Source organism: Ambystoma mexicanum, chromosome 7p (genome assembly GCF_040938575.1).
Source record: "Ambystoma mexicanum isolate Mex_15411 chromosome 7p, UKY_AmexF1_1, whole genome shotgun sequence".
Lineage (NCBI taxonomy): Eukaryota > Metazoa > Chordata > Amphibia > Caudata > Ambystomatidae > Ambystoma > Ambystoma mexicanum.
In genome coordinates, this window is record NC_090939.1 from 142,387,859 (window position 1) to 142,964,574 (window position 576,716).

A 576,716-nucleotide genomic window follows, 5' to 3' on the forward strand; every position below is an offset into this window, starting at 1 on the left:
GAACTCTGTCGCAGAAGCTGTGAAGCACCCTGAAACACTCGACCCTGTCAAGCACCAAGAATGCCTACTAGCACAAAGTACATTGTGGTTCTGTCCCCCTGGTCCTTCTATGAAGGGCCCTAGAGACATTTTAAGACCCATTGCTCCCTTTGTGCTGGAACCAAGTAACCTTGAACACTGTTGCGATAATTTACTATACCATTTTCACTTCTGTCAATATCCAGAGTGCATCCCTTTTCCTTCTTTGAAACTGTCTGTCCTCTGCATTCCTTTTATAGGGAGGGTTGTATTTTGTAGCGTGCTAGAACTGTCTGTTGTGATAATAATAAAGTAGATATTTTGTATACAACCTTGACTGGACAGCCCCTTTTATCTTTGGGTAATAATTGTATTTTCACTGTGTGTTAACTACCCAACAATCGACAACCTTTCTTGAGATAACCCTGCTGTTCCGTCCACGTTACCAAAATTGTAAAAGGAGGCTTATAATTTGCTTGTGTTTCCAATCTGTTTGGATCCCTTCTGGTGTACTAGAGCTGTGGGGCTGATTGAGGGTTTAGAAATCAATATTTAAAAAGAACTGTATATGCTTAATTGGGAAAAAGACATTGGCAGAACTATCGAGCCGGAGGAGTGGAGTCAGATCTGGACCCGCGCCTGTTACTCACCGGCCGGCGAGTAGTCGAGGAAAGCGACCAGTATGGTTGTACTGGATGTTGCTTGAAGAGCTCGAGATGGAGCCTCCACCTGAGCCTCCTCTCTGTTGAGGGAAATAAGCTCTTTTTGATGATATGACTCTCTGCTGTACTTAATCGCAGACAGAGAGACCGATCACCCAAAAGAGCGGGAAGAATACACCGCCACAGACCCAGCTGAAAGAAAAAGACAAATGGTAAATACTTGGTGAGGGCAAAGACCACCACAAGAAAAACCTCACAAAAGCAGGAAGTACCTGGGTCACCCACTCCCCTTGTAATTGAAAGGAACAAGAATGGAATTGCCCCTGTAAGTATAGAACAGATATTAGATTCTATTTTAATGGTTTCAGATAGGATATAATAAAGAAGAGTTAGGAGGTCTTACCAGAACAGGAAATGAAATAACCTAATCAATCCAGGCTAGAAAACAACGGAAGTACAAAACAATAAACAGGAAGGTTAGTAGGGAAGCTATTCCCGGGCGGCACGAGGAGGGCACTAGATACGGGTAGGTTCACTTTATCAGCAAGGCGTCCCTGTGTGCACTTTCAGAAATGAGTCCTTGTATACAATCAGCAAAGCGTCCTTGCGTACAATTGAGGAAATGGAGTCGGAATCCACAAAAAGACACTTGAATTGAAGGGTACAGTTCACAGTATACCTAAGGTGAAGTATTACAGGAGGCTACACAAATAAGTTAGCCATGTTTCAATAGCTCAAATGTTCCAAATATAAATTGTAACAGGAAGAACTCACCCTCGATTTTGAGAGGTTGAAGCTGAAAACTTGGAGTCAGCTGGGAAGGTGAGGAAAACCAGGTGAAGGCGGTGGTTGGGTAATTCAGGGCAGAAGTTTCTGTTACGGGAAGAACAGCGAAAGGCAATCCAGTGGACAGGCAGCGAGATCTGGTACACAGGCGGGCTAAAGACAGTACAGAATCAGGATGCAAGCAAACCGTAGGGCAGGCAAAGGTCCGGTACACGGGTAGGCAGAAGAATTGAGAAATCTCAAGGCAGTCCGTAAATGGAAAACAGGAACTGGTACACGGGAAGGCAATGATTAGGGAAGGCACAGAAGACGAAACTTCAGATGCCGGTTGCAGCGTTAATCAGAAGCAGCGTCCTTCCCGCTGCAGTGCCTAATATTACCCAGGAGGCGGAGCGCCGTAAGACCGTCAGAGCTCACGTTCCTCATAGTCGGAACTACACGCAAAAGGTAAGTTTCCTGGGAGTTGTAGGCAAAGGCTGGGTTGTTGATACTTTTGATGTTGACCCCAATCTCCAGGGTAACCGCCACCGAGAGAAGTAAGGGGCTGAGAAACGTCGGATACTGTGGCGAAGCGTCACAACTTTGGTAGGTGCCTTGAAAGTGGTCTGTTTCGCCAGGCGTGATGAGGAGGCGAGTGGGTCATTCAGACCCCGATGTGTGACAGCATCCACCCGCAAAGGCAGCGCCAACCCCTTGCGGGCATGAAAGCGGCGCAGAAGCACAGGAGATCGGATGTTCCCCAAGGGTTCCCAGGATCTATCCTCCGGGCTGTACCCCTTCCAATCAACAAGGTAGAACGGACGACCCCTGCACAGCTGGAAATCCAGGCTATCCACCACCTCGTATTCGACATCGCCCCCCACCCTGATCGGCGGAGGACGAGCAGGCAAACGAGTAGAAGGCGGGCAAGGCTTTACCAGGGAAACATGAAAAACCGGATGCACTTTCCAAGATGAAGGCAGAGAAAGCCGCACAGCAACCGGACTAATCACCTCAGTGATGGCATACGGACCCACAAACCTGGGAAGGAGCAGGCGCTTTCCAGGGATCTTCAAGTTGCGAGTAGACAACCAAACCTTTGCACCCACTTTATAACTGGGGGCAGGAATCCTATGCTGATCCGCATACTTTTTTGCTTTAACCTGAGCACGGAGGAGATGATCCAGAACAGATTTGCGAACAGATTTGAGATCCCGAATACAAGCTCGTGCAGCCGGGTTGTCAATGGGAAGCATAGGATCCAGCGGCAAAGACCGAGGATAGTAGCCATACAAAGCGAAGAAAGGAGAAACACCAGAAGCCGAATGTCGCGAGTTGTTATAGGCGAATTCGGCAGGTGGCAACATCGCCAACCAAGATGACTGGAAATGAAGACTGAGACAAGGCAGGTATTGTTCAAGAGTTGCATTGACCCTCTCGGTTTGCCCATCCGTCTGCGGATGATAAGCAGAACTGAACCTGTCATCAACACCAAGAGACAATGTCAACGGCCTCCAGAAGCGGGACATAAACTGAGGGCCGTGGTCCGAAACCACAATGGAAGGGAGCCCAAAGAATCGGAAAACATGCTTTAGAAACATGGAGGCCAATATAGGTGCAGAAGGCAGCCCGGAACACGGGATGAACAGTGCCATCTTAGTGAAATAATCGATGACAACCCAAATAGTATCAAAGCCATCCACAGAGGGCAGATCGACTATAAAATCCATAGAGACCGTATACCATGGTTTATGTGGTACCGGAAGAGGCTGCAACAAACCCACAAGTTTAGATGTAGAGATTTTAGACTGAGAGCATACAGAACAGGAGGCCAAATAATCAATGACGTCGCTGGACATAGAAGGCCAACAAGCCCAACGGCGCAAAGAGTCAATGGTTTTTTGTTGTCCCGGGTGAGCCGCCATCAGTGAATCATGAGACCAAGCAAGTGCGCGTAAACGCGCATCACCAGGAGGTAGAAACAATCTCCCCTGGATGTAGGGCAAACCCTGCACTATATCGAGGTTGAGAGCCTCACAATCCCTTGCATGCGCGGAAAACCCAATCAGATATCAGGGAGCATAGTGGAGGCTGAGGGGTGCACCCACAGACCACTCTACAGGGTAGCAGGAGAGAGTGGTCGTTAGTTTTACCACCGGGATTGGAAGACAAACGTGACAAGGCGTCAGCACAAGTATTGAACCGGGCTGACCGATAAGTAATGGTGAAATTAAATTGTGAAAAGAAGAGATGCCAGCGAGCCTGTCTAGCGGTAAGACATTTCATGGATTTGAACGCAAGGAGACTCCGATGATCTGAAAAGACCGTGACAGGATGACGCGCACCAAGCAAATGATGTCTCCATTCAGAAAAGGCGTCCTTGATGGCCAACAACTCTCTTTCCGTGATGGGGTAGTTCTGTTCATACTGAGTCAACTTCCGTGAATGAAAAGCAACCGGATGGATCTCTCCCGAATCGGGACAACGCTGGGATAGTACTGCCCCTATGGCGGAGCCTGAGGCATCGGCCTCCACTAGGTATGGTAAGAGTGGATTAGGATGTTGCAGTACTGGAGCAGTCGGGAAGGCGGCTTTCAGAGCTTCAAAGGACTGTTGCGCCTCCGGACTCCATTGAAATGCCCGTTTAGAGCTGGCCAATGCTGTCAGAGGAGCTGAAATGGATGAAAACGAGTGAATGAAGCGTCTGTAAACGTTTGAAAAACCCAAAAAGGATTGTAAAGCCTTGGTAGTAGTAGGCACAGGCCAGTCAAGAACAGCTCTAACTTTAGAACGGCTCATTCTAATTCCGTGATTAGTAAGGTCGTATCCCAAGAACTCCACTTCAGTAGAATTGAACACACATTTTTCTGCTTTAACAAATAAATGATTGTCTTGTAGTCTCCGAAGCACGAAGCGAACATGGTCAATGTGTTCCTCCATGGAAGAGGAGTATATCAAAATGTCGTCTAAGTAGACAATGACAAATTGATCCAGACAGTCATGAAAAATATAATTCATGAATGCCTGGAAAGTAGCGGGCGCATTACACAGCCGAAGGGCATCACCAGGTACTCAAACAGTCCATACCGGGTCTTAAAGGCTGTCTTCCACTCATCGCCCTCTCGTATTCGGACAATATTATATGCACCTCGAAGGTCCAGTTTAGTGAAAACTACCAAAGAACCAAGCTGATCCAAAAGAACAGATATCAGTGGAAAAGGGTATTGATTCTTTACAGTTATAGCGTTCAAGGCCCTGTAATCAATGCAAGGGCGAAGATCACCTTCTTTCTTAGGGACTAAAAAGAGGGGAGATGCCGCAGGAGATCTAGATGGTCTGATGAACCCAGTGGTCAAGGCCTTGTCGATGTATTCCTTAAGTACCTTGTCTTCGGGCAGAGTAAGTGAGTACACCCTTCCTGCTGGTATCTTAGCTCCTGGCACTAAATCGATAGGGCAGTCATAGGGTCTATGAGGGGGCAGAACATCTGCACCCCCTTTGTCAAAGACATCCCAGAAGGCACTGTATTCTGAGGGAACAAGGACTTCCTTGACAGTAGTAATGGCACCGATAAGTGCATTGGAGGCTGCCAATGCCTGACAAGAAGACACCGGACACACGTTCGAGTCCTGAAAACATTTCTCATTGAAGACCGGGGAAGGAAATTGGACAGTTTTTGCAGCCCAATCAATGGCCGGGTTGTGATAGCGTAACCATGGAACTCCCAGGATGACCCAAAACTGGGGTGCTTTGATCAAATCGAAGGAGATTGTCTCCACATGTCCGTCTTCTGTTTGCATGCGAACGAGAGACTTGTTTTGGGTTACGAACTCAGAGACCAGAGAAGTGCCGTCCACAGCGTGGACTGCCTCTGGTTGGGCCTTATCTAATACAGGAACCTTGTTATTGATGGCGTAATCATAGTCCAGATAATTCCCCGTTGCCCCAGAATCGATGATAGCCAGAGAAGAAAAAGAAGTGTCAGTAGTTGCAGTAAATACTACTGGCAAAGTGACAGGGGCAGAGGCTGTACCATGAGAGTCCAATGATAAGATTCCCGGCGTAGGGACTCTGTCTATCGCCGGGATTTGGCGTTTCCCGCCTTCTTTTTGGGTTTCTTTGGACAGTCTTTCAGCGGGTGTTCGGCTGAGCCGCAGTACATGCATAGATTGTGAGATCGTCGATACTCACGTTGCGCAGGGGTTACAGGGCCCCGCACCGCCCCCACTTGCATTGGCTCAAGAGCAGAAGAGTGCGTAGGAACAGGGTCAAAGGTGGGAGTTATGTTTGCTTGTGGCTTACGTTCCCCTTTCCTTTCGGACCTTCTGGCGTCTATCTGCAAGACTAAATCCAAAAGTTCCCCAAAAACAGTAGGAACCACTGGGACAGTAGCTAGGGTGTCTTTTAATTCCTCAGACAACCCTTTATAGAATGCTCAGGACAATCTGTTTCAGCCGCCAATTGGTTGAAACGAGTGAGGTAGGTAAACAGAGAGGAAGTGCCCTGGCGAAGGTTCAAAAATTCCAGGTCTGTGGCCTGTGACTTGTAGCGGGTATCAAAGACCCTGTTCATGGCTGTGATAAGAGCATCACAGTCGTATAAAACATAACTGTTAGATTCAAGTAAAGGGTTAGCCCAAGCAGCTGCCGTCCCCCCCAGATGAGAAAGAATGAAAGCCGCCTTTGTCGTGGAATTGGGGAAAACAGTTGGGCGGCAAAGAAAGTGTAGTTTACACTGATTAATGAACGTACGGTATTGTTTTGGGTCACCTGTGAAACGCTCCGGGGGGCGCAACGGAAACTGTGTAGCCATGAGCACAGGGGTTGCAGAAAACCCAGAGGCGGCAGCCGTAGAGGCGCCAGAACCCGAAACCATAGCACCAGAGGAATCTAGGCCCAGAGTCTGAGAAGCTAGAAACCTCTGCAGGCTGTCAATCCTGTGATGCAATGCATCATGCGCTGCCGTCATATCTGTACGGAGTTCGGACACCAAGCGAACCAAAGGGTTCAAAGGATCCGTCTCTTCCATGGCTTCTGATTTTGTTACTCACCGGCCGGCGAGTAGTCTGGGAAAGCGACCAGGATGGTTGTACTGGATGTTGCTTGAAGAGCTCGAGATGGAGCCTTCACCTGAGCCTCCTCTCTGTTGAGGGAAATAAGCTCTTTTTGATGATATGACTCTCTGCTGTGCTTAATCGCAGACAGAGAGACCGATCACCCAAAAGAGTGGGGAGAACACACCGCCACGGACCCAGCTGAAAGAAAAAGACAAATGGTGAATACTTGGTGAGAGCAAAGACCACCACAAGAAAAACCTCACAAAAGCAGGAAGTACCTGGGTCACCCACTCCCCTTGTAATTGAAAGGAACAAGAATGGAATTTCCCCTGTAAGTATAGAACAGATAGTAGATTCTATTTTGATGGTTTTAGATGGGATATAATAAAGAAGAGTTAGGAGGTCTTACCAGAACAGGAAATGAAATAACCTAATCAATCCAGGCTAGAAAACAACGGAAGTACAAAACAAACAGGAAGGTTAGTAGGGAAGCTATTCCCGGGCGGCACGAGGAGCGCACTAGATACGGGTAGGTGCACTTCTCAGCAAGGCGTCCCTTTGTGCACTTTCAGAAATGAGTCCTTGTATACAATCAGCAAAGCGTCCTTGCATACACTTGAGGAAATGGAAGGGTACAGTTCACAGTATACCGAAGGTGAAGTATTACAGGAGGCTACACAAATAAGGTAGCCATGTTTCAATAGCTCAAATGTTCCAAATATAAATTGTAACAGGAAGAACTCACACTCGATTTTGAGAGGTTGAAGCTGAAAACTTGGAGTCCGCTGGGAAGGTGAGGAAAACCAGGTGAAGGCGATGGTTGGGTAATTCAGGACAGAAGTTTCTGTACGAGAAGAACAGCGAAAGGCAATCCAGTGGACAGGCAGCGAGGTCTGGTACACAGGCGGGCTAAAGACAGTACAGAATCAGGATGCAAGCAAACCATAGGGCAGGCAAAGGTCCGGTACACGGGTAGGCAGAAGAATTGAGAAATATCCAGGCAGTCCGTAAATGGAAAACAGGAACTGGTACACGGGAAGGCAATGATTAGGGAAGGCACAGAAGACGAAACTTCAGATGCCGGTTGCAACGTTAATCAGAAGCAGCGTTCTTCCCGCTGCAGTGCCTAATATTACCCAGGAGGCGGAGCGCCATAAGCCCGTCAGAGCTCACGTTCCGCATAGTCGGAACTACACGCAAAAGGTAGGTTTCCTGGGAGTTGTAGACAAAGGCTGGGTTGTTGATACTTTTGATGTTGACCCCAATCTCCAGGGTAACCTCCACCGAGAGAAGTAAGGGGTTGAGAAAAGTCAGATACTGTGGCGAAGCGTCACGACTTTGGTAGGTGCCTTGAAAGTGGTCTGTTTCGCCTGGCGTGATGAGGAGGCGAGCGGGTTATTCAGACCCTGATGTGTGACAGCGCCCACAAGAGCTACAGATGCACAACAAACAGAGAGGGGGCCTACAAGGTATGTTACCGCTGGTACCGCACACCGGAAGCCCTAAACAAATTCAACCCGGCCATCCCCCCACAGTGCTGGAGGGGTTGCCCCGACCGGGGCACGCTGCTTCACCTGCTGTGGTCCTGCCGAAAATGTATGCGGTTCTGGAGAGAGGTCCTGGACCAGATCAAAGGGATAACGGGCCTCACGATCCCCTGGGACCCGGGTATTGTTCTCCTGGGGGCCACAGGCGGGGGCCATTCCCACTGACAGGTCGCATAGCGGATTTATGCACCCAAATGCTGACGGCAGCAAAGATCGCCCTGGCCAGACTCTGCAAGAATCCCGAGGGCCCAACCATACAAATGTGGTGGTCCAAATATTGGGAGACAGTGGCAGCGGAGAAGATCACGGCCCTGAGATTCGGCAACACCGCCAAATTTGAACAAATCTGGTCCCCCTTCCTGGACTACACAGGGAAATACCCAGCCCTAGCGAGACAGTCCCCCAATCTCTGCTGGATGGGGGATCACACGTAGCCGGTGAAGCCGGAACAGGAACCACCTCTGGACATGCGGTAAGCCCCACCACCCGCACCATCGCCCTAAGACATTCTGCACCCCCGACTTCACCCCTCAGCAGATAGCTCCCCCACGATCTCCCCCTCTAGAGACCAAAAGACTCGCCCACTGTTGGGCCCAATTTGTGTTCCGTTAATGTTTCATATTGCTCCTCTTTTTCGGTGTAATACACTTCTTCCTAGCCTTCTGCGAAAGGTGTCTTTATCGTTGCAATGTTAAACTGGCATGCATAAATACCAATAAAAACATATTTGAAAAAAGAAATCAATATTTATCCCTGGACCACTGGTGCCCTGAAAGTCGATTCGCCACAGGGGTGGATTTCTTGGAGTCCCAATTGCAAAGTGGGGAGTTATTCTACCCAACTGGGTCTGACCTTTGATGAACACATAGCAACACTATTTTGTCTATTGTGATCTGGGGAGCAGACCTGTTTTAAGGAACTTTCTGTAGGTCTTGTTGCCTTCTAAGGTGTGGAGTCATCTTGGTACCTTGTACCATAGGTAAGTTGCTGAAGTGAGAAGTACTCTCCTTTATGTTTACGGTTGAAGAGTGGGGCTCTTACTTAAGCTATTCTGCTAGATCATATCATTGACAGGCACATATAAGATTAACATCTTTGCAGTTAATTCTGGACCCCTGCTGTGGGAAGCACAGCAAATGATTCACAGAAAACTCATCTAGATTATGCATTTGAGTGGGAGCCAGTGGATTTTCCAGAGACCCGGGCTAATGTGTTTGCATCTTTCCAGTCCAGTCTTAGAAGGAATCTTGCTGCTGAGTTTTGCGCTCGTTGTTCAGTACAGAACAACTCAGAACCCATTGGTACCTCTCAAGGGAGCACAGAACTCAAAACCCACTCCCCTATAGATATCAGCCTCAGTTCAATTTCCAATTTATATGGAGACACAAATGTAGTGGGAGGGGCCCAACCAGCCACGCTACACACATAGTTGCTTGTTTTGTTCTCCTTTCTCCCTCACTCCTCCTCCTCTGCCCCTCCTCTTGGTAACTTTCCGGAACTACGTCAATTGTCATCAGGCATAGTAATGTAACTGCTTTTTTTCTCTCATTACAACCCCCCTCCACCCGTCGTCCTTTATTTATGCCTTGCACTTGCACTATCTGAAATGTCGCCAGGCTGATTAAGATAGTTATTTTGCACATTCTGATTTGTTTCAAGGACTTGTAAGAATGTAACTGTATTTCTCCCATGCTCCCTCCCTCCTTGAAGCACTTTGAAACACATTGTGTATAGGCGCTATACAAATAAACGATCAATTCAAGTCCTGCACAGCCCTCCATATATCAAAAGAGAAAGAGGGACCTCGCCGTCTTTTGAGCTTCGAAGATTGCCGACCTATTCAGAGCTTTGTGAGAGTTCACTGACCTAGATGATTGGTGTGAAAAAGTAACAAAAAGAGAATCAGAGTTATGCAAGAGCGCCATCTTACTCTAATTTAGCCACGCCTGCATACATCTAGTAAATGAAAACCACCTTCTTCAGCTGACCCTAAGCAAGGCAGCAGTTCTAGTAGGACAATTTCCTGGCTGATGTGCAAGGCAGACACAACCTTTGGAAGAAATGGACACCCAGTTCTAAAAATAATCTTATCCAGAAAGATTCTTGGATATGGGGAAGAAATAAAAATACTCTGAGCTCTCCCAGGCTCTGGGTAGAGGGAACTACTGCTAAAAAAGACCTCCAATTGGGGGTTGAAAATTGCCTCCTTCATTGCTCTTAAAACCAACAGCAAATGCCACCGTTGAAGAAGCATTTTAATGGAGGGCCCGACCAATTTAAAGTTCTGCAGAATCTTGTTGGAATAACCTTCGTATTTTACATTATCTGCCCAGTGCACAGGGTTCCTGAAAATCCTGATAGTTGACCACTGGACTTGCCAAGCTGACCCCGATAGCCCTCTCAGAAAATTGTGGTATATAAAAGAAACTCTAAAGCTGGTCACTGGAAACTGGAGATAGATCCTTCCTCTCTCACCACTAATGAAAGGATGACCAGTGCCTTCTGTAGACCTGTAAAAGGAGGCCAAGGGTGCTGAATTGCAACCATCAAGTCCCTGTCTGAGCAATGATGCTCGAGACCCCTCTTCTCAGTTTACAGACCACATGGAGAGACCAGCTCGTCTCTGAGAGGAAGCAGCAGCTCTAGCTGGGCAAGTGAGATGGGGAAGCAACCATTCCTTCTCCATCCCCTGAGAATTTTATCAAGTAATTCACTGACAAAAAGGGACCATCAGTATCACCGGGACCTCCTACCTCCGAAGGGAGCAAAGGTAACTACAGTAGTTCTGCAAGGCCAAGAAACGGATAGCGCATCGATTCACCAGATGCTTCATGCGAGGGTCCTCGTGCAGTTTGTATTTCTCGGGGAGAAATACAGGTCTAGACCCCGAGTGCAAGGAAATAAATGAGTGGGCGTGTCTGCCTCTTCTTGTCATAGCCAAAACATGCACCAACCCAAGGAAAAACAATTCTCCGTGCTTGACTGGCTAGCTATATCATCACATGCTTCAAAGAAGAACAGCTCATAAAACCAACTTTTGTTGTGATAAGCAATGGCAAAATGGCTGCCTGTCTTGACCTTGACTACCTGATCTTTGAAAATGTGGGAGATACGTAAGGGAGCCCTCTGTATGTCTGCCAACACCATTACACCGGGGGACTGGCGAGCTTCCATTTTAGCCCCCCTTGTTGAACAAGAGTGGCGCCACAGTCCAGATGGCTCACATTCGTTGTTACCACCAGATGATGGGGAGGAGAGAGAGATAGCGATAGACAGAGAAGAGATGGAGAGAACAACTCTAGACCAAAATGTCAATCACCAATGCAGTGTGTCCCTTAACGGCTAATTATCTGCACATCCAAGGTTGGAATAGAAGGTACCCAGAGCCAGAGGATGTGAGACAATAGAGGCCACGACACTTCAAGTGCAACATTATCAATTGGTTTAAATCGAATGATCTCTAAATCCAGACTAGGGAGAGAGGGGCCTCTAACCTCTCCCACATTACCTACCTTTACATGACTTCCCTTTTACCTAATAGACCCTCATGGCTCACCTCATGTAGGTATCACTGCATATCTTTTCTATATTCTTGCCGGCTTGAAAACTGCCAACATTGCCGTCCTTACTTTTTGTATATTCCTGCCAACTCTGCTATGCCCTGTACTATAACCTGTACGCTTTATACCTTAATATGGAATATGTACATTTGTAAATTCCTCTGTGCTACATTATGTAACTTTGTAAGCCTCTTCCCTCAATATGTAACATGTACATTTGTAAATTCCACTGTATTACATTATGTAACTTTGTAAGCTTAAAATATCCTTGTCTCCGCGCCCTGATACCTCTGGGGCTGGCGCACACTACAAATAAAATAAAGAAACAAAACAAACAAACAAGATGTGCCCGGACACAGGGAAGCACATATAAGGATGCTGCCATGGGGCACTGTGAGTGGAGGCACACTTTCACCAATGCCTGAGGATATTTCAGAATACATCTCAGGTTGGACTGAGGTTGGCTTGCTCGGACTTCAAGGAGCGACATTGGACCCAAGTGTGCCTGGAAATGCATACCAATGTAAGGTAGGTCCTGAAAAGGTATCAGGGGAGAATTTTCAAAGTTTAAGTGCAGATCAAATTAATGAATTGTGCACACCACCAGCTTCCTTCCTATCTACCCTTGCAAAATAAATCTGCATTTTCCGTTCAGCCATCTTGACTAAGAATATCCTTCTGTCAGTTGTGTGATAAAAAATTGTGGTATAGACGGAAGGTGATTACCTTTTGACTCCTATTGTTGTTACTAAGAATACATGGGGCCAAGACTTTGGCAAACTAAACTCTCTTGGTACAGACTTGAGACCAAATGGCAGAGCCCTGTATTGGCAATGTTCCTGGCCCAGAAAAAGAAAGTTAGGTATCACAGATGAGCTGGCCAAATGGGAACCAACTTGAATCTGAAGGACTTGATATTTTAATTCAGCCTTTTAAGATCAAATAGCTGCTGCCATTCACCAAAAACATTGCTACCAAGAGGAGAATAGAGTGAAAACCGGGGCTCACTTCCTTCAAAGGAAATGGAACAATAGCTGTTTTCTGAAACATTAAAAACTCCCAGAATCACCGCTTCCCTCTTAATTATGAGTTAGGGAAGATAACCACATACCCAGAATGCAGGAGCCTGCTTGTGAATTCCAAATACTATCCATCTGATCACAATTATCAACAAGGCTTTTGAAATCCTCACATGTGACAAAGTGACGATAGGAGACCTCCGTCAGGGCTCGGCTTGACATGGCTCCTAGCATAAAGTAGGTCGTGGAGAAGGCAGCTGGTTATTTTTCTGATGTAATCTCAATGTGGCTTCCTTGAAGTCTGCTTCCACCTTTGTTGTTGATGCACAGGCTGCCAAATAAAATGAAGTCTTGTGGAGTTTTTTGTTGTTGTTTAGACTGAAAAGTAATGGCTCCACAACACCCTTCGTATGCCTGCTTCATCACGCCATCAATCTGCTTGCAAAACAACTGATTGCCAAAGAAGACTAATAAACTGCGATTTCTCAGTCTTATACCAACGGCTTGCAAAAGCCAAATACTGTAGTCCCAGAGGTAAAAGCCGTGGGCCGCAGACTATCAAACATTGCGCCCGACATCCAGTCCACATGCTTCTGTGTCCGGTCCATGGTGGTTGAACAATCCTGCTCTTCGTCCGACATCCAGTACACATGCTTCTGTATCTGGTCATTGGTGGTTGAACAATCCCACTCTTCGTTCGACATCCAGTACACATGCTTCTGTATCTGGTCCATGGTGGTTGAACAATCTCGCTCTTTGTCCGACATCCAGTACACAAGCTTCTGTATCCGGTCCAAGGTGGTTGAACAATCCCGCTCTTCGTCCGACATCCAGTACACATACTTCTGTATCCGGTCCATGGTTTTTGAACAAGGAAATCACGTGGCATTTTCAAATTGTCCTTGTTATTTTGTGAAAATATTGTTTGTATGCATTATGCTCCAAATGTATGAAGTATCTGGGTTTTAGGAAGTGAATTTTTGTTCAGAATATAAAGATATATGTTTTTTTCTAATTATATTGTTTGGTTTAATTGGCTAACCTGACATACACCTTGTGTAATTATTACGATTATTGGCTCCTGTATCTCAGGTTATAAATCGAGCACACCTACCCTGTTGTTTAAAGATTACATGCACAGCCACTAGGCTGAGTAGGCGTGTTCAAATTGGAGTATACTGCAATATTCACATAACATTTATCACTTGTTAGAGCACCATGGAAACCGTATCTTACGCCGAAGACCAGATAGCCTTAGCCATCAGTGTCCCTTCATTCGTTGACATTCCAAACACAGAGGGACTGACAATTCAAAAATCACCAGTGATGCACTAATCAAGCTTTAAAAAAGCATTTCAGAGTATTAAGGCACAGCCATCACCTCAAAGAATATCTCCAGGGTAACATTATTCCCTTGGGGCTATTAGTAAGGAATGAACCCTGTTTATTTCTAGATGATGAGGATTATAAACTCAATTTTTCTAACAATGGCACTAAAGACAGTCGAGACTGGATGTTGCTGACTATCAACTCAGCAATTAAGGCAAGCGACAAAATCGGGGAAGACCTAGCCGCAGCAGAAGCAACTTTCCTTGCGGACAAAACTATTCAAAATGAGAAGGATAAATTAGAGGTTATACAAAAACACAAGATGAGCTTGTCAAAATTCTAACGACGAGAAAAGTGGAAAAGGTCAAAAAGGACTTGGCCAACTTTAGCAAAGAAAAAATATACCTGTACTTGGCAACATACTACACAGGACAGGCATTCTGGCCTGAACACCATTATGACAACTCAGGGTGGTTTGGACTACAAAAGAAAACCTTCTCAGACTCATCAGGTTCTGAGTATGAACCGGATCAATTTTGGGGAGGAGGTAGGAATAGGAGAAGAGGACAAAGACGTCCTTTTTTAGGGAGATGCAGATACAGACAGAGAGGGTGAGAAAACCACTCCATGCTGACTGCACCACAACCACCACCTCATGTCGACATCCAAGAACCCATGAGAACATTCAACACCAGAAGAAGAGCATACAGGAGATAGAGGACAAATCTGCCATTTTTAATATTTCCGACAGAATCCTCACTCATGAAGAATTTAAAGTCTTGGAACTGGGGTTGTCTTTTGTACCGATGGAAGAAACACACAATGAAAGCAGAGATTGAGATTGGACAATTTCTCAGGAAGGGCAGGATTGAAGAACAGTTTTGAAGATGTCAGTGAGAATCCACAAGCAACTGGATTTACTCCTTTTCACTTGCCCTTTAGTATCCACATCCAATATGGTTTCCAAAGAAGTACTTAAAATTGTTCTGAAAGCTTTAGAGATTATTTTTAAAAAGGTAATATTAATCAACACCACCATTTTTGGACCAAAGAACAAGCAATACTTATATCATTGGAAGAATTGTCATAAAATGTACCGATGAAGGGGGTGGGGGAATAGTGGCGATGAATGGATCCAAATACGATGAGGAGTTCCTTAGAATCCTGAATGACCCCCAACTGCTTTCAAAACTTAACAGGCAATCCCTCCTACATGTTTGCCGGAGAAATACTTGCCATCACCAAGGCTAGCATGGAAGAGGGTTTCCTATCCCGCAAGGAATTTGCATTTCTCAACTCCAGTAACTCAAGCACACCCCTGTTCTATATTTTACCCAAAATACATAGAAACTCTACTAATCCACCACAGAGGCATATTGTGACCCTGTGTGGCTCCATATTGGAACCAAATGGGAAATACCTTGTTTTATTTTTTAGACCCTTAGCTAAGACCGCCGCAAGTTTTTTGGACAGATACACAGGATGTCAGCAACGATATAGAGGGATTCCCCTTTAATCCAGATCACAATCATTTAATCACATTGGATGTCATTTTATATTCCAACATTCCCCAAGGAGAGGCGATTAGAGTATGTGGGGACTTCTGGGGTGACTACCTGGATACCAGACCCACTGTTCATACCATCTCAACCAATTCCATTTTGTCCCTGTTAGAATGTTTGCTGGCACACAGCAAACATTGCTTCAGATTTAAAGATGAATTCTTTCTGCAAATTAAGGGGACCACGAGGGGGGCCTCATTCATGCCAAATTTAGCTATCCTGTACATGGCCTTGTTTGAAGAGCTTCACTTATTCTCTGCTGAAAATGAATTTACCAAGGCCATATTGTGGTACAAGAGATATATAGATGATATGTTTATCATTTGGGATACCAGGGAAGGCAATGCAGATTTATTTTTCACCCGGATTAATCCACTAAATTCCAACTTGGGTTTCACCATGGAAAAAGACGTGAACTTGATTCCTTTTCTCAACCTTACTATCACTTAGTCTGAACAAAAAGCCTACAGACAGGAACACTATATTGCACAATAGCTTCCACCCGAAAGCATTGAACATTCCTTTTGGGCAATTTCGCAGGATTCGGAGGAACTGCACCACATTGGAAAACCTCAAATTGGAAGCTTCCATGGCAGGATATGCCAAAAAACGGTTAGATTAGGTAAAAATCGGGCACAGAAGCAACACAGACAAAATCTGCTAGACAAATCGATTGTCAAGGATAAGAATGTCAACACTGTATGTGTAACCACCTTTTGCCAACAGAATAACAACATCAACACATTGGCACATTCTACTTGTCTCAGCCCCCATCTGCAACGGTGCCTACCTCAATACTGTCCCTCCCGAGGCCTCCGCTCATCTACCTCCAACATACTGCAAGTGAGCCGGTTCTCCAAGCAGAGATTTGGAGGTAGATCTGTATCCTCAGCAGGGGCCTCCCTCTGGAATAGCCTCCCTGTCACTCTCCGTCTTGAGTCTGATCTCCTTAAATTCCGGAAACTCCTCAAGACTTTCCTCTTCTCCTCTTCCTTATCGCTCTCTCGACCCTGCTAACCTTTCTCTGCTCTTTTGCTCTCTCCCTCTTTTCCGTACTGCTTGCTGACTGGCTGCCCGGTGTACTTCAGAGTTCACAGGTCCCTGGCACCCCCGCCACTCCTCTCGCACTCGCCTCATGGCCATGCACTCGCCTCATTATCACTGCACTTGATCAATGACCCAAGAGAGTGGCATCTCTCTGCACTTGGACCACCCCCCCAGTACTTGTCCTCCGAATGCACCATGCCAGAAGATTGTTTGTCTGTGCCCCCTGTCTTCACTCCTGCATGGTGGTGAATGCACTTGGAAAAACTGCACAATCGTCGTTAGACCTATTTGCTTTTACCCCCACTGTTAACTGTATTACATGCACTTACTCTGCCTGGCAGGCTATTATCCTTTCAGAATTTCAAGGGCTCTGAACTACTGTTTTTCCCATGCTCCCCCCTTAAGTGCTTTGAAACACTTGCCTTGCGTGTAGGCGCTTTACAAATAAACATGACCAAAAGGGGTAGACATATTAAACAACGTTTGGTCAAAGTTGACCGTCTGGCTAAGAAACCCACTCTTAATCTGAGAACTTTTTTCAGTTTACCCAACATCACAGGACATCACAGGACATTATCCCTGTGGGAGTTGCTCTGTCTGCAAATTCACTGCTAAATAAACTTCCTTTGATGTAAATGGCAATAACTGGATATTCAAATTTCAAGGCACCTGTAATAGCATGCATGTGATATGTTATTCAATGCCCTTGCAATAAGATGTATGTGGGCAAGACTAGCAGACAGGTCCAAAAGGAGGACTAAGACTGCCGCTGCCCCAATGGTGACACATTGTCTAGAAGTGGGACACAGTCAGGCGATCTAATTTGGTGTATTATAGACATAATTCAGACTTCTGACACCATTAAGAGAGATACCATGTTGGCCAAGAGAGAACAATACTGGCTCTACACTTTACAGAGTTATGTTCATGGCTTAAATGACATAGAAGAATGGCAGCCATTGGGCTGCATCTAGGCCATGCTTAGGAATATCCCCCACAAGTATATTATTGAGACTGCTCCCTTCATTGCTTCATTTTTATTCACCGCATTGACATCACAGATCCCCTGTATGAACCTACAACTCGACTTTCAGGATTGTCTACATTAAACTAAGGGTGTGACACCGGTCACTGGGAATGAAGCCCCAGCTGTGCCACAACCTAGTTTCCCCTCCATAATGGTGGTTTACATCTCGATCTACAGGTCCCGGAGACAAGCAGCACTGCGGCTTCCATATATTGTATTTTTAGGCGAGCATCCCCTGTTGCGGTGTTACCTGAACACTTTTCCATTGTGGAAGCTTTGAGTCTGGTTGCTAGGCTACAAGCGTCAAATAACGAGCTGCTAGCAATTTTTTTTCCGATTGCAGTTCTGGACCAACACAACATCCGTGGACCACGCCTTCACTGAAGTGGGCTCCTATCTGCTTGGTTCTAGAGACACGCCGAATTGCCATAGCAACGGCCGGCGAGCCTTCAGCCCAGCCCCCCAGCACGGCCACATCAGGGCACGCAACCCTCTCTGAGGCTTTCCATTCAAACGCAACTACAAACACGATGGGTTGCTAAGGAGTGGGTGGAGGGCCTTTTGTCCGTTTTTCTTTTCTTTTTCTATTTCATGATATATGGCATTAGAATATTACTTGGTAACCGCTGTGAGAAACCTCAGGGTATTCTCCCAGTGATACCTTGAGAATCCCTTATTCAGGTGGCCAGGACACACCCATCGCTGGTGGATCCAGTTCCTCAGGTTTGACTAGTGGGGGAGCATCACCTGGGTAAGGGAACCAGGAGTTATTCTAGGGGGAAGTATCCCAGGTGAGATGCGTGTGTTACAGGAGGAGAAGACAAGTAGGGTGAAATCCCTAAGACCTGTGTGGGCTGTGTCACATTTGGCCCCCTTTCTCCCATAAAATCTCCCATATTAAAATCTACCAACCCCCCTGCCCCATCTGGTAAATCACCTAGGAACATGAACACTGTTAGATTGGAAAACCACATTTCTCAGAAACCCTGCTTTCCCTTTGCTTTCTATCTGACAACTTTTAATCATTCTTTTCCACATACTTCAGATTCTCAGCTTATCCTGAGAAACACTACCGGTCCCAGAATCCTCTGCAATCATATCACAAATCCCAAAGATCCCATTCCCCTGATTATTATTTTCTGAATTCTCTGTCAAAAGTAACCTACCCTGCCGCGAACCCCACTAACCCGAATACAAAGGGTTTTCTTCAATGTAACACCTCTTACCCATCCAACCCTGTAGGACACATGGAAACACTACCATCTTCTTTTTCCGACACAGATACTTTTTCCCAACAGAACACTAGAACTATTACCTGACATGTCCCGACACTAGGGTCAGGCAAAGTCAGGCAATTGATCATAATCACTTACACCTGACGCCCATTCCCTTCCCCACAGGAAAAAGGTGGAGCCAAAGAGCACAGTACGAGCAAGGCGAGAAACGCGAGCACTGCAGACAACATGAAGAGATGGCTAATACGGTGTGACAGTTCAAGAGAAGGAGAAAGGCGGCACGGGGAGAGACGGTAGCGAGGAGAGAAGAGACCTTGCCCTTTTTGTCGCAGCGGAACCTTTGTGGAGGGTAATCGAAGGCCGCGAACAATAGCACAAGTGCCCTGCTGCAGATGTCAACGGTACACAGGGCAAGCGTATGCTGATAAGGTGGAGCAGATGAGGCTCCTGCGCCCGTGGTACCGGTCTTTTCTCCAAAGAAGCCAAAAGCCAAGTGCTTCATCACAGCCGGCGAGTCGAGGGGAGGACCGATAAGAACCGGGCTGTGATGAGTGAGAACCGTAAGGTGGCAAGTTTGAACTATATTCTATTGAACTATGAATGAACTGTAAAAAGGTGTTTAGGGTAGACCAGCTAAAGAGGGAAACCGGCACCACGTGGGTGCTAACTTGAAGCGCTGGTTACTACCCGCTAGAATAGAACTACAGAAAGCAGAAGGCCGTAGGAAGGCTGCCAAAGGAAATAAAAGTGGTCATACGTGAGGGTCGAGCAAAATCCCCTTACAATTGAAAGACTTTGATCTGCAAATTGGCTGAAAGCGAGGGAAGCAAATCCCGCATTGAGAATTAAAGAAGTGGACGTGAATCTCGTAAACATTAGAAGCCATTGAAAAGTATTGAAACGGCTAAAAGTGAACTCAGAAGAGGGATGTCCACTGAATTGTTTGAAGAGACATTTAGAAACCAGGGGAAATTAAACCCGCTAAGAAGAAGAGAAAGCCATAGTAAAGGAGGAGGGAGGCTGAGCTTTGAGAAGGGTCTGAGCCTGAATGAGGGAGTCCGGGGTGAAGCTAATACTCAAACACTGGCAGTCAAGAGAGGTCTGAGCCCGAACGAGGGAGATCCAAGGAGTGAAGCTTTCATCCAATGTTTAATGAGAAAAGAATAAGAGATGCAAAGTAAAAGAGAGGAGAAGGGTCAGCTAAAAGAGAGAAGGGTTAATGGCCAGAAGAGGGGGACCCAAAGGTGAACCATTATCGCCCTAAGGAACTATCATTTGTTAAAGGAACTTTTGTTTTGTTGTTCTGAACATATCAGGCCCTTGAGGGCAAGTGGCATTCGAGAGGAAATGAGACTTGGCCATCGACGAGCCTGAGAGCTGAAAAGAACTGTCGTCTCGTGCAAGAGAAGGCCGAGACTGTACTGTGCTCCACAATCCCACCTTATCCCGTGCTCAAAAAGTGGGGAAGGCAGACCTAAGCCACTGCATAGTGACTTATCATTTAAGAACACTTCTTTTCTTTCTTGAAACTTATCCCACACCCTTTATATCTAGAGTAGGGAATTGGCAATAGGTTTTCTTAGTATAGTCCCTTTTGTTTGACACAACACCACTAGGACTGTCTTATTTTCATTTGATGGTCGACGCTTGCATTCATCTTAGATTTAGTGTTAGATTAGGCGTTTTTAATTGTTCAATAAACACCTGTGAACTGTGATCACTTGTGTCTGTCTTACTTGTTGTCACCATGCGTTCTTCACACTGCCGAAGCCGAGCTGCACTACCTACTGCAGCAGACACAGAAAGGCACTACTGTGTCTGCTGCCTGTACAAAGAGCATCCGCTCCAGAGTCTCCCATCAAGAATCCATGCTGGGCATAAGCTATCAATGTCATTCCAATCTTCTTTTAAGCCTCTAATATAGCACAGACTTTGCCAGGCACTATTCGATGACGTTCCGAGGCACTTCTTCCTGCCAGCCACTAATTTAGAACCAGCGGCAGCCTCCTCACCTCCTTATTGTAAGTGCTGGATTTTCTTTGCACTTACATTTTAAACGGCATCGTTTGAACAATGAAAAAACGAAATCTCTTCCCATGGGGGGATTTAAACATTACAACGTTGTGTTTGTTGCAGGTATCTCCAATTTCCTTTCAAGGCACAGTTCCATGTGAACAGGTTTTGACTAGCGAGTATCCCTTGATACATTCAGGTTGTTGCCACTTTATAGACATTAATCCCTAAGCCATACTTTCCCAACACACATTGATTTCCTTGTGTGGTCTTTTTTTCTCAGGACCACTGGGAGTCCTATCTAGGACAGGAATGTCTTTCTTGGACCTCATTGAACACCACATAGCCAGTCCTTATGAAAACCAGCCCACTCTAGGGACCAGGTTGAAACTAGTGCAGGGTTCACTATATTAAGGACCCATATGGAGCTCTCAATTGAAGACAAACTTTGAATGTGTCTCATCTAGTAGACTGTTTCTTCAAAATGGACTGTTTCTTCTGAATTGCTAGATTTGAAACATCTTTTCTATGCACTTACATTGTGGACCAACAACTGTATGCATTACTAAGTTGGCTGAGTACCATTGGGTTTCTGGACAAAATAAGAACCATATATTGTATTTTTTTATGTTATCGTTTTGTGATTTCCTGGTGCTGGAATAAGGGAATCACTGGGCATTTACAAATTGTCCTGGTTATTTTGTGACCACTATTGTGTGTATGCATGTATGAGGTTTCTGGGTTTCTGGAAGTGTTGAATTTTTATTGAGAATATAAAGATATATGTTTTTTTCTGATTATACTGTTTGGTTTAATTGGCTAACCTGACATACACCTTGTATCATTATTATGATTATTAGCTCTGGTATCTCAGGTTATAAATGGAGCACACCAACCCTGTTTATAGAATGGGGTAGATAAGCAGTGTTGAGGGACTTATTTATAAGGACCCCCACATCGCTGCCCTTCCCACTCTGGGAGAGTGGGAGGAGGTAGCACAGTCTGTGTGGAGAGCTGTTAGTGTAGCAGAGTCATGGGGGTTTGGGGGGAAGGGCGGGGGGATCCAGGTTTCTGTAAAAGCATAAAATGAAAGTTGAGGGTGGGAAAACTCAAAGTGGTCAGTGAGGTAGGAAGACTTGGTGCAGAGAGATTGTGCATATCAGAGTCCAGGTGAAGGAGTAATAGAAGGCAGGGGAGGGCAGCAGATGTTGTCCGGTAGGCACGGGATAAATGTTTGAGATCCTGGGAGCATCTTGAGGGGCACGGGTTCAGGGGGGGGAAGAGGAAGATGGGGAGGCCAGAGACGGATACAGAATTTACACCCAGTTTACACTGAAGGCTATGAGAGAAGGGAGAGCCAGGAAGGAGGATTAGGAGGAGGAATGGAACGAAGTCAAGATGCATGATGAAGGGTAGAAGAAATAAACAAAGTTACTCACCGTAGTGACTAACTTACTCCTAGTCCATAGTCCCCTTTCCTCCATACTTGTGGGACAGACAGGCCAGAGCACTTTTTGAAGCATGAAAAATATTTGTGTCCTTCTTTTATTTGTATGGGGGGACAGCGGGTGTGGCATTAGTCCAGGCTTCCTGAGCCCCACCCAGCACATCGCCCTTCTGTCCTTTTCTATCACCAAGGTCAGAAGACATATTAGCAATGTGAGGGAACTTTTAACAGGGGAAGGCGTATGGAGAAATGGGGACTATGGACTAGGAGTATGTTAGTCACTACGGTAACTTTTTTTAATACTTCTACGTCCCGTTCCCTTTCCTCCATACTTGTGTGGGATCAGAACCACTAAACTAAAACTGGGTGGATGGAAAAACTTCCTTACTGAAAAAGTTCTTCAGCATAGCCTGACTAAACTGAGCGTCTGCTTGTGAACTCAGGTTGAGGCAATAGTGTTTGGAAAAAGCAGAGGGGGAGGCCCACGTGGCCACCCTAGCAATTGTTTCCCAAAGAACATACTTTTGAAAAGCTACAGCTGCAGCTTTGCCTCACAGTAGATGCGCATGTATGCCTTTGGGGCTTTGAAGACCCTGAACTGAGTAGGCCTCTGAAATGCAGGAGGTCATCCAGTGTAAAATATAGGCCTTAGATGCCTGCACACCTTTTGGATTCCCAAAAGTAAGGAACGGATGAGAAGGGGTTCTGAAATCTTTCGCTCTGTCTAAATAAAACTTGAGAACCCTCCTAAATTCCAAGTTGTGAAGGACCCGCTCAGTGTCAGACGCTGGGTCCGGGTAAAAAAAAAATGGTAAGGAGAAAGACTGATTAAGGTGAACTTCTGTAGGTAAAAAAGAGGGGTGAGTGTGAAGCATCACCTTTTCTTTATAGAAGGCTAGAAATGGCTCTTCAAAAGGAAAGAGCCTGTAGCTCCCCTATCCGTCCAGGTGACGTAATGGCAACCAGAAAAGCCACCTTCCGAGTGAGGAGTTTCAATTCCACACTTGCCAACGGTTCCAAAGGTTTGTGACACAGTGCATTGAGCACCACATTGAGGTCATATCTAGGGTCAGGTGGCTTGGTGGGTGTGAAAAGGTGAAGAAGACCAGCAAAATGCATTTTTACCACCAGATTCGTGAGCAAGACTAAACAAGCGTCTGTGTTAAGGTAAGCAAGTATGTTCGACATGAGAGGATATGAATACCCGTAGACGCAGGATCCAAAATAAAGGAAAGAACACAGTCTATAGACACCGGATGAGGTTCAAGCTGAGCCACTTGCTCCTGTACTGAGCGTGCATGGAAGGCTTGCGCACAGCCTGGATGATGCGCATGTTGTTCTCTGAGAGATTGAGCTGAGCTAGGAACCTGAACTCACGAACCAAGCTGTCAAGCTGAAGTATTTTGGTGAGGGATGCCACACCAGTTGTTTGTTCTGGTGCAGAAGATCGGGAATCTCCGGCAAGCTGATCGGAAGATATACTGATAGATGTCGAAGCTCTGAGACCCAGAACCTGGCACGCCACCAAGGAGCTATGAAAATTAGAGTGCAGCTGTGCGTTCTCCTCAACTTCAACAGCACCCAATGAATGAAGGGCAGTGGATGGAAGGCAAATGCAAATCTCCCGTCCCTTCACAATCTCCAGTGCACCCCCCAGGGATCCCGGACCCAGGCCGTCCTTTTAAGCGTACAGTGGAGGTTTCTTGTTCAATTCCCACTCAGTTTGCTACCAAACGGCAGCTGAGAGAGTCTGCATGTATATTCTGGGATGTACAGCCTGCAGCCAGATAACGTTCTGCACTGCCCATTCCCAAATCTGAATGGCAAGGCCCACTAGCAGCGGAGCTCTGGTGCTGCCCAGCTTTCTCACATAGAACATTGCCACAGAGTTGTCCCTCCGAATACGAACCACCTTGTTGGAGATGGAGGGCAGGAAAGCCTCCAGGGCCAGAACAATTGCCACAAGCTCAAGGAAATTGATATGGCGATCTCGGTCAAGAGGAGATCATTGGTCTAAAATGTTCAGATGGTTCAAAATTATCCCCCACCGGGTAGGGATGAATCCATTGTTAATGTGACCTGCTCAGACGGATCCCAAAAGGGAGCCACCTCTGACAGATTGCAGAAGTCCAACCACCAGTGGAGATCGGGAATCATGTCTGGAGTCACTGGAATTAAACTGGAGTCTGGATCCATTGCTGGGGGTCAGTTCCATATAAGCGGTAATTAAATGTTTCATTTTCAACATCACCAGAGAGAGGGCTAAGACACATGAGGCCATGATCCCTAGGAACCTCTGAAACCTGTGGTAGAATTTAGGAACACAGAGCATATCTGCTATAAGTCCCTAATCCTGTTGCCGTTCAGAAAGACCCTGGCACTGACCGCGTTCCATCAGAAACCCAAGAAAATCAGGTCCTGTGGGATCGTCATTGATGATTTTCTCCAGTTTAAATTGCAAACGGAAAAGCAGTTGCAGAAGCAACTGCAAGCAAGTCACTTCTGAACAGGGACAGTGGCTCCAAGGGAGCCAGTCGTCAAACATGGAATGTAATGAACTCTGAGGAATGCTGCTATTACAGCCATAATCTCCGTAAAGACTTGCAATGCTGAGCTCAACCCGAAGGGGAGGACTCGACATTGAAAATGGTCGGTCCCTACTGGAAATCAAAGGAATTTGCAGTGTTGAGGCCAAATCGGAATAAGCAGATATGCATCTTGAAGATCCACCATGCAGAGACAATCGTCCTTTCAGAGGGAGGAATGGATTTTCATGGGCATGCTGATCTAGAATGCTTCTTGTGGAATGTACAGATTGAAAACTGGCAGGTCCAAGATGGTGCGTAGACCAGCCTGGTTGGGGTTTGGCACTGTAAAAATGCAGGGTGGAGGGATCACTGCAAGGGCAGATGGAAACCTGAACGGGCAAGACCCAGTGGTCTTTCGTGGTGGTCCTCCAAGCCTCCAGGTGCAAGGAAATATCCCCTCCAGGGTGACATGGGACCATTGCAAACCATCATTTGGCAGATTCATCTGTGGAGGGATCACTGGAGATAAACCCTACCACTCTGCCTATGCTGCTTGCGCTGAGGGCTGCAAGGAGAATGGTCTAGCTGACGCATCTTGTGGTCCTAAAATCCCCAGAAACCGGAGAAGTATCTCGAGCAGAAATCCAACTTCTGGGAAAAAAGATGATCTGGCGGATGGAGGCTCTGCAAGGACCGACAAAGATTTGGCCGTTAAAGTACTAACCTTTGCCAGTTCATCGTCGGTGGAACTGTGGAAGAGCTCCTTGCCCTCAAAGGGAAGGCCCAGAACATTCTCCTGAACCTCCTTTGAAAACTTGGTCACATGAAGCCACGCCTGGAGGGTGATATCAATGACAATCTTGAGGCCATGCGCAGAGGTATCTAGATGATCCGCTGCCACCTCCAGTAAATCCTGGGCCCAGACTCTGGCGTCAGACAAGCCGGCCCTGAAACAGTCAGGCCAATCCTGAGGAATTAATTGTTCAAACTCAGACAACTCTCTCCATAACTTGAGGTTAGCCACCACCAGGACTACCTTTGTATTTGCCTGACACAGCTGAAGACATTGATTAGCAAAAACCTTCTTCCCTACACCTTCTACAACCTTGTCCTCATTAGACAACACTTGTGATGTGGAAGAAGAGGAGGCAGAGGATGATTTACACTGGAGAGTCACTGCCGCAACAACAGTGGAAGAAGGAAGTGGACACTTAGCCAAAGAATCTCTTTGGAAGCCTAAAGCTTGCACTGGGCGTCAATTCTCTTGCTTATGTGATGGCCCATATGGGGTTTCTCCCACACTTTGTGGGCCTCTGCAGAAGGTTCTTTTGCAGCCTGACCGCTCTTGTGACTTGAGTGTCAGAGCCCCGAAAGCACCCCCTCCTGCAGTGACTGGGGATCAGGAGTTGAGATGTCCAAAAAAGCCAGCAAGTCCAGCACTGTCTAATGAAATGCCCTGGTAGAAGAAGGCGGTTCCTCTCCGTCCTCATAAGCGTTTGCACCATCCCCCTAGATGCCGAGGAGCGTGCAGGCTCCGGATCTTTGGGCTCATGATGCCGCTCAACTGGAAGAGGAGGAGGAGGCTCTTCTTCTGGCTTCAGAGGAGGCAGCAGGGGAGGCATCTCCCTAGGCGAGTAGACTCTGAAGGCTGAGGGATAATTTCTTTGAAGATGTCCCCAAAATACGTCTTCATGGTATCAGAATGCATCAGGTTTTGGAAGCGACTGAAGAACGTATCTTCTGAAGACGGCCTATGCTGGGCGTAGGAATTGGGCGGTCCAGAGGACAGTATCTCCAGAAATCAGTCAAAACTGGCTGCCACAACAGGCCACCCCCATCCACGGGTCCAACGGTGGATTGAAATGCTTTTTCCCCAGAGACACAGATAGCAAAGACTTGGGCCTGGCCTATAGACCTAAAACCCCTGAGGGCCCCGACAAAATGGCTGAACCCGAAGTCCCCGACAAAATGGCCAACACCATTGACACAGGCTGAGGTGCCATTTTGCGACTCTGAATTGATCTGCGTCAAAGGTCTGTCAGAAGACATTGTGGTTTTGGTTGGAATTTTAGGAGCCTTAGAATGAAGATTAGCCCCCGTAGAGGGATCCTCAGCAGAGCCGGTACGCAAAGACTGAAGGGCCCCTAGGGGACCCTCGCGTAGTGGAAACGAGGCAAATCACCACACACAAACTGACACGCCAGACACAAGGTTGTATTCCCAAAGGCTAGGGTTTATTGCAAAGCAAAAAGTCTCAGTTGGCCAACTCGGTCTCACGCCCCGCAACGCGTGTCTCCAGACCTCGAGGGACGCAAGAGAGCAAATAGCGTACATCAGTTATATATATACAAAATGGACATCCTGCAATCAGTCATGACATGTTCATTACGCCCATTGTACAGTTTCTTTGAACTGGGTCTGATGATTGACAATTTTGACGAATATGACACCTTCAGACATCTATTTTAGCAACAATATGCAACATTGCGAGTCTAGAGACATATTTCTTTGTTGAACAGAACACAGTGCTTCTGTTCTTGCAGGCAAGCTGCGTACGGGGGAAGAGTCGCATTCCAAGCCTTGCTATCTCCCATTTGCTATTCGTGTCCTGGGAGTCAGCATGCTCTGCTGGGCTTATGAAAGGGGGGCCGTAAGAAAAGCACAATTCAAGCCTTTAGCTGTTTCTTTCTAGCATTTCTACCATATTAACAAGACTGGCTGGCATCAGTGATATGATTAAAAGCCGTGTTGCTCTCCTCCACGGCGGGAGGGGATTGGTCATTCCTCTCTGGGGCTGCCTACGTTGTGTTTCAACAAATAACTCCCGGCCTTGCGGCTTTGTGTCATGATGCCTACCCCCAGGCATCTGGACCAAGCCCATCAGTCCCAGGAGCAGGCAGCAAGACATTTATTAAAACCTCAGCAGCCCCAGCTAGGGGCTATCTGGGTTCAGTGCTGGCGCCTTAGGCACCAGGCTCATAGTAGAAATCAGTCCTGGCGCCTAAGGCGCCAGGCTCATAGTCATTACTTACCTCAGTCAGACCATGCTGCAAATGACTCCAATACAACGTGAAGCCTGGAAGGGACTATTTTTTACTCGGGTGTGGTTCTAGGGACTTCTTACCTGGGACTACTTTTGAAGCTATTTAAACCACGCCCGACCAGCAACTCACCCTTTGCGTTATTCTGCATCCAGCAGCGTAACGCTCACCGTGCCTGCAAGTCAGCATCCAGACCTCTGCCACGCCCGTCCTGAATCCGGAGCTCCTAAAGAAGGAAAGCAGAAGGCAAGATTAGAAAACGAACTTTATTCCCGTTTCTTACCTGATTCCGGAACCATCACGTCTCAGCACCTGGAAAGGACATTCTTTCTACACGCGTCGCATCGCCAGCTGCAGCGCTGCGCCATACTCACCAGTCCTCACAGCATCTTTAGAACCGGCGCTGCCTCCATCATTTCTTCGTCGTGCTCCGGCATCTGGGACAAAAGAAATAACCAGGTGAGCCGAGAGAGCCAACAAATACAATCCCTCTTGCCACCATAGACTTACCCGATTACCACTGGAGGCATTATTCTTTAACTCTCCACTTCTTCAAACGCTGCATCTGAAAACGGAGAGAAAACAACACGTTAAATGCATACATTATTTACCGGACAGCATCGGGTAATAAGGACTCTTACCTGAAAGCCATCTACAGCCACAAGACCATCTTTTCTCGAACTCCACTGCAAGATAAGAAAGGAATGGGACAAGAGCGAACATCGGACATATTGAACTCTAAACTTACTGGTCTTCGCCAAGAACCTCAGAGTCATCTCTCGTCTGGAACTCCCCAACGCCTTCTAACCAGTGAAGCAACTGGTATCTACGCGCCCCTGCAATCCACGGAGGATGGAGAGCTCATCTTTCAAGAATATAAGGTGAGAGTACTGGAAGGGGATTTCAGAGGTGATTAGAGGGGAGAGCAGGGAGGTGCCATCACTAGAATCCACGGGTGGCTAAATTCCTCTCTCCACTTGCAGGAGAATCCTTCTACGGGTCAAGCAGATGAGATTAGGAGGGCCAGTCCAGTCTGTCATCTCTGCACTACGCATCACGTTGGTGGAGACCACAGCAGTCCGGGTCCGACCGACGCCCCTGTGGGAGCCAGGTGAGCGTAACAGAACGCGAAGCCTCTTTACAAACACCCACCCGGGCGCCATGGAAACCTCAGAAACTGACCAACTAGCCCAATTGTTAGGGGAATTTAGGGCTGAAGTGCACTCCGCGCACCAAGAAACTAATGCCCTCAGGAGGGAAATGATCATGTGAAAGGAGCGCACTGATGATCTTGCTAGACAACTGCTGCAAAACCAAGCTGGGCAAACACCGCTACCTGGACTCGGGGGGAATCCAACTCCTGTGTCATCGAGCAATCCTGTGCAAGTGATTGTACCAGGGAGCATTCCTTTAGCTCCCCCCGAACGCTTTGCTGGGACCCCAAAAGGTTCGCCGTGTTCATGAACCAATGCCACTTGCACTTTTTATGCAGACCTGGGGCTTTCCCAAACGATCAAGCTAAAGTAGCCTTTGTACTATCATACTTTAGTGGTAGTGCAGCAGATTGGTCAATTCCACTAGTCAACCAGGATGACCCTCTCCTTCGGGATTTTCAGGGTTTTCAATTGAGCATGGAAAAACTATTCGCCAGACATTCACAAGGACAGGCCCTGGATAACAAACTTTTATCCCTACGACAAGGTAATCAGGATCTGCTAACCTATATCGCAACCTTCAATAGGTTAGTGGTGGAAACCGGTTGGCCAGAAGAAAAACGAGTCACATTATTTCATCGTGGACTTCGGGGTGAACTCAAAGATGTTTTGGCCCAAGTTGTGAACCCACCTCAGGATTGTGCAGAATATATAGACTTAGTGGTCCAGTTAGACCACCGACTTCAGAATAGAAAGGCTGATCGAGCCAAGTTCGAGAATCGAGTATTGGTTAAACCTAATGTTAACCTCAAAGGAACTGATGCATCAGAACTTATGCAGATCGGAGGGGTTAAGGGACCCCTAACTCAAAAGGAAAGAGAAAGGAGACGGCAGATGCAATTGTGTCTGTACTGTGGGGCCTCAGGACATTTTCTAGGGGATTGCCCTATAAAACCATCCAAGAAAGTTGTTGGAGTGGTTGTTAAAGATCAAACTGAGCCTGACTCGGGAAACGACCAAGCCCGACAAGCATAGAGGTCCGCTTGCCGAGCTTGAAGAAGGACACACAGACCTTGCACCTAATCATACCAATGGTTCTTATTGACCCAAGGCAGCTATCACATATACACGCAGTAAGGGCATACATCGATAGCGGGGCCGTAAGAAACTATATGGACCACAAATTGGCTTCTAGGATGAATCTACCTCTCTGCAAAAAGAGCACTTCGGATGTCATCACCACAGTCGACGGAACTGAAATTGCTTTTGGGCCTGTAGCTCATTCCACGACAGATATGACATTGCTGGGTCAAGATGGGCATCAAGAGACTATTGTGTTTGATTTAATCAAAGCCCTGCAGTTCCAAATAATACTGGGGATACTTGGTTGGAAACACATAATCCTTGTATTGATTGGCGAGAGAAGAGAATAACCTTCCCGGATTGTGCTCACACCTGAAACCCGGAAAAAACCTTGAAAAAAGGCCTGGCCACAGTCTCTAACCCAGTCGTGCTGTTACCTCAGGAATACTTAGAATTCCAGGACATTTTCCAAAAAGAACAGGCAAACACCTTACCGCCTCACAGATCATACGATTGTCAAATCAACCTCATACCCGGTGGCACAACCTCCATGCAGTAGGATCTACGCCCTTACAGAACCCGAAAACCTACACCTACGACAATACTTGGATCAATACCTCACTAACGGCTTCATTCGTCCATCCAAGTCCCCTGCATCCTCAGCTTTATTCTTCGTACCTAAAAAGGAAGGTGACTCAGAACGTGTATAGACTACCGTGTATTAAATCAGATTACGGTGAAGAACCGATACCCATTACCTCTGATCCCCGAATTACTAGAACAACTAAAGGATGCTTCGGGTTGTGCAATGCACCAGCAGCCTTCCAGTATTTTATGAACAATGTCCTTCGTGAACTCATTGACGTCTGTGTTGTCGTATACATCGACGACATTCTAGTATACTCCTCCTCGGATTCAGACCATGTTAAGCACATTCGTGCAGTCCTCGAGAAACTACGTCAGGACAAGTTATATGCAAAATTGGAAAAATGTGTTTTTCATGCTACAGAAGTTGAATTCTTTGGATTTATCCTGACTCCAAATGGAGTCCAAACGGACTCTCGAAAGGTGGATGCGATTCTCAAATGGCCATCACCCAGTTCAGTTAAAGGGGTACAAAGCATGCTTGGATTTGCTAATTTCTACCACAGATTTATTCCTGACTTCTCACATATCGTACACCCCATCACAGCACTTTTGCGAAAAAACAAACACTTCTTGTGGACCGAGGAGGCTGAAAAGGCCTTCCAAGAGCTGAAATTCACATCGGCACCTTTCTCTAAGCATCCACGCCCCGAGCTCTCATATGTAGTCGAAACCGATGCATCCTGTTTAGCCATGGGAGCTGTCCTGTCCCAGAAGGATCCGGAAACCGGTCAACTTCATCCAGTAGCATTTTGGTGCAGGAAGTTTTCAGCCCTCGAGTTAAACTATGCGGTTACCGATAAAGAATTGTAAGCCATCAAATCCGCCTTCAAGGCTTTGCGACATTATCTTCTCGGTGCAAGGCACACCATTACTGTAATCACCGATCACAGGAACCTGCAGTATTTAAAGACAGCCAAGGCCCAATCATCGCGTCAACTTCGATGAGCATTATTCCTTGCCGAATTCGATTTCGTGATCACTTATCGACCAGGATGCAAGAATGGTAAGGCAGATGCCTTGTCCCGAATAGGGATGGGAAGAAGCATATTCAAACATAGAACCGTTGCCTATAATTCCAGAACAAAGAATTCTTGGTATAACTACTCAACAGACTCTAGAAGATATTCATTTAAAAATCCAACAACTTTTCGATTCAGCAGCCCTGCGAAATTGGGTGCAAAAGAGCCATGATTATTCAGTCATCAATGACTTACCTTACTATCAAGGGCGTCTATTTCTACCACTCAAGGAACTACAAGAACTAGTCATCTCCAATTACCATGATACTCTGATGGATGGACACCCAGGTATTGCAAATACTGAAGCTAAAATTAAAAGACAATTCTGGTGGCCCACTTGGCGAAAAGACATAAAATCATTTGTGCTGTCTTGTGGTATCTGCACCCAAAACAAAAGCCAAAAGAAAAAAACAAGCCAGTCTTTTACAACCTTTGGATATTCCACCCGCACCCTGGCACACCTTGTCATTAGATTTTATTACAGATCTACCTCCAGATCTACCTCCCTGTAATGGGTTTAACACCATTCTGGTTATTGTTAATCTTTTTTCCAAGATGTCCCATTTCATCCCTTTAAAGCAGGGGTGCACAACTGCTTTTGACAGAGGGCCGAAAGTACCTTACATAAGGGCTATAGTGGGCCGAAAAGTAAATGTGGGCGGGGCGGTAGGCGGGGTATGGCAGGAGGTTTTTTAAACCCCCAATTTGTACTAAACACATGGAAAAAGAATGTTTTTGAGGGGTAACGATTTTTATTTGCATTTCAAACTTACATTTTGTACTACACATTTTCCATTGTTATAATTTATTTCTATTTAGTTATTGTACCTCGTCTGTTTAATTAACTTATATATATTTTATTGACCCTAGATTGGACATGCCGTTATTTTGGACTGCTACAGTTTGCTATTTGGGTTGCCCAAGAGGAGTATGGCCTTCGTTGAGTCAGGTTTCCTCAAAAAGCCAAAGATGAACATCTCCTAACTGTGCCTTTTTTAGCTTTATTATTGGGTTCACTCTTGGAGTGCAACACTATGCCCCATTGCCCCCTCACTCCCAACCAAACACTATGCCCCATGTCCCTCACCCCCAACCAAACACTATGCCCCATGGCCCCCTTACACCCAACCAAACATTATGCCCCATGGCACCCTCACCCCCAACCAAACACTATGCCCCATGGCCCCCTCACCCCCAACCAAACACTATGCCCGAGGGCCCCTTTACCCCCAACCAAACACAATGCCCCATGGCCCCCTCACACCCAACCAAACACAATGCCCCATAGCCCCCTCACCCCCAACCAAACACTATGCCCCATGGCCCCCTCACCCCCAACCAAACACTATGCCCCATGTCCCTCACCCCCAACCAAACACAATGCCCCATGGCCCCCTCACCCCCAACCAAACACTATGCCCCATGGCCCCCTCACCCCCAACCAAACACTATGCCCCATGTCCCTCACCCCCAACCAAACACTATGCCCCAGGGCCCCCTCACACCTAACCAAACACAATGCCCTATGGCCCCCTCACCCCCAACCAAACACTATGCCCCATGGCCCCTTCACCCCCAACCAAACACTATGCCCCATGTCCCTCATCCCCAACCAAACACAATGCCCCATGGCCCTCTCACCCCCAATCAAACACTATGCCCATGGCCCCCTCACCCCCAGCCAAACACTATGCCACATGTCCCTCACACCCAAACAAACACTATGTCCCAGGGCCCCCTTGCCCCCAACCAAACACTATGCCCCATGGCCCCCTCACCCCCAACCAAACATTATGCCCCATGTCCCTCACCCCCAACCAAACACTATGCCCCAGGGCCCTCTGACCCCCAACACAACAATATGCCCCATAGCCCCCTCACACCCAACCAAACACTATACCCCATGGCACCCTCAACCCCAACCAAACACTATGCCCCATGGCCCCCTCACCCCCAACCAAACACTATGACAGTTGGAAAAAACACCTTTTTGGAGGTGTACCGTTTTATTTGTATTTAAGACTTACATTTTGTACTATACATTTCCCCAAATCATACAGGATGAAACAGTGTACCAGACATAGTTGATCAGTGAGAAACATTGCAGCGTTTTCTCAGCTGTCAGTTTCTGGATCTCGGGCTCCAGTGAGGTTATTCCTACTCTCAGGATAGCATGGATATGTTGGTCAGTTAGTCTTGTCCTTAGGCTGGATTTATGTAGTTTCATTTGTGAAAAAACTTGCTCACAAATGTAAGTACTGCCAAACATAGGTACCATCTTTAATGCTTCCCGTGACAGATTGGGGAATTGAGCAGTGTCCAGAGACTGATAGAAGGCTAATAAAGGCATCTCTCTGTGCTTATTTTTGAGGGCACTACAGCACTGAAGTTCAATCAGTTCCAGTTGCAGTTCAGGTTGCACACTGTCAACATCAGCTGAGAAAGGGTCTGCAAAAAGTTTAAAAGAGGCTCGCTGGGATTTGAATTGTGAGAAAGAATTCTCAAAAATATTTTGCAGTTCCTTCAGGACCTTCACATGCCGATACCACCCTACATACTTGTCATGGGGGAAAACCTCTGCACATGCGGGGTAGTGTGCTAGCATCCCTTTCTCCAGTTTGGCTGTCAGAAGCCTTAACTTTATTTCAAAGGCACAAACTGCCTCAAACAGATCCAATATGAGATTTTGGCTTCCTTGCAACTTTAAATTTAAATCATTGAAATGGCCTGTCAGGTCAGTCAGAAAAGCAAAGTCAGCTACCCAGTCAATATCTAGCATGACAGAAGTGTCCATTCCCTTTTCATCAAGGAATGCTTTTATTTTGTGCCGTAAAGCAAAGAATCGCTTCAGCACATTGCCACGACTAAGCCATCGAACATCGTTGTGATATAAGACATCACCATAATCCGCCTTTACCTCTTCTAGAAACGTCTGAAACAATCGATTTAAAGAGCATGCACGGACAAAATTAACCGTTTTCACAAGAAAGTCCATCACTTGAGTGAATTTCAAATGTTTTGCACATAATGCCTCCTGGTGGATGATGCAGTGATATTTTTTTAAATGGACAGCCTTCTCGCCCAAGTGCCTTTTCAAGCAGCCAATAAACCCGTTTTGCTCCCCAACCATGGCTGGCGCCCCATCAGTCGTCACGCCTACCAACGCATCCCATGGCAAATTTAAATCATCGATGACTTTTTGAAAGGCATTAAAAATGTCAGCACCAGTAGTCCTGCCATGCAAACATACCAGGGAAGCCAGTTCCTGAAATACTTTGCATGGATTATCGACCCCCTGAATGAAAATTAATTGTTGGGCTGTGTCACTTGCATCTGTGCTCTCATCAAGAGCAGCTGAAAAGAACTTGACATCCTTACACCGCATTTTCAGTTGGCTGTAACAATTGTCAGCCATATCTACAATACGCCGCTGGATACTCATACGTGAAACAGGAACATTTGTAAAAGCATCTTTTTTTTGTTCACACACTGCCTCGCAAATCTCCATTAGGCAGTCTTTAACTAAATCCCCATCTGTGAAAGGACGTGCTGACCTTGCAATAAGCTGTGCAACCTTAACATTCACATTCTTTTTTTTCTGGGCAAAAACACCCTGTTGCTTAGCCAGCTGTGTTTTTAGCTCCCCAGCTTTCTTAATTGTCGCTTCCCCCTGCAAATCCTTATATTGTGAATGTTTTGATTCACAATGGCGGCGGATATTATATTCCTTGGGGACTGCTATGCGTTCCGAGACAAATGAGACACGAGTACACATCAGGTTTGGACTCGATGAAAAAAACTTCAGTCCACTCATCCTTAAATTGACGGTGCTCCTGGTCAATCTTTCTTTTTTTTACTGCACTGAACATTGGGAGGGACATCTTTGGATAAAGATACGAAATCCACTGTTATACTCCCACTATGACGGTCCAAGTCTAGAGTATATACAAATTATATACTTTTTTGAGAATCCTAGAAGCGACAAAAGAACAAGATCAGATAAAGAACATAGCATTGCCAGCATACCTTTTCATGCACTTATTGATGGATACTTTCAGGAATAGCGGGCTGCATAGCATATCAACCTGCTATGTTTGAGATTAAGGTGGAAATTGAGGACATACTTTAAAAAAACAAATAACATTTCAAAGCACAAGCTGTTGCCAAATTATGAGCTTTTGAAAGGAATTATCACAGGATGACCAATTACTTTAGTGAACATACAAAGAAACTGATCTCAGTTTCTTCCTGGGCAGGGCAAAACTGTCAGGAGCTCCACCATATTGCGCCAGAGAAATAATTTCTGCTTGTGCTTCTATCCCCCTGAACAATGCTTGATGGGGTTGTAGAAAGGTAACAATTACCCACACTTAATGGGTCTCAAATGCTTGATCGAGGTTTAGTTGCAAAATTACAGGAGCAGACATCATCCAGGACCATACTAGAAAAGGCTGCAGCCGATTTTGAAAGCTTTAGGAATGTACAAATAAACCTCACCCACTGCTGACCCTTGACACTCTGGCCCAACATCTCTAATGATATGCTATGATAGTTTATTTATATAGCGCCTACACAATGTGTTTCAAAGTGCTTCTCGACAAGGGAGGGAACAAGGGAAATACAAAACATTGTTACAGGCCATGAACAACAAGAATGCGAAATTAACTATCGTACTCGGCCTAGCGACACAGATAGGAAGGAAATGGGAACAGACAGGCGACTACCGTCCTAGGCCTGACAACATTTCTGGTAGAGCCGGAGAATTACACAAGGTGAGGGAGAGGGGAGGAGAAAGGAGGGAGAGGAACAAAACAAGCTTTCATCGTACTAGGCCTGACATTTCAGATAGTGCTGGAGAGGGAGAGGGAGAGGGGATAGTAAGTGGGGGTGGGGGGCAAACATTTGTTACTGTCATACTATGTCCAGGGACAATTCTGGACCTAGGAGTATGATCTTTAGGGGACTGCAGCTAATGCTAAAGAGCATCACTAAATGGGAACAGATCTACGTGGTGATGCCGATTTGGGTTTGGCCCGGGAGTTATACACTGGGTGCAGTTGCTATACATCAGGCCAGTGTCTAGGGCTCGCACTGGCAAACACATTTCACCTGCCTGGGTGATCCTACGGGGCACCAGGCAAGGCTGCCCGTTGTCTCTGATGTTATTCACCCTGGCACCCACCACCCGCCAACTCAGCACACACACACTCTCAAACAAGCACCCATACAGACCCGAACCCCCACCTCCCCAACTCCAAACCCCCACCCCCCCAAATCAGCACACACACAAACCAGCACCCATACAGACCCAAACCCCCCACCCCCCAACTCAGCACACACACGAACATGCACCCATACAGACCCGAAAGCCCCACCCCCCAACTCCAAACCCCCACCCCCCAAATCAGCACACACACGAACCAGCACCCATACAGACCCGAACCCCCACCCCCCAACTCAGCACACACACAAACATGCACCCATACAGACCCGAAGCCCCCACCCAACTCCAAACCCCCCACCCCCCAAATCAGCACACACAAACCAGCACCAATACAGACCCGAACCCCCACCCCCCAACTCAGCACACACACAAACATGCACCCATAAAGACCCGAACCCCCCAACTCCAAACCCCCAAACTCAGCACATACGCTCTCAAGCATGCACCCATACAGACCCGAACCCCCCACCCCCCGACTCAGCACACACACAAACATGCACCCATACAGACCCTAACCCCCCACACCCCCAAATCAGCACATTCTCAAAGAAGCACCCATACAGACCCGAACCCGCCACCCCCCCAACTCCAAACCCCCCACCCCCCAAATCAGCACACACACAAACCAGCACCCATACAGACCCGAACCCCCACCCCCCAACTCAGCACACACACAAACATGCACCCATACAGACCCGAACCCCCCACCTCCCCAACTCCAAACCCCCCACCCCTCCAAATCAGCAAACTCTCAAACAAGCACCCATACAGACCCGAACCCCCCACCCCCGCAACTCCAAACCCCTCACCCCCAAATCAGCACACACACACATGCACCCATACAGACCCGAACCCCCACCCCCAACTCAGCCCACTCTCAAACATGCAAACATACAGACCCAAACCCCCACCCCCCCAACTCAGCACACACACTCTCAAGAATGCCCCTATACAGACCCGAACCCCCACGCCCCAAATCAGCACACACACAGACCCGAACCCCCCAACTCAGCACACACACAAACATGCACCCATACAGACCCGAACCCCCACCCCCCAAATCAGCACACACACAGACCCGAACCCCTCAGCCCCCCAACTCAGCACACACACTCTCAAGCATGCACCCATACAGACCCGAACCCCCCACCCCCCAACTCAGCACACACACACAAACATGCACCCATACAGACCCGAACCCGCCACCCCCCCAAAACAGCACACTCTCAAACAAGCAACCATACAGACCCGAACCCCCCACCTCCCCAACTCCAAACCCCCCACCCCCCAAATCACGACACACACACACAAGCACCCATACAGACCCGAACCACCACCCCCCAACTAAGCACACTCTCAAACATGCAAACATACAGACCCAAACCCCCACCCCCAACTTAGCACACACACTCTCAAGCATGCCCCCATACAGACCCGAAACCCCACCCCCCAAATCAGCATACACAGACCCGAACCCCCACCCCAACTCAGAACACACACAAACATGCACCCATACAGACCCGAACCCCCACCCCCAAATCAGCACACACAGACCTGAACCCCCCCACCCCAACTCAGCACACACATAAACATGCACCCAGATAGACCCGAACCTCCACCCCCCAAATCAGCACACACAGACCCGAACCCCCCACCCCAACTCAGCACACACACAAACATGCACCCATACAGACCCGAACCCCCACCCCCCAAATCAGCACACACACAGACCCGAACCCCCATCCCCCAACTCAGCACACACACAAACATGCACCCATACAGACCCAAACCCCCCACCCCAGCACACAAAAAACAGTCAAATCAAAACATTCATACACATCCGACAACCCCCCACCCCGCATCTCAACATACATACAAAAAACATTCAAATCCAAACATTCATACACATCCGACACCCCCTCACCCCTGCATCTCAACATACACACAAAAAACATTGAAATCCAAACATTCATACACATCCGACACACATCCGACACCCCCCACCCCCGCATCTCAACATACACACAAAATACATTCAAATCCAAACATTCATACACATATAACACCCCCTCACCCCCGCATCTCAACATACACACAAAATACATACAAATCCAAACATCCATACACATCCGACACCCCCACCCCTGCATCTCAACATACACACAAAATACATTCAAATCCAAACATTCTTACACATCTGACACCCCCTCAACCCCCGCATCTCAACATACACACAAAATACATTCAAATCCAAACATTCTTACACATCTGACACCCCCCCAACCCCCGCATCTCAACATACACACAAAATACATTCAAATCCAAACATTCATACACATCCGACAACCCCCCGAACCCCCGCATCTCAACACACACATAAAATACATTCAAATCCAATCATTCTTACACATTTGACACCTCCCCACCCCCGCATGTCAACATACACACAAAATACATTCAAATCCAAACATTCATACACATCCGACCCCCCCTCTTTCATCACAACATACACACACAAACATAAAGCAAAACAAACCTGATACACAAACACAAACAGACCACTTACCGGAGACGTGCTGGAAGGCAGGCAGGTAAGCGGCAGGTAAGCTGGAACGCTGGAATCGTACTACGGCTGGCGTGGTCCAAGGCTGAAATGCCTTCCGGCATCAAGCCTTATGGACCACGCCAGCCGTAGTGCTGGCCCTCCATTGGTGCAGCACACACGCATTACGTGGCTCGTAGGAGCGACGTGGTGCGTGTGTGTGCTGAGCCAATGAGGGCCAGTGTTTTGTCCGGCCCGGAAGACAGCAAAGACTTTCCTAATTGAGGGTGGCCGCGGGCCGCCCTCCATTAGGAAAGTCTTTGTGCCTCGCGGACCGCAACTGGCCCGCGGGCCGTATGTTGTGCACCCATGCTTTAAAGGGATTACCTTCCGCTTCAATTTTGGCCAAAGAATTTCTTGAAAACATTGTTCGAATACATGGATTTCCTTCCGCATTGGTCTCTGACCGAGGTAGTCAATTCATTTCGCAATTTTGGAAGAAATGTTGCCAATTGGCACAAATCGACGTGAGGTTATCAACCAGTCACTATCCCCAGACCGACGGTCAAACGGAGAGGACCAACCAGACTCTTGAACAATACCTACGTTGCATGCTACACCAGACCGAAAACAATTGGAAAGAAATTTTATGGATTGCTGAATACGCATACAATAACTCAGTACATTCAGGAACCGGACAAAGCCCCTTTTATACCATGTATGGACCTCATCCTCGAATCTCAGAACTCGATTCGCCCCAGCACTTAGAAATGCCGGCAGTGACCCATCTGCACTCTACTATCACACAGGCCTTTAAGGAGGCAACTGAACATTTGAAACAAGCAAAAGAGAAATACAAGAAAAATGCTGATCAACATAGAAGTGACACTCCCCAATACCGGATTGGAGATCAAGTTTGGCTGGCTACGAAACACATACCTCTAAAAGGAACTTGAACTTTCAATCCTAGATATTTGGGACCTTACACCATTAAGGCCATTATCAACCCGGTAGCCGTCAAATTAGAACTACCCTCTAATATGCGAATCCATCCTGTCTTTCATGTTTCACTTCTAAAACCAGTTCAACCCGGAACAAGATTAAGCAAACCACCTGACCCCATCCTGATAGATGGAGAACCTGAATTTGAGGTAAACAAACATCCTGGACTCTAAGATGGTTAAATCAAAACTTTTATTTAATTGATTGGAAAGGATACGGACCACAAGAAAGGTCATGGGAGCCCAGTGACCACGTTCATGCACCTCGGTTGGTGAAAAGATTCCATCGGAACTTCCCAGACAAACCAGGGCCCAGGGGAGGAACAACTTTAGGAGGGGCCTTGGGGGTGGGGAGGATGCTGTTATGATGCCTACCCCCAGGCATCTGGACCAAGCCCATCAGCCCTGGGAGCAAGCAGCAAGACATTTATTAAAACCTCAGCAGCCCCGGCTAGGGGCTATCTGGGTTCAGTCCTGGTGCCTTAGGCGCCAGGCTCATAGTAGAAATCAGTCCTGGCGCTTAAGGCGCCAGGCTCATAGTCATTACTTACCTCAGGCAGACCATGCTGCAAATGACTCCAATCCAACGTGAAGCCTGGAAGGGACTATTTTTCTACAGGGACTATTTTTTACTCGGGTGTGGTTCTAGGGACTTCTTACCTGGGACTACTTTTGAAGCTATTTAAACCACGCCCGACCAGCAACTCACGCTTCGCGTTATTCTGCATCCAGCAGCGTAACACTCACCGTGCCTGCAAGTCAGCATCCAGACCTCTGCCACGCCCGTCCTGAATATGGAGCTCCTAAATAAGAAGGAAAGCAGAAGGCAAGGTTAGAAAACAAACTTCATTCCAGTTTCTCACCTGATTCTGGAACCATCACGTCTCAGCACCTGGAAAGGACATTCTTTCTACACGCGTTGCATCGCCAGCTGCAGCGCTGCGCCATACTCACCAGTCCTCACAGCATCTTTAGATCCGGCGCTGCCTCCATCATTTCTTCGTCGGGCTCCGGCATCTGGGGACAAAAGAAATAACCAGGTGAGCCGAGAGAGGCAACAAATACAATCCCTCTTGCCACCATAAACGTACCTGATTACCACCGGAGGCATTATTCTTTAACTCTCCACTTCTTCAAACGCCGCATCTGAAAACGGAGAGAAAACAACACGTTAAATGCATACATTATTTACCGGACAGCATCGAGTAATACAGACTCTTACCTGAAAGCCATCTGCAGCCACGAGACCATCTTTTCTCGAACTCCACTGCAAGATAAGAAAGGAATGGGACAAGAGTGAACATCGGACATATTGAACACTCTAAACTTACTGGTCTTCGCCAAGAACCTCAGAGTCAACTCTCTTCCGGAACTCCCCAACGCCTTCTAACCAGTGAAGCAACTGGTATCTACGCGCCCCTGCAATCCACGCAGGATGGAGAGCTCATCTTTCAAGAATATAAGGTGAAAGTACTGGAAGGGGATTTCGGAGGTGATTAGAGGGGAGAGCAGGGAGGTGCCATCACTAGAATCCACGGGTGGCTAAATCTCTCTCTCCACTTGCAGGTGAATCCTTCTACGGGTCAACCAGACGAGATTAGGAGGGCCAGTCCAGTCTGTCATCTCTGCACTACGCATCACGTTGGTGGAGACCACAGCAGTCCGGGTCCGACGGACGCCCCTGTGGGAGCCAGGTGAGCGTAACACCTTGCTCTTTCGCTTTGAACAACAAAGTAATCAGTGAAGTAGAATAAGCTTTCGGCTTAGCAGTTTTGAACAAAAAGCAATGAGCAAACGTTCGTGAACAAAATGACGATTCTAGCTACATCAAAATGGCCACACATTGGTCAAATTTATGAGTCTGTATTTCTGACGTTTAGTGCATGAGGCGGTTGGTCGTCGGCCAATATGATACATTGCCATTGGTCGTGAGAGTTATCTATTTTTCTGCACTGACAAACCCCTCCTTTTGGCCGACGCCAAATGCCTTATCCATACATTGCATCCTCCTCTGATGATGTGTCTGAAGTATCTGAATTTGAATTTGAACCTGAATCTTGCATGCCACTATATGCGTCTTCATTCTCACCAATATTTATGGCCATTAATTCTTCTATTGTTTTCATTTCATGAGTATCTTTATGATCTTGGCCATGTGTTTGTTTTTGGGTTACCATATAAATACACTCTTCACTTATCTCAGTGCAAACTAGGGGCAGACAGTGTATGCAACAACAGCAAGTCATAAATATTCCAAACACTACTACTAGTATTGCAATTAACTTCCATCCCCAGGCATGTAATATCTCCCAGAACCAGGACCCTGCCTCCCAGTTCCCATTCATGGTATGGAGTTCAGAACTCAGGACGTGTAACTTTCTTATCGCTTCAAAAATCGTAGGGGAGGAGTCATTTACGAATATGCAGCACGCTGATCCCACGATTTTGCAAACCCCCCACGATCAATCAGTATTACATCAAGAGCCATTCTATTTTACAACGTCATTAATCTAATCCCCTTTTCTTCTAGCATCATGTTGTATAGTATATCTGTTGTTATGTTTATTGCATTCTCTAATATTCTGGATAGTTGCCTTATGTTATAGGAATTTATTGCTTGGGCCAGGAATGGTACGAATGATTTTGCTAAGTCTTCTCTAATCAAAGCGCCTTCTGTACTTCTTCCTGGTCTAGATCTGGATAGCCTAGCTACATCTGCTGTCTCCAAGAGGAACACTCCTGGGAACAGAGGCCCAAATAACATGTGCCTCCCCAGTTTCTGGGTAACCAGGCATACGCTTTTTCTCCGCATATAAAATAAACGGGATCACCTACATACACTGGTTCTTCTCTTTTGAGAACCGCTGTATTCATGCAACCAGTAAATGTTCCTACTGAATAGGAGCCTTTCTTCTTTAGGCAAAAAGGGACAGTTTGTGGGCTATCATTCACTGTATAGGAAGGGGGCATTGCATCTTTATTTTCTTCTTCTCTAACACGAAACGTGATTACTGATTTTTTGGATGGTGGAGACAATCTATCTCGTACAGGTTTAGGCGTAGGTTTTTGGATTAACATTCGTGCTTTATGAAATATAGAACAGCCTACGGGTCTCATAATTATTTCCTCAAATTCATTCATGTTTGTTTTATCTAATTGACCCGTATCACTCTTATTCCATTTCCCATATAATGCACTCAGCGATGCACTGCATGCAGAACTTAATGGTAATGGCTGCACATACAAACCTATTCCCTTCCCCGCATGCAGCAGTAAATGGGCGCATACCCAGCAATTATTTTTTTTTAAATTGTATGTGTCATGTTCATTATGAGCAATAGGGTATTATTCCCATATCCTTCTCTGTGCCTCTCCTCCATTAGGGACAAGGTGTAAGTAATTACATGAACCAGGCTTTCAGTGGTGGAGATCTTAATTACCGGCAAGAGCATATTCAATGGGTGCGTTGCTTCCACGTACCATAGTATCAACGCTGTCATTATTGATGCTAACATACTCATAACACACATAACTATCGTTAAGAACGGCATACAATTTTTTCGACAATGTGTTTTTTCTAACTTTTCAGTCTTTATACCTAATTTGTTATCAACAGCGGTGCAGGAGGAGGCTAAAGCTGGTTCTGGCATTCTCTCTCTCACAGTCCTTCTTCCGCAGTGGTCGTCGTGAATATCTCTCCTTGTGGCACTCGTCCGAATGTTAATAAGTTCGATAAATGTCAACAGTTCATTCTGCCAATTCTTAGCAGCCTGGATTGCTTACTCGTTTAGGCTAGATCATTATGCATTCGCATGTTGCTCAAAACAACTCCAGAGCAGTTTATCAATTGCCTTTGTACCATGTGCGCCCTGCTTGTTCACTCGGGTTACGGACACATGTACTTTTTATGATCTCACCGAGGAGCCGCGAGTCTTGAGTTGCCCGATTTGCACAACTCTCACGCTTCTCTCCTCTAGACCTCCAGTTCCGTCTCCGTCCATGATGGGAACCAGAGGCAATGATGAAAGATCAATGAAATGCAGATTCGATCACTTCTTCTTTCGAGGCCGCAGATTGTACCGTTTAGCTCCTGGTACAGTGTGGTCAATGAATAGTGCCGGTGCACTCCCAGACTCAAACTCGTCTTGTGGCGCAATAACAAGTGACTGTGGGCGCCGCAGCGGTGATGCAGATTTCGTTTCAGGCAGTGGCACAATGGCAGATGCTGGTGGGCGCCAACGTGATACACGCTTTGTGTTGGCCCGCAGTGATGCAGATTCAGCTGGCCAATGTTGGGGCACTCTTTGCCCTTTTTCGTTTATAGCAATCCTTTCAGGCTTCGCTTCAAGCTTCACTTCAGGTTTAGGCAGATTCTGTAGTAAGGGACTGGCAACAGTTTCTTTTGATTCTGGAGCTACTGTTTCATTCTGGTCGTCTCGGTCAGGCAAGTCTTTCAGCGTCGGTGGGATCTTTTTAGCATGCGTGGCATGGATCCACGCCTTCCTCCCATCCACACGAATCGCTGTTTGAATTTTCCAGAAGTAGTTGATAGGGGCCACGCCATCTAGGTGCTAACGATGTCTTTCGTTCGAAGTTTTTAAGTAGCACCCAGTCTTCTGGCTCCAGCGCGTGCCCCAGACCAGTATACCTCACGGGTAAAGCCTCCTGCACCTGCTGATGAATCAAATGCAATTTTTGTATAAGGCCACAATAAGTACTAAGCACAGGATGCTCAACTTCGCAAAGCCGCTTAGGCTGAGGTGTGCACCAAACATTCGCCGGCCTCCCCATGACAATTTTGTACGGGGAGAGCCCAGTCCTTGCCTGTACTGACGTGCGCATGCACAATAGCGTTAATGGTAATGCGTCCACCCAACTCAACTTGCTTCCTGCACATATCTTACTGATCTTAGATTTTAAGATTCCATTATGCCGTTTAATAAGACCGGCCGAACTCGGATGTCTCGAACTATGGAATCGCTTATCAATCTGGAGACTTGCACATATCTGTAATATCACTGTGCCCACAAAATGTGGACCATTATCTGACCATATGACACGGGGCAGGCCGAACCGGGAAAAATATTCCTTTAGCATTACTTTTGCCGTGCTCAGTGCCGTGCAGTCCTTTAAAGGATATGCTTCCACCCATTTGCTGAATGCACATATTACCACTAGAACATATTTCAAGTTTTGGCAACGCTCCATTTCTATTAAATCAAACTGGATTACCTCAAAAGGCATAGAGGGAGGGCCAAAACTTCTTGTCGGAGTCACCGTGCCCTTTGCTACATTGTGCTGTAAGCACGTGATGCAGTTCTGGACCAACCTTTCTGCATTCTTTTTTATGTTTACATTCTCCCATACCGTAGCTAGATGCTGGATTATTTTCTTGGCACATATGTGGGTAGGGTTGTGGGCCATTGTGACCATTGCATTTACATAGGAATTCGGCAACATCCAGTTTTTAGTTCTCTTGTCCACCCAACAACCCTCCAAATTCAATTCAGCAGAGCCCTCAGCCCACCCTTGTATCTCATCAGCAGTAGCTTCGGCCTGCATTTCTTTGACAGTGGCAATCCCATCTTCCATCATGCAAGGCACTTCCTCAGACTGTACTGTCATCATTTTGGTATTTAAATCAGTGGCAGTTTGTTTTGCAATCCTGTCTGCAAATGTGTTTCCCTCTCCCACTTTACATGTCACTCTTTTATGCGCCTCGCATTTCACTATTGCTAGGTGCCTTGGAAACGTGAGTGCAGACAGCAATCGTACAATCAAAGGGCCATGTTGGATCCTGGCCCTATGTGATGTCAAGAAACCCCTCTCAGCCCAGAGTCGGCCAAAGTTATGAACCACGCCAAAGGCGTACTGGCTATCAGTATATATGTTCACGTTTAAATTCTCAGAAATCTCACAGGCTCTGGTCAAGGCTATTATTTCTGCGGCTTATGTCGAGTTCAAGGGGATTCTTTTGCTTTCTACAATGCTCTCTAGGGTAGTGATAGTGTAGGCGGCAGTTGATGTGCCATCAGGTAATTTAAAACAAGAGCCATCACAAAATAACTCTCCATCTGGATCTTTCTGTGGGGTGTCACTTAAATCAACTCTCCCCTTCGTTTCTTCCTCAGTAACCATTAAACAATCATGGGGAGGTGATTCGTTGTCACCAAATTCCTCTGTGGGCAGTGGCATTTATTCTGCTGGATTCAAAGCGCTACACCTCATAATTTGGATGTGGGGCGCGAATAAGATGATTTCATATCTAGTCAGTCTAGCAGAGGTGAGGTGTTGCGTTTGTGTTCTATTTAGTAGAATGTCTATGGCATGTGGCACCATCAAAATTAAAGTGTGCCCCCAATACCATCCCTTCCGTTTGTTTCACTGACGCAGCAGCTGCTGCAACAGCTCGCAAACATTGTGGCAGTGCACGCGCTACAGGGTCCAGCGCGGAAGAAAAATAGCCGCATGGCCTATTTCTTCCACCTTGTTCCTGTGTCAAAACAGCCAATGCACATCCTTCGCTTTCGCATACAAACAGTCTAAACATCTTCCCATAATTTGGTGTGCCCAAAACTGGAGCAGAACATAATGCAATTTTCAACAACTCAAATGCTCTCTGACATTCTTCATTCCACTGCAAAGACATCATAGCATCCTTTTTCGTCAATGCCACCATTGGGTTCACAATTAACGCAAAGTTTCCAATCCAATGCTGGGAATAAGAAGGCATGCCTATTATGGCTCTGACTCCTTTCTGTGTTTTTGGAATAGGCATACCAGAAATGCTCTCTATTCGCTCTGGCATTAGTCTTCTCCCTTCTTTCGAAAGTAAGTAACCCAAATACGCTACTTCCTTTCGACAATACTGAAATTCTTTCAAGCTGGCTTTGTGGACATGCACTGCTAAGTGTGTTAATAGTAAAATGGTACTTTCTTTACAAATCTTTTCTGTGTCTGGAGCGATCAACAGATCGTCTATATATTGTAGCAATACACAACTTGTTGGTAGCTCCAGCATATCTAGTTGTTCCTTCAATGCCCTGCTGTAAATACTCGGACTTTCCGTGTATCCTTGTGGAATGGGCGTGAATGTGAATGACCGTCCTCCTAAAGTGAACGCGAACAAATATCTACTGTCCTTGCTTGCTCACTGGAATGCTAAAGAAAGCATTCTTTAAATCAATCACACTAAAGTATTCTGCTGATGCAGGTATCATTGTCAAAATGGTGGTGACGTCTAGCACTAAGGGAAATTGAGAGTCGACTACCTTTTTTAACGTGCGCAGATCAATTATGAAACGATAGGGTACCTCGTTATCCCCTTTCTTGTATATTGGAAGTATGGGGCTGTTGCATGTACTACCTGCAATTTCCTCAATTACCCCTAATTTCACCAAATCTGAAACAATCCTTTTCAATCCTTGCTCTCCGTCAGCTGAAATTCTGTACTGTGGAATATGCGGCAGCGTGACCCCTTCTTTCAAAATGACTCTTACTGGCTCTATCTTTAAGCATCCCACATCATTGTCTTGTGTTGCCCATATACAGATTGGCACCTTACTCAACTCTCCTGGCAAGGGTTTAGACAAAAATTCAGACACCTCTGCATCTTGTGGCCAAATTGTTAAAAGCACACCATCGGGAGTGCAATGAATAACTGCACCTAGTTTTTTCAATAAATTCAATCCCAAAAGGTTTTCTCCACAATTATCTGTTAAGAGAAATGGACACTGGGTTAATTACTGGTGTACCTGCGACCCCTACAGAAATATTCTTTTGCCCTGACAGTGGTATATCTGGAACCAAGTGATGATCTATTGAACACTTCTGCGCTCCCGTATCTACAAGAAAAAGGTGCTCTGTATCCCCGACTCTCATCTCTACATAGGGTCCTTTCTGATTCCCAGGAATAGACACTGGTTCCGACCCCTGTCTTGAGCTGTCCTATTGATGGAATAACACATCGTCCGATGTGTAATCACTGCTATTGCTGGAATATGCATTTTGTTGTGTATCAAAAATGTTCCCATCCCTTCCTCTAGCTCCCCCATTCTGGGTATTCCCATGTTGTTGATTACTCTGGCCCTGACCCTGGTTGGTAGTGTTCTGATGCTGAGCTTGATTCTGACCTCCTTGGTTACTTTGTGCTGCTGCATATTATTTCTATTCGGTCCATTTGCTCCTGGGTGCCCCCGGTGCTGTCTTTTCTGACCACCCCCAGTTCTATTTTGCAAATGTCGGCATTGTGTTCTCCAGTGCCCTTCCTCTTTGCAGTATGCACACTTAGTCTGCCCCAACGGTCCTCCATGCATATTTGAATTACTCCTTCCTTGTGTGTTCCCCCTCCCTCTGTTGTGTCCCGCTACTTGCTGAAGTAGCACTCTCGTCTTCAAATTTACTCTATCTTCTGCCTCTTTTTCTTTCTCTGCATTTACCCTGTTCTCATAATATTGTGCCATATGTAATACTTCACCCAGCGTTTTTGCTTGCCACGCACTTTCAGATGTCATTATCAAATTTTGAATTGGAAGAGTTAACCCCCTCACATACTTATCAACAAATAATCTTTTCCCCGCTTCTGAACTCACATCCTGCCCACTGAAGTCTGTGAATACTTCCTCAAACCTATTAAAGTAGTCTGTAGCTAGCTCATCCTTGCCTTGCACACATGCAGTCAACTTACCCCATTGGATTCTTTTCTGTGGAACAATCTCTTTTAATCTTTGTATAATTCGTCCTGGTAATGCTACCATTTTCGCCTCTGGCTTCCCTCCAACCTCTTTATCCCCGTCTTCTTTTACTAAATCCGCCCAGGTGGTGCCATAGACCGTTATATCATCCACTTTTCTTATCTGCTTCCATATGTCTGCTGGCAGGATCACTGGGAATATTAAATCTATGTCCCCCATGGTAAGCACGGATGATTGCAGACAGGATTCTACTTCTTTGTAAAATCCTGCAGGATTCTTTCTTATATCAGGAATCGTCTGTTTTATGTTGTTCACTTCCTGTCTGGAAAAGGGGACATGTACATATTGGGCAGTATAATGTGCTGGCGTCACCTGCGTCGCTACAGTGCCTGCTGCAGGGATTTCTACTTTGGGCACATAGGTAGGTGGGACATCTCTCATTGGAAATGCCTCACTCACAGTTCCTCCCCCTTCCCTCATATGCAATAATATCCCCAAGTCAAGCGGCAAGGCTGTTTTCCCTGTCCCTCGTTCTAGTGCCCTTTTATATAATGCCATTATTTCGGGAGGCTGACCTTCTTGTGCTTTATATCTTTGTCTATTAAATGTTCAGCCATCGCCTGCAGTGCTTTTCTTTTCATGGGCATGGTATATTCATCGAATATGTCATGTATTTGCATTGCAGGAGTACTAGGATCCGACATCCATCTTAGCGCCTCTCGAACACATACTTTTAGTTTATCGCCTATCTGTATTGATGATGACGAATGTCGCTGCTGTATGTAAGGTGATGCCACATTCTTCCTATCCCTCCTGATATCCCTACTCCCGTAACCAGGTGTGGTAAACATTTCAGCATATTCATTAACTTCATTTTTAAGCTCAAAATGTCCATATACATGTTCCCTTACTTCTTCATCTCTATCTCTACAATGTGCTAATGCATTTAAATCTAACAATCGTTGTGGCGGCAATTTCCCAATTAACTGTTTCCATCTTCTCACTAAATATTCACCCATGCATTCCAACACTACCTGTCTTTCATTGCTTCTTCGGAAGTCATACATCGAGTCCAATGCTGCCATCCCATCGTTCCCATCTATATACATCTCTGCCTGAACTTGCAATTCCCACTTCCTCTCCTGGCTGATCTGCACTGCGGGTCACTCTTGTGCATCCACTTTGTACAGTCCCATCTCTCGCCTCTGTAGTTTCAAGTTAAACCACGGGTGGGACGGACGGGACTGTGTCTGTTTCTAGGGCGGGAGGTGCGGATGGGATAACAGGAACGGGAAGGGACTGTTGTGGTACTGGATGGCTAATGGGAGGTACTATGTGCACAGTCTGCGGCTGTGCTAGGATTTTAACAGTTGTGAGGGGCGCGGGGGTTTGGGCATCAGGAGGAGGCTGAACAGTGGTTCCTGATGCGTTTGAGTTACTTTCTGGTCTTGGACCCCGCTTTGTATCGGTCAACATTTTTTCTATTAAATCATCTGCTATATGCAATTCTCGTTGTGGGTATATTCTTTCTATGTTCAACTGTCCGCGTCTAGCTGTCCTTCTAAGACTCTCAGTCCACTCCTCCTCCTCCTTTTTTCTGCTATCTCAGTTTTTGATTTATGCCTGCACGCATGTTTCTCTCTACTTCTCCAATGAAGCATAGAATCCCTTCTCCAGTCCCTAAGGATATCGACTGCTGCGGGACATGCTTTCTTTCTTATCAACACCTTCTCCAAGTTATCTATTCTCTCAATCCCAAAACTCCCATTAATCGGCCACTGAAAATCTTCTTTTTTTCTGGTTTGCTTATGCCAAATCTCACAGAACATCATCGCACCCACACCATGCTTTACATACATCTCGTACACCGGCGTTCCCCCAGGTGGCACAACTTGGCCATCTTCCAAAGATTGTCTTCCGCAGCGGAAAAACCCTGCTAGGGTGGACAATACCCCAGGCATGTTTTAACCTTACCCTCGGCTAATCAACCTTACACTGGGCGTTTGATTTTGCAAAGTCAACTCAACCAATATCAGGGCTATTTCGAATCGGGGTACGACTCACCTGATAAGTCAAATTGTCTTCCAAGACACAATTCGTCCATATACTGACTCAACCAATGACGTGTCTGCGTCTCTTGGCTCTGCCTCGTTTCGGGACCCTCGCCTCCTTGTTCTCTGGCCGGGTACGTCGATCAGGGATCAGATGTGTGCAGATCTGCATAGGAGTCTCATCACTTACACAGGGGTGCCCCGAACACCTCTTGATCCCGGCTCGATCGTCCCGTCCTCGCCGTTCTCTCCGCCTTTCTTATCTTACAACGTACACGATGGAACAAGTGGGGGAGGGTCCCTATTCGGGCACCATCTTGAAGGGGCCCCTAGGGGATCCTCGCGTAGTGTAAACAAGGCAAATCACCACACACAAACTGACACGCCAGACATGAGGTTGTATTCCCAAAAGCTAGGGTTTATTGCAAAGCAAAAAGTCTCAGTTGGCCAACTCGGTCTCACGCCCCGGGACGCAAGAGAGCAAATAACGTACATCAGTTACATATATACAAAATGGACATCCTGCAATCAGTCATGACATGTTCATTACGCCCATTGTACAGTTTCTTTGAACTGGGTCTGATGATTGACAATTTCGACAAATATGACACCTTCAAACATCTATTTTAGCAACAATATGCAACATTGCGAGTCTAGAGACATATTTCTTTGTTGAACAGAACACAGTGCTTCTGTTCTTGCAGGCAAGCTGCGTACAGGGGAAGAGTCACATTCCAGGCCTTGTTCTCTCCCATTTGCTATTCGTGTCCTGGGAGTCAGCACGCTCTGCTGGGCTTATGAAAGGGGGGGCCGTAAGAAAAGCACAATTCAAGCCTTTAGCTGTTCCTAGCATTTTACCATATTACATTTTAATATATTACCATATATTAACGAGACTGGCTGGCATCAGTGAGATGATTAAATGCTGTGTTGCTCTCCTCCAAGGCTATATGCGGGTGGGGATTGGGCATTCCTCTCTGGGGCAGCCTACATTGTGTTTCAACGAATAACTCCCGGCCTTGCGCCCTTGCTCTTTCGCTTTGAACAACAAAGTAATCAGTCGAAGCAGAATAAGCATAATAAGCAGAATAAGCTTTCGGCTAAGCAGTTTTGAACAAAAAGCAATGAGCAAACGTTAGTGAACAAAATGGTGATTCTAGCTACATCAAAATGGCCACACATTGGTCAAACTTATGAGTCTGTATTTCTGACGTTTAGTGCATGAGACGGTTGGTCGTCAGCCAATATGATACATTGCCATTGGTCGTGAGAGGTATCTATTTTTCTAGACTGACAAGACTTTGGACGTGCACCTGACCTTTTCGCTCCCTCAGCTACGCTGGTACAATGTTTAGCCCCTATGAGGAGAACCTCAGATGAAAATCTGGTCCCTTTAGCCCCAGACTGGGGAACCTCGACCTTGCTAGTGCTTCCTTTAGTCCATTTCTGGTGAACCTCTAGAGTGACCCTGATTCATTTAGCCCCTTGATGGAGAATCTTGGGAGTAACCTGGTAAGTTTAGCCACTGGTCAGAGAACCTCGGGACTGGTCACAGTGCGCTTAGCCCCCTGGGGCAGAACCTTGGAGGAAACTCCAGTATCCAAATTAGACCCTGCTTGGGGTACTTCAGGGCAAACCCTGGTAATGGTAGAGCCGGTGCGACTCCTCTCAACACCAGATGACACTGGCAAGGAGTCACCCAGGGGAATGCCCTAAAAAGAAGCGTACTTACAGGATGTTTCTTCTTTTCGATGAAACTCTGAAGATGTACCATAAGCACACAGTGGAAGACTTCCTCCCACCCGAAGAGCCTTCTCTATAGTGAGCAGGGAGTCGCAATAGAAGCAGGCGTCCCACCCATGGTCTAGTCCCAGGAACTCGAGACAAAGAAGGTGAGGATCCACTGCGGCATAATGTCGCCCACAGGAGGAACACAAGGCGAATCCCTTAGGTTCCGGCAAAGGAGGGGGAAAAGAAGCTGACGCAGAAACAGAGTAGGAAGACAAACTGAAGGACAATTTGGAAAAAACAAAATCCCAAAGATGCAAGTGCATTCGACCCTGACCGCGTGCAGAAAAGGACTTAAGGGTGATGCGCTGGGCGGGGCTCAGGAAGGTGGGGCTAATGCCACTCACAGTGGCCGCATGTACAAATAAAAGCAGGACAATAATATTTTTGATGCGGAATGTCCCACAAATATAGAGGAAAGGGGACGGGACGTAGGAGTAAGGCAAGTGAATACAATGAAAAAATGGTGCAGCCCAAGAGAGAGAGAGGGTGGGTAAATGGAGAGGGAGGCATGGATGGCTGGCTGAGACATAGCAGGTGTAAATTCTAAGTTGAGCTTGAATGGGGGTAAAGGTAACCAACTGACAATTAACAGACAAACAAGATCCAAACAAGACCACAGTCCTGTGAGGTATGACCAGAATCACACATTTTGTGGTCAGAGTGCTGCACCAGCCATAGGGCTTAGGTCTCCAGGTTCCAAGATTAACAAATGAGTCATTCAACAATATCTCCCATCACTGTCTACTCTCAGAGAAAACTGTTTCTTATATGCAAGACCGCTGACGGACACATAGCTCCAAATGCATGTTGCTAAGAGGTATGTGCTGCCGCTCCCCATTGCCTATCACAGTCCACAGCCACACACACAGTATCCATCATGTTGCCTTGCCCATGGGGAGAGAAGCAATATCTAGTTGGGAGTGGAGGGATTACATTGAACTGGTGCCTCGTGGGAATATGTTTTTTAAAGTATTTTTGTACAGGTATACACTCGCAATACACTATTGCTTTCCAAGATGAACATTTCATGTGCCAAAAATAACGAAAATGTAAATGGCTCATAAAAGCCAATGTAATGTTTGTAAGAGTTCCTACAATCAGATGGATCACTGTGTGCTTCTTAAGGCGCCAGAATCTCTGCTTTCAGTCTGACGGCCAGCAAACTGTCAGCTCAGTCTAGCGCAAAGTGTTGTGTCTTGCGCTCCCTGCCTTGGTGCTGCATGAATGCTTGCTAGAGAGAATGCCTGGTGGAATGTTATGTCTGTGGAATGTTGTGGTGTGAGTGCCCCTGAAAGTTCCATGAATATCAGTTGGAGGGAAGCAGCCTGTGAAAGTGGAGGCCGGTGGATGTCTCCTGTGTACCTTCCTACGTACCCTTGGACTTACCTGATGTATATACCTTGTCACTGGAACTTAGTAAAGAAGTTCATTTCGCTTACCTGCAGTATCAGATTTCTTTTTTCACCTTGCTACACTGGCGACGAGCTGGCTTGAGAGAAGGGCCAGGAACCTGCAGCTGTCCAGAGTGAGCAGTGCCTAGAGCCACCACTGGCCCTCCAACCCCAGAGGGGAGTTGACCCCTGTCCCTTAGCCGAACAGCTTTTGTATGGCAGGAAGGAGGCAGCTGGGTGCGGGAATTGACTGTATGTAGCAATTGGAGCATCAATGGGGCCATCTTGCAGTATTTGGCCACTGAAGGCGGCTGGTAATACCAGCCTGGGAGAGATCAAACAGTTGGAGCAGCAGTTCCCATTGACGCCACCTTGAAGTTTTGGCCATTGGTGCAGTACATCCCAGTGGGGCCACCTGAAGTATTCTGGCCACTGGAGGAGACCGGTAATGTTCCTAGTGAGGATCTGTCGTTTGTTTTCAGATTGTGAGAGGAAAAGGGGCAGCCTTTATAATACAACATTTTGTTGGGGGCAGACGTGGCTGAGCCTGGAGCTTAGCAGTGAGGATTGTGCAACTGACTGGTGCAGACATCACACACATCACTGAAAGGTTACTCCACAAGGAGGGCAGCCATTGGTAGTAGCGCTGCATGCAAACTGCGAGGGGCTTACCTGTCAGAGCAGCAGGAGTTGCAGTGCTGGTGCCGGTCAGGAGACACGGGTGGAGTTGGCTGCTCTACGTGAGGCCACAGTGGTAGGCCTCTCAGTTGGTGCCTTTGCTGGTGGGCTGTGAGAGCGGCATTGTTGCAGAGCAGGAACTCCATTCCTTACAAAGAATCGTAACTAATGACGACGTTGGTTGCTTCCCCAACTGACGTTGCATCTTCACGTTCAGTATAGGTCCTTTACTCTAACCTGCAGCGCTTTGGAATATCAACAGGAAGAGTCCGGGCATGGAGCGAACTCACAATGAATTTTTTATTTTTATTTAATTGCATTTATAAAGTGCCCCCACAGCCTAGGGGCATTGAGGCGCTGTTACAAGAAGATGGCTTAGTTGCAAAACATAGGTAGGCAGCTAGGTTACATTTGTCCACACGATAACATGGCTTAGTTACTTTACTTAGATAAGTGGCTGAGTCACATTAGCCCTTAACTAAGTTTAGATATGCAGGATTGGTTACATGTGTGTTAGTGCAACAGGGTTACATGTTGAGCTGCATATCATGATTCAGTGTTAATAGAATACAGTTGGTTGACTCAGGACGCACATAGTTCAAAGTCAATGGAATAAAGTTGATTGACATTAGACAAGAAGCGGTGCCTGGGAGTAGGAGGTGTTTGTCTAGTTTTAAGCAAACAATCTGGTTTTGATTGCTTTGCGGAAGGCGAGATGAGAAGGTTCAGCTCTGATGGCACGAGGCAATGAAGGGGAAGCTTGCACCCCCCACATCTGGCATGTTTAACTCTGGGAACGGGCAGTAGATTGGCATATGGTGTTCTTGTGGGTCTGGAGGCATGAGGAATGATGACTCTGTGAGAGAGGTAAGGAGGTGCAGTATGATGGATGCATTTGTGTGCAAGGGCAAATGTTTTGAAAAGGATGTGCTGGCAGACAGGCAGCCAATGCACTTGCTGTCTGGCTGCTGAAACGTGTTCTCTTTTGGGGATGACCAAAGCCGCGTGTAGAGTGTTATTTTGAATAGTTTGGAGTTTGTCTAGATTTTTGGCTGAGGTTCCTCTGACGAGAACATTACAATAATCAGGCAGTTTGCGGTGGAGAGGAACGGTCTGGTGGCGTTGAGTTTGGAGTAGTAGGCTGCAGAGGCAGCGATTGCACTAACTTGTATAGTCAGAGTTGGGTATTACATCACAGAAGGTTGTCACATGCCTAGGAAAAAGACAGAGTGAAGTTGGCTCGCTGTGAGTGTTAAAGTGGGGCCTTTGCCACACCAGTAAAACTTTCTGTGATGGAGGTGGGTCCTAGTGTGAAAGAACTGAAAAATACTGTGGCTCAGAGGATCAAGGTACTGTGAAAGGGGCTCTGCACTCTGCGAGGGTTGCATTTCCACTAGGAATGAGCTATACCCTCACTGGGATGAGACCTGGGGTTACTGTCGCTCTTGTGGCATTTTGTTTGGAGAGCAAGTCAGCACTTCTATGGATGTTCTGGAGGAACGTGATGCTGATTTCTTGGTTTTCTTCCGAGAACTTTCTGATTATAATGGGGGATTCTAAATTAGTTGCATTTGTAATGCGAGGCCTGTGATTTGACTTAGGTACTGCCTGTTGTAAAGTTCATGCAGTTCTGTTTGCTTGGTTAGGGTATGAATGTATTTGGCTTGGGTATGTTTTTTAGCTGATGTGAGTATATCTGTCGTGGCCTCTGTTATTTCTGATTTCTCTGCAATTAATGAACAGCAGTGTGTCTTGAATTAATGTTTTTCTTCCACAGAGCCAAAAGGTGGACTCAAAGATTAGGGCTTGGACATTTACAGTTTAGGTTTGAATTACTGTGATGTCTAATGCATTGATCCAGTTTCAGTTTGGTAAGAATGTATCTGGATGTGAGTGGAGCCCTTATGTTATGATGTCAACAGAGTTTTTAGGGGCGTTCTGCCACCCATGTGACAAATGCTGGGGTATTGGGCAGTGCGCCTGAGGGGGATTCCTGCCTGCGCGTTTGGGGAGTTGGACTATGGTACTTTAGGGGGTGGTCCTCTCCACCTGCTTGTGCACGGCAGTGGGTGCTTGTGCTCTATGCCGTTTGAATGTTGTGGTGTTGGACACTGCGCCTGACAGAGTTTCCTAACTGTGCCATTGGGGAGTTGGATGCCGGTACCTAAGGGGATGATCCTCTCCATCTGCGTGTGAATGTCAGTGGGTGCCTGTGCTCTGAGCCTTTTGAACCTTGATCATTTGTTCTGTATTAGAACAGTAGAAGATAAAAAGGTGTTCTGTGTTTCAGTGCACCTTAGTTGTTGGCAGCAGGATGAATGAGGATGCTGTTTCGGGATGGTGTGGCATAGTTGTGTGTTGACAGTTAGGGCTGATTCCTTTGTTTGAGTGTCTGTTAGGCCTGCAACAGACAGTCTATCGTATGGTTGCTTGGCTTCAGTGTAGGTCGTTGAAGGAACGAGGTAGGAGGGAGCGTGTCTCCTTGTTCTTCAGAATGGAGTGAGTGGGATTTGGATTGGAGTTTGGAGTGGAGGTGGCCAGAGTGTTGTTGGTTTTATACTTGGGTCACATTACCTGTGTATTTCCCTTGTGCTTCTTTCCGTACCCTTATCTTGGTTTCTGTTGAGGAGGGCAATGTGTTGCATCTTGTGTTCCCTGCCTTGGTCCTGCATGAATGCTTGCTTGAGAGAATGCCTGGTGGAGTGTATGCCTGTGGAATGTTGTGGTGTGAGTTTTCCTGTAAATTCCATGAATGTAAGTTGGAGTGAAGCAGCCTGTGCGAGTGGAGGCCAGTGGATGTCTTCTGTGTACCTTCCTACCTAATTACCGTTGGATGTACCTGATGTATATATCTTGTCAAGTTCATTTCCCTTACCTGCAGCATCAGATCTTTCAATTCACCTTGTTACACTAAGCTCCATTTACTAGGCTCCTCAAGAGCACAAAACCACCTTTCCCTTCCAGAACGAACCCAGGCAAGTCTCAATAGACTATGGCCTACACACTAGGCTGCTGTAAGACTAGCTCCACACCCACCACATTAGCCTCAGCAGAGCTGCTCGGAGTTCATTGCACAGTCAGCTACATATTTAGATGCATCATATATCCACTGTCACCTTGACAGCAGAGTCATCCCCCAAACTTCCAGAGCTGTCTAATAGACCTCAGGTTTTCCTTATCCGATAATAAACATACTTGTGCCACTACCACAAACCACATTCATATCAGCACTCAAGAGTCTGGTACTTGCAGCCTGCATGCATCAGCAGCACAGCCATCACACCTGACTGTTCCTCTATCCCACCAACCTTCCTGCTCTGTTCTTGCAGAACCACACCCAAACTAGTCAGCCAAAACAGCACAGGTGTGTTAAACAACACCACTTTACATAACATTATTGAAGCATAAAAGCCTACACCACCTAGGCTCTATTGCTTGGTAGGTGCCCGCCACTCAAGTTAGTGGTCCCAAGCCTACGGCAAGGGCCTCTAACACAGGCGGAAACCACCTAGTATACAATAGAACCTGATGGTAAGGGCGTTAACACGTGGGTGTGAAGGGGACAGGACAGATCACCCGATGCTTCAGCAACACAGCTTATCCATGTCTCCTTGATCGCTCTACACACACTCTACATCACAAGGGGAAGCTTGGAATACAGCTTCTACAGGCAGTAAAAGTCTCCATTCCAAGCTCGATTACTGACTGCAGAGCTGGAGGCTACGAGAATAACAAAGGAGAAGCACAGAACACAGGCGTCTACCGGTGATTATAGGCTGGATTATCTGACTGGCTAAAGAGGAAAAACACATTCTCTGGAATGACTTAAAGACTTGAAACCAGATGGCATTGCTCTTATTGCCGAGTTCAATCAATTTGGTGGATTTAGATTGTTGTAGGACTGCTCTGGGGATGCATTACACTGGGTGTGGAATGTAGTGGTGCCAGTGCCAGCAAAGCAGGATGGAGGCCTGCTGGCGGTACGCTGGGGTGGGAAAAACAGTCCCAGTGGTGCTCACTGGCCAGGTGGTGTGAGTACCAGCAGCGTTGTGGCTGCTAAGTCATGGTGAGACTAACCTGAACGGTTCCTGGTGGCTGGCGGGCTGGGAACTGCAAGGGTGGACTCAGGTGGAGCGCTAACGGCTACTGGGGGACAGTTTAGTGAGTCCGTTGCCAAGCACTGGAGCCCCAGTCATGTCGGCTGAGCCAGCTGATGTGGTGGGGGAGAATCCAGAGCATCCAGGACAGTTGCTCCTGATCGCCGCTGTGGATCCCGAGGAGCAGCAGGATGTGTTTGCCTTCATGTCCCGTTTGTCATTGGAGATGATTTCAGGAGGTTCACTGTGTCCCCGGGAAGTAGCACAGTGATGATGTGGGCAGGATCAGCAATAGCCGCACGTGGCAAGAATTCTGATCCAGTGACTACATTCACCTACGAGTGTTCTGAGGGCACAGTAGGACATCAAGTTCGGGGGATAAAGCGACAGCGGTGGTCTCCAGCAACAGGGTTAGGCGTGTTTGAAGTGTGGTCTGAACCTGCGGGCCACGGTGCGGAGGAGCAGGGTGCTTCTGTCTCAGTCTATCATTTTGGGAGCAGTGTGGCTGATGATATCACTGTGGCAGTGCAGGGACGCGCAGGATTTGTATTGTGCTAATGTTTGGGGGAGTGTGGACTTGTGGGTGCGGGGTGCAATCTTCCTTTTTAATCCTCCTTTGGAACTTTGGTGGACATGTTGGTGCTGGGTCTGTTCTCAAGATTCAGAAATGTTCCCATGCATTTGTTTTGTGTTGTTTTGTAGGTGTTGCACCGCCTGTGGTGCGGGGGGCTGTTGGTTACAGATGAGATTTTGACTATTTGTCTGGTGGGTGGGGCTATTGGTTATAGTTGGGTTTTGGCCTGCTGTCTGGGGCTGTTGGTTGCAGCCAGGATTTGGACTTTTGTCTGGTGCTTGGGCCTGTCAGTTACAGCCGAGATTTGAACTACTGTCCGGTGTTTGGCACTGTCGTTTGCTGTGGGGTTTGGCCTATAGTCCGGTTTCTGCAAGGTTTTGGCATGCTTTTCTACGTATTTAATGATTAATCTTCTGACGTCAGGCACCGGGGGTGAACTCGTTAGGTTTCCAGTGTGCAATGCCTTCATTTATCAGGTATGTAGTGTTGCCTGTGAGTTTCATTTGTGGAGTTGCCTGTGTGCTTCTTTCCCTCAGGTTTGGTTATGGTTGGGGGAGAGGAGTGCAGAATGTATTTCTGTTGGCGCATGTGTTTCTGTTGGGGTATATGTTTTTGTTTCCTGGAGTAGTGGAGTGGAGTATGTATTTCTGTTGGGGTATATGTTTCTGTTTCCTGGAGGAGTGGAGTGGAGTATGTATTTCTGTTGGAGCATGTGTTTCTGTTTCCTGGAGGAGTGGAGTGGAGTATGTATTTCTGTTGGAGCATGTGTTTCTGTTTCCTGGAGGAGTGGAGTGTGTATTTCTGTTGGCGCATGTGTTTCTGTTGGGGTATATGTTTTGGTTTCCTGGAGTAGTGGAGTGGAGCATGATTTTCTGTTGGGGTATATGTTTCTGTTTCCTGGAGGAGTGGAGTGGAGTATGTTGGAGCATGTGTTTCTGTTTCCTGGAGGAGTGGAGTGGAGTATGTATTTCTGTTGGAGCATGTGTTTCAGTTGTGGTATATGTTTCTGTTTTCTGGAGGAGTGGAGTGGAGTATGTATTTCTGTTGGAGCATGTGTTTCTGTTGGGGTATATGTTTCTGTTTCCTGGAGGAGTGGAGAATGTATTTCTGTTGGAGCATGTGTTTCTGTTGGGGTATATGTTTCCTGGAGGAGTGGAGGGGAGCATGTGTTTCTTGCTGTCTTTCTTTCCCTAGTATCTTGCCGTTTTCCATCTGCTCTTCTAGTATGGGTATTCATGAGATGCTATTTGTGTATGCTGTATGGACTTTTGTGACATGTTATCTAAGCAGTTGTGTATGCTATTTGTTCTGCTGTTTTTATCGCAGTTGTTGTAGAATGCTTTTGTTGTTCCATCATTTTTGCCTTTGTCATCCTACTTAAAGTTAGGAGTCGAGTGCCTTCTACTTGAAGTCAGGTTCTGGTGGTGGTCGTTTCACAGGTTTGTGAATGCTATTGTAGGTGTGGTACTGTAGAGGTGTTTTGCGTGCTGGCCACATGTATGCAGAGTTGTAGAATTGATTATCGGTTTAGGTGGGGTCTTCTGGTTTCTTCATTGTACTCGATTGGGTTTGTTGTGTAACGGGAGGAGATGTGTTGTAGGCTTGCTCTGGGGATGTATTGCACTGCGTGTGACATGTTGCGAGGTCATGTAGTGTTCTGCGAAAGGCAGTTAGATCTGATTGCTGGAGAGTGTTGGATGTGCCAGTGTCTGTCAAGATATTGTCTTACCTGTTACCACTTACCTGGTACGCTGGAGCAACCTACCTGAAGAAGCCTTGGGTCAGCGTCTTCTTTACCCACATGGCTATCACATAGATATTTTGCAGGGTAGCCTCATTTGATTTCTTTTTTTCTGAATTCTTCAATAATTGTCATAGACTATCACCAAAAGCAGTTTTGATGGTTAATGGTTTGTATTCAAACATGCGACTATAACAAGAAATTAGCAAAATACCAAAAGAGCTGTTTGGTTACCTTTTGAAAATCAACTGTGCCAAGTGATCATAAATCAGAGAACTAGACTAACTCAGTAGTGAGTTGCCTGTACGTGAAATATTTCAGTGGGTACGATTAAACTGCAAACACTTCGCCCGCTTTCTGCATACACACATACATTTCTGAATTTGGTCCAGTGCCCCTCTCATTGCTTACCCAGAGTTTCCTGCATGCAATTCTCCTGATCAAGGGGTAAGTCGTTTAGGAGGAGGGGCTGACTGCTATTTACAGCCAGACCACCCATACTTCATGTCTTAAAGAGCCGGTCACTGTGAGTGAATATTTTACATTTCCTCTACTGTACTGGTGGGGGCTGAGGGGATGTGGGATTCGTCACGTTTAATGAGCCTTTGTATCCAGGGTTTAGACCGGCAGCACTGGGTCTGTAAAGAAGCCGGTCTACTTTGTGCTTTCTCGTTTAGTATGGGCTCATGTGTAGAAAAACCATGCTACTCTATTGCAGTTTTAATGAGAAATACATCAGACTGGTCTTGTGTCATCAGAAACTAGCTTTAGGTGAAACCTGTCACTCTATATGTAGTGTGTGGTTTACAGCATTGATGACATCAACAAAATGGCCACCCATGAAGTACATAAAATCTACAATATCTCTTCTTTATGGACATATTTTAAATTTCTACCATCTCCTTATCAGTGGTGTCTCAGATCCATATTTATAGTGCATATATGTGGTTACTGTGATGCTGGAAATGCATCTGAGGGACAGGGCCTCTGAATCCTTGTCCTTTTTCTGTTTCTACCATGTGTTCTGTCATGTTTTCTGCCCAGGAGTCCATGTGGGACTCCTGGCAGTGCAGCTCTCTCTTTTGGTTTGGTGAACAGACCCATGGGATACCCTTATGGCACCCATGGGTAGGGGTACAACCCTGTGCCCCTAGTGTATGTTTTTGGGCACCTGTGGGTGGCCCACAGAGCAGGGTATGGGCTGGTGGCAGCTCCATGCTGAATCTGCCAGGTGCTCTGAGTGTCCTCCATTTTGGGACACCCAGGCCCTGCCATTGGGATCAGTTGATTCCTGATAGAAAACAAGATGGCCCCTGTGGCCTCTTGCTTTCTATTGCCTGTTGTCTTGTTTTTCCCAAAGTCCTGGGAAGCCCTGTCTCTGTCCCTTCCCCCTGACTGGCTGTTGGGTGGAAGTTCCATATATGGTGTTGTTGTGAAGGCGCAGCTAGACTGGCTGGAGCCTTCCCGGTGTCTGTATGTTGTGGGTACCTCCTGTGGGTGGGACCTGGGTGAAAGGAGTGTGTGACCAATATGCACTCCTTGTTGTGGTTGTCTGGTTTCTGGCATGTGAGACAAAGACTGAGACAGCCCTGCCCGAAACTGGCCTGAATGCAGTGTGTAGTGTTGAATGGCTGGGTACTTGTCCCAATCCACATTCCTTGTTGTGAGTGTCTGGAAGGGAGGAGTGTGGCCTGAATGCACTGTGTGCCTGATTGGCTGACTGACTGCATGAATGCCCTGCAGTATGATTGGCTGCTGAGTGTGTGCCAGCAGCGTGGATGAGAGTGAGGATAGTATATCTGGGGACCTCTCACCACTGGAGAGTGTTCAGTTCAGAAGCGTTCAGAAGCTGAGTCTCCACTCAAGAGTAACTGGAACTGCTGATCCTCGACGTCCAGCTGGAAGAAGAAGACTTGCTGTGGCATTTGCTTCGACCGATCCGAAGGCTGTCGAATTCGTCGAGGGCTGACCCGAGAGAGGACCTGGTAAGGCGCCCTCTTCCCGTGCTCCGAGGGACCATCGAGCACCGCTCCATCTTCGCCGAAGCGCCCTGGAAGACAGATCCTCGAAAGGCTGTCGACCCGAGACGGGACCGCCGAGGAGATCGAAGTGAAGCACCCGGACATCGACGCCGTCGAAGTCCATTGCCGTCGACCAGGGTTCGCAGGTTTGTGGAACCGCTGGAGGCCCGTCGAAGTTGTGTTGCCCAGCCGTGGGAACCACTTGACGCCGTGCCGCCGACAACCGGAGCAGTCCGCTCCTTTGCCTAAGAACATCCAATCGAAGGACTCTCTCGACCGCCTCGTCGACCACTTATCCTGCCGGAGAAAGTTGAGGACGACCAACGCGCCGAGGAGAAACCTGCCGGTGGGTTTCCCGCCACCCGACGACCTCAAAGACTCGGACGACTCGACGCCCTTGCTGGGCTCCCGTCTCTACAATCTTTGCGGTCCAGAACTATTGTCATCGAGGTGCCCCGCACACCTCCGCCTTGCAGGACGCCGACGCCCCGACGCCGACGAGCACCGCTCGGACGAAGCTGCCGCCTCTTCGACATCGTTCTGCCTCGTTTGTCGACGGACGTTCGATGCCCCGTGCCTCCCGCTTGGAAGGGAAGGCATTCAAGAAGGGCCGTCGATTCCCCGTCGCCGAACAGCGAGTCCCTCGACGTTTGTCGACGCTTTCTTCGAGGAACTCGACTCCACCAGGTACATTGGGGGGGTAAAAACATTATAGAGGAAAATAAGACTTGCAGAGCAATATATGGACTGGGCTTGTGCTATATCTTTCTTTACAGGTTGCCCAGGTGGGGGGATCTCCACACAGAATTGTGCCTAGTGGTAGGGGTCAGTATTCTGCCTATTGCTCAACCATCTTATTTTCTCTCCTCTCTCTATTGCTGGTTTCACTCTATTGGTCTGTGTGATATTGTACAGTATTGTTCATGCACTTCAATGAGATCTAGGGTGGTACCACTTTAGAATTGTAAATATTTGTCATTGTAGATTTTGCCAGAGTACAAAGTGAGTTATCATGATAAATGTACATAACCTTAACTTTTGATTATATAAAGACTGTGTTCTAACCAATACAGAGTGTGGATATTCCTTTGTGGGGGGCTTGGGGATACACTGTACTTAAGAACCAGCCTGCATCACCTCCTGAGAAGCTAGGCCTTGATTGCCCGACCATTGCTACCGAATAGAGAATCTTGGCTGGGGTCTCCTGTGCCTCTCCTCCACCATATAGGGAGTGGGAGTACAGACACCCCCCACCGGTCGTTGAGATCCGTTCTCTCACACTGGTGGCAGCGGTGGGATGCTTATGGTTTTAAGAATCAGTGTATAACCGTGCCACTTACAAAGGATATTTGCCCTTTATTGAATTGAAGTTTAGTTGTGTACAAGGTAACTGCATTACAAACAATGGAGTCTATTGCGAATGGCAAATTAACTCGGATGAGCTTGGAGGCTCTCCAGAGTGCTTGTGAAGCTAGGGAGTTAGACTTTGTGGATAAGTCTAGGGCTGAGCTGATAGCTGCCCTGGTGGACTACCAGACTGATAGTGAAACTCTTGATGAGGGGGGGAATGCAACCAATGAGGACTCTGCCCCTGGGGTTTCAGCTGAATCTGTTTCTGGAAATGCCGCCATTCCTGCTGCCTCTGTTCCAAACTCCAGCAATTCCTTAGAACTTGAGTTATTGAGGATGAAATTGGCCTTTGAATACCGCAAGTTGGAGATAGATGCTGAGCTTAAGAAAGAGGAGTTGGCTCAACAAGTTGCACTCAAAAATAAGGACCTTGAACTCAAGAGCCAGGACACTGAATGTCAGAGGATCCAGCTAGAGAAAGCTAGAGTGGAGACTTCAGCTAGATCCAGTGAGAGTGTCAGGTCCCCAGCCACCAAGTTTATGAAAGATTTGGTTGGTGTATTTGTGGAGGGTTCGGATATCCTCCAATGGATTGAAGCGTTTGAAATGGCTTGTGAAATTCATGATGTGGATAAAAGAGATTGGGCGAAGTGTTTGTTAAGCAGAGTGCCTCAAACTGGGTATGACTGTATTCTGAAGCTGAGTGTGGAAGAAAGGGGTCAGTACGAGTGTATGAAGTCTGCTTTGATTGCCAAGTTCGGCAAGACACCTACCCAATACCTTAGAAGGTTCAGGGATTTTAAGAAAAAGGAGAATATGTCTTGGGTTGACTGGGTGAGTGCTGCGCACATGAACATGATGGGGTGGATCGATGGATACAAGGTTAAGACTTTTGTTGAATTGTCCCACCTCTTGTTTTTTGAGCATTTCTCTGAAGCCTGTTCACCAGAACTGCGTCAGTATGTGGCTGACCAGAACATTTTGGACCCCTTTAAGCTGGCTAGGTTGGCTGACAAGTGGGTCTCCCACCGGGTGTCCCCTAAGGACTCCAGTGGGAAGGACAAGGATAAAGAGAAGGGGGCCCCTCAGAAAGCTGAGGAGTCCCCCAAGCAGCCACAGTCGGGTAAACCAAAACCTTCCTCTCCTAAGACCCAAAAATCTAGTGGGGATAAGTCATCTGGCGGTGGGAATAAGAGTAGTGGTCCACCTGCTGCAAAGCAGGCTCCCAGTGGTTCCAGTACCGTACCCCGCACTCCTAGCACTTGTTGGGACTGTGGAGCTCTGGATCACAAAAGGGGTGACCCCAAGTGTAAAGGTAAGGCACTTGGAGTACAGGCTGTCAGCCTGACCTACCCTTACCCCGTGTCTGAGGTGGAGGCCACTGTCCTCCCCTCCTCTGCCGGGATCACATTTGGTGCTCCGGTGGAGATTTCCTTAGTGTCCCTTGGGGCCTGGGACCAGTACGCGGAAGTACTGGCGACTATCCCACAGAACACCCGTAGGTTTTTGAGAAGTGTCCTCTTGAATGGCCAGCCTTCTACTGGTTTGAGAGACACTGGGGCAAGCATGACAGTGGTGGACAGGACCCTGATCAGGCCAGAGGACTATGAAGGTGCTCCTCTGCAAACCACCAGGTTAGCTGGTGGGCCTCCCAAATTATCACCTGTAGCCTTAGTCACACTCATGATTGGAGACAAGACAGCGAAGCTTCCTGTCCTGGTTCAGGACAATGTCCCTGCTAACATTTTGTTAGGGAATGATCTAGTAGAGTTGGGGTTGATCTCGGATGGTCTTCCCATGACTGCTGCTGCCGTCACTAGATCACAGGTGACATCGGGTCTGGCTGTGGGTCAGATACCCGAGCCAAAGGCGAGGCCTAAGGCGAGAAGGAGGAAGACCAAGAAGGCCACCCCTGTGGAGGGAGCACCTTCTCTTCCTGCCGCACCCATTGGGATCCATGCTCCGGACGGGCTGGGTCCAGTGGAAAACCCAAACTCAACTCCTTTGGGAGAAGAGGCAGAAGACTCTCCTGTGGGAGAGGTTCTTAACCCGGAGGATCATCCCGACCTTCAATGCTTGTTAGCTGAAGGGGGACCCTCCCGGGCGGACTTCTGTAAGGGACAGAGAGAGTGCCACTCTCTCGAGGGACTGAGGAAACAGGCCCTGGCCCAGGCACAAGGAGAGGTGCCTAGGAATTTCCGGATTTATTGGGAGGGTGAGCTCCTTGTTAGTGAGCCCACTAAGCCTGAACCTGGTGCCCGCAAGAGGTTGGTGGTACCCCAGGTTTACAGGCCCTTCCTACTGCAGTTGGCGCATGAGGTGCCCTTGGCTGGTCATCTTGGGACCAAGAAGACTAAGCAGAGGCTCTCTGCCCATTTCTACTGGCCACGGATGGGAGTAGAGGTGGAGTCCCACTGCAGGACCTGCCCAACTTGTCAGTTGTCTGGCAAGACTGGAGGCAGTGTCATTGCCCCACTGCAGCCGTTGCCAGTGGTTGGCACCCCATTTGAGAGGGTGGGCATCGACATCGTCGGTCCCCTTGACCCTCCCACTTCAGGTGGACATCGGTTCATCCTGGTCTTGGTAGATCACGCCACCAGGTACCCTGAGGCGATACCCCTTCGGACGGTCACGGCCAAGGTGGTTGCCCGGGCTCTCCTGGGCATTTTCACCCGTGTTGGATTCCCCAAGGAGGTTGTCTCTGACAGAGGATCCAACTTCATGTCGAGTTACATGAAAACCATGTGGAAAGAGTGCGGGGTAACCTACAAGTTCTCCACCTCTTACCACCCCCAGACCAATGGTCTGGTTGAGAGATTTAATAAAACTCTCAAGGGCATGCTAGGGGCTTTGGAAGAACCCCTAAGGAGAAAATGGGATCTCCTCCTGCCATGCCTGCTGTTTGCTTACAGGGAGGTACCGCAAGAGGGTGTTGGTTTCAGCCCCTTTGAGTTACTCTTTGGACATCCCGTAAGGGGGCCCCTCGCCTTGATCAGAGAAGGCTTGGAAGCCACCCCTCCGGGTCCCGCCAAGCAAGTGGGGGACTATGTGTTAGGCCTCAGACGGAGGATGACACAGATGATGGGTCAGGCAACAGCAAATCTCAAGGCCAGCCAGGAATTGAATAAGTACTAGCATGACCTTAAAGCCTCGCAAGTGGATTGGACTCCGGGACAGGAAATCCTTGTGATGGAGCCTACCAAGCCTAGGGCTTTGGCAGACAAGTGGACTGGACCCTTCAGGATCATCTCCAAGATGGGCGAAGTCAACTATCTGGTTGACATGGGAGCCCCTGGGGTAGCTCCTCAGCTATTCCATGTCAACAGGCTCAAGCCTTTCCACAGGCGAGCGGAAGTCTCATGTCTCTTGCTAGCTTCTGGGCAAGAAGAGGATGAGAGTGAGCCCCTTCCTGATTTGCTGCATAGCAACCCTCAGGATGGCTCAGTGGAGGGAGTACATCTCTCTCCAGATTTGACAACAGAGCAACAGAGGGCCTGTAGGGCTTTGCTCCAACAGTATGCCTCTCTGTTTTCACTGAAGCCAGGCCTTACACCGTGGTGTAAGCACGAAATTGACACTGGTGACAGTGTACCTGTCAAAAGCAGGTGCTACCGTATGTCAGATACCGTTAAGAACCACATCCAGGCTGAGGTCGCCAAGATGTTGGATCTGGGTGTTATTGAACCCTCAACCAGTCCCTGGTCCAGTCCAGTGGTCCTTGTCCCCAAGGCAAGTTCCCAGGCGGGTACCAAGGATTGGAGGTTCTGTGTGGACTACCGAGGAGTCAATGCCGTCACCAAGACTGACGCACACCCATTGCCCCGGGCTGATGAGCTCGTGGACACCATAGGTGCTGCCAAGTTTGTGAGCACCTTTGACCTTACCTCAGGCTATTGGCAAATAGCTCTGACGGACCATGCCAAGGAAAAGACGGCCTTCTCAACACCTGAGGGACTCTACCAGTTTAGGGTCATGCCTTTTGGGTTGAAGAATGCCCCTGCCACCTTCCAGAGATTGGTCAATCATGCGCTCAGTGGGCTGGAAGCCTTTTGTGGGGCTTACTTAGACGACATTGCCGTCTACAGTTCCACCTGGGAAGAGCATTTGACACATCTGGATAGGGTGTTGCAGGCCTTGAAAAGGGCTAACCTCACTATCAAGGCTACCAAGTGCCAGATAGCTCAGGGGAAAGTTACCTATCTTGGTCATGAGGTAGGAGGGGGTCAAATCCAACCTCTCGCCAGTAAAGTACAGGATGTACAGAACTGGGAGACTCCCACTACTCAAACCCAGGTGAGGGCCTTTTTGGGTCTCACTGGGTACTATCGCAATTTCATGGCAGACTATGGGACCATAGCTGCACCTCTGACAGCTCTAACGTCACCCAAGCAGCCTAGGAAGGTTAATTGGACCGAAGACTGTCAGAGGGCCTTTGATGGCTTGAAAGAAAGTCTGTGTAGGGCACCTGTGTTGAGTGCGCCTGACTACAGCCGACCCTTTATTGTCCAGACGGATGCCTGCGACACTGGAATTGGAGCTGTCTTGTCCCAGTTAGATGACAAAGGGAGAGAACACCCTATCATATTCATCAGTAGACAACTCAAGGGTAGAGAACTTAGGTGGGCTACTGTTGAAAAGGAGTGTTTTAGTATAGTTTGGAGCCTAAGGCGTTTTAGGCCCTACCTTACGGGGTCTACCTTCAAGGTCCAAACCGATCATAAGCCCCTGAAGTGGCTTATGCAGATGAAGGGTGAGAACCCGAAATTGCTCAGGTGGTCCATTAGCCTGCAAGGGCTAGACTTCACCATAGAGCACAGACCAGGGAAGAGTCACGATAATGCAGATGGCCTTTCCAGAAGGTATGTTGACCGTCTGGATGAGGGTGTCTATCCCGTGGGAGATTAGACACCCTCCACCTCAGTCTGGGGGGGGCGACTGTGATGCTGGAAATGCATCTGAGGGACAGGGCCTCTGAATCCTTGTCCTTTTTCTGTTTCTACCGTGTGTTCTGTCATGTTTTCTGCCCAGGAGTCCATGTGGGACTCCTGGCAGTGCAGCTCTCTCTTTTGGTTTGGTGAACAGACCCATGGGATACCCTTATGGCACCCATGGGTAGGGGTACAACCCTGTGCCCCTAGTGTATGTTTTTGGGCACCTGTGGGTGGCCCACAGAGCAGGGTATGGGCTGGTGGCAGCTCCATGCTGAATCTGCCAGGTGCTCTGAGTGTCCTCCATTTTGGGACACCCAGGCCCTGCCATTGGGATCAGTTGATTCCTGATAGAAAACAAGATGGCCCCTGTGGCCTCTTGCTTTCTATTGCCTGTTGTCTTGTTTTTCCCAAAGTCCTGGGAAGCCCTGTCTCTGTCCCTTCCCCCTGACTGGCTGTTGGGTGGAAGTTCCATATATGGTGTTGTTGTGAAGGCGCAGCTAGACTGGCTGGAGCCTTCCCGGTGTCTGTATGTTGTGGGTACCTCCTGTGGGTGGGACCTGGGTGAATGGAGTGTGTGACCAATATGCACTCCTTGTTGTGGTTGTCTGGTTTCTGGCATGTGAGACAAAGACTGAGACAGCCCTGCCCGAAACTGGCCTGAATGCAGTGTGTAGTGTTGAATGGCTGGGTACTTGTCCCAATCCACATTCCTTGTTGTGAGTGTCTGGAAGGGAGGAGTGTGGCCTGAATGCACTGTGTGCCTGATTGGCTGACTGACTGCATGAATGCCCTGCAGTATGATTGGCTGCTGAGTGTGTGCCAGCAGCGTGGATGAGAGTGAGGATAGTATATCTGGGGACCTCTCACCACTGGAGAGTGTTCAGTTCAGAAGCGTTCAGAAGCTGAGTCTCCACTCAAGAGTAACTGGAACTGCTGATCCTCGACGTCCAGCTGGAAGAAGAAGACTTGCTGTGGCATTTGCTTCGACCGATCCGAAGGCTGTCGAATTCATCGAGGGCTGACCCGAGAGAGGACCTGGTAAGGCGCCCTCTTCCCGTGCTCCGAGGGACCATCGAGCACCGCTCCATCTTCGCCGAAGCGCCCTGGAAGACAGATCCTCGAAAGGCTGTCGACCCGAGACGGGACCGCCGAGGAGATCGAAGTGAAGCACCCGGACATCGACGCCGTCGAAGTCCATTGCCGTCGACCAGGGTTCGCAGGTTTGTGGAACCGCTGGAGGCCCGTCGAAGTTGTGTTGCCCAGCCGTGGGAACCACTTGACGCCGTGCCGCCGACAACCGGAGCAGTCCGCTCCTTTGCCTAAGAACATCCAATCGAAGGACTCTCTCGACCGCCTCGTCGACCACTTATCCTGCCGGAGAAAGTTGAGGACGACCAACGCGCCGAGGAGAAACCTGCCGGTGGGTTTCCCGCCACCCGACGACCTCAAAGACTCGGACGACTCGACGCCCTTGCTGGGCTCCCGTCTCTACAATCTTTGCGGTCCAGAACTATTGTCATCGAGGTGCCCCGCACACCTCCGCCTTGCAGGACGCCGACGCCCCGACGCCGACGAGCACCGCTCGGACGAAGCTGCCGCCTCTTCGACATCGTTCTGCCTCGTTTGTCGACGGACGTTCGACGCCCCGTGCCTCCCGCTTGGAAGGGAAGGCATTCAAGAAGGGCCGTCGATTCCCCGTCGCCGAACAGCGAGTCCCTCGACGTTTGTCGACGCTTTCTTCGAGGAACTCGACTCCACCAGGTACATTGGGGGGGTAAAAACATTATAGAGGAAAATAAGACTTGCAGAGCAATATATGGACTGGGCTTGTGCTATATCTTTCTTTAAAGGTTGCCCAGGTGGGGGGATCTCCACACAGAACTGTGCCTAGTGGTAGGGGTCAGTATTCTGCCTATTGCTCAACCATCTTATTTTCTCTCCTCTCTCTATTGCTGGTTTCACTCTATTGGTCTGTGTGATATTGTACAGTATTGTTCATGCACTTCAATGAGATCTAGGGTGGTACCACTTTAGAATTGTAAATATTTGTCATTGTAGATTTTGCCAGAGTACAAAGTGAGTTATCATGATAAATGTACATAACCTTAACTTTTGATTATATAAAGACTGTGTTCTAACCAATACAGAGAGTGGATATTCCTTTGTGGGGGGCTTGGGGATACACTGTACTTAAGAACCAGCCTGCATCACCTCCTGAGAAGCTAGGCCTTGATTGCCCGACCATTGCTACCGAATAGAGAATCTTGGCTGGGGTCTCCTGTGCCTCTCCTCCACCATATAGGGAGTGGGAGTACAGACACCCCCCACCGGTCGTTGAGATCCGTTCTCTCACAGTTACAACAGTCATGATCTCCCTGTGGCTCAGTTTATAAATGTGGGATGTAAAAGTAACTGGAGTCACTGCAGTCCAATCTTAACCCCACTGCTTCTTGTCACTTACCTACCCGTCATATTCCAGTCTCAACCAGACCAAGCACACCATACTTTTCTGTGTAATCAACGACGATCTGTGCAAATTTCATGAACACAGGCAGGGGAGTGCACTACAGGCATGACACATGCATGCATCACCACCTGCATTAACATCCCACTGATGCGGAGCCAACGGTTGACATACTGAGAGAAAGTAATGCATCGTCTCATTTGGCCCCCAAGGCCTTATTAGCTACAGTGTCAAAACAGTCCAAAAGGCAAAATCCCCTGACTGCTTTTTTGAAGGAGTGCTGGAACAGTCCAAAAGGCAAAATCCCCTGACTGCTTTTTTGAAGGAGTGCTGGCGTGACCTGTATAACTGTATTGGAACCAATCCCTTCCTATTCCCGGAGGCTTCGATCTGGCTCAATCCAGCTTTGAAGCTACGTGGAAAAGTGCTATTCTGGCCAGCATGGTTCCTAGCAGGGATCCAATATATTGCAGAAGTAATTAAAGATGACGAATGGATTCCGTTTGCACAACTTTGCCGCACTTTTGATCTAAAGGAATGCACCTACGCAGAGTATAGAAAGCTGAAGAGCATCATCTCCGTAAACATGGACCCCACACAATTGGCGGTCCTGGGCAAAGCTTGGGCAGCTTTAGAGACATGCAAATGTGCTGCTTACCCAGCCGCAACTATGTACAAGGTCCTGAGAACATGTCATAAGGGGAATTTAGAGACGGCGAATGCTTGGACAGAGGAGCTGGGTCAAGTGATTGACCAAAAATGCTGGCTGCGTTGCTGTGGTAATGTCAGGCTTGTGAGCATGGACTGGGGCTTAAGAGCGTTGCAAACCAAGCTTCTATTTAGGGCCATTTGGAGGCCAGTGCGTCTGTTTAAGAGACACTTGTTGGAAAATGATCTGTGCTGGAAATGCAAACAAGCAAGAGGTACTTTAAGTAATCAGATCTGGTTCTGTCCCAAGACTAAGGTATTCTGGGAGGGAGTTTGTGAGAGATTAGGTTTGGTGTTGAGCTGCACCATTCCAGTGGTTGCGTCTCTCTTAGTACTGGGTGATGTGTCATTGTTAGAGGATGCTGACTTTAGAAAGAAAATGTGGTTCCTCAGAGCCTGTATGATTGCAAAAAAGATGATTCTTAGGGCTTGGAAGTTGTCCAGATCTTTTTGCATCGATGAATGGGTGGATGAGTTGCTTACGATCTCCACCTATGAAAAGGCAATTTGCAAATTGAAAGGAGAGACTGAAAAGTTTATGGACACATTCGGATCTTTCTCAATTTGTATGGTTAAAGCCTCATGGTGACTCAATATGCTGGTGTGTTTTGTCCAAATTCACCATTACCCTAAAATGTGTTCTGATTTGCTCTTATGCTAGCCAAGACCATGCCATGTTTTGTGGGGGATGTGTTTTGTGGTTATTTATAAATTGTACTACCAAATTATACATTTAGATATTCTTCTGTTTCTTTCTCTTCTCCTTTTCTGGTCTCTTTTCAATTTTCTTTCTCCTACTTTTTCTTCTTATTTATGTTGTGTTATGCATTATGAGATGATTGTTTTCTTCTCTTTTGGACTCAATCTTCTTACCAGGTTTGTAATTTTATGAAGCTTGTTTATTTCTGATAGTATTGCAAACTTTATCGGTGAAAATAAAAAATGATAATCTGACAAAAATAAAATCCCATTCTGGTGGAGATGCTGGAATTCACATGGAATTCCACGTTTTTCATACTCTTCCGTCTTCTGCGTCTCACCCTTCCCTTTCTACCAGCAAATGATCACACCACAGTAGTGGGTGCACTTGTCAATTCAAGCGTGGACTACGGTAACAGTCTTCTTGCAGGATGTCCAGAGAAACATCTGTCCAGACTCCACAGAGCACTAAATGCAGCTGTTTGGCTTGTTTTTAAAGTCTCCAAAAGAACACATATCTCACCCCTACGTCGGTATTTACATTGGCTTCAAGTGCAGTAGAGAATTGATTTTAAGATCTTGTGTCTAGTTTTCAGGTGCTTACACAACCTTGCACCGTCCTACCTGTCTAGCTAATTGAATTGGTATCAGCATAATCGTTCTCTCCGATCTTCTGATAATTGGTTGATGGTCATCCCTTCATTTTGCCACTCTTCTAGAGGTGACCAGTAGTTTTCAGCGTATGGTCCCAAGCTATGGAATTCTCAGCACCTCCGTAACATTACAGAACTCGCTCGCTTTTAGAAAAAACTTTTTTTAAAAATAATTTTGCCCACAATTCATATGCCTACTGGTGAGCTGTCCTTCGGAGAAATCTTGCATGATGCACCACCTGCATCCAGATAGAGTTCTGAGCGTTTTTTCTCCAGCACTAAATAAATCCCACTGTCACTGTCCATATCAATATCATACATGCACAGACAAGGCCAGCAGCAATTACGATCGTTTTTATGCTTTGGTGTAAAACTAACAGGAAACCCAGGTTCGCCCAGATTTACATGCTACATTTTCACCCATGGCAAGGAAACGATTAATATAGCACCAAGAGGGCTGTGTTATTCTTTTTAAAAACATATCCATATAATCAAAATACAGCATTAAAACCAAGTTTCCTTTCAGTGAAGCAACACTTCAATATAAGTGTGGCAATGGCATACAGCACTTTAAGGCTTACAACCAACACATGCTCACACATGGCGGTCAGATCAAATTCCATCATACCTTTCAGCCAGGGGTTTTGCTAGGTCTGTAAAAAGACCCGGGGCTACGCTAATGTCAGGACTGTCGGAACACAGGGCTAGCCAGCCTTTTGGTTGTAGCTCCCGAGATTCTATCCGGGGCTACAACCAAAAGACTAGGGGCTGTAGCTCCCTTATACCCCTCTCCCCTCCCTAGCAACGCCTCTGCATTTCTGAGTCTCTCATGTGGGTCCATCTTAGCATATTACCTAGTGATCCCGACAACTCCATGTGTACAACAAATGAAGATAACTTTGCCATTAAGTATCAGTGTCATGCTCTTGTCCCCAAACGTCCTTCGGTCCAGTTTTCCCCAGATAGAAGGTTACAGTAGTTAGACTCTTTCTATTTCCTGAACGCGCATCATACCTTTTATCCACAGATTGCATTCAGCACAATGCTTTGCAGCTATTGGCCAGCAGCTGGGCCCGTCTAGCACACCTACAGCTCTATGATCTTTCCTCAGCATCAAATCCTTGCAGGCATCCTGCCCCTGGTGGCCTGGCATGTTCACTCAACCTCTCCCCAGAAACGATCAATTTCATTTCGCTCCCACGCAATACGTTTAGAGTTTGCGTGGGAAGTCCCATATTTAGAACATTGGTCCAATTTGTCAGGATTGTATATCTTCTGCTGGGCACAGAGGACCGCTTGCATGCAAGTCTAAGCACAAGCTGTCGCTTCCCTGCCATTGACAGATTGTTTAAAATGAGACTCTAAATATCTTTCTACTGAAAATGATAAAACATCTTCCAGTGGTAGTGACAGCAAATCCCTACCCCAATCCACATCAACATCAACCAGAACTATTATTTTTTTTCATAGTCTTATACTAGGGTAGGGTCATAAAACCTAGATGTGGCATTTTCATGCCAGCACCCTTTTAGCACAAGGAGGCAATACACACTATTACATTTCATATTGCAGAAGAGCGAGATGAGCAGGCTTTCAAAAGAGAATTAGGTGGATGAGAGCATCTTGCAGATTCTTGCATTGTATAGTTATAGTTAAAGTATGGCTTTTCAGAGAGAAAAGGAGATGGGCAGCATGTGCATGTGGATTCTTGGAATTCTGACCCACCCGCTGCACGCCAAAGGCAATGGGCACAAAGTGTCCCACTTGAGCCACACTCAGACTCCTTTTCTCTGCTGCCAATCAGCTGCAACTCTCAATATAGCACACTGATCAATAATCAGCCTCCCCATTCTCTCTATAACCAAGCATTCTCGCATCTCAGGTCACAACCCTACTGAGAAGTCACGCGCTGCTTCCCAGACTTCCAATGACTGAGAAGACACTGGAAGGGGCAGAAGAGTGATGCCACCATGCAGTCACTCAACCCCGCCCCCATATTACACGTACACACAATAACTTGGAGAAACCAAAGGGGCTGAACACAGGCGCCTATGAAGGCGAGCAGGTCGCATTACCGCAGAAATGTGCCTACACTACAGTAAAGGAATACAAAACAAAAAATAAATAGGGGGTCACAGGGTTGTTCCCTGTGTAGTTGGTGGAAGGGTGAGGAGACACGTGCCTCCCTCCCGAACAGTGAAGAGGGAATGGAAGCGTAAAAAAGGGGCTGGGGGGGCGTGGCCTGGAGCGCCACTGATGAGGCTGCTCCGTTGATGGCCTCCGTAGGGACCCGCGGCCTTGACTAAGATTTAGCCGGCTCCAGCAACGCTACTGCTGTTCCTCTGGCGGGGGAGGCTGGCGGAACCACTCCAGCATCCATCGCTTCAATTCTGGAGCTCAATGCTGCAGGAACAACGAAAACGCAGCTGGGGAGCTTGGTGTGGGTGTCTCCCTACAGCCAGCCAAGATGGCGGCCGTGACCCAGGCCCCTCATTTCCTCCGGCGCCCAGTGTCCGGACGCCTATAGTGCCTCCTGCTCTCTCGCTCCGCTGCGGCCCCGGGTCTCTCTGTCGGAGGCTGCTGGGGAGGCGGCCGCTCCGGGCCCCGAGGCCCTCCTGCCTGGAGACTGGGCGCGGGATCTCTCCATCCGCCCCTCCCCCCCTCCTCACCTGTATCTGCTGGAGCGGAGACTCGAAACGGCGGCGTCTCCTTCCTTCCCCCGGGTGGCTCCGCCTGCAGCTTGGGGCCCCAGCGGAGCCACCTCCTGCCTTCCGACTCTCCCGTCTGCCGGACCCGACGAGCCCATATCTGAGGGAGGCCCTCCTGCAGGAGGGCCTCCGGAGCTCCCCAGCCCTAATCCGCTCGGCGGCCCGGCTCCCTGGAGGGACATCCAGGCCCCCGGAGCCCTCCTGCTTCCAGACCGGGGGCGAGGGCTCATCATCCGCCCCCCACCCCCACCTCTCTAGCCTGCATCTGCCGATGCCAAGAGTCGGGACGACGGCGTCTCCCTCCGAGGTGGCTCTGCCTGCGGCCTGAGCCTCTGTGGGGCCCCCATCTGCCTCCCTCTCAGAGCTTCCCCATCTGCTGGCCAAATTCCCTGGAGCCCCCCCACGGTCACCCCGGCGCTGGATCTAGTGCCTCCCTCCAGCTTCCTGGGGCGCCCCTGCCCACCAGATACCTCGCCAGCTGAGGAAAGTGGCCTCTACCATCTGGGATCCTGGTTGCCCTGAGCAGGCCGCGTATCTCTCCTACCCCCTCCGGCTTCACAATACCACTCCTCGACCTCCTGCTGAAGGCATTCCCACGTTTCCTGCCTCCATAACCTCCTGGGGCGCCCCTGCCCACTCTACCCACTACATCTACCATCCTGGATGGCTGCAGCCCCCTGGTAGTGATTGCAACCGCCTCAAGCTGAACCAACCCCCCACAACACTCAAGAGCGGCAATACCTGGATATAGACACAGCAACTTTAAAATAAATACAGCTGGCAAATCAACCTCTCCCCTGAAAGACATCGCTTGGGGAGGCCTTATCCCTCACCCTCCCAGGAGACCCTGTCTATATCAGATCCGGCTGTGGCTTATCCCCCCCTCCCCCCCAAGCGTCCCCAGGTGCTCCTGGACAAAGAGATCGCCACATCTCGACTGCCCCCAGCGACCCAGCCAGAAGAGGATCCCCAGGGTCTCAGCCATAGCAAAATGTCGAGACTTGCCAAACCAGCCAAAACCGCGGACATTTCTACCATGCTCCTGGCAGCAGACAACACAAGGAAACCGGACCCCCCTCCTAAACTCACCCCGCAGAAGCCCCTGGAAGAGCAAGGTAATCTCGCCACCAAAGATGACCTGGTGGCCTTCATGCGGGACATTAAAGCCGAGTTCCGGTCCTGCATGACCGAACTCACCACACAGCTAGAACAAACGGACCAACGACTCACTGAAGCGGAACAGAGGATAGGAGAGGTCGAAGACTTGACCCAGAGCCACGATGCAACGATAATAGAAATGCGACGCAAGATCCAAGCGCTCCAGTCCAGTAACGAGATCCTCACATTTAAGCAAGAGGACTTAGAAAATAGGGCTCGACTAAATAATCTGCGCATCCGAGGGGTCCCATTAACTATTCAAGACAAAGAGCTTCCGGAATATATAAGCAATTTCTTCCAGGCTCTCCTCCCACTTATGGACAAAGCCTAACTCGTCCTAGACCGAACTCACAGATTGCGCCCGAGACGAGGAGCAGATTCGGACGGCCCCCCGGATGTGATCACTAGGGTCCACTTCTATGCTACCAAGGAGGCCATCTCAGCGATAAGCCGCACCAAAGATGAACTTTCGTTCATGGGCACCCCCCTGCAGATATACCAAGATCTCTCCCCGATCACCATACAGAAAAGGAGAGCACTCAAGCCCTTGACCCTGTTCCTCCAGAGCCAGCAGATCCGCTACCGATGGCTCTTCCCCGCTACTTTACAATTCTCGTACCAGGGAACCCTGCGTAAAATCAGCCATCTGGAGGACGCAAAATCTATCTTACACCCGAGCTCTCCAGAGACCTCACTCACCTCCAGTCCACACCTCCCGCCAGAGGAACCAGATCAATCACCCCAAAGACAGCAGCAACAACCCTGGTCTAAAGCACAGAGATGCCGGAAGATGAAATGATCTAGATAACTTCTTCTATTGTGCTAAGATCGACCCCGGAGCCAAAACAAAGCATGGCAACGCCGCGGGCCCCGAACGGCCCAGTCCCCACTCCGAGGAGTATGTCACCAACCCACCCTTGGAGCCGAGCCAATCTCGATGGTTCGACCCCCGCCCCGTTGGCGAGGAAAATTGTTTGGGCCCTGTTGGCCGTGGTGGTGGCTGCGCAGAAAACCCCGGCCCCCCACACATTCTGGAGTTCCTCCTCCCGTTTAAGTTCGCCCGCCCGTTGGTTGGCCTACGCAGATAAAAGGTTACCCTCCCGTTGGAGGATACAGTAAACGCAGCCGCAGGAAGACTTAGCTAACTGAGTCAAAAAATGAAGACTGAATGCCCCCAAACACCCACGAGAAGAAGTATCCCACCCCAGAGGACATCCAGGAGGGTCCCCCGCCACTCCAGAAACTAAGGTTTCTAACGTTGACTGTTAGAGGCCTCAACGCCCCACAGAAGCGGAAAGCGATCCTAAAACGCATCCAGAATGACAAGGCCTCCATTGTCTTCCTACAAGAGACACACCTGATTCCGGCGGACTTCACAAGGCTCAGAGATCGGCAATTCCCACTACAGTTCCTGGCATCGAATGGAACAAAGAAGGGTGGCACAGCAATCTTAATTGCCAAAGATTTGAAGCCGCAAATCCTGGACTCTAAGCTGGGCCCCGATGGCCGCTTCGTGGCGGTGAAGTGCCGAATGCTCGGCCAACTATACACGTTGATCTCAGTATATGCCCCGAACGAAGAGCAGGAGGCATTCTACTCGGCCCTGGAAAGCACTCTCCTACCGTTTGTTGAGGGTCAGACCATCATCGGGGGAGATTTCAACGGAGTCCCCAACCCATTAGTAGACAGATCATACCCCCCAGCCCGCGGAGACTTTGGCTTGGCGATTGCTTTGCTTAAATTGTTCCGAACCTTCGACATGGTGGATACCTGGAGGATCCTCCACCCAGAGGAGCGTGACTACTCGTGCTACTCTTATGTGCATAGAACTTACTCACGCATTGACCTCCTGTTGGCATCTCCGCAGATCCTGTCACACACAGACAATGTCCTCATAGGCCCCAGAATCCATTCAGACCATGCACCCATAATGCTAACGCTAAGAGCTCATAGTCCGGACCCGTACCCAAGACGCAGATGGTCTCTTTATGACCCGATCCTGAATGATATGGCCACCAGAGACGTAGTAGCTAAAACAATAAAGCAGTTCTTCGAAGATAATAAAAATGAAGTTACCTCCCCAGCAAATACGTGGGACGCAATGAAGGCCGTGGTGAGAGGGGTACTGCTCTCCTGGGGAGCGGCCTACCATAAACAAAAACAACAGTTCCGCCGCATCCTAGAAGACAAGGTCCTGGAGGCGGAGACGGCGTGTAAGGCCAGAAACTGGTCCCCGAGAACCTACCGAGCCTTGCAGACGGCCCGAAAGAAACTAGAGGCCCGTTACGCGGAGGACACAGCCCAGCTACTAAACAAAACTAAACAAAGCTACTATGCCAGAGGAAACAAGGCGAATAAATTCCTGGTGGAAAAACTGGCAAGAATCAAGAGAAGGAACACTATAATAGGCCTCCGAGACCCCCAGGGTGCAGTCCAATTCGCAGATCGGGATAAGTTGAGAATTGCAGAGGCTCACATGACCGAAACTATGTCAGCTACTCAAAAACCCTGTGGAGAGCAGCAGTCCTACCTGCGGGAAGCCGCCTTACCCAAGCTCTCAACTACAAGTGGAGAAGAGTTGGAGGCCCCGATTACCAGCGAAGAGATCGACGAGGCTGTTAAAAGCTTAAGAACTAGAGCCCCCGGCCCGGATGGTTTCTCGTCTCGATTTTTCAAACCCTTTCGGCCCCAGCTACTAGCCCCAATGACAACCCTCTTCAACTCCTTCGCCACTTCTGGATCAACAACCCCATCGATGAAAGAGTCGATAACAGTATTAGCGCTGAAACCAGGAAAAGACACCAGAGATGTAGCAGCATATCGACCCATCTCCTTATTAAACCTGGATGCGAATATTTATTGAAAGGTCTTGGCAAACCGATTAGCGAAGCTTCTTCCGGACATTATAGACCCAGACCAGACGGGATTTATTCTAAACAGAGCCACCACGTATAATACTCGCAGAGTCCTCAACCTGATCGAGATAGCTAGGCAAGGTTCGAAGAAACTCGCTCGGCTAGCCTTGGACGCGATCAAGGCTTTTGACAAAGTGGACTGGTCGTTCCTCCGTCTCACCCTGGAATCGTTCGGCTTTGGGCCCACCTTCTTAAAGCTAATCTTAGCGAACTACCAAACCCCGACCACCCTTCTCCGAGTGAACGGCCTGCTAACAAACCCGATCTCCCTAACATGCGGCACCAGACAGGGCTGCCCCCTCTCCCCCCTACTGTTTGCTATGGTTATGGAATCTCTGGCCCAGCGGATCCGCCTCAACACCAGAATCAAAGGCCTTCAAGTAGGCCCCACCCAGCACAAGATGGCGCTCTACGCTGATGACGTGATGCTAACCATTACAGACACCTCCCAGTCCTTAAGAGCCGCCCTAGCGGAAATCCACAGATTCGGGAAGGTGTCCTGATTTGCCATCAATTTTGTGAAATCAACAGCGTTGGGGACAGGCTTAGATCAGAGAGACAAGGCATCCTTCAGCTCCCAGTGCGCGATCCCACTAAGTGACACATCCATCCCCTACCTCGGGGTGTGGATCCCCGCTAACCCTGGAGACATCTATTGGATAAACTTCCCGCCCCTGATGAAAACTTTGGAAAAAGACCTAGACGCCTGGCTCAAGCAGGAAATATCCCTAATAGGTTGTATCACGGCCTGTAAAATGAATTTGCTGCCACGATTTCTATACGCCTGCTCAGCTCTTCCCATCATAGTCCCTCGCCCCCAGCTGCAGAGACTTCAGAGGAAGATATTTGGATTCATATGGAGGGGGAAGAAAGCTTGCATCCCGCAGAGGACCATGCTGTGTGACCCGGATCAGGGAGGCTTGGGAGTCCCCGGCCTCTAAAAATACCAAATGGCGGCGCAGATAGCTCACACCCGGGCTTGGATTATAGCGTCAGGGCGCCCCAAATGGATGGACATAGAACAATCCCGATTACCTCTCCCCCTGCGCTTTCTTTTGCACCTGCCAACCTCACTGCGGCGGTCGTGGCCAGCTATTTTCTCCTCGACTAAGCAAACGTTGAAGGCATGGGATTGGGCCTGCAAATCCAGAGGTATCCCGAGAGACCTGGGCCCCTCAGCTACGGTCTTCCACAATCCGGCGTTCTCACCTGGATCTTCCCCCTCGAACTTTAAAAATTGGATCGCCGGAGGCCTCAGCTCCCTAAGCCAACTGTTCGAAGGAACCCAGCCGCTGACATTCGCCCAATGCAAAAGCGCGTTTAATCTCTCGGAGTCAGACAGGTTTTCATACTGCCAAATCAGGCACTGGTGCTCACATCCCCAGACGCGAGAGGCGGCCACCCGGGACCTGGATGCCTTGGAATTAACGGTGGCAGACCCTCCAGCCCGAGGGCGGATCCGGGCGCTGCATCGATTACTCCAAGTGAACCTATTGTCAAATAGAGCGACATATATTTCGCAGTGGGAAATAGACCTAGGGCATCCAATCCAGGATCAAGACTGGACCGATATCTGGTTCCGCACGCACTCATCTTCTTTCTGCATTACCAACCGAGAATGCGCACATAAACTGCTCATGAGATGGTATTTCCCACCGCTTCAACTACACCACTTCAACCAGTCACTGGACCCACAGTGCTGGCGTCGCTGTGGCTCGCCAGGCTCCTATCTACACATGTGGTGGTCATGCCCAGTGGTGACGGTCTTTTGGGCTCAATGTATAGCTATCCTCACAGACATAACCCAGATCTCGTTGCCATTAGAACCGGAGCCACTGCTGCTGGGGACCCCGATTCCAGACATCTACCCAAAATCGGGCGCGCTCGCGGCCCTCATCACACAATTGCTCTTGGCCCCTAAATTCACAATAGCTCGGACATGGAAGATTCCAGAAGGCCCCTTAACGGTGTTGTGGTGGTTGAAAATCTGGGACATCTTCATTGCTGAGAAAATCATGGCAGCAAAGAGAGGCCGCCTCCACCGTTTCACAAACATTTGGTCGCCGGTGATAGACTATGACCTGCGCTTCCCGGCGCTGACATACAAACCTCGCCTCGTGACATATGCACAGCGGGCGGCAGACAGGGAACAGACTCAATCAATAGAGGAGCAGGCCCCGGAGGAAAGCCAGAATCAGGCTCCGATGACGTAACCCTGGAGAGGAGGGAGGAAGACGAAGCGATGTAGGGGGAGACAGGAGCTAATGAGTCAGGAAATGGACTTAATGGGCGAAGAGACAGTCCACAGAAGACTGCCGGAACTAAAAGGTGGGAGCAGGTATCTGGGGATATACAACTGTATATATATGCTGTTACAAAGTGTTGAACTGATATGCTATTTTGTTTTCCTGTGCGCTAACCAAAAATAAACAAGTTAAAAAAAAAAAAGGGGCTGCAGAATTCGAACACAGGCCTATATGAAAGCAATTCCACAGTTTGTGGGTTGCATTTGACAAAAAGGGTTGTGTGATGTCACTTCTGCTACCCCAGGCATTTTGATGCAATGATGTTCAAATCCATGGACCATGATGGTCTTCCTTAAAAGCCCTAGTTCTACTCTACATCTGCCCCTAACCGGAATTAACATACCGAAATGTCTCTGTTCCCAGCTACATTTGACAGCAAAGTTCAAGGTTGTGCAAAAGTGGTAGATGGATAATGGAGTCTCAACACTATGGAAGATCAAACTCCCCTCGTTTGCAGGTCTCACCTGCAGAAAGGCTCTCGTAGCCCTCGCTGTGCAGAAACTATCATCTTCACATGTTCCCTGGCACATCTACTTTATTTAGGAGCTCTGGATCCTGAAACCCGTTCTGTTTTCATCCACCCAACTGGATACCGCTTGGACCACTCTTGTGAAAATCATGACTAAATCCAATCACAATAACAGCAGCAACAGCAGAGTCCACTTAATTTTCTGCACAGCTGTGGAGAAACGAACATGGAATCTAACAAGTATCCCCATCCTAAAAGATGGTCCCTGAGCTACGTTTTCTCAGGTTTTTGTAAACAGTTTTGCACAGATTCATTCATAAAACAGTAAGATATGTTTCGGTTTTTACATTTGTTGTGGTGGTCAGGAAGGGTCCCCACAAAAACGAGGGGGTCATGTTGCGCGTGCCATATTAATGACTGGGGGAACAGCGAACTGTGCGCGATGTTGCAATTTCATATGTATCAAGTGTAGTTAATTATGGATGGGATATGTTACATTTAGTGTTACTTTTTGTTTAGGCCTGATACATATTAGATTCACACGCGCACAGAAAGATAAAATGTTAAAACCGCCAAATGTAACAAACACGATTCACACACAGGGTTCTCTGAAGTACCTAGAAACTGGGAGACGGAGAGGGTTTTAATGCACATGTGAAGGGGGGCCTCTCCTAAAATCCCACGGTGTCCGGTAGTCAATTATTTTCTCAGGGTGGAACTAGGGGACATATGGGCTAGAGTGGTAGTCGCATAAATTAGGACTTAAGTGAAACCAGTAAACGAGGGCGGATGAGATAGCAATTAGTAGTTCAAAGAGATTCTATTTGCTCAGCTTTTCCTCACATTGCTAAGATATCCATGCAGACCATGTGCAATTACACTAAAGGTTAAAAGGCCTTAGGCCAGTTGATGCTAGTAATGAATGTTTCTTTGTGAATGTTTTAGGTCACGACCTACCAGGGACCAATCCCCAGCCAAAGTGGATTTTGAATATGATCCGATTGTATAATAAACTTGCTTTACGTACAAGACATGCACTCGTTCCTCAGGTGGTGGGCCCGCTTGGGTTGAGGTAATTAGGGATTGAACCCAACAAATTGGTGAGCTAGATAGGGGCCAAGGCTTTCCGAGAAATTGGGGGTCTTCTGTCCGCACCACTCAGCTGATGCACCTCACTGTGGGGACCAGTCTTCCGTGCACAGTGAAAGAGGACTGCAGACGCCATATTGGTTAAAGGTCTGTCTGCTCCCCGGAGACATGGTGGCATGGCCCAGCTGTGCAGGACTTGACAGAGCACCACATCAGAGCGCATCAGGTTCATGCAAGTGCACTTTTGGGGTGTAAAGCAAGAGGGAAATGGGGGTAAACGTTTTTTTTTTTATTTAAGGGGTTTGGTAAGGATAGACTTGGAGTGCGGGTGTGGAGTTAGTCAAGGTTACGAGGATTGAAAGTGTGAGTGCTTTGAGGGAGTGAGTGAACTGTCTTTCGTTGAAAGTCCCTGGTATATAGGCATCGCAACCAACATGGACATTGTGAGGTTTGTCCCAATACCCCTCAGTTTACTTGTCTGGTTGGCGGGAGCCCTCAGCTAGGGATGCGATGGCATCTTGTGGTCAGTCCACCCGCAGATACCTTACTGAAATACCCTTGGCATCTTTCATACTGTATGACTGTGCCGACGGAGCCCTCACCTCAATTTTCTTGATTAGTCGGAATAGTGATGGGGAAACTTCTTGTAATCAGGGAAAGATGGTTTTGTAGTAGAGATGAAGAGAGTGAGAGCAGCGGTGCTGTAGTGAAAAGCATTGCTCTCCTCCTATGCTCGAGTGGGGGGGAGATATCTCGGAGATGTTGGCCAGCAAGTGTTTTTCATAAAATGCTGTCTTTTGTGTAAGAGTGAGAAGTAGAATTAAAAAGAGTAACTGAGCAAGGTAAGTGCGGTATAAACGGGTACGGTGAGTGTGGGGAACGACTAAGCAACTGGATGGGGTAAACAAGGGAATTCTTTGGGTGGACATTTTTTGGTTTTGGCTCGGTATTGCTTTTTATGAAGTTTTTTTGGATACGTTAGGGTTGAGTATGGAGACTCAGTCGAATCATTTGTGTCAGGTACTTCCTGACAATAAGGTGAAAATACTTAAGTACCTCAGAGAATGGCTGCAGGAAACTAAGGGGAAGATGCTCAATTCTTGGCCTATCGAGGGGACCTATGATACAGGAGTATTAGAGAACTTGAATACCTTTTTGACTACTAGGCACAAGGGCTCAAAACTAGAGAAGCGTTCGAATATTTTGGAATTATGGAGGATGTAAGACAAAGGCAGGAAGGGCCATATTGTTAAAATAGTGGAAGAGAGGCTGGAAAAGGAGCGTGCAGGAATTCCTTCCACACTGCACCCATACGGGTGCTATCTTTTATCACCCACAGAAGGGTATACAGACCCTGAGTTTGAACCTTCACTTTCTCCAGCGGCCACTCAGTGATTGCGAGATGGACACAGGTGATGCCTCCATCAGCTGCAATGCCTATGAAGTGGAATAGCGAGGAAAGTGGAAAGGTTCAATAGTTAGGGCTACAGAACGACTGAATGGAGAGCAGAAATGGGCATAACTCCCTCGACTGCTAGGTTAGCAGATAGATCAAGGGTTTAGGAATGAGAGAGAATGAGGCTGGTAGCTAGAAGTGCAGAAGAAGGGTCAAGAACAAGGGACATCAGGCCTTTTCCTACTAGGATAGAAGATAGGTTAAGAAGAGTGGTGGAGATGCAAGAGCGGCATAAAAAGGAAAGAAGCACTGAGGCTAGCAGAGGAAGAGGTAGTGCTGCCACGGCAGTAAAGAGATGAAGAGCGGGTAGAAGACAGGCTTAGAAGAAGGAAGGTGGAGGCATGGGCAGGTTCCTGTTAGGTTGGATAAATCGGTTATCAAAGCGGTTAATGTGGATATGGAGAACAGGGAGGCTGCTGCTGCAGGCACAGGGGTTGAGCAGGGAGGACAAAAGGCAGCACCCGATGGTAGTGCCGAGTATACTTCCTTGTCGAAGGGTCAGGGGATGTGGTAACCGGAATACCCAGGTGACCTCTATTCCAGTTCTCAAGCACCATTAAGCCTTGCCCACGTTTGGGACGTCACTCAAAATAAGCCACTGGGCTTTCCTTTGCACCAAGCAGGGATTCAACATCACATCAACATTCTGGTCCCTCGCGATCATTGCCAATATATTGTGGCCCTTCATGTTCAAGCTGCATCATCTCAGTAATCATGGCTGTGCTGCGGTCTGCTCGGGACAGCTGCACGCTCAATGCCCATGAGAGAAAATAAAATATTGTCGGCATCAACAGTATCATCACTTCCCTTCTTCCTAGCCCAGCTACTCGGGTGGCGCCCAAAAAAGCCATCAGAAAAGCACATCTGAATAAATTCACTTCAAAGGAATCAAGACATACTTTGCAACAGTCCCAGCAATTCCAGACTAGAGGTGCCTTCCATCTAGTCCTAGATTTTCTTTCACCTGGCCCAAACTGACATCTTTCTTTTCATGAGAAAACCAGTAGGCAATCCTTGCACTCTTTGGCTTTGGCCATGAAAATGACAGCTGTAATTCCAACTGCAACCCATGACTTCTATTTGCCATTATGCCTCGCTCACTGCACAAATGCTACCAGGGCATTCTCCGATAACCCGTGCACTTGCCTTTCAAAACCCAACTTGTTCCATGCCCTCTACTCTTGATGGCTACCTCATACCCCTCAAATATCATCACTTGTGAGCAAGCTTACTGCCAGTTAATTCAGTCGAGGGACCTAAAATTCCTGACTGGTGTGAGGGGGCATCTCTTCGTATGCTTCCGGCGCTAGCTTCCCGATTGTCTGCATCTTGAAACGATACAGGGCATCAGCCACTTACTCCTTACATCACTAAACAAATCTAGGTGCAAAACAAACATTGAGTTTCAGCCATTTGAAGACCAGAGTGTCAACCACAAAATGCAAGGGCACCTCACCACTTGGTTATTTAAATCTAGCACTATTGTCCAACTATCTACCAAAATACATTTCTCTTATTTGTTAGCTGTTCTCTCCAATCAGTCTCAGGCATCAAGATGGGAAACTGCTCCTAGAAGCTAATGTTGCTATGCAGATTCCTGTCATTATACCATGACGGCACCACTCCTTGCCCATCACTGCCCCAAAGCCAACGCTTCCTGCAGAAGCTGTGTTATATCTCCATGTAACCACACGTGACATTTTCTATTAAACATCATCAAATGGCTTAAAGAAAACGATCTGTAGCTCCAGCATTACCGTCTATTCCTAGTTCTTGACCTTGTAACCTAGATTGGATCCTGCCCTTCAGCTGTGGATCCATACCTGTAACTGAATATGTACTACATGCTGTATTCTTGTACTGACCTGTAGCTCTGTGACTATGTAACTTGTATGTAATGTTAAAGTATTCTTATCCTCGCGCCCCGATACCTTCGGGTCTGGAGCACGCTACAAATAAATAAACAAACAAATAGTCTGGGAGCATTTTACCTGTACTATGAAAACATCTGGCAAGCCAGATTTTTGTCTCGGCATGTCAATTTCAATCCCTAAAATGGATACGCATTTACAGGGAACATCATTTCTCTTACGCTAGCCATAAACTTAAATCCTTCAACCATGTTCTCATACTCCTGAGGACCTGCCACTCGCCAAACAAGAAATCATCCCGAAAATGTACGATGCCTGCAAACCCAACGTTGTGCTTGCACTATGAAGAGCCTACCACTCGCCAAACAAGAAATCATCCCGAAAATGTACGATGCCTGCAAACCCCATGTCCTGCTTCCACTCCGAAGAGTGTGCCACTCGCCGATTAAGAAATCATCCAGATAATGTATGATGCCTGTGAACCCAACGTTCGGTTTGCACTGCCCAGAACCAGTGGTTGAAGTGGGCGGGAGCAGTGCTCCTCTACTTCTTTTAATTGAGCTTTACCGATCCTATACTTGAAACTAGCACTTTCAGTGCAGTGCACTGGACGTTCCCTTAAACAGCAGTTACATGTGTTTTGTGGTTTATATTGTACATGGGAGGGGGCGTGGTGGTGGGGTTTGTGAGGAGCACTGCAGACCAGCAGGGAACATAGTTCCACTACTTCATTTCGTACACTTCGACCACTGCCCAGAACCTGTAACTCACCGAACAGGAAATCATCCAGATAATGTATGATGCCAGCAAACCCCATGTCCTGCTTCCACTCCGAAGAGTGTGCCACTCGCCGATTAAGAAATCATCCAGATAATGTATGATGCATGTGAACCCAGCACCCTGCTTGAACTCCCCAGAACCTGCCACCAACCAAAAAAGAAATCATCAAGATAACGTCCGATACCTGTGAACCCAACGTCCTGCTTGCACTCCCCACAGAATCTGCCACTCACCAAACAAGAAACCATCCAATTAATGTTTGATGCCTGTAAACCCAATGTGCTGCTTGCACTCTGAAGAGCCTGCCACTCGTCAAGCAAGAAATCATCCAGATAATGTCCGATGCCTGTGAACCCAACGTCCGGTTCGCACTCACCGAACAAGAAATTATCCAAATAATGTTACATTGGGGGCATCTATCATCCTGTTTCTCGTCCATTTTGTATAGTTGAGCCAAGTCACAATGAAATCTATGTAGAATCTTTTACTGGATAAGCTTGAGATAGGAACTCCTGACAAGAGTTAGGCGAGGACGAGAGTTTCTCCTTGGCATTATCCCGGTCACCCTTGTTTGGGACCCGAGAATCCTAGGGTTGAAGGTCCTGGCAGTGCTAGTCCACAGACAAGGGCTCGGGAGGACGCAAAGGCTGATAGGGTGTTACAGCAAGAGGGGGCCCAAGGGGAAAAGTGGTCATGCATGCTGGAGCAGAGACCACTGCAGCCGGAGTGAACAGTGGAACTACCAGGGGCACTGGCACACAGATAGGTATGGGGTCGACTGGAGGCTGTGGGGGGAGCATTAAGCTAGATCTCCTGTAGGATATCCCTGAGGAACTCCCTCAAGGTCTAAGGACTGGAACATGTTGAAGAATCTGTCATCAGGGGGAGGTGGAGGCGTTTGTGGTGCCAACAGAACCCAAGAGGCTGTGGAGGCCAGGACCCAAGAGGGACCCTTACCACAGACATCCAGAGAAAGTTAATGGGTCCCTTGACCCAGCAGGATACAAAGATGCAGAAAGAAAAGTGGGATGACATACATTACTCACCGTAATAGTATTTCGATTCAGATGCTGTGTATATAGTCCAACATCTAGTGGTAATACCAGGGCATTGCATCTTTCTTTCGAAGATCGAAAAGGGACATTGACATAGGTGTGACCAACACTATCCCTAATGTGACGTGTAGTGTAACCAAAAACCTTCACGTGTCAAGGTCCCACCGGTAGTTTTTGTCCTGCCATGAGGTAGCCTTATAGAATGCATGAGTACAGAAGACAAGCAGGTGAAAGAGGTCTATGTTCCTTCTACTCCACGAGGGGAGGAAGGGTGGGCAGAATCTGCTTAGAATCACATGCTGTGCATAGACTAGCGAGCAGTACCAGGAGATGGTGGTGGGATGTGTGAAGGAACAGTAGCAAAGAGATGTCTTAGCACCACCTGTCTTACCTGAGACTCGGACTTAGTGTGTGTCTAAGCAGTAATGTTGAGTGAAAGTGTGAACAGAACTCCGGGTAGCTGCCTTGCAAATAGATTCAAGAGGAACATTTGGCAAGAAAGGCTATAGTAGCTCCTGTGCCTCGAGTAGAGGGATCTCTAGGTGTAAAAGGTAAATCACTCTTGGCAAGAGACCAACACAGTGTGATGCATTTAACAATACATTTAGAAATAGCTGACACAGAGACAGGGTCCCCTTCTCTACCAGCGGCAACAGGGACAAAGAATTGGTTTGTCTTTCTCAGTGGTTTTGTTTTCTCAAGGTAATATACTATTGCTCTCCTAACATCTAGTGTATGGAGGCTTCTTTCAGCTGAGTTTGTGGGATTCTGAAAAAGTTGGACGTTTGATGGATTGATTCACATGGAACTTAGACATAAATTTAGGTGCAAAGCGTTGATGTGTGCGCAGTACCACCTTGTCTTTATGAATGGTCACAAATGGGTCTTGAACTGAGAGAGCCTGCAGTTCACTAACTCTCCTTATAAGAGGTAATGGCCACTAGAAAGCAAGTCTTATAGGTGAGGGCTTTAAGGCTGGCCTTATGCATGGGATCAAAAGGAAGTGCTCTGAGATGTGGTGTACACAGAGAGGGAAGCAAGGTGGAACTTTAGAGAGTTGAAAACAAGTCCTGAAACTAAGAGGTTTGTTAGATAAAAGGACTATATCTTTAGGTGCACACCCAATAGGGTTGATATTTTTAGTGTTGAATCAAATGATAAAGCGTTTCCACTTATTAGAGTACCAATGCCTGGTGTTAGATTTCTATGCCTCTCTAAGTATGCCCATACATCTCTGAGGTAGTTGGAGGTGCCCACACTCTAGGACTTCAGGAGCCACACTGCTAAATTGAGCGTTTAAGGGCACAGGTGCAGTGTTTTCCCTAGGTCTTGTGACAGCACATTGTATGGGCAGGGCAGAGGGGAGACTGACATTCTCATGTGAGGAGAAAACCACGGCTGTCGAGCCCACATCGGTGACACCAGATTCATGGTGACTTGTTCCTGGTTCATCTTGTGCACTATCTTGTTGAGAAGGGGAATGAGGGAGAAAAGGCAAATCTCCCAGGCCACGTTATCGAGAGACGTTCCCTTTGGACCATTTCTGAGGGTGCCTGTAGCCATAATCTGAGCATTGGGAGTTTGCCAGAGTCGCAAACAAATCTATGTCTGGATGACCCCATTCTGCAAAGATGTTGAGTAGAATATGTCCTTTCAAGCGCCACTCATGTTCTACGGGGAGATGCAAGTCTCTGCTGAGCATGTCTGCCAGAAGATTGTGTTCCCCGGGAAAATGTGATAGTAGGAGAGTGCCCACTTCCAAATGCTCTGTGACAGTTTGGGTAGCCCCGGAGAGTGAGTGACCCTCTGTTTGTTCAAATAGTACATTGCTGTGGTGCTGTCTGTGAGGACAAGAACTATCTTCACCTATAAATGTGTTTGGAAGGCGTTCAGTGCTTTGAACACCGCCAGTAGTTCCAACAGATTGATATGTTTGGATGCTACCGATAAAGACCACATGCCATGTGCTGTCTGTTGTAGGAGGTGTGCTCCCCACCCTGACAGAGATATGTCTGTGGTGAGAGTAACTTCTACTGTGGGGTGGTGAAGGATTTCCTGTTCAGAAGGCTTTACTTGGACCACCAATGCAGAGACTGAATGAGGGCTGTCGAGACAGACACTTGATCATTCCTCTGACCACTTACCTGACACCCTTGGCTCAAGAGCCACTCCTGCGTGTGGAACCTGGAAGATGCAGGATGCCATCATCCCCAGTAGCCGCATGGCTTTCGGTACGGTTATCCGGCAACTGGCTACATACTGAGGGATCCGGAATAACATGTTTTGAGCCCTCTCGATGGAGGGGAAGACGAGGCTGTCTTCCGTCTGAATTGGTGCCCCTAGAAACTGTTTGACTTGACTGGAGACCAGACTCTCGTTGATTTAAAATCCCAGATTGAAAACGAGATCTACGGTCTTTTGAATGTTCTCCAGGCACCTTCCGTATGACTCTCCAGTTATGAGGGTATCCAGTAATAATATCCCTTGTTAAAATAACACACAGAGGCTTTGTTTCCATACGCGTGCTAACAGACTCTCCGGAAACAAGCTGACTGAATGACAAAGTGTGATTTCAATGGCAACTCGCTTTTAAAATACACGCAAACATCACAAGGCTGTCTTTTTTCCATACGTCTGCTTACAGGGTTGCCAGATACGAGCTGACTAAACGTCAAGGGCAAGGGACCTGGACACCATGCATGACAGCCACCTGTAGCAGCGCAGTGGGCTGAAGAGATACATGGCATGAAGCTATAGTAAATCGAACTACGTAAAAGAAGGTACTGTGCCCTAAAAGGGATTGTGCATGGACAAGGACAAAAAATGGGGGCCCCCTATAGGACATGGGACAAATATACGGTGAGCCATACTTCAGCTGCAATTTGTGTATATATAGTTAAGCATGGCCTGGTCTACTATCAGTTTTCAGATAGTTCATAGGAGGTCAACTAGGGCCCGACATGTGGCTGCTAGGTAGACTGGGTTGCCTGAAGTGTTAGTTCTTAACTCAGCCCTGTTATAAGGGTTAGCCCATAGGATAGGGGTTCACATGGTGAGGACAGAAATGAGGGCATTTGCTGTCCGTTACATTCGTCCCTTCAACTCCTCTTGAGACAGGCAATTGACATAACAGTGGTTTTCCTTCACAATTGGCTGCTCGCGCTGTTACAGGCTCCCTTGGACAGGAGTGTGTGCCGCTTGCCGACTTTCACTACTTGTAAATTATACTTACAGTGCTTGTAAACAGTTCATTTTCGTGCCGAGTGATGGAAAGCAATTAATCAGACCGAAAATTGTTTATTCATGTTAAAACAGCATTAACACTGCCTTTTTACGGCAACTTTTTGTCAGGGCAACTTTATTTCGGGACGTTTTTACATGGAACCGTTATGAGCCAGATCATAGAGCTTTTTACAATCCTTGTTCGGAGGAGATTGATGAGGATAGTGGTACCCCTGCCCATTTTCTGGTGATTGTTACAACCAGGGAGTCCGGAACAGCATGGCCTCTGATATACGAAGGATCTGAGGGGGCTGGACGGAACATCTTTGCCACTCTAGGGTTGACAGCTCGAGTGAGAGGGAGCAAGGCATTTCTTTACTGAGTTTAGGAGAGGGACTGCCTGACTGACCAGGACTGTCTCCTTGAGGATATCCTCCACAAAATCTGGGTGCGGTACAGCCTCCTGGGTGATGATTTTTAAGTGATCAGCAGCCTTGTTGAAGAGGTTGTTGAATAACATCTGATCCTCAATGGGTGACGAGCCCCAGAGATGAAATACGCAAGGAGTGTCCGATAAAATGTTGTCATGGTCATGGGCCGGGGTGGTCTGTCAAGCGCCCTGGTCATCAGCAGGGACCCATTTATCTGGGTCTTGAGAGGCGGGGTCCTGTGACACCTGATCTGGGACATATTAGAGGTCATCATCATGGTTATCCTGATCCTCATGGAAGACATCCACAGGATGTTCGAGTGGGCGTTGTCCAGACGGGGATGCAAACTGTGCACCCAGAGAAAGGTACCTTGGAGACTTTAAAGGTATAGGGCAAGTGTCCATAGGCTTATGCCTTTTAACCACATCATCAAATTTGTCTGCAAATGTTATAAACTCAGACATCCTCTCCATATAGGCCTCAAATCGCTCCCTAGTCCACACAGAGGAACAGTAGTCATTAGGTGGGAGGTGGGGGGAGGATGAAACAGTTAAGAGCAGGATCCTGTTGCAGGGCCTGAGAGAGAGGAGAGGCTGGTGAATAGCCTTCTGGTAAAGAAAAAGCCTTTTTAGGCCAATAGCCATGAGAATGTGCCTTAGAAAGTTTTTCCCGAAGCTTGGTAAGTGTTTTAGAAGGTGGGGCCTGTTTACCGCGTCTTTCAATGATACTGCACCGAGGGCCGAGGTTTTATATGAAGCGCCTGTATAAGTCTTAAGGCCTTGCACAGGCCACAATGGCCTCGACAAGTCTGTGAAGTGTGGTCTAGGGGTTGTGTGTTTAGGTTTCGTAGAGATGTGGTGTGTGTCCTTTATGCCAGAGTGTGTAGTCCCCATCACACTGCCGACGGCATGCTTACCAGGGCCAGGACGGACATGCGGGAATCAACAGACTCCACAGATGCATCTACGGCCAGCGCCTGAATCGGAGCCGTGGCTGTCAATAGATTCCTCGTCTGAGGTGATGGTGCCGGCGGGAGAGTGACTCTCGGCATGCATGGCATAAACCGCCCACCGTTTGGTGCTCCTGTCTTTTAGGCAAAAAAAGTTGCTTGTCGTGGTAACATGGAAGGCACCGACAACACTCTTTAAGGGAATTTGCTGTTACAAGATGGTCAAAATTTAGAACGTGTCCGCTCCATAACAGAGATAAAGGCAGCCAGACTGAGGGTAAGGGAAGAGGAGTGGTAAAGAAGTGGCATTCTCAAGAGAAGGTCAGTAAACATGTGCTTCCACTCTCCATACTGTGAGGCCGTGCCTGAGGACCAAGGTCGAAAAGAATCAGATGTTGTGTTTCTGGAGTTGTAGAGTAGGCGAGGCAAGATCAGTCATCGAGAGGATGTCGAGACAGCTGTCGAGGAAACCTGGCAATAACACGCCAAGTAAAGACAAAGCAATATAAACTCGTTAACGAGCTCCACATGAAGCAGAAGACTAGATCGGTGGGAAAAAACAATCTGGTGGGACCTCGACACGTGAAGGATTTTGGGTACACTACACATCACGTTAGGGATAGTGTTACAGTCACGCCCATGTCGAAGTCTCTTTTTGATCTTCGAAAGATGCAATACGCTGCGAGCATGTGATTTTAAGCAGATTCACAAGCATCAGAACTATCTTTACAGGTGGCACTTGATAAACTACCTCTCTTTGTTAAGACATCTTTGAAAATAAGATCTAAACTAATGCAGATGTCATAATGCATTATGTATTTGATGCTTTGTATCCACTCATTTAAATATAGAATTAAGGCCCCTCTTATGGAGCAGTGATTAGGTTGCACTTGTACTTTGAATACTTGGCAAACTGAATCATATTTGATGTCATGAAACAATGTGTGTTTAACTTTGATGATTTTATAATTATTTTACATTGTCATGTATCATATGCAATCCTTTGCCACACAGTCTGACACTTTCTTAATCTCCTCTCATGTGGTCCATAGAATATTGCTTAGGTCAACCAAGAAATGCAGAAATCCCCTCAGGTGACAAGCAGAGCGTTGCTGGCCACCACCAGCCAGACATGTTGGCCTGATCCCTTTGGAGTAACCAAACATAGATGTAGCCCTCTTCAGGGGCCCTGTGGATCCTTGCTGGTTTTATTCCCTGCACAGGGAACCTTGAATCGAGGCCTGGACCTGGCCCCTAGCTGGGAAACCTCATGGTGGCCCCACTGATTTAGTGCAGAACCTTAGGGTTGTCCCCAGTCTCGAACCCCTAGAACAGGAGCCTCAGAGAAAGTACCATATACATTATAGCCGCAGGCACCCCCATCTTAGTCTTCAAAACTCCTGACAGGAATCTACAGGTTGGGGTGCTCCGAAACGAGGGAGAATCACATTGTTAATAATGGCAACATTCAAAGTTCGATTAAGAGTCTGCAGTTTCGGCAACCTACACTTTCGCTGAATGCGTTTTTGCCGAATTTGTAGTACAGGAGGGTTGCCGTAATGTCCCCCTGCATTTTGCCACAACAAAAGTTAAAAGAAATCCGTTAAATAAAAAGTGGGCATAACTGTAGATCGGCAAAACATGTGCAGCAAACGTTCATAGAACCAAAACAATGTGATGTGTGGCGCTACACAAGGATCTCTGCTTTCCCCATTGTTGTTTTTTATTGAACATGAACTTAATTATCACTAATTCAGAACACACTCAAATATACACAAGACAACATAAGGATATACCAACAAATCTAACAAATAGTTTACATAAAATGGAAATCTGGATGCTTAAGAACAATTTACGAAATTTACGAAAAAAATTAAAACCTTATGTGGGCCAAAATCCAAACCTACTGATTCACATATAGTATGCCGTCCTCCGATTCCGTTTGATGTTCCAATGAACGAATCATAAAAAATACAAAATGTAGATAGTATATGGAAACAACACTTCTACTTGACAAATACACCAGCTTGTTAAAATCCCATTTTTTAATATGAGAATTCTCTGTTGAATAACACCAAATATTGAGAAAGGGGATTTGCCTAAAGTAAATGGCTCCCTTATCAATTCTAGAATTGATATGTACCAAAGTGTGCATACCAAACCATTAACTGGAAAGTTACAAAAAGTGCTAAATTCAGCAGTCTACCTGATCTGTCAAGTACCACAAATGACACCAATATCTCCCTTCCGACAATGACTTTATTGGCTGCCTTGCAGATGCTACATCACCTTTAAAATCCTCATTTTGATTTTTAAATACATCCACAAATTAAGCACTGTTTGCTCTTAAGAATAAAATAAAATCTTCTTCTACAAGCCAACCCTAAGACTAAGTGTAAAAGCTGCTTCTTAGACACTCACTTAGGTTCCTTCAGTTAGGCTTTATTGCAAGTTGCTTCAAGATGGTACAGAGCGACCCACTGGGTCCCGACTTGTCCCAACTGACTAAGGCTGGAACCTTGACATCCACACATTCCACTGCAGCACTTCAGCATTCTCCCAGCTCATAGATACATAGCAGGCACGATACACCACCGAGGTCAGAATAAAGCCATCTCGAATTGTGCCCAGATGGATTTAAATTCAGAGGAGGCCGTAGATTTGCACTGGCCGGCTCTCGCTTGTGGAAGTCACTGTCCGGCCCTCGCTTGCTTGTGGAATTCATTGCCAGTATCATGAAGATTCATTAATAATTACTTACGCTTTCACAAGTAGCTGAAAATGTGGCTTTTCTGCCGATTAACAAACTTGACTCATACGAATGCCTTTATTTTTTAAGCACGTTGAGGGAGTTAATTCTGCATGTGGCGGTCTATATACAAATCACAAAATCAAAACACTTACTGTCTTTTTCTTCTTCAGGTACAAGAAGTCCAGAGGCAACAACGAGAAATGATCCTGTCAGCATCGCAGATACTGACCTCAGGACAGAGCCGACACCAGCAGCAGCCCCAGATCAGAGGGGGAGACACAGTAGGAGGGCCCGAGTGGCCAAGTCCCATCCAAAATTTAAATGCCCACTCAGCAGCTCTGTGCATTTACAGAAGTTAATGTCACTGCACTGGGCCTAACTACATTAGCTTCAGGCCCCATACGTTAGACAATACTGGTTACGCCTCTGCCCCAGAGTGACTCAGGCCCCGCAAGCTGAGGCATAATGAGTGAAGGGGTGCACCAGGAAACTGGTGGTTGCAGATGGCGTAGGAGAAACCGGCTCTAACCAGTATAAGGGACTGTCGTATGGCATGGGAGAGGCAAACTTAAATCAGAGAAACTATATTGAGTGGAAAAAAGTGTGCAAAGTGTCATTCTGAAGGCACAGGGCAATCGGGCATGGAAACAATATCTATTTGGGCGGCGCCAGGTGGGTCATGACTCAATATACGCACACTATGCTAGCCAATCAAATTAAGGTATTAAATCAATCTCTCTGATCCCATGCCGGGGATAGGAGCAAGGAACGCAGCCCGCTGAAAAGCAGCCCCCTCGTTCAGAGTGACCCAACATGACGATGCATACCGAACGATGGTAGTACACAGACATAACATGGCAACAGCTGGCAAATGGAGTACTTTGGCTGATGATGGTAGTACCGGGGAAATGCTGAGAGCTTATTCATGAGCAAAAAAAGTTTGATTTGCCAATACTGGTTTCCAATTCTCCTCACTTTTACAGGACTTCTGTATTTTGACACCATGTCCCCGTGATTCAACCTAATGTTGACAAGACGACTAGGCTGTGCATGAGCGACATCATACCAACGCATTTGCATTTTTGGCTCACGTTGACCTGGTCATGAAGCTCGTCTATTGACATACTGGGGTCCCTCTCTGATGTCAGGGAGCCAAGGTGGAATCGTGCTTGAACGTGTGCTCTCCTACCACTCAGCAATGAGGGAGTGATTATTGGGCATGAGTCTCCTATGCAGCCGCTGCCTCCGAATCCATGCATGTGGCATATTTGACGCTGTTGTCAAATGCAAGCGGGCTCATGTAGCACTATCTGGACACCATTGCCCGTAATCATGTGTTCTCGGGTCAGTCAGCGCTGTAAAGGACATTCTTGTGGAAATGTCAGACAAAATTCAATGCAGTTTAGCTAATCCACTAGTACCTCTCGATTCCATCTGCCCCAGTGGACTAATGAAGTCCAAGTCTACTTGGTCGCCATGGCCATCAGGGAAATTGGGACTCAGCAAACAGCCTTGTCTGATTCTTTTATGTCCTGTCACAGGTGTGATTCTCGTGACATCTGTTTACAGCTATGTCTACCAATGCTACCATTGCCCATTAGAGGCCACCAGTATGCTTTCCTGATTCCGTTTGGGTAATGTAGCTCCTACAAGCACTCCATGGTCTTTAGAGATTGCCTGACCAGATGTCATCGGGACCTACGGGTTTGTACGCTCTGAATAAGATTTCCTCCATCAGTGATATCATTGAAACACTTGTGTATAGGCACGTTATAAATGCCATATCATATTGGGGCCACTTGCCTGTACATTTGCCAAGCTATGGGAAAGTTTCTTATGATTGGTCATCCTTCTATCGTGCATGCTTGGCTCACTCTTTGCAGTGTAAAATCTCTTTTCATGTTTATCATTCACTCACATTTGCGTACAGAGTCTGAATACAAATTATTGTCTCCATTGCAATCAAGTTTGGAAGAAAACATTTTTGTAAGCAGGTTAAAACAATCCAAAAGTGTTCATATACATGTAAACGTTATGTGATTTTTGTTTAATTTACGTTCAGCATTTCTGGGTTTGTAACATTTTATGCCTTGCAAGGACTTGCTTTATGCACAGGTTTAAACTGCTTTGGTCATGCATTATACGTTTGTGGTTTTCCTTGTGCCACTACTCACAGCCGATTCGCGCTACAGCGTGTATTCGCCTCTTACTCCCGCTTACCTCTAAAGTAAATGTAAGCTATGTGCTTGTGCCACGCTGTGACCAGCCCCCTGCAACTCTGGAAGAAATATGTTTTGGGCAAATGTACCTTTGGGCAACTTCTGCAGTGCATGAGACAAGCACCAACAACTGTTGATAATGACACTACAACTTTGCGCACTGGAAAGACCTTGCATTTATAAGTTGTTTCACTGGCCCTGATACACTCTTTACTTTCTGGAAGATGGCTGCCATCTTTTTCCTTTTCCTGGTGGTCATCCCTGGACCTGTGCCTGCATCGACCTTATTGGCCACACTCTACCTCTAGAGCCAATCACTGCCACCGGGAGGCAGAAGCTGCCCATTCCTCAAAGGGCCACATCTGCTCCCTGTCCACTGCCTGTCTGGGGGTCCTCCTCTTCACCCCCACATGAACACATGGAGGCTGAGGAGAAATTGCTCTCTGGCCGAGCCCACTAAAAAAAAACCTTGGGACGTTTCCCACTTCCCTGAAAGTTAGTCCCCCCTCCCCCAAAACAAAACACTCATCCTCCGCCTCCACACCTTTGACTGTCCCAGCCCTCACTCCATCTCACCTGGGCTCCCACTCTCAACACCTGCTAAAAATGAGCTTAGCTGTGCCCAGTGGCTGCATTGTTTTCATTCTGCCCTGCTAAAAAATAACCTAGCTGTGCCCAGTGGCTACATTGTGTTTTCTTTCTCCACTGCTAAAATCAAATTTAGCTGTGCCCAGTGGCTGCATTGTGTTTTCCTTCTGCCCTGTTAAAATCGAACTTAGCTGTGCCCAGTGGCTGCATTGTGTTTTCATTCTGCCCTGCTAAAATCGAACATAGCTGTGCCCAGTGGCTCCATTGTATTTTCTTTGTGCCCTGCTAAAATCAAGCTTGGCTGTGCCTAGTGGCTGCATTGTTTTTTCATTCTGTCCTGCTAAAATCAGCCTCAGTACTTCAGACTGTTATGTGTCTTCCTCACCACTGCAGCTAGCCATGTCGCTGTCTATCTCTCCTATCTTCTCTAACTGCTTCTCTATCTCCTATCCTTCTCCCATCACTAAATCGAACCAGAATAAACTTAGGACATACTAGGCTCCAACCCAGGCCTTTCTCTATTGCAGACACCTATGTCACGGCTTCCGCCAGAGAGACTATCACTGACATCCTTCTCTTCATTAACACACCTGACGTATGGACTCGCTACATTGTCGGCTTTCTCTCTTCTATCGCCTCTTCTCCCATTAATGGTTGCACTCGCTGGGAGGTTCTCCTCGACCTCTTCCAGAGTCAACATTAATGTCTATTTCAATGGAACCATCATGGTTCAGGGTCCTCAACCCAACGTTCTTCTCTTTGACAGGCTCCTCCCTCGCCTCTCTAACCGTACCTCTCCCTCCAGCCAGGCTTCCCTACCTTATGTACCTACTTCCTCACTCACACCCTGACACAGCCCTCAATCTCTCTATCTCCAACACGCTTGAAACTTTTGCCCCGTCATGATGGTCCGACTGAAGCCTTAAAAAAAGTGCAACTCTTGGTACGACTCTGATCTGGCTGCCCTTAAACGCAAGTGTAGGGCAGCTGAGCGGAAATTAAATTAGTCGGCCGACCATCTGACCATCTAACAAACTGGCCCACTGCCTCCTTCAAGGGCTATATCGACTCTGCATCCGCTCCAAGAAAAGAGTCTTTATTAAAGCCTGCATCTCCGTAGCATCAAGTAACACAGCCAAACGTTTCAAATTCTGCAAGGAACTGGGCAATCCTGCAGCTGCCTCTTCTGTCCCACCCACCCAGGACCTTTGCTCGGCCCTGGCTGCACACTTCATCACAAAAACCCAAGACATCCTTTCCTCCCTCTCTTCCACACCACAGCATACACCAACACCGGAGCCTCCCTTGGCCCCCCTCCACCTCTCCGCTCTTCTCTCCCACACCCAATGAGGCCACCAGACAAGTCTAGTCTATGAAAGCTTTATCCAAACAGGTGGACCCCTGCCCCTCCGAAACCATTAAGGACAATATTGACTCCCTCGCCGCAGCCTTGGCTGATCTCTGCAATCTCTCCTTTTCCACTGGAATTTTCTCAACTGCTCTTAAGCACTCCCTTGTGCACCCTCTGCCGACCCCTCCATTCCGTCAAACTACCGCCCTATCTCTATCACTCCTTTCCTGGGCAAACTCCTGGAGAATTTGGCCATCTCTCAGCTGACCCTCCACACTGAATCTATTGGCTGCTTTCATGACCATCAGTCTGGCTTTAGAGCATCCAGAGGCACGCAAACTGCTCTTCTGAACACCCGTGAAGACCTGCTCTCAAATCCAACACCAGGTAACAAAAGGGATAGCCCTATTTATGTGGAAGGAAGTAGAGCTAGAGCACATTAGAGAACAAAAAAAGGGGGGGGCTCCAACCACATATCAAATGGTATATACTCTCCTCTTAGTTGGAGTGTTTACTGTACTGTATCAGTTATCATTAACAATGAATGCTTCGGGAGTAAGCGGAGTATCCAATAATAGGGTTATTTTACTCTGGAACTCAATTCCTCAACCTCCCTGCTTCTGCTCTGCGCCCTCTGCAACTCATCTAAAACAGAACCGCAAGACTTATCCTTGGCCTCAAGCCCAGGGACCACATCTCTCCGGCGCTGAAATCCCTTCACTGTCTCCCTGTGGCTGCAAGGATCAAGTTCAAGACCCTCTGCATTGTCCACATGGCTTTCTGGGGCCTGAGATCTATCTACCTGCAACGTTGCCTCCCTAAATACTGTCCCTCACAAGCCCTCTGCTCATCTACCTCCAACCTTCTGCGAGTGACCGGGTCTCCAAGCAGAAATTTGGAGGGAGATCCTTATCCTCAGCAGGTGCCTCCCTCTGGAATAGCCTCCGTGCTTCCCTCCGTCTTCAACCTGATCTTCTTAAGTTCCGGAAACTCCTCAAGACCTTCCTCTCTTCCTTCTCTCTCCTTCTACCCTGCAAGCCTAGCTCTCTGCTCTTTTCCTCTCTCCCTCCTCTTCCCTACCGTTTGCCAACTGGCCGTCTGGTGTACCTCAGAGTCTCACAAGTCCTAGGCACCCCCGCCAGTCCTCTCTCACACTTGCCTTAGTGCACTGCACTCCACCCACCCTCACTACACTTGCGAAATAACCCAAGAGAGTGGCTCTCTCTGCATGCACCCCATTCTCCACCGACTGGGTGCACTTGGACCTCCCCCCCTCCCTTGATCTCCATGTAATTGCACAATCCAAATGCACCGTGGCTGAAGATCATCTGTCTGTTCTCCCTTGTCCTCACCCCTTAATTGCACTTGGTAAGACTGCAGAATCGTCGTCAGGCCTCTTTGTTGCGTCTCAACTGTTAAATGTATTATATGCACTTACTCTGCCTGTGCAGACTATTATCGTCTACGAATTTCAAGGGATCTGAGCGACTGTTGTTTTTCCCCCATGATCCCACCATCTATGAACGTTTTGAAATACTTGCTGTTGTGTATAGGCGCTTTATAAATAAACATTGCCATTACATTACTAAACATATTAACATTTTATTAAACAAAACAATGGGACAAGAGGTTGATCAAGAGTAAGGACTCTGTTAAAGTTATATTAGAAATGAATGGAACATTGTAAAAAATACCTTACAAATAGGATGCAAAGAGTCCATAAAAGGTAACTGGGCTGCACAATACCTTAATTGAACATAAGTGGCAGTGTTCTTATTGTGAGTTTTTTTTGCCCGCACAAAATTTCAGAGAAGGAATTTCGAAAAGAGATTCCACGTGTGCTAGTGGCTAAAGTGCCAATTGGCAATGCAGGCAAAATAATCCATCTCTTCTTGCATCATTTCTCCCAGCTGTCCCAACTGTGCGTGCTTAGAGGCAGATCAATGTCAGTATCAAGCGCTATATAATTGAGCTAGATGGCCCCGGTTATTTTAAACTTCCTTTAAGATGCAGTGAAACGCAGGGTTGAGTTTTTTTCTGCCATCACAATTGTTTGTGAACCCAACAACACTTTCCATTAGGGTCATTTGATAAAGACTATAAATAGAATACAAAAATCAGTCAACCTCTAACAAACTCTGCCCATGAGTGACTTAAGTTAGGCAAAATGTCCATGTCTAAAAGCGAAAGAACAGAGCCTTTAATTCCTAATTTGAAGTATTGTCGGTGATCTAAGTGCATGACAAAAAATGTTACATTTCTTTCACAAACCCTTCCACTAAGATAGTAGTTCGAGTTGGGCTGATCGGTGGAAGGCAGGGTAAGACCAAACACTTAGCAGGGTAGAGAAATGGGCATACACGCTGGGCCTTGTACTCATGTTCCCCCGCCATCACTTTGTTTGATATGCATGGCCTATGCTCCTTGGGGATGTGTAGCACCGTTTAGGCCAAATATTCTAGGTACAATAGAGGAGGAGTGGGCAGAGATCAAACTTTCAAGAGCATAGCCAGTAATTTGGTGCTGAACTCCCCTCCCAATGAGTCACAGCACTGCAGTTTTGTATGTTAAGTTACGCTACTTTGATTTATTCTGAGAGCTGCTGCCACTTACATGTTCTCCAGGTCACATGTACGATCTGAAGGAGGGGGTTAGAATTTTGGTTGGGTTAAAGATGAAAAAAGCAAGGTAGCTTTGTTGTTGCGTTAGTGTGTGCAGATCAGACATACACAGGCTCTGCATATGCCTTCGAACTGAGGTCAACGTTTGAAAACTAATGGAAGCATAAGGAAAATCGACCAATAGCCAATTATTCCCCAGGGTGAGTACTCCAAAAAGGTGTCAAAAGTATGCAACGTCTCCCATCAGGCAAGTAACACAATACTCTATTATTTAACAGTCCTACCACATACGTTACATTCACAAGGGTCTACAGACAAGAGGAAGTAGGTGTGGAGCAGTGCATCATAAAAATCCAGCAGTCTATGTTCCAGGTCCTTGCAGGATGGGATCTTTCATCAGGTGTAGCAATCAACAGCTCCAGGGCACAGAGGTAGGGAAGAAAGGCAGGTAAGAGGAAAGATGTCCTACATCTGGAGGGCATATTGGGATCCTCAGAGTGAAACACAGTGCTTTAGATCTACATTTGCCATGGGCCATGCAGACACGAGTAATAAAAGAAAGTTAAGTATATTGATTAGAAACCTTTAGCTATGGGTATTGTGTAGCATATCTGACCTTTTGATGTATGTTTGGAGTCCTCTTTCACAAATGAGCTGATCCACAAGAAATTATTTCACACTAAGTTTGTTCTTCACAAGAAGAAATCCCAAAATGTCTGAACTAAATTGTCCAGATCCCAGCTGTTGTCAAGATCCCTGGTTCATACCATGTGTCATTGTCTGCTTACACCACACCACATCCTTGGGCACACCTGATAAGCAACTGCATGTATTATAGTTTATGGAATTTAGTTCTATTAATATTTGCTTTAAGTCGGTTTGGGCCTGGACCTGAATCATTCAGAAGGCTGGGGATTTCCCTGGCCACGATGGAGAAAAGAAACTGCACTTGTACTTGAATGAACGCGAGATAATTAACCGAGTTAAGCATTCCAAACTGCCTTTCATTTAGATTTGTCCTCCGAGTAGGTCCTATTTGTAGGAGTTGCCATATTTAGGCCAGAAGAGAAATCAGTGAAGAGCTGCTTCCTAGAATGGAAAATAAGAACAAGATTATTTCAGGAAAGCTGGAAGAGCAGAGACCTCCTTCGAAATAAGACAAAGCTAAGTGATTTGCTGAAGTAAAAGTTTGTAATTTTAAAATAGAGTGGTCATAGTTTTAAAAGTAGATAATTTCTGTGAACTCTCCAGAGTTTAACTCTTTTCTGAAGTCCGAGTTTCGTTATTGTGCATGCGCGCCTCTTGTTCGTAGGGAAGTTGCATTAAATCCTACACGCAGTTACCGTAGTGACATACTTTGTTTTTATAAGACGTTTATAGCTTAGAATCTTCAGTGGAGAGCGCGACAGCCTTTTCTATGCGCTCGCCAGAGGATTCCAGTGAAGTTTAAGAAGTCTCCCCTGCATCGCAGTCTGGAGTTGTGAAGAAGGAAGAGGGGGAGATGTGTTGGCAGAGATTATTGAGAAGAAGCCGTGAAGGTGAGATGCGCTCTCTCTAAAAGGCACAGCAACTATAAATAAATAACAGCCCAGACAGGGCCCCCTCATCCCCGTTTGAGTACCACTTCTCTCTCATCCTCGCTGGTCCACCCACCTGGTTCTGACCCCCCCATCTGCACCTTGCCCACCGGCAATAATGTCAACAGGACTTGTATTAGGGGTGGAAAAAGGCTGCAGCTGCTTTATTAGGCAGGAGGTAACTTACAGGTATTCCGTTTCAGCAGTACAGCGTCAGGATTCTGTTCTGAGCTGGTGCCCTCACAAATATGTACTTTCCCCAGGTAGTCTCCTCCTGCGGCCAGCCGGTTGCTCACAATTCTAACCCATTTACACATTGCCCAGGTGTTTTGTCCTCATTCTTGGTTCTTCCTTTCCCTGGCCTCCTGTCTACCAACCCAATTTCTCCATTCCCCATTGCCCAGTGTCTTGCACCGCTTACTCTTCTCCCTGGGCACCTAATCTCTTCCTCTCCCCCGCCCTGGGGTCCGATATCACACACATTCCCTGTTCCCAGGTGCCTTGCTCTTCCTTCTTATTCCCATCCCCCAGGTGCTTTGACCCGTTACTCATTTCCCTGTTCTCTGGACCTCTTCCGCCCTTGCCCGTGCCCTAGGAGCCTAGCTATCCTACCCAGTGCCCATTTCCACTGGATTCATGTCCTCTTCCCCAGTTGCTCCTGCCCTGACGTTCCCCATGTATCCTGCCCTTGCCCCTTGCCACTCCTTTGGTGGCTTGTAATCCTTCCCTCTTGCTTGCTTGCCCCTCCCCCATGGTGTTGCCCTCACCCCCCCTGTTCTCCCGACCTGCTGCCATCCATTATGCTTTCATTGCGTCGCCAGGTATCTGTACCTCTTCCCTGATCCTTGGGTTCTATCCTTTCCTCCCTCTTCCTGCTGCCTCTCTGGGTTTTCCCGGCCTCCCCTCGCTTCTCCCTTTCCCGGTTTCCTTTGTTTCCGACCTCTATGCCCTCTACAACCTCCCCCACTGGCTGTCATACCCTTTTGTCGTGCCTGTCGGTCCCCTAACTCTTCCCAACCTAACTTGTTTCCTTGCACACTTCCACCCTTTTGCTTGCTAGCACTTCCACCCTTTTGCTTGCTAGCCCCTTCCGCGCCTGTCCTACCCCCGCCACGACTCTTTGGTGGCTGCCACCGCTGAAGTGTTCCCCCACCCTCCTAACCACCTTGCCCCATGGTACCCCGACCGTACAACTGTTCTGTCTTTTGAGCATTAACCCATTTGTACTTGCCCTTGCACCAGACGAGTTAGTTAATTTGCATCTTCCTTTAACCCCTTGCCGGCTATCACGTAGTGGCGTCCCACGGTTTACATTCCCCCTTTTTTTTTCTTCTTCTTCTTCGTCTTCCCCTTAGCTGGCTACTCGTGTAGCAGCGTCCACGACTCCCTCCTTTTGAACTCCTCGGTTTCCTTTTTCTCTGCACTTTTGTTTTTGCACCCTGACTCTTCCAACACTTCCCTAATGCCCATTCTCATTATTGCCATCCCGATTTCTGATCGATGCACCCTGTTTGTTGCAAAGTAACCGGGAGTTCTCAATGTTGTCAATGTGTGTGTTATATAGCCCATCCCCATCCCTTTCACAAATTTCTTAAACTCTGTGTTCAACCGCCTCCTCGATTCCTTAACTCCTCTCTGGCTGAGAGCCCCGTTTCCAGCACATGCGCTGTATAATCTCTGACCATATTAGCTTGGTAGTTTGTAAGTTTCATCATTGTTCTGCAGCAACCCTTTCCTACCTTCCCTTGCCAAGTCGTTCCCCCCAGAATAATTATTAGTATGTCTGGTTCACCGTGTAGTTTTAATTTCTCCCTCACCATTATTTCCAACTTCTCCCCATAGCACCCCCCCTCCCAACCAATGCTAGTCCATGCCGTCAAGGCCGAAGTTGCGCCTCCAAACACCTTTTCTGCTCCTTGCATTGCTCTTGTGATAAAAGGAGTGGCCCATTACCCACGCCGCTCTTGTCCCCGAGGAGAAATTCAAAAAATCAAGTTAAATTATTCCTCTAGTATTCACTCCACTAGCTACACTACATGGTGTCCCTCCCCCAGGACCTGTCCTGCGTTACTGTGATTCCTTCCATCTCTCCCAACTCTCCCTTCCACATAGCCAGCCATGCCCTGGTGGTGTGCCCTACACCTCGCTACCCAGCCTTGTGCCCCTTTTGTCCCCATTCATGTTCTTGCAGCAGCTTGTTCCCTTGAGTTTGTTCCCTTGCACCCAAACCTTTTTCTTTCTGTGTATTTTTGGTTAAAAAAAAATGTAAGTGTCACCACTCTATTCGTGGCCAGAGGTGTGTCGGATATACAGCCTGAAACTATCGGATTTCCACCTCCCGATATCCCTCATTTCCTCCTCCCTTAGCCCTTCGTCATGCGTGGACGTTGCCGCCCCAATTCTGAATGAGTGGGCTGTACATTTCCCATCAGGCAGTTTTGTTTTCCTTAACGGCATGTTGAGTCAGTGGAGTCCTGTCCTAATGCACAAAGAAGTAACCATTTGCTGTCAGTCTTATCTGTAGCTAAGCCCTTGTTATTGTCAAAGGACAGTAGTTGCTCGACTCCCAGTTTGTGCAATGCCAACTCCTATACCATTGAGTTGGCTTGAATTACACTTAAATAACTGAACCACTGGTTCGCTCTGTTGAGTGTGCCGCCGAGTACTGGCCAATTTAGTTCAGATATTTTTGGACCAGTAGATAATTGGGCCCAGGGAGCAGGCCCCATTACCAGCCAGCACCCACTGAAGATTATTTTGCTGCATGAGAGCATTTTGTTTCCTTTCTTTAACTATTTACCTTATGTATACAGTCCCAATTTCCTTCTTCACAAGAACAAACCACACCTTTTAGACCATTACACGTCACCATCTCTGTGTATCGCATGGTTTAGGGTGGCAGCCAGCCCACTGATGAGGCACCACTTGGTAGCTCAGCATCCACAACCGGTTGCCTTTCTCTAGGGGTAGGCAACCTCAGCTCTGCTTCACTCTGTTGAGAATTGCTCTCACAATCAAATTTGTTTTAATTTTCACAGCTATTATACAAACACAGATAAGCCATACACAATTTCTATTTAAATAGGAGGAATTCTACAGATTTTCTATTACATTTAAGAAAAATTGGTAGGTATCCATCCAGCATGTTGGTATTTAGCATCTGGATATAGAACACAAGAGGAAAAAATAAAAATATGTATTTCAGGTTTGCCATATCTAGCTTATTATTAATTTCACTTAGGAAAATCTCTTGGTCGAGGGTTTAACGAATAAAAGGAAGATCCATTGCTGGGGAGACCAAGGGACGAGAGCTTGAGCACATGTTCTATAGTGCGGAGATCACCTCCTTACAGACAGACGGATTTTTGTTGAAATGAGGCCCAAACAGATGTACGTTGCCATATTTTCCAACTATACATCCGCAGCGTAGTCATGCTGGCAAAGCTCTAGGCTTGAGGATGGCTGCACTGCCAAGGAAACTCCAAAGCAATCTCAAAAATCGATGCTTAAAAGCGTTATGAGCTCCTTAACCTTTTTCTTGCTATCTTTAGTTTTCCAGTACTCCTCCGGACATAAATCAGGAAGCCACTGGCCCAACAGTATCTTCCGAATTCCCCGGCGACATGTCCTGCCAATACAAGCTCCACATTATTGCCCTTACTTCGTTGAAAGGGTCTTAAAGTATCTTCGTTGAGTCACTGAGGTCTGCTGTGACGTTGATATATAGTGGATTATGTTCTATGGTGAGTACCTTGTAGGAGCAAGTGTTCAGTCCATCCGATTGCCAAACCTTGGCAACCCTCCTTAAAAGCTTCATCCTAGGGGGAAAGGGAAAAGGATGACAAACCATGGTGTTAGTACTCTGAAAAAGCTTAATGTGTGCCACAACCATGCAAGCATGCGCCATGTCCAAAACGCACAGAGAAGCAGAGTTCTGTATTCTGACCAACTCCCAGTCAGAACCATAGTAACTTTACCTTAACATTTACAAGGACATGGGGAATTGTGTTGCAGTGGTGTGCTGAGAGTCCACACAAATTGTGGCAATACTTGCATAATGCAGAGGGCAACAGCGATCACAGCTGTAAATGTCTGCTAGAATGTTTTTTTTTATAAAGTCCAGCTATTTAGGACTTTATAAAACTATGCCCTGGGCAATGCAGAACTCCAACTCTTAGTATAGGTCTGTATCACTCAAGGTATCGTAGTGTGGCAGAGCAGCCAGGCTTATTTTAGGAGGGAGAAAGAACTGTAGGAAGGTACAAATATCTTATAGTTTACATATGGTCCAAAGAAATACTTACACTCTAGGAGTTATATAGATAAAACCATTATTTCTACATATACACACAGGCAAAGACAATTCTTTAGAAAGGCAAGTACTATCATAAACACAGAATAAAACCAATAAAATACTTCTGGTGAGCAAACAACAGTGTAAAAGACTGTAGAATGGCAGTATACAATTCAAGGTAAGTAAAAACCACTTGTCGTAAACTTTGTAACTTGTTCTGTATCCCGACAACCTAGGTAACTATTGTCCCATCACCCATCTTCCCTTCCTGGGTAAGATCATTGAGAAAGCGGTATCCGCACAGCTACAGCAACACATCAACACAAATCTCCACCAAACCGGACAATCCAGATTCAGACCCAGATGCAGCATGGAGACAGCAACCATACAGGTGGTCAACAACACCCTCGCCATCCTTGACGACGTCCTCCTCTGCCTCCTGATTCTACTTAGCCGCTTTCCACATAGCAGACCACTAGGCGCTTATGGACACCCTACATCGACGCATGGGGGATCAGCAACCTTGCCCTACGCTGGTTCAAGCCCTACCTCGCAACCGCAAGCATTTTGTTCAGATGGACTCCTGTAGATGGCCAATGCTACCAATTCACCTCTGAAGTCCTGCAGGGTTCCATCTTCTCCCCAGTGATCTTCAATGTATACATGGAGCAGCTGGGAGCCCTCCTAGTCACACACAACATCCACATCCACCAATAGGCTGATGGCACACAGCTATACCCCAAGATCGACTATATCAAGGACATCCATGGGCTCAAAACCTACCTCTCGCTGATCCAGCCTTGGGTGTCCAGTGCATACTTGAAACTGAACCCCTCCAAGACTGAATTCATACTCCTCACCAACAGCATCGAACACCAAGACATACAGACCTGGCTATCAGCCATGAACTCTGAGGGCTTCACACCGGAGCTCACCTCTTATGCCAGGTCCATCAGGTTCCACATTGACAAACACCTCTCCTTCAAGACACACATAGCTAGGAAAACTCAGAGAGCTTGATATCAGCTCTCCCTCCTGCAAAATGTCAAGCCCTTCCTCCAACCAGACAGCTTTAGATCCACCGTTCAAGCACTGGTCCTATCCCACCTGGATGGGGGCAATGCACTCCTCGAAGTCCTCCCCGAGCGCCTCATTAAGGGTCTATGCAGATACGACTACATCACCCTGACCTCATCGACCTTCACTGGCTCCCACTGCACGCACAAATCACCTTCAAGTCTTGCTGCATCATCTATAAAGAAGTCACCCTCAAGTCACACAGCTATCTTGCAGAGAAACTCTGCTTCTCCGGTAGATGGCGCGCCACCAGAAGCCGGGACACATGCAGACTTTAAATCCGCTGCTGCAAAAAGGAAAGAACCAGAAAACAAGCCTTCTCTGCCTACACCGTAAGACTATGGAACCTCCTCCCTCTCGGCATCAGACTCTCCCACCACGCTCCTACAATTCAGAAAAAGAACTCGAGACCCACCTCTTCAAGGAGTCTCTCTCCGGCTCAACACCTAGGACATCACGTTGCCCCTCACGCCACCCGGCCTGCTAGACACCACCTGTCCCTCTCCCCCCGCCAACAGGTACCCTCATCTGTCCCCCTCTGTACATCTGTTCTGTTATTACTGAAAAGCGATCCGTCATGCATCTGTATTGGTTTATACCTCTGTAAAGCGCTCTGTTATGCATCTGTATTGGTGTATACCTCTGTAAAGCGCTCTGTTGCTTCTCAAAGCTAGGTCCGCGCTCAATAAATACCATAATAATAATAATCAGTTTCAGGAATAATGCAGTTACAATATCAACATTAGCAATTAAGTACTTTGCAACACTTGTAATCTTTTCTTCACAGGGGCCTGTAATCTTTTCTTCACGACGTCCTTCCATTTCTAGACCCGAGTGCTCTCAGAGGCAGAAGGTGACACTGGTGGTCCAGTGGCCAGCTGTAGGCAGAACAGGAGCAGGCACAATTATAGGAACGTCAGAGTTCCAGAGGATTTTTTTTCTATAACAAGTACAATACTTTGTAGTTGGTAAAAGGGGTTCAGGGACTTGGTAGAAGGGTCCCTAAATCCTCGCCAGCATTGGGCCTGGGCGAACAGGTATGGGCCAACACCCAAATGTGTGAATCTCCACCCTAACTACACAGGAGCAGCAGAACGATTCTGAGTTAAGTATTACCTCGAGTCTCACAGTACCTCAGCAGTGAAGAAGATGATGCAGGCGGACACCCTCATGACGCAGCAACTACAGGACCCAGTCACCTAATTCTTGGTGTTCGGATGAAAGAAAGGACACGGCAAGGGATTTTGCAGCAGAAGTTGTGTTGGAAGGTTCCCAGCAAATGATTAATCGTTGCTTCTTGTAGCTCTGTGATTTTGGTGCCCTTTTAAAAAAGACACCACATGAACGGTTGTCATCCAGTCGATTTGCCTCGCTTTCTCAGTCCAGCACTCTGGTGAGGGGACTTCAAGGAGTGCAATCTTGCCTCTGGAGGTCCGGAAGGAGCCCACCAAAGTTCCACAAAGATTCAATCTTCGGAAGACGATGCACTACACTCAGGCTCAAGGGCCCCGGTTGTTGGCGGTTTGCAGCTGAGAAAGGTCACAGCTCATCGTGGGATGGCTCGAAATTCAGATCGTCTTAAGACTAACCCGTCCCACCAGTCCAGGGGAGTGAGATGTTCTCTTTGGAGCTCCTATGTCGCATGGAAGAAAGGGTCAGCACATCAGCGGTCACTCAGCAGGCATCTGCAGTCGCTGGAAGTAGCTGCAAGCAATGCCTTCTCTTCATCCTCTTCAGATTGAGTTCCAGTGGTCCACTTGTCTTCAGCCCCAGGATCCAAGCCTTTTATCCAGAAACCCATCCAATCAGCACTCATGCTACCTTCAACTTTGGGGGGTGGAGGGTTGGCTGTCCTTTCAGAAGGAACTGGTTCCAGGCAGGCATGCCAGAAGACAAAGTCCAGCAGCGTTTCAGACTCCTCCCCTGCTTCCTGTCTTCATAGACACTTTTGTCTTCAACGGGAATCCTTTGTGAATCCTGCCGAGGCTCCAAAGTCAAACCAGGACCTCCCCCACCCAGCACGGCAGAAGAAGGACCAAGAAAGGACAAAAACACGAAATGGCAAAAAAGGGATACGGTCTAATTTTATTCAAAACAAACATGGATGGTATGACAAAAAGTGGAAAATGTGTTTACTGGCAAAAACAAAGCAGTTCATGTTACTGACTAGAAATATTTACAATGTATCTAGTGCAATATTACAAAAACTATTTCACCAACAACACACAAGCCCATGGAGGTTGTGTGGCAGAGGCACTCATTTTGGTAGACACTGCTGGACTTGCTGGGTGGGCCACCAATAGCTACCCTAGTATTCTGGCGTGCATCTTTCAGGTCAGGGTGCATATCCCAGCCAGCCGTTCCCTACTCTGGCCCTGGGGACAAATCTGCTGTGGAAAGAAAATTACTATGGCTTCTTGGACAACTTGAAGTAGCAAACTGACTGTAAAACTGTGCTGCACCCTCCTCTAGCGATGTGAGGGCGAGTATGTATGTTCTAAGGTTTAGGGCATATTTCTGATTGACAGCTCTAGACTTACTTCAGGTTAAAGTGTAAACATACCAGGTAAATCACAGTACTTGGGAGTGCATTTACATCTAGGATCTAGGATCTAGGAGGGACCCATGTCTAAATTTGAGGGCATATTTCTGGTAAATTGTGACATGCATTACTTACCGTAAAAGCATTTCTGATGATTGTATCTGCTTAGGTTCACGTGCTGTGCATAGTCCGACATCCAGTGGTAACCGCAGTGTATTGCATCTAGTCTTTCGAGAATCGAAAGGGGACGTCGACATGGGTGTGCCTGTAACACTATCCCTACGTGACGTGTAGTGTACCCAAAATCACTCACGTGTCGAGGTCCCTCCGATTGTATTTTTTCTGCCGTGAGGGAGCCTATGCCTATCGTGAGTGAGTACAGAAAAGAGAAAGTAGTAAGACGGCTATGTTCCTTCCATCCGAGCAGGGAGGAAGGGTGGGCGCATGTGAATCCAAGCAGATACAATCATCAGAAATGCTTTTACGGTAAGTAATGCATGTCTTCTGATGCTTGTTAATCTGCTTAGAATCACATGCTGTGCATAGACTACCAAGCACTACCCGGAGTTGGAGGTGGTTTGTGAGAAGAAACTATAGTGAAAAGATGTCTTAGTACTGCTTGTCCCACCTGAGAATCAGACCTAGAATGAGTGTCTGGGCAATAGTGTTTTGTAAAGGTGTGTACAGAACTCCGGGTTGCTGCTTTGCAAATGGACTCTAAGGGAACATTTGCAATGAATGCTATGGAAGCCCCAGCGCCCAGAGTATGAATGCGCTCTAGGTTTGAAGGGCAGTTCTCTCTTAGCAATAGTGTAACAGAGTGTGATGCATTTGACAATCCACCTTGGAGATTGCTGATTTGGAGACAGGTTTCCCCTTCTCTACCAGCTGCCACTGAAACAAAAAATTGATTTGTCTTTATCAGTGGTTTAGTTCTGTCCAGGTAAAACATGACTGCCCTACGGACATCTAAGCCATGTTGGTAGGGTTCTGGAAGAAAGTAGGCAGTTCTATTGATTGGTTCACATGAAATTTGGAGATAAATTTAGGCGCACATCTAGGGTGAGTGCGCAGAACCATCTTATCTCTGAACTGTAAAGAAAGGGTCTAGAACTGAGATGGCCTTTTAATAGAAGTTATAGCCACTAGGAAGGCTGTTTTATAGGTAAGATCCCCAAGACTTGCTTTATGCATAGGTTCAAATGGAGACCCCATAAATCTGGTTAATACCACATTCAAGTCCCATCCGGGGGCTGGATTAGAAATGGGGGGATGAATTCTCTTGACCCCTTCAGAAAAAGCCTTTTCCACCATACCACCCTCTGTTGTGATGTGGTGTAGGCTGAGAGAGCAGCTAAACGAACCTTAAGGGAATTAAAAACGAGGCCCGAGTCAAGTATGAGAGTCGGGTACAATATAATGTGCGTGGGGGAGCAGTCAATGGGATTGACGCCCTTGGAATTGCACCACATAAAGCGCTTCCATTTGCTGGACAAGCAATATTGGGTGTTAGGTTTTCTCGCTTCCCTAAGTATGTCCATGCATCTCTGAGGGAGTTGCAGGTGTCCGAACTCTATGACCTCAGGAGCCAGGCCGCTAAGTTCAATGTTTGCGGGACAACATGTTGTACGGGCAAGGTAGCTTCACTGGGGGGGAGAGAGATCTCCATCAGATGAGGGAACCAGGGTTGGCGGGCCCACATGAGGGCCTCCAATATCATGGTTCCTGGTGCATCTTGTTGAGTTGGGGAGTCGGGGGGGGAAAAACGTAAACAAATTTCCCTGACCATGTGATCCAGAGACCGTTCCCCTTGGAATGGTTCTGGGGGTAACTGGAGGCGTAGTCTTGGCATTGAGCATTCTCCAGCGTTGCAAACAAGTTGATCTCTGGGAACCCTCATTCTCCGAAAACGTTGGAGACAATGTCTTTGTGTAATCGCCATTCGTACTCCATGGGCAGTGGGAAATCTCTGCTGAGTACGTCTGCCAGAAGATTGAGTTCCCCTGGAACATGTTGAGACAACAGGAACATGTGTTTGAGAGCCCACTTCCAAATGTTCTGGGATAGTTTGGACAGCCCTGGAGAGTGAGTGCCCCCCTGTTTGTTTAGACATGGCCGTGGTGCTGTCTGTGAGGATCAGGACTGTCTTCCCTTGCAGTTGTGTCTGAAAATCTTTCAGTGCCTTGAAAACTGCCAATAGTTCCAACACATTTATGTGGTTGGATGCTATGTCTGACTTCCAAATTCTGTGTGCTATTTGTTGAAGCTGGTGAGCTCCCCACCCTGTGAGAGATGCGTCTGTAGTGAGAGTGGCCTCCGCTGCGGGGGGCGGTGAAGGATTTTCCCTTCAAGAGGTTCTCTCTTGACCACCACCGCAGTAAGAGAACGAGGGCTAGCGAGACAACCATTAGATCGTCCCATTGTCTGCTGGCCTGACACCACTGGCTGTTGAGCCACTCCTGCATTGGACGCATGCGCAAGCCCTCGTGAGGAACCAAATAAATGTATGATGCCATCAGTCCTAACAGTCGCATAGCCCTGCGTACCGTCACTTCTCGATTTGCTACAAAGTGATGGATTTGAAACAACATGTTTTTGAATCTCTCGTTGGAGGGGAAAACGAGACCGTCCCTTGTTTGAATTAAAGCCCCTAGGAACTGCTTGACTTGACTGGGCTCTAAACTGGATTTCTTTTCGTTGATGGCTGAATAAAATGTCTATAGTCCTTTGGGTATTTGACAGGCATGTCTCACAAGAGTCCCCTGTTATGAGCCAGTCGACGAGGTAAGGATAAACCGGGAAGGATAGCCTGCGCAGGTGTGCTGCTGCCACTGCCCGTACCTTCGTAAATACCCTTAGTGATGAGGCTATGCCGAAGGACGGTACTTTGAACTGATAGTGCTTGTCTTGTATCATGAACCTGAGGTATTTTCTGTGTGCCGGCAGCATTGAAATATGAAAGTATGCATCTTTCATGTCCAGTGTTGCCATGTAATCCCCCTTTGTGAGCAGGGGGATGACCTCCTGTAGGGTGACACTACGAAACTTTTGGGGTTTCACAAATGTGTTCGCTGTGCGCAAATCTAGTACAGGGCGCATGGTGAGATCCTTTTTGGATACAAGGAAGTACACTGAATAAATACCCTTGTTTACCTGTGGAAGAGGTACGACTACTATGGCGCCCTTTTGCTGCAGGGTCATGACTTCTTGTAGCAGGATGCACAGATGTTCTAGCGTCAGGCTTCTCGAGCGTGGAGGTCTGAAATGGTGGGACCGGCAGAATTCTATACAGTACCCCCCGGGGTACTGTGACGGTCTTGAGTACCCACTGGTCTTTATTTAGGGACTCCCATGCTTGAAGAAATGTTAGCCGACCCCCGACCGGGGAGGCATGGAAGGTGACCCGGATCTGCGGGCCATTTTTTGCCTGAGGCCGGGGAGCCTCGAGGGGTAGTATTCTGGTCCCTTCCATTTCCATGTCGTTGACCTCTTGGGGGATACGGTGTGGTGTAGCTGGTGGTTCCGTGGGGAGAGGACCAATTATTTCCCGAGCCGCATTGGTTCTGACGGAAACGATGGCCACGAAAGGAACGTCTCGATCCGCTCCCCCCTCCTTGGGGAAGGCCTCTGGGTGATTTGATCCAGGGTCTTGAGCGTGTCATGCTCTTTCTTAGCAGTTTCGAGCACTTCGTCCACTGCTTATCCAAATAGATTAGTCTCTTCCACCGGCTTATTTATCAGTGGAGCTTGAGTTTCTGGTTTCAAACCAGAGTTTCATAACCATGCCCGTGTCTCTTGAGGAGGGTACCTTGAGCCAAGGACCTGCCAGCAGTCTCTGCTGCATCCAAAGTATTCTTTGAAATACTCTGATTAACTTGTCTGCCTGCTGCTACCATGGAGAGCAAGCGAGCTCGCAGTGGTTCAGGGACTTCTTGAAAGGCCCCCCTGTAGCATGGTCCATTGTGCGTCGGCATAACTAGCAAACAAAGTCGAGTGGAAAAAGCTGTAGCAGCTGTGACCATCTTCCCCAGAGCGTAAAGCCTCTTGCACTCCTTGTCAGGGGGTGCCTTCCCAGTTGATAGGGGAAACCCCTCTCCCTTTCTGGTTGTAGTTACCACCAGTGAGTCTGGAGTAGCATGGCCCCTGATGTAAAAAGGGTCAGAGGAGGAGGGTCAAAACTATTTTTCTACTCTCGGATTTACTGCTCTAGTTAGGTCAGGTGTTAATAAAGAAGGGGCCAACCACTTTTTGATAGAGTTTACCAGAGGAATAGTTTGGCTGGCCGGTGGTTTCACTTTTAAGATGTCCTCGACAAAATCAGCCTCTGGTACAGCTTCCTAAGTAGCAATCTGGAAATGTTCCGCTGCTTTCCTTAATATGGTGTTGTACGCCATTTGGTTATCAACCAGGGAGGCCTGTCGAGTCGGTGTGGTCGAGGAGGAATCCATGCAAAAGGCATCAGGTTCTGGTGTTGGATTAGGTGACTGGCAAGGCTGAGGATCACCCAGGTCGGGGTTAGATTTGAGAGTTGTACAAACCCCTCTAACCTATCCTGAATTAACCTGGCTTGATTCTCACTAAATGCATGCCTGCTGCAAACCTGCTATCCAGCTGATCTGTAGTATCCAGCGACCAAAGGTGCCCGTCCAGTACCGGCGACCAGAACTGTCCAGCTGTCTTGCCAGGTGCCTTATTGTGTAGTGACCAGAACCCTTAACTGTCCAAAATCCAAAAACTAAAAAGTGGACTGTGAGCATCAGTACGAACCCATAGTAATTCATAGTATACCTTGCCTTGCTATGTCCTATCCCAATCTCTAAGCTATCCTATTCTGAACCGAATATCTTGTTAAAATTGTCAGTATTATTTGTGCAACCTTGCTTTGATTCCTAGTGCTAGTGCCGATTTACTCTTCATTTTTGTTTTGCTGGAACATAAGCCATTAGCGATTTTGATTAAATTAATTAATTTTCCATAAAGGAAACGGGGTACACCACGTGAAGGGTTACAACGCCGTGGAGATTCACTGGTGACTTTCTCTTTTCCTTAGTCATTAAATGCAGTTTAAGTCAAGTTTGCAATCCATTTTAAAGCCGCTTTTCTGTTTCACTCTGCTCTATTTTTCCAAAAACGCCCCGCTTTCCATCTTTCCTTTCTCCCTCAGTGTAATAGCTAGAGACTTAAATTCATTTCCAGATTGTACCTAAGATATAGAGCTACATCCCAACTAAAAAACCACACTCCAAATCAGTCAATTTCACCCGTTTTTATCAAAAACCGTTCGGTTAATTCCAGGCGGGAATCGAAATACTTGCAAGTTCTCACGTATCATTTTGATTATAAACTGTTGTAAATCTTCCATTCAATTTCGAATTTTATGCTTTTGTTCAATCTATTGCTTGTGATTGCTAGTATCTTTCCAGTGTTGCTCCAGTAAAGAATTGTTTTTGTTCCAAGATTTTTATACACATTCATTGTTTTATTCAGCCATTCCAGAGTGTCATTTTAACATTGCAAGGGTTTCAAATCCGTTTTTCACTCTCATTTGAGGGAAAGTTAGATTTGAATTTCGTTTCCAGATTCATATTCCTAACTGCGTGCTGCTTCCTTATATCCATTCAGAAGTGATTATTTGTGGTTTGGGGGAACATTACATTGGGAAATCCTAACTTGAGTGCTATCGTTCCGAAAATCCAAAAGTGTTTCCATTCCCTGGTGTTTTCTATCTGCGTTACTAAAAGGTTGAATTAAGTGCATTGCCTACATTCCTGTTGTTATTGTCATCACATTGGTTACTGCTGCCCCATTTATTAAAACGTGTATGATTTCTTTTGAATTTTTAAATAAACAAATATTACCTTTACCCACCAGCCTGGTTCCCGGTCCATCGTGACCCGAGGTATTTCAAAAGGGGGTGGGATATGAGTTGTGTATCTCTCAAATATTGAATCTATATATAAATAAGCATTTAAGTTGTGCGCTGCATACTAGGCTGAGACCAGGGTGTGTCGCCTGATTGAAATCCTTAACACCCCCCACCCCCAGAGGTGTCTAGTTTGCTGCTAGAAATTCTGAGGCTGCAGCTCCGAAGGGGTTAGTGGGCTTCACCAACCTCCGCAGGACAGGTAAGCTGGGACCTTATATTTCTACTTACTGGCAGTCCAGAAAAACCAGTACGCAGTTTATGAACTAGAATATCCCTTAACCTTGCTCTGAGCAGGACACGTCTGTGTGTTTGCGCTAAGATATTCAATATCGAGTGGCCGTCATGGTACAGGGAAGGATGATTATTATTCATTGTACCATTCTGCTAGACAGCAAAGTTCTACATGATGAAGTGAGTTCTAATTCTCCGACAACAGAATCCACTGCATTCTTGCAGACAATCGCAGAGACCTGCGGAAACATATGGGGTGTGGTATTTTGCCTTTGAAGTAGTTTATCTTAAACCTGGCACACTTTTGTATTAAAGCTGTGATAAAAACTTCCCAGAATAGCTGCTGGGTGCGCAATATAGCCTACTACCCAGAGCACCATTGTGGACTTTCAATTTTATATCTAAAAATTCAATTTCTGTGGTGCCAATAGTGGACATGATATTCAAATTGCAAGGATTATCGCTAATTAGCACACCTTCTGGAATTCTCTGATTAACTGAGCCATGGGTAATTGCTTGTAATTCTTTATCCATACCGGAGTGAGCCAAGAAGAGGGCGCTGTCAGTGCGGCTTCCTTCCGCTGCTATATTCCGTCCTAACCCCCCTCCCAACTGGTCCATCTCTGGATCACTTGCCTGCCCGCACCAGCCTTCCCCCTCGGCCGGTTGGAGCCTGCATCTTCCACTGCGGCTCCCCCCTCAGCCAGCTTCTCTAGTACGCTAGCCCCCATCTCCAAGCCTCCCCAAAGTATGCATTTCCACATTTTCATGGCAAGGTGCACCATTTTCACAGTTTTAGCCTACCTATATCTATACACAAACAAATGATCAGAGCTGTACTTTGGATAGATTTACATGTGTGCTACATTTACTACCACATTAATTTACGGTTATAAAATCCATTAATTACATTATTCTAAAATATTTTTTCTACAAAAAGTGAAAAAATATACACATCAGTATTGCAAATTTATAACAAAATTATTTTTTTTTTAACTTAGTGCATCATCACAAGTACAAATTCATCAACACAGGGTCAAGATAAATGACATTTTGCATGTAACTGCTAACTATCACTAAACACAGCTTTTTTTCATTGCTTTTTCTTACCGTTCACTATTTCTAGGGACTTTTGTTTACCATGAACCCAACAAATTATCCTATTGTATCAATGACATTGCCATAAAAAAACATGTCGACACAAAAGTGTTTCTTTACAGCCTTCATCAGGATGGATATCGTTACTAGATTTCCCAAATGTGGCTTTCCAAAACTCTACAATACAAACAATAAAATCAACACATGCTGATCTATCAGAATAAACTTCAAACGTATTCAATATTTCGTAAAATGATTATGCATACAACAAATGTCGAAAAAAGTGTGCATCTTGCTGGGGTAGTTGATAGAGGTCCCACAGGTCAAGAGAAGTTTGAATTGCGCACGCTATATTGGGGACTGGCGTGACAGCGATTTTGACACAATATTGGTAATTGACACAAATAGTGTAGTTAATGTGAATGGGATAAATGTTACTTTTACTGTTATTTGTTTAAGATGATACATTTTTAGATTTGCACGCACATAGCAATATGACAATTTTGTTATAGACGCAATGTAAATGCATGGAGTGCCACTCAGCCTTAATGAGAAGCGAGGAGTCAAACACGCGCACACGAGATAGAAGGTTGTGAATGGAGATTGTGATGAGGTGACATAGCAGTCTATAAGACACACATGCATGAGTATACGTACATACACAGGAAGCTTTTTGGGATAGTTGAGAGATATGGGGTATATTGATAATAGATAATTCTGTGTGCTGCGTGTCCCCTCATTGTGGGGCGTTTGTTTGAATCACTGAAGCTTGGATCTGCAAGGTAAAACTCTGAATGTCCCTCTACGCTGCTAACCTCTCTCTCTCCGCTCTATCCCTCTATACATCCACTCCCACACAGCTTGCCGCCAGGCCACCGGGTGTACCTCAGAGTCTCACAGGTCCCTGGCACCCTCGCCAGTCCTCTCGCACTTGCCTCCGGGCCTACACTTTCCTCAGTGCTACTACACTTGATCAATGACCCATAAGAGTGACATATCTCAGCACTTATCCCACTTTCTGACTGACTGGGCGCACTTGCACCCCTCCCACCCACCCTGCACTCGTCTTCCCCCACACTCCCCCTCGCCTGAAACTTGTGCACTTACATGATCTGAACAGAATATGCCTTGAAGATCGTCCTTCTATCCTCCCAGTCTCCTCTCCTTGCATGGCTGCTCCTCTACGCAATTGGAAAAACCGCAGAATCGTCGTCAGACTTATTTGTTGTTATCTACACTGCTAATTGTATTATATGCACTTACTCTGCCTGTGTAGACTCAAGGGCTCTGAATTACTATTTTCGCCACTGTTCCTTCCCTCATTGAGCACCTTGAAACACCTGCCTTGTTTATAGGCGCTTTACAAATAAACATTACCATTACCAACAGCCAGGAAACTGGTTTTGCAAGATTGAAGGCTGGGAGAGAAGCAGCTGTGGTCAGTTTCAGGCAGTCCTGCTTTATGGCCTGGTTCCATTGTGGAGAGCAGATGTAACATCTGCAAATTCATGGGAGCCTATTATTCAACGACTGGCGGATTCCAGCCACCTGGCAAAGATTGCTTTAAGGGCCGGACAATTAACCTAATGCAAGGGTTGCTTGTGGGGAGGGTTTACCAATAGATCATGAGTTTTCAATTGGGTTGTCAGGGTGTGGGTTGAGAATATGTGTGCTGGAATGTTAAGTCACATAGTTTAGAATGAAATGTGGACACCAACAAGTTTGGGCAGATAAAACCAGTAACAATAGATCAAAAGGAAGTTTATTTCCCTTCCCTTCACATCAATAGAATTTCCACAGAATGCCATATGTGTCACAAGTAGGGGTAAGCGTTTCCAATCAGATGGAACCTGTCATAATTGAAAACTTATTTTAAAGTGGATTCCTCCCCCAGGGGGGCACAGGGAAACATGTCAGCTTAGCGTCCGGTTCTCGCCTTGCCTGGCAATTACATGAGGAGAAAGAGCAGAACCGACCCACCCAGGCACGATCGGAGAGCTGACACGTATTGCAGAAGGGGTGCTGCCCCCCCCCCCCAAGCGAGATAGGAGGTTGAAACAGCAAGGAGACACTGAGTAGCGCCCTCCTGCTCGGCACGTGCTAAGCCCAAGCCGAGAGCAGCAGTGGATGTCGACCCTCGGAGGATCTCGCTGGGTCCCAGTGAGCTGCGGCGGAGCAAGCAGCTAATGGGTCGCACATCCAGAGGCCAGTGGGGTACCGGGGTGACAGTATGCTGGTAGAGGCGCAGCTCAGGGGACCCCCTGTTACACAGGCACCTCCCCGCAATGTGGCAGACCCCCACGCCAACGGAGGCCTTATGCTGCTAGGGCCAGCCCCTGCAGTGCAGCCCCTGGTGTCCTGAGAGGCAGAGAGGACCAGGGCCGATCAGCAGACAGGTGGCAGCTCCGGGGCCAGGTGGTGAGTGTCCGTAAGCAGAGGAAGAACCCCACCTCCAGAGTAGTGGCAGCGGCAACGGCAACACGGAGGGCCAGGGGTGACCCGTTCACATAGAGCCCCCGCCCGGACAGGGTCTATATGCAGCCTGCCAGCGGTGTGGCAGGCCTCTCAGGAATTGGGCCTTCCTACATGAGTGTGGTGGACTGAGAGACCCTGGATTCCCATGAACCCTGTTAAGTGCACACAGGGCTACCTTTCATGCTTGTGCATCAAGGGATTAGAGGTTGTCAGTCCCCAAGGGGGCCACCAACATACAGTGAGGGTGTGTGCATGTGGATGACCACTGCCCTTAGGTGGGAGAGAGCAGTGAGGAGCACAGGCAAAGGGGTGGCCAGGGCTCGGAGATCAGGAGAGCAGAGACCATAGAGGACTTGTTGAGTGACCCTGGAGAAAAACCTTCTGTTGAGCAGCATCCCAGGCAAAGGAAGTGGGCATTGCACATAAGTTCCAAGATGGAGGAGCCCAGGACAGCGAACACAGGGAGTTCTAGTGTTGCCACATGAGACGCCAGGGGACGGCTATTGGCGGGAGTGGATGTGTCGAATTTCGGCACCGAAGGACGACATTGGCAATATCCTAACAGAAATTAAAGCACTTCAAGGAGACTTACAAGCGATCCTGGCATCTATTACCGAAAGGGTGGGCACAGTGGAATGAAAGCGAGAGAGAGTCTGGAGAATAATCAATGCGGATATGGCTGAAATGCACCTGTATGTCCAAATGACAGAAGTGGAGCTGCGTGAGGAGGAAGTGACTAAAAATGACCTCCAGATTTTGGGGCTGAGAGGCGGATGGGAAAACTCCCTCGCAAGTGTAAAAGTGCAAGGCGTTGTCAATCAGCTGTTTTAGGCAGAAGGGGGCAAGGAGGTGCAACTGGAGAGAGCGTACAGAGGTGGGAAGCCATATGGCAACGGACCACACTCCATCGTTGCCAGATTCTCAAGGTATAAGGACAAGGCCGACGTACTTGCAAGGGCACGGCCACGGCAAGACCTGCAGTATAAGGGCTCTCGCGTAACGGTCTATCAGGACTTGTCTAATCTGACGTTATCTAAGGGAAGGGATTGTTAACCGCTCACAAAGTGACTAAACGATAAAGGGGTTAGGTACAGATGGGCATTCCAGTTTGCTTTACAGTTTGAGGTGGAGGGGCAAGACTCTCGTTTCACATCGTACCTCAGGGTTTTTTGTGTCATATATAAATAAACAAACATCGGCAGAGGAAGCAAAACAGGCCCTAAGCCACCCGTCTTCGGACACTGCAATGGTCTTGGACCCGCAGACAAGCCCGGCCAAGTAAAGGCGATAGCAGAAGGCACTTTTGAGCCTCCCAATGGGATGTAGGGGGGATTCGGCGTCAATATTTGTGTCTCAATGGCCCTTAGCCACGCAAGATCTTATGAGTGCCCCGGTGGAGGTGCGTTGAATAGGACTAAACTCTGCAGCGGGACTGGAGCTACGCAGTATGGAGATGGCTCGGTCCTTACAGGAGTGCCGGAGGAGGGAAGTTTGATTCCTCCTACAGGTGGTCCTCAGTGGGCGTCACTACAACTCACTGCCAGTTGCAGTTCACAGTTAATGTACTTGATAAGGTTTATGTTTTTTGTTATGTTGGGCAGTTACAGGGGTAGCATATGTGCACAAAGGATTCTATTAGGGAAGCCACAAAGTATTTGGATGGAGGCACTGGGGGCTGCACATGATAAAGGGATTTTGGGGAGGAGCAATGGGGTCTGAGGTGAAGATGCTCGACAAGGAGTCTGGTCGTGGGTTCCCTGAATGTAAAAGGGCTGAATTCGCCAACAAAAAGGTCCTTAATAGCTTGTGAATTTTGCAATGCTGGCACGGATGTGATGTTCCTGCAGGAAACCAGATTGGTGGAAGGAGAGGAGAGGCGGCTGAGAGGTGCAGGGATTGCCCAAATCTATTGGGCCTCAGGGCATGCAAAGCAGGGAGGCGTGGGAATAATATTGTATTAACAGAAGTGGATGCAGGAATGCTGGGTTCAGAAACTGATGGAAGGGCGGCTGCTCATAGTGCAAAGTAATATGGAAGGGCTGCGGGTGGGATTGGTCCCTCGCGCGCCGGATCCACACCTTACCCTTACGTCACCAATGTTCCACACCAAGTTCCTGTTTTTCCACCTACTGGGCGGGTCGAAATTTTGCTGCTCTAAGACTCCCTCCTTTTTGGGGCGGTACTTTTTGCGGTCCATCCCTTTTTTCTTAGCGATTGGTCATTCATTTTTATTTCAATTTGTGGTGCCTCCCTCTACATATGCCGTAAGCAACAGGATTCCGTTGTCGGAAGCAATTCTCAGCAGCCGATCCCCATCATACCTGCGTCCGGTTGGGTATTACTCATCCCACTGAGTACCTGTGTCTTTTGTTGTGGAATTCACCAGAGGTCTCTGCGGACTCGTCTTCTCCCCATGTCACAGCAGGGACCAGTACCGAAGAATTTGTACGGAACAGGAGGGAGGCCGACATCGGTAAGAAGGGGACCGTACCTTCAGGTGAGATGTGTTTCGGCACCAGCCTTCGGTACCCAAGGGAAGACCGCCTCCTTAGTTCCGGGGTGTTCATGGGACCTTTCAGGGGGAAACCCCAGACACGTTCACCTGAGAGTACCTCTGGGTGGGAAAACACTAAAAAAACTAGTACCTCCAGGTGTGAAAGGTTCTGAAAACATCCACCCGGTACCAGAAACTGTATTTACACCAGACAAAATGATTACGGAACTGGGGAAACCCTCTAATGCCTCGGTAAACCAAACAGGCAAGGGTTCCCTCAAAGAGGCGCACGTCTCTGGGGTTGACTCAGTACCTTCTGATTCCTGTGTATCTGCTACAGCCAAGCCGGGTACTGCATGTAAAACTTCTGGTACTTCGGTACTGAAGGACAACATCTTATCCTTGGTAACTGCAGTTGAGCCCTCAAGCTCTTCAGTACGGTGGAATCCACATAAGTAGTCTCACAAGAGGCATAAACATTCTCTCTCGAGATCCAGTACGGTACAGATTTCTCCAAGGAAGCACAAGCAAAAAAAAACAAAACAAAAAAAAAAAGAAATCACCCGCTGCATCCCTCTCCGATTCGGTACCAGAGAGAGTCAAAAAGATGATTCCATTTGAGTTCCTTACTCAGAAGACTTTAATGCTTTCACAGGAGTGCTGAATAATTGTTCTGGAGGAAACTGAAGAATGTGGGAGTGAATTCACCTCAAATATTGCTACAATTTACTTCACAGTCTGAGGACAATTTAGCTCAACCCCCAGCACAATCTGGACCATAACTGATTTTAACTAATATCCAAGTCCCTAGACCTGTGGTCTTTAACATCTACAATCCAAGCCATCTGTCTACCAGGGTTGACTCTTCTACATCAACTTTTAGGTTACAAGAGCCCCAACCTAGTCCTTCTCAAACGGCGAATGACATAACTAATACAGTACTGGAAACCATGCTTTCTGATCCTTCTTGGAAGTTTTGGCTCATGTTGCCTATTATACTCCGGGATCAGTGTCCACCAATCCTATTCCTGAGCCAATCACTGTCAGTTAACAATAAGGATTCAGGTCCTCTGGCCAAGAAACAAAAAAAGGTTCCAAAGATTCCGACACAGATTCAGATGACGTCGCCGCTCCTTCACCATCTAAGGCGTTTTATGAGATTGTGTCAGGAGCCATGCAGGCCTTGGAAATCATTCCTACAGATAAGCCAGAAACAGCTGGTGTTTTAGGAAAACTGCCATCTCAGCAGTCTAAAAATCCACTTCCCATCGAGTTATCTGTTCTAGAGCAAGCATTAGCACGTTGGGGAAAACCTCATTCAGATCTGCACATCTTCAAAGCTTTAGACACACAAGTATAAGGTGTTTAAGGTAGAGCCTTTCATACTTATGGGAAATCTTCCTGCACAATCCGCGGTATTTTCAGCTGCCCTAGGCACCAAGAAAAAAGGTCCTTCTCCACTCCAGCTTCAGTTCGAGATAAGAATGCAAAAGCCTGAGAGGCACAAGGTAAAATGTTCTACACTAATGCTACCTTACAACTCAGGCAAGTAAACACTGCTAGTTTTAGCAGGATTGAATATCCTTAATTGAGAGAACCTGGAACGATTTACAGACATACTCCCTCAGGAAGCCGCTGATGAGTTTTCCTTTTGGATTTCAGAAGGTAGAGAGGTGGCTATCCAACAGCTTCAAGTGGTTAAGGACCTCACTGACAACAGCAAGAGCAGTCACTAATGCAGTCGGCATGCGTAGACATGCATACTTGTCAGCCTTTTCTCGTCACCAGGATACTGAAGAGGTCCTTCTTAAATGTAAAGCCAGTGTCACTGCTGCTAAACCACTTAGCTTAATGTCAGTGAAACAACTGTATCATCAAAACTTTAAATCGTTCAAACCACCCACAAAATCTTATTACTCTTCTAAAACGAGAAGATCTAGACCTAAATCTAAGTCAGGGCCTTCCCCTTCATCAAATTCTTCACGAGAACAAAAGAAGTCTATTTGACTTCTTTCCGGGCATGTACATACCTTCCGCTCCAACTATCATCAAGGAGCATACATCCCCAGTAGCAGGAAGGGTATCCAACTTTCTTCCTCATTCAGAAAGCATTACTCAAGAGGAATGGGTTTTGAATATTATTCAACATGGTTACAGTCTTGCCCTTCCACCGATTCTCCCATCCTCTCCCGAAGCTCCAAAAATCTTCCCCGCAGCTCCTGGAAGAGACCCAAAAATGCCTTTCCTTAGGAGCGATAGAATTGGTTCACGAGGAATTAGGTCAGGCGTTTTATTCCCATTACTTTCTGATCCCAAAGAAAACTGGCACAAACCGGCCAATTCTAGACCTCTCAGATCTCAACCAGTTTCTGTTAATCGAAACATTCCATATGGTGACCATTCCTCAGAATCTGGCCACTCTTCACCTGAACGATTGATTGGCATCTATAAATCTACAGGATGCTTATTTTGACATTCCCATCTTCAAAAACCCCGGTCGGTACCGGAGGTTCACCATAGGAAGGTCTCATTACCAGTTCACATGTCTGCATTTCGGACTCCATTCTGCTCCCAGGGTATTCACAAACATTCTGGGAACAGTGGCAGCGTACCTTTCGGTTAAGGACAGTACATCTATATCCTTACCTAGACGACTGGCTACTCAAGGCCCAGTCTCCGGAGGAATTGCTTCAAAAGATGCAATTTACATGCCACACTTTTAACCTAGGAATTTCCATAAACGTGGCAAAATCCAAACTCATCCCTTCGCAAAGGATCCAATTTCTAGAAGCAGTTTTAGATACTACTCTAAGCAGAGCCTTCCCTCCCCGGAAAGGGTGGAAGCAATTCAACAAGCCATCTTGAAGTTCCAAACACATCAGGTTCTAACAGCTTGGTGGTTTCAAAGGCGCTTGGGGCTAATGGCCTCTTGTATAAACCTAGTTCCCTTTGCAAGGCTCCGGATGAGAACAGTTCAGTGGCATCTTGCCTGCAACTAGAACCAACTTTTACATTCTCAGGAAATTCAAATTCCAAAGCAAGTTCAGGACTCACTAATCTGTTGGAACTCCCCAGAGAACCTATTAATCGGGTCTCCATTTTAGCCTCCCCTTCACCAAATAGGTGAACAGAATCATCCGAGTATATTTGGGAAGCCCATTGACTAAATCTAATAGCACATGTCCTTTGGGCTTCTCAAGAAAAAATGGACCACATAAAAGTCCTAGAACTAAGAGCCATATTTATTGCTCTAAAATCATTTCTTCCCTCACTTCAAGGAATGGTGGTGAAAATTCTCACAGACAATACAACTGCAATGTTCTATATCAACAAGCGGGGGTGTACTTATTCCCTTCCCCCGTCTCCCCTTGCAGAGAAGATTTGTTATTGGGCCACTCAGCACCACTTTTTCTTGTTGGTATCCCATCTGCAGGGAAAGACTACCATCCTAGCAGACAAATTGAGCAGGTTGCAGTCTGCTCCGCACGAGTGGGAGCTGAAACAGTCAGTAGCAAAGACGATATTTCAAACGTGGGGCCATCCATCAGTAGACCTCTTTGCCAACCAGAAAAAACGCTCTATGTCCTTAGTTTGCGTCAAGGCAAGGTCAGGATCTTCAGTCCCTTGGATTGGTCGAACCTAACACTTTACGATTTTCCACCTCTCCCATTGACCACAAACACATTGCTCAAATTAAAAATGTCACAGAATCTAAATGATTCTTATAGCTGCATTCTGGCCTCACCAGATTTGATTTCTGGACATCCTGGAGTTAGCAGGGACTTCCAAATTAGATCTCCCATTATCAAGGGATCTGTTGAATCATTAACAGAAAGGGCAGGTTCTTCATCCCTCCCCTCAATTGCTGAACTTGAGGGCCTGGTTCTTGAGAAACTAGCCTCCTCCCATTTACAATTTTCAGAGCAAAATCTAACTATTATGTCAGCTTCCAGAATAGCTCTACTAAGAAGCAATATCATAGCAAATGGTTACGGTTCCGTCACTAGGCCTTAGACCGTAACCTTAACCTTCGAGAGGCTTCTATTGATAATGTCATGTCCTTCATGTCTCATCTAGTTTCCACAGGTGTCAAAGTAGACCCTTGCAAACACTACTTATCGGCTATTGGAGCATACCTAAACAGAGAACATACGTCTTTCTCTCTTTCAAACAAAGCCATTCGTTGGCACTTTGAGGGCCTTTTACGTTTACATTCCCCTGGTTCATGAAATGCCACCTCAATGGGATCTCAACGTCGTTTTGTCAGCTTTAATGCAAAAAAACCATTCGAGCCAATGGCATCATGCCAATTAGAACTCCTAACCTGGAAAACGGCGTTTTTAGTAGCCATTACTTCGGCTAGAGGAATTGGTGAACTCCAAGCTCTCTCCTTTAAGGAACCTTATGTAATTTTCCATAAGGATTGCTATTCTGAGGGAATTTCATCAGACAATAAACCCTTTCTGCCCAACCTGATTTTTAAGGTGGTGTCCCTATGTAGTGCTTCCATAGGTTCTCTCAAGGTTTGGGGGCAACCCCATTTCTTCAATTTGTCCCACAGAATTCTACGGTCGACCGAGTCGAAAGCCTGTTCCAGGTCGATAGAGGCGATGTAGATTGCCCGTATTTATTTCTGGTGGACCAGGCACTTAAGTGTGTTTATAATGAAGATATTTAGGCTGGTGCCCATCCCTTTTCGGAAGCCGGACTGCCACTGGTGCTGGTGGTGAGACTTCACACTCCATTCGTTAATGTGCCAAATATCTTGCCCACCACGTCCAGAAGGGTGATGGGCCTGTAGTTACAGGGATTAGCCCTATCACCCCTCTTGAAGATGGGAACGACTATGGAACGGGTCCAGGATGATGGAATTTTCTTCTCCCTTGCCACCGTTGTAAATAGTTTTAACATAAACGTTGCCCAACTAACTGGATCTTTCTTCAGAATTTCATTAGTCAGGCCGTCCGGGCCGGCTGCCCTCGACGCGTTTGACTTTTGTATAAGGTCGAGTATTTCTTGGTGGTCGAATCTGAAATCCCATGGGGCTTGTGTGTGTGTTGATGACCCGATTTGCTCCCCCGCCTTGGATGCATATAAGCATTTGAAATGGGCCTCCCACACCTTTGCAGATACTGAATTTATGATTTTGGGCCCTCCGGGGTATTCAATTCGTTTATTAGCCTCCACACACCTGATGTGTTTTTCTGAGTGGCAAGCTGGAGCATTCTTTCACCTTCTTGCTGGATGATTAGTTGTTTATGTTGGTATAACCAGTTCTTAAAGTTGTTTTTGGCTTTTTTTTAACAGATTTAGGTTGTGAGTAGTTTTGTCTTTTTTTTCACTCGCCTCCCCTGTTTACCTCTCGCTTTCTTTCAGTGATCTGCTCGTTGTAGGCATACTTAGGTAAGAAAGCGGGCCTGTTGAAAACAGCCTGCTTTTCTCTGAAAGCTTGTAAAATGTCTGGGTATTGAAGTATGACCCCTCTGGTACAGTGTGGATCTGAATTAAGGGCCAACAAGGATGTTGTTACAAGGGCCAGATTTCCTTTGTTAATCCAGAGGCTATTTCCTCCAGATGAGACCTCGAGGTTCTGATCTGCTTGATGGTGCCCCTTCAGAGGATTTCCAGCTGCCCAGTCAATACATTCAAGTTTAAGGAGGTTGTGGTCGCTTAAGTCTGTGGGTACCACTTGCAGAGAGATCAATTTTGCTAGTAGATCTTCTGTAGCAAAAATGTAGTCTATGGTACTTGTTTGAATCCCCCTCTTCCAAGTCAATGCTCCCGGTTTATCTCCCTGCAAATTACAGTTGACCATATAGATGTTTCTCTGTTAACTCCTCTTCCATGTTCAGACCCCTTCTTACATTCCCTGTGGCGTCTATTGGTAAAACTTCTATTTTAGCGCCTTTTTTATCGAAACACTTCATGTTGAAATCTCCACATAGAAGTATCGCCAGGTTTGGCCATGGTGACCTTGCCTTATCGATTTCCCTTAGCAAGATGTTTTTAGTATTTTGGTTGGACCCTAGGCTACTTCTCGAGTATATATTGCAGATTAAGAGCATATGTTTCTTTAATTCCCAGTGGGGAAAAGTAATTTGTGCTACAGTAACTTGAATTTCAGAGTTTGTTTGTAGAACTAATTACAATTAAGCCACTCGATTTTTTGTGGCCGTTAGGAGACCTGCCATGGGACGGCCTTTTTCCCCCCTTTGTTGCTGGATTTATATATACTTCATAGCCTTCCAGGACTGGTGTTTCCCTTAACCAGGTCTCCTGGAGACAAATGAGATCGTATTTTCTTACGTTTATTTCACTTAGACCAAATAAGTGCGCAAAACCCCTGGTGTTCCAACTAGCTATTTTCTTAGTCCTGAAGGAGTGAGTGCTGCTCCTATTCTGGCGTTATAATGAATCTGCCAATGCTCTGGCTAGCCAACTCCAATCTTCTTCAGTGTCAACCTTTTGACCCTCTGTCTTCTTCAAGGTAACCCACCTGCTGCCCTTGTGGAAACCCATTTTAAGATCATCCGTTCCCTCTTTGTGGTTGATCCCTGTGTGGTTCTGGATAGCAGACTTTACTTGGGGGTGGACCTTATCGCCCTCTCCCTCAGGCTAGTAAGTGATTCTGCTTGAACTTGAAATTTGGTTGTCCAGTTCCTTCAGTGTAAAGCCATGAGCATTTAGTTTTGGCCCTTCTTTCGCGAGTACATTTTTAATGTTTTGTGATGTTATGTGAAGAATCACAACATCCCAACTTAATTCACTGGGAAATTGAATTAGGTCGATGTCCTTTGAGTTGACTTGGTCCAACGCCGGTACACATCGCAAAAGCCTGATTATGTTGTTTCTATTCAAGACAAGATTATCCGAGAATCCTAAGGTTCTTGCCATGGATAGTTTAAACACCTTGATTTGCGAGGAGTTGCTAGTGTCTTTCATTGTGGCTTGGTTTGCCTTTGTGACAGCTCCGGCCACCTTGCTGGTTGCAGCCCATGTCACAGATCTTCTTTGGGCCCCCGGTGGTATTCCCTGTAAAAACGTACTTAAATGTTTCTCCTCCACCTCTATTGATTTCCTCTGTACCGCCATGATTCTCTTCTGCTCCATTGTCAAAAAGTTTGTTTCATATTCAGTGTGATGGTTTTCTTCGCCCGAGTCCGACGAATAATCAGAAATTTCCACATTGTTGTTTAGCTTAGAACTCCATTTAGGAGCTGTCTTTGGCTTTTTCTCTGTCGGAACAAGGGGTCCCGATTTCCCACACCTGTTGGAAATCCCCCAGCTCCCCGCATTTTCCTCTTGCACACTGTTGTGTGCCTTCGGTGTATCACTTTGGATTCCAAAGACCCTTTGGGACGGGCCACTGGTGTTCTCCTGCTGATGTTTGTCTCGTATCCCCTTGAGTCTGAGGTTTCCGAATAAATGGACAAGTTCATCAGGTCATTATCGGTGTCACTGTCAGATGATGCATATTCAAAGTCCTCTTCACTGACTGTCTGGATCAGACCCGATTAAGGGTGGTAGGCCTTTTGTATTTGACGGTTGCCTGGATGCGACTACCTCTTTTCTTGAGGTTTGTATGTTTCTTGGCAAGCTAAATTTGTTTTGCTTGCACTTCCTACGAATACTCTTGTTAGCCAGATCTCTGGCTACGTCAGGCTCCCGGGACTTTGGTTCTGAGTTTTGGATTTCAGAAGAGGGTAAGTCGTTTCTTCGGGTAAGTATTTGTTCCCTTTTTGTTGAGAACCATGCCGGGCCTTTGCACACTCTTCGAACCTTTGTTTTGGATGTTGAACATGTCGTAAATTTTGATTGTCGGAGTTTGAAGGCCGTTCACTGTTTTACTTGCTTTGACAGGCTTGTTGTTGACAGGCACAGGCTGAGTACTGGCCTTTGCCTTGTTGAGATCGGGAGCTGTAGTCTCCAAATTTAGTGCAGTCACCAAGGGCTTGTCTGTAGTCGTTGATGCGTCTTTAGTTGTGATGACTGTAGTGGCCTCCCTTGTAGGTGCAATTGGAGCTAATAGGTCTTTAGAAATGGGAGTAGCAGAATCCTCAGCTCGTGTGGGGTCTATTGAGCTACTTGTTGACAAAGAATTACAATTTAGCCTATCAGCTCGCCCTTTTTCTTTTTGGAGAATGATGGGGTCCAGTATGCTCTTAAAGATTTGCGTAATTTGTTCAGTGTTTTTGTCCAAGTTTGTTTGGAGAGCAGAAATTAACCCTTCTACAAAAATTAACTTTGAGTGCATCATGGCAAGTACTGTGGTCTGGTCTCGAAGTTGTTCATTTTGAGTCTCAATTAATTTCCTGAATGGAGACATTGTGACGGCAAATGTTGAGATCAATTTTGCGTCAATTTGCGCCGTTCCTTCATGTCTGCTGTTCGACCTGTGACGCTGCTAAACCCAACAAAAGATCTTCATCCGACAAAGGTGCTGTGCAGCGTTGTCTTTTGCTTGAAAAAGGTGCCTGCTGTCGCGCTTCCACTTGCGAGGGCCTACTAAAGGACCCCCCGTGCTTCTGTGGCGCGAGAGTTTGGTGATGAGAATTTTCCTTGACGTTTGAATGGGCCACTGGACCCATTCCCAGTCCGGTTAAGGACACAGTAGTTGGATTACATTGACCCGCTGTCTTTACATTAGTAGAACTTAGACTGGTGGTGTAGATGTCTGAATAAGAACCTAGGGTTGATGCGAGACCCAGCGGATTCCAACGTTTTACAGTAGAATTGTATTGTGAGAATTTCTGACTGAGCGGAGTCTCATTTCCAAAGGTAAGTCCCTTGTAGTTGAGGCGGAGAGTATAGACCCCCTGCCCCCAACCTCTAAAAGTGGCTTAGAACCTTTGTTACCCATTTGGTGAGTGTTATTTTGTGAGATTGGCCCTGACGCAGAGGCTGGAGGTGAACAGTCTGACTCTGTTGAGGGATCCCCATCCTTTTTCCTCTGCGTGGGAATGACCTCCAGCCCCACGTCTTCCAAGGCAGTGAGTTCCAGGGACAACTGCTTGTTTGGGGGAGGTGATTTTAAATAGATTGTGGTGGTGGAATTTGTCAATGAGGGTGTTGATAGTTGCGTTTCCAAACCTTCCCTGCAATTTTGTAGGAGGTTTACATGGGTTGGAGTTTCTTTAAGTATTTCAATAGAGGGTGATAGCACAACCCTTGACATTCTTTTTTGTATTTCGTAAAGATTTTGTTGATGTAATGTAAGTAAGTAGTAAGGGATTGGCGTTTACCTTGTCTAGGTGCTGCAGGCTTTCCTCTCACGTTCAGTCCTTGTCCTAGACAACCGCCTGGACTCCGGTGTCAGTGTACACCCTCTTTACATCTTAAGTAGGCTGCTCTTGATTTCGGTGTCCTCCGACTTCATATGGCTCGACTTGCAAGTGTGAAGGCGGGTCACGGCGCACGGCAAAGCAGCAAACAGTGAAACAGTGGATTCAGAAGGAAGACCGCCCCTGACTTTGCACGACTTTACGCCGCAAGGGTGCCGGTCTTGGGGATTTATGGAGTGCTTCCTGTAGGCGGAGCCGACAGTCCTTACTTCATTGCTTTCTTAAAGAGAAAGCGCGACGGAGCCAAAGTCCTGGTGATTCCTAGGACTTTGAGTCCTCTTGTCCACGGTACTCTGTCGCACTTCCGTGTCACTTGCTAACTTATAGCAATTGCTAAAGTTGTTGTAGTTGTAGCTCCTCGCTGCTGTAGCTGAAGCTCCTCGCACTGACACAGTGAAGTAAAATGAAATGAAAAAGTCTGCCCACTCGTGGCAAGCAGCACAGTGAAACAGTGGAGCCCTAGGTCGCTATAAAACCGAATCATGACAAGCTGCTGTCATGGTATTTTCCGATAGCTTTGCTCATCCTTTGTACTTCAATGCATTTAACAGAACAGGATAGGATTGTACAGTAAAAAATAAACTATGTTTTTAAAAATTAAAAAAGGAGACATCAGCGACCCGGGAAAGCATTTGCTTTTTGTGGATATGTACACACACACAAAAAAAAAAAATACAACTTCCAGTCAATGAGTTGCTCATTCTGATACGGCATCAAAGATTAAAGTAGCTTTTATTGCACGTCTATCTCACCCGAAAGGTTCTATTGTTTTGAGCAATGGACTTTGAAATAAATTAGACTGAGATTAAAAGAAATCAATAACTGAAATGATCAACATTTTCTACTTTGTTAACTACCTGCAAAGTAGCAGAATTAAGTATATGTTCCTGTAGCTAGTGGCATTCACATGTATTCACTAGATGTATGTTTACGCTATATTTGAATAAGGAAGATAAATGAGTCTTTCTGGGTCATACAATTTATAATAAATTGGTCTGATTAGTGTATTCACTTACACCACTCTGTTGAAGTATATTTTCTATACCAGAAATGAAGTTGTTTCAGTTTAGATGTTATGAAACATTTTATTACGGCTGAATTAATTTAGTTGCGGCACGATAAACCGAATAAACATTAACTGGTATTTTTAGCTTGTGTTCTTAAAAGATAGCATGTCCATTAATACAATTCTACTCAGCTACCAAGCTTGTGGAAGGTGGTTACATTGCATCTTCTGGTTTACCTCGCAAGTTGTTTGTTGCATCATGGTAAAACATTATTTAAATTAAGATAGTATGGAAAGCAAAGTAATAGTGGGTTTAAAAAGGCTTGAAAAAAAACTTTTCACCTAAAATGAGCCAAGTCAGACATGCCACAGCGCCGCCTAGTAGCCATCACTGGAAGTTCCCCTCCAGATGATAGCCACATGAGCAAAGCATTGTGGGTATTCAAATTAGCCTGCTGGGTTGCAGTCTCCTTTCACCTGCCCGAAACCTCTTTGCTGGTGTTCCTAGTCATTCCAACTGGTGCTTTCATAGTGGCTTGAGAGGCTCTGTCAATGGGAGATCACTTATTTTCTATTTTTGATATCAGGGTATCTGTTCGCCCAGCGTGCAAGTGACGGGGCGCCAGATATCAGTGAAAAGCACCCAAAAAGGAAGTCAGTACTCTTAGGGTTGCTTCACCTCTCTGGAGCCATCTTTCTCAAAACCAGTGTCATAAGTACTTACCTCCGGGTCTTGGGGTGGGCACTTGTACTCGAGACGAGGCAACAGGGGTCCCTCTTGTCTGGTGTGAAGACTTTTTGGAAGTCTTTACCGCATTTCCCATTAGTTAACATTGGAGGTCTTCCTCCTTTGCTGCATCCTTCTTCTAGTGCTTCTGGTTCTTGAACCGACCTCTGGATCGCTTCATTAGGGTCTCCACTGGTCCTCGCTTGGGTTGTTTGACAACGAGTCCACACCTGTGGGGTATAACTATGACTTACCTTCATTTTTCCCATACATGCGGATGGCCAATATTGACTTGTTCCTGTTTAATCCTATGAAACTTTCAACTCACTTTAGAACCTAAAGTGGCTTTGGGGGTACTTACCTGCCCCTCGACATTTTCCCTCTACTTGGCAAGGGTTCAGGGAGTTCTAGGCCAAGAACTGGATTATTAGCTTTTACCTGTGAATTGTAATGCTTTTGTAAAGCCATGCTCTGCACTCCTGTAAATATGAATACTTACTTACACTGTTGTCTATTTCCAATCACACTATTTCTCCCCCGGAGTGAATTGCAGTGGTAACGGTCTAAAATGTAACTGGGTTTTTGAGAGGCCTTGACTGTCTTTTTGAACAGTTTCCCACCCTCTAGCACAGCCTTTTTCGTTTACTCATTAATACACAGCAACAATGTCACAATTTAACAGCAAAGAATTAGGACTATCAAGGCACTGATGAAGACACATATGGGAGGATTACAATTGTACAGAGAGTTGGAACCAGAACGGAGGAGGTGCCCAGAGCATTTGAAATAATCAGAGGTGGACCTGTGTATATCTAGAATGAAATGAGGGAGGTCTCCGGTCTAGTACGGGGGGGTGTCGGAGGTATGTTTTGAATGCAGACCAGATATTTTTAAGGAGGAATTATAGCACATCATGTTTGCATACAACTCTTCATAGTTATTTCCCCACAATAGCTCTCCAAGCCAAGCCTCTATCGTCCGGGAGAAAGAGCACATCCAAAACACAGCAATCCGCTTGCAGGCTAGGATATATGCTAGATTTACCATTGCTCTAGCACTGTCTCATTGGGATGTGTGCATTTTGATTTTACAAATACTATGCTCTCGAGGGCCAAGATTACTGTGGCTTGTTGGTATTGTCCTAAGGGGCCTGTATGACTATGTGGGGGGAAAACAGAGTTATGAAAATGTTTATTGAAATCTTTGCTCACTTTACGACCTTACAATAATGCATACCCATATCACCCAATACCTAGAGATTCTCCCTTCCCCAGTTATCACCTCGGACGTGATCCCGTTTTGGCATATAGAAGCGTGTTTTGGAGTGCTGCTTTCCAAAGCAAGGCAGCTTTAGTAGATGGAAGTTGTCATATAGTAAGCAGGCTTGCATGCCCCGAGCCGTGTGTAAATGGTAGAAGCAGCTTGCTCAGCAAGACCCAAATGTATCACTGTTAGCCTTCCATCCGGACAATGCTTTCCTGAGCGTGAGAACGCAGCCTCTACCCAAGACATGTATGCTGAGAAACTGTTCATTCTCCTGAATCATTGTTGCTTGATAGTATCATGTTGTGTCTGAAACAACCCTTTCCATTGAAACGCATGTGTACTCTCTGGTATAAAGGCCAGTGACTGGAGGGGCGGGGCATGGCTGTGTCGAGTCTCCCTATAAATTGCTGCGTTTGCTGACTGCCATTAAAGATTGTTCACCAATCCACTGTAAGAGTTTATGGTTATTTTATTTTTCCCCGACAGAATTGATGCACACGACCTTGTATTCCTGCTGCACTGCAGCCTAACTCAGGGGTCCCTGGACGTGCCTCCCAGTGATCCCCATGGGCCGAGGTAAGATGAGAAGGGATTCGGGGGAGTAGACGTGGAAGAGTAGCCGACAAATTCGTGGGTTGGTGAGCGCAGTTAATTGCATTGCTATCTGTCATGGTTTATGTACTGTTTGAAATGGGTCGGGTAAATGTGTGTCTCTGGTTAAGGAATTATGAAATCTGGAATCTGGCAATTGTCTTGTCCTAGGAAATAGGAGGAAAGTAACCCCGATTATGAACGAGTTAGATGATGATAATAATAATAATAATAATAATATTATAGATCTGATCAGAATTGACTTAAAGTTGAAAGCGATTGGCCACCGCAGTTAACAACAATTGTGAATGCTGCACATCCATGCTCTCTACTGACTTAAGATGGCATGAGTCAGCTGTGTCGGTCAGAGTAGCGTAGTAAAGATCAAGAACTGGAATGAGTATATCTTGTATGATTCAGAAGAAAACATTCCAGATGAAAACCCCGTGTTTGCCCCGTCTAGCCCTTTCCTCAATACTCGAAACCCTGTATGTTCAATGCAGTTGCGACTGACTTTGTATTCATGCTCTCATCTACCCTAGTACAGGAGCTCTAATAGGCTTTCTTTCCTTCTAGCATGTGTCTTTGACCCTTTCTTAATCCTGTCTCTGGTAAGCTGAATACCGCTCTGTATGGTGGGTAGCATACCAGGGGATATAGGCTATGAATCAGCAGTCATATGAATTTGACTAACACCTGCGGATGTCACTGAAATTGCTGTAATGGGGGCCAGGGCGAGCAGAGGTCCTGTGTCTTCATTCGTACCTTTGGGTATACTCTACAAAGTGGTCAGCTAAAAGCAGAACCAACCCTGCCAACCTCGGGACAACATAGTGCCCAGGGGCATATTGAGTTAGGTACAGACCTGGTCCCGCAATAAGCCATACCTTGTCTAACCCCAGGGAGAATGGGATCAGATCAGTCTAGAGAGTTGCCACTTCCTCCTAAAAGAAGCCCAGCTCATTTTCTGAATACACAGTAAACGCCCAAAGCCTGTACGTTTCTGGATAAATGGCACAATATACACAGAATGAGTCACCTAAACACTTCCCATAGGAAGGCACATATGATTTAAATAAAATAACAAACATGTGTATGGCATTAGAGAAGAGAGTGGCACAACTACACCAAAAGCAATGAGATAGCCATATAGACTGGTACACCAAAACTATTAAAAGACAGTCCGAATCGAAGACCTGAACCCTGAAAAGATACCCAAAAAAGCTACAGGAATAAGTGAATACATTAAAAACTCATTACTCGAACCTATAGGTCCCTGCCCATAAAAGAAATTAAAAAAACAAATTGGGTACAAGCGACTATACCCAGTCATCCAAGGGGCGTCATCGCTGAAGGAATCCTCTGAAGACATTCTGGACTCTTATTATCCAGCCATATTAAATCCCACACCCCATTCCCAACCAGTCGGTCCTGGGTCCGCGGCTAGTCTGAATTCCAACCAACCACCGTCCTATCACCATTCCAGCCCGCCAAGTTATATGACTGGCCCACACTCAGCCGCACTGCGAGCACAGGTCTCCAATCTGAGTCAGCATCCACCACCAAGTCCCGCACCTTTGAAGAGTTCCCAGGTTCCCCTGAAAGTGCAAGCACCAGTGTATGCCCACTCAGGCAACACCCTGGAGAAAGCGATACCATAGACACACCATGGAGTGTCACCAGCCTGTTTAATATTGTTCAGAAATTCCCTAAAATACGCGAAAACCCAGTCAAGTTCCAAGAGGAACTGCAGTTCATAGACTGTTACTGTCCCATGTGTGCAGATCTAAACCAAGTTAAAAGTGCACCCCAACTAGCTAAACAAAGACATTCACCAATAGATTAGTACAAACCATTCTTGAAACGTGTCCCCGGAAGGAGGATTGGTAGAACATCAATGCCTGTAAACAGGCAAAGGATGAAAATCCAGTGGAATATCTTGAGCGCTGGAAAACTTTGTTTTGAACAAAGTTCTGGATATTCTAGCTCCAGGCTGTGGTGGCACAATTTGGGATGGGGTTACAACCGAAGGTAGTGGACGGTATAAAATCGGTCCTGCTAGATTGGCAGAGTAAGACCTTGACTGAGGTTTGCTAGCTGCAGAAAGATCGAAAGATAAAAATAAAATACCAAAGTCAAGCTTACAGCACTAAAGACACAGTAACTACAACCTTCCCAGGGGAGGGAAAGGTTCCGCTCTATGCCCGCGGGATGGTGGCAGAGGCGAGGAGAGAGGAGAGGTGCTTCTCAGCCCCACAAACAATGCCAGGATAACGAAAGATATCACACATGCTTACAGCGACCCGTGCCGCTGCTGTAAAGAGTTGAGGCACTGGAAAGCTGAATGTCCAAATCAACCTCAGTACGACAGTCGAGGCGGTCAGCCAACTGCGCCGATCGGTTTGGCTGTGCCTCCCCCTCCACAGCCATCACGACAGAATGACCATTAGGATGGCCAAGGGGGTTCCAGAAATTGTTGCACCACAGGTACCACTTAATCATGCTGCTCCCTATGTTGGCTGTACTATTGCTGGTCAAAAGGCAGCATGCCTGGTTGACACTGGAGTATCACACCCAGCACTAAAGGAATCTGAATGTCTGCATGTTGTGCACTCTGATGAAATTGTCAATACTGTTGGTATTGGAGGTATGCCGATACTTCACCCAGTTTCTCCCCCACTTATGGTCACACTGGGTCCTATTTCAGATAACCATGCCTTCCTGTTGAGTGCCTGTTCCCCTGTTAATTTGTTTGGGTTCAATTTGTTATGTAAACTGAGTTGCTCCATTCGCTGGTGGCATATTTCTTGACATTCCTGCCCACAGAGAACATGAGGTTTTGGCTGCGCTACAGGAGATTCCCCATTCGAACATTGGTGACTGAGCCAGCACTTCCTTGCTGCAGCAGAAAGTGTTGGATCGAGATCCAGCTACATTTTGGTCTACCCTTGCAAATGACAGCGGTTATATGCTCAATGCTGAGCAAGTCACAATCACTTTGAACCTAGCCAAACATCTGCCTAGCGTGCCTCGGTATGCTATATCTCGACAGGAAGAGGGTATACACCCTGTAATAGAATCCCTGCTTGAACATGGTATTAGTGTACCTACATAAAGCTCCTCTAATAGCTAGATTTTGCCTACCAAGAAACTAGGTACTTTATACAGGACATTAGCGCAGTTAATGCAGCTGTCCTGCCAGCCTTTGCTGTGGTCCCCAATCCAGCCACCATTCGGTCTTGTATCCCAGCATCAGCCATCTACTATAGTGTACATTTGTGCTCTGCTTTTTTTCTCTAACCCAATCCACCCGACAGTCAGTACATGTTTGCATTTACTGATAAATCCGCAAACATGTTGAAACGTCTTCCTATGGGATATCTAGAGAGTGTCACCTTGTATTCCAAATCCTGAAGAAGGAACTTGACTTGGTAGTGTTCCTGGGAGGGTCCACACTGGTGCAGTAGGTAGAGGATCTGCTCTTAGCATCCCTTTCCCTGGAGGCCTGTGAGCAGGTCTCACGCACACTTTTGACAGTGCTTGCTGAAAAGAGTCACAAAGAATCTAAGCTACAACTGTTCTTAATCTGTGTGCAATATTTGGGCCATGAGATTTCAGCTGAGGAAAGACACATCCCAGAATCATATTATGGCAATGCACAAAGTGCCCAGGCCACAGTCCAGGAAGCAAATGAGAGGGTTCCTCTGGATGGTCAGTTACTGCAGATAGTGGATCCCAGTGTATGCCACTATAGTGAAGCCCATTCAGACCTTCGTACATTATTTGACCATCGAACCCATGCCATGATCCAAGGACGCTGAAGAGGCCTTTGTCGCCATGAAACCAGCGCTCGCTACGGCCCCAGCCTTAGGTCTGCCTAATTATGATCACATTTGTTGCATGGTGATAAGCATCCACCAGTGTCATTCCACATTGTAGTCCTAGACCCAGTAGCAGCAGGACTCCTGGTTTGCCCGCGGGCTGTTGCTGTTGCCACCCTCTTGATAGAAAATACTAATTGGTACAAGGTCACCCTGTTACAGTTTCTGCACCCCTTTATTGGCACTGCTGCTTAAGGGAAAGACAATGCATGTCCAATTACCACCTCACGAAGTACGAGAAATTGCTTATATCTGCTGTGAATACTACTTTGAACTGCTGTCCTGCTTCTCTGTATCTCACACAGGACGGGGAAGCACATGATTGCTTAGTTGTCATCTAAATGTTCCTGTCACCCCACGCTGATCTGTTAGATGTCCCACTGCAGAACCCGACCTTATACTCTTCATGGATGGCTCTGGTCTCTGTAGCCAAGGGGCAGTAGAGCTCATCGCTGGTTACTCTGTATGTACACCCCACGCCATCCTTGATAGCCCACTGCCATGTCGGCCCAAGTTGCAGAACTCTTCGCCTTCACACAAGCATGACCCTTGGCACAGAGTAGATGAGCCACAGTTTACAGATTTCGTGCAGCTCCCACGTGCATGAATTGCTCATATTGCCCCTTGATTGTTGATGTGTTTTCTGTGTGGGTTGAAGCCCATCACTGCAGGGGGGCAGATGCTTTCACAGTTGCAAAGAAATACCACAATTTGGGCTTCCCCTTGTAGAGAGTGACCGGGGTATCCACTTTACTGGACAATTCACCAAGGAAGTGTGCAAGGCTCTTGGAATCTCACAGCAGTTTCATTGCACGTACTACCCTTAGTTGCACGGATCTGTAGAACGCCCTAACGGTGACATCAAACTTAAGTTGTCCAAAATGTGTCAGGAGACCGGTGTGAAATGGCCATAGGCACTGCCCCTAGTGCTGTTTGCTATGCGCAACAACCTCCAGCGCAAGCACGATCTGTCAAAGCTGCCCTACCAGAACCGGCGACTGAGCCCTGCCACCCTCTGAAGTCCGGTGATAGGATCCTCGTCAAAGTTCACCAGCGGAAGTCTGCACTCCAGCCCAAGTGTCGGAGGCCGCACCAGATACTGCTGACATTGCATTCAGCTGTGAAGTGTTTCTGGTTGGACAAACTGGGTACATGCTGCCCCGGCCGAAAGACACCGCCTCCACTTCGCCCGATCTTCTGTGGCCAGATCCCAGCCCCAAACGCAGGTATCCAAGATCCCCAACTCCGCAACTTGTTCACCCTTGTGAGATTCATGCGGAAGCTACTGCTCAAACTCCTACAGTGATTGAAGCACCGGACGCAACAACCAAGATTCAGTTTCCACTCCTAGCAACCCATCTCCAGCATGTGACCGGCCCTGGATCTCAACTCTGGCCCTGTGCTTCCGCCGAGAGTCACCCCAGGTCCAGTAACCAAAAGGCAAAGCGCCAGCAGTCCCACTTACTCACCCCTGGATTTGAGGACTCACTGATTATGAATCCTCCTGATGTGGTAGTACACTGGCACACACTGGAGGTTGCTACCACTGATATGCCAGCGCCTGCTGGGTGTGGACCCGGTCATCACCTCTTGGTCATTCTCTTCATCCCGATGACCAGCGTGAGCTTGTGGCTCTGGTAGTTTGTATATTTCTAGCCTGAACTTTTCATGAGTAGGGAAGCGTGAACATTGAACTGTGAAAACTCTTAGCCCCGCACCTAGTTTTCTTGGAATTCTTTTGAACATTGCCATTTGTCCTGTTGCCAAACTGTTGATTGATGTGTTCTGAACTGAAAGGAATTTTGCGGACTTCATTGTGCACCCCACCTCCCCAGATGAACTGAATTTTATCTCCTACCACGAACTTTAATATTGCAGTACAAGCCAGATTTCGACATTTGGGCTCAGCCCCCGATACACGCCATGTCTGATTATTTGACTACTGTTATTGTCGGTTTATTGATTCAGTAACATTTCACTGTGATTGCTGCTTTTAGAACCACATCATGAACACAATGGTCCATCTTCTCACCATTGCGTTCACAGTGAGAACACTTACCTTCACTTCACCTGGTAGTATGCCTGCATCTTTAATGTAACCGACTGATGACTTTTACCTCGTGATTTCCCCTGCAAATTCTCCTTAGCCTCTATTCCCTTCAACTGGGCGGATATCTGCCTGGATCGTAAGCTGGTCACTCGCTCCCCAGGCCCCGGACTCTGTAACAATTCACATTCCCAAATGGAGATTACTGGTCCTCCAGATTTCCCCCACCCAAGACCAAGTACTCAGGAGACCAGCAGCACTTCACCTTTCAGCTCAGGCTAATGGCCTTGTGTGTTATACCAACAGGTGTCCACTTTTCAAAAGGAATGTGTGTCAATTACCTTTCAACCAACTCCAGGATAATCATCAATAATGTCACATTTGCCTTTGATCCTAATATTTCCTTTACCCAATCCGGGAATGCCACTTACTCCGGAACGTACTTCATCTGTTGGGACAAAGCTTATCCCTGGTTACCCATTAATTGGGGAGGAAGCTGTTACATGGAATATGTTCTACATGCTGTCCGGCATACCTGCATTCTCCAACACAGCCCGCCTAAGAAAGCAGAGCTTGGGAATGGTTTACTGCGGGGATGAGTTACCACATACCAGCCCTTGGGGTCAAGGTAAATCTGGACCGCAAGATCAGACTGTCATGTCTGATTGAGGAAATTGCGAATGCCACTGCATCCTTCCCGACACTACTGCCACAACTATCAATCCAAACAATGGTTCTCCAGAATCATAAGGCGCTGAGCCCCCTCTTTGCCTCAAAAGGAGGGAATGGCGTAATTGTGAAACGCGAGTGCCAGCAACATCTCTGACATGGTCCAACATGTCCATAGTACAGCAGGTTGCCTCCACATTAGCTTCAAATCCACCTGGACCTTTAGTTCCGGGGTACTGAGCATTCTGGGACTACTGGGGCGCCTCCATCGGACAGATCCTACTCATAATCCTGGTTCAAGTCCTGTCTAGTGAAGAGTTGCAAATGTCTATTACCATGCATCCGATCATTGCCTCAAGGCGCCCCAGACCACGCAGGTTTTCTACTGTCAAACTACAGAAATGCTTTGACTTGCTAGAAAATGACATCTGTTCCCCCAAAGATGTAATGGATGAAACTGGAGTGAAGGTCTCATAGGAGGGAATTGTGGGGTAAAACTGGGTTATGAACATTTTTAATGAATTGTTTGGTCAATTTGCTGCCTTATAATAATGCACAGCCAAAGCTAACTGCCAGGCTTAACAAGTGCCTTATTGCCCTTATTGTGAGCCCTATGTTCTAGTGCGCATGACTAATTTCAAAGGCTTATCGCATAATACTTACAGATGCTCGCTTCCACAGTTCTCGCCTCAGGCGCGTTTCCCTTTTGGCATAAAGAAGTGTGTTTTAGAGTCTTGCTTTCATCGGCAAGGCAGCTTTAGTACATATAAGTTGTCATAGGAAGTGGGCTTGCATGCCCCGAGCTGTGTATGAATCATAGAAGCAGCTTGCTCCGTAAGACCCAAATGTATCACTGTTCGTCTTCCATCCTGAAAATGCTTTCCTGAGCGAAAGAACGCAGCCTCTACCCAAGACAAAGCTGGTCCGATAGCACAGCGAGTAGAGCGCTCGCTTTGACATCCATGCAGGGCCTGTTGACGTAGGTGCGAATCCCAGTAGGGCCAAACTCAGCCTTTCATCCTTCTGAGGTTGATAAATGAGCACCACACACCGTGGGTAATAATAAGCAGTGCTCAGATACCTTTGGTTCATTGCTAAATTATTATTAAGACCTGTAAACTGAGAAACTGTGCATTCTCCCAAAACATTGTTGCTTGTTAGTATCATGCTGCGTCTGAAACCTTTCTCTTCACTGAAAGGAATGTGTGCTTTCCGGTATAAAAATAGGTGAATGGAGGAGATGGGGGAGGAGGGGGTTGCTGTGTCGAGTCTTGTTTGTCCTGTGAATGGCTGCTTTTGCCGATTGCCAAAAAATGTTTTGTCCAAGTTGATCTTGGGTAGGTAGGATGATGTGGATTGAGTAATAGATGTGTCCCAAAAATTGGAAATCCCATTCAAATTCCCATAGAACTTCTGGATGGATACCAAATTGGACTCACCAATTAGAGATTGCTGTCATACTTTTTGATTGGTGTAAATATGTACAGTGGATTTGAACAAAATGAAAAAGAATAATGACTGATGTGTACAGCTATATGGACTCCGTGGCTCACAGTCACATGTTTTAGTATTAAAATGTGACTGGCTCAAGCCAGATTGACAATTTTCAGTCTAGATTCAATATTGTGTCCTTGAACCATAGGAGGTGGGAGCAACAGTGCATGAACCCGCAGGGCATATACCGCAGACCATAGGGGCATAGCTGTGTAAATGTAAGAATCACCCAAAACTCCAGGTAAGAAGTTAATGTCCCATTGGGGGGATTCAATTCTCACCCAAAGTGGGATAAAAAAAAAAAAACACCTACAGCCCTCCTCCTCCCCCCCGTGTACTTCAATGCTCTGTGAGCAGAGTTTCTGGTACCCCAAGAAAGGTTTTCAGTGAACATACAGAAACCAGTGCCAAGGTTGTAAAGATTTTTGTAAGTTGCTGTACTAATGATTAAACATCTGTAAGAACATGAACTAGCAAGGACTAGCCAGCGTTTCATTGTGCGTCAGACTCACCTGTCACGGTTCACTTCATTGCCGCTATCTCGCGTGTGGAACACCATAGTGTACTTGGCAACATCTGGGGATGGTCGCACCACCTTCATCTTCTGCAGGGACACCCTGGAAAAAAAGGAACACGATGAAGAGGATTCGAACTGTAGGCGGCCAAGGTAGCCTCATCACACTTAGCAGCAAAGGCCTACAGAGCATCCCATTCCATTCTGTTCTGTTCTAAACTCCACCCTGTACAAACAAAATCAGTCACTCCATGTGGAGCTTGCAAATTATACTCTAATCATACTCTTAATTCAGTAATACCTCTACCAGAAGATCTTCAAAATGCTTTTAGAGTGAATTGCTGTCCTCATTACAAAGTACTACAGAGATAAGTAACTAACACCAGAGATAATTAACTGAGTTCAAGCTTTAGCTTCCACAAGTTGTAGAATGGAGGGCAAAGTCAATTTTCAGCAAAATACAGCTGATCACATGTGAAGTTGTATGCTCCTGGCATAAACCCCCACAACATAAAACGGCAACAGACGCTGAACTCAGCCTATTCATAACACTGTATGAATTCACCTGGTAATGTAACAACAAACAGGGTACGCTAGTGTAGATACAAAAAAACAAATCACGGGCTAGCCGTTGAAATCCTTTTAACCGTTAACAGGGTGAACGTGTTATCACAAAAACAACGGTTTTGTAGAACAAAGGTGACTCGAATGTAATGTAGATGAAAGAACAGGTTTCTGGACCACTCGAAGAAGAGTGGAGGGGGAGGAGGGGAGAGAAAGTTGGGCCGGGGATGTATACCCAACTCGGCCTGTCCCTAGGTGACGTGTGTGGTGGCGCCTGTCTTGCAGAGAATAGAAAGGAGGGTTGCCCCAGGGCTATTCTACTGGTGACCAACGTAAATCGATTTGAAGGACCACTCAACACACGATGAGCTAAGATTTTTATTGAATCTTCAATCTTGTAGAGAGTCTTCGATACTGTGGGCAGATCCAATTTCGGTTTTTATAACAGCAAAGTCCAGAACTTTTATTGGATTCTGTGGCTGGCTGGGTGTAATTGGAAAGACCTGAGAGCAGGTCAACTGTGTGTCTTCCTTCTTCTGTGTTCAATAATTTATTCTTGCCCGTGGGTCGCATAAGAAGGAGCAAGTGACAGTTCGATAATTGGAAAAGCCTGGAAACAGGTAAAGGTAAAAAAGGCCGGGGGGCCTGGGGGTGTAAAAAGGCTCTTATAAAAGCGTACACACTTTCACCATAAGTGTGCGCAAGAGCAATTGTGTGCAGCAATATCCGATTCCTCTTGTTGGGGATATTTGTGTTGGGTCATGAGAGCCCTCATGACCTCTGGGGTCGACCGGTTTCAAAAGGGTCATGAGAGCATCCATCAACTGGCAGAAATTGCACTCACCAGAAACTATTTCCGGTTTGAAAACACCTTTTGCCAACAAACTGCTGGCACTGCGATGGGGGCAACCTTTGCCCCCAGCCTTGCTAACCTCTATGTCGATCTGTTTGAACAGAAACACATCTACCCCAACACCAACCCATACCTTACCAGCTTGATTGTATGGCGAAGATACATAGATGACATCTTTGTGATTTTCAAAGGGACGGAAGGAGACCTAATAGCATTGCATGCTTGGCTCAATTCTCTCAACCCCCACCTACAGTTTACGTTGGATAAAGACAAGCACAATACCCACTTCCTTGACCTCACCATCTCGGCCGATGACAGGAAATCGGTCTCATGAATCTACAAGAAAAGTACAGATAGAAACTCCCTCCTCTGCTACTCCAGCTATCACCCCAAAGCATTAAGAGACAATCTCCCGTTTGGACAGTTCTTGCAATAGTGGAGGTTGCGTACCAAGACTCCAGCCTACACCTCACAATCCAGACTTCTGCAAGCGCAGCTGACAGACAGAGGCTACCCCACAAGGATCATCAAAGACACTTACAAAAGAGCTAGAAACATCCCCAGGTCTGTCACCCTGCAAAAGAACATGAAACAAGATAACACCACAGGGTTTACAGCAGTATTCAGCTATTCGCCCCTTCTGAACAAAATAAAAAGAGTAAAAAGACTATGGCCGATCCTCAACACAGGGGACACGGACATACCAGTCCCACGGTTCGCTCTAAAAAGAAGATCCAACATAAGAGACAAAGTAGTCAAAACCTTGACACAGAGCACACCCGCAAGGGGACCAATCCAACCTACCCTCTGGAGCACTACACCGGCCATAGGCCATGCCCCCTGCGGCAACTGTTCCATGTGTGGCCAGAGAGCAAGAACCACCAAGATAGACATCGGATGGCAGACCCCGTGGAGACAGACCACATTTACTAACTGCAACTCCAAGGGAGCCATCTACATGATCACATGCCCGTGCAACCTGAGATACGTAGGCATAACAATGAGGGCAGTCCGCACACGGATGATCGAGCATCGCTCGTGCATATGCACCAACAAGCTGACAGCACCGCTAGTACAACATTTTTCAGGCGAAGGACATACGGCAGACACCTTCAAATGGACCATCATAGAGAGGATCACAACGCCTGCTAGAGGGGGCAACTTCAACAACATCCTCTTTAGACGAGAACAGCAATGGATTTTCAGACTGAACACCTGTTCCAAAAGCCTCAATGAAAACATCCAGTGGCACGATCTTGCTGTGCTCACAAAGGTCCATCCTGGCCCTATTTTGCCGACCCCCCCCCCCCCACCCGTTTTTTGGATCTTTTTGACCTCTTTGATCCTTTTTTGAGCCTTTTGGCCCCCTGTTTTTTTATCTTGTTGCTCTCCTTGATCTGATACTTTTTGATGTACCTTTCTTTATTTTGGCTATACTATTTTTTCCTTGGCCCCCTCCTGGTAGCCTCCATCGCCCAAGCCTTGACCTATCAATAGGCTCCTGTCACTTGGCTGCCCAATGCCCCCCCCCGCCTTTGGCATCAGCCCAGCCTCCTAGCACCCTGATCCTAGCCACTGAGTCAGTCTGAGGGCCCTAGGTGGTGCCCTGACCCCCAGAGGCCACCCCCCTTCCTGGGTCCTCTGTCTTTCCTTCTTGTTGCTCTCCTGATCTGATCCTTTGAGTTGCCTACCTTGCCATTTTTTGACATTTTTTCCTTGGCCCTCTCCTGGTAGCCTCCATCACTTAAGCCTTGACTTATCAATAAGCTCCTGCCTTACGCCCCTCCGCCTTTGGACCCAGCCGATCCTAGCCACTGAGCCAGCCTGGGGGGCATCCACCTGTGGGCCCTAGGTGGTGCCTCGACTCCCCCAGGGGCCATCCCCTCATTGGGGTCTTCTGCCCTTCCCTCACTCTTTCCGTCCCTTGCCCCCCCACCCTTCATGCTCATCCTGTGTTTATTAACATACTCTGATGACCCTGTACAGCTCCTGCTGTTAACAAGCGCTCTCCCGAAGTTTCGAGAGGCGGTTGCGCACATCCTGTAGCTGCAAGCACAACAAGCGGCCCGCGCGCTCTCTCGCTATTTCGAGAGGCGGTTGGGCTCCCTGCATCCCTCAGCACAACACTGCATCCTACGGGCGTTGCCTTGACGGCCGCCCACGTCACACAGACACGCTGCTCGCTTGTTTTAACAGGCGATAGGGCACTTTTTGTGTCCGTACGCGTTTGGGAGCAGTTTTACTCCCCTGAGTTCCTGGAAAACGCTGATGGGTGCTCCTGCACACCAATTCCACCAGGTACGGTCCTGCTATTGCACAGCTACACGCTGTGGCTTCATTGTCAGTTTCTGTTCCCTTCTGGCAGACCAGTGTGCTGATCCTCCTTTTCTCTTTAACAGCACTGGCTGCCTTTACCTGATCAGACCTCCTCCATCGCCCCACAAGGCCCAGAGGTACCCCATTTTTGATCTGAACACACTTCACCCTTACCAGCATGATGCCACCAGGATGCAGGGACCCAGCACTTTCCCACGCTCTCCCAGTCACTCTCACCCCCACCCCCATCCCTTATGAGGAGTAAAACAGCACCGGTGACCAGGCACCTCTAATCTCCTGTATTGCATGCACCATGTTGGCTACTCTGAAGGTTCACTCCAATTGTTGTCATTAACAACACATATAAAGTTAATTGGGGAACCATTCACACTGATACTAATGGACTAAATCCCTAAGTAAATAGCCTGTGAAATTACCCCAGAAAGGAAAAAGAAAAAACACACATCAGGGGCTGTAAATGTGCATTATTTGTATTGAGAAAAAAACAGAAAAACAATTTAAACAAAATACATTATTAATACAAACATATAGTGAAATCAAAAACTTAAAATGATCTTCAGTGCATAATATTCTTCAAATGCATCACATAATCCCTATGGGAAAGATTTGGAGATCATGAGCTTCAATGGCTTAGCAATATTCTGGACCTGTAATACTCCGAGTCCTATATTAAATATGCAGATTTGTAAACTATCTGGTCTATCAAAAACATCATGTAATTCAAATGCCAGAAGCAAGAGTTCAGATTTATAAAGTACCTCCAATATGCTCGGGCATCTCTTTCCCTGTTCATGGGATTCACTGGTCTATCCTAGCGCCTTTGGTTTCTCTCGCAGATGACTGTAGCAACGTCTACGGCGAAGTCTGCTTTGCTTTCGCTTACAACTGCTTCCTCTGATTTCGCGGTCTCCCCTTCTCGCATTGTCTCGGTTAAGGGCTCTCGTCAGCTTCGTCTGGCTGCCCGCACCTGCAAAAGCCCTGGAGCTTCTCCTCTGCTCTCGGCATTCTCGCAGCCTGCGTGCTTTCTTTCCACGGCTCTCACTGGTGAGCCTCCTGGCTCCACCACACCGACACTCCCTCTACCCTCGTCACGGCTTCCCAGGGAGGTTTGGTCCTTTTGCATCCACACCCATAGACGACACTGCTCTTCCTGCATTGCTGGGATTTAAACATCCTGCTGAGCGGATTGGCTCTCTGCCTACTAAACCACATACTGTTGGTTCCAGAGTCTTGTCTCTTTTTTGTTGCTTCTTCCTCATCCCAGTACTAAAGGGGTGTGTGTATGAGTGAATGTCAAAGGGAAAATAGTAGTCTGACTTACAGTAGCCAGCAAAGGTTTGGAGGATTGAAGGGTCATCTTGGAAGGGAAAACGGGGATACCCTGTATGAGGTTTCCTCACTGCCCTTACCAAGGCCGCCTTCCTCACAGAGCCACCCCAGAGTCAGGATCAGGTAGCTTTGGCCTTTCCCAAGCCACCTGGGAAGAGGCAATCTTAGGGAAAGGAGTGAGGATGTCCTCGGATTCCTCACATCCCATAAATTGGGACAGGAAATATTAAAGCGATCGAAGGCAGTATAGCGGTTCCAGTAAACGGAATGATTCCCATGGTCAGCTAGGACATTATGTGGCGTGCACCTGAGCAAGCACCGTTCATACCGCAAATTCTTTCCAGCACCCCATTGCAGCTTAAATGGGGATGGGAGTTATGTTCTATATATTTGTATAGCCTACATTCACCCAAAGGCATCTTGGCGCTAGGAACACAAGTACCACTAAAGAACAACATCCTGACATCTAAAACAACTCATTGATTCTCGGTACCCCCGAGAGAAAGCTGCAGGGCATTCCACAATTTAGCAGCTACAACAGAGAAGGCCCGCCATCCAGTCCTAGATAACTGAAATCAAGGAACCAATAATCAAGCAAGCGTCCGGAGAGCAAAGAAGATGCCCAGGGATGTAAGGAACAAACCTATCCCGCAGAAACTCAGTCCCCTAGCCATAGAACATGCTTGGTGAACTAGGCCTAGGGACTTAAATTCGACCCTTTTTATGACATGGAGCCAGTGAAGGGAGCAGAGCACCGGGGAAGCATGAGCACCAGATGGAGAACCAATAGCAACCAGAGCAGCCAGATTTTGAAGAAGTTGCAGTCGGCGCATGAGATAGAGAGGTTGAGCCAAGAAAAGTGAGTTGCAACAGTCGATGCAACTTCAAATAAGAGAAGCAACGGCCAAGGCACGAAGATGTGATGACAGAAAGGGCAACACTCTGCAGAGAACCTTCAGATGAAAGTGGTCGGCTTGACCATCTTAAACCCTAAATCTTTCACAACCGTCACCCGTGTAGGGAAAGAACCCAAACCAGATGGCCAGCAAGAAGGAGTCCACAAAGAATAAGTGTAAAGGGAATCCACCACCACAAGCTCTATCTTGTCTCCATTCAACTTAAGCCAGTTGCTACTCATCCAACAAACCACTGCGGCCAGAGACTCCCTAAAGCACAACACCTCAGATTGGTTGAGGTTAAGCCGTACAATAATCCAGGTGTCGGCGGCAAAGGAGTAACCGCGGAGGCCGTGCGAGTGAATGAGACCAACCAGAGGCTGCATGTAGATGTTAAATAGCATAGGTGACAAGGCACAGCCTTGAGGAACCCCACAAAAGAGGGAGCGGGAAGGAGAGCGAAAAGGAGGAAGAGAAAGAGATTGACACCCATCAGTCAGGAAGGAGGCAAATCAGGATAATACAGGACCAGAAAGTCCCACTGAGGTCAGGCAGGCCAACAGGAGGGAGTGGTCAATAGTGTCAAAAGCAGCAGAATCAGTGCTCCCTCTCCACCCAGGTCAGCCAACCACAGAGACCAAGACGTTTTCAGTGCCCAGATGTTCCGCTTTCACAAAGTGCAGGATATATTTTTTTTCTCCCTATTACACTAAATGAAAACTTTGGACGCAGGAGGGCAATTATTCATACAAACACTCAGCTAGGCTGTGAAATGGCTCTTTACGGCCTATTTATTCACAAAAGGCATACATGAATAAATAAATTCAGCAAGAATAATAGGTAAATAAATGAATATAAAAAGTCTAAATAAAATAAATCACTGTTGACACAGCTGCAAGGCATACCCTTATCTCGCCAGAAGTCACTGAAAAGCTCCCAAACAGTCATGCAGAGAGATCTCAGCATCAACGGGCCTGGAGCGATGCGTCTATCCTCCAAGTGAAGCTTTCTACCTGACCGCCTCGGTGCCCCTTGTTTTAAGCCCTCTGCAAATGCGGGGTGGCACCTTCTGGTTCTCGTAGTTCTACTCGTTGGCAGCTGCCATGGGCCCCCGGCCGGAGTGACCCACAGTAACCTCAAGGTTTGAACTCTTCCCTTTCTCAAGGAAGCATCAAAAACTCTAACTCATCTACAGCTTTGACAACATCCATGGTAAAGTTATTAGGTACCAGCTGGCACCGGCTCATTCTAGCATCTTCTTCCAAACGTGTCCTTGAAGCAATGCAGACTAACATAAGCAACGAGCAGTGCTGAAAAACTGTTTACCAATGAAATAATACGAGCAATGTTAAGAGTCTGCATTAAGTGCAGTTTCCACTGAGGCCTGGAGAAAATGTCCATTATGGCTCAGAGCACAGCAGAAGGAATAAGTTACTTACCTGTAACTGTTGTTCTCCAGCATGGGTCTGGCATGGATTTTTTTTTTTTAAATATATTTTTATTTTATATATATAAACCACACAACATTACAACTTAAACATAAATAAACACGTTTAACAACAAACAACACTGCAATCCCCATCCCTCCCCCCTATGAGCCTGTATGGTGTTCGCCTTTGGTATCCGCTGTGGGCGAGGGGGCGTCATCACTCTCAGAGTCAATTGAAGCTGACCCCGTTCCAAACAGTTCAGCTATCAACAGTTTCCATGCCGCGAGAGAGCACATTTCCTAGTCCTCCCCTGCGATACTGGCATCTCGCCACACAGCCGTCTCGGCCTCCGCCCATTTTTGGAGATCCCTCCACCAGACCTCCGTTCGTGGCTTATGACACTCCTTCCAACCCATGGCAATCCTACGTTTAGCAAGCACATAAGCCAGATCTTTCAATTTATCGACATGTCTAAGTTTACGCGCTCTGGGATATCCCCCCAGTAAGCAGGCCCAGGCTGAATCCACTTTGAGCGTAACACCCTTTCCTGCCAGCTTCTGCGCCACTTCACCCCAATAGCTTGCAATTACTGGGCACGCCCAAAACATGTGTATCATGTCTGCATTCTCCTCGTCGCACTTGGGGCACGCCTGGCGTCCAACACCCCGAAATTTGGATATTCTCAAAGGGGTCAGGTATGCTCTGTGCGTTATATAAAGCTGTATTTGCTTAAACCTGGCATTTCTCGATACTTTTTTATGATACCCAAGGGCTCGCTCCCACAACCCATCTGCCATCGGGGCCCCCATCTCCGTTTCCCATTCCAGTCTCAAGTGCTCTAAATCGCTCCCAGCCTTCGTCATCAACATCTCGTACAACCTAGAGACCTCATGCCCGCCCTCCGATGTGTCATATAGTATCTCCACCGGGACATCCGGTTCATCGGCCAGGGTAGTTTCGGGCCACCTATTCCGGATCTCCTGCACTATCCTGTGATATGTCATATATTGACCCCTGTGCAGTCCCGACCCTGCCTCTAATTCTTCGAACTCCAAGATGGTCCCATCCTGCCAAATATCTCCCATGGTGACCAACCCCACTGACTCCCAGTATATCCGAATGGTTGCCCTGAGCTGCCCGTCTCCCTTCGCCAGTGCGACCAATGGGAACTGCAACACACACGGCGAAGGGTTGCCCATCATCCGGCAGGCCCGTTTCCACATGTTCCGTCCCAAAGCTAGCATACTAGGCCGCTCCCTCATGCATGCATTAGCCACCCAGATCACCTCTCGCAAGTAAAAAGGGGAGCAATCCTTCCCAAACAGCCTGTGTTCAGGGGTCTCTTCATCAGAGAGCCACCTGGACACATATTGTAGCTGCGCTGCCACATAATATGCCTCAAAGTTCGGCAGCTTGATTCCGCCCTTCTCATAGAAGTTCTGTAGCTTCCACAGTGCGACTCTGTTGCGCATGCCGTGCCACAGGAATTCTCTGCAAACACTATGTAGCCTCACAAAAAACTTCTTAGGAATCATGTAGGGGATGTTGTTAAAATAATGCAGAAGCCTGGGCAGCACTACCATTTTAAGCATGGCTCCTCGGCCCATCATCGCTAGTGGTAATCTTTCCCAGAACCTCATACATTTCTCGATCTTCCCCACAGCAAGTTCGGTGTTATGCTTGTGCTCTTCCACGGTCGTATGATACACATCAATCCCCAAGTATCTAAAGGATCTCGTCGCCCACGGGATCTGCAACACTGGCAACCTCTCCACTGGAGTCCCCACATAGCCCCCCAGCGGAAATAGAATGGATTTCTGAGGGTTTACCGCTATACCGGACAACCAGGCATACCTCCCCATCACCTCTAAGACATACTGCAAATTTTCTTCTGGGTATCTTAGGTATAACAGCATATCATCTGCATACAGGGATATGAGGTGACACTCTCCTCTCACATCAATGCCAACCGGGTCATATTGCTGCCGGAGGTAAATCGCTAAGGGTTCTAGGGCCAGGATGTACAACATTGGGGACCAAGGACACCCCTGCCTAGTGCCTCTGCCCAACTGCCATCTCTCTGACACCACTGCGCCCGTACGGACCCTGGCCAGTGGTGCACTGTATAACATCTCGGCCCACCTAACATAACCTGGTCCCATCCCGTACCCTTTCAGAGCCGCTAGCAGCCAAGGCCACCGAACAGAGTCGAACGCCTTAACCGCGTCCAATGCTACTATCGCCATTTCGCCGTCCTCACCACCACCCCACTCGACCACCCTGTGGAGGCGCCTGTGGTTGTGAGTGATGTTCCTATTGGGGACATAGCCCGTCTGGTCAGGGTGGATCAACTTGCCGATCACTCTATGCATTCTAGTAGCCAGGACAGCTGTCAGGATCTTACTATCTTGGTTCAGCATCGACAGGGGCCTGTAGGAGCCACAATCATGTCCCGGTTTATTTGGCTTGGGGAGCGGTATTATAATCGCCTCCCTAAGTGACTCCGGCAACCGTCCCATCTCATACGCTTCGTTGAGCATTTCCAACATGGGCGGGAGCACTTCCTCTGCATAAACTTTATAAAATTCACTGGGGAACCCATCTGCCCCTGGGGCCTTACTAGTGGGCAACTGTCTCACAATCTCCTTCAGCTCTTCCAGGGTGATCGGAGCATCCAGCTCCTCTCGCTCCTCATCGCTGACCTTGGGCAAGCCTACATCTTCCAGCACCTCGTCTATCTCCTCCTGGCTGCCCCCCTCGCAATCTTCGTATAAGACCTTATAGTATTCCACGAATGCCCTGTTCACGCCTTCTTGGGTGTCTGCCTCCTCCCCCTTTTCATTGGTTACCATTCTGATCGGGGATCGTGGGGTCTCACTCTTGTACAACCAAGCTAAGAGTCGGCCCGTTTTATCTCCCCCCGCATGCAGTCTTTCAATATACTTTCTATAGTTCAAATTACAGAGCCTGTCCCAATGTTCCGCACACTCTTGTTGCAATTTGGAGACCGCCTCCGCATCTGTCCCACCACCTTTCAACTCCTCCTCCAGCGCAGTCTCAGCTCTATGCAACTCCGCCAGGACTCCCCCCATCAATCCCTTAGACTTCGCAATGGCGATCCCCCGCATTACGACCTTAAAGGCCTCCCATAAGGTGCCAGCCGACTTAACGCTCCCTTTATTCACCTCAAAATAAGCAGTTATCTCTTCCCTAATATCCTCTCTGAAGGCGGGGTCTTTGAGCGCCTCCGCCCTTAGGCGCCATGTTGGAATACGCGCTCGTGGGGAATACAGTTGCCATCGCATGACCAGGGGTGAGTGGTCAGAGAGGACCCTCGCCCTGTAGTCTATATGGTCGCACTCCGCGACTATGTCTGGCGTAGTGAAAAAGTAATCAAGCCTCGTGTGCAGTAGATGCGGAGCCGAATAGTGCGAGTATTGTCTCGCGCTCGGGTGTTTCGCTCTCCACACATCAACTAGGCCAAAATCCGCCAGCAGCGTCTGCAATACCCTAGCCGCCGGACTGGGCCTAGCCATCTTGTCATCCGACATATCCTCCCTGGGGTTCAACACGCAATTAAAGTCACCACCCCATATCACCGTGCCCCCCCATCCCAACACTGAGCTTGGTGCACAGCGTCCTAAAATATGTCGCCGTTTCCTGGTTAGGCGCGTATGTGTTTACAATGCACACTACTTTGTTCTCTACCATCCCCCTCACCATAACCAACCTCCCATCCTCCTCCACAACCTCCTCAATTAGCTTGAATGGGACGTGTGGCGCCACCCACACCAGCACTCCTCTGGCATAGGCGGAGTACGTTGATCCTACCACTGTTCCCTTCCACTTCCTCCCTACCAGCTCCAGTTTCTCTCGCTTTAGATGTGTCTCCTGTAGCAGGGCTACGTCTATCTTCTGCCTCTTAAGATACAACATGACTTTATTTCGCTTAAGATAACTGTTAAGCCCCCTAACGTTCCACGTTAATATCCTGAGGTCTCCCATGGTCTATCAGTAGTTTCCTCCCCCCATCCGAGGTAATCCCTCCCCACTTTGCGAACACCCACTCCCGGTTTCACCCCCAGGCTCATACAAAAACTAAAACTCCCCCCCCAAACCCCTACCCCCAACCACTGCCCAGCTCCATCCCTGGATCTCAGGCATCCCTGTGTTCGGTCCTCCTTGGAAACCCAAATAGAGAACCCGACAGGGTGTCACCCCACTAACAGTGACTAAACTAAACACAAAAAGGGGGTGTGAAGGGTGGCTTCAGGTGGCTCCTCATCTTCGCAACCATGTCCACGCAAGGACCACGTTTCATAACCCCTGACGCGCGCATGTTCTCAAGCGAGTTCAGTGACTATAATTTAGTCCCAATGTTCATGACCCGACCGGGCCTACAGCGTTACTTATCTCGTCCTTTATTTTCCACCGGCCGTCTGAACATCTGACTCCTGAGGGCAGTTGTGTGCATCCAACCACTCCATAGCATCCTCCGGGGTGACAAAGAACAGTAGCTTGCTCTGAAAGAAAACCTTCAGTTTGGCCGGATAGAGCAACATGTATTTAAGCCCCGCTTCCCGCAATCTCCTCTTCACCGCTCCGAAGTTCATACGACTGCGCTGTACCTGCAGGGTGTAGTCGGGATAGGCCGTTATATTCGCCGCTCCTCGTTGTATTGTGCCTCCCTTGCGGAAGTGTTCAAGGATCCTTTCTCTGTCCCGGTAATTAAGGATCTTAGCTATCACTGGCCTGGGCGGGTTTCCCGGTGGTGGCTTCCTAGTTAAGGCCCTGTGCGCTCTCTCAACCGCAAAACCCTGCGACAGGGTGCCTCCCGTGATCTCCTGCAGTAGCATGTTTTCAATAAATTCCGTTGGATTGTGGCCCTCAGTTCCTTCCGGCAGGCCTACGATACGAATGTTGTTCCTCCGGGCGCGCCCTTCTGCCTCCTCCGCCCTACTCTCCAAGTTGCCCACGCGTTGCACCAGGGCATGGAGTTCACGCTTATGCACAGCGCAGTCTGCCGCGGTAGGGCTCAATTCTTTCTCCAAAGTCTCTGTACGCTCTGCCAGGGTACGCACGTCCTGCCTTAGGAGGTTCACGTCCTCCTGCACTGCCCCAACCTGGAGTTCCATTGCGGTCTTCAGTTCAGCCACAGCGAGCTGGAGCTTGGTCTCCCAGGTCGCTTTCAGGTCTGCGATCGCAGCGAGGACCTCGTGGTTCGCACCCCCGGCGGCCATTTCCTTGGCTTGCGTTTTGTCCTTGCTTTTGGCTCCGTCTGGGCCGGGAGGCGTTTTAGCGTATTCGTCGAGCGTGTGCTGTTTGGTCTTCGCTCTCAGGGGCTTGTTAGACATGTCTCGCGTCCTTCAATCCCCGCTCGGATCTGGGGCAGGGTTTTACAGTGCGCTCTGCGGGTGCCCCATTGTTATCACCACTTCTCTGACACAAAGTTCCTCTGTCCTCCGGCACCCCCGGCCATCTTGTCTATTACCTAGCGAAGCCAGGTCGCGTCTCACCCTCTGAGGTCCACTTTAGGCCACAAAAGGCCCGGGGCACAGTTCCCGGTCACACCGCACGATCCGGTCATAAAGTATCTTCGATCAGGCCCTGCTCCCTTCCCAGGTCCACGCCGTCGGCCTCACAGGACTGGGTGTCCTTAATGACCTCGATGCACCCGCGTCATGCACCTACACCACCACCATGCTCCAGTGCGACCGACAGGCGCCCAGATCAAGCACCCCTTTGTTCCTTTGTTCGGCGGCGGCGGCCATTTTCTCGTTCATTGCACTCTCGCCTCCAGATCTTCTTTTAGCTTTTTGTTGCGCTCTCACGGTGCAGGCCCGTATCGAAACACAACCTCACGTTCACCTGAGATTCATGCGCGCAGTCATATCAGTCTCAGCCAAATTGCATCGGTCCTTGCACTGTTTTCAGTCGGATAATGTGCGGATCTTCTGGAGCCCCCGTACAGACACGTCCTTTCACATGGCTTCCTAGCCACGCCCCCCGGGTCTGGCATGGATTCACATGCTCATGAATATTCCCCGTCGTCAGGCTGGGAATCCTCGGTAAAGAAAAATCAGTATCAGTTTTGTTTCTGATCTGTCTTTCATAGTAGTAACCAACCACTGATCTCTGCGTCATACTGACCGCAGCCAATGACTGCCATCTCCCTAAGCCCCGCCTCTGGCAGCCATCTTCAGATTTGGTAGCACGTGAAGTGGCAGTATGACCAAGTGAAGAGCCGCAGAGGGGAAGGAGGGAGGGTTTGCATGTGAATCCATGCCAGACACATGCTGGGGAACAACAGTTACAGGTAAGTAACTTGTTCTTTCTCCAGCATGGGGTCTGGCATGGATTCACATGCTCATGAATAAAAGAATACATAGCAGTACACACATGCACAACCACGGGAGGTGGCAACAGGCTCAACATTAAGCAATATAACAACTCAACATTAAGCATCTCTTACCTTCTCACCAGGCTCACATTAGGCGAACAGGTTGCGCAGCACTGCTTAGCTGATCCTGGACTCCTCCCCGGAATCCCGGTCGACGCAGTAGAATTTCGTGAAGGTGTGCGTCGACCTCCACGTAGCAGCCCTGCAGATGTCCAGCAGGGGCACACCAGATAGGAACGCCGTGGTAGCTGCGATCGCTCTGGTGGAATGGGCTCTCGGATGGCCGGGCAGAGGTCGGTTTGCCAACCGATGACAGTACATGATACAGCCGGAGAGCCATCTGGAAATGGAAGCCTTTGAGAGAGCCTTCCCCTGATTGACAGGTCCAAAGTTCACAAAAAGTTGTGACGTCTTCCGAAAACCCTTCGTGCGGTCCACGTAGAACTTCAGCGCTCTAGCCACATCCAGCGAGTGCAAAGTCCTTTCAGCCGGCGACGAAGGCGACGGGGAGAAAACAGGCAACACCAAGGGTTCGTTGAGGTGGAAGTCCGACGGCACCTTGGGCATGAAGGAGGGGTGCGTCCTGAGCACTACCCTTGTGTCGTGAAAAGTCAAGTACGGGGGCTTGCAGGAAAGGGCCTGGATCTCTCCCACCTGTCGTGCGGAGGTGATGGCCACAAGAAACGCTGTTTTCCACGACAAGAACTTCAACGGAGCTGAGTGCAGAGGCTCGAACGGAGGTCCCATGAGCTTGGTCAGCACCACGTTGAGCTCCCACGCCGGGGCCGGAGCCTTCACTGGCGGGAACGACCTGAACAGTCCCTTCATGAAGTCTTTCACCAGACGATGAGACCACAAAGACGTCCGTCCCGTGGTTCTGGTGTATCGGGAGATCGCAGCAAGATGAATCTTGATGGAAGCGTGCGCCAGTCCAGCCTTGGCCAGCGACAGTAGGTACGGCAGTACTTGAGGAGCCGTAATCCATAGAGGGTTAATCTTCTGTGCGTGGCACCAGACAGAGAACCTCTTCCATTTGTGTCCGTAGCATTTAAGAGTTGAGGATGCCCTGGCCTTTGCAAGAACCTCTCTGCAGTCGGCCGGTATGTCGTAACCTCCAAACTCTAACGCTGCAGGAGCCAGGCCTGCAAGTTCAGCGACTTCGGGTCGTGATGGAGGATGGCGCCTCCTTCCCTGGAGAGAAGATCCGCGTCCACTGGCAGCTTGATTGACGGGGACGCTGACAAGTCCAGAAGCTCCGGGAACCATATCTGCCTCGGCCACGCAGGTGCGACGAGGATCATCCTGCACCGTGACCTCTTGAGCTGGTTGATGAGCCGGATCAGCAACGGCAATAGAGGGAACGCGTATAGAAACAGGCCCTCCCAGGGGAACGAGAAAGCATCGCCCATGCTCCTCCGCTGGGGAAACCTGCTGGCGAACCTCCGGCACTTGGAGTTCCTCGCCGTCGCAAACAGATCGATCTGGGGTGTGCCCCACCGTCGGAAGAGGCGGTCCACTAGATCCTGTCGTAGTTCCCACTCGTGGCACGAGCGCAGCTCTCTGCTGAGCGAGTCGGCGATGGTGTTTTTTTATTCCTGCCAGATGAAACAGCACCAGAAACATCCCTTGGGCGACGGCCCAATGCCACAGTTCCTGCGCCTCCTTGGACAGGGCTGGGGATCTGGTACCGCCCTGCTTCCTGATGTAGAACATGGTGGTGGTGTTGTCGGTGAAGATCCTCACCACCTTGCCCTTGAGGGACGGAAGAAAGGACCTGAGGGCCCAAAACACTGCACGGAGCTCCAGGACCTTGATATGGAGGGACTTCTCCGTCGGAAGCCAAAGGCCTCTCGCGTGCAGATTTTCGGTGTGCGCTCCCCACCCTTCCAGGGGGGCATCCGTGGTCACTGTCTTCTGGTGGCCCGGGGTCTGGAAGTCCATGCCCGCCGTCAGATGCGCGCGGGTGCCCCACCACCAGATCGCTCGTCGGAAGCTCTCGTCGAGTGTGATCCTGTCCTCGAAGCTGCCCGTCTGGATCCAGCGAGCGTCCAGGAACTCCTGTAACGGGCGCATCCGAAGCCTGCACAGGCGGATGAGATAAATGCAAGAAGACATCATTCCGAGGAGGGATTTGATGGACCTCACCCTGGCCGCGCCACAACCAGCATCCGCTGCACCTTGCCCAAGATGGCCCTCGTCCTTTCCTCCGACGGAGAGGCCAGAAGTGCCACTGTATCGAGTTTCGCTCCCAGAAACAGTGCGTCTTGCGCGGGCATCAGGTGGGACTTGGCGTAGTTTATGGAGAATCCCAGGTCCGTGAGTAGATGGATGGTCCTCGCCGTGTGCTCCGCGGCGAGCTCCCTTGTCTTTGCTCGGATGAGCCAGTCCTCCAGGTAGGGGTAGACGTGGATCCCATCCAGGCGCAGCCGCGACCGGTGCGAGGCACTTGGTGAACACCCTGGGTGCCGACCTCAATCCGAAGGGAAGGGCTCTGAACTGGTAGTGACGCCCTTGGACCACGAATCTGAGAAACTTTCGGTGTCCCTTTAGGATGGGGATATGGAAGTAAGCATCCTCCAAATCCAACGACGAAAGGAAATCGCCCTCCTCCAGCTGACCCAGGACGTGCTGGAGGGTGACCATCCGGAACTTCTGTGCCTTGATGAATTTGTTCAATCGTCGTAGGTCCAGGATGGGACGCCATCCTCCTGTCTTCTTCTTCACGAGGAAGTATCTTGAGTAAACTCCGGAGCACCGAAGCCTCTTTGGGACGAGCTCGATGGCGCCTTTCTTGAGCATCGCCTTTACCTCCAAGAGAAGTTGAGGGACGTGATGTTCCTTCCTGGCCACGGGGGGGACGCGCGGGCACTTCTTTAGAAACTCGAGCGCGTGACCCTGGGCCAGGGCATCCAGCACCCAACGGTCGGTGGAGATGGACTCCCACACGCTGACGAAGTTCGCCAGCCAGCCTCCCACCGGGGTGCTTCGGTGGGGGCCCGACCCCACGGTCGGTTCAGTCCTGCTTCGACGAGGCTTTGCCGCCTTGTCCTCCCTGGCGTCCTCCCTGGCGACGACGGCGGGGTCCGCCCGACTTGCCTCGTCCCCTGTAGGCTTCCTGTGACGACGAACGGGACGCTTGACGGTAGGTGGAATATCCGCTGCCGGAACCTTTGGAGGCACCCTGCTTGCCTCCGGTGCTCCGTAAGGGCGGCCGTTGTTGCTGGAGAACACCAAGAGCCCGGGCCGTCTCCGTGTCCGTCTTGATGGCTTGTAGGGAATCGTCCACTGTTTTCCCAAACAGGTTGCTCCCGTCGAACGGCATGTCCAAAACTCTGTTCTGCACGTCCTGCCGGAAGTCCGTTGCCTTGAGCCATCCACGCCGTCTAAGGCACACGCCGTTGCCCAACTGGCGAAATCCAGTGTCAGCGATGTCTGTCGCTATCATAATGGCGTGGTCCGACGCCACTTCTCCTTCCTGCAAGATCTCTAGGGCCTCCGCCCTCTTGTCGTCCGGTAGGAAGTCCAGCAGGGGGGCGATCTTGTACCACAACTCCCTGTCGTAGCGGGCTACGATAGCCAAGGCGTTGGCAGCCTTAAACGTCGTCGCTGCCGATGAGACTACTCTGCGTCCCATCGTGTCCAATTTCTTTCCCTCGCCGTCCGGGGGGGGAGGTTGACGTAGAGGCCGAAGCCCCCCCGCTTTCTTCCTGGCCGCCACGGAGACGACCGAGTCCGGGGTCGGCTGTGCCCGAAGGCACAAGGGGGCCGCGTCCGGGACCCGGTACTTCTTCTCGTACCGATCCCTTCTCGCAGGTGTTGTGGATGGGTTCTTGAGGGGGGCGAGACCCTCATCCCAGATATCGCCCAGTAGAGGTACAGCGAGGACCGTCTTCCTCTTGGTCTCGTGCCGTTGATAAAGGAAACCTTCCTTCTTCTTTTCTTCCGGGCAGAGCTGCAAAAGCTCGGATGCCCTGGCGATCATGGCATGAAACGATCCAATCTCGTCGGGCGGGGAAGCCCGGGGAGGAGGTGACGGAAGATCCTCGTCGTAAACCTAGTCGTCTGTACCCGTCGCGGCCGTGTCCGTCCCCGTATCATCCCCCCCGGGTCGTGGACGGGGAGGAGGGCTGAGCAGGGCACTATGGCTGAAAAGGAGGTGGAGGATGAATCCTTCTTCTCTTAGGAGGAGGGCTCCCAGAAGGGCCTGGCTCCGGGTCCCCCGTCGGAAGCGGTTCCTCTGTTGGTGGTAACGGCAATCTCGTCCTTATCTCCCAGCATAAGGACTGTATAGCCAACAAAATGGCCACCGAGTTATCTTGCGGCACTGGTTGAGGGGATTCCGACGGGCGGTCAGGAGCCTCGTCGGCACCCTCGACGTTCTAGTCTTCTCCTACGTCGGGATCCCTCCCGACGGGCTAGTCTTCGTCCACGCCAATGCCGTGGCTTAAGACTTCGATCAGCTCCTCTTCAGAGATTGAGGCCGAATCCACGACAACCTCCTGCCCCCCTTTTTCTTCTCCGCCGGAGGTTTCATGGGGGTCCTGTCGATGGGCTTGAAAGAGGACTCCCTCCGCGGTGGCAGGGAGACTCTGGGCCCCGAGGTCGCCTCCACTGGTGTAGCCTCCACAGGCTGAGCCAGGGCCGCCGCGACTGTCTCGATAGAGGCCTTGGCAGGGTGGATCAAGGCTTTCACCACCTTAGGTGCGCTCACCGCCTTCTCCTTGGGGGGGGGAGGGTCATCGCCTCGCTCCCCCTCCGATGGGGCCTTCGAGCTCGACCGGGGTCTCTCCAGGAGCTTCGCCGGGTGCTCGGCCTTCCTCTTACCCGAGCCAGAGCGTTGGCTCGTGGTCGATGGCGCCGGGGAGGATGCGCCCTGCCTGGCAACCGTAGAGCCCGACCGTTCGGCGCTCCCGGTGCCAGCGGACTCGCGGTTCTTGGCCTTCTGTTGGGCCCCCGTCGCCGGGGCGCCCTCAAAGGTCTTAGAAGACTGCTCGGACGACTTCTTTTTCTCGCCTGACGGGCTCTTCCCTTCCAGCCAGTTGGCGAGATGCAGATGGCGGTCCTTCATGGTCCGCTCCGACATATTGCCGCAAAACGCACAGTCCTTCTCCACGTGCGTCTTGTCCTCATGCAGGCAGTAGAGGCAAAGGGAGTGTTCGTCCTCAAAGACATTCTGAAGCTGGCATCCAGGGCAGACCCTGAACAGCTTTCCGGGCGTCGAGCTTCCCTTCTCCTGGGCCATGTCCGAGATGGGCCTGAGAAACTTCTGGAGTCCTCCAAAAGCCTGGCTCGATGAAATCTTCACCCTTGAGGGGTGTAGAAGAATGCGACACTGGTCCCCGTTGATCGGATAAAGAAACGGTGGAGCTTGAGGCTCTTTTGACCGAAAAAAAAGAGAATTTACCTATGAAAACGCGCGAAAACACACTAAAGCTTGAGAGCAATAGCACGAGGATCCCAACACTTGAACGTGCGGTAAAAATCTGAAGATGGCTGCCAGAGGCGGGGCTTAGGGAGATGGCAGTCATTGGCTGTGGTCACTATGACACAGAGATCAGTGGTTGGTTACTACTATGTAAGACAGATCAGAAACTAAACTGATACTGATTTTTCTTTACCGAGGATTCCCAGCCTGACGACGGGGAATATTCATGAGCAAGTGAATCCATGCCAGACCCCATGCTGGAGAATGCCCGTGTACCAACCCCATGTTTTAGTCCAAAGCATTACACGCGACCAGGGAGAAAGCCAGACTGAAAGGGGTCCAAGAAATTAGAAGTTCCCAAAAAAAGAATGCTCACAGGGAGAATCCGAGACGCCAAGAGATTCATAAAAAAAGGGAGGAGTGAAATTGGACGGAAATTAGCTGACACAGTGGGGTCAGGTGCAGGTTTAAGAAGAGGGATAACAAGAGCCTGTCTTAATTCCATTGGAATAAAGCCAGACTGGCATGAGAGATTCAATGTCTGAGTCACCCAGATGACAATCTCTGGCATAATGTCCTTAAGCACACCTAGGAGAATAGGGTCTAGAGGAGATGCCGATTGAAGACCCCCGGTGGCAATTAATATTGCCTCTGGAGTGAGCACAAGAAAAGAAGACCAAAAATGGAGCGGAGTAGCCTCCTGTGCGGCCAAAGCCAGACTGTCCCCACTCAAGCTAGATAATTTAATGTTTTTGGGAATGGCCTCAATTTTAGTATCAAAAAAGTCAGACAGAAAATTGCAAAGCATTTGAGAGGGAATCACACCTGCCGAGGGGGAAGTTTTAGATGAAAGTGACCAAACCAACTCTTTAGTATAGAATAACGGGGATCCCAACTTTCTTGGTGTAAAAAACACATTTGGCTTCACAAATAGCTTGATGGTACTGTTTAGTGATTTGACCTAATAACATTGTCATTTAGCCCATTGGAGGAGCGCCACTTGCATTCCACTTGCCTCCATTTGAGGTGAAGAGCCCTCAGGTCATCTGTAAACCATGGCTCTGAGGGCCGTCTGTGAGGCCTACCAGAGTAGCAAAAATCAGCTGGCAAGCTAAACACCTGAGATAAAAATGACAGGTCAACTGAATGAGCACTAATACGTGTGTCTTTAACAAAGGAAGCAATTGCATATGTCTTTACTCCGTGCCAGCTGCGCTTAAGAACATTCCGTTTTTGAGGGGTAGCCGGAGACTGCATAAAAATTGGCACCACCAAATGATCAGACCTTGGAATTTGAAAAATAGGAGAACCAGAGATAAATGAGTCTACTCAAAAAATAAGATCTAGAACATTACCTAGAAGATGAGTGACTAGGCTCCAAGACATGCTATCGGTCATAGCTTCAAAGAACTGAGTGGCTGCGGGAGAAGTAGGTACATTACACTTGACATTAACAGAATTCTGTAGTTATCTGAACAGTAGGGTGGACTTGGAACTACGTTCATCCCCTCCTTCTCCTGATCCGGGGGCGGGTCCCGCCAATTGATACACCCCTCTATCGTATTGAACCTATGCTGAGATTGTCTCTGACCCTCTGTAGTACTTATCCCATTATTATACATGCTACAATATGAAATGTGTGTCACTGTCTTAACATGCTCTGTACTGCCTGCTACTTCTTGCCAATAAAGAAAAGTAAAAAAAAAAAAAAAAATCAACCACAATTAGAAAATCAGGAAATGTAATTTGCAAAGTTGCTACAAAGACTCGAATCGAGAGTCAGTGCCAGGAGGACAATATACAACTAATATATATGTAGAGAAGGAGGTAGACATTGTCAAACGTACTAACAGAGTCTCCATTTTAATATTGTGGGGCACAGGCATTACCGACAAACCCCACCACCCGGATGGGCTGAAATATGGTCCAAATGAAGGATATCAGTTATCCGGGAGGGCCTGCATCAACGCAGGGCCTGAGGAGTCCCCGAGCCAGGTCTCTGTTACACACAGAACATCAGAATCAAATTCAGAAAGTAGCTCGTAGCACAAAGCTGCATGCGCAACCAGAGATCGCATTAACCAAATAGCCTCTATATACACCAATTGTAGATTGCTTTTTAAGAGCACGGATTGAAAAGGAGCGTTTAAAAGCAATAGGTAGCACTTTCTGATGGCGCCAGACTCAGTATAAACTCACAAGTCCATTTTTGGGCAGACAGAAGTTAAAATAGGGCCCTCCAGCACTTCCAGTGGGTGCAAATTCAGCGCAACGAGAGCCTGTCCACTGCGCTTCCTAGGTACTACTTCCTTACAGGGGCACATAGCTTGAACACAGCCACTTCCGTAATACTGCCAATAAGCAGTGAAGACAGACTGACAGCAGTCCGTGCATGCGGGTCGGAAATAAAACAACAGCACTAACCGAGTGCAAGTCCCGGTGTGCTTAAGAGGCCAGGCACCCTCTGCCTAGGCGGCTTGCAAGGAACAACATTTTATTAGAATAAATAAGTAAAATAAATCATTTTAAAAAGTTGGTGCATGAATGGAAGGAAGCGCCCAGTCTCTCACCACAGCCCGCGTAAGACCTGGTATCTAAAAGGGAAATAAATGTGAGATAAACCAGCAGCAAACAAAAAGTAAAAAAGAACACATAAACCCAACAGCCGTATGTCATGATCTGGGATTGCACTTCCGTTGGGTAAGGAGGGAGACGTCTCATGAGCTGGGTCTGTGCTTACCTTGGGCCCTGTGCATTGAGATCATGTGGAACGTGCAATCTTCATGGAAGGTTGGCAGGGTCATGGTGCTGGGGTTCTAAGGTTGACAGTTGGCTGTTGTACTGGATGGATGTGGATGTCCAGGTATTCTCCTCTATTACTATGATACTTCAATAAACCCACATTATAACTTACCTTTGGTAGTTATATCACTGGCGACTAGGATGGTTAGTCTGCTGGGAAGGAGCAGCTGGTGAGGAGCGCAATTACAGATCATGACACTGTACCTGCAGTATCCGTCTAAGAATAACAACAGAAGGAGCGAACGCTCCAGCGTAGCGAATATCGTAATACTGCCAATAGGCAGTGAAGACAGACTGACAGAAGTTAGTGCATGCAGTTCAGAAATAAAATAGCAGCACTGAGCATGAGATCCAGTGTGCAGAAGAGGCCGGGCATCCTCTGCCTAGGCGGTTTACAAGGAATAAAATTAAATTTAAATCATTCAAATAAATTTAAAAAAAGATGGTGCATGAACAGAAGGAGGCAATTAGTCACTCGCCATGGTCCGGGTAACACCCAGTACCTAAAAGTAAAATATGAGCCAGAGCCATGTGCAGTCAATGGTTGGATAAATAAGTAAACACCACCTACACGCTTTTTTGTTCCTCAGGTGACATTTCTCCCTAGCTGTAATCTAATGCAATAGTTTCGGCTTAGAGATAGCACTTTAGCGCCACCTAGTAGCCACATCTAAAAAGGGTGAACTGCTGACTTGGGTGACAGGCGGTTAACTTTTTCTGACATGGATAGTCGAGTGTATGACATCACTCCTGGTTCAACCAGCAAACCAACCTGGACTGTGGAGGGTGGTGTTTCACCCTAGGGGGAAGTGTGGGCTTTGCAGTAATTTAACAATGGAATGTTGCTGGGAGATGGAGGAGTGACAGACAGGCCAATGATAGAATAAGAGATTAAGATATTGAAAGGAGCAGATTTGTTTCAGGCAAGAGAAGGCAGATGTCACAGTAACAGGGCTCCCCGACTGAGGGAGTTCCTGGGGCTCCCTCTCTGTGGGTGGCACCAACATACAATGAAACACGCAGAATTATGTGCCTTCTAACCCAACGTAAAAAAACACCGAAGAGGGAGACTTCCTGTGGGTCAGCAGACAGAGCTGTGAACAGGGCTCTCGGTTACCCGAGAGCTGTGGGTTTTGGCCCGTCACAATGATGGGTGGGGGACAGATGTAGCCTACACTATGAACGGACCAAACAGGAGAGGGTCCATCAACCCCCTTTTATCGCACATAAACCTTTATGCTTAAAGCATCTCTAGCACCAGAGATGTTAAAACCCCACACGCAGGGGGATCCTCCAAGGCAAGCGAGATGTGAATTAAGGGCACCACTTCTCTACACATGAATGGGGGGTGTTAACTCTGTCGTCACCGGCTTTCCCTCGGTCAGAAACACTACTACACCGGAAATCGCCCTCCTTCACAAGAGATCTACTAAGAAGGTGGGGAAGGGTCTGAAGACTGCTCTGCTGTCCCCACCCCACCCCTTTTAGGTAAGTGAGTGCCCTTTTGTTTCTGTCAGGCAGGTTGACAGTGATAATAGAATCATTAATGGCAGGTGGCGAATGCCACAACATGAACGACTTGGAGTTGTCGGTGCACACTAATGATTCAAGGTAGATTTTCCATTATTGGATTTCACGATTTATAGAATTTTTCAGGTGCGGGGGAAAACTATGGTCTTGGCACAAAACCAGTATTGAAAAAACGAGAAGAGTAAGAGGATCCAATTTGGGAGCCCTCCCGTCCCCTGCAAACTATGTAATGTTGTCAAAAAGACATTCCAATATTCAAGGTAGAATTATACATAAAAGCACATTCAATTATGACTAGTGACAGTATCAATTTTGAAAAAAGTAGAGGTATTTAATAAAAGAAAAACAGAACAAAAATGTTTTTCATATTACAGTAAATTATCAGTATTTCAGCATTAAATGCAAAGAAAAGAAAAACATCCGTCAATTCAATGTTCATGGCTGACGCGTTTTGAAGGAATTTCCTCTTCTTCTTGAGCCTAATTGAACTAGGACATATTTAAGACAAACACGGAAAAGAATACAAGGAGAGAAAAAAAAGGGGGTAGATCCCATGAGTATGTCTTGCATAGTTCAGTAAAATAATTATAAAGCAGATGATGGGGGCTAAAACCCAGCGGCGATGGATAAATACACAACGGTACATAATATTTAGGTAGTTAAAAAAAAGGTGAGTTGATATACATTCTATGGGCAGTAATACCAGTGTTCAGCATACCACTATTTTTAGACACATGAAGTGTCTTAAGGGGACCCGGTGAGCACCAATATGTCGAGCACGAGATCGCTAAATTATTTAAATTTAGGATAACAAAAAACCATTGTAAGCAGAAATTATCAGTGCTCAATTTGAGCAAAAACTCACTCGTGTAGCTATTGTTGGGGGCTGTCCCGGTCCACCGGGCAGCCCCACACTCGGGTCGGGTAGCGCCCGACACCACACGCTGCAGTGCGGCGATCACGCCGCGTGATGAAGGGTGGGGGTTCATCCCACCCGCTCCGGGACACCGGAGCGCCACACATGGCCGGCAGGCAACCGGCTTACCGCGGCCCCGGCTCTGGGGGCACCCAGGCCGGGGTCGCCTCCCCAACCCGCCTCACATGGCTGGGGGACCCACAGGGACGGCGTTGCCCGGCAGGGGCACCGTCCGGACGGCGTTGCCCGGCAGGGGCACCGTCCTCAAGCTGGGCCCCGACCTTGGGCCCAGCACACGTGGCGAGGCACCCCCCCGGCACCAACACAACACACACACGCGGAGTCAGGTTCACTCGTGACTGCCGAGCCAGAAGCGGCTCGGACCTTTTATTAGGTTGGTCACATGGGTAACCATGTGACCACACAACTCCGTGGAATGTACCATGGCCCCTCACAGGGGTGCCATGCAACACTCCTCCTTTTTCATAACAAAATGCAAAACTCCAAAATCCAACCATAACTACCACTACTACTACTGGAGCCACTCTACTACTTTACACACCCTTTATTAACCTGGGTGAGTGGCTCTCATGTCCCTGAACGGCACCAGTGAGGGCTACTGGCACCACATAACATTACCCACTAACCGGGCCATTTTAAGCAAGTCCGTGTCTGCCGGCTCACAGTCTTCCGGGGAATGTTACTCATGATGTCCATCTTCCTTATGGAGTCGCCGGAAACCAGCTTGCACCCTCACCAGCGTTCATTTAGGACAGTTACAACACGATCACCCAAAACACCGGCAAAGCCGCACCTGGGGAGGCCCAGGGGCCACATCGGTCAGGTCCATAGCCTGGAGAGGAGATCGTGGCAGGGTGGCAGAAAAACCCTGTTCCTCCTTCCAGGGGCCTGGGCGGGCAGCTTGCATCCATCTTCCCATCGCGCCCCGGTGGAAGTCGGGCCCGCCTCACCTTGCTGCGGCCCAGGGCCGCCAGGCACCTCATGGCATCCGATGCCGCAGATCTCCCTCCACACGGGGGGCAGCAGCACCAGACTTGTTGGGCGACGCCCCCTCCATTGTTACTTTTGCAGGCCCGTGTGTCTTTGGGCCTGCATTCTCATTTCCCCTTTTTTTTTTTTTGCACGGCAGGCCCATGTTCTTGAGGGGCACTGCCGCATGCTTTCCTTCTGTTGGGGGGGGCAGACAGCCCACCTCACGGTGCGGTGACGCCGCAATTTCACCCCCACACGGGGCGGGCAGCTTCTTTGCGGGCCCAGTTGAAACTGGGCCCGCTGCACAATGATGCGGCGATGTTCGCCGCTCCTCCTCCGCGCGGCTCACAGACGGGGACTGGGCAGGGCCTCCATTGTTCCATTTTTTTTTTCTGCGGGCCCAGCTGATGATGGGCCCGCCTTCCGTTGGGGGCCGCGTCAGCTGTTGGGCGGCCCATGCCCCAACTCGGTGCCGCGGCCGATGCCGCTCCTCTGTCGGGGCCGCCTCAGCTGTTCGGCGGTCCCTCCTTCCAACCTTCCTCCTCCGCGGCGGCGGAGGCAGCATCCTCCTCATTGCCGCTGCGGGCCCCGTTGGATTTGGGCCCGCATCCTCGCTGTCTTCTTGCGGGCCCGGTTGGACTTAGGCCCGCCACCCTTTGTCCTTTTGCGGCGACGTTTGCCGCTCCTCCTCATCGCGGGCCCTGCTGGCGATGGGCCCGCGTCCTATCTTCTTCGGGGCGCGCAGGGCCCCTCTCCCTCCTTAGCGGGCCCAGTTGGAGATGGGCCCGCATCCATCGCTTGTGTGCGGCGATGTTTCCGCACATCGTCTGTGCGGCGGATTCCGCGGGGCACTCACACTCCCCCCCGGGAAGGGGAGAAAACAGTTTTCCTCCTTCCTGGTGGCGGTGGGAGCAGACGCTCCTCCACATGCGGCCGACGCCGCTTCACACGCAGGGCTCCATCCTCGTCGCCATTGTTGGGGGCTGTCCCGGTCCACCGGGCAGCCCCACACTCGGGTCGGGTAGCGCCCGACACCACACGCTGCAGTGCGGCGATCACGCCGCGTGATGAAGGGTGGGGGTTCATCCCACCCGCTCCGGGACACCGGAGCGCCACACATGGCCGGCAGGCAACCGGCTTACCGCGGCCCCGGCTCTGGGGGCACCCAGGCCGGGGTCGCCTCCCCAACCCGCCTCACATGGCTGGGGGACCCACAGGGACGGCGTTGCCCGGCAGGGGCACCGTCCGGACGGCGTTGCCCGGCAGGGGCACCGTCCTCAAGCTGGGCCCCGACCTTGGGCCCAGCACACGTGGCGAGGCACCCCCCCGGCACCAACACAACACACACACGCGGAATCAGGTTCACTCGTGACTGCTGAGCCAGAAGCGGCTCGGACCTTTTATTAGGTTGGTCACATGGGTAACCATGTGACCACACAACTCCGTGGAATGTACCATGGCCCCTCACAGGGGTGCCATGCAACAGCTATCAGACGGTTGCACAATTGTAGAAAAGACTTGTGGCAGAAAGTGCCTTGTACAGCGTGGCTCAGCACTTCTCTATATTCTTGAGGGTTCGGTCGCTGTAAGCGAATTCTAAGGAACGGGAAAGCAAATATGCTCTGTCTAATGTCGATCTGACAAGAGAAGGTATTGAAATAATCTACATGAGTGAAAGGTACATATTCCAAAAGTGCATCGGCTCAGAGCATGTTGGTTGTTATGAAGATAATCAGGGCAGGAGTCAGTTACAAATTGATATACAGGTCGCCGCCATTCATACAGGGATCTTGTTGTCGTACATTGACTAATGGTCCGTGTCTGTGTTGGTGAGAAAAAAGGAATACAATACTAATGGATCCGTAATGCTAAGTATCTCTTAAATGATGTGTGTTAGAGAAATAATTACCTGTCTGCAAGCAGTGAGTTCTGTGTCTAGCGAAGCTGCACTTCTGGATAGCGTGGCCGTTGCCATGGTAATGTAGTCGACCACGTGTTAGTGGCCGCCATGTTGGACTGGTAAAGTAAGTAGCTTATATGGTCACAGAGACCGAAAACAGACTAAGCGCTATGTTAGTCCAGAATGGAATCCATATTGGAAAGTACATTCACAAATGACTTGTCAGTACAGAGACTGGAGTATTCCACAACATGTTCTGTTTTTAGGTAGCACCCTTTCTCACAGAGGGTTTCCCCGAAAAGGGGCCGACAGTAAATTGTAATGGGTTATTTATAACGCGATTAGCGCAGACCCGGGGATCGAACCTGTGTTGCTCAGCGTTGTCATGCTTCCAAGACGAGCGCGTTGCCCCCGAGCAATCCTCCCGAGAGAGTTGCATAGGCTCACTCTTTGAATAAGGTCCAAGTTGTTTAGCTGAATTGCTATTGGTATCTTCACAAGCTTGGAATAGGAGATCCCTGGAGACAGAGTACACGGTGGTGCAGGTACCAATGTATTAGGTGTGGGAACAGAGGCGTAAATGGCCAGGAGAGAAGTAGAGGCAGTGCAGTAGCAAGGTACAGTTTAAGCTGCAACATTCTCACCTGGGTGATGAGACGAAATGCGTATGCCCTAAAAAGCAGACCATAAGTCTATGGCAACATTAAAATGTCCCCTTAAAATATAATCACATAAAAAATATAAAGCAGGATTCTGTATCCCCTTCTACAAAGAAACCATGCATGGTGTGTTCCTGCAATGATCGATAATGGATATCTAAGCATCCTGGAAAAACCAAGGAACGGCTCCACCTCCTCCCCTTCCCTTGGTACACTCATGTCAGCTTATTGTTGATTTTCAGGGCGGTCTGTAGGTCCAGGGAGGAGTGGACCCGGGCCGGACGGATGGCATTCATGTCCCTACCTCCACCCTGTCAAACAGCAGTTCCATCAAGCGCCGGCACCTCAAGGGAAGGGTGCCCCCACACCCATGCAAGCGGCAATAAAGCCGTCCGAGGCGGCATTCGATGGCGGAGTTCAGCGATCTTCCCAGCTGGCCCTGGACTTTGCTCGGTTGTGTCAGCGACCGCTGTGACAGCAGGCAGGCCAAGGGTTCGGGCGCACACAAAGATTAGCCCATGGTGGGGACAGCCGAGGAACACCCACACCATCACTGGGGCCGGATGACCATCCTTGCGAAACGGCGCGTGTTCATCCCTCTAAATACACGGCCGACAGGCCCTGCGCTTTGAGGGATCTTGTTCAGACGTCACCTTCTGGGATCTGGTTCCGTTTAAACGAACCAGAACATGTTCAGAAATATTACTAGAAAGGGGGACTCCTCCGCCATTTTTACTTTGGGCTACAAGGTGGCGCTTTACAGCCATTTATAAACCGAAACTATCGGATTAGGGTGCAGATTGGGAAAAATGGCTTCTGAGGAGAGACACAAAGCTTTTAGGTGTCGTTTGGTTTTTTGACCACCCATTGATTGCCCTTGGCCATGCTAATCCCGATGGACATTCCCACCCAGTTCCTCCCTCCCCCCGCCCCCCAAAATACCTCATGGGAACTCTTTCAGCTCGCTTTAATCAAGACTTACCTACCATTAAATTTTGCACTCGAATTGCCTTCCAGTGTTTTTTCAAAGCAGTCTTCCGAAGGTTAATCACTTAATTGGAGTTGTAATCACGCTACTGGTGTAATAAAAATGTCTTAAGCAGATCTGGCTTCTGCAAAACAAAAAGGGATGGCTGGAAGGTTTTGAATTAATCACAACCACGGGCACAACTCTGGGCAACCCTCCAGACCATCGTTTTTCAACCTGCCAAGCTATTACAGAAGGGGAAAAACCATATATATACAAATCAGGCTTGGTCCTACCCCAGAAGGGGCAGTCCAGCCTGAACTGCTAGGGCACATCCCTTCTGCACGAGACCACAAGCATCCCCAGACATGTTTCAGCCTTGTTGGGCGTTATCAGTGAGGAGTAGCTTGGGTCTCTAGACCCGGCAGACTCGGACCCAGAATCTGGGCATACCCGTCCCACTTTGCCAAAGTCACCTCGAGTGGGACGGGTATGCCCAGACGTGGGTCCCGAGTCTGCCGGGCCTAGAGACCCAAGCTACACCTCACTGATGACACCCAACAAGGCTGAAACGTGTCTGGGGATGCTTGTGGTCTCGTGCAGAAGGGATGTGCCCTAGCAGTTCGGGCTGGCCTGCCCCTTCTGGGGTAGGACCAAGCCTGATTTGCTTACGGTTTTTCCCCTTGTGGAATGGCTTGGCAGGCTGAAAAACTACGTTCTAGAGGGTTGCCCAGAGGTGCTCCCGTGGTTATGATTTATTCAAAACCTTCCATCATCACCTTTTTGTTTTGCAGATCTGGCTTCCACCACTCTTTTTATAAGCACTATGTGTGCCATTCACTGAAGTCCAGTTAAAAACAAGCATTGGCAAAGCCAGCTTATGTATAAGTATCAGGCATTTACCAGTTACTGCCACCATTTTGCACCTGCTACCATTAGTAGCCAGTTAATACCACTACAGCAGTGCCTGGCAAGTGCCTTCCCCATGCCTACTCAAAAGCCCAAACCATTGGCATTACCAATGCTTGTTCTGATGTTTTCATTTTAATTTAAAAGGAAAAACATACAACAATTTCAGACATCTGAACCATAGGTCAAGTATTGCCATGCAATACTTCTGTGTTGATGCTCAGCATGGATACAACACAAATACACAACATATTATTGCATCACTCTTCCTTCTACCCAATCTCAATACTCTTAGTTTTGCTTCTTAGGTGGTGCTGTTAGCCCTGCCTAGAAGTCCAAACTATTATCACAGGAAGTGAAGAAAGAGACCTGGGATGTGAGGAGGGCGCCAATGCCTTTGGCTTTTACCCACTTAATGACCACCCGTGGCCCTTCCTAGCCACTACATGCCCCCTCTTGCCCACAGCACACGCACCCTGGCATCTCTGAGCTACTTATGTGCTGTTAAGTGGATGCCATTATTTCTAAGCAGTGCTATGAAAGGTAATAGCAGCTGTAAATCAGCTCCAAGAAACCTAAACAAGTCTTACTCAGGAATAGCTGGAGCTTTATAAGCAGTATGTGTGTCCATGCATCTGTTTCTTGCACTGTTTTCCTGCTAAAAACCAAGCAGTGGCAGAGCCAACACTTTTGGCTCTTGTATAAGTATTGGACAGGCATTTGCCAGACACTGCCATAATAAACCCAGGTACTAACTAGTGGTCGATGTACGAAAAGAAGTAGTGGAACTATGTTCCCTACTGGACCACCACGCTCCCACAAACCCCATCGCCACGCATGCCTCCCAAGCTCAATACAAACCCCCAAACACATGCACCTGCTCTTTAAAGACACGTTCAGTGCACTCAAGTGATATGATATTTTAATTATAGCGCGCCCCTACACAAGTGTTTCAAAGCGCGACGGGGCAGGGGAACAAGACAACGATCTTACTAGGCCCAGTGACATTGAGGTCCCACAAGTGCAGGGGAGAGGAAAAAGGAAAACGGAGGAGGAGGAGAAAGTGCACGTTTCAACTTCTTCCTACATTTTTATTTCGAAACGAAACAATTCCGGAACGGTTTCTTTTTAAAATATAAGTATAAGAACAGTAACATTTAACTTAAAAAAAAGTAGATTAACACCACTCCCACCCACTGGTACTAACACCATTTTCCAGCTGTTGCTGCCCTATGGATAGGTAGTAGCATTATGACAGTGCCTGGAAAATTCTTATCACATGCCTACAAGACAAAGCCAAAAGTATTATTTTTGCAAATGCTTGTTTAAACAATGTGGATGTTCCAGTGCGACGTTGGGTCACTTGGATGTGACGGTTGTGTGGCCCGTTGGTTCACGCAGTCCATTCCAAGATGGCACCTGGCTGCAGGCCAGCCATCATAATAACGAGGAATGCATCATAAAAGCAAGTTTTGTTAAACATCCAAACACCATCAAGTGAATTGGCAATCAATCTCCAATCACGTATGCCTTTTAATATCCAGAATAAACAAGGAGCACTACAGCACACGAAAACACAAACCTACGCGCCTCTTCAATCGGCTCAAAGAGGCGCGCTATGCATTTCTGGCATCAGTTTTTGACAGCAAGACATCTCCAGAAACACGCCGGTTGCGCAGGAGCTCCTCGGCGAGTTTTTGGAACGGGTCAAAGACAGAAGGAGACTGATGGCAGCGGAGAATCATTTCAGAGCCTTGGGTACAAGAGTCACGTGGGACATTCAGAACCTTAAAGGAGCACCAGGCAGGAGAGGCCACTACAGGGGAGGCAGTCAAGAGAGCAGATCATTATACGGTTAGTGGGTCGACACGCACCAGAGCTGCTGTTCTCGTCATTATCAACAGGGCTCCTACTCTCTTGATGGACTAAAAACCATAAAGGTCTAAAAAGAAAGAATCCCCCGACACAGAAGGATCACAACATATGCAATAGTTTGAAGAAATTAGAGAAAACCTTAGCACATTCACATGCCAAGCTATCTCTAGGCTCTGCCCTTTTGCAAAAGATGTTCTTAAATAGTTCTCATTATCACTAGTAGTGCTTAGACTAGACATTGCGCCGGTCAGCAGGGGCGAGAACACCAGCAGTTTCAAGTCACAGAGAAAGGTCACCACGTGTGCGTAATGTCTTAAGAAACCATAATTCAATAGAGCCTTCAGATATGTCACTCTGGACCCTGCACCGGAAGCCGTGCAGCCTTGGAAAATGGCTGAAGAGAAGAGCAAGGAAGACAGAAGAAAGATAACGAGGTTGGTAAAGAATTAAAGAGATAGTCCTCTCATGCTCTAGACCAAGGGAATAGACAAATAATGATGAACCGGAAAATGGGGGCAAATGGGATAAAACTACCAATGGCAAGTAATATCTGTCCAGAAGAATGCAAGCTAAAGGAAGCGCACCATCAAAAAGAAAAACATTCCTTAAAATGAGAGGGAACAACTTCATTCTCTAAAATACTAGAACGTTCTAAAACAACGTACCCAACCCACCAACATAACTTGATCTTTAAAGCAAAGTGGGATTAGACAGAAATTCCAAATTACAAGCAGAAGGTGCTTGCATAATTGAAGAAGGAAGAAAATAAGTAGAAAGGGGAGCAGACGGTAACTAGGTAATCTGTAAGAAAGAAGTATTTCAGTCTTCGAAGGGTTGAGATGAAAAAGAAAAAAGGTTTGATGTCTCATCAGCACATTGTGTTTTTACGTGTACATTTGGATATTTGTTAAGACATTACGTTACAGTTGTCCTGAAACATACAGATAAAAGTTGGGTGCTCCTCCAGATTCCATCTCTGATGCAGCAAAGAATATTTTTGCCAATGACCAACTATGCTCGATGGTGGGGCCCGTTAAGCCTAAAATCAAATTTATTGTCGATCTCAATAAAATACACCTTTCAGCGTTCAAATACTAGCGGTTAAAATGCAATTTTCTATTATGTGTGTGCTAATAACATTTCACACAAATATGTTCTATTGACAGCAATGGTTTGAATCCGTCCCACGTATCCTATACAACTGAATATCATACCCACATGCTCATCTTACATCCCGCGTACCCTACACAACTGAATATCATTCCCACATGCTCATCTTACATCCCGCATACCCTACACAACTGAATATCATTCCCACATGCTCATCTTACATCCCGCATACCCTACACAACTGAATATCATTCCCACATGCTCATCTTACATCCCGCGTACCCTACACAACTGAATATCATTCCCACATGCTCATCTTACATCCCGCATACCCTACACAACTGAATATCATTCCCACATGCTCATCTTACATCCCGCATACCCTACACAACTGAATATCATTCCCACATGCTCATCTTACATCCCGCATACCCTACACAACTGAATATCATTCCCACATGCTCATCTTACATCCCGCGTACCCTACACAACTGAATATCATTCCCACATGCTCATCTTACATCCCGCGTACCCTACACAACTGAATATCATTCCCACATGCTCATCTTACATCCCGCATACCCTACACAACTGAATATCATTCCCACATGCTCATCTTACATCCCGCATACCCTACACAACTGAATATCATTCCCACATGCTCATCTTACATCCCGCGTACCCTACACAACTGAATATCATTCCCACATGCTCATCTTACATCCCGCATACCCTACACAACTGAATATCATTCCCACATGCTCATCTTACATGCTTTACTGGAGGCGGATAGTGAGATATTCTGCAATACCATTTTAAAATACTTATTTTTTTTTTAAGTCTGCACTTTGGTTCATGCAGTTTTGGTTGAATGCGACGAACAACATGTATATGTGTATGCGGCAGAAGGGGGCAAGAGGGGGTCGTCAAAATTAAAAAAATAAAACAAAATATAACTGGTCAAATTCAGGTCAACGAAAGCTGCACAAACTAAGTGCAGACTTTAAAATAGTAGGCTATGGAAACAGGTAGAACCAAGCATTTCTACAACACAAACAATTGCACTTGATGCAGCTGGATTTCAAGGTTTAAAGATGAATAGAACATTGTATTCCTGTATAAAGAAAGGATAGAGATCAGGCCTCTCTTGGGAAACACAATTAGGTACACAGCACCTCTTTTTGATGTAGTTTTCAGTCTTTACCAATTGTAACTTGTGTATTGTCAAGATTAGGTATTGAGAAATGATTTTAACAGCATTCCCTCTCCTTAATTAGGGGCATGCGACTACTCCGTTAGACAGCAACAGTCTTTAAACATTGAAAAATGGATTTCAGTAAAGTTAGCTTTTACCGCGAACAATAGACCTTTCACGTTATACGCAAGTGCTACATTTCCATTTTTAACAATACTTTGAATGAAACAAACAACTTCTATTCGCATAAAGCCATACGCGAGTAAGAATCTGGATGCAATCACCAGCAAGGCTTGCGCACTGTGTTAGAACACTGCTTCAATCACCGGCTTCTTAAACACGTGCTTTGCGGGTTGTACTGCTTTCCCGACTTCAACTACCACTTCTGGTTCGCTAGCGACTCACACCTTTCTCCTGAACAGCTGTCTCTGGTCTGGCCACAGGTTGCTCGAGTTCACCTTTCTCCCAAGATCCTCAGCTTGCTACTTGCCTTAGTCTCCTGCACTTCCACAGCTCGGCAATAAAGCTCACATGGGGAACACCGTATCTCCACACATCTACTGCTATGTAGCCTCTGCACTTCAGACTTTGGGGGAACAGGACTCTCTAAGAACTTGCAGGTGAAATCTGCTGTTTTCACATTCCAGAGTCCCTTTTGTTCTCCCACTTGTGTGTGGTTTTCCAGTCGCGTGCTTTCGCTCTGCTTCTACTGCTACAGCCTGCACACCAGCCAACCTGCCAGCTCCTTTCACTCCCTGCACCTGTCTGCACCTGTCTGCACCTGAGAGGGCCTTTTCTTAATAATTTTCAGGTGTGGGCTATTATCCTCAATTGCCCGACTACCGCAATGACTACTTGGCTGAATTTCCCGACAACTGCATGCCTCCTCAGCCCTCTTCCTTGTCATAGTTCCTCTAGGATTCTCAGACTTGTAGTCTTTTAGTAATGTTAAGGTCCTCAACTTCTGAATTATTTATATGGGTTGTTTTAATTCCTTAAAGTTATGAAGAGAGGGGCTATGAGAATTAGTTGTTACATGAGAAGATAGTTTATTGAAGACAACATTTCCATACTCCTTTACATTGTACCCTTGGGATCGAGGAAGGTGTTTAGTTTGGGATACCCAAAAAGATCTTTCCTTTAGTAAAGTTTGCTCATGTTTTAGAACATCCCTAGATCTAAGGTGACGTTTAGGGGCATTGAAATGACAATGTCATTACCTCTTTAGGTACATTGGGAAGGGTCTTTCTGTCAGAGGAAAAATACTGCGTCTCATCCCACGGAATCTCCTCGCCACCCCTGGCCCTGTTTCCTACCAGGTGATACTCCTGCAGTACACCACCCCCAGGGTTGGGCTCAGGAAGCGTCTGCCTTCTCCTGACCAACTGGGAGGAGACTTTAGGCAGGGTTTTAGTGAGGGATAAGCAGATTTCTTCACACTCTCCACTGCAGTGCTCGCCTATTATGGATTCACCCCTACTGCTATTCGTACTCTTCTCTCCCTATGCTTAGTCCAATCACGGTACAGCTTCCGCCTTTCCTATCCCTACCATAAAACTCACATCTCAAAACTTTCTCTACTCCAGCTCTCTTGCAGATCCTACTTCCAACAAACAAAGCAGATGAGCTAACCACACTCCCCCCCCCCCCCCCCAACCCCTATCCAACTCGCCTCTCTTCCTCCGAGATTCAACTTCTCTACTCTTCCTTACAGCATGAGCTGAACATTGCACTCTGGAATGCTCAGTCTGTATGCAACAAAACTTCCTTTATCACCAACTACGTTCATGCCAGCCTTCTGCTGACCTGGCTTTCTCCATCTGACACTGCCACTCTGGCGGTCCTACATGACTCCAAACTATCTTCATTCACTCTCCTCATCTGATTGGTAGAGGTGAAGGTGCCGGATACCTACTCTCTTCCCGCCTCAAAAACCAAGTACTCTCCTACCTCTTGAATTCACCATCTCTACTACTGCTCGACCTCACGCGGTTCACATCATCTTCAACTATCACTTTCTTGCTCCCACTGGACCATCCTTTGATGAACTTGGGCAGCTCTTTTATTCTCCTTCCACTATCACATCATTCTATTAGGTGACTATAACCTTCCTCTCCAACCGCTTCTCAGAAATCTGAGCTTGTCTTTTTTTAGTGACCACGCTCTCCCCTATATCCATCATCTACCTACCCACACCGAGGTTTAATCTTTGGATTTCTCATTCATCTCAACCTCTCTCTCAGGAGCTAGTACTACGGTCACACCATCCCTATCGGACCACTCTATTGTTTCCACCACCATTCCACCCTCATACCTATCCTCACCACTTGCTTCACCTATTGCTAAAAGGATATGCAAACCTTCTGCCATTCCTCCCTTTCTCTCAGACCTACAGTTCTCACTCTCCTCCTTCACACCTGAGGCCTCTTCTACTAACACTGCCTTCACCAGCTTTCAATCCATGCTATAGGACTCACTTCCCACTGCTAACTTTTACCCCTAATTCTCAGCATCCTCAACCACTGGCCACCTCATTCATACGTTGTCTCCGCACAGACATGTGTTGGCTGCTGCGCAAATGGACGCATACCCACACGCACGCATGAGGATATGATACTCTACCTCTCTGTCCGGAACTCTCAAGTCCTCGGTTTATTTTATTTTAATGTGCATTTGCATATACAACAAGTAAATTGGGTATCAAAGCGGCCACAGGGCAACAAGGAGGGTACATGGGAATGAAAATCAAATAGAGCAATGAAAGATAGATGCGGACCTACTAGCATTCAGAAAGTGCAGACAGAGAGAAGGGAAGAGGAAGTGGGGGGGTGAGTGCTAGGTGTATCAAGAGGGAAGTGCTAGGGAGTGAGCAGCTGTAAGTGCATAGGTGGAGTGGTCAGCTTTCAATAAATACGTGCAGGCCTGTGGTGGCATAGGCCAGTGGGTGCCAAGGCAAGTGATGGGAGCGGGCGGAGGCTGAATGTGATGGGGTGTGGCAGGCCAGTGCCCAGGAGGACACATACAGGCCCTGGTCACCAATCTCAGCAACTGTGGGGTTTAGCAGAGGAGGGAGAAAAGGAGGATGTGAAAAGGAAAGTGTTGAGGAGCTTCCAGAATTTGCATTTGCAGAGATCCGTCTCAAGACGAAGAGGAAGGGGGAGACTGTTCCATAGGAGGGAGCCTGCTGAGGAAAGAGATCGGCCACCAGCTTGCTGTTTAGCGAAGCGCTTGAGACACAGAGTTGCTGCCAGAGGAACTTAAAGACCTGGAAGTAGAGTATTTATTGAGAGCAAGTTGTAGATAGCATGGCCCCTGGCCCCAGACAGCCTAATAGATGAGGCAGAGGGATTTGAATTTGATCCTTGCAGCAACCGGGAGCCAGTGGAGAGTTTTATGGGATGGAGAGATGTGGTTCCTGGGCTTGAGGCCAAGGATATGTCTTGCAGCCCTATTCTGGATAAGGAGGAGGGGGTCGCAGAGAAGAAGAGGGTAAATTAAGGATTAAGGAAAAGGCTATTGCAGTAGTCTAGCCTAGAGAGAACCAGAGTTCTAGAGACATTGAGCTTCTGGGGGAAATGAGGAATGTAAGAATTCCTTTGAGGAGGTGGAGTTAAAAGTGGGCTTTCTTGGCAAGGTCCTGAATGTGAGGGAGGAAGGAAAGAGAGGAGTCTAAGATGACTCCAAGGTTTAGGGCTTCAGCTGAAGGAGAAGAGGGGGAGCCCATAAAAGATGGTCCGAGGAGAAGAACGAGGGAGCAGGAGTCCCAATAGGAAGGACCTCAGTCTTGCTGGTGTTGAGACAGAGATCACTTTAAGTACACCAGGACTGGATGGCAGATAGGTAGCCAGGAATGATGGAGGGAGTACGGAGAGGGTCAGAGGGAAGTTTGAGAAAAGAGTTGTGTGTCACCTGCGTAACACTGAAAGTTAGAGGAGAAGGTGGAGTGGAGGTGTGCAACAGAGCAAAATAGGAGGAAAGCCAGGGAGAAAGGTTGGAGCCCTGGGGGCCCTGCAGGTGGAGAGGGAGGTGGGGAGGAGAAAGAGCCCAGAATAACCTGGGATGGACAGTCATTGAGGAAGGAGGTCAGTCACTCCAGTGCCCGCTCCGAGATACCTAGGTTATCGTGGAGCCTTTTTATGAGGATGGAGTGGTTGACCGTATCAAATAGAATGAGAACAGTGGGAGAGTTGGAATTAAGAGATGCAAGCAGATCCTCACGGGTGTTCAGAAGAGCAGTTCCCGTTCCTTTGCTCGTCTGTCAGAGGGTGAGCCTGAGGTCTGCCACTTCCGTTCCGCAGCTCTGCACTTGCATTTCAGGGCTGCAAGTTGGGAGTCGTACTAGGTTTTACGTTTGGAGGCATGTTTTAGGCGGATCCTCATGACTGGGGCAAGAATATCATGGGTATTAGTAATGGCAAGATGGAGGTTGCTGAGAGCAGAGTCAGAGGTAGAGTCTGTAGTAGGGAGAGAGGGGGGATGAAGGTTGATGCAAAGGCAGCAGCTGACACTCTTTATTGGACGGGTGTTGGTGAATGAGGTTGGCAGGGCTGGGTGAGGTGCGATTACTTGCCACAAGCTGGCCATACTTTTTACCTATCGTCTTATTCATTTTATTTATATTTTTACTGTTGATCCTATGTATTGCACTGCCCCCTTCCCAACCTTTCCCCCCTGCACTCTTCCCTTTCCCCCGTCCCCTGCACTTGCTCGATCTCAATGTCACCTGGCCTAGTAAGATAGTTGTCTTTGTTCGTCTTCCCTCTGTTCCGCCTCCCTTGCCTCGTCGCGCCTTGAAACACTTGTGTATAGACGCATTATAAATGCCATATCATATCAGAGGGCCGAGAGGATCCAGGGGCGAGAGTGGTCTGATAAGGCGAGTCGGGTGATCAGTGGCGAGGAGAGTGAAAGGTCAGTGTGGATGAAGGCATCAAGAGTGTGTCCAGCTGAGTGGGTAGGGACAGAATGGAGAACGGAGAGGGAGAACGGAGAGGGAGAGCAAGATGCAGAGGTCCCGGAAGAGAATGGATGCCGTGATTGAGGATGTGGAATTTGAAATCGCCCACAAGAAGGAGTTTAGAGGTGGTTGTGAGGAGAGAGGAGGAGAAATCAGCCCATTCAGATAGCAACAGGATGGTAGAGTCAGGTGGCCTCTAGATAGTGGCAATGGTCAGAGAGGAGATGGGAGATGACCAGCTTACAAACCAGGCTCTCGAAGGAAGAGTAAGGCTGGGTGGGTATGAGGGAAGAAGAGAACCACTCATGGAAGATCAGAGAAACTCCACCGCCAGCAACGGTTAGGGTGAGGCTTGGAGATGATTTTATATACATCAGGGAGAAGGTAGTCAAAAGTAGTGACTGAGTTAGCATTGAACCACCTCTTGGTAAGAGTGAGGATATCGAGGTCAAGGTCTTCAGGGAGGAGGCAGAAGTCTGCAGAATGTTTGATGGTGGAACAAGCATTAATTGTGGCTATATGCAAGAGGTCTCCACCTTTTAAGGTTTTCCGAGGAGGAGTACAGGGGTGTGGTACACCAGTCAGGGGCGGGTGGGGACAGAGAGTGGAAAAAGGACTAGGAGGTGTGGAAAAGAAGTTAATGAGGGACGGCACGTGCCGGTCAAAGAGGAGGTTGGTTTGAGGACTGTGAACTAAGATAGTGCCAGTGTGATTGGCATTAATGATACACCTGGATGAGGCAAAGCCTGCCAAGAGGACTTCCCATTTAGTGCCATCATTAATGGGTGAGGATGGGAGAGGAGAGAGAGTAGAGATGAGGAGCCCATAGATCTGGAGAGGGGACAGAAAAGAGGATATCAGTGAAGATCTGCCTGGAAGTTGCGCTGACATAGGTGTCTGCGGTAGTTAGGCCAGGGTAAACAAGAGAACAAATGCACTGGGAATACTTTAGTAATGTAGAGGAGTGCAGAGATGTTACAAAATACACACCAGGCTTCAAATATGCAAAATGCAATGCAGAATGGGGTGCAGAGAATGTAAACACACCAGGTTTTCGAATTTTTTTTAAAAAACCACAATATGTGATGATAGAAGGAATAAGCAAGATTAAGTAAGGTAAGGAAGGGGGAATGTTGTAGACACACCCTGTTTCAACAGTTGTTAGGGTTAGTGGAGAGGCAATGCCCAGCCATCACTCACTGGTATTCTGCAGGGTGCGTTGAGTTGCAGAGGCCCAAGTTCATGGGGAAGCAGACTTACTTCCTGGGGACTGTTCCATGGTTTTCTGCGGGGTGGCTGGGGGGTGAGGAGGAGGGGAGCCCTCCCAGGCCCGGGCAGGTGCCTGTGGAGTCGGCTTTTGGAATGGGGGGACGGAGTTCGCCTACCGGCTCCCGGATTAGCTCATAATTGAGGGTCATAGCCAATCACAGTAGCAGCAGGCTGCATCAAGGTAGGACTCAAATGCTTTTGTTAGCCATTTTGGAAAGCTGGTAGATTGACAAAGTATGGCCCAGGTGATAAACAATGAAACCACGGCACGCTCAGGAAATTCTCTGACAAACTTCAGTTGAATCCTGGTGTTGTTGTAGCGCACTTTGTATTAAAAAATAGCACCCCCTTGAACATCGCAGCCTGAGAGAGGCCTACCTGATATTAGTATGATGGCAGCATGTCCAGCAAGCTCACATGAGCCTCATGATACTGGGGGTGGGGGGCTGTCTGGGAGCCAGAGGAAATCAGCATTCAGTCTCCGTTGCAGTCGTGGGAAAAGCAAAAATTGAATTCTACCTCACAGAGCAAAAATCCTACCTCACCCTCATTGACTCTCACTCCAACCATGCACATCGGCTACAAGGTACCCCAAAGACTCACTCCTAATCCTATGGCCATCAACTCCACTTTAATAGCCAATGACCTAGTTGAATACTTTGCTGCAAACATTTCAACAATTAGATACTCTCTCATGACCTTCCTCACATTCCCTTCTCCTACATTCTACACTCTGCCTACTCTACCATCATCCTCTGCCTCCATCTCCCATTTTAGTCACACTACTACTGAAAAAGTCCCATCTCTACTGTTGAAGGCTAACCCCTCTTGTGCCCCATCAGACCCTCTAGCTCCACATCACTGAACTCTTCAACCTGTCCTTCGACTCTGCTTGCTTTCCCTCTTTTCAAAATGGCCACTGTCATGCCTCTCATAAATAAAGCAAGGTGTGTCGCCGAACCTACCAGTGAACATTCGCCCTGTGTCTTTCCTTCTGCACTACTCTAAAGGGTTTTGTTCAACCATCTTACACATTTCTTAAACATCCACAACTTTCAAGACCCCCTATAAGCAGGTTTCCGCTCTTGTCACTCCATGGAAACTTCCCTCATTAATGTCTCCAACTTCATTGCCTCTGCTAAGCACTCAACCTATCCTCTATCCTAATTCTTTTTTGACCTGTCCACGCCTTTGACACAGCTGATCGCTCTAATCTCCTTAATACTCGCCTTTCTTGTGATTTACAATTGTGTCCTTGTCTGGATGGAATCCTACCTCGCACCCTGCCAACTCCTGGAACACCACCACCTCTCAACTCACTCCTCAAATGTTGGTGTTCGACAAGACTCTGTCTTCGGTCCCCTCCTCTTTACACTCTACACCTCTGCTATTGGGGCACTAAACTACTCCTTTGGGTTCTCGTACCAACTCTTTACATATGAAACCCAAATCTTCTCTTTTCCTGAACTCTCTTCTGATCCATTAAAATGTCCAACTGTCAAACTTTTAACCATGTAAGGTGCTCCAAGACGTTTTGGGTAGGGCTAGCGTTAAACAAAAATGTAAAATAAATAAAAACTTTGATAAAAGTAACTGAGTATAATATATGTACCTTAGAGCTCGGCGAGCCCGACACGTCTCAGTCCGGACGGGGTCAAAACTCGGGCTCTGGCCTGATCCTCCTTTCACTTCAAGGCCTGCCCAAAGCAAGAACCTGTTACGAGCCCCACCTGCAGCCCACCAATCCCAGAATTATTGTTTTTTAAAAAAGTTTCAAAAAGTGCTCCTGACATGGCTTTCGCACATACAGGAGCAGGGCCCCCTGAAGAGCTGTACCGCCCAGCCACTTATTGACTGGCTGTGGCAGGACAGGAGCATTTCACTCCTGGGTATGGCTTGTAGGGTCAAGGCATAGCAAGTAGCCTAGCGGTGAATTTGGAGTATGCTACTTCACACAAGAAGAGTGTCATTCCACAAGCGCAGGCCACCCTCCCTTCCGAGAGGCATCATCTCCCATAGCCCCACTTGCCCTGTGCCATCCAATAATCACTGGCACTGTCCCTATACCCTTCCCAACCAGCAATGCCATCACCTTTTACATCCCACAGGCCGCCTCCTACGCAGCATTTTATTTATCTATTTGTGTAGCACCTTTATCCAAAGCGCTGAAGAAAAAAAAAATCTGACAGATCGACCCCCGCGTACTGTCCGCTTGCCATACAATTTTGAATGTCTAATCTAAATCCATCCAAGGCCGTGGTTCTCTCTTTTTGGTTCCTACAGGTATAAGAAGAAGCAAATGACGATGCAAGAGAAGGGAAGTGGGGGGAAAAAGGAACCGCTTAAGTGTTACAGATGCACCAGCACCAAATACTTAGCCAACAATAGAGAGGGTGCAGCAAGAGACAAAGAATGCTCATTGTGCAAGAGCATTGGACACTTCTCAGTGGTATGCAGGTATCGCAATAGACAAGTTACGAACATTAACACAGAACACAACGCAGAAGGAGAATCATCTTCCGAAGAAGAAGGGAGATACACGGTGCTAATGGTGAACAGCTCACGAGCCAGCAGGGAAAAGCCCCACTGTGCCATCAGAGTCAATGGCATGGAAACGAGAGTCATGGCGGACGCGTGCTCCGACCTGGCCATACTACCCCTACGCACATTCAAAGAAATGATGGGCACCGAAACGGTTGAAGTTCTCAGCACACGCCACAAACACACAGTATTTTGAGGTGGGTCAGTAGACCTTTTATGCTATATCAAAGGGAAGGTGGAGTTCAAAGGGAGAGAAACCACCACGAGAATATACTTCACACAAGAAGGCCCAGCAGTCCTAGGATGGGACAATCAAGCCAAGCTCAAGATCAAATAAGATCCCAGCACGGAAGTTCAAGTGTTCGCTGTCAATACAGGAGGAGTACCGGTAGTCAAAGAAGACCTTCCAAAACTGTTTTCGGAAGGGCCAGGAAAAATCAAGAACTTTGTACATAAGATATTGCTCAAGGCAAATGCCATCCCTGTAAAACATAGTAAGGCCTGTGCCAGCTACAGCCAGGTACATACTCAGAACCAAGCTCAACAAAATGGTGAAGGAGGGCACCATTGAGGAGATAGAAGCCTCAGAGTGGTTGAGCCCCATCGTCCTCATCAAGAAGCAAAACTCACAAGACTTGAGGGTGTGCATAGACCTTTGCAGCCTTAATTTGGATGTCATATCAGATAGCTACCCCCTCCCGAGCAAAAATGAACTTACCCTCATGATGAAGGAAGCCAGAGTGTTCTCCAAGCTGGATATGAGGGACGCGTATCATCAGATTCACCTGCACAAAGAATCTAAGAGACTCACAGCGTTCGTCACCCCGTTTGGCACCATCAATTCACTAAAATGCCTTTTGGTTTGTCGTCCACAGCTTCGGCGTTTCAGCCAATGATGGACTTACTTCTACGAGACATAGGTAACGTGTCCTACTTCCAGGACGACATACTGGCCTATGCCGCAGACGAACACACGCATGATGTCATGCTCAAAAGAGTCCTCACAAAATTACAGGATGCTGGAGTCAAGTTGAGATAAGGAAAGTGCGTTCTAAGAGCACAAGAGGTTGAATACTTGGGGTACAAGATTTCCTCCTGGGGTATAAGCCCCAAACAAAACCTGGTGCAAGCCATTGTCAAAGCTCTGGAGCCAGCAAATAAAGAGGAGGTAAGGTAGTTTCTGGGACTCGCAGAATATTATGCCAAATTCATCCCCAATTTTTCAGAGACCACAACGCCACAGAGAAACCTACTGAAAAAAGGCGCAGAGTTCACATGGCTTGAGGCCCAGAAGGAAGGCATAGAGAATATAACATGATGGATAGTGACAGCACCGTGCCTCCAGCCATTCAATCCGGCTTGGGATACAGGCATCAGCACAGATGCCAGTGCATGCAGGATAGGTGCCGTGCTCACCCAGAAAAAAGGAGACACCGAACACGTTGTGGCATTCGCCTCTAAAGCCTTGTCCACGGCCGAGAACTACTCCACGGTGGAAAGGGAAATGCTAGTCTGCACATGGGAGGTGGAACATTTAAGGACTTCCGTATGGTGCATCAAGTTCAAACTAGTCACCGACCATAAGCCCCTCATTTATATGCTCAGTCCAGGTGGGACAATATCAGCAACACCCCGGTTGGCACGCATCGCAGCAAAACTCCAAGAATACACGCTGAAATCCCCCACATAGCTGATTGGAGTAATGCTCAGGTGGACTGCATGTCAAGGTTACCTGGGAACAAAGAGAAAGTCACCACGTTCCTGCAAGACGAATGCATAGTAGCATCCATACACGACCTCAGAGGCCCAGAATTCCTGGAGTTAAGTGAAGGACATTGGAACGAGGAGCACAGTAAAGATCCCACCATGGTGGGCCTTGGAGAGTGGGTTAGGAATGGATGGCCTGAAAAGAGGGACGTACCGGATGGCATGAGGCCATATTGGAAAGAGGCAGAAGAAATTTCTGAGGTTGAAGGATTGCTCATAAAAGGAGATCCAGTAATCCCGCCAGTGGGAATGAGAAGAGTCATCCTGTGCAGGCCCACTCATGCCATTTAGGAAACACCATGACACGGCAAAGGGTAAGATAGGCATACTGGTGGCCTGCCATGGACCAGGAAACACGCTCCATGATTGAGAGATGCCACGAGTGTCTCAACAGTGACAAACGCTTTAAGACCTGACAAGCCCCAATGAGTCCCACAGAGATCCCAGAAGCAGTGTGGCACAAGGTGGGGTTGGATTTCATAGGTCCTTTGGAGGCAATGGCTCCCGAGCATCATAATGGCATAGTACTGGTAGAATACCTGTCGAAATGGGTAGAAGCAGAATTTGTCCCCAACATCGCCACAGCCACCGTCATAGAGGTCCTCACATCCATTTTTCAGAGGGAAGGTCTCCCCAAAGAGTTAGTCACGGACAACAGAGTGCAGCTGGTGTCACAGGGAATGTAGTAATTGCTGCAAAAACACAGCATAAAAAAAAGGAAGGCTGCGCTGTACCACCCCCAAGTGAATGGACTAGTGGAGAGGGCGAATAGGTTCATCAAAGTGAACTTTGCTGTGTTATCAAAGGGAGGTGTGTTGGGACCTCGCGAGACACGCTACATGTAGTCTCGCGATATTTCCAGTGCGAGTTGGCCGAGCGCGCACCGAGCATTGAGAAGGCGCCAACCTACAGAGCAAGTCGTGCTCCTGACGCTCCTCCTCCATGGGAGAGTCCAAAGACACTTACAGGATGCTATTACTTACCTGTTCTGCATTTCTAGACATACCTAGTTTCTGGACATTGATAGGAGCTTATTGAATTGCAATTGCCGTATGCTTCCACAACTGAATCATCATCATCTATACAACACATCCCGACCCAAATTGCACATGCAATCAACACACACACAACCAAGAGAGGATATTTTCTTCCAATCGTTTTTTTTTCTAATAGTGTTTTTGAAAACGTTAAAAGGTGTGCATGTTTTAAACTCCAAGAACCAAAACATGAATGACCTCCCTGCTCGGAAACTAGGAAGTTTTCACTGGAATAGGGCGCTCGTGCAGTAGCATGCATGAGCGTCCTATTCCAGTGATTAACCCCCTGCGAGGCGCCTGAGCAGGGAGGGACAAAAATTATGCTCATGACCCCATCCCCCCCCCACCCCGCCTCTCAACCGTCGACCAGGGGCGCGCAGGGCTGGGGGGGTGCCAATTCGCCCAGGGCGCTGCTGCCTCCAAGGCCGGCCCTGTACACCCACATGTACCCTTGACTTGAGCCCTGGGTGCAGGGCGAATGTCGGGGGCATCCAAACTGGACCTTTCCCGATGCCGACGCCAACTATGTGATCACTGCACGCTGCCTTTATGGAGCACAGGATTTTCCGATTTGGTGTTTCCGGCAGTGCAGGGATCACTTAGATCAGCACTGGACTACTGCACAAAAATAACAAAGGTCCATGCCCCTTCATATAAGGGTGAATTACACTGTAGAATGCAAGCTCAACATACACCAGTAAAATCAAACCTTTCATCCAAGTAGATGCTCGACTTTAGCCATTCCTATAGAACAGACATATTTGGAAAGGCAAGGGTGTCTTACTTAATTACCAGGGCCGGCCTTAGCAGCAGCAGCGCCCTGAACAGAATTGGAACGAATACACCTGCCCTCCCACACACGGCCCTGGTCAACAGGGAGGGAGGGGGGCAGGCGCACCACATTTGTTTTTCAATTCCCTGCTCCATCGCCTGGCAGTTAATCACTGAAAACCGCCTGGCTCCCGCGTTGGAGGTGGAAGTAATCCTCTGAATAGGGTGCTGATGCAAACCATCAGCACCCTATTAAATTCGGCCCCGCCTCTGCGGGCGCATTTAAGAACAAAAGGGCACCTGCAACGCCTTCTCCTACTACACCAGATCGGGCTAGCCCTTGAAAGACTCCCCGAGCTGGCATGGCGGGGGGCTAATGGCAGTCACCTGTTACACCCTGCCCTGTTAATTACAAAAGTTGAGTGATATCATTTTAGGGAGCAACAGACATTCTAGTTCGCAATGCAAGCATTTGTAAGCAGATCTATTGAATTTTGGATGTCTCCATACTTCTTTGTAGACAGTATTTCAAGCAAGTGAACGAACTCCTGTGGCGTCCTCTCTTCAGAGAAGGAAGCAGCACTCGTAGAGCTCCCCCTGCTGGTGCCAGATATAAGTCGTGGCAGTACAGAAAAAAACAGCAGGCAAGCTTTTTAGTTAATACCCATTTTATTATTGGAAACACGGGTCTTATTTTCGGACGTAAATCACGCTCAATTCGTTTTATTTAACAGAACGGACGGCCAAGTAAGCCCTGCCAGGGTGGACATATGATATGCATGCCACAAACCGTTTCCCCTAATGTGCTCATAAATGGCTGGACCACCTTAATGGCTATCGTTGCATGCTCAAGGGACCAGCACAACCAAAAATACCCATGTCCATAGCTGCACTAGCGTGTTGATATAGGATAGGAGTAGCATCCTCCTCATGAAGCCCAACAGCACTGTATCATGGCCAAAAACTGCAACCTTGATCAGAGGCTATTTATATCTCTAAACCACCACCAAACCAACACCAACAACTTCCAAAGTCCCTTGCAGCAATAGAAACTATGCATGTCTATATTTTGATGAGGTTGGGTGCAATAGTGTTTGTTATTGGAGGGAAAAAATTAATAATTTGAAAAGCAGAGCCTATATTGGGGAAAGCAAGTCTTTCCACATCCAATAAATTCTCTCCAGGGCCGGATATTAAGCATAGCCACTTAACTTGTGTGCCGTTTCACCTGCCCCACCACACACAGTGGGAGTAGAACTAAAGTGTGGATACTGCTGGTGCCTGGCGGTAAGTGGCAATTGCCACCAGCGGTAAAATACTGCCGATTACAGTAGGCCAAAATACAGCCCGAGCATGAGAAAGGCACACTGCTGTGTTATTGCTGTAAATAAATAAATGCATCCCTGCCAGTGGGGATTGCATCACTTCTAGCATTTCCCATCACAGTACAAAAGAGCAGCCAAAAATGATGGTGATCAATCGCCACAACAAGATCACAATTGAACGGTTCACAGTAAGCACCAAAACAAACTGTGACAATGTGGAGGACGCAGTGGGTGGTTATTGAGCGCTCCTGTCAATCATGGAGGAGTAATGTGTGCATATACCTGTATGTTACATAGCCAGTATTATCCTACTGTAGACATGCTGTAATCGAGCACTCCTCGCGGACGTTACACAGGCGGGCTTTTTTGCTGATCTCGTTAATTACACGGCAGTACAGCATCGTTAAAATGTGCAGTAATGAGATTCCTACAGAGAGAGATCGCCTAGGCGCAGCACTCCGATAACGTCATGTGATGCGAGGAGGCCCACAATTTTAATGAAACACCAAAGCACCACCTGCCCCCGTTCCTCATAACAGCAATTCTAAAATTGCTACCCGGAGCTGCCCATTGCTCTTAATGCCAGCAATTATGAATCGATTGTGCATCAATATATAAGGAAAGTGATGTATCGAATTAGGATTTGGGAAAAAAAAAAAAAAGATAACCCCTTTGTGGTGTGGCCCTCCTATGTGTATTGCCCTTTTAAGATGTGCCATGATAAAGCTGCCGATACCCTCGCAAAGGAACCTACTGACTTAGGATTCATACAAAAAAGTCTTGAACCCCACGCATTCCAAAGGCTGCACCCTAGACTCCAATACAGCTTTGCCATGGACCGATCACAACTGCATTGAATTCACTCTACCCATCATCAAAAGCCACAAAATTCTCACCCTGGACCCCACAGCTCAAGTGAGGAGCTCCAAGAAACTCAATGAGGATAACCTTCGCCCATACCTCAATATCCCTGAGCTAGCCCCCCCTTTCTCCAACAACCCCAATACCCTTGCAGACATTTACAAGGATACTCTTTCTAAAGCTATTAATGCAATAGCACCACTTGAATGCAAAAAAGAATAGAAATCCCTATACTCCAATTCCTGGTTCACTGAAGAGTTACAGTCCCTGCGCTCCTGCAAAAGAGGCACAAAAAAACTGGCAATTTAACCCTAATGACAATACCAAAAACAGCTTTAACGTAATCTCCCGCCAATACAAAGCAGCCATCACCAAAGTCAACACATTTAATGTACGCATCTCTAATGCCAAATCACACTCAAAGGAAATCTTCACTATTTTCAATGAGCTCATCTCACCACCCAACACCCCAGATGAAATCGTCAAAGATGAGGCCTGGTGTGCCAGCATACAATCGGCCATTCTAAACAAAATCGATCTCCTTACAAAAAAAAATCCAGGATCATTGTAAAGCCTTACCTCTTCATCCTGGCCTTAAGCAAACCAACTCAACTCCCACTCCAATTAACTCCACCAAACCCATCTTCACCTTCAGTGACATCACTGAATAAGACGTTATGAACCTCCTTAAAAACCTCAAACCCATTATGTGCAATGGGGACGTATGTCCTCCTAAACTCATTAAGGACTGCGCAGACCGATTCACACTGCTCCTGACGGCATTCATCAATGCTTCCTTTAGAACAGGCATTATCCCCAACAGCCTCAAAGAGGCTTGGGTTCGGCCCCTCCTAAAAAAAAAAAAAAAAACTACTCTCAACCAAATAACTACCGACCCATAACCACCGTGCCCTTCCTCAAGATATTGGACCAAACCCAATAGCCAAATCCAACACTTCCTTGAAACCCGCTCTATCCTCGGGACTAGGCAATCTGGTTTCTGAAAAGGACACGGAACTGAAACAGCCCTGGCAGACTTTAAAAAAACAGATCACCCAAATCATGGCCAAAAGCAAGCCAGCCCTATTGCTACTACTAGACCTCTTGGCTGCTTTCGATCTGGTTGACCACAAGACCCTCACATCTCACCTTACTCACTGAGCTAACTTTTCCAAAGAAGCAGCTCTCTGGATCACCTCCTTCCTTGAAGGCAGAGCAATGAAGGTATACTCAAACATAGCCAACGCTACCACCATTCAGCCCCACAGGGCTCCTGCACAGCACCTACACTATACAACTTGTTTACGAAGCCTCTCTTGGATCACCCATGGATCCCTGTTCCCCAGACATCTACACATCAATCCTCGCATAAGGAATGCCAGCAGAATACTACAGAAACCTTCTGAATCCATCACTAGCAACAGGAACTGTACCGAGGACCTTCAAATCAGCATATATCAAACCACTTCTGAAAAACACAAGTGGCGACGTAGAAGACCACTCCAACTACAGGCCAATTTCAAACATTCCCTACCCGGCAAAACTCCTGGAAACCTACGTATATAAACTAACCCAAGAACACGTAGAAAAACACCACCTACTAGACCAAGCTCAAGTCGGTTTCAGACCTGCAAGAGGAACGGAAACAGAACTACTATCCATCTGGGACAACCTAAAAACTAACGCAGACTCAAACACAACCTCAGCCCTTATCCTACTCGACCTCTCCAGAGCCTTCGACACAGTTAGTCATGACACCCTAGCCAAAAGACTAGAAGACATAGGCATAACAGACACAGCACTACTCTGGAATAAATCGTTACTAGCAGACAGAACAGAAACTGTATGGATTAAACCCTTCAAATCCACTCCAAGAGCTAACGACTGTGTAGAGCCACAACGATCCTCACTATCACCACTGTACTTCAACATCTACCAGACTCCGGTTATCAGAATCTTCAAAAAGTACAACAGTACATGCTACAACTACGCAGATGATACTCAAATCATCTGCAAAATCAAAGACACCCAAGCCGATCATTCAACCCTAATCGAGTGTCTAAAAGAAGTCATCAACTAGATGACTGCCAACAACCTGAAAATCAATCCAGGAAAGACAGAAATCATGATCATATCCAAAGACCAAGAGAACGAAATCGCCATGCCGTGGCCAACTGAAATGGGAATCGCACCATCACCATCTGAGGTAGTAAAGAATCTGTGAGGCCTGATGGACAACACCCTAACCCTAGAACCACAAATAAATGCAAGTCAAGAAATGCTTTTTCTTCTTCCACACGGCAAGAAGAATCCTACCTCTCCTTCACGCACAAAACACTCACTATCGTCGCCCTCATCATGCCAAGAATCAACTGTGCAAACAGCCTCTACCTCGGAATACCAGAATATCTCCTGAAGAAACTACAACGGATCCAAAATGCAGCAGCCAGACTACTCCTTAAACTATCAAGAAGAGAACACATCACTCCTGCTCTAAAAACACTACGCTGGCTCCCAGTAAAAGATTGCATCACCTTCAAAACAATGTGCATAACGCACAGGGCAATCAGCGGACAAGGAGCAGAATTCCTACAAAAGAAAATAATCTACAAGTCAACAAGACTCCTCAGGTCAAGCAACGAAATCCGCCTGGAACCAAAACCATACCTCAAGAAAAAACTCGGCGGCACCTCCTTCTACCACGTAGCCACAAAAAACATCCCAAAAGAAATAAGAAACAGCAAAGATCACCTAAAATTTAGGAAATTACTAAAAACCTGGCTCTTCAACACCAAAGACTCAAACTGAAAACCGAAACGGAAAGGAAAAGGAATGACTAAACTAGAGTGGACACGGACAATTCCCAGAACCGACTGGGAAGCTCCCACTGCACCCGGACTGGTGGCGCAGAGTATAGAGTGGAACACAGGCGACACCCATGGAGACAAAGTCAACAACCACACCCTAATCCCACCCAACACCCGCACTCGACCCTTAGTTGCCACCAAGTACCACAGTGTTGTGAAATTGTCGGGATATTATCAAACACCATAATAGCTGAGCTGTGGACATTGGCAGGTGCACTGGCCGTATAAGTGGGAAGGGAAGACAGGTAGGGCTGCGAGGGAGGATGGGGGAGGAGGAGGCCAGATGTGAAAGGAACCTTGAAGGCCGGACGCACCCGGATCAGGACAGGGGTGCTCCCGAAACCCATCTGGGAAGATTACAGAAGCCACCGCCTCAAGTCAGGATAGAGATGCCAACTAACCAATTGCACTCACAATTTCCCCCTCTGCATACATCTCTCAAACGCCAAACCAAACACAACCCTACAGCACGACAAAACGCACAAACTTCACTACATTGCAACAACAAAACAAAAACACACAGACTCGCACAACAGTACACGACGACTACCGGCCGCAAACATCCCAAGCCCAGCCAACGGACCCACCGGGCTGAGGCCGCCAACAGCACATCACTGCTCTGTTGCACTTTTCCAGCTTCCTCCCACTAACCCCCCTCCCTTCATCTTTCAGAGCTGCCAGAGCGCCAGGGGACCACTCCGGTGGTGATAGCGCGTGGTACAAATGTCCTTTAACATTAACATTAACTTGGTATCGCATACACAAACTACGCTGACGATACTCTGGTACTCCTACCCCTCACAGGCTCATACCACAAAGCCGCAGAGGCACTTCACAAAATCTACACCACCATCCAGGCCTGAATGGCAGCGAATGGCCTTTGCCTCAATGGAGACAAGACCGAAATAATCATATTAGGTCAAAAAAATATTTTAGTCAAACTTGATAAACTTTATTCTACTCTTTACTGTTGACAATACACTCATCCCTGTCTCCACAACTGTCAAGACCCTTGGGGTTTAGACTCCACACTCTCCATGACTAGACAGGTCAGCGCTATCACATCATCCGCGCACACCACAAAGCTCATAAACGCCATAAAACCCTACTTATCCAAACCCAATTGTCTATCAATAGGTAGAGCAACTATTGGTGCTAAATTAGACTATTGCAATGCTTTACTAGCAGGCACATCTGATAAAAAACTAAACAGATAACAAGTCACACAAAACAATGCACTTCGTGCTGCTCTAAGCATCCCAAAAAGGGAGCATATTTCCCAGGACAGACAATCAGCTCATTGGCTCCCAGTCAAAGAGTGAATGTCCCTCAAAATCCTCACCCTCACACATAAGTGCCTCACCCACTCTGCACCATCATACCTCTCAGATACAATCACTAAATCCTCCTCTACACGACCCACCAAGACACAGTACACCAACCTACTCCACATCCCTCGAATCAATAAGGCTAAAGCTTGCGGACCAGGCTTCCCCTACATTGCTGCCAAATCCTGGAATGCACTGCGCACAGACCCTGGAGCAGAAAACTCACTCTCTGCCTTTCTGAAGAAAAGTCAAAACCTCACTTTCTGTACTGTAAATTGCAACCTTTTTTATTCTTATTTAACTGTAACTATACCATACTGTAAATTGTAATGTTCATCTATCTGTAACTAAGAATTGTCCGTAACAAGCGCCACGATGCTCCCGGGCTGCTACGTGCTCTACAAACTCGAATAAACATTGTTTTTTTAAATGACTGTCATGACACTAGCTAATAAAAAGGAGCTCATGCCCGCACATGCCTCAGAACGGCTGCAGACTCCAAGAATCGAACTCCTGTCTCGGTCTCTCATTTCGGGCCTGCACGCCCACACTGTGAGCACGGGCCTGTGGCCCTGGCCTGCTGGCCCACACTGCGTAATAACGATACTGCAGGCCCTGCTGACCTGGGACCCTCAAATCAGCACTGTGCCCTGGGTCTGCCCAGGCCACTCTACAACAAGGATGCTCCCGGCATCCCCGATGACCAGGCACCCCAGGCCTGTATCTGCACGGACGATCAGGGTCTGCCCTGCAATACCATAAATCTGTGTGATCCCGGCAACTAAGCAAGGTGCTGGCCTCCAGCACTGATGGTGCTGGCTCGAGTGTGCACAGCCAGCCCCATAACAACCTTCAGTCTACAATTGACTAGCTCAATCTATGGCAAAAACATATATCGGAGTCTTCTACACAGTGAATGCTGAAATTCTACTCCTTCCGCCACGTCGGCTTGCCATATCGTGGCCGGTAATTTAAGAAATACTGGAGTAGGTTTGCGTGTACTGTTAGAAGTCAGTCTTCCATGTCAAGAAAATATAATTATTTATATGGGGGAAGGGGCTGGCTGGCTTATCGCTAGATGCATAGCGTGTGCGTGTCCAATGAGGAGCTGACGCACAGACCGGGACGCAATACTCCAGGCCGACCCATGTCTTCATCCTTCTGATGTCATGAATTGAGGACCACATTTTCTGGTAATGATGATGTTAATTAGTAAAGCATGTTACCAAGATCTTTGAAGCTGGAATTTCCAGTATGCTAATAAATTATATTATTGCTACATGTTCTGATGGACCCACTAGCTTGGTTTACATGTATGCACTTATGCATCTGCTTATTTTATGCAACATAACAAAAAGTTAACAAAAATAAAGTGTGGGATTCTGAGGTAGCATCATAAACGGCACTGTCCGCAAATGGCACACCACTATTTTTCAATGCGCAGCAGGGGAGCCCAGTGTTACGCTCACCTGGTATCCACAGGGACGCCACCTAGCCGGGTTACTCGCTGGTATGCTTCTCAGCTTTCTCAGATGTGGTCTGCGGGGAAGGTTCTGCCTGAAAATCCAGGAGGACTGTGTTCAAGGCTGACCGACCGGGGTAAGTATCCTCCCTCCATACCACATGATTTCAGCCCCTCTGGAACCCTCTCCTCACCTTGTGGTAGAGTTAGGCATGCTCTCCGTCCTGCCTTCTTTGCAGGGGCGCGTTGTCTTTCATGGGCGTGTGCGGTCCAGTTACTTCACTGACGCCGGCCCGTTTGATATTGTTCAGGTAGGTCTTATTGCTGTTCTTTAGTTTTGTTGCTATCCTGCATGTCTTTCTTTGTTTAAAAATGTCTAATTTTTCTCCCTTAGGTATGTGGAGCTTCAGCGCAGCGAACTGGCTTGGTTGAGCCCCGCTGGTAAATGATGGCGTATTAAGAGTGCTATGCGCAGCACTGCGAAGTCTTGCCTTTGCTAACCTGTGTTTTCCTTCCTTGTAGGTCACGGTGTTCTTCAGCGCGAGTGGAATGTCCGGAGTGGTGACAGCCAAGAAGCGACCAGCCAGGTAAGCCTTTTGAGACTCGTAACTTGCAAATGTCTCTACTGCTTTCTTTAATGTTGCCTCTATCTTCCTCTTTCAGGTCGTTCTGTCCGGGAGGCGTGCAGACTCGAGGAAGCTGTTCTCAGTAGCTGCGAGTGGCTAAAGGTGAAGACTGCAGGTAAGATGCTGCTGCTAATGATGTTCCTTTTGTTTCCTTGCAGGTTCTGCTTCTCCGAGGTTCGAGGGAATAGCTGGACACGGTGTGCGTCACGTTGCAAGCTGCAAAGTAACGCAAAGCGTGTTGTCTTGCTCGGGTGTGGTTTAAATAGCCCCAACAAAATAGTCAAGGTAAAGTAGACCCTAGGCTGCCACACCCAAAACACTAGATCGCATAGCTTGGTTCTTTGGAACCAAGCTATGTGGAAGCCTCCATGTAGGCTGATAACACATTAAGTAGTTCCCAAGCACATGTTTTTCATGGTGTATGAGCCTGGCGCCATAGGCGCCAGGAGTGGCCCCAAGAGGGTTTTGGAACATGATGCCAGGTTCTAGAGGCCCGAGTCCTGACTCCACCTGGCCAATGGGTTTGCCAGAGGGGGTTTTGGGCGAGGGTCATGACACCCAGGCCCTCCTAGACCCTCTTGGGCCTTGTTCACTTCCATTTTGCTTTTTATTTAGAAGCCCCAGCCCCCACTTGAGCCCTCACCTCCCCGACCCTCTCCCCAGACTTATTTCCTGTTTCCCTCCCACCTCCCGCCCCCCTCCCGTGATTGGCTCAATCAGCGCTCTTAACTCACCTTCCCAGGGCAGCCCTCTGCCCGCGCAGCCCCTGTGACTAAGGGCCCTGAGGCAAAGGGCGGCTCCAGAAGAGGCATCTCCATATTGTGTCTGCAGGCGTCAGCAGGGGAAGCCAGTGGCCAGTCGTCAACCAGCAGTGACTATCAAGGTAGGTGTGGCCTGGGTGGGGAGTAGAGCAATCACTGTACTCCGGAAAGACCCACCACTCTACCTACCCTCAGAACATATCAAGCCAGACTTGTAATACTAACCGGCCTCACAACTGGTGAGACTTGTGACTATTACCCGAGCCACTTTTAGATAGTACTGTGAATATTGGCCTGCTTCACACACTTAGAAAATTTTAATATTGCATTGAGTCACATCTAGAGAGTGCCACATTAAGACAGTACTGTGAATGGTAACTGTGTCACACACCTTGAAACCTGTTAATATTGCATTGAGTCCCATCTAGAAAGTGCCACATTAAGACAGTGCTGTGAATACTGACCTGTGTCACACGCCTTGGAAATTGTTAACATTGCATTGAGTCACATCTAGAGAGCGCCACTTTAAGATAGTATTGGAAATATTAGCTGGTCCCACCTTGGGACAGTACTGTGAATATTAGCCTGAGTCACACGGTTTGAAAATTGGAAATTGTCCCACTGTCTACGTGTCTCAAATCTAGGTGGTCTAATTACTGCCTGCCACTCTTTGAAACCTAGACCTTTCTCCCATAATCTAGCTATCACAAATCTAGCTGCTCTAATTACTGCCTGCTACTCTTTGAAACCTAGGCCTCTCTCGTGTTGTCTAGGTGCTCCAATTATTGCCCGTCATTCTTTGAAACGTAGGCCTTTCTCCCGTTATCCAGGTGTCTCAAATCAAGCTGTTCCAATCACTGCCTGCCACCCTTTAAAACCTAGGCCTTTCTCCCGTTATCTAGGTATCTCAAATCTAGGTGTTCCAACTACTGCCTGCTACTGTTTGAAGCCTAAGCCTTCCTCTCATTGTCTAGGTGTCTCAAATCCAGGTGCTCTATTACTGCCTACAATTCTTTATAACCTATGCCTCTGTCCTAAATCCAGGTGTGTCAATTCTAGATGTTTTAAATACCACTTGCCCTCTGTGAATCCCAGGCCTTTCCCCTGCTGTCTAGATATAGCAAATTTAGGTGTTAAATACAGACTGTGAAACATAAGCTTCCCTCCCGTTATCCAGGTGTCCAAAATCTTGGTACTTGATCACTGCCTGCCATTCTGAGAGCCTCTCTTCTGTCGTCTAGATCCCTCCCCGACCCTCAGAGATCCTAAATATAAAAGCATCTCATTTAGAAACACCATTGAAACCAGGCTCCCACTATCTTGTCATCTCAAACCTATGGGCACTATCAGTACCTACCATAATTGAGTACTAGGCCGTCCGACACCCAAGAACCCCTAGCAGCATAACCCCTAGCAGCATCCAAAGCTAGTAATTTCCTCCAATCACTACCCCTGTTACCCTTCTCCCCATAGCCCCAAACAGTCGAGCCACACGTCCAACGACTAGTACTCCCTTACTCCCTTGAACAGTCCTCCCATAGAAAAAAGAAAACCTTAACCCAACCGATTGACCGGACAGACACCCTCCGAGATCACCCATGCATCGCAACGTAAGAGGATAACTTCGATATTGTCCTAACACAAGACACGACAGATGGGCAATTGTCCTGTAAACTCGACACCCAGACCAACTCCTACCACTGAGGACCCAAAATTCCCCGACGCAGAATTGGACACCCACAAAGAGAACAGAAACATGGAACAACTAATACGAATACACAAACTCAATTGCCTCCAGTAGAAGCTGTCTTGAATACAGAACACACCCCACCAAATACTATCAACAGAACAAACATTGTAAGAGAAAAATCCTTATACCTCAACACTATATCTCGCAACATGCACAGAGCCTCGATACCTCAACAACACTGACATCTCGTGACAAACAAAGAATTCCACCAAACAACCGGAAAAAAGATGAGAACCCAAGAAGAGACTAGGATGATACCAACCTCCGTACTCCATATATCACAAGAACAGAAGGACACTATCGATATCCACATCAAACCACACGTGACGAAGCACTAGAAGTCAACAACCCAACTATCAATCGAACAGACCGATTCAACGAAGAAGCCGCCTACGCTGAACCTCAACCAACCAGTGTCAATACAGAAGCACCTCGACTAAACACCAACAATTCAAAACGAGGAACAACAAACAAAACCACACAAAAAAGATCCATTGCAATTTAAATCAATGCAAAGTCAATGTCCAAACATGCCACCGAAATCTACGACCTCCTATGTGACGGAGGTATCGACATTCTATTTGTAACCGAAACATGGCTAGATGACAACTACAAGATCACCCTCAACAACTGCCTGCCTGATAACTTCAACTGCGTCCAAGCAAACAGGAAAACCCAAAGGAGGTGGTGGACTGGCAATCATCCACAAGGAACACCTGGAAATTAAACCGGAAGACCCATTAAACATAGATAATTCCCAATCTCTAATCCCCCGCCTATCAGCAAAACCTACAACAAACCTGAAATTCATACTGATATACAGACCACCAATTTACAACTCAACCTCACCCAAAAGAGTAATGGCAAAATGGGTCACCCGACTACTCAGCGCTATGAAAAGGAAACACCGAAAACTGGAACTAGAATGGAAGATCAAAAACAACTGCGGAAAAAAATTCAAATTTCAACATATCCACTCATGCTAAAAAGAAATACATAAAGCAAAAAGGAAATACCATGACACACGAATCTTCAAAGCACCAAACACCCAAAAAGAACTCTTTAAAATCATAAATGAAATTTAAAAAATTAACCTGGCTGCAACAACACGCCAATACCATCGAAGAAATTATGCAATGATCTAGCAGACCACACTTCAAAAACAAAATCTTTACCAACCAACAGACCATACAAAGCAGACCGTTCGAGCAGAATATGGATCCCACCCAACCCTACGAGGAACGCCCGAACAAACTCCGAAGCTCCCCCCCCCCAATATCAGTGGAGACATTCGTCAAACAGGTAAATCAAAGCAACAGAACAGGTTCCCCCGCGGATCTCGGACCCCCTCCCAGACATATACAAATCAATCCCCCATGGAATACCACAGGAATGTCTTCAACCTCTCAATCTCAACAGGAAAAATGCCCCAATCCTTCAAATCAGCATACATCAGGCCGCTCCTCAAAGATACAACAGGAAACATAGAGGACCTCTCCATTACAGGCCCATCTCCAACATCCCGTACCGGGCTAAGCTGCTCGAAACATACATATACAGAACAACCCAAGAATTCATAGAAGAACATTGCCTGTTAGACCAGGCACAAGTAGGCTTTAGACCAATGAGGGGAACGGAATCAGCGCTTCTCTCAATATGGGATGACCTAAAGGCAAATGCAGATTCAGACAATAGTACCGCTTTCATACTTCTAGACCGCTCTGCGGCATTCGACACAGTTAACCACGACATCCTCATCACAAGATTGGAAGAAACTGGAATCACAGACCACGCCTTACTATGAATCAAATCCTTCCTAAAAAAACAGAACAGAGACCATATGGATCAAACCTTTCAAATCTAACCAAAAGAATCCTCATGCGGAGTACCACAAGGATCATCTTTCTCCCCGTTATTATTCAACATCTACCTGTCTCAACGAATCAAGATCCCCAAAAGACACCGCCTCACCTATTAAAACTACGCTGACGATACACAAATAGTCTACAAAATACAAGACATTCAAGAAGACAACACAACATTGGAGAACTGCCTCAGTGAAATATACAAATGGTTGAAGTCACACTACCTCAAACACAACCCAGGCAAAACAGAAATAATGATCATCTAAAAAAAACTGAGGAGACAACCATTACCTCCCCTGGCCAGTGGAACTCTATACAACCCCAGCCCCATCGTCGATTGTAAAAAACCTAGGAGTCCTGATGGACAACTAACTTATTCTAGATCCACAAGTAAACACTCCAATCAAGAGATGCTTATTTCTCCTGTGAGCAGTAAAAAAGGATCCTACTGTTCCTGTCATTTGCTAACAAAAACACTCACTGTCATCGCTCTCGTCATGTCCAGAGTAGACTATGCCAATAGCCTATATCTGGGCATGCCTGAACGACTTCTAAAAAAAACTAACACATACAAAATGTGGCAGCCAGACTGCTCCTCAAACTACCCCGAAGAGAACACATCACACCGGCACACCAGAAAACACTACACTGGCTACCAATAAAACAGCAAATCAAGTTCAAATCAATGTCCATTACGCACTGAGCAATCCACGACCAAGCCACAGAGTTCCTAAGAGATAAATTAAGCCTACACCGCCCTACAAGGACGCTCAGATCACGCAGCAACATCCGTTTGGAACCAAAACCCAACAACAAAAGAACATTTGGAGATTCTTCTTTCTCTCACCTTGTCCCAAAAACCTGGAATGAGCTACCAAAGAACATACATAATACAAGAAATCACCTCCTATTCAGAAAACTGCTCAAATCCTGGCTCTTCGCCCCATAACTATAAGAATGCCTATGGGGGCATATACACAGCTGAAACAAAGCTGAGGAAAGAAACCGATCCTCCCGATCCCCTAAGCTACCACCCAAAAACAGAAGTTAAGGAAGAACAATCTAAGGCATATGAACTTAACAACGGAGAGATAGTTACGATAGAACGATACCAAAGAAAGATCATAGATAGACTGGGATTGAAGGGCAAGGATGATATATCAATAGCACCTTGGCCTACAAACTATACACAGGCAACAATGGACCATCGACAGAAAATAGAAAGGGAGTGGGTGATTGCTAATTACAGCACCAGTATCAGAGTGGGCGACAAGACACACCCCTATCAATTACACTAAATTCAAAACAACACAGTTGGGAACGTGCCACGCCATCAATCATAACAATTAGACTGACAGGAAAGAAAAAGTGAAAATTAAGCCTACCTATAGGACAACCGGATACATAGAACACGTATTATAAGGACTAAAACTTATAACCCACTAACCCTATGCTCAAATCTCTGTATACCTAACTCACATGAAAATCCACACAACCATCTTCTCAATCAGCAAACCGCACACACTTTACCACACCACAACAAACACATAAACCGCACCAACAGCACACGAGGTCACGCATCGGTCCAATATTCACACCAAAGCTCAGCACATGTTCCCATCTTCATCTTGTATCCTGGCTTGCAACATTATGTGCTACTACTGACTTCTGCAATTGTATTCGCTCACCACTCTTGCTTCTCCACTCTTTTTGACTGCTTACTCTCTTTTCTCTCCTCCTTTCCCTTCTCCCTTTTCCTGTCTCCTCCCCTTACTTTCTTCTATGCACTTACTCTATCAGAATTGTCCCTGGACCTAATATGATAGCAACCTCGTCTGTTTCCTCCACCCTCCCATTACTGTTTTTTCCTCCCCACCACCCCTCCAGCACTATCTGAAATGTTGTCAGGCCTAGTATGATAGTTGCTTGTTTTGTTCCTCCCCGCCCTTTCTGCACCCCTCTCCCTCACCTTTTGTTTTTCTCTGGCTCTACCAGAAATGTCGTCAGGCCTAGTACGATAGTCGCCTGTCTGTTTCCATTTCCTTCCCACTCTCCCCCTCCCATCCTTATCGATGTCTTAGCTCTTGCACTATCTGAAATGTCATCAGGCCGAATACGATAGTTAATTTCACATCCTTACTGTTCATGGCCTGTAAGAATGTGGTTGTATTTTCCCTTGTTCCCTCCCTTGCCTTGAAGCGCTTTGAAACACATCGTGTATAGGCTCTATATACATAAAACGATCATATCATATATCATGGTGAAAACCGACAAACCCATTCCCGCCTTCTAGTTTGCAGATCCGCCTGAGCGCCTGGGGACCAATTTCATTGGTGCCGGTGCACGGTACAAATACCTTTAACATTAACTAATCCCTTTTCCAGAAGAGCCCAGCTCTTGCAAGGTTTGAAGCAGACTTTACATTAGATGGCCCCTACCTTTCCCTCAGGTCATCGTCCTCTCCTCCCCAGCCCCAGTAGTTGTTGGAGTAGCCGTTCACTTTGGCAAACTGTTCTCTGGTCATTGCCGTGACCCCACCAAAATATCCTTTATATCGCAACCTGTAATAAAGAGAGAAAGTGAAAAGTTCAGGAAGGCGGTTAAACTTATACGGGGTCAGCTTTGCTGTCAATCACCCAAGCATGTAACATCAATTCCAACAAATCCTAGCAAAAGGTACATGGCCTCATCCGATGGCGGTAAAGAAAAGATTGGCAAATGCCAGACGTTTTGGATGTTGTGTAAGCATAGAACAGTATTTGCCAGGCACTACCTTTGCTAGATACCCAAGGGTTCAGTGCGCTGCAACAAACGCAAAAATAAATAAATTACTACTACCTGTCCATTACATGGTAACAGCAGGAAAATGGTCAAACAATTTCTTTTTTTTCACCAGTTACATGGGGCCCAGGATTGGCCATAAGCATAGGTATGGATACATTATTTCAGGTACAGCAAAACAAATAGAGGTGTCATTCTAGACATACATCTATGATAGATGTCCAGTAAAAAGATACCATCCCTGTCCCCTGGGCCCCACTGGGCCTAACACAATCAACATGATTATGTATGTATGCAAGGCGCTGCACATTCATACAACAATCACTCTATCATTCACACGAGCATCCATCACCATACACTCCCTCATAACATAAGCATACACGCATCCATACACATGTTTAAATAAAAACAATGAATGAACATAAATGTACCTTATGCATTGGCATGCGTGTGGGAGCTGAAACGACCTGCTCCAGCTGCTCTGTCCGTAAATGCGAGGAGGCGCAGGAGCTCCCCGTCGGACATACAGACATGCAGTGCCCCAGCCAGCATTTCCAATGCTGCCGAAGCAAAACGCTCCAGTACTTGCATGGCTCAGTGAGCATGTGCGGCTGGGGAACTAAACTGAACTGTCAAAGAGGAACAGTGTTTCCCTTTGAGAGTTCAGCCAGCCCAGGAGCACTCCATCAGCTGGAAAAAGAAGCGGACGGAGTGCTCACTGTTTCACTGGGCTGGCTCCTTAGGCTCCTCCATAATGGGTGAGGGGCCACTGGGTAGGCGCCCCCTCGCCATTATGGATGAGCCGCCAGGCTCGGACTGGCCTATAGAGCAATGCCTGTACCAAAAATGTAAAATGTTAGTGTGGGCCAGTCAAAATGGGACACCATTTTGATGAGTTACTTAACTATGCAGTTAGTAATTTTTACCATTGTTGCTGAATATTTCACAATTTACTTAAATTTTAACACAAAGCACCCCATTGGGTACTATTGAAACAGTGGGACTCATTATAACCCTGGCGGTAGCTGTGCCGACAGGCACGGCTGCCGCCGGAGTTGCATCCGGGTCTGGCACCCGCAAATGGGCAATAACTGGGTCATGTTGAGTTAGGCGGACCTGATAATTGCCTTTCACTGGTGCCGGTACCGGTAGATCCCCATTCCCATTGAGCCCCAGAGGGCTCAATGGGAATGGGGCGCTTGGATGCACCAGCACCGTTAACAACAGTTGGGGTGCATCCGACAAGCTGTGCTCGCGGGTGCCGCACGGCCTGCCAGGTCAGACCTGGCGGGCTGTCAGGCACCCGCAAGCACAACTCTTACTATGGCAGTACGGTAGCAACGGTGCCGGTAGCTTATGGCACTGTTGTTACCATACCGCCATAGTTGTAATGAGGCCCAGTCTATGACTAAAGGAATGAATATCCATTTACAACTGCAGGCCACTTTTTCATTGTTGCCCGAGAAAGTTTCATGCTTCAGCCCGACCATGTGAGCCACCCCTGCCCATTTCTTTCAATCTAAAAAGAAAAAAAATGTGTCATGCTTTTTAAAAAATATTTCATGCTGAGCTCTCAGGGCCCCCCAGGGATGCACCCGCGGACCCCTGGGGGTTCGCGCCCCACAGTTTGAATACCGCTATAGGCACATAGTTTAAGTTACTGCATGATGGCGCTAGTACAAAGAGATCCAAAGAGTATGTGTTTTCAGCTTGGAGGAGTGAGAATGGCCATAAGGATTAACATGAGCGCCTGGAGACTGCCCCTCGGTGGTAGCGATGCACGGTATAAATCAACAGAACATGATCGTTGACTGTCAATGGGTGAGTAATAACCCCCACCACCCACCAACGGCCGCGTGTCCCTACTCACACCCACTCTCCATCCCCATCTGTACTCCAATGCTGAAACAAACACAATCTAAAAGTGTCTGAATATGCAATTTTCACCCAGCCACAACGAAGAAAAACCAATAGGTCACTTTGTTATTTAAGTAACAAACATTTGCTGTGAGCTCCTACTGTAACCACGTGCCAGTGGACTAGAGCGGCCGTATATCGCTAGCGTGACATCACTACAGGGGAATCCGGCCTTTTCTCTGCATTCCAGGATCTCGTCAGACAGGAAGAGCATGGGAGATTCCGTGCCCTGACAACTTCTGCTATAGGCCGGAGGCAGGCCTGTGACGCACTTGCAAGCACGGCGCCGTTTGCTCTGTGAACACTGGCGTGAACAACAGCTTGCTTCTGCCAGAGAGCAGCGTCACGCTCGACAATTGCTCCCTCGGTGTAACAGGCTTACTGCCAAGCATGGCATTGCTTACTGCCGGTCCACCTCAGGTTTTTTTTTTGCAAGTTTTTTTAGTATGTAGTGGAAAACGGGGCTACGAATTTTTGGTCTTAAGTACTTGTGGGTAGGTGGGGGTGGAAGTGTGACAAGAGTTTAGCCCCGTGTGGAGACGTGGCCTAGCGAGAACACGGCTCACAGATCTCCCGAGACCACGCTCCAGAAGCACGCCGGCTTCACGACAGCGCGCACATACAGAGCGGACCGGGAGACTAGCAGATGCTCCCAACCCTCCTCCTGGACCTCAGGCCTGCAGCCTGACCTCCACGAAGATACTTACTGCCACTTAACTGTGACCATTGTTGAGGGCACAATTTCACTGCAGTGAGGCAACTACAGTGGTGGCTCCTATACCTACATTCACCCCATTCAATTTACCGCACCAGTTCTTTGCCATTATGCTTATACAATAAAGCCTTACTAAAACAACCCTGGTGTCCAGTCCTATCTGCGCCACTACATATTTGGCAACGAGGAGCAGCGAGAACAACCCGCAGCTCGGTCATGCAAGAAGCTACGCCACCTCCAGCATTTCTTCAATCCCCAGCTAGGCCAGGGATACCATGGCCACAATGGCAGCCACTGTTCAGCACCTACTTAGAAGCAGTCAGTGCACAGGATAGGCGGCAGGCAGAATGAAGGCCTCGTTACTCAACGCCATGGGCGTCAAAGGACAGCGGATATTAGCAGGGCTCAAACCGTAGCCGGCAGAAGGTGACCGATGTCATCAAGGAGGCGTTTTGCTGCATCGTAAAGTGATTTTCAAATAAAGACAACGTGGTCCTTCATCAACTGAAGCTCTACACCAGAAAGCAAGAAAATGGTGAGCCAACTGACAGTTACATTACGCGCATGAGAGAGTTGGCAGCACTGTGCGGGTTTGGAAACCACGCAGAAAAAACGTCATCTGCTACATGTTGGTGGTGGACACCTATAACAGAAAAGTCCAAGAAAAGTTCATCTTAGAGAAGGAGATGGATTTGGACAAAGTTATACAGATAGCGAGAGCAGAAGAGAACTCATCCAGGAGAAAAGAAATGGCAGGATCAACACCGCCCGTCGACGTATCAGTAGCAAAGTGGCAAGGGCAACGCGAGAAACACAGGAGAGACTCTCCCACGAACAGTGATATATGATATGATAGGTTATTTATAACGCGCATAATACCCAGAGGTTTCTAAGCATGGACCCGAGAATCTGTTGCTTCATATCGTCTTGCTTCCAAGGCGAGCATATTGCTGCCGAGCTATCCTCCCGCAAAGCAAAGAGAACCCTTGAAGTGCCATAGTTGTACAAGCACAAAACACCTGGCAAATGACGAAGACTGTCCCCTAGGCACAAGGAACGCTCCAACTGCAGAAGGATCGGCCACATTGTCATTGCCTGCAGCTGGAGAAGGAGATACGTCACCGCAATAGGAGGTGAAGGATCCACAAGTGGAGAGGAAGATGAAAACGACAGACCAACGGTCATTATGGTAAACATGTCCCGTGCAAGGAGAGAAAAGCCACACTGTCAAATAGATGGCAAAGAGATCCGAGGAATGGCTGACTGGTTCGGACTAAACCATCATTCACATCCACACGTATGAAAGCATGGTGGGTCAACAATTGGTGAAAGTCAGAAGAACAAAGCACAAAACAACTGTTTTTGGTGGGGCGTCTGTGGACCTTGTGGGCTACATCAACGCCAGAATAGAGTTTCAAGACTGACATACCACAACACGAATATACCTTTTAGAGGAAGGCCCGGTGGTGTTGGGGTGACACGACCAACACAAAGTGAATATACGTCTGGACCCCAGCACCAATAAGGAGGAGTGTCAAAGTTGAGGGAAGATTTCTCTGTGCTTTTTTCAGATGAACCAGGAAGAACAAATCATGTCCACAAAAGCAGGCTGAAGCCCAATGCAGAGCCAGTTAAACACAGGGTGAGACCCATACCCACCACTGCAAGGAATGCGCTACAAGCTCATCTACAAAAGATGGTCAAAGATGGCACCATTGAGACAGTGGAATCCTCCGAGTGGCTGAGCCCTGTGGTCCTAATAAAGAAACTTCTCACAAACAACATAAGAATGTGCATTGACCTTCGTAGCCTGAACATGGGGGTGATCAGAGATAGCTACCCGTTACCCAGCATTAACGAACTGATCCTCATGAAAGAGGCAAGGATTTTCTTGAAGTTGGACATGCGCGATGCATACCACCAGTTAAGTTTACATAAAGAATCACGTTCGCTCACAGCGTTCATCACACCGTTCGGCACGTACGAATATACGCACATGCCATTTGGACTGTCCTCAGCCGCTTCGCCATTCCAGAGGATGATGGACTCGTTGCTTAAAACACATAACAAGGTCTCATATTTCCAGGATGACATCCTTATTTATGCTGAGGAAGCAGGGACATACAACAAAGCCCTGAGGAAAGTTTTGGAGAAGATGCAAGGAGCAAGAGTTAGGATGCGGCACAACAAATGCAGGCTGAAAGCCCAAGAATTGGAGTACCCAGACTACTGTATTTCAAAAGAAGGGGGGGTGGGTGAGTCCCAAGGAGGAGGAGGACCTCCTGCAGGCTATAGTAAAGCCCTGGTCCCAAAGTCTAAGGATGAACTACGATTTTTCTTAGGACTCGCAGAGTATTACGCAAATTCATTACCCAGGTTTTCGGAGACGACAGTTAACTGTCCGTTAAGACAGTTGCACAAGAAAGGAGCAGAGTATGAGTGGCACCAACTGCAAGTGACTACGTTTGACGAAGTGTCAAGAATTGTCAACGCCCCCTGCTTCAAGCCATTCAATCCAGCATGGGAGACCTGCATCACCACTGACGCGAGTGCCTACGTATTAGTAGCCACACTCAAAAGAAGGGAGATGTGGAGCACAGTCACGTTTGTGTCCAAAGCACTCTCCGACGCAGAAAAAAACAATTCAACCATGGAAAATAGATGCTTGCATGTGCGTGGGCAGTAGAGTACCTCCCGACATATGTGTAGGGCGCGAAGTTGGGAATGCAGAGAGCAAAACTGTGCAGAGCACAATCAGGCCATCTGGGCAGTAACATGGCCAGGCGCAGAGTGCGGGAGGCGCACTGGTGGTCAGGAAAGATCAGGATGTTGGGAGCATAGAGAGATGCAACGAGTGTGTCAACAGTGACAATAGGCTCAAAGTGAGACAAGCACCCATGATCCCCACAGAAATTCCCACAGGAGTATAGCACAAAGTGGGGTTAGACTTTATCAGCTCTCTGGATATCATGTCACCAGACCACAGGTATGGGGCGGTCATAGTAGATTACTTGTCAAAATGGGTCAAGACAAAGTTTGTGCCTGACATTACTACGCCCACCGTAATAGAATTAGAAGAAAGGGCAAATAGATTTGTCAAAGGAGCTTACAGTTAGCCAGAGCAGCGAGAATTGATCCCTACAAAACTGAAAGAAACCATAGCTGCCCACCGCCTCACGCCCAATGCTGTCACTGGTGTGTCACCCTTTCAAATGCTGAGTGGGAGGAAGGCCACATCCACATTAGTACAGCTGTGGCTACACAAAGTTAGAGAGGATGACACCGTAAACATGAAGGATATAATATGGAGAATCCAGAAAGACCAGGAACAAATGAAATCACAGAGTGACATCCACAGAACAGTCCAGCGGACCGAAGTAGAGGAAGGGGAGCTAGTCAAAATACAACTACCCCACAAGGAGCAACTGACAGGGTCCAAATACAGCCAGCCAATGGAAGTTGCACATAAAGGCATCAGATCTAGTGATGGGAGAAGATAGAATTCGGGGAGAATGGCTATGTTCAAAAATGTCTTCCAGACAGAAGAGAAACTACAAAAGCAAAATCAACAGAAGACCATCCACATCCATGCAATGGACCACAGACCACGGATGACGGGATGGATGAGAGTAGCAAAAGAGACAACGCTGAGGATCCAGCTCAAGAGGACAGTGAAAATCGGGGTGAGAAGATCTCTTCACCACATGACCATGAAGAAAGACTAGAGACCGAGATCACGCCGCCAAGATCCCTGCCGAGCGAGAGGCGGCCTCAGCATGAGAAGAAAAGGCCAGGCAAATACCAAGACTTTGTGATGGAGTAGGACCATGCGGCTCGACAAAAGGAGATATGTGGAGACGTGGCCTCGCAAGATCACGGCTTCCCGACAGCACGCACTTACAGAGCGGACCAGGAGACTACCGGACGTTACCCGGCGCTCCTCCTGTAACTCGGCCTTGCAGCCTGACCTCCACGCAGATACTTGCTGCCAATTAACTGTGACCATTGCTGGGGGGAATCAGCTAGTCAATGCATTATAGGCTTACCCGAGCGGGCTTGTGATGGAGACTCCTGATGTTAATTGTCTCACCCTGAATGTACAGGGTCTAAAATACCCTGTTGAAATGCAAGGCACCCTTTCATAGAATGTCCACTCTTAATTCTTCCATCCTGTTTCTCCAGGAGACCCACCTCTTGCCCTCAGATGAATTTCACCTCAATAATAAACTGTACCCCATCGCTTTTTGTGCCTCTAGCGGCTTGAAGAGACGTGGAGTCGCCATCCTGATTCGCAGAAGTACTCCGCTGAAAATGCTAAAACTCTTGCAGGATGGAGAGTGGAGGTATATCATAGTGGCAGCACTATTATATGGGCACAAAGTGACCCTGACATTGATTTATGGCCCAATGTCCAACAGGATGCATTTTATTCCTCTTTCTCCAAGATGCTGAGGGAATTTGCTGTGGTTAATCCCCTGGTTGACAAAGCTCTCCCCTTCAACCCCCCCTCCACGACAACCCATATCAGAAAAAATGATAGCCCTTACCACACTATTACTTGAGGCCTGGCGCTTCTTTCATCAGGAGGAGCGAAACTATACCTCTTTCTCAGCAGTCCATAAGGGGTTCTCCCGGTTGGATATGTTCCTTCTCTCCAACACCCTAATCCCTCAGGTAATTAGCACCAAGTTTCTCCCAAAAGCCCTATCAGATCATGCCCCCTTAATACTCACGATGGCCCCACCCTACCCAGACCCCGCCGCACAAAACGTTATGGCGCCTGAACGACTTCCTACTGGAGGACCCTTTAGTTTGCTCCCGCATATCTGAAGCAATAAAGCATTACTTTTTGGAAAATTTGTTTTTATCGGCAAAACTGAAAAAGGAGGGCCAGGCGCCATTGCATAGAGGTACTGCGGGATGATAATGGTAAGCGTGAATTTTCAGAAAAGGGGAAGCTCTGAATTATGGAAGTCTTTCAAGGAGTACACTCGGCCACACAGCAGGGCAACCAAAAAGGTAATGCACGACTTTATATGCAACTCCCAACTCCCTCAACTCCCCCAGGATCTACGGGATCACTTAGAAGGGCCCATCACCGACCAAGAGGTTTTACTGGCAATTCACTCACTCCCTTCGGGAAAGGCTCCAGGGCCTGATGGCTTCACTAACAAGTTTTATAAGACATTTAGTCTGGAACTGATCCCCCACTTGATGAAATTGTTTAACCATTTCTTCTCCTCAGGAACAGTGACGCACACCAAGGCGGAATCGGTCACCACACTACACCTGAAGCCGGGAAAAGACCCGGCGGAATGCACATCTTATCGCCCTATAGCCATGCTTAGCACTGATGCAAAACTCTTTAGTAAAATTATGGCTCTGCGACTTGGGGAAGTTGTTGCTGCTGTTAATTAATAATGACCAGACAGGCTTCATACAAAATTGGTCGGCCCATGATAACATCTGCCGAGTATTAGACCTCATAGCCCTGGCCCCTCAAATCCTGGAAAAACTATCATTATTATCCTTCGACACCCATCGAGCATTCGGATAGTATGTCCTGGGACTACCTGAAACTGGTACTACATGCCTTTGGCTTTGGCCCACGTTTCACCAAGCTGGTGCTTGCAAACTTCCAGTTCCCAGCCACCCGCGTCAGGGTTAATTCTCGTTGATCCTCCCTGATATCCCTGGGTAAAGGGACTAGACAAGGATGCCCTCTATCCCCCATAGTCTTTGCCTTAGCTATGGAACCTCTAGCCCAAAATGTTCGACTTCATCCTGACATCCATGGTTTTAGATATGGGGGTGGGTGGAATTGTCACAAGCTGTCATTGTATGCAGATGACGGGCTATGCTTTCCAAAGGATCACTTACCTCACTGCCGGCTCTCATGGACCTTTTGGCCCAATTTGCTGCAGTCTCTGGGTTTGAAATAAACTATGAGAAATCTATTGGTATGGGCCGGACAGAAACGCTGGCAGCCTTGGCAACACTATGGGAAAGGTTCCCATTTCGATGGGCGGATACAGAATTCCCCCACCTGCGGGTGCACTTGACCCCCACCTACTCCAGCCTGCTGAAGGCGAATGGCCCGGAGCTATGGAAAGAAGCCAAAGAACTTCTTCGAAGGTGGGATTCACAGGAGATCTCACGGTTAGGCCGTATTTGCGCTGTCAAAATGACTCTTCTTGTCCTATTATTGGGGGACGCCTCTGATGATGGCTTGTTTCCTATGTCAGGCGCTAGGGTTGAGCATGTCCCAATTATTGATGCCAGCCAGAATCACCCGTGCACGCTTTTGGAAGGCAGCAGAGGGCCCATACATTTCGTACTGGTGGGTGAAGGTGTGGGAATTGACTGGGATGGAGAAACTTTCAGCACTAGCGCCGGGACCGATGCCAACATTCTCACGGATATGGAGGCCTTTCTTGGAACACGTCCCTGCAGCTCTGTGGCTGACTTCTCCTGGCCCTCCTCCCACCCTCACCTGCAAGGCAAAAAAACCTTGGGGTCATCTTCGACTCTGCACTCTCCTTCTCCCCTTACATCTCTGACGTCTCTAAGAGGTCACACTACCAGCTGCACCTCTTAGAGGTATTCTTCCTTTCCTATCCTTCCCCCAGAAGCTCACTGTCTCCAGAGCCCTGGTCCTCTCCAAGCTGGACTACTGTAACAGCCTCTATTCAAATCTTCCTGCCTCCACTCTCCGCAACTTATCAAGAAATGGACTGCGAGACTTGTCCTTGGCCTCAAGCCCAGGGATCGTATCTCTCCAGGACTGAAATCTCTGCACTGGCTCCCAGTGGCTGCGAGGATTAAATTCAAAACCCTCTGCATTGTACACAAGGCCTTCTGGGGTCTGGGGCCGAAATACCTTCAACTCTCTCTCCCGAAATACCTTCCTTCTCGAGCTCTTCGCTCATCTGCCTCCAACTCCCTCAGGGTAAGTCGCTTCTCCAAGCAACGAGTTGGTGGCAGATCACGCTCTTCGGCAGGGGCCTCTCTCTGGAACAGCCTTCCCGCCTCCCTGAAACTCGAGGAGAACCACCTCCGGTTCCGGAAACACCTCAAAACCTTCCTCTTTGCTTCTGCTTTCTCTCCTCCCCTCCCTTGCTGAACTCCTGACTGAAATTGCACTGGTTACCTGTGTTAGGCAGTATCCTGTGCAGTTCCCTTAGGGAACACTGCAAAAAGATTAAGACTACAGGAGTAAGCAGTAAACCCAATTGGTAGCAGTCTGCACCACCCAGATTTACCTGGTAGCTGTGGCTGAGCAGTCAGACTTCTCTCAAGAAGAGTAGGGCAGTATATAGAGTATACATAATGGAGCTAAAAACACAGTAGGGCAAACAAACACTGCCCAGAGCTTTGTATAAAAAGTATATAATTATTTATTTAAAACACACTTTAGGCAATACACTAGCACTCTAAATCAAAAGCAAGTTAAAACACAGTCAGGTAAAGTATACACACCTCCCTTGATAACTATTAGACAAGTCAGAGTTAAAACACCACGATTTTTAAACAGATGTGAGCGTAACCTGATGGCACTCCAATAGTTCAGTTAAAGGGAGAGAAAAAGGCAGAGCATAGAAATAAAACAGATCCCAACACTTTTAGGAGTTCTCAGCAAAGGAATAAAGGCAGTACACACTGTAGAGCCAAAGTTTATAGGCCAGGCCTACTTTAAATGGAGCAAAGCGAAATGTCCCAGGATCACACGGTTTAAAATGCACTAAACGTCTTTGCAGAATGTTCAAAAGAGGTTGGGGTGATTCAAGAAGGTAAAGTTAGAAGGTCTGGGGCCAACCGAGTTGGAAAGCCAAGGATTTAAGGGTCACCTTGGGTAAACCGAAGAAAGGGAGGCCAGGTAGGACACAGTACCTTACAGAGAGAGGAAGCTCCAGCGGTGGCAGTTGTTCCTGGCAGTGGTTGCAGTTCATGGTTTCGACCAGGGGAAGAGAGGATCGCGTCAAGGAGGAAACGTGGAGTCGTTGCACTGCACAGGGATTAAACCAGCCGCGGAGTTCGTCGATAAAAGGTGCGTTCCTTTTTTTCGCGGTTAAAGTGGTGAAGCTTGGCTATCCGGCCGCCGGGGTGCTTGGCACGGGCGATTCGACCAAGAGACGTCTTTGGAAGGCGAAAGGGGCGAACTGGTTGGTCTGGTTGGTCCCACCAGCTCAGAGGAAGAAGACTCGTCCAGCAGAAGAGATCTTCTCTTGTCGTCGGGAAAGTGGTGAGGTAGTTGCAGCAGGGCTTCACCGGTGGTGTCATCGTTGCAGATGGCTCAGCTTCTTCCCTCTTTGGATTCTTATGTCCTGTGGCGACTTCTGAAGTTCCAGTCCCAAAGGACCTGCTTTTATGCAGAAAAACCCCCATTCAACAGCCTAGCTGTCACTCAAACATGCTAAGTCGTGAGCTGGGCGGCTCACCACTGGCCCAATCAGAACAGAGTGCAACTTCAGTTGCTAAGGCAACGCAGTCCAGGGTGCCAATTCCCCTCCCTACCCATCCTGTGGAACCCAGACAGAGTGGCACCATTTGGAGGGCTTCTGTGGAGAAGCCCGCCAAAAAGTGGAACAAAGGGCTCGACCTTGGTCAGAGTTACAGAGACGGACACGAACGCCATTTTAGAAAAGAGTTCTGGCAAAATGACCCAACCGTTAATTTAATATTAAATAAATAAACCAGCTGTATCTTAAACATTGCACCAAAAAGTGGTGCGTTTAAAATCAATGGGAAAATCCCATAGAGAATATTCCGGTGAAATATTTCGCGTGGTAACCACTGCCACCAGCCAGAAACTCGACAAGGGGGGACTGGACAGTGCCCCCTTGAAAACAGACCCAGGGGCAATATAATTAACCCCTTCCAGTACTTCCACAATATGATGGTTTGTACTGGTTCTGTTCACAATTTAGGACTAGTAAAGCCAATGGTGACTTTACATGCCCTGGGAGACAGTAGTAAGTCCCAGGGTATGGAGTCTATGTTTGGGGGTCACTATGACACCTCTGTGTTACTGCACTGAGGGTGCTGCGTAACACAAAAAATAGATGATACCCTATTGAGCAGAAAGAAGCACACAAAGAGTCATAGACAAACCTCAAATCATGCCTAAGAGTGGGAGGAAAAAGAGTCTCACTCTTAGCAGGAGAAAAAAACAAACCCCAAAAATCCAGCGAAGCTGCTGGGGGACTCACTAGGTTTGGGAAATTAGCCATAAGATAATTCTCCCTAACAACCTGGCCACTCTTTCTGATCTCTGGCCCAGGCCCTGTCAACTGCCCACCTGCACTGCCTCCCTGGCAACCTCTGCACTTGGGGACTGCTTTCTGTATCCCTTCAGTCCCCTTTCCAGCGCTTTTTCCGCACTTCCTTGCACTTGCCTGTTTTTATGTGTTTTTATTTATCTTATTTATTCCACTTCTCATGTACTGCACTTTCCCCTCTCCCTTCCCCCCCTTGCACTCTTCCTTTCCCCCCACTTGTGCGATCTGAATGACACCTGCCCTAGTAGGATCGCTGTCCGTCTTCCCTCTGTTCCCCCCCTTGCCTCGTCGCGCCTTGAAACACTTGTTTATAGGCGCGTTATAAATGCCATATCATATCATTTATCAAAGAGCAGATGTTTTTCCAGCCTTTACTCCCGAGACTTCTTACAAAAACATTAATAAATACTGAGATCACTGGTTGAACACCTCAGTGTGATCAAGCTAGGGATCACATTGAGTGCAATGTGGGTTTTTTTCTTTCCCTCTTACCTTCCACTTGTTGACTAAATGGCAGTGTTCAGCATAACAGTGGTATAATTACAAAAAACGGAATTTCGAAAGCACATTATTGTTGACCTTCATAATGTGTTATGTCTGTATTGTGTTCATCGAGATTTCAAATCAAAATATAGGTTTACATTTTTTTTTTTTTTACAAATCCGGTATTCACATTACAGCTGTAGGATGTATGACTTGCACAGTAAGGGGCAAATGATTGCCTGGAAGTATGAATGCAGTAGATAAACATATTTGCGCACTTAGCCCCAGCCTGCGTTTGTCTTTTAAAATAAAGATGCAATCCTTATAGAAGGTTGAGCTGCAGACTGCTTGTTTGGTGGGTACAGGGGTTTAGCCTTTCCTGACTTTTGGGACCCCACACTCCTACTTTCGTTGGGCTGCCAGCTTGGATTGCAGTAAGTAACGCTTTACAATAGGGATCATCAGTGTGGTGTCCAGTGGTTGTGTTCCTGGATAGGAACCGTTGCTAGGTACCAGAGAAGTGACAGCTGAAAGAACCAATGACAATGATAGGTTTGGGAGTTGACATCTGGCAATTGGGCTAATGAGGAGGAAGATTGAAGGGAGCCGATTTCAGATAAGGGACGATTTAAAACATGTGACAGGTCTTGTCCTCACTATTGAGGCATTGCAGGGGGGGCCCTCTCTCCAGGTGGGGAAGACAGTCCCCAGGTATTTCTTAATGAGAGGGTAAACTGGGCATTTGCTTCCTGCCTGCCTGATGCAAGGAGTCAATGCACATTTTGTATAAAACAAATGATTTGCGACATTCTCGTATTATGCACGATAAGGCGCGCGCCTGCTGCGTGGCTGCTGAACCAATCTGATCAATTCATCCTGTAGTGCAGGGCTCTGCAACCTTTGACTCTCCAGATGTTTTGGACTGCAACTCCCATCAGCGCTATCCAGCAAAGTCAATGGGTGAGGGATCATGGGAGTAGTAGTCCAAAGCATCTGGAGAGCCAAAGGTTGCAGACCGCTGCTGTAGTGTGTTCTGTCTTCACTGCAGTACATGCAACTTGTGCATTTACTACAGCACAATTTATGCGCTGTTTTTACGTTTTGGCAGGAGTAGATTTATCAGGTGCGATAACCAAAGTTGAAATGCATATTTATGAGTTTGAGCGCCACAGTAGTACAAATGATAGACCTCTGCAATAAGTGCTTAACACACTATTGGCCTCATTACGACCCTGGCGCTAAGGGATTACCGGTAATCCCTTAGCGCCTGATTACGAGGTCCCTTTGCGGGTGCCAACCTTAATGGCTGGTTTTACCAGCCGTTAAGGATTGGACCCGCAAAAGGGACCTTGGTGCTAATTACAGTACCGCAATTGGCGGTACCGTAATTACCGCCTTCCCCATTCCCATTATGCCCTAAGGGGCAAAAATGGGAATGGGGAAGGGCCATGGTGAAATGGTAAAGTACCGCCCTGCCAACTTTGGAATGGGGTGGTACTTCCCCATTTCACCATGGCGGACTCGTTACAATACCGGCAGCAACCATGGTGCTAATAGTGCCATGGTTTAGCACCGGTGTTGTAATGAGGGCCTATGTCCGATCACAGTACCAAATGCAGGGGAGTTGCTAGGTCTGCAAAAGACCCGGGGCTACGCTGATGTCTGAACTGTCGGGACTGGGGGCTAGCTAGACTTTTGGCTGTAGCTCCTGAGATTCTATCCGGGGCTACAACCAAAAGATCAGGGGCTATAGCCCCCTTAGCCCCCCCCTAGCAACGCCCCTGACCAAATGACAAGGCAAACCCCTTATTTCCTCTATCTGAGTTGGTAAACTTAAGTACACAAACTATGTACCTGCACCAGAAAGCAGTATTTATAAACGAACATTCCATCAGTATGGTGCTGGGCTATAGGTTGGTCCCTCCAAGCAAGGATTGCAAAAACTGTACAACCACCAACAACGAAGAGTTTAATGTGCAACCGAGAAAGGTGAGTGGGTAGCCAAATTCCAGACTGTGGACTGTGTATAGGTCTTTCATAAGTAAAGAAGTGAACTTAAAAGTCACTGTTGTCCTTTAAGGCGAGCAATGGGGACAGTACCTTTCCGTTCTTGCCTTTTATGTTTTTTGGAGGTGAATCAGGTTTTGAAATTGTTTTTTATTTCTACTGTTTAAAGTGTGGACCTCGCTCGAGAGAAGCAGAGTGGTGTACAAGGTTTGGGTAGTCACGGTTTGGACCGGCATCTATTATCTGTAGCGCAGTGCTGCGAGTTGCGTTCTTTGCATGAAATGAAATTAGCCCAGGGTTAGGTGCCGTTGAAAAAGCAACGTTTTGAAAGATTCTTGAAATTGTAGAATTGTGGAGGCGTTCCAAGTCGATATGGAATCGAGTTCCAGAGGCTGGGTGTGTAACAAGGTAAAGGTTGTTTGCAGGACCTCTCTTTGCATACTCGTTGTGATTTCAGTCGATTTGCTGCACAAGGAGCGTGTGCCATCAGAAATGTGGAGCCTAACTGCCAGGTACACTGGTGTGCCACTTGTGACTGGCTAATAATGGTTACATGCAGTCTTGAACATTATCCTGGCCTGGAGAGGAAGCCAAAGTAGTTCCCTAGGATGGGCATGATTCAGTCAGATTTCCAGGCACCTGTAATAAGATGTGCTGCAGTGTGGTGGACTGCTTTTGTCAGTAGGGCATTTCACCCATTGATGGCCAAGACTACATCCTGCACTACGGTCCATAAATTCTGTGGCAGGATGAAGGATATGATTTTTGGAGCCAGGCTGTTTAGGCCTCCTTGGCTATGAGTTTCTGGAAGGGCAGAGTGCTGTCAATGGTGAAGCACAAGTATTTTGCTGAATCCAAGAGTTGCAGATTAAATCCTTCTAAGCGCAAATCATTGAGCCATTGTTGGGCAAGTTGTCGTTTAGTGAGGGAACAGATGAGGACGAATTTGGCCTTTCCTGGGTTAAGTTTGATATAGGCAGCCAACATCTAGGACTGGATGATGACTAAGTAATCGCGGGACGACTGTTGTACATGAGAATAAAAAGCCCACAGGACATCAGAGTATCGTCCACGTATTGGTGGATCGCTATATCAGGATCTTTGATGATTGCACCCAGAGGCTCCATGAAAAGGTAAAAAAGGATTGGTGAGAGGAGGAAACTGGGAGTCGGTTAGAGCACAATGTGTTCATCAGCACAGCCTGATGTCTGCCTGAGAGGTCTGTGAGGGTACAATGATTTGATGCAGCCGAGAAGTAAAGGAGGACGAGGAGTCCTGAGTCGCCCTTATCCATGATTTGGAGGGCATCATCTACCATCTGGATGGTGGCCGTCTCAGTGCTACACTTGGGACGTAACCCTGACTGATAGGTTAGGAGGTGTAGTTGATTGATTCTGTCGAATAGTTCTGTAACAACAACCTTTTTCAAAATGTTGCCAATAAACAAGAGTTTGGTAATGGGGCTTTGTTGGCCTGGTCATCTGGGTCTAGGGTACATTTGTTCCGCACAAGGTCGTATATGACCAATCATGAGGATGTATGGCAATGACCCTGTTGTGAGGGAGGCATTGATGATGCCGAGTAATGCATTGAGCACTGGGCCATCAATTGTATAATGATGGAGGCCGAGATGATATCATCAGAGTAGGAAGTAGGTTTGAGAAAGGGGGTGTTTTTAGGAGGTCTGGTGGAGAGAGAGGAGAGAATTCAGTCCAGAGGGGAAGTGTGCATGCTGGAGTGCAGGGGGCTAATGCTGTGGGAGGTTGATTCGATGATCTGTCAAATTGTGACTTTTTCCTCAATTAAATAGTTGCCGATTCCATTGCATTTTTCCCCCGAGTTGCTTGCACCTCAGGGTTGGGTGAGGGTTTGGTACATTCTTTACTACTTCAAAGAGGGTTTTGCTCCTGTTAGAGGATACCGCAATGGTGGAAGAGTAATACGCAGCTTTGGCCTCGGTAATAGGAATCCTACGGTTGGGGTGGGGAGAGATTTTTAGTTCGTGAGATCTCCAGGGAAACTGTTTTTTTACCACAGTTTCTCTAGGGCTCTGATTGAGCATTTCTTTGAGGGCAGCTCCGGGGTGTACCAAAGGACGGATTGTTTGGTCTTAGCCTGGGTGGTGCTTAGGGGGGCCTAAATATCCATCAGATTCAGAGCTGAGTTGCTGAATAATTCTAGGAAGAGGGAGACATTCCCTGTGGGGAGGAAGTCTGCAAAGTTTGTTTCTAGCTCAGTGACCGGAAAGGTTTGGAAGAAGCCGTGCTGAGTAAGGGTGCGTTTAGCCTGAACTTTGTGGGCTGTGGTCGATTGGGTAATTAACCGTGGGATGAAAACATGGTTAGTTGAGTGGTATAGGGTCTGCGCTCCGATTAAGGGGGCCAGGGTAAATACTAAGTCTAGTGTTTTGCCTTTGTTGTGTGTGGAGGAGAGCACCATTTGCTTAAGGTCCATGCATCCGGAAAGGGCAAAAAACATGCTTCGAGTGCGTTAGTCACAGTGAGATAAAGGGACGTTAAAATCTCAGAGAAATACATTATTTTAGTGTGTGCTAGTTTGGCAGACGAGAATAAGTTGGAGATGTCATCCGTGAAAGCGTCACTCCTGTGAGGTGATCATTCCTTGGGAGAAAAGGGAACCGACAGGCGAGTAATTTGAATGGGCTTGTTCTGGGAGGGGATAATGGAGCGTGGCCAATCGCTCCTATGGTTGACTGCCACTCCGCCTCCTGCCATTCCCGGTTTGTTAGCATGTTGGATGGAGTAGCCTGTGAGGAGGAGAACATCGAAAACATGGGGAGGGGATGGGGTAAACCATGGCTTGGTGATGAAGAGGGCATCAAGGTTGTTGTATGAGATGAAGTTGGCGATCTCTGCAGTGTGAGCAACTGCTGAGCGAGCACTGATCAGCATGATGGTGTCTATCCGTGTGGGTTGAGGGTTTTGGACGGGGTAAGGGCAATTTTGATAACGCTTATCAGGGTTTGTTTGTCGAGGCTGCCCAAGGCGCTTGGCCTTTCGAACCCTAGTGAGGGTGGGGATAGGCAGTGGAGGGAGGTTACACATGGTGATGTCTTTTGGCCAGTAGTAGCAACTACTGTGTAGGTGGAGTGCAGGATAGCAGGTCCGTCCCTTGGCCCTATTAGACCTGAACAGGCACAAACAGATGAGGTTGCGGTCTCGTCTGCCCTTTGTGGAGGACACCTAAAGAGGACTGGTTGACTAGGTGGTGGGTGGAGAAATTGAGTAGCAGGGCCTGGTCATGTGACCAGCAACCTCCTCAATGCAGTCTACCTGGAGTCCTTAAGGTGTATGGGTGTACTGATCCAGGGTAGAGTTGGGTAGAAGCATCAATGGGATTCAGCGACAGTGAGGTTCAGCAATGGTTACCGCTTGGGTGTTGGAGACGCTGGGAAACGGCAGGCAATGTTGGTCCAGTGGTACTGGAAGACTCAGCAGCCTTTAATGTGTAAAAGCAGAGATCTGTCTCCAGCAGTGAGCAGGCTCAAATAGCTCAATACAGTCATGCTACTGGAGTGATGATTTCTTAGAGCTCAAAGAAGCTTATAACCAGGCAGGAAGTGTTGAGTTTGAGACACTAGAAAACCCACCGGGTTTCAGATGCTGAGATGGCAGAACTTAGGTGCCGAGCAAAACTAAGTGTGGAGGCGGTCGGGCGTTGTGGTGGGAGGGGACGGCAACAGTTGTTGCAGCAGTGTGGACACAATTGCAGGTGCCCAAACCAGTGTAGAGGCGGTTCAGAGATGCAGGGAGATATATGAGGGGTGGGGAGGTGTGTGTCCTTCATAAATGGTTGCTGGGAGACTCAGTCCAGGGTCACAGGGGCAAGTGGAGTAATTTCTTCCACCCTTCCCAACTGGGAAGGTTTGTTAGGAGCAATGTCAGGGTTCAGTCACCTCCAGTGAACAGGGTGCTTGGTACCCGTTCCTTACTTGCAGTAGTCCTTGTCCAAACAGCTGATCATCCTAAATAGGCTCTTGGGATGGTTATGGAGAAGAGCTTTCCTCTTCTTTGGAGTGGCCTGCATTCACCTCTCTGGCAGAGGACTTAGGAGTGGACTGCACTCCCGATTGGGTGTCAGTACTTTCTTCAAATTGTTCCAAAGAGGAATCAACTAAGAGGCGGGTCTGCCCCTATGTATGGGCACATTTGCTGCAGAGGATTGGTCCAAAGCAAGCCTGTTATCAAGAGTCCAATTCAGGCTGGTGTAACAAGTCTCCTTTGCCTGCTGTCATACCCAAAAGTGTCATGTCTGCAGGAAGAGGGGGGCAGACAAGTCCTGGAGCCCTAGCAAAAACCAAAATGGCGGGACACTTCTGGGGCCTGACCCGCTCACCTGGGCTACACGAACTGTGCCCCCTCTTGTCTGCCTACTTCAAAAGGTCTCCATTTATCAGTACCTGGGTGTCATGACAGGACAGTCTTTGATGCACCAGTTCTCAGGGTACCTACCGGGGAGGGTTTCTGTTCCCTGGAGGAGGGCGCTGACCCTTAAGGGATTGAAAGTGAGGCTTCCTGGACTGGAGCCAACATGGTTGTTGTGGGTACACCCCAGCAAAACAAATAATACACACTAGACCCAGCCAAGCAGGAGCACTGCTCACCAAACTAAGAGAACATCCAATGCTTTTGGTTGCATAATTATGTAATTTCAGTAACTGCCATGTCATAACCAGGCATGGCTTGTATTTTGATATTAATAACTGCCAACAGCCTGCTGGGGTACACAACAATATTTCACACCAAGGTGAATGGTCGCATTATGTTTTTCTGCTATGAAGTATTATGAAAGTGAGGTCCGACCAGCAGAACTCACTTTCAGAAACAGAATTACCAACATAATTTCATTTAAAATAAAAAAAGCTGAGTCGATCTGTCCCTTACCAGATGGCATTCTGCGACATTTCCAAACTCATTAGGCAAAAACGTGTACGGTTTCATGAGAGTTCTAGGCCTATGTGTATTGCTTTTTCAAATTCCTTATGCTTGAACAGAAATACCGTGTTTAAACAAACAGGGAAAGCTTGCAGAAGCTATCGGACACGGACAAGCCGTTGGCGTCCTTTTAGCCGTTAACAAGGTACAATGCGATAGCACAAAAACAACAGTTTTATAGGAGGGTAGTCATTCAAAGACATTCATAAATTCAAAGCTAAGTAACTGAACGCTCAGACTCAAGAGAAAAAGGAGGGCCGTCCGGCGCAGCGTAACTCACCCTGGGGAAGAGCACCCTGTCCCTATCGGGGGTGCATGTCCCAGGGTGGCGCGTGTTGTATCCTCTATCTAATAGTAATAGAGGAGAGGACTGTCCCCAACCGTCTATACTAGTGGCTGTGTCTGGTGGCAGACAAAATATACAGAAATAGAAAATATTGGTGGCGTTTTCCAAATAGGTGTTGCAGCGATAAACAGAACTGTGAATTAGATTCTGTAGCTGCTTGGTCTAAGTGGAGACAACCTGGGAAACAGGTCAACTAATTGTATTCCATCCGAAGTGTACAACTTTAATCTAGCCCTTAGGTCACAGTAGTTGGAATGCAAAAAGTACAAATGGAAAACCCACTAGCAAACACTATGGTTAAAACAGCTGAAGAGCCGAAGGGCTAAAAGTGGCTCCTATAAAAAAAACAGCTCACTCAGTGGATGTGAGTGTGCAAGCAGATAACTGGTCAGATTGTATCTCTCTGCTAATGTGAGAGATATCAATAGTTGGTCATGAGAGCCCTCATGACCAAAGTGGTCGACCGGTTTCAATGGCGTCGGTGGCTAGAGCCATCTTCATCAGGACTGTAATTCGAGCTGCAAACTGAATTGTCGGAGTTCAAATTTACTGAACTGAAGGTACCATTGGGGAGTGCTGTCGTCTCTTGTAGGGAGACAAAGAGAGGGGGGGAGAGAGGGAAGGAGGGAGTTAGGGACCACTCGGCAACAGCGGGTGACTGCCAGTGGGGGAGTGGTGGTCATCCTTCATCCGAGTGAGCGTATGGGAAACCACATGGATTGGCTAGAGAATACAGGGGTGGTTAAAGGTGCCTGGACACCAGTGAAATGGGTCTCGCCGTCACAAGTGGGAGTGAGGAGCGAAGAGTTGTGCAAGTGGTGGACCGAAGCCCCAGGGTGGTGAAACCGAGGCACTTAGCTCATGGAACAAAGCCAGTGAGGTGTTGGTACAGTGGCTGCAAAATGGAGGTGGAGCATGCTGTGCAGGTGGGGTAAATGGGCAAAAAGGTTAAAAAAGCTACCTCTGTAATAGAGGCCAGAAGGAGCAGGGGAGCAGCTCTTGTCAAGGGTGGTTTCAAAAAGCTGTAACAACAAAAGTAATTGCAGGTAAGCACAAGACTGTTGGGGGCGGGGGGGCCAAATGCTGGCTGGGTGGAGTGTACCTGCTACATGTAGCTTTCTGCTCCGTGCGCGCCAGGTGCTGTACAGCAGTGTACAGCTCTGAAGGCGTACGAGAAAAGAAGTGCCCAATTGCCTCCCAAAACAAAACAAAAGCGCTCTCGCGTTAGCTTCATTGCGACGCGAGCAGGCGTTTTGGTAATGCCCTGTTAGGAGCGGTATGCCTAATATTAAAAAAAGAGGCCCGATCGCCTCTCAAGACAAAGCCAGAGCGCGGTCGCGCAGCTGGGCATAAAAACAGCATGTGGCTACTGCACAGGGTGTACCGAATTGGTGGCAAAGTGTAGGGGGCGAGGGGGAAATGGGTGGAGGAGCGAAAAAACCAGAGGAGGTGGGGGGTTGGGGAAACATGACCATAGTTGGTGGTGCCCCCAGCAGCCTATTTGGGAGCCTGAGTGTGGACCAAAGTTCCAAGGTGGTAGGTATGGAGAGGTGATGCACCCTAAAAAGCATGAAAATAAAGTCCTGAAAAAATGAACAATTGTGCTAGGAGCTGGGCATGTACGTGAGTGGGCCTCATGTACAGCAAGGTGAAAGGGCAACACTCTACAAAAATACTAGGTGGGGACCACACGTCTGGGCAAGGCAACAATTATGCCAACATCGCTAGGTCATGCCACTGATGTTTTCGTTTAGGCCTTTGGACTACGTTTTTAGCCTAAAAATCCACATCTGTTCTCTCCTGAAAAAAATACTGTGGTGGTTCCCACCTCTTTGAGGTGGTGTGATTATTTCTATAATGGTCAATTTGAATTGGTCCGCGGTGTGTCCCTCAGCTGAAAAGTGTGACACTAAGGGCGCAGTCAGCTTGTTTGTTCTGATGCATGATCTGTGTTCGATCATGCTGTGCTGGCCTGGTGGTCATGCCTATGTACCTTTGATTACAAGGGCAAGTGATCATATAGATCACACCCCCTTTGTGTTGCAATTGGTGAAGTGTTCTGTCTCTAGGAGGTCTTCCAGCCTATGTCTATCTCTGTGGTCCTAGATGTCTGGGCACACAGAGCAATTTCTGCATGGTGCATGTCCCTTGGTGGGTGAGATGTTCCATTGCACTTGCACGTTCTCAAGGTCACTGGGCCTAGTAAGATCGTTGTTTTTGTTCTCCCCTGTTCCCCTTCCCTTGCCTTGTCGTGCTCTGAAACACTTGTGTATGAGCGCGATAGAAATAAAATATCAATATCAATAGGGTCCGTTGGCTTGGCTCCACTCTGGGTGTGGTGGTTATCAGGGTCTTCATGACCTTGTCTCTCACGTAAAATCGTCTTTTGAGAGCGAAACGCAGGACAGGTATGTTGATGGTGCCTGTATTCAAGATAGGCCATAGTCTCTTCACTTCCCTTTTGATTTTATTAAGGAGGTGGGAGTAGCTGAAGATGGCTGTGAAACCTGTGGACTTTCACGTTTAGCGTGTTGCTGTAGGGTGACTGACCACGGGATGTTCCTGGCTCTTTCGTAGGTGTCCTTGATAATACTCCTAGGGTAGCCTCATTCGGCCAATTGGTTTTGGAGTTGTTTAGATTGTGTGGTGTAGACAGAGGTATGTGTACAAAGCCTCCTGTAGCGTAGAAACTGCCCGAAAGGGAGGTTGTCTTTAAGTTCCTTAGGGTGGTAACTGCAGTAGCAAAGCAGTGAATTCCTATCTGTGGTTTTTTTTGTACACACACGAGGAGAGTTTCCCGTTGTCAGCCGAGATGGCCAGGTCAAGAAAATGGGTATTGCGTCTGTTTCTGTCCAGAGTGAACTTCAAATGTGGGTTCAGTGAGTTCAGCCAGGCATGGAAGGAAACTATTTCCTGTTTAGACCCTTTGAAGATCACAAAAATGTCATCTATATACCGCCGCCACACGGCAACCAACCTAAGAATAAAAGTGCGGTTAGCCTCAGGATCTGAAGCTATCCAACAGCAATAGCATCAAAATACACATTCCTAGATCATGAATACTCCCCCATAAACCGTTCCCTTTCCTATGAATGGTTGTGGCCCTGCTACCAATTAAACCGCTGTTCTGAAAAGAGTCCTACCTGTAACCAGTGACATTCCTGCCCACCACCAGGTGCTTTGGCTCATTGTCGCACAGGTAGAGGTTAAAGTCGTTCTCTGGCACCAGGTCCACGTCATGGAATATGAAGCAGTCCCAATTGTGCTCCTTCAGTGCCTCGAGATAACCTACATTTAGTAGTTTTGCTCGATTGAATTTGGCTTCGCCAGCCTGCGCAAAAGAAAAAAACAAACTGTTAAAAAAAAAGATATGAATTAAATGAATGTACTCTGCCAGCACTCTACACCAACACTGGCATGGCGCACCATCCGACAGATGCCTTAACAAAAAACATCCCAAGTGCCTGATGATTGCTACTGCCCAAGCTGTGAATACCTAATAATCACAAAGTCTCAAGGTTAGTCAAAGGAAGAATATAACACAGAATCTTGATGCCTTGACTGCAACTTTTCCTACATGACCTCTAGCTGCCGCAATGCTTGTTCAAACACTATTATTGATGAAAGGATGCTAAGCGGTTTCCCTAAATTCCCATAGGAGCATAAAGCATACCCACCTTCTTCTCAATGTGGCCTGAATGCAGCCAAAACCATCTACAAGTCCAGGGGGGCACTACTAAGCATTCATAGTTTCTTTTGGATAGAGTAAGAGAAAATTAAAAGAACCACATATTAAATATTAAGACAATCAATATATGCCTGACTCAAACCATCACGACATCTATGGTAGAATAAGCCCTTATAATTTGCAACTCTAAAATAAGGCTTCAACGCATCACCTTTGAATCTTTTAACCACATCACACAAGCAGGGGGTGGGGGGGGCAGTTATCTTGCAGTTAATTTGTGCACTCCGGCCCCATAAGCATAAGAAATTAAACATTTCCAGGTCTCCAACCTCCCCTTTGCCGTACAATCATTGACCTCAAATCTTATGAGCACATCTCAGAACCAATGACGCAACTCCATTCATTGGCTCTCAACCATTTTCCGTCATCTTCGATTTAATGATCGTACTTTACAGAGGACCCACCCAAACATGCCGTGAGCCTACATTCAGTCTTGCTGATCCTCTAGAACACCGACATCCTCCAGCACAGGTTTTCAAAATGATGTTTTGGAGGCTGTTGCTCCATTCCATCTCCACCAGAAGTTCACCCCGGTAGGAACCTGAAGACTCACACTCGCCATCACATTTCCTTAACTGTCCACTACATCTCAATTTTACTCAACCCTCTTTCTTCCCAAACTTACTTTGCCCCCTTCATACTCCACCTTAGTCTTAATTTCGAATTGTTGGTTTACAAAGCATCAACTATAAATCCAGTCACTTTACAGCAATGCCTACCTTGCTTGTGTGTGTTACGGTCAACCAATTAATATAGAAGCAAGGTATCAGAAAAAGCAGTACACGAGATCCAATGGATGGATTGCTGTGCAAATTAAGAATGTAACCATGTAGAGGTCACCATGTTCACAGTTACAGTGGCAAAACAAATAGATATTGATCATGGTTAGTAACATTACTTTTATAGGACATTATATTGATTTCTATACTGATTTCACCTTAAATAATACAGCGAGAAAGGCAATAAGAAAAGGCCATCCGCATTTGTTTGGCTTCTCGAAGAGAAAAAAAGTTACATTCATTTAGAGGTTACAAATGATGATCATTGTCCACTCCAATGTTTGGCATTAAGATCGTGCAGCCCCTAGGATTAGTAGACCACTCAAAGAACAACAGCAAGTGTTTTGAGGCATGCACAATCACACAAGAAACGAGGTCTGTCTCACTAGATTTATAAAAGTGTAGACCTTTTGATGACACTATTCAAATTTATAGAAGAACAATTTAAGAAAGTCAATGTTTGCAAACAATCGGCATGTTCGTACGGGTAACAATACAATGCGGACTTATCTATCAAGCGTCATAAGATGGCCTGTGGTTATGCTCATGTTAGAAAGCAGCGTTCATCAATTTAATTGTTCTAAGAAAAATTCAGTTACATAACGCCTTTATGGTAGCTAATTCGGGCCATTTTCACATAGATGCTTTCAGCATTGTTGCAAATTCTTCGGACTTGATCAAGTCAGATGTTTTATTTATTTGACCACGCCTATTCTATTTCTAACATGCCACTATGGAAACCACCCTCGAGCTACAAGTTCAAATTAAGCATAAAGGATGTATAAAAAGGGACAGGCGAGCCAAATTAGCAAAATAAGAAAAAATTAAATTCTTATCCCCAGATTTTGAATATGAAATATAGACCGTTCAGCAACTGGGGAGCTAAGTAAAAGTACAACCCTTCTACACAAGAAAGTTGAAAAACTGGTTATCAGTTAACTGATCGCATTAGGTACGGGTAGTTTAGGTCAGTGGCAAAATGCTGGTCTTGGAAGCAAGACAACACAGAGCAACACAGGTTCGATTCCGGGTCTGTGCTTAGAAACCTCTTCGGTATTAAGCGTGTTATAAAAAAATCAATTACAATATTTATAGTTAGATGTTCAAAGAGTCGATGATTGGCAGTAACTGGGCATTTTTATTACCAAGAATAGCAGATCTTTGAAAATTAAGATCCTGATTCACAAGTCACATGCTCTTAGAGGAAATTCAGTGCTGGGTTTGTAGCCCTTGGATTTGGGAAGAGGAGTCAATAAATGATCCTACTTTCTCAGCTAAAGGAAAGGAAGTACAGCAGCATTGTGTACGGTTCTGTATTTTAATGAATGACAGGACAACACAACATCCAAGGGACTTTTTTTTTTATAGTGGTGATCTTCTCATTCAGACACCAGTGGAGGAACCCTCTCCTGCAAGCGGACAGGTTCATTGTGGTACTCCTTTAGTCTGCTTTTAGAACGCCTTAGTTACCAATCAAGGGAACCTAGCTGGCCATTGAGCCGGTCCTCCGAGACCAGGATATTGAGGGCACCGATTTAGGGAAGGGGCGTAATATCACCCCCCCCTTAAGACCCGATGTCCCTTTGTGCTGGAGGATCACTGGTGAGTCTTGTGGCGGTTCAGAATGTCTGAGAACCAATCCTTGTTGGACTGCATTTGGACTATCAACACCAAGGAGCTATTGTGACTGTGATTAGACTTGTGAAGGCCTTTCACTGTGAGATGGAGAGGGCTGGAGATGCATGCTGGGTGTGTCCCTCCCATGAAAGGAGGTAGCCTGTCCCCTCGTCTCTCTAGGATGAATATTGAAGATACTTCCTGTTTGACAGAGTCTCAAAGAGATCAATAAGTGGACAGCCACATTGATGGAAAACGTGATCCATTACCTCCAACTCGGAAGACAGTTTGCACTCCTTAATGGGCCTGAGTGAGTCTGCCCAGTGAGTGCGCCTAACATTCAGCAAGCCTGCCAAATAAATAGCACAAAGTTGGGATTTTTCCTCATTGCCCATCTCCAGAGGACATGGCAAAGGTCTGCATAGCTGAGGCGATCTTGTCCCTCCACGCTTGCTCAGGTAAAACATCACTGTTGTGTAATCTAAAGGCTAAAATGTTTGACCCTTACATGGACAGGTGGGAAAGCCTTGAGAGCCAGGAAACCTGCAGTCAGTTCAAAGAGATTGATATACACGCTCTGATGCAGAAGGACCCATAGGTTGCGGATCTGAAGGTTTTTCATCATCCCAGCTGCAAAGCAAAGTCCATGTTCACCAGAAAATGTCCTCCAGAACATGTTTCAGTTCTGAGATTGGCAGTAACTGGGGCGGAAATCTTTATTCCACTTGGTACGTAGGTGAAGCTGCACATTAGTAGTGTACAGTCGGTGGTTTGGAACCAAAACTATGTTAACATCAACAACAAAACACTCTGGAACGTAACGTTGGAAATGAAAATGCCTTTACTAGGTGTGAGCTTGTGGTCCACAGCACTTGAATCCTTTCTGCTGGAGGAAAGAAAAGGGCTCGTTATGTATCTCGCAGTAAACCAATATACTACAAAGTATGTGTTGGAGTTATTGTAGGTTTCCTGACATTCACTGTTAAGCCTGAAGACACTAACTCTAGAGTGCTTGAGGGGATTGGTGGGCTTGCTGTGGTTCATGAACTCTGATCAAACAACTGTCAAGGTGGGAATTAATGTGTATAGCTTTCTAAAGAAAGTAGTCGGCCACTGTCACCACGACTTTGTTAAACATCCGGGGCTGAGCTTGTCCAGGGATCGAGTTCAATCTAAAACAGTAGATCCATGAACTCATAACAATTAAATGTGGGGGTTATATTGGAATATGTATATAAACATATGTATATCTATTGCAGATACCCCGATTTAAGGAAATTGGTATTAATTCCGAAAGATCTAACACCATAGCAGAACTGCCTGGCCTTCCATTGGTACTATGAGAAAGCAGGATCGGAAGCCATCCTCACACTTCGAAAGAGGAACCCTCATATTGCTTTAATTTGCAGCAACTTTTTGATCTCCGATAGATGCTGCAAGGAAAGTTGTTGGTGGGACAGGGAGTCTGGGGGAGGAGAAGCTGAAGACCCTGCGCACCACGAAGAGAACCCATAAATAATCTCTAATCGCAAACAAAGCCATTTTGAGGAAGAGATTGGGACTCGATTATATGTTCCATGGTTTCATTTTATTGTTCAACATACTGTGTATAACAAAGTGCAACTGAAAGTAATTTTCTTATCGTCATTGCAAACTGGTAGAAATGTTATATTTATTGGACCTTGCCTCCACACTGACATATAGTGAATACAATTTAGTTTTAGCAGTATGGAAATGTATCTTATCAAAAAAATATGCTTCTATCTCCTATTCTCTGCCCTTGCTCTCAGTGACTACACTGCTTGCCGATGCTGAGAGCAGCATTTTTACATCAAGGTGAGTGTTTATTCCACCTTGTGCGCTCCCGCTGCATTTGGGCATGAACAAGTTATTTGTGGGCCTTGCCACATCGCGGCTCCTGGAATCTTTCTTCCCCTCCTTCCTTGTTCCCACCCGCCCCTCCACCCTGACCCCTGATTGGGCTCTCTGCCTTCCCCTTAGGAGAACCAGTAGGGCAGCCCCACTGCCCCTTGCTGCCCCCTGTGTCGAAGGGCCCAGAGGTAAAGGGCAGCTCCTACAGAAGCAGCTCCAGAGGGTGTTCACCGGTGTTCGCCATGGGAGCAATCAGCGCAGCCGTCAACGAGCAGCGACTGACAAGGTAAGAAAGGTGCGGGCAGGGGGATGAACAGGCATTACTGCTCCCTATTTAACTGTCCCCCCTCTCTTATTAACCCAATTATCTATTTCTGCACTTGGCATTTGTACGTTATCCTTATCTGGCATTGGTGAATTATCATAATTGGCCTGTGGGGCTTTAACCCCCTTCAGGGAAAGTCAAATCTGTGTTCTTGCATTTGCTGCTGCTTTTCCGTCTTTTCTAGGAAAGTCTAATCTGTGCGTTCTTGCATTGCTGCTGTGTTTAAAATTAGACCTTTCCGTTTTTTTCTAAGATAGTTGAATCTGTGTATTCTTGCATTTGCTGCTGTGTTTAAAAAAATAGGTCTTTTCCCTCTCTTCCTCTATTTAGGTTCTTCCCTCTGTCCTGATAACTCACTTCTAGTTGTCATGCTTTCTGTTATATGATGTAACATAGGCCTTTTTTCCACTTCTTGGACACTTGACTCTAGTTTGTTGCATTGCTTTTGGCTGTAGTTTTGTGTCATGCTCTGCAGTTCCTCCCTCTCTCCCCCGTTCCTTCTCTCTGCACTTTCCCTCTATGGTGCTCTCGATCTCCCCAATCTTCTCCAATTGCTATTCTATCACCTATCCTATCCCTCTGACAAAGTCTGGAAGGAAAATGTTCAAGAAGGATCTCCTGGTCTCCAACCCAGGCCTGCCCATCGGTGACACCTATGTCAACGCTTCTTCCGAGCAGACATTCTCAGACATCCTCTTTGTCGTGCCTTGGCCAGACCTTTGCATTCTCCTTATGGCCTCTGTGCTCTCCCCTTTCTCTTCCTCTCCCATTAATGGTGGCACTCGTTGGGAGGTATTCTTGGCATCCTTCCTGTCCTCTAGGGTCATCATTAATGTGTCCTAAATGGCACTGTAATGGCACAGGGCTCTCAGCCCAACCTCCTCCTTCTTGATAGGCATCTACTGTCTCTCATCAACTTCCTCCCCCTCCTGCCACTCCTCTTTCTGCCACCTCCGACGGGTTTCCCACACTCCGGTACCACTCCTAGGATGACCTCTACAAGTGGCAACCTGCTCCACTTACCCTCAACTCAACTCTCACTCTGCGTCAGGCACTCGTCTGCCATCTGCCACCTCCTTTAAGACCCAGACCTGGACGTCTGCGCTCTCACCGAGACGTGGTTCACCGCCAGCTCTGTCATGAGTTTTGACGCTCTCCTACCTGAGGGCTACAAGATCCTCTCTAAGCCCAGGCCTAATCGGCCCGAGGCAGAGTTCCCCTGACCTTTCCTGAGCGGGTCCCTGCTTCTATCATACCCACTCAGGCCTACTCCTCTTTTAAATGCCTTGACTGCAGGCTTGGTGACTCTCCTGGCCTCTCTCCGACTCTGGCCACCATCTACAGGCCCCCTGGCCATGTCTCCCACTTCCGCTCAGAATGGGCTGACCTCCCCTCTTCTCTCCTGTGCTCCTCCTCCAAGCTCCTCATCCTCTGAGACTTCAGTGTTCACCTCAACTCTGGTGATGCGTCCTCTGTGCTCTTACGCAACCTCTGTGACTCCCTTCCCCTCTCCATTCTTCCCTTCAGTCCGACACACCTTGGATGCCATCATCTCTTCAGACATCCCCATCTCAAACCCTGTCATTACTCCTCTCTTCTGGTCTGATCATGCTCTCCTGTCCTCTGACTTGGACCTCCTGGGTCCCCCGGGTAGGCACCCGCCTGCACTGCCAGCCTCCTTCTCAGTCATTCGACCTACGAAGCGAGTGTCATTTGCCACGTTTGCCAACATTTCACCCCTCCTACCGAATCCTGTCTCTGACTCACTCCGACACATCCCTTACTAACCTTCAACTCGCAGCTCCAACCCTCTGAACATCCTTGGCCCTGTCATGAGGATCTGCATGAAACCTGCCTCCAAGTAAAACTCTGGGTATGATTCCGACGTGGCCGCTCTGAAACGCAAGTGCACAGCAGCTGTACGGAAGTGGTAGGCTTCGAACAAATCCTCTGACAAACTGGCCTGCCGCCTGCTCCGAGGGCAATACAGACTCTCCATCTGCACGAAGAAGAGGGCCTATATCCAAGCCAGCATCTCTGCAGCCACTAATACGGCTGAACTTTTCAAAATCTTTAAGGAACTCACGAACCCTACTGCAGTCTCCACTTCTCCTCTACCTTCCCTGGCCCTGTGCACTTCTATGGCCTCTCACTTCATTTCTAAAACTCAGGATATCTTGTCCCCATTCTCCTCTACTCCACACCCTTCTCCCCCACCCTCTCTAAGGCCTACATGACCCACCTGGCCCCTCCCCATCTTCTCTCCTCTTTCTCCAATAACACCTGATGAGGTTTCTAGACAAGTCTGCTCTATGAAAGTCTCACCCAAACAGGTGTTCATTCCCCTGCTCCTCCAGAACTATCAAGGACAACATCGTCTCTCTTGCTCGAACCTTGGCTGATTTCTGCCAGCACTCCTTTGCCATTGGATCCTTCCCCTCACTCCTCAAGCACTCCCTTGTGCACCCTCTCCTTAAAAAGTCTTCTGCCAGCACTTCCCGTCTGGCAAACTACCGCCCTATCTCCTTCCTGGGCAAACTTTTGGAGAAGCTGCCCATCTCCCAGCTTATCCACTACACTGAATCTGTTGGTTGTCTCCACGATCACCAGTCTGACTTCAGAGCTGCCAGAGGCATGAAAACTGCTCTCCTGAACACCTGTGAAGACTTGCTCTATAATCTTGTTTCCAGCTCTCCTTCCATTCTCATCCTTCTCGACTTTTCCTCTGCCTTTGACATAGTCAATTATGCCACCGGGACCTGGCTCTGGACTGGTTGACCTCCTTCCTCTCCGACTGATCTTCCCAGGTTCAACTGGGACCTTTTCTCTCCACCATCTCCCTCTCCACCTGCGGTGTCCCTCAGGGCTCTATCCTCTCGCCTCGGCTTTTCAACATCTACGTGGCCCCTCTAGCCCATTTGATCTGCACCTTCTATCCTAACGTCCACTGTTATGCAGATGACATGCAGCTCTCCTTCAAGCTTGCCTCCTCCTCTTCCTCCTCTTCCTCCTCCTCCTCTTCCTCCCTCATTCTTGACTGCCTGTCTGCTATTCAGGCATGGTGCACTGCTAACAATATCTGCCTTAATGCTAGTAAGAGAGATCCTTCTCAATGGGACCCCTGCTCCCTCTTTCCTTCCCACACTCTGGCCGCCCTCCATGGACCCCATTCCCTCACCTTCTTGTGAGCCAAAAATCTTTGGTATCATCTTCGACTCCTCTCTCTCCTTCTCTCCCCACATCACAGAGCTTGCCAGGAAGACCCACTTTCAGCTGCACCTCCTCAGAGACTTTCTCCATTTCCTCACCTTCCCCCAGAAACGCAATGTCTCCAGAGCTCTAGTCCTCTCCAGGCTGGACTACTGCAACAGCCTCTTTCGTAATCTGCATAACTCCTCCCTTCGCTCCCTTCAACTAGTCCAGAACAGGACTGCAAGACTTATCCTTGGCCTCAAGCCCAGGGGACGCCTTCCATTATCCACCTGGAAAGGAGAACCAAAACTTAACATGTGTAACGGAGCACAGGGTTGGACCAAACATTTTCTGGCCCAAAACCCTCCATGGCCATGGCATTCGAATCTGACTTAGCAGATGCATCTAAACCCCGAACCTGAGGTGTAGACATAAGGAAGGTGTAAAATATACATTTTTTTTTATCTCAAAAGGGTTTAAAACGTGTAGTAAAAAAAACATGAAGTTGCTCGCCCAATGCTCCCGCCTGCCCCGCTGGTAGGGAGATAGGGACTGGAACTTAGGTCTGGGATGATACACTAATGAGGATCCTTTGAGGAATGTGGTGAAGCTTGCACACCTTTACCATGTTGTTCTGGATTAGGCTCCTGCCCCTTACAAGGGTGGAATAAAAGGGAAGGAATGTTGAATTATTTCAGAGGGATAATTCAAGTGTACACTGTAGTGATTGGCAGCCCATTAAATATAGCAATGACATCTTGACGTCAGATAACGTCAATGGGGCGAAATATTCTGAAAAAGAATAAGTAAATGCTGGCAACACATTTATTTTGTGCAAATATTAATTTTGATAAACAATAAATGTACATGCATCTGAATCATTTACATAAAAGGCACTAGGCTTAAAAGATATGGGTGTAGATATTTAGCGGCAAGGAGGAAGAGTTCAAATTTAAAATGATTACAGGCCAGATCAGTAACTTGTTTTCAGTTTTCCAAAACGAAATCACTGTTGATTAAAAGGCTGCACCATCATAGTCTGGGATTACAGTCATTAGATTTCATGGGCCCATTAAACACGGAGCTTTGAATGCTAGTAGATGAGGGCCTATTTTGAAAGGGTATCTACAAAGCAGTCCTATGCAAAGGGGTCACTGGCAGACTGCCTCAAAGAGTGCAAGCATTTGTAAAACGTTGATATGGCAAATTGTTCATGGGGTGAAAATGGTCTAAAATGTTCCAGGTGACAGGTATAGGGTTTGCCATGTATTTGCAGCGAACCAGAGAAGAAGATTCAGGGAAATAGAAATGTCCCAAGACTTTTCTAAAGGTGAGGCAACACACACGTGTTTTAACCTTTTCTGTGCGTAAGCAAGGTTTGCTTTTGCTGTTCTGCAAGTGTAATAACCCTACAGGACGACGGGGGCGTGGCTTGCCATGGTGCCGTAACGAGTACCTGAAGCGAGCTCCCGAGGCGGATCCTGTAATCGATCCTTTACGCCTGTGCTCAGAAATGATCCTTGCCAGTAATGATCCTTGCCAGAAACACGTGTAGGAGGTCTAGAGAGCACCCACACAGAGTTTGGAATATATTGGTGGCCTCAGACGACTGCCACCCAATAAAGTTTGAGCCCAGACGGACGGCAAGATGGCAACCTCTGCTGAATTAGTGAAGGGGTACGAGGTGAAGGGCGCGCTGCGGAGGAGGAGGAGGAGCTAGGCACCTCCGCGCTGTGATACGGCGTTGGCTGTGGCAGCTCACGACTGCCTGACTGACTAATGCCGAAAAACAAGCACTGTTGTCCAGCAAATGGAGTGGCCGCTTCTTTGGCTCCCCATACTCTGCCTATGCCAGGGGGGTTCCGATTTGGATAGCGCCTACGGTACAGTATAAGGTTAGCCAAATTAAATCTGATGACAAAGACAGAATGGTGATAGTACGGTTTATAGTGATTTTTTCGACAGGCAAAGTTTCTATATTCAAAAGTTTCGACACAAAAGCATCGAAAAAAGTTTTGAATGCATGTTTTTTAACATTTTTTTTAATTGGGGGTTCCCCCCTAACCCCCGTTTTCTTTTTAAAACACTTTTTTCTATACAAAACTAAAATAAAACCTGTAACATGGAAAAAAATGCATTCACATTTTTTTTTCCTCAAAACTTTTGGATGTAGAAACAATTTTTTCGAAAAATATAAAAGGTTACCAGCTAGGGCTCTTAGAACAGAGACGCATGCTTGAGTAACACATATACTCCCAACCACAATAATGCCATGTTCTTCCAAGCGCTATACCCAAGGCTTAGCCCCTACAGAAATAGCAACTTTATATGGGGGAGTGACTTTAATTGTACCTTAAATCCAGTACTAGACAGATCAGACACCAGATTTCACAAACCCGCCCCACATGCTAGGTCCCTACAGACGCCCCTGACATCATTTGGTCTGATAGACATTTGGAGGATACTCCACCCAGAGACCAGATGGTTCATAGTCAAAACCTCGAAAATCAAAATGTCGAAAGTCAAAATATCGAAAAAAAAAGGTTGAAAAAAAAAATGGTCACATTTTTTTTATAACGTTTTTAATTCGAAATAGGGTGTTTCACTTTTTTTTTTTTTTTACATACGAGAGCCAAAAAAGAACTATAAATTAAAAAAAAATTATTCGACCTTTTTTTTCGATGTTTTTTTTCGACATTTTTGTCATTCGAGATTTTTTTTCTCGATATTTTGACAGCACACCACACCAGACACTTCTCCACTCCTTACGCAGTCCATAACAGGATAGATTACTTTTTCATTGGCCAAAAGTTGACTGGCAATTTTACATTCGCCAAGTATAAAGGCAGAGTTCTATCAGACCACGGCCCTCTCTGACTGCAATGGCAGTATGTGCCCCACAGATCCCCAATACCTACGTGAAGGCTTCGAAGTGAATCCTTGCATGATATCCCCTTCCAAGACCACATTAAAAGATAACATTGCTGATTATATTACACTTGACACAGGCATTGTCTCCAGTGTAGAGACCCTAGGGGCATCGCCATTGCAAAATCCAGCAGTGTTCAGGCATACATTTAGTCCTGGACGTCCCTGTAGTTATCTTACAAAGCCTTGCGAATTTTATATCTTCGTCTAAATATTCTCCCTGTATTGGAATATACAGAGGCATGGAAGAATATTACTCGTGAATCCAGGAGATGCCAACTTACTGATTGACCACAACTAGTGTCAAAGTATTAGAAGGGGTATGGTAATTTGGTGTCCTCTTTGCAATTCATAACCACTGATCAGTTCTGGGACAATATCTATACAGACAATTCTTTGGTAATCACTGCGGCTTCATATTTCATGTGGAAAATAGCTATTGGCCGCCTTGGTGACCTACAGAAATTTTAGGTTCTGTTTTTTCCTAAGAAACTGAACTGTTGTTGGATTTATGTATGATGTATTTTTTAAGTTGAAATTACAGTTGTGCTAAAGATTTCTTGTATAATCCAGATGCAATTAATACATTTAAAAAAAATACATTAGTAGAGTGGGAGTAGTGATAGACTGGGAGGAATAGTAGTGGTAGTGAAAGTATCAGCAGAGTGGAAGTAGTAGCAGCAGGCATGGTAGTAGAGTTGGAGGAGAGGGAGAAGAGTTAACATCAAAGGGTGGAGGCAGGAAAAAGAGTGAAACATCGGAGGGACAGAAGGTTGGTGGGGAGGAGTCGAGAAGAGAAAGCAGGTACAGAAGAAGGGCAAATAAACTGTGTTCATGAGTGGAACCAGGTAAATCTTACAGAGCGCTTGCAAGGCACAACCCTGTTCCCATTCGAACACTAACCTGCGGTGAGAGTACAGGAAGTCCCTGCAAGAGTTTGTGAGCCTGCATTTAGGGAAAGTGTCTGTAGGCTAAGACAGCAACCAGATATTAGGGGTTACCGATCGGTAGCCCCTAAACAGGAGTTATTGACACCTGGGCTAGGGAGGAGATCCCACAGGAGAAGAAAGACAGCGATGGCCCTAGCACCACTTCCCAAACCCTTTCTCCAGCCAGTGCCTTAAATTCAACCATCTGCCTGTCTCCATCCTGAAGAATTCTATCGTGGTGATGCTCGCCATGATCCTTAAGAGCTTATAGCCTCCATGGTTGTGCCAAATCAGAAAATGCCACTGTTGTTGTACCCAAAGGAGTGAATATCTGGGAGACCAGCAGAGAGCCAGCTTATCAGTTTAGCTGGTGAAAGAAAGTCAGCTAGATGCTTAGGGATCTTGCTTCTGGACATGTCCCTGCCCACAGAATTCTATAAGAAATATTGCACCGCACTGTTCCATTACCTATTGGTACTATATCGGACCTCCCACAAGCAAGGGCTATTTCCAAAATCCATGACGGAGACAGAAGGCAATCAGACTTTAAAAACTGGAAAAGATGGCTCTGTGTGTTCATTGTATAGAGCCGTTTCTTTATTGAATGCAGACTACAAAATCCTGGAAATATATTGCGGCCTCATGTCATTGCAGTTCCGTCCTGGCCAGACAGGCTTTATTCCGGGCTGCTCCACCCACATCCACCTCAAGTGATCATTCCCCAGAAGCAGTGCCTCTTGACCCGGAACCAGTGTATGACTCCCAGAAGTTGCCGTTCTATTTTGCAATGCAGTTCAAAATGAGTGTTGCTGTGGGTGTGCCACCAAGATGCCATTTGTGAGTTTCAATTGGGCCATAAAACATTGGCTAAAAATAAGATGCCACACAAATCCTCTAAATTAAGTAATAGCAAACTAGTTAAATGTTCACCCTTAAATGAACACTATTTATGCCATTTAAAACGGCCTGCTATGACCGGATGTCATAAGTCGGGAACTTAAATTGGGGGTGAGCTTCAACACTACCTCTAGACCCCAAAGTAGTCGAGGAGCACATCCCTTCTTGTCATAAAGAGGAAACTACAAGTGGAAACTGTGGGATAGAAGGAGAAGTAATCCCATTCAACCCAGAGCGATAAGAAGCCCACCACCAGTCAATGATCACATGAAACATGGCGTCGACCACATGGTTTCTGTGTTTGGAAACGTATTGAGCATGCACAGCCTGAGAGGCGCTAGAATCCGAGAGGCTGACATCCCGCAAACTGGCAGCACCGCAATAACAATTTTGTGCGCTTTCATGCCTGCCTGCTTTTCTGCAAACTTGCTGGGCACTTGACCATGGGTTTGCACCTCAGAATTCTCTGCCACTTTGGGGGGTCAGGGGGAGGGCGAATGGGTCCAGCCTGTAGTAAGAGTGCCTCAGACTCGCTGCACCCTAGTGTGCTTTGGTGGCTACTAGGCTTCTGTTGGTTACACATGACTGCAGGAACTATACTTCTACATCTACATATGGCCCAAGACCTTGGGACCCCTGAGCAAACTCCCTGCTGAATCACTTAAGCAGCATGCCAGCATAGGAGCAGGCTCCTCAATGGAACCAGACTATCAGTGGGAGACTGCCTCTACGACCATTTTAGCAGGAAGACTTAGCATCAGGGACAGAAGCCATGGAATACGGCCAGTGTTTCCTTCTTGCCCATTGCCTTAGTTACCACGTGGTCTGCTACTGAAATCCCACACCCAGAATGCTTTGTGTTGACTACTCTCAGTGTAAAGTTGCTAGTACAATTCTGTTACTTTCACCAAGCCTTAGAAGAGCCTGCCTCCCCCTTGACACCTAAACTCCAGAGGCGGCAAGCATAACGCTGGCTTCCGATTGTCCACACTTAGTATGACACCATCCACAAACTCGGTGATTCCGGGACAATGCGTGGAGGCAGATTGCAACATTGGATGATTTGACTCCACGGGCGGCCCCAGAAGTTTGCTTTCTGGGCTGGGCAGAGGATGCAAGCAAGACCTCCAGAAGACTTGTAATAACCTACAAATTCCGGAAGTATAGCTCACCACTAAGCGCTCTAGACAGGGGTGCAGCGTACCCACCACAAGTCTTAATCTTACAGACCGACTCAGCCCTTCAGCGGTCAATAAGTAACATTATATTAGGCAATAATTAGCGCAATTATTATCTTCACTTACAAGTGGGACGAATAGGTTATGAATTACTGAGGAAGGAAGGAAGGAAGGAAGGAAGGAAGGAAGGAAGGAAGGAAGGAAGGAAGGAAGGAAGGAAGGAAGGAAGGAAGGAAGGAAGGAAGGAAGGAAGGAAGGAAGGAAGGAAGGAAGGAAGGAAGGAAGGAAGGAAGGAAGGAAGGAAGGAAGGAAGGAAGGAAGGAAGGAAGGAAGGAAGGAAGGAAGGAAGGAAGGAAGGAAGGAAGGAAGGAAGGAAGGAAGGAAGGAAGGAAGGAAGGAAGGAAGGAAGGAAGGAAGGAAGGAAGGAAGGAAGGAAGGAAGGAAGGAGCGAGCCCATGCAGAACGGGCTGCATGCTTGTCCCCTAAGGGAAACCTACAATTAAAGAGACACCAGGGGGTTAAATATGATTTTATGTAATATTAATACATACAATGTAATATTTTATCTAGTGTAGTGTGCGTCCGTTTGCTTATTTTGGACTACCATCCAGACCACGATGGGTCTGGATAAAAAGTGGGGAAAAACAACAACGGGAGAGAACACCCCATCCCAAGAATGGAGAAGGAAGAGAAGAAAAAAGAAGAGCTGGGAGTGAGAAGCAAACAGCTACCAGTGGGGAGGAGAAGGGGAGAGCACAGCCTTGATTGACCACCTGGGGCTTGAAGACATTTGTAGCCACGTGGGGTGGGTGATGAGGCTCCCTGAGGGTGTGGGGGGGTGGCCTGAACCAGTTAACGCTGCTGTGGCGAGACAGGACTAACAGCAAAGTCTTCCCTGGCTACGCATGCCAGGGGGCCAAGTCCACTCCGCATTCCCAAGCTGCCCCGAAAGGCAGCCTGGGTGAAGAGAGGTGGGCAGTGAAATCCCAGTCAAGGCATCCTGGGTGAAGAAAAGTCCTGGGTTACCATGCCCGCAGCTCCTGGAAGAACTGTCCGCCCCCTGCATCTCTGCGACACAATGCAGAGGCGGCGGGCCGGTTAAGCAGGAGGCGGTGCAGCAGGTGCAGCAGTAAGCATGGCGATGACCCCATGGCAACCGGGGTGCTGGCTGAGGACAAGATTGCGCAACAGTGTTCATGGCCAGCCCCCCCTTGCCAGAGTAAGAGGCCGCCCAGAAGATGGGAAAGTGGCCACGGGTCGCCATGGTGGTGTCAGGCAGATCCCCCAGGGCAAGGGGCTCGCCAAGAAGATCAGTTGCGCTGCTGGGGCGTGGCAATGAGAGCAGGCGAGCCATATCCCTGCAAGGTGCTGCACAAAGACAATTTTAAAACCACAGACCAGGCGTGGTGCAGTAGGGAGGCCCCACCTAGTGAACGGGGCCAAAGACTAATGAACCAGGCCACAATGAAAGAAGGAGGCAGACCCCCTTCCAACAAAAATATCCCATGCAGCAGTTACCCACAGTGTATATTAAGTGTTTAATGTCAGTGTTTATTATTGCATGCATATCTATAGATGTAGGTTAAATGTTACATAGGGAGCGTCGTAGCATGGGGGGGCTTCGGGGGGAATGTTAACTAGACTAAGTTGATAGTATATAAGGGGTTAGTGGGGGGGAGGCCTATGTGTAAGGTAGCAGATAGAAGTGGCAGTCTACATGAGGCCACGTAAGAGGTGGGACCACCCATGGAGGCCTTCTTCTGGCCGCACGCATCAGTGGGGGATACCAGTGATTAGAATGGGGTCTGTTGCATCAGTCCCACCCCATGGATCTCCCTTGTGACCCTCCTTCCAAGGAAGCATGGACTGCCGGAATAGATCCCGTTTCAGAAAGAATTTGCATCAGGGGAAAGGGAATCGTTAAGATAAATAAGAGGTCTTCGTTGTGAGCCCTATAAAATTCACCTTGGTGCCTGTGTCTAATAAAAGGTGTACAGTAAGAACTCTGGGTGTGGCCCACATCCTGTTAGCAGCAATTTTATTTGACAGGTGCAGCGCCCCTCTCTATCTGTCTGGCTTGGTGGGTGGGTGTGGTGGTTCACATGGGGGGCATCCATGAACTAGGCAGAGAAGAAGTGCTGCCTGGCCCAGGTTGGGCACAGAAAACAGGGTCTACACGATGCTGTACCTTTCAGGGTTCATGTGAAGGAAGATTACACTTCTTTTGCCTGTTACTGATTTGTGGGTGAGTCAAACTTGACCTACTCCTGTATATTATTCTTTCTGAAACGGGATCTATTCCGTCAATCCATGCTCACTGCGCCCGCTCCGATCCCCTCATAACGGGCATACCTCGGCTGCAGAAGCTCACACGTCCACTGTCGCCGCACTCGCGGAGCACCAGCACTCCTTTGGGGGCACAATCAGACCGTCACGAGAGACCCCCCACAAACGGTGGGACCCCAAGAACATTGTAAACGGTGGAACCAGCGGGGCTCCCAGACTCTCGCACTACACCCCACCGCCCCCGGGTGAGACCTGCCCCCTGTGACTAGAAACGCTGAGGGGCCAGCAATAAGCTGCAGCCTACTTGCAGCAAAGAGGGGCAGCCCAGGGAGCTACACCTACTGAGACAATACAAACCTGTTGGCTGGCGGCACATGTTAAACTAAGTAAGCATTGAATGCCCAGGAAGGCACTCACCGGGCCTCTCTGCCGAAGTAGGGGGTGGCCACTAACTCGCCTGATCCACCACGTCCATATTACGCTGCTAAACCACAGCCCCGGCCCCAACACCAGAAGCTAACCCAGTAACACCCAAAGAGGAGGTAGCCACCTTTAACCAGCTAGCCCACCTGACTCCTGCGGGGCCCCCTCGACGACTCGAGGTTACTCCTCCGGGGAACAGACCAGCTCGGAGATCTTTTGAGCCTCCTGATCCTGCCGAGGTTGGCAGGGATGGCGTTGCACTGCAGATACCCCGGCAACGAACTGCGCCGCAACCGGACCACTTTTGCCCCTTGACAACTCATCTTGGGCACCCCCAAACGCCCGACGCCTAACCCCTGGCACAATAAAAATCCTTTGTTACAACTGTAGAACACAAGCCACCGCAGACTGGGACCCCACTCAGAACCCAAACGACACAAGGCTTAACCCCGCCCCGCTGGTCAGCAAGCGCATCACACGCAGTCATGGCGGCCTCTAAAGCGAAAACTAAGCCCACCATAATGGACTCATTCTCCGCAGCCAAACCCAAGGATACGGGCCCAAAGCACAAAGAGACCAGCCCCGAGTCACCAGCACCAGAAGAAACCAACAGAGACGACCTATTACTCGAGGCCATCAATGAGCTGCGCTCCTTCGTAGACACTAAAATTGAAGAGGTAAAGTCGGATGTGTTGTTGATGCGCCAAGATTTACGCAACCTTGCAGACAGAGTAACCATCACTGAATCGGCTCAGCAAGAGACGACCGAGGCGCTAAAAGACATGCAAACCAGATTGCTAGACCTTAAGAGACGCAACAAGTTCCTGAAGTAGAGGGCGGAAGATGCAGAGGGGCCCTCCAGACGCAACAATGTGCGTCTTCTCGGCATTCCGGAAGGGATGGAGGGCTCTAATCCCACCTGCTTTATAGAGACCCTCATACAACAAGAAATTGGAGTCTCCCATCCCTCGCAGGGATTTGCAGTCGAAAGAGCCCACCGTTCTCTGCAAAAAAAGCCACCACCAGGATCTCATCCACGCCCAATGATTGCCCGAATCCTGAACTTTCAAGACAGGGAAATCATTTTACGCTTCTCACGTGAGGGCGGAGCGATCAAGAGGGACAATGCCAGATATACCCAGACTATACACCCACAGTACAAAAGGCTAGGAACTCCTTTGTCCCCATCACAGCTCGGCTGAGACAGCTGAACATCCAATATATGCTAATGTATCCCTCAAGACTTAAAATAATCCATAAAGGAAGGGCAATTTTTCTGGAGTCACCAGCGGCGGCCATTATGTAGCTAGAACACAACAACATGGCTGACAAAGTAGATGCCACTCCGTAATGTACACACAGCTACCATGAGGCGAGATCACCTGAAGGCAAAACGACATACTCAACAAACCACAAATAGCACTATGGGCGGGAGCCAGCCAAGCTGTCACTCAATCATGAGGCACCCCCCACGAATGGATGGGCGGCAGTACCCCACTGCCGCTTCACACCCGCTCAAGACGAACCGGACTGGCCAGGAAGGAGCGGGGGCACCCAAGCATTACTCCGACAGGGTAAAAGCTGGGTGCAGTTGGTCCTGTTGGACAAGTTCTGTTCATTCTAATTTTGGTTTAGGTTATAAATGCTTCAGAGTCTTCACCGCAACTACTATAAGAGAACAGAGGTCGAGTCACGGACAGGCAGAAGTAAATCCTGACATCCATGGCAGCTGACATTAAAGTACTAACTTGGAACGTTAGAGGGATGGGCACCTACATCCGGAGGAACAGAATCAGATCCTTTCTTAGGAGAACACACATCTCCATCGCGCTGCTTCAAGAGACCCACCTTACCGCCGAGATGGACTCAAAAATACCCGACTGGTGGGGTGGACAGAGCTATGGAGCAACATACTCCAGGTATGCGCGGGGAGTACACACATGGCTCAGTAGCTCGATACCCTTCAAACTCCTCACTATGGACTCCGACCTGGAGGGCAGATACCTCATACTTCGAGGATGCATCGAGCAAAGTGAAATCTGCCTAGTCTACACATTCCTCCCCAATTGTGGAACTTCTTCGTACCTCGTCAAATTAAAGCTGAAGCTAGCCCCCTACAGAGATTGCTTTTTCATCTGGGGCGGCGACCTTTAACTGTGTTCGAGACTTTGCCCTTGACAGATCCACTCCTCCAACTCATCTGGCCTGCCCTCCCGTCTCCACCCTGCAGAAAGTCATGCATGACCTGGACCTATCGGAGGTGTGGAGGGACCTGCATCCGAAAGGTAGGGAGTTTTCTTACTACTCATCTCTGAACGAGATACACACACGTAGAGACCATCTAACTGATAGACAAAGCTCTTTTGCCCCAGGTGGAATCCGCTTCCTATCTGGGTAGAACCATATCTGACCACTCCCCACTCCTACTGGTATGGAAATTAAAAAGCCCCAGACCACCCATACCAATCTGGCGGATGCCAACAGAAGCACTAACGGATGGAGCGTTCAGGGAAGAGCTCCGGGACAAAATAATTGACTATATGGAAGTCAATGTGGGAAGCGTTGACAAATGGTGTACCATCTGGGAGACCCTGAAGGTAGTGGTAAGGGGAGAGGTAATAGCTAGCGCTGGAGGAATAAGGAAAATACTAAGGGAGGGTCTGGAGGAGGGCGAGAAGAAGATAAGACAGTTGGAAGCTACGATCGATAAGTCCAAGGAATTGGAATCAGAAATCACGGCAGCCAGGAGGGAGTGCCAGGAAGCCTGGGCTAGATTAACTAAATTCGACTATATGACCAAATCGACTGGAGCACACTCTGAAGGGGACAAACCCGGGAGACCGCTTTCTTGGCTATGCAAGAGAGCGCCCAAGACAGCCAATCGTTGAGATTGTGGACCCAGCCAGCAAGGTACACATCACCCAATCGGAGATCAATGACACATTCTAAACCTTCTACTCCCACCTATATAGCCACGAGTGAATCATATCCCGTGAGGATATATTTAACACGCTCGAAGAGATCGGACTTCCCACGCTGGACGACGTCCAGAGAGACATGCTTAACGGGGAACTGACAGTCGAAGATGTACAAGAGGCGATTAAAACACTTGCTACATGTAAAACCCCACAGACCGATGGGCTTCCCCCAGAATTCTACAAGGCATATACCGCCGAGCTCGCCCCGACCCTGCTTGAGGTCTTTAAGGAATCCTTTGAGTCGGGAATATTACCAAAAAGCATGAGAGACTCTGGTGATCCCTATCCTCAAATCCAGGAAATTAGCAACAGAGTGTGGATCATATAGGCCCATTGCCATCCTTAACTACGACATAAACATCCTTACGACATTCTGGCCAACAGACTATCGAGAGTTATTGAGGTCTTGGTGCATCGAGATCAAAATGGGTCTGTGCCAGGCTGCAACACGGCGGCAAACCTTCGCCGATTACAGCAAATTGTAGCACAAACAGCTGGCTCTCAGGAATCATTCGCAGTAGTCTCCCTTGATGCTATTACGGCATTCAAATCCATATACTGGGAGTGGCTCCTTGCCTCCTTGGAACAATTTGGTCCAGGCGAATACTTCATCCGCTGGCTCGAATCCTATACAAAAGGCCGGTGGCCAGGGTAAAAACAGGGAAAATGGTGTCGGCACTATGGGATATACAACGAGGCACCAGACAAGGATGCCCCCTGTCGCCTATGCTGTACATCCTAGGGCTAGAGCCCCTGGCAATATTCTTCAGGAAACATTTTTTTTGATGCTGGGATAGACATCGGGGGAACATTTCACGTGATCTCACTTTACGCAGATGACGTTTTACTCTACCTGAGGGACCCACAACTTCACATCCCCACTATCCGAAACGTCCTGAAGAACTTTGCTAAAGTGTCTGGGATCTCCTTCAACCCGGATAAGTCATGTATATTCCCACTTGCGGGGTTGGTTGGGATCAAGGAGGCAGACCTCCCTGATGTTGGGATAAGATGGGAACCACATACGTTTAAATACCTGGGCATCAACATCTGGCACACACCCGAACAGACACACGGGGGAAACACTTTGCTAGCGGTGCAGAGGCTCAAGCAGTCTACCAAGTTTTGGTCCAGGTTACCTTTGTCAATGATGGGCCGAGTGGCCATCACCAAAATGATAGTACTCCCCTGCTTTCTGTACTTCTTCCAAAACATTCACCATTACATTCCAGCCTCCTTCTTCCAGTTACTGGGCACACTACTGAGGGAACTAATATGGGGTAAAAACAGACATAGGCTCGCTCTGGGCACACTGATGCTACCGTACAGGGTGGGCGGAGTCCAATTACCAGACCCAGAAAGGTACTACCTGGCAGCCCAGCTCAACTATATCGCAAAATGGCTTTCCGACGAGTCCACCTCAGAGTCTGACCTCCTTAGTCACTTGATTGCCCCTGTGCGCCTCAAGGAAATCCTCTGGGTCCGCTGGGAGAGTCCATGAGAGACACCTCTCCTTATACAATTGGGCCGGAAAGTTTGGGACAGAAAGTTTGGGACAGAACATTGAAATTGCTGAAGATTAAGAAACCGTATTCCCCAGAAACGCCAATGACTGCTGATGTCTGCTCCAGCAGAACGGAGCTGGACCTCACGAGATTATGGGAATCATATGGTATTTATACCTGGGGCGACGCTTATAAGGAGAACACCTTCAGGGAGTTGGAATCCATGGAAACGAAAGAGGGTTTACCGAGAGGTCAATACCTGAGGTACCGGCAAATTAGAGAAAAGGCAAAATTGATATGGAGGGAATGGCCAGACGAACCCGAACCGAACCAGAAGCTCACCCTAATGTGTAACCTAGGAGACGGCTGGAAACCAACCTCCAGGTTATATGCCAAGCTCAACGATAGACCCAACCCTAGAAGTGACACCATGAAGAACTCATGGGAAACGGATCTGGGAATAAACATAACCGATAAAGAGTGAGAAAGAATCCTACAGTTCCCCAGAGAAGTGTCAAGAAACACAAGGTTTAGGCTAGTTCAGCTAAACGTCCTGTATAGAACATACACGACCCCCAGCAGAGTGGCCGAATTCAACAAGTCCGCAACCCACCTATGCTCCTGGTACAACTCAGACGAGGCCGGGATGGCATACATGTTCTGGGGCTGCCCAAGGATACAGACTTTGGAACTAAAATTGAACTAGCCTGCAAAAGGGCCGGGCTTACTCGATACGAATAGACACCGAAAGAATGCCTGTTGGGGACCCATCCACGAATAGGAAAAATCAGACACGTTGTGAAATTTATGGGCATGGCCTGTGTGTTGGCCAAAAGAGCCATTGCAATGGCATGGAAAACTCTGAGGGGCCCCCTACATGCCAAATGGTATAAAGAGTTCGAACACTGGTCGGAGGCGGAAACCAGAATCTGGGGAGAGGGCATGGCCAGGACAGGGGGACGAACCAAGCATACCCTTTGAAGCCTGGAAATCCTTGATATGGGACATGTTCCACCGGTCTGACGACAAACCCCCGTGAGAAACTGAGCCCCACTATCGGGTCTCCTCTAAACTAACGGTATCACATCATCAGGGTTTGGAGGCCCGGTCCCGTCCATTGGTCTGACAACTCCTTGAACTTTTGAGTAAATCCGCCCTGTCCCAGACGTGACTCCAGCGCCTAAGAAGTAGGCGCTAGTTGGCGAAGACTTTTATTGTTGGTTTAAAAGTTATTATTGTTGTTACTTGTTATTTGGTTTATTGATTCATGTTTATAAGCACACTGAATGCTACTACTAAATGCCAATACAAATATTTTAAAATAAATAACCCCAACATCCGACCTTGACCTTTCACTTCTTCCTTAGCATGTGTCCTTTGCACACTCCAAAAATGGATATTCCTACATTTCATGAGGCGGGAAAAACACTCCCCGTACAACCCACCTCTGCTCAGCATTTCTGCCTCCCCCACCGCCACAGACCCTTGCATTAACAAGACATTGTCCACAACACAAAAAACACACCTCATATCACAAGTTTGGCAGACTTTTTGTAATTTTTAATGTAAAAAGAAATGGCTATTTTTTTTTTACTCCTGTGCTCCTGTGTTCAGTCTATTCAAAAACTCTTTAAAGCGTTTGATTTTCCAAGCTATACCAAAGTCACATCACAATTTGTGCTGCCTTGGGTCCACTGGTTAGAGAAATTGGCGGTCCTCCAGCGGGATACAGTTGAGATGGCCTCACAAATTACCTGACAAGCATCAACCTGAATGGTCTCTTGATGCTTTTGTGCCAAACAGAAATTATTCCACCTTGGAAGAACGAAACGTCTAAACCTACCACACATGGCTTCAAACCTGGGACATGCAGGTCAAAGGAAACCCCCCACAGCTCGAAGCCTCAAATGCCTCTTAATCTTAAGTGCTGAGGACGAGCATGTTTTCCCTATTTGCAGAGACTAGCCCAGCAGTTAAGTGGTTAAGACCCACACCCACCTGGTGAATGACATAGATGCCGTACTCCAGCTGCTGCCGCTGCAGGAACGGGTGCAGATGCTGCAGCAGGTACAGGAGGTGCTTCTCCCGGCTGCGGTGCGGGATGAGGATAGCCACACGCTGCAGCGGCCGGCACTCGTTAGGATGGTAACGGCCCTGCAGCACTTTGGGGTTGCTCAGCCGTACCCTTTCCAACGTCAAAGATGCCTGGAAGGAAAGTTTTAAGGACCCCTCTGCAAGAGAAAAAAAAAACAATGCAATTTTACAATTGATCGTGATTGCATCATTTCAGATTTAAAGGCTACGGTGGGATAATGAAACTCAAGAAAATGCTTTCTTTTATGACAAGCACCAGGAGAGAGCAGAAGGGAAGCTACTTTCTAGTCAACAATAAAATAGTTTCTCAATCGAACCCTTCAGCTGACAGTCGCAGCTAGAGCCTGCACTGGGACGAGCCTCGACCACTAGGGAAATCTTATTAGTAAACAATGGCCAACAGAGGCCCTCACCCACTATACCAAAAGGAATGCAATTATTATTTTAAAAGGGCCTGCAGGCCTTGAGCCATGGACCATGCCTGGACCTCAGCAGGATCCATGGTGCTAGCCCTTTTAAGCTCTCCCATGTCCTTCCCCCGTCACACCCCCCTGAAGCCAGGTAAGTGATTGGACGGAGTAAGTAGGCAATCCTGGGAGGGCGTGGGGTATTTAAGGAGGTGTGTATGTGTGAGTGTGGAAGTGTGGGGACAGGTGGCGGTGGATGACATCCGAGAGACCAGTGGAGACAAGCGTGAAAGGAGTGCAGAGGCTATTATAAGGAGGGGGTCTGTGCAGGGTCGGGCTGGGGCATACAATTATCTTTGGCACCAATGAAAAAGTGGCCCACAGTTGCAGGGGAATTCCATCCTTTTGCGACAGATTGTTTGAATAGTACGGTTGGGTTGATCGAATGCAATGCAAATTGTGCAAATTAAACCATATTTATTCATCAACAATGGTCAAAACTACTAGCCGTATAGGGAAATAACTATTCAAACTGGCCCACATCAGCCAAAAAAGAGGCCCACTATGACCCAAAAAACTGGCTCACACTAGCATTTTGCGTTTTTAGTACGGCCTTTGCCCTATAAGCCAGTACTAGCCTGGGTCTGTGGAGTGTTTGTGTGAGAGAGTGGAAGAGTGTGAGTAGGGTAGAGTAGGAGTAAGAGTAGCAGAGTGGAGTAGTAGTGGTGGAGGTAGTAGTAGTCGAGAGTAAAAAATAAGTAGGCGGTGTGAGTAGAGAGTGTGGGACATATGTGGTATAGTGGTAGTCAGTAATACTGTAGTGAGAACGGCACCATATCCCTGGGTTGTTCGAATAGAAGACGGGTGAGCAGGGCACCATATCCCTAATTGTCTAAGAGAAGTAAAAGTAGTAAAGGGATAGTGGTAGTACTGGAATAGGAACAGCAGTAGAGGGAGAGTGGAAAAAGCGACAGTGAGTGGAAGAATAGGAGTAGCTACTGGCATACAATGAAACAGATTGTAACTAGAGGAATAGTAGGAAGCAGGGAAGTGGAGTGAGAGGAAGGAGGGGGGAGATAACTGAGGGGTAGTTGAAAGTACGAGCAATGGTAAGAACAGGAGTAGGAAAAGTAGTAAGATCGGAGGGTGGAGGTGGAAAGGCGGAGTGAAAGTTTGGATGGACAGTGACCTGGTGGGAGGAGAGCAGCCAGAGAGATCAATAGAGAAGGGTTAGGTACACAAGAGCGTGAAAGGAGTGTGAAACTAGACGAAAGATTAATAAGCGTGCTAGGTTAGGGGAAGCCTAGAATATACCTAGGGAGACAAGTAGCCATCGTTTTAGGAAAAACATCTGCAGTCCCAGTCAAAGATCACAGGTGGCACCGATCAACAGCTACTAACACCCTCATTAGGGACGACTGGGATAGGGAGGTGGTGATAAAGCTGGGAAGTTAAGACAGAGAGGAACGGCCCTAGCGCCAAATCTCCCAAGTGGACCCGGTAGGCCCTAAAGACCCTTGAAAGCGTAAGCCATTCTGGCCCAGTCACAGTAAACATATCAATTTGCATTACAAACACATTTGCTTCTTTGATTTTCTATGTTTTACCTTTATGTGGGTCTATACTCACCCAACTTCCTTCTCTGGATTAAATTCCTTTTGCAAATTCAGTGTTCTGGGTTATGCCTACTGGTTTCTCTCCTACCCATTACAGCACATCTTTTTGATCTTGCTAATAGTGCTTCTCTTGGCATTTTACCTTTTCTGAACAGCATTATGGGAGGGATAGACTAATGGTCCGGTGTACTAAGAACAGACCACTTATCCCTCCATCTTTCTTCATTTCATTTAGTCACCCTTCTCCTTGCTCTGACCACTTTGTCCTATTATTCCATCTGTAAAATGTTGCAGTTCCTTATATCAAGAACGTACCCCTTTGCATGGCAAGCTGCATCCTACACCTATACCGCTCTAAGCTTAAGGCAAACCATATAGTTAGCAAACGTTGGAGGGGAGATGATACAGTGCCACAATTATTGAGTGTGGATCCAGCAGATCTGGAATGTAACAAGACTCGCCTGTATGAGCTTCTTTGGCACCGAGCATATTTCCTTCACTCAGTTGCCATACTTGGAAAAATAATCATTTGTTTTTTTATATATATAGGGGTTTAATCTAAAGCGCTTTACATAGGACATATTTACATACATTACTAGTATTACCCAATCGAAATTGGTACTCATTTATTGAGCTTGGAAGGATGAAAGGCTGAGTTGGCCTTGCCGGAATGTGAACCCGCGACCTGCAGATCAAAACCAGATAACAGCAACAAGCGTTTAACCCTCTGAGCCATCTTACAGGCCTCTTTAGAAACATCAAATAGCATGTGCTTCCAGCAACACACCCATCATGTTTTCAAACATTACCAATACCAAATATTAGCTGGAAGAAACCGGAGTTGATGACTGTTTAATTGGGACTTTAGGGAGGGATTTCATTTGTTTATGAATCCTATGGCCTTTATAGTGATTCGATTCCAAAAACGGCACGCTCAAGCAGTTTGCCAGTGTGACAAGATCATGGGGTGGACCCTGTCCAGTGGGGACAAGGACGCCTCTTCACCTGGGGTATAATACGATATGATCGTTTATTTATATAGCGCCTATACACAATGTGTTTCAAAGCGCTTCAAGGCAAGGGAGGGAACAAGGGAAAATACAACCACATTCTTACAGGCCATGAACAGTAAGGATGTAAAATTAACTATCGTATTCGGCCTGATGACATTTCAGATAGTGCAAGAGCTAAGACATAGAAAAGGAAGGGAGGGGGAGAGTGGGAAGGAAATGGAAACAGACAGGCGACTACCGTACTAGGCCTGACGACATTTCTGGTAGAGCTGGAGAAAAACAAAAAGGTGAGGCAGAGGGGTGCAGAAAGGGAGGGGCGGAACAAAACAAGCGACTATCATACTAGGCCTGACGACATTTCAGATAGTGTTGGAGGGGTGGTGGGGAGGAAAAAAACAGTAATGGGAGGGTGGAGGAAACAGACGAGGTTGCTATCATATTAGGTCCAGGGACAATTCTGATAGAGTAAGTGCATAGAAGAAAGTAAGGGGAGGAGATAGGAAAAGGGAGAAGGGAAAGGAGGAGAGAAAAGAGAGTGAGCAGTCATAAAAAGAGTGGAGAAGCAAGAGTGGAGAGTGAATACAATTGCAGAAGTCAGTAGTAACACATAATGTTGCAAGCCAGGATACAAGATGAAGATGGGAACAGCATGATTCAGGGCCACCATGAGTACAAGATGCAAAGGAAGTCCAGCATGAGAGTTGAGAAAGTGACGCTCCGGGTAGGCAGACTACCAATAAAACACCAGAGCTACACATTCCCTTCCCCAGAGGTGGTGTGGGGGGAGTTTAAGGGGACCACTGTCCCCAGCATGCTTGGGGTTATGCATGTACATTGCTGCCCCTTCCCCTAACCTGATGCCTACCCGTCTCTGTTCTGGCCAGGTCACTTTCGCTCATCTTCCAGGTGGTTCTCAAAAGAATACAGTGACTAGAATGCACCAGTCTCCTCATACACCTGGGATGAATAATGGTTCCTGGGAAGCAACATAAACCAGATAAAAACGACACATACCATAATGCACCTGGGTCCAATGGACAAGACCCAGCCTGGAATAGGAGAAAAACTGGTGGCTCAAATAGAAACCAACTAGGTGTTCCCATTAAGGAGATAAATAGGAGACCGCAACAACTATCTAACAAACTGCAGCATGGGTACAGGAAAACTATAGAGCACCTTCAGCATAGCAGAGGCAAGCAAGAGGCTGCTCAAGAATAGGGGAGGCCTGAGAACACCCTCCAAACCCTGTTGGACCACTGACTTACTGAGTGAAGGGGAGACTCAGAAAAGAACGAACACAGGGACCACATGGCAAAGACGAATGCTGAAAAGGGGCCGGTGCTAAATGTCCTTATGAAGAAGCGGAAAGCTCAGACAGATTGGCCCATGGAAGGGGCAGTCTCTGGCAACCAATCGTTGATATTCCCCAAGCTGTAAATGTCATTTCTTTAAAAGAGGAGTTTAGAGCCCAGTGTTCCTTTATTAGAATAGAGTGATCTATTTCGGGGCACAATGGAACCACTGTCTTATTTATTGTGGTCCGAAATGCTCATTAGCTCATTCTGCTTTTCCAAAGCTCCCTCCATGGGAAGGTCATGGGATGTTGCAAAGTGTTCTTGTGGGATCCATTACCTGAAGATCACTTTGTGATTAACACTTGTGCACTCCGACACTGTGCTGAATTCGTTTACCTCCTACCTCTTGGGCAGACACCAGGCCGTCCAGATGAACTTGTGTTCCAACTCACTCCAGGTCTCCTACGGAGTCCCCCAAGACTCCATCCTCTCGCCAATCCTTTTTAATATTTACATGGAGCCTCTGGGTACTCTCCTCAAAGATCCCAATATAGTCATCCACCAATATGTGAACGATACTCAGTTGTACATGAGTAAATGGTGTTCGTCTCTGCAATTACATAGCCTTCATCCAGTCCAAGATGTAGACTGCCTACTGCAAAATAAACCCATCCAAGACTGAATTTGTCCTCATCCGTCTGCCTACTAAACAGCAACTTGTCAAACAATGGCTTAATGATATGCACCTAGAAGGATTTGATCAACAACCTTTGGACTCCACAAAATCCTTTGGTTTCACCATTGACAGCAGCTTGTTCTCCCAGAAACACATAGCCAAGACGGCCCAGACTGTCAGTTTCTGAATCCTCAACCTTTACAGTTTATCCTGCCGCAGGACTTCTGGACAGTAGTGCAGGCCCATCTGGTCTTGCACATCGATGTGGGAAATGACCTCCTGATGGGGTCCATGCTACTCAACCCTGTACACCACGCTGCAGCACTTATCAGGAGTGCACGGACATTTGACCAAATCACCCTCTTCCTACGCAAACTACATTGCTGCCTTCTCCAGGCCAGGATACCATGCAAGACTGCATGCATCATCTACAAAGCAGTCTGGAGTCGCACACCTGTGTTCCCGGCTGCTAAGCTCTACATAACGGGGGGCACACGCTCCTCGCACAGCAAAATCGACCAACCGGTTTGAAACAGTTGGTCTTCTGAAATTCCTGTGTCTTATGTAAACATTCCTGCTCTCCCCACATCTAATGTATGTAGTACTCTTCCTCCTCCATTTTGAGGGTCAGGAAAGAATGACGGCAGTTCAATGACTGGTTAACATGACATTTTAAGATACATTTTGGAGCAAGGGTATGCACAAAACACTACCTTGTGTTTGTGTATGAATACAAAAGGCTCTGGCACGGATAATACATGTAGCTCACCAACTCTTATAGATTTAACAGCTATAAGAAAAAACACCTTGTAAGAGAGATTCATTAAAGTCACCTGGTGTATACGTTCAAACAGTGATTCCATGATTTTTTTTAACACAATGTTTAAATACCACTGTGGAGGTGGGGGTGCAATAGACACCTTCTTTGAAGGCTTTAACCCACTGGTACTCCCCACCAGGATACCTTCTGTTGGGATTTAGTATAAACTGCTAGTGCTGCTAGGTGTACCTTGAGTGAGTTGTATACTTTGACTGAGTGTAGTAGGTAAAGCAGGTAGGTTACAATGTGTGTAGGTGCACATTCATTGGGATTAACATTATTCTGTTTGCACCAGATACAAAATCGTTTCCTCTTGTTGTAATAAGTCTTGTATTTGGTGTTCAGGCCTCCTTCAGTATTTCCTTACATTTTGAAGGTCATTGTAAATGGCTGAACTGTAGGGCTTAAGGAGCCATACTGCCAAGTTTAATGTCTGGGGGCAAGGATGGCTTTTTTTGCCTTGTTGTGTAAGCAGTTTGTGTAACAGGTGTAGTTTGACCAGCGGTTGACTCGCCATCCTTAGAATTTGAGGCTACAAAGTTGGCCCGGCCCCTATCAGAGCCATTAGTATTACTGCTGCACTCATATATACATGTTATGGATCACCTTGCGGGGTAAAGAAGTTGGAGTGAGAGGGGGGGGTGCACAGGTGGGCGTACCGTAAGAAAATATCCCTCACCAATACAGCCATAGAGCATTTCCCAGTGACCCCTCTTGCGGATTACGTGGATGCAAGGTGTTGGCCTTTTTTGTTTTGTGCTGTTGCAAATAGAACCACTGTTGGCAATACCCACATCCTGAAAATATATTTCATTGTGGTTGTATTTTAAAACCCTGTGTAGGCTCTCTGCCAGGTGATTTTATTCCCCCTGGGACCCGCTGCACCTTTAAATAAATTGCCTTCTTGATGCACTTGTGCCATATTTTCTCTGCTAGAGTGGACAATGTTTGAGAAAAGTTCCTCCTTTTTTATTTAGGTATGCCATATCCATGGTGTTGCTTGCGTTGATCAGCACACACTTGCTGCGAGTTCCGGACAATTAGCTCCCCAACCTAACATTGTGGCGTTTGTTGCAATTGCTCGGTTTTCTCTGTATTGTTTAGGCATTGGGCCTGTGACTCGCCCATTACGAGACAGGCGTCCAGATAAGGGTAGACAGGAAAGTTTACCCTCCGTACAGGAGCGACTACCACCGCAAGCACTTTCGTGAATACAAGAGGTGCTGATGCCATTTCAAAAGATAGAGCCTTGAACTGGTAGTGTTCCTTTCCTACCTTGAATCGGTATTTTCTGCGAGTGGGAAACATTGAAATATTGAAGTATGCATCGTTCAGGTCTACTGCGGCCATGAAAACTCCCTTTTTTAGAAGTGGGATGACTTCCTGTAGTGTTGTCATTCTGAATTTTTAGGGGTTTACACATTTGTTTGCTGGCCTCAGAGCTAATATTGGCCTCTTTGCTTTGCCTTTCTTTGGTACCAAAGGAGTACATGCCCTGGTTTACCTTGTTTGGATTGGCTTTCTCAAGGGCATCTTCTGTAGAAAAGCCTCAATTTCCTTTCCTAGGAGCTACTGATGTTCCTGCTGCAGCATTCTGTTGTGAGGTGGCAGTTTTTTTTAAGTCCCTAATAATTCTAAACAACATCCCTTCTCAAGCATGTTGTAAACCCACTAGATGCAATTCCATCCAATGTGTGAGCGAATTATGTTATGCGTCCTCCCCCCACCCCAAAGGAGTGACGCATGTAATTGTTTAGAGGCAGACGACGCACCTCTCGAGGCTTGTCCGCTTCCACCGAGTTTACCTCTAAGGTGTTGCCTAGAGAGGGATGGGCAAGCGTGCTGTTGGTTCCCTGTAAACAAGCTACTACCCTCTTTCTGTGTGAATTGACCGGTGGATTGTGGGAAGATATTGTGCCAAAAGGAATGGCAGTTTACCTGAGCCAGGAAAGACCTGCCTGACATCTGACCAAGTGTATTCAGCGTATCATGGTCCTTCTTGGCTTTTTCTAGAATCTTATCTACTCTACCAGAAAGACACACCTCCTCTTTAGGCTTGTCCAGTAAAGTAGACCATGTTTCGACTTTAAATCTTGAGCCTCTCGGTCATGCATTGCGCTTTATGACTGGTGCCCTTGCAAACTGGCATCCTGCTGTGTCCACAAGAGTGTTCTTGAGGATAGTGTTAGCAGTATTCTTCCCCTCGGATATAAAGTTTCGGCATGTAGTCTGTACATCTGCAGGGACGTGTTTTAGTACATCCTCCATGTCGCTTTACTGTGCCCTGTTGTACCTTGACATTAGGGTGGTTGCGTTCGCAATCTTAACACTATATAGAAAACTTGAGACTGGATTTCTTACAAAGTTATATATTTTCACCTGCTCTTCTTGTCTGGGGGATACTCTCTGTTAGTATTTGTTCCTTTTGTAGTGGTTGTAACCACTAGGGAGTCTGGTGTAGCCCGACCCCTGATGTATATTGGGTCAGAATTGGAAGGTTTGTGTCTCTTCTCCACCCGTGGATTTACAGGCTGTGTGGAGACTTGTTTATTTAAAGATGGGGTTATTCTCTTTTTAATTGCTGCCAGCAGTGGAATACAATGTGCCACCAGCTGTAGCTCCTCTAAAATATCTTCTATGAAGTCCTTAGCTTCATCTGGTTCTTTGGTAAGGATTCCAAATCGTTCAGCTGCTCTTTGTAAGAGGTCTTAATATTGAACATTAGAGAAAATGGAACTGGAGGGTCAACCTCATCAGGGGATGGCATTTTGTAGTTGTCTGGATCTATGTCCTGAATTCCTGATGTGAATCCGTTTATCCAGTGTCCCAAACATCTCCCTGATCTGTGAAATGGTCTGATTTGGTATCTTTATAGACATGCATCCTTGCTTTTATTTTTTAATAAAGGTGGTCTCCCTCTGTAATACTCGTCTTTCTCTTTGAGTGACTAGTGTCTTTCCATAAAAGAGAATTGTTGACATTGTGTCCTTAAATTGCTCCAAAGACCACTCTTTATGACACTTCAGTGCCTACTGCGAAGCAGTAGAACTCTGTATAGGAGTCAAAGCTAAAATGTTGCCGTGAAGGCCCGGTCGTCAGTCATGTTTACTTCCTCTCACTCCTCCTCGGAGTGCGTGATATCAACACGCAATTTCCGTTTCAACGCTTCAGAGAGCGTTTCTTTCTTTTGGTGTTGATTCGACACTCGACATAGATGTTACGGGTGATGTCTTATATTTTGTTGAACCCTTTTCTGCATGTGCCTGTTTGGGATGCCCGATTTCTGCCCTTCCCTTTATATGCGGTGGTAATGCCTGATGTTGCTCGGGTTGTGTCCTTTAGGTCACGTATCCATGTGGAAGGCTCTACAGTTTTACTTCCCTCATGTCTGTGCGTCTTTGCGGGCTCTAGAGGCTTCTCCACAACTCGCCCCGAGGTCGATCCGTCTGAGCTGGGGATCTGTTGCAGTGTTCCTTTGAAAGCCTCTTTGATTGGCCGTTTGGGGTCAGTCTCGACCCCTACATCTGAAACCCCAACCTAGAATTCGGTTTACTGGGCGCCAGACTTGTCCTTTCTGATTCCATATGCATGGCATTAAAAGGCCTGTGCTTTTGCCAGTACTCTCCCAAAGTGTTTTTAGTTGAAAATGTTGGCACGCCTGACAGCAGTGTTCGGCGTGGTCCCTTGGGAGACAGTGGACTCCTGGGACAGACCTGTGCGACTCCAGGCAAATGTCAAACTACACTTCTGGCAGGATTTTAACAGTGTATTCTACCATAAGAGCCTTGGGGAAACGATGCTAGCCTTAGTTGTATGGTATAAGGGGAGAAATACCTTCTTCAGGCCCACATGTAAATGATACATATAATAATACATTATTATATTATAAATATAATTCTAATTGTTCTTTTATAACACGCTCAATACCGAAGATCGATTTCTAAGCACGAGACCGGGATTCGAACCTGCGTTGCTATTTTTTGTACAAACGCATTCCTTGAGCTATCCTCCCTACTGTACGCCTCATCGTGTTCGATGGATGTGAAAGTCTCAGCGATCCGCGTGCAAAGGGGTTCAAAATGTCTCTCACTGCAACAAGCTTTGTTGCCAACCGACGGCAGATATGGGCTTTCTCCTTTTGTAATGGCTTGGCAGGTGAAGAACCATGGTCTGGAGGTTGCCCAGAGCAATGGCAGAGATTAAGATTAATTCTAAACCTTCCAGCCATCACCTCTTGTTTAGCAACGGAAGCAGTGCCAACTTTGAACTACATTTCGCTTTAATGTTTCGATTTGAGGATTTATTTTTTTTTACTAAACGCACGGGTCATGAAGCCGTGTCAAACTGTTCTAATTTCTGTCTTGCTCCGTTTGCTCTCTAGAGTCTAGAGGCCAAACAATCAGAAGCAGAGAAGTTACTTGTAGGAACACAAATCGTACCCTGAAGGGATGCCTCTAGTCCATGGGCCATATGACGTTCACAGCAGAATTGAACTTGAATCTTGAAATAACAGTAAGAGTAAACATTTCCTGTGGAATAATGCAGAAATGTAGTCACTTTAATGCGCTGTCGCATTACATGTCCCACATAGCACTAATGTTCTCTGCTGCTGACATAACGCGGCGATTGATTCAATCACCAGTACGTATGCAGTGGAAAGTTATCACACAAGGAAAACGCACCGAACAGAATCGCAGAGCTGGTACACATGAGTAACAAGAACGGTGGCAGGCATGTCACACCATCCAAGATTAGGCTCACGAGAATACTGCCTTAGTTCAGATGCAATGCACCAATTAAAGACTTTCTCTGCATCGGGCAGAGGATTGCTATGGACTGTATTCTTTAATCACCCTAATGCAGTACAAACATGGAATAAAAAACAATGTATCAAGAAGCAGGGCCTCAAAATACCTTCTTCAAAGCAACATTTGACAACTGTCTCCCCAATTTACACAGTTCCACCAACGTCTACAAAATGGCAGACACGAAAATAGCTTTCACCATGATGCACTAAAAGATCACAGAGGAGCTGATGTGACATTGCTCCATGTACATTATGCTGCAAGAGCTCTGGAAGAGTGCTCAAGCTCTCGCTAGCCAGTCTTAGGAAAAAAAGGATATCTACTTTTAAGTGTCCCTTGGATAATGTCTTGCACAACTTGCAGCTCAGTGTAATGCAGCATGTTCTCACAGGAACTGACCTGTAAATCCCTTTGAAAAAAGTGTTTAAGTAATTCAGAAACACTGCATACACTTTCGTCAGCAATAATTGAGTGCCCAGTGACTGCTACGCCCTGATGAATTGCCCTGTTCGCTATTTGTAACAACGAGAGTAAAGCAAAAAGAAACAAAGACTTTACTTTGTCTGCACAGTTACACAACCAACATATAATAGTTGCCCAATACAGGTGTGTAGCATATGTATGAACCTTCGCAAGCAATACACCATCGCCCTCCTCAGTTGAACACAATGCTGGTCTGGTTGAATAAACAGAACCATGTTAGTAAATCAATAACTCCTCTAACAGTGTGCAATCATATAATGTAATTGGCTCGCAAGGATCAAGAAAAGGCCCGGATTGCAGGTAAATCTGGGAGATAACCTCTAGCAGTACATCATGGGTGTACATCTCTCCTGCTGTTCTCAATCTCCTCAATCTCTCCTCTGCCTTTGACACAGTCAACCATCCTATCCTCATAAAACGACTCCATGATACCCTCTGCATCACAGAACAGGCACTGGAATAGCCGACCTCTTTCCTGACTAACCGCCCTTCCCCATCTGCAACTGGGCCCTTTCTCCTCCACCACCACACTTTCTGCTTGCGGCATCCTCCAGGGCTCTATCCTATCGTAGTGGCTCTTCAATATCCATCTCGCCCCTCTTGCTCACCTGGTCTCCTCCTCCTCTCATTTCCAGTGTTATGCTGATGACACAAAGCTTTCCTTCAAACTTCTCTCTACTACCTCCCTTTCCCACTCTCTCATCCCAAGTTGTGTGGGTAACGAAAAAAAAACATCCTGCGATTAAATGACATGGGACCGTTGTCTGAAGCCCATCCAGGCATGGTGTGCAACTAATGATCTATCTGTATATTTGTTGCGCGCCAGATTAAATGACATGGAACCGTTGTCTGAAGACCATCCAGGCATGGTGTGCAACTCATGATCTATCTGTATATTTGTTGCGCGCCAGATTAAATGACATGGAACCTTTGTCTGAAGACCATCCAGGCATGGTGTGCAACTCATGATCTATCTGTATATTTGTTGCGCGCCAGATTAAATGACATGGAACCGTTGTCTGAAGACCATCCAGGCATGGTGTGCAACTCATGATCTATCTGTATATTTGTTGCGCGCCAAAGCCCATGGGCATCCGGGCACAGAAACGAAGGGGAAAACAGAAGCCTACCTAAACAAATAATCTTGTTCTCAGATTGTTCCTGAAAGCAAGGTGATTTTTTTTCTTTCCGCACCAATCAGGCAGTTCATTCCAGGCCTGAGCTATGAAGAATGGGAAAGAACGTCAGTCTCCGCTACTTCTCTTGAAGCGTGGTAAGGCAGTGTATATCAGAGGACCAAAGGTTGTGCGTTGATTTATAAACTACCATTTTCACCTTCAAGTAGAAAGGCACATTCACGAACAGATTTATGGCCCAGTCACAGTATCTAAAACTGAATTCTGGCTGCAACAGGTAGCCAGTGAAGTTCTTTACGTGCCCCTGATACCGGATCTCTCCGAGCAATATTACAAACAGCTCAAACCGCATCATTTTGGATTTTTTAAGCTTACCCAAACAGTCCTTGCTTGCCCCGCCTAAAAGGGAATTGCAATAGTCTAGTCAGGGTAAGACAATGGCGCAGGCTAATTTCTGGCAATTCTTCTGAGTTACCAGGGGGCAAATCTGTCTCAGAACCTTCAAGCAGTAGTTTGAATTTTTAACTACATAATTGACATGTGCATCACCATTTAGCAAAGCCTCCATATGGATGCCCAAAGCTTTAACTTTGTCAACGACAGAGATACAACCCCCGCCTATGTGAAAACTCTTATAAACTGGACCCAGTTTTTCTCTGGCCTATGTTGATCCATAGACCATAGGTTCTGTCTTTGACGCATTTACGCATAACCAATTTCAGGTCATCCACTCTTTGATCCGTTGGTATATTTTGTCCAGATTTTCCTGATCTTATTCATAATTTCCACTCAGCTCCATAGATAATTGGAAATAGTCAGCGAAGTTTGCAAAGAAAACCCACAATTTTCTATTTCGACACATAGGTGCTTGATGTAAAGATTGAACAAAGATGGGGACAAACAGGCCCCCTTTGGCACTCTGCAAGATCAGATGTCACGTCCCCCCCTTAAGCCCCCAACATACCCTGGAGTTACGACCACCAAGAAAAGACTCCATTCATACTTTGGCTTCCTCTGAGAAGCGACCTGTGTAAAACAGTGTATTTAGCAGCCGTTTATGGTCTAAGAGGTCAAAAGCTGCAGATAAATCCAGTAGTATCAGCAAGCGTGACCCACTCCTTTCCAAGGCAGCTAACCTGTGGGTACGTAAATCAATAAGAGCACTCTTGGTTCCCTAAGATGTACGGAAACCATACTGCTTCTAATGAAAGAGTCCCATAGTCACCAAATGATGCTGCATCTGAATAGCGGCCATTTTATCTATAATGTTCAATAGAAAAGGGGTATTTGGTATTGGCCTAAGATTAGTATAATCTTTAGGATCTAAACCCGGTTTCTTCAGTAATGGTGTTGCAACTAATCCTTAATAGCCCCTGGGATGATACCATGCGCAAAGGAAGTATTAATAAATCACCTGAAAAAAAAGAACAAATATTTCTCAGTTTTCCAAAATAAATTTTGATGGGATGAGATACCCGGGACAGCTAGTTGGATGCATGCCTCGAACACATGACACAGGTGTACATTTTAAAGGTCCTTGTGAGTCCTGGCCTAGCTCTTGATCAATACTGGTGGAGGGTTTCAGCTGAGGTTGTGTTTCTAAAGCTGTACACATTTTAGTACAAGACGTGGTAATTTTCTCTGCAAAGGCTTTCTGAGCAGAAACACAGGCCTCCCTATCAGAATTAACAGAGCAATTCAAGACATTCGTTTTTTCCCAGGATTTGAATAGTTCCTTCATTTCATTTTCTGATGTTATTATTCGTTCATTGTAGAAGGATTTTTTAGCCTCCATAATTTAACATTTATAATCCTTCTCAATGAGTTTTCAGACATTTTTATTTTCCTGAGTTTTCTCCTTGGTCCAGTTACATTCGGCTTGTCTTTTCTTCTGTTTAACAGAGGTTGGTTCTGATGTGAACCAGTTTCTGTGATTAGGACGGTCTATAACTGTTCTGATTTTAAGTGGTGCTGATTTATTCAAAATCGATTCCAAGTGAATATTAGAATTCTTCACTAAAAAGTCTGGGTAGTCGTGATCAGTTGTTTTAGGCATAAGCTCCCCCAGGCAGTTGGGTAGATGCGTCGTTATGATTTTCTGAAAATTCCTACCATAACGTTGACTAGGAGTCTCATGTTTACACAGGTAGAGTGATGGAATCTCCACATTGGCCATAACAAAAAAAGTGAACCGACCATACGCATGGGAGCGTTGTCACATCAACTAGATTTCTGTTTCGGCTAGCTAACCAATCTAACGTATGACACTTTATGTGAGAAGGGGCTAGATCGTGTACCTGGTTGTCTATATTGTTTAATGAACGTTCCAAATCCAAAGCTGCTTTATCTCCAAGAAATCCTTTCAAACGATTTAAGCCACCCAGGAAAATGGTGGAGCAGAGGAGATAGCAGCTTAACAATATGTTCATTAAAAAGAGGCATCTCAACGGGAGGCCTGTAGATCAGGATTACATTTATACTATGATTATGGTCTAAAATCTCACACCCGTCACAATCTATTTTGTTCTCCTACATACCAATGTTCTTTTTACAGATAATAGCGACACCACCCCCAATGGCCACAATCCGATATTTTCCAAAATATAAATACTCTTCTGGGGGTTGCTTGCTCAATCACAGGTCTGTGTGAGTCCAGTAACCATGTCTCAGAGAGACACATAATAACTTGATTTTTAACAATATAATCGTGGATATCAGCCACGTGTTTATGTAGGGACCTGGTATTTAAAAGGGCAAGTTTTATTGTGAGTGGCTGTAAGTCTTCTACTCCAGTGTCCAGGTTAATAGCTAACGGGGAGATTTTGGATGACACCTTTTGCAGGGCTATTATACCTCCAATGGTTTCACTGCTTTCTATTCCTCTAAAGAGGTTATTATTAGGAATCGGGGAACATAGGGTTTCAAATGAAGACATCTCTGTCTTAATGCCAGTAAGACAGAGATCCTTCTTATTGGGACACCTGCGCCCGGTTTTCGTCCTGCCGTCTGGCCGCCCTCCTTGGGCCCTCTAACCTCACCATCCTGTGAGGCAAAAAACCTTGGGGTCATCTTGGACTCCGCTCTCTCCTTCACCCCTTACATCTTGGACCTTGCCAAGAAGGCCCACTTCCAACTTCACCTCCTAGAGGCATTCTCCCTTTCCTCACCTTTCCTCAGAAACTCAATGTCTCCAGAGCTCTGGTCCTCTCTAGGATGGACTACTGCAACAGCCTCTTCCTCAGTCTCCCCCTTTCCTCCCTACGCCCCCTTCAGCTAATCCAGAATAGGGCTGCAAGACTTATACTTGGCCTCAAAACCAGGCACCGTATCTCTCCAGTCCTAAAATCTCTCCACTGGCTCCCGGTGGCCGCGAAGATCAAATCCAAGACCCTGTGCATCATCCACAGGCTTTCTAGGGCTTGGGACCATGCAATCTCCAACTTTCTCTACCAAAGTACTCCCCTTCTAGAGCCCCTCGCTCCACTAATTCCATTGTCTGCTTGTCAAAGGCTTCTCAAAGCAGAGAGTGGGGAAGCAGGTCTCGCTCCTTGGCTGGTGCCTCCCTTTGGAACAGCCTCCCTGCCCCTCTCAGACTTGAGCCGGACCTTCTCACGTTTCGGAACCTTCTCAAAACTCTGCTTTTCTCTGCCTCTTTCCCTTCCTTGATAATCACCCCACTACCGCTGAGACTGGTGGTCTGGTCCTCATGAATTGCACAGTATACCAGGCCCTCTTCCCAGTCGACACCAGCACCCTCAACCCCAACAGCACTGCCCCCTCCGGGCCCCCTGCCTGGTGGCTGTACATCCCACCCTTGGGGTTCATCCGCCCTAGCACTTAGCCTGGCCTTCTGCCGAGCTCCCCTTGGCACTTCCCTCCCCTGGGCCCCACCAGGACTTGTCCACCCCCTCACCCATCCCTATCTCCTGCACTTCTCTTCACTGCACTTGCATGTCTGAATGCCACAAGGCCTAATAAGACCATGCTTGCATATATACTGTTCTTGCCAATGTTATTTACTCCCCTTGTTCCCGCCCCACTTTGCCTTGTGGCGCCTGGAAACACTATTCTGTTGTATAGGGGCCTAACAATACTCAATAAATACAAATACAAAAAATGAGTGGCAACTAACACAAAAGAACCACCATCTTAAAAAAAGAAGGGCATTGCTGGTCTACTCACTCAAGTAGGGAGAAAGAGCAGGACAAAGCCTCAGGTCGGCCTCGTCTGCGGACTCCATGAATGCTGGTAGAGGCTTTGCTTCCTGCCCCTCCCTCTTTACCACTGCGTTCTTTCTAATTTTCTCCCATGAGTCCGACCAGGAGGTCTCCATTTCATTTGCCTGGGAGTTCCTTGACTTTGGAAAGTTCAGCAGCGAATCGCTTAGGAAGTTGGAGGTAGCCCACCCCGCTAGAACCAGGCACAAGGCGAAAAGCAACAGTAGCCGAAACCGGCACAAGAGGTGGACCGCACCCATAGCTCTGCCTACATCGGCTGAAGAGAAAAATCAATATCTGAAGCAGGCCTCAATGGTTGCAGGCGAACATATGCCGTCACTGAAGCAGGAACATCCTCTTGTTGTCCAGTGTTGTCGGATGAGATGCCGAAGCTATACAGAACAACGAAGACCCTGTGAAAAACAAAAACACTGATATTAAACAATGTTAAATGCAGCCCTTATGCGATCCAAAAATTCATAGTGAGACCAACAGGATTCTTTAGCATTCTTATCCTTACTTGGTACAGAAGAACACATTAATGATGTCGGAGGGCATTGTGGACATGTGAATGGCTTGCCATATGCCAACACAATCACCGATTTACCCATTAGTTGATAAACTGTGAACGAATTTGGGGGGGTCTCGGAGGGGGTCATTATGGGGGTGGAGTTGCCAGGGGGAGAAAAGGTAATGTATGTTTAATCTGTGAATAAAGTAACTCCTAGATCAGATCAATGACACAATGAGCTATGTAGCGACACATTGGCATCAAATCTTCAAATGCATAGGGAGATGTGAGAAATCCAGACCGGGAATCGGGAGGGGTGAAATTTGGTGAGGATTGTGTCAGGGAAACTATACCATATGTTACATACGCTTGAGAAATTATGTAAGGACAGCATTAGGTTTAATTTTGACAATTTGTTAAAATAACAGACAGTTTGAAGAAAAAACACACACATTAAGGTCACTCAAACAACTCCTACTAATAATTTAATTAGGTTTCCGTCTGCTATTGAAATAGTTGCGAGCAATCCATTTTGCAAACGATAATATGGACTTCCATAAATCACAATTCCTACTTCAAATATTGAGGGCCTTCAAGAAGACACAAATCCTAGCACCCAGAATGATCATGAAAAATCATTGCCCCGCCCCCAACGCAGTACCTCTTCCCAGTACAGGAACGAGAGAGTAGGATTAGGAGTAATGAATATCACTGGCAAGTAATCCCCACAATGTTAAATCCATTGCATCAGACACACACTCCGTCTAACAAACAGAAATCCCACTTGCCAGTACCAATGGTCAGAAAAGAAACAAGGAGATGGGGATCTGCAGTGCATGCCAACAGGATGGAACGTGGTCTTTCACCGCTCCAGTGCAAAATTGAACACATACTAAATGTTCGTAAAGAACTGTGACTATTGATTTAGCTCTAAGCTCACAAATGTCATGCACGCACAGATGTCTTCGTAGACAGCGTTTTGCTACACACATGCTGCTTCAACACTTAGTAAAAAAGCCCCGTTGAGGGAAAAAGTCTGATACAGTTGGAACAAATCACTATTGTGGCAGAGGTCCTTTTTTACTATGAACTGCAAGACACAACTGAAATGTTTCTAAGATTTGATTAGATTTTTATCTTTATAGTGATGGTAAGGAATTCATGGTGGCAACAGTAAAGACAGACAAGTAATCACAGTTCAAGGGTTTTTATTAAAACTGTATATGCAGGTTGTAAAAACGCCTAATCTAAGCCAAATCTAAGATGGGAGTAAGCCACGACCATCAAATAATAATAAGGCAGTCCTAGTGGTGTCTTGTCAAATAAAAGGGACTATACTAAAAAAAAAATACCTATTGCCATAAGTACTAAATACAAAAAGAGCGTGGGATAGGATTCACAAGAAAGAAGTGTTCACAAATGATAAGTCAGGATGTGGTAGCCGGGGGTCTCCCTTCCCTGCGTTTTGAGCATGGAACAAGGTGGGACACCTGAGCACAGCACACGCTCGAGCTTTCCCAGCATGAGACAACAGTTCCGTTCTCAGCTATCATATCAGGACCTTTGGTGGTTAAGTCTCTTTTCTATAAAAAGTCTCTTGCCTCCGAGGAACTGATGTATTCAAAATAAACAAAAAGTTTGTTTTCGTATGTAGGTTGGGTGATTATTTTTCACCTCTGGATGCCCCTCTTCCAGGCTCATACCCTTCTCAAATGTTACCGTCTCTCCATCAGGTTGACTACGGCTTTTCCCAAACAACTTCACCTGTTGTATTGACAAGTCCTAATGTCCTTTTACACAATCCACTGTGGACATCCCTCTCTCGGGTTCACTCTTGCCAGCCTCCCACTTTCTTCTACTTTCTTACTATGCGGGATTCACTTCCCTTGGCTTTTCCATTACGTGGGGTTCAAAGACTCAACTCTACAGAGGATTTTACTAGACCCCTGTATGACCACTTTGATGTTTTCGTGCAGGTCTCCTAGGGCCTTCTGGTATTGTTTGTTTAAAAAAACAGGGAATCAACAAGTCTCTCAAATGAACACCCATGTGGTGCCGGACCCATCTGCATCTGGTTTCCCCCTAACGTGTTACCAGTTCTTTGAACTTTGCTTAATTTGCCATTGCCAACTTTTGTTCAACACAGATCGGTTTCTTATCGGTTCTCCCCTCGACTCACTGGCGGTTATCAACCGCTTGGCTTTTCTCGTCTCTGGAGTCAAGGTTGGTACCAGAGCAACAAGCGTCTCTCCCTGTTACGATGATTAGTGTAGGACAGCTCTGTATACCGTTGCCATGTACTGCAACACACTCTGGCTATTGTTCGCGGTCTTACGATTCCTTTCACGGAGGCTCCGCTAGTCTGGGTTGGAAGGGGCAAGGTTTCTTCTCTCCTTGTCGTCCATTCGGTTCTCGCTGCTTTTCTCCTCCTCTTGAATTGCCGTACTGGGATAGCGATCTCATCGTGCGGTCTGCCTTTCTCGTTGTGTGCTCTCATGCTCCACCTTTTATCCCTGTGGAGAAGGGAAAGGGCCGTTGGGTGTGTGATTCTGGTCAATTGCTTGACCCGGCTCTGGTGTCAGTCCGTTATCTTCCGTGTTGTGCGAAAGTGTTCGTGTTGCAAAAAGGGGGTGGGGCGATAGAGTTTGAGTATCCTAAGTGGTAGGAGGGGGGAACAGATGTTGGAAGAAGGGGAATGCCGCGACTTACCCGTCGGTGTCCCATTTCCACTCCTTGAGGACCCCCCATCCAGGTGATCCTCCCTCACGGGTCCACCCCCAGGAACTGGATCCAACAGCGATGGCCGTGTCCTGGCCACCTGGATGACAGATCCCCGGGGACTAGTCAGGGAGACACCTTCAGGTTTCTCACAGTGTTATATGCCAAAGCTCTGTACAGAGGTAAAAAACAGTACAAATAATGTAAAACAAATTGAAGACAATACAAACAGGCAACATTAACACAAGACTAAAGAAAAAAAGGAGGTCCCACTCTTTGGGTTCTGTGTATCAGCTACTAGTTGAAGCTACTGTTAAGGATAGGGTTACTGGGGGAGTAGGTGCTTACCGTTGGGCAGCTCTAGATGGAAAATGGTGTGCTTTGCAGTGAGAGAGCTCTGCAGAACTCCCACCATTGGCAAAAGAGGTAAAACACCAGTGAATTAAGTGGGATGTCAATTCAAGGAGAGGCTCTTATTGAAGGGTGTGGCCTAAGTATGTGTTTACTTAGGCCACGCCCCCTGAGAGCCCCCGCCCCCTGTCGCCAATGGGGGCAGGGTAATTGGTGAAAGCAGGGGAGCTGGGGCATATTGGCATGATCACCAAAGGTGTGGCACCAGTGTGCCCCAGCGCTCACACGCAGCCATTTAATTTCAGGCGCTGCATGGTGAAAATCCATGGGCTCCTTGCATGAAAAGACTGCCCGCTAGGTGATGTACTCCAAAACAGGAGGAGGTTTGGAGGGCCCAGTCTCTCCTTTTGTTTCCGAGTAGAGTCATCACTCATCGTGAAGCCTCGCTTAAAAGGCTTTGTGCTGCATGATGACTCTTTACTCAGAAACAAAAGGAGAGACTGGGCCCTCCAGCCCTTCTCCTGTTTCATAGTTAAGAGTCATCTGGTAGCCATGTAGCCGAAGCCACGGTTACCCTGGCTATCTGCAGAATGCCGACACCTGCAGGTAGTCTGTAACTGTGCAGTGCTTCGGCTACACGGCCGCCTGAGGTGTCGGCATGGCTGGGACTAGGCGGGGTAGGGCCCAGCTCAGGAGCACTTTCTAGAAACTGCCGGGGCTTGCTCTGCCTAGCCCCGGCCCACTGAAGAGTACATATGCTTCATACAAGTTTTCAGCAGGAAGTCCATAGTTCGGTTTGAAACCTCAGGGAAACATAGAGGTAAAAGACATTTGCCACATCGTCAGAACTGCTTCTGCAAGATTACAGGTGGAGTGCGAGTTCAAGCTCCATGCATGGCAGAGGGAGAAAGCCCAGTATGGATCGCAAACCAGGTCCCTGAGCCAAACATGGCAGAGACAGGAAACCGGTGCATGACAGCAAAGCACCACTTCCAATAAAACTATGCAGGGTCAGGGGCGCTGAGTACGGAGGGGGCGGGGCCCGGCCACCCCCTCACCCCCTGCAAGATGAAGTCAGGGCTGACCCCCCTCCCCCCCCCCCCAGCCGGAGAGAAGAGACGCAGTATGGATGGCCCTTTGTTCCATCCATACGATGTTTAGAAATTGTGGGACAGGTGCAAACCAAGAGGCTCTTGCTTTGCATCTGTCCCTCAATTTCTCAACATCGTTTTGGTTTGGGTATACTTCTACATCTGTGCACCCGGGTGCACCCAACCCAAAACGATTTTTAGAAATGGAGGCACAGATGCAAAACAAGTCTGTCCCTCAATTTCTAAAAATCGTTTTGGGTTTGGTATATTTGTACATCTGTGCACCCTGTTGCCAAGAGGGGTGCACAGATGTAAAGGTACACCCAACCCAGAAGGATTTTTAGAAATGGAGGTACAGATGCAAAGCGAGGGAGGGGGCAGGGAAAGGGCAAATGAGACTGTTTGCATGTCTCCGAGTGTGCACGTGGTGAGGGTGAATGCTATGGACGGGGAGCGGAGGCGTATGAGCCAGCACTTTCTAGTAGAGCTGCCATATTTGAAATGGGGCAATGCTGATACTCCTCAGTTAGCTCGCTATACTCTTGATGGGATAGTACTGCTGTAACAGGGATTCTATAATTGTTGAATCTTCTCAGCGATAATACTATGCATTTGTTGAGACAATGCTAGTTCATCTTAGTGGGGCTGCTATACTTTTGATGCGACAACATCAGCACTTCTCAGTGGAGCTGCTACACTCTTATTGACAGGGCCCCAGCACTTCTCAACAGATGTATTTCTTTTTATTTTATTTGGTTATTTATAATGGGTGTACTACCCAGAGATTTCTAAGCATGGACAGAGGCAGCGAACCTGTGTTGTGCGGACCAAGGGAGCAAAGCCGTGTTGCGCGGACCGAGGGAGCGAACCCGTGTTGCGCGGACCGAGGGAGGGAACCCGTGTTGCGCGGACCGAGGGAGAAAACCTGTGTTGCGCGGACAGAGGGAGAAAACCTGTGTTGCTCTGTGTCATCTTGCTTCCAAGGCGAGCACGTTGCCCCTGAGCTATCCTTCCGATACTCTAAAGATCTGAAGTACATTTAATGATACAGAACCAGAACTATTGAGCAAGTCTGTCATCATCAGAATAACTCAACACTGTTGTGGTTATACAAGAGCTCATATATTTAAAGGGATGGAATTACTCAGAATGTAGTAGCACTATTCAATAACCCAAAGTTCTTAAGCATAGTTAATGTGACAATACTACACTTCTCACCATTGGGACAGTACTGTCACTTCTCACAGAGGCTTCTACACCTTTTATGGGGCAGCCCTGATCCAGCCTACTGCTCACATGCTCAGAATTTTCATTTCTCAGCAGGACTGCAACACTATATCATTGTGTTCTGTATGTTGAGTGCTTCTTCACCACCAATGTGGATTCACGGCTCTCTCCCAGTATCTAAATAGTAGATCTGTCTACATTCAATTGGCAACAGGCATGTCCAGAGCTGCCTGCTGTCCATAAGCTGCCGCTCAGGATGTTGGGAGTCGTGATGGGGCAAGGGATAGAAGGCTCGAGCCTGTCCGATAGCAGAATCAGCGGGGTCTTAAAAGCTGCTCACTCCTTCTGGAGGGGCCATGAGGCAAAATGAGCCTGATCCCACATACATGGGGTTGTTACCCCTTTATCACTCCTGAATGAAAGAATGAGCTCTCTCAGACACAAGTTATCTCCCCTGCACACACATTGAATGAATATGGTATGATCTATAGATCGAGAAAACTGGAGTGACAATTCAGAGTGTTTTAACAGAAATATAATTGTCTTCCCAGATGGGAGACTGACTCCATTAATATACATGGGGTCACTGAGATGAGCAAGAGTGAAACTGTACATTCAGTTGTGAGATTACCAGCAACGGTTGATACTATGCTCCAAGGAGTGAGGTGCCCACTCAATATATCACACTGTTTATAGGTGTGAGACCCATCTGAATGCTTACCCAAAGACCCTTGGCCAGAGTTTCACACTGAAGAAGTGAGCATGTGATCCGGGGTCTGCAGCCCACAACACGCAGGGGATTCCCATGCTCCCACTTGCGAGATTTGCACCAAATTAGTGAGATTGTGCTCCAAGGTAGGAGGCACACGCAGAGTCTTTGCTCTGACGTTTGACACACACAGGATGGGACGGCATTTCGTTCTCCCATCCTAGTTGTGTTGCTCTGCCTTTTGAGGGCTACTACAACCTGGATGATTATAGAGGGGTGGAGTAGGGGCAGTGATGGCCTACTGCAATGCAACTCGAAGGCTTGAATCTCCTTCTTACTCGACTTTAGTATATGCAGTACATGCTAGCCAATGTTTCCACTGTTCTAAGCTGCGCGCGTCTCCACCACCCCCTGCGCGCCTTTGCACCAAATTGGCGACTACATGCAAATTTGCGGTCCTTTAACTGCCAGTGATGCCACTTCCTGTATTTGGACCCCCCTCCCCGGGAAATTCATAAGTCGGCTCCCCTGTGCAGGGTCACAGAGGAGATCCAACTCACAATGAAACAGGCAGGCAGAATGCCAGCGCTCGATGCCACCATGAATCCTCTGCCTATTTCTAATAAGGAGGCCCCAAACAGGTAGGGTGACCAAGGACCAGGTTTCCAAGATAAATAAAACTGGTATGGCCAACACAATAGGGCTACCCCACCCCTTCTGCGCCCCGTCCTCCCCCATTCCAAAGTATCTGCATATAAATTGTGCTGTTGCTCGTTTTACATTACATGCTTCGCTATAGTTACTGGCTATTCAGCCAGTCCCTGGTCCACGGGCAGTAAATGCATGTTGATCGTACCTGGAAGGTTGGGGGTCAACCCCATCATCAGATAGCAAAACTGAGAAAATTATGAGGTCCGTTTAGGGGAGAGCGGCAGACGGTCCGATCTAATATTTTTCAATCAGGTATCTCAAAAATCCGGGAGAGGACCAAATAAAACAGGGCTATGGTATTAGGCTAGGGTAGCTGGGAGCAGGTCCTCAGCATGACCCCAAGACCTATAATTGGTAGCCAGGCAATGACCCCAAGACCTATAATTGGTAGCCAGGCAAGCAGAGAGAAAATCCAATCTAGAAGATTCCTGCTTAGGCGGAGAATCCCTACCGCATTTGTCCCAAGAGAGGCAGCCACATTTAGGATGGAAGGTGGGGGGAAACAACGCACTGGCCCACTGCAGACCCCTGCCCAAAGGACATCTCACTAACCCAGGAGGCAAAGCGACCAGGGTAGGACAGTGCAGAGGAGTGTGGAGGTAGATTATTCAGGATGTATGCACGGGGAGGGGTTTATTAATGTTAAAAGGTATTTATATAGCGCACCATCACCAACGGAATTGGCCCCGAGGTGCTCTGGCGGATCTGTTAACAAGAAGGAGGGCGGGTATGTTATTTGGGAAGAGGGGTAGGAGAGTGGGAGAAGTGGTGTGCTGTTGGCGGCTTCAGTTTGGTATACACCATGTGCTGAGCTTTTGGTGAGGGAAGCGAACCTGGAGAGACCACGTGTGCTGTAGGTACTGTTTATGTGTTGTTGATGCTGTGTGGTAAAGTGCGTGCAGTCTGCTGTGCGAGAGATGGTTGTGTGATGTTTTGGGTGGGATGGGTATGCAGAAGTTTGGAAAGATTGGATTAGTGGGGTCAGTATCCTAGTTCGTGTACATCATCTTCCATATGAGTTGTATTGCTGTGGATGGGGGTTGTTGCCGATTTCCTTTAAAGGCCATCTGACTTTGGTGTTTGATGGCGCGTCACCCTCCCAGTTGTGTCCTAATGAGCATTGTTTAATGTGATATGCTGTGTCTGTGTCTCTCCCAGTTTCCTAGCTATCTGTCGTGCTATGGGTCTGTTGGAGCTGGGAGTGGTTCACGGTCGGGTGCTCTTGATGGCAGTCCTGGAACTTGCATTTAGGTCTGTTTGTGTATTTTTTGTGGTCCTTCTCTCACGGCTCTCGCTCAGTTGGCCATTCAGTATGTCGTGGAGCATCTTCCTTAATTTCTATGGTTTGGTTGGTCACTTGTGTAAGGTTGTGTGATGTAGTGTGGTCCCAATTTGTGAAAGTGAAGCAGTGAATTAATGAGTGTTTGAAACGGAGGGTAGTAGTGAAGGAAGAGTTGGGGGTAGGGAAGTGAGGTTAGTGGCTATTGGAAGAGAGCAAGGATAGTAAAGAGGGGTGAAGGGTGCACAAGGAGAAGGGTGAAGGAGAGAAGAGGGGAGTGAAATTAGTGAGAGAGTTTATTGGGAGAGTGAGCAGGTTACTGTATCCCTGGAAAGGTGAGCCAGGCACCATATCCCTGAGAAGGGGTGGTGTGAGGAAGAGTAGTAGTATGGAAAGGGGCGAGTAGTAGGGGAGTGAGAGCAGTAGTAGTGCAGATGGGGGGGGGGGGAGTAGTGGGAGGGGAGATGAGCAGTAGTGGTAAAAGTAGTGGAGAGTTAGGAGGTAAACAGAGCAAGAGAGGATCATCGGAGGGATGAAGGAGTGTCAAGGAGTGTTAGGAGGCACTGGTTGGAGTAAGTGGGAAGAGAGTAATAATTTGTTTTCATATAGCGCTTTAATCTAAAGCACCTTACATAGGACATATACATTACTAGGACTACCAAATCGAAACTGGCACTAATTTATTGACCTCGGAAGGATGAAAGGCTGTGTTGGCTTTTCCAGGATTTGAACCTGTGACCTGCAAATCAAACACAGATCACAGCAACACAGATCACAGCAACAAGCGTGTAACCCGCTGAGCCATAAGCGAGATAATGTAGAGCCCTAGAGACACATTAAACAATACATTTAATTGGGTTATTTTATAGCGCTTTATGCCAGAGTCCAGCCTGTAAGCTCGGGAATGGGCTTCGAACCCATGCTGCTCGGTGCTCCGTTTGGCTCTCAAGACAAGCGCACTGCCCCCAAGCTATCCTCCTGACAACTTAGTGAGAAGAACATGGTCTTGTGAAAGGAGAACACCCAGTGGGGGGGGTTGAGTGTTCGGTAGGCACAATCTCTTAAATTACACAATCTTTTGATGAGCAGGGACGAATTGGATTGTTCTTAGAGGTAGTTTAGATAGATAAGGCCTTTAGGTACAGAGGTGCACAACTAGTTTTGCTGGAGAGACGAATGTACTACACAAGTGCCACACAGTAAGACAGACTGTCTGTAGTAGTAAAGTTGCGCAAATTTAAGTTAAAAAGAAAAATAGGTTTTGAGGTGTACTTTTTGATTATTTTCATTTAATGTAACAGATGTGACACTTTTTTATGCTTTATTTATACACTTGGTTATATATCCACACAGAAATACGCAAGTCTACATCATGTTCCCTGACAGAATTTTCAATAATGTCATATTATTACTACAAGTCATCTACAGAACCCACGCAATGGCATGGAACAGGCTGAGGCAACCAGGATCTGACAGTGTTGGGGCGGGGAAAGAGCAGCAGCCTAGGGTGACCAGATTTAAAAACAGGCAATAGACATAGAAGTGGGACTACAATAAACACAAATAAAACTGTAGTCCTTACCCTATGTCGCTGGCCTGTTGTTGTGGGGAAGGGGGAGGAAATGGCCCATTCACGTGCGGGAAGAGTCGCGCCTAGCCGATTTGGGGATTTCGGAACCGGTTCCATGCAAAAACCATCTGGTCAACCTAAGCAGGCATGCCACGAGACAACAAATATGTGGTTCAGGACGCTGAGTGGACCAGACTGTTCTAAGATATATACACTTCTTCTGTGTTAGTTTCCCCCAAGTCAAATCCTTCAACCAGAGTTTTCGCTCTGCCGGTGTATCCACCATTGCGGTATTAGTCTCTTGGCGACAAATAAGCACAGATGTAAACATCTCTGCTTGACTTTAGGGATATTGGTATAGCTTCCTAGGAATATATCCACGACTGAGCTTCCAGAATGTGCACATCAATCAGTTCTAAACATACGTCGGGCCAGAACGTTTTTAAAGTCCGGCATGACCAAAACATGTACAATTAATTAGCTAGTGGTCATTAGACTGGTTAGATCCAAAGGAAGTGCTTGTGCCAAATGTCTGTATTGTGACATGGGTGACATGCAATCTGTGTGGGGTTTTGAAGTGCATCAATCGGAATCTTGAGTTATAGGACATCGCTTTTGTCCGGTCACCAGCGTGTCTCCACACATCTGCAGCGATTTGGACTGGAGAACTGCTGCCCTTTATCGCACGAGCTGTATTCCAGGAGGGCATTCAGTTCTATTATGCTATAAAGCGCAGTTGGAGGAGGTCTGACCCCTCATGAGTTGACCAACTCGATACAGGGATGTGTCTCCGGTTCCAATGAAAGGGCAGGCATTTTGGCTCCAAGCGCCAACCTCAACTATAGTATTGTAGCCCGACCAGCCCACTATCACCCAGGTACTAACATGCCTCTACTGTCAAGAAACTCCCGCTCTGAAAACAGTCCCACAGAAATTAGAACACTGCAGTTTCCCAGGAGGCCTAAAGAACCTGATCTAATGTAGGCCGATGTTCGATTATGTCCAAGGTGAGGATACTGCTATGATAGGGTTGCCGAACATTTAATCGTTTCATGGTAACTCTTCACACTGCAAGAGAGGCCTTCATGGGAAACACAGTCAGATCAATTGCAGGTTGTGGGTTCAATAGCCTGGATATTGGGTTTTCCCGATCAGCAGCCTTTTGTTAGAATCTCTTAACATGTGGTGAAACCTCAGTGCTATACAACCAGTAGCTGATAAAGCTAGCTTGCGCTACTACTTGGTACAGTTGAAAATCAGGGACCTGTTGGCCACACCATCGAGCAAGGCATCGCCATGTTGGATAATTTCATACGGGCTATACCTGGGTGCAATAAAAAGCCTGTAATCGTGGAGTTCAGTTCCCTGAAAAAGGAACTACCTATCAATATGGGTGGGTTAAAAAAAAAGAAATATCAGTTCGGGCGGAATGATCTTTTTCAGCAAGACCACCCTGCCCATAAGCGAGATAGGTAAGGACCCATAGGTTAGTTTCGTCTGTAGGTCAGGTATGTACCCAGGTTATATTAAAATGAAGTGGCATGCTCTACAGCGACTAACACCCAAATATTTTATTGCCAGAGGTTCCGATCTGGTGGTTCAGTCATGCTATCATTAAAGAGGAGAGAGTGGCACATCTCAGATTTAGCCCAATTAACTGTTAGAGCTGACTATCTGACAAATTTAAAGATGTTTGACATAATTAGAAGGAGGTTTACAGCGGGATTGTGTATCCACAGGAGTGTGTCATCTGGGAACATAAAGACCATCTGAGGCATCTTTCCTGTCTGAGCTTTTTTGACGCTTAGTAAGGATTTGCGATTGTTCTTCACTGCTGTCGAAAAGTCTGAATATATGAACACACTTTTGGATCCCAATTGGCGATCTCCCTTTCCCCTGAAATATTTCAGTAGTAAGTTCCAGTCTCTGTAGTTCAGGATCTTTGCTATAATCGGCCTGGTAGCAGCATCTGTTAAAGGAATAGTTTGCTCAAAAATATTATTGTCCCGAGGGTTCACGCATATGTTTTTAGGCATACGTTGATCGATCGTACAAACATTTCCTATGCGCCTTACCGCAGTTTTCCTCATTTTTACACAAGCGAAATCAGGCAGCAGGGCGTGGCCATCTTGTGCTAATCTTATCCATTGCTGCATTGCCCTAAGGTGAACTGCCCTGGCGACACTAAATCATATCCCCCACCCCTGAGGCTGACATCACTAGATGCGTACCGCCCAATTCACAACGCCAATGCACGTCTCGTGTCAACGTTCTCTGCGCTTCAGCTAATGACGTATCTCCATGGAAATGGCAGGACGCCTCTTTCCTCAATAAGTATAAACAGACTGCTTCTCATCAGACAACAGATTTGCTTTTTCAATCGTTTCACTGTCTCTTTTGAGTATTCTGTCCTCGTTTCTGTGCTCTAGTCAGCTACCTTCGTTGCTCATATTCTGTGAGAACAGATGGTACCATTACTATCCATTTTTATTTTGTCCCATAATGGCAACAATACAGCCCTACCAGTACGAGCCAGAGTATTCCGAGGCAGAATTACTCGAAAGAAAAATATGCAGAAACGATGGGGCTTCGGACGACAGTTGGGAGGACGAATCAACAGATCAAGAGCCTGAGCCTAGTCGCATGGATGACGTTTCCACCTGGTGTACCTGCTATCGGTGTGCGCTAATGCCAACCAAGGAGAAGAACTGCTGCTGCAGAGAAAACTCTGGATGCTTGGCCTACATATCGGAAGGCGAGACACGGGCGCAATGCATTACCGAGCTGCATGACTTCAGGGCAGCCTGCCTTACACGGTCCGTGTTGAGGATTATGATGGTGCTTATGCACAAACTACGTGCAACAGTTCGCCCTCGCAATCCAAGTAACGAGTAAGTGTACTCTAGTGATGTCACTAGGCCACTACCATTTCATGGTGGTCTCCTATATTGCCGTAACTTTGATCCATCACTGCCAAATGAATGTAGTCTTGCATTTCTATACATCACTCGCAATTTGGGGAAATCATAGTGGTCTTCTTATGTTTATTTCATGTACAACCATGAAGCAATATTTCTTTGTGTCCCAAATGTAATGGAATGCATAGTCGTTCAATATTGGAATGTGTCTACACTTTAAAGCCCAAGTGGATTGATCCGTGAAGTAACATTTGTACTGGCAACAATGCCATTGAAAACAAGATTGCATTTTGAACCAAGGTTTAATACACTTAGCTTGTTCATTTAAAAACAGTTTGTATCTTTCTCTTTCACAGGTGGTACAGGCTGGTGGCCTATCGTTCGTTTACATGGTGGCTTCATGGGAGGCTTGGACACCGCATTCAACGAGTAGTACCCGTCTGGGTCGTTGGTGCCATTAGAGACACATTCCCCAGTGACAGCGTTCAGTACATGGGATCTTTCCCATACTGTGCTGCAACGCGAAGTTTATAGTGCGTAGTACATTTGTGCCATCAAAATTAGCAACAAAATAAAATACAACTGAGCTTTTATGAATGGTTGTTTCAATTATTCAGTGAATCAAGTATGTCTCCATCCAGCAGTGTTCTAGCCCTTTCTTGCATGCCACATGCCCCTCCATCCACCCCTCTAGAATCAATGACTGTTAGCACCTGTGGCCGTGCCCTCCCAAAGGGGGGCTGGCAGGTGTGGGAACAGCCAAGGTGCCAACCACCATGTACACTTCAAATGCATCTTCCGCGCAGGGGCCACTGTACAAATTGCCTAGCCAGACCCTGTGGCTCCATGCAGGCTCCGCTGAAGCAGGCCGCTCCCCTACAATCCACAAAAGTACGACTCTCCCTTCATCGCTGTTCCGGACCTTGTCTGCACGCCTCATGCCTATCCACCTCCCCCTCCATTATCAACGGCAGTTTGCACCAGTGGATGTGCGCTGCCAAAGGGGGCTGGCAGGTGTGGGAGCGTCCAAGGTGCCAAACACCATGTACACTTCAAATGTATCTTCCACGCAGGGGCCATTGTTCACATGCCCTCCTCAAACCCAGTGTCTCGAGGCAGGCTCCCCTGAAGCAGACCACGCCATATACACGTCACTTATTCACATACCACCCACTTTTCTAATTCTTTATAAACCCCTTGATATTTATCATGAGAACATTTGTGAGCACTGCAAGACAACTCATGAACGTGCTACCTGAGAACTTCTGTGACCAATGAGTGTTTGCTCGTCATGATGCTACCTGTGAACATCTCCCTGTTCTCCTGCTACTAACTACCCTGCTTGCTGAATCCAACTATTTGTTGGTCAAGGTAAGGGCAGGTCACCTAATCATATCTCCTTGATCTCTAAATGTATATCTATTTCGAACGAACATACCCAGTAGTGTAAAGTTCATTCATCTCATTGCCATTACCATTGACTTCAGTTTAATTTGCTCTGTGCTCGATTTATAGCAATTGTCATCAGTGTCAATTAGGATCGAATTGCATCCTTTGCGGACCGTGTCAATAAGCATGTTTCCTTTTGGTGCATGATAGTACATTCAAGGGACGATTAACCTGTTACGATTTCCATCACATCAATCAATTGTGTATAAGTTATCCTATAATACTGTCGGCTATGCTACACATGTTTTGCTTCGGGGACCAAAACATAGATTGCATAGAAAAATGTATGATATAATTCCATCTTTCTCACGCTTTTATGTAAAATAATTTATTAATGATGTGGACCTTTTTTTTAAAAAGAATTTCCAGCAATGGCTGCATGTATGGTTTACGGTTGACGTTCTAAGCCTCAAAATAAACCTAAAGGCACAATAATGCATATATTCCCGAGGAATATAGATCTAATAAGATAATGGGTCAGATATTGCGGATTTGCGCGGGACGAGCTTGAAAGTAGAGCCCAGGTTGTCTTGGCGGACTTGAGGGGTGATCGATTCCGCATCTGCAGCCTGCACTTTACCACTAATATGTACAACCAATCGCAGTACACATTAAAGCAGCGTCTTGTAAATTGCTTCCAAATGCAATTTCAACTCTATTCATGCACACGCTGCCTCAGGTGAGTCACGGTTCATGATTTAGCTGTAGGCCTTAGGGTACTGAACAGGTAACTACATGGACGATTGCTGTTTCAGGTGTAAATGTCTCTTATAATACTTTTCATATTTAAGATTGTATCGCTTTATAACTAAACCCCATTTTGCTATACATCTGTCCTTGGTTTTAGAAGCATCATAGAAAACTATTTATGGGCACATAACTATGCTACAGTGCCCTTGAAAATAAGCATAATCTTTTCGTAATCGGTTGCTTTACATGTCAATTTTTTTAGGTTAGCATTTCTAATTCAAATCTAATTTCCCCTTTACTACTCCATGACAATGCACTGAATATGAAAGAGAAAGATTCCGGAAATGTATTATGCATGGAATTAGAGATAATATGATAAAGTTTACGTATCCTGTCGTTTGTTTACATAATGTTTCATTTATGGGTTTTTATTGATATGTACCATTGTCTGCATCCCATTGTGTGTGTTCAATTTCACTCTGTTCATCCATACTAAAACAAGTTCTGTGTTACAGGGTGATGCTGGTACTTCGACTGCAATTACATCATCCTTTCAAGCTGATCCAGAGCCTGAGGTATGCGTACTGACCGTTCCCTTGCATGAAAGAAAGTATATCGTACATCATTAGACAGTGACATTATTATAAATGAGCATCTTTTGCAAAACGCTTGAGTGCAACATTACAATCAGTGGGTTTCCCACAGTGATCTCTGATCGAGTAAACTAGCCATCAATTAGGTGCAATTTGAAATGTATATTTTAACTAAATGACGTACACAGAGTACGAGGACATATATGTAAGGCGTGTGTGCAAGGAAATCATTTGATTTCAAATACGATTTACTTTTTTATTTAATCAATATTCTATTCTAGGTATGCATACACGATTGGGAAATAGTAGAGGAGGCACGTGGATCCAAGGTGGCGGACCGACTTGCTGGTGCAGTCGTTACAGTAAAGAACGCCGTTTCAAAGAAAATGTTAATGTTAAAGGATATTTGTACCGCGCACTATCACCACCGGAGTGGTCCCCTGGCGCTCTGGCGGCTCTGAAAGAGGAGGGGGTTTGAGTTAGTGGGAGGAAGCAGGAAAAGTGCAAGAGAGCAGTGATATGCTGTTGGCGGCCTCAGCCCGGTGGGTCCATTGTCTGGCTATGGGGTGTTTGCGGCCGTTAGTCGTCATGTACTGTTGTGCGAGTCTACGTGCGTTTTTTGTTTTGTTGTTGTAATGTAGTGAAGTTTGTGTGGTTTGTTGTGCTGTAGGTTTTTGGTTGCGTTTGGTTTGGAGTTTGAGAGGTTTATGCAGAGGGTGAAATTGTTAGTGGAGTTGGTTAGTTGGCATCGCTATCATGAATCGAGGCGCTGGGCTTGCGTAGTTTCCCCTGATGCGCCGCTGTCCTGATCTGGGCCCATCTGGCATTCAATGTCCCTTTCTCATCAGGCTCCCACCTCTATCAGACTCTCTCATAGCCCCACCTGTACTCCCTTCATACTCCTGTGGCCAGTGCCCCTGCCTATGTCAACAACTCAGGTAGTGTGGTGATTGTCAATATCTCGACAATTCCACAACACTGTGGTACCTAGTGGTAACTAAGGGGCAGGTGAAGATGTTGAATGGGGTAGGTTGGGGTAGATGACTCGGTCTCCATGCATGTCACCTGTGTTACAGTCTATCCGGAGTAACCCGTCCAGGTGCCGTGGGGGCTTCCCTGTCAGTTCTGGGGCTGTCCGTGTCCTTTCCAGTTTAGTCATCCTTTTCTCCATTTCAGTTTGAGTCTGTGGTGTTGAAGAGCCAGGTTTTTAGTGATTCCTGAATTTTAGGTGATCTTCTGTTTTTCTTATTTCTTTTGGGATGTTGTTCCAGGTTTCTGCGGCTAAGTGGTAGAAGGAGGTGCCTCCAAGTGTTTTCTTAAGGTATGGTTTAAGTTCCAGGCGGATTTTGTTGCTTGATCGGAGGGGTCTCGTTGGTTTGTAGATTGTTATTTTCTTTTGTAGGAATTCTGCTCCTTGTCCACAGATTGCCCTGTGCGTTATGCACATTATTTTGAAGGGGATGCGATGTTTTACTGGGAGCCAGTGTAGTGTTTTTAGGGCAGGAGTGATGTGGTCTCTTCGGGATAGTTTGAGGAGTAGTCTTGCTGCTGCATTTTGGATCCTTTGTAGTTTCTTCAGGAGGTATTCTAGTATTCCGAGGTAGATGCTGTTTGCATAGTCGATTCTTGACATGGTGAGGGCGACGATAGCGAGTGTTTTGTTCGTGAAGGAGAGGAAAGGTAGAATTCTTCTTGCCGTGTGGAGGAGGAAAAAGCATTTCTTCACTGTTGCATTTATTTGTGGTTCTAAGGTTAGGGTGTTGGCCATTAGGACTCCCAGATCTTTTACTACCTTGGATTGTGTTGGTGCCTTTCCCATTTCTGTAGGCCACGGGATGGTGGTTTCGTTCTCTTGGTCTTTGGATGTGATCATGATTTCTCTCTTTCCTGGGTTGATTTTCAGGTTGTTGGTATTCATCCAGTTGAAGACTTCTTTTAGATAGTCAATTAGGTTTCAATGACCGGCCTCTGTGTCGTTGATTTTATAGATGATTTGAGTATCGTCTGCTTAGTTGTAGCATTTGATGTTGTATTTTTTGAAGATTGATGACTGGAGTCTGGTAGATGTTGAAATATAGTGGAGATAGTGAGGATCCTTGTGGCACTCCACAGTCGTTAACTCGTGGAGTGGATTTGAATGGTTTGATCCATACGATTTCTGTTCTGTCTGCTAGGTATGATTTGGTCCAGGGTAGTGCTGTGTCTGTTATGCCTATGTCTTCTAGTCTTTTGGTCAGGGTGTCGTGGCTAACTGTGTCAAAGGCTGCAGAGAGGTCGAGCAGAATAAGGGCGGATTTAATGTTTGAGGCTGCGTTAGTTTTGAGGTCATCCCAGATGGATAGTAGAGCTGTTTTCTTTCCTCTTGCAGGTCTCAAACCGTCCTGAGCTTGGTCTAGCAGGTGGTGTTTTTCTACGTGTTCTTGGGTTAGTTTTGCCGGGTAGGGGATGTTAGAGATCGGCCTGTAGTTGTAGGTCTTCAACGTCGCCACTTGTATTTTTCAGGAGTGGCTTGATATATGCCGATTTGAAGATCCTCGGTACAGTCCCTGTTGCTAGCGATAGGTTTAGAAGGTTTCTGTAGTGTTCTGCTGGCGTTCCTTGCACGAGGGTTGATTTGCAGCTGTCCAGGGGACAGGGGTCCATGGGTGATCCAGCTTTGCTTTGTTTTACCAGCATTGCGAATGCCTCTGCTGATAGTTCAGGAAAATTTCTGAGTTTTTGCTATGGTTCCGTGTTAGGTTGTATGTTTTGGTTGGTTGGTCTCTTTTGTATTGTTTGTCGGATGTCATTGATTTTTTTCTTGAAGTGGTCTGCCAGGTCGTTGCATAGTTTCTCTGAGGGGGTTGGGGTGTTATCACAGCCTGGTGGGTTTCTCATTTCTTTAATGATGCTGAACATTTCTTTGTGTGTGTTGGTGGCACTGGTGATTCTGTCATCGTAATGTCTTCTCTTCACCTTTTGAATTTCCTTCTTGTATGCACAGATTTGTTTCTGGAACAGTGTTTTTTTGTCTGGGTTGTATTCTTTCCTCCATTCCAGTTCCATCTTTTTGTTTTCCTTTTTCATGGCGTTCAGTAATGGGGTGAACCATTTTGCCATTGCTCTTTTTTTTGATGGGGTCAATGGTTTTTCTGGGGCGATCTTGTCTATTGTATCTGCAATCCATTTGTGTAGTATCTGCGCTTTCCCGTCTAGGTCAGCTAGTTCTAGTTCTGTAGTTCAGGGTTTGGTTAATTCCATTTGTTCGAATAGGTTGCCTTCTTTGACGGGTTTCCAGTTTCTTTTTGTGGTGGTTGTGAGTTTCAGGGGTTGGATGCAGACTTCAGTAGGCAGAGTGATCAGGAATGGGTTGATGAGGTGGTCGCTCCATAGTATTTGTATTGGTGGTGCCTTGGTGATGAGTTTTTCTTCGGCGAAAATTGCGTCGAGGTTGTGTCCTGCTGAGTGTGTCACCCCTTTGACTAGTTGCCATAGTTTCATGGTGAGTTGTTCAATCAGTTAGTTTTGGGGATTGGCATGACTGTCTTCAAACCAGATGTTGAAGTCCCCCAGGATGATTAGGTGTTCATGGTTGATGGCTAAATTGGTGATGGCTTCTATGAAGTTGTCGACGAAGTTTGCATCATATGTCGGCGGTCTGTACACCAGGATGAATGCGATGTTGGTTTTTGGGCTCACTGTTAGGTGGATTACCATGGTTTCGCAATGGAGGATGTCGAGTGGTTCGTCCGTTTTTATTTTCAGGTGTTCTTTGAAAGCTATTGCGATGCCCGCTCCGTTTTTGTTTTTCCTGTTTGTTTGCAGGCATTTGAAGTTGGCTGAAAGGCAGCTTTGGAGTGTGATTTTGTAGTTGTCGTCCAGCCATGTTTACGTGATGAACAGGATGTCAATGATGTTGTCGTCGAGTAGGTCGAAGATCTCTGTTGAGTATTTTGACATAGATCTTGCGTTTATTAGATTGCAGTGAAGTTTGGAAGTGTTGTTTGGTTTGGACTTTCTTGTTGAGGTCATCTTCTGAACGGTGTTGAGGTTTCCTTCCTTGTCAATCTCTTGTTGGGCTGTGGGTTTCGGGGTGTCAGCGTCTTCGAAGAGTTGAAGAGTTCTTCTAGGTTCTGTCTTGGGGTTTTTTTTGTTTTCATCGGGTTCATCTTCCAGGAGCTGTGGTTGTCGATTGGAAGTTCCTCTTGTTTTGGTGATGTAGGGTGTTATCGCATCGGTCGTGTGTTTATTATTTTTTGTGTTGTTCATCATCCTTCTACTTGCTTGTGTTAGGTTGTTTGATGTTGCTGTTTCTAGCGTTGGGTTGGATTGTTGGGGTGGCCAGTTGTCAGCGAGTTATGGAGTTAGGTAGAGGGATTTGTCTCTTCTATCAGTGTTGATTCGATTTGTGTTCCTGTCTGTGAGAGTGCATTCTATAGTTGTCGTTCTTAGTTGCTGTTCGAGTGTTTATTCTTTCTTCTCTTTGTCTTTGCTTTGGAATGGGTCGCTTGCGTGACGACATCATCAGATTGAGAGTTGATTTAGTCTTTGTTTCGTGATGTCCAGTTGGTCCAGCTTTTGGTCTGGTTGTCTTGTGGTGTAGTAGTGGGAGTGGAGGATGTCCGTTACTAGTTTGGGCTCTGTCTGTAGGTGGTATTCCGGCTGAAGTTTCCGACTCGTTCAGTCACTGTCTTGAGAGAGGTTCCGGGAGGTAGTTAAGGGTTATATAGTTGGGTGTTGTCGGTGGCTATCTTTAGTGTCCGTCTCCCTGAGCGCGGTTCACTGCGGTGTGCTAGCTATGTGGGTTTGGGAAGGGTATCTAATTGAAGAGTGGCTTGCAGGCCACAGCTCAAACTTGCGCTTGTGAAGCGAGAGCCCCTAATCAGAGTGTCACTCCACAGTAATTCACTGGTGGGTTCTGTCTCACTTAAGAGTGAGTTGGTCAGCGAAATTTGAGATGCCTGTATAGTGGGAGAGAGGCCTATCAATGCAATCTGGATGTCACACAATGGAATTTGGGCACAGGGTGCCTGCTAAACCTGAGAGATTTGTATAGTGAGGGAATGGGCCTAGCAATGCAGACTAAATATCACACAATGCAATTGGGCACAGTGGCCCTGCTAAATTTGTGAAACCTGTATAGTGGGAGAGAGGCTTATCAATGCAATCTAAATATCACCCAATGCAATTTGGACCCAGAGGTCCTGCTAAATTTAAGAAAACTGTATAGTGGTCTACAGCCAGCCGGTCTGTTGATTATCGTTTTACACTGCAAGGGAGAGTGGCAATGAGGAATAGTCACACTGTTCAATATTGGTTTTGCCAAGTGATCAGGTTTTAAGGGTAGAGCTGTACCTCTCCCCCAATCCAAGCCACTCCTACCTTACTGGTCCTTGTAGTTGCTGGTTGACGGCTGGCCACTGGCTTCCCCTTCGGATACCTCCTGGAGCCGCCTCTGTTGGAACTGACCTTGGCCTTGGGGCCCTTAGCCGCAGAGGACCACTGGGTAGAGGGCTGCCGGGCAGAGGGCTGCCCTGGGAGGACCAGTGATGAAGGCTGAGAGGGCCAATGAGAGCGGGGATGGGCGGGTCGGGAGGGGGAGGTGAGAGACCAGGAAGTGGGTGCAGGGTGGGAGAGGGATGCTTCGGGGGCCTGGGGCCCAAGTACAATACACAAAAAAATGAAAGAGGCAGAAACCAGCCACAGCACACCGGGGCAACACTCACATAGCTCCGATGGAGTTGGGGCTGGCGAGTGTTGCTCTGTGGCTATACCACAGGCACCAAGGTCCACGGACCAATGGGAGCGGGGGGGCGGGACGGGAGGCGGGAGGGAAGGAAGGAGACTCGGGAGGCGGCCGCGGGGTGGCGGCGGGGTCTGCGCGGGGGCCTCGGGGCCCAAGTACAATACATAAAAAATTAAATAGAGGCAGAAACCAGCCGCAGCACACTCGGGCAACACTCACCTAGCTCCGATGGAGATGGGGCTGGCGAGTGTTGCTCGGTGGCTATACCACAGGCACCAACGTCCACAGACCAATGGGAGCAGGAGGGGCAGTAGGGAAGGCGGGAGGGAAGGAAGGAGACTCAGGAGGCGGGGCGGGGTGGTGGCGGGGTCTGCGTGGGGGCCTGGGGCCTACTTACAATAGGTGTCCGGTCAAAGTTTCGACTCAAAAGGGTCGAATGACAAAAGGGTCGAGTCAATTCGACTGAAAACAAAAAGGATCGATTTTTTTTTTTAAATGTATACTTTTTTTTTTGCTTTAGTATAGGTAAAAAGAAGGTGTTTTTACACCAAAAATAGGGGTTTGGGGAGGAGGGGTCCCTAAAAAATAAAAACAAAATAAATTCGACCCTTTTTCAGTCGAATTGACTCAACCCTTTTGTCATTCAACCCTTTTGAGTCGAAACTTTGACCTATAACCCTTACAATACACAAACTAGGCAAAAGAAGCAAAAATCAGCCGCAGCACACCGAGGCAACACTCAACTAGCTCCGATGGAGAAATCAAGAAAGCAAGGGTAACTAGCAAACAATTGCGATTATAAAAAGTGTTTTGGGCAGGTGTCTTCATAACATGCTTCATTTAAAATCTAAAGTGCTATATACTGTATGTTGGTTTTACATTGAACATGTTTTCACAACCCCTCTCCTAGAGGCCCAGAAGTAAACAAACTTTGATGACACAGACACCTACTAAAGCTAGAGATGCTGCTTGCCAAACTGATTTCACCATGGAGCAACTATTATTTGAGGCGCAGCATGTTCAAATCAATAAGCAGACTTGAGATGCTTATGCCCAATGGCCAGAAAATGAATTGAATGACTGGCAAAGCCAGCAAAGAGTTGTTGGACCATTGCTACAATGCGAGAACTCCACAAGATGAAGACGAAACTGAACATAAAGATGATGCTTTTGAATTACTCGCAGATCACTTGACACAATCGACACCAGCAAAAAAAGGGCCACCCAACAAACAATCGACATTGATGTTTTCCCTGATCATGTTCAAATAACACAAGCTGAATTAACAGAGACTGAAGCCTCAACACAATTGACCAAGGAACTTGCCAAAGATCTCGACTACAGTGCGTCCTGTTCGGCTGATATCCACCACAGTTGAGTCACAAACCACATTCATGCAGGATGATAGTTTAATACAGGAGCCCAAATACATTGTATTCGACAGCTGCCTGATGGAGATTATACTGAGGCTGAAGTGTGTCCATCCAGTGATGGGGGAAGTATGCGGGAAGCCATTGTTGAAGGGGACTCGTGTATCACAAGGCACTAACTTGAAAATACAAGCCACCTGTGATCTTCTCCATGCAAAGTTTTCATGGTCCGCTCAACCGATTCTGGGGAAAGTGGCAACTGGAAATCTACTGTGTGCAGCAGCTTTACTTTTCAGTGGCTCTACTTTTAATAAGTTGTCCAGTTTCTGTCAATTTGTGTGACTCCAGCTCCTTTCTAAAACGCAGTACTACAAATAACGTGAAGATTTATTCCCTGCTATTAGTGAAGCATGGAAAATTGAGCAAATGTCAATTGAAAGGACATTCTCTGACAAACAGTTCAGGCTAGCTGGCGATGGACCGTGTGAGAGCCCTGGATTTTCAGCAAAGTACTGCACATACCACTTTCAGGACATGGAAACTAAAAGAATTCTGAGTTCTGTGGTCATGCAGGTGTCCGAATGTAAATCCTCAGTGGCTATGGAGAAACATGGTTTCATCAAATCCCTGGAAGATCTCCAAGCGAGGGGAATGCAAACTGACTTCATAGCCACGGACAGACATGTTTCAATAGCCAAGACCATGAGAGAACAGTTTCCAAATATACAACATCAATTTGATGTATGGCACGTTGACAAATCAATCAATAAAAAAATCTCAGCTGCTGGAGAAAAAAAAAAAAAAAAGGTTCTGAAAATATTTTACAGTGGTCCCAATCTTTCAGCAACCATCTTTGGTGGAGCTCCAAAACTTGTGGTGGGTCTGTGGAAATTCGACTAGAAAAATGGCGGTCACTAATGCACCACTGTTCCAACGTTCACTCTTGGACAGAAAACCAACATTTCCACCAATGTGCACATGGACCTTTGTCGCTGGAGCAGGAACACACGAAGAAGTGGTAGATTCCATCTTCACCTCCACAGATGGCTCTTGAGAAGATCATGTTTGATAAAACTCTATCAAGAGATCTGAAGGGACTCGCAGAACTCTGTCACACTGGAGATTTGGAGGTGTTCCACAATATGTGCCTAAAGTACAGGCCCAAGAGATTGCATTTCGGCATAGACGGGATGCAATTTAGGACATTACTAGTGGTATTAGCACATAACGAGAACATATGGCATTAACAATCGAGGACTGCAGGAAACTTTGGGATGCTTTGTTAAACAATGGCCTTTACGAAAAGAAGCAAAAAATGGGTGGTCAAGCCAATATACTAGGAAATGGAATTTGAATTTGTGAAAGATCTTATTATGACTGTCTTGGACATACGTACTCACGAAATCACACACAATTTTGTTCCAAGGACACATACATTGCCACAAAACATTGCAAACGTGCCCTGTCCACCGAAAGCAGAGTTCGTGGAACAGTTCACTTCCCGGTTCAAATGATTACCATCTATTTCTTTGTTCAACAATGTTTATATAAAGTGTCCAAATAAAGCGTCCAATTTGTCTTTTGAAATCTATCCTCTTTGTCAATTTTCTTTCAACAAGTGCTTTTTTGAGAATGCCATACAAAGTAAAGCTGTGCTTTCACACTTCCCAGTTTCATTGAGCTATTGTGGGTCCTTCACTGATCGTGGGAGGGTCAGATGGCAAACAGCATGAAAGCAACTTTGGGGTTCTGTAGTTGCCTTACCAAACACTTGCCCAAATAGCTGAATAACTACGCGTCCCACAAAAGGAATGAGACCTAAGCTAGATAAGATACTTGGAACGCAAGAACTACTGATTGTAAGCAAAACAGAACATCAATGTGGGTTGTTGGTGAGAAATAGCTGCACTCTGACCTATATTTTCATGGGGGCATGTGTGGGGGGTCATTACCAATGTAAGGATGGAGTGGGTTGGTTGAGCCCCCACCCCCCATACATTCTATGCGAAAGTGACACCTTCCTCTTGCACTCGTGTGGAACGCCTCCTTTGCCCTTCTGCAGCCATGGGGGAGAAGGCCCTGACATAAGCAGAGGTGGGGCTAATTCTAGACACACTCGGACTCCATTTTGTGTACCCTGAAGTCTAACTTTGGACTAGGCCGCATTCTGGCATTGCGAAGTTTCCCTCCTCTAAGCAGCGACGAGCACAGAGATCACCGACAGCCCCTACCTTTTTCCTCCTGCGCCTGTGCCTCCCAAGACCCTTTCTCACGGATGCGCTGAGCAAAGATGTTGTGAACAAAGAATGTATTAATTTCATTATTCCTCTGAGATCACTGTCCTGTGTGTGACAGGGCCAAACCATGACTTGTAGTTCATCCATCTCAACAAATGTGCTCCTGCAGCTCTCACCCCCGCTGCTGGAAGATTACTGCTTGTTCAACCTTGTGCCCCTCCAAAGCTATTCTTGCTGACAACCCCAGAGTGCCTCCTAATAAAACAAGACCCCAGTCACAGTATATTCTGTCCTAAAGTAACATTTGTCACTCCACCCCCTTTCTCGCTCTGATGTGCCAGACCTGTCAGATATCAATCCTGACCCCCGCAGGTTACCTCAGGGGCAAGACCCCCACACCCTTCACCTCGCTAGTGACCCAAAGTGGGATAGTATAAACGCACGTGTGCAATTTATAGGCCTCTAATATATACTTAAAAGGTATTGTGATGATCATTATTTAACGCATGTCTAGGATAAGTGTGTAGATCAGTGTGGGGAGTGAGCGCCTTCACTATCGGATGTCTTATCACAGGGGTCGATCTTTGATTTGCAGCCCTCTGAGTCTTAAGATTTCAAACGCAGTGGGGGTAGGTGTCAGCGTTACCAGAATATATGACCAATACAGAATAGGTATATGGGGGATATGGTCGGGAAAACAGATGCGTTCAAGGAGAACTAGGGTCATGGGTCAGGTGAGCGCGGCCTGGCAGGAGGGGGTTGCAGCAGGGCTTGCTCAGACATTCTCGTACAAGTACATTTTGTCAGGGCTTGAGACTCGCTCCTTGCGAAAAATGTTAACGCGATTTGCCGTGTGAACAGGAGACGGGCTGAGCTGACCGGTGGTGTGGGCTGGCTGTGTGAGTCTCTGGGAGAGTGTGAAGTTCTCCAGAGGAACATTACAAATAAGGCTTTTGGAAGTAAACTAACTGTTTATAAAAAAAAGTAAATTACTAGACATTTTGTGCAGCATTGATGGATGGCAGCAAACAATTCATTTGTTTTTCAAAAATATTTCTAATATGGTGTGAAGGGCTATTCGTTCGCATTCGGAGTGAAGGTCAGTGGCTTTGAATTTTGCTTGCGAGCTGAGCAAACCCACGCATCGTACACTGTATAAGGTTCCATTGTTTTTCTACCTTGGAAAAAAGGGAGGATTCCGAAAGGAATGAATGAAGGGAGGGGTGTAATACCGTCAAATATGATAAGGTTCACCATTCCAAAACTGGACAAAGGAACATGTCATTTCATTTTATGAAAATGCATTGATCTTAACTGAGTCTCTGCGTTACGCCGAGAGAATGGAAATGCTGAATACTATGCATGTTTTACTGTAGACGATTTTATAGACCAACGAGTCAACGTATCATTAGCCGACCGTTATTGCTGACTTACATTGTACTGGGTTGTTCTTTGTGGCATATTGCAAGAACAGGCAAATACAACCTGTGTGTGTACTTGTCTTTGTCCCGGGCACATGGGCAGTCCAGCATCGAAATGCATGTAGTCCACATCTGGGTTCCCCCAAGTTCCACAAACGCCAAATTCTATGCTAATATTTAGTTAAAATGACATCTATGTGTTCTTCGAATTGTAGCATCAGCTTCCGCATCCCATTTCGAGCTGAACATACACCATAGCACTAAACTCTGAAGCAAATTGTAGACTACTTTCCACATTGTTTACTCTGTGTTCCCATTGTTTTGCATTTGTGTTCATCATTAGTTTTCACACGGTGCAGAATTAATGGGTAAAATGATAAATTATAATAAAGAACGGCTACTGAGACACATTTCTGTTACGTTTTTCAAACGGCTACATCCTTCCTTTCTGCGATTGTCATCAATTCCAGATACCAATTGACAGCTTTTTTTTTTAACAGGCAGCTGCAGATACACTAAAATGGCTGGATCACCATGACGCTGTTTTGGGACGATTGCCACGGGCTGATATGCCCTTACACGGTACCAGCGATAAGGAGCAACCTCACAACGTTTACGGTGGCCTAGCGCCAAGCTGATGCCGAAGCCTTGCGATTCACAGTGCGTCCAATGCGCTTCTTATACCCAAAAGGAAAACAAACATTTGTGGATCGAGAACAAAGAAAAAAATGGCCCATTTGCTTGAATATGGCAATCGTCAGATGTTCTCGGAGCGTTTATTGTGAAATAAAAGTACTTTACAAATTGTAGAGTTTTGCTATTTCCTTATAGTTTTATTTTCAAAATTGGGACGCGCTGTGTGAGATGTGTGTTGATATTCCGGGTTCTGCGTCAACCTACGTTAACACGTAGGTGATGACTGGGCGCGTTTGGCTACGCTACCCAGTAACGTCATGGAGATAGGCAGAGAATATCACTAGGTTTGGTGATGTCAGCCTCAGGGGCGGAGGATATGATTTAGTGTCGCCAGGGCAGTTCACCTTAGGGCGATGCAGCAACGGATAAGATTAGCACAAGATGGCCGCGCCCTGCTGCCTGATTTCGCATGTGCACAAATGAGGAAAACTACGGTAAGGCGCATAGGAAATGTTTGTATGATCGATCAACATATGATTAAAAACACATGCCCGAACCCTCGGGACAATAATATTTTTGAGCAAACTATTCCTTTAAGGCCTTGGAGCCAGCGGGCCGTGCGCACGCTGGACTGTAAAGGATAAGTAAAAAGATAAAAAGGATACAGTAGGGTTACCTAAAAGTTTGTTAATTAGACCTTCCACGTATTCTTCCATGCTCCCTTGTATGGTAGTTCTGGGTACCACAACAATACGGATATTACTACGCCGGAAGCGAGATTCAAGGTGCTCACATTTTGCTTTCACAATTTGTAGATCCTGTGTCATATGTGCACAGGCAGCCCGTAGCTCCACAATCCCAGCTTCTGCACCACGATTCTGGTTTCAAATGCAGTTATGCGTGTGCTTTCCTTTTCCAGCTTAGTATTTATCATTTGTATACTAGCTGTAATCCCATCCAGCTTAGTATTCATAGAGGCAAAACTCTCCTGCATGCCCTGGTATAACTGGCGTACTTGGACTCACCCTGAGAGTGTTCCTCTCCAACTACGGGTCCACATCTCAGCTTCAGAAGGCATTGATTTTGCTTTGCATCTACTACGGGTCAGGCCAGCACAGACTGCACCTGGTTAAACACCCTCAACTCCCTTTCATGCTGCAACAAGTTCCCGCTGCTTGACAAGCAGGAATGGAGATCACCAGGACACCTTTGGAATGGGCACCTTATAATATGGTAAGTGTCTCAGAGCATGAACGGATCCCAGGTCTCTGTCCATGTGGGCACCGACTACCACCTAATTAAAAAGGGAGAGCACCAGAGGTATAGACAGGGCAATGCATGAGCGGGCAAGGCCCACCCAAAATCTATAAATGCGTACCAAGCAGCACTATTTGGGTATTTACAGATGATAATGTCACTGGGGTGGGCCCAACTACATTAGGTTCAGGCCCCACTTGTAAGACAATCCTGGCTACGCCTCTAGAAAGCACCCAGGCTGCAAGGGAGGGAAGAACAGAGACAGGCCCCCGCCCTGGCCTCTCAAGCAGCCTGGGTCGTGCCACACTCCAGGCAGAAGTCGGCACCGACCGAGGCTGCAAGTCCCCAGGCAAACTCCAGAGAGGCAAGAACACATCACACCATCACACACCTCTGCAACCGTTAACTGCCACAGCTGGGTCTAACCCACCAGCAGGCGATCTGCGGCTTGTGAGCGCAGACACACCCCGCACCGGGACCGCCCGACATGCACACCAGTCTCGCACACAAACATTGCCTTTAGCTTCCAGCAGAAACTGCGTTGTTTTGCCGATGGGATCACGGGCAACAACTCTTCTTTACAGGAAGTAGTGCAGAGCTCACAAGTTAGCTACGGTTTTCGCTGGACGGAAATGCTTGAAGAGTTCATGCGTCTGTCTCCCAGAGTTAGCATGCCAGTTGCAACACTCCCAGGTAAAGAGCAGAGGCTGGTTTTTAACCTTAACCCGTCTGACTATACACCAAACATTCGTTCAAGCCCTGCACTGACTGCCTGTTCAATCCTGTTCCATTATTACAACAATGTGCGCAACCCACAAATCTTTCCACAACACCTGATCTCCAGAACTTCAGGATCAGAGTAACTTGCGGTGGAGAGAACTAAGATCACCCAATTTTAGAGTTTTCTAGACGGTCTGTATTTAAGGAGGAGTATTAGAGTTGCTTTTGATATAGGCGATAACAAGCAAGAATATATTTCGACAACATTACAATGGACATTACAAGCCCCATACCCTAAACTTTTGTGATGCGAAACACGTAAAAAGCAGACGCAATAATCAATACTACAAGTAATGCAATGAATTTGAGTTGAATATTAAGCCTTCAGTGTGTTTTAGTCTTTGGAACAGAAAGTGTAGTGCACATCAAGAGGAGTTGCACTCCTTATAAGTGCTTTCCACTCAACGATTGGTCTACAATTTCCTGTGTCCTCCTGTGATGGCCAAGGGAGAGAGTTCCGGAGCATGTGTGTTTGAATGAGTTTGTTCACCTGCCAGAACCTTTTGGGAGGGTTTAGTCTCTATATTAAGAAAAACCCTGCCCTAATTATTGCAACAAATTGCTGCAAGGATTTCTTCAGACTTCCTCCCTCTGTGCATAGTGCCACAATTATTAAATGTATCTTATGAGAGACAGTCCATTCTCTAAATATTGCTTCCTAAGTCTTCTCACAGTGCCCCCAGAACGAGGTATGCTCGATAGGAAAACAGAGTTCCATTTGATCCACTTGCAGGTTTTTTTTAACCGTTTCCTGGTTTTGGAGATGTAATTGCTTCTGGTGAGGAGTTGGTCTCAGGAGATGCTGAATGTTTCTGCCATCTGCTAGGCAGAGTGGCACTTTGGTTGAAATTGCTTTGTATGTAATGCAGACTAGAAGATCAATCCAGTGCATCTGCTTGAGGGCGATGTGGTTGAATTTATTTAGTCATGCGATCAGGTGTGCTGCAACATGTTGAATGACTCAGATGGATCATGTGGTATTTGGAACCCCTGCAAGGGGGGCATTGTTAGGACTATAGTTATACTTCTGAGTATGCCCAAATACGAAATCTGCAGAATCCACTAACATGTTCAGACGACAGCAGCGAGCAGCATGAAGTAGTTAAGAATCCCCCTGGAAGCGTTACCACCCCCGTCATAAAGCCAGGCACGGTGAAAGGCAAAACTCCCAGGGAAACCCTCTGGGGTAAAAAAATCTGATCGATGTGGGAAGAGACTTGGCACGGCGTGTGGTAACTTCAGGGTCTTCGGTTCAGGAATCTGGGACGTTTATCTGATCCAATGGCGGGTGTATGAAGCATATGATCTACCAAAGACTCCTAAGTCTCTAGTAAGAGAGAAAAAGATGTTACTTCTAAGTGTAACCTCAGAGTAGTGAATAGTGGAACCCGGAATACAACCCACCTGTAAAGCATAGAGGATAGCTGTATTTTCGTGCAATGGTGGTTCTGATGCCTTTCTGTTAAAGGGGAAAGAGGGGAGAGAATAAAGCCAGGAATCTCTAATTATGAAAGGTTAAGATAGAATGGTAGTGAACCTACTTTGATGGTGCTGAAGTGGAAGGCAGACAGAAATTCTGGGTGGAAGAGTTTGGTGTCCAAACTGGACTCTATCGTCTGAAGTACCGTAAAGACTCTACGGGAAATAACAGTTAGTACCTGATTTGATGAAGAAGTAGATTGGGTAACTAATCGGATAAAGATTCTCTTACTGAAGTCCTCGAAAGATAAGTCCTGGCAAGAGGGACGTTGGAAAGGGTGTGTGATCCAGAAGTTGAAATATTTCTGTGGAAATGAGTAACAATAGCCTTAGCGGAAGAGCGGTTGGGATTCCGAGAAGAAACGTTCTGAAAATCAAGGGAGAGATTAGAGAGAGAGCTGAACTAGTGCAGGTAAAGGCTCCTAAGAACGGAAAACTTACGGAGCGTCTTGCTGGAGAGTAGCGACGCATCGGATTGCGGAACTGCTGCCACTATATGATTTCACGTGATCATCTGCTGAGCATCCACCGTCAAATGGTGAAGCGAAGCAGGCACAAACAGCGGCCATCTTAGGAGGGGTCAGGAATAGAGCGCGGCATACTCTGCTGCAAAGCCAAAAAGACCAACGGCGGTAATGGGACGCAACAGGCATGGCCTCAGTCCAGGAGGGAGATGAAAAGCACATGCTGTTTGACCTGTCATTCAAAACGCACATCACCAAAAAGATCCAGTCAATGGTAAAGCTAAAAGATTTTGCACTAGGTGAAAGTTGAAGAATGATTAAGTTGCGCTTCATGTCAGTCAGCCAGTTCTCGACAAATCTGTGATTACATTTTTTTTATTTATTTTACATTTATAAAGCGCTCACACAGCCCGCAGGCATCAAGGCGCTGTTACAGGAATTGTTTTTTTTTTTTTTGTTTTTCTTAGTTGCGTAATTGTGTGTTTTTTTTTTTTTTGGTTTTTTTTCTTAGTTACGTATTTATAACGCGCTTAAACACCCAGAGGTTTCTAAGCGCGGACCCGGGGATCGAACCTGTTGTTGCTTCGTGTCGTCTTGCTTCCAAGACACGCACGCTGCCGCTGATCTATCCTCCCGGGAAGGGAGATTTTACTGCAACCCCTGAAAATGTCGACTTTTTTATTTCGCCCCCTTTTCATCCCATATATATGCAGGGGGAGACCCCCCCTACATGCATTGTACCCATCTCCCCACAAGTATATGGGGTGAAAAGAAGATCAAAATAAAAGTCTACATTTTCGGGGGCGCAGTAGAAACGGTGCAGTAATTGTATAATCCCGTTCTGGACTTGGCGTGCTTGGGGTTCTTAGGAGCATGAATTAAGTCTTCAATGCTACAAGCTTCACATTCTGAGCCCTGGGAGTGTTGACTCCCAAGATTACACATTTATGTAAACAGTAGTCTCCTATCAAACAACATAGCCAAATTGTTGTCATAATTTAGGAGCAACCAAATAGATCATAAACTTAGTGACTGTTCGTCCATGAGAAGCCCCATAATTGGTTGCATATGTACTTCTCTGTTGTACTTTCCACTGGTTGCTTACGCCTTTAGTTGTAGTAGAGTGCCTCATGTCTGCATGTATGTTTATGTACGCGATGCTGTTTTCATAGTATATTGATAATTAGGCTCCACAAATCGTTCCATCATTGTGCGATCCCTGATCAGAGCTGGTCTGTCGCGTGGCTATTTTTCCAATTTTAAAACTGAGTTAAGGTAAGGAGTTGTTCACGGGCATTGTGTGAAAGGAATATCAAACACAACCAAGTATTTTTGTTTTATCTGATGTGTATGGCACAATGCAGATCAAATATTGACGGGTGTAGTAAAGAAAGACGAAAACGACTAGCGAGGTAGGGGTGCGGACGGAAGTACGAAAATATACAAGACCCTACAAAGGAGAAATTGTCCTGTAATGCCTACCGAGCAGCCTGTAAACACTATCGCCTACCGAGGAGGTGATGTTCACATTAAGCACTCCCATTACCAGGCACACGTGCAATAACAGTGCATGGGAGGCGCGTTATTCCCCACTGTTGTATAATGGTGCCTGAAGGAAGACAGGAGTCAGGCAGGCTTTTCACCAGGACTTTATTTCCCCAAACTCTAGATCAATGAGGCATGAAAAATGTCCAGGATTAACAGGGCCAAACGTGGCCAACAAGGGTTTGGGTGATGTAGCTTTAATCCGCTACAAGACTCATAAAATAGCTCCCGTGCTCGGAGGAGCCGGGAAGATGCTGCTCTTCGCGTCCTCAGCTCGTCCCCGTACTCGCGCGTAGCGCGCGGGGGCGGAGCTGGTCGCGCGATCGAGATCTCGCGAGAGCGGGGCTCTCGCGATACCTCTACACACCTCCCTTTTCCCAAAAGCAGAGCGGGTTCACTGTACTACATAGTCATTGTATCTCACCGGTCTTCTGTGCTCCCTCCGGGGCCTCTCACTGATTACAGGGCATGGTCTCTGCTGCTCTGGTTCAGGACTTTCACATGGTTCTTCCCGTTCCACTACGGTTGCGTCTCTTTCTCCTTCGCCTCCCTCTGCTTCTTGTTCCTCGTTTCTCCAATTATCTCTTTCGGTTTCTAAGTGGGGTGTCTCTTGGGTCCTCGCTTCTTCTTGCCTTTTCTGGTATAGTGCTACCCTTTCCAAGTTCCAGGAGCGCCCGTCTTCCGTGCGGACGTGATTTGTCCCTTGGTGAGCTACCTTTATGGGCCTACTGTAACGGGATCCCGTGGCTTGGTCCTTTCTTGGCAGTTTGATTTTGACCCAGTCCCCTTCTCTTATGTTGGGCGCTTGCTTCGTCCTTCTTCTTTCATCACTCCACTCTTTCATGCGTCTCTTGTTTCTCTCCATGCGCCATACTACTTCAGTCATGTCAACTGCTTCATCTTCCCTTACTTTCGCCAGCCATGGAGGAATGAGGGTGGATGCCGCACTCCTCCCTCTCAACATTTTGAATGGGGATATTTGAGTAATTCCATTTGGCGTAAGCCTGTGAGCCGCTATGGCTTCTTTGACGGTTTTGAGGGGGTTCATTCCTGACGCTGTTGCCAGTTGGATGGCCCCTTTTATGAACCTGTTCGCCCTCTCCACCAGTCCATTTGCTTGGGGGTGATACAAGGCCGCTTTCTTTTGTTTGATGTGGTTCTTTCTCAAAAATGCTTCCATATCTTTGGATACTAGTTGCACTCCATTGTCTGTGACGACTTCTTTGGGGAGACCTTCCCTTTGGAATATTTCAGTGAGTACCTCTATGACCGTCTCTGTGGTTATGTTCGGGACAAACTCGGCTTCGACCCACTTGGATAAGTAGTCGACCAGCACTATGCCATATTTATGTTCCGTTTCCATCGCCTCCAGGGGCCCTATGAAGTCAATGCCCACTTTGGACCATACCGCTTCTGGTATCTCCGTGGGAATGAGAGGCGCTTGTCGGACCTTGAGTCTTTTGTCACTGTTTAGGCATTCATGGCAGCGCTCTATCATGGCGCGTATTTCCTGGTCCATGGACGGCCACCAGTAAGCTTCTCTCACCCTGCGGCGAGTCATCGTGTTCCCGAGGTGCCCCGCGTGGGCCCTGCAGAGTATGGTGCGCCTCATTCCTGTGGGGGGGATGATCTGATCCATTTTCATGATTATTCCCTCCGTTTCCGACAACTCATCTTGCACCTTCCAATATGCTCTCATGCCCTCCGGCAGCATTTTCTCATGGGGCCAGCCTTCTTTGATCCAATTGCGTATCTTGGCCATGATTGGGTCCTTCCCGTCTTCTTCTTCCCAGTGTCTTTCACTGAGTTCCAGGTAATCTGGGGCCCTTATGTCTGATATGGATGCGACTATGCATTCCCCCTGTAGGAATGTGGTAGCCCTTTCCTTGTTCTCTGGCAGTCTCGACATGCAGTCGGCTTGCGAGTTTTTCCATCCTGATATGTGATGGATTTCGAATGTGTATTCTTGTAGTTTTGCTGCAATGCGAGCTAGCCTGGGCGTGGATGTTTTGGTGCCTCCCGGGCTGAGCATGTGGATGAGCGGCTTGTGATCTGTCACCAGCTTGAACTTTGTGCCCCACACGTATGTTCTAAAATGTTCGACTGCCCATGCGCATGCTAGCATTTCCTTTTCAATCGTTGAGTAATTCCGTTCCGCCTCTGATAGTGCCTTCGACGCAAAGGCCACCACATGTTCGGTGTCACCTCTCCTCTGCGTTAGCACTGCTCCTAATCCGTATGCACTGGCGTCAGTGGTAATGACCGTATCCCACTCTGGGTTAAAGGGTTGCAGACATGGAGCTTTCATGATGTGTTGCTTTATGGTGTCCATCGCCCTCTTCTGAGGTTCCCTCCAAGAAAATTCTGTCCCCTTTTTGAGTAGATCGCGTAGGGGTGACGTGGTTTCTGAAAACTTTGGTATAAATTTCGCGTAATACTCAGCCAACCCCAGAAAAGACCTCACCTCTTCTTTGGTGGCTGGTTCAGGAGCTTTGGTGATGGCTTGCATCAGGTTTTCTTTCGGGCTGATCCCCTTTTCCGAAATTCTGTACCCCAGATATTCCACTTCTTTTACTCCAAACGAGCATTTATCGTGGCGTAAACGCACTCCTGCATCTTGTAGTTTGTTGAGAACCACTTTGAGGGTGGTATCATGGGTCTGCTTGTCCTTTGCATAAACCAATATGTCATCCTGAAAATATACTACATTTTCGACTTTCCTGAGTAGGACGTCCATCATGCGCTGAAAGGCCGACGCAGCCGACGACAACCCGAAAGGCATTTTAGTGAATTGAAACGTGCCAAAGGGCGTGATAAATGCGGTAAGTGGTTTCGACTCTTCATGGAGCTGTATCTGATGATATGCATTTCTCATGTCAAGCTTTGAGAATATTTCGGCCTCTTTCATTAATAATATGAGTTCGTTTATGCTTGGGAGCGGGTAGTTGTCCGTGATGACTTCTAAATTCAGGCTGCGCAGGTCTATGCACACCCTTAATTCCTGTGAGTGGGGTTTCTTTATCAGGACGACTGGGCTCAGCCATTCGGACGCTTCAATTTCTTCTATCACTCCTTCCCTCTTCATTTTGTCCAGCTGTTGCCTCAGGGTGTCCCTTGCTGTGGCCGGTACTGGTCTCACCCGGTGCTTGACAGGGACGGCATTTCTTTTGAGCACGATCTTGTGAATGAAACTTTTAATGTGCCCCGGCTCCTCCGAGAAAAGTGTGGGGTAATCGCTCTTGACAACAGATTCATTTCTCGTATGGACTGATAGGACTTGATCTTCTGTGCTGGGATCCAGTCTGATTTTTAGCTTGTCTTGATCATCCCAGCCCAATACTGCAGGCCCTTCATGGCTGAAGTAGACTCTGGTGACGGTTTCCCTTCCTTTGAATTCGACTTTTCCGTTGATATACCCTAGAAGTTCGACTGAGGCCCCGCCAAACACCGTGGGCTTGTGTCGTGTGGTGAGCACTTCCACTTTCTCTTTACCCACCATGTCTTGATATGTCTGAAGGGGTAGGATGGTGAGGTCCGACCCGGAATCTGCCATAACCCGAGTCTCTCTTCCATCGATTCTGATGACGCAGTGAGGCTTCTCTCTCCTGGCTCGGGTGCTGTTCACCATTATGACCGTGGGTCTCCCCTCCTCATCTGACGAGGATTCCCTTTCCTTTGTGTGGTCTGTGGTGAGGCTCGCGACTTTCTTGTTCCTCCATCGACACACTATCGAGAAGTGTCCTATGCGTTTGCAGATTGAGCATTCCTTGTCTCTGGCTGGGCACTCTCTGTCATATGCCAGGTGTTTGGTGCTGGAGCACCTATGACACTTGAGGGGTTCTCTCTTGCTGTTTCTTGACTCTCTCGTGTCTGGTGCAGATTTTTCCTTTCTCGGACGGAATCCAACTGCTTGTATTTCCGTAGGGACTTGGGCCCCTGTAAACTCTTTCCTTCTCCCCGCGGTTTCCTCTACCGCTCTGGCAATTTCCACGGCTTTTTCTAACTGCAACTCTTTTTCGAGGATGAACTTATCCTGGACTTTGCGACTGTTGGTATGGACGATTAGCATGTCGCATATGCGGTTTTCCGCGTCGGTACCGAAGTTACACAGGGCTGCTAGTTCCCTTAATTTCGTGACGTAGTCATCGACGGGTTCGGACTGCTCCTGTTTCCGTGTGTAAAACCTTATTCTATGGAGTACAGTGTTCTCTTTGCTGGCGAACCTCTTAATGATTCTTCTAACGGCCTCCATGAACACATCGTCATTGACGTCATCTACTGGTATCGGGGTAAGGCCCTCGAAAATTCTTTGCCCTTCCACCCCTAAGGCGTTGAGTAACATGGCCCTGCGTCTCACTGCTGAAAATCTAGATCCACCCATTGCCTCCACGTAGGTCGTGAACAGGGGCTGCCATTGTGGCCAAGGAATGGCAGGCCTACCTGGTGTCTGTAGAAAGGGTGGAGGCGGTGTGGCTCCCTGCATGTTTCTGCGCGGTTCTTGTGGTGATCCTCGTCGCCAATTTATGTTGTATAATGGTGCCTGAAGGAAGACAGGAGTCAGGCAGGCTTTTCACCAGGACTTTATTTCCCCAAACTCTAGATCAATGAGGCATGAAAAATGTCCAGGATTAACAGGGCCAAACGTGGCCAACAAGGGTTTGGGTGATGTAGCTTTAATCCGCTACAAGACTCATAAAATAGCTCCCGTGCTCGGAGGAGCTGGGAAGACGCTGCTCTTCGCGTCCTCAGCTCGTCCCCGTACTCGCACGTAGCGCGCGGGGGCGGAGCTGGTCGCGCGATCGAGATCTCGCGAGAGCGGGGCTCTCGCGATACCTCTACACCCACCTTGCCAAATAAGGTCAACATGGAGAAACACTCCTTTGTTGGTTTCTCCTAAGGTGTTTATGGCCTGTTAGCTAACAAAATGATTACATTTATCTAATCTTACAACGGTGTGCCCGTTACATGGCTGACAGCGAAAGGAGCACTTGTGTCAGTTTAATCAGCAATGGAGGTGAAACACGATCACTTTATGAATTATTGACCGACTATGGCCGTGTCCGATTACAAATGCGTTCCAAGTAGATACTCCCGACAAAGACGGGGCTGAAGTGACGAGTTGCACAAGTACACACACAGAAATCACACAATGACGTGTACATTACTTACAGGTCTACGAACTCTTGCTCAGAAATATAGTTAATAGTTGACATTTTTACAGGAAGTCATTATCAGGGGAGTCGGATTACAACACTAAAATACATAACCACTTGTAAAAAATAAACACAAAATAAAAAAATAATCTGTATTATAGCATCGACTTTTTCAGTGAATTTGTCACTTTGTATTCTTTTTCCTTTACACCCCCCTTCTGCTGCAGTCGCCGGCTAGGTTAAACGCCCCCCATTCTGCATGGTACAAAGAGGAGGACAACTGCTCTACAGATGTTTTTAAAGATACAAATGGTACTGTGACATGGTCAGGGAGTGAACCTTCAATGGGGGGTTATGGGGATCCACTCTCAACCTGGTGAAGGAGACCGATAAGGATGTTTGCCAGATCCAGCCTTGCCCTAGAGGCAGGGCGAGGGCATTGGTAGTGCCCCAGTCCCCTTTACCTGTGCCTAACTTGAAACGTACCACTTTTGATTACCCGATAGAACTTGCTGCCAAGTGGTTTCTCTCTGGCCTTCGAGTGCCACACAGAACTCCTTGCAGCAGTGAACGCTGCACATGGCCCAAAAGCGGGAGCAGCATCGGCTACATCAACCCGGTGGAACCTCGCTCATGGCAGACTGGCAATGCAGACATTCATCCAAAACATAATACCAACTTCAAAAGAGACACTGAGTGTAGGGAGCCACTGTTACGGGACACTGGCAGTCCCACTTTCTAAAAAGGGGTGGGCTTAAGTGGCACTTTATTGTTTCCCTCTACTGTACCTCGGCCACTGGGGGGAGAGCAAGGCTGAGATTGGCCTGGGAAGCCAACTGAGGCGAAAAGCCAATGGAAGGGGAGGTTAATAAAAAGGAGACATGAACAAGCGTGTGGGCTGTTTCAATGAGGTCAAGGAAGGTGAATGAGAGAGAGAGAGAAACCAGAAGGAGGAATGACATTGGAGTGGGGCATGGACGAGTTACGGAGCGGGTGTCTAAGGTGAGGTATTGGTTGCTGAGAGAAAGGGGTACTTGTATGTCAGTGCGTATGCAGAGTGTATGTAGAGAGTAAATGAGGTTATGTGCAAGCATAGGAGGAGTAGGTGAGTGAGATGGGGGTATGAGAGTGTGAAAAAAGGTGACAGAAGACCAAGTGGATGGTAGAGTGGGAGGAGAGTGGAGAGTAGCAGGGTGTAGAGGAAGGGGAGAGTAGAGTGACGGGAGAGTAGAGGGAGAGGTGGGTAAAGTGGAGGGTAAAAGTAAGGAACAAGGCCGAAAACAAGCAGCATTGCATAGCAATTTGCTATGCAATTCTGTAGGATTGCTAATCAAATGGACACTTGTGTAGCAAAGTTAGCCATTTAAGATTTCCACTTCAATTAAAGCACAGCTCGCCCTGCATTCCTCGCTTGCACTCTGTGCTCTCTTCACCCTCTTTTCTCTGTTCACTTCAAGTGCTAATGGAGAGAAAGTGCAGCAGTAATCATTTCCAAGTGCCAAAGGCATGTGTGGGCTTGTTACATAATGCATAATTTCAGTATTGATACTGTAAAACACTGCATCATCTCCATGCTTTACACTAAAGATTAGGTTAGTGTCTCTAAATTTCATACTGTCAACTATATTTCCTTTTGTTGGTGAAGATGCATCATATTGTCGAGTGAACACTTTTGAAAATGTACATGATCAAATGCTTTTCATGGCAAAGCTAGTCCCGTAGCTTGCAGGTTGAATACATCTTGCAACTGGTGCTCAACTCGTGAGCGAACCCATACTCCTTGTACTTCTACATTATCACTGTGTTGCTTTATACCAGGTACCCTGAAAGTGAGATGACCACAAACTACAACATTCCAAATAGTTTGCCCAGTTCTCTGCCTGCTACGCAATCCACTCTGCTTAGTCTATTTCTTTCCTGTTACATAATGAATACACAAAGCATACTAGATGCTTATGCAAAGTAGTGGTCAATAGTTGCATCCAGTCTGTACAGCTACAGATCTACTGCACTACCATACACTGTAGCTAGCCTCCAGAGTTTGCTTTGCTTTAGGATTGTATTATATATTACCACCTGCAGGAGAAAGTCGGCCAAACTGTTTTCATAGCCTTTTTTATCATATCTATTCATTTGTGTCCATTCATGCAGCTAACATTGTACATTTTACAGACACTCATCTATAGCTCGCAAAGTCTTTTCGCCCACTCGCATAATTCAGTAGATTTTATAAAGTGCGAGTAGCATTTGCAAGAGATGTTTGAAACTTTTATTTAAACATTTACTTTGCAGTAAATGTCAAATAAAAGTTTCACTGTACATAGCTGGCCCCTGGGTGGCAGCATTGTGCCAAACAAAGTGGGTTTGTAGTGACATGCGCCATTTCACAGAAATCACATTTTAAATGTGTTGTCCTCCGTTACTATGGGTTCGAATGCATTTCTTTTAGGTTGAATAGGTAAACTAAGTTACCCGACCTGCAGATCTAGCTGAAAAAAATTTGCAAGGCCTGACGCCTCACACTAATGCCTTATTTCAGCGGTACACAAAACTGCTGTATTGTTGCAAGTTTAATGTCTTGTGTACAAAAAACGTCTGGTGACATTAACAATATTAGTATAAAATTGCTAATCAAATGGGTTAGTTTGCTAATCAAAAACATTTTAATTAGCAAACTCTGCTCATCAATTTTTAAAACAAATTTATGCCTTGAAGGAGTAAAGGAGAGAGCGAAGAACATCAAACAGAGAAGAAGAATCTGAGAGGAAAAGGAGGAAGAAGAGCAAAAGGAAAGGACATCAGGTTGAGGAGGTAAGGATCGAATGAGACCTGGGTGGTTGGATATTTCTCTTGGGGCACCGCAAGTTACGATCCACCTAGCGGACCCCAGGAGTAAGAAAGAGGCATCAGATTCTTATAGGTCCCCACCACTAGCCAGCCAGACTCTAGCCAGTAGGGAGGGGTTACCGATCTCTAGCAACCACCCTGGGATTTAGGGAAGTCTTGGGTTAAGGGAGACCCCAGGAAGCTGATCTAAAGAGATGGCCCTTAGTTGGACCCTATTAGGGTAATTAATATAAGCCCTTGAACAATCAGGAATTGGCATGTTCTTGCAGTCATATTTGACAGTACACACATAGAAATTCCAGGCTTCGTCTTCCGAGAAGGAAATTACTTGTTGTGCATATACTAAATCCTGTGGTGGTCATCTGGAGGCACCTCTAAAACTGCAGTACCGGAGTTCAGTCTCCCACAGGGTTGCATAGGAGAGGCAGACTGCGCTTCCACTGGCTTCATGGGGTACAGTCCTGATTCTGCAGTACCCCACACTCCCACTTTAGTGTTAAAGAAAAACACCCATGCCAGAGATGGCGAACAATTGTATACGCCATGATTCGGTAGCCTAACGCCAGCTTTCTGAATTTGAAATGTTGAAGTTCACCAGTGTGTAGAGGAGCAGGTGGACATGTCATCCATATCTCCCACCCCCTCACATCAGTCTTATTGGAACAGCAGTAGAAAAGCCCTGTATGGGCCATCATGTATCGTTCCAATGCCGCATCAAGTGTATGGAGACACTGTGCAGTGGTCGAAATTGGGATTGGTTAACCAGGAGCAAAAAGCAGCTCCTGGAAGTCCTTACCCGTTAGGCAGGAGCGATTTTAGGGGAACCAGGAGCTAGTACATAGCACAAAGCAGATCTAACTTGTGAACAAGATGGAAACTCTAACTTTGTGTCTATTATATTTTATCCAATGTGCTTTAGGTGTGCCCTTTATTCTGGTTTATACACATTCCCAACACCTACACAGTTAATATCAGATAGCGATGTTTGTATGGCACCACATGCCTGGTGAGTCTCAAGTAGCTCCTGGTAGCTCTTCGTTTTATGTTAACCAGGCTCCCCCTTGGCTATTATCCAGGTGCTAAATCGCTCCCAGCTCCTGGCATATACAAGAATAAGATATAGTAACTTGCTAACCTATGAGTGTACACACAAAGAAACGCATGAGACATAGAAGCTTGCTAGAGAGGAAAACATAACTCGGCTAGGATGGCCATAATGAAAAGATGGATGTCTGACTCGTATTAGAATCATTTAAGCTACCTCCGAGAAAAACCAGGGTTGCAGAGTTAGAAGACGCTGGAAGAACAGCTTTGTGTGCAAAACAAAGAGGAGTCTATTGGCTGAGGATCAAGGAGGCTATTTCAAGGAATAATTGCAAGGCACAAGGGGAGTCAAAAGGATAAGATATGTATGTAAGACATATTTCTCTTGGATTAAGGAAAGAAGGAATATCTGCGAGAGCCAAGTATTGGACAATCAAAAGTGTATATAGTCTATACAAGATGGAGTGAGCCAGTCTCCAGAGGCCAAGCAGAGAAATGACACCTAGTATTATTGAATCAATTAGCAGTAAAAAAGAGGTTGAGATGGATAAAAGTGTGGTCTCCTCACACGTGATTCAGTAATAAACCTTGAATGAAGATAGTGATGTGCCTATACTCCCTAAAAAGTCCCAGAACAGAGAACAGGCCACAAGGTCAAGTACAAACGAGAAACTTTGGCTTGGGGCCTGACCGATAAGAGATGCTGGATTAATTGGGAAAGCAGGGAGTAGTCTGACATTACTCAAGCACCTGGGGTCCATTCTGCTTACATGCTGCTAACGAGCCAAAAGTGAAAGTTTGGGGTAGCATGCCAACAAAAAGTTCTATGAAGCAGCTTGCTATACAATGTTGCATGGGCCAACCCACTGCCAGTTTTCCACTATAATCAGCATTTACTTATTTAGAGGTGGTTCGAGGTCTGCCTAATATATAAAGGGCAGCCAATGGTGTTATTAACATTATGTATCCTATAAGTAGACATGTTACCTTAACCAATCCCTGCACTCGATACGTTTTACGGTTTGTCACTTAGGTTGATGTACATTGGGGTATAACACCTTTGTATAATCAAGTTTATGTGCGAGTGTGTGACTTCTGCCTGATGTTCCCCATGGTGCCCTACTTTATACAAGCTATTAATAAAGTGCTATTTGCTGTATTCTTGGAGTCTGTCCAGTTAATTGGGTCTGAGATCTTTATTGGTAATCCCATCTAGCACATGGGACGCTTGAAGGTGCTAGAGCACAAGGGCCAGCGCTGGTCTCCGGTTCTTCAGCAAGAGTTCTGGTGGCAATGAAGTGTTGCCAGCAAATAGGCGGACAGGTAGCTGTTAAGATGGATTTCTGAACTCGGACCTGGAGGGGCAGAGGTTCAGAAGGCCAGCCTAGTTTCTTGGAACAGGGTAACCTCTGGACAAGCCAGACCAATCAGGGTAGCGATGGCGGCGGTCAAGACTAAGTCTCAAGAGGGGTGAGGGTGACGGAAAGACCTCAATGAGCACACAAAGCAAGGACACTTACAAATTACTCCAGAAGGGTGTTATATTAAAAATATAGACATTTATTACAAGGCCTTTGCAACATCGACCATAGCAAAGAATCGCAATAATACTAAAGTAAACCAACACATCACAATCAATACAATATATATACAAGACCGAGGGGTCTAAGGAGTTATGAGCACGTAATATGTAGACCACCTAGATGGAGAGGAAAACAGGCAGTGCAAGTAATCATTAGACCCAGTTCGACATCAGAAATACACCCGACTAGGAGGAAGTCCGAGCCCTACGAAGAGAGGAGCCTTATGCTCAAAAGTACCTGCACGCCCTGGTGCCAATGGATAAAGTAGGGTCTCTTCAAGGGTCTCGAGCAGTTCAGGAAGGAGAATGAAGTGATGCAGAACAAGTCCCCACTACTCAAGCAAGGACTCCACTTGTGGGCAGAGGCAGGGTGAGAGTGCGGGATAGAGTTGCTATTTCGCAACAGCAGTAGAAAAGAAATGGGCTCCTGCGCGAGGGGCCACCGGTTGGGGTAAGGACTACTCGACGATCCCCGACGCAGGCAGACCCAGACTTCTCCAGTTCAGTTCACGTTGCTGGCAGGTTCATCTGCAATGATCAGGACGTCTCAATACCGTGTAGATTCTGTGTAGCAGGATGCAGGGTCGAGGGTGCCTCAAATGCAGCAGACGTGCACAGGTTGTTACTGCAGCAGGGCAACACGGCAACCGCGTTTACTCTGGTCCGGGCGCACTGGTCTCACTTCAGACCTGGGAATGCCAAGTGTACGAAATTAGGTATGAGGGTGCTGTGGACGCAGAGCAAGCAGTAGTCCAAGTTTATAGGGCTTCCCCGAAACGGTGGCGGTGACAGAGCAAAGCGTCCTGCGTAAGCTGGTCAGGCCACTGGTTGGCCGAGGGACACTTCCGAAGAGGCTTACTTGCAGGGTTTAATGAAGGTGCCGGGAATAGTTGGTCCCACTATTCCAATGGGTCAAAGCGCCTTCGCAGACCTTCTAGACGATCAGATGCAGAGGGGTCTCGCAGGACGACAGCGGTTCAGGGTGCCAAACCTTCAGCGGGTCACCAGCGGTTCTTCGACTCAGCTTCTTGTTGCAGGATACTTGGCTCCTTATCCCTTGTTTGGTGTAAACTCAGGAGATCGACATGGTAGTGGGGTTTTCAGCCTCCTCTTATCCAAAGTTCCCTTCACGCCAAAACGGAGAGGACCCAATGGGAGATCTGCTCACAAACACTCACACCATACAGGGACCGATCACGGACCACGGTGGTCCCAGGCATTCAGGACACTCCAGACTCTGGCACCCAGGATGTGTATTGGGAACAGACATCCCAGCCCACATCCTGGAGGAATATACAAAAGGCATGCAGAAGCCTGCGAAAGCTTTGGGTTTAGCGGGAAAGTGCATGATCAAATAAGGACTGACCCGGGTCGGCGCGACCTGGGGAAGGTGAAGGGGCAAGATGGCCAAAGGACAGGACAAAGAACCTCGTGGCATGGCCATTTTGGAGCCAGGCCACTTATTTGTGCCAAACGCGGTAAGCGAGGATAACATGGCGAAAATGTGTTCAAAACACAAGAGAAACGATAGCTGCGATCAGTCCTGTCCGTGACACACTTGCACAGTTCATAATAAGTCCAGCGAGAGTTTCTAGGGTCTTTGGAATGACTAGAGACACAAGAGTGCGGTAAAGTAAGTTATAGTGCACTCTTGTTTCATGGTGCACAAAAGCTGCAACATGAGGAAAGGACTAAGGGAAACAAAGTCTCCCAGTACTGACCGTCTTAAGGGCATGTCAGTTTCCCCATAAGAATTGAGCGAAAGCCCAGAGGAGTGCAGCGGAAGGCTGCGCTTCTCTGGCAAAGTCTAAATCAGGGTCTAAAACAGCAGCAAAAAGTTTGGGGGGTGCCACATGCAGGGAAAATTACATACAATATGAAATCTTTCCTAACATTAGCGCATTGGAGAATGTGCTGAACCAGCAGAAAGTTAATGTGTTGTTGCCTGAGCATGAGGCAGCTGTTCTGCACGCAGTCATCAGGCCTCTGGTATATGACAGATTTAGTCTGCGTCAAGTGATCATTGTTCGGGTAAAGAGTGGACTCCTCTTGACCCAACAAAACATGTGTTCTGTATAGGTCATTGTTTCTGTAAGAATAAGCCTAGAGCTCAAGAGTTTACTGGAACTCTGTGTTTTCCAATGTACCTGCAACTTTTCTTTTTAAGAGTAGTCCAAGCAGGCATAATGTGATGTAAAGTGGTTTTATTTAGCACCCTTCTGCCATTTTGGTGACCTTGTGTGTGGTCCTGTAAGAAAAGAGGGGGTTGAGGATTGTTAGTGGTATAAAGGAAGATGTAAAACCTCGGACGTTGATAGATACAATCTGGAAGTACCCAATTCCGGAGCGCAAGTATAGTTACATGGGTATGCTAGAGACCCTTTGGGTATGGGTATCTAGATGGAAGAGCGCACAATCTGAACAATTACAGTGCTGCAAAACTAAATGGCTGCTGATGTGGCAATGGGTGATAGGGCTGGTTAGGAAATATTTTCTTTTTGCTCCTTTCCCCACATAGATTTCTATGGGACCCCCCCATTCTTTTTGCTTGTGAACCCTGTCCTGACTTTGAGATCAGTAAGACTTCTGCTTTACTTCCCTTGCCCGTTTTGCTCATTATGAGTAAACTGACTATCTTAAGGTCTAGACACTACTAAGAGACTGTCTCTCTTTATAAATTACAGTGAAGCACGGTTATGATGAACGAGATTTGCACTGTTCCTACCTACTATCTAGCAAAACCACAGTGAAGAGAGCAGGCTTGGCAGTATCCACTGTGAAGATACTGGTGGGTGGTGCTTGTACTTCCACTCTCTATATGGTAGAGGAGAGGCACATAGACCACAGCCAAGATTCTCAAGCGGTAGCAATGGACGAGCAATCAAGGCCTAGCTTCTCGGAAGATGATGCAGGCTGGTTCTTAAGTACAGTGTAGTCCCAGAACCCCCACAAAGGAATGTCCACACACTGTATTACTGAAAACACAGTCTTTATATAATTAATATTCAAAAGGTATGTACATGATCATAATAATGCACTTTGTACTCGGAAATCAACAATGATAAATATATACAATTCTAAAGTGGTACCACCAATGTTATCGAATCTCATTAAAGTGCATCAACTGTACGGTTAAAATGTCACACAGATCAATAACGAGGACACCAGCAATAGAGATAGGAAGGAACGTAAAATGGTTGAAACAATGGGCAGAATGCTGGCCTATACCGATAGACAGTTCTGTGTGGAGATCCCCCCCCACCTGGGCAACCTGTAAAATAAAAATACATAGCACAAGCCCAGTCCATATATTGTTCAATAGCCTTATTTCCTCCTATTAAGGTTTTACCCCCCCCCCAATGTACCTGGTGGAGTAGAGTTCTTCACAGACGCGTCGAAGGATCCTTCTTGAGTGACTCCCTTTAAAAGCAGGAGCCAAGGATCATCCAGAGGCGTCGAAGATGGTGAACTTGTCGTCGTCGGCGGCGATGAGAAGTTCAAGGGTGCCGAGACCCCGATGTCGATCCAGGCGGTGCTTTTCAGCGACGTCCTGCGAGGATGAGGTGTGTGGGGCACCTCGGCGATAGATTGTTCAGGACCGCAAAGAGTTTCGGAAGAACTGTGGCCCAGCAAGGGCGTCGAGTCGTTGAAGTCTTTGTGGCCTTCAGGTGGCGGGAAACCCACCGGCAGATTCTCCTCAGCGCGTTGGTCGTCCTCGACTTTCTCCGGCGGGACAAAGCGGCCGACGTTGCGGACAAGGGAGTCCTTGGATTCAAATGTTCTTAGGCAAAGGAGCGGGCGGCTCCGGTCGTCGGCGGCAAGGCGTCAAGTGGTCTCCACGGCTGGGCAACACAACTTCGACGGGCCTCCAGCGGTTACACAAACCTGCGAACCCTGGTCGACGGCAATAGACTTCGACAGCGGCGAAGTCCGGGTGCTTTGCTTCGTTCTCCTCAGCGGTCCCGTCTCGGGTCGGCAGCCTTTCGAGGGTCTGACTTCCAGGGAGCTTCGGCGAAGGTTAGCGGTGCTCGATGGTCCCTTGGAGCACTGGAAGAGGGCGCCTTACCAGGTCCTCTCTCGGATTAGTCCTTGAAGAGTTTGGCAGCTTTCAGATCGGGTCGAAGCAAATGCAACAGCAAGTCTTCGTCTTCCAGCTGGGCGTCGAGGATCAGCAGTTCCAGTTACTCTTCAAGTGTGGACACAGCTTCTGAACACTTCTGAACAATTTCCAGTGTTGAGAGGTCCCCAGTTATACTAGCTTGTCTCTCATCCACACTGCTGGTTCACTCTCAGCAGCCAATCATACAGAAGGGCATTCATGCAGTCAGGCACACAGGCACACAGTGCATTCAGGCCATCCTCCTCTCTCTCAGACACTCACAACAAGGAATGTGGATTGGGACAAGTACCCAGCCATTCAACACTACACACTGCATTCAGGCCAGTTTCGGGCAGGGCTGTCTCAGTCTTTGTCTCTCATGCCAGAAACCAGGCAACCACAAAAAGAAGTGCATATTGGTCAAACACTCCATTCACCCAGGTCCCACCCACAGGAGGTACCCACAACATACAATCACTGGGAAGACTCCAGCTAGTCTGGCCGGGCCTTCACAACAACACCATATATGGCACTTCCACCCAACAGCCAGTCAGGGGGAAGGGACAGAGTCAGGGCTTCCCAGGACTTTGGGAAAACAAGGTAATAGGTAATAGAAAGCAAGAGGCCATCTTGTTTTCCATCAGGAATCAACTGATTCCAATGGCAGGGCCTGGGGATCCCCAAAATGGAGGATACTCAGCGCACCTGTCAAAGTCAGCATGGAGCTGCCACCATCCTTTACCCTGCTCTGCGGGCCACCCACAGGTGCCCAAAAACATACACTAGGGGCACAGGGTTGCACCCCACCCACGGGTGCCGTAAGGGTATCCCACGGGTCTGTTCACCAGACCAAAAGAGAGAGAGCTGCACCGCCAGGAGTCCCACATGAACTCCTGTGCGGAAAATGCGACAGAACACACGATAAAAAGGCAGTAAAGGACAAGGATACGGAGGCCCTGTCCCTCCGATGCATTTCCAGCATCACATCCACCCCGGGGAAAGAAGACCCTGGTGAGTTGGACTCTAGTCTGGCACTGTGAAGAGACATGTCAAGAGAGGTGTAAGGTCAGTGGGAGGCCTCTCGGGCCGCTGGTGAAAAACCATTACTCAGTTTTTTCACTTATGTGTTGAGGCGGGCGAGCACCGTGGGGCTATCGCTTCTGGCTCCAAGAACTCCGGGGACAGTGGCAGGTGGAAAGTTTGACTGTTTGACACCTGTCAAAACGATAACCCAGGTGTCTTAAGGCAAGCTCGGGGAGGACAGAAACCTCCAAGGGCAAAGCTCGCTTGAACTCAATTTTCAGTATGAATACAGACATTGAAGGCGGGGCCTCATGATCCTTCTGACATTTTGGGTTTAAAGCGCGAGGTGTCAGGAAAGTGACCAAAAGGGATAACGGGCTTGTGGCGGCCAAGCTTTCATAGCAACACCGTATTTTGATCTTTCAATGTTGGCTCTTCCTAGCATAAGGAAGCAGAATTCACCAAGCATTGGATTGTTCACCAACTAATAGGCAACGTGAACTGGGTCTAGACCATCGCGAGACAAGTTAGTTTGACCCTACTGAAAATGTGTTGTTGCAATAGTAATCCTGCTCAGTACAAGAGGAACCACAGGTTCACACATTTGGTGTATATATTTGGCTGAGGAGCCAATTGGGCGAAGCAACCATCAGTGGGATTATGACTGAATGTCCACAAACCAAAACCCCACCTAAACCATAAGGATACCGCAGCACTGTGGAGTCTTGGTTGGCCTAGGATAGACAACATTGGGGCAAGTGCATTGAACCACATGCATTGGAACTCTACTGTGGACAGAAGGGGGCAGTCTCTTGCCCGCAGTGCACCGCATGTTCACGGGGAACCTAGTGCTAAATCATTCGTAGTTGGGCTGATTCCGAGTAAGGTTTCGCAAGTTGCAGAGCAGCCACCTACCTGAAATCTATTGAATGTAATCCTCTGAGCCAAGCTTTTATCAAAGGCACTGCTGGGTGGTACTGCCGTAAGGGTCTCAGTCCTTCCTGCTGCGCCACGGGGTGTGCGAGAATCTCCCACCCACCCTGGGTGCACCCACGGGGTGCTGGTTGGGCGGGGAGCGCTCTTGTTTCCTTTTCCGGTCAGTCCAGTAGACTAGATGGCCTTGACCCAACCAACGGCAGAGTGGCAGGAGCCTGCCTGCCTTCGGGAGTCATGAGGCTCCCTGGCTTCTGGAGGTAGAGGTGAGCAGCTGGGCCATGGGTGTAGACTGTGGCTTCGTCCCTGGCCCGCGGGGAAGGTGTTGGCAGCCTGAGTATCTCCGGATCCGGGTGGTGGCAGGCCTGCTCTCGGGGCTAATGGGACATCTGGCCGGGGCCGTTGGGCCAGATGGCCAGAGTTGCGGCAGGCCTGCCCGGCTGATGCCAACATTTGTCTGCGGCCAAGCTTCATAAGCCCCCATGAAGGGTCTTCCTGTGGGGCGGATGTGTGGCCAAGAGGGAGGACAAGGAACCTGGTCCAGTACCTCAGGAAGGAGGCATGCCAACCCCAGAGGTGGCCAGGGGCCAACAGTGCCAGTGGGGCCTGAGCACAGGGTAAAGCTTAAGAGAACCCAGCAGCTGAGGACAAGGCGGGACCAGGGGCCCAGAGGTTCACCCAAGGGAGAGCTACCAGGACTGTGCGAGGCGGTCCAGGACCCCTTGGGTTGGCAGCCCAGAGCACCAGGCCTTCACCAACCAAACCAAAAGGGCCAGAGCAGTAAGAGTCCCACCAAACCCAGTAGCTGGACGCACAGCATGGGGACGGTAGTCAGGGCGCGCCTTGGGTCATGGCAAGGGCTCCCAGAGGCAGGCTGGGGCGTTCTGGGTCCACAGCCTAACCGAGCGCTGGTCCTCACACATCCCGGCACCCTCTGGAGGGCAAAGCACTAAGGCGTTGGGAAGGGGGTACAGGCTAAACACACCCCCAAGCACTTCAGAATAAGGCAAAGGCCTCCACAGGTATGGTAAAAGACCTGGGGGAGGGCGGTTCCCTTAAATCACATTATTGTATGTTTCGAAGACCGTGCATGTGGGGGAATAGCAGCCATCTTAGATATTAGCAGCCATATTGTAGCACCACGGTTTGATGCAGTGCAACAGTCAGCACCCCAGGCATAGGCCGCAAACATGAATAAAGGAATAGGTTGCATCCCAGGCACCGATGATAATGGCCAGAGCTACACAGATCAATCAACCCTTCATTGTCCAATAATGTTGCCAACCTCTGTGCCCTAGGAAGAATGTGCCCTGCAAGGCCATGGGAGGAGTACTGGGTGACTTTATAGGATACGATCCCACGAGAGGGTGGGAAGGGGCCTCTGACCACCACCAATCCTAATTCTAAGTTACAGCACCCAAATGCCCCAGCTTTAGGACCCCTGAATTCCAAGGTACCAGCCAGCCCCTGCCACTGATCATAAACCTGTTAGACCCTCGATCAAAAAACATCAGAAAGCAGGGCTTTCCTGCCTTCACTCCCAGGTCATGCGATTTGTGCTACAAGGTGCAGAGATGGATGACATTATAGCCCAGAACGAGGGTGGGAGACCTTGGGGAAATGCCAGCCTGTCTGATAGCAAGTGAAGTGTGCGAGTTAGTAGGACCTCGACCCTCCCCCTGGGCCCTAGTCTGCTTGTAACCAGGTGTACGGTTACATAGATAGAGGTGTTTTTTGTAGTTTGTAATAGGTTTGCCACTTGGCCGCCGCCTTCTGACCGACGAAGTCTACAGCATCACCTACGTGGAAGAAGATGGATGGACAGCGCTAGGACTAATGGCCTGGCATCCCCTATGGAGCAGGTAACCTGGGTCTCACCAACCGGCCGTGCAGATTTTAACTGTAGGTAATGATGTCACCGATGATGGTGTGTATAATGTACTGTTTGTGCAGATTCTGGCAGAATGTTCTGCGGCAGCAGAGTTATTGGTTGGCGCTTCCATTTTCGTGTGCAATTATACTGGTTATCCTTCCAAGAAGTATGCTGGGCCTTTTTCCCTAGTGGGTTATATTTTTTCTGGTGTGAGCATCTGGGGGCTTTCCTACAGCATCCTGGCCAGAGCCCCCAGCGCTTGTTGCACCAGCCTACCACAGGGGCAGCAGCCCATTCACCCAGTGGCGGGCCGGCGCACCTCGGCAGCGGTCTCACGCTTAAGGCTAAGCTGTAACGTGTTATGGCCATTCATGTATCAACGTAGTCATAAGCTTGCAAGGGGATACGCTGTTCCAGACGACCAACCTGCCCAGCATACCATTTCTTAAATCGCCAAGAGTAAAATTGTCACTAGCCAACAACTAGGGCTGGTGCAAATTTTGCACCCTGTGTACTGCCATACTGAACTCTGACAGGAAATGGGGCAATAATATGGTTACCCCTGCATTAGAAGTGTACAGATCTCAGTCTTTGTGGGCAGCTTCCTGTGGTGCAGGGCTATGGGGCCATAAAAGAAGAACCTGTTTTAACTACTACAGAAAATCATTTTCTAAAAACATCTGCTTATGCTCTCTAAAAGTGCACCCATTTAGTACATTTCAAAGTAGGCCAGGCGACTGTAGGCGAAATAATGGCACCAATGTAATTTTAGTACTGCTCTATGTTAACAAGATTTGAGAAGCTACAGGGAGGCACTGGTCGCCCTTACGAGTTGTGAAGAGGCCAGCAGACTCCCATGGCTAGCTTTTATCAGGACGGCGCCATCACCTTCATCTGCCCCATTTCTGGCTTAACCCAAGGTGAATGCAGGCAAACTGTAGAATCTCCATCTATGATGCATACAATGAACGGGCCCTTTACAAAAAGTTTGAAAATGATCTGCCTTTCACTGCTGGTTGGACAGATTTGTTGGAAAAATTTATATACAGTTGTGAGAGTTATCTAATGGACATAAATTCTCATATGCTTGCTCGTTGTTTTCAAAGTTAAGATTGAACATTCTTTTATTAGCAGCGCTCACAAACACATGGTGCAAAACTAGGAATGATTGTTGTCCATATTGTGCAGATGTTTTCAAATGCCTCCCGCATTTTTTTATTTATTTATTTACCACAGGTACATGAGAAACCACCAAAGCAATTGAACACACCGTTTAAAAAATCATGGCACAAGATTCCTAAATATGGCGGAAAGTTTGTGCAAGAGCTCCATCTACCCTGATGGTTTGTTTGCTGCCTCGAATTATTTGTCGATGATCCAGGACATGGATAACGAGAAAATCAAAACGGAATATGCTGAATAAATGAGTACGTTTTTTCCTCCCGATAATGTTGAATTGACGCTGGCTTAATTTGCTGATTTATACCGATTGTGTTTTATAAAAATGTTATTACTGGTTTATTGTCCAATTACTTGCCTGGCCTCAGCTGAAAATAAGTACTATTTATTGTATATTGCACAGTCCCAAAATGTTTCCGTTCAAAATGGTCCACCCGAGAGGGGATAAATCGCTCTTAAACCAATTAAGGCAAAAGTGAGGGAGCCTCCTATTCATGAACTAACCCCAAAATGTCTCCATGGGTATACAATCTATGTTATATACAAAACGTTGAAAATGCTTTTGTCGAATCCCCTGAAGACCTAGGGTCACGTGTTTCAAAGCCTTCAGGAGCAGGATTACAGATCTTGCTGCATCAGTGAGCAATTTTGATATTTTCTTTGGTCCTTACCTGTGCATGATCATAGAAGGGTCAGGCGAGGGCGGATTCTCCTGAGAATGTGGGTAATTTGCTTGGCAAGACTGAAGAGTATGCAAGAAGGATGCGTCTTCAGCCTTTGTGAATTATGACAATGGACAGGCCCCCTCACCAGTGAGGACCCAAAGTATGGAGTCTCTGCTTCAGACTCTTAGGTTTTAGCAGTAGCTACACGTCACCCGGGTTGGATGTAGAGGAATGATGAGCTTTGCATTCTGCTCAGGATCTCTTTCACGTCGAGACAAAGACCCTGGGATTTTAGGGATTAAAGACATAATCCTCACCACATACTCCTTGAATGTATTAGATACGAGTTCTAACGAAGAGCAAGGAACAGTCGGAAAACATTCATAGGAAAGGTCATCGGCAAAATGAGTCTTCTTGGTTACAGGTAAGTCGAGCCTAGAAATAACGGATGTGGCAGGTAGGTCTACTAACAGAGGCTCATCTCAACCAGCCTTACTCCAACTATCACTGTAGAAGCACTCAGTACACAGTCAACATTCCACTCGCATGCCCGACATCACTCCTTACAGCACAGCACCATGCATCCAACTCTCAATACAGATTATAATAAGTATCCTGGGAGGATAGCTAAGAAGTAAAGTGCTGGTCCCCAGCATGTCGACAGCCTGCACTTCATGGGTTTGATTTGCGTGGCAGGGCAGATTTAGACTTGCATCCTTCCAAGGTAGATAAATAGAATACAGTGTGACGAAGCCAATGAATTCCGCCCCTCTCCCAAAGGGGCAGCCACTCCCTTTGGCACTAGGAAGGTGAGCCCGCTCCGGTTAACACCCCCTAGGATACAGGGCAACCGGAATCCCACTGGGGGTGACTTCCCCCTTTGAGGACAGGATATCCCACAATAGGGAATGTTTGTTACATGGGGACTAATGTATTTTATGACTTACTTGATATTCCACTGACAGCTGGTATGGTTTCTGACCCCTCTGGGACACAATCGCTTACACAGAGTGGAGTAGGGGAGGAACTCCCATCCTCTCGCTACATGGAGAATAAAAGGCAGAACCTCGGAAGGAAGAAGAGAGAGAAGCCTGCTGGGCTATCGAGTGCGAGGGTGCTCACCAGACAAGAATGAGAAAGAATCTCTGATGAGGTGGTGTTTTGGAGGGAAGAGCATGCATGCTTGGCATGTCGGGCAACGGTGCAGAGACTGCGGAACACCCTACTCCACTGTCAGGAGCTAGACCAGAAGACTTGCCCACGGCGGCCTATGCTCAAGAAGGAGCCAAAAGGAACACTGAATCGTGGCTCCTATGAGCGTGGTGCTGCCAGAGGGGACCAGAGGAAAAGAGCCGTCCAACACCTACACGCACTAACACTGCAGAAGGAGATCAGGTGCGCAGTTGCTCCGAGCTGGGAAGAGGGCAGAACAGCCATCCAAGACTCCAGGGTGGCATGAGAATCCGAAGGCCTGAGAGTGGCCAGAGAGAAAGGCAACCACACGAGGGGGGAGTGCCATCTAAGACACAAGGGCGGGTTGAAGATAAGAAGGGCCCAGAGTGGGCAGAGCGAAGGACAACTCCCCCTGGGAGTGTGCCCCCCACGAGATCCCAGGACGGGACAAACTAGATCAAAAGGGCGCAGAAGGGGCAGAGAGAGATTGGTACTACAGGCATGGGGCCCTAAAGAAGTTTCCCGTTGATTGCTTTTGAACTCTGCATCCGGGCAAGGGGCCCTAAAGATGTTTATTTTTCTCTTTTTGGAACTGTTGAGGGGCCAGTAGCCCAGAAACTGTGCTGGTGACCTTATCGGAATAGGGCGATGGAGGAAAGGTCACATTAAACACATGCAACAGTTGCTGCTGCTGACGCAGAGACGCCGCCAGACCTCCTACACATGGAAAGCAGTCGGACTCACAGACAAAGGTGATTTACTTTGATCCCAGACATGTTCGCCATAACACTACATGCGGAGTAATGACTCGAACGTTCAGAGACAAGTTGATGCAACTTCACTTCCAATCCATTATACTACGTCCGCTATACAACTCGCCTTCACAGCTTACAGAAGGTACACCAGAGAGTGAAAGTGACCATCTGCCTTCATTACATTCTTAGCAGCCATGTTTTTTTTTTTAAATCTGAACACTAGATATAAAGTCTCGACAAAGGCTAAGTAAGCAGCTTGCACACAAGGACGTCTGATTAATCAAGACTAAGAATGTTTTAAGGACATTGGATTTCGAAATACTTAGGAGATAGGATTTCTCACTGACAGAGCTCACCCTGATGAAGGACAGAGTTCGAAATGCATCGGCTTGGGCCTCTGCTGACTAATTTCAAATAGAAATAAATCTGATTACTTGAAAATCTGCACAATGTGAAGAATTTATTTTTTTTCGACCACGGAAGGTTGATTGAAAAATCTACACATTTAATATATACAAAAAAACTATTGCACACTAATGATTTAACCTTAGAAGTAGTATTTACTACACAATCAGGCGTCTCCAAGCTCAGTGAGAGTCTCGCTGAGCAACCCTTTGCCTGTATATTTCGGTGACGAAGTGTACGTTACATTTTAGGATGACGCCTTGAATTTGTATATTAAGTTTTCACAGGAAAATTCGAACGAAAAGACTACGTTTTATTCATCTAAGTGGTGACCACCTCTCCCATCGTTTTATTTGTTCACATTAAACATAAAAGCATTTCAGAGGGGTGAGGGGGCAACCCCCACTTTATCCTCGGGGTAAAATGCCCCTCCAAGGATATTGTGTCAGTTCGCTTCTTGTTTTCATTTTAGTGGTAGGTCTAGAGTTCAGGCTAATATAGGTTATCTGACGGTAGACAGACTTTCCCTCTGACGAGCACCCTTTGAAACCTTTCTTTTCCTTTATTATAGGAAACATATTATAGGGACTAGAAGTTCTTTGATACTTCAATAAAGTTGTCCGGCTTCAGATGATGACTTACCACAACTGTTCTAAGCTGATAATAAAGCCGGTGATTGCAGCACTTGAAAGCTGGAGGGAACCCACAAGAAGCGCTAGGTAAAAAGAAACATTCAAATTATACCATGCATCCATCCTTACAGATTCTGTGGTAGAGCTGATCCAAAGAACACTCCCAAGTATCTATTAAGTGTGTTATCAGGGAGTACTTGCTGGGCTCCACCCAGTTGCCCTAGTAGGCATACTTCTTTACTTTCCTGCCTAGACTTTTTAGTTTGAGGTCTTTAGACTAAGCATTAACCAGAGGGGGGTGCAGAGAGGATTGCTCTAACCCCTTGGCCTGCTCGGCACTAGGAGATGAAATGCATGTATATAGGTAAGGATTATTAGGGGCACTAACACTTGTGGGATACATTTTCTCACACACCCAAACGACAGGGTCGAGAGTAACACTCAAATCATGGTAGCTTGGCATGACTCCACAAATCAGTCGATCTTCAAGTGCTATCGTACCATAATCACCGGTAAAACAGTATACTGATCCCAGCATTTTGGGCATAAAGTATTCAGAGAGGAGGTCTCAAGCACCGACCTGGCATAACTTTGGCTGCTCAGACACTGCCATTGCCCACCATAACCTCAATCCTCCATATTCCTGCAATGAGGCGCACTGCTTAAGTATGAAGGGGCTTAGACAGGTTTTAGGGCGTCGCGTTAACACAAACTGCACTATGCTGTAGATTTCTTAATATCCGTTTAACACCACGCTTCAACGGTTCCATGTGTTAATATCCCCGCAAAAACATTGCGATACAAAAATATTGCCATATTTTTACGGCGATATTGAGCCATGGACCCTGCGTGGGACACCACCACATTATTTTTAAATGTACGAGGGACACCCTTGCTCCCACAAATTATCCCCCCCAAAAAATATCGCCTATGGCGAGACAAACGACCATATGTACAGCGATATTTTTGGTGGGGATAATATGTAGGGATACTGCTTCAACTTCCTGGGTTGCTTTTTTTTTTTTTTATTTATTTATGAAAAAGCCAGCTGGCTTTCTCAGGTCTACCCACCATTGCCCATTATGGAAACTTTTGAGGGTGCTAAAGTTCGGCACTGTTGATCCTTGGTAAGGCCTCGCAAAGTTGTATCCAAGTGGGGGTAGTACTGTAGTTTGCAATACAGGCCATTTGCTCAGAGAGGAGCAGAAGAGCTGTGTCGCTTCAGGCAATTCCTAAATAAATTATTAAACAGTGGTGCTATGTCTGCTTATATCTCAATGGTAGTAACAAATGGGGCAGTTTCTTATTCATTAGTGTCTGAAGCATTCACTTTGGTTTCACTCATCAAATTACGAGCTCCCCTTAGTCGTTTTTCATCCAATATCATGAAGTAGTCCTTCAATTAGCGCAAAAGGTTTTTAATGGTGTCGTATTATCCAAACCGATCTCTTGCATCTCAGGTTTCTCCCTTTGTACGTTCTTCCTCCTCTACTTTAATTTCCCTTGTAGTATTCAATTTCTCCTCTCTGAAGGGGACTTTGTTTTGGATTTGGTTTTTTTGCAAATTTGATCTGCAAAACTAGGTTTCGGATGTCCCCAATGCTTAATAGTTGTTGTTGTGTTATTGTTTCACTATTGCAACAACTGGTATCAGTGTCTGAGCTGCTGGGAGAGGATTACGGTGTGCAGTTCCAGGAACTACTCCGGTAACCATTGTATTTGGGTTGGAAGGTAGAGGACCTCGTAGTGAGATACTTCCCTTTTGCAACTACTGTCTTATCTTCCTCCATCCTTTCTATTGCAACCCTCATGTCTAACCCACCTCATGCTTTCATCTCAGGAACACAAACTGAAAATTAAAATTAAGTAAATACTGGCCCTGAGCCCTTAATGTCCGAATATTTCTGTTATGCCCCCCTATCCCAGATCTAGGTTCCCAGATTACCCCTTTTCTCCCAGTCTCCATCATCCAATGTAGCAATTCATCTTGTATAGGCGCCCTACCCATGCACCCCCTTACTGTATACTCTCTACATCATTTATATTTGAAATGACAAACTCGTTCTAAGAAGACTAGTGTTTCACAGACTCAAACAGTACATCATCAGCAACAACCTTTCTAATCACCTGCAATCTGGGTTCACTCAACACACCCACTCCAATACAGGATATACACAGATCTCCAATTTCTACCCGCCACATCCATATCCGTTTGTCACATAATTATGACAAGTATGTGTTGCTCGGGCACCACTGGCAATGCCCTCCCCGGTCTGTTCCATTTGCAGACTTGGTGTTCCTTCAGTTGCACTTCCACCTCGCTGCCACGTCCGAGGTTCTCTTCTTCATAAATGCAACATTTCATACTTTGGTTTCTTGTACAACCAAATCGCCACCAACATTCAAAGCTTCACCATCTACCTTAAAAATGCACTAAAACCTGTGTGACCAACAGCCCCCCTGCTCTCCCCGTGAACATCCACTCATAATTGCACACACTGTCAAAAATTTCACTATTGTGCAGACACACTGTCAAATATTTCACTATTGTGCAGGTAGTAGAAACGACCTACCTTAGCCTTAAACCTTACACTCTACAATGCATACCTCATCCTATTCAGGAGAGGTTTGACCAGCAACAAGTAGTAATTGCGCAGTAGAAGTGCAGGCCTAAAAACCATAAAAGGCAAACATCTAGGCCGATCATCACCTGAAAAATAATTGGGAAGCACCAAAAGTGTCATAGGCTGCCTAGAAGGCAAAATTACTGTAATTAATGCGGCAGAAAAACTGATATCAGATTGCGGTTGCCTCTTGTGACAACGATTCATGGGATCACGTCACTTCCCCGGGGCGTGGGGGCGGGGTGACCTTCCATGTGATGCTAAGGAGGCGAGTCCGATACGCAACATTCCCCCTGGGGGTGGCGAAAAGCGGGACCTCACAGGGAGAGACTCCTTCATGGGGACCAGGACTCCTGTTCCGTGATGGAACTCCCTAATCTTCTTGCCCTTGAATCTATGAAATCCATAAAGTCTGCTAAGAAACACTCTGAAAGCAGTACTGTATGCTCTTGTAATACTCCTTCCTTTCTTTCTTTCTGTAAATATTGATACTACCAAGATCAGTATAACTAAAAGGAACATACCAGTCTGTTCTCAAGTTATCTTTCAAGAGTACTGTGCAGAAGACGATTGATGGAGTTATACAAACTACTCCCTTGGAAACTACAAAAGGTAGTGGGAAGAGGTGGCCTCAAGGCGGCATGAAGAAAACCCAATGGACACAAAGGACTGCGACACACTGCTGGGGAGGAACCAGCCAAATAGAATAAAAATAGACAAAGGACCACATAAAGCCTGGCAGACCCAGGTAGTTCCAACCTGGGAGCAAGAAGCTACATCGGGAAGCAAACCTCCAGTCGGGAGGACACCGACAGCAGATTGCAGGAGTCTTTTTCGGGCCGACATGTAGCAGGCCTGACTGGAAGCTGGAAACCAACCGATGGTGGCGTAATCTCTGGGAGGTGGACCGAGCGGTCCAATAACTGCGCCGATACCGTCTGGCTGGCGACCTGCGGGGCTAAAGCACGGATGCAGAGAGCAGAAAGAGAAGCAGAGAAAATGTTCCAACATACCAGGAAGAATCAGCGACCTGGCTCCAACAAAGAAGAGGTAACAGGGCTCACAGAAGACATGGTGCTGAAGCTAAAGAAGACATCAGGACTAATCTCCCTCGTCTCAGTCATTGTATCAAGAATATTGAATGAAGAAAGCAGCAGGAGAAATCTCCCTTGTCTCAATAATTGTCTCAGAAGTACTGAATAGGAAGAAGATATCGGGAGTAATCTCCCTCTTCTCCAGAGTTGGGACAGAAGTATCAAGTGTGGAGATTATGTCATCCATGATGTTCCTCGTCTCAGTTGTGTTAAAGAGAAGAGCATATCGGAAGTACTGTTCCTCAACACTATTATCAAAAGAGACATTGAGCCTAGAGAGTACCACAAGAGCAATCTCCTGTGTCAGAAAAAATCAAGGACACTACGGGAACAGTTTCCCTTGTTTTCCACGACAAGAGTACGGCAAAGAAAGACAAGAAATAACTGAGGAGTGTTTGACATTTAAATAAGTCCTAAGAAAAGGTGGAAAGAAGGGCAAAGCTTGATAAGAACTGTTGTAGGATATTTGTTTTATTTAAAGTGATCCAACTGTTAAAACCTTCTGATCTAGGAGATGGGAGTCATTCTCCTGGTTCCTTCATCTAAATTGAAGAATCAGAAACTAAGGCAAAAGTTTGCTAAACAGCAGCTTGGAGGCTGACAGTCAACCAGGCAGAGAGAGCAGTTGTTGAAAAGAAGGGAGTCATTCTCCTAGTATTCTCGTCAAGAGTAGAACTTGAATTATTATCCGAGACCAATATAAATATTCCCCTAGGGCTGATCCCATTGCACAAGGAAAAGGCAGTCATTCTCCTGGTATCAATTATGTTAATATCTTTTGTTAGTGGTAGGGCTAGTGTAGGTTAGTTTGGACAGAGGACGGACGTTTTGAGTTTGACAACCACCCTGACAAAGAGCACCCAAGTTCTTGTTTAGTTAGGTTGGGAAAACCCTTTAGAGATGGGGGAAGACTTTGTTCACTATAATTTAAATAACGATTGTTGTAAACATGCCAGCCCTTTGTCTGACTCTTTACGTCAGCACGCCACACTCTGCACATATGAATCTATTTCTCACCCAAGAAGGCCAGGCACATTTTAGACAAAACAGTTGTGTGATAATGCTGGTTAAACGATAAGGAAAAATCTAGTGGCAAAACGATATGTATGTGTCCGTTTCTGCCATATTTCCAGAGTATTGGGGCCAAAATAGTGGTGATGTGGCGATGAAGCAGCCACTTTGTTGAGAAACAAAAGCAATGTGTTCAAATGTTGCTCTCAAGTATAGCAGATCAGACTCTATACAATTAGCAAGAGGTAGTTAAGTAGTAATACGTTTGGTACCGTGACAATTGTTTGGAAATTGTGGACGTTTGATCTATTATAGCAATAAACTGGGTGATTGCTCACAAAGAAGTACCATAAATAAATGTTTGTTTGAAAGCAGAACAAGAAACGTGAACAGGCAACTGCCTTACAGCAGGTGTGGCATAGACAATAGTACATTTCTTTTAAGACGCTGCAGTCTAGGAGGGAAATTGCAGCTCTGAAAAAGAGAGGAAGGATAAAGCTGGAGACCCAGTAAGGAACGTGTTCTTAAGAGCAAGCACAGTGAACAGGCTGGATGTGTATTTTATATATTTAGCATGTTTCCCTGAAGCCAAGACCAATTCTAGGTTTATTATATGAAATAATATTGAAACAGCAACGGCTCAAACCAAAGGGCACCAGTGATAAGCCTTGGGTCTGCCCCCGCCGCCCTCCAATACACAAAGGGTAAGTGTACTGTGTGGATGTGCACTTTTATACCGGACAGGAGAGGGTGTTCGAATTGTGCAAACATTGAACTTTTTTTGTTGCATAAACTGTGGCACTGCAGGAAGTTGAAAACATTTAATCAAATACAAAAGGACAAATTAATGTAAAATTAAACAGGTGACAAAATAAAAAGCTGGAGAAATAAAACAAAGAGGAAATAAAATCAAAATAGTTAGCAAGAGAAAGTCAACAAGGCACTTAGGAATACACTATGATAAACCTAAGTGAAGGTGATCATACATGGCAACCAGTTGCAATTCAAAAGCCCTGGACTCCAAGAAAACCTGAGACAAGACGCCAGTGCTGGGACACCTCTGCATGCCGAGCCCAAGCATACTTGTGCATCTGCTGAGTCTTGGACCATCTGCGAGCGGGAGCTTCTCTGCCAGGTAGGCTAGATGGACTAAGGCAACTTACTATAACAAAACAAAAGCGCTGATGGCTGGAAGGTTCCGAATTAATCTTAACCTGTGGCATTGCTCTGGGCAACCTTCCAGACCATCATTCTTCGCAAATCAGGCTAGGTCCCACCCCAAAAGGGTTGCGCAGCCCGAACTTCTTGGTCACATCCCTTCTGCACGAGACCACAAGCACCCCTCTAAGGGAACCTACTCACAGGCGAAGTAGCCAAGTTTGAAGAATGCATGCAGGTGAACTGAAAACCACTGTAGAGAAATGGAAGCAGGGACAATGATTGATTGAGACATTTGTAACGTGCTTTGTACGAACCAAATCGAATCTAAACACTGATAACACAATGAAACAATTGTGAATGATCATAAATTGAAGCACAGGTAAGTTAAATATGAAGTGACTAGCAGTTACAATGCTTATTAAAACAATTATGTTTTGTACCGCTTTGCGGAACCTAAGAAATGACTCCAGTTTCCAGATCTTTAAAGGAAAGGAAGACAGTTCCATTCTTTGGGGTCAAAAACTGAAAATCTCCGGTCACCTCTAAACACACAGGAGGAAGGCGGAACCATCAAAAGAAACATGTCCTTCGAACAGCGGGCCCATGTTGGCAGATGAGGCTTTAAATTTTCAGTAAGTTATGCCGAAGCTAACTTATTCAGACATCTAGATCAGACAGATGATCTTAAATCTGATCCTATCCTCCACCACTAGCCAGTGTAAAGATCCCTGTAACCTAGATAAGGGTGTGGATTTACTAACCCTGAACACCATTGTGTGGTGCCTTTTGAAGTCATTGAACTCATTTTGCCGGAACGCCAGCCAAAAGGTTATTCCAATTGTCCATCTGTGAGTTAACCATAGCGCCCACCACTACTGCATGATCACTCACTGGGACAAAAGGAAGAGTTTATCCGAGTAGTCGCAAAGAGTAGAAAACGGCCTGCATTTTGGCTCCAATTTGACCTTCACAGCCAAGTCATTCAGCCATATACAGCCGAGATTATTTTTATCTGGGTGCACATTTTAATTCTGTGGCCAACAGGGCCAGACCGAACTGGGCAACTTCCGTCTTGCTGGAATTAAGCAAAAGGAAGTTAACCGACATCCAACTGCTGATTTCATCCAGACAGTCTGCTATCCTTGCGAAGGCTTCCTCCACATGGTCAAGTCTGATGAACAACTGCTAGAACTGCTAGAGCTAGAAGCAGCGTAGCACATTGTTAAACACTGCCAGGGATTGTGAAGGCATCATGAAGGAGGAGACAGACAACAGATTCTAGATTCCAAACTATCAACTTTATTAACTTAAATGTCAGGATGGAGAAATACCTCACTTGCCCTATGCTAAGGTGGGAGTTTGCTACCAAAATAAAACTAAGGAAAGTCTGAGTCAAAGAGTTCAACTTCGGAATTTGTCTGTGTCCAAAACCTAGGCTTGTCCTCGCAACTATAACCATACAACGTGTAGGGATGTCAGCAACCAAAAGAAATCCAGTGTTTAACCCAAAATCCTGAGCTTTTTATTTTTTTATTTTTTATTTTGATATAGCTGAAGACATCAGCTTTTCAAAAATAATTGCCATATAAAAAGAATCATTACAATATAAAATTGTTAACACAGTATAAACATACATACAATATCAACAAGCAACAAAAATGGAGAAGAATGACCAAAAGAAGCAAGGTTAAAATTAGGCCTATGGACTAAAATCTGTGTTCAATTTGAAAGTACACTTAGGTCTATGGGGAGTAGAAGCCATATTAGTAACAGTAGTTGTAACGATACTAATTCACATGTATGGGGGTAAATACTCACAAAAAGGCTATTTTAGATCGATATCTCGTCAGGTAAAACTGCCTCTAAAAAGTGAGTTATGGCCTTCATTACTGAAAATCTAACGTCCTTAAATAAAATACTCCATATCTCGTTGTCATTCTTCTCCATATACATAGATAATAACTTACTACAATGTCTATCACGAGTGGCTATTAAATTTGGGCATGACACAATTATGTGTTGCAGAGTTTCCTTTACATTTTGTTTCTCACAAAAACGGCAAAAGTGGAGGTCCGCTGGGATAGATTTGCGTCTAACCAGGATTTCTCTCGTCGGCCATAAATTTAGCCTTGTCCGCAAAAATTTGCTGCGTATATGTGCAGATGGGCATTTCATAAGATAGCCTGCCGCTTGGCCTCGACATTTAGTACCAAAGAGGTTAGGATCAAAATCTCTATATTTTACGCAAAGATCGTAATTTGTAATCCAATCCCAGTTAAGGAACTTCCTTTTTGCTCGTGCCGGATGGTCAATAAGAAATTGTAAAGAGATATTTGCTCCAACTAAGGTGTCCAAAACAGTATTTCTCCATTTTAGCGAAAAACCAGATGTAGACCCAGATAGATGGCGAGCGACCGTACTCAAGATGTTATTATTGGTCAAGCCGAGGAGGCTTTTGCGAAAAAAGGCACACATTCTCCATTTAACTCTACTATGGAGAGAGTTCAAGCCCAATTCAAAGCGTAGTATTGGGAGCGGTACGCAATTTGGAAGCCGCTTCTTCCAGCTCATAGTTTTCTTCAGCTCCCTTCCCCAAGTATAAAACAGTGCAATAAGTAAAGTCTTAAAATTCCTTTTCTGAGAATTAGAACATAATAGTCTTCAGGTCTCAGGGTTTCCTTCCCCAAGTTTGGACTCGGAACTTTGGACTCGGAATTCCCTTCCCCAAGTTCCAAATGTCACAATTCCAAAAGAAACACAAATGTCCTTGATTTCCATACTATAGTTGGATTTTTTGTTTTCAAATGTATAGTTCAGATAATTTTGTAGCTTTCCTACATCTTGAAAATTTCACTGTAAAATCAGGCTTCAGTATCCTTGGTGTGTCTGTTATTTTCAAATCCTTTTATATTGCAGCACATGGTGATTGGTTTATAACTATATCCATTTTAGAACTTCAATGTACAGTGATTTATATTGATTTAAACTTTCTTTCCTCCTTTAGATTTCACATGCTTAATTCTGTTTAGTAACAAAGTCTGAGTTCTGTTTAACAGAAAAATATTAATTCAATTGTTGTTTAATAATTATTTATTTCACTTTAAATGCATACCTCAATGTTCAGAGACCTTCGAAAACATGTGTCTTGACTACTCTGATGCAAGATGTTCCCTTTTACTTAATATTGAATAAATCTAACTGTTTGTTGTATTTTAATTGAATAGCTTGGTGTTCATAGACTTTCAAAAACGTGTTCCTTTCCACACACGACCACTCTGATACAAAGTATTCCCCTTCGTTGTATTGTTAGCAGATCTAATTGTTAGTTTCCCTTTAATTGAGCACCACACTTATCAGAAACCTTGGAAAACATGCTTGAGGCTACACGCGACCACTCTGATACAATGTATTTCAGGAAACTCTTCAGTTCACACACGCGCACTGTGTTTCTCAAGCATTAGAAACTCACTGGTCGCTTTGAATGCTTGTGCTACAGCATGGATCACACAGCCTTCTTCCTTCTGTGTCGAGATCCAGTTCCTGCCCCGGTCCTGCACCCCAAGGGAACAACCATGTTGAATGGAAAGGAACGGGGTAGCCTTCGTACACAACTCCCTTCAACTTTACAAGTCTGCTCCACGGAGTCCCCACTCCCACGCCATGCTGTCCGGTCCTCAGCTGCCTGCACCAATCTCCTGGCCCTGCTCCCGTCGATTCCCTCCACCACTGGGTTGTGCTACATTTATACAACTCAAGCCCCTTGACAGGCTGCAGGTGTGGATGATTATTCAGCCCTGCCTGACTCTCATTAAAGGGACATGACTGACCTTTACCACTATTAGCAGGCACCTTCCTCTTCCCAGTACTAGAGTAGTAAAAGAGCAGTCTTTATTGCTCTTAAATGCCTCTTCTTCGCCCCAGTACTGTCAAGTGTCAATGGTGGAGAAATGAGGGGAGCAGACTTATAATAGGCCATAAAGGTTGGGGCAGGGTTGGGTTGGTTCTCACTAGGAAAAGGGGGATACCATGTCTCGCCCAAGGATACCCCACTCTTAGTTCCCAAGGACACTCTACCCAGGTTGATCCTCCCTCGCTTCTCCGCCCGCAGGGTTGGGATACAATAGCTATGACCTTTCCCTGGCCACCTGCGTAGAGGATCCAAGAATACCCTCAGATTTCCGATACGCTCACCTGGTCTCTGTTGCAGCCCTCCCGGGGGTGATGTCGCTCGGGTCCGACTTCGCCTTCTGCGCTTATGTGGCGACTGGTGGTAATAGGTGATGCTGCTCGGGATCAAGATCACTGGATGTCAGGAGATGAGTCTGCAGATGAAGCGACAAAGCATCGGTTTCCTGGAGGTGAGTATGCAGGAGAACGCCTGGTTTCCAAAGGTAAGTAAACTGGTCCAAGCAGCAGTGAGCGTCACGTTGCACAGTAACGCAAAGCACCGGCCTTAAGGATGGAGCAGCTTATATAGCAGAGCTTCTGAAGCTACGACCACCAGTTTCAGCCTGCCTGCCACACCCGATGAGTCAGCACATGAAGATGCTCAATAAAGGCTTTCAGCTCCTGGAAAGTTCTTGTAAAATAAAAGCACTCCTGCACTGAAATAAAGTGTTCCTGCTCATATCTCTGTATGAGCCTGGCGCCAAAGGCGACAGGACCTAGTCCAGCCAGGGCCTCCGTGTTTATAGGTCCCAAAAGGACATAAGTGAGTCAAGTGACCCATTGCCCCCATCACTAGATGGTGTGGTTTTTGTGTTCTGGGGCCTGTGGTCATGACAGTTTCTCACAAGATGCTGTGGGAAAACTCATCAGGATGGCATTTCCTTCATCTTGTCTAAATATAAAGCATGTCTGACCTGCAGTATGGAAGTCTGAGTGGCGGATATAGAATTGTGCATCTCCCCCATTCAGATGTGCAGCTTTCAACTATAGAGATGTATTCCCAGGGGTTCTGAATGACACATGGACATCTAGGAAAGCCTCATCAAAACAGGTCCATTCCTGTTCCTCTAAAACAATTAAGGACCACATTGATACCCTCGCTCCGGCCCTTGCCGATTTCTGTAACCTCTCCTTGGCCTCTGGATCTTTCCCCTCCCCTCTGAAGCACTCACTTGTGCTTCCTCTCCTCAAGAAACCCACAGCTGATCCTTCTTGTCCGGCTAACTATCGCCCAATTTCCATTGCTCCCTTTTTGGGTAAGCTCCTAGAAAGGCTTGCCATCTCTCAGCTTAACCTTCATTCTGACTCTGTTGGCTCTCTCCATGACCACCAATCCGGCTTCACAGCTGCCAGAAGTATGGAAACTGCGCTCAAGAACATCCGCAAAGACCTGCTCTCCAACCTTGTCTCTAGCATTCCCTCGGTCCTCATCCTACTTGATCTCTCCTCTGCTTTAGACACGGTGAACCATACCACCCTACTCAATCGTCTCCGTGACACAACCTGGCTATCACTGATTAGGCTCTGGCCTGGCTGACCTCTTTTCTCTCCGATCGACCCACCCAGGTACAACTTGGGTCCTTCCTATCTTCCATCTCCCTCTCTACCTGTGGTGTTCCCCAGGGGTCTAACCTCTCGGCCTGGCTTTTCAACCAATACCTGGCAACTCTCGCCTACTGCATTTCCATTTTCTGCTCATTTTCCTGTGCTTTGCTGACGACACCCAACTCATTTTCAGGCTTCCTTCAACCACCTCCTCTCCTTCCCTCATCTCGGACTGTCTAATCGCCATTCAAAATTGGTGTGCCGCCAATGATTTTTGTTTAAATGCCAACAAGACTGAGATCCTGCTCATTGGTACACTCTCTACATGCTTTCCCCACACTCTCTGGCCAGCCTCCCTTGGCCCTCATCCTGACCCTACCTGTGAAGCAAAGAACCTCAGGGTCATCTTTGACTACACACTTCCCTTCTCCGCACACATCTCTGACGTCATAGTCAAACCTCTTACTATACCTCTTTAGGAGGTACTCTTCTTTTCCTCTCCTTCCCTCAGACGCTCACTGTCTCCCAAGCTCCGATTCTCTCTAGGCTGCACTACTGTAACAGCCTCTTTCTAAATCTACCTGCTTACAACTAATCCAGAACAGGACTGCAAGACTTGTCCTTAGCCTCAAGCCCTGGGATCGTATCTCTCCAGCTCTGAAATCCCTTCATTGGTTCCCAGTGGATGCAAGGATCAAATTTAAAACCCTTTCCATTGTCCACAAGGCTTTCTGGGGCCTGGGTGCAAAATACCTTCAACTATCCCTCCGTAAATACCTCCCCTCTCGATCCCTTCACTCCTCTACCTCCCTCAGGGTCAGTCGTTTTTCAAAGAAACTAGCTGGGGTAGATCTCCGTCTTTGGCTGGGGCCTCCCTCTGGAACTGCCTCCCTGCCACCTTGAAACTTGAAGAAAACCAGCTACGGTTCTGGAAGCTCCTCAAGGCCTTCCTCCTGGCCTCTGCCTTGGCACTCTTCTCCCTGCTGATCTGCTTTCTCTCTCGGCACTGTTGCACCTGGCCACCCTCTGTCCTTCAGGCCCAGGTACCTGCTCACACTGCCACCCTCCTGCACTGCCTCCTGGCCACCCCTTGCACTGGGGTATGCATCTGTACCCATACAGTCCCCCCTCACTCTTCTTTGCGATATAAATAATTACAAAAATCATATCATAACCAAGGGGAAGGTTGAGTTGGATATAATGCTACTCTCATTTTCATTTTTTTTTCTCTCCACCTTCTTCTCCCCCTCTCCCCTTGGAGGTGGACCAGTGCGGGAGGATCCTCTGGGTGAGAGGTCTTTGGGGAGTGGGAAGCTAGATGGCGAGAGGCGGCATCCCTCCCCCTGTAACACCCTTTGCCCCATCCTACCAGGTGAAATGCGTGAGAACTGTACCCTCCACCCCTTTCCCTTCTCTAACACTTCCACACAGACAACCCACTCTGGGAGACAAGAGACTCACACCCGAGCAGTGTACCCGACTTGTCACGCTACTATGGTCGGACAAAGTCAGGCAACTACTGACAATCACTCACACCAGACTACCATTAAACGTCACCACACGGATAAAAGGTGGAGCTCGAAATCACACTCTGAGCAAGGCAAAGCACACGAAGGAACAGCAGTTTTGAGTCGGCAGCTGAATGAGGGGAGAAAGACAAGAAACCAAGAAGGATTTGCAAGGAGGGAAATACCCTTGACCTTTTCAGCAAGAAACCATTACTTTCCAGAAACCTTCGAAGCAGAAAGCATAAGGACAGGAAACCAGACTGAAAACTCCTGCTTTGTGTGTCAGACATCACAAAGGCCCTCCTGCGTAACCAATAAACTGGGGAGGAGCAGCAGGCGTCAGGGTATCGTCCTTGCTCCAAGAACAAGCATCAGACAGATCAACACAGCCGGTGAGATGGGGAGACCGATGCAAGACCGGTCTGTGTTGAAGTCAAGGTTGCAAGCAGCAACATTGTATAACGAGCGCTGGAATTAACATTGTTAAACGCGTGCGACGAAAGAAGCGTGTAAGGCCAAACTGCTGATGTATGTTTGAACTGGAGAAGGAAAGATGCGATACTGTTGACAGAGTGTTCGGGCACCATGAATGTGCTCAATCGAAGGTCTCGGTAAGGTATCCCGCCAAGAGAAACAAAATCAGAAGAGTGTGTTAATAACATTGTGTGAAGTGAATCGAAGTGGTCCTGCAACAGTTTAAGCAAAACCCATCACACATTCGAAAGCCTTTGATTCTGTAAAAAGAGGATCTGAGCCATAACGAGGGAGGTCCATGGGCCGAACGAGGGAGGCCCAATGTAAACATTGAGATATCAAAAGGATCCGAGCCCGAACAAGGGAGACCAAGTGTAAACATTTCAATAAAAAGGGTGTCCACACCCGAAGGAGGGAGACCCTGATGAACATTAGAATCGAGAACTTGTACATGTGAAAATCCTAATAGGAATGGAACCTTGATATTTGTTTGTTACGACAGCCCCTCTGCAGTAAGAGGCTGTTAATGGAAGAGATGCTTTGGCAGAAGGCCCTGAGACCTGTGTTTTGAACTTTTTCCTTGTGGTCAGAAAGCCAAAGTGTGTGAAGCTCAATGTGCCACCTTGTCCCGTGCTGAAAACGTGGGAAGGGCAAGCCAACTGCTCATCTATCCTGACATATTATTTCTTAAACACTTTCCTTTTTGCATACACAATTGTCCCACACCCTTTTGTATTTAGAAGTAAGGATTATCAATAGGTTTATTAGTATAGGCCCTTTTCTTTTGACAGAGGCTCGAGTAGGACTGCGTTATTATTTGATGGTCGTAGCTTGCTCCCATCCTTAGAGTTAGGTTACATAGGCGTTCAAGCAGCCCACTGAAGTTTAATAAACACCCTTGAACTGTGATCACTTGTGTCTGTCTTCACCGTTTGACACCATACCTTCCTTACAGCCCCCGCTACCAAGGCATCAGTTTATGGACTCCGAATTCCATAATCCTCTCCCGTGACCTTATGGAAAGGAGGATATGACATTTGGGAATGGAAAGAGTTGATGATTATTTCCTATAAGAACCATGCACAACAAAATTGCTAATCTGTCTTTCAATGTCACACAAAGGTATTTGTAGCCGAGACATAACATATACAACAGCGATAGGAAAACACACAAGACAATTTGGTGGAGAAAGGGTCCAAGGGTGATCAAAAAGCACAATTGGGAGGTAAAGGCTAACTGCAGGAGAAATCAACATTAAGGGAAAACACAGCAAGAAATGAACACAAAAAGGTGCTGTGGTAAAACATTTCTGTGCAAGGACCTGTGTGGTGAGCTTTTCCAGAGACGTTCTCACAGTAAGCTCAATACCTGTGCACGGTGCTGTGTAAAGGGAGAAGTTCAGAAAATTCTCACATCACCAACTTGATGAGGTTAAAGCAAAGTCAGAAATGGAGAGCAAGTAGAATGGATGGTGTAGCACTATGCATGGTAATTGACAGTTTAGATAGGCAGGGCAGATTTTGCCTAGATTAGGTTATGATAAATGTTATACACTGGGGTACTCGAAGATCTTAGCTTGTCTAGAAAGGTTGTGCATTGTCCCTTCCTGGGTTAGCCAGACGGGAAAGCAGGCGAAGGGGCAAGAGACATAGGGAGGGAGAGATGAAGCAGAAGAAGATTTTTTGACTGCATGTGGGTCCAATGCAGAGGACAAAAGTAGATTTGCGATTGTGTTAAACGAGGTTAAAGTATAACAGTTTTGACTGTAAAAAGGTAAAGGCCTGAATTTTGGCCATCAATATATAAAAGAATAACACAGGTAAAGGCAAGACCATTGTGTTGCAGCAAGCCTGGAAATATGGGAACAAGACAGGCATACGGAGTGTTACTTTCTATAAACAACTAGTTTGGGGTGAGTGAGAAGGGGAGGGGGGGAGTCGAGCAGGGGATCAGTTGGGCAAGGGGAGGGGCAGTGAGCAAGGGGGGTGATTGACAGGGGGAGAAGTGAGTGACAGGGGGAACGAGGGGTAAATGACCGACAGGGAGGAAGGAGGGGGAGTGAATGAGGGGGAAGTAAGCGACAGGGCGAGGGACGTGAGCGAAAGGGGGAAGGGAGCGACAGGGGGGTAAGGGGGAATGAAGAAGTGAGCAACAGGGGAGGTGGAAGTCAGCGACAGGGCAGTGGGAGTGAGCGACGAGAAGGTGTGAAGACATTAATTCATGTATGTCTAGCTCTGTCCATTATCATTGGTCTTGATCACAGTTGTGTAGACATATGTTATAAGTGAGGTGGAGCCATCGGGCACATGCAGTGCCCGACAGCCATTTCTCTTCCCTGTTCACATGCTGACAACCTGTAATTATAGAATATAGCGGGCCCCCCCTTTCTGACTGCAGCCTGCATGGACCATGCTGGGGCACTTGGAGCATTTGGATTTTTATTGTTTTTAATGAAATGATATAGATGTCGCCTGAGCGCGTTGTGCTGCTCCCTGCCCCCCCCCCCTCCCTCCACCGCACTTCCTGGTTCTCCTCTCCCTGCTCCCTTCCCGCCTCCCTGCCCGCCCACACCCTCCTCCCCTTTCCTCGCCTCCCGCCTTAAATTCCCACCCCCCTGGGCAGCCCCCCTGCCCGGCAGTCTCCTCGGCTAAGGGCCCCTTAGGCAAAGGGCGGCTCCTAAGACTGCGGCTCCCTGTGTCTGCAGGTGTCCGCAGGGGATGCCGGGCGCCGGTCCGCCATTCTTTCTGGTTAGCTCCACCTGCTGCCCAGCCCAACATCCTACACCTTCCTTTCCTTTTCACTCACATGGTTTCTACACTTCAGTGTGCACCGCTAATTGTGGTAAACTAGGGCTTTTTCTCCCCTCGCATGACTCTCAAACTTAGGTGGCCTCTCCACTGGGTACCTAATTCATATTTACTGTGCTACTGTTGCTCTGTAATTGTGGTAAACTAGGGCTTGCCGCTTTCACTCCTGTCCGCTTGCTCTCGTCTGTCTCCCCCCCACTCTCTCCTTATTCCATGGTGCTCTCTATCTCTCCTATCTTCTCCAACTGCTTCTCCATTGACTATCCTGCTCTCCTCACTAAATCTGGTAGGAAAAAGTTTAAAAAGGATATCCTGGTCTCCAACCCAGGCCTCCCTATCGCTGACACCTATACCAGTGCCTCCTCCAAGGAACCTCTTACTGACATCCTCTTTTTCGTGCCTTCCCCTGACCAATGGACCCTTCATATGGTCTCTGTGCTCTCTCGCTTCTCCTCTTCTCCCATTAATTGTGGCACCCGTTGGGATGCCCTCTTGGCCCCCTTCCGCTCCTCTAAGGCCATCATTAATGTCTATGCTAATGGGACCGTCTTGGTCCAAGGCCCTCAAGCCAACCTCCACCTCTTTGATAGACGCTTCCCGCACCTCATCAACTTCTTTTCCTCCCCTGCTGTCCCCTCTTCTCGGTCCTCGGCTACCTTGCCTCCACCCTGCCCTCTCTCTTGCTCCTTCCTCTTCACCTACTCAGGGCATACCTCTGATCTGTACCCCTCCCCGGAAGTCCTTTAAGGATGGCAACCTTCTCCTCATTGCCACTCTCAACTCTCGCTCTGTCAAACATTCCTCTGATATCTGCCGCCTTCTTGAGGAACTGGACCTTGACATCCTCGGTCTCACTGAGACCTGGTTCATGGCCAGCTCTGTCACCAGCTTTGACAAACTCCTACCTGACGGTTACAAGATCCACTCCTTGCCCAGGCCCAACCGTTCTGGGGGGAGGGGTGTGGCACTTATCATCCCTGAGTGGATTCCTGCCACCGTCACCCCTACGCAGACCTACTCCTCCTTTGAATGCCTTGTCTGCCGACTCTCTCTCTCTCTCTCCCAGCCATTCCCTTACCGTGGCTACTATCTATCGGCCACCTGGTCAAATTTCCTCCTTCCTCTCTGAGTGGGCTGACCTCTCCTCCTCACTCCTGTCCTCAACCACTCAACTCCTCTTTCTTGGAGACTTCAATATCCGCCTTGATGCCTCCTGTCCTCCCTCTGGACTCTTTCGCGACCTCTGCGACTCTCTCTCACTCTCTATTCTCCCGTCTGGGCCGACCCATTCTGCAGGGCACACCCTTGATGCTCTGATCTCTTCTGACCTTCCCCTCTCTGTCCCTCGCTCCACTCCCCTCTCCTGGAGTGATCGCTTTCTCCTATCCTCCCACCTCACCTTCCCTACCCCACCCCACCCCACCCCACTGGCAAAGCCACCTTCATCACTGCCACCCACCTTCGCCGTCATCCGACCCATGAAGCGTGTGTCAGTGAGGCTTTCGCTTCCACCTTCTCGCCCCCTCCTCCCCCTTCGGCTGACTCCCACCCTGACACAGCCCTCTCCACTCTGCTATATCTGATACCCTTGCCCCTGTCATGAGAATCCGCCTGAAGCCCAAAGCCAAATGTAACTCCTGGTACGACTCAGATCTCATCACCTTTAAACGCAAGTGCAGGGTGGCAGAGAGGAAATGGCGTACTTCATGTTCATCCTCTGACAAACTGGCCTGCCGCCTGCTCCAAAGGCAATCCCGGCTCTCCGTTCTCACTAAGAAGAGAGCCCTTATCCAAGCCCGCATCTCTGCGGCATCTAACAATTCGGTCGAACTCTTTAAAATCTGCAAGGAGCTGGCCTACCCTGCTGCAGTCTCCACCTCTCCTGTTCCCTCCCAGGCCCTCTGCACGGCACTGGCCTCTCACTTCATTTCAAAAACTCAGGACATCCTGTCCTCACTCTCCTTCCATCACCTCCCCTCCTCTATTCCCTGCTCTCCCACTGGCCCTTCTGCAGCCACCCCTCCTCCCTCCTACTCTGCCTTTCCCCTTTTTTCTGCTGACGAGGTTTCGAGACAAGTGCGATCTATGAAAGTCTCGTCAAAACAGGTCCACCCCTGTTCCTCCAAAACTATCAAGGACCACATCGACTCCCTGGTGCCTGCCCTGGCTGACTTCTGCAATCACTCCTTCGCCTCTGGAGTCTTCCCATCCCCCCCCTCAAGCACTCCCTTGTGCACCCCCTTCCGACCCCTCCTGCCCAGCTAACTATCGCCCAATCTCTATCACTCCCTTCCTGGGCAAGCTCCTGGAGAAACTGACCATCTCCATGCTGAATCTGTTGGTAGTCTTCATGACCATCAGTCTGGCTTCAGAGCTGCCACAAGCACGGAAACTGCTCTCCTGAACATCCGTGAGGACTTGCTCTCAAACCTTGACTCTAACACCCCTTGTGTTCTCATTTTGCTCGACCTCTCTTCTGCCTTTGACACTGTCAACCACACCATCCTGCTCAACCGTCTCCGTGATAACCTGGGTATCACTGGTCAGGCTGTGGCTTGGCTGACCTCCTTCCTCTCCAATCGACCCTCCCAGGTCCAACTGGGTTCCTTCCTCTCTGACATCTTTTTCTCTACCTGTGGTGTCCCCCAGGGATCTAACCTCTCCCCCTGGCTCTTAAACCAGTACCTGGCACTTCTTGCTCACCGCATCGCAGCTCGCTGTCCCAACTTTCAGTGCTATGCGGATGATACCCAGCTCATTTTCAGGCTACCCTCGGCCTCCTCTTCCCCTTCCCTCATCTCCGACTGTCTTTCTGCTATCTAGGAATGGTGTGCCGCCAACGACCTCTGCCTTAATGCCAGTAAGGCTGAGATTCTACTTATCGGCACACCCACTCCCTCCTTCCCTGCAGCTCTCTGGCCGGCCTCCCTTGGTCCTCTTCCTGCTCCTACCTGCAAGGCAATAAACCTCGGGGTTATCTTAGACTCCACACTCTCCTTCTCTCCTCACATATCTGACATCTCTAAGAAGTCACACTACCAGCTACACCTCCTCAGAGGTATCCTTCCTTTCCTCTCCTTCCCCCAGAAGCTCACTGTCTCCAGAGCCCTGGTTCTCTCAAAGCTGGACTACTGTAACAGCCTCTATCTAAATCTTCCTGCCTCTACTCTCCGCCCTTTGCAACTTATCCAGAACAGGACTGTGAGACTTGTCCTTGGCCTCAAGCCCAGGGACTGTATCTCTCCAGGACTGAAATCGCTACACTGGCTCCCAGTGGCCGCGAGGATTAAGTTCAAAACCCTCTGCATTGTCCACAAGGCCTTCTGGGGCCTTGGGCCAAAATACCTTCAACTCTCTCTTCCTAAATATCTTCCTTCTCGAGCTCTTCGCTCATCCACCTCCAACTACCTCAGGGTCAGCCGCTTCTCCAAGCAACGAGCTGGGGGTAGATCTCTCTCCGCAGCAGGGGCCTCCCTCTGGAACAGCCTTCCTGCCTCCTTGAAACTTGAGGAGAACCATATCCGGTTCCGGAAGCACCTCAAAACCTTCCTCTTTGCCTCCACTTTCTCTCCCTCTCTCCCCTGCTAAAATCACTGAACCTGCACTGAATCTGCAACTGGCCACTCACCGATCTCGGTCCTTGGCCCTGCCACTCTTCCCTGCACTGCCTACCTGCACTACGGGACTGTCTCTGTATCCTACAGCCCCTTCTCCCGGCACTTACCTTGCACTTGCCACCAGCTGGCCCTATTACTTATCTTGTATTCTACTAACCATGTACTGCACTTCCCCTCTCCCTTTCCCCTTTTCCCAGTCCCCCTACCCTTGCACTTGCGCGATCTGAATGACACCTGGCCTAGTAGGATCGTTGTCTGTTCTCCCCGTGTTCCCCCCCCTGCCTCGTCGCGCCTTGAAACACTTGTGTATAGGTGCGTTACAAATGCCATATCATATATCATATCATACCTATCTAAAAGAGCTAAGTGTGCTTGTCGGAAGTCCCAAAGTAAAAACTTCCTCCATCCAAACCTAACTCTACCTGACCCTACCACCAAGATAAACAACTTAAATTCATCCAAGAGTAGATCCTCATACCCTTGGGTTGGCGAATATTTCAATAGTCTGTGGATGAAATGTCTGTTTATCAATTTCCTCTCTTTATAATCTTCAATAAACTCTGGAAATCTCCTCTATGAGCTCTTTCATTTCTTGAAGAACACTCTTGGGTTGCATCCTCTTTTTTTTTAAGATATGCTGTAGGCAGCGAGTCTCTGCATACTTTCTCACACTCTTGTCTCGTTTTATAGTCTCTCAATTCACCCTTGGTTATAGTATGTGGAACTTGATTCCTTTGTACAATGTCTCTCTCCTAGGATCTTTCTTTAGTGCTTTCCTTTCTCTTCTCATACTCCCTTGGCTTGTGAGACTGTCCATTCCTCCCAGGGTAGCTGTCTCCAGTCTCTCTCCATTACCCTTTTGGGATTATTTGATATTTGCTCTGCTAGCTCTTCACATTGGCAGTTAAACAGCTTCAGTCCTTGTGTCTCCTCTTTGGGACTAGGACGAGTTACACTCTTCATGCACATTATTCCCCTCATAGGGTTGCTGGTTATTGGCTGTAAACACATTTTGCAGTGGCAATTAAAAAATTGCATTCCTCTTGACTCGTCTTTATGACTGGGGCGAGTTGTACTCTTCACAAGCTCCTTCCCCGGCTGCCTCCCATCTTTCCCCAGTACCTTCAGGGGAGTATGGGAATCTTACAGGGGGTGGCACTCGCTCAGGTATTCTTCTCGGTATGTAGTTTCTTCTTTCTCATCTTTTGTTGGCGTCCCATTCTCAGCTTCCCCTCGGGCTGCTGCCTACTATGGACGCAGACGACTGGTAGCTCAGCATTCTCCCAGCAGCGATGGTCTCAGCGTAGTTGCTCGGGTGCTCTGGCCACCACAATTTACTCGTGTTCATGCCACCTCCAGGTGCTGGACACACGTTTCCCTGTTGCCTTGCTCACCGGCCTCCCGTTGTCTCACTTTGGCAATCCGCTCTGGTTCGAATGTCGCTGGCTCCGCAGTTTGTCTCGACTTCGCCTCTTCGTGGGGCAATCACATCAGGGGGCTTCCCCAGCCTCCAATACCTATGCCTCCTCTCCTCTATTCATCTGAGTTAAGTGCAAGACTCTTAAAGAGGCTAAAAGTGTGGCTGATCCAAGGAGTTCCTTACAAGAATGGGAGTCCTTGTCCCCTAAGTGGAAGTCACTCCTAGTAAGGTCCCACTTGCCCAGACCCCTACGGAGTGTCTTGCGCAGCAGGCTCAACTCCCTAGCCTCAAAGGGGGTGGCTCACCCATGGAGAGAAGGGACGAATACCCTGAACTCATCACAATTGGTAAAATTGAATCTATCAAGCGCTTGCGAGCGGACCATTACGACAGATCCTAGAAATGCTTAGAGGTTCCTCAGAGCTGCCAGTTGAGTCAGTTTGCACCGTGTTCCTTGGGCATCGTTCATGATCCCCTTGCATCATACATTTTTGTGACTTATTTTAAAACTCTTTGCAAAGTAGACAACTAAGTTCTAGCCCTGTTCCAATGAAAGGTATAACTGCATCACCAAGAAACATTGTAACTGTTCTATCAAAATCAGAACAGTAGAGCGAAGTACTCTTACAATTCCATGAAAAGTATTCAAGCCCTGCTGAAAAGCGGGCAATGCTGCCTTCATGTACTGCCAACACTTGCAAACAAATCAGTAATAATCCATAAATAAGATTCAAACATGAATTGAAGTAATTTAATGTATACTCAATGGTATTCAATTTTTGCCATTTAAATTGGCTATGGAAGGACTTTGAGAGGGAACAAGTATCCTACATAATATTTGGGACAACAATTTTTCTTTAAATAAAAAGAATAAATAAAAACTAAAATCACTGCCCCTTCAGTGTTTTAGATTTGGAGGTGAACTTCTGGGGATGGCTAATGGTCATGGGTGGCACGTATGCTTGTTATCCGACATGGCCAGTTCCATTCGGACCTTTAACCTCAGAGATTCAGCCCCTTTTAACGCTACGAAGCTGCAAACGCATAAAGAACCTGCAGTCATGTAGCCCTGGAGGAAACTTTACAAAAAGGGGGGGGGGTTGGTTTAATTTCTTTTCCCATTTGCTTCATTATCACCTCCATTGATTTATGGAAGCGTTGCTTATTTTAGCAACTTTGTCAAATTCTCAAATAGGTATTTGTAGTGTTTTCTCTACCTTGGTTTTGACACTTTAGTAAAGAGCTCAACGCAGATGCATTTTAATCCACGTACTTTGCAGAGTGACATTTTGCAGATGTGCATTACCTGTTGTACTTATTCTGCAAATCAGAGTGTATCAGATTTGTTTTGCCCTACAAGTTTTAAGATTTTGTATATTTTGTTGGGTTGATTCACCACATGGTTTTGTGCTTTGTAAATGAGCTTTTCTGAACAGAGGGATGATTTACCTCTTGAAAGATTCTACATATGCAAAAACGAGGAGACAGCAGGAGATTTAATCTACAAGCAAACTGTGCTAAGAAACATGTTGTAAATTCTGGTTTAGTTACTTGACCAAATTACGTGATAATTCACAATCAATTTACTTCAATGTGCCTTGTTTTCGTTAGCAGTTCGGCTATGTGTGCACTATGCAAAAAACAAATTCAAGCATGGTTAAGAGACCTGTTGCTCCACCTAATCTAATAATGACTGTTGATAGACCATAGGTAAATGGGTCTCTTAGTTCACATCAAGGCAAAGTCACTTGTGAGCCATGGCCCTTTCACATACAAGTGCAAACAAATGATATACTACAACACTTGTGAAATAACACTTGGTGAATGGGGGATCTTCCCTGGTGCCTGGGTCGCCAAAGATATGAAAATAGCTGAAAGAGTTGCATCTGGTCCTCATGTTAAATGAGGTGCGTCAATCATACCAGATGCACAATTAATATATGTGGATGGAAGGGATGGCACAGAGTTTGTTGCTTGCTTTGGTAATTTATTTTTACATTAAACCTTTGTAGGAGTAGATAGTAGACCGTACAACCACAAGATCAGCGATCCAATTCTGGCTTCCCCACATCACCAAGATTGTTCCAAATCACCAAATTAATCTCTGCCTCAGTCCACTCATCGGGCAAAATTGAGAGCGCATAAAATTATCACTACTTCAGTACTGAGCTATTACTGGTCTCCTTACTTTCTTGTAGGGTCACCATATAGCCATGGAGTTCAAAGTGGAACACAGTAACTGCATAGACAAAGCACACAAATTGGCCAAATGGATGGTTGGAAATGCTGATATTACCAATGTTAACATGCTAAAGAAACCATGCCCTTTTCATGACACTTTAGGGTCCCACCACCCCTGCTACATCTTTTTAGTCCCACTCATTTTATTCATTTATTTACTTGAAGCACTCGATAGGCTGCTGCCCACAAACATAGGCACTCCAATTAAAGAGTCTTTTCCCTGCTTTCCTTCACTAGGCTCAATGCAGCTACTAGGCAAACTACATTCCCCTTAGGCTTCCCTGGACCCGTGCCCTGCTAAGCTCATTAATGATCTACAATGAGCACTCCAGAGCCCCTTGACCGACCCCCTTCGTCTCCCCCCAACCCAACATCAATCAAATGTTCAGTGTATACTGACATCAGGAACAGGTACACAGCTATATTAAGACCCAAGTCCTGATTGGCAGCTTTCAGGCAGGTTCCCGCCATGCCAAGAGCACAGTGAGTCTTCGTGCCTCTGGTTAACTTGTGGCTGGTGGAGGCTATGGCAGGGCCTTGATGCACTTGGGTCTCTCGGCCACATTTGACAGAGTGCAAGTCCAGATACTCTATAGAGATCTCCAACAGGCATGGTGTGGGGATCCAATTCTTGAATGGCTCACTTCATTTAGAGCAGTCAAAAGTCAGCCTGAACAACATTTTGGCTGTTAAGCTCAATGCAAGTAATGAGTAGTACACAAGCGATCCCTGCAATTCCTTATGATCTCTTACTCAGCGTTCTGGTTTCACTCAGGTACTCTTAAGTTCAGCTGTACGCTGACAAGACCCTGTAACGGTGCACATGGAGTGTGCCCCAGGATCTTCTGCGCCCCAGTCTTCAGATGCCTCCCTGCTGCAGATACTCAAATGCTCTCTGCTCGCTCACCAGAATGTGGCCAAAACTGTGGCAGTTGTCTTTAGCAATCACCTTGAGCTGTGGACTAAATATTGCTGGCTTTCTTTGAGGGCCATCGTAAACAAGAGTCAAGTCAGCGGAAACCAAAATATTAATTCACTTCAAGGACATCCCCCAAGCTGAGTCACTACCGATCATCAAATTCTTCTTGGACCTTAGAAGTGATCCTCAGTTGGTTCCGAGCGAATTCATTGTTGATTTACTCGAAATAGCACTGTCCAAGAACTACTTCAGGTTCAAGGAGAATTTTTATTTGCAAGTTAAGGGAACTGCGATGGGTGCTGCATTTGCCCCTAATTATGCAACCTTATTTATGTGGGCTTTTGAAAAGGTCTCCATTTTCGATGACTCCAACCCATTTTTGCCATCTATTATTTTTTACAAGAGATACATAGATGATATCATTATGATTTGGGACAAAACTAAAGGAGACCGGGACCATGATGAATTCCTGACATGGATTAACTCTCAGAATGACCATCTCCGGTTCACCATGTCCTCGAGCAACACATCTATTTCATTTTTGGATCTCCAGCTAAAGACTAAGGATGGAGCCATCGAGGTTGACCTTTACCGTAAAACTATGGATCATAACACTATTTTACATTACGATAGCTTCCATCCCCAATCTTTAAGAGAAAGTATTCCCTATGGACAGTTTTTACGAGCCAGACGAAATTGTACAGACAAGAAAGACTTCATTTCGCAGGCCAATACCATGGAAGAAAGACTATTTCAGAGAGGCTATCCGTCTCACATATTAAGGCAGTCGCGTAAAAGGGCGAGATACCAACACAGAGATATACTACTGGCCAAGAACACTCGCAATGATTCGAACCAATCACGCAAAGTGTGTGCTATGACTTATAACACACACCATGCTAAAATAAAGAAAGCTATTGGCAAACACTGGCACCTATTGCAAATGAATATATGCCAGATCTGGAACATCCCATGTATGCATTCAAAAAGGGTAGGAACCTTAAGAGTTGGCTCTCCCGTGCAGACAGATCACAGGCTCCCCAACCTGCTAAGACTATAACTGAGATGTGGGGTATGGAAAAGATCACGGGCCATTTTCCGTCGGGCAATGTTTCTAATTGCGGCTCTACTTCTGCTACCAATACGCTTACCATTAATCACAGGGCTTGGAAACTTAAAAACCACACGATGTGCAATTCTAAAAACGTCATTTATGCTGCTACTTGCCCATGTGGAAAAACTTACATAGGCAAGACATCTAGACCCATTAAACTTAGAATTACAGAACATAAGTCTAGAATTAGAACCCAAAATCTCTCCTCTCCATTGGTTGCTCATTTTATAGAGCATTCCCATAATTGTGAGGATTTACGATGGTGGTGCCTGGGACGCGTAGTGGGCCCAGATCAATATGCCATAGCCAATAGACTAGCTGCACGAGAGCATTGGTGGATATACAATACCCAAAGCCTTGGGTTTGAACGTTCAAGAAGAATCGCAATCTGTATTTAATTAACAGCTTCTTTTTCATTTACCTTTTCTAGCCTGTTTTGGGCATTCATCTCTGGTAGACAGCTATCGAACAGCGCGGCGCGACGCTTCACCGTCCCTCCCCTGCTCGATGGTTGGTTGGAGTTAGGTTACGTGCTATAGGTCTATAATATACATTTAGAGCGAGAATCACTGCGCAGACGCGAGTACGGCACTTCCGGTTTTCTCGTGCGCGAGTCGAGCCGGCGCTCGTTCCTGCATGTCCAGGTAAGCCGGGGACAATTCTTATCAGAACTTTGTCCGTTGCGCATTTTGGCACGAATGGAGTTTCTCGACCCTGGGATTTATGCTGTCCACCATCGGGTTTCGTTTGGTCGCTTTGGGACCATGATCCCTGGCCATTATTAGCCTTTACTTAATGAATGCGTTTAGTTCGCATGTGCATAACTTTATACTGATGTGCCCATTTACAGCATCTGGCGTGCCAGCGGCTCCGACATAGTTTTCTTTATTATTTTTTAATTCATTATCTGTATGCCGTTTCCTTGCTAGAATCATCTGGTTACACTTGCATCATTCATTGCATGTGTATACATTATGGGCTTTTTGTCCCATCTATTTGTGTGCATTAGGTCGTACTGCAGATGTTTGGGAACTCCAGATATGTTGTCCATCTATTCGACACGGATTGACTTAATTAGAACCTCTATTGCAGCCCTACTCCTGACAGAGACTTCTGTCATTGTAAGCTATTGAACTCTATATCTTTAAGCGTTAATCGCCATCATGTGTATGATTGGCCATATTCAGAGGTGAGTTGTGTGCTCTCATATCCATTGGGATTTCATTTTAAACAACTTTTTTCCTTCCTTGACTCGCAGGAGCGTTTAATTTGTTTATTTACTATTCATTCATTTACTTATTTACTTTTGTCTATAGCCTTTAATATTCATGTGTACGCACAGGTTTATCCTTAACTCAAATTTTTTGTTCTTTGGTTAAATTGACTCTTCTTAGAGTATTGGATTTTTTGTTAACTCTGGAATCATGTTTTGAACATTTAGATATATGGCAATCCACTACTTAAGTTTTTTGACACCTTGCCTTACAGATCTGATTTTTCTTGAGATCTTCCTTTGGTGTGGCTGAGGCGTTATTTCCTGGACTTATTGACAGGCTTTTGGGACCAGCCCCCTCCTGGGTAGAGATTATGGTAATTACTTTTTCTCTCCTCATATCACTCGACATGTCTTAACCTACGGTCTATGGTTACAGCTCTGTCTGTTTATTTGTTCGGATCACCATATCTTTAACTATTTTAACCTTTGTTCTTTACGGTATTGTTTTCTTTTTCTAACATATATTTTCTTCTACAGGGACCAACTTCTCGTCATGCCCTATTACATATGTGAATGTTTTCACCTTAATCGGAGTACGTTCATTGATGATGAATGACCCTGAAAAGATCCAATTTATGGGAATGCTTTGTCCTGATGAAGATGGATTTCATCTGCTTCGTTCCGCAAGATGTATTTCTTCCATCGAAACTACAAACTTTGAATAATGCCATGCTTTCTTTATTATTAACCACCTTTTGCATGACATTGTAGTAGTTGACACATAGCATCCCTAAACTTGTACTACTATGTGTATATGTTTTAGATGTGTTTTTACTCTGGTATTGAGTTTTTTCTAGCTATTGGTCCTCTTGTTTGCTGATTATTATAATCGATTCGATTTGGACTCTTTGCATTGTGTGGAATGTGTCATTAATAGACATTTGCTATATACACATTCCAATTATTTCTGGGTCAGTGTGGGTTTCCCCAGTCGAGTGATCCCCTTCACTCATCTAGGGATACCCTCGCGTCATCCTTGTGTTTATCATCGGGATTTATTACGATCGATTTAGTTCCCGTTGATATCACCTCGAGGTTCACAATTGGCACTAGCACTTTACCGCAGTATGCACTTTATTTCTTTATCTCTTTAATTGTACGATACAATTTCGTGTATTGCACAAGTATTGTAGACTATTTAATCCCTTTTTAAACTTTTTGAAATAAATTTATAAGAAATGTAATAAACATGTTATCTTTTATCATGTGTTGATTGACGTATGGTGATCTGACTTATGACCAACAGTGCTGTTTCTATCTCTTTAACGGTAGGACGATGTCCTTGAAGTGAATTAATATTTTGGTTTCCGCTGACTTGACTCTTGTTTACTACGATTTTGCTTCCTCAAAGTCAGCGAAGTAGGGGATATCCATCCACTGCTTTTTCCTTTTCCTTTGAGGGCCAGGCATCTTGTTTTGCATAAGTCACCCTGAGTGGGACGGGTATGGCCAGACATGGGCCCCGAGCCTGCTGGGCCTAGAGACCCAAGCTATCCGACACCGATGATGCCCAATGAGGATGCTTGTGGTCTCATGCAGAAGGGATCTTGCGGGTCTGTGGGATTGTTCATATGTCTTTTTTTTAATTTTTTTTTTTACAATAGTTGAATGTAAAAATAAGTCAAAGTTGTACATCAACTCATACAATGGAGCTATTGTGTATATAAGCTGCTATACTATTAAGATATTGCTTCAGTTTAGCGACCATTTTACATTTGTTGCTATTCTTACATTTTGATGCTTTTATTGTTTCTATTCTAAGTTTAATTGATCGTTGTATGTCATTTTAATGGTGAAAGCCGAATAAACTTTGTTTGACGGACTGATTGACTTACTGCAATGTAGCAGTGCTTTTGTGCCATTTTGTTTGTTGTATTAATCTAGCTTTTGATGGGGGCATGCAGGTTCTCACGAGTGGAGGGTCTCCACCTCTGCACCACTGATTTTGGGTTGCTTCCCTTCAAAGTGATGCTTTGTAAATGGGATGATCAGGGCCGGCCCGAGGCATGGGCAGCGTGTGCTGCTGACCAGGGCCTCGCGGTCATAGGGTTGCTGCAGGCATCAGCTGCCTGCCTCTCCAGCATAGAAAGGGATACTACTTTCAAAAGGGGCTGTGCTGCCTCTATGTACGAGGCTTCCTTTCTGGTGTCCTAGTAAGGAAACGTGCCACCCTTAACCTCCTGCTGCGACACTCTGGAGACAAATGCACCACTCCCCCCTAGTGGTCCACTAAATGCTGCAGCTGTCACCCTCTCCCCTGCCCCCTGACCCCCACTACACCCAATTAATATACCATTGTTTTGGGCAAGAATGCCTCCGGGCTGCTGCGCGCTCAACAAATACGAATAAATAAATAAGACGTTCTTAACATTTCCATGTTTAGAACTGCAATGGGATGTTTTTATTTTTAAAGCACACTCAAAACACCAGTTAGCCTCCGGGGATCACACAGTTTAAAATGATCTGCCGTATTTTCACATGTACACCAAAAGGTGTTTATTTTAGGTAGAATGTAACATTTGCCTCACATTATATATGCAGCATGTCTTTGTCAAACATTGAAACGCACACAAGTAACCTTTTCACACATTACCTTTTCTTATGAGTCCAAGTCTTCAAAGTACATTTTGCAAAATCCACAGGCCATGTTTTGCCTTCTGCAGAGTTACATTCCGATATTTGTACTATTCCGTTCAAGGTGGGGGAATAATGCCACAATTGTAAACTTTTTGCCTGGCATATTTTTATAAGGATTTATAAGGATTTATATATTTGTGTGAGTATTTTAGTACGGTCTGTGTAAAGTTATCTTTATATAATTAAAAGCCAAACGTGGGGGTGAGAGGAGAGAGGCGACTCATGAATATTTGCCCATGACGTGGAAAGGTTACAGTCCTGGAGACTGGAGGGGTTATTTTCTCTGCTTCGGACCTGTGCTGATTTTCAGGGCACAAGACGAAGATGTCCACCCACTTTTTCCCCAGAGGGCGGACACACCCGAGTAGTGCGTTTGGGGCCAGCATTTAAAAAATATATATTTTCGTTTTTTTAATAAGGTGCATCCTCAGGTGTTCGGCTACCAGGATTTCACACCAGGTTGCAGTGCAGACGCTTACCCACAAGAACACATAAAAGCGTAATTAAAGTACACGTCTCATGTTTGGATTTGGTTTACCTTGGAATTTTTAATTATAAATAGTTGGGTTTAAAAGGCGGGCACTTTTCATACTTTGCCAGCATAGTTGTGGAAATTCTCCTCCCTCCGATTACTTTTGCAGGTGGATTAATTGTTTTGAAAGGCAAAATTTAATTGGTATTGTACAATTTCTTCTAAGCTGAAAAGTCAATTGAACTACATTTTTATAGTTCCCTTTAAGATATGTTCACTTGCTGTGCATACATTAATGGGGGCAGGAAGGTAGAGTCCACAAATTTCATTGTTTATCATTAATTTTTATTATTTTTTGACTTTCGTCTTTTTCTTGGTGCGTTTCTCAACTGTCCTATGTACAGTTAGACGTCAAGGTATATCGACATTGATTAACCTGTGGTGCCGACACGTGTTTCGACCATAAAGGTCTTTATCAAGGCTACCATATTTGGAAAGGATGCATACAAAGATATAGTGCATTTTTACCATTGGTGGATGCGTGCATAGTGTTTTCCAGTGAAGTTGGCTGAAGTGATACAAAATTGGAATCATTAGATGTACCATTGCATTGGTTAATCCAGATTTATAGATGAGCACAATGGAAACAATATTTTTCATATATGTAAGGTGGTTGTAGGTGAAAGGATCGAATACAAAGGATGGAATGACAATACGTTCAAGTCAAAAGGACCGGTAAAAAAAAATATATATATATATATAAAGTTTAATTATAATTTTTTTTTGGTGTAAAAAACACTTTTCTTCCCTATACGGAAGCCAATTCAACCTTTTTTCAGTCCTTTTGACTCAGAACTATTGTATTCGATCCTTTGGTTTTCGATCCTTTGACTGGACACCGTATTAGTTATGGAGGCATAACACACAATCATGGATATGATTCATATATTGACATTTGGAGTGATACCAATTCAAGAAAGGAAGGATTCAAAAGAGGGAAAAAGAGGATAATGAACAAGTGTTAGTATATTAGAGGGACAGACCGATATGTCAGTGTGGTCTAATGGAGCATTGGGGTAAGCTCACCTGGTTCGGTGTATGTCCTTAGATAGGTGGGGTTTGGGACAAAGAGCAATCCGATCGTGCCCAACAATGTCCTTGCTTGCTTGCTTAAAGAGCGGAGGTTTGGATTCAGGGCTCCTAGAAACATTGCAGATTAATCTGTGAGCTCTTGTCCACAGACCAACATCTAATCCATCGCATAATACACCCCCAGGTAAAAACCTGCAATGTTTCTAGGAGCCCCGACTCCAAGCCTTCGCTCTCCAAGCAAGTAAGGACATCGTTGGGCAGAGTGGATTCTACCTTCCTTCTCAACTATGTAGGCACAAGCTCTTTTGACTACACTACACCAGCGCCAACTGAGTAGAAACTAACACCAAACTACCAGGATACACACAATAGGCACTGCGAACACGGGCCTCCCAGTTTCTACCGACAGACTGCAGGTACAACCCGTATCAACCAACAAAGATCAGGCGACCCACAGTTCCTAGTGCTCTAGAAACTCACCCATTTACTCATTAATGGGGGCCGCTTTTGATTTTCGCTACATGGGGCAGAGATTACCACACTGAGTGACGCAAGGGAGCTGTACCATCCAGGTTGAAACACATTTTGCAGAAGGAATAGGAAAAAAGACATCGGATTTAAAGGATGGTCTAAACATAAAATCTCAGCATCAGTCACCTAACCTGCTGGGTTGTCTTTGCAACATTCTGCTATAGGATACCCTGCTACTCACGCTCCCGCAAAACATATTTGGCCAGCAAATCCCATCCAGTCAAGGGTCCAGTGGTCCATTAATGATGCTCCATTCCCATTTCGAAGTGAGCAGCAGTTGCTAATTTTACAGAATGCATGCTAAGACATCACCAAGCATGAAACCAGCAGGAGAGGATACAGAAACCTTTCCAAAACCAGTGATTTAGACGAGCATGGCAAGGAGAATGGGTGCAACTACACCCTCTGCCCTCATTCACTCGCGCCTATGGATATATTCAGACCCTCCAGCTTATAACGATTTTGCAATCCCGCAAAAGGCAGCGAAAAATGGGCGGTTTAAAAAAAAAAAAAAATTTTTAAATAATAATAAACTACCGTTTTTGCTAAAACACAAAAAAAAACCTCAAGGGGCCAGTTTCTCAACTTTTTTTTTTTACTTTAGAAATTAAAGGCACATCTCATCAATTGCGCAAAAAAAAAAAAAAAAAGAGCAGTCCAATCCACAAAGGGCATTTGAATGGACGCTTCTTATATGCGCCCATTCAGATGTCCTTTTCCACCCCTTTGAGCAAATCAGGGGTCGTTTCTGCACATTTAAAAGCACATCCCAAATTGACAAACAAGATGCGCTTTTAAATGGGCAGAAATTGTAGGCAACCCTATGCACCCACTTTGAATCGGTGCGCGAGGGGTGCCACTACATTACAGGGTCTTTACTGACCCTTTCGACTCATGCAATACTTTATGTCTCACTTGCATTTCTGTTTTCCTAAATGGGATAGAAATGTGTTTTTTGGTTGCATTTTACAGTGGCAGGGTGCCTTAGGGCCAGTCACAGTGAAATGCACGGGAAGAGGCTGTAGACCATTGTTGGGAGAGCGCTTCCAACACAAAAGTATTCAAGGCAGCTTGCCAGCGCATCAATTGCGCTACAGCTCAGCACTGTGGAAATGCGCAGGTCACCTGTGAGAATAAGGTGGACTGCTCTTTTCCAAAAATGGGTTATCTAAAAACACATTCTCTGCTCTATTTTTAGATGACCCATTTTTTGAGGATCTGAGCCAAAATCTACTGATTTCAAAAATTAAAAAATGGTCACAATATGTGAGAGAAAGGATAGAGAGGGTGAGCTGTGGAGTGGTAGTCAAGAAAGCAAAAGGGAGATCAGGGGGAGAGCAGTGGGTCAGAGGGGAAGCAGTGGGCAAGAGAGCAGAGCGGATGCAGTGGGCCAGAAATTAGAGAGGGAGCGGAGGCACAGAAAGTGGGAGGAGCGTGGGCTCAGGGGTAGTAGTGGGCTGAAAACAGAGGGGTTGGCCGGAAAGAGGCACTAAGCTGCAGATTGGGATAAAGGATGAGGGAAGTGTGCGATAGAATGGGAGAAAGGATGCAAGAGTCAGAAGTAACACGCAAGAGTAAAAGACTGTATACTGCAGGAGGAATTGGGGAGCATAAGGTGTAAGTTGGGAGTATGATTTGGAGTTTGGCAGGGACCGGAGAGTGCAAATTGCGACTTGGCAGTGTGACAGAGCATGTGAGTAGGTGTATGACAGAGTGAGGTCCGAAAATACAAGTTGGGATGGGGAATTGGTGAGATGTGTGCGGTGTGTTGGGTGAGAGGTGTGTGGGTGTTTGGGGGATTGGAGATCAAAGAAGGGGAATATTTTCAGCATTACAACGGATTATGATTAATACCGTTAATAATATTAAACAGGCATGCATATTAAACCGAAAACTGTAGCCAAAACAAACACTGTTCTGCCAAGCCAGAGACAACTAGGACTCTTCCTATTAAATGGATACAAAAGATACATATGACGACACCCTGGCTCTCTTGTGGCCTTGCACGCTGCCCCTTTCCTGCAATGTACCAATCTTGCACCCTCCAGTCAATACAAATTGTGCTGCAAAAATGCCGCTATAAAGGTTTGTGCTGCAAAATTTGCCATTTCATGCCATAAAATTTGCCATTCCATGCCGCAAAATCCTGGAGGGTCTGTATATTATTGAGCCCACCCCCCCACTTGGTTTTTTTTAGAAGTGAAGCCCTATCAATTTTGTTAACATTAGAAGACCTGAAAAATTGCTTTCTTTCCTGCCTCAAGACTTCCCAGGTAAATAAGCTTGTTGGGATGCAAGTGCAACATCCCAACTGTGGAAAAAGGTTCAGACTGCGTAAATTGTATTAGCAAGGAGAGCTGGTTATTTAGTGTCAGTAGTTTGCCGTTTTGTTTAGCTGGACAAGTGTTCTTTTGTAGTCAGCATTAATACACTTTAGAAAAACACCACTTTAGAAAACATAGTAAAGTCAACGTAGGCACAGCAATACAGCAAGAGTAGCTTGGTGTATACAACGTTTACACCAAGCTAGTCTTCGCAGCATTAGATGCCATGGGAGTAATCTACACAAACTTCGCTGATGACACACAGATCCTCATCCCCATCACAGGCAACCTGGATCAAGACACGGCCATCATTAACACAATTTACTCCCACATCCAAAGCTGGATGGCTTACAACAGCCTCTGTCTCAATGGAGACAAAACTGAGATCCTGATAGTTGGCTCCCCCAACAAACTCAGCAAACTCCACCCAGATTACAACTCCATAATGATTGACGGCACACCCATCAACATCTCCCATAAAGTCAAAACACGGAGTATACCTCGACTCTAATCTCACCATGAACAATCACAATAGCGCCCTTGCTTCCTCAACAGCCTACACTGCCAAACTCATCAGACTTAGCAGGACTCTCCTATCTCCTGACAACTGCTTGACACTTGCTTGAGCCCTCATCCTAACAAAAATAGATTACTGTTAACATTCTACTGCTAGGCACCTCCAAAAACAATTTAACTAAACTACAGCTCCTACAAAACAAAGCCCTCAGAGCATCTCTGGCCATCAAAAGAAGATGACACATCTCACAACACAGAAGAGAGGCACACTGGCTCCCAGTGCAGGCCAGAATCCTCCATAAAACACTCCCCATCACCCTATCAGACACGGCCCCTACCTACCTCAACAATTGCACTGCAAGCAAAACCACATCAAGATCCCTCAGATCCAACACAAATATCCAACTGTACATGCCCCGCTTCACCACCACAAGAGCAGGCAACTCTAGCTACACCATCGCAGCCCCCCGTATCTGGAACTCTTTCCCACCCCACCTATCCAATGAAACATTGCTACCCAAGTTAAAAAAAAAACAACTCAAAACTTGGTTGTTCAACAAGTACTAATACTCTCCCAAACACTTCTTACCCTAGACGGAATAACCTAGCAAAATTAGATCATTACCATGGTACATAACAGACTACACGCCTGTTAGACTGCTGCAAATAAAAACGTATGTAACGTAGTCCTGATAACTAAGATATGTACTCAGCTTTTAACAAAGATGTATGTAACCTTAACTTGCTAACGAAGATATGTGTAATTATGCCGTGATACCCAAGGCTTTGGGCGTATATCCAAATGCAATAAATAAATAAAAAAACAAAAAATCCGGTTGCTTATTCTATTGAGAAGTTATGCATAGGGGGTTGTAAGGTGTTTGTAGCTAGCATCAGGGAATTAAGTTGTGTTTGTATTTAGAAGGCCATCGAGTATGCAGGTTATTTTGCATTTAGGAAAGCTTTTGGTAGTTGGTGAAAAGTTAGTTAAAGTGCCCTGTAGGTCAAACATGAAGTTGGGTAAATGTAATCATCAGTAACATTATTGTTTTAGGTGCAGTTAGAAGTTGATGTTCTGTCAATTAGAGTATAAGGTCGTAGCTTGGAGCTTCTGTTCTGTTAATTTAATTAGAAGTTATTTCTCCTTCCCCCAGCGTGTGGGTAGCCAGTCAAGGTCCCTGGAGCCAGGGGAAGCGCCACACAGATAGTAGCTAATTGTGCTAGGCCGAACCGTCCACAGGGGCTCAGAATGGAACGTAATAAATTAGTTGTGCTCCTTTTGATTAGATCAACAGTTGAGAAGGGCGAATCATATGAGAACAAGGCCTGGTGTCCAGACGTTGCTGAGGTGGTGAACTAGGATGTGGTTATACTGCCCCTATTGAGAAGCTGCAGGTTCATTGGCACTGCAGGTGACAAGTTAAAGAGAGTAAATAAATGCGAGAAATTCATCCCCAAGAGCGATGCCTCGGTTGTGTTTTTTTATAAAGCCACCTGGTTCGCAAGAGAGATAGAGTTGGATGTACCAGGAATGCAACGGGTTTCCGAATGGCAGTTCAATGGTGCCAAAGTGGCTGGGCTAATGGGTGAAGCATGAGGTGTTGAGATCTTCCTCCACATCTAGTCCCGGATTGGATCCTGTCGGGGGTATGCACATCTCCCCTTCCTTGTAGGGGTCTTGACCAATCAAATTACAATGTTCTTTTCTGACTGAACAACAATTTAGGTCATTGTTAGGGGGTTGTGGTTAGATAAGCCTGAACGTTTTATTTTCCAATGAGATAGTCAAATGTAGGGGATGTCTAGATTTCTGTATATGGGTTAGCCAATGGGGAATGTGGGATTATGTTGTATCTGATATGGGTTGTATTTCATTGAATTGTAGTCGTCATTTATATGGCACCTTTTACCATGCGCTAGAGGTGGAAACTCCCTCGGGGGCAGAAGTCCAGAGTGCTCAGAGATCACGGAGTGGGATTAGAATGCATATGTGCATGTGCATTTGGCCATAGTAAGGCGGAAGAGGTGGGCGGGATCAAAATAAAACGATCCCACGAGTTCAGGTATGTGAATGGGTGCTTCGAGAGAAGTCAGAAGAAAGCATGAGTGCAAGAGACTCGTTATGTGTCCAGCTGGCCCAAATTGGTCATAGGTCTTCGCTGCATTCTAGTGGCAGAGATGTGGAGGTGTAGTCTGGTTTAAGTAGGCAGAACAATTCTGTGACAAGCGAGACCAAATTTGTAGTTGTCGTTGCTGTAGTCTGAGCTGTGCGGGTAGCCATGCCTGCAGCCAGTGTCCACCAGAGTGGTGCGTTTATATGTACCTAGAATCTGAGATGGAGATTTGTTGTAGAGGCACCTGTTTGTTCAGGTAGTGTCATCATCTGTCGATTCTTGCGGCCATGATGAATAGCTACCGACAATAGGCAGCCCTCACAAATTACCGCTAGTACCACAGCCAGGAGCAGAGGGAAGATATCCTAACCGATCTTTAAGTGCAGAAGGGGCATCCTAATCCATCTTCTAAGTGCAAATAAACAGTCTGTCCTCCATGTACTTCAAGGTGCAATAGCCAGTTCTCCATATGATCCTCAGAGTGTTTGGGAGAGCACATCATAAATATCTGTGTGAACGGACAGGCTAACAAAAGAGTGCAACACCATTCCTACCCCCCCAGCCCCCTGAAGGTCCATCTAGGTGCAACATCCCTCCCACCCCCAACAATCCATCCAAGTGCGTTACATTTTCTTACCGCCAAGATCCCTCTAATTGCTTCACATTTCCTAACCCCAAGATCCCTCCAAGTGCATCACATTTCCTACCTCCCATGGCAGCGCAATGGCAAACCAGTTACACAATTAGGGGAGGTGCAAGTGTGTATAGGATATTAGGTAATAAGAGTGGTGGGGTTTTACTGGAGTACAGTAATGGTTGTACTCCATGCCCATACTACACTTAGGTTGTCTGTTAGGCGACCCAGGCGAACATGGGCAAACACGGAGTGGAGCTGCTTAGTTGGGAGCTGTCCTAGCTCTTCCAGTGAAGAGGCGCTTCCTAGATATCAGTGGACCAATCAGCAAGGGGGGGGAGCTGGGCGGAGCAGCGAGCAGAAGAAGGGAGTGAGGAGTGCGAGTGGCAAGGACCGCAGACAAAGACTTAAACACCCATAAAAGAGCCTTAGGTGCAGAAAAGAAGGTCACTGGACCTTACCTGAATAATGGATGCCCAACCCGACCCTGGAGCTAAAGTGTTGCGGTTTTTGGCTACAAAAACTCTTACTTGTATGGGCGTCTCGAGCAAGTTGTTCGTTTTCAGTTCTGCGTGGCTGACCGAAGCTCCCAGATGCGATTTTATGTAATAAACCTTGTTTTCTTGCAAACATGCACTGATTTTTTATCATTAAGATTACTTTTTATTGTTTGGGTTTTGGATCCTCCCTACAGGCTCTATCGCACGATAAGGCAATCCATCATACTATAAGGCAATCCTGCAGAAGTAGAATCAACCTGGCCTGTTTGCCCCTGGGCCAATCCCTGCCCTGACATGACATCCCTAGAACTTGGTTGGAGCTTATTTCTTTTGACAGCCAAAATAATCCTGATCTTAATCTGAAATAAAAGCATATGGCTAGTTTGGACAATGCGGCCAAACATATGCACAGTAAAAATTAAAGCAATTGGGAAACGCCTGCAAAAATAGCAGCAAATAGCAGCAAACTACAATGAGCATATTTTTGCAACGCCTTCCACAATCAGATGGCGTTTTCAAACAAAAGTTCAAAAATAACTTTTCTAAACAATATGCGGAGAGATGTGTTCAAATACCTGAAATGCAGACTAGTCTCAAATCCCTGCCTCTCCGCTTAACCAAAGTGTGTGCTCCTGGCCAAATCCTTTAATCTCACCCTGCCTCATCAGCCAAAAGTAAAAGTCTATTTAAGGTACTCAGCTCACACTGTCTGCTACTTCAACAACAAAAAAACAAACAAAAAAGAAGACTTGCATAGGTAAATGCGAAGACTGACAATTCATATACTGGAACTTATTTCCCTCCTGCCTTACTCATGGCAACCTCTTTAATTTTAACTTCCCATGATACTGTTGTGTATTGAAGACTCATTCTATAATATAAAATCTGTAACATCACTATTTATGCAAATAAAAGGGGAGGGACACACCTTTTGCCGCCCAGGGCCCCGCAAATCCTAGTGCCGGCACTGGGGATGATTAATTTGGAAAACAGAGTGGAAATAAAGAACATAGGCCCATTGTTTGCAAAGACATGTTTACGCAAACTTTCCCAGCTGTATAGCCTCCTCCAGCGAAGCGTGCCGACATGACGCAACAGGGGCTGCGCTTCTACCAACAGGCATTTTATTAATAATGTTTCAGTAGTCAAGGTCACCTTTTTCTTAAAGCCTGGAGTTTACTTTGGCTTTCAAGGAATAATGATGTCTACTCGCATTGGAACAAGCAGAGGTTATACAAATGTGCAGGATTAGTCGAATTTTGCTTAATTTTCATTTTTTTATTTTAGTGAGTCTATTGCTCAACCGAAACAAGGGGACATTTATTTTACTCTCTTTTTGGCTAGAATTTTACCACCAAAACGTAGAGGGTGAGATGGGGTTAGGAACCATCGGTAGGGGGTGGTAACAGAGAGTGGTGGAGGTGGGGGGTGGAGCAAAAAAAATAATTCCAGCATTTTCTGCCCCCAGCAATAGACATTCATTCATTTTTAAAAATATTTTTGGCGCACACACCTACTTTCAGGAAACAACAGATCTGTAAATGATTGGTAGGGGGTTTTAAGCATCCATAAGGGGGACGGGGTGAATGGACAGAGGGACAGTTAATCGCAATTAGTTGGTGAACATACAGCAGTTCTGAAAGATGGGGGCAGGCTGGCTGGCTGTAAAAGGAGCAGGCTGTAGAAGGTGGTCGTCAGGAGGGGTATTGGTCTATGTGGGTTTATGGGCTCTACACAGTGTGAAAAAGGTTCCCCTTGAAAATGAGAGACATTTCTTTTCCAAATTAGATGAGGGTGGGGGATGAGTTTGATGGCGATTTTATTTCAAATATTTACTTTAACGGAACACTGCGACGAGTTGATGTAAGCATTTAGAAAAATATGTATTTCTCAAACATTCAACTGTCAAAACAATTAATAAAATGCAGTACTATTCAATGCACATTTTCCCAAAAAATGCAATATATTCCACATCTGCTTTGCCAGAGGACCCTGCGCATCTGTGGGTCCGGCCTGGAAAATGAAGCTCTCTGGTGCTTCCACTCCCAGGACTCTGCCTGCAAGTGTGAAAACCATCTGGAGGCCCGTGATTGGTTCTCAGAGGGGCATGTGACACACTGTCTCCCTTATTCGGTCCCCTTTGGGCGTCCATCCTGGGTATCTGCAGCTCAGAGCCAAAAAGAAGCAGCAAAGGTTTGCTCCGTTTGGGCTGAAAAGGGCCTAGGACGAGAACCCCTGCTCCAGCCAGGACTACGATAAGCTCACCCTTTACCAGAGTTTTGATTCCATAGGGATATGTTATGTCTTTTATAAACACACCTGTACACAGGTGTTTCTAGGTGCGACAGGACGTAGGGAAGAGGGCAGACAAGACAAACGATCTTACTAAGCCTTGTGTCATTCAAATCGTGTGACAACGAAAAAAGAATTGCAGGGGGATGGGAGAGTGGGTAAGAGCAAATAGGGCAGCGTAGCTCTGGGTAAGTGCAAGAAGGCGGGGATTGTAGAAGTTACAGTTACAGCCCCCGAATGCAGAGTAGGCCCGGAGGCAGTGCAGGGGAGAGTGATCATTGAGAAGTCTGGTACCCAGTGAGACTTCTGAGGTTACCAAACAACCAGTCGGTGCAGCAGACATGTAGGTCAGCAGGGGAGGGAGAGAGAGAGAGAAAGCAGAGGAGAACAGTAAGGTCTTGAGCTGCTTCCGGAACCTCAGGTGGTCCAGCTCAAGTTTGAGACGTGCTGGGAGGCCATTCCAGAGGGAGGCATCTGCAGAAGAGAGATCTACCCCCCCTCTCTGCCAGGAGAAGCGGCTGACCCTCAGAGACATGGAGGTAGCTGAGCGAAGGGGTCAAGAAGGAAGGTATTCTGGAAGAGAAGGTTGGATGTACGTGGGCCCCGGCACCAGAAAGCCTGGTAGACCATGCAAAGGGTCTTTAACGTGATCCTTGCTGTCACTGGGAGCCAGTGGAGAGATTCAGGGCTGGAGAGAAACGGTACCTGGGATTGAGGCCAACGATAAATCTTGCAGTCCTGTTCTGGGTTAGTTGCAGAGAGTAGAAGAAGGCAGATCGAGAAAGAGGTTGTTGCAGTAGTCCAGCCTAGAGAGAAACAGGGCTCTGGAGACAGTGAGCTTCTGGGGGAAAGTGATCCTTCCATCTATTGACTATCCTTTGACTGCAGAGTTCTCACAGGACCAAGGAACAATGTTGTTTTGGGCCTGTTAACTGTCTTTGGGTTACCTTTAGCACCATTCCACCTCCACTCAAAACTTACAATTGCTTCTCCTTAGCCAACCATCCACCCCTTCCCTTCCCTTACTGCTCATCCAACTACCCCATCTCTCTTGAGCTGCGCCATTTTTTTCATGAGCTTCACTTGGATATTTCTTCTACCCTTCATCATGCATTTCGACTTTTCTCCATGCCTCCGCCTACTTACTTTTCTCCTTCCCTTCTCTCATACCCTTCAGCCTCAACTTGGTATAACTTCTGCATCACTCTCCGGCCTCCACATATTTCTCACCCATCCCCACACACACCCCTCAAATAGGACCCTTCCGTGCTCCCAAGACCTCCAACATCTACCACCCCCCCTCCCCACAGACAACACCTGCTCGTCTCCTCAATTTCCCATCATCCTTTCACCTGGCCTCTACAATGCACAATCCCTCTGCAGGAAGTCTCGCTACATCACTGATGGGAGCGCTAGCGAGCAACATGGCCGCCTAACTGAGGACCTCTGCTAGAGCATCACAATTCCTGGTTGGAAATCCTACACAGGAGGTGCTGGCCACCATCTCAATGCGACACAACAGGAGGACACAGCGACCGGCGCCAGGGGGGTCCCCAACCAGCAAATGGAAACCCAACAACTGCCTGCTGAGAGAAAGCACATACCTGTGATACTGAGGCACTGAATCTAGACAACTGTGCAGATCAAGCGCAGGGACCCCAAAAGGTAACTAGCCCTTTCTACGGCACCAGGATTCCCATTGAGCAGTGAATGTAGGGTAGACCAAGGAGGAAGGCACCTAGCAACAGATGTATTCTAACCAGCTCTGCTACTGCTGAAATTCTCCCGGCCAGGAGCTTCCTGGTCGCTGTGCGCAACTGATTCTGCTACTTCAGTCTGAACGGCTCCAGCCCATCTATTCTGCTGCTGGGCAGTCACTGCGGCACAGCTGGGAGCTGACAATAACCCACAGACAACTGAGTGGCTGGAGTAAAATGGGGACCAAAGTCCACTGCGCCAATACCATCCGCCTATGTAGGTAGCAAAAATTACATGCAGTAATGACAATCCTGGCCGGGGTTCAAACGGAACCCGCTGTTAACCAAGGGATACCTTGGAAATGTTGAGTGTCATGGTGCCATCTACAACGTCACTGCTAACTCTTAAATGTGTGAAGACCAATGACGGTGTGCACTGGTAACTAGACAGGCGAGGTTGGCTGGAGCCTTGTGACGGATAGGAACAATGTGACCCGCAGCACTACCCAAGCCACTCCAAGCTTCGAGACCTGTGGAACCTGATACCAGCGCACTGTGGGTATAAATATTAGCAGTGCCTTGCAGGAGGGAACTTGTTGATTAAGTGACCAGGTGGGAACAACTGGAGCCACGGCAATATTTGAGCCAAAACCAGAAGAGTTCAGTGCCAGTGCATAGAGTGGTCAGTATGTCACACGTCAAACAGTAATATAAAAGGAAAAAACACACAAAAAACACATCCATTGCAGGCTAAGCTAGATGGATTTACCCAAAGAAAACAAGCTGTGGCAGCCACCCCAGTGGACAGTAACCACAGGCACCTGAGCAGCTCATTGGAATATGGCCAAACGCGGAGCCACGCAAAACAAACAGAATGCAAAACTGGTCTTGTTGACATATTCAAAAGATTTGACAAGCTCCATAACATGTACGCAGACCTGGAGGAACCCCTCACCCCTGAGAGGTGAGGGTACAAATGCCAGAAACCGAGGAATGGAGATCTGTTCCAAACGAGTCCACTCTTGCAGGATCTTGTCCCTAATGTCCGAAATTAGGGGAGTTTGGGAGAATGCTTGTACTGTCTAATAGCAGGCTCAGCAGCCCGCTCCACCAGAGACGGCTTCTGAAACCCCATGGAGATATAGATCTGGTCCATCACAAGCTGGATCTCGTACCGGTACAAGTACTTGCCGGTGGGCGCCTCCTCCTCAGTGGAAAGGGAGGCCCTACAGGCATCTGAAGGAGTAGAAGTGCAGGAAGCAGAAGTAACGGGTGTAGGCCTAGACCCAGCAAGACCAGCATCAAGGCAGGACATACACATTAAAATATCCTTGAAATAACCCCTAGAAACACCAGGACCAGGGGTAGCCACCTTCCTCCGTTTCACAGGCCTGGAGAAAGAGGATGTGCCACATCCACATGATGCCGTTTGGCTGCGTGCTTCCCCATAGCTGATGCAAGCCGAGATCACAGAAACCACCACCCAAGGCGCCTACTTTTAAAGAGTAAAGAGCCTAGGAACCAGGCGCGCCCCAGCTGAGAATGATGCGTTGCCAGGGTGACGAGTGAGCCCAGCAACATAGAGGTCCCAGGCACGTTCCCAGCCCGGCAATCGCAGCCGCAAAAGCAGAACTGCGACAAGAAGGGCGGGGTCGACACCGGCGATCAGGGAGAGGTCGCTCCCCGGGGAGCGACAAAGCCATAGCAACCGGTAGCAAAGATCCGCCTCAAAGGAGGCCCCAGCCAGCTGGTACTTTGATGAATCTTATGGATCCCTCACAGAAACCCTACGTAAAGTATCATCCAGGGTGGTCAAAGAAAGGCAGACGAATCCTGATCCTGACCTTGTGGTGGTATATTGCGGCAAGATCAGCCAGGAGGAGAAAAGGGTCAAGAGTGGGGGATACCTATGGGATGGGACACAGTATTTAACCTCTTTCCGAGAGGAAATCCAACCGTTACCACAGAATTTAATGGCTTGTTGCCATCATAATGCTACTGTCCCACAAGAAGACTATCTGAATTGGAACAAATTCATTCATGAATCTTGTGGTGGTAAAAGTAACAAATATGTTATAACCCGAGAAATGCATGCAGTTATAAATCCCCTAGTTCCCAGAAACCTTTAAGATGAAGTTGTATAATAATGGAGGTCTTAAAAGTAAAGAAATATATTCCTCTTCTTAAACCTGCCTAATGATGTTGTTGAAAGCGGAAATCAAATTCTCAATGTAGAAAAACAAAAAAACTCTTATTCGGGACTTCAAGTCCCATAATTCCCTCAGTACTGAGAAGGGGAAGAGGGATATAGAGAAACAAAGATGTAGAAGTAGTCAGCTAATTAAAATTAATGACCTACACCTGAGGGAGAGTGGGAGTAATAAAAGGCCCCCTCAGTTGCAGGTAGTGAAGCAAGAGAAAGAAAGAAACGAAGAAGCAGAGGCAGAAGGAGTTTGAGAAGCAGAAGAAGCGTATGCCGTGTATGCTGCAGGAGAAAGTAGAAGAGGATCTGGAAGATGCCAGGGCCGCTGTTGAGTCCTGAGAGGGTCTGTGCCTCCATCCTCCTAAACTGCAGAGGTTGCGCAACGTGAAGCGTGTGGAAGAAACGTTTACCCAAGAAGACTATGTTGTGCAGGAGTGTCACAGCGTAAGGCGGGCGTAGTGTGAGCAGCCGAGAGGGTTGCAACAGAGACTCGCAGGAGTCAGAGCGACTCCAAATCAACATAGCTGAGGTAGCGGTGACCGAGGAGAGAAGGTGCACCTGGTCGGAGGGAGGTAGAGTTGCAGCAGTCCTGCGAGTGCAGAGAGGAGCACCTGGAAGAGACGTGCCCAGTGAGTCTAAGCTACTCAAGTGACTCTGGGGCGCTCCGGTGCAGGCCCCATGTGCAGCGGAGGGCGGATCAAGGCAGTGTAATCAGCATTACGAATACCGAACTGTTGGAAATTTACCAAGGCAAGGTAACGAATCTTGCGAATACCAAACCACTGCACCTTTCCAAAGGCACATTAGTAAACCTTATGAATAGCAAACTGTTGCAGATCTGGAAAAAGGGCTGACAGTAAACTAAACGAGTTCCAGGAATGAAAGTGTGAGTTGAGTTTGGGCAGGCACCAACAACCGGGTGGAGAGGTGAAGCAAACCACCAATACCCAAGCCAAGAGACATTGAGAATCTGGCAATATCAGTCCCATAAAGGTTGCCAAACACAAGAGGGGAATAGTGAGAAGCTCCAAAGTTGTAAAGGTTACCATTCAGGTTCGGGGCTACCCATTATAGTAGGTGATGTAGATTCACACTGCTACAGTCAACATAGAAGCAGGAAAAGACCTTAACCTGAACATTTTTGTTGGTATTAATGCAGAAGGGAAAGAAAGGTGGCAAACAGGCTGCTCTTCTGGAAGTGGATATCCAGAGGGAGATGAGCATTGTTTGTGGAGAGGTCCTAATAAGGATCAATGTGAATGTTCTATTCCCTAAAAGCCATTAACCTGCTTATGGTAAAGAAGGCTATTGAAGTTGCTGTTATTTTATTGTGAAAGCTGCCATTCAAGCACTCGTCTGTTTTGGTAGACGGGCAGAAACCTGTTGAAAAGGTACGCCAGGTAGTAGAAGGAGCAAGTGCTAAAGAGTGGTAGCATTGGAAAGCAAAATATATTTTTGAAGCAAACCATTCTGAACAAACCATTTATTGTTGCCAAAGTGGTGAAGGAGTTCTCATTCCAGGAGGTGTGAGAACTTGTGACTTTTCCTTTCAAGAAACTTTGGGAAAGTTATTTTTTCCAGGAGGAGTGAGAGCTTTTGACTTTGACAAGTTACGTCATTGAAACAGAGCTTTGTGTTAAAGCTTTGAACTGTGAAGAAAGCCCTTGTTTGCATCTGGGGAAGGGGAGCTTGGTCAGTCTATGACAAGAGACATTGATTACATTGTGAATCAAGTTATATGTTGTATACTTTTGTGGAAGTGAGTTGCCATATTATACCTTTTTGTTTTGATTGTTGCATAAGTATGAGGGTCAGAGATCCCTTGGTTATAGTGTTCTCTTTTAGTTTACTACTAGCAGAAGAACCTGTTCTCCAAACGGGTTCTGTAGGCAGACATGAAAATACTGATCCTGTAGGTCGCTGTTCCAATTCGCTTATCGCTTGATGTGCTTTGCACCATGAAGCAAACTGCACTGAGAATGGGCATGTGTGGCTGGCTGACATACCCCGGTGCAGACATTGAGGGCAGGCAGACTTAGTGTGCTGCTGCATACTGGGAACTTCTGTGCTCTGTCCTCACCCTGGCGTGGTGCAGTTTGTTGCGGTGCAAATGTCCCAGAAAGCGTGCATCCTATGGCCTTGAAACTTGGTTCCTGCGGTCCCATAGGGACCTTAAGTCTTGTTCCTCGTGTCAGGACTGGTTGAGAAACATTTTTTGTTTCCCTTCCCATTGAACATGGTTTACAGCTTTGTCGGCAGGCACCATCTTGCAAAACTCCTCTGAAAAGTAATTCAACCTGATGCGGCAACAATGTGGAAACTTCTGGAATGCTACCTGCCTTCACCTCTCAGGTCCTTTCGCCTCTTTTGTTTCCTTTCCCGGTGAACATGGTTTTCGGCTTTGTCGGCAGTCCACAAACACATTTTAACTTTTGATGAAATCCGGGGAAATGGGTGGGGTGTCCAAAATGTCATGTAGCCAAAAATGTCTGAACGGTCCCAACAGGTGACTACGCAATATTTGGTGGAAATTGGTGAAATGGTGTGGGATTGTATAAGGAACAACGCTTTGCCAAGCCAGAAACCCACCAACAAATTTTGACTTGTGGTGAAATACGGGGAACAGGATGGGGTGTCCAAATGTTATGTAGCCAGTATTGTCAGGACTCGTAGGGATGTAACGGTAGAACGGTATACCGTTAAAGATACCGTGAACCACTTAATTGAACAATAATAACCGTCACATTGTTTATACCGTTATACCTTTCATACCGTAAAGTGTGCTTTTCAATCTGATTTGGAAAGGCTGCAGTAAGCAAGTACTGCGCAGTCTTGGTCTTGCACTGTTGGATGTGCCGTCTGCCAAGTAGTTTCAGTTGGAGCAGTTTTTAATGCCATTCCATAAACCACACGTGCCTGACACAAAATCAATATGTTAGCAATAGGAAGAATAGATACAGTGCCAAGAAGGAAAAGGGTTTACTTTGGGTTGGCGGCTTTAGGGTTTATATATTTATAATGGATAATGTTCTCTAAACATATGGCAATGGGGGATTTCCCTGGTTCTATCATTGAATTTACATATAATAAGTCACACTGCGAAATTCACTCATCTCTGTGGGTATTCCCTGCTGCCATACCAAAGGGTAACATGTCCGTGATTATTGAACACCTTTTGGCCCGCAAGTAAACTAAAGGCTGTAACGTAAAGAGAGTGCGTGTGCGTGCGTGCGTGTGTGTGTGTGTATATGCGCACAAGCGTATACTACAATCAGCCTCCATTGATCGGTGGCATGCAGGTTATCAAGCTGGCAACATGTTCATCTTCACCAGTGGGGGAGCATAAAGCCTAAATGACCACTTAAGAAAAGCTATTCATTTTGCTTTGCCAGTTGCAGCAGGGCTCCCCCCCCTCCTCTTCTCCACACGTGCGTTTGTGTTTGGTGGAAGCAAGGCATTTCAGTGGAAAGTATGTTGAAAAGCCCAATTCTTGCCCTGGGTGCCTGGTTTTGTTTGTGATGATAAATCTGTCAATTTATGACCTTTTAGAAAATATTTGTTAAGATTAGTTAACTCCACCTGCTATACCGCGATAACCATGATATACCGTCATTTGGCAAGAAGGTTATCGTACCGTCATAAAACTAATACCGTGACACCCCTAGTCAGGAGGGTCCTAGCAAAGTTTGGTGCAGATTGGTGAAACTGTGTGGAATTGTAGAAGGAACAATGCTTCGCTAAGCCACAAACCCCACGACAAACCCACAGACACATTTTGACTTATATATATATATAAATCATTTCTGACCTCTCACAGTACACCACAGGCCGGGCTGCTGCACCGCAGTACCGGAGGCGGCCTGGCCAGACAACACTTGGAGGCGGGCGACCCTTTGGGGGGGGGACTAGAAGACCCGCAACCGATGCCCCTCCCCCTGCCCAGCACCTACACTTACCCGAGACCCAGGACTGGGCACAGAACCCCGACCCCCAGTACAAGAAGCAATCAAACACAGGCTGCCTTCCGACACGCCCCACAAGGCAGAGGCAACCGGAAAACATCTGCAGGACCCCACCGCCATGAAAGGGGGCCTGGCATGCATCCTCACGCCCAGCCTGCCTCCAAGCCCTGCAGAGGAGTCGCCGAGCGAGGGCCACCAGCCGTTGTGCCTCAGAAGTCCAGCAAGGAGAGGATCCAGAAGTTCTGAAAGGAACAAAATAAACTGCCTTGTTTTGAGTAAGTGGGAGGGTAGTACTCCTGGGAGGGGAGAGGCCTGAGATGGTCATCTTGAAAAAGGAGTTCCTATGAGCATGGAGCGTACTTCAAGGTAAGTCCTGGGACGAGGAAGGGGCGTGGAGGTAATGTGGGCTGTTTGTGATAATTGGGCATAATGGAATAAAGCTTTGCTGTGCTGGTTGGGCATAATAAAACGGTCTTGCTTTGCTAGCTGGGCATGGTAATGTCTGCCTATTCAGTGGTAATGTCCTAATGAAGTTAGGCCCAGTTAGCTCAACAAGGCATTAATGAATTCGGCTTCAATGTGCCAGCTCTGCTTACTAATCATAATTGAACACGGGCTTACTGTACTAACTAGGCATCCTGTACACAGGCCATATGGTGCTCAAACAATCTGCATAGTGCATTCTTGACAAACATTCTGTGCCTCGAAAGCTTGCCTCATTACCCATATGTTAAGCGCTGCCAGAATAACCTTAGCACACACATGGAAGAACAAACAAGGACCGATAGTGGCCATGTGGTGGCTAAGACTATGGAATGTGATGGCCATGGAAAAGATAACTGCATTGTCCCACGGCTCTTACACAAAATAGCTGGACACCTGGATGCCATTACACGAATTTACAGATGATAGAGAACAAATGTATTTTAAGCCTAAATTATTGTGCAGTATTCCTGTTATTTAAAAGCACATATTCCGGGCCAGAGAAGTATTTGGCCCAAGAGACTCAGAATGCCGAAACATACTACACCGTATCCGATTGTTGGGATTTGCTGGGGGGTGGAGGAAGGGAATATTCTCAATGTTATATTCTATGTCTTTGAAAACCAAAATAAATAAAGTTGGGAAAAAAAAAAAAAAGTAAGAGTAGATAGAATAGAGAGAATGTGAACAATTCATAATACATTTGCGGTTTCACCAAGAAGAAAGAGGATGGACATTTAACCGATTTGCATTGCGTCATGCAGGTACCTCCGGCACACATCTATGTTGGATTGTGCCAACTATGCCAAATGGGGACTGGTCGCACTGGCCATAATATATATCAGGCCAGGGATCGAAATTTCTGGGAGCTATTTATTTCCTTTTTTCACACTAAGAGCCTGAGTAGCTTAAAGCCAACAGTTACTAAGAGCTACTTTTGGCTCCCAAGGCCAACTGGTTCCTTAGAAACATGCATATCTGACATTAACTTTGAGTGTTTAAGAAAGTACGTAAAGAAGAATTAGGATACATCTAGGACATATTTAAATATAACTAATCACATATAATGGGCAAAAATAAAGTGTGCATTTCACGTGGAAGTAGGATTTTCAGTGCACAGTGTACTCGCTCCTGGTTCCCCAGCGGTAGTTCCAGCCTACTGGGTGATGCCTGAAACCCAGGTGCTGGTTTTAGCTCTTGCTCATCAAATCTTAATTTCAAACACTGTCAGCCTATGCCGTAGTAACTGGCAGTAATGAAAATGGATCATTCTGTGTCAACTGGGCATAAACGAATCTTGCCCTTGTGCTAACTGGGCATGAAGGTTACGGTCATGCGGTGCTAACAGGGCAAAATGTAAACAAAGTGCATGAAGGGCCTATTGGAATGGGACCACAATGTGCTAGAAAGGCATAATGGGAAGTGGCCATGATGTTATTGCTGGGCCTCAATAACCCTAAAGATCCTGCAGCCAAGTCTCTTAACACTGCCCTTAATACACTAGGGTTCAGTAACACCATCTTTGACCCCATTCATACTCGAGGTAGCACCTTCGATTGGATAGCCCAGCACAACTGCCCTCTCACCATCACCGGAAACTCACTGACCCCCTGGTCTGACCACCGCGTCATCCAGTTCGACATCGCTAACTGAAGGAATGCACACCATCCCACACAATCATTTCTGCCAGCACTCTCCAGAAGCTCTCGTCAACTCACGGCTGAAAGAATATTACCCCACCTACAAGTGTCCGCCTTCTGGCCCCCCTCTCCAACAACCCGAGACCCTCACACAATCATACAACACCGCTATCAAACTTGCAGTGATACGATTGCCCCTCTCAAACCCCGGAAAGCCAAACCTACCATTCCTGCCAATGCACGTTCACTTCAGACCTTCTAGACCTACGATTCAAAAAAAGTGCTGCCCTATCCTTATAGCAATCAAACCATTCGGACTCTGCCAAGTCAGAATTCCAAAACCGCTCCAAAGCATACAAAAAAAGCTATTATCCCAGCCAAAGCTACCTCATTCAAATCTAGGATCTCGGATGCTAAATCTGACACCAAAGAAATCTTCAGGGACTTAGAGACCCCTACCACCCACCCTCAGAACATCACCAAAGACGAGACTTGGTGTGATGAGGTCCAAGCAGCCATGTTTAACAAACTGGACACCCTGCAAACCAAAATTAAAGCTACCAAACAAACCCAGACTAATTCTCCTCTTCCCACTCCGCCACAAACCAAAGAATCTACCACCACCTTCTCAAACAAATTCAGGAGAAGGATCTCATCAATATCATGAAATCCATTAAACCCTCCGACTGAAAAGGGGACATCTGGCCTGCAGCCATCTTCAAGAATTGTGCCAGCACCCTTGCCCCCTTCCCAACAGCTTTCAACACCTTTTTCCACCGGCAAGGTACCCTCCTGCCTCAAAGCAGCCTTGGTCTGCCCTCTCCTAAAGAAAATCCACCCTGGAGCGCAAGTTACCCAACAACTACAGGCCCATAACCGCTGTCCCGTTCCTACATAAAATACTAGACAAAGCTGCCTACGAACAAGTGCAACAATTCATCAAGGAGAGCAAACACCTCGGCCTACGTCAATCTGGCTTCCGCCCGTGCCACGGTATTGAAACAGCCCTATTTGATTTGAAAAATCAAATGGATGATACAAGAGACTCAGGTAAACCTGCCTTACTCTTACTCCTAGACCTCTCTGCGGCATTTGATCTTGATCACAATGTTCTTTGCCACCACCTGACCTCGACAGCTAACTTCTCACCCAATGCCACCACCTGGATCACTTCCTTATTACAAGGTAGAACCATGCACGTCTTTTGCGACTTCGCCTCCGCGTCACCTACCATCATCTAATGCGGCGTACCGCAGGGGTCCTGCATATCGCCTGCCCTCTACAACATCTTGGACGCACTAGTGATGTCCTACACAAACTATGCGGACGATACCCTCATCTCACTAACAGGTGACTTTGAATCTGACGCTAGAGCCCTTCACGCCATATACACTACCCTCCAAGCCTGAATGGCCCTGAACGGACATTGTCTCAACAGTGACAAGGCTGAGCTTCTCATGATTGGATCCACTGAAACCTTCAAGAACCTCAATACACAATACAGTCATGTTAGGATTGATAACATCAAAATACCCGTTTCTGACTCAGTGAAAACACTTTGAGTTTACCTAGAATCAAACCTCTCCACGACAAGGCAAGTCAATGCCATTACCTCTGCCGCAGCATAACACGCCAAACTTCTAAACGCAGCCATACCTTTTCTATCTAAGGACAACTGTCTGACCATTGCCAGAGCTATAACAGGGTCAAGACTCGACTACTGCAATGCCCTTTTCCTGGGTATGTCAGTAAAAAACATGGAGAAGCTGCAGATTATCCAAAACAGCGCTTTGCGTGCAGCCCTAGGCATCCCCAAAAGAGAACACAAAACTGCCGCCAGAAAACAGGCTCATTGGCTACCTATTAAGGAGCACGTCCTCTTCAAGACCCTCGCTTTGACCCACAAATGTGTCAAACTGCCCCCCTCATAACTTCACCAAAGAATACACATATCTGCATCGACTAGAGCAATCAGAACTCCCTACTCTAACAGGCTCACAGTACCCAAAATCAAGGAGAGTCAGAGAAGGAGGATCCAGCCTTCCCAACCTAGCAGAATGCCCTTCCGCCATCCCCAAGAGCCAAAAACTCACACATGGCCTTCCGCAGAGCGGCCACGACGCTACTCTTCATCTAATCTGCACCATTCTACAGTCACATAACACTGTCAATTTTGAGTTGCCTATAACATGTACTACATGATTAAAAATGTATCTACCCAACCTGTATTGATTCCAAAGCCGGCCCAGTTGCTGCATGTAACTAAGTTCACTAAATGTAACAGCGCTGCGATGCCCAAGGGCTGTATGTGCACTATATACATTTAAATAAATAAATAAAACACAACATCAGTGCCCGACATGGTAACGGTGCAAGCACCACATTTTCTAATGCAAAATCTTCATTTCAGTTTGTCAAACAACATTAGTGAACATGTCTAAAAGACATTTACTCATAACATACACAGGGAGGGAGTGTGGAACAAAAAAAGGGGTGTTAAAGGAAAGCAATTAAACTAAAATAAAAAGCAAAGAAATAAAAGTGTAAAGTATAAGAAGGGTGGACGTGGGGATGGGCTCAGGAGATGGGAGAAGAAGTGGGTCTCCACTACTATTAAAACAATATTTTGTTTGGGGGAGGTGTGGTTAATAAATGTCGTCAAAAACAGCACATTGTTATCCCGACACAGAACCATGGTGAGTACCTAGGCTTCTGATGACACTGGCCAAGATATAGCCCATCAAAAGTTATCATATGATGCGAATACCAGAGCATACAGAAATACCCAACAAGCAATAGTAGTACCTCAGCAGATTATATGAACAGCGGGCGAAGGCCAAAACGATCAGCTTTGACCACAATTTCAGCAAAGTAAATGTTTATGGCCATTTTATTTAGTGCTGAATACCTGGAATTGTGTGGTTTCCAAGCTACCCCAAATCTACAAACTAGCCCAATCTCACGAATCACCTCATGTCCCCCGATCGTCTTGGCTTTTTCGCCAGGGCTCATCCCGTCTCATCACTAGTACACGTACGGCCCTACAAACACAACCATGCGTGCGGTTGGCTAACACTCCCTTCCTGAAGTTGACCCTAGAAACCAGAACCTTTGAAACTAACTGAAATACACCAAAACTCCCTGAAAACAAAGGTCTAAAACCCCTGAAGTTAATTCAATCCAAAAGATCTTTCTGAAAAATATGAGAACAGTCCACTAGAATTCCAGAGAATTTCCCAGAGTTCAGCGCGCACCCGATTTGGCGGCTTCTTTCCCGAGCGAATCCAACAGTGGCTCCGGGCCTCCGGAAGTCCATAAGATCAGGACATGATTCTAGAAGCGCATCAAAGCAAGCATTCTGCGCATGACGCACACAGCAATGCAACAACCACGCCTCATTGATCAACAACAAAAACGCCAACATGTAGCCCGTCATTCACCTCAGAAAGGGATGGGGCCGGGGCGCCGAGTACGGGGGCTCCGGGGCCCGAGGGCCCCCCCCCCCCGCAAAATCAATTCGGGGCTGAGCCCCCCTCTCTCCTCCCCCGCCGGAGAGAAGTGATGCAGCATCAATGGCCCTTGTTAAGTCTTAGCTTTAGGGTAAAATATGTAGGCGGAGCCGTGCGTGGGTTTGATAAATGTTTACTGGGTTTAAACTTCTGGTAAGTAAATGAGGACAGATAAGATAAAGTACATAGGCAGGGAGAGACATCCACCGGCCCCCTCTTCCATTCAGTGCCAGGTCCCAACTCGTTTCTCTAAGAACACTCACAGCACAGTAGAACATTCATGCTGGTTCCAGTTCAAACATTCTAGATCAACACTACAGCTATGACACAAGCACACATACCATGGACAGGGGCAGATCAAAACCTAACACATCTTCCCCCTATATAAGCAGACAACAACAGGATAAAAACACAACTCTACCAGCCAAGCGACTGCTCAGAGCAAACATTTGCTAAGTTCACTATACCTATAAATAGCTAAGCACCAACCATGGACATTCATCAACTCTGCAGCGGGCCCCACCACAGACGTCTATTACTAGGGAACCAGCCCTCATTCTCAGAACCAAACCAAACCAAACAACTCAGATACCATACTATCATCATCCATAAACCCTTAACAAGGTGTACAAGGACACCATAAGAAGTTAAACACTTCCAACTGTTTCCACCAACACAGGATACAAATTTCTACAAATAACAACATCAGCATGTTCCCAAAGTAGTGTGAGTAGGACACACATCCCAATACACTATCACACCAAATGCACCTAGTGCGAAGGACACCAGTTCAACCAGAACCAGAACCTTTTACCGGGACCATGCATCCCACCAAAACACCAAATATCAGGATGCACCTAGTGCAACACATTACATGCAACACATGTAATGGACAGTAGTCCGCTCAACGGTTCACCTCAACCATTGCACCTTTTCACACATGCAACACATGTAATGGACAGTAGTCCGCTCAACGGTTCACCTCAACCATTGCACCTTCTCACACATGCAACACATGTAATGGACAGTAGTCTGCTCAACGGTTCACCTCAACCATTGCACCTTTTCACACATGCAACACATGTAATGGACAGTAGTCCGCTCAACGGTTCACCTCAACCATTGCATCTTTCAACTCACGCCAAACACGATGGCTGCACCAAGTATTTGTTCAAACATACATTACATTTGTGTGTACCTGTGGAAGAAAAATTAGTTGAACATATAGTGCATCAGTTGTAACCGCAATTGCATTTACTTTACTTTAAGCACTACAGCAGTTGTTTTGCTCAACACCCAACATTTTAACATTTTTGTGTGCAACTAAACATTACACCTAACCACATAACCATGATGGCATCTAGTATGCCCACACAGCTACTAACCAATGACATTTCACATGCACCTCTAATGCACATCCTATGCCAGTCAAAGGCTTAAATTGTACAATTCAAATGTACTACTCACGCCAAACAGTGACGTAATGTGCACCTATTGCACTAAACCAAAAGCATCTAAATTGCAAAATGTGTAGCTCCTATGCTAAAACAATGGCATCACCAAAGCAAACTGTGGCACAGCTATGCTGAACAAATGGCACTTGTTGTGCACTAATACACAACCTATGCCAACCAATAGCATCTAACATGCCAACAATGGCACAACCTATGCCAAACCAACGGCACCTACTATGCCAGACTGCTGACACCTGATGTGCCAAACCATGTCACATATCTCCCAAACCATACTCTCTCTCATAGATCATAACGTATCAGTGGAACCAATCAGACTTAAAAGTGGGCAACAATGCAATGTATTAATAAACGCCTCCCAAACCCAACATTTAAAGTCCTCAGAGCCCCTTTGGTAAGGTTCCTAGGAAAAAAAAATGCAAGGTTACATAACGATACATTGGAATGCATTACATTACTAAGTGGTAATCCCACAGTGTCAAATGCTCAACCCATTATGGATTGACCAGAATAATTGCCAAAACTCAGCCACTCACATAAATAACTCCCCAGTACTTGAGTTTAAAGTGCAATCCTTCCAGAAGTAGTGGCACATCACTTCATGTCCAAGTTCACCGCTGTAGTTCCCGTGAACGTTATTGCAGAAATTCCCATGACTCTGCAACATGTCATTGTATTAATTCCAGCATAGACATGAATATTTGATATTGTTGTACTTGTCGGCAAAATCCACACAAGAAAAATTCAAGACAACATCCTGCATCTCAAACCGCACGGCCTGGAAACTCACATAGGCAAAGTTCCATATCTGAATGTAGTAATTCAAAGTTCCATATCTGAATGCAGTACTTCAATGCATCGTCTATACAGCTCACTGGCTGTTGTAACTTCCCATTTCTAACGTTGTGTTTCCGTATGAAACACGGAACTGGGGCACGTTTTCCACGTTGGAAGGTTCTTTTTTCTAAGCTTTGTAACACTGTTCGTCGCGCTCACAGCGCTGCCGGGTCCTGGAATGCTGGAGGGAAGCATTCCACGTTAGCCATCGCCAACTCCCCCAGCATCCAGGTGACGTCACCATTGCGATGTCGAGGTCGGCCACGGAAGGAGAGCTCCGCTCCAACCGTCGTCCTGGGCCGCCGCAGTGGACACGCTCACCAAGACTCACACGGCGCCGCACAGGCCATCATGACAACGCAGCCGCCCGCACCGCACGCACCACGGCCCACAAGAGGAGCAGCCAGCAAAGAAGAGGTAATTGCCATAACCTTGAAGTCTTGCTCCCAATACAGATGGCACCAGTTGCGCCGCATTACTACGCAATTTGGGCGTTGGGACCGGCAGCAGTTATACATTGTTGGTGGTAGTCACACCTGCACGCTCCTCACCAGCCCTTCATCAATGTCCAGGGGCCATTAAATTAGCCAGCCCATACCCACTATGTGGCGATCCCTCAGGGGAAACACTCTTGTCAGGTGGGTGTCCAGTAAGGCTAATACCCCGACTGATGGGTCCTTTAGAGTTCAGTGCCCCATTAAATTACTGCTTGGTGCAATCTATTACCAACTCTGGCAAATGGGGCACGCTCACCTCATGGCCAGGAGACAGCTTGGGGTGGCCGGTGGATGTCTCCTCTGGTGCACTGCCTCCTTCTCCATGCTGCATGTGCCCTCTGTCTCCAGGTGTCCTTTGCTGTCAGCGTTTCTATCTTCACCTGCACTCCTTCTCCAGCAGACCTTCCAAATGCCAAATCCTCGTCGCCAATGTTATGTCTTAGCTTTAGGGTACAATATGTAGGCGGAGCCGTGCGTGGGTTTGATAAATGTTTACTGGGTTTAAACTTCGGGTAAGTACATGAGGACAGATAAGATAAAGTACATAGGCAGGGAGAGACATCCACCGGCCCCCTCTTCCATTCAGTGCCAGGTCCCAACTCGTTTCTCTAAGAACACTCACAGCACAGTAGAACATTCATGCTGGTTCCAGTTCAAACATTCTAGATCAACACTACAGCTATAACACAAGCACACATACCATGGACAGGGGCAGATCAAAACCTAACAGCCCTTTCCATCGATACTGCATCACTTCTCTCCGGCCGGGTATAATCGCGAAAATGTGCGATTATTAAGCCCTCCCCTCTAGGACTCTTATTGGTGTATGGTCCTGGAGGGGAGGGCTCAGGCGCAGCTGTATTCAAACTGTGGGGCGCGCCCCTCTGGTTGGCCTCATGCCAAGGGGGGCGCGCATCCACAGTTTGAAAAGAAAAAAAAAAAAGGTTAAATGACCAAAGGGTCGGGCTGTTGCTTCATTAACAAGCAGCAGCCCAATCCACGGCCCCTGCCACACATGCTTAGTGAGACAGGGGCCGGGCCTTTGTGAGGCCTGGGGCTCCATTAGGAGCCTATTTATGAAGACAAAAGAAAAAGCGCACACCTTCTTTTGCCTTGATGAATAGGCTCCCCACAAAGGCCCGGCCTCTGTCGCACTATGGGTGGTGCGGGGTCGGATTGGCCCCTGGCCGGGCTGAAATCGTCCCTGGGGAGTAAGGGCCAGTTTCAGGCCATGCTTGGGCCGGTTTGAAAAAAATCAATTTGGAAAAATTCATTTTTTTCACATTTATTTTTTCATTTTTTATTCTTCAAAAACCTTTCATCCTTCTTGGGTCGATATAAGTACCAACACAGATTGGGTGATATTGTATGCATATTTGTTCTATAAAAAAGAGATTAAGGGTAAGTGCTATATAATACCATATTATCATGTGGCCTTGGACGTCTGCTTGGAGTCACAGTATTTTGACAATATGGATCTATACACACAGATATTAATGGTACGTATGGTGATCCATTCTTGTATGAAATGCATATCACCTTAGTGAAATCATAACCATATTTTTCGTAGTGTAGTTTACTTAGGAACAATGCTATTTGATGCCACTTCCTATTTTGTCAAGGGGTGAAAGGTCGTGTTTCATCGCTTCCCGGGATGTCACTGGTGTGGGGTAAAATTACATCACTTGCAGTGATATCATCAGAGGTCAAGTGTCGTGAGGCGAGGGGTGGGCAACTTTTTTTTGGGTGACCGGGCATATTTCTTGTCCCAGTCCGACCCTGGGTGGCAGCAGTGGTGTGGAACTGCTCACAGAAGTGCTAGAACATATTTGGGCACAGGCACCTACTGTTTTACAAATTAAGCACTCGGTATACGCATGCAGTTTCAATTAAATGTTCATTAAAAAAGTATGCCCTCAAGAGTATGCTATCACAGAGAAAAGGGTACCCCAAAGCCAGTTCAACTACCCACTGCCAGGTGTGCTACTGAACAGGTAGATGTAAGTCGAGAGCCAACCAACCTTTCTCCTATCTGTGCTACCGTACCATACAAATTAGGGGGAAATCGCTCTCCTGCAGCCTCTCTCCCAGTCATCGATTCTTGATGATTTACTGGTGCAGTCACAAAAAAAAGATTTTTTGGGGGTTCATTTTGTTTACAAAAGTAGTGCATTGCTAAAACCCCCTGGCTGCCAGTTCATTGTCCTTGGAGCGTCCCAGGCTCCCTTCCCCCTGAGAGCCACCAACCTTGGGTGCTGTTTTATAACAAATGAAAGACGCAGACAGAACAATAACTGTGTGAGTCAACAGAGATGAATGCACTCATGCTCCATTCAGAGAGAGGCTTTGAAAATGTAGCTCTGACAAATCAGAGAATCAGGGGGGGCAAAGAAGCACTGCACATCTCTGCTCCCTCTTCATGGGTTTACGGTTGCCACCTGAAAGGTTGCCAGCAGCTAACTTGCCATCCTGTCCCAACTCCATGCTTCGTGTGCCATTCCTTGGTCAACCAAACCCTGTGAACTCATAGGCTGCATGAGACCCACAGAAGTCTTTTTACCGCCCGTCCTGAACATTTCTTGCACTAGTGCTATTAACGTCTGCAGCTCCAAGGTATAATATTAACAACCAGTGTTTGTGGGTAAAGGGCCGGCATAAAGTCTCTATTTCAGAGCCAGAGTCAAATGATAAGGTGCTTGTGGCAGTATGGAGTTCGAGGCCTCTGCTTGGACGTCGGGTTCTGCAACCTTTAGCTCTGCAGATGTGTTGGACTACAATGCTCATCAGCCCCAGCCAGCATAGTCAATGGTGATGGATCATAGGAGTCGTAGTCCAAAACATCTGGAGAGCTACATGTTTAAGACCCCCTGGCTTTAAGGAACAGGAAAAGTAACAGGAGTATGACGTTCCTGGATCTACATGGGTAGAGTAGACTAGAAGAACAGCCTGGGGGAATCAAGTTTATGTAGGATGGAATGGTGGGAGTCTGAGTCACCTGAGGAGACAGGGGTATTTTACAGGTCTGAAACCTGGTTAACCACTTTACAATAAAAGACAACATGGAGAGAGGTGATGTCTCTGTGTGGCCTGTAAATCTGCCGAGATACCACCAAACTGTACTACCATTACTGCCACTTGGTCTGGCGGTATTACTGCCGGATTGCAAGTGGTGGTAGGCAGTGTTAGTCCCCATTAATTGGAGTCCATAGGACTCCATGGTGGATTTCAGCGGTATTACCCCCATAATCCCAAAATTCTCTGTAATTTTATGCAAAGCTGCATTTTATTTTTATAAGGTTATTTTACTCACTGAATGCTGATCAAGTGTTTTAAGTCTGGACTTTATTAACTGGGTGCTTTTAATTGCAGCACAAACACTCTTTGCAATCTAAACTAGAGGTGTGTTTACAATGTTGATTGTTCCAAAATACATCTCCTAGTGTGTGTAGGGTCAGGTGGCCCCCTTTGAGCTGTACACAATGATACATTGTCTGGTTGACATACTATGTGATTTGTGTATTTTATAAAGGAAAATAAGACCACTAGAACTCACCACCCCAGAAACTCCCAATCCCACCTTTGGGGGCATTCCTGTGGACATGGGAACACAGAGGAAATAATGAATACAAAAGTATTTGCCTTCAAGAGGAAGCTAGACCGTTGCAAAAGAACAGTTGGAGCTGGGCAAGCCAACTAGCAACATTAAGGTCCAGCTTTGATGAATACTTCCCTGAAGTAAAAGGCTGGCATTAATGACTGGGTGATGCAGTCTATTATGGCAGAGGAGGTGGTGCATCATCCATTTGATGCCCAGGAAGAGCTGATTGAGGTTCAGTCAGACACTACTCTGCAATCTGAATTTAGGAACATTGCAGTTGGTGAATTTTGACTGAAGTAATCCTGGAGTATCCTACATTGGCATGGTCTGCTATACTGTCGCTCTTACCCTTTGGGTCTTACTACTTGTGCGAAATAGCATTGGCTTTTTTACTGACTCTCTCATATTTTTGAATAAGGGGTGTTTCAAATGAATGTTGAAAACCCGGAAAGTGGGAGTTTTTAAAACATGGAGACAACCATGGCTACAACATTCAGACGCGAGTGCTTCCATCAGTCCCAAACATCACCTGGGTGCAGGGTGAGCCTGGGTAACTGCTTTTTAACATTGTACACTACTTTGCCAGAATTTCTGGTAAACTACAATGTTAAAAGCAGTTAACACTCTTCCCCCCTACCCCCCACCCCCTGCCCCCAAGTCTGAAACCACACTTGTTTGCATTATACTTCAGCCAGGATTGCATTATACTTTCAGTGGACACATCAGATGTGTCCACTGAAAGGTTTAAGATTACGCTTCATCCCTAACTCTATCTGGTTACCCAGACGTAACATCTGAGCAAATGTCACTTGTGGCTGGCCATTCTACAGCATAACTATTGTAAGTTTGAATTGTTGATGTTTTACTGAACTATGGCACCATACACGTCTTGCTTGGTAGTTTTTAATCAGGAAACGTCTTTACTTCTCGTTTCCCTTGAATTGGGAACTTTTTTTTGGGGGGTGGTACTCCACCTTGCAGCTGTACCTTTTGTTTAGCAAGCATTTCATTCTCCCATCCTAGTTGTGTTGCTGGACGATTATAGAGCGGTGGAGTAGGGGCGGTGATGTCTTACTGGAATGCAACTTGAAGGCTTAAATCTCCTTCTTTCTTGACTTTAGTATATGCAGTGCATGCTAGCCAATGTTTCCACTGTTCTGCGCTGCGCGCGCCAACATCCTCCCCTCCCCCCGCGCGCCTTTGCACCAAGTTGGCGACTACATGCAAATTTGCGGTCATTTAACTGCCAGTGATGTCCCTTCCTGTATTTGCCCCCCTCCCCGCCCCCCCACGGAAATTCATAAGTCTGCTCCCCTGGCCGAGGGAGACCCAGGCAGACAGCATTTCACACTGTGGAGGGAGGATCCCGTATTCCACTACCTCATCCAGAGTCATACCACAAGACAAGCAGCCTATTATTAAAGTCATTTCACCAATTCGGCCTCCGTCGTTCTCGCGGTAGAACATATAATTTTGGAAAAAGACAAAATAGATGTAAGCATATTGAGATAGTAAACCTTTGTTAAACTAAAACGTGATTTTTTTTTTTTTAAAGGAACAGTTCCAAGTGTTTGTAAGATACCCGAGAGATCGCGGACCTTAGGTTGTGATTTTCATCTTTACAAGCACAAAGAGCCATGGAGCTAGATCTTCAATTTTTTTTTGGAGCGGGACACCAGAGTCCTTCCTAAAATAATGGTAGCGGTCCTTTAAAGTACTTAATGTACCAAAATAAAACACTGCAAGGCAAATACATACATACAGTACCAGCTTCCAAGAAATTCCCAGCAGAAGCGTGACCTTATGCCTGGAAGGTATTCTTATAATAAAAAAGTTAAGTCTCCGACCATTTTCTATACATCAAAAATGAGAAACTTCTTTGGAAATCTGGATGAACCTTTTTCCACATCTCTCTAGTGACCATCCACCATTGGGCCAAGTCCAGGTTTTTGATTTCTCCCATTGTTGGACGTCAAAGAGCATAGTATAATGGGTCTATGTCATAACCCCGACTGCTGAAGGACGCACAGAAAAAGGGCTTTTTAAAATAAAAAAAAAAAATGATTTCATTTTGTCCGGTCTTCAACGACCGGGACTATGAACATTTCTGGGGAGTTTCAGCTCTCCAAATCCCAAGGAAGCGCCTCCCATCACCTTTTCAAAGGGTGGGGGGAGGGGAATGGGGAGGAACACCCTAAACTCCCTTACCAACCACTGCTTCACTAACATTGAGCCCAACGTCACCCCACCAATCCCGACAGACATACATAAACAAACATAACTGCAATGTCCCTCTTCCAGCCTGGCGGCGTCCGTCGGACCCTGCGCGCACTTGTGTGTGTTGAGGAGTGTGGCCTGGCAGGCTGGCACCATGCAGGCTCTGCATTTGCTCTTTTTTAGTACGTGGGCAAAAGACGAGTACCTGTAGAATTCCTCCTCGAGGAGATGGCAGCACTGAGATTTCCATTTTTCAGGCTAGGTAGGCTATCCCGGTCAGATAGCACAGCGAGTTGAGCGCTGGTTCTGACATCCGTGCGCAGCCTGACGATGCAGGCCCGAATCCCGGCAGGCACAACTCAGCCTTTCATCTTTTCAAGGTCAATAAATGGAGTACCATGCAGTGGGATAATAACTGTTATCGCAGCGCTTAGATACCAGTGGGTTTGTAGCGCTATATAAAAACTAGTTACAATAATAATAAAGGCCCAAATGTACTACTTTGAATAAAAGGCAAAGACATTTGACACTAAGCCCAACCTCCAAGAGGAATCACTACAGAATTCCTGATTGGGTTAACCCCGTCAAGCCCCTAGTTCCCAGAATCGGTTGCGCTGAGGCACATATGAGAGAAGCTGTCAGCAGTGCTACACAGGAATAGTATTGAGTGGTAGCAATGGCACTTCCACTGTCCACCTTGGTTAAGACCTGGGTCTGGCCTGGTGCTGGGAAGTAAGCCTATGCAAGCACGTATTTAGACACACAATTTACAAGAGTTTCTGCAACCACAAATCTATGGGGATAGGCAGAGAAGCAGGAACACAGCTCAGGAAGGGTTTGGGTTGAACAGCAGCTGATCACCAACCTTATGTACACCCCTCCTTTAATAACGCTGAGATGGGGGGGGGAGTGATGAAAACCACTAGAAGCCGCAAACCAACACTGCATTCTAGTCAGAGGATGTTAACCGGTGCCATGACGCTGGGTAGGACACGGGAGGAAATAGGCTGCAGGCTGGAGTAAGGAAACTTACAAGAGCGTCGTCCAGGGAAGTCTGGCAGAAAAGTGTTTGCTGTGCTTTCACTATAAACAGCAGGAGCGGCAGAGCGAAGGAAGAAGGCAAGGCAGGAACCGAGAAGCAGACAAGCCGAGCTCCCAGTCAGCAAACGGACAGCGGAGGAACCAGTGAAACGCGAGAGCCGCCGAGACTGCCAAAAGACGACCAGTGAAGGAGAGTAGGATACAGGAGCACTTCAGGACAGATGGTGCGCACTGGTAGTAAAGAGTATAAGCCCTAACAAGGAAACCGAGACATTTAACACAGTTGGCAAAGGGTTGGTAACCCTATAAAGAATATAATTACCTGGATACAAAAGAGAATGAATGCTTATTAAGAGTGTAAAGCTGGGATTTGCACTCAAATATTGAACAAACTCAAAGGCCCTGGCAGGAGAGTAAACCAGGCCCTCAGGTAGTCTGGTACCCTCACACATGTAGCAAGGTAATATAAATCCTGGCAGGAGAGTAAACCAGGCCCTCAGGTAGTCTGGTACCCTCACACATGTAGCAAGGTAATATAAATCCTGGCAGGAGAGTAAACCAGGCCCTCAGGTAGTCTGGTACCCTCACACATGTAGCAAGGTAATATAAATCCTGGCAGGAGAGTAAACCTGTGTTTGAAGAAAAGGGGTAGAGACATGTGTAAAAGCTGGGAAGGCTTAGGGGAAGAGACACCCTGTCCTTGAATTGTGGATTAAAAGGGAAGAACCATACCCCTTTTTGCAAAAGGCTGTATATTTTTTAAAAAAAAAGTGTTGTGTAAATGGAGAAAACTCAAGGGAAGAGCCATCCCCCTTAGGAATTGTGGAATATACAACAGTGAAGTTTTATGAACAAGAAAAACTCCAGGGAGAGGGAAGGCCCCTTCTCTGGTGGAACTTTATTGATGTTCTTTTATCCACGTTAGAACTTTATGTTTGGAACCTTGAAAGAAGCTGAAGGCGTTCAGTTACAAGACATCCCCATTTCACGTTATGTTGACTTTAATGTGGGAGGTCGAGCTTAGGATTTTGGACACAGGACAGATAACTCTTTTTGACATCCTGACATAGACATGCCTTAGTTTTTCTGAGGCAGGGAAACCCCTCAGAGTTAGGGATAGTTCGGATTTCCCCAACCCATCTTTTTCTTTCGATAATAAAAGTCTTTGATCTACACCGAGAATGCCACGGTGTCCGAGTCTTACTCTCGATTCCTTACAGATACCAAAGTGGAAACGTGTCAGGATAAAACCCACGAGAAACGAAAATGGTCCAGGGACAGGGTGGGACTCATTGGTTTTCACAATGATCTGTGGGAACAGACTGCAAGGAAGTAGGAGAACCCATTCAACACCTTCACATCAAAGTCAATCATTGCTGGCAATATGCAAGCCAGAATTTTAGGATTCATGGAATAAGAAACAGGCTCTGCAGAGAGATTGAGAAGTACCAGTAACTAATAAGCATCTCCGGTTCAAAGTTTGCGTTGTCAGGTAGGGGTGTAACGTAGGCGATCTGCATGTCAAGCAGCAGCCACATATAGTTCAATTCGGGCGCACAACATGGGATAGACCGGGAAATATCTCCTTTACCCTATTTTAGGAGAGACTTCAACACTCGGGCGAGTGGAGGCACACAAGCCACCAACAGAAAGCTCATCCTACCTGCAAGGCAGGAAAATTGACCAGCTTGTTGCTACCTCAAATTCTTCCATCCCCACTGGTGCTACCCAGTTCCAAGACAGAAACTTTTGCAAGGAAATAGCGTGATAATTTCCCTACAGTACTGTTCATGCAAATCATACTTTTGCTAGACTGTAATGATCTGCCAGTTTTTCACAGTTCCCAATAATAACATGGGATTTCTTGTTATCCTCAAGGATTTTCTCATCTTTTGCAGCTGTTTGATGCGGAACAGCCTAGGCACAAGGAGCAGTAGAGCACTGAACATTTTACTGTAGCAGGAGCATCTCCAACATAGGGCTATGGGTTGGGAACTAGAAACTGAAGGATCCTTTAGAGTTTGGTCTGGTCCCACTGCTTCTACAGGGGATTGAGTGAAGCCAACAATTTCAGAGTATTTTGTAATCATTTTCCTTCTGCATTTTTAGCGTCCTTCAGATTTCTGGCAAATCAGAGCGTGCAAGATTGGCTTTATGTGAAGCTATAAAAATATTAAAATGCGCATTGGCAAACCCAGTAGATTCTGTCTATCGTGTCAAGTCCAGCCTCAAATTCCCAATAAACTTTAAGCCATGTCAAAAAGTAGGTTTATAGTGATAGCATAGAATGCAAAAGCATAGAAAAAAATGCATTTTTTTTTTAATGGGGTCCCGCAACCCCCATGTTTTTTTTATCCCTTAAAACCCATTATAATAAAAATAAAATCTTTACCGTTAAAAAAAATGCATTTTTTCGATGCTTTTGCATTCGATCTTTGTATTTGAGGGAATCACTTGATACCCAAAAAGTACACTGATACGGTTTGCACTAGTTCAAGTGATCGGAACCATAGAAGCACTTAAAAAAAAAAACACAAGCATATGCAGCAAACAAAAAAGTAGAGCAAAATAAAAAAACTGCTAAACCTCTGGCATCTGCGACTACAGGAGAGGCAAACATTTGTAACTATGACAGAGGAGGTTGACCTTTTGGAACATGGTCATTGGTTTACTTTTTGAATGTTTTTGCTGAAATATTAATTTGTTAAAGGATGTCGTTCTATTGCGACATTTGGAGAGCCTGGACTGGTTTATTTTTTCCTTCAAAAAAAAAAATAATTAAAAAAAAAAAAAAGCATCGCTTGTGGTTTTGTGTTTCATTTGCTGAATGCATCCATATTACGCAACGCATAGAAAGAGAAACCCGAGAGCAAATGATCAGATGACTGAACACTAATTGGCTGCTCAATTAATCCAGTGCTAAATCCTTAATGCTCCACAATGTATGGACAGGCGGCGAGTTCACTTGTGTAGAGACTGGTCTCCCAAGCGGTCATGCACAGGCTACCGATCTCACCTTATGGCTGTTTGCCAATCATCACCGCAAACATGACAAGTGAGGTCCAACACCCAAACGATATCTAAAAGATGAAGGGTTTTATAAGGAAAAAGACACGACTCAAACATCACAATCTCCGAGTAATAGACACAACACCACAACCTGGTATGGATAGAGGTAGATGACACATTGCAGTACTGCCATTGTTTTTCCTAGGCAAAGTTGGGGAGTGGCTCCCAACAAATTCTCTGGAACTTCAGGCTATCCAGTGCTAAAAACCCGAGGAAAGCAAGCATTTGCCAAATTGCCAGCACAGTTATTCCTCAACATCAGTTGGCAGTTAATTGTGGTTCAAGCAGTTGCCTTAAACAAGGAGCTCGCCAAAGATTTAGTTGGTGGAGAAGGACTCACATTTGCTGCAACCCTACAGGCTTCAATATAACAGCGAAATCAACAGGTGCACAAGGGGAAGAGGGATTTTTCTATACCTGCATTCATGGAATGCCCTCAACATCTTTTCTAGTACACAGTTAATTAGGTCATGGTGGGTTAGCTAAATAAATGACAGGGCTCCTGATGCGGGAGTATTTTCCTTTCCGAAATCAGGAGCAAAAGGAATTTTCATGGAGAGAAAAAAAAACAAAAAGAAAAAAAGCTCTTGTTCTCAGTTGCAATATGTTAAGCAAAAATATTGTTCAAATTTTAAAATCGTCTGTTTTGTTGTTTTAAACCTATAATATCTTTGTAGCTAGTAATGCCTGCAATTAATTTTTTTTAATCTTAAATGCACTCTTAAAAGGCAGCAAAATAGTTGACCTCTTCGTGGTTTGCGTTATCAATGCTAGTGGTCTGTGGCATCAAGAGGTAGATTGGTGCGGATCTGTTGCTCTCTACCATGCTTGGGTCACCGTGTTGGCCTAATTCTGCAGGCTCACCAAACAGCAGAAACGCAGCAAGCAATTCTCACTGGAAACCCGCAACCTACCCAAGACTTTTATGCAGGTACCGTTCCTTTAAAGGTCTACTTTTAGAAATGTGATCTTATTGCCATTCAAAACCAAGCTTCCCTTCAAACTGTGAATGGTAGGGGTTCGCCCTTGTCATAGACGTCGCACAAATCGCCGAGTGTTAAAAGTGATTCACAGGTTTTTATTAAGATGATTGCGAGCCCTAGGGACTTAGAGCTCGCTCTAGTCTCCCTTGGTGGTTCCTCCATGAGCCACGCATCCATAACCCTGGTTAGATCGACCGAACAGTAACGCCCTACTGCCAAATAGCTACCTTCAGCTGGAGGAGTCTCCCTAAATGGTGGTCGTCTACTCTCTCTTAGACACTTCCGAACTGTCACTACTCTAAACAGTGTTTGGTGTTTTAATGGGAATTTGGGATAATGCCTTGCACTTACTCAGTTGGACTCAAGGGGGTTCACTCCTGCTCACCTGTCCTCTTCTGCTCTTACTGTCTTCACACCACCCACCACTTCTGTACCTCCATGGTTTCACTCCTCCTAGTTCTTGCCTCCACCCTTCGAGGTTACCTTTCTCACATCCCTCCTCCAACCCTACTACGCCCCCCTCCTCCCAGTCACTCTCCTTTCACCCTGTATCAGTCTTCTCACACCTTACAGTCCCTTCTGTAAACACCTGTCTTTCTCACCCACGCACTCACATTGCATTACCGCTAACACTCCTAAGCAGATTCCTCGCCTGCTCCACAAATCTTAAACCGCCACGCTCTCCTTCCTCATGCTGGTCTCTTGGTCCACCAACTCCTGTGACCTCTCCCGAACAACCCACACTTCCCGTTTCCTCTCCCCTGCTCTTATCGCCCCTCCTCTGTTGCGATTGACGATCTTTCCATGGCCAATTAGTAAATATCTTCGCTGTGCCGGGCGTGTATGGGTGGTGGTAATTTGTAAAAAATAAACTTTTTTTTAAAAAGGAGCGGCCAACCCCAGTCCTCTTTCTCCATGCAGGCTTGCCTCAAACTGAGGCTGCTGGCCTGAGAAGGCCTATGGCTGTGTTTTGGGCCCCATTCCTTGGGGTCCACAGTAAGTCCTAAAAGAGGGGGCCTAAAAAAGGGGGCCTGTCTCCCATTCAGATCCCCAGTGGTCAAGGGTGCCTCTTTCGTGTTGCATGAGCTTGTGGCTTGGGAGTTCATTGCAGTCTGTGGCGGTCCCCCTGTGTTGGGATGCAGGCTCTCCATCGCTCACTTGTGGCTGCTCACGCCGCATCTGCTGCACGCGAGGTTCGCCACTAGATATTTCACTCCTGTGGCTTGTTATGGCCTTGCTCTCCCTTCCTAGTCGTTTTGTGCGCTGGTTCTACAAAAGAGAAGCAGAACCTGGCAAGCATTTGGTCAAGGCATAGCTTGAGCAATCTGTGGTCTATGCAAAATCTGGCACATGGGGTGAGGTGACAGGAATCAGGGTCCTATCTTTTCCACCGTCCCCAATAGAGTTAAGATCAGTAGACAGGTTGCGGGCTTCTTAGTAAACCTCCCACCCCAAGTGGAGAGGGACTCACTCCCTCTTGACAAGGTCAACCTACTGCCTTACCACACCCTTTAAAAGAAAGGCCCAGCACATTAAAAATCGACACACCCCACCCTTTCCAAATCTTGAACCAACAATCAGTAGACCATGGCGAAATTAATCTACTTTTTGGTCGTAGGGGTATTTAGGCAATATTTTCTTTTGCAAGAATATGTAAAAACCCTAGGCAACGAGTTGCCAGATTAGTGAAGGGGTAGCCTTAGAGCAATAAGCTAATCCAGGTGTAGCCAAACTGTCCCCCTCCAGCTATTATGCACTACAACTCCCGTCAGGCCCAGGCAGTATAGCCAATGGTGGGGCTGGGGGAGGAAATCAAGTAAGACTTAAGGCAAAACATCTGGGAGGGGCAAGATGGATACCGCTGTTCACAACTCAGAGGCCAACCTTATATTGTTCTCAACTCGTCCACAGAACAAGCAGGAGAGACATTGCACTGGCCAGTTTCAATGTGCAATAGTCCACCGTGGAAACGGTGAAAAGCACATGTTCGTCACAAACAAAGTGATGGTTAATTACAACTAACAGTACTGGCTCTCAAGGGATTCCCACTTTGAAAAGGCTTGATTATGCAAACCAAGATGTATGTGTAGACTAAAAAGCAACACTGTGGCGCTGTGCACCTCGGCGCGAGGGGAAAAAAAGATTTTTGCGAGATAATTTTATTTGTGTGATCACTGCACGAATTCTGCTTGTTTTCGGGCATTACTTCACCGCCAAGCACCCAGGTCGATTGAGGCTTCTTGCAATCTGTTTATTTGCCCTAAAGTGAGGCCCTGCCAAGATGGCCGATCTACGATGCACACTGGTGTTCCCTACTGCCTGAGCCTGCCCCCTCCTCCTCCAATTAGCTGCCTTCACCCTCTTGAGCTAATCGTAGAAACCGGGAGACGGGAGACGGCCCGATACACTGAAGGCCCGCAACCAAGGCCCCTGTCTGCTCCCTGTTTGCTATTAGACTGGGTCCAGGGGTCAGCTCTTTACCCCCTCGTTCTCATGGAGGGAGTTTTCCCAAGGTCAGTTCCCTCAAAGGACTCCTTCGTTCTTCTTCCTCTCCACCGTGCAGCTCACTAAATCGTAGTGAGCTGTCCCCCCACTGCTGCATGAAAGTACATGCTTGCCTGAAAAGAAATGTAACTAGCTGTCCCCTGTCCAGCATTTATGGCGTGCTATGCCCCACCCCACTCCCCCTACTTCCCCTCCCAAGCCTCTCCCTCTTCACTGCCTACCCTTTCCTCCGTCCCACCCGCCCGCCAGTTGGCTCTGTCCATCCTGGCACCTCATCAACACTGCCATCGCTCCCTAAATTCCCCTTCCTCGGCACACCACAGTTCCGATGCCTCTTCTGCTTCAACAAACCCGCTGTGTCAGAAGTCTTAATCTGATGGCCACATTATGAAGGTACCATCACCGCCTTGGCTGCTACTGCTTTCAATTGACTTTTTGATTCATGTTGGTTCACCCATCCCGAATCTTGAAGTTCTCATGCTGGACCTTTTGGATCATTACGTAATCACTGTGGTCCTGAATTATGTTGTGCCCATTAACGACTTTGCATCATGGCATGCACATGCTGGACTCTTGCATCATAATGTGGTCAGTTTTGACTTTTGTATCATAGCGGTGTTCATTCCATCGGTTTGCTCCTTAACACTGAATTTCGCAGGCTGGCATCTGTTCACCTTACTCACTGTTTCTCTGTCTTTCTTCCGCTCCCTTGCCTTTACATTCTCTTCTCTCCCCCTCCCTTCACCATAATCTATGCACTCGTACTATCAGAAATGTCGTCAGACCTAGTACGATAAGTCACGGTTTGTTCCTCACCTTGTCCCCAGCCCCTCCCTCCTTTACCTCACCTATTATCAATGTCCTTGCACTATCAGAAATGTCAGGCCTGGTACAATAGTCACTGTTTGTTACCGCTCTTCTCCCCCCGCCCCTCGTTCCCTCAATCATTGTCAATGCTCTTACACTATCAGAAATGTCGTAAGGTCTAGTACGATAGTAAATTACCCATTATGAATGTCTCAAGGCTTTGTAAGAATGTTATTGTAGTTTCCCTTGCTCCCTCCCCGCCTTGAAGCGCTTCGAAACACATGTATATAGGTGCTATACAAATAATCTATCATATCATAAAGACCTCCCCAAAAGTCACATTACTGTTGGATTTGGCATTCAAGATGTTGTCCATGGATAAGCAATACTTTTTATGTAGCTAGAATTGGATGGAATGTGTTATGAAAAAGCAAAGAACAGGAGAAGCTGGAGAAAGATAGAAACTAAGAAACTAAGTATAAAAGGAGACAAGAAAACCCAAAAAAGAAAAAAAGGGAGAAAGGAGGCACAAGGATGCAAGGAATAGAGGTGGCAAGGCATTACATTAAAATGCTGCTTAACACAGGAACTAAGATTAAAGAAATGCTTAGCGAAATCATAGATGTAGAAACGTTATAATGGGCTGTGTCCACTGTGGGATTCACATGGCTTTTCTCCATAGAGGATGCCTTGCAGGGGTTCCACTGAGACAAAACTCTATTATTCCGTCAAAATGCTTTTAACACTATGATCAGAGTACAACGCAGCACCGCCTCTTTAGTTTAAAACGGGGGTTGCGAGACACAGTCTAAAAGCAGAGGAAAGCCAACATGATAATGCGTATAGGCCAGTGGGACTCCGAGCAAGCTAAAATGGCCATACATTAGATTTTCAAAACTAGACAATTTGACAGGGATTATTTTCTCCCCAGTATCTTTACCGCCCATGACGCTTTGCTTGCAATGCCAGCCATTGATGGCAGAATACATCTTTAAATCAGGATTATATGCAATACACACTAAACAGAGCTGCTAACCCATAATGGGATTGTTGTGGTCATGTGTGCCTCCTGCTTGTTTATTAAATATGGGTGGCCCTCTGTGCTTAGTGGCCCAGGTTAGAACCAGAAGATGCGAGTTCTAGGTCATGACACCCCACTTGAGCACATCTGTCCGAGCTAAGATAAATTAATGTATCTACATGTGCCTGTCAATTGCACAACGATATTACATTTTATATTAAGACTAAACTACAAAATCGGTAATTCGCTGCATGCAATAAAACATTTTGCTTTTTAAATCACTCGCTCTTTGGTCTCGATTATTAGCGTAGACACGTAATTCAATACAGATAGGAATTCTAAATTCCTTAGCCAGGGATGGTTTTAATCCATCGTTATAATCCTAAAAAGCTTCACTCATGATTGGAGCTAGTATGGCAGGACACATGGGAGCCAGAGGGGTCTTGCCTGAGCAAAGTGGTGCGGCAAGCATGGAAAAGGGCATACACCAGACTCCGGTTGGGAGAGGGCTACAATCCGGAGATGACCGTGTGGGCGGTCGAGAGAGTAGCAGGGATAATACGGGTAATTGGAGATGCGAAGTGTGCACAAGGGGGCCGGGCGATATGATATGATGTATCTATATGATAGGATAGGTTATTTATAACGCACTTAATACCCAGAGGTTTCCAAGCGCGGACCCCGGATCGAACCTGTGTTGCTTTGTGTTGTCTTGCTTCCAAGGCAAGCACGTTGTCACTGAGCTATCCTCCCTGAGACAAAAGGGGCGATTTCTTTGAAGAAGGGACCCTAATGACATTTGATGCGTGGGCGGAGAAGTTTCAGATGCCCAAGGGGCAGTTCCTAAACTATGCCAGGCTGACCAGCACGCTCGCAAGCATGTGGGGCACAATACCTAGGAGCCACCAATTATCCCAATTTTACAGGCCATACGATGGGGAACGATTGGCATGCAATAGCTACGCTGTATGTGGCGTTGCAGAAAAGCGGCCGCCAAACAAGTCAAAAGTTAAGGAAAAATGGGAACAAAATGTAGACAATCCTTGAGGACTCAGAGTGGGAACACATATTCTCACAAATAGGTTAGTGTAAATGCCCAGGAATGCGCGCTTTAAACGAATTCAGTTCAACTTCCTGCACAGGGTCTACATGACCCCACAGAAACTAGACATGATGCGCGCAGAGCACCCACACCACTGTCCAAGATGCAAGCAGGTCTAAGCTGGTTACTGGCAGATGGTATGGAAATGCCGGAGTACTGGAAGGAGATGATAGCGATGATTAACGCTCTTGTAGGGGGGCAGTTTAGTGTTCTCCTAAAATATGCCTGCTTGGGTGTTCCCAGGGGGACGCCCGGGATATCAGAGGAAAAAGGTGGTTGCTTTCTTGTTTCTGGTGGCAAAATGCAGGTTGGCAATTGCATGGAAATGTCCAGCACAGTGGCTGGCTCACGCGCATCGGTGGGTAGCCGCAGAGCAGCGGATAGTACAAGAAATAGGAAGGAAAGAAGGGAATGAGGGCCAAGGGCTGGTATGGGACATGCTCTTGAACAACTTGCGAACTTCCCCGGATGGTCTTCCTCCCTGAAATATGGCGGTGAACTGTTGCAGCAGGAAGGGGACGAGGCATATGGTACAAGCCAACTGGCTACTGAGGTGGAATGGACAGGATAATGTGGGGCAGATGTGGGCATGGGGATGGGAATGTCTGGATATTTGCCAAGGACTGGGCTGGACCAGACTACGCAAGGGGAGGGACAGGTGGGTGATGGATGTTCATGTTTGGTTGTTAAAAAACTCTACAAGAGATTTAAAAAAATAAAAATCCTAAAATTCTGAACTTCGGTCAACAAGTGCTTCACACTGACTGGGCTAATACTATTCTGCATGCTTCTTCGCGTCCTATGTGTGGTATTCTTAATATCGGGCCGACTCCCTAAACTGAAAATGCAGGCAAACGCTCAAATAGAGCCAGTGTGGGCAAACTCAATCCTTGCACTTTCCAACACTTACATAGCACTGCAAGTGCTTCTATATAATAACATGCACTCATGTTTTAATTCAAGTACTCTATTTTTTATTAAAACCCTTACAGGTGGGTGGTTAATTGGATGCACGCTCTATGCAACCTTTAAAGTAACTCTTATATAATAGAGAGTTATAGCATTAATAATAGTAATTCCTTACAGTCACCAATGAGGTAAATTAGCTTACATTAAAAGCGACTTTACTCTGGGAAAGATTGGACTAATATGCTGCCACAGAAAGTTGCTTTTTTTGTGTAGCTGCGTTTACCATGTATAGGGTTACTATGAGCCCTCTAGATGTCATGGTTCTCAGTGCAGTTTACCAAAGCTAAGTAAGGAACAAAATATGTGCTAGCGAGCAACTAAGAGGGACTTCTTAAAGAGACTTCTTAAGGCAAATCTGAGTAGACTTTTGAAAGCCCGCTTTGTGCAAGTTACTGGTGAATGGATTCATAAACGGGCGCAGAATTTGTAGTCGGCAGTAGCTACTGGCTCGGGATAATTGACTCTTGGAGAGTAAGAAACGGTGTGCCGTGTGTACGTGTACTGGCGCAAGTGGTTAGATCAATTTAAATATATATTTTTTTTATGAGCTTGGACTTTGGTTACCTTCTTCTGACCAATGCGAACAAACCTACAGTATCAGAACCTGGCAGTTCTGGAGTTTGGAAAGCACCCTTGAATTACTAGTGTATATCGCTCAACTGGGTAGTAGCCCATCTCTCAATAGTTACTTTAAAACATGTACACAAATAAATAAATAATGGCGAATTACAACCTCTTGAATGTGTCTGCTCTCGTCCATTAATTACTGTCAGGTCAGATGACCTACTCGCATTTAAAAACACACTTGGATCTTAGTCATGTGGACAGGCTATTGCCATTTCACTCTCATTTTGAGGCAATTTGACCTATGTCATGGGTTAGGGCCCCCATAACAAACAGGACCCCGTCTACAGACCCTGTTCAGTCAACCTCGTCATCCCCACATAGATTTACATGGAACTGTGCTCATCTTTGCCTGCATTCGCGGTTTGCCCGAGCCAGACGGTCCAATCCAGGTCACAAGAATATACTGTGCGAATGCTAATATTCAAAGGGCATTGGGTGCAGAGGCGTAGTCAGGGTAGGGCCTAAACGGGTAAGGCCCACCCAAAAACTGTAGATGCCCACTCACCATGTCACTGAGGTGAGCCCAACTACATTAGCTTCAGGCCGCCGCGCTTGTCAGACAATCCTGGCTACTCCTCCAATTGGTTGGAGGATAAGGGGCAGGAACGTCAGCCCAAACTATCCTCATTGTAATGGGTATTTGTAGATAAAGTAGAATGTTCCTGCACACTCATAAGGCAGTCTCTACCCCCCCCCCCCCGCCCCCATTTCCTGGAAGTGACAAACAGGTGAAGTACGGAATCCTTATAGGATAGCGGGGTGATCAGCAAGGCCTGAAGACGCTCTTGCCATCTCGTCGCCAGAAAGTGGGCCATTAAGGCTGGGTTCCTAGCTAAACCTGTCGCCTCAGGGTAGGCATTAAATAGCACCTAATGCAAGAATCAGATCCTTGAGAAAATGGAGTGGTGTGTGAAACGCACACCGGCAAGCGTTTATGCCCACTAGACTTTCAATTGAGCAATCCAAGTAACCTTGAGAACCAACAAATACGCGAACGTGGGTGAATTCTTTCAATTGTCTTGTGCAGGTATCGAATAGCGCGATCTCCACAGCAAAACCCACCCAGGAGCTGTGGTAACGAAAGCCACAGCACACGAGCACTGCCTGCAGCGGAACTGTGCAGAAACACAGAGCAACTGCGTGTAGAACGGATTGCACAACGAGGGCAATTAACACAAATGTCTGGTGCCGTGGAACGAGGAGGCACCCCCAAGAAGCTAAAGGGCACAGGCCGCCCTGGCCACACTGGCACAGAAGAGGGAAGGGGGGCGGCCATAAGGCAAGCCACCCCCTCCCCCCTTTGTCTTCTCTCCTGCTACAGGCATCACAAGTAGAGCCTGGCAGGGAGGGGACCTAGCCAGAACACAAGAACAAATAAGGTGCTGTTGGCAGGCGCCAGCACCAATAACCCCAGTGTCTCTCCCCCTCTTCAAAGGGGAGAGAACAACATAACAAAAAGGGGAGGGGAGAGGCAGGAAGCCACAAACATAGGTGCTAAGTGGCTGTCAGCACAGACCAGCCTTTTGGGTGGGCAGGAGCCACAGACACGACATGGCCCCAGGACACATTTGCCCTGTATAGACAGGGCTGCTGGAGCAAGGCTGCAGAATGAACACACTGACCCGAGTGTAGCTGGACTCTGCGTTCGCAAGTACAGAACTAAGAGAACACTGCACACCCGTTTGGTGGGAAATACCCATAATGCTAATCTTGTTTTATTAGTATTACGTTTATTAAAAAGCCACTGCCTTTATATTGCCAACACAAAACAAAGGTGTCTGCGTATTTGTTTCATGTATAAACTGTATGGTTTATATGACCCATAGGGATAGTGGTTACACAGCTTTTGGAACCCACAGAAATCTTCAGCGCAGAAGCAGGGATCGAAATGACTGGGAGCGATTTAGCTCCCTTTTGTAGCATAGAGGGGACTGGTCAGCTTGACACCACGAGCTACCATGGACTCCCCATGCCAACTGCTGCCGTCCAAACACACCTACAGGAAATTGAATATGCTCCAGAAATGAAAAGATTTAAAGCAGAATGCGTCAAATATAACGAGTAAAAAGTTACAGTTGGAACCCTGTGCAAATCAGATTTGCAGCACGCTATGTACCAGCTAGGGCTGGGCGATATGGATGAAAAGTCATATCTCGATATTTTTGGGCTATATCTCAATATACTTCTCAATATTATTTAGGTCGGTTAAATGCTCAGTTGTAAGCCACCAACTGCATGCGAGATGTCAAACACACCTTTATTTATAAGAGATTGATCTAAATAAAGCGCAAATGCAGAGGATCCTCTTCCTGTTTGAGAATACTCACAACTGTACAAATATGAAAATGTAAATAAAAATAATTGTATATGTAATAATGTGTATGTTTATGATATGGTCTCATCCCATATCGATTCTGGAAATATATCGATATATCTCCTAAACTAGATGTATGGCGCAGCCCTAGTACCAGCTCTTCAATACCCAGAGGTAGGGCGCCTGCTCCCTGGATAATGTCCAATAGCCGTTTTGCTCTTGATCACCCACCTTTACTTCGATCCCTGCAGCAGGATTATCTACTGCACGGTCCTCCAATCCCGCAGAATGGACAGTGCAGTTCCCGATTGAGCAGGGTATGCAACTAAATTAATGAAGCTGCCTAGCACGTTTGTCTCTAATTGTGTACATTTCTACTGCATTATCTGTGCAGTTTTGGGACTGGAGTTAAACCGTCTGCAGGTAAACGATACCACCAATATGTTTGAAAGATTGTTTTTTTTTCCTTCAGCCCAGGTTCCTGAAAAATAAGAGCCTCATTGTGATCTGTATGCACATCGTTTCAGTTGATGGGCGAAAAGAAAAAAAGAAAGGATACTGGAGAACTGGGTTCAGTCTCAGACAAAATAGAAAAAACTGCAAGTTCTGCCGTTTATGATTTTTAAGAATGAGAAAGCAGTACTTGAAAAGTGTGAGTGATTGTCAATTCTACTCAAAGATTTTTCTTTATTTTCTACGTTTTTGATCAACATATATTTGTATATAAAACCAGATTAAGAGACTTGGGTGCTGACGCCATCTAAATCGGTTTTGACGTAAGTGTTGAGTCCTAACAAATTTAGACAAGCCTAATTTGAATGGTCAGTTTATGGATCAAACATTCGCATTACTTGAAGGATGGAACATGAACCGCTTGGATAGCGTGCTAAAATGGAACTATTTTTTCTGCTTCTGGATGTGTGATTTACAAAGGGATTTGCCAGACACAAAACAGAGAAAGCTCTTTAACCAAGTTAGATCTTAAGGCTTTAGTCGGGGCCCCTCACCAAAAGCCCACTCTTAAGGCCTCAGTCTGCTCCTTGTCCGCTACCAGAATGGTCCAACGCCCTCAGGCCAATCTCCTCCTCTATGATAGGCGCTTCTCTCATCTCATCAATTTCCTCTCATCTCCTGCTGTTCCCTCCTCCTCCCCCCACCCACTTGGCTACCTTGCATGCACGCTCGCTCTCCTCCTCCTCCTCCTCCTCCTCCTCCTCCTCTGCGCCTCTTTGAGCTCCTTCTCCTCCACAGGGCAAACCTGTGATCGGTACCTCTCCCCAGAAGGTCTTCACGGCTGGCAACCTTCTTCATCTTGCCACTCTCAACTCTCGCTCTGTTGTCAAACACTCCTCTGACATCTGCCGCCTCCCTGAAGAACTGGACCTCGATGTCCTTGGTCTTACTGAGACATGGTTCACGGCCAGCTCTGTCACAAGCTTTGACACGCTCCTCCCCGATGGCTACAAGATCCTCTCCGCACCCAGATCCTTCCGGTCCAGTGGGGTGTAACCCTGATCTTTCCTGAGTGGATTCCTGCCTCTATCATTCCCACTCAGACCTACACCTCCTTTGAATGCCTTGTCTGTAGGCTCTCTCTCTCCTACCCATACTCTTACCGTGGGTACTATGTACTGGCTTCCTGGCCAAATGAGGAGGGGCACTGAGTGCAGACCAGCAGATCAACCTTAGGTCCGGATAGACCTATACACCGAGCCAAGATCCCGAGAAGTGAAGCAGACCCAAGGACAGTCTGGATGAGTGCAGAGAGGGTTTGGTGCCCTGAGCCCACTGTGGTCCTGGCTGAGCCCTGCTTTGTGCTCGATCTCCAAAGACCTCCAAAAGGTGCTTCAACCCTTTTGAGTGGTGGGACCAACTGCTCTCAACGTCATCTCACTGCCCTGCAAGCAAGCCTTGTCAGAAGTGTCCCTGCGCCAACCAGTGGGCTGACCAGCTCAACCCTTGGTGCCAGTGCTGGAGCGTTGCTACATCAATTTTCTACTCGAGACTTGGGGGAAACCTAGGTCACACTACAAAGCACCTTCTTGTGAAATCTCGCCATCCCAGCTGCTTTGGCCCGCAAGATAGAAGCGTGTGCCAAACCGTGACACCCGAGAGCCCCGGCGTCACTGTGCAACAGCGGTGGTCGCTGCTGGGGACCTTCCAGCCTTCCTTCAAGTGTGCCGAGACCTTCTGCATTGGTGCTTTCTTTGTTCTTCACACGAGAGGAGAGAACCAGCTCCTGGTGCAAAGTGGACCCACATTCGCACCTGCAGCACCTGTGCATCTTGAAGCATGTCCAAGGGTTGGATGTTGTACTCCAGGAGACCCATCTCCGAAACTGCCAAGTTTGGACCTGGAGTGAGGTATGGGTAGTGAGTAATCAATCCACTTGCAGGTGGGCCCTAGTTCCTACAATCCCTTTTTATGCACAAAGGATCCCTTGTGGTCCTTGCATTGGCTTGGGTGGCCTCCGCTCCCTGTAGCCGTCTGAAGGTTGGAGACGGCTTTGTTCTCCACATCAGATCCTCCCCTGACTTTTGGAACCAAATTTCCGTACTCCAGTGTCCTCTTCTAACATTTCCTTCCCATTGAAGTTGGTCCGTTGTGAACTGTATGCATCGACAAGCGTCTTTACGCACGACAAGAACATTGAGCACAAGGCTCAAATCTTCGTAGGGCTGGACTTCTGAAGTTAGGGATACCCATTGATGGAGTTGACCGTTGTGATAAAGACTGTTTGCTTTCCCTCCTTACAGATTTTGGCGGAAATCGGCACTTTACCACATTGACAGAATAGTGCCTGTACATATGTTTTATAGTGTGTGTTTAAGTAGTAGTATTACTGTGTGCCTTTTTTCACTTGTGTTTTGTTCTGGGCCTAACAAATCATATATTTTGGATATACCACTGTCCAAGGGTAATTCTTGTCGTACTGAGGTCTTGGATGAGCACACACAGTAGATCAACCCCACTACTCCTGAGACCTATCCTTAACTGCTCTCCAAGTTACCGTGAATTGTCCTTACTAACTTCCAGGAAGTATTTACTGTTTCACTAAAACAAGGGTGGCGTCCTGAACATCTGTTCACCAGAGCAGAGTTCAGAAATCCATTCTAACAGGGGTCAGAAGTAGCAACAGGTAGCTGTTGGAGTGAAGTGAACCAGGATCCAAGCTAAATAGGTCCCTGCAATTGCATCCTGAATAACATTATGGTATTGAGTCTTCCATAAAGCTTTTGCCATTTTGATGGCCTCTTGGCGCTTGGGAATTTGTTTGCAATGGGTTGGAAGTACATGCAGAAGGAGGATATGAAATCAGCTGTTGCTGCATTATTGCTATAAGCAGATCAGAAGTACCTGGTTGGTGTGTGTATACATCCAAGCCCTGACCTGAACATACCCTGGGGTGGACATTTTTTTTTTTTTTTTTTTATCAAGTGTGAATTTCTGAGGTGGCCCAGTCAGGTTCATGCATGTATAGTGTGTGCTTTGATATTGTGATCATGGATGTCGGACACCGCCTGTTTTAGTGGTAGGATGGTGTGGAGGGATTTGGTGCTGGCTAAGGTGGGAGGCGGACATTTTAGTATGGCTTTGTGGCAGGCTGTGCCCCCGGTACCCCACATGTATCTGGTTCATCAGTGCATAATCAATAGCACGGTGTGACAACCTGACCGAAGCGCCAGACACGGAAAACCCAAAGGAGGGTTGGTGGGGACAAGAGACAGAAAATAAAACAGTGCTGGGTCATGAAAACGAAACACACACAGGCCCCGATATTCACGGCTATGGCCGTACAAGTACAGACTTCATAAAAGCACCGGCTCAGGCAGCCGCGGGAAAAGACATGACTCATGTAAATAGTTTACACATCAAAGGCAACACGTTCCCTCTGAAGTCAACGCCGGCTCAGGCAGCCGAGGGAAAAACTTGTGTCCAGTTTAAGGTTGGCAAGTTCCTTTCGAAGTCAAACCGCAATTACAATGACCGGAACAGAAAACCATACGAGCGTGTGACTAAACAAAAGAGCGCGCCACAGAAAACTGTAGAAAACAGCATTACTGAATCACAGAATTTACCGTGTACTTTTACAATGAAAACCAGCGTTCTCCACGAGGCACCAGTGCGGGCTCCATTATGGCGACCAGGATCCTCCAGGGAAGGGGGCGGGGCTTGGAGGGGCTTTTCAAACTTTCGGGCGGGGAAGCATCCTGATTGGGTGGAATTGTCCATGCCCCTATATAAGGGAGGAGAAAAGGAAAAACTGACGGATGTGTTTCCTTTCTGTTGCAGAGGCCAGCAGAGAGTGAGGAAGCAGCCGAGAGGTTCCAGTGGGCATACGAAGACTGAACTAAGGTTTTCCCCTTATGCTCTTACCAAGCCTGCTGATAACGAACTTTGGACTCTAAACAGGGGTTCTTACCCAACTTAATTTCTTTTGTTACGATTTTGAAGTCAATAAAGAAAAATTTTCGTTAACTTAACTCCTGCTCATAGTGATCAATTACACACGGATTAAGAAAAATCCAGAATAGTAAACATTTAGAAGACTCATTCTTTGAAAACGGGCATTCATATAATGTTGCCTGTGGAACAGCAGATCAAGTCTGCACGATATGTTAGACTATCCCTTACATGTATAGCAATGCTGCAGTTGTTATGTGTGTGGTCGTGATGTGGCGTGCGGTTGGCTCGGTCAGTTGCTAGTACATGGTGCATGTCCGGCCACATTCTAGAATTGCTGCATGCAAGCCCGAGAGGTATTACTGTTGGAATATGCATGAGGCATCAGTGAGCAATCGAGAATGGAGACCCCAACCAATTGATTACGGATTGCAGGCCATGGCCTAATGTGACCGGATATAACCTAATACTAACATTCCATACTACAATCTAACAGAAGAAAACACAAACCCATGAAGACCTTAATAAAATATCCTCTCTCCATGCCGCTTAGTATTCTTCACTCGTATCCGCAAAAATCGCAGTATTATGCGATCACCTCTCCTCACCCCATCGTCTCTTTCAAGCACCTAGACATATTTGTTTTTCTCCTAGTCTTTAAATGTCCTCGTCCCCCTCTGCTTCGGATCTCACTAATTATTTCACCTCCAAAGTTACACTTCTTGGAGCATCCTTCTCTTCTAACGTATCCCCTGCTACTTCTGCCACTCTTCTTCCTGCTGAACCTCATTTTTGCCACGTTTTGAGACGGATATTGAAGCCTACTGTGCCCAGGCTCATCCCACTGCTGTTGCTCTGATCCTGTATCCTCAGTCTGTATTCATAAGATCTCCCCGGCCCTTCCTCCCTACTTGACAGTTATATAATATTTCTTAATCCTCTGCTACTTTTCCAGACTAATTTAAACATGCAGCTTAACTTGACCCCTCCTTGCCATGAAATGTCTGCCCAATTTCTCTTCTGCCATTTATCTCAAAACTTTGAGCGTATTGTTTAACTATAAGCTGCTGCCCAGGTGAACAGTGTTTTCCTTGTACGTACTCATCAATCTGACTTCCACCGACATCACTCGACCGAGACAGCTCTTCTATACAACACTCATTCTCTTCTGTCAGCTCACTTTCTAAGCATTGCTCTTCTCGTTCTTCAACTTTCTGCTGCTTTCGACGCCGCAGATCACTCTGTTCTTCCCTCTACTCTTTCGCATCTGGGTTTTCAGAATTCGGTCCTTAAATGTTTTTCATTCATATCTGTCACTGCACCTATTCTGTTTCTTGGGCTAATTCCACTTCTCCTACCGTTCCTCTACAGTTCAGAGACTCTCGGTTCGGTCCTTGGTCCCCTCCTTTTTACCACTCCATAATATTCCACTTTATTCTGTTATTGCTTCTTTCGGTTTCCTTCACCACTTCTATGCAGACATTTCAAATATGTTTCATCTTTTTCTACTTGCTATCCAACCTTAGACTGCAAACTATCTACATCACCCTACATCCAAGACAGAGGTTATTTCTTTCCCTCAGTATCTATTCCTCCTCCTATCCCCCTGCTTCCATTTATTTCCTCCATCTTCTCTCTATCACATTCCGCTCACAATCTTGGCATTTTCGATTTCATAGCTCAGTTACTGCTCGCATGTGTCACTACCAACCTTTTAATATTCAGAAAGCAGGACTTTTCCTTTAATACCACGCTAATAAGCTTGTTTTTCTAGACTGGACTATTGCTTCTCCCTTGTTCTCAGACTTCCAGTCTATCCCTTGGCTCCTTTACATTCCATTTGTGACTGCAATTTAATTACTTCTGGTCCTTCGCTTTGTTGATCATCATTTGAATCCCGTCTGCCATTTCATTTTCTGTGTACTGTTTTCAAATCCCTTGTTGGTCTGCCCTCCTTTTATCAGTCCGCTCTATTCTCCATCTCACTCTCCAAGACATCAATCACAGTTTATTTTAACCATTACTCACCCTTCTATCTTTTAGTACCAAAACAATGTAACACGCTTCCTCTGCTGATCAGATCTCTCCATCGTCCCATTTTTTTTTGCTCCTGCCTTAAAGACTATTTGCTTTCACTTTGTTCATCTTAAATTACACTATGTTAATTAATTTGCATTGTACCGTTTTTATCTTGTGTCAAAGTGATTTGGCAAACGTGTTGTAGAAATTAAGTAAATACAAATAACTAAATCACCTATAATGTATAGCCTTCAGAGTAGTTGAAAGGGGGTGGTAATTCTTGGGAAGATAATCAAACAAACAATTCCTGTGTCTACTTCTGCAAAAAATGTATTAAATTTGTTTCTAGCAGGGGATAAACTAGCTAGTGGCGAAATCACTAATTATTTTGCTAAACTGCCAGACAAAAGTACTGGTAGCAATCATGATTCCATAACGGATCTGTTACCCCGGGAAAGACGCTTATCAGAATCTCTCACTTTCGAACATCTACATCAAACATTAATCAGAATTTCATCTGTAGGAAATCCCTCCAAAAATACCTCTTCTTTCATCAATTTGTTTATGCGTATGTGCCAGAAACTTGAGTCAGGACAGAGTTCTTCTTAATTGAAGAAAATATTATCCAAGATCATGCCTCTAGAGCATATGTTGGTAAACGCTCTAAAACCCCCCACATTATTTGGCTCTCCAGGACAAGCACTTGATAGCTATCATTATAACACACCCAAATTAGGTACGTCATCTTTTAGCACACATGTATTTCAAAAATAAAAAGGAGATTGCCCAAGTATCCAGGGTCCCTAGGGCTAAATATTTATCAAACAACAGAAATGGACCCTTGGATGGAGGATGGCAACATATTCATTTATCTTTTTTATAAATATCAACAAATGATTCATTACGTTCTTTTCAATCTTCTTTTATTAATTGTAAAATATCACCACCTTGGTGTCAAATATTTCAAACCATAAAAAAAAGTTTATCCTTATTTAAGATCCACAAAAACATTCATCCCTACATTCCATTCATTCACTTTCTCGTGCAATCAATCACACCAATACAAAATGACCTACTCTTTTAGGTTACAATCCAGCAATTTTATACATAAACACACAATTAGATCCTCTCAATTCCGTCTTAAATTCAAAAGACTGCCTGTCCTTAATCATGCAGTAGGTCGACACGTGTTTCAGGTTGTATCTCAGACTTAAATCAGTCCACCAAGTACGTCAACCATCTGATTGATTGTACGAGAAAGTGAATGAATGGAATGTAGGGATGAATGTTTTTGTGGATCTTAAATAAGTCTAAACTGTTTTTTATGCTTTGAAATATTTTACACCAATGTGGTGATATTTAACAATTAATAAAAGAAGATTTCTACAAATTTGCTAATGTTCCTTCCACGAGAACATCTACAAAAACAGCGGGTCAAGATAGAAGACAAATAAAACCAAAAAAAAAAAAAAAGCAAAGTTAAGGGTCACTGAAGGCTGTCAAAAATGACATAGGACAGTGCATGGATACCATTTCCCAGGAGACAGAGCCGGAAGAGAATATGGAAGGCTTAGCCATTTCAAACAATCTTAGTCCTTCTAGCTTTCCGGCAATACATATAGGCAAATAATGGAATTACAGCATCAATTTGAATCCTGGTTTAGAACAGCAGTCTCTAGAATTTAACAAGGGATTTGCTCCAAATGATAAGAGATTGATAAGAGGGAGATCCTTCATAAAAGGCAATTATGAGAGAAATCAGAGGACAGCATTTATATATGAAGATAGTCAACAATTGGAATAGAAGTTTAGCGCTGGAGGCTATTTTTAAGGAAAATAGTCCTATGATCATTAATCAGTCAAGAATTCTTAAGTTATTCCAGGCATTCCACCGTTAAGGCTTATAAAGTCTTCAGTTATCACTCAAGTCGAATTTATACCCCAATAGAGTACATCCGGTTGTCCTTCAATTGGACTCAAAACTTGTTTACAACATGCTCTCAATGAATTGGAATCTTTTCTCTTTCTGGGATAGGACATCTTTAAATAGAATCCTAAAGTTCTTACCAGGGTACAAAAGTTTCCATATCCTAGGGTCAAAGTCGAAGATAATATAGGTATTTTTATCTTGGGTCATGAAAGTCCTAGAGAAAAATGTATGGCTGAATTTGAGTTGAGAAATAACTAACAAGAAAGAGATAGCTTCCGATTGGTACTGTTTTTTTACATTATAAGCCAAGTCCATCTCTCGCTCGAGTAAGTACTATGCCGATTACTATTTTATCATGTAACTAAGGGTTTCAAACAGGTAAATCCAGAGCATCTCGGAACGCAGTGTACTTTTGCTTCGGGGGGTCTTTTCTTACACCCAATTACATAGTTGTTTATACGATTTTTTTGTGATAACACTTCGAAATGATTACTGGGGTGCCTAATACTCTGCTATTAGCAATTCTTTGCAGGTAACTTGTATACCAACTTTACTCTAATTCAGACTTTCTTTTACCTTTACATATTAGTTGGGAGGGCAGTATTCATACTGAAGATCTTCTTATGATAAATGTGTATTTTAATACAGCTGGGGAAGAGGAGGCTCCTTTTAAGGAAGTGATGACTGCTGTTTGGATTAAAGCACTCTATAAATTTAATATATAGAAAACATTAAAACTCAATGGTTCTCACTGGGAAATCCTGACAACATCTTGGTGGCAGGAGATTTTTAAGTCAAAATGGCCAAATGTCTTCAAAGTCAAATTATGCAGACTATCGTTTCCATTCAAGAGATTCCACCAGCTCAACATTGCCACAAAAAGTTTGATGTATTGGATAAATTGTGGCCGGAATTGTTTGATACTTGTAATATTTTGTTGAACATCAAATTCAAAGAAGACATTCCTAGTTAGAAAACGAGGTCTCTGCCTCTCAAAGTTATACTATTTACTATAGATTAGTCTTCAGATTTTGTTTTGCTCTGTAAGGAACTGATAATAAAAGTGGGAATAGTGACCGTTCTTATCTTTCTGTAGCAATGGATATAGAAATGTATTCTTTAGATTATAAATTGACAAATAGGAGTATGAATGATCAGGGTAAAGTTATTAGGTGATTTCTCAAAGAATATTTCAATATTAATGTCATAATGTTTGGTTTTAGTAATTTTTTTTAGGGGAAACAATTTTTTTCATTTGGCCTATTCAAGTAGAATGGTCAAAAACAAATCTTACATTCAGTTTATCTACTGGTTCTACAGCGCTTAAACCTACACAACATACAACCCGAGTATGCCAAGCTCAATGCAGTTTTCCAAGAGAAAAATAATGAGACAGTTACATTAAGAAATTGAGGACTTTCTAGAAATTGATTATCAACAAAAGAATACAGGTTTAATAAAGGCTTTTAATAATTAGGTGAAGTGGTATTAACATATTGGTAAGAAACAGACAACAGATGCTGAAAAACTTAGCTAAAGGAATATATTTGCACACCATCTTTCTGGAAATTTACAACTAATTAGGACCTAAGCCAACATGCATTCAGGGAATCATCATTAGTAGAAGACAGATTAGACAATAGGGGTCAACATTTAGTAATAGTAACAGGGGTTAACCTTTGTGCCCATCTAGACAACTCATCTTCTCTCTCTTCCAAGATCACCAAACAAACCTATGTCAACCATCACTGGACATGATATGTCATTTATTGCGCAGCAAGACGGGGGGACAAGACAAACTATCTTACTAGGCCTTGTGGCATTCAGATCGTGCAAGTGCCACATTGTAAAAGTGCAGGGGGATGAAAAAGTGCAGGGAGATGGAAAGGGAAAGTGCAATCAAGGCAACCTTGCTCTAAGTGCAATCAGGGCAGCGTGGCTCTGGGTAAGTGCAAGGAGGCAGGGGGCTGTAGACATTACAGTTACAGGCCCCAAATGCGCGGTAGGCGGCAGTGTGGGCAAAACAGATCATGGAGGAGCCTGGTACCTAGTGAGACTATGGGGGGTAGTCATGCTATCAAAACTGGCACTATGAGCTACGGGATCAGCTAGAAGGTCAGCAAAGTCTTCGTCTTCACTAGAATTACTGCGTTCCCCGGTCACCTGCTCCTCACCTGAATAGTCCAGTTTCTTTCTGCGGGTAAGTCCAATGTATGGTTTCTTCTTTTTTTGAAGATAGGGTCTACCTCGGAAGGAAGCCACCGTGACGCCAAGACAGAGAAAACCCTCGGTGACTCCCCTCCAAGACAGCCAGAGGGGAAAAGGCCGTTGGATGGCAAAAAACCCCAGGATCCGGAGCAGTCGTAAGGGCAATGGAAGTCGCCGGATCTGTAGCAAGTTGGTTCGGTCCTCCGCCGTAAACTCAGAGACCGTGAGGCCAGCGTGTCAGTGCTGACCGAATGTAGAAGGTTGCTGGATACAGGAGAGTACCACACTGCGTGGAGGACAAGCGAGAGCGGGAGGAATCAGAGATGTCCGAGAGAACCAAAGAGAGCGAGAAAGAGCAGCGGGGGGAAGCAGCACGGGAAGCAAACGGGGAAGGGAAGAGGAAACAAGGTGAGAGAGAGCGCAACGGGAACGGGAGGAGAAGGAATTACAGACGCCGAAAATGGCGAAACGTAGGACAAACTGTCAAAGGGCACTAGCGCAAGCAAAGGGGGCGAGAAAGAACTCAGTTGCAACGTGCAGAACCGCCGGCAGCCGAGTGAGATATACAAACGGCGGCGGCCAACTTGGAAACTAGACCGTGGCTAGTAGAAGGAGAAAAACGTAACGGAACACTTTAATGGCGTCCCTGTTTCCACCTTCGCCACAAACGACAGTCGCCAGCGGCTGTGACACATGCACCCAGTCGGCGCAGCAGACAGGTAGGTCAGCAGGGGTGAGAGAAAGCATAGGAGAAAAGGAAATCTTCACGCAGCATCCGGAACATCAGGTGGTCCGGCACAAGATTTAGAGGGTAATCAAGGACATTACAGATGGAGGCACCTGAAACTAAGGTGCATTGCCACACAGGAAGGCAAAGGAAGAGGGCCCAAGGAGGGGAGAGAGAGACAGACAGACAGAGATAGAGAGTGCAGGGGTCCCAATGAGAAAGATCTCCGCCCTACCGACATTAAGCAGAGATCGCACCAATACTGAATCGCGGATAGACAGCCAGGAATGAGCGAGAGGGGAGATTAGGCTGAGGGGAGCTTGAAAGAGCCGATTCTCATCCACATAACACTGACAGTTAGAGGACAAGATAGAGATCAGGTTGGCCAAAGGTGTCAATTAGACATTGAAGAGCCAGAGTGAGAGGATAGAAACCTGGGGAACACCACATGTGGGGAGGTGTAGTGGAGACAAAGGACCCAAGTTGGACCTGGGAGGGTCAGTCCAGGAGGAAGGAGGTCAATCGCTCTAGGGCCTGATCCGTGATGCCCAGGTTCTCGCAGAGTCAATTGATCAGGATGGTGTGGTTGACCATGTAGAAAAGAGAGGAAAGGTCAAGGAGGATGAGGACAGAAGGAAAGCCAGAATCAAGATTAGAGAGCAGATCTTTACAGGTGTTCAGGAGAGTAGTTTCCGTGCCTCTGGCTTCACCATTTGCTCTAGGCCACAACAGAGTGATCTTCCTATATTGAATCCCACAAACCTCCATGAACTGCCTGAAACTCTCACCATGAAAAGGCAGACCATTGTCAGAACAAACCTCAGAGGGGTACCCATGGGTGGCTTCTCCATTGCTAGAACCACATCAGTCAACGCTGTGGACGCCACAAACTCACTTCCTGGTACTGAGACCACTGGTCAATCATGACTAAGAAATGGCAGTTTCAGCTTGTGGATTCAAAGTCAACGTGCATCTTGTCCCAAGGCTTGCAGCTTCTCTCCATGGACTGGATGGTTGGCAGTCTTGTTTCTGACCAGGCTGTTTAGCACCAGATATGTCGGACTAGCGTCCACCATCAGCTCCGATTTACACCCCGGGTCAAATAAAGCCAGTGCTCTCAGCTGTCAGTGCCATCTCAATCTGGCAGAATGCATCTTCCTTCAGCGGTGTCCATTGCCACGGCACGTCCTTCATGAAGGACCGAAGGATTTCAGACAGAGTTGCCAGATCCTAAATGAATCGTCCACAGTATGTGACCATACCTAAAAAACTCCTCACCTCAAAACACATTTGCAGGGGCTTCAGCCTTATTAATGTCCAAAACCTTTCTGGGATCAGCTGAAATTCCTTCCTTTTGAGAGAAATGGACGCAAAAAACTATTTTCTTCTGAAGAAACACACATTTCTCTGTGTAGAGTGAGTCCCAATGATTGAACGTATCCAAACACCTTCTCCGGGTGGACCAGATGCTCCCATTCATGGCCTTATTAGGTAATCGCATATTGACACATTCTGACCGAGTTAGGTTGTTTGGGCTTTCGGGCCATCACAATAGGAGATACCCAGGGTGCGGTTCCCTCCACTCTCTCCATGATGTCCAGTACCACTAATGTATCAATTTCAGCTTCAACTTGCTCGCAAAGGTAAAACGGTACTCTCCTTTGCTTGAGTGCCATGGGTTGGACTGTCGTCAATATGTACCCTTCATCCGTCCTACGCCAGTGAACAGCGACTCAAATGTTTGTACCAACAAATGGATATCCTCTGCGTAAACGGCAAACGCACAATTTACGATCGATAGCGCTTCTGCCACTGAGCACCCTAGCAGAGTCTCCTCACTCACTGCAGTGACGTAGGAACATGCCTTGATCTGTAGGTCTTCATGTCTTACAGTGGTCAAGAATATGCCATCCAGCAGTAACGGCTTGGTTCCCCAAATGTGAATATTTGCACTTGTGTGGGAGATAACGGAGGGTGGTGTCCAGCCCTCCAGATAAGGTGCGTATCTGGCATTTTTACGCACTGAATTCTTGTGATTACGACACCTTTCTTTTTCCTATTTGTATCCATTAGGAGGCTATTGTTGGCAGCCTCCCCATTAATCATGGAGTTCACTGCTGACATCCAACTGAGTCATGATCTGTTTATTTAACACTTTCCGGTGTAGGTTATTTCATCTAGCTAATACTTTTAGAGTCTATTTAAGTTATTTAAGAATTTTGCATCATTAATGTGCATTGCAAATTGCTTTGACACTGTAGGAAGTTTCATTAGAATTGGCATTCTTATTGAGCCTGATTTTGAAGATTGGTTTACTACAGTATAAAAGTGTGTACTAGCAAGGGCTGCATTTTTGTGTTCATCACCACTGTTTTCATTGGTTTTATTAGAGGATGCTCTGCTGAAATATATTTTGTTTCAAGTTTGCTAGTCAGTTGCATAGGCATTTCATACTATGTTTTCTCTTCATCTCACAAGCACATCAATGGCATTTAATGGCTTGAGGTTTTGTTTGATGCGCTTTAGTTTTACGAGAGCCTCTGATCAAGCAGCTGTTTGGCATTTCTGAAAGGCTTTTTCATGTTAAAATTAGTACATACGATTGGTATAGTTTTAAAATATTGCAAGTGTTTGCATCTGTGCGTGACCGTCTGTGTGCGAGTGCATGCATGAAAGGGCTCATTCACTTGTTAGTCACAGCAGGGAGAGCAAAGAACGGCTGAACACGTGGTCTGAATGTTACTTTTACTACCCCACCGTCCCCTTGAGCAGGTATAATTCATACAGATAAGGAAAGTGAAAATCTACCGGCAATTCTTTGATGGATTTTTATATAATTTTAAAGGGACATTAGCAGCCCCCCCCCCCACCCATCAGAACTAGCTAATATTTTTTTAAATGAGACCAGGTCAACACTTCCCAACATTGCTGTATATGTTTTTAGTAGGGTTGACTATACTAGTACTTACCAACAGCTGCTCTGCTATATATTTAAGAACAGTACCCTAGCTGCTCAGCGGAGCTGCCATATGGGACAATGAACAATTCACAGCAGGGCTAAAGCACATTTAGTGGCATCATAACCAGGTTTCTTAGCAGGACTTCTATGTTTTGGAACAGTACCTGAACTTTTCAACAGTGGCATTGTAATGAAGCAGTACCAACACGTGTCTGCAGTTTCAGTATGTAGCTAAAGCACTAAAGATAAACAGTCTAAGCACTCCACTCCATTCTCCTGAGGTGGTAGTATGCACACAGGTGGGCTTTGTGAGGAAATATTGCATTGCTTTGGTAGGGTTCAAGCCATCCTGCTGTCAGAATTGTGTTTTCCTAACTTCTGATTCTCCCACGTCTGACTATTGTGTGACACTTCCAAATCTCTAGTACCTCTATAAATATCCTGCTTTGTGTGCAGGATAGTTCATTGAAAAAGGCATGGAGCTTGGTACGAGCCAGTTATGTCAGGTAATTGTAAATGTTTATTTATACAGTGCTATACACAGGTGGGGTGGTTCAAAGCGCTTCAAGGTGGAAGGGAACCAGTGAACACGGTAATCATTCTTAGGCCTTGAAGTTTCCGAATGATCTAAACAGTAAACTAGCATACTAATCCTGACAGCGTTTCTTCCAGTGCAAGTGCATGAAATAACAGTTTCGACACAGATAGGGTGGGTGGACAGAAAAATGTGGAGGTTTGGGGGTGGGGGGACAGGAGAACAGTACTAGTCCTAGTACATATAGGTAACGCATGCGTACAGTCTGAGGTGTAAGGAAAAGGGGGTGGGGATGAACAAACGCATCTAGTCCAACAGGGCCCTGGGTAAGTGCCGAGAGGTTGCCTCGCACAGAGCGTAAGCAGAAAGTGCAGTAATGCTGAACATACTGCAGTGGCCCGGAGGCAAGTGCAAGACTGGCGGGGGGCTGGGACCTGCAACGTTCTGGAGGTGAACCAGGCAACCAGTCAGCATGCGACTGCCGATGCCTCAACCCTACGATCCTTTCAGACAAGTCAGTTTCCTGACTAAGCCCGTCAGGAAACTTAGTTCAGTGGGTTGATAAACCTGCCACACAGATCAATGTGTCACCTTTGAGTTCCAAGTCTGTCAATAGCTTGGTGCATCATGCAGTGATATGTGTTTAAGATGGAGATAAAAGGTTTGATTTGTAGCAGAACTGACTTAGCTTTCCGGAGGGTAGATGATTCAGAACTCCCACATCTCATCAGCGCTGCCATACTTGGCATTCAGTGCAGTTAACGCATTTTCAGGGAAACAAATTCAGCATATGGGGATAGGAAACTATAAATCTGCAATTTCCAGCCAAAGTTCCAAAAGCAAGTTTGCATACACTTAAAAGGAACCACCCCCTAACTGAACTATATTTCTAGATGGAAAACGTCTTTTCAGCTTGTATCACTTAGAGATGAAGAGCAATTACGAACCTAGGAGACAGGACAACAAAGGGCTGAAGTTGGGGCAGACAGAACAGAGAAAGTAATGGAAAGGAGGGAAAGCCAGAGTAATACAATGTTAGAGAAAACTGAGAAATTAATACAGGCCATAGGCACTGGAGTTACAGCAATGGAGACAGCAAGACAGAGGAGAGAAACAGCAATAATAGTATTCTGATACAAGATATGCAGAGTGATACAGAGCAAGAGACCACAACAACAAGCAAGGAAACACTCAATAGTGAGAGGTAGAGCAAAAAGGTGGGAGACAGGGAAACAAAGTAGAAACAGGAAGGGTAGAGCCAAAACATGGAGGAAGAGGCTATAAAACATAGGTAAAGAAGCAGCAACAGTCAGAGGGCAAAGGCACAGTAGTGATGGTGGTAGTGAAAAGTACTTTGTTTATAAATACCCAACTAGTTGGTATATGGTTCTGTAGATATAGTAAATTCTTAAGAGGTCCTGTGTCCTAATGTTTTGAAGATTCAGCGGGATAGGAATACATTATTTGAAGCAAGATAACATAAAATACGAATGTATTGTTTCTAGCATTTTCCATCTGTTACCCTGCTCCTGCAACGACTGGAGCTCCAAGAATTTAATTGAAAACCACCCTCGCTCCCGCTAAACACATATACTAATGAGTTGCAAACGGTAAAAATGGGACAGGTATTAAATGTATAATTAGAGCAGGCACCAGGAACGCTCAAAATAATAAGTCATCATAGAACTTAAATAAATATTTGAACCACAAGGGCAGGTTACCAAACTTGAATTAAGTTTGATGAAAGCCGAAGCTCAAGACTCCACCACTGAGGTTAGAAAATGAATAACGCCTCACAAGAGGCAAAATCCCAAGTGGATCATAGAGCAAAAGGAATGCCGACATATGCCTCACAACGAGGAAAGAGGCGCACAACAGTGGGGAAAGGCAAAATGCCTCTCCAGGGTGCATGGGAAAGGCAAACACTCCAAAAGGAGTTAATGTCTATATCAAATAAAGACTGCATATTGCAAAAAAACTTTGGAGGACAGGAATGCCATTGGATAAGCAATGGAGACATCTTGTGTATGAAGAATGCAGTATGAATGGCAATTAAAAAGCAAAGAAGGTGAACCGGACACAGCTCACACGCTGGGTCCACAGAACATCACAAGCTTTTGTATGATGGGCGACAGGGATCAGCCTCGAGTTGGCCCTACCTGGGAGTAGGGTCCCCCCTCACCTGATCCCCTGTTCCCCCAAAATATTTGTGTTATGATTTATGATTGGTTGGTTTTCTTTTGCACCATAGCTCATGCCATAATAAAGCTTGTGGCCAAAGTTTTTCCACCTGACCTCTCGTTTGGCCCCCTCCTTTATGGCACCGTCATTACTGTCACTTGTGTCACCCTGCATGGCTCCCCCACACTAAAACACTTCCAGGTTTAATGGTAGAGTCGCTGACGTTCTTATAATGTCACTGCTTGAGGAATAGAACCGTGCGGTGCAGTCTTGAGTTAGACTAATGAAAAAGCTATCATTGCTACAAGATCACTATTTTTGCTTTACATTAAAAAAACAACATCAACATCTCCTGCACCTTTCGAGGGATGGGCTTTGTAAAGACTTCTTCAAAGAATGCGATAAATACATCCACAAAACAACCTTGCAGTCCAATATGGTGCAAGCAAAAGCAGTATGTTTCTCACGTAGACCAAGCAGCAATAGTACAGCATGAAGCACTGGTAGCATGTATGTTACCAGCACGGAGCGACTTTACAAAGCTGTAAACTCCTAGGAGCTCACCCCAAATGGAAAAATCAAATGTTCACTCATGTTTTTCCCCCCTTCTTGGTGTTTGTGCAACACCAACTCACAAGAGAAAGTGTTTCACAGTGGAAACTGGGGGTGCCAGTGCTCCGAGTCTGCTGGAAATCAATGGTCACTGATAACATGCACTTGAAGCCCAGGACTAGCAATTCTATAGCCCTGCTTTATCTGACTCCACTCAGGAGCACCTCCACAGTTTAAACACCTTGAGAATCCTTACTCCATCCACACGCTGATCAGGCAACATGAATCCCATTGACCCAATACAACATTTACTGGACCCATTGCCCCACCAGCCACTGCGACAACATTATGTATCAATCCCTGGACACAGCACCCATGATTCTACACAGCTCTGCGCAGCCCCACACACTGCTCACCCATGATTCTACACAGCTCTGCGCAGCCCCACACACTGCTCACCCATGATTCTACACAGCTCTGCGCAGCCCCACACACTGCTCACCCATGATTCTACACAGCTCTGCGCAGCCCCACACACTTCTCACCCATGATCCTACACAACTCTGCGCAGCCCCACACACTGCTCACCCATGATCCTACACAACTCTGCGCAGCCCCACACACTGCTCACCCATGATCCTACACAGCTCTGCGCAGCCCCACACACTGCTCACCCATGATCCTACACAGCTCTGCGCAGCCCCACACTGCTCACCCATGATCCTACACAACTCTGCGCAGCCCCACACACTGCTCACCCATGATCCTACACAGCTCTGCGCAGCCCCACACACTGCTCACCCATGATCCTACACAACTCTGCACAGCCCCACACTGCTCACCCATGATCCTACACAACTCTGCACAGCCCCACACTGCTCACCCATGATCCTACACAACTCTGCACAGCCCCACACTGCTCACCCATGATCCTACACAACTCTGCGCAGCCCCACACACTGCTCACCCATGATCCTACACAGCTCTGCGCAGCCCCACACTGCTCACCCATGATCCTACACAGCTCCACACACTGCTGACCCATGATCCTACACAGCTCTGCGCAGCCCCACACACTGCTGACCCATGATCCTACACAGCTCTACGCAGCCCCACACACTGCACACCCATGATCCTACACAGCTCTACGCAGCCCCACACACTGCTGACCCATGATCCTACACAGCTCTGCGCAGCCCCACACACTGCTGACCCATGATCCTACACAGCTCTGCGCAGCCCCACACACTGCTGACCCATGATCCTACACAGCTCTGCGCAGCCCCACACACTGCTGACCCATGATCCTACACAGCTCTGCGCAGCCCCACACACTGCTGACCCATGATCCTACACAGCTCTGCGCAGCCCCACACACTGCTGACCCATGATCCTACACAGCTCTGCGCAGCCCCACACACTGCTGACCCATGATCCTACACAGCTCTGCGCAGCCCCACACACTGCTGACCCATGATCCTACACAGCTCTGCGCAGCCCCACACACTGCTGACCCATGATCCTACACAACTCTGCACAGCCCCACACACTGCTCACCCATGATCCTAAACAGCTCTGCACAGCCACACACTGCTCACCCATGATCCTACACAGCTCTGCACAACCCCACACACTGCTAGGCTGCCCTAAACAGCACTGCACTCACAACTACCACCAGATCTCGGATTCCCAGGGCATTGGTCATTTTTCCATCCACACACCAGTGCCCTCACAACATTCCCTGGAAACGGCGGGCCCCCACTTGCCAGACTGACCTTGGCATAGAGTCCCGGCTGGAAGGGTTCTCCTTCCTTCCTCTCTGGGCACAGGCAGTCCTGGCTCTGGCGGTTGTGTAGCCAACAACGTCGCGTGGGAAGAAACGAGGAAACGCGAAATTCCACAGAGCCGTCCACTCCCCCGAGGATAGAACTGCCTTCACCTGACGCTTCAGGGGGAGCTTGGCGGGTGTAGGGCGGCACGGGGGTGGGTGGGGAGGGGAGTCTTCCACATGCAGGAATGCTGCGTCCGCCCTCCTGGAGGCGAAGACCCTCTCTGGCAGAAGACAAGTTCAAAGGAGGCGCGTTTTTTTCTAGGCCCAGCTCCTTGCGTTTTTTGTGTCCTGGGGGCACGGGGCAGGAGTAGAGCTTTGTTTGGGGGTGTCGGTGGGATTGTGGGAGCGTAGCAGGTCTCGGGTGCCACCGTCACCACCACCGGCTGAGGCAGTGAGGCCCCGGGCAGCCCGAGCCCCCTCCCGAGAGCCGAGGGGGCGGCTCTCCAGGCAGGGGGAGTGCCTTCCAGCCTCGTCAGATGCTGTACCGGGCCTTTGCTTCCTGCCCTGTCCCCGTTACCCAGCCCCCGCCTTCCTGCTCTGCCTCAGCTTAGCAGGCGTGTGGCGAGCCAAGCGCAAGCACAATATCCCGGCTGTCCTATTTTATTGCTCCTTATTTTGAGAGTTTGTGTACTTATTTTTTTAAAACAAGGATTTATAATTAAAGGGGAGCTGAGTTTTGGTGCTGTTTTGTAAGGGTACAGTTCCGGCGCGTTCCGGGTTTTACACACACCCCTGATTTCTGTCCTGGTGATCTCAGAGCACCTGTGTCAAGAGGGAGAAAGCCACCCAGTCACGGATATTTCCGACAGTGCTGGAAATAGAAACAAGTTAGTGGGGAACCCTCTCTTCCTTGGAGGGGAGGTGTTGTGGAGGAGAGGTTGGGGGTGGGGCCGAGGGGCGTGTTCAGTTTCTGTTCACAAAACCCAATCCTTGTGATTTGCATAAAAGCAAAGAGCATTATGGGAACATAAGAATGCCCAAATGGTGAACAATGGAAGTTGCACTCCGCTGTTTTCATTGGTCAGAATATTCACCCTAAAGAAACGGCTATGAATTATGTGAGGTGGGGGTGGCAATAATCTTATAGATCCGTGTGCTGCAGCTAGGGTCTGGGACCAGATTTGTTCTGAAGCCCAGTTAACCTCCACTCAGTCTTGTTTTGCCCTGAGTTCAAATCGGAGCATCTGTTTTATGAGAAGGCTGGTCTGATAGCACAGCGAGTACAGCGCTCACTTTGACAGCTGTGCAGGGCCAAACTCAGCCTTTCATCCTTCCACACTGTGGGTAACAGCGCTATATAAATGCTAAATTATTATTATTATTATTATTAAGGGACCCACAGCTTGAAGATGTTTATTTGTCCACCCATTCACTGTGCATGCTAATACCTATGAGTGGGATTGGTTCAATCAAGCCTTACCATCATTCTTGGTGCTCGAAGTGTGTGTCTGTGTTTTTTCAAAGCAGTCTTCTGAGATTTACTGGTCCTCATTACGAGTGTGCCGGCACTGTTGTTACTGGACCGGCACACTGCGATTCTGCAGGCAGGTGCCGTTGCGGGCGTGACAGCACCCACCTGCAGACATTTTCTGGAAGCACTGGCACCGTTATTAACGGTGCCGCAGCATGCCGGTGCTTCCATCGTCCCCATTCCAATTGACTCAATTTACAAATGCCGCCGCCTGATTTACCGGACCGCCGGGGCTGTAATGCCCCGGTTATTCCGGCAAGTCAGGTGGCGGTAATTCATCACAGGTCCAGCGGGTACCTGCCGGTTTTACCAGCACGGTTACTGCCTGACTCGTAATGAGGGCCACTTACTTAATTGTAGTTGTAAACACGCCACTGGTGACGTAAACATGTGTAGACCAGGTCTGCCTTCACCTACTTCTTTACAAGCACTATGGGTGTCCTTCACTGAAGTCCTGTTAAAAACAAGCATTGGCAAAGCCAACAGTTTTTTTTTTTTTTGCAAACACATTTTTATTGAGGTTTAACACCTTATAGTAAACAACATAGACATAAAAAGTACAGTCCATTGCAGCTATACAGGGCTGATAATATCGTTGTGTTTATATTCTGTTAATTCCTGTCATAACAACATTAAATAGGGGGAGGAAATGGAGGGAGAAAGACGAGAAACAAATATATAAAATCATAATTCGGGTCACCAGATTGTAAGACAAGAATGCCAACCTGTGCAATGCTTCATCTATATAAAGCATCTTATACATAACCAATACACATTTTCTGAAGGCTCTATATCCCTATATCTAAGACGCTGCACTGGCTTCCTGTAGCCCGTAGGGTGGCTTTCAAAACCTTATGCCTCTCCCATCGAGCACTGCATAAAACTGGACCTCAATATCTTCAAGACAAACTAAAACCTTATCATCCCACTCGCACCCTAAGATCAAGCTCAGCCGGCCTCCTTGTAATTCCTAAGACAAACTCAGTCAAGTTAGGTGGATCATCATTCTCAGCCCTGGCCCCAACCCTGTAGAACTCTCTCCCACCCCACGTCTGCCTAACTGAGGATTTAGTGTCTTTCCGTAAACTACTGAAAACCTGGCTCTTCCCCTAAAACCAACCGGTTTTCCAAACTAACAGCATCACAATGACACCGACCCAACAAACTACCTGATGCGAGAAACTGACAGCTAATAAACTCGAATGTAAACTAGAAAGACAAACAGAACTAAACGAGTAAAGTAGATCAAAACAGTGAAGTGGATAATATGAATAAATCATTGGGAAAGTAAGGAGATCTAAACTGCTAAAATGGATGTAATGAATGAGGAAGGAACGAAGTGAATGGCGTGGATGAAATAGTTAGAATGGATAAAGCGTGTAGAACAGATGAATGCACTGAGTGGAAGAGTGCATGAATGGAAGAACAGGTGACTAGATAGATCTAATGAGTATGTAGATCGGATGAGTGTATAGAATAGATGAACATACTAAAGCATATGAGTGTGTAGAGTGGTTGGGTGTGTAGAGCGGACGAGCGTGTAAAGTTGATGAGTGCGTAAATACAGAGAAGCGAATAGAACGCAGGAGTGCCTAGAACTGATGACTATACGGAACGGACAAACGTATAGACCGGATGAACGTTTAGACCGGATGAGCGTGTAAGAGCGAATGAGCGTGTAGAGAGGATGAGTGTGCTGAGCGGATGAGTGTGCTGAGCGGATGAGTGTGGAGAGCGCATGAGTGTGTAAAGCTGATGAGTGTGTAAAGCCGATGAATGCGGAGAGCGGATGAGTGTGGAGAGCAGATGAGTGTGGAGAGCGGATGAATGTGTAGAACGAATGAGTGTGTAGAGCGGATGACTGTGGAGTGCCGATGACTGTAGGGAGCGGATGAGAGTGGAGAGCAGATGACTGTGGAGAGCGGATGAGTGTGGGGAGCGGATAAGTGTGTAGAGCGGATGACTGTGTGGAGCGGCCGAGTGTGGGGAGCGGCTGAGTGTGGGGAGCAGATGAGTATGTAGAGCGGATGAGTATGTAGAGCCGATGAGTGTGTAGAGCGGATGAGTGTGTAGAGTGGATCAGTATGTAGAGCGGATGAGTGTGTAGAGCGGATGAGTACGTAGAACGGATGAGTACGCAGAGCGGATGAGTACGTAGAGCGGACGACTACGTAGAGCGGATGAGTATGTAGAGCGGATGAGTATGTAGAGCGGACGAGTACATAGAGCGGACGAGTGTGTAGAGCGGATGAGTGTGTGGAGCGGTTGAGTGTGTGGAGCGGATAAATACATAGAGCGGATGAGTGTGTGGAACGGATGAGTATGTAGAGCAGATGAGTAATATGTCGAGCGGACGAGTAGTATGTTGAGCCGATGAGTGTGTGGACCGGATGAGTGTGTTGATTAGATGAGTGTGTCTATTGGACGAATGTGTAGATTGGAAGAGTATGTAGAGCGGATGAGTGTGTGGAGCGGATGAGTGTGTGGAGCGGATGAGTGTGTGGAGCGGATGAGTGTGTGGAGCGGATGAGTGCGTGGAGCGGATGAGTGTATGAAGCGGATAAATACGTAGAGCGGATGGGTATGTAGAGCGGATGAGTGTATTGTACGGATGTGTACATAATATGCTTTGGAATGCAGGGAACATTTGAAAAAGCATATATCCCATCATACCACACCCCACGCTTACACTCTCTTCCTTACACCACCACTCAACTAGAACACAGACATACTATGACACCATTTGGTATAACTGTTCTCATATCAACATCTCCCGCTCACTCCCCATCACTCTAAGTAAACACTGCTGGTTACTCACCCCCCAGCCAGGCGTTCTCCTCAGGCCTAACGCAGCCACACTCTGTCTTGATAAATCCTGCCAGAGCAAACACATACTCCTGATCTCTCAACCACCACACCTACCGCTAAGAAGCAGCTACTACACGAATTCCGCACCAGCTGCACACATACCTGGTGCACACACGCATCTTTGGACTCTCTCTACTCTCTCTACTGACCCGAACTTCGGTTCCCAAGGGCGTTCAACCTACCAGCGCCTTCAGACCATACCAATGGTATATAAGGCGCTATATAAATGCAAAATAACATAACGTAACATAATGCCACCTCAGAACAGTGTAAAAGCTTGCATATCATGGGGTTTATGATGTACATTCGAATAGTCATTTTGCTGCACAAATTCTATGAAGGGAAGACAGGTTTTCAAGTATGTCGGCATTTCACCCTTGTTGGCTGCATCAATTTTGTCCACAGCCAGACCAAACCATATCCACGCTCACCATTCATGTATCTGGGTTGTGGGGGGCATCCCCTTTTCAATTATGGGCCAGGGTTATCCTGGCATCTACTAGGATAAAGCCAACGGTTTTAGCTTGTGTATAAGAATCAGGCATTTGCCAGGCACTGCTATTAGATGCCCAGGTACTCACACCATTCTGTACCTGCTACCATCACTGGCCAGTTAATACCACTACGGCAGTGCCTGGCAAGTGCCTTTCCCATGCCTACATAAATGCCCAAACTGTTGGAATTGCCAATGCTTGTTGAAATGTGTCGTACATTTAAAATGAGAAACGGTAAAACTACAATTACCTGAATTGCAAGGAAAAAAACAGAACTGGATGATCTTCCCAACATGCCACCCGGAAACTTGAGAGCGCTGTTTTCCATTAACAACTACTTTCTGGGAGCTGTAGTCTTGGTTATCTTAATTGAACAAATTGCACAATACCTGTAAGGTTCCTGTGGCGTTCATCCACAAATGCCCAAACTTCTATGTCGCGGTGGAAGCTACACACAGTTGTGACACGTGCATCTGCACTTTACGAGGAGGGTGGCACTTAAACTGTTGTGTGATGCACGGCCTCATCGTCCACAAAAACGAGGAAAAGGGTGTTATTTTGAATGTGTAAAACGCAGGGGTCTGCCTCCTTCAAAACCTAGCAACAGTTCTTTTTGGTGCATATTGCAGGTTGGCACTAACAAGGGCTTTGAAGTAACAAAGCAAGCTATGGTAAAAGCCATAGTTGGGCTTCACAGGCCCCCAAGTCATTCCCCAAGCCTTTGTCTTTGATATCTTATCTTTTATTATTGGGGCCGGGCAGACACGTGTGAATTGGAGAACGCTAATGGACCCTTTCCCTGACAAGTGTAAAGGCTCACTCCCTGCCTTACACATGCATGCCCAAAAAATATAACACACCCCAATGGGGAATGAGACTAAGAGAACAGGTTGCAAGGTTTAGTTGCTTTATTTAAAGTTGGCATCCAGAGAACTCTGCTGCCTCGAGAGCGCTCTGGCAAACGTTACAATTACATGACAATATAAAGTAAGACAGCGTCAGAGATGGCGCAACTAACCTAGGGTACTAGACCAGCGTAGGATTGGATAGACAGTATAGATACATATGTCCTAGGAGGCGCTGCTTCGTCCGGATTGGTTTCCCAGTTGGCGGGAGGGTGAACATCACATGGTCTGGCTGCCAGCGTCCGGGAGGGGTGAGGGTTAGGGCACGATGAGCTATGGCGGACACTAACTAAGCTAGCATGAAAAAACTGCCCCTAGACACATACTAAACAATAATCATTAGTATATTTTTGAGGAAATCGTACAAACCTATAAATTGCATGCAAAATGATTACACCATTATTCATTAGGACTTATATGGGTATCAGGCTTAGGGGTCTTGGATGGTGTGATAACCTTAGTTGTAGGGCGGGCCTGTGCGCATCAAAGAGATTGTGGGACACACTGACATTTGTTAGTTCTAGGGTGCAATATATGGTGACAGAGGTCTGGTTTTAGTAGGGGGCACTCTGTGGGGGGCTGCACAGCAGGGTCATGCTTCTGGTACATCAAGAGAATACCTTAGGAGGGCACAGGGTTATAGTGGCAGTCATTTTCCAACAGCGGGGGTAAGAGAGCACTGGCGGGTTTGTGAAGATGGATGAGCTACAAGGCAAGATTCAAGCCGGTTCACACACAGTACAGTGATCTCAGGGGAAGAGTGAGATGCTACATTTGTATATGTGTTTCAATTATCCCCGGCGCATACGCGAGAAAGGGCTTTTAGTGAGAAAAGGTGGGAGCCATGTGCGCGGTGTGCGCGGCGCTGCAGAGGGGAAAGAAGCCTTCTCGTATTATCGAAGTGAGGCCTAGTACAAAGATGGAGTTGAGGACACACAAAATGGAAGTCAAGTGTCGCCCGCAATAGCCCCGTTTGGTGCTAATGTTAGCATACAGGCAATGGAGGCGTCCCCCGCTATTGCACAAGCAAGTGGTCCACATTCTGCTGAATGTGTGAGAGGGGCCCAAACGACCCCTCACTCCCACACACAAGTCACAATTGGAAGGGGCCATAAGCATACCAAAGCCCCTCATTCTGCGATTCTTCACAATAAATGACTGCAACCCCTTACTATAAAAAGAGAAGAAACCGATAAGTTGCACCAAGATATGTTTTAATTGATTTACAAATTTCATCAAAAAGTCCCTCTATGCTAATGAGGTGCAAGTTGCAAGTGAAATATTTCTAGAGAATTGTTGACGATATATATTGAAGTCCCTTTAGTCCCTCGACACATGTTTCTCCACCCTATTTTTAGGGAGGTTCATCAGGAGGGTTTAATCATGCTGTTTAGTTTGGCAACCTAAAATAGAGTGCAGCTGTTTAGCTTGGTTTAATAATACGCCTGAAACAGTGTAAGGTATGCACACTTGCGCATTTTATTCAGAAGGTGCTTGTGTAAAACAATAGTGTGATTTGAAGACAAGCAGGGCAATACACAGTGATTGAAATTAAAGATAATAAGGCTCAAATCCTGCGCCGGCACATGTAGGTCTTGTGGTGGGTTGTCTAGCTGTTGTCGACAAAATTGCTACTTACAACAAAGATTGTGAAAGCATTCTTTAATGTGGGTTTATCGGCTAAATCATAATCATAATTAACTATAGTTTTACTTTGTTCAAAATAATTTTTGGGATTGCCCAATTGAGGATTGGTCTTCCTCTATTAAATGATAGTTGTCGTCGTATATAGGTAGTTGGTGTCCCGTTAGGTTTGATAGTAAGGTTGTCCTTGTGTATAGAAAATTAGTCTCCCATTGGGTCTTTCTTGAAGTAATTTCCTAAATGAGATCCATGGCTAATGCCCATTTAGTTCTTCTTTGAATTGGTATGGTGGTAATATCTTGCCCTCTCTAGGTGTTTCACCACTCTGACTGATTGGCTCATCTGGATGGATTTGTGCAGTCTGTATAGTTAGAAGATCTCGAATATTTGAAAGTAGAGTCAAGATGGGTTTCCCCTTGAATGGTGGTCAATCCGCCTGGTGTGCTGCTGTGCGGCTGGGGTAAATTGCTCCAGCTGCCAAAATGCAATTGCCAACACTGACCCTGGTGATGTCTAGGTGTCTTGTGCAGGTAAGACATTTTTAAGCATGGTGGGGTTGTAAATGTTTACGGAATCCTTGATTTCGAGAATAAGGGGTGTTTAAAATGAATGTTGAAAACAAGGGAAGGGGGTGTTTTTGAAAAATGGAGCCGAGCATGGGTACAACTTTAAACTGATAGTGCCAATACTTGGGTCTCATTTGAATGCATTGGTGGAATTGAGCCTGGGAGAGACATAGGATAGATCTAACCCTGTGTCTGTAACTTGCCACCATTTGCTGCGACCTGACAGGGGACTGGACATGAAGTGGTGACAGAAAGGGCACAGACAGTGTTGGGATCTGAAGAGAGGACGTGTATGGGATACGCTGCACGTGCATTGGGGATGCATTGTATTAGAATCAGGAAGTAATAAAGGACGAGGGGGAGAAAGGAATGGAGAGCCAGCGAGGTGGCCTCGCACAGAGAACAGTGAGCAGAGGAACCAGCAGAGGCAAGGCACGCGCCAAAACCCCAGACAGAACGGACCAGCATCATCGAAAACAAGCATTGGCAATGCCAACAGTTTATGTGCAGGCATGGGAAAGGCATTTGCCAAGCACTGCCGTGTTGGTATTAACTGGCCATAGATGGTAGCAGCTGCCAAATGGTTTATAGCAGTACCTGGCAAATGCCTAATATTTATACACAAGCTAATGCTGTTGGCGTTGACAATGCGTGTTTTGAACAGGACTTCAGTGGAGGGCACGCATAGTGCTTGGCTGAAGGCAGACCTCGTTAAGACAACATTTTTAGTAATGGAATTGCAGAACTGCTGTTTAAAAAATAATTTAAAAAAAGTTAACTGCAGCATTGGTCATTGCAAAACAGTACATCGGTTAGCCTGACGAGGGTACCATGGTATCTAAAACTAGCATTGGCAATGCCAACAGTTTGAGCCTTTGTCTTGGCATGGGAGAGGCACTTGCCAGCAACAGACGTAATGGTATTAACTTCCCATTGATGGAAGCAGGTGCAAAATGTTGTGCGTACCTGGGCATCTAATAGCAGTGCTTGGCAAATGCCTAAAACCTACACACAAGCCAAAACTGTTGGCTGTGCCAAAGCTTGTTTTGAACAGGACTTCAGAGAAGGACACGAATAGTGCTTATAAATGGAATGGCTGAAGGCAGACCTAGTTAAGACATTTATATTACACCAGTAGCCCATTTAGAGCTCCAATTAAGTCATTAACTCTGAGAAGAATGCTTTGAAAAAATACTGTCAGGCACTTTGAGCACACACTTTGATTAATGCGAGCACAGAGTTCCCATTAGGCAGTGTTTTGGACAGGAAGGGGCAGGAAGTGGGTGGGAATGCGCATAGGAGTTAACATGGCCATTGACAGTCAATGGGTGGGTAAATAGCCAAACAACATCTTTGCTTTGTGGCCCCCCCTCCTATGCCATTTCTCCCTAGCTGTACTCTAATGCATTCGTTTCAACTTATGCGCAGCGTTTTAGCACCACCTAAAAGCAAAAGCTAAAAAAGGAAGGTTGCCCGGCAGACTGAATGCAACATCCAGAGAGGAGAAGGATTTGCGTATAGGACACCCAGAAACATACATTTTACAAATTGGCTTCTGCTCTACAGAAGTACAAAGATAAATAGAGGCTAAACTTCTTACTCAACCCTTAAAGCTCTACAAAGTGTAAGGAAGGCATGGTATCAAGCAGTGAAGACAGACCCAAGTGATCACAGTTCAAGGGCGTTTATTGAACTTCAGTGGGTTGGTTAAACACCTATCTAAACCTAAATCTAAGGAAAGGAGCAAGCTTCGATGATCAAATAATAATAACGCAGTCTTAGTCGAGTCTCTGTTAAAATAAAAGGGCCTATACTAATAAACCTATTGCCAATCCTTACTTCTAAATACAAAATGGTGTGGGACAATATTGTATGCACAAAGAAAAGTGTTCAAGAAATAATATGTCAGGACGGTTGAGCAGTTGGCTTCCCTTCCCCACATTTTCAGCACGGGCCAAGGCAGCACGTTACAGCTTTGCACACACTCTGGCTTCTTTGCCACGAGGATACAGTTCAAAGCATAGGTATCGGGGCCTTGTGCCAAAGCCTCTTTCCCAATAACAGTCTCTTGTTGCAGATGGCCTGTTTTACCAAACAAGCATCAAAGTTCATTTCTCATCAGGATTTCACATTCACAAGCTCTCAGGTCCAGTGTTCATCATGGGTTTCCCTCCTTTAGGTTTGGACCCCTTTTGCAGAAAGTTCACATTTAGTCTCCCTTGTTCGGGCTCGAACCATGTAATCTCACTTTCTATGTTTTCCTCTTGATATCAAAGATCGAAGACTTTCGAATGTGCAATGAGTTTTGTTTAAACCGTCACAAGACCACTTCGATTCACTTGACACAATGTTCTTACTTTTGTTTCTGCCACTTGTTGGCTGGATACCTTACAGAGACCTTCGATTGAGCACCTACGTGGTGCCGGATCACTCTGTCACTGGTATTATATGTTTCTCCTTAAATGTTCAAAACATCCATCAGCAATTAAGCTTTTCTCGCGTCTTTCATCACATGCGTTTTAATCTTCGTTCTTGCTCTATTTATACAATGTTGCCGCTTGCAACCTTGACTTCAACACAAACTAGTCTTGCATCAGTTTCCCCGACTCACCGGCTGTGTTGCTCTCTCAGGCGCTGCTTTGACCTTGGAGCCAAGGACGGACCACAGCAGCTGCTGATCCTTCTGACTCGGTCAGCCGTGGAAGAGGGCCCTGGTTATCTCCGACACACAATACAGGATTCTTCAGTCTGGTTTCCTGGGCTTATGCTTTGTACTCTAGAGTGTTCTGGAAAGCAACGGTTTCTCGCCGGAAAGGTCAAGGGTATCTCCCACCTTGCATACCCTTCTTGGTTTGCCGTCTTTCTTGCCTCATACAGCTGCCGTCAGAGAAAAGTATTGTTCCTTTGTGGGCTTTGCCACGCTCAGAGTGTTCTCTAGTGCTCCTCCTTTTATCCGTGTGGGGAAGTTTAATGGAAGTCAGGTGTGATTGATTATTAGTAATTGCCTAACATTGCCTGACCATTGTAGTGGGACATGTCGGGTACAATGCTCGGGTGTGAGTCTGTTTTCTCCCAGAACGGGCTGTCCATGTGAAAGTCTGTGTAAAGGGAAAGGGAGGGGGTAGAGTTTCTAAATATCCTATCGGGTAGGATGGGGTAAAGTTGTTATAGTGAGGGGGATACCGCATTTCGCCATCAGATGGCCCACTCCCACTCCCCAAAGACCCCTCACCAAGGTGATCCGTTCGCACTGGTCCATCCCTAGGGTCTGATCCAAAGGCGATGGCCATGCCCTGGCCACCTGAAAGAGAGACCCCGGGACTTGCAGGTGACGCACGTTCTGGTTTCTCACAAAAGCAAGAGGGAACCCAATCATAAAGGTAAAGCAGACACTCGTAAGAAATCTACCTATTTCACCGTTTGTGGTAACATGGGCAGAGGGAAGGCTATAATCTCAAGAGAGGTGTGAATCTGATCCAGTAGCAACCAAAACAGCAAAGTGTAACAGTCTGAAATAAATGTAATGTCCAATCAAGGCTCTATACAAATATATATACTTTAATTAAACACTACATCTGCAACAATAACATTTTTTGTTTGATTTAAAAAAAAATGTATTTTATTGAGTTTTGTACTGTTTGTAGCATATGCAATCATTGCTCATGTATGTCACATTTTGGACACCTTTGTATGCCTGCTCCTGGAAAGTGTGATATCCTTTTTGAGGTCAGGTAGATTATGTGTAGTACATTGAATTCAAATGTTTCAATCTGGCATTCCTGGACACCTTTTTAGGGTATAGATTCACTTTGGCCCATTCTTTGTCTGTTATTTCTCTCCTTAGTCCTGCTTCCCATATCCGCTTCTCCCCGAGCGAGTCTTTGGGTGCTTCTTTGAGGAGAGTTTGATAAAGCCAGGATACCATGTGTCCACCTTCAGTTAGGTCGTATAGTAGTCCTAGCACTGGGTTCTCTGTTTGTAAAGCCGCCGGGGATGGCTATTTGGTCTGCAATTGTCAGACGATCCTTGCGTAGGTTATAAATTGGCCACGGTGCAGTTCATGGGATTCGATCAAGTCTTGGAACTCCAGTATGGTTCCTGCTAGGGCTATGTCTCCTGTTGTGATTAATCCTTTGCTCTCCCAGCTGGTTCTGATTTGCTTAAGCTGCTCTCTGCTGGTTCCATTCAGCGACACCAGTGGTATCTGGGGGGGTACGGGTCATCCACCTTCAGCATTCTCTTCATCCTCTTCCAGATCTGTTTTCCTAGCTGTAAGAGCATCGGAGGTTGCATTATTTCGTGTTTCCCCAGCCACAATATTTCACTAAGGAGATAAGGGGATACCGCGGCACTCAGCAGGGTGTGTTCTACTGTTTCCGTGTCAGCTAGCCAGCCTGTCACTGTGCTTGTTGTAGCTGGCCTGCTAACTAGTATAGTTCGAAGTGTAGGAGGCGTACCCCGCCTTCTGTATAATCTCTGAAGAGCACTTCCATGGCTACTCTCTTCCGGCCTCTGCCCCATATAAAGCTGCTTATCATTGAATTTAGATCTTTGAAGAATTTCTTTGGTATGAGGTACAGTACATTTATGAAGTGGTAGAGTAGTCTGGGGAGGGCTATCATCTTTATCAACGATATTCTTCCCATCACAGACATGGGGAGTTTTTCCCAGAATTTCATGGATGCTTCTAGGCCCTTTTTTGTCCGCAGTGTGTTGATGTTGTGGGTATCTTTCATATTGTGGCATATATTTATGCCCAAGTAGTGGAACATATGCGGTTTCCGCTGGTTATCAAGATGAGGAAGCTGATCCTCTGGTTTGCCTGCCCATCCTGCTAGTGGGAACAAGCAGGATTTGGTCTTGCTTATGGAGATCCCTGAAAGTTGTGCGAAGTTGTCTAGGACTTCCAGGTATGCTTCCATGTCTTCCGGGCTCTTTATGTATAGCAGTATATCATCTGCATAGAGGTATATGATGTGGGTGGTCCCATCTATTTGCAGGCCTGTGCCTATAAATGATTCTTTCATGTAGATCACCAGAGGTTTCAGTGCTAGGATGTATTGTAGGGGTGACAGCGGGCAGCCTTGTTTGGTGCCCCTGCTTATCAGTAATGGGTCTGAGATGAGTTTTCCTGTGCAGACTCTTGCTGTTGGTCTAGCGTAGAGCATACGTATCCACTTCATGAAGCCATGTCCTATCCCATAGTGTACCAAGGTGGCGAACAGCCATTCCCACCGCACCAAATCAATGCCTTAATGGCGTCTAGTGCTGCTACCACATATCCTTCTGGTATGGTTCGTGTTCTATCTATTACTGCTTGAAGTCGCCTCAAATTTGCTGTTGTGGCTCTGCTTGGGACGTACCCAGTTTGGTCTGGGTGGACCAGAGTAGTTATCACTTTTTTGAGCCGCTCTGCTAGTATCGCCGTGAGGATCTTGGTATCTTGGTTTCCTAGATCTTTTTGGACCCGCCCTGCAGTGGCTATGCTGCCCCTAGTATCACTACTTTGTAAGCCTCCCAAACTGTTTGTGTGTTCTCAACACTTCCCAGATTGTGCTCAAAGAACGGTTACGTTTGGAGTCTCAGGTCTTCTTTGAAACTGCTGTCTCGTAATGATTCTGCTCGTAGTTTCCATGTGGGGATAGGTGCCGGACTGTCTGTTAGGGCTCATCGTACTATCATGGGTGAGTGGTAAGACAGAGTTCTCCCTTCATACGTTGCTTCTATTATGTTTCCTAGGTGTTCCTTTCCCGCGAAGATATAATCAATTCTCATGTATATTTAATGTATACTTCAATAAAACGAGTATTCTCGTTTGTTAGGATGTAGCCATCGCCATATTTCTTGAAGCTCCAAATCTTGTGTTAGCGTTTTCAGTGCTTTGGACGAGGGAGGGAGAGGTTGTTGTGGGTATATCGATCTGCCTAGAGCTGGGTTCATTAGACAGTTGAAGTCTCCTCCACAGACCCAATATCACCTCTGTACGAGGACAGACTAGGGTATAATGAACAGTAGAACGTTGCTGCATCCTGATTGGGTGCATATGTGTTGATTGTACAGAATTATTTTCTGTCTATGTATCCGTGTAATAGTATGACCCTTCATTCTGAGTCTGAGTGGGTATGTAGTATTTGATGCAGAACGCCTGGGGCAATCCATATGATTACTCTTCTTGCGTAATTAGAGTAGGCCGAGCCATACCCCTTGCCTGTCCATTTGCCAAATATATGTGATTGTTTATCAGACATCATATGGGTTTCTTGCAGTAGTGCAATCTGAATGGATTTTCTGCACAGGTAGGACATCACTCTCATCCTCTTGACATAACTATTTAGGCCATGTACGTTCCATGTGACAATTCTCAAAGTGTCCGCCATCTAGAGTGTATTTTATTCTCTCTGTCCCTGTTGTTCTGCATTACCTCTTTCTCTTCATGTTTCTCTTTTGCGTTAGGGTATCTACCTGTGTCCTTGCTCTTAAGCTTCTTTTTTGTCTATAATCTTTGGATTCTTTGCAATCTGCTTCTGCTTTGGCTGCTGCATTGACAGGTAATAATTATTTGTGACTTTAACAGGTGAACTACAACATAACTCTGAACTTGGTGCCCACCAGCGTAATTCCATGGAGGTGTCCCCAACATCTTCCCCTTGGAACTCAGGGAGTCAGTGGTCAGGTACTCAAGGTACTCTTTGTCTATTTGGGCATGGGGCCAGATGCCCGGGTGGGCCATAGGGTAATTAGAAGAGGAAAAGAAGGGAGGTGTGATTTTATGTGTTTGTGGGCGTGAGTTGAGTTGTACCTCTCATCGGGCGTGATTGTCCTGGGGTGTTGAGTTCCTGCTCACTCTTTCTCTTTTTTGTCGTGCTTCCAGCCTCTAGGGTTTGGGTGCCACGGCTGCCTGCTTCATTTGTTGCGGTGTTCTCTGTCTGTTGATTCCGCTGAGGTCTCTCCTAGATTTTGTTCATCCATCCAGTTGTTTATTGCTTCTGGTGTCTCGAAGAACAGTGATTTCCCTTTTTGGATTATTTTCAGTTTTGCTGGGTAGAGGAGCATGTACTTAATTCCTTGGCGGCGGAGTCTTTCTTTAGTGGGTATAAATTGTGCTTGTCTTCTCTGGACTTGTGTTGTATAGTCTGGGTATATCGCCAGGGTTGCGGAGCCTCTTTGAATTATTCCGCCCGATCTGGAGAAGGCAAGGATTTTTTTTTTATCTCAGTAGTTGAGGATTTTTGCAATGATTGGCCTTGGAGGGACTCTTGGGGGGGGGGAGGAGTATTCTCGTGAGAGCACGGTGGGCTCCTAGGTCCTATTTCAGGAGGAGCAGGTTTTCAACGTACTCTGTAGGGTCTCTCCCTTCTGTGCCCTCCGGTAGTCCTGAGATTCTAATGTTGCTTCTACATGCTCTTTCTTCTGCCTCCTCTGCTCTCTCTTGTAGCAGTGTCAGCTTGGTCGTCAGCTCCTGGACTGTCTTTTTAAGTTCCTTGGTCATTGATGTTGTTTCTTCTAGTGTTTTTTCTGTATCTCCCACTCTGCCAGCAAGGTTCCACACATCTTGGCATAGGAGGCTCATGTCGCTTTTCATTTCCCCTATGTGGGTTTCCATAGAGGTCCACATGGGTGCAATTGCATTCAGTGTCTTGTTTTCGTCAGCATTGTGACAGGTTTCCAAGGCATTGCTCTCTTGTTGTTCCGGGCAATTAGTGGGGTCTGCCTTGGACGTGCTTTTCCTTGTGTAGGTGTCCATTGTCGCTTGTTTGGGTAGTGCCTCTGCTTTCCTCCTCCCTTCGGCATTTGGGGTTTTGTCTGATCCTGCTGATTCAGGGGTTGCCGTTGGTTATCGCTGTCATGATGATCATGCCCCGTACAGTAAGCCAGTCTCAGTTCCTGGGTCTCAGAAATCGTATTCACAGCTGTGTTCGGCTAGTCTTTTGATAGCAGTGCTTCAATACCTGTGATATTGAAGGGGGGATTGGACAGTTAAGTGTTTCTCCGAGGGTTTGTTTGTTGCTGTCTGATTTCAGGTGTCTTGGTGGTTTGATGCTTTTCTGTCTGGTGTCCGGCGCTTCGGTAGGCTGTTTGTGTGTGTTCAGCACTTAGCGGTGTTGTTCCATCGCCACATACTTTTTCAGGTTGCCTTCAGGTTCCACTGGATGTCTACTGAGCCCAGAGTTTATAATGCGTTGTGTCCTGCTGGGTAGTGGGTGTTTTGTCTGTATTGCCTAATGGTGGGTGCTGCGCTGTATTCTGGGGCTTATTTCTCCTTTCCTTTGGTCATCTGTATTTCAAAGGCTCTCCTATTTCCATCTGTATGGGCTGTAGTGTTTAGTCTCACCTCAATGCTATAGTCTTTCTATCTGCAGTGGACAGCCTTGTGGACCTTATCTAGAGGATCTGGTAGCCTGCTTCTTGTGCTTACTGGTAGCCTCCTAATTAATATGAGCATTCATTGGTGTTTATGGGGAGGAAGCCTGCTGGGATATGCCCACAAGCGGGTCAGTCCGGGGTTATAGGGCTCCAAATAGGACTTTGCTTCAGAGTGGCCGAGTGTGCTCTTGGGCGAGCTTGGGTCGCTTCTGGCTTCGTTTTATTTTTACTGTCGCATAGTGTAACGCTGCAGACCACTTGGCTTCTGGCCTCAATATTATTTTTAAGCACAATGTCATGCGGGAGAACTGGGGTTGCTTTGATGGTGTCGGCTCCAACAGTGCTTCGTAGCCGCACAGTGTATCACTGTGCACCACGCGGCTTGTGTGTTTGCTGCGGCAAACGCTTCCCAGTTCTTACCGCGCTCTGTCGGATTGTCACTCTTCTCCGGTTCCCCCGCTGGCTGTCTATGGGCTGCTTCTTTGGTCCGCCGGGGTCTCAGCTGCTAGTTGAGTTCGTTCCTCCCTCTCGATCATAAGGCACTATCCGGTGCCATCTTGTGGCCTTCTTTCCGCGTCCGCTTCGGTCGCTCTTGCAGAGGTTTGTTTGGCTGCTTTCTCTGCCGGGGTTAGCGGTGCCTGATCTTTGCAGTCAGCTGGGCACTTGGGGATCCTTTTCTCGATGATTAGGTCGGTCTGCCTCGCACAGGATTCTATTTACTTGGATCTTGCAGGAGAGCTCATGAGCTGCACGTCCTCTCTACATGCCGGCTAGCCACGCCCCCCCATCTGCAACAATAACTTAAATAGAAAAACCCTGTGAAAAGAACAGAATATGCAAAGATAGAAAGATGCACCACTCTGAGTAGTGAATCAAAGGTGAAAGGCAAGTAAAAAACACAATGGGCCTCATTACGAGTCCGGCAGTAACCGAGCCGGAAAAACCAGCAGGTTACCCCCAGACTCGTATTACCATTCCACCTCTGTGATTACCGGAATCACTGGGGCATTACAACCCCGGTGACCCGGGAATTCTGGAGGCGGAATTGTGTAAGTCCCCATGGGGACAATGGAAACACTGGTTCCATCTATCACAGAGCTGGTGTTTCCATGTCCACCTGCAGGCGGGTGGTGTTAAACCCGCCAGGTCAGACCTGGCGGGAGTGACACCTCCCGCCTGCAGGACTCTTAATCAGCCCGATCCGGAAAGAACAGTAGCAGCGGTTTTACCACCACCGTTCTTTCCGGACCGGCAGGGTCATAATGAGGCCCAATGTTCTTTAAAAAAGATATCTTCTTGTGTGTAAAATGGATTTTAAGGGACCTAACCAGTCTCTATGGGCCAAAGATGGACCAAGTGAGCAGTTATCAGCCAATAATACGTTTCACTGTTCTTGGAGGTTCGACAATGTCGAACCAGGCTCTTCGGTACTGTTCATGCATTTCGAATGGACCTTGAGAGCTTGCGTCAAGCTGAGGTTGAGCTGAAGTTCATTGCGGTTGGAAAAAGTGAGGTTTGTGAGGGCCACCAGGTTCAATTTGATAGTCAGTTTGTCGGACAAGATACTGGTGACTGGATGCAGAGTTTGAGCTGGGCGGTCATGCAGCATTCAAGGGGGCCAGTTTGTTGGACCCCCAGGATCTGGTTGACTGTCCCTGAAGATCGAAGATGGCGGGTGCAATGATAGGCTTCAGGTTTGGGCTGAGGCAACGACCTGCTCAACTGACGCAGTACGGCAAACTGGTTTGAGAGTGGAGATCAGCAGCTCGAACATTGTTTGAGTGCCAAAGGCAGCTCTAGATTGTCCTGTTGGTTTGAACATCTTGAATTACGGCTTGCAGCAGTTCGATGGTGAACACAGAGGGATCTTGGCTGTCTTGACTCTCATGTTGCTGTATGTCCCAGTGCAGGGAATCTGGGATCAGACGTGTCCTTGTTTGCAGGCTCCAAACAGAGGGTGGCACACACCTGCAGGGGTCCTTCAGCGAAGTGGTCTTGCTCCAGCAGCAGTCCACCCCCAATGTGCCTTGGGGATAGTTAAGGAGCAGAGCTTGCCTCTGCCTTGCACACTCAGGGCGCTATTCTCAACTGAGTCTAAATTACCGAAAAAAGTTGTTAAAAGTGTTAACAAACTTTTCGGTACTTTCGGAATATATGTGGCAGTTGCTAGGATGGGTGGTAAACCAACATGGCAACTGACAAATCCGTTACCTGCCACTTAAGACAGGTATTCTTGAGGCACTCCTCCACTTTTAAACATGCACTAAAGTGGTGCACATATACGGTGCCATTTTGGTGCCGGTATTGTGGAGAAGTGCCACAAGGAGCCTTGTTGCAGTGCAGGGTGTATATGAACATTTTCATATACACCAAAGTAAGCAGCTTTAAGGTTGTATCCTGCAATGTTGAAGCTGCTTACTTTGGTGTATATGAAAGTGTTCATATACCAGTTTTGTAAAATAACGAATGTGTTGTTATTTTACAAAAATGCTGCTGAGATTTCTCCATTGTTCCCATTATACCAAAAAACAGGCGCAATGAAGGCGGTGCCCTGTCATGCACGATGAGGACACACAGGACCACTTGAGAATAGTGGTGGAGCCTGGGTGTCCTGATTTGGCGCAGTGAATCGTGCTCTTTAGCACGTTCACTGCGCCAACTTAAGAATCAGACACTCAGTCTTCACCTCACCGGCAGAGGGCTTTGGAAAGTCAACTCTCCCAACAGAAGTTGTGATGAATCCTGCAGAGTCCTCACAGAAACCCTACTAAAGTCTCAAGTCTCCTCCCTGGTGGTCAGGGGAAGGCAGCCGCTACCTGATCCTATCCCTGGGGGTGCTATTAGCCGGGAGGATCATCTGGGAGCAGAAGGGCCCCAAGGGAATAAGAGGGCTCCATTAGGAGACACGCAATATTTGTTTTCCTCACAGGGAGAGATTTCCAGAATTCTTAATGGCTTCTTGTCAGAGTGAGGCTTCCCTTCCCAAAGCTACCCATCTTGTTGGTTGTGAAAACTGTAATGATCAACCTAGGAAACAGAGCATTAATACTCTGGCTTCTGATGAACGTGATTCTCCCTTAAGTTTGAACCTACCATTGATCCCTATAAAATGTCTTCCTAAAGGTGTATTTAATAATAAGAGTGAATTAAATAAAGTTGAAGACTATATTCAGAACACAAAAAGTAATCAGAACATTGGGGAATTCAAGGACCACAATGCTCTAAGTATTGGGCCGAGGAAGAGTGGCTCAGAGGCAAGGAACTGCAGTGTGCAGTTAAATGATCCTAATGACCCACACCTGAGCAGGTCTTTTAGGTACTTGAGGCCCTCTCAGGTGCAGGCCATTTGAACAAGGCGGTGGAGCAGTAGTGAGTCGCAGTTGCAGCAGTCAAAGCCGGGAAATGAAGAAACCAGAGCCGCCGCTGGTGTAGAAGTGGATGTCGGTCCTGAAAGGGGCTTTAAACTGAAGTGCAGAGTTCGAGCAGTGGGAAGTGTTGTTGTGACAGGCTGTCCCTTGGGAGGGAGGAACTCTCGCTGTTTCGTGCCTGGCACCGGAGTGCAGGAGGAGCAATGCAGGCTCCTTTCCCAGGCGACGCGGGCCGCAGTAACACAATCGAATTTGTTGAACGATTGAAGAGCATCAGAGGAAGCAGAGGCAGTGGTTCAAGCATACGTGTGTGGATGAACCAGGGAGTTTGCCTGTATTAGGTAACCACAGAACGCTCCGTAGTTGAACGCTGACCATTTGTGACCATTTTGAATGCCGAATTATTGCGAGGAAGTTACGTGGGCAAAATACTCACTTTAAAGGAAAGCAAGGTTACACATTTAATTGCCTAAACAAAAGGAAGGAAATATTGCAACAAGATAAAAACCAACAATGCCAAAGTAAAAGCCAAAGTACAAAGGGCCAATACTTGGCAAACATATATCGCGTACTGGCAAGGTAACAAGAGAACGATATTGCAGAGAAATTGTAACCATTATTCCCAGGGTGAGGAAGAGGCCATAGATAATTCACCCACCAACAAGCATTGCCTAAGCCAAAGAAAGGCACACGTGACACAGAGACATTGTCAGCATTTCTTTGATGTGAAAGTGAGAGATAAAGAGTGGCAGGAAAGAAACCTTCCATGCAGGGGATATCAAGGAGGAGAGGAACATGGGAGGCGTGGCTTACAGGCATGAAGTAGGTTGACTCATGTGACCGAACCCGCCGGATCCGTGCTGAAAAGATGTTCCACAATATACATTCTGTCCATAAATGAGTGGGATCTGAATAAAACCCCTCGGGAGTGTCCTGCAAGGATCGGATGTGAGCAGCTCTTGCAAAACGCCATAAGCGCGACTTGGAAGTAAGCAGCCGCCGGCCCAGCCCGAAAACAAAGATGGCGACCGTGATGCAGCGAAGCCGTTAGTGCGGTTGCGAGGACCGAAGCAGTTATGTTATACTTATACTTATCCTATCTATAAGCAAAATAATAAAACTCTATTGAAAGAAAAGGAGGAGAGGAACATAACCTGCATTGCCTGTGACAATTAAATCCATGGAATAAACAGCACCAATGTTCATTGAATCTTCACAGATGAAGGTGTGAATCTTGATGTTGTTGAAAGTCAAGGACTGTTTCTAAAAGTGTAATGCAAACCTTACTTGTAGCAGCGTTAGGTGTTTCTGTCCTGGCAGGGGAGTATACCAGGATAGGGATTGTTAGTGGTAGTCGAGGACCAGGAAGAAGAAATTGAAGTACTATATTGTGGTTGAAGGTTGTGAAGGGCAGAAAGTGGCAAGGCCATTATTGTGTTTGATGAACTATGGTAAAAACCATCCAGACAAAGACATTGGACCTCATTGCGAGTCACCCGGTATGGAAATAACAGTGGCGGTAAACCTGCCGCCACCGTTTTTTCCATACCGGGAGATCTCAAGTCCTGCAGGCGGAGGTGTCATTCCCGCCAGGTCTGACCTGGCGGGTTCAACACCACCCGCCTCCAGGCGGACGTGGAAACACCGGCACCATCACGAGATGGTGCCGGTGTTTCCACTTCCCCATTCCCATTGAGTCCTATGGGGCTCAATGGGAATGGGGATCTACCGAATTCCGCCTCTGGAATCCCCGGGTCACTGGGGTCGTAATGCCCCGGCAATTCGGGGAATCACGGAGGCGGAATGGTAATACGAGTCCGGCGGTAACCTGCCGGAATTTCAGGCACTGTTACCGCCAGACTCGTAATGAGGCCCATTGTTATGAATCCAGAAGAATTGTTCTATTGTTTGTTTTCTGTGAAGAAGCGATATTTAATTTTGTGGAAACGTTGTCAAGTGCCAAGTGAAATCCTTCTGGAGTAATGAGTATAACTTGGCAAAATTTTATTGGAAATTCTGCTTTTGAATGGGAAGGGGACCCAACCCCATCTACAAGGATACAAAATTATCAAGTTTGTGTTGATTATAACTGCTACTTCTTTTTACCCTGAATTGCCATTTTCTACCTTTATGAGTTTAATGTATGCATAAGTGTGAGGGACAGATTCCTTTTTTAGAGTGTTTTCCTTTAGTCCTATTTTGAGAGAAGTGGTATTTGCCTTTTGACATCATACCTAAAGGGCTTTATGCTAGTATAATAAAGGAGATGAGAGTTGCACCGGGTCTAGCCACGCCCCCACCTGCTCCCGAGCATGGACGAAAGTACAAGCTGAGAGACATTTAGTAAAACACTAGTGGTCACGCAGCCGCCATGAAGAGTAGAATAGGTTGTGTGACAAAAGTAGGGCAGCATGGAAAGGTTGCAGAATGCCCAGATAGGGTTGCACAAGCAGCATAGAGATGGGCAGGTCGGGAGAGGTTGCAATAAAAAACAGGCAGGGAATAATTAATGGTGGCATGCAAGACACGAAGAACACTAATATGGCAGAGAAAGAATCAAAGTACCGCCATTGCTCAGACCAAACCCTGCAAGGCCTCAATTCTGCTGAAATACTGCACCCTGACATAAATTGCTTACCAAACACTTTCAGGCCTCATAATGAATGCTCAGACATTTTCCCAAGCACCAAGGTCAGTGTACCGAGGGGAGTTCTGCTTAGAAGCTGAAACCACACTAGATAACGTTTCCCAGGGCACTCAGCATGCACTTGTCAAAGTTAATTAATTTCAGTCAGTAGCAGTGAGAATTAGATATATCCGTGTATGGCAGGTGCAAGTAGCTACCGCGCCAATTGGTCCCATAGCAAATTAATACACAGTGCCCCGACTTGCTACCCAAGGAAAGCAAATACACTTTAGGACAGCAGAAAACCCAATAAATAAACAAAAATGGGTTCTGTAAAGGGGTCCTTCACCACGTGATCGAAACAATAGGCATTTATTCCATGCCCAATTAGATAGTGCACCTGCCATATCCCTAGTAGACCCAGACAAAAAAGATGACATGCCAAGGCCACAAACAGACTGCCCGATTAGGCCCCAAGCCTGGGAACGAAAAGGGAGTAACGTCTTTAAACTGGATCATAGTGGTTCGGCCCATCTCTCATTCCCCACCATGTACCTTGGCACTGCAAAATAATGCCAGAGGCTGGATAAGCAAATAGCCAAGTAATCAAACCCTGTTCTTATTGGCTGGTGTAGTAGAGTGCCAACCATTGGCATATTAGATTAAAATGTATAATTTGTAGAAGGATGTACTTAGGAGGAGTTATAAGTTGTGAAAGAACCAATAGTAGAAGGTTCAGTTATAGCTATCTATATGTTCTAAATAGCACTAACTCATTAAATAAGAGAGCAGAGGTTTTTATGATAATTACTAACTATGACATCCGCTATGACATTTTCCTTGTTTAAAACCTTGTTGTTCCTATCAACATTTTGAGATTGTCCTTTCTACACTCTCCCAGCAGCTGTTTGTATTTGAATAAAGCTGGGGTTTCTTGTGCACTGGTAGTTCCATCTTTATTGAGTTTTTTCCTTTTATTGATACATTTGGGCCTATATTAACACTAAAGGAAGTTGAGGGGACAGGAAGGAAGAGCGAATATTGAGAGAAACAAGATTCTGGAATCACCCTCCAACTGGCTGAGCTTTCTCTGTCTACCCTAACTCCGCCCCTTCCCTTGTCAATAGCAACAAAGGCCCTTTTAGTATGCAGTACAAGTGTGAGATTAGTCCTTTTGGCATGGGTGTGCCTTTAGATTCCTGTTTCTCAGGCCAGCTCCTGCTGGGAAGCTGGTTTGCTAGAGAAAGGTGTTACCCAGCCTCGCAAAGGATCAAAAGAGAGGAAAAGCTTTTCAATCTACTTTTGTGCCACTTGGCAGGTTCAGGCTTTCTGACCAGATTACACATAACTCTTGCATAGCTGAGTTGGACTAACAGTGCTGATACGTTTGATATTAAATTGATGTGGCTGTACTAAGGAAGAGAGATGCTAGCCTGTATACCCTAAACTCATGTATGGTGTATATTTAAAGTCTAGAACTGCCACCAGGATAGTAACTCTCATAGTTTTGTGTGGTTTGGAAACAAGGGTGCATGCTTTAAATTAATGGCTGTCACTGCAGCAGTCAAATGGATACCTGTGACCCCTGAACCTGAGCTGTGCTAATGGAGAGCAGGAGCTGCAGATCAGGATACTGATCCAGCATGGCACAGGTGTACACTATGCTTTTGTCATGAAGCGTATGAAAAGAGAAATCTAGTTAGCAAATCACCCTTTCTGAGATGGAATAACCTGTATCATTTCATGAATTAATTTTTAAAAAGCCAGGGCTTCTACACCTCATGTTAAAGATTATTTCAGTAAAATTGAGATGGAACAAGTTAAGAACCCCACTGGGTTAAGGAAACCATGATATGATATGATATGATATGACATTTATGACGTGCCTATAGACAACTGTGTCAAGGCGCGACGAGGCAAGGGAGGGGGAATAGAAGGAAGACAGACAACGATCTTACTAGGCAAGGTGTCATTCAGATCGCGCAAGTTCAAGAAAAGGGGGAAAGTAAAGTGTGGGGGGAGGGGAAAGTGCAGTACATGGGATAATAAAATAATAACATAAAATAAATAAAAAATGGCCAGCTGGTGGCAAGTGCAGGGTGAGTGCAGACATAAGTGCTGGTTTGGGGACTATAGGGACACAGAAAACAGTCCACATCCCATTTTGTACCACCTACATTTTCTCAGGAATCCCAGATCTTTTCAAAGGAAAGTACCAGAAGAAGTTGAGGAACTGGACAAGAGGGCTAGAAAACCATTTTACAATTTAAGTAGGAAAAAAAATTGCATCGCTCGAGGACTGCTAAATAATAAACATTTCACAATAAAAAAAGCAGACAAGGGTGGAACAATAGTCATCCTTAATAAAAAATTACTATATCAAAGAGTGTAATAGATTACTAACTGATGAGACCTTTTATTAAAAAAAAATTGGATGACAACCCCACAAGCTTTTTGTTAGACATCATTAAAGTAAAAATGTCCAAAGCCTTAGAAAGGAATTGGATATGCAAACAAAAAAGCTGAATTTCCAATCAATGACAATCCCAAGATTCCATATTTGTACAGTTTGACAAAGATTCATAAGAATCTGCAGGATCCCTGAGTGTGATCTATAGTTTCAGAAATTGACTCACTTCTAGAACCTTTATCTGCATTTGCAGTACCACTACTTAGGAGCATTCAACACACAGATGAAATCTTACATCAAAGACTCAGGGCATGCAATCAAGACATTACAGAGTATTAATTTTGACCCAAACTGTGTCGCCCTCATCAGGCTTGATATATGATAGGTCATTTATAACGTGCCTAATACCCAGAGGTTTCTAAGTGTGGACCCGGGGATCGAACCTGTGTTGCTCCATGTAGTCTTGCTTCCAAGGCGAGCATGTTGCCTCTGAGCTATCCTACCGGGATATATAGCTTCCCTATACAGAAACATCCTACAAAGAGCAACTCTAGAAGTGGTTTAAGAAATATTGTGTGGAGTACACAAGAAGCTGACCCAGTCCGTAACTCATTCATCCTTTGTTGCATTGAACTGGCGCTAACACAGAACTATTTTGAATCTATGGGTAATCTATGCCACCAAATAGAAGACACAGCAATGGGGGCCTGTATGGCTCCCAGCTTAGCCAAAATATATGTGGAGAGTTTTGAAAAAGTAAAAATATATATGCAGACCCCAAACCATTTAAGGATCAGATCAGTTTGGAAATGGTATATAGATGACATTTTTAGTCATTTGGACAGTGTGGAGCCAGGAATGAGATGCGGATACAGAGAGGTCATAGTTTAGGCTATAAACCTGTATTCAAAATAAAAGGGGGGGTGGTTGGAAAATGCCTTCCTGTCCCTGTTCTAGGAGGTGTTTCCCTACCTCAACCAAAACTAAGGGTCTGTCCAATGTCAAGATGCCCAAAGCAAAAATGGCCTGTGTCTGAAATACCATCTATATATATAAAACACTTAGGTATGTTTCCGTACTCAGCTGATGCAATCTATCAGTGTTAGGGTGCCCCCTGCTATCCAAAGGCCAAAGTTCACCTTTGTGTGCCCTTCCAATTCAACAACAGCTATAATTTTAACAAACAGAATGAGTGCACGGTTCTACACGGTCACCTTCACCTTCGACTATAGCAAACATTCAAACAATTTTAAGTTACTTCTTTCCACTCCCATTTCTCTTCACACAGGGCATGGCGGTTCCAGTGTCAATGAACAGTTAATTACCGGCTCAACATTTCAGTCTCTAAGGAGCGAAACGCTATAGGACGAATGCCTCCTCACGAGCTAAAACTGAAAGGAGGTACTATAATTATGCTACTTCTCAATCTTATGCCATCATGGGGACTCTGCAATGGAACTAGGTTGACAGTTACGGGACCACAAAGGTACATCATAGAGGCCTGTGTAATCGACAGGCAATTTCTGTTCAGTCTTCTTCTTGGATGATCCATACATTTTCTTAACCACTGTCCATTTGAAATCTTCAAAATTAGTATGCATTTCAGTGAAAAATTGACCAAAGGTGCATTAGCCACTTTATTTTCTAGGCAAATTCTATGTTCAACAATTGATATTTGTTATTTTTACCCAGATATTTCAGCCCACAGGGGCATGTAATCATATATATCGCATCTGAATTTTAGTTAGTGATCTTTTTTTGTGTCCACAACTTTCCAAGACCTATGTCAATCTCTTTGCATTTTGGGTTAGTTTGCATACTCTACATTTCCCACACTTCCTCCCAGGTTCTGTTTCGCATTACTGTGTCTACCGTGTCTGCCGTGTCTCTAATAGATTTGATCACAAATTGCTCTGTCTATCTAACTGTCTGGTTTATGGAACATTCTCCAGAGTTTGTTTATTATACCTTCGATTTTGAAACTTAAATTTGTGTCTGGAACACTGCTTCTACTTTATTTTATTTAAAAATATACACTTTTTTATTAAGCCATTACAATACAATCTAAGCATTTAAACTTTCAGGAACGTATTATCGCACAACTACCATCATATACATTCCCTATCGGGCGGTTTTGCTAAAGGAACAGCAACACTTTACCTTTAGAAACAGTTATGCAATCGTTAGGAAAGTCAAGGGCAACACTGTGTAGGTAAAGTTAGTGAGAAAATAGAGCAAACTGTAATTTAGAACTAGTAGAGACAGGTTAGTAAATTAAGTAGGACACTCGCAGTTAAACCTAAAACAAGGCCCATGGTTCTTAATAAGCTCAGCCCTGCTACGAATTAGGGCCTAGTGCCCAAAAGTCATCAAGTTCCATAATATGTACTTTGCAGGAGGGATTACAAACAAGAGTTGCCAAAGCCAACAGTTGAGTGTAAATGTTCCAGAAGATGAATACAAATGTAAGTAAAGTATTTACAAGGTTCTCCCCCATTCCCACAACTCTAGGGGAATCACAAGGGTTGGATTCTTGGCCAGACCACCACTGATCTTAGTCAAGAGAGGGAGAGATAGGTCTTTGATATTTAGCTTCCAGCACAGCTGCTTTTTGGAAGCTTTTCCAACGCCAGGGGCCGCAGTGCAGCTCCGCCCACCACCTATACGCGCCTCATGGCAAACATGACTCGGGGCCAGTACATATAGAGGTGCCGTTCTCCATGACCTTAGTTCCTTTTTTCCACTCACTCTGCTCACTTTAGGCAACTGCTCTTTTGAACCTAGCGCCTCTCGTTACTCAACGACATGCTGAATCCAGCAAAGTCCTTGGGACTCAAGCCCTGCGTCGACTGCGGACACCAAATGTACGCTTCGTACCCGCACCACAACTGCCTCTACTGTCTCGTTGAAGGCCACAACATGCAGGAATGCATGTTGCATCAATTAATGCCAGAAGGCGCTTCGAGAATGTAAGGCAAAGCTGTTCACATTTCTCCACAAGGAGAGAGGGAACAAATAAACCCCTTCGAGGTGGCCGGGGTGCAGACGGCAGCACCAAAAATCAGTCGCCTCTCTAAAAGGGCAAGAAAAAGAAGAACCACCACAAAAGATCAAGATCTTCAGGCAGTTCTTTCTCCAAGGCACAACTCTTCTTTTTCGTTGAAGAAGAGGATCCACTATTCCAGGGATGCCCTGGAGCAGCAGGCTCAGCAGACACCTTTGCCATCCCAATCCTCTATGCCAGAAGAATTGGAGGCTTTAAGGCTAAAGATTCTTGACATCTATGCCAAGGAACTGTTGGATTCGACCAAGCTGGCGGATCCCACTCTGCTCCAACATGCCGGCTGAGACTCTGTGAGTAGGCAAGACAAGGGCCCATCCAAAGGTCACACCGTTCTGTCTTTGGATGTCGGACCCCTGACCTCGGCTCCCCCTAACACACCACTGGAGTCACGAGGTACTTTACCCCATTCCCCAGGAGAGTGCACATGCCATACATTTGGAAGGCATTTATGATGAGGAAGGGGGACCACGTCCCTTTTGGACTGGAACACTGTCAAGCCTCGTGTTATTCCCTACCTGCATATGCTTGCTTTTCGTGGATCCTGGTCTTTGCCATGGCGACTGTTACAACGCTATGTTCAAATAGGTAAACGGAAACGTCCCTATTTCTGAATTATTCATCTCACTCCACCAACAGGAGAATAGATTGATGTAATAAAATAAGGACTCAGATGATTCCTATCTCCACTTACTCGATAAACCCAGTCAACACGGTGTTGAAGAGATTCACGGATTTTACAAATAATCCCCTGAAGAATGTTCTCCCTAGATTGGGCTTGATTAACAGAAACATGTCGGGATCGATATTTTAATGACACATTGAGATACTTTTTGTTATGTGATATCTTTTGTGTCATGTTGAGTTGTATGATTGGTTTGTGTTTGTTTTAGATTCAGTTTCTAATATTAGAAGTGTCACTATGTTGTGTTAGGGCTGTTCATATGTTTTAGATACTTGGAATCAAATTGAATAAATATTGTTTTGTAAGGTAATCAATGCATGTAGTCCATTTTTTCAGGACGTGAAGTGCCGGGAGATCATACAGAGGACTGTTACAACGCTCCATATGCCGCAGACAGAGACAGGACTACGTTTCCCAGCAAGTGTACGGCGGTCATGTGATCGCGACCATCGACTCTGTGTTTCTTATTTATGTTAGTCTTTCCTTAGTTTCGGTGCTCCTAAACTGTTGCTACTTGTGGCTCGGAAAGCAGCGTTTTCCTAATATTCAACCTCCGGACTTCTGTTTCTGTGTTACCGACTCGGATCATGTTCTAGTCTTCCCCACAGATCAATCCTTGTCGGCTTCCTGCTTTGAGTGATTTTACGGCTACCGACTCCTGGCTTTGTTATCTGACTTCTTTGGATTACCCTTTCATGTCTGGCGTTTATTCCCTACAGAGACCCCTTCATCTCCATAATTCCCGTGACGCATAGTACACCCTCAACGGATTTTGCACATAACAACACTTGCATAGAAAACAGCTGTTATCACGCGCTCCTCACATTTTGCTATCAGCTGTTCGCAAAGCACCCTTTTGGTTATACCACAAGTTCACTACCTCAATCTTCTGTCTCTCCCACATCCCTTCAGCATAACACTTCACTTACCACTGGCTACTGCATCTATAGGATTATTGGATTAACCCCTGATGGACGCTCTGCAGTGGAATCTTCAATTTCACAACTGATCTATGGACCATCAATTACCATCAGACCACTTTTGGATTACAATTAAAGACGTTTTGGGACGCTCTGCTGTTTTTCCATTACAACATTCTTGACTGCTTCTACTTCATATGATTCCTTTGTACTACTGTCCCTTTTTAATCTGAGGAACTGCCCAAAGGGAAGATGATCCCTTACATGTTTCACGTGATGACTTTTATAATGCATCAGAGCGTTAATCGATAGATACTGTTCTTGTACCACGCATACCTCTCATTCCATCTGATACAAATATGTCTTTCAAATTCAAAAGAAGGCAGTTGCCTATATGTTTAGCCATTTCAAAGACCATTAATAAGTCACAGGTTTTCTGTTCAAGATATTGTAAACTCTTAAGGGTATGAGTCTTCCTTGGAATTCTCTGATCAACAAAAAACAACTTGCATACAAAACAACTTGGCTGCTAGTCCCAATTTCGCAGGATACCTGGTGGACTCCCCTGCCAGGTTTCTTCTCCACTTTAATGTAACCTTTTCTCACAGTCTTGGATTTGCCTGGTGTCTTCCCCTACCAGGACTCATGTGATTCACTTTACACACTTGCCAACTTGACCTTTCCCGGTATTCTCTCCTGCCAGGGCTTTCTCATGCATTTCACTTAACACACTTGCAAACATGACCTGCCCTGGTATACTCTCCTAACAGGGCTTTCTCATGCTTTTTACGTTAAGACACTTGCAAACTTGTATATATCATGCATTAATTCTGTTATTTCCCCTTTTAAAATATTGTGTCTCATATTCCCTTTTATGCCCTTTCTTTATCTTTATTTGTCCTTGATAAGGTTGCCAAATTTCAGCAGAGTCCCAGCTTCCCTCCTGAGGTCTCACTGGCTTTCTGTGGAAACTTTGGTAAGGTTGCCGAAGCGTCCCGGTGTCCCGCTTCCCTCCTGAGGACTCGCTGGATTTCTGTAATGTCCTTTGGTTCTCCCGCGGTGAACGCAAAGTGGCTCTTTGCCGTCCTGACCCCACATCCCAGGCTCACTAATTTTGCTTCTTGGCCCCTGCATCCTTCACGGCTTCTACATGCCTGCTGTGTGCTTCTCTGTGTTTGGGTGGCGTGGATACTGCCCTCCGGTTTCCGCAAATGCCAGGAAGTCTTCCCAGCTCTTCCTCTCATGGCTTCTATGTGGCAGACCGGTTCCTGAAGTTTTCTTTTTTTGGCCTTACCCGTGAGCCGGTTGGCTCCATGGTCTTCCTTGCAGCACAGTAGTCCCTTGGTCAGCCCCAAAAGGACGAGGGTTCACCAGGCAGCGTCTCTCTCTGGAACACTACTGGTGCATAGGGGTTCTCCACCTTTTTGGGGTCCACAGTGGTTCCCTGCCCTCCACCCCCCTTTTCACCAATTCTCCATAAGCTGTTGGGGTGCAAGGGTGCCCCCTTCTCTCCTCTGGAACAGCAGTTCAAAACCCCTTCTTCTGTAACAAACTATTCCTCTTCCTTGGTCCTCCAGGGAGGGCCTCTCTCTCACTTCCTGAATCTTTCCTTGCTTTTATACTGGCTCTGGTCAATAGGATTTGGGGAAAGACTAGACGGCTGTGTGTGGTTATTATATGTAATCCTCATTCCTCCATTTTTCACCCTCGTCACAGTACTGATCTTATAACTCTTGTGAGTCATCGGGGATCTTTCACATCACAGTACTAGGAAAGGAATCTTCATTTAGGTAACTCCTATTCTTCCTCGTCCCAGTCATTTTTAGGGGCATGGTAGAATAAGTACAACCCATAAGTCCATTAGGGAAGGGGTTATTCTTAGCGTTATAGGAAGGGGGTCTAAGGTCCCTTGATAGGCGGCGATATTGCATCTCACCTGATTATGTCATATCATCTCCCCAGGGATCCTGCCTGAAATAGTCACCCGAGGGTCAGGATCAAGTAGTGGCTGCCATCTCCTGGCCACATGAGGAGAGGTTATCCCGAGGAAAGAATGTTATGACATCATCAAATTCATCACAAAAGGCACACAGGAAGAAGTTTTGGAATTTACAGAATGGCTAAATAAGCAAAACATATACCTAAAGTTCACACATAGTATGAGTGCAGAATATATAAACTTCCTAAATATACAGTGTATCATCAGCAAGGCAAATTGTTTATTGAACGCTTTCACAAATACACTGTTAAATGCGCTCTGATGCATTATAAAAGTCATCACATGAAACATGTAAGGGATCATCTTCCCTTTGGGCAGCTCCTCAGACTAAAAAGGGACAGCAGTAGAAAGGAATCATATGAAGTAGAAGCAGACTTCCAGCACCAATTTCAGTTTAAAAATCGAAGATATAATAAACAAACTCTGGAGAATGTTCCATAAACCAGACAGTAAAATAGACAGAAAAATTTGTGCGCTTAAAAAGATAAAATCTATTAGATACACAGTAATGCGAAACAGAACCTGGGAGGAAGTGCCCACCTGAGAAAGTTTGGCAGAAAGGTGGGGACTAGAACCAATAGTAGGCCGCTACCTGTGTGGGAAATGTAGAGTATGTGAACTAGCACAAAATGCAAAGAGATTGACATAGGTCTTGGAAAGTTCACTAACTAAAATTTAGACGTAATATATATGATTACATGTCCCTGTGGGCTGAAATATCTGGGTAAAATGACCGAAGATCCATTGTTCAACATAGAAGTTGCCTAAAAAATAAAGTGTCGAATGCACCTTTGGTCAAGCATTTCACTGAAATGCATACTCATTTTGAGGATTTCAAACGGACAGTGGTTCAAAAAATGTATGGATCATCCAAGATGAAGACTGAACAGAAATTGTTAAAAAAAGAACTATGTAAGGAACTCATGGTGGCAACAGTAAAACAGACACAAGTGATAGCCACCCCCAGGGTCAGGATCAGGGCTCGGACCCCTCTTAGGGTTCAAGAGGGCCTCCCTCTTCTTGGATCGGACCCTTCTTCAAATGTTCACAGTTCAAGGGTGTTTATTAAACAGCAAAGTGGGTGAAATAAATTCCTAATCCCAACCTAAATCTAAGGTGGGAGCAAGGGTGGTCAGTCAAAAGGCCGAATACATAATACCGAATGTCAAAAATCTCGAAACCAAAATCTCGAAAAAAAAAATATCGAATTATTTATTAATTTATTTATATGTGTTTTTGGGGTCAGGTAAGTAAAAAAAATGGTTAAAATAAAAAAAAACAAAAAAAAGGGGGATGGGGGGGGGACCCCCCTATTTCGAAAAAAACGTCATAAAAAAAATTCGATATTTTTTTTTCGGCCTTTTGTTTTCGAGATTTTGGTTTTCGAGATTTTGGTATTCGGTATTATCACTATGAACCGGGAGCAAGCTATGACCAACAAATTATAATACTGTCCTAGTGGAGTCTAGTCAAATAAAAGGGCCTATACTAAGAAACCTATTGCCAATCCTTACCGCTATGTTACAAAATAGTGTGGGATAATGTTCACAAGAAAAGAAAGAAGTGTTAAAAAAAAGTCAGGATGTTATGGTCGGGGTCTCCCTTCCCCATCTTTTTAGCACAGGACTCTTGAGCACAGCACACTCCTGGGCTTTTCCAGCACGAGCTTACAGTTCCTTCTCCTCAATATCAGGACCTTCTGTGTCCAAGTCTCATTCATGTAAAGTCTCTTGCTTTAGAGGGCCTGATAGTCCATAAACAACAAAACAAAAGTTCTTTCTACTTATCTTCACGTCAGGCGATTACTCTTCACCCGTGGATCCCCCTCAGCCGGGCTCCAATCCTTCTCTCAATGTTAGCTTCCCTCAGTCGGGCTCAGACCAACCACTCACTGTGAACATTCCTCAGTCAGGTTCACACCGTAATGCTCACTTAGTTTTAACACCATGCAGGATTCACTTCCCTTGGCTTTCTCCTGGCATCCCTCCATCGGGTTCACATTGGCATTTTCATACAGTTAAAAAAGAAAGTCCTTCTAGACCCCTTAAGTTCTTTCTTTACCGAGGTCCGGGTCTCAGCCCCGGGTCTGGCTTTCTCTTAAGCCCCCAGTCAGACTTTCTCTTAAGCCCCCAGTCAGGCTACACACTTCTATCACCACAATGGGCCTCATTACGACCCAGGCGGAAAACCATGGTGCTTATAGCACCATGGTCCATGCCGGTAACTTACCGAATCCGCCATGGAGAAAGAGGGAATTACCACCCCATTACAAGGTTGGCGGGGCGGTAATTCCCTCTTCCTCCATGGCCCTTCCCCATTCCCATTTTTACCCCATAGGGCTCAATGGGAATGGGGAAGGCGGTAATTACGGTACCGCAAATTGCGGTACCGTAATTAGCACCAAGGTCCCTTTGCGGGTCCATTCCTTAACGGCTGATAAAACCAGCCGTTAAGGTGGGAACCCGCAAAGGGACCTCGTAATTAGGCGCTAAGGGATTACCGGTACGGGTACCCTTACCGGTACCGGTAATCCCTTAGCGCCAGGGTCGTAATGAGGCCCAATGAATGTGTAGGGATCCCTCAGTCAGGTTCACATTTGCCTCCACTATATGCCAAAGACTTTCAACTGTACAAGGGGTTTGACTTGACCCTTTTTTAACCACTTTGACAGCTTACGCCAACCTCCCCTAGGGCTTCTTGGTATTTGTAGTTTCAACACTCTTAGTTCAATACTTTCTCCTGGTTCAGGAGAGGGGGACACCAGCCAGAGACCTTCAAATGAGCGCCCACGTGGCACCGGACCACTCTGTCGCTGGTGGCAATTTCACTCACAAAGTACACAAAGATCTCTCTCTGCCAGGCTCGGACCCCGCTTATGGTTCAAGAGGGCCTTCGTCTTCTGGGCTCGGACCCTTCTTCAAATGTTCACAAGGGTCTCCCTCTGCTTGGCTCAGACCCTTCTAAAAGGTTCAAAAAGGGCGTCCCTCTTCCGAGCTCGGAACCTTTTTACAAAGTTCTCAAGGGTCTCCCTCTGCCATGCTCGGACGCCTGTCACAAATTTCACAAGGGTCTGCTGGGCTCAGACCCCTCTCACACAAAGTTCATAAAGAAGACGTCCCTCTGCCGGGCTCGAGTCTCCTCTCAAACCTCACAGTCTTAAAAAAGGGTTTTGCGACTTCTACTCCCAGAATGCACTGTCAGGATTTTGCCCGCACTTCCCAGCCCACCAAAACAGCATTTGGCATTGGGAGCTGCACGAGCCAAAAGGTGGATTATGTACTGAGGTCAGGGTCTTTTCTGCTGACCCTCAGAGACCTGGGTTCGGTTGACTGGCACAGGGGAGGAGTCTTGCTGTGCGTACGTAGGAGTTAATGGCCCAGGGATTCCTATGGGTAATCCTCATTCCTCTGTGTTGCTTCCTCTTCTTTACAGTATTTGAAGGGCAGAGTGAATGAAGGGGGTTCTGGGAAATGTAGTGAGTTGCAGATTCTGGGAGAAAATCAGCTGAATATTTAAAAAAAGCTTTGTCAATGAAAAAACAGGGATTATGGGGCTTGTAGTGTTTCACTGAAGAGAAGGGTGGGCTATTGTCAGAAAGGGGAGTTCAGGTGTGTCATGGTGGATGAATGTGTTTTCTCCTGCCTTTTCTTAAAGGAAAGTACTGGGGTAGGATGGGACTGTGGTGACAATGTCCCATAAAGACTGAGGGGTTGTCGGGTAGGGATGTATCAAAAAGAAGGGGATACCGCGTCTCGACCAAGGGCGTTCCTTGCCCAAGTGATCCTCCCTCGCTCGTCCGCCCCCAGGGTTGGGATCCAAGCGCGATGGCCCTCCCCTGGCCACCTGAACAAAGGATCCCCGGGTTGACCAGTGAAAACACCCTCAGGTTTCTCACAACAAGGATTCATCTATCTAATCCTGGCAGACAGGGTTAAACTAGGAGATTAAGGTAACATGATTAAAACAACACAAACGTATCCACAACCTCTTCTAAAAGCCATCAGTAGTGTACTGTAATGTATAAGGAAGGCACGGTATCAAACAGTGAAGATAAACAAAAGTAATCACAGTTCAAGGGTGTTTATTGAACACCCTTGAACACTATTGAAACACTATTGTTTATAGAACTTCAATGGTTGTTTGAACGCCTATCTAAACCGAAATCTAAAGATGGGAGCAAGCTACAACCATCAAATAAAAATAACGCAGTCCTAGTCACGTCTGTCAAAGTAAAAGGGCATGTATTAATAAATCTATTGCCAATCCTTACTTCTAAGAACAAAATGGTGTGAGACAATGGTGCATGCAAAAAGAAAAGTGTTCAAGAAATAATATGTCAGGACGGTTGAGCAGTTGGCTTCCCTTCCCCACGTTTTCAACATGGGGCAAGGCGGCACATTCGAGCTTCGCACACACTTTGGCTTCTCTGCCACAAGGATTCAGTTCAAAGCAAAGGTCTCAGGGCCTTCTGCCAGGTCTCAGGGCCTTCTGCCAAATCTTTTCCAATAGCAGTCTCTTACTGCAGGGGGCCTGTCGCAACAAAATAAGCACCAAAGTTCCTTTCCTATCAGGAATTTCACATGTTCAAGTTCTCGTTTTCAATATTCATCATGGGTCTCTCTCCTTCACGCTTGGACCCCTTTTCATCACAATGTTCATAACTGGTCTCCTTAATTCGGGCTCGAACCATGGATCTCCCTCGTTCGGGCTTAGATCCTTTTAGCACAATATTCACATTTGGTCTCCCTCGTTCGGGCTCGCATGCAATCTCACTTTCTACATTTTCCTCTTGATATAAAAAATCAAAGACTTTCGAATGTACAATGGGTTTTGCTTAACAGTTGCAGGACCACTTCGATTCACTTCACACAATGTTCTTACTTTCATTCTTGCCACCTCTTGGCAGAATACCTTTTACAGAGACCTTTGATTGAGCACCCACATGGCGCCAGACCACTCTCTCACTCGTATCATATCTTTCCTTCTCAAAGTTCAAACATTCATCAGCAATTTAGCTTTACTCGCATCTTTCATCACACGCATTTAACAATGTTAATTCCTGTGCTGGTTATAAAATGTTGCCTCTTGCAACCTTGACTTCAACACAGATCAGTCTTGCATCGGCCTCCACCAACTCACCGGCTGTGTTGATCTCTCTGGCGCTACTTTGTTCTTGGAGCCAAGGACGATACCACAGTGGCTGTTTTACCTCCCGACTTGTTCAGCTATGCAGGACGGCCTCTGGTATCTCCGACACACAATGCATGATTCTTTAGCCTGGTTTCCTGGCCTTACGTTTTCTGATCTACAAGATTTTTTAAAGTAACGGTTTCCTGTTGGAAAGGTTAATGGTATTTCCCTCCTTGCAAACCCTTCTTGTTTTGCCGTCTTTCTCCCCTCGTTCAGCTGCCTTCTCGAAACTGCTACTCATTCTAGTGCTTTGCCTCGCTCAGAGTGTGCTCGCGTACACCGCCTTTTGTTCATGTGGAGAAGTTTAATGGAAGTCAGGTGTGAGTGGTTGTCAGTAATTGCCTGACTTCAGCTGACCATAGTAGCGGGATATGCCAGGTACACTGCTCGGGTGTGAGTCTGTTTTCTCCCAGAGCGGGCTGTCCTTGCAAATTGTTGTGAAGGGAAAGGGGGAGGGTAAAGTTCCCACGTATCCTACCTGCTAGGAAGGGGTAACGGTGTTACAGGGGGAGGGATACCATGTCTCACCATCCGGTCTTCCACTCCCCAAAGCCCCCTCATCCAGGTGATCCTCCCGCACTGGTCCAAACCCAGGGTCTGGATCCAAAGGCGATGGCTGTGCCCTGGCCACCTGAGAGAGAGATCCCCGGGGACTAGCGGGTGGGACACCTTCTGGTTTCTCACAAATGTACCTGGTATAGTTTATGACCTTTTAGGAAACTCACTATATACGTATTCCGTTATATTCCAACAACGAAAAGAGTGAATAGGAATATGTTGAGCAAAGATGCTCCATCTTTGGCAACAGCATTGATACCAAGAATAGATAGTTTAGTGTTAATATGAGTGCATTGGAGACAATATAAATGGATGTAATAACCTATTCCAATATGGCGCAAGGTATAGCACTAATATATGTGAACAACCACATGATTTCACGCACAGCGTGGCTAGTTTAAAAGGAAGGCAAGCTAAGATGGTGCTTTGTGACCATGAAGCGAATGCTGGGGGCACAGAGCTGGACACTTGGGCTCTCTGAAATAAGCCGGTAAGATTTGCAATTCACAAGTTTATTTGACACACTTGAGGATGTAAGGAACCGATAGAGGGTTCTAGTATCATGCTAATTTAAAAATACCATTTCATATTAGAAACACACAGTGATGCGCCATTAAAGATTAGTGACAACCAATGGAGTCTCAGCAAACATATTGACACAAGGATCAAATCGACGGCTTTACAATACAGATTTCCATTTGTTGGTAAGCTCTAGAACATGATTATATAATGATAATGATCAAATATATTATGATAAAATACACAGAATCTTTAGAATTCTGCTATAAGCTCTTTGCAACTATGACTGTGACAGACATAATCCTTATGTGTTTTTGTTGGGAACGTGACACAATCTTTCCACACCCCCAAGCGCTTCAGGATAAAGCAAAGCAAGTAAGCCTGTAATGAACTTAGTGGAGTTCAACACAACTCTGAATTACAAATCCACGATGCTGATTGGGGAAGTCCATGTACTGGAAGGGGACGTGCCCAGGAGCTGGCAGTTAGGAAGAAAAATATCTAAGAAGGTGAGACTGGCGTTCCTGACATTAATAATGATAACAAGTTGCAGCATGGTTATCAGGGGCTATTTGAGAGGGTAGGAAAACTATGTGAGATTTGGGATTGTAAGGCTGAATGACTTGAAAGGCTGGATTACTGGAACGTTTTACACAGGACACAGATTGAAGAGTGGTACCCCTTGAGCAATAGAGACTGTGTGATCATAGGCTGTGGTAAAAGTAACCTGCTTGTATTTTTGAGCAAGTGTATGAGGTTGAGTAACTTGCCGCCTGACTCAATTTTGAGAATTGTGGTGAACTACGTAATTGCTTTAATCTGTATTAGATACACTAAGTTCTTTGTGTGAGGGTACTTTTTAAGTTTTATGGGGGGTTTTCCTTTTTAATTTTTTACTCTCCATGATAGATGGAGTGGTTTTATTTTGATTTATGCCTTTTTATTCTGTGGATGTTTATTGTCGTTTGTTATTTTTGCTTGTGCTTAGGTAAAAGCTTTGCATGGATGTATTGTTAGCCTGATACTTTTTCTGTGAGCCCTCTGATTCCTCCAGTTGTGTGGCGCTATACAAATAAACAATACAATACAATCACTGGCGTATTTAGGCTTTCTGTTTCCTGTGAGGTATCAGCAATGAGAGACGGACAGAAGGTTGTGTTATTCTCAAAATTAGACATTTTATTAAACAAAAAGGGGTTGAAGAAATGCCACTCTAGCCCTATTCTACAGAGGAATTTCCCTGGCTCAAAACTAAAACTAAGGATCTGTTAGGGTCGAGTAGTCTGTAACTTAAAAGCTGTGCTTGTGTACTAAACCATCGAAGCTGACCCACACACTAGAAACAAGCAAAAAAGGGAGCAAGGAAATGTCTTTTAGTGGGTGTTAGCAGAAAGTTTTCACAATCAAAAATAGAAGTATAAATCCAACAAAATTAACTTCCAAGGACATTTCCTTGTTTCCAGAGTGTGCTTCCCTTACCCTGGACTTTTAGGTAGGATGGCAAAAAGTGTCTCTTTACCCAACATTTCTTTTTGTGGCTTTATTCTGGACTCACAATGTTCTTGTTCAAACAATGAATTCCTTAACAGTCTTCCTTTTTTTTTCACTTTATTTTTATTGAATTTTTCAGCATAGAAAAGACAATGGGCCTCATTACAAGTACTCCGGTCCGGAATTAACACTGCCGGTAAAACCATACCGGCACCGTTTCCATGTCCGCGCAATCATGACCCGCGTCCCCGGTAATAGCACCACCCTAAACCGCCACCGCGGAAATAGGGTTCCCCTTAAGTCCGTCTGCACGGAAACCCCTCCGTTACCGGCAACACTAAACACCGTGAGCATCACAACTAGCGCGGACACGGAAATACCGGGGAAAAAATGGCGAAAATACCGTGATCACGGTGGCGGAACCGCCGCCACCGCGAACATGGCGTTATACACTGCCTGCTGAACTGAATCAGGGCACAGGTGCACCAAATCAGCCCAGCTGGACCTAGCAGGCCACTGGGAGCCTACAAAAGGGCCACACCCAGCCCAACACAACACAGAACCATGCAGGCAGCAGGTCTAGTAGCACTGGGACTGGGCCTACTCAACCAACAGGCAGTACTGCACATGGTGGCAGTAATGGCGCAGAGGAGGAGGCGTAGGCGGAGGAGGCGCAGGCGGCAACCAGCCAACCCTGCAGCCATGGCAAACCCCATTGCCCAGCCAGCCCGACCCCGCCGCCAGCCACCAATACCACGCATCAACCCTCACCCTGGAACCTCACCCCAGGACAGATCCACACCCTATACCGGCTGGACCGTCCAACAATCCTGCACATCACCGCCATGATTGAGGACAACATCAGCAGCCTAATTGACACCCCCACCGCCATCCCCCCCCCTCTTGAAGGTTGTCTCAGTTCTGCATTTCCTTGGCACTGGCACCTATCAACACACGGTTGGTGAGCTGCACGGCATATCACAACCGTGTTTCTCAAAAATCCTGGTACAGGTACTGGATGCCCTGTTGCGCCATGTGTCGGAACACATAGCCCTACCCCGCACCCTCCCCGAGGTCATTGCCACCAAGTTGGCCTTCCATGCCATAGCAGGCATGCCAAATTGCATAGGCGCAGTTGACTGCACCCACGTCGAGCTGACAGTACCACATGCAATTGAGGCGGTGTTCCGCAATAGAAAACAGTATCACTCTTTGAATGTCCAGATGGTTTGTGATGCCATGCAACTGATTACACACTGCTGTGCACGTTTCCCAGGCTCATCACATGACTCAATGGTACTGCGGAATTCCACGTTGCCACGGTACATGGAACGCTATGCCGGACAAAGCACATGGCTATTGGGTGAGTACATCTGACGATGCTACAACCCTGTCGGAGTGGTGTGTGTGTGTCCAGGCCAATGAGCATTGTGAGTGTGCCGCTGTGACCGCACATGCATCACCCCCCTTCCATCTACCAAATACACAGCGGATGCCAAACATCATGAAGGAAGACATGACAGGGCACCACAATATGCCCGTGAACACGCTGCCACAGCCAATCCCGTCACTGTCCCATTAACCCTGTGCCACTGCAGACACCCACCCTCAATTGAAACACTGCCCCAAAAAGCACGGGAGGCGTGTAAATGAGACGACGTGTATTTACTACTTCCGTACAGTGGAGTCACTCTGCCATGTGTGGACAGCACTGCACCATGACATGCACACAATCAAATTTCACCCGCAGGGCGCAGTAAACATGCAAGTTAATGTGTAGGCCCATATGCAGTCAGCGACATACCTCGTGATGGCCGAAACATACCTCCAGACACTGCATGGTACATATGCATGAATGAATGATGATACAAGAATGCACAGCAGCAGATGAGGACATGATGCCACAAACACTGACATGTTCCCCCATCTACATCCCATGTAGGTGATGCGGGATATGCACTCACGCCATGGATGATGACACCTGTACGGAGACCAAGGAACAGGCATGAAGAGGCATACAATAGGGCACATATCCGCACACGTGGAATGTTTGAGAGGACATTTGGACTGCTGAAGGCCCGTTTCCGCTGTCTGAGCAGATCTGGCGGATCACTGCTGTACAGCCCAGTGAAGACGGGCAAAATCACGCTCGTATGTGCCATGCTGCACAATATATGCCTGCGCAGGAACATCCCAATGCCACCAGACGCAGATGAGGAAGATGGGGATGGGGATGGAGATGGGGATGGGGATGGGGATGGGGATGGGGATGGGGATAGAGATGGGGATGGGATGGCACCGCCTCCCCCTGGGGGTGCACATGATGGCCAGAGAGCACGGGATGCCCTGATTCGCATTTACTTTTGAGTCACAGGACATTCACAGAAATGCACAAACATGGTGACGACAATGAATTAATAGTTGCACTGCAAAATAAATGATCAATGTCCACACATGTATGTCTTGATTTGAAATGGTGATGTATTGATGTGATAACAACAGGGAAGAAGGTGCATTGGTTAGGGAAGCTGTACACCCGGGGCCACCCACCACCCAAACGTGCCCACCCCCACCCAGAGCCCATTGTCCAAACCCCCAAAACTACCTACCCCACCACCCAAACGTGCCCACCCCTCTCACACCCTTGTAGTCCACATGTGTCCTGCACTGCCCCACACACATGCCATCACTTCCGCGTGCGCTTCTGTGCCTGTGCAACCTTGCCCGAAGGACCCGTTAGCCTACTCGAGCGCCTCCTTGGACTGGCAGTGGTGGAGCTGGATGGGGTGGTAGTGTTTGATGGGCCAGAATCTGGGATTGAGGGCATCCGTGCCAGATTTGCCTGTTGGCCAACCAACATGGCCTCTACAAGCCTGGAGGTGTGGTCGTTGCCCTCCCGCACATGGCGTGCAAGGGTCACTATGGTGCTCGCAAAGCGTCCAATGGACCTCGACAGGCGACGCACTGAGGCGCTGTAGCTCTCCCTCTGCAGCCTGGATTCCTCTAGCTGCCTCTCCACCAGCTGGGTGAGGGTAGCCTGCTGGTCCTCCATCCGCTGCATGCGGGCATTCAGTTCGGCCATGGATGGGGTGGGCGACCTCATGGGACTCCCCAGTGAAGTGGGGCTGAACCCCAGCTCATGGAAGGAGCCCAGGTCTTCCAATGTGGGCATCTCCCCCTGTGGCCCCGTTTCCGAGTGCTCTTGCGGGGCACTGTTATCACTGCAGGCCGCCCCCTCTGCAGTGCTGCTGCCTTCGGTGTTGTGTTGGGTGTCCATGATAGGTTCCCGTGGCACCTGTCTAGACTCAGCCAGTGTGGAGACGGTGGGGATGTCGGTGGTGGTGGTGTGCCGCACATCTGTAGTGGCTGGTAATGTGGCCAGAGGTGCAGAACTGCCGGCAGCATCCTCCTGTGTGGTGGCAGTGGCTAGTGTACTTGCCGATGCAGATTGGCTGGCCTGTTGTGCAGTATCACTGTCACTTGAAACGGCTGTGGGGACACAAAGGGCATGCAATTAGTGTTGTTGTGGTGGCAGATGGGTGCATCACATGCGTCATTAAGATTGTACATTGAATAGTGTTAGTCACATGCATCTGATTGCTGGTGTCTGCATTCAGTGATATTGGTTGCCATACGGATCATGATGGGTCCTTTGGCCCACACATGCACTGCCTGGGGGGGGGTTGTTAATGGGTCCTTTGGCCCACACATGCACTGCCTGGGGGGGGGGTTGTTAATGGGTCCTTTGGCCCACACATGCACTGCCTGGGGGGGGGGTTGTTAATGGGTCCTTTGGCCCACACATGCACTGCCTGGGGGGGGGTTGTTAATGGGTCCTTTGGCCCACACATGCACTGCCTGGGGGGGGGTTGTTAATGGGTCCTTTGGCCCACACATGCACTGCCTGGGGGGGGGTTGTTAATGGGTCCTTTGGCCCACACATGCACTGCCTGGGGGGGGGTTGTTAATGGGTCCTTTGGCCCAGTACTCACAACTGCATATTTACATGTGGCATTCATGTTTGGGCACTTACCGGCATCTGCAGGTGGGCTCACTCCTGCCTCAGCCTGCCCGATCCCATGGATTCCCTCTAGGTGGAGGACGCTGCTGCAACGCTCCTCCCATGCTTGCAGCCTCAGTGGGGAAGGGGGTCCTCCGCCTGTCCCACTGCTGCGTTGGCGGTGCGTGGAAATGAGGTTGCGTACCCTCAGCCTCAGGTCGTCCCAACGCTTGTGGCAGTCCTTCACGCTCCTCACTGCCACGCCCACGGCGGTGCACTTGCGTGCAGCTTCGGCCCACACCTCCTTCCTCCGCTGCTGTGTGGCACGCCGTTGGTCGGCGCTGAACAGCATCTCAGCATTGTCCACAATGTGCTCCACCAAGACGGTTAGCTCCGCCTCGCTGAAGCGCTGTTTGCGCTGCCTCTGAGCAGGAATCCTGGCAGACATGCTGATGGTCCCTTTTGGCTTCTCAGAGTTAGGATTGTGCTTGTGCTGGCTCTGGATGGCAATGGATTGTGCTTTTATATGATGGCCGCCTCTCTGTTTCCTGTTTTGGCGATCATGGTATTTCCGGTTCCGTGTCCGTGGTGGCGGAGGCGGAAACGGGTTTAGCGCCACTTGTGGCTTCGTTATTTCCATTTCCGTGGGGTTTTCCGTGACGGCGGTAACAACGTTTCCGAGTCCGTGTGGTGCGCGCGACCGACAGCGTGTAATCGGACGGTTTTTCCGCAACCTTGCGGACACGGAAACGTTTTTACCGCCGTCACGGATTTTGCACGGTCCCGGACTGGCAGGTTGTAATGAGGCCCAATGACTTCAAATGGCATATAACAAAAACATCAAAAGAATCCAACCCCCAACTAAACCCTCCCACTATCCCCCCTCCCGACCCCTCCCATCACCTCTCCCCCTTAACCCCAGGTAAACTAGGCCTCCGAGAGTCCATGGTGCTAGCGACTGAGAGTAGGGACAAGAGACATACGCAGCAATATATTTGGGCCCTGTAGATGGCGGAGTCCCCTCAACCACCCAAACCTGCTTTCGCCAGTAAAGGCTTCAGCAGTCCCACCCCGGCGACCAGATACAGAAAAACCACGAAACAGATCATAGTTTCAAGGCTTCACAGTCCACACTGAGTATAACCACAGTCCATTCCTGCAGAAAGGATGACATAGAATCATTGACAATAGCAGAAAGTTTCTCATACTCAAAGATAGCAATTAACTTGGTAAGCCATTCTGTTTTGGAGGGCGCTAGAGAACTCTTCCACTTCTGAGCCAGAGCCAATCTCCCCACCCTTAACATGGCCCCCATTACCCTCGAATAGGAACCCACCTCTTCATCAGGTAGGGGAGTGCCCAGAAGAACCTCGAGCGGATGCAGGGATGGACATATTCCCAGGATGTCCTTGATCCAACTGAGCACTTCCGTCCAGTAACCCCGTATAATCGGGCACTCCCACCACATATGAAACCATGTACCTTTATAGGAACACAGTCTAGGACACCACGGGGACACATCTACAAACATCTTAGAAAGGGCAACCGGAGCACGATGCCAGGAGTGCAAAACCTTCAAATTATGCTCCATTGCCGCCATATACAGCCCCCCAGAAAACACTGACCTAAACACTAATTGGCAAGTTCAGTCGTCCAAAGACATGCCCAATCGTTCCTCCCAAATACGCTTAAACCACTGCCTACCCACCAGGCTAGAGGAAATTAGCACTTCATAAATCTTGGAGAGGGAACCCTTCCTGGACTTGGCCTCCACAAAATTCCTCTCAAGAGGAGTCAATGGACGTGATAAATCAGCCACCCACATTGCCTGGGTAAGAATTCCCTTAAGTCTCAAATACTCGAAGACAGAGGGTGTCTTCCCTTCAAATCCCTCCGCCACCCAGGGATATTCCATGAATGACCCTCCATCGAACAGTTGAGCAGCCCTTTCCAACCCCTGATCGGACCAGGCCTGCGATTCTCGGAACCCGTTAGCGCCCAAATTAATCGGAGGACCCCACAAAGATGACAGGGGGGAAGGCCAAGAGGAAAGCAGCTTATTGTCTCTAGAGGGCTTCCAAACTGACCACATGACAGCAAGAACAGGGTGTGTTCTAATGGGCTCTGGAATAGAGCTGGGAGGAACCCACAAGAAGTCCCTGACCTTTCTCGGATGAACCTGAACATCCTCCACGTACGTCCAATATGTCCGCAGGTCGTCCCTCAAATGCTCCAGCATAACTTGCAACTGAGCTGCCTTAAAATACCCTCGAAAGTCCGGGATCCCGAAGCCCCCAAAGGATTTGGGGAGGGTCAAAGTAGCTAAGCCAATTCTGGGTCTCTTCCCATTCCAAATAAAACGCAGGATGCGCGATTGCAAGGCAGCAAAGAAGGAATCCGGCACCAAACACGGAAGGGACATGAAAAGGTAGAGAAGCCTCGGAAGAATATTAATTTTAACCACCACCATATGCCCAAACCACGAAAGGGTCAAAGGGGCCCACCTTGAGAGATTGCTCTGGATTTTTGCCTGGAGCGGAGGGAAATTTAGCTCAAACACCTTATCTAGATCCCTGGGAATATCGATGCCCAGATACCTAGTAAACACACGTTCCACACGCACCCCATATATTTCTTCTCTCCCCTCAATTTCGAAGTCTACCCCGCCCCATGGGCATAATGCAGGACTTGGACAGATTCTCTTGTAACCCTGAGAAAAACCTGAACCGACGAATCAGACCCAGCAATCGCGGGAGAGCCACTCGAAGACCCGTCAGGTACACTAAAATATCATCCGCAAACAAAGATAATTTAAATTCGTGGTCTCCACATTGTACCCCCATAAGACTCTCGTCGGCCCTGACCGCAACAGCAAGCAAAAGGTTCCATCGCCAGTGCATATAACAGAGGTGAGAGGGGACATCCCTGGCGCGTGCCCCGAGAGAGCGAGAACCCCAACGACAGGCAGCCATTTACCAACACCCTAGCAGAAGGACCATTATAGAGCACAGCCACCCACTTACAAAAGTTGTCCCCAAAGCCCAATTTCCGTAACACCCTCCCGATGTAAAGCCATTCTACATGGTCGAAGGCTTTCTCAGAGTCTAACAACAAGAGATAGGCCTCCAAACCACGCTTCGACGCCTCATGCATTAGCCCCAGGGTCTTCCTCACATTATCCGTTCCCTGTCGCCCAGAGACGAATCCGACTTGGTCACCATGCACCAGGGAGGGAAGGAACTTAGATAGCCTATTCGCCAAGAGCTTAGCTAAAATCTTAACATCCACGTTAAGAAGGGAAATGGGTCTATACGACTGACATCGCGCGGGATCTTTCCCATCTTTTGGTAGCACTACAATGAGCGCTGACATCATGGAGGGGGGCAGAGAACCAGATTCCAAAGCCGAGTTAAACACCTTACCCAGAAATGGGGCTACCACGGCACAAAATGTCTTATAAAACCGGACAGTGAAACCATCGTCTCCCGGGGCTGTGCCACTCTTCAAGGAGGAGATAGTATCTGCCACCTCCTGGGGGGAGATCGGGAGCTCCAACACACCGACACCCTCATCCGAGAGTCGAGGAATATGCAGTAAATCTAAAAAACGGTCCACATCAGCCCCGTTCCCTGAATATTCCGATGAGCAAAGACCCTCGTAATACTGCCCAAATTCCGCTGCTATCATATCGTCTTGCAGAACTCCCTTCCCTTCCTGATCCACAATACGTTTCACCCTCCTACTGTTTTGAAGCTCCCTTAAGCGCCACGCCAGGATCTTATCCACCTTTTCCCCCCGCTCAATATACCGCTGTTTCAAAAATGCCAGCTTTCGTTCGGTTTGTCCCACGAGCAGGGCAGACAATTCAGCTTTAAGCTTCTGGAGTTCTTCCCATTTTCCCGGGGCCATCTGGGACTTCAGCTTTCCTCCCGGCTGAATGGCAGCTATTTGCTCCCTCAATTTAAACTCCTCCCTGCCCCACTCCTTCTTTCTCCTTGTACCCATCTCTATGAGTATGCCCCTAACCGTGGCTTTAAATGCATCCCACACACTTAGGACATCCACCTCCCCTGTGTCTTTAAGAAGGAAGTATTCATTAATTAAACCCAAAAGAGACTCCTTAAGCCCCTTATCTAAAAGCAACAAATCGTTACATATCCACCGGGCCCTAGTCGGAGTCTGCGGGGGAACCCCTAACGAGACCCAAACGAGATTGTGGTCGGACCACGGAACAACCTCCACACCAAAGTTCGAGACACCATCCTGAAGCATTGAATCCACTAGGACGAGATCTATCCTCGAAAATGCCCCATGCATTCCATCCGAGAAATGCCTTGTGCTGACCTTTTTTTGTATGTGAGAGTTGTTCTATCGCCAAACTGCTGTTTATGGCTACATCTTCTACTGTTTATAGGTTTGTGTTATGGTTATGAAGATTTTACGCTTTTGACGGTGTCTTGCGATTGAGAGTGATTCTGTGAATTCTGTTGTGCGTGTTGTGATTATTGGTGGAAGACATGTGCACGATGGTCATGGTGGTGTACAGGGGTGGGTGCTGTTTGAGATGTTGCATTCTTTCCTTTAATTTCTAGTCCTATGGGAGTACAACGGTGGAATTGGCATTCTATGGGGGAGTGTGGCTTTGTGATTGAAGGCTACATTGTCGTGCAATGGCACTGACGGAGGGGGGTGGTTGGTGGAACTGTTTTTTGGATTCTGACTCCTTTTGTTGGTTTGAGTTTGTTTCTAGTTGATTTTCTTAATTCCAGTTTAACTATGCAGTCTTGGGATGGCTGCTGTCACTTGTTCTTCCTGGGGTGTTGGTGTTGGATAGGAATGGTTGGTACTTATCCTTATTTTTTATGTTATACATAATAGTAGTGGGCTTGATACAGGTGTTTGTTGGTTTGATGTGGGTTCTGGGACTTGTTGCTGAGGATATTTGAGGCGGTGATTATAATAGTGAAAATGTTGGGCATAGGGTTCTGAGGTGATAGTTGGAATAGGGTATGTTTTTGTACATAATGGTATTTTGTTGAAACCTGTGTTGTATTGGGTTTCTTCCAATCAAGGCTGTCTTGAATGTGTGTATGTTGTTTTTTGTTGTATGTGTGGGGTGGGGTGGGGGCTTGGTACATGTGTTGCTCTACTTTGTGGGAAGGGCTGGATGATTGTCATAGTGTTTAATGGAAGGTTTGTGGATGATTGATGGTTATTAGTCTGTGTGACGATATGGACTGTTTTAGTGAGTTATGAAGGGGTCTGTTTCGTTGTGTACTTGGAATGTGAAAGGGTTAAACTGTATGCGGAAGAGAAAGAAGATGCTAGCTAAACTTTGGAGGGAGAAAATTGATGTGGCGGTTTTGCAAGAAACACATTTAATTGATGGATCTGGTGATTCACTGACCAATTCGAGATATACAAAGGTTTTCTTGAATTGATACTCCTCTAACTCCCGGGGTGTTGGAATATTGTTGAGGAAAGGTTTGAATGCATGTGTTGAAAAGGTAAGTATGGATGGCGAGGGGCGTATCATTCTTGTTGATCTTAAATGTGAGGGCTTGCTATTAACTGTGGGATCTGTGTTTGGGCCTTGTGCGGGTGGCGGGGCCTTTTTTGAATCGCTGAAGGGAATGCTTGGCGATATGGGAGGTGAAATGATTGTTTTAGGGGGAGATTTTAATTGTGTGATTGACCCCAAAATGGATAGGTCTTCGATGTGCAAATTTACTGGACAGAAATCGAGTAAGGAGTTTCAGGACTTCTTAGATGTATATGACTTGGTGGATACCTGGAGACATTTTCATTGGGGGGATAGAGAGTTCTCGTTTTATTTGCCAGTACATAATTCTTATTCTAGGCTTGATTACATATTGATGTCGGATAGGCTGATTGAGAAAGTACGGGAGGTGACTATGGGGGAACGACACATTTCGGATCACTCAATGGTAGTGACCAAGTTGATGTTACTTGCTGAGGGGCTTGGTCCAGGTAGATGGAGGTTGAAGCCTGTTGTGTTACACAACCAGGATGCGGTGGCCGCATTAATGAATTTCATACCTAGTTTCTTTGCGGTGAATGAGGGTACGGCGGACAACATGGTGGGGTGGGATGCTTTTAAAGCTTCTGTTAGAGGGGAACTAATGAACTGGACTGCAAGGGTGCGTAGGGGAGGTGAAGCCAGATTGGTGGAGCTTGAAAAAGAACTTGGAGACTTAAACGGAGTTATGCTTTGTCAAGAGATGAGAATATTAAACTTAAAATCTTGGATGCCAAGGCTTTACTCAAAAATGAGTTGGATTTGAAAGTTGAGAAGGGATTGTATTTCGTGAAGCAAAAATACTGGGAGCAGGGGGATAAAGCAGGGAGGTTGTTGGCAAGTAGATTGAGGAGTTATTCGGAGAGGGCGTATGTTCAAAAAATTGTTGATGAGTCTGGAAATTTAGAGATTAGGAAGAGTAAAATTGGGGAATGTTTTCGCTCTTTTTATGCTAAATTGTATGCAGAGGATATTGCACCACAAATAGGTGATTTTGACAGTTTCTTTGGGAAGATTGAACTCCCAGTGCTTTCGGAGGAAGGTAGATGTTTCATGGAGGCGCTGATTACTGTTTTGGAGGTTTTGTCAGTGATTGGGGAATTGAATATAGGTAAATCTCCAGGGATGGATGGGTTGATGGTGGAATTTTTTCAAAAATTTGGTGAGGTGTTGGCACCGAGTTTGTGTGAATTGTATAACTGTTTTTTAAGGGAGGGGAGGTTGTGTGATTCCATGAAGGAGGCAATCATCACGGTGGTCCCGAAATCAGGAAAAGATGTAACCAAGTGCAATAACTATCAGCCGATTTCTTTACTTAATGTAGACCTGAAAATCTTTACGAAAGTACTAACAGAAAGGCTTAAAAAATATATGGGTGATTTGGTGGAGCGTTCTCAGATGGGTTTCATGGAACAAAGGTATGGGTATGATAATATTCACTGTTGGATATTTTGAGTCTGCCGGACTCAGAGATAAAGGAAGTTTTATTGATTTTTTTGGACGCCGAGAAGGCCTTTGATAGGGTGAATTGGGGCTTTCTGAATTATACACTGTCAAGGTTTGGTTTGGTCCCATCTTTATTAGGGCTGTTCGGGCTCTTCAGAATGACATATCGGCAAAGGTGTGGGTGAAAGGGGGGTTTTCGGTGTCGTTTTCATTGTTTAGAGGCACTCGCCAAGGTTGCCCTTTGTCGCCGCTGTTATTTAATTTGGTGTTGGAGCCCTTGTTGGCGTATATACGTCAGATGGGATATGTCAGAGGGTTTGCGGTGGGTGATGGGGAAGTAAAGGCTCTGGCCTATGCGGATGATATGGTGATCGTCTTAAATGACCCTGTTGTTGGATGTCCTATGTTACGGGAGGTTTTTGGTGAGGTGGGTAGGTTATCCGGGTACAGGATCAATTGGGATAAGACAGTGGTATTTCCGGTGAGGGCTTCGCCGGGTTGTGAACAGCTGTTGGGGTGGGACTGTAAATGGGAATGTTCTTGTGTGAAGTATTTGGGGATTTATATTACTCGTGACTTTGGAAAGTTGGTAAGTTTTAATGTTGATAAAATCATTGAGGTTCTTAAACGGGATATTGTGCGATGGGGACGTGTAAATCTGACTCTTTGGGGCAAAGTCAATGCTATTAAAATGATTTTGTTGCCGAAGATTCTGTATGTTGTTCAATCTCTGCCTTTACATTTTACAAAGGGAACATTTGTACGTACAGATAGATTATTTCAGGATTTTCTGTGGGGATTTGGGAAGAGGGCTAGGGTTCCCCAGTTCATTATGGTCAAGAGTGTTAAGGATGGAGGGTTTGGGTATCCGGTTTTGGGAAATTATTGTAGTGGTTTCTTGTTGAAGAAAGTGTCTTGTTACTCTGGTGTTGCTCCGCACCGGATGCCGTGGTGGGTACAAATTGAGATGCAACGTTTTTCGCCTTATGATATTAAATGTTTATTTTCTTTTGGGAAGTTGCCTAAGAAGGTGCAGTGTTTGAAGTCCATGTTGGCTACTAAAGAGGCGTTGTCGTCGTGGATTGTTGGTACTGGTCAGGGATTGTATCTTTATGAGGAGGCCTCGCTTTGGCATAATCCTGGTCTGCTGTTTGATAATAAGGTGCTGTCTTGGAAGAGTTGGATTCAGAGAGGAGTTTTGACTATTGGAGATGTGTGGAATGAGGCTGGGGTGGTGCCTTTTGAGAGTTTAGTAGAGAAATTTGGTTTGGGGAACAGGGAATTGAGGAGATATAATATTTTGGTAGCTTTACTCATTGAGCGGAGAGAGATGTTGGGTGCTCCATTTCTGAAAAAGCCGGAACACTTTGGTATTTTGGAGATGGGATTTCAGAGAGTGTCTACGTTTACGGAGTTTATGCTTCCGGATAGGCAATGGTTGGATTCGTGGGAAAAATTGAGGTTGTGCATGGACAGAAGAGTTGGGCAGAGAACTAACATTGAGAGAATGAGATAGGATTTGGGGAGTGCCGACGACAACCAAAGTGGATTTGCAATTGCGCTACATCCATCAAAGGATAGTGGGCAGAATTTATTGGACTCCAGCGCATATGTGCAAATTGGGTTTAGTTGATGGTGCTTTGTGTTGGGGTTGTGGGAAAGAACAGGGTACACTGTTGCATATGTTATGGCATTGTGAAAGGGTGGTAGGCTTTTGGAGGGAGGTTCTTGACAGGATTGACCAGATTTGGAAGATTGCCTACCCGCGCAATCCCTTAGCAGTTATATTTTTGTCTTATGGTGGTGGGAGTAATGTGAGTTGGGTAACGTTGTGTGCAGTGCGTAAAATTTTGTTGGTGGCGGCTAAACAGGTGTTGAGGGTTTGGAAGACACAGAAAAAGCCGATGGTGGAGGAGTGGATTTTAGATGTTAGGGCTTTGTCGAGGTTTGAAAAGACAATGTTTCGTAAACGAGATAAGGCAGACCTTTATGGTGAAATGTGGGGGGATTTTGATGATCTTTATGGATAAGGCTTGGTTGTGTTATGGAGTGGAGTGCAATAGTTTCCTTTCCTATTCTTGGGGGTGAGGGGCTTTGTGTTGTTTGTGTGGTTGTTTGTGTGGTCTTGTTTGTATGTTGTTCTTTGTTTGGTACATTTGATTTGGTTTTCGATTGTTTTCTAGGTTTGATATGGTGGGATACGGGGTTATGATATGAAATTCTGCTGTATTGTTTCCCACTATTGTATGCTATGCAGTTCAATGACTATGGATGATGTTACTGTTGTTTGTTAACTATTGTTGTAATTTAGAAATAAAGAGATTAAAAAAAAAGAAAATGCCCCATGCACCGCAGAGTTAAAAGTGAAAAGAGGATTGCGGTTCCCTTCAACGGAATGCAGGTCCACCAAGCCCAACCCCTCATTAGTTTGTCTAAATGAATCGGCCATTTTCCTCTGAACCCGCTGGTCGGAGCAGGGGGAAAGCGACTTCCTGTTCTTGTCCGGCCAAAGGACCATGTTAAAGTCCCCACCCACTATCAGAGCACCCTCCGCAAAACCCCGAATGGACTCCCCCACCCCTTCCCAAAAACGATCTTGCGCCTCATTTGGGGCATAGACCCCTACCAGGGTAATCATCCTACCTTTCACTGTCCCCTTAACCATAATGTAGCTCCCTTCCGGATCAGACCTATGAGCTTTTGGAATAAAGAGAGCCTTGGGGGAAACCAACAACACCACTCTCCGCTTCTTCGACACATACGAGGAATGGAACATATATTGGATAGCTTTAGCTCGATAGGGTGGCTCTTTCCCCCTAACCCAGTGAGATTCCTGCACAAAAAGGAAGTGCAAATGAAGCCTAGTAAGTTCCCTCGTCACTAGGGACCTTTTCGTAGGAGAATTCAATCCCCTCACATTCAGGGACCCCACCATCAACTTCTGCATGGAATCAGCCATTAAATAGATCCAAAGAAATTGTTCCACCCGCTTCCAAACCACACCAGAGTACCCACACCTCCAGCTCACATGCACCAAAGGAGACCAAACAAGGGCCTATATACCCCCTACTTCTCAGAGACCCCAACAACCCAAAACCCACACCCAGAACTAGGAAAACGACAACTAGACCCCCCATTACCAACCCGAAACCATCCCAACATCCCTAACTCCCTCCCACCCCCACCCACCCCCCTCCGAGCACCTGGATAGACTGCGACATCCCCTCGCCGAGCTACCAGGCCATCAGAGATCGCCTCCCCCTGGGCACTTCCCACATCATATAAACAAAGAACATTTTGAGCCCCCAATCCCCAGTCAAAAGCAAGCTACCAACACCACCACCTGTATATGCCACCCCCCCGTTTTCAAGACCCCATCATGGACCTGAGACAAAACAAAGAACCCGTCACACAGGAGATCAGTAAAGATCAAACAGGGCAGGACAAATGACCCTATAAAACTCAACAGCAACCAGCACACCAATCTCCACCAGTAACATCAAGGCGCCGGCTGCTTCGGTGACGGGGGCGCCACTCTCCTGAATTTCCTATGCCCCCTTACACATCGACTGCCCACAAATTCCAATGGGCCAGGACTGTCTCTATCAGGCCCCTTCTCCCCCTGCGCATCGTCTTTAGAAGGGGGGTCTCCCAAAAGTTCACAAGAGACTCAGTGAATGTCAGTTTCTGAGGAAAGAGAGTAGAACGGGTGGCCCCATCTATAACGCACTCCCTTGGACTGCAACCACCTCGTTAAGGGTCCACAAAGGCGCCGTCGGGCAAGGGTGAGCGCTGAAATATCCTGAAAAATCATAAATTGCGCACCTTTCCTGTCAACAGGACCCTTCTTACGAGCTAAATCCAGGATCTTGGCTTTTTCAGCAAAGTAGTGAAACTTCACAAGAACTGTACGCGGCTCACCCGCCCGCCCTCCCGCCCTATGGGCCCTATCAATTGTGGGTTGACTAGTGTTTTCACCACCAAAGAGGCTACTTACAATCGCCTTGACCCCTTTCACAATGTCCACTTGAGACTCCCCCTCCAATTCTGGCATACCAAAAAACCTAAGATTAGAGCGCCGCTCCCTATTTTCCAAGTCATCCAACTTGAGGATGACTTTCTCCTTCCATTTCTCAAGGTCAGCCAGCCTCATGTCAAATTGCATCTCAAAGAGGTCTGCCGAGGTTTGATTGGCCTCAAGGGCCTGGACACGGTATCTACGGCGTCCGCCTTCTTGTCCAGTGAATCCAGATGTTTATTGACATCCGCTCTAAAGCCTCGTATCTCCTCAAGCAGGGCTGCCATGCCGTGGCTCACAGACAGAGCCTCAGAAGCTTCCAATTGAACCCCAGCCTGCATGGTGGCCTCCTTAGCTTCCACTCTACAATATTTTTGTAGGGCCTGCACCCAGTCCATTCAAATGGGACCACGACTACACCCCAGACAAGCTAGCAAGAGACCTCCTGGGAAATGACGCTCAGGCCCTCAACTTGGTCCGGGGGGCCTCTCTTCTCCACCAGGATACAGCTCAACTCACAGCCCGCAGGCAGACTGCGGCCCCGGCCACGCAGACATCCCACCTACTACAACTCCAGAAGAGGGGAGAAAAGCCTGTCACACCACCTTCATCCCTCTCAGCTGACTGGAAACAGAAATGTATATGCTCCGACCTAGAGCCACAGCACAAACAGTACCATGCACAAATAGAGTGTCTCTGCGGGCGCCGCAGCACGTGAGGAAATCAGGCGCTAGCTGCTTGCAAATAGGGAAGAGTGTTTTTTATGAGACTACTGCCGGCGCTATGGCAGGCTATGTAAATGTCTTTCAAGTCTCTGTCCTTCAGGTCTATTGGCAGCCTACCTGCAGACCGAAGGATTGCAGCACAAAGCCAGCTAGACAGAGGGTAGGCCGCACAGCCCTAGGAGACAGGCTCTCCAAACGTGATCCCGGGTCCAGCAGCCGTCCAGCCTGGATCGGGGGGGGGCGCGCCCACCACAAAGCCTCCACAGGCCCCTTACACCGGCCCCACTCACCGCCACATCCCGGCCCGCGCCGAGTCTCCAGGCTGCCCCCTCCGCCCCACCAGGTCACCACCATGGCAGCCTGGGCCTCTCTCAGTCGCACTCGAGGGGGGGCTCCCCGCCGGGTGCACACTCCAGGGGGGCGCACAGGACCAGGACTCCGACCCAAGCCCGGAGGCCCCCCGAAAGTCCACAGCTCTTACTCCCCGAGAGGGCGGGGGAGAAAGCTGCCGTCCGAGCCCGACAGCAGTCCCGGCCGTAGCCGCGCGATGATCGCCTGCCTCTCTGCCGCGCTCGGAAAGCGGATCCCTTGATCACCAAAGAATGTCCCGGGGGAGGGCGGGAGGGCACCCACCAACCTCAACGGCACCGCTCTGGTCCCGCAGTCCGGACCAAAGAGCGTACTCCCCAGGCTGCACCTTCCCCACCTTAGGGCCGGATCTTCCCACCAAGGGCGACAGCGGGACACCCAACTCCGGACTCCCAGCGCCGCGGAACTCCGGACCGCTCCCCAACGACTCTCTCCCCGTTCAGCTTCCTTGCCAGGGGGTTTAAAACAGGTTCCGATGGGGCTGGAGCGCTCAATTCCCACAGTTTCAGCGCCCCAGGATGGAGACCGGCCGAGAGACGTTAACACATCTCAGCGCCCCCTGGCGGCTCCTAACAGTCTTCCTTTAACTTAGTCAAACAATACATTTCAAGACTTGGTCAATCAATCATCGATAACAGCTTCTCTTTAACTTGGTCAAACAATATATTCCAAGACAGTCTCCTTTCACCTTGATCAAACTGTAATTTCCATAAAAGCTCTTCTTTATGTCTTTTGAGGATCGCCTGGTATTCTCCCCTGCCAGGTATCTTCCCACAACATCTGAATTTGTATACAAAGTTCTTATGCAACTCCAGGTGCCTGGTATTTTCTCTTGCCAGGACTTCTTTTGTGAGTTCATGAGATCCCCTGGTATACTCCCCTGCTAGGTGTTTTCCCACAATGTCCAAACTTTGGTGCATGATATTTCTGCGTGCCATGACTTCTCTTATTTCACTCTTCGTTGATCACAGTAGCAAATTGTCTAAGGTGCTTGCCATATTTGCCTATGGTATCATTTGCTTCAGTTTTCCCCCACATTGGCATTTCGTGCCCCTATACTTGCTTATGGTTTCTTGTTGCCCTTTGTCTCGCCAGCATTCAAGTATTCTGCTTGTTGGGTATTTGAAATAGGATTGGCCTTTATCTGCATTGAACCACTTTGGTATATTGTCCGTATTTGCAACCTTGTAACATTCAGTCATTGGTAAACACACATATCGGTACGCCCTGGGGTTCCCAACAACCTTGGGAAAATTTGCCTGTTGTTCATGGCATCCCTGACTCTTGGCGCGCCTTTGCAACAAAGCCTCTCCATTGGGTCAGCTTCCCACTCAATGCCGACATTCCCCCAGCATTGTCACGCTCTGGGCCTGTCACCACCATGGCTCGTGGCATCCTACCTGGACGCTGTACCATCATTGGAAGCTGTGGCATGTGGGGACTGGCAGGCAGCATGGTCATACTTGTAGCTGGGGACAGCATCCCAAAGGCAGGCTGTTTGCTGGCACATCTGCGATGGGCATCGCCATGTTTTCCTCTGTGCGCGAATGCGCCGAACCCTGCTCGGGTTCCCTTTCACAGTTGCGCATACTCAGTGTTCCCTTTTGCCATGGGGAGGATGCCCGCTGCAATGAACGCTATGCAGGAGCAGCAGGCTATTTAAAGCCTGCTTAAACACAACACAGATGCATCTCAATACGCTCTGTGTGTTTGTTTGTTTTCACATAGCTCTGTGCTCTTCTTTGGAATTACCTTGCTTGTTGTTCCTTGCCCTGTTCTGCCCTACCTTCTCTTCTTCCTTATTTCCTTACCAGCCTTCCTTTCACAGTTGTTTCCTTCTCCTTGCTGCTAGTTCTGCCTCTGCTTGCCTTGCCCTCTACGGTTGCACTTCTCCTGCCTTCTCTTTGCCTCTACCTGCCTACCAGAGGAAGGCCCATCCTCATCATCGTCATCATCATCAAGAACTGGTGTGCCTTGGCTCAGCTGTATACATTGCCCAACTTTCCCAGCCAGCGTTTGCGCTGTCTCCACGTCAAGGTAATCTGGGAAAGCTGCACCATGGCATGGGGAGCTGGCCTCCGGATACTCTTCCTGTCAGTCTCCACAGGGGATGGACACAGGGGTTGATCCCTGCGCGATTCAAGCAGCCCAACACAGTCTGGATCACTGTGGAAGTGTGAAAGCAAAGCAGCAAGACCACGAAGTCAGCAGTGACAAGATCAGTGCTTGACAAGTGTTTCCTGCAGCTCTGTGATTACTCATTGGCTTCCCACTGTGACCTGGACCGAAAACACTGCCTCCCGTCACGACCACAACTCCAAGACCTCTGCTGCAGCTTCCAGTTCTTCTGCAGTCCCTCCGGTGTGCCTGCTGCACCTCTCTTCCTCTTTCGCCATGCCGGTAAGTGTACCTCATGGTCACGAGCCGCTGCCAGGCTTTGGACAGCCTTTTCCTTGCTGCTTTGCCCTGCACGATTCTGTGTCTCTTTGCCTACCATTTTTAAATATCCTGCGGACCTTAGATCCAGTTGAACAACTAGCCTGCGCATTAGGGATCAGGCTTCTCCTGATCTGCATAGCTGATATTGGACTTCTTGGATGTTGTTCACAAGCTTCACAAAAAGCCACACCAAAACCAGAAGATGTTATATATGAATTTGGATCTATGTGATCACTGCGCCTCTCATAATGTCGATCAAATAAAATGCTGACTTCCATTGCGGCGCAGTGATCACATAGATCACTTGTTCCCTGCAGCCCTCTACCCACTTCCCCCATACCCACTATCTTTTCGGTGGCACACTTCTGTGTGTGCTGCCGACTCTCCTCTATCCCTGCAGCGTCAGTTCTCTACCCCTAACGTGGGTCAGAACTGGCGCTGCAGGGCCCTTTTTTAGTATTTTGTTTTTTCTTTAATGTCCCACGCTGCCATCTAATGGAAGCGGGGGACACCCCTGAAATCCCTGACTATCCATTACTCTGAACAAGGGGCACGGGGGACACCTGCACTCCCCTTATTCTGAGTAATTGGAGTCGCAATTTCTGAATGGCACAAAGGCGCAGTAATGGTAGTGGTTGCAATTTTTTAGGCAACATTTTGGTGTGATTCCCATCAATTGTGAATGGCTGAGTCATAGATAGGGGTTGACTAGAGGGATTCAGAGAAAGGTTTTTCTGACTGTTACTATAGTAAGGGACTGTTAAGAGACAACAAGCTATTAAAGACTTAGATATTAGAGGGTATTTGTAAGACTTTGGGAAATACTGCATCTCACCCAGTGGAGTCACCACCTCTCCTCAGTCACCATCTCCTCCCATGCGATCCTCCCTCATATAGCCACCCCCAGGGTCAGGATCAGGTAGCAGCTGCCGTATCCTGGCCACATGAGAGTAGGTCAATGGAGGGGAATCAGTGATGACTCCACCAAATTCATCACATGTTATCTTGATGACAATCAACAGCCTCCCCATATAAGGAAGAGGCCTTTTAGTTTGGGCTTCCCACTCCCAAACAGGAATTGCTGAAGGAAATCCCCCTTTCTCACATAAGTGAATTGGGGAATATGGAAGAGATGTTTTATTAGCATTTCTTTGGATGGTTTCGAAGTTGGGAAAGTCTGTGCCAATAATCGTTTCATCAAGCATTGATGGAATGGCAGCAGCATTGATCTCAGTGACCTCTCCTTGAACCCTTATAGTAACTGGGGTTCTATTATAGATATCCTCATCCCCGTGGACACAAGTGACCATAATATGGGTTTCCTTTTCCAGGTCTCTGGGAGATATTGAATTAGATCTTATTGCCGTCTGCTTGCTCCCTGAATCAATCAGGGCTCTAACTGGTACTCTGTTGACTACTGCAGAGTCATGAGTCTTGAAGGTAGTGCTCGTAATAAAAAAAATGCTAGTAGTCTCTACCTTTTCCTCCTTTAACTCGTCTCTCTCCCAATGCTGTCTTACCATATAACCGATCTCCATTGGCTCTTCTCTTTTATTCAAAGGGCGCTGTCGAGCCAGATGTCTTGGTTGCCCACACAAGACACATACCAAGGATGCAGGTCTTAACTCTGCCCTTTCTTTAGTCCCTGGGATACATTTCTCACCAGGGGTTTATAAGGGCCATCTTGGGTTTTATCTTTTCCAGAGGGGGGGAAGAAGCCATGGAAACCCTTTTGTGGCCTTCTTGGGCTCCTCAATGGAGGCTTTTCATGTGATGATTGGCTTCTGCAAAAATTTGAGCCACCTGGGTGGCCAAGGCTAAGCTAGGTTTATTCAATAGGACGATGGCTTTTTGCAAGTAGGGAGGCAAGGAACTTACAAATTATTCTATGGTGAGAGTCTCTATCACTTCTGGTAAAGATATATCCCTATCCACAAAGACAATTGTATTGTACTCTAGCCGCTAACTCTACTGGGGTTTCATCGGGGAGCAACCTGATGTTTCGTAGTTTTTGCTTGTAAAAACTGTCAGTTTGGCTCACCTTTTTCAACAACCCCTGTTTGATGTCATCACAAGGTGTTCCCAGAGGATTTAACAACTGATAGGAGTTCTGGATTTCTCCTCTCAGTAGTGTAGCTAGGTAATAGGTTTTTAATCCATCCTCCTAATGGAAGTGTCATGCCAAACGCTCAGTTTAAAGAAATCCACCCCTTCTTTAATGGGTTGTAAGACCCTGTGTGGTAATATGGGTCTTTGGGTAGGATGCCCCAATTCTATCCAGCCCAGCTTTGAATCTGTTCTCTGCCTGGATCTGATGAGCAGTCAGCTGGGATAAAAGGTTTTCCAAAGTGAAATTTCAGTATCGGGACTTTGTTCTGCGATATGAGGAATGTCTCACTCAAACTGAAAGGAATCAGGGTCTCTATCTCGTTGATCAAGACAGGAAAAACCTTCTCCCTCTACCTCATAGGAGGGATCTATCTCTATGAGCTCACTGGTCTCTTGCGGAAGAACCAAATATGGTAATTCTTTTGGTTTTACCGGGACTCGGACGGGTCTCCTAAGACTATAGTTGGGGCTTGTATAGGATCTTGGAGAAAGATCTATTTTGATATCAAGTTTATCGTACTGTGAGATTTGTTATTATAGTCTGATATCTTAAAAGTATTTAACAAAGGTCGGCCGTGGAAAAGAAGATTCTGATGGTGAAAAGGAAAAGCAAACTTAGCCAGGATCTTTTGCTTAAGGGTTAGGGCAGTGTCATTGGGATTAACTAACATTCTCTTCCTCTAGTTGCTGAATAGTGAGGTGTCACGGAATTCCCCCCTTCTCACCTGAGATCGTTCCTTGCAGGATTTCTTGGAGGAAGTCTTCTTGCGCACGGATCAGGTTTTATACAAGCCCGCGCGAGTCTCTTCTGACTCCAGCGTGCGTTCAGCGTTCCAGGATACTCGGATGCTCTGGACGTCCAGGAAGCGACGACGTGTACATGAAGGCGGTACACGAAATCTGGAAAACAAGGTAAGAGAGGAGGGAGGAATGAATTTGGGAAATAGAGGATCTGGGAACCAAGGACAGGAGAATAGTTCAGCGAACTATGGAGCACACGTCTAGTCACTACCAGCGATAGCGTTGAGACGTGCAGGGCCGTGTGGGCGTGGTCTATTTGTGGAATGTGCTACAGCCGACGTGGAAGCTGGTGCAAGGCGTACCACATTAGACGGCCATGTTGGGAGTATCAAAGAGTGCAAGCCCCGTTGTGACAAGGACCAGGAAGTCCAAAAGGGACGCGTTCTCTGGATCATGACAGCATGCCTCCTCCGAAAACTTGTTCCACCATGTTTGCCCGGGTGTATGAGATGATACCTTCTGAGCAATCGGGGGGCATTCAGATTAGAAAGTGGTTCCCAGGTTCTTTCGCTCGGAGGATATCCCTTCCACTCGACCAAATATTGAAGTTGACCCCGTTTATACCTGGAGTCGCATATTCTGGATACTTCATATTCCAGCTGATTGTCCACAACCACGGGGTTGGGTCTGCAGGATTTCCGGAGGATCGAATGTAAGGTTTTAAGAAGGAAGTGTGAAAAACTGGATGATCCATAGTAACGGCAGGCTAGTTTGTTTGGTCGTAAATGCTGCGGCAGTAGTTTCGAGGACAGCCAGACCTGATCGCCGATGGCATAAGAAGGCCCTGGTCTTCTTTTGGTATCCGCATAACGTTTAGTGTGAGTCCGGGCCTTTTCTAAATGTTCTTTGGCTTCCTTGTGAACATTGATGAGAGTTTCAATCCAGGAGTCAACTGTTGGTACAGGTGTGGGATGTGGGAGAATGGAAGGTAGAACTGACGGGTGGAATCCTTGGCTGCAATAAAAAGGGCTGGTCTTGACTGCCGAATGATCAGAGTTGTTGTAAGCGAATTCAGCCACGGGTATAAGGAGTGACCAGACGTCCTGTACCTTGGTGACGAAAAAACAAAGGTATTGTTCCAGGGTCTGGTTTGCACGTTCCGTAGCTCCGCTAGTCTGTGTGTGATAACCCGATGAGAGAGCACGTTGGATTCCTAGAATAAGACATAGATGTTTCCAGAATTGAGAGATGTATTGAGGTCCTCGATCTGATATGATCTTGGAAGGGAGTCCATGAAGGTGAAATATATGTTCCAGGAAAATGCCAGCGAGTTCTGAGGACGATGGCAATTTGTACAATGGTGTAAAATGGGCCATGTGGGTGAATAAATCAATGGTGACCATGATTGTCGTATAGCCCCTAGATGGTGGTAATTCCACGATAAAGTCCGTAGCGATGAACTCCCAGGGCCTAGAAGGTAGTGTAGGTTGAAGTAGGAGACCTGCCAGTTTCTTGTTATCATGTTTGTTTTGATTGCAGACTGCGCAAGCTTGAATGTACCGTTGAATGTCTGTTTTCATTTTGGGCCACCAAAATTGTCTTTGTACGAGACGAAGGGTGTTGGTGACACCACGATGCCCGGAGTGAAGAGTGTCATGACAGAGGTTAATAATCCGTAGTTGCAGTCTCACTGTGGGAATGACAAGGGCATTGTACTTGAACAAATATCCGTCTCTAATTTTTAGACTCCATCGATTCTTTCCTGTGAATTCTTTCCAGATTTCAGAGGACTGGGTTTGCATTCAAATTTCTTCCAGGAGACTGACTGCTTGAGCTACAAAAATTGTATGGGGAAACATCTTTGGGTAGGTCTGATCTTCAAGACTTTCGTAATCAGAGCATCAGCAATTATGTTCTGTGATCCGGGGACATGATGGATGTGGAACTGGTACTGGGCAAAGAAGAAGGCCCAACGGGCTTGACGGCTATTCCTACATTCGATAGATTGCAGAACTTGAAGATTTCGATGGTCCGTACGGACCTGGACAGGATGTTTAGCTCCCAGAAGTAGATACCGCCATTCGATGAAGGCTTGACGGATGGCCAACAGTTCCTTTTCCAAGACGGAGTAATGAGTCTTGCTGGAAGTTAGGGTTTGTGAGAGGTAAGCAATGGGGTGCTCTAATTTATCCTCGAATTCCTGCTTCAACACTGCTCCTATGGCATAGTTAGAAGCATCCGTCTCCACTAGGAATGGTCGATTAATATCGGGTTGAGCAAGGATAGAGGCTTGAGTAAACTTCATTTTTAATCGTTGGAATGCCTTGTCCTGGACTGGGGTCCAGAGGAAGGGGGTGTCTTTTTTCAATAATGTAATGATCGGTTGAACTATCTCAGAAAAGGATGGTATGAATTTCCTCTAGAAATTGGCAAGCCCGAGGAAGGACTGAATCTGTTTCACAGAAGTGGGAACAGGCCAAGATAGTATAGCTTTTACCTTTGAATGGTCCATTCCTATTCCTTCTGGACTAAGGACAAATCCTAGATAATGAACAGAAGTGACATGAAAAAGGTATTTCTCGGATTTAGCTAGGAGTTTGTGTTCACGTAGCCATTGCAAAACTGCCTTTACATGCCCTTCATGCTTTTGAGGATCCTTGGAGTAAATCAAGATATCATCCAGGTAAACGATGACGAAGAGGAACAGCATGTCAGAAAACACCCTATCCATGAAGCGTTGGAAGACTGCGGGGTCATTTGCAAGCCTGAAGGGCATGACCAAGTACTCAAAGTGACCAAAGGGTATTCTAAATGCCGTTTTCCATTCGTCTCCTTCCCTGATATGGATCAGATGGAAGGCACCCCTGAGATCCAACTTCGTGAAGATTACAGCTCCTCTCACCGCTTCCAGGATATCAGAGATTAAGGGCAAGGGATAGCGGTCCTTGAGGGTGCACTGATTCAATCCACGATAATCAAGACAAGGTCTAAGCTCTTTAGTGTCTTTCTTGGGAACAAAAAACAACGAAGCTCCAGCTTGAGATTTAGATGATCTTATGGTGCCATTTTCAAGGTTGGTATCCAAGTATTCTCTAAGGGCCTTTTTTTCTGGTTCGGATAGAATGAACATCCTCCCAAAGGGAATCACTGCTGAAGGTTCTGTATCTATAGCGCAGTCTTCAGGTCTGTGAGGGGGTAGGGCCTGGACTATAGCAGTTGAAAACACATCAGCGTATTCCTGATAGGCCCTAGGAACCTATATGACATTTGAAACCATGAGTGGGCCTTGCTGGACTGTTGGCGTGCTTTGGGAAGTTGTCAAGGAGGAATCAGGGAATAGACAGTGAGACATGCAAAACTCAGAACCAAGAAACAAGGATCCTGCTGCCCAATTGATGTAGGGATTGTGTTTCTGCAACCAGGGCATACCCAGTACCATGGGGTAATGGGCTGACTTGATGATGTCAAATTTGATCACCTCTTGGTGATGGTTTATCAAGAGTTGGATTTCTTTGGTCTGCAAGGATATAGGTCCTGAAGAAAGAGGTCTTTTTCTTGGATGACGATAGGAAGGCTTGTAGAATCACTAGATTGTTCTGTCCAGGAGAGTTCAAGGATGGAATAGATGTGGAGCAAACATCTCTCTCCCGAAGCCTTGCTCCATCTAGGATTGGGAGCTGGCGTTTCCCGAACGCCGTGGAGGGGCTAGAGGACATTCTCTAACTAGGTGTTTATCCGAGGCACAATCCATGCATAACCCCGTGTGGATCCTTCTCATCCTTTCTTGCGGGGATATGGGTCCACGGAAGGCCCCTATTTGCATGGGTTCTGGATTGCAACCAGAGACTGGAGTAGGGTCGGGTTTCAATGAGGTCTCAAGGGAAACCTTCTGGAAAGGCATCTTGGTCTTTTTCCTCTCTGCCTTCCTTTCCTGGATACGAAAGTCTATCTGCATGCCAAGATCCATAAGGGCCTGGAATGAACTTGGACGAGCCACTCTGGCTAATTCATCTTTTATCTCTTCATTTAGCCCCCTTCGGAAAAGAGTAAAGCTTGCTTCTGAAGACCAATCCGCTTCCTTGGCCAATTGTTTGAATCGTGTGACATACGTAAGCATGTCCTGGGATCCTTGCTGAAAGTCAAGTAGATGTTCCTGGGCACTATAGACCTGTTCTGGGCGATCAAACATGGTCTTAAGGGCCTGTATGAATCCATCGTAATCATCCAGGAAGGCATCTCCAGAATTGACTAAAGGAGCAGCTCAAGTCAGTGCATTCCCGGAGAGGTGCGAGATTATAAAGCCCACCTTCGCCCTGGGAGTTGAAAAATAGTAGGGCTTAAAGGTAAAGTGGACTAAACAAGAGTCAAGGAATCCACAAAGGGTTTTTGAAGACCCATCGTATTTGTCTACAATGCCGCCCAGTAGCACGCTTTCCTTTGTGGCAGAATCGCGGGATAAAACGAGTTGTTTCAATGCAGCGTTTTCCGCCTTTAAATTCTGCTCCTCGGTCGTTAATTCTTGCATGCCATGCATGAGATCCTGAAGGCCTTTTCCATGTTGGTTTCAACTTCGGTCGTTAGGCGTCTCAAACTGTCACGGAATTCCCCCCTTCTCACCTGAGATCGTTCCTTGCAGGATTTCTTGGAGGAAGTCTTCTTGCGCACGGATCGGGTTTTATACAAGCCCAGGCGAGTCTCTTCTGACTCCAGCGTACATTCAGCGTTCCAGGATACTCGGATGCTCAGGACGTCCAGGAAGCGAGGACATGTACACGAAGGCGGTACATGAAATCTGGAAAACAAGGTAAGAGAGGAGGGAGGAATGAATTGGGGAAATAGAGGATCCGGGAACCAAGGACAGGAGCACACGTCTAGTTACTACCAGCGATAGCGTTGAGACGCACGGGGCCGTGGGGGCATGGTCTATTTGTGGAATGTGCTACATCCGACGTGGAAGCTGGTGCAAGGCGTACCACGTTAGACGGCCATGTTGGGAGTATCAAAGAGCGCAAGCCCTGTTGTGACAAGGACCAGGAAGTCCAAAAGGGACGCGTTCTGTGGATCATGACATGAGGTGCATTAGAAAGTAAAGATGCTTTTGGTGGGTTCCCAGTTTGTGTCAACCAGTTCAGCATCCACCTCTGACACCATATGTGAGGTATCAGCAATGAGAGGCGGGCACAAGGTTGTGTTAGTCTCAAAATCAGATATTTTATTAAACAAAAATGGTATGGCGAAACGTCTCTCTAGCCAGAGAAATTTCCCTGGCTCAAAACTAAAACTAAGGATCTGTTAGTGTTGAGTAGTCAGTAACTTAAAAGCTGTCCTTGTGTCCCAAACATTTTGAGCTGAGCCTCACACTAGAAACAATCATGGGTACAAGGAAATGTCTTTGACTGGGTGCTAGTAAAAACTGTTCACAATCAAAAATATAAGGATAAATCCAACAAAAATAACTTCCAAGGAAAGATGCTTGGATCCCGAGGGTGGTTCCCTTCCCATGGACTTTTAGGTAGGATGGCAAAGAGTGTCTCTTTATCCAAAAGTTCCTTTTGTGTCTTTATACTGGACTTACAATGCAATGTTCTTGTTGAAACAATGAACTCCTTAAGTCTTTCTTTAACTTGGTCAAACAATACATTCCAAGACAGTCTCTCTTTTTCTAGGCCAAGCAATAATTTCCATAGCAGCTTCTCTTTAACTTGGTGAAACAATACATTCCAAGACAGTCTCCTTTCACCTTGATCACATTATAATTTCCATAACAGCTTTTCTTTTGGTAACTTTTGAGGATTGGCTGGTATACCCCCCTGCCAGGAATCCTTCTATGGGCTTTTTAGATCACCTGGTATACTTCCCTGCCAGGTATCTTCCCACAACATCTGAATGTTTATAAAAAGTTCTTATGCAACTCCAGGTGCCTGGTATCTCCACTTGCCAGGACTTCTCCTACACGGTTCTCAGATCCTCTGGTGTATTCCCCTGCCAGGTATCCTCCCACCATGTCCAAGCTTCACAGAACTTCAGGCGCTTGTTATTTATGCTTGCCAGGACCTCTTTTGTGAGTATCCCAGATCCCTGCTATACTCCCATGCCAAGTATTTTCCCACAATGTCCAAACTTTACACAACCTCAGGTGCTTGTTATTTCTGCTTGCCAGGACTTCTCTTATTTCACTGTTTGTTAATTACAGTAGCATCTTTTCTAAGGTGCTTGCCATATTTGCCTATGGTAGCATTTGCTTCAGTTTTCCCCCACCTTGGCATCTCATGCACCTATACTTGCTTATGGTTTCTTGGTGCCCTTTGTCTTGTCGGCATTCAAATATTCTGCTTGTCGGTTATTTGAAATATTGGACTTTATCAGCATTCAACCACTTTGGTGTATTGTCTGTATTCGCAACCTTGTAATATTCACTCATTGGTTCACACGCACGTCGTTGCGCCCCGGAGTTCCCAACAACCTTGAGCAGACTCACTGGTCTTTCACGGCATTCCTGACTCTTGGCGTGCCTTTGCAACAAAGCCTCTTTACTGGATTGGCAGACATTCCTCCAGCGTTTCCTGCAGCAACGCAATCACTCACCGGCTTCCCTCTGTGGCCTGGACTGGAGAATGCTATCTCCCAGCATGACCGGACCTCCAGGAGCTCCGCTGAGGCTCCCAGTTCTTCTGCAGTCCCTGTGTTGGGCCTGCTGTGCCTCTCGTTCTCTATCGCCACGTCGGTAGATGAGCCTCGCTGCCAGGCTTCAGACGCCCTTTTCCTTGCTGCTTTCTCCTGCATGATTCTGTATCTCATTGCCTCTGCCATATTTTAATATCCTGTGTATCTTAGGCCAAGTCAAACAACTAGCCTGCATGTTAGGTTTCAGACTTCTCCTGATCTGCATAGACTCCTTCCTCCTCTTCCTCGTCTCAGTACTTGTGGTTTCATGGCAATTGAAGTTTTATGGAAGGCATGGTATCAACAGTAAGACAGACACAAGTGACCACAGTTCAGGGGTGTTTATTGAACTTCAAAAAGGGTTTATAAAATGCCTATCTAATCCTAAATCTAAAGATGGGACCACACTGCGACCATCAAATAATAATAACGCAGTCCTAGTGGTGTCTTGGTAAAATAAAAGGGCCTATACTAATACACCTATTGCCAATCCTTACATCTAAATACAAATAGCGTGGGAAACAATATTATGCAAAAGAAAGAAGTGTTAAAGAAACAATATGTCAGGATATTTAGGCCTCCCTTCCCCACGTTTTCAGGACAGGACAAGGGGGCATACTCAAGCTCAGCACAGTCTCTAGCTTCTCTAGTAGAAGGGTGCAGTTCAAACATTAGCATCAGGGCCTTCTGTGCCCAAGTCTCTTTGCCTTTCAAAGTCTCTTGTTTCAAAGGGCCTGATGCGACAAACAAACAATACGCTGCTTTCCTCTTAGGATTTCACATGTACTCAATTTCTCAGATGATTCACTATTCACTTCGGATCCCCCTCAGTCGGGCTCAGATCCCTTTCAACACAATGCTCGTAGGATTTTCATATATCCAATTTCTCGGGTGATTCACAGTTCACTCCAGATCCCCCTCAGCCAGTCTCATATTCCCTTTAAAACAAACTTGCTTTAACCCAAAGCTTTCAATTGATCTCCCTCATTTGGGCTCGGACCAACTTTATCTACTTTGTCATCAACTTGCTTGGCAGTATCAACATCGAAGACTTTCGAATGTGCACAGGAATTTGCTTGACCCACGCAGGACCACTTCGATGCACAGTTCTTTGCCACGCTTTCACCTTTGTCAACTCTCAGTTGGATACCTTACAGGACCACTCTGTCAAAGGTATCTGTGGAATTATGAGGCCGGAGACATGGTGATGCTGAAAGTGATTGTCCAATTTTAACAAACTTAAAATGTCTTGGCGGTTTCTTCACTGCTGGGGCTTCCTTCCCCAATACTTTACTGCAGAGAGGTGTTGTCTGTTATCTCGTGGTGTCCGGATAGGCCCACCACTCTGTTCTGACTCTGTTCCCCTCCTCAGCGTCCTGCGAATACAACAGACACCGTTAGTGAAAACAGGCGGATTTTATACTTCCTCATAGATTCAAACCCCCACCAATCACCAGAGGCTCTGCCTAGCTGTCCATTCATTGGCTGGGAAGGTATTGTCCCTCCTCCCTTAAAGCTGGGCTTCACCGCCGTCATATCCGCTTGCCCCTGCAGAACAGGGGAAAGTCTTATGCCGTTTTCATCAGCGCGGTTCGCCTGGCCCCGGGACCCGTGTGCATATGGGCGGGCCCTGGCGTTTGGATTCCCTCCCAAACTCGGCCGTGCCTTGAGGCAGGTGTGTGCTGTTTCCTTTCGGCGCTCTCGCCCTCCTACCAGTCCAGGCTGCAGATTCCAGGAAGGCTGCCCTCCTGGGTTGGGTGCATAGCATGGTGAGTAACTGGCCATGCAGATGTCGAGGGGCTTCCCTGCGGCGTTTCCCTGTCGGGGTTGATTGTTGCACTTGTGTCGGGCTCCCTGCTTGTGCCATGTCTGTCCTCTGTGGGTTGTCTGCCTCCCCAGCGTCTGTCGGTGATACCTCCTTACAGTATTGTATCTTGGTTTCAAAGTTCAATCACTCATCTGTTGTTCAATTTTACTTGCGTTGGTTATCACATGCGTTTTATACACTGTTTGCTTAAGCGCACACCATACAATGTTGCCGCTTGCAACCTTGGCTTCAACCGGTCTGGTATTGGTCTCCCCAACTCACCAGCTGTGTTGATTTCACTGGTGCTGCTTTTTTGTTGGGGCCAAGGACAGTACCACAGCAGCTGCCGATTCTTCCCGTCTTGATTATCGACGAGGGAGGGCCCCGATACCTCCAACACACAATGCAGGATTCTTCAGCCTGGTTTCCTGGTCTTACGCTTTCTATTCTCGAGGTTTTATGAAAGTAACGGTTTCTTGTCGAAAAGGTCAAGGGCACTTCCCTCCTTGAGATCCCCTTCTGTTTCTCTGTCTTTCTCCTTGTGTTAAACTGCCATTTTGGAACTGCTGTTTCCTCGTGTGCTTTGCCTCGCTCGGAGTGTGCTCTCGTGCTCTGCCTTTTATCCGTGTGGGGAAGTGTAATGGAAGTCAGGTGTACATGGTGGTCAGTAATAGCCTGACCCTGCCTGCCCATTTTATTGGGACACATCAGGTATATGGCACAGGTATTAGTCCGTTTTCTCTCATTGCGAGCTGTCCATGAGAAAGTGTTTGTGTTGCGAAAGAGGGGCGGGGGTGGGGTGGCTGAGTTCCTAAGTATCTTACCTGGTAGGATGGGGTAAAGGTGTTACAGGGAAGGGGATACCGCGTCTCACCATCCTGTGTCCCACTCCCCGAAGTCCCCTCACCCAGGTGAACCTCCCGCACTGGTTCACCCCCAGGAACTGGATGCAAAAGCGATGGGCGTGTCCTGGCCACCTGGATGACAGATCCCCCAGAAACTAGTGTCTCTAGAGGTTTCTCACATGCCCTGCCCCTCTGCGATGCAGCCGCATCTGTTTCACAAGGAAACCGAGAAAGGAAATATATGTTTCCTTGGTCTTTGCCTTTTCGGTACTCCACAGTGAAACAGTAGGGTTTCAGGTCTAAGAACTATCGCATGGCTTGAGGGTCAGAATCTTTTCACTGGCTAATCCATAGTAATGGAGAATGATCTGTGACTAGTGTGAACTTCCTTCCTAGCCAGGCCCGGCTCCAGCAGGAGGGCCAGGTGGGCCAGGTCCCCCCAAGGCATCCTCCTGGCCCCCCTAGAACAGAGCCCTTGCCAGTGGTGTGAAACCCCACTGTAAAGAGGTGTGGGGGGAAGGAAAGGGGGATTTTCCTCTAACCATGCTGCAGCAACTTCAGTACAATTAGCATCCTGAAGGTCTGCACTGCAGAAGACCTGGCCAGGATCTGTTTGCTTGGCCTGGGCAGTCATTTATGCTCCACAGCCATGAAAGCACAAATGACCAGGGAGATAGAGGACCAGTGACGCCTCTAAGTGAGGTAGCATACTTGCTCAAGCAGGCTACCTACAACTATCTAGCAAGAGCCTGTGTTGCTTTTGTTTTTAACTGCACTGTTCATTTTACCTACATTTCCCAACATCTCAGTTAGAAGGTAACTATTTTCTCAAACCTAAAATCACAAGTTGATTTCTGTAATTTAAAGTATGTTTATTTTTTGTGCAAATAAGCCAGTTATTCCTGTCATGCTTAATACAATGATTAATTGTATCAAACAATAAATGACAGCTGATGTTGCTTCCACACGGTATCCAGTGAAATCATCGCTGGAAATAAACATCAAGGGTGACTCGTTGTTTTGTTAAAGGCACTATCCAACACTTTCCCCAAATATTCTAGCTCTAGAGTTTGTTTATATAATTGCACCCGTCCTAAAATATTTCGGGATGGGTGGTTAATGTCTTAAAAAAAATATCAAGTCACCCTCGATGTTTGTACCAGCGATTACATCACATATAACCCTTGCATATAGGGGAGAGTGTAGTAAAATCAAAAAGTGATAGAAGCAAGGCTATGAATTAAATATTACAACTGCCATTTCTCTGGAAAGCCTTTCCTGCCATAAGTCTTTAGTATGTCTTTGCCATTACAAAAGGGGACAAGCCAATAGCAAATGAGACTGGTTCTGCCACCAAAAGGTGCAGTTCAACCTCAACTGCTAGCCCATGTACCCTCTGAACGGGAACACAAGCCATGGCAGGCATTTGTAGGCCTTGCAGTCTAGCAATTTGGGCAGGGATGTTCCCATTAGTGGCAGGGCAAAGGCTGATTTTCAAACAATGGCCTGGAAGTCTGACCAAAGCAATGCTGGTGGTTATGATTGATTCAGAGACTTACATCCATACTTTTTTTGTTTGGGCTGTTAGGTGTAAAGCAGAGCTCTTGCACTGGAACACAGATAAGATGGAGATGGAAGGTGGGACACACATCCTATGGGTGTGTTTGGTCTTTTACAAACTCATTGAATAACAATTGCAATGTTAATCCCTATGGCATTCCCAGCAACTACCCGCCCCTCCATGATGAAATATACCCTACTGGGAACTCTTTGAGTAAGATATATTGCAAAGTAACACCAATGTGTGTGCTGTATAGCACCTGCCGGTGTTATACCTATGCATTCTGTTAAGTGTTTAATGACTTAAATGCCACTGTAATTGAGCTCCTGTTGTAATAAATAATGTCCTAAAAATGTGTTTCTGTCGCCTGTTAATTTATAAGCAATATCTGTGTCATGCATGTGTTCCTGGTACTGGAGTCCTGTCTAAAACAAGCAATCACAAAGCCAAACAAGTTGACTTGCATATAGGCATTAAAAAGACATTTGTCAGGCAATGACATCATATGCCCAGGTACTTGCACCAGTTTCTAGTTGTTCCCATCTCACAGCCAGGTGGTACCCTTATTGCAGTGCATGCCAAATGCCTATTCCATGCCTACTAAAAATCCCAAAGCTGTAGGCTTTGCCAATGTATGTTGGTTTCAGTAAGTGGAAGTGTATATGCCCAGATATGGGTGCCTTGCTTGCTCCACCTAGGGAATTAATCATTGCTGTGCTACTCCAGCAAGGTCACACGTGAACATGTCAAGGCTAGGATGACAAGTATGAGCCAATTTCCGAACTTCTTCTCATGCATACCTACAAGTGGGGTTCTAACCATAATAGAACATTCTTTGTGTGGAAGCCTAGCCTGCCCTGACAGAACTTTTCATGATTCAAACTGATAAGTACTGACTTGATAACCTTATACTGTTTGAGGAACTGTCAATAGAGTTTGCATGCAAACAGAACACGTCATGTTTATTGTCAGTTGTGTTTAGAAGGTATTATGTGCTGGGAGCTGGGGGTTTAGGCAGTGTTGTAAATGAAAATGATTTACTGTGGCATCCGACCAGTGATAAGAGGGGAATGGAGCGAGATGGGAGGATTGTTCCCACCGTCCATGGTGGCCCCGCTGCTGTGCCCCTCTCCTCTTAAAGACAAATAGCCAGAGCTGCACAGGCCCTCCCAGTGAGGTATTATCATTTCAATATGTCTTAGCAGCAGATTATTTACAACAGGAAGTGATTCGAGATGGGAAAAGGTAACTTACTATTGCTTTGGCACTTATTTCTTAAAATTATGCAAGATTTGAATGCGTTTTTAAGTGATTGCTGGGTGATTAGAAATTATAGGGCACAGAACAAGCTGCGTGAAACAATGACCTTGACATGCATTTCAGTTCACTTTGTGTCTGTATGAGATTTTTTGTAAATTCTCATTAATTTCTATGCTGGAACATGTAGGCTTCCATTCAGGATGGGGAAAATAAAGCTACAATCATAGGGGGTCATTTTCCAAGTCAAGCCGAGTGGAAAATGTGACGCTAAAAGATTTAGCAACACTTTTCAAGTGGTGCAGGATTTGGTATGATTTGGCAAGCGAATTTGGAGAGGAGATCTGACTTAACATGTTTGCCTACTCTTATAAGTCCCCCAGAAGCAGCCGATTCCGACAGGGAAATCATATCAAACACATAAGAAGATAAAGTAAAAAGAAAGAGCAGATGGATTTGTGAGCCGCTGGTATTTGTTACCTATGTTTGTGAACCACCACCCGCTTTACAGCTTTGTTCCACTCCACTTGAACTGAACAAACTTGCAGCCTTCCTTAATGGAAAGACAGCAAGAGGTCTGGGACAGGCTGACCTATGTACCTCACACCCCCCAGACTGTCACGACTTCACTTTCCTCGCGCTTCGCGGCAAGGTGTAGCTTTTAACTAACTTGGGAAACAGGTGCTAGTGATCAGGCGCTCTACTTCAGCCAGCAGCAAACAACGAGCTCGCAAGGGATGGAGGTACGACTTCCCCCTGCACGCCACTGCAACGACTGCATTTTCTTTGTGCTTATATTTTCATTCCTACTGAGTGCTTGTCCAACCCACATGAACTTGACCCTAAGGAGAATGCCACTAAGGGGCTGCCCTAGGTTGAGCTCATAAAATTCCACACATCAACAACATGCAGTCCAAACTATCCACTAACTGACACTTTCTCTGTGAGTTGGAGGTGAAAGATGAAAGGTTTTCGATGCTATCCAAGATCAAGAACAGTGTACCGCATTATGAGCCTCATCACAACTTGGGCGGTAACGCCGGCGCTATTAGCGCCGGCGCTATCTGCCCTACCGCCGAACTTCCCGGCGGTAATGTTAATCCCCATTCCCCATTGAGCCCATTCGGGAATGCCCCATTCCCCATTGGGCTGAATGGGGAAATTTCACGCTAATACCGCCGGCGGATTTCCCGCCGGTGGTATGAGCGCAAATTTTCAGCAGATTTCCCCCCAGCTCGGAGCTGGGGCGAAATCCGCCAAAGTCCTGATTTGGCGGACCCTTAAATCTGGCGGTAATAGCGCTACCGCCAGATTTAAGGGTTACCGCCAAAGTCGTGATGAGGCCCCATAAGTTTAGTGGTATCTCAGCGGTAAATCCCCAAGATACCACCAAACTGTATTACCATTACCGCCACTTGGTCCAGCGGTATTACCGCCAGATTACAAGTGGTGGTTGGTGGTGTTAGTCCCCATTAACTAGACTCCATGGGACACCATGGCGGATTTCAGCTGTATTACCACCGACAGTATTACTGCCAAATTGGTTGATTTTAAGTAAGGTGGCGGAATTACTGCCAGCTTTTTGCTGGAGGCTTTCCTCCACCTTAACCCAAAACTTGTAGTTGGGCAGTGCGGTAATGCAGCGGTAACTATATTACTGCTGCATTTTTACTGCACCGCCCGACTTATAATGAGGCCCATTGGATCTCATTTATAAAATTACAACACAATTCAAATGCAGGACATGATTCAAATATCAACATTTACATAGAGAAGCTAATTATGCTCATAATGGAGCCATATGCCTTGGAGATTTGTATTTGTATTTTGTTTATTTATAAAGCGCAGCCAGGCCCGGGGGCATACGGGCGCGTAAGTTTAGATCTGGTTACAGTTACATTTGAATGCAGTAAGCAAAGGTTACAATGGTTACAGTTGCAGATAAGTACAGACATTAGTAATACAGATACATACATACATGTTGCAGTGTTCATGTGGCAGGCAATGCAGGCTGCCGATAAAATATAGTATAAAATAAATTATTTACAGTACATACAGTAGGTAGTCAGTAATTCAAGGATCTGGGAAGTTTAGACTGTCATTGTGTCCAAGTCGTGAAGCCAAAGCTTTGTGTTGCGTTTGAATAGGTTAAAGGAAGGTTCAGACCTAAGGAGCACAGGGAGTGTGTTCCATAATTTCGATGCTTGTACAGGGAAACTAGCTCCACCCGAGTTATGGAGTTTGAATCTCGGTATGGACATGGTGTTTGATTGAGCTGCTCTGAGTGGTCTTGATGATGTATGTGGTGTGAGTTAGTTGGTGAGGTAGGTTGCTGCGAGGTTGGCCCTGGCTTTGTGTGTGTGGGTCAAGGTTTTGAGGGATATTCTAGGCTCTACTGGGAGCCAGTGCAGATTATGTCTAGTCTCAGAAATATGCGACTTTTTAGGGATGTTGAGAGCTGCCCTGATGGCATTATTTTGAATTACTTGTAGTTTGTTGATATTTTTGTAGCTAGTGCCTAAATAAAGGGTATTACAATAGTCTACTTTGGACAAGACTAACGCTCTGGCAAGAGTAATGCAATTGGGTGTGGAGATGAACGGCCTACATGCAGTGATCAATTTGCAGGTGTAAGCAGCTGATGATGCTACTGCATTAGTTTGTTTGGCGAAGGATAAGGTGGCATCAAGGTAGATACCAAAGGTTTTTGTGTTGTTTGAAACAGGGATAGGATTACCATCTATGGTGAAGGATTTGAAAGGAGTGTTTAGATTTTTTAGTTTAGCGTGAGTACCAAGGATGAGCAACTCAGTTTTTTCGTCATTGAGACAAAGTCCATGATGTGCCATCCATGCTTGTATTACTGAGTAGATTTCATTGAGGGTTTTGCTGTCTTTTGCATAGTCACCTGAGATAGGAATGAGTATCTGGGTGTCGTCGGCATAGTTAGTACACGTGACACCCAGATAGTCAAGGATATCGAAGAGGGGCTTTGTGAATACATTATAGAGCATCAGGGACACACAAGAGCCTTGTGGGACCCCACAAGGTACCGGTGAAGGTTCAGCTGAATCAGTGGGAGAGAAGACCCTCATCGTTCTGTTTGCCAAGAAGGAGCTGATCCAGGCAGTGGCTGCGTCTGAAAAGTGTGCTGCAGTTTTCAAGTGGTGATAGAGTGTTTGGTGGTTGACCAAATCAAAAGCTGCTAACAGATCAAGCAGTAAGAGGAGTGAAAGTTTACCGTTGTCTTTTAGGATTTGGATCTGGGTAGTGAGATCTATTAATGCAGTTTCCGTGCCGTGTCTGGGACGGAAGCTGAATTGCCTTAGTCCCAAGAGATTGTTCGATTCTAGATAAGCCTGTATTTGCAAGTAAGCTGCTCTATCCAGTATTTTTAATAAGAAGGGTACAGTTGTTATCGGCCTATAGTTAGACGGGTTGGCTGGGTCAAGAGTTGGTTTTTTGAGTAGAGGAATGACCCAAGCGTCTTTTAGGTTGTCAGGCAATACTCCGGATTTGAAGGAGGCATTGGTAAGGTTAGTAATAAATGGTGCCAGGTCATTATACTACGAAGAGTGTGATGCAAAGCTAAGATTCTTCTCTCTGTGAGCACAGAGGAGAGCATCCTGAACCTGGAAAGGTTGCAGTTAAGAAGAACACCTGTCCCCATTAGATGAGTGCTGAATCTGGATCCCAATTGGAAAATGTGACCTTGCCGATGAGGCATACTGAACCAACTGAACCTAGAAAAGAGTGTGAAAACCTGACCAGGAGTTCTTGTGAAAACTGAGGGCCCATTTTGACTGAGCACCTTCAAAGAAAGATCTCAAAGTGACTATAAAAAACTCCCCAAATGTAATAGATAAGTCCCCCAGAAATATTTCTCTAACTCATCTTGGTATTTTGTGTGAAATGAACAGTGCTCCCCATTATTTTGAAAGCCTAGTGGGATTTAACTGCATGTAGAAAATATGGCACTTCTGCGCACAGAGCGCAGGGGCTCATAAAAGATATTCATAAGAAAGAGAATAAGAAATTGTAGTTAGTGATTGTGAGATGCTGATTTTGTATTATATTTGAAGCTGAGGGGGATTGCATGTAAATAAATGCTAATATGTTTTTATCTGCTGTGTGTACTGTGGAAAATAGGGAAAGTTTCCCAAAGTGGACAGTGTCGCATTTTATAAGGGATATTTAAAAAATAACCAAAAAGCTTTCAATGTGTAGTTGACCATGGGACCATGGTTCAAAAACATGCGGTGCCATGGCTTAATGCATATCATTTTGATAAAATAGTTCTTACTTAAACTAAATTCCAAAATGAGAGCAAGTTAAAAGGAGTCCTTTCTATTGCCATAGAAATAGTGCAAACACAAATCCCACACAACCCCTCATTCTGAAATTGCACAATGAGACTCATATGTGATTTGAAACGGGTCAGGGTTATTTATATTTGTTCAATACATTTTCTCAGGTTGAGTGGGTGAGTCAAAAAGGTCTGTGCATTCTACATTGAAAACATTACACCTCTAACCCAAAGCCTGTAGAACTCTAATGCAAACTATAGCAAGCCTTGTTTAAACTACACACACCTGTTAGCAGCCCACAGCACCGGATCTGCATGGGAAGCGTGAGACATATAAGGGTTCTCTGATTCTATAAATTGCTGGTGTTATTGGGAAAAGCAGAATTATTTGATTCATGTGCAAATGTGACTTTATGGCATGCCATTTCGATTATACCTCGCACCGCTACCACCCGAGACCCGTCTCCAGGCGCTCTTTTGTGTAATTTGGAGATGTTTTTATGAAGTCAAGGATCTTGATACACTGGCCTACAAGTGGCATAAGTACAACTAGAATGTCTAGTGTTATTCAGGATTTAAGCTATGCACAGAAATGATCATGGAAAATAATGCATGCGTGTGAGAACTAGTGAGATTCATGCAGGCAGGTTAATTTAATTTTATTTAAACAACCTGCCTGTTATTGTTTAATTTTGTGGTAACTTCCCCTACATAAATTCTGGGGACCACCTTTCATTCCTTTACTTAAATATATCTGAGCTTTGAGCAAACCGCTTGTTTCTTGACCAGAATTGTGGGGGTGCAATTTAGGGGGCATGGGATTGGGGTGCTCGCTTAATGAGCAACCCAAATACCATCATAATGACCAAAATATATCTTACAGTATGTGTTGTGGAGAACCCGGCTAGTGTGTTAGGAAATGTGCCTTAGCGTGACTAGAGATCCCAAAACTCAACCCTCAAGAGCATGCATAGTTTGAAGCTAGAATCATGTCTCTCCATTCCAAGTGAACAGCACCTTTTCCTACAGATTGTCTTATCTCTTATTGGAGGCCCACTAGTGGTAGTTGCCTTATTACATTCAGATGACTGTGGATTGTATTGATCAACTACTGTGGCGGATCCCAGGGTATTGTCACTGCTCCCATGGGGGAAGCCCCTTTTAATGAGGCCATGTAGGTGAGGCCACTACCCGATAGTACCCCTGGCAGTGGTACTCAGCGGGTGGATCTCATGGGGAGGGAAAACCTTCATGGGAACAGTGACGATGGCCCTGGGAGAATGCGGTATTCACTTAATCATTTGGTACCCCCACTCTCCTCATACCCAAATCAGGCCCTTGTGGTTCCCCATACCTCTATGTGTTACAGTAGAGTAGAAGGTCTCATTCACAATATTGGGCCAAGCAAGAGGGAGACATACCCAAGCTTCATACAACATACCACTGAGATGAAGAAGATTGCACGAGGAGGCAGAAGCCCACCACAGAACTAATACATGCTGTACAGTGTATTGGTTCCTCCGTCTCCTACTGCCCTGTGGACTCCCTCTTTCTGGCCTCTCTCTCTGGGACCTTTTCCTTCCCCTGCGGCAGTCGTGAGGTATCTGGGAGTGAAGCTGTCCTTCTCTCCTTCGATGGAAGCCCAAATTGGTGCTGTCTGCCAGGGAGGTCATCTGCAGCGCAAGATACTCTGGAAGGTTCTTCCTTTCCTTCCAAGACATTTGCATTCACTGGTTCTTGCCTCACTGGTAATGAACCGCTTTGATTACTGTAACTTGCCATATTTGGCGCAACCTCTGTATCTTATCAAGTGCCTTCATTGACTGCGGAATCTGGTGGCTTGGTTGGCTACCACCTCCCCTTACGGCACGTGTACCACACCTATAAAACTCCATTGGCTCCCGGTGATAAAGTGGATCCATTTTAAATCCCTCTGGGCCTTATTACGAGCATGGCAGTAGCCGTGCCTGTATGGCAGGACAGCTACCGCCATGCTCGCTACCGGCACCGCCTCCCGCGATTGGGCAATAACCGGACCATTATGAGATGAGTTGGCCGGTAATTGCCCATTCGCGGGTGGCGGTAATGCCGGGCTCCCGATCCCCATTCTGTCTCACAGGACAGAATGGGGGTGGGGAGCATGGTTGCACCAGCACCGTTGATAACAGTGCCGGTACAATCTCGAGTTCTGCTCGCTGGTGCCGCACCGCCCGCCACGTAAGACCTGGCGGGCTGTCAGGATCCCGCAAGCAGAACTCGTAATGCGGCGGCCCGGTATGAACGGTGCCAGTGCCATACCAGCACCGTTCATACCGTGGCTGCCACCCTTGTAATGAGGCCCTCTGTGTCCTTCATTGTGCCATACATGGATTGGGAGCGGAATACCTTTGGTTTAACTTCCAGCTTTAGCTTCCCATTCGGTTTCTCCGTTCTCAGGATGGCTTTCTTCTGGTCATCCCATGCTATAAATTGGTCAGAACTAGCGGAGTGCCTTCTCGGTAGCAGCCGGCAAGCTGTGGAATGCATTACCACGTAATGTTAGAGTCATAGGGAATCACCTCATGCTCAGATGAGCTCTGAAAGCGCTCCTATTTTAGCTGTATGGCTGCACTGCACTATGCAGTCTTTCCAGCGAAAATATTTCCATAGAAAGAATTTTCATTGAAATAAATCAATCGAATTGCACTTTCCTCGAATTTAACTTGCATAGAATTTATTTTCATAGAATTGCTATGCTTGTAATTGTTATGATGAACATTATGAACATTTACTTGTATTTTTTATAATCAACATTTTAAGTGTAACTGTTTGGAACATTTATTAAAACAGTTTTGAACATTTGCACTTATTTGAATTTATAAAATATATAAAAATAACTAATATATATTAAGAAATGTTTTAAACTGTATTTACAAATTTAGAAATAGTAGAAATAGATATATTTTTTCGCCACATCGTGTCGCTGTTTTGCACATTTTCTCCATAGGTTTCAATGCGTTTCCATTGTATGTAACGTAATTGTCGTTTTGGAAGTTCTTCTTTCCCGGTAGGAGGTTTCTCCTGGAGTTCCTGCTCGTTTTTTTCCCTGTGGATTTGTTTTTTTTGCTTGGGTTTTTGCTTCCATATCCTGGATTCACCTGTGGATTTTTCATGGATTGTGGCACTTACTTTTCCCCCCTTGATTTATGTGTGGATTTTGTCACATGGATTTTTGGTTCCATTTTCGGATTCACCTGTGTATTTTTCTTGAATGTGGCACATTTTTCCGGGATTTACTTGTGGATTGTGGCTGGATCTGTCTTTTATTTCGTGGATTTACCAGTGGATTTCTCGGGAATTGGTAATTATTTTCATGGATCGGCCTGTGTTTTTTCAAAATATTGTTATTTTTCCCCTGCATTGGCATGTGGATTTTTTGGGGATTTGTCTTTTTTTATCGTGGATACTCTTTTGGATTATGATGCTTTGGATTGCTGATCACGGAATTCGAACAAGATTCTTCTTATCCAGCGTGCAGTGGTAAGTCGTTTTCTTGGTTAAGTTAACATTTTATATTAAATGCCACACTGTTTAAGTATGTTAATTTGTCAAGTTTTTCGAATTCCAGTATGACATTTTTCCATCTTTCTTCCTTGTCTCTGTACCTTTTTATCTGTTTTGTGTTTTTTCCTTCGATATAACCTGGGCCATCTGCATTTCCTGGTTCGCTTGTTCCAATTTTAAGCAGTTTCCCAGAAAACACCATAATGTTGGATTATGGGTTGTGAAGGATTGATTTAGTCCAATGTGCCATCCTTCTACCATCCTTCTATTTTGTTATTTGTTCTGGCATGTCCCTTTAATACTGATTCGTAGCAGTTCCATAGTTTATTGATCAAATCTTGCTCTCCTTCTTGACCCACTTCTCATTAATTGTCCGATCCAATCACTATCAAAATAATCTAATAGTGATTCTAAGTATTGTTCATTGTCTTTAAAAAACTGTGATTTGGTTAAATGTTTGTAATATTCCTCTACACGATTAATAGGTACAAAAGCTAATGAGAACAATAATCTGATGTTGTGCTGGAACTCTAAATCTTCATTGTATCTTGATTGCATTCAAGTATTCTGTAATTTCTGCCAAATTGATTGTGTGAAGTGAAAAAAACAGCCTTGTATTTTGCATGATTGGAAAATGTCAGTAAATGCGTTGATTTGATGTACCTCATTATAGAACCATGATTTGAGGAGAATTTGGGGAAATGTTTTCTTGAATGAATCTAAAAAATGTTTTATACCTATCTTCGGTTTTGTTTGGCATTAGTACATATATTAAAGGTATTAAAGACTCATCGATCATTGCATGAATGCTGTAAAATTGTGTAAATTGTTATAGGGCACACTTTGAATGTTGCATCCACATGCCAGATTTGGGAGTTTTTGAGGTATTTCTTATTACGAGATGTGCCAAATATCATTAATTTCTGATTGTTTGTATCTGTATCCAACAATAAAAAGTTATCATTTTTTTCCGTTATTTTTAATTCTGGTGGTATTTCGATTTCTGAATATGTTCCGAGTGCTTTTGGAAATTTTGTTTTTACTTGTCTTTGTTTATTTATTTGACGTTGCAACATTCAAATTTGCGGCATTTGACCAGCCACATGAAAAGGAAGAGTTGCGCACACACGTGTTATTACTGATCCACTTGCTTCATCTATATTTTGACTTGCTCTTTCTTTCATTTGAGGGATGTTTTTTTTTAATCATGATTTTGGTGCCATCTTGTAAGTGGTTGCGTTCCATGTGATGAATTACTTTGTCACCATGAGTTATTGCCCTGCCTTTGCATTTGCTTGTGAAATATTCAGTACATTTCCAATATATTTTCTCATTGATTTGTTTCTCTTTGTTGTACGTATATCCCTTAAATGCCACTTGTTTCTTTTCCATTTTTGAGACAACAAAATCAATAGATTCTGTCATTTTGACTGACTAGAAAATAAATGAAAGAGAATTATCTTTCACAGTGTGACGTTCGATAGCTATTGCAGTAAAATACTTGTGCAATGGTACAACTTTTTTGACAAATAATTAACTTACCAGTATTAATCTTAAAGGATATTAACTGAAGCGCTTTCTGTTTTCTTTTCTATCTTCTCACTTGATAGTCGGTAAATGTGAAAGCAGTGTTAATAGTGACTGTCACTTTGCGTGACGTGCTTGTATAGGGTTCTTTCCTCTTACTTCATGCTTTTTCACCAAACCTGCGGTCATTTTCGATTCATATTTTTCGATGAATAGGCACTTTCAACTGTTTCAATAGTGTTTCGATGGAAAACATTTTGATGGATAAGTTTCGATAAAGTTTATTTTCGATATAAATAATTAGATGGAAAGACATGTAACCATTTTCTATCATAACATGTTTCAAGAGGCATCCCAAATTATAAACAGGGAAGAAGGACTGAATGAAGCATCAAGTCAGTGCTGGAGGAGCACGGAAATGAGACGCACGTCACAAGCCTGGAAGCCAGAAGAGAGACATGACATTCCAAGAGGTCCAAGCGAGGCAGACCTGGCCAGTGACAGAGAGAAAAGAACCCCTTCCGGCAAAAGCAGACCGAGAATGGGGGTGCAAGCAGCGAAGAGTCTCGAGGTGGAGTCTGGAGCTGCGGAGCCGTGAGAGACAGAACACTGTGGATCCCTCACTGAAACCCTGCCAAAAGTCTCCTCCCAGGTTCCCGGGGAAAGGCAGATGCTTCCGGATCCTGACCTTGGGGGTGGTGTAAAGTGGGAGGACCACCTGGGAGGAGACGAGGGCCAGGCTGGTGAGGAGATCCCATGGGAAGAGACACAGTATTTGTACTTTAAAAGGCAGAACCTTGTAAAGTTACCAGAACAGGTAATGGCCTATTGTCATCTGAACCACATATAAGATCTGGAGCTCTGAATGCAAATGCCTTTAAACCTGAACATACCTTAATAATAGAAAGACCATGCACAGGATTTCAGGATAAAACTCCTCCCTAGTCCCAAAGATATATTAAAAAGGAAATCAGAAATATTGCCTTAAACAGACTGCCTAAAATAACTAACTTTGTTGTTGGGGACTACAAGTCGTATAATCCCATGAGTACTGGGACGAGGAAGATGGCTGAAGAGGTATGATGTAGTAGTAGTCCAGTAATTAAGCCTAACAGCTCACACCTGAAGGAACCTTAGAGTAATAAAAGGACACCTGAAGTGCAGGCAATAGGAGAGGGAACGAGCTGAACTGTGGCTGGAGTTCGTGCAGTAGCAGAAAACAGAAGACACAGTGTTATCAATCAAGGCAGAATTGGGATAACTAAAGGGACGCCGGAACGTTGATGCAGCAGATTCCACTTCCTTTGTCTGTGAGGGTCCTGTTCCCCGAAACTCTGAGTTGTAGAGGCTGCACAGTGGAAGAAGTGCAGGAATGCTGCCTTTCCCCATGTGAACCTAATTGTGGCGATTGCCGTAACCAGAAGTGTGTCAGAGACCAAGGTGAGGAGGTGTTGGTAAACTGTGGGTCTCAGGAGTGAGAGGGGTTCCTTTATCGAGTGGCCAGAGGAGAGACACCTTCAGTGACAAAGGGTGTGTGTCCCAGTGAAGGCAGAAGCAGTAGAAGTTGTGCCAGAAGCCGTGGATGTTTTGCAACCCACAGAACAAGAATCACAGAAGCCATTGAATCAAACCTGGCATTCTGATTCCTTGCACGAGCACTGCCGGCAACAGTATCCAGCTTAACATTCACATATAAGCAGAAGCGAGCAGAAGTAGTTTGTTAAACTTTTAATAATGGGACAATGGAAAAGTGGTACTCACGTGTGTATGGTAATTCCTATTTCACTCGTGTGAAGAACAAACGCTGCAGAAAGCCAATGTTAAACACTTTATATATTTTATGAAGAAGTGGTCGTGTGTGCCTAATTTCGCTTTTCAAAGGAAGAGTGACAATTACATCTTTATTCACATCCACAACAATTGTTCATAAAAGAAGCCAAGTGTTCAAACATTGTATTTACATTGGAGAGAGAGCAATCATTGCCCAAACCAAGAGTATTCCCGTATTGAGACTGAAAGCAGCCTTTCTTAAAGCCAGAAAACCATCTAATCAATACTGTGAGTCCAATAGAAGTTAAACCTTGCCTAAGATACAAATGTGCACGCATTACCTGAAGCCAAGAGAGTGGCAACAAGGCTGCTGGGCAATTATTTTGACTAATGGCAGAGAGATGAAGGCAAAGTTGGGGAAGGTAAACCTGCTGCTCCTAAATATTATTTGAAGTTGACACAATCTATATTACCAAAGATTGCCAGAGAAAGAAGTGGATTCTCAGGGCAAACCTAAGTAGTTTTTGTGGCAGCCAGACAAGAGAGGCAAAGAGGCTGCCCCTTTTGAATAGAGATATTCATAGGAAGGGTGCTTTGCCTATTTTGAATGTGTTGATGTGTCTTGAAATAAAACTTGTCAGACCCAAAACCTATTCTGAGTCACAAAGTACTGAAGCTGTGGTTGTATCCCAAAGTACTGAAGCTATATTAGTATATCTGGTTGTCAGTAGAAGCAAGACTTCAGTGGCATAAGAGGAGTGGAACACTATGAGACAAAGGAGAATGTTCTCATGGTAAACTGTAGTAGAAGTGAAGTTGTTGAAGCAGAAGTAGCAGCACTGTGAAGTCATCCTGACAAAGATATGTATTGAAAATCTTAATCTTGTAAAGACAGACATTATTCCCCTTTCACTAACATTTGCAGAAGCTGTGTTTGCTGTGAATTGTGATAATTCTTCTTGAACAACTGAAAGTTGTGGAAAAGCATATGGGCCTTAATAACGTTGATGCTATTGTAGCGAAGTGGAATGTCTTATCACCAAGAGGAGAAGCTTTGCTGTTGTTGGAACTTTGGTTAATAAATCTTTATTTTGACATTGAGACATCAAGAACTGAACTGAGACTGTTCTACCCACAGGAGTTTCCTTGTTTCTTTGTGCTCAACATTGGAGCAGAACTTTCTTTGAATCATGAATGAATGAGTTCACCCAGGTTACTAAAAGGTTATCAAGGAACTGTACAAACAAATGTTGATGTTAATTGAAATGCCATTTATTTTCTTTTTGTTTGATGTTTAATTGTGAGGGTCAACTACTACCAAAAAAACCTACAACCAAAAAAGTAATGGGTGGATGGTTTTCAATGAATCTGAACCACTGGCACTGCTCTGGGCAACCTTCCACCCCTTCGTTTTTTAGCCCGTCTATGCCATTGCAAAAGGGGTACAGCCATATGAAAATCAGTCCGGCATCAATGGCAGCAGCCCAGCCCCAATTGCTAGGCCAGGTCCCTCTGAACGGAAACACAAGCAACCCCAGACTTGTTTCAGCCTTGTTGGGCCTCCTCGGTGAGGTGCAGCTTGGTTCCCGATGGCACAGCGAGCCAGGGACCCACGTCTAAGCATATCCTCTCTCACATAGTGAGAAAAACTACAACCAAAAAAGTGATGGGCGGAAGGTTTTGAATGAATCTGAACCACTGGCACTTGCTTGGGCAACCTTCCACACCACCATTTATTAGCCCGTCTGCGCCATTACAAAAGGGGTCCAGCCATATGCAAATCAGTCCGGTACTGCCACCAATAGTAGCAGCACAGCCCGAACTGCTAGGCCAGGTCCCCTCTGCATGGAAACACAAGCAACACCAGACATGTTTCGGCCTTGTTGGGCCTCCTCAGTGAGGTGAAGCTTGGTTCCCTATGGCACAGCGAGCAGGGGGTGGGACTTAACCTGATTTGCATATGGGCTTTCCCCTTTTGTAATGGCTTGCCAGGCGAAGAACGATGGTGTGCAGGGTTGCCCAGAGCAATGCCAGAGGTTAAGATTAATTTTTTTTTTTTCCAAACTCTGTTTATTAGTGATCACATAGAGATATACAGCACCTTTTCACATTGCACCTTATATAATCAGGAAATGTACACATCATGATCATTATATTTACATAGAATTAGACGGGTTCATCATCATCAGAGGACATATTACATAGGTAAATTCTGAATGGGCCCCATATATCTTTGGGTCTGCAGGTTGGGGGTAGGGTCAGTACATACTGTTCTTCCGATTCATTTACATGCGTTAGTTCACGAAGAAATTGGCTCATACTGGGTGGGCCCGCATTTTTCCAGTTCAGTAGGATACATTTTTTGGCAACCGCACATGCAACATTAAACAATCTTCTAGTTTTCTCGGAGCATTTGCCTATGTCCCCAAATAAATATTTTTGGGGCGTCAGGTCCGGCGGGGGGGACCTGTGTAATCTCCTCCAACATCTCAGCCACCTCTTTCCAAAAGCCTGCCACCACCCGACATTCCCAATACATATGCAAGTCTCCTGCCTGTGGCATATTACATTTGGGTGATGCATCCAAAACCTCTGGGGTAAATCTTGCTATTTTAATTGGCATATAATGTAGTCTGTTCAGTATTTTAAATTGGATTAACCGCAGGCCAGCGTTCAGGGAGACCTTCTTAGTCAATGAGCAATATCTAGTCCATTTCTCCTCTCCAATGGGTACCCGTAAGTCCCTCTCCCATTTTTCTTTAATTTGGTTAGTTGTGGGGGTTGGGCCTGTACCTCTGCGTACAGTCTGGAAATTCCCAGGACCCCCGCAGCGGTCACCAGCTGTACACATGGGTGTAGCTGGGGCTCATCAGGGAATAGCGGCCATTTTGTCTGAAATGCAGACCTCATGCAGTAATATTGAAGTGTCCTGAGTGACCCACCTCCCAGCGCTCTCAGCAGTTCCTCTAGGGTCGCAAATTTGCCATTGATGAACATATCCCCAATTTTCATTTCCTTATTAGGTTCCCAGGATTCCTGGATTGTACTGTCAAGCGCGGGGGGTATGCCTGGGTAATTCCAAAGGGGTATCTCTGGGTTATAGGGTGCTTTCAACTTCAATCTTCTATATAAAGCCTCCGATGCTCTAACCGCACAACTGACTGGTTTGTATTTGCACGTTTCTTTGTATTGTGTATCAAAAATGACTGATTGTATATTAGGGGGTGTGTGGTGTATTCTTCTATCAATGCGTGGGGTGTCTCTTGTGTGGTATCATACCAATATTTTGCAAATTGTGCTTGAGCAACATAGTAATAAAGCTCAAAATCGGGGGCTGTTATACCGCCAGTGGAGTATGATTCAGTCATCTTTTCCCAACTTATCCTAGCAGTTTTCCCATTCCAAAGGAACGTCACCAATATGGATCGGAGTTTGGTGAAAAAAGCCCTGCCCGGCCATATGGGAATGTTAACAAAAAAATAAAGCAGCTTGGGCAGAATTATCATTTTAAGGACAGCTACCCTGCCATACAGCGATATCGGCAAACGCCCCCGCATCTGAAGCTTTGTAGTAATGATCTGCAGTGTGGCCTCGTAATTATCCAAGTATAATGTGTTCCTATCCCTAGAAACAAGAATCCCAAGGTATCTAATGTGTTGATCCGACCATTTAAGTCTGTGTAGCATGTCGGGGCATTTGGTGGCCGGTGTGAGTGGGAATATTTCCAACTTGGCTCTGTTCACTGTGTACCCTGAATAAGTTGCAAAGTCTTATATTTCCACCATTATTGGTGCTATATTTGTCTCTGGTTCACAGATATATAACAACGTGTCGTCGGCGTACAATGAGATCAATTGGATGGACCCCTTTATGTTTATACCTTTGTCAGCATGTCTCAGTCTCACCGCAGCTGCCATCGGCTCTATAGTCAGTGCAAATAGCAGGGGCGAGAACGGACACCCCTGCCTGGTGCCTTTGCCCAGCAAGAACAATTCAGAGATGGACCTATTGGTCAACACCGGAGCTCCCGGTTCAGTGTATAATAGTTTTAGATATCTAATGAAATTAGACCCATCCCGAATGCCTTTAGTACCCCAAGGAGGTAGACCCAAGAAACCGAATCAAAGGCTTTCTCAGCGTCCAGGGATATGGCAGCTGCGCTTCTCTTCGGGTCCATTTGTGCCATTAGGCCAAAGAGCCTACGGAGATTTAGGGCTGTGGACCTAGTGGGGATAAACCCATTTTGATCGGGATGGACGAGTCCGGGAACCGCCGGCAATAGTCTATTGGCCAATACTTTTGCGAATATTTTAGCATCTGTGTTTATAAGCGACAGGGGCCTGTAGGAAGATGCATCCTGAGGTGGTCGCCGTGGCTTGGGGAGCACTGTGATTACTGCCTCTCTCATGGATGGGGGTAGTATATTGCATTCAAGGGATTCCTCCCACACCTGCAGAAGCATCGGGACGAGCTCTTCTCGGAACTCTTTATAAAATTCTGCCCCTATCCCATCTGACCCTGGTGCCTTAACTGATGACAATGATTTGATTGCTTCTGTAACCTCTTCTGCTGATATCGGCTGATCCAGCGCTAAGCGATTTCACATCAGGGAGTTTGGGAAGGTTAAGAGCCGCAAGATAATTTTTAATGTCTTCGGGTGATTTTTTATCTTGGTTAGAATATAGTTTTGTATAAAATTTGACAAATTCTTTATTTATCTCCTCCTCCCTTAGAAGTACTTCCCCCTGTGGTGTTTGTATACTAGTTATCTGGTTAGGTTGTTTATCATACTTGAGTAGATTAGATAGTGTCCTGCCAGCCTTGTTACCCTTTCCATACCTGTGTGCACGCATGGGGGCTGCCACGTAGCAAACTTCTCTAGAGGCCAGTTTATCGAATTCCTGTAGGTGTGTGTGTATGTCCGCTAGCAATTCCCTATTCTGCGTACGGGTGTAGTTCCCCTCCAATTCATCCAATTTACTTTCAATGTCCGTTAATTCTGCGCGTACGCTCTTTAGCATACCTACGGACTTAGACAACAGCACTCCCCTGATCCATACCTTAAAGGATTCCCACACTGTGAAGTATTTGCTCACTGTTCCCACATTATTAGTGGAAAATTCTGCTATTTCAACATGTAGTGTTTCCACCACCCCAGGGTCACCCAACATCCCACTCGGCATTCTCCATCTTTTCGCGGGACAGGCGGTATCTCGGATCTTTAATTCTAACATCACTGGGGAGTGGTCTGAGAACATGCGGGGCAAGATTTCACATTTCTGCAGCGTAGTGGACATGACCGACGCAACAAACCAGTAGTCAATCCTGGACTCGGAGTCATGAAACGAAGAATAATATGTATATCTCCTGTTCCCAGGGTGCATTTCACGCCAGGCGTCTACCATTGACAACTGTGAAAGAATGTCACTCAGGGTGAGGGCTGTTTAGCTAGGTGCTATAATGACTTTGGAGGATCTATCCAGTACGGGGTTCAACGCCACATTAAAGTCCCCACCTCACCCCATATGACATTAGACATACCATAGACAGTGATCATCTGGTATATATTTACATAGAACGCAGCTTCGTCTATATTGGGTCCGTATGTATTAACCAAAAGTAATTGTTGTCCAGCGACCCTGCCCCACACACCACATATCTTCCCTGTTGATCCACCTTGTGGCCCTCTAGTCCGAATCCCAAGCTTGGGTGGATAAGAGTAATTACCCCTCTGGCCTGAGTAGAATAATCAGTGTAAAACCGTTGACTCCCCCATTTGGGCATCACATGCATGTTACTGCTTCCCATTGTGTGTGTTTCTTGCAGCATCAGGACCTGAGGGCCGTGTCTAGCAATATAATTAGCAATTTTTTTGACTTTCAACTGGTTATTCAGTACCCTTACATTCCATGTAAGCAGTTTTATTCTCATCCCATCACCAGTGTTTTGTAATAACACATTTTTCCAGAGTCATGACCATTAAAGTTATGCCTTCGGTATGAGCTGATCAGCGCCATTCTCAATGCAACCACATTTTTAACATTAAACAAACCGTTAACCATAATCAAACTACAATCTAGGTCCCCCTTCTTCCGGTGGGCAGAACTTCTCCTCTCAGTGAGTTGCTCCAATGGGCTTATCGGCCTACCGTGGCGGCAGTCTATACCATTGATCTTTATTCAGTCGTTTCCACCACAAATTGCCCAACTCCCACACCCACCCTCATCATCACCCCCAACTTGACAATGGGCCCAAAATAACTCTTGGAGCATTCTAGGGTTAGCCATGTTGCAACACATGACCGCCCAATCGCATCCACAACTCCGATAATCATATTAGATGGAGCAGCCTTGATCATCGAATCGTTAGGACTGTAGCCCTGATGGTGCGGTAGTGTAGAAAGTGTTCTGACTACAGGTGTACCTTAATCCTCCGGTCTGGGTCTGTTGTTCTGTGCCGGTCTGCCCCCTGTGGGAGGAAGGGGTATAGAAGCCTCAATGTATTGTGTCGCTTCAGCTGGGGATTTTAAAAAATGTACCCTTGCCCCATGTTGAGGTAAACCCGTCTGTGCCCGTCCGTGCTGGGAAGGGGCAGAAGGGTGGCCTGGATAGGTGTTTTTGCTCTCCTTGGCACCTGCTGATACAATCTGGCCAGTTGGCTGGAACCACTCCACCTCAATTTCAGACCATTCCCCTGTTATCAATGCTGCTCATAGGGAGCCTATACTAGATGTACCCTCTTTATGCCTATTAAATACTAGATCTCTCCCAGCTCACACTGGCAAGATCTGGGACCTGCTTACCAGCAGGAAACCGGATCTGCTGTACCTTACAGAAACATGGCCTACGCTGAGTTCGGCACCGGCTATTGTCCAAGCGATCCCCTCTACCCACCTCATTATTCACCGCGACGGTCCGCCACCAAAACGGGGCGGACGGTCGCTGTTATTTTTAATGAGAAGTACACCGTGGCGGAGCTACCCTGCCCCCACACACTTAGTGTGGAAGTGCTCTTTATTCGGTGCTCTATCCCGCCTTCTAGGACTATCCATCTCCTGTTTCTTTATCGCCCCCCGGGCCCATTAGGATCCTTAGGCAAAGGTCTGGCTGACCTTATAGCAAATTTGAATTTGCATTTTACTAATCTTGTAATCTTAGGTGACTTCAACCTGCATTCTAACATGTCTAATTCGGCTGAAATTACATCTTCCTTTGACAGTCTTTCTGATTTACAACTGCATCAATTGGTCCAAGCTCCTACTCATGTACATGGTAACACTCTGGATTTAGTGTTTGCTAAAAACTCTCTGTTATGTTCCGGCCCGATTGAGCCAGTGACATGGTCGGACCATTACTTAGTCTCATGCTCTTTTTTACCAATCATCTCCTCCTGTAAATCCCATCCTCCCAAGATGGAACGGATTTACAGGCTACTGCGCTCCTGGCGCTCAGTTGACCTAAAGGCACTCACCGATTATATTGTCTCTAATTGTGCTTCCCTGAAGCCATTATCTTTCATCTGACTCTCCCATTCTTTAACTACTGCTGCTGACCTCTACGCCCCACTGAAACTGACTCAAGGCCGTAGACTTCCCTCCCAACCCTGGTTTACTGACCAGCTAAAAACTGCTTGTCTCCAACTCAGACAAGTCGAACGGAAATGGCAAATTTGCTACAATCCGGAGCTTAGAGATGTATATAAACGCAATCTGTCCACTTACCTGGCTAGTGTTGAACTGGCAAAATCCACCTTCTTTGCTCAGAAAATTGAACAAGCTATGTGCAAACCAAAAACTCTTTTTTCTATTGTGCACTCGATAGCCTCTTCGGAGACTCTTACCTCTATGGTTAAGCCCTCTCAGGAACTGTGCAATGATCTGGCCTCCTTCTTTATTACAAAAATTGATGTTTTTCGAGCCAACATTGCTAAATCCCTTGCGATATTGTCTCCTGAAACCCCCAGCTTTGTGCCTGCCCCTTCTACTGACACTTTGGCGAGTTGGTCTTCTTTCCCTTCATTTACTGAAGTAGAAGTCCTGGCAGCCAGCCATCTTAAAGATCAAATTGTCTTCTCCTGAGGATTCTATTCCTGCCTCTTTTATGAAGGTGATTGCACCTGACATTCTGACTGATATTACATTGGCAATAAATAATTCGTGTCAGTCTGGGTTTGTCCCCCCAGAATTGAAATCCGCAAGGGTTATTCCCCTCCTTAAGAAGCCTTCTCTGAAACCTACTATCCCGGCTAATATCCGCCCTATCTCTTTGCTCCGGTTTTTGTCTAAACTTTTGGAATCATTGGTCACACCCCTCCTGTCCTCCTTCTTGGAATCTTCCAAAATCTTCAACCATGCTTAGGCGGGCTTTAGGCCTGGGAGAGGTACGGAAAGTGTCCTCGTCTCTGTACAAGATGACATGTCCAGACTTGTTGATGCTGGCGGAGTTGGGGCTCTGATCCTGTTAGATCTCTCTGCGCATTCGACACGGTGGACCACTCCATCCTTCTCTCTCGCCTTTCACAGATTGTGATATCTGGTTCTGTTCTTGCTTGGTTTACTTTGTTTCTTTCAGATCACACACAGACCCTTGCTATGCCACCTTTCCTCTCTCCTTCCTGTTCTCTCACCTGTGGTGTCCCTCAGGGATCCTGTTTATCGCCAATTTTGTTTAACATATACATCTGGGCCTTGATCTGTCTCATCCGCTCTTATGGGCTTAATTGCTACTCATATGCGGATGACACTCAAATCCTGCTCCGTTTGGATCAGGATCAGTCTGAGGCCTCAGTTTGCCTCCACGATTGCCTAAAGGCAGTCGGGATTTGGATGGATCAGAATTGGCTAAAGTTAAATGTTGATAAGACAGAGGTACTGTTGGTAGGTTACCCCCCTAACCCCTTCTTGTGGACCTCTGCTTTTTAGCCTTCTGCCCTTGGCCCGTTACCTAATCCAGTTAGTAAAGTAAAGAATTTAGGAGTTATGCTTTCTGCTTCTTTGTCTTTGTCTAACCAGGTCACGGCCGTATGCCAGTCCACCCACCACCAGATCTGAATCCTCAAGAGGGTCATGCCCATGATCCCGGAAGCCCTCCGCCCCCCTGTGGTGGCCGCGCTAGTCCTTACACGACTGGACTATTACAATTCACTCTATCAGTCTCAACCTTTGGGCCTTATACACCGCCTTCAGCGTATGCAGAACCTTGCTGCTAGGCTGGCCACTGGCTCCCCGTATGGTGCCCACATCACGCCAGTGCTTCGCCAACTGCATTGGCTCCCGGTGAATCAGCGAATTCATTTTCAATTTGTTCATCGGGCAGTCCATGGTCAGGGAGCCGAATTCTTGCAGTTTAAATTCACCCGCTACCTTCCGGACCGGGACCTCCGTTCTGCTACTTCTAACCTTCTTACTGTCCCTAGGTTTAACCGGGAAAGGCTCGGAGGTAGAGCCTTCTCTGTTGCTGCAGCCAAACTTTGGAACAGCCTCCCTTCATCTCTTAGGGCCACTGTTAACCATCTTGGATTTAGAAGAGCGTTGAAAACGAATCTGTTTTAAGTCTGGCCTTTTCATTGGTCTTCTTCGATTGGGTAGTCTCCTTTCCAGCGCCATGATGCCTTTGGGCGAACGTGCGCTTTACACGTGTTAATAACATAACATAACATAACATAACAGCTTCATGTTCACTGCCCGGAATCCATTTTGTACGATTGTTGTTAGCCGATCCGCTTGATCACCATTCTCTGAATTTGGATGTTTCATTGCCGTTGATGTGTATATCTGCATTGGTGGTTTGTGTGTGGCTAGCAGTATGTACATCCATAGGGCCTTTTTTCTTATTGCTGGGGGTCTTGCCCCCTTTCCCTGTTTTTTGGAGTTCGCCCATGTTGCTGTCCTATAATTCGCTGTTGTTATAGCTCTTTACCTGGCCGCTTGCCCGTGTTCTCCGCTTCTGGGTTTATTACAGTATTTAACTGTGTTATTTAGAACCAGGTGTTTAGGTCTGAAGGCTCACAAATCTCCAATGGACTGTATTCTCCCACGTATTAATTTGTCAGTTCATGTACTATATGCCTGATTGTGGTATTATGGCCCTACAAGGGCCCTTCAAGAATTTCCAGTGCCCGGGGCCAGTCAATCGACCAAAGTAGGATCACTGCTTGTTCAACCCCCGGATCGTTGTGCCCCTAGGTGTTATGTTTCACCTGTTCAGGTATCCCCCAATGTTCAGCCAATTCAGGATAGGTTAAGTGGGCCAGGGGCCGCGTGCATCCAGCGAGGCGGTCTGGTTCGGTCCACACTTCAGTAGCAATTTAGATGGTGGGGGGGAACTGCGTCAGCTGTTGCTGGCAATACAGTGTTCAAGCGGCTCCCACCGCCCTCTGCCGTATCTATGACCCCCAATACAATTTCCAGTGGGATATACAGCAGTATTCCCAGTCGTAGCCATATAGACAGTTTGTTGGGCTGCCTCGTGGCTCAGCGGCTGGGATTTATCGGGAGCACCAGCCTCCCTCCTCCCCTTCGACCACCACTCGCACCTCCTTCTTTTGGGATGTGTAGGCCGGGCGTGGGGCACAAGCAACACCTTATACGCAGGTTCACCGCCAGCTCAATTCCTGCAGCAATGTGCTAATGTACGTTGCAAGGTGTCCCGGGCCGTCAGCAAAGTAGAGTTGGCAACAGGGTTCGATACTTCAAAGGGTGTCTGCATCCACGTACGTCCCCCTACGCCGCTGTTGAAAACCGGGGTTGGCGGCAGGCACGGTCCGCAGCCGTCCCTGGGTGGGACAGGCCTGTGCCCCCCGCTGGGATTCACACGAGGGTTAGCCCGTACAAGACCGGCTGCTTGGCCGCGGGTGAGGGCCCCTCCCGTCGGACCTTTTCCCCCCTCCGCTGTGTCGTAGATCTCCTTACTTCGTGTGTAGCGGAGTATGATGCCACTCAGCCCAGCCTCTGTGTCCCCCCCTGCTGAAGCGTCGCTGTGCCGTTCTCCGCAGGGGAACCGCAGGATGTGGGGTGTCCCAGGGATTCGGCGGCAGGCGCACAATGAGAGTGCTGGTGCCGTCTCCTCTCCAGAGCCGCCTCAGCTTTCGGATCTCTATCTCCCACCTTGGGCGCGAGTCAGGCGCGGGCCGCATTCACAGGCTCTGCCTCCTCATGGCCTAGAGCTCGATTAAACCCGCCGCCTCTCGTTGCCCCCTCACGGAGGCCCTAGACGGATCGCGCCCGCAGCAAGGGCCGGCCAAACCGCAAGGCGTCACAACTTCGGCGCCTTCCACTGCAGCTCACCAGGACTTTCATGCACTAAGGACGGGTACTTAGTCCATCTATACTGCAGTTTATAGGACATTCGGCGACTCCGACAAGGATTTATGGTCACAGGATTTCTGACTGGAGTGGGAGTTTACAGACCAGGCGGCCATCTTTGCAGTGCGCAACAGTGCCCCCTAAGATTAATTCTAAACCTTCCAACCATCACACCTTTTGTTTTGCTATAGTCACCCCGAGTGGGACGGGTATGGCCAAACGTGGGCCCCGTGCCTGCTGGTCCTAGAGACCTGAGCTACTCCTCACTGATGAGGCCAAACAAGGCTGAAACATGTTTGGGGATGCATGTGGTCTTGTGCAGAAGGGATGTGACCAAGCAGTTTGGGCTGAACTGCCCCTTTTGGAGTGGGACCTATCCTGATATACATATGGTCTTGCCCCTTTTGTAATGGCTTGGCAGGCAAACAACGATGGTCTGAAGGTTTGCCCAGAGCAATGCCATAGGTTAAGATTAATTCAAAACCTTCCAGCCATCACACCTTTTGTTTTGCTAAGTGTGAGCATCCTATGTTAGAGTGTTTCTCCTTAGTTTTGTTAGGCAGGGAAATCTTTGTTAGAGTAGGGATAGTGAGGCATTTAGTGTTTATTTGGTGTTTAATAAAATGACAAATGTTGAACAAACATATAAAAGTTGTCCACCTCGCATTGGTGACCCCTCACAGTGCCGCAGCAACTCAGAAGCTCCACTCCACCTCCAGAGGAGACCAGAGACTGCCGCAAGACTTTCCAAAGGTAGGGAAAGGATCGGAACGGTTATTGGGGCACTAAGGGAGCTGATGGAATTGAAAAGCCTCATAAATATATACCCAAAGAGCAAAAGGGGATAACAGAGGAATTATACAACTTGATACAAACTTTGTAAATCATGCAAACATATCACGAACAGCAAAAGGGGATAACAGAGAAATTATACAAGTTGTTAAAAATGTCGGGAATAAACCTATGTGGGATAGTACCTGACAGGAGAGTATACCAGGTCGGTCCAAGTGGATAGCAGGTGAAGTGGGGACAGGAATCCCGCTGAAGCAGAAGAACAGGGTCTAGGACCTAAATGATAGCGGGGAAACCCTGCCAGTGTGCAAGAGGATCTGGGACCCAAATGGAAACGGGCAAGGCCTATCAGTAAAGTACATCACAGTATTGAACCCCTTTCAGCTTGGGTTGGAAGGCCTACCAGGGTGGAAGCCAGAGCCGCTCCTACCCCAGAGAGGGATAAAGGGAAGGTGGAAGTTGGGAGGACCCCAGTTCCTGTCCCCTCACTAAATGCCTGAATATGTTGGCCAGTACCACTGTGGATCACCCCATAAATCTTCATCAAAATGCTGAGCAATCTTTTTCTTTTAATCGCAGGCAATGACATACATCAATATTCTGGGTGGACCACCCTAAACTAAACAGCCCACCAGAGCATCCAGACAGACTACCCCAGTTATCAGGTCTCTTCAACCAGCTTAAAGAGAGCGAGCTGCTATGCAAAGCAGGTTGGAGCCCACAAATTGGGGCCAATGGAGGTAGTATCGGTCTGGTTTTTTGGTTTGTTCAGGGGCACTTGCTGGATTCTATCTCTGCCTATACTTTACAAATCCCTGTTGATGAAATAAGTGAAAAAATTAATTATCGATTTCATCTAAGGCATTGGCGAGGGGATCGATATAATCTCACTCGAAGGATGATCTCCTGTAGCAGCTTTCTCTGGCAGAAAGTTAGGACCGGCCTTACTCTTAGTTAATTTAGATGCTTTTCCTTTTGGCTTCAACAAGGCACTTTGACTTCATGGTACCTTCAAGTGAACCATTTGTTTTCACATTTTGCCCTGGACCTTGATTCTTTGGTTTTTTAGCTTGTTGAAGCAATCTTGGCCCTTGCTATTTTTCCTTCTTTCTGGTGAACATTGGGTAGTCTCTATTAAGTGATGTATCCTTTGTGAGACACTAAATGAGACTTCTTCAGCTTCATTCATAGATAACTTGCAAAAGGGGAGTTCCTGGAGTAGCCCAGTTACTGGTTCTAAGAGAATCATAGTTGAGGTCTCTAAGGGCACTCTGTGTACCATTGCTGTAACAGATTCCATATGTGGCACATGTTTTGACCTTTGTTCACCTCCTTCTATACTAACTATGTTCACCTCCTTCTATACTGACTAAGTTGCAATAGAAGATGTTGTCTTTGGTGGCATTTGTGTCACTAATTTAGCCTCCTTGGAGCGCAATCTTTGTACTTTCCGGTCATTACATTAATTTGTTATTGGCTCCAATAACCTTTGGAACATGTTCAAGGTATGGTCTGCATTTTCGTCTATGCTTCCTTGAATGGCTGTGACGAAGCCCTGTCATGGTACAAACTCCCAAACCTTTGGAGCTTATGGGCCTACCCCAGTCACTTGCACCCTTAGGGGCTTATCAAGCCCCAAAAGTGTATTCTAGGATTTCCTGGACTCAGTCCTGGCGCCGTTGGCGCCAGGCTCATAACATGTGCTAATTACATGGGACTACATTCACAGCCTTATAGGGCTGAGCCTGTCTGTATACCCTGGGTGTGGCTGAGGGACTACTTTACCTGAGATTGCAGGGTGTGGCTGAGGGACTATTTTACCTGGAACTACTTACAAGGCTATTTAAGCCACACCCTACAGTCAGAACACGCTTTGCGTTATTCTGCACTCCTGCAGCATAACGCTCACCGTGGCTGCTCAGTACTCGAACTTTTACAGCCACGCCCGTCCTGTGATCCCGATCCAGCGGCACCTGAGAGAAGGAAAAGAAGAGAACAGGAGTTAGTACGGCAACGAAGGCCTTACCTGCAGTATTCCATCCAATCGGTCGCGCCTTCAGCTGCTTTACGGGCCGCCGCACATGCAGAGAAGAAGGTATCTGCACGGACACCCAATACTCACCCGGGGTCTGCATTCTTCAAGAATTTCGTTGAAGCTGTTCTTCCCATCGCCGTTGTGGAGCCGAGCTGCGCCTGCAGAAAAGGAAAAGAAACAGCAGGTTAGTCGTGCACGGAAAAGAAACCGCTATACAGACATTCAGCGCCACTCAACCACGCTAATACTCACCTGCAGGAAATCTGCTCAGCATCTTAGGAAGAGTCTAATCTTCATCCGAAAACCATTCAAGACCGCGCCTGAAAGAAAAGAGAAACACAGGTTAAAACTTGGGCCATAAGGACATTAAGCACCTATACCAAGCATCCATTGGCATAGAGATTTACCTGCTTAATCCAGCTATTCAAAAACTCTGCAACAGCCCTGCAGGATCAGCCTCCTTGGAGCGCAATCTTTGTACTTTCCGGTCATTACATTAATTTGTTATTGGCTCCAATAACCTTTGGAACATGTTCAAGGTATGGTCTGCATTTTCGTCTATGCTTCCTTGAATGGCTGTGACGAAGCCCTGTCATGGTACAAACTCCCAAACCTTTGGAGCTTATGGGCCTACCCCAGTCACTTGCACCCTTAGGGGCTTATCAAGCCCCAAAAGTGTGTTCTAGGATTTCCTGGACTCAGTCATACCGCGCCCCTGCTAGAGATTGCAGGACGGAGAGCCTACCATTAAGAACTCCAAGGTGAGACAGAAGAGGAGAAGGGGCATCAGAAGGTTAATGGAGGTGGAACCAATCCGGCTCCACTCAGTTTGCTAATATCTTGTTTTGACATTGCAGGCAAATGCCTCCTGGGGTGATATTGAGGGAGAAGACGCGGGCAGGCATCATCACTCAGGCTGTGCAACGCCAGTGCAGACATCATTCGTGCGGCTATGTGCTACGCCCATGTGGAGGCCAGGTGAGCATGACAGAACGTGAAGCCTTACACAAATTCTCTACCTGGGCGTCATGGAAACCTCTGAGACTGACCAGCTAGCCCAGCTTTTGGGGGAACTCAGGGCCGAGGTGCATTCAGCAAGGCAGGAAACCAATGCCTTGAGGAGAGAACTGATCGTAGCCAAGGATCGCACTGACGGTCTCGCCAGACAGCTGCTTCAATCACAGGCAGGGCAAACACTGTTAACAGGATTGGGGTCAATGGTTCCGACTACAGAAAGCAATCCAGTTCAGGTGGTCCTTCCAGGAGCCGTACCTTCGGCACCTCCAGAACGCTTTGCAGGAGACCCAAAAAGGTAAGCGGTTTTTATAAATCAGTGCCGTCTACATTTCCCATGCAGGCCAGGAGCTTTTCTAAATGACTAGTCTAAGGTGGCCTTTGTGCTTTCGTATCTCAGTGGCAGTGCTGCAGACTGGTCTGTACCGCTAGTCAATCGGGACGATCCATCTTGCAAGACTTCCAGAGGTTCCAACTAGACATGGAGAAGTTGTTTGCCCACCACTCCCAAGGTCAAGCATTGGATAATGAACTCTTGTTTCTGCGTCAAGGCAACCAAGATCTGTTAACGTACATTGCAACCTTTAATAGACTGGTAGTGGAAACTGATTGGCCGAACGACAAAAGAACAACGCTGTTTTACCGTGGTTTGAGAGGGGAGTTAAAAGATGTTTTAGCTCAAGTGGTCAACCCACCCAGAGACTGTGCTGAATACATAGACTTGGTGGTCCAGCTTGATCATCGACTGCAGAACCGTAAGGCAGATCAAGTTAGAATGGACACTCTGGTATTTGTGAGCCCAAAGGAAAATGCTTCCAAGACCACCGACATGGCCGAACCCATGCAGATTGGAGGAGTGCGAGGGCCGTTGTCCAAGGCTGAAAGAGATAGGAGAAGACAACGACAGTTGTGTTTGTATTGTGGGTCAGTCGGCAATTTCCTCCGAGAGTGCCCATTGAAACCACCCAAGAAAGCAGTAGGGGTTGCTGGCAAATTTGAGGCAGAGCCAGAGCCGGAAAACTGCCCCGCCCGACAAACGTAGAGGTCCGCTTGTTGAGCGAAAAGAAGGACTCCCAGACCTCCCACCTAGCCCTGCCAATGATCCTCATAAGTCACCAACAGCCGTCTCGAATTCATGCAGTCAGAGCATATATCGACAGCGGAGCCATCGGTAATTATATGGATCAAGAATTGGCTACAAGGATGAATCTTACTCTTTGCAAAAAGGCAACAACAGACTTATTCACCACTGTCGACGGAACTGAGATCACTTCGGGTCCGGTACCGCACTCAACGACAGAGATGACACTTTTGTGCCAAGACAGACATCAGGAAGCCATTGTGTTCGATATAATCAAGTCTCCACAATTCCAAATAATTCTGGGAATGCCATGGCTAGAATCACACAATCCTTGCATCGACTGGCGTGCTAAGAGGCTGACCTTCTCAGTCGAATGTGCTCATACTTTTTATCAAGCAAAAGAACCTTTGGTCAAAGAAGTGACAACGATCATGGGTCTAACTAATCCGCTACCTCAGGTATACCAAGACTATCAGGATGTTTTCCAGAAGGATCAAGCCAACACTCTTCCCTCCCATAGACCGTACGACTTTCAGAACGACCTTATACCAGGCGCACAGATTCCATGCGGTCTAATCTATATGCTCACTGAACCTGAAAATCTGCATTTAAATAAGTATCGAGACCACTACCTGGCTAACGGTTTTATCTGCCCGTCCAAGTCCCCAGAGGCCTATCCCTTATTCTTCGTGCCTAAGAAGGAAGGAGACCTTAGGACTTGCATCAACTACCGCGCATTGAACCAAGTCACTGTTAAAAACCGTTACCCCTTGCCTTTTATTCCTGAACTATTGGATCAAGTTAAAGATGCCCGAATTTACTTCAAGTTAGACCTCCGAGGAGCATACCACCTGGTACAAATTAAGAAAGCGGACGAATGGAAGACCGCCTTTCGCACCAAATACGGGCTATTTGAATACCAAGCGATGCCCTTTGGCCTTTGTAATGCCCCAGCGTTGTTTCAATATTTCATGAATGACGTCCTGCGAGAGTTGATTGATATGTGTGTCGTAGTATACATTGACAACATTCTGGTATACTCCCCTTCTGAACAAGAACATGTGAAACACGTCCGTCCTGTTCTGGAGAAACTTCGACAACACAGATTATTTGCAATACTAGAAAAATGCTTGTTCCATGTTACTGAGGTCGAGTTCCTTGGATTTGTCCTAACCCCTCGTGGTGTACTCATGGATTCACAAAAGGTTGATGCCATCCTCAAGTGGCCTTCTCCAACCTCAATTAAAGGAGTGCAGAGTATGCTCGGATTAGCGAACTGCTATCGTCGCTTCATTCTAGGCTTTTCGCAACTAGTGCATCCCATCACCTCTCTACTGCGAAAGAACAAATGTTTTCAATGGTCCGAGGAGGCAGAGAAAGCCTTCCAGGACTTAAAACAAAAATTCATCTCAGCTCCAATCCTGAAACCCCCTCATCCAGATCTACCTTACCTGGTTGAGACCGACGCTTCCAGCTTGGCAATGGGAGCGGTCCTCCCGCAAAAAGATCCTGAAACAGGTCAACTTCACCCGGTGGCTTTTTGGTCACGGAAATTCACAGCACCAGTACTGAATTACGCCATTATGGACAAGGAACTTTTGGCCATCAAGGTGGCCTTCAAAGCTTGGCGGCATTATCCCTTAGGAGCAAGGCACACGATCACAGTAATCACAGATCACCGCAATCTAAAGTACCTGAAGGTGGCAAAGGCTCAATCATCTCGCCAACTCCGATGGGCGTTATTTTTGCTGAATTCAACTTTGTAATTACTTACCGACCTGGTTGTCGAAATGGTAAGGCGGATGCCCTGTCCTGTATAGGGGTAGATGATGAACGCACAAACCCTGACCCAGTGCCCATCATTCCTGGAGGAAGAATCCTAGGAATAACAACATCTCTAACACTAGATGACATCCATGAGGAAATCGCACATCTTGTTGATAATAACATTCTGCAGGATTGGCCAACCAAAAGTATTCACCACTCAGTTTCAAACCATCTACCTTATTTTCATGGATGTCTCTATCTACCTAGCAAAGAACTTCAGGAAAAGGTAATCTCAAATTACCACGAATCATTGGTAGAAGGACATCCTGGAATCGCTAAAACCGAAGCCAAGATCAAGCGGCACTTTTGGTGGCCAAAATGGCGTAAGGACATCAAGCAGTTTGTACTGTCCTGTGGAGTCTGTGCACAAAACAAGGCCCATAAGAAGAGAGCACCAGGGCTACTGCAACCACTGGAGATTCCGCCTACACCTCGCCATACATTATCTCTTGATTTTATTACTGATCTTCCTCCTTGTAATGGATTCAACACCATTTTAGTGGTGGTGGACTTAGTTTCCAAAATGGCCCATTTCATCCCATTGAAAGGCTTACCCTCACCTTCAATCCTGGCTAAGGAATTCTTAGAACAGATAGTCCGAATACACAGATTTCCTTCCATCCTGATTTCAGACCGTGGCAGTCAATTCATCTCACGCTTCTTGAAAAAGTGTTGTGAGTTAGCTCAAATCAATGTAAGACTTTCCACCAGTCACCATCCCCAAACCGATGGTCAGACCGAGAGGACCAACCAAACTTTGGAGCAATACCTAAGATGTATGTTACACCAAACAGAAAGCAGCTGGAAAGATGTTTTGTGAATACCCAAGTATGCATATATCAATTATTTACATTCCAGCACAGGGCAGAGTCCTTTCTATACAATATACGGGATGTACCCGCAAACCTCCAATCTTGACCCACCTCAACTTCTAGAAATGCCAGGAACCCGAGTATTGAAATCACCAAAACCAATCCTGGTTGAAGGAGAACCTGAATTGGAAGTTAAGGATATACTAGACTCAAAATTCATCAAATCAAAACTATTTTACTTAATAGACTGGAAAAAATATGGACCGCAATAAAGATCGTGGGAACCTAGGGATCACATTCATGTTCCTCGGTTGTTAAAAAGATTCCATCGTAATCATCCGAGCAAACCAGCACCAATGGGAGAATTCACTGTTAGAGGGGCATTGGGGGGAGTGCTGTGATGGTACAAACTCCCAAACCTCTGGAGCTTATGGGCCTACCCCAGTCACTGGTACCCTTAGGGGCTTATCAAGCCCCAAAAGTGTGTCCTAGGATTTCATAACATGTGCTAATTGCATGGGACTACATTCACAGCCTAATAGGGCTGAGCCTGTCTGTATACCCTGGGTGTTGCCGAGGGACTACTTTACCTGAGATTGCAGGGTGTGGCTGAGGGACTATTTTACCTGGAACTACTTACAACGCTATTTAAGCCACACCCTACAGGCAGAACACGCTTCGCGTTATTCTGCACTCCTGCAGCGTAACGCTCACCGTGTCTGCTCAGCACTCAAACTTTTACAGCTACGCCCGCCCTGAGATCCCAATCCAGCGGCACCTGAGAGAAGGAAAAGAAGAGAACAGGAGTTAGTACAGCAACAAAGGCCTTACCTGCAGTATTCCATCCAATCGGCCGCGCCTTCAGCTGCTCTCCGGGCCACCACACCTGCAGAGAAGAAGGTATCTGCACGGACACCCAATACTCACCCGGGGTCTGCATTCTTCAAGAATTTCATTGAAGTGGTTCTTCCAATCGCCGTCCTGGAGCCGCGCCTTGCCTGCAGAAAAGGAAAAGAAACAGCAGGTAGTCTTGCACGGAAAAGAAACCGCTATACAGACATTCAGCGCCACTCACCCACGCTAATACTCACTTGCAGGAAATCTGCTCAGCCTCTTAGGAAGAGTCTAATCTTCATCCGAAAACCGCTCAAGTCCACGCCTGAAAGAAAAGAGAAACACAGGTTAAAACTTGGGCAATAAGGACATTAAGCACCTACACCAAGCATCCATTGGCATAGAGACTTACCTGCTTAATCCAGCTATTCAAAAACTCTGCAACAGCCCTGCAGGATCAGTGAAGTAACTTGGCCCTGGGAAAGACTGTGCATACCGCGCCCCTGCTAGAGATTGCAGGACGGAGAGCCTACCATTAAGAACTCCAAGGTGAGACAGAAGAGGAGAAGGGGCATCAGAAGGTTAAAGGAGGTGGAACCAAACCGGCTCCACTCAGTTAGCTAGTATCTTGTTTCGACATTGCAGGCAAACACCTCCTGGGGTGATATCGAGGGAGAAGATGGGGCAGCCGGTCAAGTGGCACAGCGAGTAGAGTGCTCGCTTTGACATCTGTGCAGAGCCTGCTAACGCAGATTCGAATCCCGGCGTGGCCAAACTCAGCCTTTCATCCTTCCAAGGTCGATAAATGAGCACCACACACCGTGGGTAATAATAAGCAGCGCTCAGATACCTGAGGGTTTGTAGCGCTATATAAATTCCAAATTATTATTATTATTATTATTGTTATTATTATTATTATTATTATTATTATTATTATTATTATTATTATTATTATTATTATTATAATTATCACTCAAGCTGTGCATCCCCAGTGCAGACATCATTAGTGTGGCTATGTGCTACGCCCCCGTGGAGACCAGGTGAGCGTGACAGCCCTCTATAAAAAATCATTTTAGTGTGAAGCATGGCCAACATGGTGGAGTGATCTTTCAAGTTCTCATTCAGGGCTTCATAGGGTTTGAGAAAGGGTGCCAGAGTGATATTCAGTGCTGACACAGTAGCAGCATCAATGCCCACCCCTTCCACAATCTTGCGTCTGCTGATCCCTGTTTTTATGCAGACACCTCGATCTCAATTCCCTTCTTGAGTAGGAGGGTAGTGACTTCGGTGATGAGTCTAGAGTAGAGGAGCTCTCTCGCAAGCTCCTTCTTTTAGGCTGGCCTCATTGGTGCTGGGGACCCAGCACCATGTTGGTGTGCCGGAACCACCCGGACCTACTTGGTTGCAGGGCAGGACCCTGTGAGGCTGTGGGGACACAGCCTGGGTGCCAGGGGCACCTTGGATGCCGGCAGTATCCTGGACGGTGGGTGCCTGGGCTGGACCAGCAGAGATCTGCAGGGCCATGATCACACAGGGTGGGCCTGCTGGCCAGGGCTGCAGGCCGGTGATCACACGGTGTAAGCCTGCCTGCCCAAAGTGAGAGACGGACATCCATTGTTGGAGTCTACAGCCGTTCTGATGCACGTGCCTGCAGGGGCTTCTTTTATTAGCTTGGGCCATCATAAAAGGCCAATACACATGGGAGGTACTAGTAATAGGGCACACAAATGGTTAGCAAACAGCCAAATGGGTAGGAGTACTTGGAAAAGGTGAAGGTGGCTCATTGCAGCAAGAGTACTGCAACGTTAAAAATGCAGCCGATAGTTACAATCTGTACGGGGCCAGGCACCCAAGAGGCCCACCAACAGGTAGGGCAAAGTACCACCCTGTTGCCCTGTTAGCCTGTTTGCACCCTGTTGTGCACTAGTTGTACACTACGTGTACTACAAGGACATAGGATGAGCCCTAATACAACTACAAACATTTTCCAGGAGACCCTGTAAGGAAGACATGGCATCAATAGTAAGACAGACACAAGGGACCACTGTTCAAGGGTGTTTATTGAACATTAACAAGGGTGTGATAAACGCCTACTTAATTCTAAATCTACAGTTGGGAGCAAGTTATTACCATCAAATAATAATAATGCAGTCCCAGTGGCGTCTTGTTAAAATAAAAGGGCCTATACTAAAAAAAAAGTTTGCCAATCCTTACTGCTAAATGCAAATAGTGTAGTGTGCATGAAAAAGAAAGACGTGTTCACAAAATGATATGTCAGGACGTTCAGGCCGTTGGCCCTCCTTCCCCATGTTTTCAGCACAGGACAAGGCGGTTCACTCGGTCATAGTACACTCTCGGGCTTCTTTGGCACGATGACACAGTTCCATTGACAGCATCAACGCCTTCTGTGCCCAAGTCTCTTACAAAGTTCCTTTCCTTTTACAAGCACTAAAGTTAGTTGATTCACTCTTCACCCTGGATCCCCCTCAGCCAGACTCAGATCCCTTTTATACCACAATCATTACTTTAGATACCCCTCTTCCAGGCTCAGATCCCCTTCTCCAATGTTCAGAGAATATCCTTTCTCGGGTGACTCGCGGTTCACCCCGGAGCCCCCTCAGCCGGCCTCAGATCCTTCCTCTTCCACAACCAGTCTCCCTCAGCCGGGCTCTGACCAATTTCAGTTCATATTAGCTATTGAAGACTTTCAAATGTGCACAGGGTTTAGCTTGACCCATTTCAGGACCACTTTGAGTTCCCAATTCACATTTCACATTTGCCACCTCGCAGTTGGATACCTAACCGAGACCTTCAAATGAGCACCCACATGGTGCCAGACCACTCTGTATATGGTATCTATCTTGGCTTCAAAAGTTCAGTCACTCTTGGGATGTTCAATTATATTTGCGTTTACGCTTCACACTCTGTTTCTTCAGATTGCTTCATACAAAGTTGTTGCTAGCAACCTTGGTTCTAACACAGAACGGTCTGCTATCAGTCGTCTCAACTCACCGGCTGTGCTGACTTTACTGGAGCTGCTTTGTTATAGGACCCAAGGACAGTACCACAGCGGCAATAGCTCCTCCCTGCCTTGGCTATTGATGCTGGAGAGCCCCGGGTACCTCAGACATACAATGCACCTTTCTTCAGCTTTAATTCCGGGTCTTATATGTCTTATCCTCGAAGGCTTGTGAAAGTAGCGGTTTCCTCCGAAAAGTCCATGGGCACTTCCCTCCTTGCAACCCTCTCTGGTCCTTCCATCTTTCTCCTCGTATTAAACCGCTATCTCGGAACTGCTGCTTCCTCGTGTGTTTTGCCTTGCTCAGAGTGTGCTTTCATGCTCCGCCTTTTATCCGTGTGGGGAAGTGTGATGAAAGTCAGGTGTGTGTGTGTAATTATCGGTAATTGCCTGACTCTGCCTGACCCTTGTGTTGGGACATGTCAGGTATACGGCTCGGGTGTTGGTCCATTTTCTCTCACAGTGAGCTGTCCATGAGAAAGTGTTCATGTTGGAAAAGGGGGGGTGGGGTTGAGTTCATAAGTATCCCACCTGGTAGGATGGGGAAAGGTGTTACTGGGAAGGGGATACCGTGTCTCACCATCCGGTGTCCGACTCCCCGAAGACCCCCAATGCAGGTGATCCACCCGCACTGGTCCACCGCCAGGAACAAAAGCGATGGGACTGGCGGGTGAGACACCTACTGGTTTTTCACAACCCATACAGGTTGTTGTGGGGGAGGGGAGGCCGGCCTGTATGGCGGCTAAGCGGGGTGCAGTCTGCACTCACCAACTTGCTACCCGGACTCAACCCTCAAGCCGTCCACCCTCGCGCTCACCTTCCTTTTCACAGCACTCCAAAATGTGTTCAGTTCACGGTGTGGAGCAACACTCCTTATTCTCCTTCTTCCTCGACCCTCAGTCCTCGGTTCTGTTCCGTCTTGCTCCCTTGATGTGCCTTACGTGACTCCTTTCCAACACACAGCAGGCAGCGGGCAGCAGAATTGAGGAATGGACCAGTGAACATGTCAAGCCACACTGCATTTCGGGACAGAACAGTGAAACAGTAAGCAGTCACTTCTGACACTTATGAACAGTTATGGAAGCAAAGGAGACTCCCAATGTCGGCAGGATCAATACTGAAAACTGCAGTATGTGTTTCCACACTTCTGGATGCAATCATGTTACTTAAAGAAATTGCTGTTGTATAATGTATGGCATACAAATCCATTCATGACGAGGTTACCAAAGGAAACTCCCTAGCTTGCTCAGCAGCCAAAAGAGTAGCTCTTTTGGCTGCTAGTTGGGAGCTTCCCTTCGATGTCGATCCGCAAACTGCTTCTGTTTCTCTTTGGTTCTGGCAAGATGCTCTGTTGGTTCCTTGAAAACCTGGGTGATGCTTTTGTGTAAGGTCGTTACAGCGGGCATTTCCAATGATTTGAGTGGGTCGAAAACGGATGTCCATGGATGTCGACCGTACACTATGTAGAATGGGCTTTGTCCCGTACTGGTGTGAATGCAGGTGTTATATGCGTATTCTGCTAACCAAAGTGTGTCCTTCCAGGTATCCTCGGTTTGTTGCAGCATACACCTTATGTATTGCTGGAGGGTCTGGTTAGTCTGTTTGGTCTGGCCGTCGGTTTGGGGGTGATGGCTTGTAGATAAACGGAGGTCGATTTTGGCAGTTTTACAACACCTTTTCCAGAATGCAGAGACAAACTGAGTTCCTCGGTCTGATATCAATATTGATGGGAACCCATGTAGCCGGACAATCTGTTCCAAAAACATGGTAGCCAGAGTAGAAGCAGTTGGGAGACCTTTCAGGGGAATAAAGAATAAAGTGGGTGTTTTGGAAAACAGATCTACGACAACTAAGATGGTATTGTATCCGTTACAGGAGGGAAGGTCTATAATAAAATCCATTGATAGCGTATGCCAAGGTGCTGGGGGTACTTCTAAAGGACATAGCAGACCTGCGGGACTTTGTTTTTGGGACTTGTATTGTGCACAGGTGCCACAGGTTGCGATGAACTGGACAATGTCCTTTCGCCAAGTTGGCCACTTGTAATTTTTCTTTATTTTAGATTGGGTTTTGACTATTCCCGGATGCCCTTCTACTAATGAATCGTGATAGTTTGCGGTGATTTGATTCTGTAATTTCTTATCCGGGATGTACAATTGTCGTTGGTAGTATGGTAGGTTGTCCACCATCGTATACCGGTCTCCCTTCCCTAGCCATTCCTGTTGCGCTGGTGGACGCATCAAGTGTTGCAGGTCAGATTTTAAGTTGTCTAGAGTGGTGGTTGCGGCAATCATGCCTTGGTATCATCCTTCAGGGATGATGGCCACGAGGTCTGGTGTAGTGAATGCCTCTTCTCCCTCACTCATGCGAGGCAGAGTGTCCGCTTTTCCATTGCGTACTCCGGGGCTATAGGTGATGACGAAGTCGTATTCCACAAAGAAGAGAGCCCAGCGGAGTTGGCGTGATGATTGCGCTTTAGCTGTCTTCAGATATTGTAGATTGAGATTATCTGTGACGACGGTGACTGTATATCTAGTATCAAGAAGATAATGACTCCAGGCTTTGAGCGCTGCCTTGATTGCTAGCAGTTCTTTATCAGTGATTGCATAATTCAGTTCAGGGGCTGAAAACTTGCGAGACCAGAATGCCACGGGATGCAACTGACCTGTTTTGGGGTTTCGTTTTGACAGGACTGCTCCCATTGCTATGTTGGAAGCATCAATTTCAACCATGTATGGTAGTTTTTGTCGAGGATGCCGTAGAACTGGTGCTGTGGTAAATACTTGTTTTAGCTCCTGGAAGGCTTTCTCTGCCTCTGCGGACCAATTAAATTGTTTATTTTTCCGTAGTAAATTGGTGATTGGGTGGGCGATCTGGGAGAACCCGGGAATGAACCGGCGATAAAAGTTGGCGAACACGAGTACACTCTGTTCTCCCTTTATGGATGTCAGTGAGGGCCAGTTAAGGATAGCGTCTACCTTGCGCATGTCCATGTGTACGCCCGTGGTGTGAGAATAAAGCCGAGGAATTCTACCTCTGTCACATGAAAGAAGCATTTCTCCAATTTGGCATATAGCTGGTGTTGTCGCAGTTTCTCCAAAACTGCCCGGACATGGTTGATGTGGTCCTCCTTGGTGATCGAATAGATAAGAATGTCATCAATATAGACAAGAGCGCATACGTCCAACAGTACGCGGAGCACATCATTCATGAAAAATTGGAACGCCGCCGGGGCATTACATAGTCCAAAGGGCATAACCTGATATTCATAAAGGCCATATTTCGTGTGAAAGGCCATCTTCCACTCGTCTCCTTTGTTGACTCTTACTAGATGGTAGGCCCCTCATAAGTCTAGTTTTATATATATATCTGAGTGTTTTTTACTTGATCCAAGAGCTCGGGGATAAGCAGTAACAGGTATTGTTTTTTTACCGTGATCTGGTTAAGTGCTCTGTAGTCGATGCAAGTTCTCAGGTCTCCCTCCTTTTTAGGCACAAAAAAGAGGGGTGAGGATGCAGGGGACTTGGACGGACGAATGAAGCCATTTACCAGATACTGATCGAGGTAGGTGTTTAGATGCTGGTTTTCCTGTTCTGTGAGGACTTAAATCTGTGAGTAAGGGAACTTGAGCTCCAGGTACCAGATCAATTTGGCAGTCATACGGTCTGTGCGGAGGTAGGGTGTTTGCTTGCTCTTTTTGAAAGACATCTTGGTAATCCAGGTATTCAGGTGGAAGTGAACTGGTGAGGCCCAGTATGGTTTCTTTCTTCAACAAACCTGGGTTGGTAAGACCTTTAAATGAGAATCCCTTGCTATAACAGGTGTCGGCACAGTATTGTGGAAAGGTCAGAATTCGTTTACACCAGTCAATCCTGGGATTGTGGGTCTCCAGCCAGTGTATTACCAATATCATCTGGAACTGAGAAGCGCTGATGAGATCGAAGGTGATGTCCTCTTGGTGACCGTCCTGACACAGAAGCGTGACCTTCTCGGTGTAATGCGTCACTGGGCCAGATGATAGCTGAGATCCATCAACTGCTGTGACATTTTCTGAAACCTGCTTCTGTCGGAGAGGAAGGCCTATCCGGGTAGCCAGATCTTGGTCCATGTAATTTCCCACAGCCCCACTGTCAATGTATGATTCCAAGGCATGTAGTTTCGACGGTTGCTTGTGGTTTACCAGGAGCACAGGGATGACTAGATGTGAGGTCTGTATAGGTTCCTTTTCACTGCTTGACAAGTGGACCCCTACGCTTGCCGGGCGTTGGAGTTTCCTGAGTCCTGTTCTTCTTCTTCACCCTTGTAAGTTGCTCCAACTGCTTTCCTGGGTGGTTTCACCAGGCATTCTCGGAGATAGTGACCTGCCTTACCACAGTACATACAAAGCTGCTGCTTTCTCCTTTTCTGCCTTGGTGAGTGGGCTCCGCAAGCCTCCGATTTGCATTGGCTCGGACTGATCGTGTGATTTGGTTTGATTCTCACGGGGTCGCACGTAGACCCACCACCCCTCGTCCTTGGCCCGATCCATCTTCCGATCCTGCAATCTGTGATCGAGCTGCACTGTCAGGTCGATGTATTCAGCACATCTTTCCAGGGGATTTACTACTTGGACTAATACGCCCTTAAGTTCCCCTAGCAAGCCTCAGTAAAAGAGCGTAGCTCTTTTCTCCTCTGGCCAGTTAATTTGTGCTATCAGACGATTGAAGGAAGCGATATATGTTAGTAGGTCTTGATTACCCTGTCGTAGTGATAACAGTTCATTGTCCAGAGCCCGCCCTCGATTATGCCGTGCAAATAGTTTCTCCATTTCAAACCTCTGAAGTCTCGAAGCAAAGGATCATCCTGGTTTACCAAGGGTATTGACCAGTCCGCTGCACTACCTCCCAAATATGAGAGTACAAATGCCACTCTCGCTTGATCATTGTAGAATGCCCACATCTGCACAAGAAATCTAGGCGACCTTGATTCATAAAGATGGCGTACTTATTCGGATCGCCTGTGAAGCGTTCTGGTGGGGTTAGGGGAACCCACCCTTGGAAGAACCACCTGTACTGGCGTGGGCTGTGGAGGCGCAGCAGGAGGGGCATACCCCGGCAGTGGGACCTGGCCTGCATGTGCCTAGAGCATTTGCCTTGCTAGTTCATCTGTCTGCTCCCGGTTCACAATGAGATCCCTCCTTAGGGCATTGGTTTCCTGTCTTCAGGCATGAACTTCAGCCCATAACTCTCCCAGTAATCAGGCCAACTGGTCCATTTCAGAAGTTTCCATAACACCCAGGCAAAGATTCGAAGGTGCTTTGCGTTCTGTTACGCTCACCTGGTCTCTGCGGAGGCATTGGGGCACGGTTGCAGCCCTCCAGGGGGTGAGGTCGCTCGGGTCCGACTTCGCCCTCTGCAATTTTGTGGTGAATGGTGGTAATAGGTGATGCTGCTTGTGACTGTTCCTGCGTGGAGAATAGGGGGCATGAGTATGCCATCTTGTGTGCCTGATCCCCTTCCAGGCCCCTTCTCCCAAACCATGGTTCCTGTGGGATGCACCGTCCCTGGAAAGCTCACCTGTTGATTAGTTTTGGCGAGCACTCCATCCTGCTGCTTCTGGCAGGGGCGCTTGTATGATCTGGACCGAGTTCCTTCACTGGTCCCTTGCACGTGGTAGTCCAGCCCTGCTGCGACTAAGCCACTATACTTCAGGTAAGTGTTCCTCTTTGCCTTTGTCTTTCCTCATCTGTTTTCGTTTTATTGTAAAGTTGTCATGAACCGTCGTCTACGTCCTTTCTGGACCTCCTGGTCCCTGACTCGCAGGGGATTGCATGCAGTTATCCTTCCAACATGGCCGCCCGGAACAGAATACTACAAAAGGGACACGCCCCCGCGGCTCTGCGCGTCTCAATGCTACCGTTACCTGTTGTCGGACGTGCTTAGCCGGAGTTCGATCGGGGCTCTCACTTGATTCCTTGTTCCCAGTCCCTTGAATTCCCTCCTGTTCCCTTTCCTCCCCAATCTCCTGGAAAACCTTCCGCGCTCGATTCACATTCTTCCGTGCCTCCGAGCGTACCTTAATTACTTCCTGGAATTACCCTGGACTTGTTGAACGCTCCTGGAAACTGAACCGCCACTCTCACGCTGGACGCCGAAGACCGGCGTTCGGGACTATACAAATCCCGGACCGTAAAGAAGAAGAAATCCCAGAAGGTCGCAAGTACACAACAGAAACAGGTGAGAAGGGGAGAGACTTGTGACAGATTGAGACGCCTTAAAAACGATACAGATTCAGAGATGGAAGCCGCCGTTCAAGATCTCATGCGAGGCATGCAGGAATTAACAACGGAGGTACAGAACCTCAAGGCAGAGAACGCAGAATTAAAGCAGCTAGTTCTATCACGTGATTCCGCAACCAAAGAAAATGTAATATTGGGTGGAATAGTGGACAAGTATGACGGTTCTTCCAAGACTCTCCGCGCCTTCCTTGATTCGTGTTTAGTTCACTTCACGTTCAAGCCCCACTACTTCTTCACTCCTAGAGCAAAGGTGGATTTTATGATTTCTCACCTCACTGGAAATGCATTGACTTGGGCAACCCCCCTAGTACATACAAGTGACGCTCTCCTGGATGACTATGATGGCTTTGTGAGAGCCCTTAAGGAAATGTTTGATCGCCCAGGGCAGGTATATAGTGCTCAAGAGAGACTACTCGAGTTTCAACAAGGGTCCGAGGATATGCTCACCTATGTTACTCGTTTCAAACAACTTGTGAAAGAAGCAGACTGGTCTCCAGGAGCTAGTTTTACACTCTTTCGAAGGGGGCTGAACGAAGAAATAAAAGATGAGCTCACTAGGGTGGCCCGCCCAAGCTCCTTCCAGGCTCTTATGGATCTATCCTTACAGATAGATTTCCGAATCCAAGAAAGAAGAGCAGAGAAGAGGAAGTCTAAGGCAAGTCTCCAAAAGACCATCACGGCACATGCCCCTAGAGCAGAGTCAACTGTTCCTTCTACCCCGGACCCAGAACCTATGCAACTAGGAGCCTTTCGTGGACCCATTACCGGTTACCAGACATTTGGTCAAAAAAAATTGGTTGACCAGACAAATGGTCGAACCAATTTGGTCGAAAACCAAATGGTTGAAATTTTTTATTTTTTTATTTTCACCCCTTTTTTTTTTTTTTTTGGGGGGTCCCCCCCAACCCCCTTTTTTTTCTAAAAACCCATTTTTGTAAAAAACGAAAACCCGAAAAATAAATATATAATTAAAACAAAAAATTCGACCATTTGGTTTTCGACCAAATTGCATCGACCAAATGTCATTCCACCAGTTTTAGGTCGACCAAATGTCTGGACACCCCCATTACCCCTCAGGAAAGGATGCGACGAATCCATACTGGTCTATGCATGTATTGCGCCTCCTATAAACATCTTGTGAGAGAATGTCCCATTGCTCCTCCACGGCGTTCGGGAAACGCCAGCTCCCGATCCTAGATGGAGCACAGTGTCGGGAGAGAGATGTTTGCTCCACATCAATTCCATCCTTGAACTCTCCTGGACAAAATAACCTTGTGGTTCTGCAGGCCCTACTATCGCCTTCCAAGACAGAATCCTACCCCATCCTGGCATTAGTTGACTGCGGAGCTCTGGGCATATTTCTAGATCAAGATTGGGTCACTGCTCATAACATTCCACATGAAAGGCGAGTTACAATGCAACCAGTAGAGGCAATTGATGGAAGGCCTCTCTCCTCAGGACCCATTACCCTTCAGACTAAAGAGATTCTACTTTCTATTAATCACCATCAAGAAAGAATCAAATTTGACCTCATTAAATCAGCCCATTATCCGATGGTTCTTGGGATGCCCTGGCTGCAGAGGCACAATCCTTACATTAACTGGGCAGCCGGCTCACTGTTTCTTGGATCTGAATTTTGTATGGCTTACTGCCTATCCCTGAATACCTTACCAAAGCCTTCTAGAGACTTTCAAGAGAACCAACAAAGTCCAGTCATTGTTTCTGACATCATCCACATTTCCAGGGCCTACCAAGCCTTTTCTGATGTTTTTTCGACCGCGATAGTCCAAGCTCTTCCTCCTCACAGGCCAGAGGATTGTGCCATTGATACCGAACCCACAGCTGTGATTCCTTTCAGCAGAATGTTTATATTATCTGAACCTGAAAAGAAGGCTCTCAGAGAATACTTGGATACTAACCTAGAAAATGGCACCATACTCCCGTCCAAATCTCCAGCGGGTGCTTCATTGTTCTTCGTTCCAAAGAAAGATACCAAAGAACAGTCCGGGACCGTGCAAAATCCGCAACGGCGGTAAAAACGTTTCCGTGTCCGCAAGATTGCGGAAAAACCGTCCGATTACACGCTGTCGGTTGCACGCACCACACGGACTCGGAAACGTTGTTACCGCCGTCACGGAAAACCCCACGGAAATGGAAATAACGCAGCCACAAGTGGCGCAAAACCTGTTTCCGCCTCCGCCGCCTTGGACACGGAACCGGAACTACCATGATCGCCAAAACAGGAAACAGAGAGGCGGCCATCATATAAAAGCACAATCCATTGCCATCCAGAGCCAGCACAATCCTAACTCTGAGAAGCCAAAAGGGACCACCAGCATGTCTGCCAGGATTCCTGCTCAGAGGCAGCGCAAACAGCGCTTCAGCGAGGCGGAGCTAACCGTCTTGGTGGAACACATCGTGGACAATACAGAGATGCTGTTCAGCGCCGACCAACGGCGTGCCACACAGCAGCGGAGGAAGGAGGTGTGGGCTGAAGCTGCACGCAAGTGCACCGCTGTGGGCGTGGCAGTGAGGAGCGTGAAGGACTGCCACAAGCGGTGGGACGACCTGAGGCTGAGGGTACCAACCTCATTTCCACGCACCGCCAACACAGCAGTGGGACAGGCGGAGGAACCCCTTCCCCACTGAGGCTGCAAGCATGGGAGGAGCGTTGCAGCAGCGTCCTCCACCTAGAGGGAATCCATGGGATCGGGGAGGCTGAGGCAGGAGTGAGCCCACCTGCAGATGCCGGTAAGTGCCCAAACATGAATGCCTCATGTAAATATGCAGTTGTGAGTACTGGGACAAAGGACCCATTAACAACCCCCCTCCCCAGGCAGTGCATGTGTGGGCCAAAGGACCCATTAACAACCCCCCCCCAGGCTGTGCATGTGTGGGCCAAAGGACCCATTAACAACCCCCCCCCCCAGGCAGTGCATGTGTGGGCCAAAGGACCCATTAACAACCCCCCCCCCCAGGCAGTGCATGTGTGGGCCAAAGGACCCATCATGATCCGCATGGCAACCAATATCACAGAATGCATACACCAGCAATCAGATGCATGTGACTAACACTATTGAATGTACAATCTGAATGATGCATGTGATGCACTCATCTGCCACCACAACAACAGTAATTGCATGCCCTTTGTGTCCCCACAGCCGTTTCAAGTGACAGTGATACTGCACAACAGGCCAGCCAATCTGCACCGGCAAGTACACAAGCCACCGCCACCACACAGGAGGATGCTGCCGGCAGTTCTGCACCTCTGGCCACATTACCAACCACTACAGATGTGCCGCCCACCACCACCACCGACGTCCCCACCGTCTCCACACTGCCTGAGTCTAGACAGGTGCCACGGGGACCTATCATGGCCACCCAACACAACACCGAAGGCAGCAGCACTGCAGAGGGGGCGGCCTGCAGTGACAACAGTGCCCCGCAAGAGCACTCGGAAAAGGGCCCACAGGGGGAGATGCCCACATTTGAAGACCTGGGCTCCTTCCATGAGCTGGGGTTCAGCCCCACATCACTGGGGAGTCCCATGAGGTCGCCCACCCCATCCATGGCTGAACTGAATGCCCGCATGCAGCGGATGGAGGACCAGCAGGCTACCCTCACCCAGCTGGTGGAGAGGCAGCTAGAGGAATCCAGGCTGCAGAGGGAGAGCTACAGCGCCTCAGTGCGTCGCCTGTCGAGGTCCATCGGACGCTTTGCGAGCACTATAGTAACCCTTGCATGCCATGTGCGGGAGGGCAACGACCACACCTCCAGGCTTGTAGATGCCATGTTGGTTGGCCAACAGGCAAATCTGGCACGGATGCCCTCAATCCCAGATTCTGCGCAATCAAACACAACCACCCCATCCAGCTCCACTACTGCCAGTCCAAGGAGGCGCTCGAGTAGGCTAACGGGTCCCTCGGGCAAGGTTGCACAGGCACAGAAGCGCACACGGAAGTGATGACATGTGTGTGGGGCAGTGCAGGACACATGTGGACTACAAGGGTGTGAGAGGGGTGGGCACGTTTGGGTGGTGGGGTAGGTAGTTTTGGGTTTTTGAACAATGGGTCCTGGGTGGGGGTGGGCACGTTTGGGTGGTGGGTGGCCCCGGGTGTACAGCTTCCCTAACCAATGCACCTCCTTCCCTGTTGTTATTACATCAATACATCACAATTTCCAATCAAGACATACATGTGTGGACATTGATCATTTATTTTGCAGTGCAACTATTAATTCATTGTCGTCACCGTGTTCGTGCATTTCTGTGAATGTGCTGTGACTCAAAAGTAAATGCGAATCAGGGCATCCCGTGCTCTCTGGCCATCATGTGGACCCTCAGGGGGAGGCGGTGCCATCCCATCCCCATCTCCATCCCCATCCCCATCTCCATCCCCATCTCCATCCCCATCCCCATCCCCATCTTCCTCATCTGCGTCTGGTGGCATTGGGATGTTCCTGCGCAGGCATATATTGTGCAGCATGGCACAGACGAGCGTGATTTTACCCGTCTTCACTGGGCTGTACAGCAGTGATCCTCCAGATCTGCTCAGACAGCGGAAACGGGCCTTCGGCAGTCCAAATGTCCTCTCAATCATTCCACGTGTGCGGATATGTGCCCTATTGTATGCCTCTCCATGCCTGTTCCTTGGTCTCCGTACAGGTGTCATCATCCATGGCGTGAGTGCATATCCCGCATCACCTACAGGGGATGTAGATGGGGGAACATGTCAGTGTTTGTGGCATCTTGTCCTCATCTGCTGCTGTGCATTCTTGTGTCATCATTCATTCATGCATATGTACCATGCAGTGTATGGAGGTATGTTTTGGGCATCACGATGTATGTCGCTTACTGGATATGGGCCTACACATTAACTTGCATGTTTACTGTGCCCTGCGGGTAACATTTGTTTGAGTGCATGTCACGGTGCAGTGCTGTCCACATATGGCAGAGTGACTTCACTGTACGGAAGTAGTAAATACACGTCGTCTCATTTACACGCCTCTCGTGCCTTTTGAGGCATTGTTTCAATTGAGGGTGGGTGTCTGCAGTGGCACAAGGTTCATGGGACAGTGACGGGATTGGCTGTGCCAGCGTGTGCACGGGCACATTGTGGTGCCCTGTCATGTCTTCCTTCATGATGTTTGGCATCCACTGTGTATTTGGTAGATGGAAGGGGGCTGATGCATGTGCGGTCACAGCGGCACACTCACAATGCTCATTGGCCTGGACACACACACACCACTTCGACAGGGTTGTAGCATCGTCAGCTGTACTCACCCAATAGCCATGTGCTTTGTCCGGCATAGCGTTCCATGTACCGTGGCAACGTGGAATTCCGCAGTACCATTGAGTCATGTGATGATCCGGGGAAACGTGCGCAGCAGTGTGTAATCAGTTGCATGGCATCACAAACCATCTGGACATTCAAAGAGTGATACTGTTTCCTATTGCGGAACACCGCCTCAATTGCACGTGGTACTGTCAGCTCAACGTGGGTGCAGTCAACTGCGCCTATGCAATTTGGCATGCCTGCTATGGCATGGAAGGCCAACTTGGTGGCAATGACCTCGGGGAGGGTGCGGGGTAGGGCTATGTGTTCCGACACATGGCGCAACAGGGCATCCAGTACCTGTACCAGGATTTTTGAGAAACAGGGTTGTGATATGCCGTGCAGCTCACCAACCGTGTGTTGATAGGTGCCAGTGCCAAGGAAATGCATTACTGAGACAACCTTCAGGAGGGGGGGGATGGCGGTGGGGGTGTCAATTTGGCTGCTGATGTTTTCCTCAATCATGGCGGTGATGTGCAGGATTGTTGCACGGTCCAGCCGGTATAGTGTGTGGATCTGTCCTGGGGTGAGGTTCCAGGGTGAGGCCCTGATGCGTGGTATTGGTGGCTGGCGGCGGGATCGGGCTGGCTGGGCAATGGGGTTTGCCATAGCTGCAGGGTTGGCTGGTTGCCGCCTGCGCCTCCTCCGCCTACGCCTCCTCCTCTGCGCCATTACTGCCACCATGTGCAGTGCTGCCTGTTGGTTGAGTAGGCCCAGTCCCAGTGCTACTAGACCTGCTGCCTGCATGGTTCTATGTTGTGTTGGGCTGGGTGTGGCCCTTTTGTGGGCTCCCAGTGGCCTGCTAGGTCCAGCTGGGCTGATTTGGTGCACCTATGCCCTGATTCAGTTCAGCAGGAAGTGTATAACGCCATGTTCGCGGTGGCGGCGGTTCCGCCACCGTGATCACGGTATTTATGCCATTTTTTTCCCGGTATTTCCGTGTCCACGCTAGTTGTGATGCTTACGGTGTTTCGTGTTGACGGAAACGGAGGTGTTTCCGTGCAGACGGACTTAACGGGACCCCTATTTCCGCGGTGGCGGTTGAGGGTGGTGCTATTACCGGGGCCGCGGGTCATGATTGGGCAGACATGGAAACAGTGCCAGTATGGTTTTACCGGCAGTGTTAATTCTGGACCGGAGTACTTGTAATGAGGCCCCATGTCTGGACTACCGTGGTCTAAATCAGTGCACTCTCAAGGACAGTTATCCTCTACCTCTCATCTCGGATATCCTGGAAGCAGTCAGAGGTGCAGTAATCTTCACAAAATTAGATCTAAGGGATGCTTACCATCTCATTCGTATAAAGGAAGGTTACAAATGGAAAACAGCCTTTAGAACTCCCTTCGGCCATTTTGAATATCTGGTCATGCCCTTTGGACTTGCTAATGCCTCAGCAGTTTTTCAACGTTTCATGGATAGGGTGTTCTCAGACATGCTGTTCCTCTTCATTATCGTCTACCTGGATGACATCTTGATCTACTCCAAGGACCTTCTAAGGCATGAAGAGCATGTTAAGGCAGTCTTACAACGGTTACGTGAACACAAACTCCTAGCTAAACCCGAGAAATGCCTGTTTCACGTCACTTCTGTTCATTACCTAGGATTTGTCCTTAGTCCAGAAGGAATTGGAATGGATCCTTCTAAGGTAAAAGACATACTATCTTGGCCAGCTCCTACATCCGTGAAACAGATTCAATCTTTCCTGGGACTTGCCAATTTTTACCAAAAGTTCATACCGTCCTTCTCTGAAATTGTTCAACCGATCCTTGCTCTCTTGAAGAAAGATGCTCCATTTCTCTGGTCTATAGATCAAGACAAGGCATTCCAATGATTAAAGACAGAGTTTACTCAAGCCCCCATCCTGGTTCAACCCGATATTAACCGACCATTCCTAGTGGAGACGGATGTATCCAATTACGCCATAGGAGCAGTACTAAAACAGGAATTTGAGGACAAATTGGAGCACCCCATTGCTTACCTTTCACGAACCCTGACGCCCAGTGAGACTCATTATTCCGTCTTGGAAAAGGAACTGCTAGCCATCCGCCAAGCCTTCACAGAATGGCGACACCTACTCCTGGGAGCTAGGCATCCAGTACAGTCCGTACAGACCATCGAAATCTTCAAGTTCTACAATCTTTGGAGTGTAGGAATAGTCGTCAGGCCCGTTGGGCCTTCTTCTTTGCCCAGTACCAGTTCCACATCCATCACGTTCCTGGATCACAAAACATAATTGCCGATGCCCTTTCCAGACGTCCTGACTATGAAAACTCTGAGGATCGGACCTTTCCAAAGATGTTTCCTCGCACAATCTTTGTTGCCCAAGCACTCACCCTCCTGGAGAATATCCAAGGCCAAACTCGTCTTTCGGACCTCTGGAAGGAGCACAAGAGAAATAACAGATGGAATCTCACAGCTAAGGATGGGTATCTATTCAAAGATAATCGTCTAGTCATTCCCACTCCTGGACTGAGACAAAGGATCACAAGTATATTTCATGATACCTTACATTCGGGACATCGTGGGATAACCAACACTCTCCATCTAGTACAAAGACAGTTTTGGTGGCCCAAGATGAAGGATGATATTAGGATCCATGTCCAAACATGTGCAGTTTGCAATCAGAACAAACACGATAATAAGAAGCCAGCCGGACTCCTACTCCAACCAGCAATACCAACAAGACCCTGGGAAATCATTGCCACTGATTTTATCGTGGAATTACCACCCTCTAGAGGCTACACAACAATCATGGTCACTATTGATTTTTTTACTCATATGGCTCATTTTACTCCCTTATCCAAACTACCTTCCTCATCAGACCTTGCCGGAATTTTCCTGGAACACATATTCCGACTTCATGGGTTGCCTTCCAAGATCATTTCAGACCGAGGACCTCAATACATATCTCAGTTTTGGAAGCAAGTATGTCGTATTCTGGGAATCCAACGTGCCCTATCCTCTGGCTACCATCCACAAACCAATGGAGCCACAGAGCATGTGAACCAGACTCTCGAACAATATCTACGATGTTTCGCCACCAAAGTTCAGGACGATTGGTCACTCCTAATACCTATGGCTGAATTCGCCTATAACAATTCAGATCATTCAGCTATCAAGACCAGTCCCTTCTTCTGTAGCCAAGGATTCCATCCATCAGTCCTACCCTCCGTACTCCCACATCCTACTCCAGTACCTGCAGTAGACTCCTGGATCGAAAACCTCATCACAGTACATAAGGAGGTTAAGGAATACCTAGAACGGGCCCGAGAAGATGTCAAACGTTATGCTGACTCTAAAAGAAGACCTGGACCTTCCTATTCTGTAGGGGATAAGGTTTGGTTATCCTCGAAGCTCCTTCCTCGACACCTGCGCCCCAATAAACTGGCTCCCAGATACTACGGTCCCTTTTCCATACAAGAAATCATCAACCCAGTGGCCTTTCGACTCCGGTTACCTGAATCTTGGAAAAGAATCCATCCAGTCTTTCACACTTCTCTGTTAAAACCATACATTCAGTCATCCCGAACAGCTCCTAGATCTACCCCTGTTATTGTAAATGATCAACTGGAATACAAGGTTTCCAGGATTTGTGACTCAAGATATTGACGGGGTCAATTACAATATCTGGTTGAGTGGAAAGGGTACCCCTCCAGTGAGCGTGCCTGGGAACCTGTGTCAAACATGAATGCTCCCAGATTGGTTCGATGATTTCATCTGATCCATCCGGGCAAGAACAGAACAAGAGCACTATGTTCTCTGTAACAAAGAATAGTGTCTGCACCTTTGCAGATTGCAACTGTTGCTGAATAAATGTCTTAGAAGGTGTCATATTCGTCATAATTGTCAATCACTGAACCCTTGCTAAAGAAGATACATTATGGGCGGTTTTTTGGTGGGTCACTAACTGATAATATGATGGTCTTTTTGCATGTATGTTACTGTTGTAGAATATTTGCCCTCTTGCGTCTCACGAGGTCTGGGTAACCCACATTCCGAGACGTGAGATTCGGTCGGCCGACTGAGACTATTTGCTTTGCAATAAACCCTAGATTTTGGGAATTGAACCTCGTGTCTGGCGCATCAGTTCATGCATGGTGATTGTGCCTTGTTTCCATGCATGAGGGTCCCCCAGGGGCCCGCCATCACTAGGTCAGAGGCTATAAGCGACGGGCGACCATCTTGCATTTCACTAGCGTGCCTGACTCTGACCTGTTACGTGCCCCCTGCTACAAATACCAAAAGGCCTTGCTACCACAATTATTTTCTGTGTACCCTGGCCAATGAATCCTCCCTCTGGGGTTTGTTGGGGCATTGACCGTGTTTGGTAAGGGTATCTCAGTGGTTCGGTTGTTTCCTTGCTTAACTCAGAGGAATTATTGGAGTTGTGGTTTTCACTTCCCATACTACGAAAACAATCTGGGTGTTTGCTGTTACGTCAGCCATGTGATTGCAGGAATCCAGGGCCAGGGCCAAACTTACTTCAAATTATGAGTTCTTCCTGATTAAGGATATTCACATCCAGGTACTGAGTAAGGTAAAAACCCTCAAGATGAAACTGGAAGCTTCTATGAGCGCCGATGCGCAAGCTCTTTACATTAGTAAAAACTGCTCCTATCACCTACGATTTTTGAAAGCTATCAAACCCTACCTGATTGAAGATAACTGCGCCACAATAGCTAGAGCAACTATCTTGTCACGTCTGGATTACGCCAATGCACTTTTACTGGGAGCCAACAAACAATGCATTGAAAGATACCAACACATTCAGAACAATGCAGTTAGGATAATCAAACAAAAATCCCAAACCGAACACATCAGCAGTGCCAGAAGAGAACTTCATTGGTTGAGAGTGGAGGATGGAGTACAATTAAAGGCTATCATGTTGATACATAAATGTATTTACGGGAAAGCGCCGGCTTATCTCAAGTCCAAGATCAAACTTTACGTACCATGGCGAGCGTTACGATCAGCCACTCTGGGTACGGTAGCCATCGCACCTCATAAATGCTCAAGTGGTCTGGGGAAAGCCTTCCCTATAGTTGCAGCTGGCAAATGGAATAGACTGCCAGTAAATTTGAGATTGGAATCAAAATACTAAATGTTTCACAAAAAAATGAAACACACACTTGCTGTCATGGCCACAGGCCCCAGAACACAAAAACCACACTATCTAGTGATGGGGGCAATGGGTCACTTGACTCACTTATGTCCCTATGGGACCTATAAACACAGGGGCCCTGACTGGACTCGGTCCTGGTGGCTTTGGCGTCAGGCTCATATAGATATGTGAGCAGGAACACTTTATTTCAGTGCAGGAGTGCTTTTACTTTATTTCAGTGTAGGAGTGCTTTTATTTTACAAGAACTTTCCAGGAGCTGAAAGCCTTTATTCCAGAGAATATCCTCATGTGCTGACTCATCGGGTGTGGCTCCCTAGGCCTGGTCTTCATGTGCTGACTCATCGGGTGTGGCAGGGTGTGGCTGGCAGGCTGAACCTTGTGGGCGTGGCTTCAGAAGCTCAGCTATATAAGCTGATCCATCCTCAAGGCCGGTGCTTCGTGTTTCTGTGCACTCGCGTGCAACGTGACACTCATCGCCGCTTGGACCAGTTTACGTACCTTTGAAACCAGGCGTTCTCCTGCATACTCACCTCCAGGAAACCGGTGCTTCATTGCTTCATCTGCAGACTCATCTCCTGACATCCAGTGATCTTTATCCTGACGCCGCAGCACCGCACTCCGCATCCACGAACTCGGACCCTGTGAAGAAGAAGAAAGACAAGGTTATAACATCCGTCCTAGGGCTGCGCCACATTTTAACCCTGTGCGCCCCCTAGTTAACAACTTAACAGATACTGTACTGATGCAGCTTCGTTCCTCATTCCCTCCGACTGTCGCCTCGAGCTCCGCAGCTTCTGCCAGGCCGGCAACATCACCTTCAAGGGAACAAAGCAAAAGAGCAAACATCAATAGTGGGACAGACAGCAATACAAGACAACGAACTTTTGTCACAAGTCTCTCCCCTTCTCACCTGTTTCTGTTGTGTACTTGCGACCTTCTGGGATTTCTTTTTCTTTACGGTCCGGGATTTGTATAGTCCCGAACGCCGGTCTTCGGTGTCGAGCGTGAGAGTAGCGGTTCAGTTTCCAGGAGCGTTCAACAAGTCCAGGGTAATTCCAGGAAGTAATTAAGGTACGCTCAGAGGCGCGGAAGACCGTGAATCGATCGCGGAAGGTTTTCCAGGAGATTGGGGAGGAAAGGGAATAGGAGGGAATTCAAGGGACTGGGAACAAGGAATCAAGCGAGAGCCCCGATCGAACTCCGGCTAAGCAGGTCCGACAACAGGTAGCGGTAGCGTTGAGACGCGCAGAGCCACGGGGGCGGTTCCCTTTTGTAGGATGAGCAGCGTGGAACGCATAGACCGATCCAGAGTAGTCTGTTCCGGGCAGCCATGTTGGAAGGATAACTGTTTGCAATCCCCTGCGAGTCAGGGACCAAGAGGTCCAGAAAGGACGTAGACGACGGTTCATGACAGTATGCCTCCTCTGGAAACCAGCTCCTCCGGGACGGGATCACCTACATATACTGGTTCTTCCTCTCTCTCGAGTACTGCGATATTCATGCATCTATTGAATGTCCCTACTGAATAGGAGCCTTTCTTTCACAAGCAAAACGGAACAGTGCGAGGATTATAATGTATTATATACGAGGTGGGCACTATATCTTTTTTTTTTTAACTTCTTTTTATTGGTTTTACAACATAAAAGGAATGGGCGAGAACAAACAAAACAGAAACAAAAGTCCCCTTCCCATTTTCCTTTCCCCCTTCCTCCCCCCCTCCCTCTCCCCAAAGGCTGCCGCAGTATGTTCGTGGTCCGTTGCCGCCTCGGGGCCGGCGCCGGCCGTTGTCAAGTTCGTAGTGGAGGGGCCAGTCTCCTGGTGGCCTCCCTCCTTTCCCTGGGAATTTCCCTTGGTCTTGTCTTTGCATGTGTTTGCTGGTCTTTCCCAGTTAGAGTTGCACTGTTCAGAGTCCGCGCTGGTCACGACCTCGTCTCTCTTCTCCCGTTAGTTCCCTTCTTCTGGATTATGTAGTGCCTCCCAACGTGGGCGGTTCAATTTCATCGTTTCCTGAGTCACCTGGATCGGTAATGTCAGTCGTATCGTCCTCGCCTCCGCTGCCAAACAGGTCTTGCACCAGGGAGTTCCATGCTTGTAGTCTGGCTCCACTGTCGCTCTCTCCCCCTTGTGTAGCTCTCGCCCAGACTGCCGTCTCTGCTATTGCCCATTTTTGTAGGTCGGCCCACCATCCTTCCTTCGAGGGGCCTTCGCTCTTGTTCCATGCCATCGCTATGCGGCGTTTCGCTAGTATTGTCATTAAATCCTTCATTTTTGCCACGTGTGTCATCTGCCGGTGTCCCCTTGGGAACAGGCCTAATAGGTATGTTGCTGGCGTTCTTGCTGGCATCTGTATGTCTGCTGTCAACGCCTTTTCTCTCACCGTGTTCCAGAAGTCTGCCATTTGCGGGCACGACCAGAACATGTGCACCATGTCGGCCTGTTCGTCTCCGCACCGCGGGCAGCTCCGGGGTTGTCCTTCTCCCATCTTTGACATTCTCTTGGGGGTTAGATATGCTCTATGTACTATGTATATCTGCAGTTGTCTGAACCTGGCGTTTCTGGACACCTTTTTTGTGTACATGAGGACTTTGTTCCATTCTTCGTCTTCGAAGGGTTGTTGCAGTTCCTCTTCCCACTTCATCCGTGCTGTTAGTGTTTTTTTGTTGGTGTGTCCCAGTATTTGCTCATAGAGTCTGGACACCGTATGACCTCCTTCGGATATATCGTACCATGCCTCTAGTTCCCCTTCGGTGTCCTCTGGCTCTGGCATAGTGCTCCACCTCTTCTTTATTGTCTGAACTAGGCTATTGTGCAGGATGAATTGGCCCCTGTGTACATCCTGTTCGTCCATCAGGGTCTGGAATTCAACCCACTGTCCGTCACGCCACAGGTCCCCAATTTGGGCCACACCTTTGTCTTCCCATTGTGCCCTGTACGTGGTCAGGCTGGCCACTCGGGTGTCCACCAGCCCCGCCAGTGGGATATGTCTTGAGCAGGGGTCTCGTATGCCCTGTGTCTTCCAGGCTCTTTTCCATAGTGTTCGGCCTAGTTGGGCTATTTTGGGTAGGTCTTTGGCTTGGGCGGCATTGACCCATAATAATTCTCTCAGGTGATACTTCCGGAGTGCTGGGCCAATAATTATTGCATCTATTGAGGTCTCCTCGCCCAGCCATCGCACCACGAATTGGAGTTGTGCTGCCAAATAGTAATATTCAAAATCTGGGAGTTTGATGCCCCCCCACTCATAGCTTCTCTGTAGTGTGCTTAGTGCCACCCTGTTTCGTCCCCCTCCCCATAGGAAGGTTCTCGCCATAGTGTGTAGGCGCTTAAAGAAGGGCCTTGGTATGTTGTATGGGATGTTCGTGAAGTAATATAAGAGTCGGGGTAGGACTGTCATTTTTAGTAGTGCCGCCCGGCCTATCATGCCCAACGGTAGCGTCTGCCAGAATTTCATAGCCCTTTCAATTTTGTCTAAAGCTATTTGTGTGTTACCTGCGTGTGTTTCCCTGGTGTCGTGATAGATCTCCACTCCTAGGTATTTGAAGGTGTTCGGGGCCCACGTGATGCCCAGAGGGGGTAATTGATCTGACGGCACTGCGCGTAGGCCTGCCAGGGGAAACAGCACGGATTTTTCTCTGTTGACCACTATTCCGGATAACCTACCAAACGCGCGCAGCGCCTCTAGTAAGTCCTGCAGGTGGGTGCGTGGGTTCTGTATGTAAAGGAGTATATCGTCTGCGTATATGGATATCTGGTGTGTTTCCCCGTCTATCTCTATGCCCGTGTCTTTGTAATCTGTTCTTAGGAATACTGCGAACGGCTCCAGGGCCAGGATATATAACATTGGGGACAGGGGGCATCCCTGCTTTGTGCCTCGCTCTATGCCCCATTCCCTAGAAACTTGTCTACCCGTCTTGACTCTCGCTCTCGGGTCTTTGTATAGTAGTTCTATCCATCTTGTAAACCCTTGTCCAATCCCATAGTGGGTGAGCGTTCCCAGGAGCCAGTCCCATCCCACCGAATCGAATGCTTTGATTGCATCCAGTGAGGCTACAGCACACTCCCCTCCCTCCTGGTTTGTCCTTTCTATAACATAGTGGAGTCTGCGCAGGTTCCAGGACGTGTTCCGTTCTGGCACGTACCCTGTCTGGTCCGTGTGGATCAGGGTGGGTAGCACTCTTTTCAGGCGGTTGGCTAGTGCCGCCGTCAGGATCTTGGAGTCCTGGTTTATCAGGGAAATCGGTCTATAGGAACCGCATTCGAGGGGGGGCTTGTCCGGTTTAAGGATCGGGATTATTATAGATTCTGACATACTACTCGGGAGTCTTCCTTTCTCGTATGCTTCTTCTAGTGTTTCTAGCAGTCTCGGGGCTATGTCATTTTTATATTGTTTGTAAAATTCCCCCGGGAGCCCATCTGGCCCCGGAGATTTCCCCGTCGGGAGCTGGGCGATTACCTCCGTTAGTTCCTCTACAGTGAGAGGGGCGTCTAATATTTGGGCCTGTTCCTCCGTCAATTGTGGGAGTCTAATTTCCGCGAGGGCTTCCTTCAGATCCCCCTCTTCTGCCTCCTGGACCCTGGAGTATAAGTCCTCGTAAAACTGCGAGAACACCTCGTTTATTCCCTCTTGGGACCTTATCACCTCTCCTTTGCTGTTCTGAATTTCATTAATTGGCTCCCGCTTAGTCTCCTGCTTGGTTAGCCAGGCCAGGAGTCTGCTAGGCTTGTCCCCCTCAGCATGTAATTTCTGTATATATTTCCCGTAGTCTAGTCGTCCCAATCTTTCCCAGGTCTCCACGCACTGTTGTCGCAGGGTGGTGAGGTTCTCTTGTTCCGCCCCCTTCTCCCCCGCTTGTCTCTCAGCCTTCTCGATTTTCCTTTCTAACTCGTCTAGTTGTGCTAGGGTTTCTCGTCTGAGACCTCCCATTTTTCCCATCGCCTCCCCTCTGACTACCACCTTGAAGGCCTCCCAGACCGTTCCTGTGCTTTCCACACTACCCTCATTATGTTCAAAATAGTCTTCTATTACACTTTGGATGTGTTCCTGGAAGCCCGCGTCCAATAATGCCTCTGCCCTCAACCTCCATGTTGGTATAGGGGCTCTCCTGTGTGTGTGCGCCCATGTGATCGTCTGGGGGGCGTGGTCAGATAGGGTTCGCGCATGTATGTATGCCTCAGTGAATTCCCCCAGTGTCTCCTTGCCCGTAAACAGGTAGTCTATCCGTGTGAATGTCTTGTGTGGGGCACTATAATGCGTATATCCTCTCTCTTCCCCATGTACCTTCCTCCAGACGTCCTCGAGTCCGAGCTGGTCTAGTATCTGTTGTAGTGCTCTCGCTGGCGGCGCCGCTCTCTTGTGCTTATTATCCGACCTGTCCAGCCGGGGGTCCAGTGTGCAATTATGGTCGCCTGCCCAGATCATCGTTGCATTCCTGTACGGGGCCAGCCGGGGCAGGAGCGTTCTGAAGAAGGCCGTAGCGTCGTGGTTAGGGGCATAGGTGTTCACGAGGCATATCTCCCGATTTTCTAACATTCCATGGACTACCAGGATTCTCCCTTCCATGTCTTTCTCTTGGTTGATGAGCTGGAATGGGACGCCCGGGGCGACCCAGGTTATGACTCCTCTGGCGTAGTTGGAGTATGTTGCACTATACATCTGGCCTCCCCATTTTTTCTTTATTTTGGCCTGTTTTTCCGCCGTCAGGTGCGTCTCTTGCAACAGTGCAATGTGGGTCCTTGTTTTGTTTAACCAGGTATAAATCCTTAGCCTCTTGACGTATGCGTTCATCCCCCTGACATTCCACGTGACAATTCTTAAGACATCTCGGTCCTTGTGGGGACTAGCGCTTGCGGCCTGTTCTTTCCCATGGGCTCGCTCGGTGTCTTATCCTCTCGGTGTGTTCCTGCCGGGGATCTGTGTCCCTTCTTCTGGCTGTTGAGTTTTGAATCGTCCGTTCGTTTCCTCTCTCGGGTCGGTTCTCTCTCTGTTGGCCGCTCTTTGTTGTGGGCGGTCTTGCCTCGTGCTTCCCACCAGCTTTTTGTTTGTGGGTACTGTCCCCTGAATTTGTTTTCCTTGCCGATTCTTTGTGTGTGACAACTGTTATTTCCTCTTCCGCTCTCCTCCTCTCTTTGCGGGCTTTGCCTTAACTTCCCAACTGTTTTAACTGTTAACCCAAATAACGTCAACAAACGCCCAGCCTCCCCTCCTCTGCTCGGGCTCCACCGCTTTCCAGGTGCCGCTTTTTCCTCCTCGGCCTTGCCTGTCGCGGCGTAGTGTCTTGAAACTGACACTATAAACATTGTTTTTACTGGGGCTTCTCTGTGGGTCTTGGCGGTTCCCCCTCCCCGAGTCTTGTGCTCCCTTTGTAAGTCTCTTTACTGTGGGCTTTTCAACTTGGTGGCTGTCGGTTGCTCCTTTTCGTTACTTCCCGGTAGGGCATCTTTACCGTCTTGTTCTTGCTCCAGTAGCGTTGGGTATACTTGTCGTGCCCGGTTCTAGTCTCTATTTTGCTGGGGGTTGTTTCTGTTTCGCTCGTTCCTCTCTGCCGACTGTGGAATCCCGCGCTGGTCCATCCACTCCTGGGCGTCGGTCGTTGTCTCGAAGATCTGTGTTTTTCCGTCATGCAGTATTTTTAGTTTGGCTGGATACAGCAGCATGAATTTCACCCCTGCCGCTCGAAGGCGCTCTTTGGTCTGCCAGAACTGGGCTCTCTGCTTTTGCACAAGTACCGTATAGTCTGGATATATCGTTATCCTGGCCCCGTTCCTTGTGATGTTCCCTCCTTCTCTCGAGAAAGTCAGGATTTTTTCCCTATCCTTAAAGTTCATAATTTTTGCGATCATTGGTCTTGGTGGTGCTCCTGGGCGCGGTCTTCTAGTCAGCGCCCGGTGTGCCCTTTCTACCACGAAGCCTTGGGATAGGGTCTCTGCTCCCACTTCTTGGATCAGGAGGTTCTCTATGTAGTTCGTGGGGTCCCTTCCTTCCTCCCCCTCTGGCAGCCCCACTATTCGTACGTTGTTGCGCCGGGCCCTGCCTTCTGCGTCTTCAGCTCTGCGTTCTAGTATATTAATTCTTTCCAGTGCTTCCGACATTTGTGTTCGCGAGGCGGACACTTCCACTGAGTTACTCTGTGCTTGTTGTTCCACTGTTGTCATCCTTTCCGCCAGGTTTCTCGTATCTTGTCTAAGAAGTCCCACATCTACCATCACTGCGTCTAACTTGCCTTCTATCGACGTCTTTAACGCCCCTATGGCTTCCAGTATGCTGCTTTCCACTTGCCTGATCTCTCCTTGCGTGGCGTATGACTCCGGCGTGTCTTTCTCCTCAGCCCCTGGCTGCTGGTCGTCGTTCTTCCGGGTGAATGTCTCCATGACTGTTTGTCTCCCTCTGCCGCTTTTAGGCTTGTCTGGCATGTTAGTACCCACTGCTCTTGGCCTGTAGTTGGGCCCTATTCAGTCTGGTTTCGTTTGTGCTTCAGTGGGTCCTTGCTCAATTCCCACACTCGCTTCCACTCTTCCTGCGTGTGTTACCTTTTTATTAAGCGATTTCTCTCTGTGTCTTTACCCTCTTTGTTCGTTTGCCGTGTCTCTCTCCGGTGTTCTCTTCCCTCTCGCTTTTGGGTGGTTGGAGTCTGTGCCTTGCGTGAGGCGGCTCTTCCCCCAGCTTCTGCCTGTGTGGGGGGGGTCCGTTTGTGCTGGGTGGATTTGTGGTTTGTAGTGACTGTTACGTTCTCTCCCCCGCTTGCTGGTTATCTGTGAGGCAGCTGGTTGGGGTGGTGTCCGGGTCTGTTTGTAATTCTTTTGCTCTCCTCGTTACTACGGCGGCTACCTTCTTCTCTTATGTCGTCTCTGTTAGGTCTCGGGTTTCCTGACCCGCCCCGCGGTATGTCTCTTGTTCCCTGGGCCTGGTTCCCGTGTCTCGGCGTTACCTCCCTGCTCGGGATCTCCCGCTGCTTTGCCGGCTCTGCTAGTCACCTCTGCGGCAGGGAAGGGCTCTTCTTCGGTTCGATCTGTGGGCCGCTTCCTGTCCGTGGGTCTCGGCGCTTTCTTCCTTCCCCGTTTGGTGTCGCGCTGCTTCTGTAGTGCTGTCTCGGGCTTCTCTTCCTGTTGCTGCCGTCGGTGCCTTGTCTCGCTGCCGGTCGGGTGATGCTCCGATCCTGCTGGGCTGGGCGTTGATCTGCTGTCTCCCTCGGTTCCGCTCCGGACTGGCAGGTAAGGGCTCTTCTTCAACGATCCGATCTGTGGGCTGCCTCGTATCCTTCCCTGCTTCTCCTATCGGGTTCCGCTGCTGCTGCTACGCACCTTCCGCGTTGGCAGGGGGAGGGTTGTTCTGGGTCTAGTCCGTGGGCCGCCTCTCGTTCTCCGCTGTCTCTCTTCTCGAGGTCCCTCGCTGCACTGCTGGGTCTCCGTCGTTGCTGCTCACTTCCGTGTCGGTCGGGAGAGGCTCTTCTGCGGTCCGGCCTATGGATCGCTCTTCGCTCTCCGTTTCTTCTCGTTGTGGGATCCCTCGTTGCTGCTCTGCTGCTGCTCACCTCCGCTTCGACGCGAGGGAATCTGCCTCGGTTCAGTCTGTAGGCCGCTTTCGATCCGTTCTGCCTCGCCTTCCGGGTTCTCCGGTTGTTCTGCTGGGCCTCCGCCGCTTCTACACTCCTCCGCGTCAGGGGAGGGCTCTCTCGGTCCGGTCCACGGGTCGTCTCCCAGTCTCCGCCGCCTCGTCTCTCGGGGTCCCGCGTCGCCCTTTTGGCTCTCCGCCGTTGACGCTCACCTCCGCTCTTCTGGGGCTCGGTCTGTGGGTCTCCCCTCGCCTCCGCTGCCTCACCGTTCAGGTTCTTTCGTTGTTCCACTAGGCCCCCGCTGCCGCTGCTCGTCTCCGCATCGTCTCCGCATCGGCTGGGGAAAGCTGTTCTCCAGCTCAGTCCGCGGGCCGCTTCCTGTTCTTGTTCTTGAGCCGCGCCGTCTTCACCTTCTCCGGGTCGGTGTCGCGCGGCTATCTCTGCAGTTGGCGTCTCGGATTTCTGCCTCTCTGGTGGTGTTTCGGTCCTGGATGTTACTCAGCTATCTCGCCCGGTTCCACTCCTTCCCTTCGGCCGCGGGTCTCTTTTTCAGCTCCGCGCGCCCGCCATTTTGTTGGTGGTGCCGCGCGTCTCTGTCTCTTCTCGTTTTCGCTCTTCTGGCCTCCGTTTTTCGTCGGGTCTTCTCCCGTGTGTGCCTTGGGTCTTCCGACGCCTTTCCCTGGCGTTTGTTTGGGTTTTCTTTTCCTAATATACGCCTTTCTCAGGATCTTTGGTCGGATCTGATGGGAGCCTCTCGGAATCTGCTCACTCTCGCATGGCCGCCAAGCCACGCCCCGTGGGCACTATATCTTTGTTCCCTACTAGGTTCATGTGAAACATGATTACAGATGATTTATAGGGCACATACAGTCTATCTTGTGGCGTTACTATTGGTTTTATCACCCTCGCTCTGTTAAATATGAAACAAACTACAGGTTCCATTAACACTTTCTCTAATTCCACCATGTTAGTCCCATCTAATTGACTCGTGTCACTCTTATTCCACTTCCCATAGAAGAGTGCACTCAGTGATACATAGCATGCTGTGTTAAGTGGTAATGGCTGTACATACCATCCTATTCCCTTTCCACCATGCTGGGGTAAATGCGTGCAGACCCAGCAGTTAGTCTTGTTCAGTATTGAGTGAGTCATATTCATAATTAAAAGCAGTGTGTTATTGCCATAACCTTCCCTGTGTATTTCTTCTATTGAGGGGAGAGTATAAGAGAGTACAGATACTGTGACCGATACTTTTGTGGCAGGCAAGAGAGAACTCAATGGGTGCACACTCTCCAAATACCATAATACTGGAATAATTGTACATAGAATACCCAGAAGCGTCATAATCATTAGCATTACTTTCTTACAGTAATTCTTTCTATAGTTCTTTATAGTCTCTATATTTATTACATCATCAGCGTTGGTGCAGGAGGGGGCAGAAGCAGGTATGGGCATCATGAGTGACTCTTCTTCTCCAACAATGTTCGTCGTGAATACTTCTTGCAGCAGCACCCGTTGAAACACTGCCAAGTTTGAAAATGTCGTCAATGTGTTTTGGCCAGTTCTCGGCAGCCTGGATTGCTAAGCGTAAGGCAATATTATCGTGCTCCTGCACATTGCTCAAAACACTCCAGAGCAAACATCAATTACCTTTGTACCATAACCGCCCCGCTCGTTCGCACGGGGTGATCAACAAATGGATTTTTATTTTCAAAGATAGCACCGGGAATGGCGTTCCAGAGCTTCCAGATTAGTACAACCCCCACGCTCCAGCTCCCTAGGCCTCCGATTCCCAATTCATCCGTGATGGGAATAGAGGCGACAAAATAAAACATGAAGATCAGATCACTTTCGATTTTGAGAACGTAGGTTGTACTGTATTGCTCCAGGTACTGTGTGATCAATGAAAAGTGCAGGTGCACTTCCAGATGCAGGCTCAAAGTCAGCCTGTGATGCAGCGAGTGATGATGGGCGCCAAAGTGATGATGCAGGCTTTATGTCAGCCTGTGGCGATGCAGATTCAGCTGGGCAAAGGTGGGGCACATTTAGCCCTTTCTCCTTTTTAGCAATCCTCTCAGGCTTTCTCTCAGGCTCAGGCAGAATTTGTGGCAGAGATCTGGCAATGGTGTCCTTCGAGTCAGAGGCGGCTGTTTCTTCCTAGTCGTCTGGATCAGGCAGTTCTTTCAATGGCGATGGAATTCTTTTTGTGTTGTGGCATGGATCCACGCCTTACGACCGTCCACACGGACTGTAGTTTGTGTTGCCAGGAGTACCTGGTAAGGCCCACGCCACCTTGGCACAAGTGATGACTTCCGATCAAAGTTCTTTACCAGGATCCAGTCGCCGGGCTGCAGACAATGCCCCGGGCCGGTATATCTGACAGGAAGAACCTCCTGCACCTGCTGATGAATCAAATGAATCTTCTGCGTTAAAACGGTACAGTATGTACTAAGCACAGTGTATTCCACTTCACTCAAGTACCTGGGCTTTGGCACACACCAAACATTAGCAGGTCTCCCCATCACGATCTCGTATGGGGAGAGTCCAGTTCTTGCTTGCACAGATGTGCGCATGCACAACAAAGCTAAAGGCAATGCATCTGTCCATTTTAGTTTATTCCCTGAACAAATCTTGCTAATCTTGCTTTTCAATATGCCGTGCTGGCGTTCAACAAGACCAGCACTCATCGGGTGTCTGGCACAATGGAATCGTTTATCAATTTGAAGGCCTGCACAAATCTGCAATATCACGGCGGCAACAAAATGCGGGCCGTTATCTGACCATATGACCCGTGGTAGGCCGAATCGGGAAAAGTATTCTTTTAACATCACTTTTGCCGTGCTTACTGCGGTGCAGTCCCTTAGCGGGTATGCTTCCACCCATTTACTGAATGCACACACTACCACCAAGATGTATTTTAGGTTCTGACATCTTTCCATTTCTATGAAATAAAAATGGATCACTTCAAAGGGCATAAAGGGGGGCCAAAACGACCTGTTGGAGTAGCTGTTCCTCTTCCAATATTGTGTTGCAAACACGTCATACAATTCTGAACTAGTCTCTCAGCATTTTTTCTTATGTGCGCGTTCTGCCATACTTAAGCCAGATGCTGAACCATCTTTTTCACGCATATGTGGGTGGGGCTGTGAGCCATGGTGACCATTGCAGTTACGTAAGAGTTGGGCAGCATCCACTTTCTACTTTCTTTGTCCACCCAGCAACCTTCTAAGTCTAATTCTGCAGAGCTCTTAGCCCACACTTTTATTTCATCAGCAGTGGCATCCGCATGCATCTCTTTGACTGTGGCAATCCCATTTTCTATCATGCAGGGCACTTCTTCTGACTGTACTATCAACATGTGTAAAACAGTGGCAGTTTGTTTTGCAATTTTGTCTGCAAATGTGTTTCCTTCTCCCACCTTACATGTTATTTTCTTATGCGCCTCGCATTTCATTATTGCCAGTCGCTTTGGACACGTAAGTGCAGACAACAATCACGCTATCAAAGGCCCATGTTGGATCTTAGTTCCATGTGATGTTAGGAAACCCCTCTCAGCCCAGAGTCGGCCAAAATTGTGCACCACCCCAAATGCATACTGTCAGTATGTATGTTTACATTTAGATTTTCAGAAATTTCACATGCTCTTGTCAATGCTATTATCTCTGCTGCCTGCGCTGAATTGTATGGAATTTTTTTGCTCTCTACAATACTGTCGTGATGGCATAGGCAGCAGTTGACATGCCATCAGGTAATTTAAAACAGGAACATCACAAAACAGTTCTCCGTCTGGTTCTTTCTGTGGGGTGTCTGTTAGATAAATTCTCCCTTTCGTTTCTTCCTCCGTGACCATTAAACAATCATGGGGAGGTGATTCATTCTCACCCACTTCTTCATTGGGAGGGGGCATTAATTCTGCAGGATTCAAAGCGCAACGCCTCTGAATTTGAATATGTGGTGCAAACAGGACAATTTCATATCTAGTCAATCTAGCTGATGTGAGGTGTTGCGTTTGCGTTCTGTTTAAGAGAACGTCTACTGTGTAGGGCACCATTAAAATTAAAGCGTGCCCCAACACCATTCCCTCGGTTTGTTTTACTGACGCAGCAGCCGCAGCAACAGCTTGCAAACAACGCGGCAAAGCGCATGCTACAGGGTCCAGTGCGGAAGAAAAATAACTGCATGGTCTATTTCTTCCTCCTTGTTCCTGTGTCAAAACAGCCAGCGCGCAACCCTCATTCTCATGCACAAATACTGTAAAAACCTTTTCATAATTTGGTGTGCCCAAAACTGGAGCTGAGCACAAAGCAACCTTGAGCAGATCAAATGCATTTTGACATTCCTCATCCCATGGCAAAGGTAGGGCAACATCCTTTTTTGTTAATGCCACCATTGGTTTTACAATCATTGCGAAATTTGCTATCCACTGCCGGTAATATGAAGCCATGCCTATTATGGCTCTGACTCCTTTCTGTGTCTTTGAAATAGGCATACCAGAGATACTCTGTATTCTTTCTGGTGTCAGTCTTCTCCCCTCTTTCGAAAGGAGGTAGCCCAAATAGGCCACCTCCTTTCGACAATACTGGAATTTCTTTAAAGACGCTTTATGACCATGCAATGCTAAGTGTGTCAACAACATGGCGGATCCCTCTTTGCAAAACTCTTCTGTGTCAGCAGCAATCAACAAGTCACCAATGTATTGCAATAGAACACAACCCGCTGGTAGCTCTAGCATGTCTAATTGTTCTTTTAATGCTCTGCTATAAATACTTGGGCTCTCAGTGTAAACTTGTGGAATTCGTGTGAATGTGAAAGAACGCCCTCCTAGTGTGAAAGCAAATAGGTATCTGCTATCTTGGTGCACTGGAATGCTAAAAAACGCATTTTTAAGATTGACTACACTAAAATATGCTGCCGAAGCTGGAATCATTGTCAGAATGGTAGTGACATCTGGGACCAATGGAAATTGGGGATCTACTACTTTATTTAATGCGCGGAAATCTAGGTTAAATAACGAAACGGTATTTCATTACCTCCTTTCTTATAAACTGGGAGAATGGAACTGTTACAAGTGCTACCAGTAATTTCTTCAATCATGTTTCTTTTAACCAAATCTGAGACAATGGGCCTCATTACAAGTCCGGCGGTAACCACGGCAGTAAAACAACCTGGTTACTGCCGGACTCGTATTACCATTCCACCTCCGTGATTCCCGGAATTACCGGGGCATTACAACCCCGGTTTTCTGGGAATCACGGAGGCGGAATGGTGTTAACCCCCATTCCCATTGAGTCCTATGGGACTCAATGGGAATGGGGACCATGGAAACACCGGCAGCATCTCGTAATGCTGCCAGTGTTTCCTCGTCCGCCTGCATGTGGGCGGTGTTAAACCCGCCAGGTCAGACCTGGCGGGAATATCACCTCCCGCCTGCAGGAGTCGGGATCAGGTGGTCCGGAAACAACGGTGGCGCGGGTTTACCGCCACCATTATTTCCTGACCGCCTGAGTTATAATGAGGCCCAATGTATTTCAATGCTTTCTCTCCTTCCATCAAAATTTTATATTGGGGAATACGCGGCAATGTATCTCCCTCTTTCAAAACAACTCTCACTGGCTCTATTTTCAAACAACCAACATCGTTATCAATCATCGCCCATATGCAAGTCGGTACCTTACTTAACTCTGTCGGCAGGGGTTTGGACAGGAACTGGGACACTGGCATTTTTTGTGGTGCGATCGTCAAAAACACTCCATCAGGAGAACAATGAATAACCGCACTTAGTTTCTTCAACAAGTTTAAACCTAATAGCTTATCACCACAATTCTGTGTCAACAGGAACGGGCAAGACTCAGTAAATGGTCCTAGTGTTATCGGTAATGACTGTGACACGGGGCTAATTACTGGGGTGCCTGCGAACCCTACGGAAACGTTCTTTTGCCCTGACAGTGGTATTTCCGGAACCAAGTGATGGTCTATTGAGCACTTCTGTGCACCTGTGTCCACTAGAAAAATGTGCTCCTTATTCCCAACTTTCATTTCTACGTAGGGTCCTTTCTGGTCAACGGGAATAGACACTGGTTCCGACCCCTGTCCTGGGCTGTCCTAGCGGAACAGTACATCATCCGATGTACAGTCACCAGAATAGTATGTATTTGATTGAGTATCAAAAACATTCCCATCCCCAGTTCCATTCTGCTGATTTTGTTGTGTACTATTGTTTCTATTCTGCCCCTGTGCTCCCGGGCAACCTCTGTTCTGTCTTTTCGGGCCATTCCCATTTCTATTTTGCAAATGTGGGCACTGTGTTCGCCAATGACCCTCTTCCTTACAGTATGCACATTGGTTTAGTCCAAGTGGACCTCCATGCATGTTCGAGTAATTCCCTCTTCCTTGTGCATTTCCTCTTCCCCTATTATTATTTGCTCCCTGCTGTAGTAACACTCTTGTTTTTAGATTCACTCTATCTTTCACCTCTTTTTCTTTTTCTTTATTTACTCTATTTTCATAGTACTGGGCCATGTGTAATACCTCACTCTGTGATTTTGCTTGCCATGCACTTTCAGATGTCATTATCAAATTTTGGATTTGAGGTAACAACCCTCTCACATATTTGTCAACAAATAGTCTTTTCCCCGATTCAGAGCTTAAATCTTGACCACTAAAATCTGTAAACACTTGTTCAAATCTATTGAAACAGTCAGTAGCCAACTCATCTTTGCCTTGCACGCATGCAGTTAATTTGTCCCATATAATTCTTCTTTCAGGTACTATAACCTTCAATTTCTGTACTATTCGTGCCGGTAATGCTGACATATTTGACGATGGCTTATCGCCTGCTTTTCTGTCCGCATCCTCTTTTATTAAATTTTCCCAAGTAGCACCAAACTTTCATGATCATCAACATTCCTAATTTTCTTCCATATATCTGTTGGGAGAATTAAAGGGAATAATAGGTCAATATCGCTCATATTAAAAATTGCCGATTTCAAATATGATTCAATTTCTTTATAGAATCCCGCCGGATTATTTCTTATATCAGGGATTGTTTGTTTTATATTATTCACCTCTTGTCTGGAGAAAGGGACATGTACATATTGTGCTGTATGATGCGCTTCTGTCACCTGCACTGGTTTCCCATTTGCGGCAGGAATTTCTACTTTAGGCACAAAAGTGGGTGGGACCTCCCTCATGCGAAATATCACACTCGCTCTTCCTTCTTCCTCTCTCTTGTGAAGCAATATAGCTAGATCAAGGGATAGGGCACTCTCTCCAGTATTCTGTAAAAACGCTGGGCCTTATTACGAGTCCGGCATTAACCGAGGCGGTAAAACCGCCTGGTTAACGCCGGACTCGTATTACCATTCCGCCTCCGTGATTCCCGGAATTACCGGGGCATTACAACCCGGGTTTTCCGGGAATCACTGAGGCGGAATGGTGTAAATCCCCATTCCCATTGAGTCCTATGGGACTCGATGGAAATGGGGATCATGGAAACACCGGCAGCATCTCGTAATGCTGCCGGTGTTTCCTCGTCCGCCTACATGCGGGAGGTGTTAAACCCGCCAGGTCAGACCTGGCGGGAACATCACCTCCCTCCTGCAGGGGTCGGACTCAGGCGGTCCGGAAACAACGGTGGCGGCGGGTTTACCGCCACCGTTATTCCCGGACCGCCTGGGTCGTAATGAGGCCCGCTGTTTTGTAAACAGCCATTATTTCAGGTGGGCAGCACTGCTTTTTCTTTACATATTTATCTTGCAAATATTCAACCATTACCTGCAACACCTTTCTTCGCATCTTATTGTATACTCATCAAATGTATCATGCACCTCCATTGTAGGAATGCTAGCATCTGTAATCCATCTAAGCGCCTCTCGCGTACATATCTTAATTTCTTCACTACCAGGTTTTGATGGCAGAAAATAACGCCGTTGCACATATGGTGCTGTCTCTTGTCTCCCTCTTTGTACCGAAACCCAGGAACAGAAAACATCTCTGAATACAATTCATCAAGTTCATTTTTAAACTCAAAAAGCCTGTCCACGTGCTCCTTCATCTCTGAATCACTTTCTCTTATACGTGAAAAGGCATTCAAATCCCGCAACTTCTGCAATGGCACCATACCAGTTAATTGCTTCCATCTTTCCATAAGATATTCTCCCATGCATTCCAACAATACCTGTTTTTCACTGAGCTTCTTATAATCATACGTTGACCCCAGCGTCGAGGCCTCATCATTTCCTTCGATATTTATTTCTGCCTGTTCTTTCAACGCCCTCTTTCTCTCCTTGCTGACCGCACTACGAGTTATTCTTGCGTACACGCTTCGCGCAGGCCCTGTCTCTCCCATACTGCCTTCTCCGATAGCTGCGGATTCAAGCTCGGTAGGTGGAGGGGGAAGTGGGATCACGTGTTCAGGAGGGGCTGGTGCAGATGGAACAACTGGAAGGGGGTGTGGTAACTGAGGCTGTAACTGAGGCTGAGGAGCGGGGGTGGGCTGGGGCTGAAGCTGAGCAATGGGCAATGGTGCAATTATGTCAATCTTACTTTTAGGGCGTTCTTGCCTTTTCTCATTTAAAATCTTATTGATTAGCTCATCTGATGTATGCAACTCTTGTTGAGGATATATTTTATCTATGCCTAACTGAAGGCTCCTGTCTGCCTTTCTAATTTCTTCATCACACTCTTTTTCTTCCTGTTCTAGCACTCTATCTGCATTAGATTTGTGCCTACACGCATGTTTCTCTCTGCTTCTTAAGTGGCGGTTAGCTTCCTTCCTCCAGTCTCTAAGGATGTCAAATGTCACAAGGCGTGCTTTCTTGCGCAGCAATACTGATTCCAAATGCTCTATTCGCGCCATCTAAAAACTCAAATTTTTCGGCCATTGCAAATCTTCTACGTGTCTGGTCTGCCTATGCCAAATTTCACAAAACATTATTGCCCCTATTCCATACTTCACATACATCTCGAACGCTGGTGACCCTACGGGTGGCGCAGCCTGGCCAGTTTCCAAAGATTGTCTACATCAGTGGAAAAATCCCACTAGATAGGAAGACAATTTCACAAGCATGTTTGATCTTATTTGTACCTTACCCTGGGCGTTTGATCTTCCAAGAGCAACTCTCAACCAATATCAGGGCTATTAAGAATCGGGGCACGACTCACCTGATCAATCAGTTCTTCTCTCAAGACGCAATTCGTCCGTATACAGGCGCAACCAAGGATCGCCGTGACTGCGTATCTGGCTCAATCTGCCTCATTTCAGGACCCTCGCCTTTTTGCTCTCTGGACGGACTCGTCGATCAGGGAGCGGTTGTGCACAGATCTGCAAAGGAGTCTCTTATCACTTTCACAGGGGTGCCCCAAACACCTCTCGACCCCGGCTCGACGGCCTCGTCCTCGATTCGTTTTTTCCACCTTCAAATTTCAACATACATGATGGAGCAAATTGGGAAAGGTCCCTATTCGGGCCCCATTTTTTGACAGATCCCTGGGGGACCCTCGTGCATGGAAACAAGGCACAATCACCATACACGAACTGATACGCCAGACACGAGGTTCATTTAAAAAATCTAGGGTTTATTGCAAAGCAAATAGTCTCAGTCAGCCGACCGGATCTGACGTCTCGCAATGTGGGTTACCCAGACCTCGTGAGACGCAAGAAGGCAAGTATTCTACAACAGTAACATATATACAAAAAGACTATCATCTTATCAGTTAGTGACACACCAAAAAACCACCCATAATGTATCTTCTATAGCAAGGGTTCAGTGATTGACAATTATGACGAATATGACACCTTCTAAGACATTTATTCAGCAACAGTTGCAATCTGCGAAGGTGCAGACACTATTCTTTGTACAGAGAACATAGTGCTCTTGTTCTGTGAGCAAGATATGTTCGTAGGAGGGGCACATTCCAGGACCTGCTATCTCCTGGTTTCTATTTGTGAGCTAGAGGTCGGCTCGATCTAAAGGGGCCCAGGAAAGGGGGGCCCTGAAAGAGAGTATAATTCAAGCCATTAACTGTCTATTTCTACAGTTTCTGCAGTTTCAGCGAGACCAGCTGGCACTTGCTTGGTGATTAAATGCCTTTCTGCTTACTTTCAAGGACTCGTGAGGGAGGAAAACAGTGCATTTCTGTCTGGGCTAGTCTCTCAGCATGTAACTTGTGGCCTTGCTCTGTGCATTGGCAGAACGAAATAGAATCCATTTTTGCAAAGTGTTTGAACAGAAAAGCAAGAGAAAGCACAATTGTAAAATGGCAAATTCTGTTGGTACAAAATGGACGCTCTATGGTTATGCTGACGATTCTGTACTGGCGATGCTAGGTATATGATGCAGTTGGTTTTAAAATAATATACCGTTTATGCTATGGTAGGGTATTTTCTAGACTAACAGTGAGACCCACCAAGAAGCCAGCTCAGGGCCTGGGCTAATACTTTTTAAGAGGAGCAGCTCTGAAAATGTCAGACCAACAGAATTTGGAGCAAATGTAGGATGATGTTGGGAGATTTTATTAGTTTTTCAAAACAACCAAAAATACAAACCAAACACGCAGTGCAATCCACAATCAGTACATTAACATCAATTAGTCTTTGTTCACTGCCCCCCTTTCCCATCCCCCGTCACGAGCCTGTTTGTCCCTGACACTCAGTATCTGCTACACACGGCAGGGCGTCATTTTCATCGGATTCCTCTGGATCTAACATTGTTCCAAATAGTCCAGATATCAATGCTTTCCATGCCATCAGGGTACCCACCTCTTCCTCCCTAGACATGCCACTTGCCTCCTGCCACACCACCGTTTCAGCCTCCGCCCATTTCTCTAATTCTTTCCACCACAACTCCACCCGCGGCTTATGACACTTTTTCCATCCCAAAGCTATCCTTCGCTTTGCAAGCACGTACGCCAAGTCTTTCAGTTTCCCAACATGCTTCAGTTTACGTGGCCTAGGAGACCCTCCCAACAGGCAGGCCCAAGCCCTGTCTATGGTGAGCGTGACCCCTTTCTCCGCTAGCTTTTGTGCGACTTCTCTCCAGATCACTGGGCATGACCAAAACATGTGTGTCATATCAGCATTCTCCTCATCGCACCTAGGGCACGCCTGTCTCCCAGCATTCCTGAATTTAGATATCCTCAGCGGGGTCATATACGCTCTATGCGTTACGTACAGCTGTATTTGCTGCAGTCTGGCATTCCTAGATACTTTTTTTTATGGTATCCTAGGGCCCGCTCCCACATCCCATCCACCATTTGGGCTCCCACCTCTGTTTCCCAATCCAATCTCAAATGTGTCAATTCCTTCCCAACTTTAGCCATTACCATCTCATACAATCTAGAGATCTCATGCCCTCCTTCAGCTATATCATATATCATCCCCATAATAGCGTCCGGTTCCACTGCCAACACTGTCTCAGGCCACGTTATCCGAATCTTTCGCACCAACCTGTGATACGTAACGTACTGGCCCCCATGTAGTCCCGCCTCCTCTCCGAGTCCTTCAAACTCCTTGATGGTCCCCTCCTGCCATATATCTCCCAATGTCACTAACCCAACCGACTCCCAATAGGTTATGATAATCACCCTCAATTGCTCATCTCCTCCCGCTAAAGCCACCAGAGGTACCTGCGGGGAACACGGAAGCGGGTCCCCCATCAATATACATGCTCGTCGCCACATTTTCCACCCAAGCCTCATCATCCCCGAGCACTCTTTTACTTCTGACTCAGGCAACCAGATAATTTCTTTCAGGTAAAATGGGACACAGTCCTGCCCAAACAATCTAAATTCAGGGGTCGCCTCATCGGAGAGATTGACTCGCGATATAATAGGCCTCAAAATTAGGCAGCTTCACACCCCCCCTTTCGTGAAAGTTCTGCAACTTCTAAAGCGCTACTCTGTTTCGGGTACCATGCCACAGAAAGTCTCTACACATACCATTTAGTTGAACAAAAAACCTCTTGGGAATCATATATGGGATATTGCTAAAATAATGTAGGAGCCTAGGCAGAACCACCATCTTAAGCATCGCTCCCCGCCCCATCATTGCTAAGGGCAACTTCTCCCAAAACCCCATACATTTGCAAATTTTCCCAACGGCCATCTCGGTATTACACCTGTGTTCCTCCTCTGCTGTATGGCACACATCTATTCCAAGGTAGCGGAAGGAGCCCACAGTCCACGGCACCTGCAACACCGGCAACCTTTCTACAGAGATTCCCTTGTAACTGCCCAGCAGGAAAATGCTAGATTTTTGGGGATTCACCACTATACCGGACAACCTTGCATACCTTTCCATCACCTCCAGGATATACTGAAGATTTTCCTCCGGGTATCTCAAGTATAACAACAAGTCATCCGCATATAGGGATTTCAGGTGCTGTTCCCCCCCAACCTCAATACCTATCGCATCGTATTGCTGTCGCAGATATAGTGCCAGGGGCTCCAGAGCCAGAATGTACAACATCGGGGACCAGGGGCACCCCTGTCTAGTGCCTCTGCTGAGTTGCCATCGCTCAGATATCAATGTTCCTGTTCGCACCCTGGCCAGTGGCGTACCATACAGCATCTCCGCCCACCTGATGTACCCCGGCCCCATTCCATACTCTCCCAAAGCCGCCAGCAGCCAGGACCATCTGACCGAGTCGAAAGCTTTTACTGCGTCCAAAGACACGATTGCCATCTCTCCTTCATTGTCACAGCCCCATTCGATCACCCGATGGAGTCTCCTGTGGTTGTGGGAAATATTCCTGTCCGGGACACAGCCTGTTTGGTCCGGGTGTATTAATTTGCTAATTACTTTTCGCAGTCTATTCGCCAGGATAGCCGTTAATATCTTGCTGTCCTGGTTCAGCATTGACAACGGCCTGTACAATCTGCAGCTATGCCCAGGTTTATTAGGTTTAGGGAGCGGTATTATGATCGCTTCTCTGAGCGAATCCAGCAACCATCCCACTTCAAACGCCTCATTGAGCATTTCCAACATTGGGGGGAGCACTTCCGCCCCATATGCCTTGTAAAATTCACTAGGTAATCCATCTGCTCCCGGGGTCTTACTAGTAGGTAGCTGCCTAACAACCTCCTCCAACTCCTCCATAGTAATTGGTGCATCTAATTCTTCTCTTTCTTCTGCACTTATCTTGGGCAATCCCATGTCTTGCAGGGTTTTCAGCATATCATCCCGGCTGCCTCCCCCTCTATCCTCATATAGTTCTCTATAATAATCCGCAAATTCCCTGTTGACTCCCTCTTGGGTGTCTACCACCTCCCCATCTTCACTGGTTATTGTCCTAATCGGGGGCCTAGGGGTTTCGCTCTTATATAGCCACGCCAAGAGACGGCCCGTTTTATCTCCACCCGCATGTTGATTTTCAACGTACTTTTTGTAATTCAAGTTGCAGAGCCTTTCCCAGTATTCCGTGCACTGTTGCTGTAGTTTAAGCACCAGCTCGGTGTCTATGCTTTCTCTTTTTAGTTCTCTTTCTAATTCCCCTTCCGCCCTTTGTAAATCAGCCAAAGCCCCATCCTGCAGGCCTTTCGATTTAGCGATGGCCACGCCCCGCATCACCACCTTGAAGGCCTCCCACAGTGTCCCCGCCGAGTCAACCCTGCCTGTGTTCACCTCAAAGTAGTTAATGATCTCATCTCTTATATCCTCCCGAAAAACCGGATCTTTAAGCGCCTCCGCACGGAGGCGCCACATCGGAATCCGTGCCCTCGGGCGGCGGTATTGCCACCCCAGAACCAGGGGCGAGTGATCCGACAGGACCCTCGCTTTATATTCTATGTGAACGATCTCCATCATTACATCTGATGTGGCAAAGACATAATCAAGTCTGGTGTGCAGCTGTTGTGGGGCCGAGTAATGTGAATATTGCCTCTCATTAGGATGCTTTGTTCTCCACACATCTACCAATCCAAAGTCGTTTAACAGCGACTGCAATGCTCTAGCTGCTGGGGCAGGCTTGACCATCTTGTCATCCGACCTGTCTACTTCAGGGTTTAACACACAATTGAAATCCTCTCCCCAGATCACCGCACCACCCACGCAGAAGCTTAAGTTAGTGCACATAGTCCCGAAGTACTCCGCCGTGTTTTGATTGGGGGCGTATGTGTTTACAATGCACACCTCTTTATTCTCCACTAACCCTCTCACTATGACCAAACGCCCCTCAGTTCCCACCGTTTCCTGCATCAGTTGGAACGGGACGTGCGGCGCCACCCAGATCAGCACACCCCTAGCATAGGCCGAGTACGAAGACCCCACTACAGTGCCTTTCCATTTTCTCCCCACCAGCTCCAGTTTTTCCGGTGTCAAATGTGTCTCTTGTAACAATGCAATATCTATCTTTTGCCTTTTCAAATACAGCATGACCTTATTCCTTCTCAGATAACTATTGGGTCCCCTGACATTCCACGTCACTATTCTAAGATCCCCCATGGCTCATCAGTACCCATCTCCCTCCCTCTCAACCAACCCCTTCCGCCTGCGCAGTACAGATACAACTCCAGAGCTATTCTCTGTAGGCTCGTGTTTAAACTCAAACTCCCCAAAACTGTATACACACCAAACTCCCCACCCCACCCTCCCCCCCCCATCCCTTCCCCAACAACTCCCCCCCAACTGTTGCCCAGCTCCATCCCTGGATCTCAGGCACCCCCACATCTAGCCCTGTCTAGTATGCTCAGAGCTCAGTAGGGTGAAGTCGCCCTAATGGCCACTTAACTATTAATACTAAATGGGGGTATGAGGACTGGCCCTGTAAGGCTCCTTAATAAAGCAACAGTCACAATGCACTCAATACATTATCTATCATACTCCGGTCACGTCTACAAACAGGCCGCATCAATGACTATAATCAAGTCCCATAGTCTGAAGCCGCACCATCTCCCTGTGCTCCCATTACTCTTTACTTATCTCGTCCGCCTTCTTCTTCCACCTGGATGTCAGACTCCTGGGGCCAGCCCTGCGTATCACGCCAACCCATGGCCTCCTCCGGAGTGTCGAAAAATAAAGTTCTGTTTTTATGAAAAACCTTCAATTTCGCGGGGTAAAGTAGCATGTATTTCCGGCCCGCCTCCCTCAGTCTCCTCTTAACAGCCCCGAAGTTCATTCGGCTCCGCTGCACCATTAGGGTATAGTCCGGGTAGGCTGTTATGTTTGCCTCCCCTCGTTTGATTGTTCCACCTTTGTGAAAGTGTTCCAGTATCCTTTCCCGGTCCCGATAGTTAAGGATCTTGGCAATAACGGGCCTAGGCGGATTGCAAGGCGGCGGCCTCCTCGTCAGAGCCCTGTGTGCTCGTTCCACAGCAAATCCCTGAGACAGAACTCCTGCGATTATCTCTTGTAGCAGCATGTTTTAGACAAACTCCGTGGGGTTGTGGCCCTCCGTTCCCTCCAGGATATACCCACAATGCGGATGTTGTTCCTTTGGGCGCGTCCTTCCGCTTCCTCCGCTCTACTCTCTAGGTTGCCCACTCTTTGCACCAGGGCATGCAGTTCCGACTTGTGTGAGGCACAGTCCGCTGTATTCGAACTCCCTTCTTTCTCCAGGCTCTCTGTGCGCTCCGACAGGGACCTCACATCCTGTCGGAGTAGGTTCACCTCCTCCTGCACTTCACCGATCTTGAGGTCCAACACTGCTTTCAATTCAGCCACAACTATTTCGAGGTTGGCCTCCCAGGCCGCTTTCAAATCTGCTTTCAGGTCCGCAATTGCAGCCAGAACCTCTTGGTTTGGACCCGCGGCGGCCATGCCACCCGCGGGGGGCTTGTCTTTGCTCCTGGCACTTTCCGGGCCCGGCGGTGTTCTGGTAAATTCGTCCAGCGTAGGTTGCTTCACTTTTTGTCTTAGAGACTTATTAGACATGACGCAGCAGCCGTATGTTGTGGGTCCGCCCACCTCTTATGCTCCACAATTGGGGGGACAAGGGCGCACACTCCGTTCCAGTGTCCAAGGGCCTTACCCCAGAACCTCAAATGCTCTGCCAGCCTTCTCCGTGGCATGCCCTATCGGCCTTTGTATACACCAAGATACAATGCCTCTTTGGTTTCCTCTCGTTGGAGGTGCAGACTCGCCTACTTACAGTTACTGTGTACGTTACAGAGCATCCACCATAGCCTCTGCCCTGATTGCGTTAATAACACATCTCATGCAGTGCGTCCGCGCTGTTGCTTGCGTAGCAATGGATTGTGCTCTCCCACGTAATTAGAGAAAGTTCTCTTTTTCAGGGCTGTTCCTGCGCTCCACGACATCCCCACCCACCAGAGGGGGCGCTCTCCTTATAGTGTACACTCTCCACAGCAAACAAGCAATGTTGTCCTGGCTTCCTCTCCAACTTGCCCTCCCGCCTGAAGCTTAGTTCAGTTATGTCGTTTCCCACATTGCCATTACATTCGGGGTCCACAAGGTCACTATAGCAGCGATGCCCCAGGACCACAAGGGCCATCATTGTCCTGTATATGTGTCTTATTATGACATGTGGATGCACATTAATGCCCTTTATATGGACTCACAGCCGCCCTTCTGCTATTATTACAAGCTTCTTCCTCGAGCCTCATTGCACAGTGGGTCCCCCCTGAATCACTGCACAGCTCTCAATCGTGTAACAATGTGGCACACGCCGGAGTGCTTGCCCGTCATCCAGCCTCCCCAATAAATGCCAGGAAACTTATGCTCGATCGTCTCCCCGGCCGCACAGGGAGACTTTTTTTGCCATTCCAATAGCTGGGAAGCAGCCTCAGCTGATCATGGCCCCCAGCGGGCCGCACCCCTCATCACAGGGGCAAAAGGGAAGCCCTTTTCGTTCGCGTGTCATTGTTTCCCTACAATTTCGCTCCACCCCAGGATGCCGCCTCCAGAGCAATACCGCTGCAGGGCCTGCAACAGACGTATCGCAGGGAATTCCTCACCAGCTTCATACCATAGGCAGGCTCAGCAGCGTTCGCATCAGCATGCAGGGGCTGCCTTTGCATGCCTTCCGCTTCAGTATTGGGGCTCAGCACGCAATCTATCTCCTACTCTTCTCGGGGTGTCCTCTGCTCATCAGCCCATATCATTGCAGCCTCTTGCCATCCCAAAACGTCTGCAGCAGTCCCCAGCCGCAATCCGCTCCGGACGCGCTCCGACTTTGCTCTAGGTGTTCCTTTGTCCTTTGATGTCATACAGGCGCCATTTTGTATGCCTTGCACCGGAACTACTTCTGAACGAATTCTCGCTATAATTACAATTTCACCTCGCCGTTCTGCATCAGAGTGTGCTCAGCCTGTACGCCTCATATTCTCACAGCAGCAGCTGGGTTTACAGTCCAACGGCAACAGAGTTCACGAGTGCCTATGCAGGATGCATGTAGGATCGTATCCTCATTCGGTTGTTTCATTCACATCTGTCCCTTTGCAGCTTCTGCCCCGAATTCGCCTGGCTGCTATATTGTGTCCAGTGTGGTACCGCAGTGTTCATCTGATAGTTTCACTTAACAGGCTCCGCAGTGGGAGTTCAGAGCCATGTATACCTCCGCCGATGCGCCCCTCTCTGTGCGGTTCATTGCACCACCAGCAGGCAGCTCGCCTTCACGGCCGTCCAGCCTGCAATCCCCCGCAGCTGTTCTCCGTGTTAGATTAGTGGATCTCGTCGCATCTGTGCCTTAGCAGTGTGCTCATACACGTCCAGCCCTCGGATCCTTCAGAGGGCCGCTGCCGCAATCCTCCGCAGTGTCAGGGTGCCGAACCGACCCATCCGACTGGCCTTTCTGTGGTTCCTGGCGTTGGGGCTGCAATCGCGTGTCACAGATCTTATCTCCGTGCCCGCCAGGCAGAATCGCGGCCAGTGCCACATATAAGTATTCTTCGCCGGCCCCCCTCTGCACCGCTGTTATTAATCCTTTATGTTCCGCGCTTTCTTTCATAAGCGGGGTCCGCTAGCTGCCTGGAGGCATTTTCAATCAAGGTCTTGGCACCTTCAGACGGAGGGACATCCTTTGTTCTGCTGTGGGCGCCATTGTGTATCCTCCTCCATGTTGCTCTAGTGATCTTCGGCTCATATTTCAATCATTTCAATGCGGTTGTCTTCCAATCCTTTCCCGCTGCATCCTCACCATGTTCGCACACCTGCAGCTTCAAAAACGGCGTCGCTCCACCAGCTCATAGTGCATTTTTATCAGGATCTATTACGGATCGGCAGAAGCACTCTGAGGACACGTCCTACACCGTGGCCATGTAGCCACGCCCCCTCCCCATGTTGGGAGATAGTTGGAGGGCAGGAGAGCCTAGAGGGAACCCCAGAGCTTGGGACTGGAGGAGCAGTGGAAGGTGTGGAGGTGTTCAGGAGGAAGAGGGGGAGAAGAGGTTTAGTGAGCAGAGCACTATCTTCCTTGAAAGTGAGCAAGACACAATATCCCTTCAAGGTGAGCAGGGCACCATATTCCTAGAGGTGGGTGGAGGAGACTTGTTGAAGGTGGACAGTGGAGAGTTGCAGGCGTGAGGTGGGAGATCATCAGAGGAGGTGGCAGGAGATTTATTGTTGGAGTTGGGGAGATCCAGACAAGAGGTGCAGGAGTTGTTAGTGGACTTGCCAGTGTAACATAGAAAGGTGGAAGGTTGCTGAAAGAGGTAGGAGGGGGCAAGGAGAAGGTACAGGAGTTGTTGGCAGAGTTGAAGATTATCAAGATGGAGGTTGTGAAGTTGTTAAAAGGGAGGTAGGAGGATACATAAAAAAGGAGGTGAAGCTAAGGAGGCGGAGAAACAGCAAGAGGCAGCTGGAGGGAATATAATGAGCCAAAGGGTGGAAGAGGTGTCTGGAGATGAGATGGGTTTCAAGGAGGTAGTTGGACAGAGGAATGAGGTTGAGAGGAGGTTGTTGGGGGGTAGTTTCAAGGAAGGAACTATGAGGAGGAGGTAGAGAATCAGAATGGGAAAGAAGTATTTGGAGAGGAGGCAGGGAAACATCATTTTAGTTAAGAGGTGGTTGAAAGATTGTTGGAAGTAGGGAGCAAACAAGTTGCAAGGGTGTTAAGAGAGAGAATCTAACGCCAGATTAAAGAACAAGATAGCAAGAAGGAGACCACAGAAATGATCGGAGGAGATTAGGATGTCAGTGGAAGTGAACAAGAGGGTGAGGACAAGGGGGGAAATGATCATAGAGGGAACGAGAAGTTAGGAAGTTTGTATTTATTTTTATTTTAAAAAAATGCTTTGGTTTGTCTTTCAAACCTTTTATTTTGTCTAATTTTCATTATTCAGTCTCTTTCTTTCATTGGTTTTTCTTTGATAAAATTCAGGCATTGTGTCCAGTAATGTTGCCCCTTTAGAGGTTCTTTTCTTTTCTTTCTTATTTCCTAGCCCATTTGAGCATGCTCCATGATGTTGTTCCAGTATGAGACAACCGCATATATCATTTCTTTTTCCTTTCCAGCAAGAATTGATGCCCATCAGTCTTCTTGCGAAAGCGATGTGTGGTTTTGTATAAACCATCCTACAGCTAGGTCTCTTTTCCCGCTTAGAGCGGGGCATATCATTATTATGTGTGCAAGGTTTCTATTGTCGCTCCGTCTCCACAGAACCTGCAGAATTTTTCTTGGCTAGATATTATTTTCCTGGAAGCCATAATTTCTCGTGTGTGAAGGATGTTCAATCTCTTTCGCATAAAAGTGTCTCTGGTTTTCGCTGACGGGAATCACTGAAGGTATTTAGGTAATTTATTGATTGGTCTGATGTCTAGAGTACACGGGACATCCAATACATATGTAGACTTGATCTCATTTATCTTTATCTAGTCATTTTCTATCAGTCTCTTTTTTGCCCTCTGATGTCTATTTATGAGCTGGTCTCTAAATATACCTTCAACTTCGCATTTTGCTTCGATACATTTTTTCCAGATTTCAAGTGGTTGATCTTTCATCCCGCTTGTTATTTTTTGCAAGATTTCTAGTGGCGGAGCATCATTTTCGCTCATGATCTTTCTGTACAGATCCATTTGTTTCCAGGTGACAAGTGATTGTAGTGACTGTAGCGCTAGTTCTGCTCGTAAGCATGGCATAGGAAAATATGTTGGTAAGTTTAAAACTTTCCTCCAGAATTGTCCTTCAGTCTGTTGCCATATGTTGTTTTCTATGTTTAGCAGAGCTTCTGAGCCGTATGTGAGTATTGCCGTCACTTTCTGCTTATAGAAAGTTATCACTGGTATCAAGGAAACTTTTCCATGTTTTGCATGTAGCAACTTTGCTTGCCGCGCTAGTGCCAGTGCTTTATCTTTGAGGAGCAGTGTCGTGTCTATCTCGGCTGCAGATTGATTCAGCCATATTCCAAGGTACCTGACCCTGGCTACTTCCTCAGTGTTTTCTTTTCCAATCTGGAAATTGTTGCATGGCCCTTTCTTACATCTTTGCTTCTTCGGTGTCATGATTTTAGTTTTCTTTTCATTTATTTCGAGTTGGTTTTTGTCCATGTATGTCTGTATATTTTCTAGGGCAATCTGCAGTCCTTGCGGTGTTTTTGCGAGTACGACGATGTCATCTGCAT

General features: G+C 47.0%; 1 protein-coding gene across 1 annotated transcript; it reads right to left on the reverse strand.

The window, feature by feature from the left end:
- Positions 1 to 108,894: 108,894 nt before the first annotated feature.
- On the reverse strand, positions 108,895 to 425,234 carry B4GALT4 (beta-1,4-galactosyltransferase 4). Its single transcript, XM_069635928.1, has 7 exons — positions 424,346 to 425,234; positions 272,503 to 272,950; positions 255,974 to 256,206; positions 232,462 to 232,649; positions 209,275 to 209,397; positions 147,558 to 147,662; positions 108,895 to 109,704 (listed from the first exon to the last, which is right to left on the reverse strand). The coding sequence occupies exons 2-7, from the start codon at positions 272,795 to 272,797 to the stop codon at positions 109,563 to 109,565; spliced, it is 1,086 nt and encodes a 361-aa protein (XP_069492029.1). The 5' UTR covers positions 272,798 to 272,950; positions 424,346 to 425,234; the 3' UTR covers positions 108,895 to 109,562.
- Positions 425,235 to 576,716: the final 151,482 nt, after the last annotated feature.

Coding starts and splice junctions, on each gene's coding strand:
- B4GALT4 (XM_069635928.1), bottom strand. CDS start 272,797: ATGGGTGCGGTCCACCTCTTGTGCCGGTTTCGGCTACTGTTGCTTTTC. Junction 232,650..255,973: donor GCATCTATGTCATTCACCAG/GTGGGTGTGGGT, acceptor TCTTTTGCGCAG/GCTGGCGAAGCCAAATTCAA. Junction 209,398..232,461: donor AGGAATGTCACTGGTTACAG/GTAGGACTCTTT, acceptor TCTTTATTACAG/GTTGCGATATAAAGGATATT.